The sequence below is a fragment of the Papio anubis genome, chromosome 19, assembly GCF_008728515.1.
Source record: "Papio anubis isolate 15944 chromosome 19, Panubis1.0, whole genome shotgun sequence".
Lineage (NCBI taxonomy): Eukaryota > Metazoa > Chordata > Mammalia > Primates > Cercopithecidae > Papio > Papio anubis.
This window is the reverse complement of record NC_044994.1, coordinates 18,503,381-19,014,115: the sequence shown is the minus strand read 5'-3', so window position 1 is coordinate 19,014,115 and position 510,735 is coordinate 18,503,381. Positions and strand designations below refer to the sequence as shown.

The 510,735-nt window shown below is 41.5% G+C and overlaps 2 protein-coding genes, 5 long non-coding RNA genes, 1 other non-coding gene and 1 pseudogene across 16 annotated transcripts; 5 read left to right on the top strand and 4 right to left on the bottom strand.

The window, feature by feature from the left end:
• Positions 1–45,782: 45,782 nt before the first annotated feature.
• On the top strand, positions 45,783–59,572 carry AQP4 (aquaporin 4). Its single transcript, XM_003914257.4, has 5 exons — positions 45,783–45,938; positions 49,030–49,444; positions 50,329–50,493; positions 50,772–50,852; positions 55,125–59,572. The coding sequence occupies exons 1-5, from the start codon at positions 45,907–45,909 to the stop codon at positions 55,401–55,403; spliced, it is 972 nt and encodes a 323-aa protein (XP_003914306.2). The 5' UTR covers positions 45,783–45,906; the 3' UTR covers positions 55,404–59,572.
• Positions 59,573–77,138: 17,566 nt separating this feature from the next.
• On the top strand, positions 77,139–78,286 carry LOC101016169 (annotated as a pseudogene). The gene has a single exon (XR_162961.5). The product of XR_162961.5 is annotated as a ubiquitin recognition factor in ER-associated degradation protein 1 pseudogene (transcript).
• A 5,614-nt stretch (positions 78,287–83,900) lies between these two features.
• LOC103879639 lies at positions 83,901–117,976 on the top strand. Its single transcript, XR_001897288.3, has 3 exons — positions 83,901–83,988; positions 88,878–89,056; positions 117,697–117,976. It is a non-coding gene; the product is annotated as an uncharacterized LOC103879639 (long non-coding RNA).
• A 51,622-nt stretch (positions 117,977–169,598) lies between these two features.
• Positions 169,599–251,078, bottom strand: LOC103879636. Of its 4 annotated transcripts, none has more exons than XR_640340.4 (6): positions 250,767–251,078; positions 196,397–196,556; positions 195,654–195,705; positions 194,939–195,088; positions 193,524–193,638; positions 169,599–173,589 (listed from the first exon to the last, which is right to left on the bottom strand). It is a non-coding gene; the product is annotated as an uncharacterized LOC103879636 (long non-coding RNA). The 4 variants fall into 4 exon arrangements; XR_002518575.2 differs by having other exon boundaries at positions 169,625–169,662; positions 173,408–173,589; positions 193,524–195,088; XR_002518574.2 differs by having other exon boundaries at positions 193,524–195,088.
• Positions 217,250–217,462, top strand: LOC116271567. Its single transcript, XR_004180182.1, has one exon. It is a non-coding gene; the product is annotated as a small nucleolar RNA U3 (small nucleolar RNA).
• KCTD1 (potassium channel tetramerization domain containing 1) lies at positions 248,919–449,107 on the top strand. 3 transcript variants are annotated; one of them, XM_031658939.1, is made up of 5 exons: positions 248,919–249,204; positions 400,597–400,775; positions 425,277–425,421; positions 444,172–444,477; positions 448,177–449,107. In XM_031658939.1, the coding sequence occupies exons 1-5, from the start codon at positions 249,196–249,198 to the stop codon at positions 448,333–448,335; spliced, it is 798 nt and encodes a 265-aa protein (XP_031514799.1). In that variant the 5' UTR covers positions 248,919–249,195; the 3' UTR covers positions 448,336–449,107. The 3 variants fall into 3 exon arrangements, with proteins under 3 accessions (XP_031514799.1, XP_031514800.1, XP_009190822.3); XM_031658940.1 differs by lacking the exon at positions 248,919–249,204 and adding an exon at positions 352,961–353,505; XM_009192558.4 differs by lacking the exon at positions 248,919–249,204 and adding an exon at positions 353,523–355,666.
• Positions 449,108–449,218: 111 nt separating this feature from the next.
• LOC103879635 lies at positions 449,219–465,266 on the bottom strand. Of its 2 annotated transcripts, XR_640339.4 has the most exons (5): positions 464,927–465,266; positions 463,842–464,382; positions 456,053–456,196; positions 454,934–455,100; positions 449,219–449,743 (listed from the first exon to the last, which is right to left on the bottom strand). It is a non-coding gene; the product is annotated as an uncharacterized LOC103879635 (long non-coding RNA). The 2 variants fall into 2 exon arrangements; XR_002518576.2 differs by having other exon boundaries at positions 463,842–465,266.
• Positions 465,267–480,201: 14,935 nt separating this feature from the next.
• On the bottom strand, positions 480,202–486,859 carry LOC108583056. 2 transcript variants are annotated; one of them, XR_002518656.2, is made up of 4 exons: positions 486,508–486,859; positions 484,810–484,939; positions 482,690–484,429; positions 480,202–482,447 (listed from the first exon to the last, which is right to left on the bottom strand). It is a non-coding gene; the product is annotated as an uncharacterized LOC108583056 (long non-coding RNA). The 2 variants fall into 2 exon arrangements; XR_001897291.3 differs by having other exon boundaries at positions 480,202–484,429.
• Positions 486,860–487,008: 149 nt separating this feature from the next.
• LOC103879632 lies at positions 487,009–492,209 on the bottom strand. The gene is made up of 3 exons (XR_002518655.2): positions 492,057–492,209; positions 489,335–489,426; positions 487,009–489,251 (listed from the first exon to the last, which is right to left on the bottom strand). It is a non-coding gene; the product is annotated as an uncharacterized LOC103879632 (long non-coding RNA).
• Between the last annotated feature and the right edge of the window lie 18,526 nt (positions 492,210–510,735).

The following is a 510,735-nucleotide window of genomic DNA, read 5'->3' as shown; positions in this document are numbered from 1 at the left end:
GTAATCACTTTAAAATGCAAACCCAATTCCAGTTCTGTTTCCCACTATACATTCTATATCCTGCATGATCTCGATTCTTTTCCAGGCATATTTCCGGCTAATTTCTGCCTCCTGGCTTAATCTCCAACAACCTAGAATGGACATAGTAGCCTAACATTGGATAGTTTTCTGCCTCCTGGGTCTACTCAGCTTTTCCCTCTATTGGGGCACCCATCTACCTCCCTTCACTTCCCCAACACTTCCTAATCCTAAACTCTGCTCAGGGAGGCATTCCTCATCTCTGCCTGGCTCAGATGGGATGCTCTGCCCTGAGCACTATGAGTGATTGGGAAGCAGGATTCTATGTAGGATGGTTAGGAGCCTGGGGCTTGTCATGAGTAAGAACCGGGTTTGAATTCCATATCCTCAACTTTCAAATGTTGGGACCTCTGAAATTGATTTAACTTCTCTCAGTGCCAGTTTTCTCATCTGAAAAATGAGGACAGAATACCTACCTAGTAAGGGGGGTATGGGAAATGCATGTAAAGTATTTAATAAGTGCTCAATAAAATAAAACTATTGATTTATCTCATAGCCTGTACATATTTCTATCTCTGTGTTGGAAGAATTCTAATGATTTATGTATGTGTCTTGCTTAGTAGAATCAATTCCTTGAAAGTTAAAGTTTGTGTCTTGTTCATCCTTGTAACCCCAGAGAAGATACTAGTTAAGTATTTGTTGAAGAAATGAATGCAGCAACAAATCCAGTACACCGGTTCCTGCGTTCATGTGGCACTCTGTCCTTCCCTTAAGGTACATTCTGACTTGTATTATAATACTACGAACATGTGTCTTATGTTTCCTGTTAGATTCTAAGTTATCTGAGGTCTGGAATCACGTCTTACTCAATAAATGTACATACATCAAATTAAATTTGAGGCTTTCAAATGTGGATTCTTCATAATTGAATTAATGGTTTAGAATAGCAGGCTTCCTAGCCAAACAAAGAAACGAATAAGTAAACTAAAAATCACTTTGTTCAATCATCTTCAACCCTTTTCTTTCCATTAGCACTACACCCTGACCATGATGAACTTTTATCTCCTCAAATAAGCCATGCTTTTCTCTGCCTCAGGGCCTTTCTATGGACTGCTCTCTGAGTGTCGAATACTATCAGACAATCTAATACATCACTGTTTTCAGAAAAGCCTTTCCTGGTCCACAGATCAGGCTTATTCATTCATAGTTACATTCCCACTGCAAGATGAGATGGTTCTCTGGGTCAGGGAGTGTCTCTTAGGTTTCTTCTGTTTTTCTCAGCCCCAAGCGTGTAGTCAACATTCAGTAAACTCTGTTGACTGACTAAATAAACAAAGTTCTGAATTTCAGTCTTCCTCTTTTCTAAGACATTGGCAAATGCTAGACTGAAAAGGATTACACAGGAGTTACTCTACCAGAATTTACTTAAGACTAAATTCCTAAAGACTGCATTACAGCAACAGAAGCCAAGACAGTATTAGTGCTTTGCTCTACAGCAGAAAAGATTGGGGAAAATTAAAAGGTGACCTCTATGTCGACCAAAAGCATTGGCTAGTGTAATTTAGCTTGGCATTAATCTGGTAGTGGAACTTGTCCAGTAATTGAAATGAGCAGGGGAAGGCTTGAGAACAACTATTCTGTTCACACAGTTGGTCAGCAGTCCATCTGGATCCAGAGCTCTGTCTTGCTGAACCCCTGATGAGCAGTGTTTATTTCCAGTGTGGAGTCTGTAGAACAGGTACCCCTCCTTCTAGGCATTGCTTACCTGTAGAGGCTTTGCCATTCTTCCTCACTCATGTAATCTACTGAACTTTGGTACACCCCTCTACACAAAACTTAATGAGGCTCATCATGACTGATACCTTGTACTCATGACAATAGACAAAACCCCAACCAACCCTCCACTAATTCAAGTGATTTTATGAAGTCTATAAAATAGGACCTAATTTCTGATTTTCTATTCACTCAGCAGTGAATGAAAATAGTATTTAATAGTTTAATAGAGTCTCATAAGTGGACCTTCTCCAGGTACCTTGTATAAGGTCACTTTGGGAGAAGAGGTAGACCACTGGCCCAATGGTCCTCAGCCATATGGACTGTGATATGGTTTGGGTATGTCCCCACCCAAATCTCATATTGAATTATAGTTCCTATAGTCCCCACATATCATGGGAGGGACCCAATGGGAGGTAATTGAATCATGGGGTTGGTTATCTCCATGCTGTTCTTGTGCATGATTTCTAACAAGATTTGATGGTTTCATAACGGGCTTTTCTCTCCCTTTACCATGCACTTCTCCTCGCTGCCACCATATGAAGAAGGACATGTTTGCTTCCCTTTCTGCCATAATTGTAAGTTTCCGGAGGCCTCCCCAGCCATGCTGAACTGTGAGTCAATTAAACCTCTTTCTGTTATAAATTACCCAGTCTCAAGTATGTCTTTATTAGCAGCGTGAAAATGGCCTAATACAGTAAATTTGTACTGGTAGAGTAAGGTGCTGCTGTAAAGATACCCAAAAATGTGGAAGCAACTTTGGAACTGGGTAACAGTCAGAGACTGGAACAGTTTAGAGGATTCAGAAGAAGACAGGAAAATGTGAGAAAGTTTGGAACTTCCTGGAGACTTAGAGGGCTCAGAAGACAGGAAGATGTGGGAAACTTTGGAACTTCCTAGAGACTTGTTGAATGGCTTTGACCAAAATGCTGATAGCAATATGGACAACAAAGTCCAGACTCAGGTAGTCTCAGATGGAGATGAGGAATTCATTGGAAACTGGAGTATAGGTCATTCTTGCCATGCAAAAAGACTGGTGGCATTTTGGCCCTGACCTGGAGATCTGTGGAACTTTGAACTTGAGAGATGATTTAGGGTATATCATGGAAGAAATTTCTAAGCAGCAAAGTGTACAAGAGGAAGCAAAGCAGAAAAGTTTGGAAAATTTGCAGCTTGACAATGTGACAGAAGAGAAAACCCCATTTTCTGGGGAGGAATTCAAGCCACCTGCAGAAATTTGCATAAGTAACAAGGAACCAAATGTTAATCACCAAGAAATGGGAAAAAAATGTATCCAGGGCCTGTCAGAGACCTTCATGGCAGCCCCTCCCATTACAGGCCTGGAGTCCTAGGGGGGAAAAATGGTTTCCTGGGTTGACCCCAGGACCCCCCGGCTCTATGCAGCCTCAGGACATGATGCCCTGTGTCCCAGCTGCTTCAGCTCCAGCCGTGGCTAAAAGGGGCCAACATAGAGCTCAGGCTGTCATTTCAGAGGGTGCAAGCCCAAAGCCTTGGCAGCTTCCACATGGTATTGAGCCTGTGGGTGCACACAAATCAAGAATTGAGGTTTGGGGACCTACGCCTAGATTTCAGAGGATGTATGGAAATGCCTGGATGTCCAGGCAGAAGTTTGCTGTAGTGGCAGACTCCTCAGGGAGAATATCTGCTAGGGCAGTGTGAAAGGGAAATGTGGGGTTGGATCCCTTACACAGAGTCCCCACTGGGGCACTGCCTGGTGGAGCTGTGAGAAGATGGCCACCATCATGCAGACCCCAGAATGATAGATCCACTGACAGCTTGCACCATGCACTTGGAAAAGCCACAGACACTCAAAGTCAGCCGATGAAAGCAGCTAAGAGAGGAGCTGTACCCTGCAAAGCCACAATGGTGGAGCTGCCCAAGGCCACTGGAGCCTAACTCTTGCATCAGCATGACATGGATGTAAGACAAGGAGTCAAAGGAGATCATTTTGGAACTTTAAGGTTTAATGACTGCCATATTGGATTTTGGACTTGCATGGGGTCTGTGTCCCTTTGTTTTGGCCAATTTCTCTCATTTGGAATGGATGTATTTACTCAATCCCTGTACCTTCATTTTATATAGGAAGTCACTAACTTGATTTTGATTTAACAGGCTCGTAAGTGGAAGGAACTTGCCTTGTCACAGATAAGACTTTGGACTTGGACTTTGGAGTTAATGCTGGAATGTATTAAGACTTTGGGGGACTGTTGGAAGGCCATGATTGTGTTTTGAAATGTGAGGACATGAGATTTAGGAGGGGTCAGGGGTGGAATGATATGGTTTGGCTGTGTCCCCACTCAAATCTCATGTTGAATTGTAGTTCCCATAATCCTCACATGTTGTAGGGGGAATCTGATGGAAGGTAACTGAATCATGGGGGCGGTTATCTCCATGCTGATCTTGTGACAGTAAGTGAGTTCTCATGAAATCTGATGGTTTTGTAGAAAGCTTCGCCCCCATCCTTCACTCTGCACTTCTCCTTGTTGCCGCCATGTGAAGATGGACATATTTGCTTCCCCTTCTGCCGTAATTGTAAGTTTCCTGAGGCCTCCCCAACCATGCTGGACTGTGAGTCAATTAAGCCTCTTTCTTTTATAAATTATCCAGTCTCAAGTATGTCTTTATTAGCAGCGTGAGAACGGACTAATACAGACTGCCAGGCAGTTGGTCCCTCTGCCCAGTCAGCCACAAAGGCAGAGACAGCACAGCATACCGAGCAGAAGACTGAATTGGAGGCAGCCAGATTCTCAGAATACAGATTCTCAGAAGTCACCACCGTGCACTTTTCCTCATACCACCATGCCTGCTGTGTCTGTTCCTGGCCGGCTGGCTCTGAGAGCCATTTCCTCTCCTTTCTTTGCAGCAGAGGACACTTGTAGGCTCTATTTCCAAGTCCCCTGATGCAGCTGGCTTCTAGTTGGGTTTAGACAATGAAAGACTATGGCAGGAGATTGGAGCTCAAGAAAGGGAGCTACTGGTGCATTTTTCTCCTCTCTCTTCTCTGAATGATGCTCCCACACAGATTACCATAGTTCAGACATCCCTGATGAAAACAGTGTCAATGAATGTATACCTTTTAAGTGGAGGTGAGTTAATGTCCCATGGGTAAACTTTTAATCTAAGGGAAATGTGACCATGTGGATATATTATTTCTCCTTTCTGTCTTCAATAGACAGTATAAAAACATTGTTAATGTTCTTTCTTCTAATGGTTCTGTAATTTAAAGCAACCAACTAGATATTGCATCCTCACATTGGCCAATGTCTCTTCCCTGATCACTGCCCTGACCCTCTCTACTGATTTCTTAATACAGAAATATTAGCACGTAAGGTGTAATAGCACATAGGAGTAACCACATGTAAGATCTCTGCCTCAAATTCTGCTTTGTTGGGAACCTGGTTGTATTTGTTTCCTAGGGCTGGCGTAACAAAGTACCACAAACTAAGTGGCTTAAAACAATAGAAATTTATTCTCTCACAGTTCAGGAGGCCAGGAATCTAAAACCAAGCTGTCTCTAGGTTGATTCCTTCCGGGGGCTCTGAGGAAGAATCTGTTTCATGCTTATTTTCTAGTTTATGTAGTTGCTGGCAATCCTTGGTGTTCCTTGGATTGTAGCTGCATCCCTCCAAGCTCTACCTGTTATCACATGGTGTTCTTCCCTGTTTAGCTCTGTGCTTCTGTATGTGGCCTTCTTATAAGGATACCAGTTGTTGGATTTAGAACTGATTGTCATCTAGTACGACCTAATCTTAACTAATTACATCTACAAAGACCCTACTCGCAAATAAGGGTGACTTCTGAGGTTCCAGGTAGTCATGAATTTGCCAGGGGGAAGAGGACACTCTTCAAATCAGTAGACTGGGCTACAACATTTGGAGACAAGAGTGAAGTTATGGGAATCCCTAGCAAGGAGTGGCATCCCAGCTACAAAAGCTGCGGTTACCACCTGTGGCTAGTTGGGATGAGGTTCAAGTGGAAGGTGAGTCATTGGAATATGCAGAATCTGGACTTTGATAACTGTAAGGATTGTGGAGTGGGCTGGCTTTCTTTAACTGTATTTGAAACATTGAAGGAAGCAAATGATAGGCTCAGAGTGGCCTATTGATAACACAAGGTACATTGTTAAAGCCAGAGCCTTTTTTATAGCTGTCAAGTAGACTCTCAACTCCTGAAGCAGCAGGGTGGATTGTGCTGGAAAATCAGGCCCAGGATCAGATTGTAGCGTGGCAGAGCTGAGTGCACAGCCTCCATGGATCCTCTGTGTCAAGGTCAAGGCAGTGACCTCTGTGTCAAGGCAGTGAGCAGAAGAAAATGGGACACTGAAGCCTGGGATGGGAGTCCTTTAGATAACAGAGTCTGAGAACTTTGAATATCCAGCCTGGGGAAAGCAGTGCTATTCCTCTTGCTAGAGAAAAGCAATTTCACCTTCCATGGAGATCACACAAAAACATATCTGAGGCAGGCACTTCATAAAACAATGTTTTCTTTCCTCAATATCCTCCCTCATTACCTCCAGGTTGATAACCAGGATAAGCCCAAGATGGGGAGTTCTGAAATAAAATAGTTTGCTTGCTAAAAGCATTGTAGGACATCAACTATATAAATCAGTAGAAATTAGGGCAATGCATGTGAAAATAAAATGTGAAGGTGTTGTATAAATGGAGACAAGGCAAAATATTAATGTATGATAGGGCACAATTTATTGACATGTTGATACTTATCATGCCTGGGACTCAAGTTCTGGCAAGAGCTTCTGGAGCAAATCTTAATAGTTGGTTGGGATGGCTCCTTGAATCTTGGGTATGATGGTGACTGTCTTAGTTCATTTTGTATTGCTATAACATAATACTACAGACTGTGTAATTTATAAAGAAAAGAAATGAGTGAATTCAAAAGAGCTCCTGATGGCCAGGCATGGTAGCTCAGGCCTATAATCCTAGCACTTTGGGAGGCCCAAGTTGGGTAGATTGCTGGAGGCCGGGAGTTCAAGACCAGCCTGGCCAAGATGGCAAAAACCCATCTCTACTAAAAATACAAAAATTAGCTGGGCATGGTGGCACATACCTGTAATCCAAGCTTCTTGTGTGGCTGAGGCATGAGAACTGCTTGAACCCAGGAGGCAGAGCTTGCAGTGAACTGAGATTGTGCCACTGCACTCCAGCCTGGGTGACAGAGCAAGACTCTGTCTCAAAAAAAAAAAAAAAACAAAAACTGAACTCCACACTGGGAGTTGACACACCTGGTCCCATCTAACTTATGTGTCATTTTTTACAATTCGCTTCCCCCACTGAACCTCAGTTTTCTTCTATGAAAAATCACGAAGGAGGATTTAGTTATGCCTCAATTCCTTCTCAGCTCTGAAAAGTAAAGAAAGGCCAATAGCAAGAGATTTTGCAATGATGAAACCTTAAAACAGGTGACTCTTCTATCTGTGGTTTGCTTTACTATAGAGAAATTTTAAATGTGGCTAAAAGAAAACATTTCTTTATGGTATTCTGTAATCCCAAGGGAAGTCTTTTATGAGCAAGCAGTCCAAATGACTAAGCCTCGTGCTATCCCCATGAAGTTGGCAAGCAGTTTTAATAGCAATAATGCCTCCCTTTATCTATATACATTTTTGAACAATTATTAAGTATTTGTGGGAGTTACAAAGGAGCCACAATGGTAGGTAGGCATGCAAACCTGGCAAATAGAGCCCAAGACAGCTCTCAGTCTCCAGGGAATGGTAGACAAGCCACCACAGAGACTCTGTGCTGTCTGCCCCCCTGAGCCGCAGAGAGCAGACAATGGACCTAAGGAGCCCTCAGGGGTAAAGATGACTTGAAACATATGGACCAGTGACCAGAGACACTAAGATGTGTTCACAGTCATTGCAAAGATGCCAGAACGATGACAGGTATCAGCAACCAGAAATCACGGTGGACCTATGGACAGCTCAGAGGTGGCAACACAGGACAGAGGAAGACCCTGAAGTAGGCACTTTCATCCAGAGGTCATGAGGCAATGTAAGCTGCCCAGAAGTTACAGGTCACCTTGGAAAGGAAAGTGGGAAAGAATGGCCCCTATGATTGGCAGAGGTGATCTATGATCTATGAAATGCTGAGAAAACCCTGAATGAGTGAGTTTTCTCAGGATTGGTAGATAAGCAACTAAATTATGCTGCAGAAAACTGAAGAAATGAAAACTTTTACACAACTGAATGGAAAGAAATACAACGCAGAGACTAAGAAAGAACGTACTTCAAGTTTTGGAATAGCGATTAAGTAAAAAGAGAAGAAAGCACCAAGGTAGGTTGACTGGTATATGGAATGCTCAACAAAAGTTGGGCACTATAAATCTCACTGACACCAGTCTGCCCGGTGATGGGATCTTGTTTTTGTTTTGTGACCTGAGCTAGAGAAGGTGGGTGTTTGAATTAACATACAGTTGCATTTTACAGGATGGGATAGTTTTTTGGTTTTTGTTTTTTGTTTTTGAGATGGGGTCTCCTTCTGTCGCCCAGGCTGGAGTGCAGTGGTGCGATCTCAGCTCACTGCAAGCTCTGCCTCCCGGGTTCACACCATTCTCCTGGTTCAGCCTCCTGAGTAGCTGGGACTACAGGCGCCCACCACCACGCCCCGCTAATTTTTTTTTGTATTTTTAGTAGAGATGGGGTTTCACCGTGTTAGCCAGGATGGTCTCGATCTCCTGACCTCGTGATCCACCCATCTCGGCCTCCCAAAGTGCTGGGAGTACAGACATAGGCCACTGCCCAGTCAGGATGGGATAGTTTTAAATAAGAGGTCTGCACTCTTAGCTAGAGGGAATTGGGGAAAGGTTACACATATATCTGTGCTGTTGAAAAAAACATTATGTGAATCATTGAGATAACCCTCAAGGATCTGTTTTCTTTACAATAATGCCTTATACTTTCATGGAATTACAGTTTGTCAAAGGCTTTCAAATAAAATTATTTCAATAAAATGAAATTAAGCACATCTATAATATCAGGAAGTAGATATTATTATTCACATTTTTCAAATGAGGAAACTGAGTTTCAAGAAATAAAGTGGCCTATTTCATGTAAAAGAACCAGCAAGTGGCAGGACTTGAAGCAAAAACTGACATAACTAAAAATAGCAATAGATAATTCCACAATTATATTTGATTTTGAAATTGCTTAACACTCCTCTCTCAGCAATTGTCAGAACATTGAGTCCAAACAAAGTCACTGAAAACAGAGATGATCTGAATAACATTATCAACCATCTTGACCAAAGTAATGTTTATAGAAACATTGCACCATACAATTGCAGAATGTATCTTTTTCACAAAAATAGACCGTATTTCTGATTTCAGCTCCAACGTGTAAAGAGCTTGAAACCTCAGCCTTACAACAACAAAAAGTCACTCTCAACCTTACAACAACAACAAAAATAAGCTGGACAAACTGAAACAACTTCCTTGGACCTGGGGTTAAGAGAAAACTGCAGCCCTGAAATCTAGAGAGCCAGTCACATGCAGATTGTCACCTCTGCTTACCTGGAACAGAAGCTGCTCAGGCTGCAAACTGGCAGGGACACTGAGATGGCAGTTTGACAAATGCTGGAGGCTAAGTGTGGACTAGCATGAAAGTGACAAAGTCCTTGGGGGCCACAATCTTAGGGAAGCCCCACACTTTTGTGGGCTTTACCTCCAGGAGCCTCATCGAGTTTTCATGGCAAAGATAACCTTATGGCTCTAGCATGAGAAGAGTTATCATTATGAACTACAGCAAGAGATTTCTCCATAATAAAGGCCTACCTTGAAGGGGAAACACTTTGCTGAACCCTTATTGTTACAGAGGAAGTGCATTCCTCCCACTCCAGTCCCATCTAGACCTCCTGTCCCACCTAAGAGTTGGGGGTAGGGAGAGGGAAATGGTCACCTAAAAGTTGGGGGAAGGGGGAGGGAAATGGTCAATAGGGACCAGAATTTCAAGATAGGAAATGCTGCAGCCAGGGAAGGGAGTAAAGGACAGATGAGGTGGAAGGGAAGCTATATCAATGGAAAATATTCTTGTGAGGGTCACAACCCCAAAATACAGGCCAATTTTAAAAACTCAGATTTAACTATAAAATGCTTCTCCTTTCATACCTCACCACCACACTAGTATAATAACAGTGAATAACACCTGAAAGAGTTGTAGGACACAGATTCTCTCTGAGGAGGATTATTTAGAGAAGACCAAAGTTAAGAGAGGAGACAAAAGCAAGTGTACTAGAGGAATTTGAAGACTCTGGCACCTATACATACAGCAAACATCAAACTCAGCCCAATTCCTAGTGAGATAAACTAAAGGCCTATTTACCTCAATTTCTGTTGCCTGATACAATATACTTGGCTTTCAACAACAACAACAAAATTGCAAGGCATGCCAAAAGAGAAAAAAATATAGTCTGTAAAAAGCAATCATCAGAATCAGACTCTGATATGACACAGATGTTGGAGTTATCAGACAGGAAACTTCAAATAATTATGATTGATATGTTAAAGGTTCTAATGGGAAAAGTAGACAACATGCAAAAACATAATGGATAATGTAAGCAGAGAGATGGAATCTCGAAGAAAGAACTTTCTTAAAATGCTAGAGATAAAAAACTCTGTTACAGAAATGAACAATGTCTTTGACGCATTCATCAGGAGATTCAACGTGGCCAAGGAAAGAATCGGTGAGCTTGAGATAGACCAAGAGAAATTTCTCAAACTAAAATGCAAAAAATTAAAATAAAATTTAAAAAAAAAAAAAACAGAACACAATAACACCCAAGAACTGTGGGACAATTTTTAAAGGCCAGGTGCAGTGGCTCATGCCTGTAATCCCAGCACTTTGGGAGATCGAGGTGGTCGGATCACAAGGTCAGGAGATCAAGACCATCTTGGCTAACACAGGGAAACCCAGTCTCTACTGAAAATACAAAAAATTAGCCAGGCGTGGTGGCAGGCACCTGTAGTCCCAGCTATTTGGGAGACTGAGGCAGGAGAATGGCATGAACCTGAGAGGCAGAGGTTGCAGTGAGCCAAGATCATGCCACTGCACTCTAGCCTGGGCGACAGAGCAAGACTCCATCTCAAAAAAAAAAAGTATAAAATACAAAATACGTGTAATCAAAATATCAGAAGGAGAAGAAACAGAGAATGTGGCAGAAGAAATATATAAAGAAATAGTAACCAAGAACCTTCCAAAATTAATGACAGACACTAATTCACAGATCCAAGGTGTTCAGAGAACATCAAGGAATATAAATACCAAAACAAAGCAACAAAAACAACAAAAAGCTACACTTAGGCATATGATATCATACATAAACTGCAGAAAACCAAAGACAAAGACAAAATCTTGAAAGAAGTCAAAGAAGGAAAACAAAAAACACCTAACCTATAGAGGATCAGAGAAGTGGATTATAGTGGACTTATTAGAAACCATGTGAGCAAGCAGATGGAGTGAAATATTTAAAATGATTTTTTTAATCTAGAATTTTATATCCAGCGAAATTATTCTCCAAAAGTGAAAGAAGATGATTTCCTCAAACAAACAAAGCCAAGGAATTAATCACCAGTAAATTTGTCCTGCAAGAAATATTAAAAGAATTTCTTCCAGCAGAAGGAAAATGCTATAAACAGAAACACAGATATTCATAAACAAAGGGAGAACACTGGAGAAAAAGAAAAATAAAATAAAATCTTCTTTTCTTCTTCTTAATTGGCCTAAAAGATAACTATTTGTTTAAAGCCATAGTGGTGATAGTTACATGAATAAATGAATGATTTAAGTGAATAAATGAATGAAAGAAAGACATTATTACTTCCAGACAGTGAACATTTAGACCAGAATCTGAAATATAACTTAGGAATTAAATCATTGAACATTCTAATGATGAATAAATACATGCATAAATGAAACAATAAATTTATAAGTTGACCTTTTGAGTAATTAACTTTTATAGTAAACTAAAGATTGCTACCAATGATTCAGTCTTATTTCAAATTACATAGACAAGAACTATACTTCTAAAAGTAAAAATACATTTTTAAATATTTTAAATCTGATATTCTTTTCTTGCAAATAAAGGTTTAAAATTAAAATTAGTTTTAGATTATTCAATTATTGTCATTGAGAATCATTTTGAAAATATTTTATTACAAGTAACTGAAATGCCTGTCCTGACCTATCTGTTGCTGACATTACCAGTGACATAACAGGTACAAATTTTATAAAATCTTTATTTTGAAAATTAAGATAATAACTTTTTGGCACTAGAAATCTGAAATAGCTATAATTATCTTTACATTAAAAATTACAAAATATAAGCCAGCGTTTTATAGATTTCTTTTTCTGGATGACAGCTATAAGATTTGAAAATTCAGGATAAGGCTGTGTTGCCAATCTGGTTATCTACTGTAGTTATTATTATTAATTATTATTTCTATTATATTACCATTTTTGTTGTGATTGTAGTTACCTTCAAATCCTTTGTGGAAAGAAGCCATGTGTAAATACAAATGAAGACATTTACATGTAAACTCTACATTGTATGGTAAACAGTTAGTAAAATACTGAGTATTTCAAAATTAAAAAGAATGAAACATGCACTGCTTTGAAAGAATGGAAAATGCACTGAACATTGCCACTTGGATTTACCAAAGGCCTTTGATCTGTATGCTAGAAAAACGCATAATAGAGCACACACCTCTCTCTTCCCTCTCACTCACTTGTCCACCTTAACGTACTCTCACCCCCACAATCCCAAGGTCACTGCTTTTTCTCAGGCCATCACTGTGTCTACCTAATTGGTCCTCCTCAAGAGACTTCTAACAGCTTCCCCCAATTCTCTCTCTTGTTATTAGAGTACTTCCTTAAAACATAAACATCATTTTCCTGCCTAAACCTTGCTGATGGCAGGAGACACAATAAATGAACTGAGTGGCATATGACTAGTAGAATACAATACAACCGCCACAAATCCAACTTGAGAGGAATATTTCATGACATTAGAAAGTTTTCATCTCTTTTACACTGCCAGTGGGAGTGTAAATTAGTTTAACCATTATGGAAGACAATGTGGCAATTCCTCAAAGACCTAGAGGCAGAAATACCATTTTACCCAGCAATCCCATTATTGGGTATATACCCAAAAGAATATAAATCGTTCTATTATAAACATACATACACGTGTATGTTAATTTCAGCACAATTGCAAAGACATGGAATCAACCTAAATGCCCACCAATGATAGACTGGATAAAGAAAATATGGTACATATACACCATAAAAAACTACGCAGCCATAAAAAGGAATGAGATCATGTCCTTTGCAGGGACGTGAATGGAGCTGGAGGCCATTATCCTCAGCAAACTAACGCAGGAACAGAAAATCAAATACCACATATTCTCACTTACAAGTGGGAACTGAATGATGAGAACACATGGACACATGGCAGGGAACAACACACAATGGGGCCTCTCAGAGGGTTGGGGGTGGGAAGAGGGTGAGCATCAGGAAGAATAGCTAATGGATGCTTGGCTTAATACCCAGGCGATGGGATGGCCTGTGCAGCAAACCACCATAGTCCACATTTACCTATGTAACAAACCTGCACATCCTGCACACGTACCCCTGAACTTAAAATTGTGGGAAAAAAAAAAAAGTGTTCATGATGAATGGGACAAGGCAGATTACAAGTGAGTATATATAGTAGGATTTCAGTTTTAAATGTTGTAAATACGTTTTAAAATATGTGCATGTACTGAGATAATGTTTTTGAAACACAGTAAGATTCTTGCATTTCTGTTTATGTCTGCTGTTTGTAGTTAGCCTGAGTTGGGGATGGGGGTAGGCACCTAAGATTGGACCTATTGTAGCAGTGGTTCTCTAACTTTTTTTTATCTCAGAACCTCTTCACAACTTTTGAACATTATTGAGAGCCTCAATAATTTCTAGTATTTTAACTACTGTGAGATATTTGCTTATATGTATTGTATCTATTAAAACTTACCATATTAGAAATTAAAACAGAAAAATTTAAAATATTTATCAACATACCAAAAATAATAAATCAACTAAATTAACATAAATTATATATTTTTGTGAAATAATATTTTAACCCACAAAAAACGAGTAAGAAAAGAGTTATTGTTTATATTTTTGCAAATCTAATGTTTGACTTAATGGAAGACAACTGGATTCTCTTCGTATCTGTTTATACAATCCGTTGTGATATGTTGTTTTGATTAAAGTATGGGGGCACAAATCTACTCTCACACAGCTTGGAGCTGGAAAAAGAAGTATTTTAATAGCCTTTTGAGCTAATTGTGAATATTCTTCTTTAATGCTACACCAAAACTCAAAAAGCAATGTTTCTTAAATGCTAGATACAATATGCAATTTGAAACCATTTAACTGAATGTTTATGCTATTACATTGAAGTCCATCTATCTCACACTCTGAAAGTATCTTTTATTCATGCATGATTTTGAACACAGTGCATTTATCGCTTGGCAGAATATTAGTTTTTCTGAGTTATGTAGATTTTCCAAATGTTGGCATATTTTATATAACATCAAAAAATCACATCAGTTACCAACATCATAAATCTCATTTTTTAAAAAAGTCTTTAATTATTGGGAAGTCATCAAGTTCATGGAGGTAAATACAAGTATTTCATGCTTCTAAATTTTGGTTGAAAGCTCAAATTTTACTATTAGCAACAAATATTTTCAGTTGTTATCTTTGAAATGACAGGCCACATCATTGAGAGAATATCCACCAAATATGCAAGTCTGAATAATCAGTATGTTTGCTTACTAGTATTGTTCTTTTAAGTAAAAATCATATTCCTAGGGGGGAAAAAAACGCTGCTAGTTCAGCTCACAACTCAAATAATTGCATAGGTGTCTTTCCTGAAACAACCATCATGCTTCAGTATGAATCAGGAGTACTTCATTTGTACTTCACTTGCCACACAGACTATAAAAAAAGATGAGTAATCAAAAGTTAAGATTTAATATAATTCGTAATTGTGTTGCTTTACCAAGGATGTTCTTAAGTGAAACTAGGAGGTTATTTTTGTCTTGACTTTTTTTGTCTTTTGGGGTTTAGGGTGTCTGTGTGTATGTGTGTGTGTTTACTCTAAGTATGTGGTGTTTAAGAATGCAATGACTTCTAGCAGAATTCAGTGTTACCACCTTCATTAGTGCTAAGGAGCCAGCAGTTTTGTCTACATCACTTTCGCATCATCAGTACAAGTGTCACACAGTAAAAAGGGGAAATAACTTCTCAGTCCTTTTTTGAAAATAGTTTTGATCTCATGGACCCCCTGAAAATGTCTCAGAGATTCCCAGGAACCTGTGAAGCAATAGAAACCACTATAGAAAGTAGTCATTAATTTGAATAAATTATAAGACTAAAAAGAAAACTAAAAAGAAATGTGTTCAGTGTTACCAGTGGTTATCTCTGGGTAATGGAATTATGCATGGTTTCTATTATATTTTCAGGCTTATCTGAATGTTATTCATTTTTATAGTAATCATTATTTTAATAATAAGAAAATAGGTGGCTATTTCCTGAAAATTACTGTTCACATTTCTGATCCTGGTTGAAAAATGATCCTCTTTCTGCTGACTCTACTTCACCTCCTCATCTTCCTCTCCCAAAACCCCACCACCAAGTGACTCGCAGCTTCCCATATGGAAAGCTTGCTCAGGGTTTTTGAAGAGTTCTAGCAAGATATGCCCACTTAACAGTAAATGGAGAAATGGCCTCTATTGCAAAGGGTAGGTCGAAGTTCACAGAACAATTTGTATTCCCCCAAAAATATCTTCACATAATAAAGGGGCATTAGTCACTTTCACAAGCTCATCTGGTTAGCTAATATTTGAAACAGCACAATTACAGCATAATAAAAGATGAATTTAGCAACCTCTTAGAGCTGCGCTGTTTGATACAGTTCTATTTAGCCACATGTGGCTGCTGAGTACCTGAAATGGGGCTAGCGCAACTGAGAAACCGAATTTTCAATTTTATTAATTTGAATGAGTTTAAAACTAAAACTTGCTACTCATTTCAATTTATTAGAAAAATTTTAAGTATGTTTATATATCTACTTTTTCAACCATAAATTTTATGACATCTGAATACAAATCAAGTATTTCCAATGAAAACTTAGCATCCAAATGGAGAGATGTTGTAAGCATAAATTATAAATGTCATACAGTAAGATTAAGAGTAAAGTATTTCACTTCTAATTTTTTATATTGATTATATATTGAAATGATAATATTTGAGACATATTGATTAAACAAGATACAGCATTAAAATTAATTTTACCTGTTTGTCTTAACTTTTTAAATGTAGCAAGTAGAAAATTTTAATTACATATGTGATTCACAGTGTATTTCTATTAGACAGTGTTGCCTTCAAGTTATATGTGGTAGAATTAGACCAAAAATAATTTTGTTTGCTATACTGCATATTTTCTATTTTTGACTGTTACTATAGATCTACTTAAAATTCTTCTAAACCTTAGCCGGAAATAGTATTCTTCTTCTCAAAGATTGTTTCTCATAAGTACTGTAACCCCTTAGCAACCTAACAAGGTATTTGTAGTGTGTAAAAAGTTTAAATACTTATGACAAGTAAGTACTTATGAGAGCTATCATTATGTTATTACAATATAGCTGCAACTGTCTCTTTACATCTAGAAAGTTCTTTCTTTTAAAACCCAGGCTGGTGGAAAGTGGCTCCAGACATTGAGTACTTTTCTCTTAAAGCTAACAGTACTTTTATTTTCTATTTGCCATTATGACTTGAATCACTTTGTCTTGGCTCTGTGGCAAAGGATTGGACAATTCAAATTTTCCAGAGGTCCCTTTTCTTAACTCTTAACAAAGGCATAGCAAGTGCTTCTGTCTCTTATTTACAGCCATGGTTTTTGCCTTTCAATGAGAAAGTAAAACTGAGAATAGTTTCCAGAGCTTTCAGAACTTTTTCCATTGAAATGCAAACACCCCCCTGGCGCCTCTGAAAATTCTGAGAAATTGTTGGGTTTTGGCGATGTTTCCAGAAAACCTGGCATTCTTCTCCTGTTCGTGGCTGGTTTAAGTTCTTCCCTTTCCAAGTACATTTTGAGTGAAGTCAGTGGTTGACTGTCTCTTGCAGGGAAAACTCCCAACTTGAATGCTAAACAAAGAGTAACTTTTTCATTCCAAATTTGGAATTGTTACCAGTAAACCTCTGAACCCTACCTTTGTTACATCTCCTCTCCAAATGTGATTTAGTTTCTCCACATGCACCCTTCTCCTTAACCCTGTCCATGACTTACCACAGCCCTGAGGCAGCTTACATAATGACAAGGTACACACAAAAATCAGTGTGTGTTGTAAAGATAATGGCAGACTTTGTTTTGGATTCTCTAATGTAGCCATCCTAACTAGTCTAAAAATTATCCATCCGTGTTTTAAAATATTTTATACAACCCATGCTCTCTTAACGCAAAGCATCAGTGTAACATAGAATAAAGCCACCAGTCTTTTCTATCTTCATTTCCTCAATAGGATAAGTAATCTGAATGGGTAAACTAAGAAAGCAATTGCCAAGTGTTCAATTAACACATCACCAGATTCTGATCTTAGAATCAGCTCAGATATGTCTTCCTTACTTACTGTCTATAATACATAACCTTGATCCTGTAGTGCCACCATACACTTGTAAACTGAAAGATGATACGTTCCCCACTGTTTCACATGCGCTCATCTTTTGGGGAGGAATCATGTCTGGTTTTACTTTCATTGTTCATCAGTTAAGCTCAATGAATATTTACTTAATAACTGTGTGACCTAAGAAAAAACTTATCTCATGGCTCCTAGCAAATTCATGCTCCGACAGAAGAGAAGCTCTATCTCATCTGGAGTGGAGTTAACAGTGTCTAATGCATGTAGAAGAAGAGCAAGTGAAAACTAAGAAGGAATAAACTGTCCTCTATTACTTGCTCTGCAAATCTGGTAAATCAATCTCCATACCCACAAAATGTCAGATATTCAAATGTCATAATACACCCCAAATAAAAATTCTTATCAAAAATTAGAGTATAAAATTCAAGTTGAAAACACAACTATTGGCTGGGCACAATGGCTCATGCCTGTAATCCCAGCACTTTGGGAGGACAAGGCGGGCAGAGCACCTGAAGTCAGGAGTTTGAGACCAGCCTGGCCAACGTGGCGAAACCCCCATCTCTACTAAAAATACGAAAATTAGCCAGTGTGGTGGCGCATGCATGTAATCCCAGCTACTTGGGAGGCTGAGGCAGGAGAATCACTTGAACCCGGGAGATGGAGATTGTAGTGAGCCAAGATTGTGCCACTGTACTCCAGCCTGGGCAACAGGGCAAGACACCATCTCAAAAAAAAAAAAAAAAAAAAAAAAAAAACCAACTATCTAATTTAACAATAAACTTCTCTAAGACTCTGTTTCATCTTCTGAGAAGTAGAATCTTACTATTATTTCAGTGATTCTACAAATCAGTCATGGGCCTTTACTTACTGACGTCTTAAGTAAAGCTTTGCAAGCCTATGACCCAAAATAAAGTCAAAAGATCAGTACTCATCTTTGACAATAAATTTACATATACAGGCAATTGTGATTTTCTCAAAAAGGAAAACATTATAAAAACCAGGTGGCAGAAGAGACTGAAATACAAAACAACTTTTAGCCATGAGACTATAACTACAGTTCACATCTAGACACTAAGAGGGCTCAGGCACAGTACTGGCCATAGAGTATATGCTCAAGACATTTTTCTCAAGTTATGTAAATATATTCTAGAGCACTCCCTGAGAACCAAAGTAGCAGTTCGGCGAAACTGCTGATCAGCCAGCACATCTTCTGGATGTTATGAGAACAAGAAGAAAATGGCATCACCCATGTGAGCCATATTAACCTTGACCTTGTGACCAGGAAAGGCACTGTCTTGGACCTCTCCTCTCAGTCATACATCCCACCCGCTCTCCATTCCACTCCATGGCTGGCCAAGATGTATTTTTCTGAACGTATTTTATACACTTTGGCAGGCTCCAGGAGATGAGATTTTTTGGAAGGGACTCAAACTTGAGGCTGTAACTAAAGTTCTAGTATTAATAGCAAGGTTCCTAAATATGGATTTTAAATAGCAATAAATTTAATAATCAAAAGTACTTTAAAACTGTCATTCACAAGGCAAAACATGTTGATTGGAAACTCTCATTAGCACAATAGATTTCTCTTTTATTATGGATACATACGCACACGCATACACACATACACACACACATACAGTCTTTCCATATTCATCTAATAATACAGACACGAGGACTGGGGAGATGTGTGGAGGTTATCAATTATTAATGTTTATATTCTAAGAAATGCAATGAACTTACTATTTATCACGAGAAGAAAAAAATGCATTTTTCTTACAGTTGAGGGATTGCTGAGGGAAGTATAACATATTAGTTAGAAAATAATTTAAATTGGGAAATAAGATTTTGAGTAGGTGACATACATATGTAGAAAATGGAAATTCTTTAAAAGCAATTTGCTCAATCCTTAAAACTTTCCAAACAACCAAATTTACAAAGGAATCAGTACAATCGCTTTACTGGGGAAAAGAATACTGGAGAGACAATCTTCTCAGTTAAATCACAAATGCACTCAATTTTTACTACTCTGCCACCTGTCTCTATTTAGAATGCCATTCTAGAATTCTAATGTACGGCACAGAACAGTACTGAGGGCCACAGGATCCAGGGTGGCAGAGGCAGGGAGGGGTAGGGAGAGAGCTAGGCTTACCAGCACACTGCTTTAAATCAGCTCTTCTGTTACATAGTAAACATCGAGATGTCTCAGTTTGCAAAGAAATAAAATGAAAAATTGCTTTCAAAGGCCTCAGAATCGTCCCTGCTTTGAGGCATTGGAAAAAAGTTGATTTCAGTAATTGAAAGAGAGTTTTGCAGTGCATGAACAATCAGCTCCCCAGAAGATCCTGTCTACACGGCCCACTGACTTCCACGATATCTGACTTAAGATTGTTCTATACCCACAAACAAGCCAAGCAGACTAAAATCTGTGTCTCCTTTTCCAGATACCATTAAACATGTGAAGTGTAAAAGTTAGTAATTAAAATGCCAGTTAAGATCTGGAAATGATTGCTTCCCTGATATGGCCATATTACCACATGAAAAATTAGCCCAGTCTGGGTTGAAGTTTTTTCACTTGAAAAATGAAACACTGTCACAGACACCCATACTTTTCCACCACAGCACAGGTAGACAAATCGTTTTGTTTAAAAATCTATTTTTTCAAGTCTAAATAATGGAATTAAGTTCTCATTAATTTTTCTACCAGTGGAAGCCCAACTCAAAACAAAATTTTAAAATACTAAGTTTGATTTCACATCCCTAAAATCAGGAAGGGATGACTTATTTATAACTCTGCTTCCAAACAAGGCCACATGGAAAATATTCCACAACAGCCAAAATAATTCAATCAACTATAATGACCTTTCAAGATGATCAGATCGCTACATTTTACCTCAGTCATTCATTCTGAAATTGTCAAATCTTTTTGTTTGTTTCGTTTTTTTAAATTTGTTTACCTTAAATGACAAGTAAAAATTATATATATTTATAGTGTACAGCATGATGTTTCGATATATTTACATATTGTTCATTGGCCAAATTCAGCTATTTAACAAAGCCCTATCTCAAATACTTATCATTTATTCTGTAAAAAGAACACTTAAAATCTACTTTCTTAGTAATTGACCATTTCTATGTCTTCTTTGAAGAAATACCTACTCAGATCCTTTGCCCATGCGTAAACCAGGTTATTTGTTTTCTTGAGTCATTTGATTTCCTTATATATTTTGGATATTGACCACTTACCAGATTTTGCAAATATTTTTTCCCATTCCATAGGTTGTCTCTTCATTCTGTTGATTATTTCCTTGCTTGGGCAGAAGCTTTTTAGTTTCATATAATCCCATTTGTTTATTTGCTTACTTTTGCTTTTGTTGCCTGTGCTTTTGGGGTCATATCGAAAAAATCACTGCCCAGATCAACATCATAGGGTTTCCCCTTATATTTTCTTCTATAGTTTTACATTTTCAGGTCATACATTTAAGTCTTTAATCCATTTGGAGTTGATTTCTCTGTGTGTTGTGAGATGAGGGTCCATTTTTATTCTTTCACATGTGGATACCCAGTGATTCCAGCACTGTTTGTTGAAGAGACTGTCCTTTCCTCATTACATAAGGAAACTCTCATCTCTGGGCTGGGCAGGAGACATGAGATCATAAGAGAATATGGGGAGTAATATCACCCCGCACTCCTCCCCTGGATATTACATTCCACATTGCAGGGGAGTGGGCACCCCCCACGATATGGGGAGTAATATCACCCCCCTCTCTCCCCCTGGATACTACAATCCACCTCGCAGGGGGATGGACAGCCCCCGCGAGGCGGGGAGTAATATCAGCCCCTTCTCCCCCTCTGGATATTATGATCCACGGTGGACTGACAGCTTGTTTACGATATTGTGAGTAATATCATCTTCCCCTCTGGAAATTGCGAACTATTTCCAGACAGGTATACACCCTCTGCAGTATTGGGAGGAATATCGTCCCTCTCCCCACCCTTGATATTAAGAACAATATCACAGGAGTGTTTTTACTCTCTGCAATATTACGTGTCCTATCATCCTCTCCCACCTTGAAATTAGGAATAATATCACTGGGTGAGTGTATACATTCTGTGATATTGAAAGTAATATCCTCCTCTTCTCTCCTGGATCATGGGAACTATATCACTGGGGGGTGTACACTTTCTGTGATATTGAGAGTAATATCATCCCCTCCATCTTTGAATATTAAGGACATCTCACAGGGTGTTGTACATTCCCTGCGATATTGAGAATGGTATTATCCTCTCCCCTCCGCCCCGCATATTAAAAAAAATCACAGAGTGGCTGTACACCTCCTGCGATATGGGGAGTAATACCATCTTCTCCCCTTCTGGATATCAGGAGCAATATCACACGGGGGTGTACACTTTCTGCGATATTGGGAATTATATCAACCTCTCGGCCTTTGAATATTAAGAACAGTATCACAGGGTGGATGTACACCCTCTGCAGTATGGGGAGTAATATCAGCCTCTCTCCTCCATGGACATTAGGAACAATATCCCAGGGTGGGTGTACACCTCCTGCTATGTGAGGAGTAGTATCATCCTCTCCCTTCCTGGATATTAGGAACAATATCACAGGGTGGGTGTACACATCCTGCGATACTTGAAGTATTATCACTCTCTCCCCCTCCGGATACTAGGAACAATATCACAGAAGAGGTGTACGCTCCCTGCGATATTGGGAGTAATATCATTCTCTTCTTTTGTGAATATTAGGAGCAATATCACCGGGTGGCTGTACATCCCCTGCTCTATTGGGAGTAATGCCATGCTCTGACCCATGGATATTAGAATCATATTCACAGGGTGGGTGTACACCTACTGCAATGTTGAAACTAATATCATGTTCTCCCTCCCTATTAGGAACAATATCACAGTTGGGTGTAGACCCCGTGAGGTATTAGAAGTGATAATAGTAATAATATCATTATTAATCATTAATCATTAATTATTAATATTAATTAATAATAGTAACTATTAATTATTGATATTAATTATTAATCGTGTTATTGATATTAATTATTAATAGTAACTAATACTGATTTCTAACACAACTGTATTAATATTAATGTTAATATTAATATTTGTTATTAATCAATATTAATTGCTGATATTTTATTTACTATTGCTATTATTGATAGTGATTATTAATATTAATTGTTATTATTTATATTAATAATTAACATTAATTTTATTGTGATCACTTTAATTACTAATATCAGTGATTAATATTAATTAGTGTCATTTTATTAATGTTAATAATGGACATTAATTTTAATTATTAACAATAAATATTATTCCTGATATTGGGGGGAGATGATGATATAACTCCCAATATCACAGAAGGCGTATACCACCTGTGTTGTTCCTAGTAGCCAGCGGGTAGAGGATGACATTACTCAAAATATCGCAGTAAGTGTACATCCCTTCTGTGATATTGTTCCTAATATCCGGGGGGGAGATGAGGATATTACTCCCAATATTGCAGGGGGTGTAGACCCCTCCTGTGATATTGTCTCTAATATCCAAAGGTGGAGAGGATGATATTTCTCCCAAATTCGCAGGAGGTGTACACCACCCCTGTGATATTGTTCCTAATATCCAGGGGGTGAGAGGATAGTATTAGTCTCAGTACCACAGGAGGTGTACACTCGTTAGTGATATTGTTCCTAATATCCAGGGACGGAGAGGATGATATTACTCCCAATATACCAGGGGGTGGACACCCCTGCTGTTACATTGTTTCTAATAGCCAGTGGTGGAGAGGAAGATATTACTCCCAATATCATAGCAGGGGTATACTCGCCTCCCCCACCCCCGTTATATTGTTCTGAATGTCCAGAGTGGGAGAGAATGATATTACTCCCAATATCTCAGGGGCTGTGCATCTTCCTGTGATATTGTTTCTTATATTCAGGGGGGAAAATATGGCATTACTCCTAATATCGCAGGGGTTGTACACACCTCCTGTGATATTATTCCTAATATCCAGAAGGGGAGAGCATAATATTACTGTCAATATCACAGGGGGTGTACACCTCCCCTGTGATATTGTTCTTAATATCCATGATGGGAGAGGATGATATTACTCGCAATATCGCAAGAAGTGTACAGCCTCCTGTGATATAGTTCCTAATATCTAGGTGGAGAGAGGATGATATTACTCCCAATATCGCACAAGTGGTAAAACCCTTTCGATAATTTTCCTACAATCCGGGGGCAGAGGATGATATTACTTCCAACATGGAAGAAGGTGTACGCCCTCCCCCATGACATTACTCCCAATATCCACGTTGGCAGACGATGATATTACGCCCAATATCGCAGGGGATGTACACCCACCTTGGGATATTGTTCCTAATATCGAGAGGGGGAGAGGATATTACTCCCAATATCGCAATGGCTGTACAGCCACCCAGTGATATTGTTCTTGATGTCTGGAAAGGAAGGGATGTTATTACTCCAGATATTGAAGAGGTTGTACTCTCCTCCTGGGATATTGTTCCTAATATCCAAAGGTAGAGAGGATGATATTACTCTCAATATCGCAGGGCGTTATGCACCCCTCTTGTGATACTGTTCTTAATATTTGGGGGGGAGACGATGATATTACTGTCCATATCACAGGGGTGGACAACACCCCTGTGAGATTGTTTTTAATATTCAGTGGGGGAGAGGATGATATTAATTTCAATATCACAGGGGACATGCCCCCTGTGATATTGTTCCTAACATCCAGGGGAAGAGAAACGATAGGACTCACAATATGGCAGAGGGTGTACACCCCCTCCATAATATTGTTCCTAATATCCTGGGGGAATTAGAATGATATTACTCCCAATATCACAGGGGGTGTACACAGTCCCTTTAATATTGTTTCTAATATCCAGGGAGGGAGAGGCTATTACCCCCAATGTCGTAGTGGGTGTACACACACCCCCAAAATTGTTCCTCATATTTAGTTGGGGAGAGGATGATAATACTCTCAGTATCTCAGAGGGTGTACACCCTTCTTCGGATATTGTTTAGTAATATCAAGTGGGGGAGAGAATGATATTACTACCAATATAGCAGGGGGTGTACAGCCCCCTGTTATTTTGTTTTGAATATCCAGGTTGGGAGAGGATGATATTACTGCCAATATCGCAGGAGTTGAACACCCCACCTGTAATATTATTCCTAATATCCAGAAGAAGAGAGAATGATATTACTCCCAATAGCGCAGGAGATGTACACACCCCAGTGATATTGTTCCTAATATCCAGTGGGGGAGACGATGACATTACTGGCCATATCGCGGGGGGTGTACACCACCCCTGTGATATTGTTTTTAATATCCAGGGGGAAGAGGATGACATTACTTCCAGCATCGCAGTGCGTGTACACCAACTCTGTGGTATTGTTCTTCAAATCCAGGGAGGGAGAGGATGATATTACTGTCAATATCGCAAGGGGTGGACACCTTGTCTTTGATATTGTTCCTAATATCCACGGGGGAGAGCATGATATTAATCCCAATATCGCTGTATACACCCCTTTTTGATATTGTTCCTAATATCCCACGGCAGGGGGAGTCTATATTACTGGCAATATCACAGGGTGTGTTGTGTACACCACCCCTGTTATATTGTTTCTTATTTGCAGCAATTAAGAAATTGATATTACTCCCAAAATGGAATGGGCTGTACACCTCCCATGAGATATTGCTCCTAATATCCAGCGGGGAAAGGAAGATATTACTCCCAGTGTTGCAGATGGTGTATAATCCGCCTGTGGTATTGTTCCTAACATCTAGTGGGACGGAGGATGATATTACTCCCATTATCGCAGACAGTGTACACTGCCCTTGTGATATTGTTCTCAATATCCATGGGGTAGAAAATAATATTACTCCCAATATCGCAGGTGGTGTACACCACCCCCCCATTGATATTATTTCTAATATCCAGGTGAGGGGAGGATTGTATTTCTCTCAACATCGCAAGTGATGTACACACTTTCTTTGATATTTTTCCTACTATTTACGGGGAGAGAGGAGGATATTACTCCCAGTATCAAAGGAAGTGTACATGCCAGGCCCCTGTGATATTGTTCCTAATATCCAGGTTAAAAGAGGATGATATTACCCCCAGTATCGCAGGGGGTGGGGTGTACACTCCACCTAACATCTAGCGGGAGTGAGGATGATATTACTCCCGGTATCGCAGAGGGTGTACATCGCCCTTGTGATATTGTTCTCAATATCCATGGGGGTAGAACATAATATTACTCTCAATATCGCAGGTGGTGTACACCCCCCCATGATATTATTTCTAATATCCAGGGGAAGTGAGGATAATATTACTCTCAATAGCGCAGGGGGTGTACACATCTTGTGAAACTGTTCCTAATATTCATGGAAGGAGCCGATGATATTACTGGCCTTATCGCAGGGGGTGTACACCCTTCTGTGATATTGTTCCTAATATTCAGTGGGCAAGAGGATAACATTAATCCCAATATCGCAGGAGGTGAACAGCCCCCCTGTGATATAGTTCCTAATGTACAAGGAAAAGAGAATAATATTACTCCCAATATCGCAGGGGTGTAAAGCCCCCCCATATATTGTTCCTAATATGCAGCGGGGAAGAGGCTGATATTACTCCCAATATCGCAGGAGCTGTACACCCTTCTGTCATATGGTTCCTGCTATCCAGGGGCTTTGTGGATGATATTATTCCCAATAATGTAGGAAGCGTACACCCACCCTGTCATTTTGTCCCTTATAACCACATGGGGACAGGTGATGTTACTCCTAATATTGCAAGGGGTGTACACCACACCTGTGATATTGTTTCTTATATCCAGGAGGGAAGAAATTAGTATTACTACCAATATTGAAGGCATGGACATTCACCATGTGATATACTTCTCAATATCCAGGTTGAAAGAAGATGCTATTACAATATCCAGGTTGTTACTCCCATAACAAGAAGGGGTGTATACCCCGCCTGTGATATGGTTTCTTATATCCAGGAGGGGAGAAGACAGTGTTACTACGAATATTGAAGGGATGTACAGCCCCATGTAATATTGTTCTCAGTATCCAGGTTGAAAGAAGATGCTATTACTCCCAATATAACAAGGGATGTACACCGCTCTTGTGATATTATTCGTAAAATCTAGAAGAGGAGAGAATATTACTTCCAACAGTGCAAGGGGTGTACACCCCCCCCCCGTGATATTGTATATAATATCTAAAGGAAGAGATGATGATATTACTCCCAATACTGCAGAAGGTGTACACCCTCCTGTGATATTGTTCCTAATAACTAGTGAGGGAGAGCATATTACTTCTGCTATGGCAAGGACTGCGCACCCCTGTGATATTGATCATAATTTCCAGGGGCTACAGAAGGATATTACTCTCAATACAACAGTGGGTGTACACCCACCCTGTGATATGTCTCCGAATATTCAGGGAATCACAGGATGATATTACTCAAAATATCGCAAAAAGTGTACACTCCTTTCGTGATATTGTTCCTAATATCCAGAGGGGGCGAGGATGACATTACTTTCAACATCGCAGGCTGTGTACACACACCCTGTGAAATTGTTCCTACTCTCCAGGATGGGAGAGGATGATATTACTCCCCATATAGAAGGAGGGTGGACACCCCCCACGATATGGGGAGTAATATCACCCCCTCTCCCTCACTGGGTATTATGGTCCACATTGCAGGGAGGTAGACACCCACCACGATATGGGGAGTAATACCACCCCCTCTTTGCCCCTGGGTATTACGATCCACATCGCAGGAGGGTGGACACCCCCCGCGATATTGGGAGTAATATCACCCCTGTCTCTCCTCCTGGTAATTAAAATCCACATCGCAGTAGGCTGGACACCCCCCGCCATATGGGAAGTAATATTCCCCTCTCCCCCCCCACTGGGTATTATGATCCACATCACAGGGGGATGGATACCCCCTTCCATATGGGGAGTAATATCACCCCCCTCTCCCCACTGGGTATTATGATCCACATTGCAGTGGGGTGGACACCCCCCGAGATATGGTAAAGCAGGCAGAGTGATTCCAACACTTGGTAAATGTTCTAGAAATTTGTATTCAACTTCTTCAATGTGTCCATCTTGGCATCTTTGTCAAAAAACAATGGATCGTAATGTGTGGATTTCTTTCTGTGCCCTCCTTTCTGTTCCATTAGTCTGTACATCTATTTTTATGCCAGTGCTATGCTGATTTGATTACCATAGCTTTGTAGTATATTATCAAGTCAGGTAATGTGATGCCTCCAGCTTTGTTCTTTTTTGCGTAAGATTACTTTGGCTATTCAGTTTTCTATAGTTCCGTGCAAATTTTACCATTTTTTTTTTTTTATTTCTAGGAAAAATGTCATTGAAATTTTGATAAGGATTTCATTAAATCAATAGATCATTTTGGGTAGTATGGACATTATAACAATATTAATTTTGGAACTGTCAAATCTTTAAAGCTGAATTTCTCATACTGAACTTCATCCATGTTCAGTATACACTGAAGCAGTTGAATACAAATTTCTAGAACCTTTACTAAGCTTTGGAATGACTTGGCCTGCCTTTCCATCTTACACAGCTTGCTGGCTCTCTTATGATCACATGCCTCCTGCCCAGCCCAGAGATGATCCATTTAAAGACTTAAGAACAGAAACTGGCATATAGTAAGAGCTCAAAAAAAAATTGTGAGTGATTATGATGATGATAATTAGCCCAGGCAGCATGGTCAGCCACTTCAATATTTAAGTCAGTACTGTGCCAAGCTTGACCCAGTTCCCTCCACCCATTCTTCTTGCTCCTCCTCCCAACCGCAGAGCCTTACTAAGGAAAACTGTAGAATCTTGATGACCACCCTACAAATTCATGCTAGCTTCAAATGTACTGCTAGCTGACCAAAACCTTATTATTTATATTATGTGCCTTCCATAGCACATTTTCCAAACAAATTACTCCAAGTCTCTATGTTAAATCTTCTCCACCTGTAGTCTCTCTCCCACCTGATTCCTGCAGGAATTTATTTTCATGCTATTTTATTAACACCAGTGCCTTCCTTAATACATGAAAGACAGAGTTTGTTCAATACATACGTATCTTATTGAAACCAAAACCAACAATACTTGGTGTCACTTCAATGCTAACTTCCATTTCCTTTTTTCCTAAAGAATTGGTGAAAATCTTAGCCCAGTGCAAGTAAGGGAACATTTCTGTGCACAGCTCATGCAGGGCCTCTTTGCTGTCTTGTTTCCACTCCTGTTGCTGTTCTTCCTGTGTTCTACATCGTCCTGTTCCAATTCAGTCTGTATCAAAATGGTCACAGTGAGGATTCTATGAATCTAGTCTTTGGTACTAACTGTACACAGCCCTCTGTCTCTTGATCTGCTTGCTAAAGGTTCTCATTTTATTTATTTATTTATTTATTTACGTATTTGTTTTTCTTTTATGAGACAGGGTCTTGCTCTGCCACCCAGGCTGGAGTGGAGTGGTGTCATCATAGCTCATTGTAGCCTCAAACTCCTGGGCTCAAGGGATTCTTCCACCTCAGAGTAGCTGCGACTACAGGCATGCACTACCACGCCCAGTTAATTTTTTTTTTTTTTTTTTTTTCCCCAGTAGAGATGAGGTATCGAACTCCTGAGCTCAAGGGATCCTCCTGCCTTGGGCTTCCAAAGTGCTGGGATTACAGGTGTGACCCACCACATCCAGCCCCCATTTTAAATAAAGTCTTCCTCACAATATTTGCACAGCTGTGGATAATTCTAATTCCTACTACAAAGTGGGAAGAATGTGCAGAGGATGGAACTTGCAGGGCATGTTCTCTTTGAACTGTCTCTCCTGTTCCCTGGGAATTGCTTCTCTCTCTTTTGCTCAGTTCTCTGAGTCTGTGGTAATCAAGTTCTTTCCTAATATTTGCATCCCTTTTTTTCCCACCCATGGCTTTACTCTGCAGCACAAGGAGCCTAGCATATGTGTGTGGACACCTCAGCCCAAGGTCCACACGCACACACACCTGCTAACTATTGGCCACCAGCTGTCTATTGGCTATCACTGGGACCTAAGGTTGAGACAGAGCAATGTAGTTCAGGTGGGAAGAGGGATGCAAAAGAAGAGACATGCCCAGGCTCTGAGAGCAGAGAATTCCGGAGTCCCAGTTATGGAGAGTGTGGGTGTGCCCAAGAAGGAAGGTGGTGTATCCTGGGAAGGAACAGAGCATCCTCAAACAGGAACCCAGGGCAGGGGTCCCCAGTGCCTAGGTCGAAGGCTAGGACTGCTGCTACCTTCATCCTTCGCTGCTCTGCAGGGGACGTACCAACGGACAGCAGAGCCCAAGTCACCACTTGAAAAATGTAAAACCTCTATTCTGAAGTAATTAATTCTCTAATGATTTCTGTGATGCCCTGTCCAACATTCCTTGATCTGTATTGCCTGAGGGGCTAACCACCTTTAACCACCTTCAAATGAGACGCACACAAATCTTCATCCCCATCTGAATATAAGGCATTTCCTCCTGAATCCTCGTTTTCTTTCCTCCTTTCTCAAAAACAGTGTCATTCCTCATCATGGAGGCAGCATATGGGCCACTGATGGTATGCAAGATGCCCTTAGGTGATGCATGGAATGGATTTTCCTGAAAGTATATATATTGAATCTAATACGCATTTTAAAAATACAACTAGCATGTCAAACCTGTGGTATTGTTGCATAGGCTGATGCTAAGTAAAAATCTGAGTCGAATATGTGTGTTGATACACACACACACACACACGTGTACATATACATACACACAAAAAAAATAATAGTAAGGAGCTGACTTCAATATGGCAGAAATGGTGAAGGTGGCACAGAAACGAAAGCAGTTTGGGAAATGCTGTGGAAGGAAAGCTCATCAGGAAAAGTTAATTCGAACACGTTCCTCATCCTAGGTCTTCCAGTTCACAACTGTGCAAATCTGGCCCCTGTGAAATCAATTTTCCTCATCTGCTTATCTCAGAGCCATTAGGAGGATCAAATGAAAAATATACAGAAATGCTATGATGTGGTTCTCCAAGGCTGACTTCTCTGTAATCCCAGTTCTCACATTTTCTAGATTCTGGCTTTCTCAGCTGTACCTTTCTATTCAATCATTTTGGTTTCTTCCTATCTACTGCTATTGGCTCATTCTCTCCCTCTAACTTGATTCCAGTATCTTAGAAATAACTAGGATACTAGATTCCAGTATCCTAGAAATAAAGGCCTCTCCCTTATTTTTTGTCAAGCTCACTAAAACAGGGTGGTGTCAACAACAGCTATTTATACTGGCAGGATTTATTTCTGGTGAGCCCTCTCCTCCTAGCTTGTGGATGGCTGCTTTCTCAGTGTGGAGAAAGAGAGAGAGAGAGAGAGGGAGAGAGAGAGAGAATACTCCAGTGTCTCTTCCTATTCTTATAAGGACACCAGCCCTTTTGGATTAGGGCCCCACCTGTATGATGTCATTTAATCCTCATTATTTATTTAAAGTAAATACAGTCACATTGGGGGTTAGGGCTTCAACATACAAATTTGAGGGGAATGCAGTTCAGCCCATAACACTTCCCCTAACCTTACTTCCTTCATTACTGCACCAGCCAAACTAATAAAGTGACAGACGTACATTAAGATTTTTCAACCAGAGGTTCAATCATCCATAATACTTTTCGAAATTACAGAATCCCAGGCCCCATTCCAGATCTACTGAATGAGAAAACTGCAAATGGTGCCAGGGTTAGTGATTTGTACATCTGTGCAGGTGAACTGATGTGCATACCTGGTTGAGAACCACCGAGCTATATATTATGCTTCACCTTCAACCTCAATTTCTTCACTATCCACTTTCTCCTCACTCCCTGATTTTTATCTTTTATTCAACTGCAACAGTTCTTTCTAAAACCACAGAATTGTTTCAAAATCACATGGCATTTAAAAAATTTTTATTCCCTTTAATGTGTTTGCAACTGTTGGACCCCAGGGTATCCCTATTTTATGAACTTTCCTCATTTTGTTTCCATGGCATTGCAGCCACACGAATTTCAACTCTAACCCAAGCGTTTTTGAGGGTCCTTCATAGGCTCTTATTTTCCCATTCCCCGAGACTTTTTTTTCTTCTTTCTCCCATAGTGTCTAATTCATTCCAATAACTTCAAACACTATTTCTGTGAAAACAATTCTAAAATCTTTAGACCACTCTTGAAAGCACCTTTCCCCATTAACCACTTCCAGATACATATTTCAGAAAGGTCCCATTCGTTCCTCACACCCAGCATATTTATTTATTCATCAAATATTAAGGGGCAACCATATTCCAGGCCCTGTACCAGATTCTGGGAGTGTAAGGTGAAACTCAGACACAATCTCACCATCTCAAAGCTAGAACTCAATGAAGAAATGTAAGCCACCAACTTCAATGCACTGTAAGACAATACCACAAGGGAGGAAGCTCAGGGCACCAAGGGGCACAGCTAATCCGGATTTGGAAGTCAGGAAAGGCTTCTGGGAAAGAGCAGTATCTAAGTCGAGTCTTAAAATATGAGTAGGAGTCAGTGAAAAAAAAAGAAGAAAGAAAATAATAAATCCTAGTGACCATTTATCAATTCTGAATGAAGTAACATCCAATTATTCTTTGGCTTGAGCAAGTCCCTTGGGTACAGGCTTAGGGGTACCTTCCAGAGCTAAAGGGTACGAACCACCCATTCCCCAGCATGGCAAAGGCAGGGGCTGGGTGTGCCCATTACTTCACCATGGCCAGTTTAGTAACCTTTCCCAGGACTTTTGCTATAAGCAAAGCAAGAACGTGGAACAAGTGTTTTTTTTTTCACATACAAAGACCTAGAGAGGAAGGAAAATAAACCTGGAGAGTGGAACTGTGGGAAAGGGAACTAAATGTTTCCAAAAAGGGGTATATTGTGGTTAAGGCCTCTGAATTTGGGGTCATGGAGAGCTGACTTTGAGACTCTATACTTTGACTTGTGACCTGTATGACTTGGGCAGTTTTCTCAGTTTTCTAAATTATGAGATGGAATAACAATCCTGGCTATATCACCAAGTTACTGTGAGGATTAAATGAGCTATTTCATTTAAAGCACTTAGCCGAATTCATGGCACAGATTGTGATGAACAAAGTGGTCAGAGGGGTCAGATGCTGCAGAAGGGTCAAGGAAGGCAAGGACTGGAGCATGTCTCCTTGAGTCACATGGCAGGAAAGGCCCTTGGAACCTAAAAAGAGCAGTTTACAGAAACAGATAAGGGCAGAAATGAGATTGGAACGGGTGTGAAAGCACGGAAGATGGGACAAGCAGAGACAATAAGTGGAGATGATTCTTTAAAGACATTTGGCTGTAAAGGGAAAATAGATTTAACGGCCTTTGGTGAGTAACTTGGAGTTACCTTTAAAGTTTTTTTCTAAGTTGGGAGACACATCAGCTGCTTAAAAGATACAGACACAATATGAATTAGAGAATTAAGATACAAAAAAAAAGGCACAATCAATTAGATCAGTGGGTCTCAAAGGGTGGCCTACATACCCCTAGAGGTCCCAAAAACCTTTTCAGGGAGGCTGAGAGATCAAAACTGTTTTCATAATAATAATAATAAGATGGCATTTGCCTTTTTCACCATGTGGCTTTTGTATTATCAGTGCAAAAGCAATGGTGGGTGTATTAGTCCATTTTGTGCTGCTATAATAGAACATCTGAGACTGGGTAATTTATAAAGAAGAGAGTTTTTTTTCTTACAGTTCTGGAGGCTGGGAAGTCCAAGATCAAGGGGCTTCCATCTGCCAAGGGCCCTTTTGTTACATCATCCCATGGAGGAAGACTGAAGAGTAAGAAAACACAAGAGAGAGCAAGAGGAACGGAGTCAAACTCATCCTTTTATCAGGAATCCACTCCCACAATAACTCACCCACTCTCGATATTGTCATTAATTCATTTTCTGCCCTCATGACCTAATCACCTCTTAAAGGCTCCACTTCTCCACACTGTTGCATTGGGGATTAAGTTTCCAGCACATGAATTTGGGGGGGCACAATCAAACCATAGCAATGGATAAAACTGCTGGCCCCATGGCATGAATCAAGGTAGAGCCATCACACCATCATGGCTGCCATTATCCTCTTCACCACCACACACAGTAAGATCAACACCAGTTTCATTTAAGAAAGTTCTCAGTGATGCACACAAATTTTAATCTTACTAAATCTTGATTCACAGTCCATATCTTTTTAACATTCTATGTGACAAAACAGAAAGTGCATACAAAGCACTTCTGTAGACCAAGTGTGATGGCTTTTTTCGGGTCTATAGAGTTGTGTGCTGAACTAACCCCTTTCTTCATGAAATACTATTTTTACTTCAAAGGATGGCTAACAAACCATGGCTATTCAAATTGAATGTTTGGAAGATATTTTCTTGAAATAAGCAAAATGAGCCTGTCTTCTCAAGAAAAACTGATGGAATTTGTTTCCAATATTAATATTTGAACTTTTAAGCAAAAATTATAATTTTGGAAAATTTGTATCAGCCTCATGAGTTTGACAACTCTCAATGCTTAAATGCTCTGATGTCATTGGTCATATTAATGAATATGGTATTTTTATGTTATAAAATAAAATATGCGAACATTTGGATGATCTGCACAACTCAGTGAACCAATATTTTTCAAAAGACCATGGATACTGTTAAAAATCATGCCTTAGTAAAAAATTAGTTCCAAGTGTAAATAGATTAGTGGATTTTAAAGTAACAAGGTATGAAAAATTCATTAATGTGTTTTCAGATTCCACATTGCAATTAGCCTTTAAGAAAGTACCACTTGTTGAGTTTTGGTATAGTATTAAAGAAAAATATCCACAATTATCTGAATAGATTGTTAAAAGAGTCCTCCCTTTTCCAACTACATATATGTATGAGGTAGGACTCTCTTCTCATACTTCAACTAAATAATTATTTCACAATAGGCTGTACACAGAAATCCAGGTGATTTCTACTAAATCAGACTTAAATTGATTTGAAAAAATATAAAACAATACTCTCTTTCCACTAATTGTTTATGTTTTGAAAATTACATTTATTTTTATTGATGAAATAAATGTGACTTATAAAATAAGGTGACTCACACCTATAGTCCCAGCACTTTGGGAGGCTGGGGCAAGAGGATCACTTGAAACCAGAAGTTCAACACCAGCCTGGCAACAAAGCAAGACCCCTGTCTCAACAAAAAATGTTTGCAAATTAGCTTAGCATGGTGGTGCATGCCTGCAGTCCCAGCTACTCAAGAGGCTGGGGTAGGAGGATCACTTGAGTCCAGGAGTTCAAGATTGCAGTGAGCTAATGATAGCATCCCTGTACTCCAGCCTGGGCGATGGAGCAAGACCCTGTCTCAGAAACATAAACAAATAAATAAATAAAAATTCAATTTAGTTAACATATATTGGGTTTATTCTTGATATTTTCAGAAAATTGTAACATATTTTTAAAATTTTTCTGTTTCAGTTCCTAGTATGGTGTCAACATATATAGCTCAATTTGAGGACTGCTGGATTAGATAATGGTACTAGAGGAGGTAAGAGAGGGTGGGATCCAGAACAGAAGTGGAGAAATTCATCTGAGACAAGGGAGGGATATTTCTCCAGTAAGAAACAGAAGGAGGAGGGGATGAGACAAATGTGGAGACATTTTTAGATTTGGTGGCAGGAATTTGAAGGACTTCCCTTTGAAGGTTTCTTTTCATTGTGATGTAGGAGTTGAAATCACTGGTTAAACATAAGAAGAAAGTGCAGGGGATACCAGGAGTCTGAGCAGCCAGTGGAGTGGTTCCAGGGTACCTATCAGAGCCACGCAAAGGGAAGACAGAGCCGCATCGAAGCCCCAGGTTGGGGTGAATATTCCTGATTCGTGGACAAATCTTCAGAGGGCATGACCCTGCTGAAGCAGCTGGGCGGAACACTGAGCATAATAATATCAACCAGCATTTATGATATGTATTTAATTTCTTATTTATTTAATATCTCAACCATATAGAAATAGAAAGAATGATATCTCAAACACCTGCCTGTCCACTCTCAACATTTCAAGAATTTTAATGTTTTGCCATAGGTAACAGGCTGAATGTTTAAACTAATTTATTTCTAGATGTTTTAAAGTGTCCTAAAATACTTTATTAGTTGCTTAGTCCACTCTTTATCTTCTAACTTTATAATATTCAGTTATTCAATTCTGCTACTGCTGTTGATTTTGAAATCTAACTCTACTAGATGGACAACACACTAGGAATTGTACACAGTACACACACCTCCATCAAGATTGAGGTGCTCACTGAAGGTGACCACCTTGCCATCTTTAGCTTCAGAGAGCAAACAATTTTACTGGGAAAATGGTTAAATGGATCTGTTTTCACTTTCTCTTTTAAAGGACACAATATGGCCTGTTGACTCAATGTATTACATAGTGAGGATGTGATGCAACCAAAAAAATCAAAGTTCAGCTTCCTTGTCGGAGTGAACAAATTACAATAGTTAGAGCTAAGTCTTCAGAACCCAAACTCTGGGAATAGTTCATGTCTTCTACTACTATGTAATTTGGACAGACAACTAACCATTAGAACTTTAATCTTTTCAACTATGGAAGCACTTGTTCTTCTTTCACCAAAATTAAAGGTTTCTGGGATGACATAATACTTAGGAGTGTCTGAGGAACTATATTCCCATATTCAGCTGTAGTTGAATCTAATGATCTCAGCTGAGGCTGAGGCCTTGAGGCATTCATGAGTTCTGGTTCTAGCAATTTCTTTTGGCCTCCCTAACATTTCACGAGCCACAAGGCACTTGGGGCCGCACTTTCTTTACTCAAAATGTTGTGCAGTATGGAAAGGGTAATTTGGGGTTTTATACTTATTCTGTGAGATCTCCAATGTAATATGCTTTCAAAGGGTATAGTGTTGGTGCTACCAAGGCACTATAGAGTTCTTTCATTTATTCCACACAACAATTCCTCATCTTTAAAGTGAAATTATTAGCAATAAAAAGAAATAAGAATCACATTGCTCTTGAAAGCTTATAAGGTGATTTTCATATACCCCTTTGGTTAGTTACAAAGACTGTGCACAAAAAAATGATTACAACAAAAATGTAAAGTATATACTGAGTATGTTTCTGAAACCATTCAGACTTAGTTACAATGTTCTATTGTACCATTCACTCTCAGATATCAATGCAAATCATAGCTCATTATGTCAGTACTTTACTGGTTTATTAAATTGTTTCTCAAGAAGTCTCCCCCATTTGAAATAAAAATTTAGTTTTTTACTCTAACCAGTTACACGTATAGGATTCTGTGTTTGTTAAAATATTTTATCAAATGATTCTGAAATTAGCCAATTTTTCTACAAACTTATTCTATTTTCAAGGAAGACCAAAGTACAACCATTAATTATGGAGTAGTGTGATTATAACACAACCCTATATGTAATTATAACTAAAGCATCCCTGTGTACAATTCCTAGTGAGTCGTCCATTACTGGTGAAAAAGGCCTTTGATTCTTATACCTCCTTACTGGGGCAACTCATGTCTTTCGGGAGCGACATGAAGGGGATCTGATATTTATATGCTTGGAAATAGGGAGGTATGAAGCTATTTTGGAAGGGTGTTGTGGGGGAAGAAAAGAGAAATGACATCTAAATAAAATTAGAGGAACAGGGAAGGTTTTACAGAAAAAGTGAAATTTAAGTTGAATTTTAAAGGATGAAATATAACTTACCTAGTCAGGGAAGGGAAGAAAGAAAGTATAAGAAGTCCTAGGACTTCTGTTGGACAGGTCCCTGCTATGCACTGAATTATGTCCTCCTCCAAGTTCAGATGTCAAGAAGAACTCATCAGGACAAACAGATACCAGGGATGTGCACACACAGAGAAAAGGACATGGGAGGGCATGGCAAAAAGGCACTCTCTGCAAGCAAGGAGAGGCCCCAGGAAAAACCAAAGTCACCAAATTACCCTTGATCTCCAGTCTCCTGTGAGAAAATAAATGTCTGTTGTTCAAGCCACCCAGGCTATGGTACATTGTTATGGCAGCCTGAGCTGACTAATACAGTCCTATGTAACTAGAAAGAAAAGTGGGTGTCAGGATGGTGGGAGCCAAGTAGGGGAGAACCTGCAGCCAATGATCAAACGGCGAGGGTCAGCAGTTTGAAATCTATCTGGAACACAAGCAGCACCTTTGAAGGATTTTAAGCCAGAGAGTCGCAAAATCAGTTTCAGGTTGTGTGTTAGAAAGCTTACTCTCCAGCAGTTTGGGAGGCTGGGGCAGGTGGATCGCTTGAGACCAGGAGTTTAAGATGAGCCTGGCCAACATGGCGAAACTCTTATCTCTACTAAAAATACACATACACAAAAAAATAGCTGGGCATTGTGGCGCATGCCTGTAATCCCAGCTACTCGGGAGGCTGAGGCAGGAGAATTGCTTGAACCCAGGAAATGGAGGTTGCGTTGAGCCGAGACCGCACTGCTGCACTCCAGCCTGGGTGACAGAGTGAGACTCCGTGTCAAAATAAAAATATTTAAAAAAAAAAAAAGAAAGAAAGAAAGCTTATTCCTGCAGCGATGATTGGTTAGAGGGGTTCAGGGCTATGGGAGGGAGACTCTCTAGGAGGCTAATAATCCAAATGTAAGTCATTAAGTTTTGACCTAAGAAGGTGACAATGGGGTAAAAAAGAAGAGATGAATGCAAGAGATATTTATGAGGTAAGAGTGACCAAATCCTATGATTGATTGGGAGTGCGGATTGAGAGGAGAAGTCAGGAATGACTCCCCACTTTCTGGCTTGGGGTAGCTGGATGAATGGAGACGGCATTTGATTTGAAGGGAAAAAATACAAAATTTTGTTTTGGCTATAGAAATTGTAGAGGCCATGTGTGTAGGTGAAAGAGAGCAGTGGACAGAGTGCTTGGGTGGAAGGCCTCTACTTTCCCAGTGAAGAATGAGGCATGTGTTCTACGCAGAACTGGGGTAAAGGGAGACAGGTGGCAGAATGGTGTAAAGGGGCATTTGCTGTTTTTCAGCTGCCTGTATCAAGCCGCCTGCCAAGTTGCATCCCAGAGTCCTCTTAAAGAGGCAGCATACTAAAGTGATAAAAAACAAGAACTCTGGAGTCTGATTGCCATGGTTCAAATCCAGCCTCACTGTATACTGATAGTGTGACCTTCAAGGAGAGTCTGTCATCTCTCTCTCCCTCAGTCTCCTTAGGTGTAAACAGGGATAGCAATAGTATCTCCTTCAAAGAGTTGTGTTAAGGATTACATGAGATTGTACGGAAGAGCTGCCATCATTATTACCTCTCACCCACTGAGTGTGGCCTTGGGAGGAGGATAATGCCCGATGACTCTCTCCCTCTGTGGAAGTCATCTCTCCCCCTGACCCGGTACCAAACGATCACTTCTGCGATTTTGCTTCTGAAGGCAGCAATGCCAGAAAAGGAGGAAGGCTGGAAGGCCATCCATCCCAGCAGCTGATGTGCAGGGCCTGCCTCCAGCTTCCAGAGCTACCTGGGGTGTTGCCACTTGCACACTGGTTCTCCATCCTCCCCACAATTCTGTGGGCCTTAATATACTTTCAATAAACTTTCCTTTGCTTAGGGAAGCCAGAGTCATTTTCTGTCTCAGCTAGGGTTCTGACTGGAGAATGAGAAAGACAGATGACTCTGAACCCACATAGGATTGCAGGGTGACACTGAGGAGCACCTTTACTTTAGAAACCGTAATTTCACCAAGTTATTGATTCTCCACAGTGTTACTCGCAGCAGTACTCAGTAATGTCACTTATTATCAACCACAAAGAGTTAATAAGCCAATGAGGAGATGACATACTAATCAGCTAATTTTTAAATAAAATTTGCAAGATATTTTTTATTAATCCATAAGACAAAGTAAAGTTTCAAAATGTATTACTTCTGCCTTAAACTCTAAAATGTAGCCATGGAATTATCTATACCCATATGAAGTTTATGAAATTTTATCATTAATATTAATGCTCTACAGTTACCTAACTTCTTATTTTAAAAGCAATATGCTTCCATTAACCTGGATCCTTACCTATGCTAGAAAAGATTTTATTTCCTTCTGTAATTTGGATAATAAGATTAAGAATGCATGATTTTTCCAAGGTTTGACATGAATAAGTTTCTTAACTCATCAGCAAATGCCTTTTTTATTTACTTGTTTATTTTTTAGCAGCAGTGTCTCACTCTGTCACCCAGATTGGAATGCAGTGGTGCAATCATAGCTCACCGCAGCTGCAAACTCTTAGGTTCAAGCGATCCTCCCACCTCAGCCTCCCAGTGGCTGGGACCACAGGTGCATACTATCATGCCTAATTTTTTAAAAAATTTTTGTAAAGACAGCGGAATCTCTATGTTTCTCAGTCTGCCTTGAACTCTTGGCCTGAAGTGATACTGCAGGTTGAAGTGCTACTGCCTCAACCTCCCAAAGCACTGGGATTCGAAGTATGAACTGCCACACCCGGCTTGAATGCCTTTTTTAAAATCATGAGCCTCAGCATCATCCTTACTCACGTTTATTAACACTAACATGTGTGAAGTTTGCAAAGCATTCCTGCTGGTACTGCCTTATTTGAGCCATATTCACTTGTTTACTGCATCATTCTTTTTAATCTTTACAATGTGACTAATTAATTAGTAAGATGACTAAGAGAGGGTTCCCTACTCCCATTGCCATTACAGGCCAGTGATGGAGGTAAAAGAAAACAAGTGATTCCAGCATGCTAGACACAGTTCTACAATGGGATTTGGGAGCCCAAACTATTAGGGAAGCATACAAAAGTTGGTCCCAAACCAGAATGAGGTGAGAAGGACACCTTGGTCGATTTTTGTACTATTATAAAGAAGTAACTGAGACTGGGCAATTCAAAAAGAAAAGAGGTTTATTTGACTCACAGCCATGCAGGCTGTATAAGGAGCATGGCACCAGCATCTGCTTCTGGTGAGGGCTTCAGGAAGATTCCACTCATGGTGGAGGGGGAAGCGGAGCTGGCATGTGGAAGACCACATGGTGAGAGAAGGAAGCAAGAGAGGAAGGAAGAGATGCCAGGCTCTTTTCAACAACCAGTTCTCATGGGAACTAAGTGAGAATTCAGTTACTCCTGCAAGAATGGCACCAAGCCATTCATTCGGGATCCACCCCAATGACCCAAACACCTTCCACCAGGCCCCACCTCCAACACTGGGGATCACATTTCAACATGAGATTTAGAAGGGTCAAACAGACCAAACCATCACAGAGGGCATCATAGATTTCCCATAAATTTGCAAAAACACAGAACAGATAATCATCTATTCCATTTCAGATGTCGAAAACAGAGCTCAAAGAGGTCAAGGGTCTACAGCCAACAAAAGGTAAATGATGGAGTCAAGACTGCCAACTCTTACCTTTCTCCTTCCACTACACAATGGTATTATCAACAAAACCATTACCATCACTTTATCATCATCATCATCATCATCAACACAGTAAGAAATTTCATAGGACATATATTCCCATAACTACAGTTTATATTTTAAAAGAGAGATAAGGTAGCATCAAAACACCAGTGAATGAGTCAATACATTACCTAGTTATAACTGCAGAGTATCATATAGGCCATCTGGTTGTTACGGGTTTTTTAGGTGACTAGAACCAAGCAAGTTTGCGAAGAGCAGATTTCATGAAGGAGATAAATACTGAGGAGTGTTTGGAGAAGAGTCAGAAAATCCTGTGGCAGTGAGAGAAAGGAAAGGGATTGAGGATAAAAGAATCACCTAAATTGGCTCCAAGGTAGGACCTGACAAGGTGTGGTAGCAGCATACTCCCTGCAGCAAAAATACTGGCCGAAGTGCAGCAAGAGATAAGAACATTCAGGAAAGATAAAACCAGTAATGCCGAGACTTGACACCTCTAAGGCCCTTTGAATTTCAGATGTGCTTTCCTGATTGTATGAATGTGGGAAAAAAAAAAAAAAAGTACAGAGGTTAAAGAGAAGGATGTATGATTACTTAGGAAGGAAGAAAAGAAAGTATCTGAATTATTAGAAAGGTCATCCAAGGCCATTCCTGAATAACTTGACTGTTGAGATCAGTCATTTCTTTTTGTGGTCACAGATGATGGCCACTTCTGCTCCTTTAAAAAGTGTTCTGTTTCTAGCATTATTCTGAAAGCATTTTTTTTAACCACCTAGTTTTTTGGCTTACTCTGCTGGTCATACCCCATGTGTACAGAATTTTAAACACCTTTTCTGTCCTTGAAGCTAGAAACAACTCTGTTAGTCTGTTAAAAATACGGGTACTCTGAGCCCTTCTGTAATGATCACTGTAGATGACAGTAGTTACTGAGTGACAGTGGTCACCAAAATGTTGGCTTAGTTTTTAATATATTCAGATTTAATTTAAATTCTGAAACAATTACTAGTATAGGCTACACTTAGACTATTAACCATTTCAAACATTTTGGTCCAACCCATTAAATCCCAAAGTCCTTTGCTTCCCGGAGAACTGATTGTCTACTATGGATGCCTGAGCTGTTTTTTTAAATGCCCAACCAGACTCTGAGCTGTCATATTAGCTGGGGAAGAGATAAGGTGTAAGAAAAGTATCCAGTCATCCAACCACATTTCTGGTTTTTTGTACCAGCTTCAGATGAAATACAGTCACTCAATAAAGTCCTTCTGTTTTCTCTTTCCCTCCCTCCCGTTCTCTCTCCCTATTTGCCTAGAGAGGGGAACCCTAAACCCTTTGGAGCATTTCCAGCAGCTCCAAAAGAATCTCTTGACTATTTTCCCAGGGAATTCCTGCCTTAAATGTCAGCAGAGTACAATTCCCCCGCCAAAGCAGAGTCCGCCTAGATCTGAATCAAGAAAAATGTGCCTGCTACACCAAACACGAAAACCTGGATCTGTGGGGCGTGGGGGCACAGAGCAAGATTTATGGTGTTTCTGGAAGGTTCAACAACCATTGGAAAGAGAGGTTTTCGCCCATTAACCTCACTAAAGAACAGGAAGCTAAGTTAAACACTCTGATTCCTTGCTGTATTTGATCATTATTTCTATTTCACTCTTTCGGTGGTGAACTCTATTTCTGGAAGCCATCCTGAATTATAACCATAAGGTAAAGCTTCCTTGAAAAAGGAACAAAGCCCCATTAAGCCCTTCGTGGTGATGGTAGTGGTTGCAGCGGCGGCTGCTGTTGTTGTTCTGTTTATTTGTTTGTTTTTAATGAACATACTGATATATAAGTGCTCTGGGGGAATTCATGATGCTGAGATTCATGAAAAGCAAAGTAAGATTTATGAGTTGCGATTGAATCTGCCCTTACCAGCCTGGAGACACTTCCCGTCTGGTACTCAGGCATTGCTGGCATGTTTAGTGCTTTTGTTTCAGTTTTCAATCTCTGAACACATGAAGAAATATTAAAAGTTCTGAGGGCAAGGATGGGAGAAGGAGTCCACAAATCCCAAAGATATACAACAGCACCCAAGGAAAATAGTATGGCATAGTAGATTAAAAATTCAGAAACAAAGTGTGTCAATTAGCTAGTGTTTGCTAAGTACTTGTCATTTTCACTTATGCTTCTCTCTAGTTCCTCATGTGTTACTGACCCCCAACTTTGCAAGGCTATTGAACTAAAGATTCATAAGGTCATCTGGCGCAAAGCCCAATTTTAAATCAATGTGCCATGTAACTATCCTCCCCCAAAAGATCATAACACTATACAATGAGAAAGTCAATAAGATTTAATTAATAAATTGTTATTCAATTTTTTAATGAATTGCACGCTTTTAAATATACCAGTGGCGGGAGGTGGCAGTGGTGGGGGGATTAGATTCCAACTGTCACTTGGATCCAGGTCCACATCAAAACATTTGAAAAACATGTAGAAGGTATTACTCATATTTACCAGAGCTTCCCACCTCCTGGTGACCCACCACCACCAGAAGCACATTATAGCTGCTTTCCTTCATTATCACATTCTGCATACAAGACCACAGACAATCCTGTGGGAAATTTCTGCCCCTAGTCCAAAGGAAAGCCAGGTAACTAGCTGATTATTGCCTACAGCTGACAGTATCACAGGACGATCAGTAGTAGCAGCTCAAGTACAAAAATAATAATCAGCAATACTTAACAAGAAAAACTACCTCTGGTAGGTGAAGAGTTAATCCCCAGTCAATTTTAAGCTACTCTGCTGAGAGTACTAAGAAGTGTAGGGGTTGGTGCCAATGAGGGTGGCCCCTTCCTTGATGGGAACAGTCATCCCTTAGGAACTGCACTGCCAAGGCATCAGCCAGCCAGAAAACAGGGAAAGAGGCTGAGAAACCGTGGTAACCAAGTTTTGCTGGCACTTCGTAAAATGGTAACTGCAACTGCCGAGGTTGTGCAGAGAATGCTAATAAGCCTAGGACAACCTGTGAAGATGGACCTAGAAAATGTCCACCCACCGACCAGACCAGCACCCCTAAGGAGCGCCACTCTGTAGATTCCTGTGGATCTGCCCACAGGACTCATTCACAAGGAAGCCCCTAAAGATGGCTGCCTTGTGCCTTAGCTTCACAGCCCTCAAAATACCTCTGACTCAAATGCCTTAGGGTCAGAGTAATGACACTTAGCACATCTGCCTAGAAAGTCAGTTTTCCAATTTGTAACAAACATTTGGCAGCTTTTTAAAATCTCATTCTAAAATCCAAATGGTAAACAGCTTTAAGAATCAATATGAAATGTTTTAAGTGTTCTTTGTGGATTCACATCAATTCTCCCTGCCACTCACTCTCATCACAATTTATTCTGACTTTCAGGGAGCATATTAAAGGTAGAAACCACTGATGTACAATAATCAGTGTACAACCATATTATTAAGAATCTAAATTCAATCTTGGTTAGCTCAAAATGCTTGAAACAGTAATGAAGTGCTCCTCTGAAAGTCACACTCAAATTTTGAATTCCTCTTTCGAATGAGAGTTCTTCACCCATTCCCATGTCTCAAGTATGCAAATGAAAACAAAACAAAAAACTGTAACTGGGATTTAAAAGTATAACAGTCTTTCTTCTCTCTTATGTATTTCTTTCTTGTCATACTTCATTCTGGAAAAAAAAAATCCAATCTGAAATATAAAGTGGGAAAAGGGAGGCGTCCATAGATAATGTGAGTTATTATCATTGTTCTAGTTGTCGACTTGAGTAGTGGGTTCATAGATGTTCATTACATTATTTAAAAGCCATTATAATTAACTATTAGAAAATAAGAGGGCCATACATGCACGAGTGATGACAGAGTGTTATAACTCAGGAATTCTGATTATTCCAATCCCATGCACCTACGGTCTATTTAAAGAAAAAATAATAATGAGATGGTGATGCAGGTAGCTAATGGCTAAACCTTCTAGAGTTCACCAGACTCCTTAGACAGGAACGTCTTCATAAGCACGTAGCCTGTGCAGCTGCACAAGGTCCTGCCTTTAGCAGCACCCAGCCTTCATTTATGCTCTGCTGTCACAATCTTGAAATTTAAATAACGTTTTACCAAGGTGTCCTGCATTCATTTTGCACTGGGACCAGTAAATTATAAAATCAGTCCTGTCTCTAGGTTTCCAGAGGTTAAATTTACCTACAGTTCCCCGTAATTTCATCCCCATCCAACTTTGATATTTTTTAAGTTTGCTACTTCTTCCCCCCAGATTATTAATATAACAGTCAGGTGAGCACCTAGAGCCATCTTATTTCCTGTATTTCCTATGTTTCCTTATTTTTAGTGTCCAAATTAGTGCTGCCTGTGCTATAAATGGAGCTGCAGTTCTATATTGTGCTTATAATGCTTCTCAGATCAAAAACTTCAAACAGAATTCATTGGCTAAAAAATAAATGCACCAAGTGTCTATCTCAATTCATCTCAACTGCTGGATTATACAAATTCATTTTCTAATAGTTGCCCGATTTAAACTACAACATGTAAACAAACAAGACAAATTCTGAACAATTCTTCGTGGTAGGAAGAATTCAAATAAAGATTTGAGGAAATCCTCATTTTCAAACATTACTGGCTGAAAAAAATAAACATAACGTAAGTAAATGTTTTTGCATTCCTGAAATGCCCTGTGTCTACAGTGATCAGGTACAGAAAAGTTACTTCAAGTTCAAATATAACTTAGTGATTGCCACATGGTGCAGAATCTTTCCACCCCTAACACTCCAAAAACCCAATCAGACAAGTGGCCGTAATCTGACTCCCAGCACACAGGGAGCTGCGGGGCAGGCAATGAGAGCTGCACTCTGGCTGGGGAAGGCATGAGTGACAGACCCACAGCAAGGCGGTGGGGGTAAGTCCTTCTTTGCCTTAAGGGATCAATGCTCAGGGCCAAAAGATGAAACTGTCTCTTTTATTTCAGATGTTTGTGCCTTCTTAGGCAGAATCTGGAAGGCAGCTATGGGGCAGGTGGGTGGTTCTTTTAGATCTAAGTACTGGGCATTTTCAGAAGAGAGGCATAGAGAAGGTAGAAGAAAAGGGATGCTTTTTAGGCAAATCCTCCGTATGTGTGAGATCTGCAAAAGCCCAGGAAAATTACCTTATGGAGGTAAATCTAGCTATAGTGCATTTCATCAGAAAAATTACTCACCCAGATGCTCAACTGTCCTGGAGTGGATGAGGCTGAGTGTTCAGCTAGAAAATGATGTGTCCGATTCGGTACAACCGGGTCACATCAACAAATCCCCTTTGTTCTGGGGCAAAAGAAGCAAAACTAATTGTATTGATCATTTCCAGTGAGTGTGAACATGTAAGGGAACACTGACAATAAAAACAGGGTGCTATGGGTGACGCTGGGGTGAGCCCTCATAAGGCCAGGGAGATGTCTATGCTGCCAGCAAACTTCAGGATTCACAGCCGACTGAGGCTGGTACATCTGCCTTGGAAGGAGATCAGATTTTTGTGGATTTAAAAAAAAAAAAAAAAAAAAGCTAAAAACATTCTTAAAGAGTATGTTTATGTTTTGTTTTCAAGTTTTGCACTCTTTTAAATTTCTCTGGCTGATGAAAATTTGAAGCTGAAAGAGCAATTGAGTTTCTTAAATTAGGTCTCTGGAGAGGTAGACAGGTGCATGAGAGACCAAGCAGGGAGAGAACTCGGGAAACGGCAGAAGTGAGAGGTGAAGCGGGTGAGCAAGGGGGCTGGCCTTTTCTGGGTCCCACCTTGCCTGGTGTCTCCTGCGGGGCTGAGAAGGACGTTTTCTGCCCACCTAGCTTCCTTAGCCTCCTGTTTTGTCCTCCTCCTTCTCCCCACTAACCCTGACCACAAACAACAGCACCTGTGATCGCATTTTGCCCCCTTTGCCATCCCGGCTACAGCCCTGGGCTGCCAGTGAGTTCAGAAGTGACTCTCCTAACTTCTTCAATGTGTGACTTTCCTGAGTTTGCCCTCTTTGGGAATATTTTTAGTGTCTCCTCCAGGGTGCCCTCCCTGCCCCATTCCAACTACCGTTTTTGTTTCTTTACATTCTCTTCCTCTAGAGAGTATGATGTCATTGTCATCCCACCTGGGGTTTTTCATACTTCTGAGATTTGCTTCACTGGGGCAGGGGATGTATGGGATGTGGCTGGCCACCCTGCTGTGGAGCCAGCTCTTCCTTTATCCTGCCACCCAGGCTTAGGCAAGAAAGGGTTTTTCACCCTCCACCTCTAAAGCAAAGCCCCGTAGCAAACTAAGGGTTAGGCTGAGCTGGAAATTCCCCTCACCCTTTTTGGCACTGCATTTCCTCACTACCCATGCAGAAAGCAGGCTCCTGGGAACATTCAGTGACATGGGGAAATGAGGGCCCCGCAATTTTTCAGAGAGAAAGCCACAACAATATTAATCTCTTAAAGTACTTGACTTTCTTACCTAATCCCTTACGTGGTCCTCTGCAATTAGATTCTCTGGTAAATGCTCTCCATACTTCTTGGCTCTCATGACTATCACAGGCAAAGGACAAGGGCAAAAGTCTTAGATGACATGGTAACTGGGGTAATTGCCCCCACAAAAGGGCAGTCCTAGCCATTTCCTCCCAGAATGAGCAGTTGGCATCAATATCGTCAAACCACCCCTTCTCTGCTCCAAAGATCTAATGACAGCAAGAGGGATATAGACGGGAGGAGAAGGCGTCCTCCCTCTCCCAGACTGCCTGCCCACCACCCTCCCCCGAGAAACTCCGCAAGGTGAGACGCACTGTCCTCTAAGCCCATGTAACAGAAAGCCATCAAGAAAACCTTAGAGAAAAGCCGTTTTCCATAGAGCCTTCTGCTCAGGGGCCCAAAGTTTCCCTAGCCACACCCCTTTTTCCTGACTTCCCGAGCTCTGCACCATGAAGGCAAGAAGGGTACAGGGGCATTGCTGGCACACCCCAGCCTCCAGGCTCCCTGTGGCAGGTTTATCTGCATTTGTACGGTCAGGGTCAAGGGGTGAGAGAGGGTCGGGCACGAGGAGAGGCTGTCCTTCCTCCCCTAAAAGCATCCCCCACTCCCATCTCTCCCCACCTCCAGCGGCCAGGATGCAGCCGGGCCGGCGGGCAGGCCGGCGGGCTCGCGGGGCGGCTTGTGTGTGTGCACCTGGCTGCCGCCCCAGAGCCTGGCACGAGCCGGGAATGGCCGCTGCTCCGCTCTCTGAGAGGCGCTGCAGGCTCCCTGGGGACGGAGGTTGACACGTCCCTGTGCCGCACGCCCAGATCTGGGCGGTGCGCAGTGTCCCTTCCGCAGGCTCAGCTCCCGGACTCCTCCCGCTGGCAGCCTGCTCGCTCCTGGCGCAAAGGAGAGTGAGGGAGTGTCGCTGTTCCAGCTGAGGCCCCGCCTGTTCCCATTGCCCTAGCTAGTCACCAGAAGCTCCTCTCCCCTCAATGAGTTCACTTTCTCAAAAGACAGTCTTCAGCACCCTGGCTTCCTAGAAGTCTCCCCCTTAATCCAGAGTCTTGCGGGAGGGGGAGATTTTCAGAATGCCACTTCAAAGCAATCAAATGCAAAGCTAGAAAAGACGACCCCCCCCACGCATACCTTGTTTTAATGCTTTATGTTCAAAATATAAGTGGCATGTAAAATGTACTTGAAACTTTAAAAACTTGCTCTAAGGGAATTAAGTACAAGGTAAATATATTTTATTCTTAATCTTTTAAGGAATTTGATTTAGACATTTTCCTTTCTAGGGACAGTTTGGATAATTTTCCAGTGAAACTGGATGATCTTTGAATATTAAATCAAAGGAGACTAGAATAACAGTCTCTTGACTATTCATGAAGGAGTTTCAGCAGAAGCATTCTTTCCTGGTGTTCTAATCACGCTTGGCAGCACCTGTCCACAGTACCCGAAGATGGCAGGCCTTGTTCCCTTCATCCAAATTCATAAACCTGGGTGTAGTGGCTTCTGATGATGACTTGTTTCTCTTTTCAGTAAGTGTGGACCGTTGTGTACCAGAGAGAACATCATGGTGGCTTTCAGAGGGGTCTGGACTCAAGCTTTCTGGAAAGCAGTCACAGCGGAATTTCTGGCCATGCTTATTTTTGTTCTCCTCAGCCTGGGATCCACCATCAACTGGGGTGGAACAGAAAAGCCTTTACCGGTCGACATGGTTCTCATCTCCCTTTGCTTTGGACTCAGCATTGCAACCATGGTGCAGTGCTTTGGCCACATCAGCGGTGGCCACATCAACCCTGCAGTGACTGTGGCCATGGTGTGCACCAGGAAGATAAGCATCGCCAAGTCTGTCTTCTACATTGCAGCCCAGTGCCTGGGGGCCATCATTGGAGCAGGAATTCTCTATCTGGTCACACCTCCCAGTGTGGTGGGAGGCCTGGGAGTCACCATGGTAGCGTCTTTAGCTATTTTCAAACTAGGACTCCAAGCTTCTTGCAAACTCTTTGCTAAATAATGCCTTGGTGGCATGAGGCACATCCCTAAAATAGCTAATTCACTCCTAAGGAATTTTTGGATGATTCTTAATAGTGTGAAAACTGATTCTGGCAGTGTTTAGGTATATCTGTAAGAAATCATTGTTTGCTCTTGAGTGCCCTAAAAATAACAAAATCTAGGTGGCCTGAAAATTGTGTTGGTTTTTACCTCTCCTTCTCCCATTCCAGTTACTATATTGACTTTATATTTAGCTTAATGCATTTTCCTTACAATTATTTGTTCACTAGCAGAAAAAAACTTTTCTTGTCATGTTCATAAGATGTACAATGATCTACATAAAGGGTTGTGCTTAAAAAACATAGACCTCCGATCCTAGTTTTGTTCTTAGCTGATTAGGAGTATCAATTGTTAACTCAGCACCAGGGCTGATTAAAAAAAAAAAAAAAGCACATGGCTTAAATTTTAATTGAAATATATATTAATTAATTTAAACCTAATTAATGGATTTAATCATTGCCTTATGCAATTACAAGGCTCTCAAGAAATTCTTTTACGAGTTAAGTGCTGCAGTGGCACATTTTGCTTCCTTTGTAGAAAAGGACATTCAGCACAAACTCCTGCTTGGTCATTGTAAGAGTAATTATCTGTGATGACCCAAAATGAATGTAAATTTATTCCTTCTTTTTGGAGGATGAGAGAAGGAAGGCCTCAGTTGAAGGTGGGGTAGAAGACTTACCTTTATTTTTACACAGATCAAATGTGCCTTTCACAGTGATACTAATACATTGTCATCGAAAATACTCTTGCTTCAATTCTGATGGAATATTTTTCTTTCTCTAGGTTCATGGAAATCTTACCGCTGGTCATGGTCTCCTGGTTGAGTTGATAATCACATTTCAGTTGGTGTTTACTATCTTTGCCAGCTGTGATTCCAAACGGACTGATGTCACTGGCTCAATAGCTTTAGCAATTGGATTTTCTGTTGCAATTGGACATTTATTTGCAGTAAGTTTCCAAGTCCATTTATATAATCAATCCCACCTCATTTATCCTCACTCTAGCTGGCCTGAAGATGTTGTGTTTCACAGCAGTTGCTCTTTAGTATCCAGCCATGACTGTCCATTTTAGGTTATAATTTTTCCAACTGCGCAATAAGAATGTTGATCTAGCTGCTAACATCTTGAGGTTCCTCTAAGTGACAAATGACAGCAAATTGCAATGAATGATACTTGCTAGTAGCCCTGTTTCAGCAATGTCTGAAGTTGTTTTCTTGTTTCCTATAGATCAATTATACTGGTGCCAGCATGAATCCCGCCCGATCCTTTGGACCTGCAGTTATCATGGGAAATTGGGAAAACCACTGGGTAACCCTCATATTGATAGTCCCTATCTTCCTACAGTTGAGGACAATTACCTGTGGGACTCTTTTATTTTTCATTATCTTGCTTACTAGTTTCTCTTGCATTTCTCCAACCTTGACCCCCACTTTATTTACATCTTTTGTAAAGACTGGGGAAAGATTAGCACAGAACTGCTGTAAAACATCTCTTATATCTGTTCTAGGCCTTCAATAATAGTCTTTTCCTTTTTTGAAGCACTATTTTAGACACTGTACCTGACAGATTGCAGCAGAATACACTGTATATAGAGGTTGCGCATGTGGATCAAGTTAAAGTCAGCATGGTGTAGCAAATATGGTGTTTAAATAATTGAAAGTAAAGTCTTCCCAGCAATAACAGAAAAAAATTGCAAAAAAAAAAAAGAAAAATGAATGAAATACTTAAAAGCGCTGCCCATAGCAAAGATATTTACCCTTTTTTGTTTACAAATGCATAAACTCAATTAATAGCATGTAAGTTGCAAATATTTGAACTGCAGATGGTGTCGAATAAATAATGCAAAGGTTTATGCTATCATCACCATAACCGTAACTGGAAAAATGAATGACTCACAGAAAAGGCTCACTTTTCAGTCTCAAACCCAACCTATTATAAATAAATATTTATGAATGTAGTGGCAGCGCTTCCAGAGAATAGCAGTGTCCATTTAAAAATATTATAATTAATTTTGTTTCCGTTGTTTCTCACAGCAAAGAAATTTAAATCCTTTACAATTAAATAAGTAATGCAGCAATTGTGAAGGCCACCAACATACTAACTTACAGCAGCCAATAAAAATATGAGACCCGTAAGCCAGCTTCAAAGAAGGCTGGCTTTTATTATAGCTTACATATTGCAAATGTCACTTGCAACTTTAAAAAATTCATGAATATAACAGAATATGCCCCTTGTGTTTATTCAGACAGTGATTACTGACCTAGTCACAGCCATTCATCTATGGTATACACTGCAAAGGACAAGAAAATGCACCACTGCTCTGTGCATTCACTTCTAAGAAAAGTATACCAAATCTTTAAAAGTAATCTACAGCATTAAATAACAGAATGAGAGTCAGTGTTCAAATCAAGACTTGGCCAACAATGCCATCCATGAGATTAGTCATTTTGCCACTGATACCTCCATTTTTGTGTCAAAAAACGTTACCACATTAACAGAAACGGAAATTTCTAGTGAGTAGTATATGATCTTTTTTTTCTTCTTCTTTTTGAGATGGAGTCTTGCTCTGTTGCCCAGGCTAGAGTGCAGTGGCACGATTTCGGCTTGCTGCAACCTCCTCCTCCTGGGTTCAAGAGATTCTCCTACCTCAGCCTCCCGAGTAGCTGGGATTACAGGTGCACACCACCATGCCCAGCTAATTTTTTTATTTTTTCATAGAGACAGGGTTTCACCATGTTGGCCAGGCTGGTCTCGAACTCCTGACCTTAGGTGATCCACCCGTCTCAGCCTCCCAAAGTGCTGGGATTACAGGTGTGAGCCACAGTACCCAGCCCTGATCTTATAATGAAAATACAACTTTCAGTTCAACAAATTAAATTGAAACGATTTTGTCATTAACAACTTCTAGTTAAATTTATAAGCACTTGAAAATGTAGATGAAAATATATATTTTATTAATTACTTGTCAGTTGTAGTAAGCTTGTTAAAATTTAAATAGTAGGAAAATTCTTAGCTTGTTGATTAAACCAAAAGTTTCCCATATTATACCAAACTTAATTCTACTAAAAATAGCAATGGTTATATGAAATTTAGAACTAATTTAAAGTATATTTGTAGGTAGAGAGATTAGGAGTAACATTAAAATATTAATTGGGTTTTTTGTGTAGTATAATGATATTATTTTAGTTTTCTTTACACTTTTACACATTTTCTAGATTTTTAGCAATAAAGAGTCTTTAAAGTACACATGACTTCATTTTGAAATAGCAATCTGACACTGAGATTTGTTTATTTTTGAAAACATGCATCTAGGTATCTCACTCATAGATGTTTTGGAAAGGGTAGTAATTATTTTGCTGTTCTGGTCTCCCTCATGGGATTTGTAGCCTGTGGAATAGTATATGTCTAATGAGACCTTACTAAAGGAACAAAGAGCAAAGACATTTAGAGGAGGGCTCCCATTTCTCCTTTAAAAGAGCATAGAGAAGATAAAGGCTCATATGGGGTTTTCATGTTCAAGAGAGGAACTTGATTCTTCCAGCCACTCTAACAACAGTTTCCCCGTGAATGTTATGTCTTCAGCCTCAGCTTAAATTTTGAATTTTATTTAAATCTTACAATGAGGATGCAAACTGAGATTAATCTGCAGAGGGTGTTTTAAACAAAAAGCATCCATCATGTTTTTTTTCAAATGAGTAATACAGTGGTAAACAGTATACTACAGTGTTTGGAACAGTGTTTCAAAAGAGAGGTTTTCATTTTGTTTTTTGTTTGTTTGTTTGTTTGTTTGTTCGTCTGAGACAGGGTCTTACACTGCTGCCCAGGCTGGAGTACAGTGACATGATCATGGCTCACTGCAGCCTCAACCTCCCTAGACTCAAGTGATCCTCCTATCTCAGCCTCCCAAGTAGCTGGGACTACAGCACACCACCAAGCCCCGCTAATTTTTTTGTATTTTGTAGAGACAGGGTTTCACCATGTTGCTGAGGCTGAATCGAACTCCTGGGCTCAAGCGATCCACCCACCTTGGCCTCCCAAACTGCTGAGATTACAGGGGTGAGCCACTGTGCCCAGCCTCAAATGAGAGGTTTGAAGTCAGAAAGGTCTGAAATCTCAGCTCAACCATTTGCTAAGCACAAAATCTTAAGCAAGCTTCTTACCCTCTCAGAGTGTCACTCTTCTTTTCATAAAATGGGAAGAATAATAATATTTATCTCATAGATTATTGTTAGAATTAAATGAGATTATACAAGAAAAGTGCCAAGTACGGCTGGCTCCGGGACAGTGCTCAACAAGCAGGGTTTCTGTTGACCAAGTGCGTCTGCTAAAAAAATGTCTAATATTCTACAGCACACATGTGCTCTAAAGCAAATGCCTGCACTTCATTCAAACTCAAAACTTTATTCTAGGTGCATAGTTAATATGTAAAAATTTCCGGCCGGGCACGGTGGCTCATGCCTGTAATACCAGCACTTTGGGAGGCCAAGGTGGGCAGAACACGAGGTCAGGAGATTGAGACCATCCTGGGTAACACGATGAAACCCTGTCTCTACTAAAAATACAAAAATTTAGCCGGGTGTGGTGGCGGAGGCCTGTAGTCCCAGCTACTCGGGAGGCTGAGGCAGGAGAATGGCGTCAACCCGGGAGGCGGAGCTTGCAGTGAGCTGAGATCGCGCCACTGCACTCCAGCCTGGGCCACAGAGGGAGACTGCGTCTCAAAATAATAATAATAATCATCATCATCATCATCATCTCCATTTATTGAAATCCTATGGAATTGCTACTTCTCAACTAGCCATAAACTCATGTTTTTTCACCAAGCCACCATCGTAAGAAACCACATAGATGAAAGCTATCTGCACCGTAATGAACACATGAGGTTTTCATTTAAATCAAATCACCAAATTTTGGAAGCCTGGAATGGAGCAGGTAGTACTAAGAACTAAAAACTATTAAGTACTTTACAAGTATTATTGCACTTAATCCTTTTACCCCATGAGGTTTGTATTATTATAATCCCCACTTTACAGATGGGGAAAGTAAGGCTTTGAAAGTTAAGTAACTGATATAAGCACTCACAGCTCTGCTAAGTGGTAGAGCTGGGTTGGTTTTGATCATGCTGACTTGAATAATGGTATCCCCAAAAGATAAAGCCTGTGTGATGATCATGATGATGCAGGAAACCAGTGAAAGATGGCAATATTGAGAAAATAAGAGAAGGACTCTCCACAAATTTTTTTTCTATATTAAAGAATTCTTAGCTCACTTAATTTGTAATATCACCAAAGAGGAGTTATCTTTACATTAAGGATTATCATAAGATGGAAAGAACATAATTAATGAAAAGAGAATAGGAGATGAAACAGTTCCTTCTTGTTTTCTGTTCAAATGCTGTTTAATGATTTATGGATCTCTGATGAGGATTTGGTGTTTTTTCTTATTTCCTCTCCAGTTCCCCTCTTTTTGATGCATGACACAAATACACTCTTATTTTAACCCAGCTAGATTATATATTCATGAGCTGCTCAATGGAATAGCTTCTCTCTACTTATACTCTATCCTCTTCCATCTTTTCCTTAGATATATTGGGTTGGGCCCATCATAGGAGCTGTCCTCGCTGGTGGCCTTTATGAGTATGTCTTCTGTCCAGATGTTGAACTCAAACGTCGTTTTAAAGAAGCCTTCAGCAAAGCTGCCCAGCAAACAAAAGGAAGCTACATGGAGGTGGAGGACAACAGGAGTCAGGTAGAGACGGATGACCTGATTCTAAAACCTGGAGTGGTGCACGTGATTGACATTGACCGGGGAGAGGAGAAGAAGGGGAAAGACCAGTCCGGAGAGGTATTGTCTTCAGTATGACTAGAAGATCGCACTGAAAGCAGACAAGACTCCTTAGAACTGTCCTCAGATTTCCTTCCACCCATTAAGGAAACAGATTTATTATAAATTAGACATGTGCAGGTTTGTTGTTTCATGTCATATTAGTCAGTCTAAACAATAAATATTTCATAAATTAGCAAGGAGGAAAGGAAGAAACCTATTGTGAATTTCAAATCTAAAAAAAGAAATATTTTTAAAATATGCTTAAGCAAATATATACCTATTTTATCTAGTTACCTTTCATTAACAACCAATTTTAAATGTGTGTCAAGATTTGGTTAAGTCTTGCCTGACAGAACTCAAAGACACGTCTATCAGCTTATTCCCTCTCTACTGGGATATTGGTATGGTCAATTCATATTTAATATTTATTCTGTTAAACTAAGTTTAACAATGGCAAAATACAGTATGTCACAGTCATGCACATAAAAGAGAGAAAGCATAACAAGCTCTTTCATGAGCAATCCCTTATTTATAGAGTACCTCAGCAAAAGAGCATTAGCCAATGTCACTGCTAATCAGTTACTTCCTTCCATTTATATCACAAATACCCAAGTTTCAATTCTATCTTCAATTCATAGTATTTCTTCTTCCTCCTCACTGCCTAAAGTAATGTGGGACTAAAGCCCAGAAATTTGAAAAGAATATTCAGAAACCCTTCCCAAATCATAAGAGCACCTACCGAGATGCAAGACAAGCAGACTCATAAAATCTTGTAGAGGCAGAGGAAAAGTTACCATCATACGAAAATCACAAACAAAAAGGAAATCTGTACTCTGGTATCAAATGGTTGATCTGTTTTCAGTGCACACCCTCAAATGCGCCACACCAGTTTAATGATCTAAGCTCTTAACCCCTTTACCACTTTGCTTATTTTTTAAAAATTTATTGGCAAAACTGGGGATTTTGTTTGCAACTTTGGTTATCTATATTTAAACATTAGCTGAGACATATTTTTGGTAACAAGAACTTAGCTAGTTGAGTCCTGGCTTTTTGTTGATTATTAAGCTGTGTTCACTCTAGAAGGTGTAAAGGCCCTGTCCCAATCTCTGCCCTCTCACTTCTCATGACATTTGTTGATAATCTTTACTGCATGTGTAATCATATTTGAGTGAATTAAAATGTATGACAGACAAGGTACAACATGGTTGTAGAATAAAATGGTAAGGACATCAGATCACTCTGTATTCAAAGCTTACCAGAAGACCAATCTTTCATTTCTGGATATATTGTACATAACCCAACACATTTTTAAAGTATTTTTGTTACTGACTCATTTACTTGTCAAAATAATTTGACTTTTTGTCCTGCTTTGCCTTTTGTCAGTAGAACGTTCTCCAGAAACCCCAGTTTCTGTCATCTTAACTAGTCTAGTCTAGCTGTTATCTTAGACAAAGAACTGCAAATGTCAATTTCACTGAACAAAAGCTATTAGAAGTAAAGCAGAAACCTATCACTGCAAGGAGTGACTTGTGAATAACTGATGATCAAGGGCTGTCTTCTCTTAAGCATGGTTCCAACTGTGTGTCACTTTTTAGCATTAATGGCAGTTGTGTGTCTGTGGCAGTGAGATAATGGACCACTATTAAACCTGATTCTCTTCGGTGCTAGGAAAGAGTGATGTGTGAGATTCCCAGAGAGTCATCACACCAGTGTTATGCCTGGGAGTGCCATTGGCATACCGCAGGTGCCTAAATCCCAGGCCCCTTTCTCAGGGGGCGTGGCCACACCACACACTGTGCCAGTGACATATGGTTATTTCCTAGCAGGGATGGCACCTATGGAAACTAGGGTGCAAATCTCCCAAAGATGGTTTGCACCGTCATTTCAAATGTTTGCACAATATACCACTTAGAGGCTTAAAATCAGGGTGGTTCAGTTCAAAAGGTAATATCAACCATCAGCAAACATGTCAATTTAAAAATAAGTTTGGTTAACAAGGAAATGTTAAACAGATTTTTTGAATACACTTACAATATACTGGCTTATAATCATTTTTATTCTGCCATATGGTTTATTTCATATACACTCACTTTTACACTCACTTCCAATTATAGTATTCAATAAGTTAGGGTTTTTAAAAAGTGAATGATGTTTTTGTAATTTGTTTCTAGTAGCTAGCAGAGAGCCTGGCACATAGTAGGTATTTGAAACAAGTGTGTTAATTAATAAAAATATATAAATCTCATTTGAGATTTAAGAATATAAATAATTTTCTTTTAATCTTTATTTTGCTCAATATTTAATAGGAAGCATGATTTCAAGGACTACTGAAGGAAGGCAATATAAATGTGAAAACCATAAAATATATTTTTTGCATTCTACTATTTTTAGGGGCATGAAATGAATGAAAGCTTTAGCACTTTTTTCCCCCTACATATGAGACAACATATTTTTTATTTCACTCAAGGCTCTGCCAGTAAAAAGTAATGAAATTGTACCTTTCTAATGACATCTATGCAGCAGGGGTCTATTGCCTTGTGGATGGCACCAAATTATCCAAGTGTATTAGAAGACTGGGGCTTTTTTCTTTAATCCCTTCTTATTAATGAAGTGCATAGTGCTGCTCCCAGGAGACCACTGCTGACAGATACACAGAGAAGAGATCAGAGAGGAAAAACTGGGAAGACATAAATGAATTATACCCAGCCATGAAACAATGCCAACTGTCTCTTCCCTACGGAGGAGTACAATTACCCTAAAATTGTAAGGTGGTCCCTACACTGAAAACGCACATAGTTTGTCAAAAGTGTACAAAAGGGAAGGAGTCCGATTTTAAGCTTTCAGGGGACCAGAATTCGAATGTATGTTTCCATTGTTGAAGATAACATTTTCTTCAAAGAGCCTTAACCTTTTATACTGGAAGGAAATATTTTCTGGACCTAAGTAGTTGCCTAAATTTAAGATTCCTACACGTTATTTCTGCCATTGATGCTTTTCCTAAACCCTTATACTATCTTTTTATCATCTGAGCCTTTTCTTAATGCAGCTCCTAGGTGCTAGCTAGAGCTGCTGCTCAGTATTGAAGATTTTACAAGAAGATTAGAAATCTTTGGAAAATATCTGTGATGAAATTGAGCTATATGATTTATTAGAGATCTGACTCCAAAGAGCACAGAATACTGTTCTCAGACCATGAAACCAGACAATACGTGTATTGGTTTAAATTCAATAATAACAGGAAAATCCCAAAATAGAGCAGTAAATTCAAATGGTAGGATGAATCCTGGAAAACCTCCGATTGCAGCATGTTGACACCAACCTCACATGTTATGAACATTTCACATAGAAATTGCCTTTGTGACAACTGAAGATGGCACAGACATCTTCTGTGTCTGAGGGGCATAGACAACCTTATCAAACAATATAAAAGCCAATATAAATTCTCATTGTAAGTACTATGGAATATGCAAATTCAGAACATTTTATACCTAAAGGTAATTCTGTCTTTCCTAATGTGTTTATAACACGAAAATTATTGGAAGATGTGGTTACTATTTGGAAAGCATAATGTAACAAAACTCTCTTTCGTTACCACAAATTTTGTGAGTTTAGTACTTTACAGATTGTCCCATAAGGTCAGTAGCTTTTGAAACCCATAATTCCCCAAAATAAATGAAAGACATTTAATTCAAGGATCAAAAATTGTGGCCACTTTTGCAAATGACTACCTATAGCCTGTGAAAATACATTTCAAAAAATGTTATGTTCAATGAACACTAAATGTAAGAGCAGTTACAGTGTGACTCACTCATGTTAAAAAAATCAAAGAGCTAAAAAATACATCTAATTTATGTAACCCATTGGAATGTATTTCTAGGTTTTCTTCAGGATTAATTAAATAAACATGCAATTTATGAAAACATATAAACAATTATTTATCACTTTTATGACCCAAATCACAATAAAATTGTCATTTAGGATAAACTGGGGAGAATAGACTGAACATATGGTTATATTCACAGTTATTTATTAACTTAAATGTTATTCCAACATTAGAGCTAATGTTAAAAAGATTTAAACTGTAATGTCTAATATTTGGAATAATATATTAAAGTATTAGCATTGTGGTTGATTTTCACAAATTATGTTGCATCTTGTACTACTAAGCTCGTGAAAATAAACATTCGGATGTTTTAAAAGGTAAACATGTTTGATGAAGTTAAAAATTCATTTGTAGTTAGATCTTAAGATGATCCTTTAGAATGATCAGGAGGTTTTAAGTATAATCAACACCAAAGGAAATGGTGGTAGGCCCATGAAATCAAATGTATTTTTTGAAAGCCTGCAGAGTATACACTGTGGGATGCCCTGATACAGATAGTGAAAATTGTGTTTGTACAGGCTTAATTCTGAATGTCCACATCTATGCAAAATAAACCATTGGTTATCAGCTATCATTACGGTGAATCTAAAAGTGAAGATACAAACAACTGCCACTAGTATTGCTAAATAAATGATCCGTCCGCAGGCCATTTGGCAGATTCTGCCTACCCAGATGGATAATGTAGGCTCAATGAGTACTGGTTTAACCCGCTGGGTTCTTGGTTTCAGGGGCTTCTCAATTTTGAGAGGTTATACACTCTCAGTGGAAGACTAAGGACAATCATGTATGTAGTGTGCAACCCATCAGATGAGTGATGAGTGATGCCTTAGGAGCCAGGTGGATAAGTACCTCACTTATAGCATTGGTCACACTGTAGTGAAATCATTGGTGTAGGTGTCTATTTCCTCCACTAGATTCTAAACTCCTTACTGTGTCTTATTTCTTCTGTATCTTCCCACTCCCACCTCTACCCGTTGGCACTGAGACGAGGCTTGACTTTTCACTCAATAAGTGCCTTTCACTCAATAAGTGCTTGTTGCACGGATAAAGAATTAATATCTTACAATAATTAGGAAATGTTCAATCCAGTTGGATTTGGCTGCATAGATGTGTGCTAAATATTTGAATTCTTATAGTTTCAGGTAGAAGCCCAAAATTAGCTCAAACACTAAAGAAAAAGGGAAATGCACACAAAGAATAAAACACTAATTGGATTTCTAAAATTTATACCTAATGTGTAGGCAACTAGACATGTTTTCATTGCTATATTTATACAATGGCCAGATGTTAGATGAAATTTAGCTCAATGAGTACTTCAGCAAAAAAAAAAAAAAAAAGTTTTTTAACAAGCATAGAAACCCACAGATATAAATGTCAGCTTGCTTTTGGATAATTAGTCCGTTTGGAAAATGTCCAAAACAATGTCACCTGAATTAATTCTTACTATTTTTCCATTTTTCCACTTCTTCAATCTTTGGGTTTAAGGCAAATTAAGAACTCTAAAAAGCTGAGTTGAGTTCTTCAATTTCCACATGTTCAGAAATCTCTGGGAAATGATGATGATGTTTGTAATCTTTTTGCATACTGCATGGCTGATGCTCAATACATGCAAGATGGATGGATGGACGGATGGATGATGGATGGATGATGGATAGGTGGATAGATGGATGATAAATGATGGATGGATGGGTGGATGACAGAAACACTCTAATCTGGGAGTAAATGAAAATCATAGCCTGTATTCCTTCTATCCTTTCAAGGATTGCTTTTCATAGAAGAGTTATAGAATTATGAAAGCATCAGCCAAGGGTTTCAAGGGAAGAGGAGAAATGAATGCATTAGAATAATTATCAATTGTGAGCACACATATGGGAATTTTGAATGTATAAATATTATTCTCAAATACTTAATATTCGAAGCTCATTATGGGCCAAGCATTATTATCATTCCCATTTCCAAAGATGAGGTAACCAAGTGTCAAGGAAATTAAGTAAATTACCCAAAATTACATTTAAAGGTAAAGCAAAAACTGGAATACAGATCCCAATTGATCCCAATCCCCACATAGTTCCCCTAAATCACACAAAGTTTTCCCATTTGTCTATCAGCTTCATTTCCCACCAGCTGTTTCCTTTAAGTGGCAAAAAATAAAAACGTATTCTATCTATACCATGGGAACACCCCATGTCAACACCACCAAAGGGCAATAAAGTACTACAGGACCAGACTAAGTACTGTAGACCTTACAAAAGGTCTCAAATAAGAGAATAGCGCTGACTGCTACAATGGGTTTAATTTAGGATACTCTGGATAATTTAGGAAATTTTTGGTTGTTTTATCCTTAGGAAAATATTATAAATCCCACTATTTGAAACATTTTTCATTTAGTCTAGAAAACAGAATTGAGGATAACTGCAAAGTTAGTGAGAAGATCTTCCACATTTCAATATGAAAAATAATAACATTAGCTTTGTATTTTTGTGCGCTTACTCAAGCTTTACATAAGTTTACTTATTCCTCATAGACGCTTTATAAGGTAGGTCCTGCTACTATTCCTATTTTTCAGGTAAAGAAACTGGAGCTGGGCCAGGCGCGGTGGCTCACGCCTGTAATTCCAGCACTTTGGGAGGCCGAGGCAGGCGGATTACCTGAGGTCAGGAGTCCAAGATCAGCCTGACCAACATGGTAAAACCCTGTCTCTACAAAAAATACAAAAATTAGCTGGGCGTAGTGGCACACGCTTATAATCCCAGCTACTAGGGAGGCTGAGAGGAGAGAATCACTCGAACCCGGGTGGCAGAGGCTGCAGTGAGCAGAGATTGCGCCAGTGCACTCCAGCCTGGGTGACAGAGTGAGAAAAAAATAAAAATAAATAAACAGAAAGAGAGAGAGAGAGAGAGAGAGAGAGAGGAATGAAAAGAAAGGAAGGAAGGAAGGAAGGAAGGAAGGAAGGAAGGAAGGAAGGAAGGAAGGAAGGAAGGAAGGAAGGAAGGAAGAAGGGAGGGAGGGAGGGAGGGAAGGACGGAGGGAGGGAGGGAAAAAGAGAGAAAGAGAAAGAAAGAAAGAGAGAGAGAAAGAAAGAAAGAAAAAGAAAGAGAGAGAGAGAAAGAAAGAAAGAAAGAGAGAGAGAAAAAGAAGAAAGAAAGAGAGAGAGAAAGAAAGAAAGAGAAAGCAAGGGAGAAAGAATGACTGCACGCTAAGGATAGTAAATAACTTGTTCAAAGACACACAGCTACTAAGCCACAGAAGTAGGATTCGAACCCAGGCAGTCTTTCTGTAGCTCTCTACTCTTAGTCACTGCCTGTGTTGCCTCTTACCTGTGGCGCTTTGGGGTTCCACTAGTTTCGGCTTTCATTATCTGCTTTTTCCAAGCCTTTGACTTTTTCATATCCAACAGAGATTGCAGTGCATTGGAACTCTTCAGTAGTTCCCGACTTAATCTATAATAATCATTTTGACCACCTCTGAAGGAAGATTTAAACACTCAAGTGCAAATGCCATGAAGATAAATCAGCTAAACTTACAACATATTTTTGAAAGGGACTTTGAATGGCCAATTAAATTCTTTATTTAGTGAGCGGGGCGGTGACAGAAACCTCTTATACAATATACCTTCCATTTCTCAGCTCAGATTTCCTTGTTAGCCTTTAATTTACCAAATGTGGTCATTTCTCTCTGCCTTTCATTGAGACTTAAGCTCTCATTTCAATTTCAATTGTCAATATGTATTTTACTCCTTCTTTACATATTAATCACCTGATTTATATATGCTTGAGTCCCTATTTTGTTCAAAGATCTATCACAAATTTTAATAAGTTAAATTTATTTATTAAATATTTATCAATTTTATTTTATAAAATTTAAATAAGAAAATCAGCAAGATGGTGTTCAGCAATCATCTGAGCTAGCGTTTGATCACTTACCCTAGATCAGCCTATAGAGTTGAAAGATTGGCTTTTTAAAAAATAAAACAAATAAAAGTGGGGTGTGTGTGTGTGTGTGTGTGTGTGTGTGTGTTTGAATGGGCCAAACTGTAACATTGTTACACTGCCAACAGCTTTGGGAAATGATTGGATAGGATGACTATTGCCAGTACTTTCTCTTTCAATAAAAAGACCAACATTTGCATTTATAAAAATAGGACTGAACATACCTATCACCATCCTGTTTCCAAACTACTGGATTGTAGCCTAAGTCCCCAGACATTTTGACTTCACACTCTTGGAAGAAAAAAACAAAATCTTTAAAAATGTGGAAAAAATGTACTACCAATGACTATTTTTTAAATTTGGGGCCCTCAGAAAGGAAAGAGAGGAAAAGAGAAAAGGGAGGGAAGGACAGCCCTCATCCCACAGTAGCAGCAAAGCAGATGGAAAGGGGCGCCCAGCTCTTCTGCCCTTGACTGAATGCAGGAATCACTAAGATGGCAGTTGCCTCTGTACAGAGAAAAGTCCCTGTGCTAAGTCAGCATGAACCTGTCATCCTATATTGTAATTAGTGCCCCAAAGAGAACTGGGCTATGCATTGTCTTTAAGAAACTCAAGCCCATATCTCAATTTTAATTGCCAAAATGTCAATTTAAAGGGAAACAGATTCTTCTTATGAAATGAAAAGACTCACTTGATTTCATCAGTGAACGCAGAATTTTGATTTCATCAATGAATGCAGAATACAAGCAGGATTTCTCCATTTCTCTCAAGAAATCTAGTCTCTAAAATTTATTTCTTTAAAAAAAAAAAAGTCTAAATTTCAGTACTTGGCTCCTGGAAAAGTTCCACCATATTAAGCTACTCCAAGATTTCAATGTCAAAACTTATCACAAAGGACTTGAGTTTTATCTTGTTGTTCCAAAAGCCGATATTATGGAAACAGTCACAGAACTGAGGAATGAGAGCAGCTGAGATTTCTCCAGTGACCTGAAGTAAGGAAGACTTGAGAAATTCAGATATAGATTATTCAGCCCTGTGGTGTTAGTACGTTGTGGTTAAATCATTCATATTCTTTGAACTCTAATAAAAAATTCTCATCAAACAATGACATTTTCATCTCATCAAAGTTTAATCACAAGAGTATTGTAATTCTGATTTTCTTCACCTCAGTTCAAATTGAAAGTAATTGTCAGACGTCATTTAATTCTAACCATTACATACATTCTTATCTGTTCTCCCTCACATTATTATGGCCCATTGTGCTCTCCAAGAGGCATGTCATGTTTTTTCTATTATTCAAGCAGTTTTAAAAGAACTTTGTCACATACTTACAATTAAGGCTCATTTTAAAAAATAATTTGAGATGACAAAGTAACATGAATGGAAAATGTTTTCTTGAAACACTAAGAGACATGGGGGCAATAAATTCTAACTATTGAATTGTTTCATGTAAAAAACCACTTAATTGCCTGAACTTTTGATTGTTTCAAAAACATTCTTTGCAACTTCCAGAATGACGGACTTAAAATGAACAAAAGCAAAGAGGAAAATACAGCTTGTTTAATTTTCTTCCATTGATGTTTTGGGAAAAACCTCCCTGCTCTAGTCCTGAAACATCCTGGGATCTGGCTTAAGAAATGGGATAAAGTTTACCTGAGTGGAGACAGAGAGGATTGGCTCCTTCCCAGGGGTGGCCTATGAGTCCTAATCACCTCTTCCAAGGTATATGGAAAGCTAAAACAAAATCCAAGAGGACTATAGGATTTGGGGATAATATACATGTCGTATTTTCTATGTTTTCCACAACAGACATGTAATACTTTTAGAACCAGAATGTAAAAAAATGAATGATATATTAAAAGAGACCTAAGAGGCCTGATTTAAATATATGGGCCAGAGGGGAACACAGGATATAATGTGGGGCCTTTTAGATAGTAATGCTTCTCATGTTTGTATCTATTTCAAAGGTCAGAAAGCTTCAACAAAGGCAGGGGTCTTAAGCTCAAATTCTTGCAGGGGTAGGTAGGCAAGCAATGGAGTCAAGAAGTCCATGAAGAGACTGGGACAAACTGGGGCAAATTCAGCTCTGCAGAATTTTGCCACCTGAGTTCTTGGGTCCAGTGCAGCCTGATTTGATTTTTCAAACAAACTTAAAATTAAAAATTGTATATGAAGTCTCCAATTCTCTTCAATTCTATAGTTTGCCAAATCAAAGACTTCTTAAATTCTTTTTGCCTCCATGCCTATTTCCTCTACGTTGGTTCAGACTATTGCAATAGATAACTGCATTAGCCTCCAGCCTCAATGGTTATCAAGAAAGGGTGACCTTGCCCACAAGGAAATACCCCAAAATGTCTGGAGACAATTTTGGTTGTTTCCATTCAGAGTGAGTTTCTGCCATCTAGATGCCAGCAATGCTTCCAGACGTTCTATAATACATAGAGCAGTCCCCTACTCCCAACAAAGAATTATCTGGCCTAATATGTGAATAGTGCTGAGGCTCAGAAACTGTATTAGTCCATTCTCATGCTGCTATAAAGAACTGCCTGAGACTAGGTGATTCAAAAGGAAAGATTTAATTGACTCACAGTTCCACATGGCCCGGGAGGCCTCAGGAGACAAAATCATGGCAGAAGGGGAAGCAAACACACCCTTCTTCACATGATGGCAGGAAGGAAAACTGCCAAGGAATGAGGGAAAAGCCCCTTACAAAACCATCAGATCTCATGAGAACTCACTCACTATCACGACAACAGCAGCATGGGGATAACCGCCCCCATGATTCAATTGCCTCCCACTAGGTCCTTCCCACGACATGTAAGGATTATGAGAATTGCAATTCAAGATGAGATTTGGGTGGGGACACAGCCAAACCATAGCAGAAACCCTGCAACTGATCTACCTGCCTTCAGTTTTGCTTCACGCCAATTCATCTTCACACTGCAATCAAGGTTACCTCTTAAAAATGAAATAACCTTCCTTTAGTAAAACCTGGGAGATATTATTTATTTTTCTACCCAGATCCCACCCACATACTTCTTTGCAACAAGAATCATTTTGCTTCAGAGAAAGATGTGTTCTCAGTCACAGGGAGTCAATCATTGTTAGGCTTACTCAATGAGAATAACGTTATTGTCCTCCCCAGTGACTGATTTAGAAAAGGACTTGAGAATAACTAATTTACTGTGATTTGAGACAATATTTCTTACTTCAAAGGGAGCTCTGATAGGTTTATTTGCAAAGATGTCCATAATAATGTATACCATTCTTATGTGTGTGTACCTTTGAAATATGATTTTGCTGTTTTTCCCATCATGTGGTAAAATCTATTCTTAATTCCTCGAATTTGAGCTGGCCACTTGCTTCAACCAACAGAATGGAGTCAACTGGGTATTGTGTGATTTTGAGACTAGGCCTCAAGAAACCTTGTAGCTTGAACTCTCATTGCCTTGGAACACTGCTTTGAGATTGTCATGTGAAGAAGCCAAGCCTAGTCATCTGAGGGATGAGATCACATGCAGCAGGGAAGTCAGTTGCCCCAGCCATGAAGCTGAGGCCCCAGACCTATAAAGTAAGGTTATCTTAGAACCACACCACCCCAGCTAAGCCACCAACTGACAGGCTGCAGGTGAATGAGAGTCTAAGCAAGAGCAACAGAAGAACAGCCCAGCTGAACCCAACCCACTCTGCTGAGTCCCAGAATCATGAGCAAGTGAAATGGTGGTTGTTTCTGGACATTAAATTTTGATGTGGTAGGTTTCAGAGTAGTAATAAATAACTGATACAGAAACATATGGATATTTCTACCCTTTGGATGCTGTTGTGTAATAAAAGCAACATCCAGCTTTTGCAGCTATTCTGAGGGACATACTTGGCACCTGAGAAGAGCAGGGCAGGAAAAATAAATGATCCTGATCTTTTATGTTGCCACAGAGTTGCCAAATTAACCATCTTACCTCCAGACTTTATTTATTTATTTACTGAGACCAAGATTCACTCTGTCACCCAGGCTGGAGTGCAGTGGTGCAATCTCGGCTCACTGCAACCTCTGCCTCCTGGGTTCAAGTGATTCTCCTTCCTCAGCCCCCTGAGTAGCTGGGACTATGGGTGTGTGCCACCATGCCTGGCTAATTTTTGTACTTTTAGTAGAGACAGGGTTTCACCATGTTGGCCAGGCCAATCTTGAACTCCTGACCTCAGGTGATCTGCCCACCTCAGCCTCAGAAAGTGCTGGGGTTACAGGCATGAGCCACTGCACCCGGCCTATTAATTTATTTTTTAATAGACAAGATCTCACTCTGTCACCCAGTCTGGAGTGCAGCAGTGCAATGATAACTCGCTGTAACCTCAAACTCCTGGGCTCAAGTGATCTTGCCACCTCAGCCTCCTAAGTAGCTAGGACCACAGGCATGCACCACCATGCCTGATTAGTTTTATTTTTTATTTTTCTAGAGGTGGCAGCAAGGGGTCTCACTATGTTGCCCAGGCTGATCTCAAACTCCTGGCCTCAAGCAATCCTCCCACCTCAGCCTTTCAAAGTGCTGGGATTACAGGTGTCAGTCACCAGCCTAGACTTCTTGTTATATGATAAAACATAGTAAAATGAGATCCTTTATTGTTTAAGCTACTTTTGTTAGAGCTTCCTCTTCCTTAAATATGAAAGTGTTCTTCAGTATGAAAGTGTTCTTCTTTGGATTTTCATTGTCCTTACGATAAAATTAAAGCCCATTCATGATCTGGGCCCTGCAAATCCTCTAGCTTCATATCTCATTTCTGCCCTTTTCATCATCCCTACCACTCCTCTGCCCATCACACTCATATTGAACTTCTTTTGATTCTTCATATGAGTCACTCTCTCTTTCTCTCTCTTCCCTGCCCCCCACCCCAAGGACTTTAACCCAATCACCACAATGCCATCACTCAAACTTTCTCACCTTTTAAAAATGTAGTTCTTCAGAAAACCAAACACCACATGTTCTCACTCAAAAGTGGGAGTTGAACAATGAGAACACATGGACAAAGGAAGGGGAACATCACACACTGGGGCCTGTCAAGGGGTGAGAGGCTAAGGGAGGGATAGCATCAGGAGAAATACGTAATGTAGATGACAGGTTGATGGGTGTAGCAAACCACCATGGCACATGTATACCTATGTAACAAACCTGCACATTCTGCACATGTGCACCAGAACTTAAAGTATAATTAATAAAAGAAAAAGTGTAGTTATTTTATGCAGAATATATTTTAACAGCTCTACAAAATGTGCCCTACTGATTATAATGCCCTACTCTTTCTACTCATTTTTCCCTCCTCCCCTAAAGGCAATCACTTTCACCTATTCTAACTATATATTTTGGTAATTACCTCTATGTTTCTAAATAATAGATTTGTGCTGCCACTTGCTGATTTTGTTAACTCTGGGTTTTAGACATTTATCTATTGACTTGACACTATTAAAGAAGAAGATTTATTGTGTTTCTCTCCCTTGTTTCCAACACGCAAATATATACATACACACTGAGCCATGGAGTTAACCCTGGTTTCTTTGCTTTCCTTGCATGAGTTTCCCTTTTTCCTGAAGTTAATAATAATATTGCTTTTTGTTTTCTTAATTTTTTATGTATTTGTCAGTTCAACCTGCAAATCCTTTATCAGTTGTCTACATTTCCTCTTTAAAGGTTTGGACATAGCAAGCATTCTATCAGTTTTACCTTCCAAAAGAAACCTCTCTGACAGCCTTCCTGTTCCAACATGGACTGTTGGAGCTTCTCACCTGGTAACTGTCTGTCATCCCAGAATCTCCCGTCACCATCATCTTGGGGATTCCTTTCACCCCTCTCAAGTGTTTCTCATGTTCTCTACTTTCCTCTTCCTTTGTTTATCCTGAAAATTGATTTGTAGTTTTGCTGAGTATGGAAATTGTGAAGGCCTCTGGCTTCTAGTTGATGAGAAATCTGATGCCATTTATCTTTTTAATCCTGGATCCTCTCTTTCTTTCTCTCTCTGTTTCTCTCTCTCTCTCCCGCCCCCCCCCCCCCCCCCCCAACCCCTCATTTTTTTTCTCTACTGCATTGAAATTTAAAAATGATATGTCTTGGTTCTGTTTTCATTCATTTATTTTGCTAGGCATTCAGTGAGCTTGTCAATATAGAACACAAATCCTTTAATTCTGAGATATTTACTTGAATTAATCCTTACATCCTACTTTGCATTTTATCTACCTCTCTTCTTCAGCTCCTGTTATTCAGATATTGGGCTTCCTGTACTCTGTTAGATGCTTTACTTGGACATCTGATTATCCTTGGCTGTCTGCTCACATTTAAGTGGTAGAGACAAAATCCTCCAAGCAAAAGTGTGTGTAGAACATATGAACTGTGAACTTTAGGGTAACTGATTGGGCAGTTTCCCCAGCCATTAAGGTGGGGAAGACTTGATGTCAATATTTGCAGGTCTTTGTTCGTGGACTGGTCAGATTCCTCAGAGAAAGCTCTTCTGTCCCCTGCATGGAAGGTGAAGGCCTGGCTGCTGGACATCTGGAAGCTCAATGTGGGAAGGCGGCTGGGAGATGCTCTCAACATCCAGTTTTGTATACATGCACTTTATCTCCTAATTTTTTTAATGGTATCTCCATCTTCAACTGAGTCCAGTGTCTCTAAAAAAATAAATCCACCTTCTTCTGCCAGGGTTGGGAAGATCTATTGCCTGGCTTTATGAAGCTGGCAAGGTGATCTGGGAATCTGAGTACTTCAAAAGCTTTCCATCAATCCTCCTCATGTTAGTACTTCTAAGTACCCCTTCTGAGCTGTCAATCCTGAGGAGTAAAGTGTGTTGGATTTCACCTTTCTCTACTTTAGCTTATACTTCAGTTCTCTCTGGTCCTTCACTACTCACCCACCTACTTTCTAGGTTACAAAAGTTTGCAGCTATTGCCTTCTTTTTTGTTGTTCTCATCCTTTAGGGCTTAAGGCTTTTTTAAAAAATCGCTGTATAGTTGTTTTGTGGAGAAATTGGGAGGAAGTGAAAGTGTTTAACTTGCCAACCTTGCACAGAAAGCCTCTCATCTCTTCTGCCCTTGGAATAATGTTACTTCCTCTGAGAAACCCCCGAACCTAGGAAAAGTGCCTCTGCAACATGCCCCCTGTTAAAACCTTGTGTTCCTCCCACAAATATGTGGATGTGGGTGTGGTTGGGACCAAAACACAAATTTATATTTGTCTATTTGTGTCCCTATAAACTTTTATTCAATGATGATAATCTCCTCCATCTCTGTAAGGAAAGTTGGTGGATCCCCACAATTTTCTGCTTACATGAAAAAGACAGTCCTATGATCACATTAACTCACAAAACTCAATTCACTGACTGAAATGTGTTCTCCCCAAAATATTAAACAACTCCTCAAAATTTCTTCAAAGTTAAGAATTCTTCCGCTCTCTCTTGCTTAGGCCTACATTTGTCAGCTGCCTGCTGCCAGAGAGGGGTGTGACCAGCTTCTGCTCTCTCCCTACTCTCCTCTTTCATGATGGACAGCAGCACATTCAGCTATGGACAAGAAGGGAAGGAAGCAAACCGTTGGCAGATTTAACAAATAAAAATAGTGGTTAGGTGGCTTCGGGATATCTGGGTCTAGCAGCTTATTAGAGCTGAACTCTTTCCCTCGTGGGTTGGTGTTCTGTTTTTAATTTTTTGGAATTCTCATCCTTAGGGACTGTCTTTACCTGCAGTTCTCAAGATGAGAAGGGGATCCATTGATCTCTAAGTCCTAACATCAGCCCTCTCCCTTTGCTCCACAGCAGGAATCCGGATGACTCCAGTTTGGCCCTTTCTTCCATGAAAAACACTCACATGTCTTCTGATGAACTCTAGGCACGCAGGCTGATCCCTGTGCAACATCAAAGCAGTGTGGCATCCTTTCTGTCACCTTCTGGATTTCCCAAGGAAGAGTGAGACCCCAGTGCAAGGTTCCCCTATTCCTAAAACACACAGAAAGCTCTCCAAGTGAACCTATTAAAGGATTGAGGGAAAGAATGTGGTGTTCTCCTCCCACCCTACCCCTTCGGGTAGAAAATTAGAGGCTTCTAAACATCATTTCCTCCAAGAAAATCTTCCTCAAATCCTTCTTTCTGCTCTGCAAGCTTGTACAACCTTCATCTGAATGAGGGGTCCAAAGGTTAAAAAACTAGTCCTAGTGCATTCATTACCTTATAAATCCTGTGTCACAGGGAACTTTTTTCACATTGACTTTGATTTCTCATGTCCATTATGTCAATGTCTTGATCAAAACACAGACAGAAAGAGTTCATTTTCAAAATTCTTTTTTACTTCATTGCTTGTTGTCTCCACCTGCTAGAAAACTCACTAAGCATAAGGACTCATCAGAGCATCTCTACCATCCAGCACGTGCATAGCACATAGATGGCAATCTATAAATAAATATTGATTGAAGACTGAATGAATGAATGAGTTGGTCTTTACTGGTTTTCCCCAATGGGCTGTTACGTAACAAATGGTCAATTACTTCTCCATTCCCTGCCCAATAGAGGTATGAATTTTATCTTCAATTTGCAGATGTAAATTAAACAGAAAAAAGAGAATGCTAAGTCTTGAGGCAAGTTATTAATGAAGGTCTTTAAAATACCTTTTTCAAAAGATTTTAACATGGAATCAATATTCTTCTATTTCAAGTAGTTTAGGTGTTGCCCTGAGTAGACGGTCAAATGAAATATCTAACTACTGAGACAGTCCAACATCACAATGCCATAAAAATACACTTTTGTTTCATTTCTAAAAAGAAATTGAAACTCAATTAACATAAAATTAAGTTGATCAGGACTCTTATTGCTCACACCAAGTGAAACATGAAAAGTAAACAAATTATATCCTATTCTAAAATTTTATGATGCTATGATATGAATAGTGGAAAATAATTTGAACTTTTCAAATACTTCCAGCAAAATTTTGCAATTTCTAGTTAGCAGTTGGTACAAAATTTATGTTAGAATTTCCATAATAAATGGTTCTCACCAGAATACTGAATTTGCTTTCAGTTATTCAAAAAGGAGTGAAACAGTCTATACAGGATCATAGGGAAAATTTTGGATCATATAAAGTTTACCTGAAGTAAATATCACCTAAAATGTGTTTTCTTTCTAACTCTATTATTTGGAATTCATACATTTATTGTATGTGTCCCTTCCTGCTTCCTAAAAGGATTTGAGCTAGATTTCAAGTTTTAAAAAAGATATCTGGGTACACAGGACAAAGATAAGAAATAATAAAGAATATAGAGAGAAGGGTGATTGTATATACAGAGTCAGAGATGAGATATTTGCTGCACTTCAGCACTAAATTTAGCTCTAAAATTTCTGATAATAAGTCAAAAGAAGAAATGTAGTGGCCTATATTAAATCTACCATAAAGTAAAATATAAATACCAGCTTTTCAAGAGTTACTATTTTAGTTTTTGTCCTAAATTCCAGGAATAATTTGTCCTGTAAGTCCTTATAAAATAATAGCTAGCATATATTGAATATTTACTGTGTGCCAAGTACTCTTCTAAACTCTTCATATGTATTAATAATTTAATACTCATAACAGCACTGAAAGGTAGATTATTACCCCTGCTTTACAGGTTAGAAAGCAAAGGCACAGAGAAATCAGTCACCCATGGTTACAGCTAAAACAAAGCAGCAATAACCTGGACCCACGCAATCTACTTCCAAACTCCTGCTCCAAATTGCCACACTGCAAAAAATCCTCTTCAGTGACTCCACAGATGACCTAGAAAGTCTCCATTTCTTAAATCAACACTCAGAGCCAAGGGCATAATATTGAACCTAAAGCATTTTCACCATTAAAACTTAGCTCATTGAACTATTGGAACTTAGCTAATGACACACAAATTGTTCATTACTCAGTCCACTGTAGGAAACCTAAAGGAATAATAATTATTATTTAACTCAACATTTATTGAATGCTGACTATATAGCAGGCATTGTGCCAAATAGCTTAGATGCATTATACAATGCAACCCTCAATCAAGCTTATGAAGGAAGTATCTATTTACCTATTCACTCAAAAATATTGACCACATACCTTCTTTTTTTTTGAGACAGACTCTCACTCTTGTCACCCAGGCTGGAGTGCAGTGATGCAATCTTGGCTCACTGCAACCTCCGCCTCCCAGGCTCAAGGAATTCTCCTGCCTCAACCTCCCTAATAGCTGGGATTACAGGTGTCCACCACTACACCCAACTAATTTTTGTATTTTTGGTAGAGATGGGGTTTCACCATGTTGGCCAGGCTGGTCTTGAACTCCTGACCTCAGCTGATCTGTCCGCCTCAGCCTCCCAAAGTGCTGGGATTACAGGCATAAGCCCCTACACCTGGCCGACCACATACCTTCTATGTGACAAATACTGTGCTAAATTGGGCCACAGTGGTGAACAAAACTGGAGCTAATCATGATCTCAAAAGACACAATTATGAATACCATAGTTCCAAATGTTGAAGTCCTGAAAATATTATTATGGAAAAATAATTTTAAAAATTATTTTAAAGATACTTAACATTTTTAAAAGTGACTTTATTTGAGAAACATAAAGACACAACAGAATACTTCATAGGCCACTCTACACAATAAAATAGGCACTAATAATATTTTTGCAAGCATAAGCACTCAGGTATACTAATGATAGCCACATGGGTATAACAGTTATAAGCAGATAAACCATATTCATAAAGAAATAGATAAGTGAAATATACATATGCATAGCACTATGATAATTGTGTGCACTCAGCTTGATAACTACAGTCAGCTGAAGTACTATGACAGACAACCTAAGTCTTTTGATGAGGTCAATCGAAACCTGTGATGCGTCGCCACCACATCACCACCACACCATTCACCCAAAGAGCCAAGAGCTCAAGAAATTTTATCTTTCACAAATGTAGATGGACAAAAAGGGCATCTCTTCATTTACTGAAGGAGTTTCAATGTTTTTACGTACATGCACAATGCTTACACACAAAGCCAATGCTGTGATAATGCACCTTTGTGGAGTTAAATTTACAAAAAACAAAAATGCATAAAATGAAGAACTCTAAAAGTCTTTAGACAATTTATAGCTCCAGTACTGGAATGATGCAAAGATTAAATACATAGCATAGCGAATTGTAAAAAATAGTGCTGACAATTTAAAATTGTGGGGAAAAAAAAACTTGAAAAAAAGATAACAGCTAGAAATTAACACCTTTAAAAAGTGTATTGCAGGGATAAATTACGGGAAATCGCACAGAGATAGTCCACAAAAGCTGGTCCACTTTCACAATCATTGACTATATTTTGAAGTCTTGCATCTAGATCTGGTGGGGTTTTTGGGGGCTTATTTATTTTGTTTGTTTGTTTTTCTTTTAGGACATGGCTCTCCTCAGTGAATACATTCACATTCATTTTCTATGTGGCTCTGCCCTTTCTGGAATTCTTCTACAATTTTATATACATTGACATCAGCGTTCCTATTCAATTTTCCCATCTTCTTCTGTGCTCCGCCTCTATGTTGTTTTGGGCATGCAGAAATCCATTTTACATGCACTCATATACAGACAACTGTGTTGGAAACAATACTGTGATCCAATAGCCTAAGTGTCTTCTTATCTTACTGTGTATATAATTATTTCCTCACCAGTCAGTAACTCCTCTGGCTTCTTCAGCCAAATGTGGTTTTAATTTATTAAAAGTTCCTGCAATGTCATCAGGCGGAAGAAATGCCATGCTCAAAAATGACAAATTTTTAAACTAAAGTTGTTGTCCTTGCCATATCGTATAACCAATCCATTCACTTGAATTTTCCACCAAATGCATTGAGCTGAGCGGGAAAGACAAACTTTATTTTTAACAACTAGAAATTCACTTTTAGTAGCTTTGAGCTCACCTAATTCCAAATCTGTGATTATGGTTTGGAAATTCAATTGAAATTAATTTTCTTCCGCATAAAGACAATAACAAGGTAATAGTTCCACCTAACACATAACTGTATTTATTTTCAGAATTTTAGACATTAGGGATTTTAGACTTTTGGGAGTTTGGTCTTTCAGAATTTCAACATTCGGGATTATGGCTTTCAGGACTGTGTCTTTTGGGATTATGATCCAAACCCAAACAAAAAAGGGTAGTGCTGGAGGCATGCATAAATTAATCACAGATAAACACAGAACTACAATAGAGATGCTGTGAAGAAAAGGCACAATGTGTTATGATATCATTTTCATTATCATTTTGAAGGGGCATTTGAAATGCTATCTGTGTGGGAGGTAAGTAGGTGAAGAGGAAGGAGGAAAAGTCTCCGGGATCTGAAAAAGCATGAAAAAACCCCGAGAGAACAAGAGCAAGAGTGAAAAACAGAGACAGAAATTAACTTGCCCAGCATCAAGAGCTATTAAGGGAGAACGCCTGGATTCAAGTCCAGGTGTCTGCCACATCCAAGTTCATGCTGTTAACCCTCACATTACAGTGCTCCCAATGCCCAAGGGTGTCTCTCTTATATAACCTTTGGGAGCTAAATGGCAGTCAACTCAAAACCGAGTTTTTGAATAGCACTGCATGTCCACATTGAAGGTATTCTTCTGGTATTTGAAAAAGATCTCTCCATTGGGAGTTGCATCATTCTTTCATTTAATTTTCACTAATTCAATTACATGCATTGGCACTAAATTTTTTTTTAATGTATAGTTAACAGTAAAATTGATTTCACCCAGCATTGCATGTTGAGTATGAATGTCTTAGAATGAGAATGAAATTGCAACATGAATCATTCATCCTGTCAGTTTTATCCCAGCCAGCCTCTCCTGGGGAGAGCCTCTCATTGAGAGATCCAGGGCTCTGGGGCTTCTGGACACACATTCTGCAACATTTTCCTTAACCATAAACTGCATTTCCAGAACAAGCACTGTCCTTTCCACCTCCACGCCCAAGTGCAGGCGTCTGTGCCCTCTACCTGGGCGGTGCCTCCACCCCTCTTTGGCCAAGCAGATTCTCTGAACTTCTACCCGAGGGCTGCTTTTCCTCACCACTGTTCATGCTGTGTCTTCACTGTTCTGCACAAACTGGCTGTATTACATGTTTGTTCCCACACTAGACCTTGAGTTCCTCGAGGACACTAATAACGCTCCACAAGTGTGTCTTCCTAAAGCCCAGTGGATAGCAGGTCTTCAATAATTGTTTGTGAATTGATGAGAGAAAACATATTTACATTGATAATCTGTTTATCCAGGGTATACATGGCCTTCGTGTGGCCAGGGAGAGACTCTGAGCACACCAGGCATGTCGACAATGAGCTTTCTTTTCTTATCCGGAAAAGATTCCAATGTTGAAAGGAATTGCTTGTCTGTTAACAAGTCTCTGGTCAAAAGGCTCACAGGTCAAATTCTAGACTCTGGTTAGAGCCTGAAAGACTGTACCCACCAGTGTACTTGCCACGTAGGGGTTGGGCACACCCAAGAGACTGCACCCCCACACCAACCATGGTAATTCCCAGGCTACAGTGTGGGAGGGGCAGGCACCAGAAATGGCAAGGCATTGCCTGGGACCCCAGAACAAACATTTTGGAGTTTGTGCTAAGAATGGGCACTCTGGCCAAGTGTGGTGGCTTACACCTGTAGTCCCAGCACTTTGGGAGGTCAAGGCAGGAGGCTCACTTGAGCCCAGGAGTTTCATACCGGCCTGGGCACATATAAAGACCCTGTCTCTACAAAAAAAATAATAATAATTAGCTGGGTGTGGTGGCACACGCCTGTAGTCCCAGCTACTTGGAAGGTTGAGGTAGGAGAATCACTTGAGCCCAGGAGTTCGAGGCTACAGTAAGACATGTTCCCACCACTGCATTCCAACCTGGGTGGCATAGCAAGACTCTGCTCTCGCTCTCTCTCTCTATATATATATATGACATTTTTTGATGAATTTTATGCTTAAGGAGATCTGCATTCTGATCATTTAGAAGTCAAGGTTAAAAACAACACACTGGGGCGTTGGTGGTGGCGGTGGCCGCGAGGAGAGAGGTCAGTGGGGTGCCTTCGTTGCATTGTCTGAGAGAAAAGACATCTCAAGGTGGTGTCCATCATGTTCTCTTTCAACATGTTCAATCACCCGATTGCCAGGGTCTTCCAAAACCGCTTCTCCACACAGTACCGCTGCTTCTCTGTGTCCATGCTAGCAGGGCCTAATGACAGGTCAGATGTGGAGAAGGGAGGGAAGATAATTATGATGCCCTCAGCCCTGGACCAACTCAGCCAACTTAACATTAGCTATCCCATGCTGTTCAAACTGACCAGTAAGAATTCGGACCGCATGACACACTGTGGCATGCTGGAGTTTGTGACTGATGATCTGCTACCTCTCACACTGGATGATGCAGAACTTGCTCTTGGAAGAAGGCAGCCTGGTCCAGGTGGAGAGTGTCAACCTTCAAGTGGCCACCTACTGCAAATTCCAGCCTCAGAGCCATGACGTCCCGGACATCACCAACCCCAAAGCCGTATTAGAAAACACAGTTAGGAACTTTTCCTGTCTGACCACTGGGGATGTGACTGCCATCAACTATAATGAAAAGATCTACGAACTCGAACTGTGTGTGATGGAAACCAAACCTGACAAGGCAGTGTCCATCACTGAGTGTGACATGAACATGGACTTTGATGCTCCCCTGGGCTACAAAGAACCCGAAAGACAAGTCCAGCATGAGAAGTCGACAGAAGGTGAAGCCGATCACAGTAGCTATGCTGGAGAGCTGGACTTCTCGCCTTCTCCGGCTCTGGCAATAGACTGGATGGAAAGAAGAAAGGGGTGGAGCCCAGTCCTTCCCCAGTCAAGCCTGGAGATATTAAAAGAGGAATTCCCAATTATGAATTTAAACTTGGTAAGATAACTTTCATCAGAAATGCACGTCTCCTTGTCAAAAAGGTTGAAGAGGATGAAGCTGGAGGCAGATTCGTCACTTTCTCTGGAGGACAGTTGTTGCATAAAAAGGGAAGAAAGCCCTAAATGAGGACTGTTGGATGGTTGGAAAATAATAAAAGAATTAATTGCAACATCTTGGCTTTTAGTTACTGGCACTGAAGGGATGAGCCTCATTAGCGAATACTCTGTTCCTCAAGATTTGTTTGAGTTAAGAATTACCAAGTTTGACTTGGAAGTGGAGCAGCAGGACTTCGTAGTTGTATGCTTGATTTGGAGAAAGACAAAGCGCTGTCCCTGAGGGCCTGGAGGCAACTGCCTCCTCACCCCATGCTTTCAGCTTGAGTGGGGCTCCCACTGCCTCAGCAGGAGCAATTCCGAGTCCCTAATTCTGTCAAAACTGATGGAGGTGACTGAATTGTCTAACATGAAGTGTTCTTTCTCTTTCTTCATTTACCCTTTCTTTTCCTAGGTCAATTGCATAGGTGTCAGTCTTTGGCCCAAGAAAAGGGTTTAACTAGACATGCGTTCTCTAAGTAGCGGCTGTCCCACTACTGTGGCTGCAATTTAAGTATTTGACAAAGAGTGTTTCTATTTTTATTTTACATATTTTTTTCAAAAGCCCACTCCTCAGAAGAACCTGATCTGAATGAGTTTGCACTTTTATTCTCATTTCATATGGACATAATTGGCTTCTTAGTGAATCTGTTCATAGTAAAACAACTCCATGCAGAAGCAAACATGTGAATGTTAGAATGAATAAATGCTAAAGAGATGCTCCTCTTTTTCCTTCTTCCCTACTCCTCCACTCCCAATTTTAATTTATTAAATTATCCAAGCTTCAAAAAAAGAAACACACACACACACACACACACACACACTGAGAGTTGAACTAACTTGTCACCAAGAGAAAAAGAAAAGGAAAATAACTTAAGCACGAAGACATAGAGGGATTAAGGCAATCTTTCTAGCAACTGAAAGACAAAGATGGTGAGAGGTGGATCCTGGCCCTGGGGCAGGAGGAAATGTGACTGAAAATCTAGGCTGGGAGTGATACTTGCATTTGATTCAGCTATAAACTTCACTGCTGCTGAGTTAGAATCAAGCAGCTGACTAGGCCTCAAGCCCCATGATCATTTGAAGCTTCTCCTAATGTACAGGACACTCCAACCTGGCTGGGCATCAGCAAGGACCTCATCACGGAGGGGAGGAGAAAGGCTGGAACCAGGCCGGGTGTGATGGCTCATGCCTATAATCCCAGCACTTTGGGAGGCAGAGACGGGTGGATCACCTGAGGTCAGGAGTTCGAGATCAGCCTGGCGAACATGGTGAAACCCTGTCTCTATTAAAAAAAAAAAAAATTAGCTGGGTGTGGTAGCACGCCTGTAATCCTAGCTACTCAGGAGGCTGAGGAGGAGGATCACTGGAACCCGGGAGGCAGAGGTTGCAGTGAGCCGAGATCATGCCACTGTCCTCCAGCCTGGGTGACAGAGAGAAACCCCATCTCAAAAAAAATTAAAAAGACTGGAACCAAACAGGAAACTTCCTGCCCAAGGTCCTCCTAGGCAGAAGAGGCAACCCCAAAGCAGCAGGCTAGGTCTGTCTCTCCCACGTGGTTTAGGTTTGTCTCCCATGTGATTTAGGTCTGTCTCTCCTGCATGGTTTATGTCTGTCTCCCATGTGTAGTGTGTCTACCCCATGTGATTTAGGCGTGTCTCTCCCATGTGGTTTAGGTGTGTCTTCCCTGCATGATTCAGGTTTGTCTCTCCCATGTGGTTTAGGCGTGTCCCGTATGGTTTAGGCGTGTCTCTCCCGCGTGGTTTAGGCGTGTCTCTCCCGCGTGGTTTAGGCGTGTCTCTCCCACGTGGTTTAGGCGTGTCTCTGCCACGTGGTTTAGGCGTGTCTGTCCCGCGTGGTTTAGGCGTGTCTCTCCCACGTGGTTCAGCTCTGTCTCCCCGACGTGGTGGGTCTACCCTGTGTGGTTTAAGCGTTTCTCTCCTGCGTGGTTTAGGTGTGTCTCTCCCGTGTGGTTTAGGTGTGTCTCTCCATAGTTTGGTAACCAACACAATATTGTCTTGCACAATTTTTTTAAAAAACAGCTGCCAGGGTTCACAGTTTGGGAAATTTTTGTATAAAAATTAGACCTCTAAATTCTTAAAAATTGGGTTATGAGGCCACACTGGACCTCCATCCTCACTGGCAGCCATCAGCTGGAGCCCAGTTGCTTGTGGTCCCTTTGAGTGAACTGTGACTCTGGATATATACTCTGTCCCTCACTCCACACTGCCTCTTCCACCAGATTCCCTTGACTCATGTATGTCACATGCCAGCTTCGTAGAAGCATTTGAGATTGTGTTCAGCGACCAGGAGGCAGTAAGGCAGGGCTTGGAGCATTCGGTTAGAGCAAGCTCTGTTGCCACCAAAACATAAATTAACATTTGGTTTTGTCCTTCTCCCCTTTGAGAAAGAGTCTGTGGAATTGATTTGCAGGTGCAGCAAATATATCTACGTGCAGAATAAAACCAAGTGGAGAAACTAGAATTCCTTTCAGAGATGGCTACCCTAAATAAGACAAAGAGGAGAAATTCTTCAATGTGCCAAGAAGAAAGGGAAGAATGGGAGTGAAAGGGTGGAGCTAGCAGACAGAGGGACAAAGAATGTGCCCTATGATATGACTCCTCCCAGTGACCCACCAAGTCCTCAAGGTTGCCCGAAACAGTGAAAGGAAGGTAGGAACGGAGGAGGGAGAAAGGAAGAAGGAAGAGAAGGAAAAGAAAAGGAGGGAGAGGAAGTGTGAAAGGACAGGCTAGCTCGATGTAAGAGCTTCTTCTAAACATAGCTAAAGAGGCCAAACTCTGCATTTAGGGCTTCTCTAAACCCAGCAGAGCAGCCAGCATCCACACAGGACCCCAGGGACAGAAGGACACACAAAAAGACAGCTGTAGAAACTCGCAGAAATTAAAATGAGGCTTCTGGATTCTCATGGTCTCAGAGGTAGTGTTTTGAGCCAAGTCTAAGACTATCTCAAAAGCATAGGGCATCCCAGTATCACACTAATTCATAAGGCAGTAATTCTTACAAAGGAAGTTTATTGCCCCCTAAGCCTCAAGGAGGCTCACAGGGTCGAGAGCAGGTATGGAAAAATCAGTGGATAATAGTCTCAAACCTCAAACTATTTTGTTCATCTCTAAACAACCAGTTTCCAACATTTCATGAAAAATTCCTTTAGCAATATTAGAAAGCTTTAGATTCATAATTCCCCTCTCAACCCACCAACACACACACAAAAATGCACACACACTTTCCTTCTCTAAAAACAAAACAACAGTATCTATAACCATGTCTATTTTGGTATCATGACAAACTTATCTATGTATATTCTGGAAGGATTACAATGACTTGACGGGGAAATGTTTTAAAGAGAAACATAAACCTGATGTAGGATAATTGCACCACTGGTAATCTCTAGGGATTTGCATTCCTTTTTTTTTTTTTTTTTTTTTTTTTTTTTAACTTTTCAACTGTTTTGAGGAAACGTTCCCCAGAGGCCAGGTGTTTAGGATCAGGATCTGACTAACCGACAGTCAAAATGATGTTGATGACAATAAGCAACAATAGTAATCAGAAGAAATAACTGTGATGATAGTAATAATCCTGGAGGTGCCATCAGAGCCAAACGTTGCCATGGAAACTGTGAAAATGAGAAGGGGTGGGAGACATAGAAAATCTTTTACAATGGAGTGCTGTGTTCCTGGAACTTCTGAGAATGAGCTCATGTATTGTATCCTAAAGAAGATTCAGATAAATAGCGATGTTTCATGATTACACACAACAGAGTTAAGGACAAAACGGCTTGCCAAGATAGGAAAGGACGTGCTGGGGCGATGGGTATTTGGGGTGATGGGTATTTGCCTTCAGGGTCTGCCTCAGAGAAACAGCTGCACACCATCTTTTCAGAGAGAATTTAAACCAGCTGCACCGTAAGGAATGTACACAACAAAATGAAAATGTTTTGAGCACGGTAGTTCTTTTCCTTCTGCGCAGCTGTCCAGAGCAGTTCAAGTTTAATAGTGGCACACGTCACTCTTTAAGGCACAATACAGAAATTTTCTGAGTCCCAAGATTGAAATCTGAATGGCTATAAAACCCTCTGCAGCTATTTCCTAAGAACATAAAGAAAATGCTGGTGCAGAAAGAGGTCAGAAAACCCATCTGGATTGCTTTCGAGCTTGGCAAGTCTATCTCTGAGGTATTTTTTTGTTGTTTAAAAACACTTATCACGATGTTATACAATTATACATGAAATCATTCTTCATGTTAGGCCACACCCTGGCTACTAAAACTTGCAAAAAGAATCACTCTCATTTCCTGGGATAGCCAGCCTGTCTACATGTCCGCCCACTCTCAAGCAAGCCCTGGAGAAGCTGGGCCACAGAAGGTGAGCCAGGCCCTTCCAGTCATGGTGCCCACATCCAAGGGAACCAGAGGACAACCTCCCTGTATATGGTAGCTTCACCAAACACAGTTTGTCATAAGCACCCAGAGATGAATATCTAGAATAATCAGTAATCTGGAAGTTCTTTCACTAACAAGAATAGTCTTCCCTTCTCGTGGGCTGATACTTTGTGTCAGTATAGAATGTTCTCCATTCTCCTTCCTACATGTGAGATAATAGCTACTAATTTCTCATTCTTTTCCTGAATAAATATATTGTGATGGTAGAGGTATGATATCTGGTCACCAGCATACAAGCTAATCTGTTAATAATATGGTAACTAAAAGTATTCATCTTTTTATTTTGTTCTTCTTCCCAGAAATGTAAGAGGTTAGAGGGAATACTATGTGCTTACATTTCTTTAACTAAAAGTGCAAAATACTGAATAATTCTCCCCAGTGACACTCTGAGAGAGTTATACATGTCTCCTAGTGAAAACCAGTTTGGAGAGCCAGATAGAACTGTACTTAAATCCAATCCCAGCTTTGCCATTTACCAGCTGTGGGAACTTCATCTTTCTAAACCTCATTTATCTCCTTCATAGAAGAAGGATGATGAAATTACTAAAGCCATTGAGAGGATTAAAGGAAAGCACATATGCGCCATGCCTTGTCCAGAGCAAGTGCTCAGTACTTTTACTATAGGTGACAAGTGGATACCTGATAAGTTGTTGTAAAAGATTTGTTCATCCTAATGGAAAGAAGAGTAAGGCAGCGTGATACAAGACTATAGAGTTTTGTGCTGAAAATGCCTTTTCTACTAGAGCTGGAACACCAGCTTCAGAGGGTCTGCAGATTAGGAAGTCAGTGGCACCCAGAGGGTCATCCCAGTGTGGACGGGGGAGTCTTCTACCCTTCCTACAATAACCCCTGGAAATCTCCAAAAATACACAGCACTATAAGAGCTTTCCCCAACATAAGAAATTGAAGAGAAAAAAAGAAAAACACCCTCTAAGGACAAGAACCCAGTCTCATTTCTTGGCGCCGTGAGGCATCCGACAATAACAACAACAACAAAAATAGCCATAGCCATCACCCCAGTTTGGAAACACTCTTGAACCACAGACCTGGCTCCAGGTTGCTTCTGAGGTCTCACAAAGTGAAGGCTTTCTCTGAGCCCTTTCCTGGTAATGATTTAGAATTCTGCAAACAATCTAGAATACAGGCCTCAGCCCTCTTCGTCACTAACAATTCTGTTTTCACACTTATCCAGCCAAGTTGCAGGAGGAACCCCTGAAGTAGTCTAAAACACATATTCAGTTATCAAAGTTTTTGGTCCTCAAGTCACTTTGATTTTACTAAAAGCAATCATTTGAAGGACATCTTGTCAGCTGGAATCCCAAACAAACAGACGAGCTTGAAACAGGAGTAAGTGATTTGAATTCTAACAGTTTTCCCTTGAAATAAGCTTTGTAGTAAAGGTTGTGATGCCAAGAAAAGATAAAAGGGAGCAGAGCTGCAGATAGAGTTCAGGATGACTTAAAAATCAAATATAATCATAAAATGCTAGGAGTTTAGCCAGACGAGCACGCAGGAAAATCTCAGCCCTCCCTTCTTTCATTAAGATTTCTATTTCATATACTCTGAAGGTTGATGTCAAAGGGTGAACAAGCACCGGGGAGCCCCTCAGGGAAGGTTCAGAGGGCTCCCGGTCAAGGTTGGCCCTATCATTAGGCAGAACAGGCAGTAGCCTAGAGCCAAAGAGTATTAGGAGCAATGAAAACGTGTAGTGACTGGATACCCTTTGGCTGACTTCAGGCTTGCAGGCATCACAACATTTTCCAGTATACCTGGGGCAATAAAAGTCTTCATCTCCACCTCTCAATTCAATCCAGGACATACAGCATTGATTTCTGACATTAAATTGCATTGAGGGTTTCTTTACTATTGTTGAATATAGCTATTTCCCATTGTTTATAATGCATATCTCTTTTAGAAAATAAATAAATAAATAAACGTGAAAGAGCTACATAATGTGAGATACCATCTACTCAAAAGTGTTTTAATAAGCAGATTTTGTTGATTTATACATTTCTATTGCCTGAATAGATTCACTGAATCTGCAAAACAACACTGGATTTTAAGGGATTTTAAACTACATTTGCTTAAAGACAAGCAGCATTATTCAACGGCTGCCATTCTGTATGTTGATACAGCTTTTGACCTACAAGAACCTACATACTTGATGATAATAATTCAAAAACTGTCTCTTCACCAGCCTCTACTCAAGTGGGAAAGATTTATTGAAGCTCTGCCTTCTATAAAACCTGCTGTTTGGTACCCATGGAATATGAAATTCTCACAACTGCTAGACCACTCGCTAGTACTGTATATCCATGCAGTTCTGTCCCAGACCCTGCCTTGTATGCCTAGCAACATGTGAAGATTTCAATTTCTAAATCCAGTGATTCCAGTTGTACTTATTACTGTCATTATGTGGTCTCACTAAATATTATTAAAAGCAATTATTATGAATATGAAGAACAAAAGATCTACTACCTCTACAAAAACCAAATGTATTGAAAAGAGACAATAAAGTCAGGTCACCTTAAAAAAAAATAGTCTCATCTTAAGATTGACCAAGGCAACGGTAAAAGATTGAGGGAGGAAATCAAATCATTTAAAAATGGGAAGAATAGTAGTCTTGGATTGCTTTGTAAGTTTCTGTAAGTTCTTCCTTCACCTAAGAAACTGAAGCTTCACATGGCCAATGACACTGTGTAGGTGTCACTTGTCTGTCAGAGCCAATGAAGAACATTAATCTGAAGAACCAAACTCAAGAACAAGGCCTTTTCCTGCTTCACAAGGTTGATGAATTTGTGTATAATTATGGATTTCTATTTATTTATTTATTTATTTATTTATTTTTTATTGTTTTGAGATGGAGTCTTGCTCTGTAGCCCAGGCTGGAGTGCAGTGGCGCATTCTCAGCTTACTGGAACCTCTGCCTCCCAGGTTCAAGCAATTCTCCTGTCTTAGCCTCCCAAGTAGCTGGGATTACCGGCACCTGCCACCATGCCTGGCTAATTTTTAGTAGACATGGGGTTTCACCATGTTGGCCAGACTGGTTTCGAACTCCTGACCTCAAGTGATCCACCCACCTTGGCCTCCCAAAGTGCTGGGATTACAGGCATGAGCCACAGCACATAAGACTTGTGTAAGCTATTTTTACGCTTCTCTATGTTAACTGACTTTTTTGATTGGGTGATCCACTAAGGGTTTTATTTTGATCAAAGAATAATAATTTCATTTTATTACACATGAAATGATATTTTGGGATGATACTGAGGTAGTTTCTCCTTTTCTATTGTCAGGGCCGTCTTTACTTTGAAAGATACAGAAAGACTGTGTATATCCTTGCTTGTGATCTTCCCAATCAGTAGCATCTGTTTCTAGGTCAGATGGCATACAAGTTCCTCCCCTGCTAAGAGTTACTGTTTTCGTGCCTCCCCCAAAAGATAAATAAAAATAAGATTGAATATGGTCTTTTAATCTTGGAGTCATAAAAGAAATGTTGAGTGGCAGGGGCTCAAATCACTCCCAGATGAGACATCACAACTTGACAAGTGATAGAGCATGTGGCTTTGCATGTGTGAGGTTTCCTCCTGGAAAACAATAATGGCAAACCACAGCCAGGATCAGGAACACTAATTATTGCTTGGGTGTAATTTATTATACCTTAGATTCTAGAAAACAAAACATAGCAACATGCTTCACTCTTGTCATGCAGAGAAGCTGTGACTATTTCTCTGTAGATAATCAGAGCCTGGACAATGGTCCTGAGATTGTCTAGGTACCACTATGAAAAATACCTCAACCACAAATGGATTTCTAAGTAGCCAGACCTAATGGGCCACCTTTAATGATTAACAGAGCCAAATCTTGTTATTTTATACTTAAGGCAACTGGAGCAGATAAACCACATATGATCTGATCAGTGTACTCATTAAAGAAAAAGTTGTGCATTTGCTCTAATATATGTCCCTGTGTCAGATATATGTGCCAATGACACATTCGATAAATTTCTGTTAAGTAGATAATCATTGATTAATTAACCTAATTAATTTCATAAATTAAATTTTCCCATAACTATAATAAAAATTTTTATGATGTGGTTTGATATACAGAGATTAGAAAATATCCAGGTTAAACCACGTCTATACAAATACTTCCTAAATTGTGGATACTATAATACAACCTTACTTTTTCTTGCCTCTATCTCAGGATGCTTTCCTTTTTTATATACCTATCATCCCTCTGGTGATATTTAATTAGCAATAATTACTTCAATCATTTATTTTAACTTTACCATCTTGGTCAAACTACTTTCTTTCTAAATTCTAACAAAGATCCACCATGAAAGGTGAGCCACCTTGAAATCACACCATTGTGATGAAAATTGCCAGGATCACCATAGCTTACTGCCACAAGGCACAGTCATCTGTGTCTTAGCAGACTTCTAAGAGGAAATCTTAGGATGCATTGTACTAGAGTTCACTTTTGAGAGCTGGTAACCACCTGGGACTCCATTAATCCTGATTTACTAAAAAAGAGATATCAGAGAAAAAAGCATATTGTCCCCTTCCTTATTTTTATTTTAAACTCAGAATTTCCTTGACAAAATGTAATTCCAATGCAAGCATTCTAAATGGGAAGTTTAACTAGTAAATAAAGTTGTGTTCTCAAGGTGGTAGAAAGAAGATAGGAAGGAGGGAGGGAGAAAGGAATGGGGGAAGGAAGGGAGGAAGAGATGGGGAGAGAAGAAAAAAGGAAAGGGGTGGAAGAAAAAGATGGCATGTTTTCTAAAGAAATTATTATTATTATTATTATTATTATTATTATTATTTTGAGGCATGGTCTTCTTCTGCCAGCTAGGCTGGAGTGCAGTGGTGCGACCACAGTTTACTGCAGCCTTGAACTTCTGGGCTCAAGTAATCCCCTGCCTCAGCCTCCCACAGCACTGGGATTATAGGAATGAGTCACCATGCCCAACCACTTTTACATATTATTTTTAAACAAGGAAAAGAGATATGCAGCCACCAATCGAATAGCTAAAGCTTTCTTGATGTGATGACTACATAACACTCTCAGAGAAAAATTCTAAGAGGTGCGGGAGAGTGTAAAATTGTAGGGAGTTGTGAACTATTCCCCATCCACCATCACACTCTATCAACAGAGGATTTTAAAATCTGCATTCAATTGGAGCCTAGGCTAGGGGTACCTCAAAGAGCTGGAAGCATTGATCACCATAGCACAAAATTACAAAGGGTGATCAACAATGTAATATTGATAAAGACATAAATGTTGGATGAGTTTAAATATTGGGTACTATGTCATGCTTTTTTCCCCTCATACACAGCATCTTCAATTTTAAAAGTCCATAGAATGCAAAGACAAGTGCATATGGATGTTAACTGCAGCAGCACTTAGCCAAAAAAAAAAGTGAATATTACAAAAATGAGCATCGATAGAAAAAAGGTGAAATAAATTGTGATACAGCTGCACAGTGGAATACTATATAGCTATTTCTATATTTAAAAACGATACTAAAGAAAATTATTGTGTATGTGTGCTGCATATGCAAAGAAAAATAGTCAAAGAGATGTATAGAACTATAAGAAATATAGCAACATAGGAAAGAGTTGGAAGGGATATATACCATACTTAACAAGGACTACTTCTGATGGAGAATGGTATCAGAAAGAACAGATGAAGAATACTTTCTACTTCTTATTTACATAATTCAAATTGTGTAGGATAGTATACTTTCTTTTTTGTGATATCTTAGTATTTTTTCTCAAATTTCAAAGATGTTTTATGTTACTATTCCTAGAAACACTCTGGGTATGAACCACAACTTCCACCATTCCAAGTGTTTTTAGAATGGAACTTGAAGAACCTTAGACACAGTAGGGTTCCCTTTATAGAATTAGCAATCCCCAGCAGAAGACACTACAAGATTTTGTGGATCCACCTAATCTCTCAGGGTCCCCAAAAGAAGGAGCAGCCTAAAACAATCGTGGAGTATGTGACCATGTCAGGCTAAAATACCTATCAGGTGCATCTCAGAAGTGAGAGCTAGAATATCAAAGTTTACTTTTCCTTCCCAATATAATATCGCATACAGAAGTTTTTAGAAGCTAGTCACAGAATATCTTAGAAAGTTGCATTGCTTATTTAAATTACATTTTGTGGATTTCATGGATACATAAAAACACTCTCAGGATGGTAAAATAAACTGTTCATATTGCGTTTAGGAACTTTTTGCCTTGCCCACTCCCCAAAATCATTTGAGAGCAGTGTATGTAGACTGGAAGTGAAAAGACTCAAGAAAGATGGCAAAATAGTACTTTCCAGTGCTCGTCCTCCTGCAGAAACATCAATTTGAACAATTATTCAGGCACAAAAATACCTTCAGAAGAGCTACGGAAACCAAGTAAGTGATTACAGTATCTGGGTGTAGCACAGAAAAGATGTGTTGAAGAAGGTAGGCCGGGCGTGGTGGCTCATGCCTGTAATCCCAACGCTTTGGGAGGTGGAGGCAGGTGGATCACCTGGGATCAGGAATTCGAGACCAGCCTGGCCAACAGGGTGAAACTCTGTCTCTACTGAAAGTACACAAAAAATTAGCCAGGCATGGTGGTGGGTACCTGTAATCCCAGCTACTCAGGAGGCTGAGACAAGAGAATCACTTGAACCCAGGAGGCAGAGGTTGCAGTGAGCCGAGATCGCGCCATTGCACTCCAGCCTGGGTGACAAGAGCAAGACTCTCTCAAACAAAAAATAAATAAATAAATAAATAGAAAAAAGAAAAGAAGGTAGGAAGGACAGTTCACATTACCTACCCATGACACCCTCCCCCAGTCCCAGGCAGCACAGAATAAAGACAGATACCCTTCATATGGAGGAAAGAGACGAGAGTGAGCAGCAGACTTTGCCTCAGACTCCAACGCTAAGCCTGCCCCAGTAAAATCCAGCACTGGGGAGCACCCTATGGCTTTAGACTGCAGGCCAGCCTGCCAGGCGGAGCCTCCAGACTTGCCTAGGCACCAGGCCAGATCTTACAGCCCCAGATTCCAGGCCTGCCTGCGAGACTCAGTCCCCAACTTCCAGACCACACACATGTCTCTGGATGAGCTGACTGGTAAAGGGATTGCCCAGATAAAGCCAATCTGCAAAGATTGGAATAAGTCCCTACTTCTTCAAATGCACAGACACCAATGCATAACCACAAAGATCAAGAACAATCAAGGTAACATGACCTCACCAAAGAAACAAATTAAAGCTTCAGTAACAGACCCTAAAGAAATGGGGACTTACAATCTGCCCAACAAAGAATTCAAAAGAATCGTTTTAAGTAAGCTCAGCAAACTTCAAGAAGATACACAGAAACAATTTTACAAAATCAGAAAAATAATAAATAACCAAAATGAGAAAATTAACAGAGATTGAAATTATTTTTGAAAACCAAACAGAAATTAAAAGCTGAAAAACACAGTAAATGAAATAAAAAATGCAATTGAGGGCATCAACAGCAGAACCAATAAAACAGAAGAAATAATTTGTAAATTAAAAGGCAAGTTATTTGAAAATGTACAGAGAAGAAAAAAGAAAAAAATGAAAAGTAAAAAACAAAGCTTATAGTATTTATGTATCAGCATCAAAAGAGCAAATATTCAAGCTATAGGAATTAAGGAAAGAGAAGAGAGATGAAGTAGAAAGATAAAGTTTTCAAATCTGGGGAAAGATATAAAACTTTTCAAATCTGGGGAAAGATGTAAATATCAAGGAGAAAGAAGATCAACATTCTTCAATCAATCAGATTCAATCCAAACAAGACTACACCAAGACACGTTAAAATCAGATTGTCAAAAATCAAAAACACAGAGAAAATGCTGAAAGCAGCAAGAAAAAAGAATGAAATAATAAATAAAGAAGTTCCAATAAGACTGGCAGTGAACTTCCCAACAGAGACCACATAGGCCAAGAAAGAATGGGACAGTATATTCAAAGTGCTGAAGGAAAAAAAAAAAAAAAAACTGCCAACCAAGAATATTTACCTGACAAACTGTCCTTCAGAAATGAAGAGATAAAGATTTTCCCAAACAAAAGCTGAGGAGGTACATTGCCACCAGATCTGCCTTATAAGAAATGCTAAAGGGAATTCTTCAAGCTGGAAAAAAAGTGATGCTGACTAGAAACACATAAAAGTATAAAATTCACTGGTAAAAGTACATGGTTGAATTCAGAATACTCTAATACAGTAATGGTGGTGTGTAGGTAACATATCATGACTATGACAGTTAAAAGAAAAAGATTATTTAAAATACTAACATAACAAAAAAAAATAGTAACAGCTACAATTTAAGGATACACAATACAAAAATATGTAAATTATGATATCAAAAACATAAAATTGGGGGTAGGGTGGGATAAAAGTGTAGAATTGTATACGCAATCAAAGTTAAGTTGTTATCAGCTTAATATAGCCTGTTATGAAGTGTTTTATGTAAGCTTCATAGACTACAGACTATAATACAATAACCTTTAGACTAGACTAAATAGACCTAACAAATATATACAGAACATTTCACCCAATAGCAATAGAACACACATTCTTCTTAAGAATACATGAAGTATTCTCCAGAATAGCCATAAAACAAGTCTTAATGAATTGAGGAAGACTGAAATTATATCCACAATGTTACGAAACTAGAAGTCAATAACAAGAAAAGCCTTGAAAAATTCCCAAAAAGATGGACATTAAACAACACGCTCCTTAGCAATAAATGGGCCAAGGATGAAATTTAAAAATATCTTGAGACAAATTAAAATGAACACACAATATAGAAAAACTTATGGGATGCAGCAAAAGTCATTCTAAGAGAGAAGATTATAGCAATAAACACATACATCCAAAAGAAAAATGATCTAAAATAAATAGCCTCATGTTATACCTCAAGGAACTAGAAAAAGAAGAACAAACTAAGCCAAAAGTTAGAAGGAGGAAAATAATAAAGGCCATAGCAAAAATAAATGAAAGAAAGAGAGAATAGAGGCAGGCAGGCGGATCACCTGAGGTTGGGAGTTCGAGACCCACCTGGCCAACACGGTGAAACCTAGTCTCTACTAAAAATATAAAACTTAGCTGGGCATGGTGGCATGTGCCTATAATCCCAGCTACTCAGGAGACTGAGGCAGGAGAATCACTTGAACCTGGCAGGTGGAGGTTGCAGTGAACTGAGGTTGCACCAATTAACTCAGCCTGGGTGACAGAGTGAGATTCCATCTCAAAAAAAAAAAAAAAAAGAGAGAGAGAGAGAGAGAGAATTGAAAAGAAGTAGAAAACATCAACAACCCTGAGTTGGTTTTTGAAAAGATAAGCTCAGAAAACATTTAACTAGACTAAGAAAAAAAGACTTAAGTAAAATCAGAAATGAAAAAGACATTACAACTGATAACACTGAAATACAAAAAAATCACGAGAGACTACCATGCACAATTATATGCCAACAAATCAGATAGCCTACAAGAAATAAACTCCTAGACACATAAAACCTACCAAGACTGAATCATGAAGTAGAAAATCTGCATAGACCAGTAAAAAGTAAGGACACTGACTCAATCTCCTTAATAAAACATTTCCCAACAAAGAAAAGCCCAGGACCTGATGGCTTCAGTATTGAATTCTACCAAACATTTAAAGAACTAATACCAATCCTTAAACTATTTCAAAAGATTGAAGAGGAGGGAACACCTCCAAACTCATTTTATGAGACCACTATTACCCTGATACAAAAGCCAGATAAGTACACTACAAGAAAAGAAAATTACAGGCCAATATCCCTGATGAACATTGACACAAAATCTTCAACAAAATACTAGCAAACCAAATTAAGCAGCACATTAAAAGGATTATTCACAATGATCAAGTGGGACTTATCCCTGAGATGCAAGGACGATTCAACATACACAAATCAATAAATGTGATATACCTCATTAACAGAATGAAAAACCAAAAGCATATGGTCTTCTCAATAAATGCAGAAAAATCACTTGACAAAGTTCAACATCCATTCACGATAAAAACAAACTTTCAAAAAAAAGGTATAAAAAATGTAGGTATTTATCAAAAAAATACATACAATGGCCAAAAAGTATATGAAAAAGTCTCAACATTAATCATCAGGGAAATGCAAATTAAAACCACAATGAGATACCACCTCACACCTGTTAGAATAGCTATCACCAAAAAGATAAAGGATAACAAGTGTTGAAGAGGATGTGGAGAAAACATGTGCATTGTTGGTAGGAGGAATGTAAATTAGTACAGCCATTATGGAAAACAGTATGGAGGTTACTCAAAACCTTAATAATAGAACGACAATATGATCCGACAATCCCACTACTGGGTACATACCTAAAGGAAATGGAATCAGTATGTTGAAAAGATACTGGCACTCTGATGTTCATTGCAGCATTATTCCCAAGAGCCAAGATATAGAATCAACCTAAGTGTTCATCAACAGATGAATGGATAAAGAAAATGTAGTATATACATCATAAAATACTATTCAGTCTTAAAAAATAATAAAATGCTGTCATTTGGTATAGCTTGGATGAATCTGGGCATTATATTAAGTGCAATTAGCAAGGAACAGAAGATAAATGCCGTATGATCTCATTGAAACATGAAATCTAAAAAAGTCAAACTAATAGAACAGAGAGTAGAATGGTGGTTGCCAGGAATTTGGGGTAGGGGTCAGGGCTGGGGAGATGTTTGTCAAAGGATACAAAATTTCAGCTGGGAGGAAATAAGTTCAAGAGATCTATTGAACAACATGGTAATTATAGTTTATAACGATTTATTATACTCTTGAAAATCACTAAGAAAGTCAATTGTAAGTGTTCTTACCACAAAAAATAACAATGTGAGGTAATGTGTATGTTAATTAGCTCAATTTAGCTACTCCATAATGTATACATATTTCAAAATTTAGGTTGTACATAATAAACATATACAATTTTTGTCAATTAAAAAAACATTTTTGAAAATAGAAAAAGAAAAGTCGTATATATAGCTATGTAATGGAGAATAAATTCTTCAATGAAGACACCATTTGGAAGTAAAGAGAGCCTGAGAATATGCTCTTAATAAAAGCTTCTTATTGTTATTGTTTTTTGATTTTCTGCTAAATAAGGTAACTTTCATAATAGCCCTGCAATAGAATAAGTATGAGTACAGTAAGTGTTATTATGTGTCATATTTATCAATAGCGATGCATGTTGTCTCAGAAACATATACCTTTTTTCATAAACTAACTTTGGTGTAATTTCTACATTATCAAAAGTCAACATAGAATTAATTTTCTCTACCTACAGTACTCCACTTATTCATTCGAAAAATGTCATGACTGCTTACCTCCAATATTCCAGAAACTCTGACATGTGGAAATTCTTTGTAAAGTGGAAAGTACTACTCAAATATCAATGCTTGTTTTTCAGTCTGAGCAGTCATTTTTGTGTCTGCTGTCTCCTTAGAGCAGCTATTGACTGCTCTCCAGAAAAAAAGAGAATCTGATAGGTCTCACAGAGGTGACAGAGAAATTTCAGCCACTTCCACCTTTTATAAGAGAATCACATAATATTCTCCATTGTACCCAACAGGACTATAATAAAGGCAACAGGACTATAATAAAGGCAACAGGACCCAAGTAGGTGACCTAACAGGGAAGGGAATGTTGGTTAGGCAGCACCACCTAATGGCTGCTGGACAGAACCTGTATCCTCTACCTTGAGAACATGGGCTGCTTTATCACTTTTTTGTAGATGCGTTTTAGATACAGGTAGACTAGGCATTACACTATTAATTTTTACCAAGGTCAAAAGAGGTACATAACCTGGAGCACCTCCTTAAATGCTGGTAGAAATGTGACTGGACAATGTCAGGCATATCAGAATTACTGCCACTTAGCCTACTCAAAGCTAATAGATTTAGGACACCAAGACTAATACGATGGCATCTTGCTTTCTATTAAAGGCACTTCTTTTAATTTCTGCTACAGACAAAGAAAGAGGAAATAAAAGCTACTTAGAATAAACTCTGCTATAACTTAGCATATGTCTGGAAAAGAACTTCAGGGAAAATTCAAGTTGAGATTCACTTCCCAACAATTAATTTCCATGATCATAATGATTGAGATGAGGACTGACGTTATCCCCTAACCCTACTCCGCACCTCCCTCTTCTCATTGTTAACCCATCGATGTAGAAAAACACTTTCTTCAGCTCTTTCTAGTCTAACCGTAAGTTATTATCACCCAGAAACAGTAATGCATACTTGTGTGCCAAAAAGAACAAAGGACTGCTTTTTATTGGAGTAATCCATAAATTCCAACTTCATTACTTCCACATTTCTTTTCTGAAAACAAAAAGGATGATTTAATCAGATAAACACACCTAACTTTACTCCTCTCCCATCCCTCTCACGGCTGCTGAATCTAGTCTTTGTCTTCAAGGCTTTCATTTCCTTGATCTTTACATTATCGCTGAATCCTCTACTACTTTTGTCCATTTTCTCAGCCATACTTTCAATAGGATCGTGATTTTCCAGGACCCATTTAACCACCTTCATACCTTCCCTTCTAATTTTTAATCTCACATTCTTCGAGTCAGTCATTTTGCTTTTGAGACCCATTTTGAATACAGAGCATTACTGAGGGGGAAGTTCACATAACTGAGTAGATGGGATCTGCAGCATGTCCATGCCATCTAATTCCACTTGTCTCTGTCCACTGAGCCGTCTCCATCAATCATGTACACTGATCCCTGTTGAGATTCTCTTTATAGCTCTCTGAAAACTTCTACCCTTTGCAAGTCCTCACCAAACTACCGCCATATTACCTGGTTCTTCACTGAGATGCTAGATGACTTCAATTTGAACTCTTTAATTATTCTTTCTTAAACTTCCAATCTCCCTGCTTCTCATGGTTTTCCCCCTTTTAATCACATTCAACCAGAAGTGTCCGCCCAGGCTAACCTTTTCCCTCAGGGTTTTATCTCACTCTTTCCCTCCTCGGGTACTTAATAACAACTGCCTCTCCTCACATCTTCCGCCTCTTCCTCCCCCGGACACCTTCCTTCCTTGGTTTAAAAATACAACTCTTGGCCGGGCACCTTGGCTCACGCCTATAATCCTCGGGAGGCCAAGGCAGAAGGATCACAAGGTCAGGAGTTTGAGACCAGCTTGACCAACATGGTGAAACCCTGTCTTTACTGAAAAAAAAAAAAAAATAGCAGGGTGTGGTAGCGCGTGCCTGTAATCCCAGCTACTGAGGAGACTGAGGCAGGAGAATCACTTGAACCTGGGATCTGGAGGTTGCAGTGAGCCGAGATTGTGCCACTGCACTCCAGCCTGGGCGACAGAGTGAGACTCCGTCTCAAAATAAAATTAAATTAAAATAAGTAAATAATAAAAATACAACTCTTCCCTCGAACCTGTTTTCTCATCAAGATGAAGTTCTATCCCGCTCCTCTTCTCTGTTGAGCTTCTGGAAAGGGTAGCTGTAACTCACTGTCACCATATCCTTCCACCTGTTTAGCCTTCTTAGCACTGACTATCAGGTTTTTCAATGGCTTTTGGCTTCTCTAAGGCACCGGTATCCTCCTGATTACGAAATCCAAAGACCTATGCTTGGATTTTCCCTTCTGTCTCTCCTCAGTATCCAGTCCTGTTACCATCTTCTTCATGAAACCCCTTTCTACATTGGCTTTCAGGAACACATTGTTCTCCTACCACCCCAATTATTCCTCCCACTTCCTCTACTTCCTTTGCCTTGAAATTACCTCCAAGGTAACCATGTTCCCAGCACATAGGATACACAGGGATCAATGCAAATAAAACTCCCTGCCCCAGTTCATTTGTAGAAGCTAACTTTCTAGGGGGAGACAGAAAATAACACAGTAATTAGACAAATCATTTAGCATGTTAGAAGGTGAATCAGGTATAATTCTCACTCTTTCAGATGAGAAAATGGATGCCTAAAGGGAATGAATCATTTGCATGAGTACAGGTAATCAGTATCAGGATTACTCCAATCCAGCGCCCTGACTCCCAACACCGTGCTACACAACATCTCCAATGCCCAAGAAAAGACCTCTGGAAAAGAACTTCCCTTATAGAAAAGGATTCTGTGCAGCAGAGCCTGACTTTTCTCCTACACTTTCCTTAGTGCATATTCCCTCTTTAGGACCCTGACACCACAATGCCTAGTCTCAATAGCATGTTACTCTCCACATAAAATTCCAACCCAAAATAGAAAAGAATCACCTAAAGTTGGCTTTGTTTTCCTTCACTCACATAAGAAAGACAGAGGGAAATTTTGAAAAATGTCAACACCTAAGGAAAAATGTAACTTAAAAATATGAAGAAAATACACAAATTATACAAAAAAAGAGGCATGAATACGGTTAATCTTATGAAGTACAGGTTTCTGATTTAGGCATAAATACCTAAATGACTCAAGCAACTCACCCATTCCATCCTTCGCCCTGCTTTTGGAAAATGTCTATAAATAAGTTCCCCAAGACTTTTGTGTTGTCTACTTCAAAGCTGGGGCACACAGCAGAAGGCAGGCTGAACTCCCATTGTAAGCCCATGATCTGGTCCTTGCAGATACAGGTTATTAGCTCCCCATCCTATGAAACAGTTCTCACTATGCTTCCACTCCTTCACCCAGTCCCCATTAAACTAACGGTCCTACCAAATAAAGTCTACCAAGTAGAAGTTCTCAAAAGAATGACAACTTAACTAGGTCAGGATCCATAAAAGTTAGTTTAGTTCAATTAAGCAAACAATTATTCAGCTCCTATTACATGCCAGGCCCTGATACAGAGTAGTCATTTAATCAATATTGGTTGAATGAATAAATGAATAAACGAATAATTAAATAAATGCCTTGTTGTGTGCTAAGGCTACACATGCGAATGAGACATATCCCAGCTCTCAAGGAGCAAGTTCACCTCTCAAGCTGAACATGTACACATCCAAACTTCAGCGTATTCAAAAACTAGCTATTCATCTTTTTTTCTCTCTTTTGAGACAAGGCTGGAGTACTGTTGTGCTCCTGGCTCACTGCAGCCTCCACCTTCCTAGGCTCAGGTGATCCTCCCATCTCAGCTTCCTGAGTAGCTGGGACTAGAGGCATGCACCACTAATTTTTGAATTTTCTTTTTTTTTTTTAAGACGTTTATACCATGTTGCCCAGGCTGGTCTTGAACTCCTGGGCTCAAGTCATACTCCCACCATGACCTCCCAAAGTGCTGGGACTAGAAGCATGAACCACCACGCATGGCCTTCATCTTCTTATTAAAAGTAAACTTTGTTCTCCTTTCTTACTTTGCTTATGTTCCCAATCTCATTTAACCTCAGAGTCATTCATACTTCCCTCTCCATGGGCCCCTACATCTTCCAAGTCCATGGCCTTATTTTCCTTCCCATGATCACTTTCCTAGGTCATGATTTATGAGCTTTCATTTGAATAATTTGCTGTACCTTCCTGACTGGACACTCCAGCTCGTCTGTCCTGTCCTCCACCCTCACCCATGCCACCTACTCTCCACCTTGCCCCCAGAATTATCTTTCTAAAACCTAACAATCTCAACAACTTTCCTGTTCAAAAACAATAACTGACTTTTCATCATCCTCTACTGTGGTAGTCACGCCATCCATGATCAAACAGCAGCCTCCATCTCCAATCTTACTTAAACCATACTTCCTTGTCTTACCTGACTTCCACATACCCTTAGCCCAAACTCATTGGATTATTATCTGCCCTAGAGCAGGTTCTACTCCCTCCAGCTTCTGTGCATACATCTGGGCCATCCCTTCCCCCTGAAATGCCGTGACTATGGGCCATGCCCATTATGGTTCTATACCTCCTCCAAGGCCTGACTCTAATTCCTTCTACTCCAAGGCATATTCCTAATTGGAACGTCCTCTCTCTCCTTTATTTCTCTTAATGAAATTCATTCATACTTTCATTATGGCATGTTTCACAGTCTTTCTCATGTTAGAATCACTATCTGCCTCTGTGAGATTTTGAGCCCCAGGAGACCTTGGACTTTATCTAATTCATCCATGTAATCCCCACAGTGCTCATTCCAGTTGTGGCTGAATTGGCTGGGTAGTAAAATATTTTGTCTATAACTGAACTGAGCATACATAGAATGATGCTAATGAGAAATGACTGAGATTTAAACCTGATTTTAAATAGAAGAAAATAAACAGTTTGCTTTGCATGAAGAGGAGTTAGTACCCTGGTCATGAACTCTCTCAATCTCATCAGTCTTCCAGGAAATACATAGTCCTCCAGGAAACCCCTATAATTTTTTTTGCAAATGCAAAGCCAGATTCACAGGGGAGACTGGTGAGAGAGTTTCATGAACTCCAGCTTAATTCTTCACTACTACATACACAACTCAAAGCACAGGCCCTGCAGACAACAAGAGCAACACTTAAAGACAACCCTAGTAAAGGACAAACTTGGTGGAAAATAATACAAAAACATACTTTTAACTTGTCCAATGCCAGTTCCTGAGCCATGCCAAAACATTACCTCTTGAAGATGAGAAGGCATTGGAAGAAGGGGTAAAAAGAAGGGAATTGAGACTTTAAGGGTATTGAGACAAAGAGGAGGACCCACGACCATCTGCTGGACCCCACCCAGGGATTTTCCATGTTCTGCAACCTAATATTTGGTCCTGGACACCGAAATGGCCCTTCACATCCTCTTGATTTGACCAACAATTTCTGCATCCCATCTCTGGTCACACACTAATGGTTAGCTGCCACTTTCTTGGATAACTACATGGGGTGTGGCATCCCCTTCAGATCCCTGACTCTAACTGTTAATCATATCTTTGACGGCAATAGAAAGATTTATGGTCCTGATCCCATATTCCTAAATCACCTCCAGCTGGTCAGTCGACTGGTGAAAGAGACTCAAAAAGATGAATCTAGAGAAAAGATTGCCATGAACAATATGTACTTGCCTGATGTGTTCCCTCTATGCCAAACTCTACATTAACCCACCAAGGTGGCTTCCGCCACAGGATATGGGAAGATCTGAACATGCAGGGCCATTTCTCCACAAAAGAAACAGGACAAAAATGGACAATAATTCCTACTTGCTGGATGCCCTGACATTGACATCCCCTCATTCCTTGAATTTACAGTCAGTAGTAAACTTGCACAATCGAAATTAATCCTAACATAACTTCCTCATTGAAACTCCTAATGCTGTCAGGTTCTTTTATCTCACCCTTCCCCTAATGCACATCTCCGATCGGGTCCCACATGAATAATTTCACTGTACCATTACTGATACCAGCATTCGAATGATTTAACAAAAAACATAGCAATTTTTTCTTAACCAGAATCTAGCTGATCAAAATTCTGATTAAACTTTGGCACAAAAAATAATTTTTTGAAGAAAAATTTAAAGGACAATGAAAACGAATAGATATTCAAGTTTTTAGAAAATAAACTTCTAGAGACTGTCCAGGATCAATCCATATTTAGCCCAATTTCCTGCAACTTCTCCATGTAAAATATTGTACAATGAGAATTTATAGTCTGACTGGCAACCCTCAGGCACTGTAAAATTCTTAATCATCAAAAATGCAATTATGCTCACTATCCTGTAATTACTAAGGAAAGAAAGTGCACTCATACATTTTACAAAGATTTTCTAAAGAGAGGAAATGGTAGATGGTGGGGGGAGAGTTTCTAATTAACTTTCAATTAATCAGAGATTCAAGTATAACCAGAAAACTCCACTTCTTAAACATTCCATGAGTACTTGCTATGCACCAAGCACTCAATTACTATAAATTGGTAAAGTGCAAAAAAAAGGCCATTTCCTAATTGATAGATGGAACCCCTTTCTGGAAATTCAGTTTAACAGATTATTCCACTCTGGGTTTGTACATCAAGGGAGGTCATATGTAAGTACCCAAAGCTTTGAAATTTTTAAACATTTTAGACATCTAAATCCAAATGAGATAGCAAGGATAGTTTTCAAGTTTTATCTTCTGAAATCATGAAGGGTTTCTGTTTGCCACAGGTATGTTTTAACTGTAATGCAGCATTTCAGTAGAGACAAACTATTTATGCTGCAAGTGACACACACACACACACACACACACACACACACACACCCCTCCTCAACTCGGACTAAATTAATAAGGGATATTTGCTGAATTTTAGCTGAAAAGGCTGGAGGAAGATGCGGTGAGTTTGGATCCAGCGACTGGAAAGATATTGCCCAGGGCTAAGTTCCATCTCTCTCCATGTGGCTGACTTGCTCCTAAAGCTGCCTCACTCCAGATCTCACATTCTCAGGCTTCTTCAGGCAGAGGAAGGGAGGAGTCTCTTCCTACAGCATTTGGAAGAAGTGCTACATTCTCCTTACCCAGAAACCCAAGCAAATATTTCCTTAGGTCTCTACAGTCCTGATTTGTTACAGATCCTTCACTGAGCCACTCACAGGGCCAGAGCAGATGGGATGGTCCTGACAGTGGCCAGTCAGAGGTCACTGTGGAACCAGGGTAGGTTCAATCTTTCCCAATCCTACAGGGCTGAGAAGGAAGGAAGGTAGCTTCCCCAAAGGAAACTTGGAGTACTTTTAAGAAGGAGAAAGGGAGAGTGATGGATAAAATATAAATACATGAATGTCTAACTAGACCACTAAATACAAACCAGACTCTGAGGGCTTTACTCTTACTTGCCAGCCTTGGCATCAGGTCAATCATAATTTTCATATCAGAAATTTTTTTTAACATGTTTATGTCATGGAACTTTCCAGAGTGAGGGGTGAGAGGGTAGAGATAGCAACCTAAAGCTGCCCTCATTGTTCCAGCATTCTAGTATACTGGGGCAAAACATCAGAGACCCTTGGCATGAAATCTCAATGACCTCTTTGGAAAAAACGGACACTAGTGGTCAGTCCCCGGAATATATAGATCAAAATTTTCTAATAATACTAATAGCTGACATTGGTTATGTGCTTGCTAGGAGCCAGGCACTGTCAGCCCATTACCTGCATTAACTCATCTAATCCTCAGAGCAACCTCGGAAGTTGATCCTGTGATTGCCCTCGTATTACATATGAGAAAATTGAGGCAGAGAGAAGTTACCTTATCCAAGGCCACACTCCTAGGAAGCGGAAAGGCCAATACCGGAACCCAAGCTGTACAGCTAGAGGAAGAACAGGTCAGGATTCAAGAGTCCAAGCCTTTATTCTGGAGTATAACTTGACTGTTGGTGGAAAGGAACATTTCTGGATTTGATCATTGGTGCTGCTACTTAAATCTTCCCCAGTCCAGCTTCAGGGGAATGCATTCCAAGTTCCTAGAGTGGGAGAACTATAAAATACTAAAAGTCCAAGGTCAGCCTCTTGCTGGGAGCCCAGCGAGAGTACCTTTTGCCATAGGAGTGATGGGCTCAACAAAATATTAATAACAGCAGGAGAGGCAGGGCCAGCGTGGGCAGCACAGGTGTCTCTTCTTTGGGTGAGAAATCAGAGTGAATAGTGCCAGGTATAATAAAAAGAAACTGTAATGGCCTCCAAGGAGAAGAGCCTGTACTGCCAAAAACTGTCAGGAGTAGGATGGGGAATTCAGGGACTTTGCCCTTAGATTCTGCTGGGTGGAGGACCTGGAACCAAAGACTATTATTGCCACCCTTATGACTGTAAACTGCACTTTGCAATTTGTCCCTCTAGCCAGTGTGACCTGAGAAAGTAAAGGTTACATATTATGGGACATAATTAAAGGAAAAGTATTACATTAGCAGATGCTGAGAGTCCTAGCAATTACCATGATTTCATTTTTTAGCTATGGTTTTCTACTTTTTGCCCAAACATTAGAAGACGAGGATGGAATTCTAGAATCGCATTTGTCACAAAAAACACACCAGCCCACTACACTAATTCTCCTGACCCACTGGAAATGGAGTCAATACAAAAGATAGAGTCTTCAGTCCAAACCCAATGCAGGTTCTGACACGCACATGGTGATGAAAATCCTACAGCTTAAAGAACTAAAGCAGCAGGGGCCAGCCAGCTCAGACACCACAGGAGGGCAAAGAGAAGCTGAACGAGCAGTCCATGCAGCTGAAGACCAAATGTTGAAACAGTGTCAAAGGTGCATTAAAATGCCTGCTGCTGGTTTCCATGCACATTGTCTCCTGCAAGCTTAAATGACTGAAAGAAAGGTCAAGGAAAGGGACCACGAATTTCTGCCTTGGTGTCCAGGCTCGCTTCCACCCAGCCTAAGTGACAGCTGGCTGCAGTGTGCCTGCCACCTAATGGTGACACCAGTTGCTTTTTTATTTAAGTGGCTGATTGCACTTTTCAAAACATCTAGATTTCTCTCCTCACGCTAATTTCAGTGAAATGATAAGAGTATAAATTGCTTTGTTACAGTTCCAAACAGTAGCCCTGCTTGAATTTTTTATGGCTGTAATGAAGATCCTGAGTATGCTTTTAAATATTAAAATTCAGATTAAATATCAACTAGATGTAATGACAGCTTAAAAAACGTTATCAGTACATTGCTATGCTTCATGAATATAAAACCCGAAAAAAGCTGGGCTTCATTTACTATGCTCCTTCCAACCCAGGAATTTCAGGCTAAATTTCCTGACACCTTCATTTTCTCCCTGAATCCTATGTTTTTAGCTGTTAAGTGGGGGTGCAGCAAAGAGTTTTAGAATCAAACATTAAAGTTAACAATCCTTCTTTAAGAAACACATTTTCTGCACCATCATTTTCTCTGGCCACTTATTTCTTCTTTGCATTTTATGCACACGTCTTATCAAGATGTGTTATTTGAAGGCTGTGCCCCCAAGAACGCTCTCTCTACCCAGATCTTACATCGCAGGGGTGAATTGTTAAGGAATTTACACCACATTTAGAATCCAGGTAAAATTACCAGAAAAAAATAAAGGGCTAAAAACCCAATACCATACTTCATCAGGAAAAGTAATGGAAAGTGAGTCTTTCTAAAGCATTAAAAAAAAAAAAAAGTGTTGTTCTGATGGGACAGAAGTAGCAGTCTGCTGGTAGTCTGTGGTTCTGCAGCTCCACCCCTTGGCAGGTGTTGAAAGTAAATGATTTCTGCATGAGCCATCCTGGATTTTTTTTTACATTAGATGTGTATGTGTGTGTAAAAATTTTGGTTTGGGGGATATTTTAATCTGCTTGACTGTAGTGATCATTTCACTTTGTATATGTATATCAAAACATCATGTTGTACATCTTAGATATATACAATAAAAATATATTAAAAATAAATTTTTAAAATATTAAGTTTGAGGAGATGGAGGATGACCAAGAGGGTGACGGAGCTGGTTTTGGCAAGGAATCATTGAAGCAAAACTGTGAAAGGAGACATAATGATATTTGCTTTCTATTATAGGATTATCTATGTAATTGCTTTAATAGCAATCGTAATGGCATTAAATTCGGTGCCTGAAAGTGGTGAGATGATGAGATTGAAGGACATAAAACCAAGCAACTTAACCATAAGTTGGCATTTTATCCTTTCACTTTCAACTCTCCCTTGCCACACTGGTAAAGGCTAAATGCTCAGATCAGTGCCAGTCATTTTGTAGATTCTGGATATCTTGTAAACCAAGCAAATCTCCCTACATATGCAAGATCCATGGTGACATCACACGACCACATATTAATAAATTGTTATACAACATTCTTAAAGGCAGGATACATTACAGTTAAGAAAAATAATACCTTGGTTAGAAATAATGACTGGTATTGCCAATAAGTAAGAAGAAGGGGTGTAGGGAGAGGGGAGTGTAGAGTGCTGTGGGATGGCCTCTGCCTGCAGCTGTCTGCAGCCCAACTCGATTTGTTACCCAGCTTCCAGAAAGAGCCTTAGGCTGCCAGGGCCTGGCTGAGCCACAGAGGCTGAATTGGGACATGCTGAAAAAGGCTGACCACCTCATTGCTGTGTGCTTCTTCAAGCTAGAGCTTGTTTTCCTGCCTTCCAGATAGGAAAAGTAGGCTGTTGGAGCCTAAGCTGTGTCTCCAGAGAGCTCAAAAAGCCTTTGTCTGTGGCTCCCGGCTTATGAGTTGTCAGCCACTTCAAAGGCACTACTGGGGTCTACCTTGGCATTGTTTCCCTTTTCAACCTTTTTTGTTTTTAGCTTAGACATCAGGCCTTTTTGTCCTTGATAAATTCATTTTTATAATTTTGGTCAGTGAAGAGGTTTCTCATAATGGACAATAAATAGGTAACAACAACTCAAAGGGGGATAGTTTAGTAATATCTAAAATCCAGGTAAGAAGGTGAGAAGTTTCTGGACCTGTGTTAGTTCCTCAAACATCTGTACGCATTTTCAACATGGTGACTCATGCTTCCTTTCTGTTATAAAGCACTACCATTGTGTATTGCTGCTTGGCTTACTCCCACCCCAAGAGATCCTAGTTGTAAAAGGTGGAGCCTAGACACCGGTACTTTTAAAATTTTCCCAGATATATCTAGTGCACCATCAGGATCAATGGTCCTAATTTTATTTCATTTTACTTTGTTTTTATTTCTAATTTGTTATTTTTAATTCTTGTGGTTACAAAGCATCTCATGTACTCATACTATGTGTATATATTTATGGGGTACAAACTATGCTTTGATATAGGCATGCAATGCGTAATAATCACATCACAGAATGTGGGGTATCCAACCCCTCAAGCATTTATCCTTTGTGTTACAAAAAACCCAATCACACTTAGTTATTTTAAAATGTACCATGAAATTATTATTGACTATAGTCACCCTGTTGCGCTGTTAAATACTAGGTCTTATTCATGCCTTCTAATTATTCTTTTTGTATCTTTTAAGCATCTCCACCTCCTCCCCACACCCCTACTATCCTTCCTAGCCTCTGGTAATCATCCTTCTACTCTCTGTCTCCATGAGTTCAATTATTTTGAATTTTAGATCCCACAAATCAATGAAAACATGCAATGTTTGTCTTTCTGTGCCTGGCTTATTTCACTTAATATAATGACTTGATGTTCTATCCATGTTGTTGCAAACGAAAGGATCGCATTCTTTTATACAGCTAAATAGTACTCCATTGTGTGTAAGTACTACACTGTTTTTATCCATTCATTTGTTGATGAACACTTCAGTTGCTTCCAAATCTTGGCTGTTGTGAACAGTGCTGTGACAAACATGGGGGTACAAATATCTCTTCAATATACTGATTTTCATTCTTTGGGGTACATACCCAGCAGTGGGAATGCTGGCTTATATGGTAGCTCTATTTTTAGTTTTTTGAGGAACCTCCAAACTGCTCTCTTTAGTGGTTTTGCTAATTTACATTCCCACCAACAGTGCACGAGGGTCCCGTTTTCTCCACATCCTCACCAGCATTTGTTGTTGCCTGTCTTTTGGATATACGCCATTTTAACTGGGGTGAGATGATATATCATTGTAATTTTGATTTGCATTTCTCTGATGATCAATGATGTTTAGCACTTTTCCATATGCCTGTTTGCCCTCTGTATGCCTTCTTTCGAGAAATGTCTATTCAAATCTTTTGTCCATATTTTATCAGATTATTAGATTTTTTTCATATGAAGAGCTCAGGTTATTCGATTTTTTTTCCTATAGAGAAAAAATTTGGTTATTAATTTCTGTCAGATGTGTAGTTTGCAAATAATTTTTCCCATTCTCTGGGTTGTCTCCTTGCTTTGTTGTTTCCTTTGCAGTGGAGAAGCTTTTCAACTTCATGTGATCCCATATATCCATTTTGCTTTGGTTGCCTGTGCTTGTGGGGTATTGCTCAAGAAATTTTTTCCCAGACCAATGTCCTGGAGATTTTCCTCAATGTTTTTTGTTTGTTTGGTTTTTGTTTTTTCATAGCCATTTCATAGTTCGAGGTCTTAGATTTAAGTCTTTAATCCATTTTGATTTGATTTTTGTATATGGTGAGAGACGATCTAGTTTCTTTCTTCTGCATATAGATACTATTTTGCCAGCACCATTTATTGAAGAGACTGTCTTTTCCTCATGTCTGTTCTCGGCACCTTTGTTGAAAATGAGTACACTGTAGGTGTGTGGATTTGTTTCTAGGTTCTCTATTCTGTTCTGTTGGTCTATGTGTCTGTCTGTTTTTATGCCAGTACTATGCTGTTTTAGTTACTGTAGCTCTGTAGCATAATTTGAAATCAAGTAATGTGATTCCTCTAGTTTTGTTCTTTCTGCTTAGGATAGTTTTGGCTGTTCTGGGTCTTTTGTGCTTCCATATGAATTTTAGAGCTGTTTTCTCTATTTCTGTATGTTGTTGGTATTTTGATAGGGATTGCATTGAGTCTGTAGATTGCTTTGGGTAGTATGGACATTTTAACAATATTTTTCTTCCAATCCATAAACATGGAATATCTTTCTGTTTTTTTGTTTTTGGTTTTTTGTTTGTTTTGGTTTGGTTTGGTTTTTTTGGTGTCCTCTTCAATTTCTTCCATGAGCACTTTAGTTTTCATGATAGAGAACTTTCACTGCTTTGGATAAGTTAATTCCTAGGTATTCAATTTTATATGTGGCTATTGTAAAAGGGATTACTTTTTTCTTCTTTTTCAAATTGTTCACTGTTGGCATATAGGAATGCTACTGACTTTTGTATATTCATTTTGTATCCTGCAAATTTACTGAATCTGTTTATCATTTCTAATAGTTTTTTGGTGGCATATTTAGATATTTCCAAATATAAGATCATATTATCTGCAAACAAGAATAATTTGACCTCTTCTTTTCCAATTTAAATGTCATTTATTTCTTTCTCTTGTCTGATTGTTTTAGCTAGGGCTTCAAGTACTATCCTCAATAACAGTGGTGAAAAGTGGGTATCCTTGTGTGTTCCAGATTTTAGAAAAAAGACTTTAATTTTATCCCCATTCAGTGTGATACTATCTGTGGGTCTGTCATATATGGCTTTTATTGTGTTGAGGCATGTTTCTTCTGTAACCATTTTTTGAGGGTTTTTATCATTAAGGGATGTTGAATTTTATCGAATGCTTTTCCAACATCAATTGAAATGATCGTATGGTGTTTGTTCTTCATTCTGTTGATATGATGTCTCACATTGATTTGCATATGTCAAACCATCCTTGCATCCCAGGAATAAATCCCACTTGATCATGATGAATGATATTTTTAATGTATTGTTGAATTCAGTTTGCCAGTAATTTGTTGAGGATTTTTGCATCATTATTTATCAGAGATATTGACCTGCAGTTTTCAGTTTTCTTCTTTTCTTTTTTTTTTTCTTTTGATGTGTCTTTGTTTTTGGTGTCAGGGTAACATTGGTCTCACAGAATGAGTTTGCAAGTATTCCCACCTCCTCTATTTTTCAGAATAGTTTGAATAACCTCTGCTATTTTTCAGAATAGTTTGAGTAGGATTTGTATTAGTTCTTTAAATTTTGGTGGAATTTGGCAGTGATGCCATTGGGTCCAGGACTTTTCTTTACTGGGAAACTTTTTATTATGACTTCAATCTCATTACTCTTTATTAGTCTGTTCCAGTTTTGGGTTTCTTCATGGTTCAATCTTGGTAGATTGAATATGTCCAGAAATTTGTCAATTTATCCTAGTTTTTCCAATGTATTGGCAAATAGTTGCTCATAGTAGCCACTAATGATTCTTTGAGTATCTGCAGTATCAGTTGTAATGTCTCCTTTTTCACCTCTGATTTTATTTATATGGATCATCTCTCTTTTTTTTAGTCTGGCTGAAGATTTGTCAATTTTGTTTAACTTTGCAAAAAAACCAACTTTTTGTTGTATTGATCTTTTGTATTGTTGTCTTCATTTCAATTTAATTTATTTCTGCTCTGATCTTTACGATTTTTCTCCTACTAATTTTGGGTTTGATTTACTCTTGCTTTTCTAGTTCTTTAACATGCATCATTAGGTTGTTTATTTGAAGTTTTTCTTTTTTTTTTCTTTTGACACAGGCACATGTAGCTGTAAACTTCCCTCTTAGTACTGCTTCTGCTGTATCATAGGTTTTGGGATATTATGTTTCCATTATCATTTATTTTAAGAAACTTTTCAATTTCTTTCTTAATTTCTTCATTGACCACTGGTCATTCAGGGGCATACTGTTTAATTTTCATGTATTTGTATAGTTTCCAAAATTCCTCGTTACTGATTTCTAGTTTTATTCCACTATAGTCAGAGAAGATGCTTCATAGTATTTCAGTTTATTTGAACATTTTAAGGCTTGTTTTGTGACCTAACATGTGGTCTATCCTTCAGAATACTGCATGTGCTGAGGAAAATAGTGTATATTCTGCAGTCCTTGGATGAAATGTTCTGTAATATCTATTAGGTCCATTTTGTTTATACTGCACATTAAGTCTGATATTTCTTTGTTGATTTTCTGTCTGGAAGATCTGTCCAATGCTGAAAATGGGGTGTTGAAGTCTCCACCTACTATTGTACTGGAACCTATCTCTCTCTTTAGCTCTAGTAATATTTGCTTTATATATCTGAGTGCTCCAGCAATTGGGGACATATATACTTAAAACCGTTATATATTCTTGCTGAATTGACCCCTTTATAATTATATAGTTACCTTCTCTGTCTCTTCTATAGTTTTTGTCTTGAAAGGTATTTTGTCCAATATAAGTATAGCTACTCCTGCTCTTTTTTGGTTTTCATTGGCATGAATATCTTTTTCCATCCTTTTATTTTAAGTGTATGTGTGTCTTTACAAATGAAGTGTGTTTCGTATAGACAACAGATTAATAGGTCTTGTTTTTTTGTCCCTTCAGTCTATGTCTTTTTGTTGGAGAGCTTAGTCCATTTATGTTCTATGTTAATATTGAAAATTAAGGACTTATTGTTATTTGTTTTCTGATTATTTTGTGGTCTTCTCTTTCTTCTTTCTTTTGTCTTCCATTTAGTAAAGGTAATTTTCTTTAGTGATATGATTTAGTTCTTGATTTTTTTGTGTGTGTATCCATTGTATGTTTTATGGTTTGAGGTTACCATGAGGCCTGCAAATACTATCTTATAACCCTTATTTTAAGCTGATAATAACTTAATACTGTTTACATAAACAAGTAAGCAAGCAAAAAGAAAATTAATAAATACTCTACGTCTTAACTTCATTCCCCCACTCTTTAACTTTTTATTGTTTCTATTTATCTCTTATTGCACTATGTCTTTAAAAGTTGTTGTGGTTAGTATTCTTTATTCATTCATTATTTAGTCTTTCTACTTAGGATAAAAGTAGTTTACATGCCATAGTTACAGTGTTATAGTATTCTGTGTTTTTCTGTGTACTTACTATTACCAGTGAGTTTTGTACCTTTAGATGATTTCTGGTTTTGGTTTTGTTTTGTTTTGTTTGAGACGGAGTCTCACTCTGTCGCCAGGCGGGAGTGCAGTGGCATGATCTCAGCTCATTGCAAGCTCCGCCTCCCAGGTTCAAGTGGTTCCCTTGCCTCAGCCTCCCAAGTAGCTGGGACTACAGGGGTGTACCACCATGCCCAGCTACTTTTTTGTATCTTAGTACAGACAGGGTTTCACCATGTTGACCAGGATGGTCTCGATCTCCTGACCTTGTGAACTGCCTGCCTCGGCCTCCTAAAGTGCTGGGATTGCAGGCATGAGTCACTGTGCCCAGCCTAAGTGATTTCTTATTGCTCAGTAATGCCCTTTTCTTTCTGATTAAAGTACTCCCTTTAGCATTTCCTACAGAACAGGCCTGGTGTTGATGAAATCCATCAGCTTTTGTTTGTCTGGGAAAGTCTTTATTTCTCCTTCATGTTTGAAGGATATTTTCACTGAATAGAGTAAAAGGTTTTTTTCCATCAGGACTTTAAGTTTGTCATGTCACTCTCTCCTGGCCTGTAAGGTTTCCAATGAAAAGTCTGCTGCCTTTGGTTTGGAGCTCCATTGAATGTTATCTGTCTCTTTTCTCTTGCTTCTTTGAAAATCCTTTCTTTATCTTTGACCTTTGAGAGTTTGATTATTAGATGGCTTGAGATAGTCTTCTTTGGGTTAAATCTGCTTGATATCCTATAACCTTCTTGTATGTGGACATTGACATATTTCTGTAGGTTTGGGAAGTTCTCTGTTATTATTCCTTTGAATAAACGTTCCACCCTTATCTCTTTCTCTACCTCCTCTTTAAGGTCAATAACTCTTTAGATTTTCCCCTTTTTTTTTTTTTTTTATGATGGAGTCTCGTTCTGTTGCCCAGGCTGGAGTGCAGTGGCGGGTTCTCAGCTAACTGCAAGCTCCACCTCCCAGGTTCATGCCATTCTCCTGCCTCAGCCTCCCGAGTAGCTGGGACTACATGAGCCTGCCACTAAGCCTGGCTAATTTTTTGTATTTTTAGTAGAGATGGCATTTCACCATGTTAGCCAGGATGGTCTTGATCTCCTGACCTTGTGATCCTCCTGCCTCTGCCTCCCAAAGTGCTGGGATTACAGGCGTGAGCCATCGCGCCCAGCCTAGATTTTCCCTTTTGAAGCTATTTTCCAAATGCTATAGAAGCGTTTCAGTTTTTTGTTCTTTTTTCTTTCCTCTCCTCTGTGTATTTTCAAATAGCATGTCTTCGAGTTCACTAATTCTTTCTACTGTTTGCTCAATTCTGCTATTAAGACTCTGATGCATCCTTCAGTAGACCAATTGCATTTTTCAGCTACAGAATCTCTGCTTAATTCATTTTAATTATTTCAATCTCTTTGTTAAATTTATCTGATAGAATTCTGAATTCTTTCTGTGTTATCTTGAATTTCTTTGAGCTTCCTCAAAAAGGAATTTTGAATTCTCTGTCTGAAAGGTCACATATCTCTGTTTCTTCAGTACTGGTCTCTGGTGACTTATTTAGTTCATTTGGTGAGCTCCTACTTTCCTGGACAGTCTTGATACTTGCAGATGTTTGTCTGCGTCTGAGCATTGAAGAGTTAAATATTTTTTCACAATCTATATAGTCTGGGATTCTTTGTACCTATCCTTCTTGGGAAGGCTTTCCAGGTATGCAAAAAGACTTGGGTGTTGTGATCTAAGCTGCATCTGCTTTAAGGGGCACCCCAACCAAGTAATGCTATGTTTCTTGCAGACTTATAGAGGTACCACCTTGATGTGTTGGACAAGATCCAGGAGAATTCTCTGGATTACCAGGCAGAGATTCTTGTTCTCTTCCTTTACTTTCTTCCACACAAATGGAGACTCTCTCTTCGTTCTGAGCCACCTGGAGCTGGGATTGGAGTGACACAAGCAACCCTGTGGCCACCACCGTGAGGACTGTACTGAATCAGACCTGAAGCCAACACAGCAGTGGGTTTTGCACAAGTCCTTCTGTAACCACTCGCCGGCTACTGCCTATGTTCGCTCAAGGTCCTGGATTCTACAATCAGCAGGTGGCAAAACTAGCCAGGCCTGTGTCCTTCCCATCAGAGTACAAATTTCCCTAGGCCCTGAACGGGTCCAGGGGTGCCATCTAGGAGCCAGGGATTAGAGTCAAAAAACTTAGAAGTCTATCTAGTGTTCTATTGTACTGTGGCTGAACTAGCACTCAAACCACAAGACGCAGTCCTTCCCACTCTTCCCTCCCCTTTCCAAAGGCAGAAGAACCTTACCCCATGGCCACTACCGTCACAGGCCCATGAGAAGTACTGCCGGACTACCACTGACATTCACTTAAGGCCCAAGGGCTATTCAGTCAGTTGTGGTGACTGCTATCTGGCCTCAGCTTCACCCTTCAGGGCAGTGGGCTCCTCTTTGGCCCAGGGCAGGTCCAGAATAGCCAAGTCCTGGAATCAGTGACCCCAAGAGCCTACTTGATACTCTATCCTTCTTGGCCCAGCTGGTGCCTAAGATGCAATACAAAGTCCCCTTTAGTTTTCCCCCACACTTTTCTCAAGCAGAGGGAGTCTTGCCCCATAGCCACCACAGCTGGAAATGTGCTGAGTCTCATGTGAAGTGAGCAAACCTGAGTCTCACCCAAGGCTTTCAACATAGTACCTGAAAGTACCTGAATATTGCTGCTGGTTATTCAGGGCCTAAGGTCTCTTCAGTTAGTAGGTGATAGGTCCTGCAAAGACTGGGTCCTTCCCTTCAAGGAAGCAGGTTCCTTTCTGGCCCAGAGTGTGTCTAAAACTATCATCTGGGAGCTAAGACCTAGAAAGGGGGCCTCATAATTCTAACCAATCCCTATCCTGCTGTGGTTGAGCTGGTATCCAAGGTGCAAGATAAAGTCTTCCCACTCTCTCCTCTCCTCTCCTCTCCCCTCCCCTCCTCAAGTGGAAGATAGGGAGTCTCTTTTGGAACCACAAGCTGTGTAGCCTGGGGTTAGGGGAGGGATAATGCCAGCACTCCCTTAGCCACCCCAGCTGCTAGTTCAGTAGGTCATGTACCCCCCACCAGTCCACTGTGCCTGGGCCCAGTTCAGCACTAGGACTCACCTAGGAGTGGCAGTCCTTGCGGCCTAGACTGCTTTTCAGGTTAACTTAGGATCCCTGAGCTGCTGACTTGTCAGAGGCTACACAAGGGACTGTTCCAACTCCCTCACACATGTTTTGCAAACTATTATTTCCCCCATTACATAAAATGGTCCATAATCTAGGTATTAGAAGCCAAGTTTATTCCAAATGCTCACAGCAAAGTTTAATAAATCTTCCAGATAAATCTAAACACAAATCAAATATGTAGAAACAGAAAAGAATGATAGTGGCGGTGGTGGTTGGGGGTGTGGCAGGGAGATATAGATCAAAGGATACAAAGTTTCAGTTTTGTAGGATGAATAAGTCTAGAGATCTAATGTATAGCACGAGGACCCTAGTTAATAATATTGTATCGTATACTGAAAGCTTGCTAAGAGTTTAGATTTTAGGTACTTTTGCCACAAAGAAAGAGAGAGGAAGAGAGGGAGGGAGGCAGAAAGGCCGAAGGGAGGAAGGCAGAAGGGAGGAAGGAAGGAAGGAAACTATGTGAGATGATGAAGATGTTAACAAATGTTAATTTGCTTGATGGTAGCAATCACTTCCATATGTGTATGCATATCAAAACGTATTGTAGACCTTAAACTTACAAAGTACAATACAAAATTAAAAAGATAAAAAAGAAAAAAGAATTAATCTACATATGGCAAAATAAAAATAACCTAAGTTGAGAAACAAATGAAAAATTTAAAATAATAGATAATAATTCATTTTTAGGAACATAGCAATAATCAGAGATATTCAGAAATATTTGCATCTTTTAATTTATCAATTTATGAATACTTTATTATGTGAAAAATATTGTTCATTCATAGGGTTGGCTACAAAATTATTTATGCTACCCAAAATATGAAAATAATCAACATGTCAAACATCACTGAAGTAATTAGATAAATTTAAGATATATCTAAATAATGGAAAGTAATGTTTTGAAAATATTAAAGATGTGAGAAACTGTTTGTGAGATAATGTCAGTAAAAAGCCAACATACCAAAATATACACAAGAAATCTCAATTTTGTTTATATACATATAATTGAACATATATCCATATATACTAAAAATATTTTTTAGATTTACTCTAGGTAGTAAGATTATGTTTTAATTACCTCTCTTACCTTTTATATATTTTCAATTTATCTACACTAAGCATGTGTTACCATCATAACTCCCAAATGAATGATAACTAATTTTTTCTAAAATTAATAAAACATGTATTTAACGAACAAAAATTGTTGTTCTTATTAAATATTATGGTCAAGACTCACTAATGCCCGGATTTGGCATTTTCTTATGTTATATTTTTTCCAAATTATATTCACTCAGAAAAGTTTAAAGAGATTCTCTTGTTTTTAAATGACATTTTTATGAAATTAGCCATTTCTTTGTGTGTATTTAAGCTCTTAAAACTTCCTTTTAAGTTAGAGTGCAGTCATTCCAATGGAGGTCCTTTGGTTGCTATGACAATTTACCTCTTATCTCTGCTACCCTGTGATCCCATCACTTTGGCATTTGGCAGCATCTTACTTGAATTGTTTGTGTAGTGATGCAGAGAAGCTTTGAACATTCTTGCCTTTATATAATATTCTTTAGTAAAGAACTAGTCCTTTGCAATGTGCCATTTGAAGAAAGTTCAGAGGGGGGAAGATAAATAATTCATAAGAAATAACAAGAGAACCATCACGCCTAGGTTGTTCTGAGCATAGACACACAGGCCATAGCTGAGTTGTAAATAGAATTTGAGTAGCACAGTCGTGTGTATTCTAGTTAAGAAGCAAGCCTGGATTTGTCTTTTGAAATATATAGAAAAATAATGCTACCATCCCATTATTTATGTATTCATTCTTTCATGAAATATTTAAAAAACACTAGCTCTGCACAAGGTCTGTGCTATCTGTAGAATGAAGAATATGATGAAAGACAAGACAGTCTCTGCCCTAAAGAAGTTCATGTTTGGGGCCGGGTGTGAGTTGCAGAGTGTTGCCACCAAGAAATGGCTGCCTGGCCAGAGGCTACATTTTCCAGCCACCCTCTGAATCCAGAACTGGCCATATGACACTCGTCATTGGAATGAGAATGGATGTGATAAGTGCCATTTTCAGACAAGTGTTTTTAGCAAGATGGTGTGCCTTCATGCTTTCTTCATTTTCCAAACGCTGGAAGCTAAAGAATGCAGGCCCTAGGAGATTGCATAGCCCCACAAAATGGCAGAAGGCATGGAAGGTTTCAGGCTGTGGTGGTTTTAAAATGGGTGCAAAATCCCTTGTTACACTTTTCTTTGAAAGCTGGAGCTTAGTTTCCCCTTGCCTGAGTGTGACCTAAATTCAGTGACTTGCTTCTAACACATAGAGTGCAGAAATAATGACAGAGTGTGACTTCAAGGGTAGGTCATGAAGGACAAGGTCCATCTTGCTCCTTCTTGCATCTCTCACTCTGGGAGAAGTCAGCTGCCATGCCATGAGGACACTCAGTTAAGAGGCCTGAATGGCAAGGTATTGTGAGTGAGTCATCTTGGAAGTAGATCCACCAGGCCCAGTCCAGCCTTCAGGTGATACAGCCCTTGCCAGTAGTTTGCAACCTCATGAGAAACCCTGAAGTCAGAACCACCCAGCTAAACTTCTCTCAAATCTCTGAGCCACAGAAATTGTGAAATAATGTGTTTTATTAAGCCAGTAAGCTTGATGGGGTGATTTGTTATGCAGAAATAGATAATTAATAAATAAAATAGGTAGAAAAACGTGAACTAGATTAAACTAAGCCTGTCCTTCAATCAACACCTGGAGAAGAGCCTCCTGCTAACCAGTAATACCACATTAGACTATTACATTAAATCATTAAAAGTTGGGGGGTTGTTAGAGAAGCTGGTATAACCTTAACTAATACAAGGAGATTACATATGTTTATATTCAACCTCCCTTGTACCATACTGTTTGGCACTTTTAGATACTTGATAAAAAATGATTATATTAAAACATTACTCACATCTTAAAAGAAGTAAAAAAAAAAAAAAAAAGTACAAGAGACACTTAGAAGATGAAGAGTTTGTCTCCATTTTTTTTTTTTTTTTTTTTTTTTTTTTTTTTTTTTTGAGACAGGATCTCACTCTGTTGTTGCCCAGGCTGGTGTGCAGTGGTTCAGTCATAGCTCACTGCAGCCCCAAACTTCTGGCTCAAGTGATCCTCCTGCCTCAGCCTCCCAAGTAGCTGAGACTACAGTCACGCACCACAACACCTAGCTAAATTTTTTGTAGGAGTCTCACTATGTTACCCCAGCTGGTCTTGAACTCCTGAGCTCAAACAATCTTCCTGCCTCAGCTTCCTAAAGTTCTGGGATTACAGGTGTGAGCCACTGTTCCCAGTTTAAAACTGGTGACACTTGAACAATGCCATGTAATGAAAAAAATTTTGAGATAATTGGTGAGAGGGTGTTTCATCCAAGAGTAACATCAGAAGAACAAACACAAAGGTGAGAAACATGGAGAAAATTTGAGGGCTAATGGGTTATGCAATCTGAGTGCAACATTAAATGATAAAGAGGATGAAGAGTGAAGATGGGAAGGAAAACCAGGGATGGAACACAGAAGGCTTTAAATACAAAGGCATTGGGTTTCAACTACAGGGCCATTGATGAAGATGGCATGAATAGAGGTGCCCCTGGCCTTCATGTGTAAGATTATTAGGGTGGGAAGAGACTAGAGACATGAAGAATATTAGAAGCCTACTGAAACAAGCTGTGACAGGTCACTAAACCTCTCTTCCCAGAATGGAAAGAAGGAACAGGTGTGAGAAAGACAGGAACAGCTTAGGCTCCGTGATTTGCTTTCCCAGAGGTGATGATGGCTTTGTCTTGAGCAGGCCACACTGTTTCTCTTCGTGAGTAAATTCTGTGAGCATGGAAGAAATTTCTTCCATGCAGTTAAACCACAAGAACATGAGACCAAGATAATGGTCTCATTAGCATCATGTTCTAACCAACTGAGCTAAGTAGTCTTTCAGAAAAATCATACCTACCTCTTGAGCTCATCTAATAAAAGAAAGCCAAATATCGATTACTCAGTCTTCCTCATGGCTAAACCCCCAAGAATCAGCTGTTCTTTAGAGCAATGGACCCCAGGGAGTGGGAACTTGATAGGTAGAATATACCATATCGTCCCTAAAAATTCAAGCTTACATTTGGCCCAGCTAACAGACGTGATCTGTTCTCTTTAAATAAGCAAGTTAAGTCCCATTTAAAAAAAAATGGAAGAGCATCTGGCAAGATGGAAAAACATCATCTCAGGGTTAAAGGAACCTTCATGCCTCCTCACATAAAGCCTCTTCCTCAAATATTTTGTCTTCCTCTGGTTTTCCATTGCAGGTCCTTCTCTCACCTACATTGATCTTTATTTACTTTTACTGACATGCATAGCCTGTGCTAAAACTCTTCCTAAAGCCCCGGTCTTTCTGGAAGATGGACTTCTTTCATTCGGTGATGCTTCCTTCCCTCTATTGCTGTCATAGAGAATTACTAACCATGCCTCTCTCATCTTTCTTTTCAGGGCAGAAGCCACCCCAACCCACCCTTATGGATCAACCGCAGCACTCAGAAGAAGAGAAAGTTGCTGGTATATTTCAGCTTGCTTCATTAAAAACAACTCTAGGCACTACAAAGTGTGTGTTATTAATATGCATATGTGATATCTTTGAGGCAGAGCTGCCTTTAAGGTGTATTTTCAGCAGGACAACATTTTCCCACGTGAGGCGGGGAACAACAGTGCATCATATGTGTGGGAGGGAAAAGCCTGTGGGCTATGTACAATACTTATTCCCTTTGTGTCTCGCTTCCCTCTCCCCCTCACCCCCTCCCACCCACTTTATTAATGGTTTCTGCAATTACTGGTAACAGTGCATTGCCAGCAAAGAAAAATCGGTGACGGTCTGACAGATTGTTGGAAGGAGGGGCAAGAGAGGTTGCCTGTGAAGAGAAAGGAGGGCACTGCTACTGCAAAATGGAGTTTCTGAAGCCAGGGTACATTAGGATGTGTGGAGGTCAGACATCCAGGTGGATATAGGATTCGCTGTGCTACAGTATTGACATTTTATAAATAAAAAGGGAAATCTTAATACAGAAAATGTCACCCTGAGAGCACATCCGATCATATCTAAGACAACGCTTTTCAAGGGATTCCAGGAAGGCTGACATGGGAGGCCCCCCAAAATTTGATTGAGCATATTTTTAATGTCTGTTATAGGTTTAAAAAGATACATTTTATATGGAATGCAGTGGTTCAAATCTCCAATAGATTTGCTCTTCATTAAATGTATTACTTGGTATACAGTATAAGGATTTCACGTTAAGGCCAGAAATGGAACGAGAACCTCTGAAAGAAGTTATCAAGTAAACAAATATATATTTAGTCGCTAATAGGAATGCTGAGAAATGTCGGTAAAACTTGGCTTTTTGATTAGTAGATTTGACAGTGGAAACATTAGCCCAGCTAAATACAGCTGTATTCTTGGCCTCGCTAAACACGACTGTATTCTTACCCACATGTAGAGGAGAATGCTATAATTGCACACACGTTAAAATAAAGTTGAATGATTTTGCCCATCAGAATAAGTATATTGCACCTGAAACTAAAAGCGAATGTTGAGATTCAGTATAAGAGTATTTCTGTTTATTTGTCTTTTATTGGTTTATAATATCCATCAAGCATATATTACGTTTTTATATTTTGAAAAATGTTTTGAAAGAGAACTATCGGTTATAAGGAGATATTTTGCTTACAATGGCAAATCTTCATTGTATTTTGGGCCTGTAGCATTTAGATCTTATCCTTTAAGTAAAATATTTGGTAATGGTGGTCATAAAAACATATGATATTTTCCAAACTACTGTGGTTACAGTTTTTAGGATATGTGTGAATATATATCTAAAATTACATGAACTGCATTTGGTTCCATTACAAAGTTTTGACAAGTTAAGAAAATGTGGCTAAATCTCCAACAGGACTTTAGTGATTAAAATTCTTTATTTTATTTATTGGTGAATCTTAAAAGAGGATCTGAATACACAGGTCATGGCAATATTTTTAGAATCTTCTTTCCTCTTCTCTCCAATTCTCTAGCTTCCCAAATCTGTGATTACAGACTCCTCAAACTCCAGCAAATTCTCTCACACTCTTCCTTCAAAGGTACCTCTTTCTCACTCACACACACTCTCTCATCTTTTGCAGAATGCTCTCCAACTGGCAACGATCCCCACAACCCACAGTCGCTTCAGCAGAGCAGTCATTTTCACCACTTTTCAAGAGAACAAATCTGTCAGCCTGTATGGCCCTCATCCTGTCCTCTCCTCTCCTGCATGGGGGCTGTGTTAATATCAACACGTCAATATGCTTGTTCTCCATAACACACAATTGTGTTATACGTATAGATACAAACACACAAACACACACACACACACACACACACACCAACTTCCTGCTGTCTGGTTCTGGGCTTTCTCAGATGCTCCATCCGGTAAATCCCATCTAGCTCTAAGCTTCTGTTGATCCAAATTCTGTGGAGTCTCTACTAAACTCAGATCAACAAGTCTTCCCATGTCAGGCACCAAGCTAAGCCCAGGGATGAATGTGACAAAGCCCCTCTATTGGAAGATCACAGATCAATGTGGTTGAAAGGATTTAGGAAGTAAAGGAGGAGAAACAATGCCACTTGCTAAATCTGGGGGCTTTACCTAAGTACAGAAATAAAAATATGTCATTTCGTACCCACTAGATTGTTTAAAAAAGTGCTAAGTCTGACAATATCGAGGGTGATAGAGAAAGCAGATCAGTGGGGAAACCTCATAGGCGGCTTTGGGGAGAATTGGTAGATCCACTTTGGAAAACAGTTTGACATTGTCTTGCAAAGTTGAATACCTGCAGGCCCTGCTTCCCAGTGTACATGCCCCAGATAAATGCATACACATCTGGTGGTTCCTACCAGCCAAATATAATAGCAAAAACTTGTCAAATGCCTGTCGACAGGAAAGGGAAATAAACAATTACTGTATTTTCACATCATGAAATATTATGTAGCAGTGAAAATGAACCAGCAACAGCTACATGCAACATGAATACATTTGGAAACATAATTTTAAGCAAAGAGAAGAAGGCAAGAGAAATCTACAAGCAAAATGATGGGCATTTTTAAATAGAACTTAAAAACAAATGCAACTAAACAATATATTGTTTGAGATTATACACATTGAGATAAAACTGTATTTAGGAGGAAATTCAGTGGGCCATTAATCATAAATGTTAGCATAAATGTAGCTACCCACTGAACAGAAGCAGGATTTGGGGTAAGATAACACACAGGATGGGAGTTTTAGTAACATTCTAACACTTAGATTGGGTGGTGGTTGTGGGCATTCCATTTATTTTTAAGCTTTGTAACTATCTATCATTTTTTACAAAATAACATAAGTATAAAGTCATAGAATAAAATATTAAAAATCAAATTTTCTTTATTTAAAAAATTAGTGTATAAAAATTAAAACATGTCTGAAACAGTAATTTTATTTAAAATGTATTATTGTTGTCCTTTAAAAAGATGTTGTGCTAGACAATGTTGAAATTCAAAAGCAAGTCTTTGAAGAGTCTGATGGGAGGATAGGTCCATCAAACTGGAACACACATGGAAGCAAGCATCTTAACAGGGGGTGACAGATTGGCTCAGAAAGCTCATATTCAGTGCCTTCCATGTCAGGCACCCAGGTAAGCCCAGAGATGGATGAGATAAAAGTTCCTGATTGGAAGATCACAAACCAATATGGTTGAAAGGGGTCAGAAAGTAAAGGAGGTGTGGAGACTATGTCACCTGCTCAATCTTGGAACTTTACCTAGAGAAAGAAGGATGTCACAACCCTGAAACACACAAGATGCCCACTAGACTCACCTATTTTTCTGGTACCTGACCTCATCCTCCAGCCCTTTCTCCTTCCTACCCTTGGCACCTTGAGGTCAAGTATTTGCTAATGACCCAACAGAGTCATCCTGTTCCTCAGAGCCTAGGCTGTGCCCATGAGCACCGAGGATCCTGTGAAGATATTCACGTAAAAATGGTCTGGCAGGGTTTTGCACCCATGCCCTCCACCAAAACAGCAGCTTCCTCGAGTCATGACACAAGGTCAGTTCCCTCTTCAGGGTCGCCTCTGGAGTGGATCTGCTGCTCTTAGAAATGGAAGAACAGATGCTTCTAAAGCCCACCTCTTTTCTCTCTCAGCCTTTCAAGTTTCAGTCCTTCCAACTCAACTCCAGCATTGGGAGAGTGCCTTCCACGCTCAGTGCATCAGGAGACACAAAAACTTGCAAGTTCAGGCCCACCCTCAGGGAGCACACAGTTCAGAAAGGGATACAAACTCACAAGGAGCAACTTCTGAGGCTAAGGGAGGTGCTGAATGCTCTTGGAGATCCAAGAGGAACAGAGTCCGCCTTCAGGGGAATCAGAGAATGCTTTGTGGAAAAAATACCATTGGAAACAGGCCTTGATAAAAGGCCTTTGACTCTCCACCAAACTTGTCTAATTCTACATGTGAAGATTCAAGAACATCTGGATTCTATATGTGGCATCCTGGTATAGAAATGAGTTGCCACCACAAAATTTGATTGAGAGAGAGAGCAACAGAGAGAGAGAGAGAGAGAGAGAGAGAGAGAGAGAGAGAGAGAGACACTCTTAATTTATTGAAAAAGCTCAGACTTCTGCTTTCCAAACTCATCTACCTCTCCTCTCTTTTACTTAATTACAGACTCCACACATCTTTTGTCTATACTACCTCTTCATTCTCTTTCCTGAGCTCACCCTTCCAAACACCCTGGCATCTGGAAGCCTAGCACCTATCGAGCTGTTCTTTCATTAAAATAGTAGGAAAAGTTGTACTTCAACCAAAAAAGTTAAGGAGGTAGGGCAAGGGGAGGCACTTTGCCATTGGCTTTGTTTCCAAGCATTGGCCTTTCAGTAAAATTGCCAGCCCTCTAATCTGTAGAGGAAACATCAAAGTGTCCACTAAATGCCATCCCAACACTTGAAAAATGTGTCAAGCTTTATTTGCACGTAAAGCTTCTACCATTAATGTATATAAATGCCTTACTAAAAAAGGCCAAGAGGAAGTCATTAAGTAGATTGACAGACTGGCTGAAGAGAAGGGACAGAGAGGAGCTTAAAAATGCATCTGTTACCCAGGGACCCCAGCGTAACTCATGGAGTCCACATAAGCCAAGGGATACTAGGACGAACTGCGTGTCACGGTAAAAGTAATAGAGCTGGATATGATGAGGGCATTTGTTAAAACGACGAGAATGGTGTCTATAATTTAAATTGGTCTCACCTCAATTCACACTACATTTAAAGTTATGTAAGAGGAGTTGGTAAAAATGCCCTGAAAAACTATGTACAGAAAAAAATCATTTGTGATTTATTTGCATATCTCTTAGTCATTGTGGACAAAAATAACAATGTTAATTCCATAAGGAACAAAAATGTGACAACTGAAAGCAGTCATCCAGATATCCTGAGGACTCTGAAGAATCCAGATATGGAAGGTAAGCATTTTGGATATTCGAGATACAGAACTGTAAGCATTTATGCTGCCCTGCATAAGATGCCAGCATAGATTTCCTGATCCAATTTGTCTGCTGATTATTCTAGTTTTCTCATTTGTATTATCAATTACAAAAAAAATGTTTAAAATAATGTTTAACACAGAATTCTTGACCTAGTCTTGCAAAGAACTACTATAGAATCCAAATACCCTTCATAGAAGAAGAAATTGTCAAAAGATGTCTCTCTTGTTTTGTGGGGAGGCACTCCACCAGTACTTCCACAGGAAAATGTTAAGTTCAGAGACAAGAAGCAGATTCTGTTCAAATCAACTCAGCGGGAATTTGTCAAAGACACACTTGTGACATCTATGGTGCTTTGCTATCTTGAAAAAAGAAATAGCAAAAATTCCCTCCCTAACATGGGATTTTTTTTTTTTTTTTTGCTTTTTTTAGAAGTTCTGTGATTTGACTGCAAATGGGCTTCTGTAAGTGATAACTGTTAGATTTTTCTGATAGCCCAGACATCGCCCAAGCTCACCACTGAAGAAAGTGATGCCTTTGCATTCACAACATAGACTGGCTCCCTTCAGTAGGTCTGACATACAAGATGGAAGTCCCTGCTCAGAAAGATGCTCTTCAAAGACACATAATAAATCATTCCATTCAGATTCTAAGAGGAGCCTAGACTCTGCTAGCATGAACGAGCAAATGAAGTTAACAACATTGTGTTGGTTTCAAGGACTTTTTAAAGGAATGCCTGATCCCAATGGACCTGGACATCATAGGACAGAATTTTAATTTGGGTACATAAGCTAAGACTTTTTAAGATTTTATTTTCATATCATAAAGCAAATGAGCATAAAGACTGTAGTAGAGTACAAATTCAATAGCTCATAGAGGAAAAGCTTGAGGGAAATGATGAAACCTGAAGGAGAGAAGACCTAGGACCAGGTACAAGATGAATGCTATAGAAAGAAAGAATTCAATATATGGGAACATTTTCTAAAGGTTATAAAATCACTTAAAACAGAACGGGCTACCTTATTAGGTGGTGAACTCCCTAACACTAAAAACATATAAGAGCAGGCAGCCCTTGTCAGTTATGCTGTGAGGTCATTCTCATATTGGGGCAGGAGGGTGAACCAGATACCCTTCAAGGGCTGGAAGAGTCAGGGACTCCACTATATGCTCCATCCTGGCTCTCAGGAAAAAAAAAAAAAAAATGTTGCACGTGCTTGGATAAGCACAGCTCTGTCAAACCAGGAGGTGTTAAACCATTATTCCAGAGAGCATGTTAATTCTGAATAGCACAGGGACCCTGGAGATTAGTGAATAATAAATAAAGCATTTCTTCTTTTGTTGGTAGCGTCTGTCCCTGTTCATTAACTCTCTATTTCTGGGCAGCCGAGGGGCATTCTGGGAGGCACGATGCCTTTGGGTTTTCTCACTGCTAAGCAGAGCCACTCAACAGCTTGGAGCATGCTGTCTGCACTCCCCAAAGGAAAAATCTAGAGTCTTTTCATTTGTACTGTCTGCAACACCCTACTTTTCCTCTCTCTCCTGATCTATCAAATATAATATTTATAATCTATGTACATATTCACACCCCATCCATTGGTATTCCTTTATAAGTGACTTAGGTCTAAGTCTTAGACTGGAAAGATAACTAATTATGGTGGTTTTTAAAGCTATTCATTTTATGTTTTCAAGCTCATAGTATAGAATGTCATTTTTTCATTGATTTTAATTGAAATTTTAAAATTGGAGGCTTTTGTTTGCTCCTCAGAAAGCATAGTCTGTTTTTCACCACAATTATTTGTCTTTTAATTGATGAAAAATGACTAAATACAAGAACTGGGGAAGGGCCACCCAGCACATGACGAAAGCTCAGAGCATCTTCCTTAGCGGCCTTCATGCACCACTCCTAACATCTACCTCCCACCCACCAGTGCACAATGGTGTCACAAGTTGTATTCAAGCCTCTAATCCCAGGGCCTCTGGCAAGCCCACATGCTTGCAGTCTCTCCCCAGCCTTTTGCATGTTGATCCTTCCTCTGTGAAGGATCTTTATTCGACACTCTCTTTCTTGGCATCCGCACCACTGAATTATTCTGATTCTCTTCTTGTATCTGTGATGCTAATTCTATGCCTCTTTTGTGGGTTTCAAATTCTCTTGCCTTCTAAATATCACTTTCTCTCTTCTTTCCAGATTCCTCTCACCCCCAAGTCCTTATTGCCTCATTGAAAGTGAGTCACAAAATTATATCTTCATCCCTGACCTCTCTCTTCAGCTTCACACCTGTTTGTCAATTGCCTGCTGGACATCTCCACCTGAATCACAACAGCCCATTAACTAGTCATGTAATTGTCCTAGGTCAGTTTCCTCTAGGGCTTCCTCCACTGGAAAACAAAGGCATTTAACCAAAGTATCTCCAAGATTCCTCCTAACTGCAGTGATTTTGTACTATTGAATTCATCCTCTTCTCCCATAAATAAGCTCTTTTTCTTGTCTTCCCTTCTGTTTGACTTCCCCCAATCACGACTGGGCTCAAACCCCCAAAGACCTCGAGGCGCAGTTAAAAACAAGAAAGCCAATTTGAAGCAAGTCTGGCTTCCAGCTCAGGATCTTTTCACCTTACCCACCTCAGGATTTCCCAATCTGCCTCGAAGCTTCACCTTCTCCTGGACAGGCTACTCCACACTCACATGGAGGGCGTTTGCTTACAGTTCCCTAAATACCCATGCACCCACCCACCCTGTTTCACACTTCGTGGCTTTCGTCATATTTTTTCTCCTCTGCAAACAAGTCCTTTCCCTTCCAAGTTTCTCTGCCTGATGAACTCACACCCACTTTTCAAGGCCTTTCTGTTACCTGAAAGTAAACAATTTCTCACCCCAACCAACCACAACTGTCTCTTGGACATCTCTCGGACACTCTTCACTAGGGGTCCTTAACCTCAACTGCACATTGGAATCACCTGAAAAGCCTTTCTAAAATCTCAATCCCCAGGCTGTACCCCAGACCAATGAAATCAGAACCTCTGGGAGAAGGACCCTCGCACTGGTGTTTTTAAAGCTCCCCAGGTGATTCCAACCTGCAGTTAAGGTCGATAACCACTGCTTCGTGCCATTTATCACTTTCTTCCTTGTAGTCGTAATTACGCTGTATTTGTCTTATTCCCAGGACTAAATATGCAACTCCTCGAGGGCACAAACCATCTTATCACATCTGCTTATGCCCTGCAGTTCTTAGTGAATCAGAGCTGCAACAAATATTGTTGAATTGAATTTAGAAACTTAAAATTAACCAAAAAACTTCCATTTTAGATTTTGCAAATAATTTTAGAAGAGGCATCATATTAGTGGAGGACTAATTTGAATTTTTTCATGTGGTTCTGTCTGCCATTACCAAAAATATTCTGATATGACTTTGAAATCAGAATAGCTCTCATTAAAGACCAACAACCTGCAAATATGTGGCCTTTGCTTTTATACCTTTGCTTTTGAACTCTTCACAAAGAAGTCTTCTATGATTCTTTGAGAACCAACCGCAAAATGTGACTGTGTACATGTGCTCATTTCTAACTGAAATAAAAGCATTCAGTAACATGGACAGTTATCTGCCTGCCTAGCTCTGGTACGGAAGGTACCACAAGCAAAACTGCAACGTGACCTTAACACAGAGCATCTGACCTCTTTTCAGGAACTGCAGAAAATGAAATGAAAAATGAGACAAGGACGACTTGCCAGCCTTTCATATGGCTACAGTTGCTAAGGAAACTGCTTTCTTAGCTTCAACCTGTCCGGTATAGCCCATTTCATGCATTCTTCTGGGTTTTTGAAAATAAGGATATCAAAGAGGGAAAAAAATGGTAGAGAATAAAAGTCAGGGTTGTCCTGGTTGAAACAGAGCCTTGCACTGTTTCTCTCTGCTATGGTGTTGCTGTTTCCCAGGCACCTAGAATATTTGCCACCTGGCAAAATCCTCCTGGAACTAAAATCATAGAATTAGCCAATAGGGTAAACAAAACAATAGGAAGCCCTATTTGACATGCAGCAGTAGCTAAAAAACTGTTTTCTTACCCCAACTGGGCTCTCTTTCCTGCTGGGAACGTAGGAGGCAGCTCTTAACGCAGCAGGAAAAGTTCCTCAGCTCTCTCCTGCCCCACATCTCAGGAGAAAGTGCTTCAAGTTTCTCAGCACCGTGAACACGACCTGGAGTTCCACCTGTGAATCCAAATTGCACGTGTGGGAAGGGGCAGGCTAGGAACTCCAGTCTGCAAGTCAAACGAGGGTAATAGGCTGGTCATAGGAAACAGGGAAATCAAAGGTAAGGAGGGCCAACTTACCTAATATTTTTTCTTTTTCTTTCTTTTTTTTTTTTTTTTTTTTAAGAGAGAAAGGATCTCACTCTGTTGCCCAGGCTGGAATGCAGTAGTGCAATCACAGCTCACTGGAACCTCAAACTCCTGGGCTAAAGCGATCCTCCAGCTTTAACTTCCCAAGCAGCTGGGACTACACGCACGTGCCATCATGCCGGGCTAATTTTCTTTACTTTTTTTGTGGAGACAGGGTCTCGCGATGCTGCTCAGGCTGGCCTTGAACCCCTGGGTGCAAGCAATCCTCCCAATTTGACCTCCCAAGGTGCTCGGATTACAGGCATAAGCCATCATGCCTGGTCCCAATTTACCTAATTCTAGAACCTCACAGAGGATGTGGAAACAGAATAAAACACACAAGACCAAATGACGTGTTAGGAAGATATCACTCCATCAGTAGCCAATTAAATGAGCAAGTATTTCTCAGCATCTACCGCGGAGGCATTAGGTTTGGGTGGTGATTAACAGAGATTCATTTTGGAAAGTAACTTGGCAGTAAATATTACTGCACTTCGTATTCAAAAATAATGCCACCTTCCTTCTTCCCCCATTTTCTATCAAAACTTGTTTTCTGGGCTTCAGTGAGAATAATCTATTTCCTTCTCCAATTCTGGTTAAATGTAGCATAAGCGAAGGTTACCTATACAAGAAACTGTAGCACTGTTTGAATTGCAGAAGGGAAAGTTGGGTAGTGGGGAGACAGGCCAGCAAAAAGCTTTTCACTTTTAACTATTTGCCCCTTTGGAATGTTGAGCTATGTAAACGTTTTTAAATAAATGTCTTTAAGAACATGTAAAATTAAATGCTGCTTGCTTAATTAAAGGCTAAGATGTCCAAGCTGAACTATAGATTTTTAGGGTATCTTTGAGGAAATTTATACTGATTTTTCTCAAATTTATAAAGTTTTCAAAGAACCCAGATAATATATTGAATGTGTTGTCTTCTAGTTACTAATCCTTTGAAAGGCAATTATTAAAATATTTTCTTAGATACTATATAGCATATAAAATATCTACCTCCTACATTTTTTAAATGTGGAATCCTAATATATTATGCAACATAGCTCAAGAAGTTCTATTCAGACTCCTGGGATATTACAAATTAGTCAGAAATAATGCCCTAAGATCTAAAGATATTTTTTATTTTCTCAGTCCTTAAGTCAAAAATCATTTCTCCACGTGGCTTCGAAAGGCAGCCATGTATTCATTACAAGGGAAGAGGACTTACTGCAGTTAGAAACTACGAACTGGTTGGTCTTATCAAAAGTAGATAACTCTGACCAAGTATTCCAAGATCTTCCACCTCCTCAGCTAAAAAGCAGAAAGCACGGTGTGATTATGGTAATGTGAAAAGGCTCATTAATGACCAGTAGGATGCTCCCAGAGCGCAAAATCCATCCAAACATGGATTACATTTGCGTTTTCTTGATTTTTCAGGTGAATGAAAAGATGCCAGTATGTTCTCTCAGATGTGTGTCTCCAGACGGGGAAGTTTTCTGTGGATATCACAGCCAGAGGCTAGTATATTCTGCTAAACCCCTAGATTACTGTGTCGGTCACATAGGACCGCCAGAGCATTCTTAACACTTCTGGAAACCTGCTCTGCAAAATCAATAGGTCAAAAGGATTTCCTGTATCTCAAAAGTGTGACAGTAAAATACACAAGGAATCCATTGAAATACAATATGAAGAGCATATCGTAATATGGCTTAAACTCTGATTCCTGCCGCTCTTGCTGTCATCTAGGCATAGCAGGAAGGATGCAGGAAACAGGTGAGGAAGGTGTGTAGTGCTTCTCCAGGGATGTCGGGGTCCCCAGCCCCAGGCTGCATTTCAGAACCAGGCAGGGAGCAGGTAAAAAACACCCAAGTCAGGATGGCTACTAAAAATACAAAAAATTAGCTGGGCACGGTGGTGGGCACCTGTAATCCCAGCTACTTGGGAGGCTAAGGCAGGAGAATGGCATGAACCCTGAAGGCAGAGGTTGCAGTGAGTCGAGATCATGCCACTGCACTCCAGCCTGGCGACAGAGTGAGACTCCATCTCAAAAAAAAAAAAAAAAAAAAAAAACAGCCAAGCCTGGGACCTGCTGCAGAACAATTAAATTAGAATCTCTAAGTACAAGGCCCTGGTGCTTCCCGGGTTGAAAATCACTGGTTTACATGAAGACTAACTTCAAAATGTGATTAGTCAAAGGTAAAATTACTTCTGAATGCAAGAGCCATCTGAAGAAGGTACTAAGATGTTAGTTGTTGGGTTCTGGTTACAAGGTTAGTAGTGTGTGTGTGTGTGTGTGTGTGTGTGTGTGTGTGTGTGTGTTTAACACGATAGTATGTTTCCTTGGTGTTCTTATTGTTCTTTTGTTCATTTTCTTGTTTTTATTTTTTGTGGTTTTTTGTTTTGTTTTGTTTTTGTTTTGTTTTTACAAAACTGCCTTAGCTAATAAAATCTTGGGATACCCTAGACAGAAAGGCATACATCAAAGAAGCCAAAGATGTAGCTTCCCATTAGGGAATGCTTTTGTTGTATAGGTGCCAACTACTTGGCCCCGCCTGAAGAATGCAAACTCCCATATGAAACCCTGGCCAACCCTTCCAGAGTTGGCTGCAAGATTCTACTCCTTGGGCCATGAAGCATTCTCTGGTCCCCACAGCACCAGTTGGCAAGGACTTGGCTCTGTCAGGTCTCATGGCCAGGAGCTTTTTGGGCACTCCCAGGAAAACTTCTCCTTGAAGCCTTCCTCATTTCCAGAATGCACGCGTATATGTGTGTTGGCAGGGGAAAGATCTCCTTTAGCATTTCCTTTGAGGATGCATTTAAAGTACTGACTTCAGGCAGGGCCAAAATGACCTGTGAGCAGAGGCATCTGCAGGCAGCATATGTGTTCTTTCCACCTAGCATGAAATTTGATACAGCGTCTTTGGGTCTGAGAAAAAGAAGGTGGGAGGAGAGCTGAGGAATGTCTTCATTTCCTTTCCTGTCATTAAGCCCTGCCTAGCCTGGGCTTTGTCAGCTCCAGGCAGACTCCCATCTCCAATGTGAGGCCAGGCTGCTTTGATTTTGCTTCGATTGGGATCTAGCTCAACCTTGTTATATGCCAAATACCCTCCAGGGTGTCCTACTTTTTGGGATCTTCTCCTGTGTCGGAGCTCCTGTGGCTCCGCCTTTCTGTCCTTTAGAAGAAGAGCTCCCACCCCCACCGCCACCCTTCCCAGGGAAAGAGCTCCGAGGCTGGTTTGCCTGCTATTTTAAAATGCTGTGCAAGAGCATTTTGCAATCTCAAATGAAAATTATGAAAACGTGAATTACTATGACAAAAATTATACCAGCCAGGTTTGCAAATAAATGGGGCATGCTCTGAATTTGATTGAAAGAAAAAAAATGATTCGAAAATCATTTGAAAATTGAGCTAGGGGAAAAAAAAATCTCCTTTCTCTGCCCCTGCTTGGAGTTACTTGGTTCCTTTCCTCTCTCCCTACCCAAATCCAACTTATTCCCATTTCTAGTGATTTCTCAAGTCCGAAAAACTAGAGGAAGTGGAAGCAAGTTTTTTTAGAAACCAATCATATTTCCAATCATATCAGCTCCAGAAGGAATTAAGGTGCACTGGGATTTCACGGGTTTTGGAGTTACACAGACTTGGTGAGACTCCCTCTTGATCTGTCACATAACAAACATGTACCTTGAGCACTACTCTTAATCCCTTAGGGCCTCAGTTTCCTCATTAGTAAAAGAAGAATAATGCCTCAGAAGGTAGTGATGAGTACTAAATGAAATAACATGACATATTGCTGTTCACTAAACATTGTCTTTTGAAGATGCAAATTGGTTAAGAAAACTTTCGACTTCAAATTCCCTCTTTTGAACTTACTGGTTGGGTAACCTTTGGCAGGCAATTTAACCTCTCTAAACCCCAGTTTTTTCAAATATTAAATAGGAATTTAAAATTTAGCTCACAATTTATGACACTTTCGAATTGCTCAAAAAGTCACAATTTTAGAAAAGCATAATTTTAAACCACTTTGTAGATAATTACAATGTTTTTCTTTCTTTTCTTTTTTTTTTTTTTTTTTTTTTTTTTTTTTTTTGGCAGAGCCTCCCTCTGTCACCCAGACTAGAGTGCAGTGTCTCAATTTCGGCTCACTGCATCACTGCAAACTCCGTCTCCTGGGTTCAAGCGATTCTCCTGCCTCAGCCTCTCAAGCAGCTGGGATTATAGGTGCCCACCACGATGCCCAGCTAGTTTTGGTATTTTTAGTAAAGATGGGGTTTTACCATGTTCACCAGGCTGCTCTCGAACTCCTGGGCTCAAGCAATCCACCCTCCTTAGCCTCCCTAGGTGCTGGGATTAGAGGTGTGAGCCACCAAACCCAGCCTATAATTACAATATTTTTCTATTAGCTTGTATATAGCTCTGTCTCAAAATATGTGTTTTACCAGTACATGGGAAATTTACTAAAGAGCATGGTTATCTCCCCTCATATGCTAAATGTGTTTATGTTTAGTTAGCAAGTTCTTTTTATACGGAATGTTTGTTTTGAGTGTCTGAATCAAAGATAACTTTGCACTGGACAATAAGACATGGCTAAAAAATATTTCTGTCCCCAAGTCTAACTATACCATGTCACCCTACACAAGATAATCAGCTGCTCTATTATTGATTAGGACCTTGATGAGGATCTTCGTAGTAAAAAGTCAACAAGAGAGAAGTCCTCATTGTAATTAAGAATTTTCGTGGGCCAGTGGGAAATCTGTGTTGGTCTGATAGACAGCAGCCTGGGGATAGGGGTGTGGAGAGAAGGGAGAAGTGGGCATGGTAGGAGGACTGTACTCCAGTCAGGAGACTGAGACCAGAACCCCACAGCAGGTGCAGCCTCCCTGATCAGACAGCACCTGAGACCCAATCTCACCTCATGACTTCTGTCAGCAGAGACACAATAATGACAAGATATGGTCCAATTTTACCCACACATCAGCCACATCCAATCCAACAGGGAGCACGCTCCAGGGATAAGAGAATCTGGTCCTGGGAACAGAAACAGGAGACTGGCAGCCAGCTGGGGGTAATTGCTTCTTCTTTTCCTTTACTTACTCTTCTGGTGTTAAGAGTTTGCAATTTGGTTAATGAACACGGATGAATGAGATAGAATTTTGTAATATGATGGAACATGTGGGTGCAAGAATGAATTTCATAGGACTTTAGCCTGTGAATTCCACAAAGTAAGTATTTTATAATTATTTTCAGAAGATATACAAACAGCCAACAGACATGAAAAAAAATGTTCAACATGACTAATCATTGGGTAAATGCAAATTAAAACCACAATGAGATACCACCTTACTCCTGCAAGAATGGCCATAATTAAAGAGTCAAAAGCAATAGATCTTGGTGGTTGTGGTGAAAGGGAGCACTTTTACACTACTGGTGGGAATGTAAATTAGTACAACTACTGTGGAAAACGATGTGGAGACTCCTTAAAGAACTAAAAGTAGAATTACCATTTGATCCAGCAATCCCAACTACTGAGTATCTACCCAAAGGAAAAGAAGTCACTATATGAAAAAGACACAAGCACATGCATTTTTATAGCAGCATAATTCACAACTGCAAAAATATGGAACCAGCCTAAGTGCCCATCAACCAACGAATCGATAAAGAACATGTGGTATGTACACACCAAGAAATACTACTCCACCATAAAAAGGAATGAAATAATGTATTTTGCGGCAACTTGGATGGAGCTGGAGGCCATTATTCTAAGTTAAGTAACTCAGGAATGGAAAAGAAAATATCGTATATTCTCACTCATAAGTGGGAGCTAAGCCTATGAGGACCCAAAGGCATAAGAATTATATAATGGACTACATATTGGGTAGTATGTACACTGCTTGGGTGACAGGTACATGAAAATCTCAGAAATCACCACTAAAGAACTTGTACATGTAACAACAACAAAAAAAACACCGGTACCCCAAAAACTACTGAAATTATAAAAACAAAAAAAAAGTTAAAAAGTATTAATATTTTCAGAAACGAACTGAGCATGAAGCACTGAGTTTCCCAGTTTATGAGTCAATGGCACTCAACTCATCCAACCCACTTTCTCTCTACTGCATGCCCTTGGCCACCCATGAAGCATATGGACATACATACAAACACACATGCCTTTAAGCAGCATCCCTCAAATCACATCAGCTCAGCAATCACCTACTTTGCCTTCCTACAAGGCTAATATAATCTCAGGTACCTACTACCTCCACTCTCCCATGTTAAACTGCTAGACACATCTGCAGCTTCCACTTTCTGTGATATGTTTATTAAAGTAGGAACTAGCACTTGCTTATTATTCTTCCATAGGGCTAGCACTATGCCTGACATACGGTAGGCACTTATTATAGCAAGGGAGGGAGGCAGTCAGGAAGGCAGGCTGGCAGGCAGGAAGAATTTTTACAGTTCAACTAATACTAACTTGCCCCAACTTTTCTTTTTCTCATTTTTTTGCTCTGATTCCAAGGTCCCAGGGGGAAAGAGTGATCCAAAATTAAAATCAGATACTTTACTGCTCAAAATAAATATATTTCTAGAAGCAAGTTTACAGATATAAAAATAGATGCTATATTATCCATATGCATATGAACTATAAAAGTCAGAATACTGTTAAAATTTTACCATAAGGAAATGGTTAAGTAAATATAGTACATTTACTATACTATAGAAAGATTTACAACATTAGAACTATGCCACCTTTAAAAAAACTGTATTTAGAAGAATATTTAATTGCAGGGAGAAATTTCCACAAAAACCTTTAAGTAAAAAAAAAGCAGATTGCACAACAAAATGTATAATAGATCCTCTAATTTTGAAAAAAAAAAAAAAAAAGACCAAAAATATATGAAAGAATAAAAGGGTATACCCCAGAATGGTAAAAATTGGTATTTCTGAATAATGAATTATAAGTGATTTTTAAATTTTATCTTTATGCCATTACAGATCTTCCCCAAATTCATGCAAAATTTATATTAGTATTAAATATATAATCAAAAAAGGAAATTATTATAAGAAAATAAAAGCCATGTGAATACGAAATGGATTTATGAATACTAAATGAGAGAGAAATGGTTTAAGAAAATCTCTTCATGCAAGTCAAGATTCCCAGAATGTAATGGTTAGTACCAGATGTTGTAAAAGCAGGAAAGATTTTTAATTATTGTTTTCCAGACCAAATTTCCAGAAACTACCATTGCTGTGTGAGTGCTCTCTGATTACTCCATACAAGAAACCAAGCTCTTCATTTTTCTGCTCATTTTCCAAGCAGGCTGATCACGTTCCCTGGAGAAATACACAAGACTTTATATTAAAAAGTTCTCCTGAAAACTTAAATGCCACCACAGCTAATTTTGTTGTTATTATTTGCTTATTTGTTTGTTTACGAGAGGTACAAATAAAGACCCACACACAGACAGGAAACCATAAAACAGCAACTACACTGTTTGGAAGCAGGAAGACCTGTCTCCAGGTATACCATGATAACATCTGCTTCTAATTGAAATGATTTATCAAAGTGACCATCAGCAGGAATGGGTCGGCAAGCGCATAAATCTAGCACAAGCACTTTCAGCTCTGAGCTGGGAAGCATGAAGTCTGGTGTTGTTTCTAATATTAACAAGACAGTAGCTAGCTGGCTGAGCCTATGGAAATCAATTACTATCTCAATAACTCAGTCTCCTCATCTGCACAATGGAATCAATATTAGATATCGATTGCCAATTTATATCTCTGGTCCCAGGGATGCTTCTCTTTCATTCATTTATTATTCCAATAACTACAGATGGAGGGCCTTCCATGTGACAGGCATTAATCCTCCAGGTCCCCTGTACCAACCTTATTCTTTGTCCCCACAGACAGGCTGCATGAGCATTACTGGGCCCCCACTACTAGCCTTTGCAAAAGGCACCTTGATGCTTCCACTGCCTGTGCCTTCGTTTACTAAGGTGAAAATGAAAGATGAAGGAGGAGCACAGGTGAAAAAGCACCACAGGTGTCTGATGCTTGCCAGGTGATATGGTTTGGCTGTGTCCCCACCCAAAATCTCATCTTAATTATAATCTCCATAATCCCCATGTGTCAAGGGAGAGACCAGGTGGCAGTAATTGAACCATAGGGGCGATTTCCTCCATGCTGTTCTATGATAGTGAGTGAGTTTTCACGAGATCTGATGGTTTTATGAGTGTTTGGTAGTTCCTCCTGTGTTCACTCTCCTTCCTGGTGCCTTATGAAGAAGGTGCCTTGCTTCTCCTTCTACCACGATTGCACGTTTCCTGAGGCCTCACCAGCCATGCAAAACTGGGAGCCAATTAAACCTCTTTCCTTTATAAATTACCCAGCTGTGGGCAGTTCTTTATAGCAGTGTAAAAATGGACTAATATACTAGGTATATTGCAATGTGACAGGTGACAGTATAAGTTATGTAGAATACAGTTGGCTTCTCAAATAAAATCATCTTATAAGCTGAGAGCCACATTGCCATGTGGGGTGGTGGTACCTGGAAATGATTCGAGACTTCGTGTTGTTTTGCATCTGTTTGTTTTATTCCCTCGTCTTTATTGGGCTATGCCACAAAGACCTTCTGAAGGTCAGAAACAAAAACACAGTAAACAAAAAGATGACCCCAGATGCTGCAGCAGGGTTAAGAGAAGGATAATTTTGCTCCATTAACAATGTTAGAAGCACTTCTCTGGTCTCACCAGCAGGAGGAGAGGAGGCTCACTCTACTTGGGAGGTTCCCCTGCACAAGAAGGCATTTCTGCCCTGAGCAGTGATACATCTGCAAACGCTGGTGCTCAGAACTAAATACCTCAAAAGAACCTGGTCTTCAGATTTAAAAATAAAATGAAATAAATCCGTTCTGGGATCACTGAATTCTCTATGACAGCACTGGATCTGCCATCTGTGCACCAAGTCACAGAATCAGCGCCACCAGCGCCCTTTCCTTTTAAACAACAAGGAAGTTGATACCTGTTCAAATGGCAGTACACAGCCTGGCATGGGGTGGAGGAAGCTGTTTTTCCAGGATGTGTCTGAGACGCATATCAGTGTAGCCTGCTTAAATTTTGTCTCATTTTTTACATTTTTCCTTTTTGGGCGAATCCAACTCAAGCAAGCAATTCCCAAGCTTTAATTTTAAGCAGTAAGGACCCTTCTCAAATATTTCCCTCAATAAAGAAGACTGGAACAGAAGGGCAGCCACAATACTCACATGGGTTGTAGACACCAGTCCTCATAAACAGGAAATAATTCAAGTAGTGACACATGCGGAAAAACAGAAAACAAAATCGGATCACTACAGGTTGGTAGCCAGTGTTAATCCTTCTATGAAAGGCACTAACCTGAGAGTTACACAAGCAAGGCCACAATCATAGTCTACACTACCTGTGATGCTTAATTTTAGGTGTCAACTCACCTGGATTAGGGAATACCTAAAGAACCAGTAAAGCATTCTTTCTTTCTGTGAGGGTGTTTTCAGAAGAGATTGGCATGTGAGTCTGAATTGAGTGTTGGGACTCCAGGACTTACACCAGTGATCCCTACCTCTCCCCAGCCCCTGCCCCCAGCCTAGGTTCTCTGAGGCTTGCAGACAAGGATGAAGCCACACTAGCAGCCTCTCTGGGTCTCCAGCTTGCAGAAGGCCTGTCACGGGACTTCTCAGCCTCCATACTCATGTAATCAATTCCCCTAATAAAACCCTTCTCATCTATTCTATCTATCTGAATCTGTATCAATCTATCTATATCCTATTGGTTCTGTCTCTCTGGAGAACCCTAATACACTGCCATATTTTTTTTTAAAAATGTATAGCCATGTTTTGCAGCAGCATTATTCGTAATAGCCAAAAAGTGGAAGAAACCCAGGAGTCATCATTGGATGATTTCATACACAAAATGTGGTCTATACATACAACTGAATATTACTCAGGCTTAAAAAAGAAGGAAATTCTGACACCTGGTACAGCATAGATGAACCTCAAGGACGTTATGCTAAGTAAAATCAGCCAGTCCCAACATTACCAATATGATTCCACTTACATGAGATACCTAAAATCAAACATATAGAGATAGAAAGTAGAATGATGTTGCCAGGGGCTGGGGGGGGAGGGGGAGTTGGTGTTTAATAGGTACAGAGTTTCAGCTGGGAAATATGAAAAGTTCTGAAGATGGATGATGCTGATGTTTGCACAATAAGGTACTTAATGGCAGAGAACTGTATACTTAAAAATGGTTCGTATGGTAAATTTTATGTATATTTTACCACAATTTTTAAAAAGCTCTGTATTCATAGACCATCTTTTGTCCAAAAGTTAGAGTAATAAAGTCTTTTGACCCAAAAATTTGTATAAACAGTCATCTGGAGTTGTATTGCCCATAGCTATGACATTAATATTTACATCTGTTCATCTGCCTGTTTCACTCCCTGAAAGTTAGAGGGTGTAAAATGATTGTCCAGGAGGAAGGGTGAAGTCTCTACCTATAAAGAGAAAAAGGAGTTCTTTTTTCCTGCAAACTCGAAGTTTTCTCATGCACATGAAAGTGGAACCTCTGATCTTGATTTGCTTCCACCACACACTATGATTTGCTCACCATTATCATCAATCAGCGTTGAGCACATGCAGTGTGCAAACCACCAGTTAAGTCACAGTGGAAATGACAAAGAGATGTGGAACACAGCCCCTACCCTCCAACACATAACAGAGGACTTGAGACAGTGAGACACACATACAAAGACAAATACCAATACAAGATGGTATTTAACAGGTGCTGCATCCAATCAACAACCCTAACAAACAAGCAAATAAGAACTTACAGAAATAGAACAGGAAAAAGGGCTAAAAACTTATCCAAGGTTATGGGGTATCACATCTACTCCTGCACAAATAATATCTAGTATTTACTGAGTCCCTTCTGTGCCGGGGACTGTGCTAAACCTTCTATATGTGTTGTCCCATTTATTCTATGTAAGAACCTAATGAGGTCATCGTCATTGTTATCCCAATATTACAGATGAGGAAACAGAGGCTTGGTGATGTAAAATGACTGTGCAAGGCACTCAGTCATTCAATGAGAAAGCTGAGTTCTCATTCAGGTCAGTACAACTCCACAGGTCATGTCCTTAACTCTCATTCTCTATTGAATGTGTGCTATCATACTCAATATCTGATTTCCTTTTTGCACCCTGTAAGTGTGACTTTGCCATTTGCTTCACAATGTAAAATATTTGGCAGTCAAAATTGCTAGGCGTATAAACTATGTCAAGCATCTAGAGCAAATGATACTTAGATTTGGCTACTCAGAGTCACATATGGACAAAAGACAAAAAAGAAAATCCCAGGTTGTGATTTTAAACCACAGAATGACAATTAGCATTCCAGGAATCACCCATGCACTAATTAATCATGGATGTCATTTATTGCTTTAGGACACACAGATAAGAAACTGCTTTTAATATCCAATTCCATATTAAGGATAGTCCTTTTCATGATTCTAGGAGAAAAGATAGGTATTATAACATCTTTGTAATGACATCAATTTATAATAGCACATAGAGGTAGCCAAAGCTATGAAAGTCTGAATGCTGACACTAAAACATGTCTGGAGACTGACCTTTTGCTTTCAAAACACCCAGTCGAATGTCTCTGGACTCCTACACCTCAAGCACCAACAAAAAGTTAGCATTCTTCCATGGCAGTTCACTTTTAATATGATACCATCAGCAATGATCACTAGAATATGATTTGGGCCATTTTTGTAACAGCGAGCATCCACTTGTGCTGATTCATCCACAGATTTTCCGGCCAGATGCCCCATTGGCAAAGCCCTGGAGCCTTCCCTTCATTAGTTCTCCGCTCCAGCCATCCGAGGTAATTCCTTCCTTTTCTCTCTCCTGATCTGTCGGTTGCAAATGGAAGGAATAAACAAACCTTCCGGAGTGGATAAGCCAGGCTGCACAGAGGGATACACAGGAAGGATGTGCAGGGCTTACAGCTTGAACCAGGTACGGGGCTTCCTTTCTCTACCCTTGATGCCCTAATTTGGGCAGGGTTGAGGGCAAGGTAGAAAGGTCAAGGGCACCAGTGAAAGAAAGATAATAAGAGGAGCATCTGCTGCTGTGAAGAAACCATCTCTATCTATCTCAGAATCTCCTATTTCTCTTCAAATTTGTTCTACTTTTCTCTGGTTAGTTTTTATGGAATCCGAACTTGGAGACAAGTTTTTAAGTGACCTAGGCCTTTTGTCTCACTGCTAACTGAGCAAAGAGAGAAATAATGTCACGTCCGTGCGTGCGTCTGCGTGTGTGCGCGTGGGTGAATCAGGAATATCACATTTTAGCCCCAAAGGTTTCACAGTCGGTCAATTATTGAGGGATAGAGTGAAGCAAGAACTAGTGAAGATAGCTACCAGGTTGTTCTCTTGATGAGTTTGCCTTGAGGGAAGAAAGACAGAAATGGATCAGAGCCTGGAGAGGGAAAAGGAAAGTAACTTCTATTAAGTACCTATTGTGTGCACAGGTGATTCATTTAAGGTAGCTTGTTAAATCCTCCTAAACACCTTTCAAGTTAGTAGTATCTCTATTTTTTGGCTGTGGAAACTGAATAACTAGAAAGGTGTTTAGGAGGATTTAACAAGCCACCTTAAATGAATCACCTGTGCACACAGTAAGACCTCAATAGAAGTTCATTTTCTTTCTTCTCTCCAGGCTCTGATAAAAACTAACCAGGTGCTTCCAATCTTCCAATAAGATAGTCAAAGGGTTAGGATTCATAATCTGTATCCTGCTCTTTAATTTTTATTTAATAAATTTTTTTTAAAGAAAATATATAATCAACAGAGAAACATGATAATCTGTTAATTAACAATCTTCCTGAACTGGTCGTACCTTAAACTCACAGGTAAACCAGCACCTATAAGCCAATGTCAACACCTCATAATTACAGGGAAAGTCTGCAGGCAGAAATAAACTCTATCTCGGGCAGTAGACTTAAAGATGGAAACTTATGAAATAACAGCTTATGATAAATCGAAGATGGCCACACCTTTTGTTTTACATTCTTCTCACCAAGAGTTGGCTTATGCCCATTCTTGAGCTAGATGTCCTTGGATCTAGGTGGGCTCTGTGACTACTTGACCAACAAACTATGGCAAAAGTGACTCTGTCCGTTGCTGGGCCTAGGACTTAAAAAGACTGACAGTTTCTTGGAACTTAGCCACCATGCTATGAGGAAGCCCAAGCAGTCTCACAGAGAGGCTACAGTAGAGAGGAAAGGAGGCCCCCAGCCACAACCCCAGCTGAGCTTCCAAATGACAACCAGTGTTAAATACATGAGTGAGCCACCTTGGAAGCAGATCCTTCAAGCACCTCATCTGGTGCTGTGTGGAACAGAGATAAGCTATTCCCACTGAGCCCTGTCCAAATGGCAGATATGTGAGCAAAATAAATGACTGCAGTTGTTTTAAGCTGCTAAATTTCAGTGGGAATTATAATGCCCAATAGATAATAAAAACACATTTCATTGCTTCCTTAGCATTTAATAAGATCTGAAATTACATAGATATGTGCTTTTATCTTGTCTGTAGTCTTTCTCTCCCCATAGAGTGTAAGCTATGTAAAGGCAAGAACCATATCTGTTTCATTCATCTCTCTATACCCAGCACCCAAGCACAGTCTTACCCAGAGAAGGTGCTCAATTAAATATGTGTTTATTTAATAAATAAATGAGAGCAGCATCATGCTTGTGTATGCTGCACTCCTTCCTCCCTCCCTAATTTAAGGATCAAAACCACAAATTGGAAAGATTTTAAGCATTTCTCTAATACGTTGAGATTTTCACAAAACAAAAGAACAGCAACAACTAAAAAAACAATAATTCAGCAAATATTTGACCCCAACCAGTGTGAAAAGAAGACTCACGAGGTCTCTGGTCAGGCATTACAGGCCACTGTGCACAGCCCATCAAATTCTGAAACATGGTCATGGTGTTATATCTCTATGATACCATGGAGGAATATCAGAGAGACATATTACCTCAAAGATACATCTTCTCTGGGTTAAATATTCTCTGGGTTAAATAAACTTCTTCATTGCTCAAGCAACAAATGACATCAAGAGTGAAAATACATGGGATTTGACCCTTGGACAAATTATTTCATATTTTCTGTGCTTTGCATTCAAAGTATGTAAAGTCACTATGTTAAAAAGTCCTTTTAATCTGAATTTTATATGTTTCAAATGAAATAATAATTGTGAAATAAAAATTAAAATTTTAAGATTTTTAGCTATAAAATGCAATTTGGTTATTAGTTACCACCTTCATTTTCATGGTGATGGATGAGTTAATTTTTGCGAAGGACTTGGAACAGTGGTTGGCACACAGTTCAGTGCTGTGTACCTGATTGTGTAATAATATAAAATAAATGGGATCATTTTGCACCACCTCACTAGAGTCCTTGGCACCAGCCAACCCTACCTTGCATTTCTGACATAGGCTTGCTGTTCTGCTCTCATACTGCTCACTGCTTCCAAGACACACGGGCCCCCTTTCTATTTTCTAAGCTTTTCCCTCCGCAGGGTCTTTGCTGTTCCTTCTACCCGTACAATTGTTTTCCTGGGTCTTTCTATGCTTACCTCTTACTCATTCCTCAGATCTCAGCTCTTCTGGGAGGCTTTCCTTGATCACTCTAAATAAGTAAGTTATTCCAAACCCCCTACCATTAAGTCCCAGCACATCATCCTACTTTATTTTTCGTAAGACTTATTCCTATGTATAATGATCTTATTTATTTGTGTACAACTTTGCTACCTCTCTGCCTACTAGAACAGATGGTTACTAGGAACAGGGACCTTGTCTCTCCCATTTGTGACTAAATCTCCAGTGTCTCCAGTGTCTAGGAAAGTATTTGATACTTAGTAGGTGTTCATCAAATATTTGGCGACTTAATGAAAGAAAGAAGCCTCTCTTCTGGCTACCTTCTGGTGTGCCAATGATCCTCATGAAATGTGGTGCCCGGTACTGGACTCGGTACACTGGGTCATATCAGACCAAGACTCATTACAAATTCTATGGACATCTCTCAGGCAGCCAGAGATCAAATGAGCTATTTTGGCAAGTGCATTTTAATACTGACTCACATCATGCTTTCAATTCAAGTCCCTGAGCCTTTTTTCTGCATGCTACTCCTAGACATAGTTTCCCCTTTCTGTATTTACACTTGTCCACACCTGGCTGATGCCTTTCACTGTTCCCTCTCCACCCATGCCTAAGGCCATCATAACAGATAAAAAAAACAGTACAGCAACCATCAGCACAGGAACTGCCCCAGGCTTTGCCTACAACCTACCTCCCCCACCCTCTGCAAGACTTCTCTGTCAACAGATCCCTATCTGGCTGGCTTTGTAGCCAGATGCTCTCTGCCTCCCTAACCTCTTTGGATATTGCTTTGTTGAATGGCCTGGCCAGCTTTTAGCTAAGCATCTCCCCCAAGACAATACCACCCTGCCTTCTACACAAGTGCCGTGCTCAAAATCCAATCCTCCTTTGTCTGGGGGACAAGAACAAATAGTACTAAGGGGTGTGTGTGTTAAATCCAAGTGTAGGACCTTACATTAATCCTTGCTGAAGTCTGTCTTGTAAGATTTTACTCACTGTTCTAATAGTTCTGGATTTGTATTCAGTCATTCAATAGTTTTGCGAAGCTCATCCAGCTTCACAAAATCAACAAAGGTGATCAGCATGTCATCAATAATCTCATCCAAGTTACTGATAACAAACATTGAACAGTACAGATTAAATACAGCCCTTCCTCAAAGCTCCAGCAAGTTGACAACGATCCATTAGTCAGCAGGATTCAGGAACTGGTGGGTCCATCAGGTGACAATGCTGCCGAAACGCAGAAATATCGAATCCGCAGGTTCCCTCTAATTCATAAAAGAATTTGCTAAACTGCCTTGCTGAAATTCAGTAGTTTGTTTGCCCATGTAGTTCTTGTGCCATGCTTACAGGCAGCACAGTTAAGAAATGGAAATACAATACTCCTGTGAGTATTAACTTTACCCTCCTCTACCCATCAGGAAAGAATGTGGCCAGGGGCCAAGGTTCAGGATGGTGTATCTCAAGCCATCTAGACGAAGAGGGGTCCCTGGCTACACCTGTGGGCAATTACTGCCTGCTCAGACCTGATGGGCTCTCTCCCACCTCTCTGAGAACTACAGAGGGTCCAGATGGATTCCCCTGCCTGCCCTCGTTGGATTTCTTGAGGAGGACAGATTGATCACATACCCATATGGCTGTAGTTCAAAGCAGTGAGTTAAGAGGCAAGGTGCCTGAGGGAGAGGATGTCTTTCTGCCAGAGTGAGAACACAAGACAGCTATAAATTCAAAGTCCAGAGTCCAGACCCAAAAGTGCTACCACAATGGAATAGGAATGGGGAAGCCATTCAGGGAAGTCAGCTCTATCTTTTGAAAACTTTTTGTGCTATAAAGGAAGGAAAGATAAAGACAAAAATGACTTCCTCTAAAGAAGAGTGGGAAGGCTGCCTCCAATCTGACCTTCCTCTCGCCTCCCACGTGGTTATGATCTCTGTGTCTAAAAAAGATGTACCAAAAAGTGGAGGAGGTTAGGAAAAAGCAAACTAATTGTTAATTATAATATGGCTTGTTGTTTTTGTATTTACATTTTCATTGTTCCCCCACCGCCCCGCCATTTGACTAGGACTGACTAATTAGTAATTGATATATGTCTTTCTTAACACGGATCTCAGCAGCCAAAAGAAAAGATTTGTCAATACCACAAATGCGTCATCCTTTTAGGTGAGTGGCATGAAAAATGTAGGCAAAGGCAGTCAGAAAATAATCAGGGCCCAGAATCTGTAGGTCAAATATATTTCACCCCACTTTCTAAGCTATATCCTATTTGGTTCTTCATTAAGCCTGCAAACAAGTAGAACCACTCATTCTCCAAGTTCCTAAAAAACGAACAAACAAAACAAAACAAAGTATAATGTTTTGTGGAAACAATTTTTCTTTATTAATCAAGAAGGAATAAGCATGAACCGTTTAACTATGTGAACACAGCAGAATCAGACATGCCAAATATCAGAAGGCATGAATCCAAGTCATTTTTTGAAAACATCAAGAAAAATGTACCTTTATTCATTCTTTCAAAAAATATGTAATGGCATTTACTATATGCAAAAAAAACAAAAAACAAAAACAAAAACTTTTACTAAATACTTTGAGGGAGATGCCAAGGCACATAGACAGTCATCTCTGGCCGGGTACGGTGGCTCACACCTGTAGTCCCAGCACTTTGGGAGCCCGAGCCAGGCAGATCACGAGGTCAGGAAATCAAGGCTATCCTGGCTAACACGGTGAAACCCCGTCTCTACTAAAAATACAAAAAAATTAGCCAGGCATAGTTGCACGTGCCTGCAGTCCCAGCTACTTGGGAGGCTGAGGCAGGAGAATCGCTTGAATCCGGGAGGCAGAGGTTGCAGTGAGCCGAGATCGCAACACGGCACTCCAGCCTGGCAACAGAGTGAGACTGTCAAAAAAAAAAAAAAGACTCATCTCTTTCCTCTCCAGAATTTTGTTATAACATTTTTATAGGCTGGATGTGGTGGCGCATACCTGTAATCCCAGCACTTTGGGAGGCCAAGACAGGAGGATTGCTTGAGGCCAGGAGTTGGAGACCAGCCTGAGCAATGTGGCAAAACCCCATCTCTACAAAAAATACAAACATTAGCCAGGCATGGTGGTGCATGCCTGTAGTCACAGCTACTAGGGAGGCTGAGCTGGGAGGATGGCTTTAGCCCAGGAGTTCAAGGTTTCAGTGAGCTGTGAGCTTGCCACTACACTCTAGCCTGGGTGACTGAGTGAGACCCTGTCTCAAAATAGTAATAATAATAATTGACATTTTATACAGGTAAGAAAAAACAAATGTCTGTAACAATGAAGGAATTATATGTGACAGCACTATATTATTGTTTGTATTAGTTATCTGCTGCTGTGTAACAAATTGCCATAAACTTAGCCACTTAAAACGACACACATTTATTATCTCAGTTTCTGTGTGTCAATAACCTGGGCATAACTTAGCTGGGTTCTCTGACTCATAGTCTCTCATAGAGCTACAATCAAGGAGTCAACTAGGGCCAGGGTCTCATCTGAAAGCTTACTTGGGGAAGAATCTGATTTTTAGCTTACATATGTAGTGTTGGCAGGATTTGATTCCTTTTGGCCTATTGGGTGGAGAATCTCAATTTCTAGCTAGCTATTGGCTGCAGGCTGCTCTCAGATCCTTGCCACATGGGCTTCCCCAACGTGGCAACTTGCTTCATGAAGCCATCAGGGAGGATCTGCTATCAAGATGGAAGTCACACTCTCTTGTAATGTGATCCCAGAATTAGCATCTCCTCAAGATCGACATGTCCTACTCATTAAAAGCAAGTTACTCAATGGGTTGAGATTACACGGGCAATGAATACCAGGAGATGGGGACTATTATAGGCCATCTTGGAAACTATGTAGTGCAATATTTAAATAGAATAGGAAACATAAGTACTCAAAGGCATCCATTCAAGTTTGCTCAACATTTTTTCTTTATTACATAAGGAGAAACAGAGGAAAACCTCTTAACCTTTACAGCCCCCTGGTATTGGGAAGATAAGAATCGCAGTTATCCTAGAGGTACCCTCACATGGAAAAGAAAATAGAGAGGAAAGGGTGTGGGGAGGAACAAGGCTTTACTGAGTGCTGCTCACAGGCCAGGCACTAGCGAAGCACCAGCTATTCACAGGGCTCAGAGAGGGCGCCCCTGTGGACTGGAGTGTGTAAAGCATCAACGTGATATAAGATAATGGAGATACTTCATTGCATTGTTAGAAAAGTAAGCTTTTGACTTGAAAACAACAGAATCCAAGACACCTTCCCATCATCAAGGGATAGAAACCTTCTACTTTCTTAAACCTAGAGCAGTAAGCTCCACCTAAAAAGGCATGTGTCTCATAAACTTTTCATGATTGAAAAGGTCACATGTGCTCACCATTCCTACAATGTTATCCTCAACCAATAAGCCTTGTGAAAATATGAAATTCAGCCAGGCACAGTGGCTCACACCTGTAATCCCAGCACTTTGGGAGGTAGGTGGATCATGACGTCAGGAGATTGAGACCATCATGGCCAACATGGTGAAACCCTGTCTCTACTAAAAATACAAAAATTAGCTGGGTGTGGTGGTGCATCCCTGTAATCCCAGCTACTCAGGAGGCTGAGGCAGAAGAATTGCTTGAACCAGGGAGTCAGAGGTTGCAGTGAGCTGAGATCGCGCCTCTGTACTCCAGCCTGGCGACAGAGCGAGACTACCTCTCAAACAAAAAAGAAAAAAAAAGAAAAGAAAACACAAAATTCAGAGGAGTTCTTATATTTGCAATTTGTCTGGCTATGACTCTTATTTAAATGACTAGCAGGCTGGGCGTGGTGGCTCACGCATGTAATCCTAGCACTTTGGGAGGCTGAAGCAGGTGGATTGCCTGAGCTTAGGAGCTCGAGCTCCTGCGCAACACGGTGAAACCCCGTCTCTACTAAAATACAAAAAATTAGCCAGGCATGGGGGTGTGCACATGTAATTCCAGCTACTTGGGAGGCTGAAACAGGAGAATTGCTGGAACCCAGGAGGCGGAGGTTGCAGTGAACCGAGATTGCACCACCGCGCTCCAGACTCGGTGACAGAATGAGACTCTGTCTCAAAAAATTAATTAATTCATTAATTAATATAACATAACACTCTGCCCCCATATACTACTTCTTTGAAATTCGTGGCTTAAAAACTAGACACTCCATTTCATTTGCTGCTTTCAAGTGTCCTAGTATGTTTGCCATGAATTAGGCAGGGGTTGGGGGAAATTTGAATGGACAGGACAAGCCATATCCACAGTAGAAAGTTGAAACCAGCTACACTGGCTCTGTTTTTCTAAGAGGAAAGTGTAAAGGAACATTTGTTTCTCCCCCTTCTCTCCAACTCCAAGGCAAGCTATTAAGAGTTCTATGGGACACACTAATAGGGAATAAAGCATCATGGATTTGACTTTGCCACTGAACTACTAGTGTCAGGTTGCCAGTTGATCATCTTATCCAAGTTTGAGATGAGAAAGCTTTCCACTGATTTCCCTTCCTCTACCAGATTCTCCAAGGATGAAAATCTTTAATCTGTGCAAAGCAAATTTTGATTTTCCTTTTCACCACAACAATTATTACCAAATGCAAGAATCAGTAGCTAAGAAACCTGAAGTAAAAGCAATTTCCCATGACTTGTTTTAGTGGTACTGAATGGAACCTAAACCTGTTATTGGCAATTCCCATTAAGTGTCGTATGTACTTTCCTCCCTCCCAATTTCTTTTCTTTCTCCTCACCCAATGTCCCTCCATCCTTCTCTCCTGACAATCTTCAAGACAAAAGACCCCTCTCCTCAAAGAGCAATGTTGGCTTGTGAAGGCTGCCATCCCGAGTAGTGCAGAGAAGTTGATGTGCTCTTTAAGCTCTAGGGTCGAGTCCAGGCATCCATATTTTTTGTTTCTTAGGTAATAATTCTACAGTGAAGCCAGAATCAAGAGCTTCTTTCATGTTTGGCCCAATTCTCTACTATATTTGGTGCCTATATTTGAAAAATTAGAAAGCTTTTGATTGAGAAATAGAAAGCAGAAGAACTTACAAGGCATGTCAGAAAGACAACACCAGTGTGTCTATAACACCAAATGAACGTGTTTATCCTTAACAAGGTGGGTTCAATTAAAACTGAGGATCGCAAACTATGCACATTAGAATCACCTTATGAACCGTTTTAAATCCTGATGTCCATACTCCATACTATGTAGGTCAGAACCTTAGGGAGCGGGACCCAGGGTGTTCTCCCGAGAAGGCTCCCAGACTTGTTCCTCTTCCACTGAGTCAGTTTCCTTTCACCAGATTACCAGATGTCCAGGCAATTGCCAAGAGCGGCAAGGTTGAGAACTACCAATTTAGGATCTTTTCATTTTACCATCTAGCCAAGCAAGACATTTTGAATCAAATCCTTTAATATGCAATAGACCAGGACTTAAGGGAGTACAAAAGAGGGTCATTTCGTTCAAGGTGGTGGGTAGGGGAGAGGACAGGGAGAATGGGAGTAAACGAGCAGCTTCCTAAGGACAGTTCCTAAATGGAATGTTCAAGATGGCCATGAGCAGAGGGCATCCCAGGTACAGGGAACAGCTTGAAGGAGCCAAGAGGTGTGAAAGTCCATGACACATGAAGCCCAGCTGTGTGCTGTAAGGCCCAAGAGAACAGAAATGGGGCTGAAAGTAAAGCCCCAATTAGGAAGCGATGGCTGTATCCAAGGGCTGGGCTTTTTCCACCAGAAAGGGGCATGCTGAACATGCAAGGGAGTGATTGGAGCAATTCTGCATTTTAAAGAGGGGAGTCTGGCACATCTTGACTGAATTTGAGGGTCATAAAGCCTAACTAAAAGGAATAGAGAAATTACAAGGACCAAACTAAGCCCATGGCAGCAGGAAGAGAGTAGAGAGGTATAATTGGAGATCTTAGGGTATGGGATTTGGTGACTGATCCAGTGTGTCCTGACTCTCTGGGTTGAGCAGCAAGGCGAATGAATGGTGGGGTGTGAACTGAAGAAGGGAATATCTGAGAGGCTCTGATCCCAGGAAAAGATGAAGTCTGTCTGTGCACCTTCTTGGAAGAGCATCCTAATTATCATAGTTACAACATGTGACGGGTTTTCAGACGCACTCCAGGGCCTGGGACTCAGCTGCTGTTGGGAGAGCTTAGCTGAGCGCCTCCTCAAGCCCATGACTCTAAAACTAGACAGCCATTTAGGGTGCCTGCTGGAATTCCTGATTATATGTTAGGATGATCACTCTCATTTCATCCAGAACTCAGATGAGCCCAAGAAAAACTCATCCTTCAGTGCTTGCTGGAATATGGCTTTACATCCCATTCTCAACCTCAGAATTCCAGGACCAGAGCCCCTGCAGTTCCAATCAAAAGGGAAGGCTTGGACTCATTATGATCCCCAGCCCAGGGGACAAGCAGGAGGCCTAATAGGCTGTGCACCACAGATGGGTCCATATTAATTCTATAGCAGTAGGTGGCTCTGACAAAGGAGAAGGAAAATGGGGAGGTTAAGGACCCTACACCCAAACCTTTAGAGCATTCTCCAAAGCCTGGATCTCTGGAGATGAGCTGCATTAAGCTGACTTGAGCTGAATCAGACTATACCAGGTCAGTTAGTAATACTACTTCACCTGGAGGGTCTCACCCAACACTTTCCTCTAGGAAAACAATGAGAATGGTGATGTAAAATGCTAGAAAGTGAATTAACTGCTCCCCAAACTTCATGCTATTTTAACATTCTGTGGTCATGTTGTTTTTTGGTTTTTTGGTAAACGCTGACAAATGCTGAGAATTTTGTCAAAACAGACCGAACTGCAATCATGCTGTGTTACACTGACATTATTCACACTTGCTAATGATTAACTCCCTTTGACACTGTAGCGTTGTAGAAGGCAGAGTTGAACAAACAGCTTCAGGGGGCCCAGAAATGAGTTACACGAGACTGGGCCAACTGACTTGGAAGAGCTCCAGTGCTATTTCCCTAGTTTAGACTTGTCCTAAGGGGCATTTCCATTTGGGGACCTGAAGTCCTGGAATTCCTTCCTCTTCCTGGTTCAACAAAACTCTAATTTATTGACCTGCAGGGCACAGTCTAAGACATCTGTTAAGTTTGGCATTTCCTTGACCTGTACAGAGAATTCTGTGGAGTAAAAATGGTTTGCCTTTTTCATTCCAGTTTTTGTAGTGTGCATGCATCCCAACTCTGATCTAAAGGAAGTACCTTCTTATCAGCCCAAGAAACAAAAGCGTTTTGCTTTTTTTGCATCAAAGCTGCTCCCTTTGGAGCATCACCTCAATGCAGTCTTCTCTTTTCAGTGTGACAAAACTTTGGATAAATATCCAAGAATCCTTCCTTTACTGTACAAGGAGAAAAGAAGAAAGTGTATTGAACAGCAATTTTTTGTGCTTTGCATGAAGAAAATCAGCTGCAAGAATGTGAGAAATTTCGGTATACAAGCCAAACCATTGCTTCATGAGCACTGCCTAACAGCTTATGTTCACCTTGGAAGAAAAAGGTAACGAAACATAAACAAACTTTGGAACGAAGGAGAAGGAACAGAAACGCTTACAAAGCTCCCACCCTGCACAGGCGGCAGACACAGCTACTGACAGCCCAGGCAATACTTGGCAGGTGTCAGAGACGGAGGAAAGAGAGGCTAAAGGTGATTCGTTCTCAACTTCAAATGAGAGGTCCTCTGGGTAACACTTAATATTGCTTCATCTCTGATTTCCTATCAGCTGCCTTTGCCGTAATGGGAGATGTCCATGGGAATTAAACTGAAAAGAGGCCTGGGGTTAAATCTCTATAGTCCTTCTGTCAGCTAAGGAGAGAGAGATGGGAAACTTGCACAGGGCTGGTGGGCTCCCCACCCCTCCTTTTTATCAGGAACAGGCTCCCCTAACTTTAAAAAAAATGAAAAAGCTTTTATCCCAAAATCAGAGATTTATTTTTCAGTATATCCAGATCAAAAGGAGAAATAATTCCAATTTGTTTATAGAAAATGCAGACATGCCCAGGGGTTATGATAAATTGAGATCTAGACTTCATGTGGGATTTGAGGCTGCCCAGCTTACAATAATGCTAGACTATTTGCAGTGTCTTTAATGCAATGTCCTCAGACCTTTCAAAGCCGGTATAATTGAAAATCGTAGGCAGGGGAAGATTAAACTGTTTGATCAAGGATAGGAAGAGATACTTTTTCATTGAAGTTTAAGAGGATCCAGGAAGTTGGGGGGGGGGAAGGCAAAAAGTAGACTTTTGTCTATGCATAAGAATTTCAGGAGTGAACACATAACACTATGTAAACTTAATAATCTAAAATGTGAAATATAGCTTAAGGTTTGATGAAAAAAGGAAGCTATTTTCTTATGTTTTCTGTACTTAAGTATTGAAAGAAAGCAAAATATATATTCTTAAAACATCTGATTATACATTTTTGGCATGTCTCTAAAGTACACAATAGAGTCCACTGAGAAAGAAGAAAGAGAACCTGTTTATGGTTCACATTAAATTAACTAACAATAATCAAAAGTATTACACTTGGTAGAAGGTCAAAGATACTGCCCCAGTGAGTCATTTTCTTTCAGATTTCCAGCACTGGCAATGAAATACATCGACCTGCCATACTAATTTTTTCTAGAAACAGCTACGAAGACTGGAGTGCGATCTACAGTTAGAGAGAACAGCTAAGTGGTGCTTGCCCAGATCTGAACCATCAGATTGGTTTTCATGGGCACCCTTAACTATGCCAGAGTCATCCAGCAAAACAGAGCAGGACATTCCCTGTGTCTCATGTGGTTTTGCTAATTGAATGCAGACTAGTGCCGGGTCCTTCTTAAATGTATCCTAAACCCTGTAGCCATTTGCAGTGGTAAGGAAGGGTTGGAAGCCAAGATTTATTTGACTTTAAGACTTCTTTCAACTTTTTATGTCCTGCCCCAAATAGCAATTTTATGAGAGCATTGACAGAGAACTCAGGTGGGATCAAGTTTGGCTGCAAAAGGAATGAAAACAATGAAGAATCTGATTGTGAAAGTAAGAAATGTATATGACAAAATCCACACTTATATTGGTTTGCATAACAAAATTCCACAGACTGGGGTGGCTTCAACAACAGAAATTTATTTTCTGACATTTTTGGAGGATAGAAGTCTGAGATCAAGGTGGCAGCAGCGCTGGTTTCTTCTGAGGCCTCTCTCCTGGGCTTACAGATGGCCGCCTTCTCACTGCGGCCTCACATGGCGTTTGCTCTGTGTATATCTACGTCTTAACCTACTCTTCTTATGAGGATACCAGTCATATTGAATTAGGTCCCACCATAATGACCTCGTTGTAATTTAATTACCTCTTTAAAGACTCTATTTCCGAATACAGTCACACTCTGAGTTACGAGGGGTTAGGACTTCAATATATGAATTTGAGAGGACAGAAATTCAGCTTATAACAACAGTTAAACATGCTAGTATCCCCCAAAGGGACCACTGCAAAGAAGAAAGGGAAGTACAGACTCAGAAACTTGAAGAACTGCATGGGGTTTATTTGGAGCAATTGGATCTGCCACACGTGTAGCTAAAAGTTACCCGCACTTGAGATGAAAAAATTCGAGTCCTGCTTTCCACCCCTCAACAGAAAACACCCAAATTCATCCCTGAAGTGTGGTTAGGTGGCTTCAGAACTAAACAGGACCACAAAGAATCATGCTCCATCCTTTCTACATGAAAAGGAGGTAAGCATTTGTTCATCTGTGAGGGTGCCTTCTGTGGCCAATGAGAAACATGGATGCCACTTGGCATAGTACCCGGCACATGCAGGCCCCTCAGTAAAGCTTCTTTGTATCATAAGTATCTGATTTGAAACAGGTATAGGCTGTGTAATTACAAATATTGCAAATAATTTTTTTTAAGAATTCAGAAAACCTATGCCTTCCCAGGGTCAGAGGACAAAAAGGCATTTGTTTCCTACCCTGCTTCCCTTTTTACTATTATTTCATCAAGTAAACATGTATCCAGCAGTGACTAAATTCCTGGAACCACACTAGGCACTTCAGATAGTGTCTACCCTGGAGGTAGTCACAGCCTAGGAAAAAAGGCAGATATGAAAACACATCATTAACCAACTAACAGACAAAAGCTACAGCGTCGGTGTGATGGCTGCTTTTATGTATCAACTTGGTTCTGCCAGCATGCCAAAATATTTGGTCAAATAGAATTCTGGGTGTTTGTGTGAAAACGCTTTTTGGTTGAGGTTAACATTTAAACTGGTGGACTTTCGGCCAGATGTGGTGGCTCACGCCTGTAATACCAGCACTTAGGAAGGCCAAAGCTGGCAGATCGCTTGAGCTCAGGATTTCAAGACCAGCCTGACCAACATGCAGAAACCCCATCTCTACTAAAAATACAAAAATTAGACGGGTGTGGTGGCGCATGCCTATAATCCCAGCCGAGGAAGGAGAATCGCTTGAACCAGGGAGTCGGAGGTTGCAGTGAGCTGAGATCGCGCCCTGCACTCCAGCCCAGGTGCAGTGACAGGGCGAGACTCTGTCTCAAAAAATAAATAAATAAGCTGGTGGACTTCGAGCAAAGCAGACTGTTCTCCACAATGTGGGTGGACCTCACCCAATCAGTTGAAGTCCTGAATAGAACAAAACTTGCCCTCACCTGAGCAAGAAGAAGTTCTGCCAGTAGACTGCGTTTGGACTGAAACTGCAAATCCCTGAATCTCCAGCTTGCCAGCCTACTCCACCTGATTTAGCAGATTTTGGACCCACCAATCCTCCATAATTCTGAGCAATTTCTTTAAAATAAATCTCTCTCTGTATCTCTCTTCCTGTTTCTCTCTCTCTCTCTGTCTCTCTGTGTGTGTACATATATATACATATATACGTATGTATATATATGTATTATGTATATATACATATATGTATATATAAATATGTGTACATATATACATAATACATATATACATACATATATACATACTATATATGTATATATACATACGTATTATGTATATATATGTATGTGTATATATTATGTATATATGTACACATATTTATATATATTTATATACGTGTACATATATGTCTATATAAATATGTTCTGTTTCTCTGGAGAACCCTGACAAATACAATATGTATAATGTTTTTAAACCTTTAAATTACAGAAGGCTTCCCAGAAGAACTGGTATCCAAGTTGAACCTGGAGAAGAGATTATTTCCTAAAACTGGCCAGTTAAAAATCTGGGCATTAAGCCAAGGGACAGTTTTTCTAAAACTAGGGTCTGTCAACGAGACAAATATTCCAGAATCCAAAGATCTCTCCAAGAATTTTATTTTATTATTATTTTTTTTTTGAGACGGAGTCTCGCTCTGTAGCCCAGGCTGGAGTGCAGTGGCCGGATCTCAGCTCACTGCAAGCTCCGGCTCCCGGGTTTACGCCATTCTCCTGTCTCGGCCTCCTGAGTAGCTGGGACTACAGGTGCCCGCCACCTCGCCCGGCTAGTTTTTTATATTTTTTTAGTAGAGACGGGATTTCACCGTGTCAGCCAGGATGATCTCGATCTCCTGACCTCGTGATCCGCCCGTCTCGGCCTCCCAAAGTGCTGGGATTACAGGCTTGAGCCACCGCGCCTGGCCTCTCCAAGAATTCTTTTTCATTTCATGCTTCCATTCTGATACTCTTTAAGATTAACATGAGCATACCTATCACCTGGATAACTGCATAGAACCAGAGTACTTTCATATAACGTTAACATCTCCCATTGCATTTATGCTGATGATCAAGTTTGCAAGAAATCACATTAAAATAATATCTAGAAACGACATGATGAGAGAATTTTAACACCACACAGCATGCCCTGTGCTGAATTGCCCAATAGTTAAAGAAAGGAGAGGGACATGCATATAAACACACACACAAAGATTCATTCACATGTTTTTTTATTTTTATTTTTTTTAAAAGATCTTGATATTTCAATAAGCCTAGAAAATGGTAGATTTAAACTCATATCCAGCTGGGCACAGTGGCATGTTCCTGTGGTCCAAGATACTCAATAGGCTGAGGCAGGAGAATCTCTTGAGCCTGGGCAACAAGACAAGACCCCATCTCTTAAAAAAGAAAAACCACACACACACACACACATGCACACACACACATACACACACAACAGAAATCCTTTACCTGCAGACACCTAGAAATGCTGCATAAAAATGGAATAGTTGAGCTCTGAAAGAAGAAAAAGAGGGAGAGACAGGCCTGTTGATACTAGAAATAAAAATGAAACTGAATCTTGATTCTGGCAATCACTCATGCTGATGAATAAGCGTGGGGCAGGATAGGGGAAGGGGACTAATTGAAGGCAGTGAAGCCTAAAGTCTTAAGTTTTATAATGAATAGAGAGCTATACAATGTAGAAAGCTGGAAGTGTAACTCATACATAAAGTCACATGTTGGGCCAGGCGCAGTGGCTCACGCACTTTGGGAGGCCAAGGTGGCCAGATCACCTGAGGACAAGAGTTAAAGACCAGCCTGGCCAAAATGGCAAAACCCTTTCTCCACTAAAATACAAAAATTAGCCAAGCACAGTGGCAGGCACCTGTAATCTCAGCTATTCGGGAGGCTGAGGCAGACAGAAGTGCTTAAACCCGGGAGGCAGAGGTTGCAGTGAGCCGAGATTGAGCCACTGTACTCCCAGCCTGGGTGACAGAGCAAGACTCTGTCTCAAAAAAAAAAAAAAAAAAAAAAAAAATCACGTCTTGAAGGGCTGCAATTCTGGCCAAGTAAAACTAGAAAAACTCTGCGGGCTGTCTGGAACCCAACAAAGAATATCTCTGCTTTGGCTGTGTGTAGGGGAAAACATGTTAAGAGAAAGCAAAAGACTTGGCCTGGACCTCTGATGGGTTTGAAGTCTGAATGCTTTTCTTCACAAGGACTGGGAAATCCCAAGTCAATAAAACATCACATATTTGCTCACAGCTTTGGGGCACCTTGCAGAAGACATGCAAATCCCTTTTCGAAGGATGTTACTGCATCTTTGTCACACAGAATTTTCACTTTAAAATGTGCAAGTCCTGTGTAAAATGAGCCCACAAGAAGAAATTACAAGAGAGAGTCAGCAGACACAACAGAAGGATTGAGTGGCCTAGAACTAGAACTAATAAAATCATAATCTCAGAGCTAATATGAAAAATACGAAAAGTATATTTAAGCTGATTAAAGACATTAAAAAGCATAAAATAAACAGAAGAATATAAATGACAAAAAATAGATTTGAAAAATAATTAAATAGACATACTAGGGAAAAATATACCAAAATTTAAAACTCGATGAGTTAAAGAACCAATTAGATGCAATTGAAAAGAATCATTAATGAGTAGCTATGAAAAAGTTAACCAGAATAGATCCTAAAATTATAGATATTTTAAAGGATAATTATGAAAAATTAAGACATTTAGAAGAGAATAAAAATGTTTAACAATCTATTAGGAATTTAGAAGAAAAGAATAGAGTGTCAAGGAGAGGCAAGATTTGAAATGATAATGGCTGAGTATTTCTCAAAAGTGATTGAAGGGATGACTTCTCAAATGAAAAAATATGAGTCTTAACCAGACTAACTAAAGTAAAAATGCTCTTTGATATAATATACCATTGCGAAACAGAAAGAGAAAATCATAAAACTAAAGTAAAACAATAGGTGAGCCTAAAAAGAAAAACATTCAGACTAGCAATTGACTTCTCAGTAACAAAAGTAGAGACCAGAAGATAATGGAATAATTTCTTCAAACCGCATAAAAAAGCAAGAATTCTTTAACCACCTAAACTACCATTCAGTAGTGAGGGTATTGAAATATATACATATAGATAATTAATATATAATTTAACATATATAATTTAATATAGATAATATTTGTCTATTATATAGTATATAATATTAAAAGGATTTATTCACAAACCCTCAATGAAAAAAATTTCTGTTTTAAGGACTCCAACCTCCCCTGTCCCCACATAATTAAGTTTGAAAGAAATGATGAGGTTGGGTGCAGTGGCTCAGACCTGTAATCCCAGCAGTTTGAGAAGCCAAGTTGTGGGGATCACTTGAGGCCGGGAGTTTGACACCACCCTGGGCAACACAGCAAGGCCCTGTCTTTACAAAAAGCAAAAAACAATTAGCCAGACTGGTGGTGCAAGTCTGTGACCCCTGCTACTCGGGAGGCTGAGACAGGAGGATTGCTTCAGCCCAGGAGTTTGAGGCTGCAGTGAGCTATGATTGTGCCACTACACTCCAGCCTGGGTGACAGAGCAATTCCCTGCCTCAAAAAATAGTGATAATAATAAAATTTCAAAGTAAAAGAAATGATGAGCAAAGTAATTGATAAACATGTATAGAAATTTAAACAGCACTATTTTTAAAAATACAGGGAAACAATAAGAAGGAGTGATTTTAAAGCATTCTAAGAGCTTGGCATTTTTAAAGAAAATAGTAAATATACTGACAACTGTAGATTTGATCTGGTCAAATGATCATTTAAAAAATTGGGCCAAGTGTGGTGGCTCACGCATGTCCAGCACTTTGAGAGGCTGAGGCAGGCGGATTGCCTGAGGTCAGGAGTTCAAGACCAGCCTGACCAACATGGAGAAACCCCATCTCTACTAAAAATACAAAATTAGCTGGGTGTGGTGGTGCATGCTTGTAATCCCAGCTACTTGGGAGGCTGAGGCAGGAGAATCGCTTGAATCGGGAGGTGGAGATTGCGGTGAGCCAAGATGGTTCCATTGCACTCCAGCCTGGGCAACAAGAGTGAAACTCTGTCATAAAAATAAATAAATAAATAAATAAATAATTTTAAAACAGTCACTAAAAGAATAGAAACCAAATGTTTAAAAGAAGATAAAGGGAATTTTTTTTTTAAGTAGAAAAGATGGTAAGAAGCACCAAAGAACAAGCAGGCAGTTAGAAAGCAAAAATGAGATGGTAGGAATTAATTTTAAATATCAGTAATCTCAACCAATCTAAATGGATCAAACTCCTCTGTTAAGAGACAAAAGCTCTCAGGCTGGATTATTTCCATTTAAATGAAACATAGGCGCTATAGAACAGGACACATAATGTCACAAAGGAAAACACAGACTTCAGAAATGCAAGATATGGAGCGGCCTACAAGAAACTAACCTGTCTCTGAAACAAGTCAATAGCATGAAAGAAAAAAAAGGGGAGCTGCTCTATATTAAAATAGTTTGAAGAAGTATAACAAATTAAATACATTGACCTTGTTTAGCTCTTGATTTAAATTACCAACCATAATAGGGCCGGGCGCGGGTGGTGGCTCATGCCTGTAATCCCAGCACTTTGGGAGGTCGAGGCGGGCAGATCACCTGAGGTCAGGAGTTCAAGACCAGACTGGCTAACATGGTGAAACTAAAAATACTAAAAATACAAAAATTAGCCAGGCATGGTGGTGCGTGTCTGTAGTCCCAGCTAGTCAGGAGGCTGAAGCAGGAGAATCACTTGAACCCGGGGTGAAGACAAGACATAGACACAGAGGAGAAGCCATATGAAGATGAAGGAAGTGACTGGAGTTATCAGCCAAGGAATGCCTGGAGCCACCAGAAATTGGAAGAGGGAAGAAAAAAATCTCCCCTAGAGAATCTTGTTCAGAGGGAGCGTAGCCCTGCCATCACCTTGATTCCAGACTCTCGCCCTGCAGAACTGTTAGAGAATACATTTCTGCTGTTTTAAACCAGCAAATTTGTGGGAATTTTTTACAGGAGCCCCAAGAAACTAACACATATATACCTCTCTGCATAGTTGGTAGATCAAGCCAACAAAAAGTAATAAAAACATACAAAAAATTTCAAGCGCATAGTCAGCAGTTTTTATCTAATGAGCATATGTGCAATCCTGCACTCAATTATTTGTTAAAATACCCCTTATTTTTCATTGCACATGAATCATCTATATAAATTTGAGTCATCTTGTAACAAAATGATTTGTCAATATTGTAGAGCTGAAATCATTTTTATCCTCTAAAAGAGCAGGTGCATTGCCCAAGTAAGAGGAAAATTGGCTAAGAACTTTCTGACCTTTTAGTATCCTAGAGACAGCTTGTCTTTTTTTCTGCTTAGGAGAGAATATAGTTCACTAATTAACCACAAATAAACAACTACAACCAGGCTCTTAGTTTTATCTATTTTGGACGACTCTTACAGGAATTAAAATTTTCAAGGACACACAGATTCCTTTGTCATTTCAAAGTAAGCACTCATGTTACAGGCATTGTCATCGTTACTAGCAGCATAATTACTCTTAAAGTAACAGTCCCCAGAAGGAAGACGGTTCCCCCCTCCACCCCCGCCCCCCGTGTTGCTGATCAGCCCTGAGGCTTCATAAGTAAATACACACAAAGTTAACATGCTTAAATAAATGTTGCATGAATCAGATCATGCATTTTATATGCCTCTCACACACACACACACACACAAAAGGTAGGTTCACAAGTATAACACAGTGAACATCCAGGGAGAAAAAAATAAAATAAAAGTAATTTTCAGAAAATAGCCCTACCTATCCTTCTTAACTAGTATACCAACAAAAAACAACAATCAAAATATAGCAACATGACGGGAAGATACTGACAATATAAGCTGTCTTTTCCTTTCTCCTTGAATTGCATCATTCATACCGTTACCTCCTCGGGGCAAGGACTAGGTTATTATTTTTTGGCACAACTCTATTTAACCATGCAATGTGTGTGCACTTCCAGCTTGTAGAAATATTAGATAATTTTATTAAAAGAAAAAAAATCTTCACACTTTTGCACCCTATTGTGTCTCCTGGCCCCCAGCAAGGAAAGAAATCTTTAGAACTGAATCCAGTTTGGAAGAAGGGATGTTTGCCTAGTGAAGCATAAAGTATATCCTAGGATATCTGGGAGAAAGGTCACCATACCAGGGTTTCCATTTCATCAACTATACACTGTCACGGCATTTCCTGGAGGGATTATGTAATGTATTTGGACATAGACCTCTCTGGTTGCCCACTCTTAGTGAAAAGTAAGCTTTGGAAAGAACAGTTAAGGCATAAAAACACAATTCCTGAGGGCAGCTTTGCAGACAGAGCCAAAACGTCTCATGACCCATAAAATACGTTAAGTTCTAACCAGCCCTACCACGGAGAGTGTCAGAATCACATCGAACAGCATGAGCCACATCTGCCAGCAGACGTCACATGATGGGTTCCGAATTTCAGTTTAATTCTCATTCTTCCTCATATTGTGCTTTCTTTCTGAACTACGTTGATTTCTTTTCAATTGTGACCTAGGCAGTTTGCATGGATGCCTTACATAGGTAAAATGGTACCTTCTGAAGAGCCATCCAGAATGTTAGGTAACATCAAATTCCTTGTGCCAGATTTTCAGAGAAAAAATATTGATGTTCTAATTGCCCTTTCTGAAAACAATGATTTAAAATTTTCTTTTCCTTTCTGAAGGGGTCATCCCAACCTATCTGACGATAAACTGATGTGTTAATGTTACTCCTTGATTTGCAGGAACAGAGCAGTTAGAACCAAAAATCTTAAGTGAATTACAGCATGCAAGTGTCTCCTGAATAAATAGAAGCACATTCCTTTAGGGAGGTAGACATCATAAGCCAGGCGTTGTTAATGAGTGAAGAGAAATGCTTAGAGCTTGTGCTTGGAGACACAAGTCCTGCAGTAAAAGGACTTAGGAGTTGCCCTGTCCCTCTGATGTTCCCTGGATCTGTAGCTATAGAGCTTCTCCCTGGTTACTCCTATATCTGGACCATTACAACTTTCTTCTCCAGTAGATTCTCCATATCACTGCCAAAGGTTGTCTTTTCTTCATTGTTTTCAACTACCCATACATTTCTGGGACGCTATGGTCATTTTCCATTGCCCTAGGCAGCAAGACTTAGACTCTAAGAAATTCAGCCCTGACAGTCTCTGAAGACTCTACAGTCAAAATACCCTATGCTTCAAAGTCTCCCAAGGGCCCTCTCAAATGGTCTTTATTCCCTTGTTTTCTCCCTTCCTTTGTTTATTTGCTGCCTCTACTTCCCCTCCCCCCATAAGAAAAAGGAGAAGATATACAATGCTCTACCAGTTATGCTGAAGTCGCACTGACCCCACGACACCAGCTTGTAGGCTCACCCTGCCCTCTCCAAGGTAAACAGTGCCTGAGCCCTTCCTGTCCTCTTTGGCAGCTTCATCAGCCACCTGAGAGCTGTCGCTGCCCAGTGCCAGCTTCCTTGTTCTCTGTCATCCACCCACCTCACCCCCACCCCGCTGTGTCTCCCTAGTCCTTGGCTTTTTAGTGGGTTCCAATCAGAGTGCCAGGTGGTGTACACATTCATCAGATAAACACGGTTTATCTCACAGGGGTGACCATTTTTCTCAAATTGAAGATGGGTGGAATGAAGGGAAAGGAATTAAGTAACTTATCTAAGTCATCTGAAACATAATTTTTGTAGTAAACAAACACGGATGTGTTACGGAGTAGAATGCAAAATCTACATTAATTTTTAAAATGAAAATGAGACTTCAAAGAAGTTTAGCATCTGTGGAGGGTGGCTTCTGGCGGCACCAATAGGCCTCTCCACTTGTACATTCTCACTTTTCTCAATCTGAGGGGCCAGGAGAGACACAAGAAAACGCATGCCAAAATCCCAGGCTGTTCTTGACTTATTAGTCAATTTCTTCCTTCACTGATTTGAGCACCTCCTATGTGCCGGGCCCTGTGAATATAAATATGATTTAAACAAGTCCCTACCTGCAAGCAGCTCACAGTCTAGCAAGATTAATGCAAATAACCGGCTCTAACAGAATGTAATCACTTTTACAATAAAGGAATGTGCCAAATGTTATGGTATCACATATAACATAGCAATTAACCATTTCATATGTTTTTCTACCATATGTTTTTCGTATGTATCATATGTTTTTCTACCATATCTCCTACCCTCAACAAAGACTGCCTCAGGTGTTACATTTCTGTGTCTAATTAATTTACTTTGCATAGTACCAAATGCATATAGAACCCAATGCATTATTTTGATGCTGGGAAGTGGTCATGGTTAAACACATTGTTGTGGATTGAATTGTATTCCCCCCAAAAAAGATATGCTGAAATCCTAACCCCTAGTACCTCAGAATGTGGCCTTATTGGGAAATAGCATCTTTATGGAGGTAATCAATTAAAATGAGGCCATCGGAGTGGCCTTAGCCCAATATAACTGGTGTACTTATAAAAAAGGAGAATTTTGGACACGTACACACAGAAGGAAGACAACAGGAAGACAGACAGGAAGAAGGTGGCCATGTGACTGGAGCGATCTGTCTACAAGCCAAGGAGCACCACGGATTGCCAGAAAACACCAGAAGCTAGAAGAGACAAGGAAGAGTCTACCCCTGGAGCCATTAGAGAGGACGTGGCCCTGCCAACACCCTTGGTTTCGGACTTCCAGCCTCCAGAACGGGGAGAAAATAAATTCCTGCTGTCTTAAGCCACCCAACTTTTGGTACCTGTCATGGAAGCCCTAATAAACTAATATACAGATGCATGTCATTTCAGTGTAAGTTTCTAATATTTTTTGGAAAATTAAACCTCGCCTTTGTCATTCTTGGCAACATTCTTTGCTTGAAGCTAACCTCCAAGTCATTTTCTCTACTGCAGTGGTTCTCAACGTGTGGTCGCTGGGCCAGCAGCATCAGCATCAGCAGGGGGCTCATTAGAAATGCCCTACACTTCAGGTCCCAGCCCAGAACTTCTGAAGTCAGAAACTGTGTGAGCAAGCCCTCCAGGTGATTCTGGCCTGAGAACGATGGCTGTACTGAATGCATGGGCCAATCTCACTTTGCTTCTGAATCCTGTTCTATTCCAAGTATTAAGGATTATTACAGATTAGTTCTCATCTTCCGAAATATCATAACAATAAAAATAAGCTACAGCTTTCATTATCATCGTCCCCAAGCTAAACCTCTAAAGATCCAACAGAGTTTCTTTGGAAGGGCTTTTAACTCCGTGATAGACAAAACTGGCAAGTGAATGCAATGTAGAGATTTGGGGAATTTTCTCCCATACTTGGCACCGCCCTGCTGCCTTCGAAGCACCTCAGTGCAGATGTTCTCATGCCACAGAATACCCACCCAACTCACCCGACTGCCCCATCCAGGCCTTGTCCTGTCATTCCCCAGAATCCCAAATTTCCTCCTTTCTTCCTTCAATAAAACGTCCAGACCGGGCACGGTGGCTCACGCCTGTAATCCCAGCACTTTGGGAGGCCGAGGTGGGCTGATCATGAGGTCAGGAGTTCGAGACCAACCTGGCCAATATGGTGAAATCCCATCTCTACTAAAAAAGTACAAAAATTAGCCAGGCCTGGTGACGTGCACCTGTAGTCCCAGCTACTCGGGAAGCTGAGGCAAAATTTCTTGAACCCAGGAGGCAGAGGTTGCAGTGAGCAGAGATCGCGCCACTGCACTCCAGTCTGGGCGACAGAGCAAGATTCCGTCTCGGAAGGAAAAAAAAAAATCCATTCACTTGCAAGTTTGGTCTCAAGAGAGTAGTTGGAGAAAAATATTGATTAATTTATAATTAAAATATTAATCACTAATGACCTCCCTCCTTAATTGATCCAGGTTGTATAATTTTCTAAGTTTTTTTTTTTTTTTTTCCAACCTCAAAGAACTCTATTTGGGAAGGTTTCGAGTACTGTGTCAAAACAAAATGAAGGTCTTTTGTTTGTTGTTTTTTTGGAGGGTAGGTTTGGAGACTGGGGTGGCCAGTTCCCTTTAAATGACAAGTTCATGGAACAAACACTCAGCTAACACGAGGCCAGTCCTGTTTGGCAACTGCCTCCCATTCCTGGGTCAACAGCCCATCAGTCTGTTGACCTTGAGGCCATGGTACCAGGCTTATCCTTGTACTTTTGCTGCATTCCATACTGGGTGGAGTTTTGGTTTGGGTTTGTGTGTGTGTGTGTGTGTGTATGTATGTTTTGTTTTTTGTTTTTTGTTTTTTTCTTTTAGATATTTCAATTTCTTAACAGGAAATTTTAACTGCTGGTTTGAATTTAATTGAAGTATTTTGTATGTACACCTTGAGACCCTCAGGCTAGGGTATATTTTTAATAAATCAAACAAATAAATTCCAAGTTTGTACTAACTGAAATGTCCTCATGTCTTCAATGATGGCCCTCTAAACGAACATACTGAAAAATGCAAGAATAATGCTGCCTTAGTGGCAAATATATATATGAAAAGCAGCCCAGATTTTAAAAGAGAAAAAAATTCATGGACTAAATTTTCCTGGAAATTAATCCCAGTTCCAACCTCCAGAGATCACTCTGAACCGAAAGCCCCAAATAGGAGGAAAGGGAAATTGGTGTGTAATGAACATTGTGCCAGGTGCTTTATTTCTTTATGGGACAGTTGGGTTAAGTGATTTCAACCAATCAGATACAGCTCCCTGAAGAGAAACTCCCATTCCCGGTCAAACTGTAGGACTGACTCAGGTTTGCATATAATGCATCGACCAAAGTTAGGCCATTGTATCAGTCAGGGTATTCTTTTAAATAACCAGAGGGCTTTGTTGTCTCTTAGAATTGGAATGTCAAGTGGGAAGATAAGTTTCAGGGGCTGTTTGATTGAGCAACCCAAAAATGTCATTAAGAAAAGATCCAGTTTCTTTCCATCTCTCCACCCACTCTACTTTTTACAAGTCAATCAACCCAAGTTGTCGTTTTGTTTTGTTTTGTTTTCATGATGACAAAATGGTGGCAGCCGTTCCAGACTTCATACTAACACGCCACAGCAGCTGGAAGAAAGATTCTTTTCCTCTGTTGCCTCTCTCAGAAGAGTGAGGAGGCTTTTTTTGCAGAATGCCCCAACAAAACTCTTTTCTATTTGTTCTTTCATTGAATATTTACTGAGACTTACTATGTGGCAGGCACTTGGGTTTTATTAGAAAACAAAACAAGATGTTTGCCTTCATGGAACTTCAGCAGAAACTTACATTTTAATGTCTTTTGAGTCTTATTTGAGCTGTCCCTTGACTTCTTAGGTTCTGGTAACCTCACTTATTCCCTTTGTCCCACAAACTTAGGTGTGGTATCTGTTTTTAGCCATTAGTGATCTCTGGTTACCTGAGTGTTCCTTTTTTCTCTCTTAACCTTTCAAAGAACAAATATGTATCTCCTTTCTGAAAGGGATCCTGACTGATATGGGATGAAAACCTAAACAAATATCTGTTTGCAATGAGAAAAAGTTGGGAAGGTGAAAGCAAAGCCTGAGTAGGAACCCAGTCTATAATCACTAGATGATGTATCCCCAGCTGGGACACTGCCAAGCAAAAGGCCATGGGTCAGCTATACTAACAGAAATTGAGGACTGATTTCTGTAAAAGCAGCGCATATCTAGGCATAACCAGTAAATTTATCCCTAGGCATCTATCTACATGAATGGGTTTGTGTTGAACAGAAAGAAACCTTCTAGGAGAAGTTTTCTGAATAGGTACCCAGTGGCAGAGAAGGTACCAAAGCGGGGAAGGAAGAAGGAAGAGACTGTAGAAAGAAAGCACAGTGATGCTTCCTCTGTCCACTCACAGGGTCTAGGTCTCCCCCCCATGGAGAGACAGGGAGCAGGCTGGCCAGAGAAGACAAGTAGCACTACTTGAAGGCCAGGTGACAGCTGGCTGGAGCGTTCTCTGACTCTGAACTCTGTGGGGTCTGGCTCATTCTCTCTTTGGGCCCACTTTATCTGGGCTTTCATCTCATCATTCCACCAAAACTGCTCTTGTAAAGGCCACAAATGACCTCTGTACTGCCAAATCCATCACTCAAATGTCAGTTCTCATCTGACTTCAATATCAGCATTGCTAATCTTTTGTTTTCTTCTCCAGAAGCTTGTATTTTAGAGACATTCAGCTGCTCTGAATGAGTGCCAAATAGCTAAAGGAAAATGAAACCATCATCTAATCCATTTGACTAATAAGAGTGATGACAATAGTAATAGCTGACATTATTGAGCATTTACCATGTGCCAGACAACATTCTAAGCACCTTATGTGGATTATCTCATTTAATCCTCACTGCAGTCTTGTGAGATAAATGCTATTATTATCTTCATTTTATAGATGAGGTCTCTGAGGTACAGAAAGATTAAGTAACTTGCCAAAAGTCACACAACCAGTAAGTGGTAGAACCAGGAAGTCTCTGTATTTCCATTGTTTGAACTCAAGCGAATCGAATTCCCTATCAGAATTTTCAAATTGTCCTCCGCATATGTTTTGGTGATGTACATATCAGAAGGAGAGAGAACTGAGTTTAAGGATGTCAGGTTCTTAGAAAGATCACCACACTATTCTGCCTCCTCCACACTACTGTCTTAGTTCAGACCATGGCTGGCCATGGTGTACTGACCTGCAGCCAGAGGGGTCAGAACACCATTCAGAGGGACCCGGAGGGGCGTGTAGTCCAGCAGACAGAAGGTCTATGGATGGCCAACAACATTCAAGAGGCCCGGGGTTCACAGAGCAGGACAACAGGAAATCTCAGGAGTGGATGATGTTCTCATCAAAGACCAATGGAGACATCCATTGGAGGGTTCCAGGGACCGAGACACCGGGTTGAGATTCAGGAGTAGAACTATTACCCCTGAGAAAGGAACTGGAAGAACAAAGCAAAACAGGAGCCCTAGTGGGAAAGATATTTCAGCAGATTATAAAAATTGAGACTCAGGAGCAATATACAAAGCATAAAACCATAGGCTCCAGGAGGGCAGGGAACCTGTTTGTCCTGCACCATCATATTCTCCTACACAATCTGGCACACACCCCATACTGTTCTATGACTTCCAGGTATCCAGTCTCAAACCGAAGGACTGCCACCAATAGCATGGTCAAGTTCATATTCAGTGGATATTGAGCACTACAAGAGGTGCTGTGCCAGTTTCTCTCATGCTGGGTCTAGGAGCACTGGACTAGGAGTTCTTGAATGTCCTCAGCTAAGGATATACACATACTAAAGACCAGGTTGAGGCTGGATCTGCAGTCTGTTGTCTTAGCAGCCAACAGAGAAGGCATGTGAAGGATAAAAACTAGACACACCAAGCAATTTCCTTTTATCTTTCTTTCCAGAAGTATTCTTCATATTTCTAAATTTTTATATAATTGCTCATTCAAGTCATACTGCTGGCAGAGGCTGAATGTATCACCAAGCACTCTCAAAGTCTGATAAAAACTGATCGGATAGTCTGATGTTTTTGAATAACCTTAGCAAAGAAATCAATTAAGATCAGAAGCAGATTGTTTCCCAAAATTTTTTTTTTTTTGGTAAATATCCTTTATGTATTGATTTTGACCTGGCTAAAATATTACTATACATTTTTAACCATTGTTGAAATACTTCATAAAAATGACTAAATACTAAAACTAAGTGACATCAGTATTCAAAACAAAATCAGCTAGTTAAAAAGGACTCATTCACATAAGTACAGAAGCACCTTTTGGTTTTATTATTGGTTAATTATTGCTTTATTGTTAATATGGTTAATATATTGACTTCCTATTATTTCAAAATGTAAAATCGTGCAAAACTGTGAATTAGTTACAGCAAAACTTCCAGTGCTCTTAAAATATATTTTCTTTGTGACAATGGTGCACTTCCCTTTCTTGTTGGTTTATCATCCCATGAACCGTAAAGTCCCAGTCTCAGTGACTGAATCTTTAACTCCGTGAAGTCTCTGCATCATCAGAAAGTTCATGTCACTCAAAGGATGACACGTAGAACAGTGGTCCCCAACCTTTTTGGCACCAGGGACCGGTTTCCTGGAAGACAAATTTTCCATGGACAGGGTGGTGGGGATGGTTTTGGGGTGAAACTGTTCCATCTCAGATCATCAAGCATTAGATTCTCATGAAGAGTACACAGTCTAGATCCTTCACATGCACAGTTCACAATAGCTTCGTGCTGCTCTGAGAATCGAATGCAACTGCTTATCTGACAGGAAGCAGAGCTCAGGTGGTAATGCTCGCTTGCCCACCACTCACCTCCTGTTTTGCAGCGGCTTCCTGATAGGCCATGGACTAGTACTGGTCTGTGGCCCCGGGGTTGGGCCCCCGAATGTAAAGTCAACTGTCCTTGTTCATAGAATTCCACTTTAACCTTCTCCATCTTATTATTTCCATCTGACCAAAAATACTTCCATTATAAAGAACGATGAAACAAGAGAATACATCAGAGAAGTTAATTTAAAACATTGTAGTTCTAAATTTGAATTGAAAGTAACAGTATAAATTCAGTATAAACTGAAACATTGGAAAAGAAATTTTAAGACAACTAGAAATGTGAACACTGACTGGATATTTGGTAATATTAAAGAATTATTGCTAAATCTCTTGGGTATGATAATGATATCATAGTTGTGTGTGTTTTTTATTTTAACAGTCTTTATCTTTTAGAAAACCATACAAACTTTTCAAATAAAATGATATGATGCCTGAGATTCTCTTAAAAATACTGCAGGAGTGGAGGAAGCAGGTGTTGAATTTGGATAATGGGTATGTGAGTGTTAACAGTACTAAACCGTCTCTCTCTGTATGCTTCTATTCCTTCTGCATCTCAATTTTGTTAATTTTCAATAGGGCCAATAATAACAGTCATAAGATTATTATATATATGTATACATATGAGTGTGTGTGTATATACATATACACACACATACTGAAGTAGCGTGAGTATGACTGGAGAGTCATACTTGCCTAGTGGCTCAACAATGTTTTCCTCCAGAAACTCTTCATATGTTTTTGCAAATTAAGATACTTAATTCTCTTACTTTCAAATAATCTTAATTGTTTTGCTTTCCACTATCATAGGGTTTCCCACCACAGATTCACCTCATCCTCCTCTTTCATTCATAGAAAGCAGGTTGAATCAGATTGAATGTGAATAAAGAGAATCAAATTAGACAGCAATCCAAAAGGAAGTCAATTAGACATGTCATTTTGAGGGGTAGAAGAAGTGGTAAATGCTGGCTTATTGTATTAGTCCATTTTCAAACTGCAATGAAGAAATACCCAAGGCTGGGTAATTTATAAAGAAAAAGAGGTTTAATGGACTCATATTTCCATATGACTGGGGAGGCCTCACAATCATGGCAGAAGGTGAAGGAGGAGAAAAGCACGTCTTACATGGCGGCAGGCAGGAAAGCATGTACAGGGGAACTGCCCTTAATAAAACCATCAGATCTGGTGAAACTTATTCACTGTCATGAGAACAGCATGGAAAAAAACCCACATCTGTGATTCAATTACCTCCCACCAGGTCCCCACCATGACACACGGGGATTATAGGAGCTACAATTCAAGATGAAATTTGGGTGGGGACACAGCCAAACCATATCACTTACTTTTTTAGTTTCTAAGGAACGTACTGTTTATTACTAGTCTTCAGTACTAGAGAAAAACCTTTGACCATCATATAGCATAAGATAGCCCTAATTCTTCTGTGCATCTGGGGAAATGTTACTTCTGCAATCTCTAATATGCAAAAGGCTGAGGAACATTACTGTGTCTCTTGTTACACTTCCAGAATTTTCCCTCTAATCCCTTGAGTTACCAGCAGTTAGCATTCATTAAGAAGTCAAGGCCAGGCATGGTGGCTCATCCCTGTAATCCCAGCACTTTGGGAGGCTGAGGCAGGTGCCTTGCTTGAGCCCAGGAATATAACACCAGCATGGGCAACGTGGCAAAATCCTATCTCTACAAAGCGGGGAGGATCACCTGAGCCTGGGGAGGTTGAGGCTGCAGTGAGTCGTTATCGTGCCACTACACTCCAACCTGGACAACAAAGTAAAGAAAGTTAATACCAGAAACAAGTTTCTGAGGGCTAACTTCAGTCCACTAATGTAAACAATAATAATAATAATATAAATTATTTCCATTTTATGTATAGGAAAACTAATGTTAAAGAAGGTTAAATAACTTTTCCAAGAAATTCAATAACCAGTGAGAAACAAAGCCAGGATTCAACCCCCATCTCGCTTGATTCAATGTCCATGCTCTCCGCCATGCTCACAGACCTCCTTCAAACTTAGAGAAGCTACTCCAGGGAAGTGCACACCATGTTCTGTCTTTGAATGCATGACCACAAATTCTCAGTAGGTGCTCAACTCTGCTGGGAAATCCTGCTACACTCCTCTATTTAGGTCAGTCCTTCTCTATTATCTATCATTTATAATAAATAAAAATTACAACACTGCCCTTTGCCACACATCTCCCTCCAACTACTGCCCCATTTCTCTGCTCTCCTTCATAGAAAAATTTCTTGAATGAATAGCCTCCTTTTCCTTCCTTCCTTTTCTCTGCTCCCCTACTACAATGAGGCATCCATCTCACAATAGAAATTGCTAATGTCATAGGCTCTAATGACCCCCATCTTCCCAAAGTTAGTGCAAGATCTTCTCAACCAACATCAACCACTCTCAACACAGTTGATCATACCCTCCTTGAAACTCTCATCTCTTAGACTCCATGACACCAAGTCTTGGTGCACCTAGGCAGGAATGAGGGTTGGGTGAATTCAGGGCATAGAAAAAAAACCAGTGTGGCTGGAGGGTGCAGAGTGATGGGAGAGCAAGATGAGGTATTTGAGGTGCTAAGGAGACATAGCATCATGTGAAAATCTAAAAGGTGAAGGGAAGAGTTTGCGAGGCTTTAAGGGGATTTTAAGCAGGTGACCAGTGTGCTCTTCAAAGGTCACTCCAGCTGTTTGGCAAGTGGACCATGCAGGCAAGAGAGTAGGAACAGGGACAATTAGAAGGCTCATAATAAATTCTAAAGAAGTGTTTGTTGGCTTGAATTAAATTGGGAAGAAGAAGGAGGGCACCAGTAAGCAGAAATGTCTGGAGGACAGAAACAGAGCCAAAGACTGCAACTCCAGGCAGCAGATAAAGTGCTCTAGGAATTAGTGAGGGGACAGTCTCACCCGTGGGATTCAGCCCAGTTTCCAGCAAACCCAGGAAATTGCCAAATGAGGCCCCCTGTCCAGAGGTGGCCGTGGAGTCCAGTTGCTCCTCTAAGTGGGGAGTAAACTGCCTTCTTCAGCACCTGCAATTCCTATCAAGTAATGTTCGGCAGTAGGGAGAATTTGACTCATTATCTTCCACTGTATCTGTCATGTCACATTACTCCTAGGGCCCTGACAGAACACTCTAGAAGCATGATGCATTATGACTTGACACCAGTTACCCAGTGCTGTACCTCATTAGAGGGAGCAGGGAAGGCGTGAGCTAGGGGTAACCCGCTTTGTACTATCCCATCTCTCTCCATGACTTCATTAGTCTCTTGATCTTTTTGTGGTTGTCATTAGGGGCTCAGAGTTTTATGTCCTGGTCAATTTCCAAATGACAGCTTTTAGTGTCAAAGTGATCAAGGAGAGTTGCTTTCCCCTCCCCCTGTGACAGCGGCAGACAATCACAGGAAATTGATCATGTTGGATAAACTCACCTGATCCTAAAAATGATATTGGCTTCATGCTCCAGGGCAGGGCAAAAACAACTGAAAAATAATTGCCAGTACACCCCAGAGGGAAATTCCTTCCCTTCCCCAAATTTGACAATCAATCTAATCCAGTACACGTGACTAAAAATCACTGCTGTAAAGAACGTAATTCCATTTACACACCAAAGACGCCATGGCAGTTTGGTTTGAATAGGGGATCATTTTGTCTAGGCTTTTATTTTTCTTCATGAGAGACTATATTTGCAAGACTGGCAAGGACATACAATACTAAAATAACAATCACATTTAGGACAAAATAAGCATGTCCTGATGCATGTTCTTACCAATCTTAGATTAACTTGTCTTTAGCCGTGTTTTGATCATTCCTTCTCAATTTCTAAAAACATTCCAAAAACAAAAACTATATGCATCATTGCAATGTTCTTTTCCACCTAGTCTCAGAGTTAAATGTGCTAGCTATCTTCAGAAAACACTCAAAACACTCAACATTTTGTGTTACTTTAGGCTTTTATAAATGGAAAGTTTCCAGATGGGTTTATTCATCTCTCTGGAAGTGAGGAATCAACCTGACCAATATGATTCAGAGAGAGAGAAAGAGACTTTCTGTAACCAGGAAAAACAGTTTACATTCCTTTACATTTAAACTCCAGATGCAACCAGGCTTTGAATTTTTATATTCCTTGAATTCTTAGGGAAGTACTGGGGAAGGCACTGGGTAAAGTTGCTCTCTAAATTAGTATGAGAGCGTTCATTTAGAGGTTGTGACCCTATAGTGTGTGCTTCTGTCTTGAACATATTCAGCCAAATATGGCATGTCTACTCATCACTTAAGAGTACCTGGCTGGGTGCAGTGGCACACTCCTGTAACCCTAGCACTTTGGGAAGCCAAGGTGGGCAAATCACTTGAGCCCAGTTGTTCGAGACCAGCCTGGGCAACACAACAAAACCCCATCTCTACAAAAAATAAAAATAAAATAAAATAAAATAAAAAAGAGTACCCAACTTTCCACAACAATATGGGCTGGTGCTCATTTGTATGTTATTAGAGTCTGTTTGATTTGTTGTTTTTCTTCTGAAACCTCTGCTCTCTCCCTAAGTCCTTCAAGGTCCAGAGGTCCTCACCTGCCATGCACCCGCCTCAGGGCCACCCACTATGCCAGTTTGCCACCATGCCTCCTGTCTGCTTTTTTCCAACTAGGAAAATGGTCCTGATTAGTGTATAAGAAACCAAACTATTTGGGGAAAAAAAAGCCAGAGTTCTAGCAAACGAACCAGGATTAAATTTCAGAACTGTGTTTCCTAGACTCTACAAAATGTAGTTGGAAGGAGATTCAGTAGCCAATAAACATACAAGAAACTCTGAAAGTGTTCAGCAAGGAGGTAAGTTGATAAAGGACAAGGGAGACATCAGAGGACACATGACGAGCTTGCCCAATGTCATCCAACAACAGCATCTAACTATAAGCAGTATGTCAGTAATATTTCCCATCCACAAAATATGGTCTGTTTTTATATCCACGTATCTATCTATTTATTTACTCACAAGATGAATGTATGTGTTTTTCTTCACATTTTCCTGAAGATATCAAAGGCCATAAAACTTAGAAAGTAAAAACTACAAATGAAAATTATGTGGTGTACATGTTTTCTGGATTTGTTTTAGAGGGCTTAATAGGCAAATATTTTTGTCAAATGAAGGTTAAATTTACTTGGATATAGGGTGATCTAAGAGCTCAGAATGAATGGAGCTATGTCACCTAGTTAGGCAGCGTGGACTCAGGCAGGATCCTAGCTCTAGTATGGATTTCTTGTTGTAATTCTTTGGGTAAGCTTCTACTCCTTCTGCATCTCAATTTTGTTAATTTTCACTGGGGCCAATAATAACAGTCATAAGATTATTGTAAGGATTTAGTAAAACAGTATGTGTCAAGCAACAAGCATAGTTCCTAGCATACCTTAGGTGATCAATGGATAACTAGTTATTTCCCCTTTTACCTCCAGTTAGATTTTAGACATATACAACAATCTAGGTTCATAACGTTTTTTAGAAGTCCGTACTTACATTGTAGTATAATCTGTAATCAGCTTGAATATAACTATGAGATGTTTTTCCTTCATTCTAGATTCAGGTTTATGTCTTCCTCTTGCTTATTTGAGGACTAAAGTCAAAATGTCTATACCATCCTGTATAGCCATGTATGGGTCTTGAGCACTTGAAAAGTGACTGGTCCAGCTTCAAATGTGCTGTAAGTATAAAAACACACCAGATTTCAAAGACTTAGAACAAAAGAGAGAATGCAAAATATCTCATTAAGTTTTATAGTGATTGATTACTTTTATTATTATTATCATTATTTCAGAGAAAGAGGCTCTGTCTTTCTCCCAGGTGGGAATTCAGTGGTATGATCGTGGGCTCACTACAGCCTTGAACTCCTGGGCTCAAGCAGTCCTCCCACCTCAGCCTCTTAAGTAGCTAGAACTAGTGCCACCACACCCAGCTAATTTATTTTATTTTTAGTAGAGACAGGGGCTCACTATGTTGCTCAGGCTGGTCTTGAACTCCTGGCCTCAAGATAGCTTCCCACCCTGGCCTCCCTAAGTGCTGGGATTGCAGGCATGAGCCACCACACCTGGCACATTTTTTAACGACAATATTTTCTGTATAGTGGGTTGAATCAAATCTATTATTAAAATTACCTTCACCTATTTCTTTTTCCCTTTTTAGTGTGGCTACAGGAAAATTTAAAATTATATATGTATTTCATGTTATATTTCTATTAAACAGCATTAGTCTAGAGAGTAAAGACTCAGAGATATCCCAAATAAATCTCGAAAGGTGGGGCTGAGTGTGGTGGCTCACACCTGTAATCCCAACACTTTGGGAGGCCGAGGCAGTCAGATCACTTGAGGTCAGGAGTTCAAGACAAATCTGGCCAACGTGGTGGAATCCCGTCTCTACTAAAAATACAAAAATTAGCTGGGCAGGGTGGCAGGCACCTGTAATTCCAGCCACTCGGGAGGCTGAGGTCGGAGAATCACTTGAATCCTAGAGGTGGAGGTTGCAGTGAGCCAACATCACGCCACTTCACTCTAGCCTAGGTGACAGAGCAACACTCCATCTCAAAAAAAAAAAAAAAAAAAAAAAAGATATCTCAAACAGTGAGCGTTGACCATGTTCACCAACAGCCCAAGGGCCAAACTCAGAATTCAGAGTCCACAAACTTAGTGAGCTCAGTCCTCCTGTTGCTTTATGTCTGGCTTAGCTGACCACTCCCCTTCGGTGCCTGCTTTTTCTGACGATGAGAAGTAACCCACCACTGCAGGAAAAGAGCTAAACCAGGGCTATCAATCTAAATGAACCATACTTCCAGTGTTCAGTAGCACAGGTGATTAATGGGGACTGCACTGGGCAGCCCAGTTCCAAAGAACAACACCCTCATATCTTCCTGACTATAATAAGATAGTTCCCTCTGGTGAAATTGGGGTGGATTTTTACAATAGAAATATAGCCTCCCCCAAAAGAACCAAGCTCAAGATATTCCCCTAATCTTAACCAAGCCTTACATTTTTATGTGTTAAGATTACAATAAGGCCTGGCGCAGTGGCTCAGGCCTGTAATCCCAACACTTTGGGAGGCTGGGGCAGGCAGAGAGCTTCATCTCAGGAGTTCAAGATCAGCCTGGGCAACATGGTGAAACCCCTTCGCTACAAAAAGCACAAAAGTTAGCTGGGCGTTGTGGTGCATACCTGTAGTCCCAGCTACTCAGGAGGCTGAGACAGGGAGATCACTTGAGCCCAGGAGGTCAAGGCTGCAATGAGCCAAGACTGTGCCACTGCACTCCAGTCGGGGTAACACAGTGAGAGCCCGTCTCAAAATTTAAAACAATTACAATAACACCCTTAACTCAAATACTAGCCTCAATTTAATAGTTTAGGTTTGGCCTGGTAATGAGAAGAGTTGGTCTCATAATAGGCTTATAAAAGACTGATGGCCTAAGAGAAAGCAACCGAATTGCTCATTTGCTACTAGGTGCCGGATGTTTAATTTTAACCCTTGAAGAATTCAGAGGCACACACCTCGACTAATTGCACACTGGGTATGGAACATAGAAAACAGTGGCCACGTAGGAGTTTGAATCAAAAGGACTTTTTTAGGTTAAGTTGCTATTCTTGCCTTTCACTGAATGACAAAATATTTTTTTAAATCATGAAACACCATGCAGTGTGTATCTCAGGTGTCTAAGGCCCCATTAGTAGACCAGTTGTATTATGGAATGGTGTGTGATCTACAAAACCACACTGGCTTATTTTACACTGAAGATTGTACATAGGATTTTTAAAGTGACACCTTTAAAATACTGGGGAAATAAAGATGAACGCTTTCCATATAGAATTCTGAAAACTAATTTTTGCAAGGGCATTAATTATTATTCTGGGATAAATGCAATTTGAGATTTCCCCACCCCCAAAGAAAGAAGGCTGAAGTGGAGCTCGTGGTCAGGGAGAATGGAGGAGCTGTCATGAACTCGCCAGAGTTATGCTCATGTGTTATGCTCAGAACACTAACCATTTCTCCTCGTTCCTTGATTTGACCAGACATCTTAAATTGATTTATCCACTTCATAAAATGTGCTCCCTTTAGAAAAGCAAATCTGCGCTTTTTAAAGAGCAAATGTCACTTAGTTGAGTTGTTGGACCACACGGGAAGCACAATGGCAGGAGCAGTGGAATTAGGAAAGCCGTCCTCTCTTTCTCTTAATTCTACCCAAATAACCATGAACGAATTATTCAGCCCCTCTCAGTCTCTGTTTCCCATTAGTAAACTGAAAGCAATGACTGCAGCTCTCCTTACCACACAAAGACGTCTGGATGGCTAGCAGAAATGACAGCATGGCTCCTTCCTCTACTTCGGGCACACAGGGGATAAGGACTTGACTACCGATTCCATCCCCTAATCCCCCTCCTTCTCCTACCACCCCATGCAGCTAAGAGCAGAGAAATAGAAGACAGTTCTGTACAGCAGGACTCAAAGAAAAAAGTAGTTAACTGAAAGCAATTAATTCTTGGTGGTTTTGAGAAAACCCAGAACTCCTAGCTAACTTGATCTAGCTTCGTAAGTCACTAAAAGCCCAGTGCCTTTTCTGTCTCCAGCACTGTACCAGCCTCCGGAGGAAATGCAAGAGACCTTCCAGACCTGATCACCATACCATATTTATAATCTTGCCATGGAGAAGACATCCACTCATGAAGCCAGCAGAACAGATGTGGGCAACTTTCAAAAACAAAGTAACAAATGGTCAGCTCCTGTTATTCTGTAGTGCTAAGGATGGAAAGAGAAAGAGTGAGTAAAACATACGCCTAATCCCATACGTGGCTGACAAAGTGTAGCAGGGTTTGCACAGGCCAGCTCTTGAAAACTCATTATGCAGTAGTCAAGGAACAGCAGGGATTTGGGTGCATTCAACCACTGAATACGAGGAATATACCATTTCAAAATCGGAAGCATACACAGTTAAATCCATAGATGTCTTCAGGAATTTTTAGTAGAAAATATGAAATTTCAACAAAATGTGTGTACCATGCTGTTTCAACTTGTCCTGCTCGAAAGGACACATTCACTTCCCTTTGCCCCTAGTGGTTCTTTAATGTAACTTACATTACATTTTTTTTGAGAACTTACATCAAATTTCTTGAGCTTTTTTGCTACCACTAATGGTCCTTGTCACTCAAGTGTTTCAATAGACATATTCTCAGAGAGGATCCTCTCAGGCACAGGGATAAGTGCTAACCTTCGTTCTTCTGAAAAACAAATGTAAAATGGTCAAGCCAAAAAACAGGACCACCTCTGGTAGGTCCTCAGAAGCATCAGGCCACGCTGTGGGGCGTTCCTAGAGGCAAACAGCACACGTCCATGAGGAGCTCAGTGTGTAGTAAACAGATCCAGCCCATCTTTTTTATTTTCAATTGATTTGTCAATACGGCCAAGTTTAAAAAGTTCTGGAGTTGTGGCAGGCCAGTGGGCTACATTAAAGGTTCTGTTTGGAGGCAGAGAGATGGAAGATAAAGGATGTGCCTTTAAATTTCCCCTGAACTTGTTACTTTCCAACTCTAAAATGCTTTTGGCAAGAGAAAATAACACATAAGACAACTTCTGCTTATAGATGAAATATCAGAAACTGAATTTATCCTCCTGCTTAAACAAGAGGAAAATAGAACAAAACCTGTGACTGGTTTTCAGACATTAAACAACAGGCAGTGTGAGACTGTGATGTCAAGAAGATAGTCACTAGCTACAGTTGGTGAAAGCCATTTTCAGGCTGCAGGACAGGGAGGATGAATCCAAACACAGACCAGCAGTTCTATTGAGTTGTAGAGTCAGAGACTAGAAATCAGAGAAGCCAAGGCAGCTAAAACTTGAGGGGCAGAGAAACCGGGAGCGAAAGGACTGTATATACAGAGAGAACTCCAGTATCTATAAAGGAAGGTCCTCAAGTATTTGGCTGAGTACTGATCTGCAATTGCAAAGATGAAGGAGGAAGAGGAGGAGGAAGAAGAGGAGAAGGAGAAGAAATTGCCAGGATTGAGAAAAAGAATCACCGGCAGTGATACACAGAATAATTTCCAAAGCTTGTTCAGGGCTGGAAATAATTTGTACTCCACCAGGCAAAGTAGTTAACTGAAATCAATTAATCCTTTATGGTTTCACGAAAACCCAGAACTTCCAGGTTATTTAATCTGGCTTGGTAAATCAGAAAGATCTCATAATATGGGGCATCGGGTAGGATCCACAAAAGGGTATTACCTTAACAACGAGATTAAATTAGACCTAGATTAAAGATTGCTGTGAAACTGCCCTAACAAACTATAAAAGCAAATCAAAAAGAAAAGCTAATTCGAAGTCACTTAACAGTGCACAAAATCCAGCAAGTAACAGTATAACCTTCACAACATACAATATCTGATTTTTAAAAAATTACAAGGTATGAAAAGAAACAAGAAAATGTGTTCTATAGCAATAGAAAATCAATACATGGAAACAAGCAAAGAAATAACAGAAATGATGGGACTAACAAACAAGAGTGTTATAACCAATAAATAGTAATAAAAATTGGAAATGTATAGCTACTAAGTTAAAAGAAAAGATGAAATGAAACCATAAAAAAATTAATCTAGGCTGGGCATGGTGGCTCACACCTGTAATCCCAGCACTTTAGGCAGCTGAGATGGGAGGATTGCTTGAAGCAGTTTGAAACCAGCCTGGGCAAAAAAGGGAGATCCTGTCTCTCCAAAAAAAAAAAAAGAAAGAAAGAAATACAAAGAAAGTTAGCTGAGCATGGTGGCGGCTACCTGTGGTTTCAGCTCAGGAGGCTAAGGTGGGAGGATCACTTAAGCCAAGGATGTCAAAGCTGCAGTGAGTTGTGATCATGCCACTGCACTCCAGCCTGGGCAACAGCAAGATTCTGTCAAAAGAGAGAAAGAGACAGAGAAAAGAAAGGAAGGGCAAGGCAGGACAGGGCAAGGCAGGGTGGAGAGTAAGACATGGATAAGTTAAAAGTAAAAGGATGGAAAATTTTATGCATGAAAACACGAATCGAAAGTTGGAATGGCTATATCAGACAAGGCAGATTTTTAGAACACAGAATATTACCTAGGATAAGGATATTTTATAATGACAAAGGGATCCACTTATCAAGAGGACACAATAATCCTAAATATATGTACCTAATAACAGAGTCTTTAAATATATGAAGAAAAATTGACAAAATTCAAAGGAAAAATAAATGAATCCACAGTTATTGTTGGAGAGTTTAACACTCCTCTCTCAGTAACTGATAGATCAAGTAGACAGAAAATCAGTATAGCTATGGAAGATTTGAACAACACTATCAATGAATTTGACCTGACATTTATAAAACACTCCAGTCAACAGCGGCAGAAGGTATATTCTTTTTTCAGTACACCTAGAACAATCACCAGAATAGATCATACTGGGGGCCATAAAACAAGTCTGCGTGTGTTCACTTGTGTATGCATGTACATATAGAAATTAATTTAAACGAAAACAGAAAAACAATGGAAACAAAAGTTGTTTTTTGAAAATATAAATCAAATTGATAAAACTCTAGCCAAACTGATGAAAAATAAAGAAAAGAAGATACAAATCACCAACATCAGGACTGAAAGATAGGCCATCACTACATTTTCGATAGCAATTGAAAAGATAATAAGGGAATATTATGAATTTGATGCCAATAAATTTGATAACTTAAATGGAATGAAAAATTCTTTGAGATGCAAACCTCATTCAAGAAGAAATCAATAATCTGAATGGCCCCTTCACAATAAAGAATTAAATTAAATTATTAAGTAAATTGAATTCATAGTTTAAAACATTCATATGAAGAAAACTCCAGAAAACTTCACATAAGGAATTCACTGATGAATTATTCCAAACATCTAAGAATTAAATAATACAAATTCTATACTCAATTTTTCCAGAAGAATACAATACTTCCCATTTCATGTTATGACATCAACATTACCTTAATACAAAACCCACACAAGATATTATCAGAGAAAATTACAACCAATTTTCTTAATAAATATAAACATTAAAATTTTTTTTAAAGTTTGAGAAAATCAAATCCATCAATACATAAAAGGGATAACACCTTATAACCAAGTGAAATTCATCCCAGGAATGCAAGATTTAACATTAAAAACCAATTGATATAATCATCATGTTAATAAATGCAAAAAGAACAACCACAAGTTCATCTCAATAGATTCAGAAAGAGAATTTGACATAAGTCAGCCTTCATTTATGATAAAAGCTCTCAGCAAAGTAGAAATAGAAACTTCCTCAACTGGATAAAGAGCAGCTACAAAAAGCCTACAGCAAACAGTATCCTTAATGGTGAAAGACTAAGTATTTTCACCCTAAGATCAGGAGCAAGGTGAATTTCTTTCTCTCACAGACTGGGAGAAAATGCTTGCAAAATATATGTCAAATAAAAGACCTGTATCTATAAAACTCAATAATTAAAAGACAGGCCAACTTAAAAACAGGACAGGGTTGGGTTCACACCTGTAATCCCAGTGCTTTAGGCGGCTCAGGCAGGAGGAGGCCAGGAATTTGAGACCAGCCTGGGAAACAAAGTGAGACTCTCTCTACAAAACATTAAAAAATTAGTCGGGCATGGTTGTGCACGCCTGTAGTCCCAGCTACTCAGGAGCCTGAGATGGGAGAATCGCTTGAGCCCAGGAGTTCAAGGCTGTAGTGAGCTATGATCACACCACTGCACTCCAGTCTGAGTGACAGAGTGAGACCTTGTCTCTCTTAAAAAAAAAAAAAAATTAACCGGCAAAAAAAAGGACAAAAAATTAGAATAAACACTTCACTAAAGAAGATATATAAATGGCAAATTAACAAGGAAAATATGTTTACCATCATTAGCCTTTCAGGAAATACATATATGAAAACCATGAGATACCATTCCACACTCATAGAATGGCTAAAATTTAAAAGACGATGCTGACTAGGATGATGACAAGGGAAGTGGAAGAACTAGAACCATCCATCATACATTGCTGGCAGAAATATAAAATGATACAACCACATTGAAAAACAGTTTAAAAAGTTTGTTTAAAGAATGCACATACCATATGACTCAGCAATCCCTTTCAGGTATTTATCCAAAAGCAATGAAAATAAACGTTTTCACAAATGTTTATAGCATTCATCCCAGGAATGCAAGATTTAACATTCAAAACCTTCATGTGAACCAAAAACTAGAAACAATCTAAATGCTCATCAACTGTTGACCAGATAAACAAACCTCTGTATGTTCAAATAACAGACCACTACCTAGAAATACGAAGGAACAGACCAATGATACACAAAACGATATGGATGAATCTAAAAAATGTAAGCCAGACGAAAGAAACCAATTACAATGGACCACACGCTGTGTGATTCCGTGTAAATAAAACTCTAGAAAAGTCAAAACTCTACTGACAAAAGGCAAATCAGTGATGGTCATACATAAGAGGTAGGAGGAGAGGAATGCCTATAAAGCAGCACAAGAGAACTTTTTGGGGCGATAAAGTTTGCTGCTGTAGACATTTGTGTAGACATTTTTGCGTGAACATGTTTTTGTCTTGGGTACACCCCCAGGGAAAGGAAATTACCAGATTGCAGGATAACTCTGTTTAACTTTCTGAGGAACTATGTCTCTATCATGATTGCAGCAGTGGTTACACACTGTATACATTTGTCAGAATTGTACACTTACAGTACAACTAAGTAACTTATTGAATTGTCTGCTTAAAATTGGTCCATTTTCTTGCATATAAATTATACCTCACAAAAGCCAATTTCTTAAAGCAAAAAATATGAAATCCAAGAAAAAGAAACAATTGTAATTAATCCTGAATTAAACACTTAACTAAAGTACAGTGCTCAAATTAATAAGATGCAGCCAAATTTCTACTTACTTTGTGCTGTGTACACCCTGCTAGTCTCCTGTGCTTATTCTACAAACTGTGGTGGAAATATGGCCACTAGAGAGGAAAGGCCTGGGTTTCCCTTCTGGAACCATCACCTACCACCAGACGGGCATGTGGCATGTTAGTTGCCTCCAAATCTCCCCTGCTTCAAGGGTCCTCCACCTCCACCTCCAACAAAGAGTACCTTCTCTGAGCATCTCTGATTGGAGCTTCTTCTTCAACCTGATTCTGTCTGTTTTTCCTTGCCAGGATTCCTCACAGTTTATGGTCCATGGGAAGATTCCTACTCTAGTCTCTGAATACATGTATATGTATATGTATGTATTAACATGTTTGTGTGCATATACATGCACATGTATGTGCGTATTTCTATCATTTCTAATGACCTGGAACAGGGGAACACTGTGTGTGCTTAGTCCACCTTCTTGTACCTCTCAGAGCCTAGTTTCAAATAATGACATAAAGGAGCTGCACAAATGGAAAGCAAATAAAAGGCTTATAATTAAAGCCAGTGTGTTATTTCGACTGACTTGGAAGTCAAACATGAAATTTCTCATTAAGAATTTAACTATTTCACTAATAAATTTATCTAGTCTGCATATGTCCTATTTGAGGTCTCTCAGTCTTCCCAGAAAAGTCCTGAAGTGTATTTACCCAGAACGACAAAGTATATTAGTGCTGGATTTTTAGAATGATGTATAGATGATAGAGGTAGCTAAATAGATGATTGATTGATAGATAGACAGAGAATAAATAGATATAAATAAAAGGTTTTCTTTATTTTCTGTTTTTTAAAGGAACATTAAATATATCTAGATGTGTTTTTATTTAAAAGCAATGAAACTGCCATCCTGTACATAAGAAAACCCCTCCCCTGCAGTGACCTTCTAAAATCCTGCCTTAAAACACAAGTGGAAGTACATTCGATATCTCGTTCTCTCAGTCACAAAACACAAATTCAAAATCTCAAAAGATTTTCTTAGCTCCTCTCAGCAAACAGAAATGGGTTTTCTGCTTCTAGTTGTACAAAATTTCACACAAGCACTCACTGGATGGTGTCTGCCCAGTCAGGCCTGCAGTTGCCCTGCCAGAGGTTTTCTCAGGACTGGAGAAAGTGCCAGAGAAAGAATTGTCGGGGAGCCAAAGTCAGAACACCTGAGACAAGAGTGAGTTGCATGGGCAGAGCTGAGTTATACTTGCACTGTGCTGGTGTCCAGGTACCAAAGTGACGTTAACTATTTTGAAAGGTAACAAATGAAACTTGCCATGCACGAAGGCATGCAAATATCTGATCTAAATGCCAACTCTATTTCACTAACAAAGGAAAAACCGGACTTGGCCAGAATTATGAAACCCTAAAAACAATTTGCAATCATTTCACCATTCTAGCAAATGTTGGACAGCACCCACAATCAGGAGACACAGCCAGAAGGTTGATAACACACACCACTGCCCCACTGCGGTGGCTTATCCCGTCCAGCTGAAAGAAGAGGGCAGTTGTGATCAAGACATTTGCTCAGAGGATTTCCAACGCAATGGAGGCGAATGTGAATATGGAGTAATAGAGAGTGACATTCCTTATGTTGTGTCAGTTTCGAAATCCAGATCGACGGAGATATAGATGTCAGCTCGGAGGACAGGCAGGCTTCATTGCCCATGGACATCACACTGCCAGCACCTGTCCACTCAGCAGGTTGTGTGCCTTGAAGTGGAGGAATACACATGATCTCCTCCTCAGCCTCCCCTCCCCGGGCTGCAGCGGCCGTAAAGGGGACACCTCCTCTCAGTCTGTGTCAGCACATGGAGATCAGTCAGGGGAGACCACTAATAATTATTTGATGCAGATGGTCACTTCATTAGCATACACACCAAGCAGCCAGTTACAGGGTGTTACCCTGCCTCCCCAGCCCTCTTCCTGAGCCGGCCTTCAGGCTATCAGGCAATATATTTTAAGCAAAAAAATAGCCCGCTCATACCACTCTGGAGTCCTCTTTTGTGAGACACGCAGCCCTTTCTTTTAGTAAATCCTAAAAGAATGACAAGTTTCTGGGTTCCTGGGACTTAACAGCCAGATGCAGAGACTCACCTATTCCTAAATGAGGTCATCAGAATGCCTGAAACTTGTAATGAGAGCTGGCAGGCTCCTCAGCTCCCCTTCCATGGGTTGAGCCTCTGCGCATTTGTGGCAGGTCCTGAATCAGAGAAATGGGCTCTCACAGTGACACTGAGCTAAGGCTTGGTAGGTCCACAGCCTCATTTTGACAACTCACCTCCCCCAGCACAAAGAAAGGACCTGGGGAGCAGGGAACGGCTAGAGATGCAGGGCTCCAAATTTTAAAGTGAAAAAGAAATGTAAGAGACACACAAGTCCAGTGGGTTTTCAATATTTTTGAGTAGGATATCTCATTTTGCAAATAACACCATGGAATGAATGCTAAAGTATAGAACAGGAAAAGCAAAACTGCTTTAAAGGAGAGTTTGGGGCTCCAGAACCCCATGTGCCTGCCTCTACCCCCATTCCCAGCTGCCACAGAATTATCTGACAAAACCTAGGTCTTCTCACAGAGCAATTTGGAAAGCAGTGATTAGTCAGATGCTCCTACTGGGGAGAAGAAACAGAGCCCCAGAAAAAGGAAGTGACTTGTCCAAGGTCAAACCATGTGAGTCTTCTAAAGTGGCAAAAAATAAAAATAAAAAAATAAAAACCCCCGTGAACCTATAATCTCATCTCCTTATTCCCCATGCCAGGCAGTGTTCCATACTGACCCACTCAATTTGAAGTGTTATTTACAAAAGTGCAGTAAGCTCCTTGGACAAAGAGTAATTTCTTTCACCTTCAGCCCCACATTTTCTCCCCATAAGAAATGATCACCATACAGGGGTTACGCATATAAGATCATCCAACACAGCCCGCAAAACTCCCCAAAAAGACACCTCATTCTCACCATCAGCCCAGCATAGAGCTCCTTGTCACCAGAAGGGCACGCCCAACCCATGCTATGCGACGTATTTTGTGGTGAATTGATAAGTGAGTCCCTTCTTCCCAGAGAAAATGAAACAGGGACTCAAGCGTTTGAACGTGATCAATAGGGACAGACCATCTGTAAGAAACCAGGATCCCCCATTCCTTCTCATCCTCCCCTCAACAGGATGCTTCTGCCTGAGTTACATAAATAAATGTACTTTGCCTGACCTCTGTATACACAACAGACAAAATTATTCCTGTTCATAAACGGGAATTTGCCCTGGCTCTTATTGATACATCTTTTGTGCATTTTAAGGTCTTTTAACAGAAACTTGTGCCATTCTTAAAAGCGCCAGCTATCTGGAGAGCGTATCTGAATCTCAGAGTACGAGGTTGATTTATATTTCTGAGGGATCACAACTAAGATATGCTGTAGCCACATTGATTTAATGGTTCCTATAAGGCTCCTTGCTTGGTGCAGTCTCCATGCATCTTTTCACTAGTCAACATTCGTGTCTTTTTAAAAACACAGTAAATCTCTTTGATTGGGACTTGAGGCTGGAATCATTCAATTTGTGTTAAACTAAACTGTCTTATCTCCTTGTGTGCCAGGCTGTCCCTGGCATGTCCAGAACGGCATCCCAGCATGGCCCGGGATGCCCGGGCATAAAAGCAGCAAACAGTATCATTCAGACAGGTCAGACAGGCTTTCTCTGGCCCTCCCACTACTCAGCTCCAATGATGAGAGACAGGAAAATGTCACGTGATTACTACGCCATGAAATAGAAGAAGGCACTTCCTCCTCTATGGAGACAGACAGAAGCTTGAGCAAAGACCAATTAATTTCAAAGGGGAAGAGACAGCTGCACATATGTTCCCTATGAGTGATCTTAGGCAGAGTCTCCCAAATGCCAAGAAAAATATTTCTGTTGGGAGCTTCTTTAAGAATAGCATTTTTCCTGCAGTTTTAATGCTCTTTTTGATACATTCATCTCATTGCCTAACATTTATTGAACACCTACTACATGCAGGCATTTTCTTGCTCATGGATGCTTTCAAGCATCTCCTCATCATGGATTCATCCATTGAACAACTATTGAACAAGCTCTTTAATGTCAGGACCCTTGCCAGGTGCTGAGCACGCAGAGAGCAAGGACACCATTCCTTGCTTGGAGAGGATCAAGGAGCATAGCACTGAGTCAATTGCCACTTAGCATTGACCCCTGCTAAGAGCTCTATGACTGTTGTCTTGTTCACAACTCACAGCGATCCCGGGCACATTTTACAGATGAGAAAACAAAGGACTCAGAAATTTTAAGGCACTGTTCCAGGCCTTTCCAATTTCATTGTGGAAATTCTTTCCAGCTCACTATTGACTATCACCTCAGAGAGCAAAGAATGTGCTATAAGAGAGATACATAAAAAATAACATGATAGCACCATCCTTTCCAGCCAAAGATGACAGCAATTTCCATTTTTCTTTGTGCCCCTGCAGTTAAAAAGAGATAAATGATGTAAAAAAGAGTTTGGCAGTTCTTTAAAAAATTAAACGTGGCTGGGCGCAGTGGCTCACACCTGTAATCCCAGCACTTTGGAGGCTGAGGCGGGCGAATCACCTGAGGTCAGAAGTTCAAGACCAACATGGCCAACATAGTGAAACCCCATTTCTACTAAACATACAAAAATTAGCCAGGCATGGTGGTGGGCGCCTGTAATCCCAGCTACTTGGGAAGCTGAGGCAGGAGAATCACTTGAACCTGGGAGGCAGAGGTTGCAGTGAGCTGAGATCACGCCGCTGTACTCCAGCCTGAGCAACAGAGTGAGACTCTGTCTCAAAAAAAAAAAAAAGAAAAAAAAAAGTTAAATGTAATTACCACATGGCCCAGCAATCCCAATCCTAGGACTGTACCCAGAGAAATAAAAACCTTTATTGAACAAGAATGTGTACACAAATGTCCACAGCAGCATTATTCATAATACCCCAAAGCAGAATCAACCCAGACGTCAATCAAATGATGAACAGACAAATCAAATGCGATATATCCATACAAAGGAATAGTATTCAGCCATAAAAAGAAATAGAGTGCTGATACATCCTACAGCATGGATGAACATGAGGGAAGCCAGACACAAAAAAGCATAGATTGTGTGATTCCATTTATATGAAAGTCCAGAACAGGCAAATCTGCAGACAGAAAGTAAATTAGCAGATGCCAGGGCAGGAAGGAGGAATGACAGCTAGTGGGTACAAGATTTCTTTTTGGGATGATGACAATGTTCTGGAATTAGATAGTGCTGATGATCAGACAGTCTCGTGAATAAACTAAAACTGCTGGATTGTATGTACACTTTAACGTGGTGACTTTTGCAGTATGAAAATTATATCTCAATTTAAAAAGTGAGATGAATGGGCTGTGGTGAATCAAGATGCTGGTAAGGATCCTGCATCCTGCCACCCTGAGAGTCACAGCCCAGGAAGAGCCTCAGAATGGAATATACTCAGCCATAAAAAAAAGAATAATGTGTACACATGGACATAGAGTGTGGAATAATAGATATTGGAGACACAGAAGGGTGCAAGTGGGGTAAACCGTGAGAAATTACTTAATGGGTCCAAGGTACACTATTGGGGTGATGGTTAAGCTCAAAGCTCAGACTTCACCACTACCCAATATATCCATGTAACAAACATGCACTTGTGCCCTTTAATTTTTTTTTTTTTTTTTTTTGAGACAGGGTCTCGCTGTCGCCCAGGCTAGAGTGCAGTGGTGCAATCTTAGCTCACTGCAACCTCCACCTCCTGGGTTCAAGCAATTCTCCTGCCTCAGCCTCCCCAGTACCTGGGAATACAAGCATGCACCACCACCAAGCCTGGTTAAGTATTTTATTATTAGTAGAGACAGGGTTTCACCATATTGGCCAGGCTGGTAACTCCTGGCTTCAAGTGATTCACCTGCCTCGGCCTCCTGAAGTGCTGAGATTATAGGCGTGAGCCACCACGCCTGGCCTACCCTTTAAATTTATACAAACAAAAAAAAGAAGAAGAAGAAACACAATCCTTAAAAAGAAAAAACAAAAGAGCTGGGCATGGTGGCTCGTACCTATAATCCCAGCGCTTTGTGAGGCAGAGGCAGGAGGCTCACTTGAGGCCAGCAGTTTGAGACCAGCCTGGGCAACATAGTGCAACCCCATCTCTGTAAAAAAAAAAAAAAAAATTTAAAACCTAGACAGGTATGATGGCACGTGCCTGTAGTCCCAGCTATTCAGGACGCTTAGGCAGAAGGATCACTTGAGCCCAGTAGTTTGAGTCTGCAGTGAGCTGAGCTATGATCATGCAATCTCACCACAGCACCCCAACCTAGAAGACACAGCGAGACCCTGTCCCTGTCTCAAAAAAAAAAAAAAAAAAAAAAAATTGCCTCCTTGAAGAGCACCTTTGACAGCTCCTGCTGCTTCTGCTGCTCACAGCAAGGATGTCACTCTGGGGGGACCCAGCATTGCTAATGCACAGGTGCAAGGAGGGCAGCCCTCAGCAGAGCCCAGAAGCAAGTGACAGCCAGCCCCAGGCTATCTGTCCTTGTCCTGAGCCGGCCCTGGGCAAAGTGTCAGGGACTCTCGGCACTCACTTGTGTTTTGACTTCAGACAAGTCTTAGTGCTCTTTCCAATGGGCTAACCCTTTAGATTCTTTGCCTCAAATTAACGAATGAGGGAAGTGTGTTCACCCACAGTAACTTTTTCTCCTCATAAAATAGCAGCTGCCTATTTAATCTTGGGCTTCAGCCCAGGAACTGGAGGCTGCAGTGAGCTATAATCGCACCACTACCCTTCAGCCTGGGTAACAGAGTGAGACTCTGTCGCAAAAAAATGAAAAATAAAACAATATAAATTAAAGTAAATTAAAAATCGAGCAGTCACTGAATGCAGATGTAAAGCCCATTACTACTCAGTCTACCCATTCTGAAGTGAGTCACTGCAAACTGGAAACCTCCTCCCAATGGGGCGCCCCACATTAGGGGCATCCTAGGAGGCTGAGAAGCTTCCTACTCCCCCTGGAAGGGCTGACTGGGTGCTTCAGTTCATTAAGTCATACATCTTCCGAGCTGGAAGGATCTTCCAAACCGTTTCACTCAGGCCCTTCGTTTTATAAATGAGAAAGCTGAACCCTGGCCACTTAACTTCCTTATCCCCAAGTCACAAGCTAATAGAGGCACAACCCCATTCTCTGCTGCTTCCTGCCCAGGGCTCTTTCTAACCCAGCACACTGCTTCTGTAGAGTCAGCTCTTATTTGTAGAAATTCTACACTCAAGATGACCAATATACATTTCTCCTAACGCCTGCGTCGAGCCCAGTCCTCTCTGAACACACTGCAACCTAGATATGAAATTTCACTAATTAAGGTCTTTTTTTTTTTTTGCAGGTTCACACAGAATGGGACCCTAGTGATATGAAAGTCAAGAAAAAGCGACGAGTATCATTAGGGGAAAATAAATGCTGGACCTCAAATGCTTATCTTAGCGGTCTTAACTCACGAAACCATTCCTCACCATTATAGCATCTGTCTGATGGGTGAAGGCTATTGTTACATGTTGTGACTATCAGAACTCTTGATTGGGAGTAAGAGAAAAACCAGCTCAAACTAGCTTATGAAAAAGGAACATAATTAGCACACAGAAGTAGACTTTAGGAAAGCTTGATCAGGGCTTCAAAAATGTCACCAAAGATTCAGTGTCCCTTTCTCTATCTCTTGACTCTGCTCTCCTCCAGATTGGCTCCACACGCATGCGGACTCACCCCATTCCAGAACGTACTCTTACTTTTAACTGGTGGAGAAGAGTAAGTGTCCACTTTCCCAAGAGCTCCAACAAAAGAGAAGTGAGGCCCCAGGTGCGGTGGCTCACACCTGTAATCCCAGCACTTTGGGAGGCCGAGGTGGGCGGATCACCTGAGGTCAGGTGTTTGAGATCAGCCTGGCTAAAATGGTGAACACGAAATACAAAATTAGCCAGGTGTGGTGGTGCATGCCTGTAATCCCAGCTACTTGGGAGGCTGAGGCAGGAGAATTGCTTGAACCTGGGAGGCAGAGTTTGCAGTGAGCCGATATCACGCTACTGCACTCCAGCCTGGGCGACAGAACAAGATTCCATCTCAAAAAACAAACCAACAAACAAACAAACAAAAAGGCCAGGCACAGTGGCTCAAGCCTGTAATCCCAGTACTTTGGGAGGCTGAGGTGGGCGGATCACAAGGTCAGGAGTTCGAAACCATCCTGGACAACATGATGAAAACCCCTCTCTACTAAAAATACAAAAAATTAGCCGGGCGTGGTGGTGGGCGCCTGTAATCCCAGCTACTCAGGAGGCTGAGGCAGGAGAATTGCTTGAACCCAGGAGGCAGAGGTTGCAGTAAGTTGAGATCGCGCCACTGCACTCCAGCCTGGGCGACAGAGCAAGACTCTGTCTCAAAAAAAAAAAAAATGAGTCTCAATACTTCAGATTGTCCCAACAGATTTTTTTTTTCTTCCTCCCATAGAACCATAGTCTGATTTTTATTCTTTCTATGATGCTGAGGACTAATTAATAAAGGGCCATTAAACATAGAAGAGAATTCTGCAACCATTGGGCCTACGCTTATTAATAAAGAGATCTCAACATCAGATTCTACTTTCTAAAGAGTGGCTTTCTCAGTCAGCTTGGACATCTAAAGAACTCAGTAAAGGGATGAGGAAAAATAAAGCTTATGAGAATACTCTACTAGATCGACACAATATTTTCTTTAGAGTAAGAGATGATTCTCTGGAGGTTTGCATTGCTAATTATAATACACAGTTTGAGACCTTAAATTGATCTAGTATATAAGCAAACGAAAGCCTCCTGCTATCTGGGGTGATTTATCAAAACCAGGAAGTGTGCCATGTCACCCCATCCCCCCAAAAAGGAAATTGCTGGAAAGCATGTTATCTTTATAGAGTCATTTGGCTCAGCAAATACTTTCCTGTCAGTCAGCGTCAGCCACAGGCAAAAGTGTGAAATTAAAAAGGTTGGATCTTCACTATGAGCAACATCCCTCACCCAAGCCTCTTTTTGGTTGTTTTGGTTTGGGTTGGGTTGGTTTTTTTGTAGAAACAGGTCTCACTAGGTTGCCCAGGCTGGTCTCGAATTCCCACCTCAGCCTCCCAAAGTGATAGGATTACAGGTGCCTAGCTCCCAGCCTCCTTTTGGAGCAAAATTTTTCTCATTTTCAGTGCCCTTGACCTTTCCCACACCCCCAGCAGCACCCTCATGTGCCCCCAGATGCCCAGAATCCCCCTCTTTGGATCCCTAGTCTTGCTTTTCCTGCAAATACTTCATCATCATTATCAACACACATTAGTTAAGTATCTATAAGGTGAAGGCATTTGTGGGGTGATTTGGACATTGTTACTTTTTTGGTTCCCTATATCAGTTTCTTTGTAAGACTGCCTCTTTCCTCTTCCCTGCAGCTCTGGCAGGGTTGTCAATAAAAAGAAAACACTGTCCTCAGCAAATGGTAGACCTGCAAGTCAGGCTGGCCTATCTGCATAGACAACTATGTGACCCAAGTAAGACCAATGAGAGCCCTTTCTAGGGATTGCTATGAAGAGTGAGAGTGACAAAGAGTATTTTCCTTCTGCTACACAACCATGTGCTGTAAGAACCACCTAAGCCAGACACTGATGGTGTTTATCTTTGGGCCTGAGAATAACGTCAACCCAGAAGAGAGGAGAAGTGAAAATGGGAGAGACGTGGTTCTAATGGCATTTGGACTCTTGGATTAAGCTGCATCTAAAATTTTATCCCTAGCTTTTTATTTACAAAGCCCTTAAATGTTCTCTTTAGTTAGGTTACCCAAGTCATTGTCTTGCATGCAACCAAACAATCTTGAGTGATCTAACAGAATATCAAGAAGTATAAGGTATCAACAGCTTACTATATAATCAGCTGAAGAGGGCCATGGCTACATGACCCAGATAAGAAATTTTAAAAACAATGCATCAACAACACAGGCTTCCTATCAAAGCTTATTGCATCCCAGAATTTTGTAACCAGCTGACTGATCTTCCTGTCTCCTGGTCCCTAATCTTCACTTTTTTTTTTTTTTTTTAAACCAGGCCTTGGGTTGGTTGAGTCGCTATACCTGCTAACCAGAAGTTGGATTATTTTCCAATGACATGATTCTGTCACAGCATTGACCTGCAAGCCCGAACCTGATACCTAGTGTCCTGCTAGAGCCAGAATACCCCTTTATATGACCAAGGAGCAAGAGGTATAGTGATTCCCAGAGTGGTACTGGTACCTGCATCCATTCATTGCACAGACCTGCCTACCAGAATGAAGGAACAGCCACCCTACTAGCAAAGTGGCTCTGCAGTGATTCAGGCCTTGACAAGTAACAGTGTGTGTGGCCTCTGGATCAAGGGGTTAAGGACTACCTGAACATTAAAACCAAAACCAAAGCCAGAAAGTCACTAATCCAAAGGAAAGAGGTAAAGGGAAGAATCCAGGTGAAAGCATCATGACAGAACCCAGGATACTTCAGGAACAGGCAGCAGTCGCTGCTCTCCGCTCTCACCCAAGTTAGCCTCTCTCGTCCCTCAGATCACACTAACTTGGTTCCTGAGCGCTCTGGGAGCTGACTATAAAGTTGGTGAATAAGATGCGTACAAATGAAAGAATGTCCACAACAAAGATAAGGTTTTTTTGTTTTCTTTTTTTTTTCTTTTTTACTTTTTTCATTTTTTAAATTTTTAAAAAATAGGGCTAAGAGTCTCACTATGTTGCCCTGGCTGGTCTCAAACTCCTGGGCTCAAGTGCTCCTCCAGCACCGGCCTCCCAAAGCACTGTGATTACAGGCATGAGCCACTGCACCTGTCTCTTTTTTTTTTTTTTTTTAGAGGCAGGGTCTCGCTATGTCAACCATGCTGGAGTGGCACAATCAGCTCATAGCCACCTTGAACTCCTGTCTTCAAGAGATCCTCCCAGCTCTGCTTCCCAAAGTGCTGGGATTACAGGCATGAGCCATCACACCAGCCCAAAGACAAGATTTGACTAATGAATGATACAGGTAATGAACGTGAGGAAATCAGATGGAGGAGAGCTTACTTCTTTCTAGGTAGCTCAAAAATACTGCAGAGAAAAGATAAGAATTGAAGTGGACAGTTGAGGCAGAGTTGAATTTCAATGGCAGCAAGGGTATATTTAAAGCAATAGAAGATAAATTCACAAAGGCCCCATAGTCAAGACAGCAAAGGGCCTGTTGAAAATACTTTACCCAGCCTCTTTTCCAATCAGACTAGGCTTTCTATCTCCTGTTCCTTGGGGTCTTATTTTCTCTCCTCTGATCTGATAAACTAATCCTTCCTGAAGTGCAAATGGATTGATGAGTAGCCCTTTCTGAGTAACATATTTGCATTTTAATAGAGACCTTCTGGACAGAGAGCCTTAAACCAAAGAAATGGCTGTGAATACTGGTCATTTCTGCTACTATGATAAATTGGTAGGAGAGAAATTTAGGACAGGAAAGTTTTCCCTCAAATAACTATTTTTTTGCATGTAGAGTTGGTACTCATCTCAGGGTTCAGAGTTTAATAAAACTCAATTTGCCTGGTAACCCGTATTTCTCATGGGAATGCTAGCATTCACATGCCAGCCATCCAAATCATAGCTACCTAAGAAAAGCTTACTTACCAATCACTGGTATGTTTCTAAATGTTCTGTAGGTCAATTGATAACTTCAAATGGACCAGAGCTTTCCCATAAGTGCCATGGACCTGTCATGCCTGCTAAACTGGATGGGAAAGTCCTTTAAATACAATAAATATTACAGGTTACTTTAGGTTTCTTGAGTCTAATGCTCTCAAGTTTGGGAAATCTTGTGAAGCAATGATTATGTAATAAAGATAAATCACAAAGGAAATTGTGTCAATTTTTTTTTACAATAGCAACAAGTCTTTTTTTTACTTTAAGGTTGTTTTTTATTAGTATTAGTAGTAGCATTGTTCTGGAAAGAATGTTCCATTCGGACGCATAAAATGGGAAGTAACTGTGAATTTACCATTTTCTGACTCTAGCTCATATTTATTTCTTTCAAACACAAGTACTTGTCATCAAACCAAAGTTAAATATTATGATGTCACAGATGCTGAACTAATAAGTACATTAAGATACACAAAATACACGGGTACTATCAGAGTCCATGACAGAAAAAAACTCATTAATTAATCTTTGAGACAAGAGAAAAAGGTTGGTTGGAACCCTACCTCAGCTTCTCTCATGACATGAATATGTTCATTAATCTTTCTACACTTTAATATTCCCATTAGCAAAATGTAGGCCTTGTCAACCCCAAAGTATTGTCATCATAGCTTGTCAAATGGTTTCTTTTGAAGACTCAACTGAATGCCAAGTTTAAAATATTAATTATTTTGTATTATTTCACTCATTACAACTCAGCTTTAAAATATAAGGGAATATATTACACAAGGTTATTTTGGAAGTAATTCCATAAAAACTTCAAAACCAAAGGATATAATTAAGTATATAATTAACTTCTACCATATCCATATGATAGAAAAATTGGCCTTCTCCTGTGCCTTTACTGGAACGTTGATTAAAGTCAAGTCCAAACTGACTGTTGTTGGCCACAGTGGAGTACCTGATATTATATATCAAATACCCCTGGTTCTCAATACAGTCATACCTTCAAAGAATTTTTTTTTTTAATTCCCAGAAGAACCACTGTAGGAGGCGTCTTACTTTCTCCAGAGTTTAACATATGTACAATTTCAGACCAAACACATTTCTTTTAAAAGCCCACATATCAAAACTGTGCACTGCATCTTAATGCTGTCTGTGCCCCAGTATGTAATTTGTTTGGGGTTTTTCTGTTGCTTTTTTGTTGTTGTTGCCTTACTTTGAATAAGTAAATTAACCAATGAATGCCTGAGGACACGCAGCACATGTTCAGGGCTTGTGACACAGGAGGGCATAAAAGCAAGGATGGTAATATCTGCTAATAGAACTTCCCATCCCAGGAGGGGGTTTTCATTTCTTTTGTTTGCACAATTTAAATAGGCAAAGCTACCCCTTTAAATGACACGAACCTTTTGTCCCTATGAGATTTCGGTTATCAGGCCACAGTCTGTCAGTTTGAAACCATTTCCTTCCCAATTAGCTTGCAGTTGGGTGGTGCGTCGTGCTGTTTTGCGGTTTCTCCACCTTCATTTGACCTTCAGCATCATCTGCAATGCTCTCTGTTTAGCACCAAAAATCACAATCAATGCAGAGAGGCACCTGGTGTGTTTGCTCAAGAATTTCGTGCTTGAAACCTTATAGCTTGAAAGGATTTGGGGACTGTGGTTTGTCTGTAGTTGAAGGTTTCCTCTGTGACCGGGATACTTTCTCTTCCTGAGACTGCAGGGAATAACAACCCCAGAAAATCTCCCGCACATTTAATGCTCCCGCGCATTAGTGGCAGTGCAAGGGAACACACCTTTATCAGGAGATTCTATCTCTTCCACGTTTATCTTGTTTTAACTGAGATTTGGGCTATTTCCCCTTAAGCCAATTCTCTCCAGCTATTCCCATCCCCTTCCTTCCTGCTTCACAATGATTGCCTACAGACAGAGTACTGCAGCCCACCTGAACATCATTTCTCATACTTTTCTTTCTCATTACTGCAACTACCCAATTATAAAATACAACTGAATAGCATAGAATGACAATGTAAGTGGTGGGGAAAAAGTCAATGAGTCCAGTGCAAACATCCAGTCTGTCTGAAAGAATCCCAGAACAAATGTAAAATAAATACCAGCTTACCCAGTACCTCTGCAGTTTGAGACTGAATCCTACCGGAGTGAAACTGCAGCATCTGAAAACAGTAAATGGCATAATTAAGGAAACCCTTAAATCAAAATATAAAAGTGAGACCTGTTTCCATGAATATATCAGGTTATTATTAAGCCATTGGAGAAGGTGTAGGAAATATTAAAGAATTACTTATAATTTTTTAAAGCAGTATCTTCACCTCCAAGCTTTAAGAAATTTCTTGGCCGGGCGCGGTGGCTCAAGCCTGTAATCCCAGCACTTTGGGAGGCCGAGACGGGCGGATCACGAGGTCAGGAGATCGAGACCATCCTGGCTAACACGGTGAAACCCCGTCTCTACTAAAAAAATACAAAAAACTAGCCGGGCGAGGTGGCGGCGCCTGTAGTCCCAGCTACTCGGGAGGCTGAGGCAGGAGAATGGCGTAAACCCGGGAGGCGGAGCTTGCAGTGAGCTGAGATCCGGCCACTGCATTCCAGCCTGGGCGACAGAGCGAGACTCCGTCTCAAAAAAAAAAAAAAAAAAAAAAAAAGAAATTTCTTAACTTCTAACAACATAGAAAGTTAGTTTTGAACTTTCAGAAAGAAAGTCCTAAATGCCATTTCTTCCAACCGCCCTGTTCTACAAGTGAGGAAACTGAGGCCCCAGAAATTCAAGGCATCCAATCAACACGAATGAAGAGACCCAGAAGCATAGCTGCACACGTAAGAGCAGAGGCCTGTCCTTCCAACCCCTACCTCATTTTTTCCATCCCATTCTCTGGGAATCAGAAGCAGCTTGAGAAGTAGTAATGGCAGAAAAGAAAGGTCTAAGTCCTCAAAATTGTTTGTTCAGCATTTTATGTGGAGTCTGCCTCTTTTGACATGTAAATCATCAACGTTTTGCCAGGTGAAAACTCTGAAAAAGAAGAGAAATTGCAATCTGGTTTAAGAAGTTTGTCTGACAAAGAAGTAAAGCGAAGAACTGTCAAAGGGTTAAAGCTGACATCCAGACTGCACAAAGAAGCCCTAAGTGAGCTGATTGTAGTAGGAGCATTAGCCTGAAAATCAGTACTGCCCGGGAGCACTTCCATCTGTCAATCAGAAAACATTAGAGTGGGTACTTAGAGAGTTCAGAGCAGACCCAATAGCCAAAATGATGAGCTTCCAAGTGAAATCTAAGGAATATCGACAGCAATTTGCTACAGAGAGGTATCTATCACTCTAACATAACCATTGCCATTGTCATCAACATCAATTTTCTACCTAGACACCTACCAGAATGGCTAAATTAAAAAGGACAGATAACTCTAAACACCAACAGGGGCATGGAGCAATACCATACATTGTTGGTGGGACTGGAAAGGCGGAGCCACTGTGCCAAGTTTTGATGGTTACTTATACAAATAAACATGTATCTACCCTTTGTCCCAACAATTCTACTTCTTGGCATTTACCCAGAGCAACAAAAACATATATTTACAGAAAGATTTATGCAATAATATTCAGAACAGCTTTATCCATGAAATCCAAAAACTAGAAAAAGTCCATCAACAAAAAATGAATAAACAAACTATAGAATATTCATACAATGAAATATCAATCAGCAAGTAAAAGGAATAAACAACATTACCCACAGCAATACGGATAAATGTCAAAACATTATACTAAATGGAAGAAGCCTCACACAAAAGAGTCGTTGGGCCGGGCGCGGTGGCTCAAGCCTGTAATCCCAGCACTTTGGGAGGCCGAGACGGGCGGATCACAAGGTCAGGAGATCGAGACCATCCTGGCTAACACGGTGAAACCCCGTCTCTACTAAAAAATACAAAAAACTAGCCGGGCGAGGTGGCGGGCGCCTGTGGTCCCAGCTACTCCAGAGGCTGAGGCAGGAGAATGGCGTAAACCCGGGAGGCGGAGCTTGCAGTGAGCTGAGATCCGGCCACTGCACTCCAGCCTGGGCGACAGAGCCAGACTCAGTCTCAAAAAAAAAAAAAAAGAGTCGTTGGTGGAAAAGTCAGAACAGTGGTTGTCTCTGGAGGGGTGGGGCTGGAGAGAGGCAGAAATTGACTGGGAAAGGGTGTGAGGGAACCTTCTGGGGTGATAGTTACATTTTATATCTTGAGAGAAATTTGAGTTACATAGTATTTATCAAAACTCTGTAAATATGTACTCAAGACCGGTGCATTTCATTGCGTGTACATCCCACATCAAAAGAAAAAAAAACTGTAAACATATATTAAACTTTAGTTATATATGTGCATTATGAAGTACTTAGGGTTAAGTGTATTGATGTCTGCAATTTACTTTGAAATGCATCAAAAATATAGACTCATAGATGGATAGATGAATAGACAAATTAGAGAGATAAATAGATGATTGATAATAGCTAGATAAAAATCGCTTTAGTATAATATTAATAGCAGACACTCCATTGTATATGTGTTCACTATATAATTCATTCAACTTTGTTATCCATATGAAAAATGTTATAATAAACTGTGGAGGGCCAGGTGAGATGGCTCATGCCTGTAATTCTAACACTTTGGGAGGACAAGGCGGGAGGGTTGCTTGAGCCTAGGAGTTGAAGACCAGCCTAGGCAGCATGGCAAAACTTTGTCTCTACAATAAAAAATAAAAAAATTAGCTGGGCTTGATGGTGCCCATCTGTAGTCCTTGCTACTAAGGAGGATCTCCTGAGCCTGGGGTGGTCCAGGTTGCAATGAGCCATGATTACACCACTTCACTCCAGCCTGGGTGACAGAGTTAGACCTTGCCTCAAAAATAAAATAAAGTGTGGAGAATAAATCTATTAAGATTTATGACTATGTTTAATCTGTATTAGCAAATGTCTGTCTCTCACATACACACACACACACACACACACACACACACACACACACACACACACACTTTACCCGATTCTCTAGGAATTTCCTATCCCAGGTGTAAAGTTCATTAACTTGAATGTGAACCTATCTGTGGGAACTTCATCTAAAGGTCCCTTCAGCATGTGCAGGAGAAAACATGGTAGTCCCATGTCTAGTTTTTGCTGCCTGACCAGCTTGGGCTTGGATCCTCGTTCTACTACTTTAGAAAAAGTTGTCTACTCTCTCCGAGTCTCACTCTCCCCATCTGTAAAACGGCTAATGAGCACCCCCCTCCGTGAGTCAGTATAAGGTGGTATGATCCATTTAATCACCAGCCAATCCCCAACCCCTGCCGAGTGCTCAATACACGGACCCTCATCAGATGGGCACTCAATGAACAACGATCAACTTGGTTTGATAACAAGTTAGCTTCAACACACTACATACTCCTTCATTTAGGGAAAGCCGTGCTTGAGAAATGCCCTATTTGGAAACACACTGTTTTAACATCCTAACTTCCTTCAAAGTTTTTCAAATAAAACCATCTTGGATGAGACAGGGTATGTTCGTGCGCTTTGTACATAGTGCAGCACGATGTGAACCAAAGCAGGCAAACAATTCCATGAACTAGGGACAGTCAGGGCACGAGGGCTTCTTGTACATTTCTGTAATTTTTCTAATCTTAAACACACAGGCATGCACACATACAGCATCGTCTTTACACGGTTGGAAGGCTCTCTGGAAGGGCAGGCTAAATAAACCCATCTCATGAGGACCTCCCACTCCTCACCCCTCCACTGAGCATAAGTACTTCATCAGCATTTCCTTGACCAGCACAGAGCCCTGATATGCTGAACAATAAGCGCTCTGTTTCTCACAGATGCGCTTGTGCCAAAAAAAAAAAAAAAAAAAAAAAAGCTCTTGTACCTCGCCAAGATGAAAACCTTCCCCTTGTTTTATTCAAACGCCTGTGTTTCAACATCATGAATTCTTAGAAGAAACCATAGTAAGGTAGTCAGAATTGCACATCGCCATCCTATACATCGTACTTCTTAAGGAAATAAATGGAAAAACTGTTGTCCCTGGACAGTCTGCTCCCCTCTTCTTTCTGCAAAGTCCCCAAAACAAGATGTTTGGTGTACCTCTAAAACAAGATGGGGGTAACAGCATGGGGTTGCCAAGAGGCAGTCACAAACGAAGCCACCAGTGTGTTCTCATTAACCTTCCTTGTCTACTGAGAACATTCCCTTGGTAGTTTCATAAATAGTGCACATTGCTTTGGGAGCATTTCCTCTGATTGAAAGATTTTAATTATGGGTTCAAAGGACAACCCATAACGCAGAAGTCTGAGAACTGAGAACTAAGGTCATTCAGCAGTAGCCATCCAAATACGATAACCTGTGAGCTGAATGTAAATCTGCATGTTGCATGATGGTACAGCTGGCCTTGCCCACAGGACACCCTAGAGATTATTTTCCCAGTACAAGGGCAGGCCTCATTCATCTTCCCTGATAGGGAACTGAACCATAGAAGGCATCATGTCCATTAGACTTGGCACCACTAGTACCCAGCACACATCCAGGCACGTAGCAGGTCCTCGATAAATGTTGGTTGGAACTAAATTATAAGGCTGCGGGGCAGAGGCAGCACGGTGCAGTGTTCATATGCACAGGCTCTGGAGCCTCTTAGGTTCAAATCCTGGCTCTGCTGCTTAGACAAGCTGTTTAACCTCTGTGTTCCTATTTTTCCATCTGTAAAATGGAAACAAAAATAGAATACCAGTCTCATGGGATTGGGAAGATTGAATAAGCTAACAAATGCAAAACACACAGAACAGTGTTTAACATATGGTAAGTGCTATATAAATGTTAGCTACTATTTTTGTTTTATCTGAGCAGTTCAGCAGGCATGGGATTCACATGAGAACTTCCTAGGTTTTCCTGGGAGGACATAAGAAAACCGTCAGGCTGAGTGCTGTGGCTCACACCTATAATCCTAGCACTTTGAAAGGCCATGGTGGGAGGATTGCTTGAGCTCAGTCCTCAAGTGTTCAAGACCACCCTGGGCAACATAGCAGGACCCCATCTCTACAAAAAATTTTTAAAAGTTAGCTGAGTGTGGTGGTGGCTTGCCTGTAGTCCCAAGTACTCAGGAGGCTGAGATGGGAGGATTGCTTGAGCCCAGGAATTCAAGACTACAGTGAGCTATAATTGTGCCACTGCAATCCAGGCTAGGTGACAGAGTGAGACTCTGTCTTTAAACCAAAAAAAGAAAAAGGAAGAAGAAACTGTCAGACTAATCACCGAACACTACCCCTAAAAAGATCAGGCACACGTGAGGAAGAACAGAACGGCAATCTCAGGGACCCCTGTTGCACTGGTGTCATTATTCATAGCACTTCCATTCATTCTCAAAATTATCTCAGCTCGGACCACAAATTATGTGGTCACTGTACACATGATCCACCTTCAGACCCTGGTTCAGAGTGAGTGAAGAATTCAAGAATTCTTGCTGTTCCCTCAGCAAGTCGCTGTGCCATCAAAAATTGCCCTTTACAAACCCAGCTGCTCTGATTCTGGAGAACCCGTTCTCCACGTGTCTCGGCAGAAACCACTACCAAACACAATAAGCAAGACTCTTTGATTGCCCAAGAGTTGCAATTAGTTGGAATGAGGAGGGATACCCTCCAGCTTTGAGAATGCTGGACCATGACCTGACATGCCGGCTCACTCCTGTAATCCCAGCACTTTGGGAGGCTGAGGCAGGTGGATCACCTGAGATCAGGAGTTTGAGAACAGCCTGGCCAACATGGTGAAACCCTGTCTCTACTAAAAATACAAAAATTAGCTTGGCATGGTGGTGGACACCTGTAATTCCAGCTACTCAGGAGGCTGAGGCAGGAGAATTGCTTGAACCCAGGAGATGGAGGTTGCAGTGAGCCAAGATCATACCACTGCACTCCAGCCTGGGTGACAGAGCCAGACACCATCTCAATAAAAAATAAAAAAGAATGCTGGACCTAGAGTAGTGGTGCGTAAAAGAGGACTGGCCATGAGGAAAGGCAGCCACACAAGAAACAGAAGTACAGGAAGAACAGAGCAGAACATCCACATCAAAGAAGCTTAGAGTCGGCCACAGCTGCGACCAAAGCAATGGCAGCAGCCAAGTTACCATGGATGCTGAGGAAGATTACGAAGTGCCCTAACTCTGTCCCCCAGAAAGGGAGGGGTCTTGGGAAGTTGCAATCTTAGCAACCCAGGTACAATATTGGATTAGTACCTGCATCTAGCATGTAGTAGGTACCTAACAAATTATCTTCGTGAAACACAACTATGATCACTCTATCCTTGGCCCTGTTAGCAAACCTTACTCATCTGTGTATAAAACACCCCGCCGGCTCCCAGAGGTAGGCTGCGAGTGTGGAAGCCAGGGAGCAAGACGACTGTCTGGAACACCACCCCTTTCTAGTTCCTCACATATGTAAGGAGCTCATGGCTCCGGGGCTGACCTTGATGCCCATCTCTCAGCCCTCTTGCCTGGTATTTATCATGTGATCTCTGATATCAGCCTTGGATTTCTCTAGCCAGTGAACAGGCTGGTCCTTTGCCTCCTAGCTCCTCCAGTGCCCAGTTCAAGCTCCCTGCTTAAGACAGGTTCTTTCAGAAGCTGTAACTAGGTCAGTGCCACAGATAGGCACTCAGTGGCCCTTGGACAAATGAAGGCATGTGCTTGGCAATAAGACTTGTACCTGATTCCTGAGCCTCCTTCCAAGCAGAGGGAGCTGCACCAGCATTAACACGCTTTGCCTTCTGCACATTCTCACTCCTTGCCGGCAAAGAAAGACTAAAGTATCTAATTGGGAAATTCAGGGAAAATAATTTGGTGATGTTGACTCAGCGCCTACCTTTTTGCTAACTGGTGAAAGGGTCTACCCAGGGGTGGTGGCCAGCTTTTTCCAGAGACACCTGTGCTGGGTGGTTAAGTCAGCCAGATCCTGAGTTTGTGGATTTGCAAGCTCACCTGGCCCCAGAACAAATAAAGTCATGCTCTTTTCAGACCAGCTTTATCTGTGTGGCCGCACCTCCTCCTTCGCAGACAAGGAGGGCGGGGAGTCCTCTAACTCCACCCTAAGAAGCAGAGTGGCCAGGAACATGTATACCTCTGAAGAGCTCTTTTTCTTCGTAACTTCATGGCAACACGACCTACAGTTATTCATTTTTCAGGCCTGAGTTGATCGTTAATCATCTTAATTATGTTCATTCTGAAGCCAACAGGAGAACCAAGACCAAAACTTTATTGTCTCTGCTTTCATTTCTTGATTAAACCTTTGGACTAAGCACACATCTTCCTTGTTAAACTCACTCAAAGGAGTGTGGAGTGCTTCATCTGGACATCCACAGGAAGAAGGAAGACATGAGGTAGGCGGTGTCCTTGTGTTCGAGCCAATAAGGAAGAAAATGTTGTGATCAAGCAGTGCTGTGAAGTAAAGGAAGGAAACTCCCTGGCAGGCATGCAGCCGTACCTCTCTCAGGACACTTGCACTTGGGAGTAGACACAGGCTGTTGGTTCAGAGAGGAAGAGTCGATCTTTTTACAGTTAACATGTCCCTAGAATGAATCCGTCTTCTCTAAGGATCACCATTCCTGCCATGGTTTTGGAATTTGTAAGCTCTTCCTTAGGTAGAGGTTCTCAAACTCTAGTCTCAGAGCCCCTTTACACTCGTCGATTATTGGGAATCCCAAAGAGCTTTTATTTATGTAGATTATTAGTGATTATATTTGAAATTAAAATGGCTCACACCTGTTAATTCCAGCACTTTGAGAAGCCACTGCAGGTGGATCACTTGAGGTCAGGAGTTTGAGATCAGCCTGGCCAACATGGTGAAACCCTGTCTCTACAAAAAATACAAAAATTAGCCAAGCATGGTGACTGGGACCTGTAATCCCAGTTTCTCAGGAGGCTGAGGCAGGAGAATTGCTTAAACCTGGAAGGAAGTAGCTGCAGTGAGCCGAGATTGTGCCACTACACTCCAGCCTGGGCAACACAGCAAGACTCTGTCAAGAAAGAAAAGAAAGGAAAAGAAAGAAGAAAGAAAGAAAGAGAGAGAGAAAGAAAAGAAAAGGAAAGAAAGAAAAAAGAAAGAAAGAAAGAGAGAGAAAGAAAGAGAGAAAGAAAAGAAAGAAAGAAAAGAAAGAAAGAAAGAAAAGGAAGAAAGAAAGAAAAGAAAGAAAGAAAGAAAGAAAGAAAGAAAGAAAGAAAGAAAGAAAGGAAGGAAGGAAGGAAGGGAAGGGAAGGAAGGAAGGAAGGAAGGAAGGAAGGAAGGAAGGAAGGAAGGGAAATTAAAAGAGTAAGAAAACTTTAAACATTCATGTAGACATTTATTTTAAAAGAACAATAAACCCATTACATGCTAAGGTACATAACACATAGATAACATAAATAGCATTTTTATTCTACCTAAAAAACTGTATTTTCCAAAGCAAAAAATTTATGAGAAGAGTAACATTATTTGCATTTTTGCAAGTCTCTTTAACACCTATGTTAAGAAAAGGCAGCTAGATTCTCGTATCCACTTCTGCATTCACTTTGTTGCAATATGTTGTCTTAGTGGTATATCTAAAGAAAATTCAGCTTCACATGACTACGCAGTTGGAAAAGGGATGGCCTCACACATTCCCTGAGAGGGTCCCTAAGTGAACTGTGGCCCTAGTGAACTCCGGAAGTCATAAGGGACCTCCAGAGGACCCCCCTCCGCTCCCCAGAGCACACTTGAGAACTGTGGCACTAGCAGACTCTGGAAGTCATAAAGGAGAGTGCCTGGGGCTGGGTTCTCTCTCCCACCATCTCTCCTCTGAGCACTGTGCTCTTAGATTTCCAACCTACTCTACTCTGCCCTCTTCTTTCTCAATGTAAGTAGTGAGGAAAAGTCACATCTGAAAGTGGCTTCTGCTGGAGAGACCTCCCCTAACCATGCACTGCTGGACTGCCAAACAGAGCAAGGGTGAAACCAAACTAGTACTTTGCCTGGAATATTCTGTGCTATGAATATCCCCTGGGAACCCAGGGTAATAGCAGGCAGCTTATTGCACATTCAACCATCTAGACATTGGTTATGGCTTTTTTCCCCATCAAGAATGTCCTAACCTCTTCTCCTTGCCTGCTTTCCTTTCTTAGAATCACCCAACAGTCTTCCCAGCTGTGCCTGTGGGACATGGGTGGTTTTACAATATTTAAGAACCTGTGGTTGAGCCTCATATGCAGAGGGAAAAAACGCTCCTTAAAAAGAGATACAGAAACCATCCTGAGAGATTTTAAGCAGAAGCAAATGTCAAAGATCCAAGAGGAGAGATGAAGAGAATGTGTGTGTGTGTGTGTGTGTGTGTGTGTGTGTGTTTCATATGTTCCATTATCACTTCCAAGGAATTATTTTACAAAAGGAAATATTTTGGACCCAGAGTAGAAATTAAAATTCCACTTAAGGATGGCGACACCCACATTAGGGACCATCCCATCTGATAGACAAGCAATTGACATTCTTTATAAGCAACCTTGCTAAAAGTTAGCCAATGGACCACCAAATCATTTGACTTTTTCATTAGCATCTCTAAGACTAGAGTTGATATCTATTTCTGTTGGAGGGTATCACTGATTTCCATAACCTGAGAATCCTTGACTTTCCACTTTTACTGAATATTTAGATGAATAAATGATGTTGGTTCGAATATCTCAAGCAAGACAGTGAGCTCATGCCTCCAATTCCAGAACAATGAATGGCCTCTACTGTTCCCTATTTATAGTAAGATTGCTGAGCTATCAGAAATGCGTCTGCATCAACTTATAGCAGTGGTTTTCATGTTTGTATGCGTGGCCTCAGCCACTACCCATCATCAGGTTCTGAAGTGTGTGTGCTCACACAGCCCTCTATCCACTCATCCTCCATCTCTGCAGAGAAAAGGAAGAAGCAGCTTTTCTCTTCCTGCACCCATTTATCCCAACCCTGTTAGTGTGCCTCTCATTCATTCCTTTCCCTTTCCTTACAGCCCCAAAGCTTTAGTCTTGTAAAGAATTGTACCCTGCCCAATCTCTGCCCCGCATAGAGCTATGAAACTTTCAGTACATTATAAAGAGGCTAGGCACAGAGGCTTAGGCTAATTCTCAGTCACCTTTTGTGTGGCTAAGTGCAAACAAGCACTTTTTATCAGCTCTCCCCTCCCCAGCGTTAGAGAATATTATTAACCCCAAAGAGCCTCAGGGCGCGCTCTCTCTCTCTCTCTCTCTTATTTTCTAGCTGCAGGATCAAACCTCTCTTCATTCCGGTTTGTGGGTAAGAGACGTGCATTACACATTCTTGTGTGTAGCCATGAGTGTACAAGCATTTCACTTCCTTTTTCGTTTTATATCCTACCCTCATGCCTCTGTACCCCAGAGTCCCTGTTTCCTGGAATGTCCTTGGTAGCTGACCCCAAACTCTTCAGGAAAGGAGAACAGTGCTCCTGCAGCCCTGCGCCACCCCCACCTGATATCTCATTAGAATTAAGGGCATTCAAAGAAGAACATTAGCTGACAAGGCTCTTTGAAGAATTTTTTCCATTCCTGTAAGAGGATCTTCCCAAAGGGAGATTCAGATCACTGCTTTGGTTTGTTTAGTGCTTTAACTTTAGTTTGCAGCTACCCCTTTGCAGGGAATCAATCAACAAATATTTAATCAGCACCTACTATGTATCTATCACTCCCAGCCTCTCCAAGTGAGAAACAAGGGAAACTAAAGCATAATCTTTGCCCTCAAGGAGAACGTGACCTACTTAGGAAGACAAAGCTAACACAGAACAATTAAATGCTACACTGTGGATCTAAATAAGGGAGAGAGTTGTAGAAAACTATATCCTAGAAGAGAGAGAATTCGTCTTACAACTTGAAAGATGGATAGGATTTAAACAGGGAAAGGAGAGAGGTCCCTAAAAGCAAGAGTAGCTTGTTTAAGGAGGGCCGCTAAGGAGAATGCACCAATTTGGAAGAGGATAACACCCTGGGAAGTCTTGGGAAAGAGGCTGATTAGAGCCCAGAGTGTGGAAAGTCAGAGACTTCAGTCAATTTGAACACAATCTTGATGCTTTCTGTACTTCATAATTTTAGAGTTTTCCTCAGTGTTTTTTTTTTGGGGGGGGGGGGGGGGTACTTTGTTGTTTTTGTTGTTTTGAGACAGGATCTTGCTCTGTCACCCAGGCTGGAGTTCAGTAGTGTGATCATAGCTCACTGCAGCTATGATCACTGCAGCCTTGACCTCTCTCGCTCAAGCTATCCTCCCCCGCTCAGCCTCCCAAGTAGCTGAGACTACAGGCATGTGCCACCATTCCCAGATAATTTAAATTTTTGTTTGTTTGTTTGTTTAGAGATGGGGTCTCACTATATTGCCCAGGCTGATCTCGAACTCGGGTTCAAGCAATCCTCCCACCTCAGCCTCCCAAAGTGCTGGGATTACAGGCATGGGCCACCATGCCCAGCCTTCCTCAGATTCTTTCCCTGAAAAACAGGGCACATTATCCTGAGGTTGTGATGTCCGACATGTCTGGAATTACGTGATGTATATGTTGCCTGAAATTCAGTCTCTAGCTAGGAACATTGCCCTTTTGTCAAACAAGTTTTAAAGCATTATTAAAACAGTCAAGCTGTAAAGACATTAATTGCAATATTTCTTTAGGGCATTTGTTTCCACCCCGACTCCTCTGAGCCCCAGAATTCCAAAGGGGGAGCCTCAGGGGCAGCTTTGGGAGATGAGACAGAGATAACTCAAGTGAGGGCCTGGGTGCCTTGAGGCAATACTGCTTTTATATTACTTGTTATTGGTTTTCCATTTAGGATTTTCAAACACATCAATAAATTCCTGGTGAAAGTTTTTTGTTACTAGTCATTCCACCGTTTATAGGTCATCAAAACCACTTATCCACTTATTTGGGTTGAATCTTCCTTTTATTTTATTTTATTTATTTATTCTTTTTGAGGCAGGATCTTGCTCTGTCACCCAGGCTGTAGTGCAGTGGCTTGAACTCCTGGGCGCAAGCAATCCTCTCACAGCAGCCTCCTGAGTAGCTGGGACTACAGGTGCTCACCATCACGCTCAGCTAATGAATCCTCCTTTTAAAGACACACACACACACACACACACAGACACACACCACTGCACCACTGTAATTACAATATGATTGATAGATTCATTCACTCATTCCCTTATTTCTCATAAACTTGTTGATGGCTATGTACCTAGCACCTACTAGTCAACATCATATGATTGATGGAGTTTGGCCTTGAACACCAGCATAAGAAAATAGATGTGAGGAGGCTAGTTAATGACAATGATGACAACAACAGTGATGATGATGATGCCAGTGCTGAGCGCTTACTGTATGCCAAGCACTGTGCACCAAATACACTTATTAATTTAACTTTTGACACATTCTTATGAGTTATTATTAAACTGAGACTGACTGAGGTTTAACATATTTGCCCACAGTCATGCAGCTAGGAAGAGGTGGAAACTAGCATCAAAGGTCATGCTCTCAGCCAGAAGGATTAACTGACGTGGCTTTATAATGAAGCCATGCTACCAGAAACATTCATTTGTTCTTTAAATATTATTTTACACAAGCGGATATTTTCTGAATATTTTCTTTATAAAACCTCTCACACTTACGGGTTAAATAACTATCCCCTAGACCCCTAACCAGGGAAGACCCTCCCATCATACTTTTCCTTGCTTTGACAGCTGATCCCTCCCTCCTGCTCAGAATCCACAGTCAGCCAAATGCAAGGCAGCAAATTAAAATGAGAAAATGGACACAAGACCTGAAGATCACTTTTAGAGAAAATAGGAGCTACCAAGCTCTAATGCAGTATATTTTTCAAAACATGCAACTGAGGTAGGACACCAGCGGGACTCATATCCAGGTCCCAAGGGGATAAAGTGAAGAAACCTGCAGGACCCAGCAGATGGTGAGGAAAGCTAGCTGCCCTCATTGCCTGTTAGGATGAGACTCTCCACCAGTGCTATGATGGTTTACAAATGCCATGGCAACGACCTGAAAGTTACCACCCCTTTCCGTGGCAATGACCTGGAAGTTATTGCCCTTTCCTAGAAAGTTCTAAATAACCCATCCCCTCAAATTGCATTGACCCACCCCCTAATTTGCATGTAATTGAAAGTGGGTAGAAATACAGTTGCCAATCGCCCAAACATTGCAAGTTGTAGGCCTGCTGCCTAGGAGTTAGCCCTGTTCCTCAAGGAGCACTACTGTTCAATAAATATTGCTGTTTAACACCGCCAGCTTGGCATTGAAATCTTTCCTGCACAAAGCCAAGAATTCTCCAGGATAAGCCTTAAAATTTTGGGGCTTCACAACCATTAAGGGGAGACACACCCTATTAAATTGTTAGTCCGGAACTTAGAAATATAAGAACATTATGTGCTAACAGGATTTGGGTACGTGCTGGTGTCACAATGCAATTTTAAAAAGGGGAGGGGGTCAATTGCTCTGGGAAAGGGGAGTCTCCCCCAACATTATCCAGTTGTACAGTAAGTTACTATTACTCTTATGGTCAGTAGGAACAAACACAGGCATACTTTGCAGAAATCAGCAAAATTAACCAGGCCCTAAGCAACTTCTTATTTGTTGGGTTCAGCAATGCATCGTCAACAAAGGCAGGAGGAAAAGTGAAACTGGAGGGTGCCACCAAGATGTTTCCTGGCTAGAGTTATTTCAGAACACTATCATTTCCACCAGAGAGCTTTAAACATTTGCGTTTCTCCTATGAATCAGGCTGTATGGCATCAAAACAGACAAACAGAAAAAGTATATTATTAGCATAAAACAATATTAGCATAAATAGAAAGGGAATCAGGATATTCGGAGGGGTGGAAGAAAACAGCGTGTATAATATGTGGCCTACTCATTTCAGTCGACTTCAGTGTAGCTGATAAACTATGAAATTTCCATAATAATATAGAGTACAGAAAGCAAACAATTTTATTTGATAGGGAAATTGCATCCTGATACTGGATATAAAATTCTACAGCATGTTCAATGATATTTTCAAAGCACTGAAAATATAGACGTATGTTTTCATTTTACAATGCAGTTGTAATGTAAATAATAAATCCACCACAATTTGGCTGGTCCAGAGACTGCTGGCATCATTAACTCAGAAACTCAGAGATGCAAACGCTCTACTTACCTTGCCAGGCCCTCAGCCAGAAGTCTCCTATAACTCTGCGGATGTTTATACATGCCCTCTGCTTCATCTACATTTCTGTCTTGCTTAAGGGTCTTCTGGGGTTCCCTATTGCTATTTGTATCACATTTTAACCAGCCATTGCTCTTTGATGCCCTTCTTTCTCCCTGCCTGTATCCTCTTTTTATTTCTTCCTACTTCTCCACACATTTTTTCAACAACAAATCAAGACCATCTTCCCTCAGCTTCCCAATACTGTTCATGATAGTAGATTGATCGAAAAATGGCCACGCCGCTCGCTTTTTTGTATCTCTGCCCTTTGAAATGTAACTGCAGCTCCTCTCATCAAAAAGGCTGGTCTCATCGTTTTTTGGAAACTATAGTAGCATGCAGTGGAAGGAACAGAAGATGAGATCAAAACCAATCCTTAGAATACCTTCCTTTTATGTGTCCTCTTTTTCTTTTTCTTTTCTTTCTTTCTTTCTTTTTCTTTTCTTTTATTCCTTCCTTTCTTCCTTCCTTTTTTCTCTTTCTCTTTCTTTCTTTTTCTTTTCTTTTCTTTCTTCCTTCCTCTCTTTCTTTCTCTTTCTTTCTTTTTCTTTTATTCCTTCCTTTCTTCCTCTCTTTCTTTCTCTTTCTTTCTCTTTTCTTTTCTTCCTTCCTTCCTCTCTTTCTCTCTTTCTTTCCCTTCCTTCCTTCCTTCCTTCCTTCCTTCCTTCCTTCCTTCCTTCCTTTCCTTTTTTGAGACAGGGTCTTACTGTATTGCCTAGGCTGGAGTGCAGTGACATGATCTTGGCTTACTACAAACTCTGCCTCCCAGGCTGAAGCCTCCTGCCTCAGCCTCCTGACTAGCTGGGACTACAAGTCCGTGACACCATGATCAGTTAATTTTTGTAATTTTTGTAGAGACGAGATTTTGCCATGTTTCCCAGGCTGGTTTCAAACTCCTGGGCTCAAGCAATCTGCCTGCCTCAGCTTGCTAGGATTACAGGTGTGAGCCACCACACGCAGCCCCACTTTCTCTTAAAATTCTGCTACTACTATGGGAATAAGTGCATGTTAGCCTTCTAGAGGATGAGGGACCACGTGGAGGAAAGTCCAGGTATTTCAATCAACAGCTGTCAACTCCCAGAAGACCCGCATAGTCACCCCAGCGTTGCAAAAGACACATGAAAAAGATGAGATCAAAACTGCCCAGCTGAGCTCAGCCCAAATTGTCAACCTCCAGAATCACATGCTATTGTTTTAAGCCACTAAGCTTTAAGGTAATTTATTACACAGCAAGAGAAAACTGATACATCTATGTTGTCGTGTTTTCCTCTTCCTTCCCTGCGTTCATCACACCTGACAAAACACTTATTTCTTCTAGGAATTTCAACGTATCTTGGAAAATGACATCCACCAACCAAACAAATCAGACCTATCAACAACTCCCATATATGAATGTGTGGGTAGATGGGTAGTCACCATGCTAAAGGATATGAACGTTATTACCAGTTTCTACCAACACCACTCCCATGATCATTTTTAGTTTTTATTTTCTGCCTCCATATCTTTTTTTTTTTTTTTTGAGACGGAGTCTCGCGCTGTGTCACCCAGGCTGGAGTGCAGTGGCGCGATCTCGGCTCACTGCAAGCTCCGCCTCCCAGGTTCAGGCCATTCTCCTGCCTCAGCTTCCGAGTAGCTGGGACTACAGGCGCCCACCACCACGCCCGGCTAGTTTTTTGTATTTTTAGTAGAGACGGGGTTTCACCATGTTAGCCAGGATGGTCTCGATCTCCTGACCTCGTGATCCGCCCGCCTCGGCCTCCCAAAGTGCTGGGATTACAGGCTTGAGCCACCGCGCCCGGCCGCCTCCATATCTTTTAACATGGGAATGAACATTTGAATTTACCTACTATTGAGAAATTACTAATGATTACTTCAAAATTTTTCATAGATTGCCTAACATCCACTAATTTTTCTAATTTTAAAACTGAAAAATACTTGCTTTCCTTCAAAGTCACCTAGTAATGTGAAGTACCTCTGTGAAACAAATAGAATTGAATCCAGTGATTCCTATGTAGTTTATTAATTTCAGCCCTGACTAATTATTTTCAGCCCTTTAGCATCTGAACCATAGCTATTGTGAAGCAAAGGCTTTCAGTGTCTATACCTCTATGACCAACATTTATCCAAACTACAATGTGCATAGTACCTTGCTTCTCATTTCTCTCCTAAAATGCCTCAAAGTCTTATCTTTGAATGTGTAATTTAATTGATTTTTAACCAAAAATTAAATTTGTGTATAAAACTCATACTTTCATCAAGAACATAACTGGAAGGAGGCATCAAACTTCCTAATTTCAAAATATATAACAAGCCAGGTGTGGTGGCTGACACTTGTAATCCCAGCACACTGGGAGACTGAGGCAGGAGGATTGCTTGAGACCAGGAGTTTGAGACCATCCTGGCCAATACTGAGACTTTGTCTCTACAAAAATCAAAATAAAATAAAAATATGTTATTAAGCTACAGTAATCAAAACAGTATGGTACTGGCTTAAAAACAGACATATAGACTAACAGATGGTCAAATAATCTTTGACAAGGGTGCCAATAATACACAATGGGGAAAAGATAGTCTCTTCAATAAACAGTACTGGAAAAACTGGATATCTCCATGCAAATTGGACAATTGTACCTTTATCTTAAACTATACCAAAAACTCAACTCAAAATGGATTGAAGATTTAAATATAAGACCTGAAACTGTAAAACTCCTAGAAGACTACATAGGAAAATAACTTCTTGACATTGGCCTTGGCAGTGATTTTTTTAAATATAAAACCAAAATGCAGGCAACGAAAGCAAAAGTAGACAGATGAGATTACATCAAAATAAAAAGATTATGCACAGCAAAGAGAACAATCAACAAAATGCAAAGGCAGCATAAGGAAAGGGAGAAAGTATTTGCAAATGATATATCTGATCAAGGGTTGATATATCCAATATATATAAATAATTTCTACAACTCAGTAGCAAAAAGCAAGTAAGTTGATTAAAAAATGGGCAAAGGACCTGAACAGTTTTCAAAGAAGACATACACATGGCCAACAGGTATAGGAAAAGGTGCTCAACATCGCTAATCACCAGGGAAATGGAAATCAAAACCACAGTGAGATATCACCTCACATCTGTTAGTATGACTATTATAAAACAAACAAATAAATAAACAAATAAACAAAACCACAATGAGATATCACCTCACATCTGTTAGTATGACTATTATAAAACAAACAAATAAACAAACAAACAAGTAAAAGATAACAAGTTGTTATTGAGCATGTGGAGGACAGGGAACCATTGTACATTGTTGGTGAGAATGTAAATTAATAAGTCACTATGGAAAACAGCATAGAGGTTCCTCAAAAAATTAAAAATGATGGCCAGGTGCGGTGGCTCACACCTGGAACCCCAGCACTTTGGGAGGCCAAAGTGGCTGGATCACCTGAGATCATGAGCTCGAGACCAGCCTGGCCAACATAGTGAAACCCTGTCCCTACTAAAAATACAAAAATTAGCCAGGCGTGGTGATGCATGCCTGGATTCCCAGCTACTCGGGAGGCTGATGCAGGAAAATCACTTGAACCCAGGAGGCTGAGGTTGCAGTGAGCCGAGATCGTGCCACTGCACTCCAGCCTGGGTGACAGAGCGAAACTCCACCTCAAAAATAAATAAATAAATAAATAAAACAACCCTATGACCCACCAATCCCACTTCTAGGTAGATATCAAAAAAAAAAAAAAAAAAAAGAAAAAGAAAAAAGGAAATCAGGATCTGAAAGAGATACCTTCACTCCCATATTCATTGCAGCATTATTCACAATAGCCAAGATATGGAAATAAGCTATATATCCATCATCAGATGAATGAATAAAGAAAATGTGGTACATACCTACACTGGAATACTATTCAGACTCACAGAAAAAAAAAAGAAAACCTTGCCAGTTGCAACAACATGGATGAACCTGGAGGACATTATGCTAAATGAAATAAACCAGACACAGAAGGACAAATACTACATGATACCACTTACGTGAGGAACGTAAAATAATCAAATTCATAAAAGCAGAGAGTAGAATAGTGGTTGCCAGGCACCAGGGGGAGAAAGAAATGGAGTTATTAGTCAAAGGGTACAAAATTTTATAAAAGAAATATTTTGTTAAGGAAAGAAAAAATAAATTTGTACCTTTATCATTGACAAATTCCATTGGCCTAGCACAGCACCCAGCAGATAGGAAGAATTGGGTCACTTTGGTTTGCACTGAATCTAACTTGGACATTGCTGCAATTGCTTATATAATATATATTGAAAGAATATATCAACATCATATGGACTTTACATACATTAGCTGTACTCATTTTCAGTTTCATGGATAGTTAAAGAAAGATTGAGAAAATAATTTCTTGTAAAACATATTCTTGGAACTGCCATCAGGAAGTCTTAATTAGGATTAAGCTTGATGCTAACAAAAACTCAAAATAACAGTGACTTAAATAAGACAGAGGTTTATTTCTTTCTCAAGTAAGAATTCAAATGTTGGCAAACCAGGGCTGTAAGATGGCTTGCTCCCTGAAGTTCCTATGGATCCAGAATCCTTTTAGCTCATGGCTCTGACATTTCTGAAGTAGAAATCTGGCCTCATGATACAAGACGATAGTTAGAATTCCAGCCATCATACCCACATTTTGGGCAGCACGATGAAGGAAAGGACAAAGAAAAAAGGACAAAGGGCACATGCTTGCTGTCATTTAAGGAAATTACTTGGAGAAGCTGCTTAAATCCCATCGGCCAGAGATTAGTCAGACGGCCATGCTGAGTCACAAAAGAGTCTGATGAAGTCTTTTTAAAAAATCTACTATATGCTCAACTGTAATCAGGATATTCAGAAGGAAAGAACAACTATCACAGTATGTAACCAGCAATCCCTGCAGAAATGTGCTCTACATTGGGGAGATTGTCTTTACATTATCTCAGAGCATAAAATTGCCCATGACTTGCCAGTTTTCCATTTTGTCCTTGGTTTGCGAAACAGCCACCTAACAGACAAGCTCTATCTATACTTCACTATGGCATTGAGTGGGGAGAAAGAGATCCTTTTCCAGTTAGGACTCTTGTATTAGTCTGTTCTCACGCTGCTATGAATAACCAAAACTGGGTAATTTATAAAGGAAAGAGGTTTAATTGACTCACAGTTCCACAGGGCTGGGGAGGTCTCAGGAAATTTACAATCTTGGTGGAAGGCACCTCTTCACATAGTGGCAGGAGAGAGAAGGAGTGCAAGCAGGGGAAATGCCAGATGCTTATAAAACCACAAGATCTCATGAGAACTCACTATCACAAGAACAGAATGGGGGAAACCGCCTTCATGATTCAATTATCTCCCACCAGGGCCCTCCCATGACATGTGGGGATTATGAGAACTAGAATTCAAGATGAGATTTGTGTGGGGACACAGCCAAACCAAATCAACTCTCTTCTGTTGAAAATGAAAAAAAAAAAAAAACCAAACAAACAAACAAACACTCCGCCAAAACTAGCTCAAGGCAGAAGAAAGTGTATTGGCTCACATAGGTAAAAAGTCCAGGATGGGATTTTCTCCAGGAACAGAGAAATGTTCAAAATATCTCCAAAAATGTCATCAAGACTCATTTTCTGTCCACCTCTCTGTGGCCTCTGTGTTCGTCCACTCATTTGCCTTATTCTTGACTTACCTGTGGTGGCAACAGGAGCACCAGCTCACCTGCTTCCAGATTCGAGTCCCTTGGGAAAGAACAACAGTCTCCTTGTGCCTCATTCTGACCGGGTCACATGGCGGATGAATGAACCAAATCCTCTAACAGAAGAGAATGTTAAGAATGGATGTGATGCTTTTTAAACTATGTGGCCTGCGAGTGGGAGAGAGTGGTTCCCCAGATGGAATTTGGGGTGTCATTTTACCCTAAAAACAGTGAATGGATACTGGGAAGACAAATAGTAAATCTCTCCAATGGAGACATACTTAACACGATGTGGGATTCGATTGGTATTCTCCATTACTCAAGATGTAACCACTTCCCAAAATATTCCCAGGACCATGGGGCTAAAAATAAAACCAATTTCATAGGCTTGATGTGAGAACTGAATGACAAAACATACTTGCAAGAGGATAGTGTAACATCTCCAAGCAGGAAGAAAACTTGTCAAGACCCCATTCTGGGAGGGTTACTATTACCCTCTGCCAGATTAGGTCACTAGAAAATTGTCATCTTCAGTATTGTTTCCGGCATTCAGTGGTGCCCAATTGTGGAACTGGAGAATCCCTAAGTCAGGTCTTTCCTGCCTTTCCCTGTACACTATTATCATTTCACCATCCGAAGTACGTATGTCTTTTCTGTATTCTACTCTGTTAGATACCTTTTATGAAAACTTTTATTAATACTACAGAATCATGGTCAGGCGCAGTGGCTTATGCCTGTAATCCCAGCACTTTGGGAGGCCGAGGTGAATCATTTGAGGCCAGGAGTTCAAAACCAGCCTGGCCATTATGGTGAAACCCCATCTCTACTAAAAATACAAAAGACTAACCGGGCGTGGTGGCAGGCACCTGTAATCCCAGCTACTCAGGAGGCTGAAACAGGAGAATCACTTGAACTCAGGAGGCAGAGGTTGCAGTGAGTCAAAAATCACGCCACTGCCCTCCAGCCTGGGTGATAGAGCAAGACTTTGTCTAAAACAACACAAAACAAAACAAACCTCCAAAAAACCACTACAGAGTCATTAGTCCGTCTGTTGTCAGTATCACAAAGTTCCCATTTCATGTATAAAGCCTTCATCACATTGATTTCTAGGTAAATTTACCATCTCCCAACACATAGTCTCTGTAAAAATACCAGCTGTAGAAGTTATCTGAAAGCAACTGCCCTTTATGATTTCTGCCTTTACTTTCTTTCTCTGTCTCCTCCCTCAGGGAACGCTGGAACAGGAGACAGGCCCCAGGTTTGGGCAGGAAGTTCGAGACCAGCCTGGCCAACATGGTGAAAACCCGTCTCTACTAAAAGTACAAAAAAATTAGCTGGGTGTGGTGGCAGGCAGTTTTCAGGCTGAGGCCAATCTAACTACACACACCAGGAATATTCCAATATTTCTTCAGCAATGTTGTCCCAGCACTTCACTGGTTAACTTTTTATGTCCACCATTTGTGGATTCCACAGCTACTTGCCAATGGTGAATATTGATCATCATGATTATCTACTGAGCAGCTACCATATCCCAACTACTCCTTGCATGTTGTTCATTATTTTCTCAACACTCAGCATATTTGCAATGTGTTATTTCATATCACAGACAAGGAAACTGAACGCAGAGACGTTTTATTTCTTGCCAAACATCACATGAGGATGAATAATGAAACTGATGTGAAACCAGAATTGTCCAATTCAAACATCTCTGTTGTTTTTTTTTTCCACTCTGATATGCTGCAATTAAAAAGTTATTTCTAAGACTGTACTTTCCGACATCGTTTCTATAGTTGGTTGTGAGAGAACTTTCTCTGAACTTGTGGAGCACGGGAAACCGGGAGGAGGAGGCACAGGGTGCTCTCCACATGCGTGAAACCCGCTGTGGGTGTTGCTTTCCTGCAACTGCCATTTGCCACTGATGATCTTCTCTTCCTCTGGAAGAGTAAGAGGGGAAGGACACAGTTTCAGTGCTTCCCATTTATAATTAATTAATTAAGGGCAGATGCAGGGGCTCACACTTGTAACCCCAGCACTTTAGGAGATTGAGCAAGGAGGATTCCCTGAGTCTGGGAGTTTGAGATCAGCCTGGGCAGCAGAGTGAGACCCTGCCTTAAAAATTTTTTTTTTCTTTCGTTTTAATTTTTATTTTTTTGAGACAGGGTCTCGCTCTGTTGCCCAGGCTGGAGTGCAGTAGTGTGATCTCGGCTCACTGCAACCTCTGCCTCCGGGTTCAAACGATTCTCATGGCTCAGCCTCCCAAGTAGCTGGGATTACAGGTGCCTGCCACCACACCCAGCCAAAAAAAGTAATTTTTTTGTACTTTTAGTAGAGACGGGTTTTCACCATGTTGGCCAGGCTGGTCTCGAACTCCTGACCTCAAGTGATCTGCCCACCTCAGCCTCCCAAAGTGCTGGGATTACAGGCATGAGCCACCGCACCCAGCCAAAAAAAAAATTTTTTTTTAATTAGCCAGACATTGTGGCATGTGCCTGTGGTTGCAGTAACCATGGGGGCTGAGGTGGGAGGATAGGTTGAGCCCAGGAGTTTGAAACCAGCCTGGGCAGCAAAGTGAGACCCTGCCTCAAAAAAAGAAAAGAAAAAAAACTAAAAAGCTATTTCTTACAGATATTCATTGAGTGGAAAGCAATTTAATTTTACATATAATAAGTTATTTCAAAAAGAACTATAGTTATGTGTGGCAATTTTTCATAAAAGCCTGATACAAATCAAGATCTACCACGGAGTCAGTAGGTGTGCTCCAGAGACACCCTTCTTGACCAAAACAAAGCGGGGCAGAGGTTGGGAGGCCTTTTGGGCTGGGCTCCAGGACACAATGACTAGGAGATGATGCAAAGCGCATGACAGAGTAGAGAGAACTACACAATTTGCTTCCATATTAGACTCTGCAAAAGTAGTTCTTAAATGTTAGCTCACATGCAACCCAGTCACGTTACTGAGCAGATTCCTGGACTCCAGTCCTGAGTGATTCTTGCAGGTGGTCCATTGACCAGATTAGGAGAATCATTGTCCAAGGTCTCAAAGCCAAATTTAGGACGCTGAGAGAAAGAATCCTAAGTGGTTGAATGGGAAACTGATTCTCCTTTTGAGCACACCTTAGATTCAAATAATTGATTGGAGAAGATCATTCTATACAAAAATCTTCTGACCTGCAGAGTTTCTATAGTCTTGAGAAAGAAAAAAAAAAACATGTATTTTTGGAAAAGATTGAATTTAATTATAATTTTGCAAATTATACTGTGGGAAAGGTCAACAAAAAGAAGTGTATTGCGGATGATCTTATAAAAAGAACCTTTTGTAAAGCAAACAATTACCTTCTGATTTGTCTACTCTGAACGCTTGATGTTTATTTAAATTGGATGTTCTCATAGCAGGACACACCTGATACCTGGCTTGTCTAAACACTTAGAAAGTCAAATTGTCTAGTTATCAAAGCCCATCTTATTTCCTGAACACGTATGGATGGTCCTTCAGGAGTCATTTCACAGTGATGTGCAGAGAGAAAAACGAAACAAACAAACACACAAAAAACAAATCATTGTTCCTGAGTGCATTTTCTAGCCTATGTCTAACTTTCTAGTGGATAAAGGCAATAAAAATGTTTGGGTCCAACACTGCAATATAATTTGAAATTCCTTGCTTACTGAAATCCTAGCCAAAAGGCTTTCTTTAGTTTTGTATTAAATTATACCACTTGGTTGGCGGCCTTAATCAACTTAACCGATTATTTACCAGATCACCATTTGCCTCTGTGCAGACACCCCGTCAGAGCTCAGGTGGACAATTTCTTGGGCCAGAGCGCCTTTCTTTTTCCTCAATACCAAGACTGTCTCCTGCCACACCTTTAACAGTGCTCTCCATCCGTAACCTCAGGTTCATAATGCAGCTTTGTTACTTGGTTTGTCTAAAAGCAATTAGTAGTTTCAGATTTTTATTTCCTCTTTAGGGGAGAGATGATTTGGGGGAGAGTTGGTGAGGTGACTGAACAAAGCCAGTTGAACAGTTAATACTTTAACCTTGCGTATAATTTATACAATAAACAAAGTCACATGCTTCCCTAATAATTTAGATGTAAGCAAATGTTGATTTATTCAGGAAGGCTACTGCCAGAAGCAAAGCCTGCAGCACTAAAATTTGAATTAAACTAGGACAGAAGCAGGCTAGTCTATAATAACATTTGTATAATTTTATTTTTGCCCTTGGCTCAGTTCATTTCCTCGTACAGTAGATGCATGAAATTGGTTCTTCAGCCACCTTTAGCTGATGCTCATTGATATCCGGGCAGGCAGAGAAGCAAGAGAATGCACCTTTCTAAGCTTTGTGTTTTCAATCATAAGGCCTTGACTTCCTAGGTCATTTCTGACAATGATTATCTTTCTCTGAATTGTGTTTTTGGCAAATATCTCAGAAAAGCTTCATTTAACCTAGAGATACAGTTTCCCCCCTCTTACTGTGAGGGGACTGTTAGAACTGAGACAGTTAAATAGATGCAAATGTTGTGCTGTTTTTATTCCTTTATTCAAGCCCTGGGGCATGAAATCTGAGTTCTCTTACTCTGCTTTCAGCAGTGAAATAAGGGCCTGAAAAATTCTTTAAATGATGGTGAAAAATAAACATTAACTTGAAACAGTGAGGAATCAACCCCCCCTTTTACTATTAACCTTTGACTTAAGTAAAAACTCGGACCTACATTTTACAACTTACCACTTGTGTTGGGATCTGAGGCTCCTTTTGAGGGAGCAGGCTCAAGCTGGTAAATAATTTTGGAGAGCTTCTGAAAAGTAGATGAAGTTTTACATCCAAACATAGGGAAACCTGGTTTTTTCATGGCAGTTCCTTAAATAATGACATTGCCAACACACACAGCACACACATGGAAGCGTTCTCAACCCCCATAATCACCTGGAAATGTCTTACCATTTTTATTCTTCCTCCTCCATACTCCCATTTTAGGCAAAGTAACAGCATTTTAGAGCGTCAAAACTTCTGAAATGAAGAATTTATTCCCTTAGTTCAGGAAATCAATTATGCTAAAAATTCTTCCTGACCTTTTATTTAAGGGGAGTTAAGAAAAGATAAAATCCTAAAAATTTAGAAACTAAAGAATTGGTTTTTACACTTTATGTGCAATAATGCATTTATGCCTCACTTCTTCCAGCTGAGAAGGTAAATAGCAGCCCTAGTGTTTTGGAGGCAAACATTGTTCTGTCCTATTCTTGGTAACAAAATCTGCTCCCAGGCCTTCTCCATCCCTGTCTGATTGTGCCCTGGGGCTGTTGCAGGCGGCCAGAGGAGCCTTTCAGAAAATCCAGGCCATGTTTTGACTTCATTAGAGATTCCAAATAGAACAAGTTTTAGCCTGGCTCAGGCTTTGGTTATGAAAGTTTCCCACAGCTCTCAAAAATATACAGAATAATAAATGGCTGGGCAGAGAAATAGAAGGCAATAGTCATTCCATCAAAGGTTTCTAGTCACATCATAAACTACAATTGCAGAGCCTGAGGAGCTTATGTCACTAGGACCCAGAGATAAAATGTTTTGCCTTTGGCCCCCGAGGTCACGCGCTGGGGCAAGAGCTTTGAGGTTGGGTCCTTTGTTTGCAGACTGGCAGGGGAAGGGCACTTGATCCCTGCCTAGGAACAGAAAGAATGCCTCTCTCCCCCACCCTGTGGCCCCTTGGCCTTCCCTGGGGACAGACTGTGTGGCTCAGCGGGCATTGTGAAACCTTCCACCCCAAGGGGTGGCTGTGAAGCTTCAAATGTTTTCGGGCATTTCCAGCATAAAGGCAAAAATTGATGAGTTTCAGTGGGATAAGCTCTGAGGCTCCAAGGAAAAACCCCTAAGGCGGTGGGTGTGAGGAGGAAACTTTTTATTGTCTTGCTGCAGATTTTTTCTTTCATTTTTCTTTTCTTTTTCTTTTATTAAGTCAAGATGTTATATGAATGCACCAGTTAAATATTACATGCAAACTTCTTAAGGGAACCATTTCCTCCCCAGTTTACAGATCAGTCTCCAGTTTGTCCATATTCCTGTTTCCCATCCTTCTTCCTCCTCTCTCCCTTGTTCCAGGTTCTCCCTTCTCTTACCCCCAGCCTTTTTGGGGAGGAATCATAAAACCACACTTTAATGACAAACTCCAGAAGGCTAGACCTGATGAGGATCCTAGATATTCACCCTACCAACTTCCATGGAATGGCCTTCATTTTCCACACACTTTTATTTCAGAAAACATATGAACTACTAGAAGTCAGTCAAACAAGGAAGGATTTACATTCATTTTTTTCCCCCAAATAGTCTTAATATACATGTTTCTTGCTAGAAGCAGATTTTGTTGATGCTTTATTTTTATTTTTTAAAGCCAGTAACTAACTGTAGCCTGACAATTCCTATCCCATCACATTGATATTAGATTGGTGGGCTGTGACTTTGTGACATCAAAGAAATTGATTACAACTTTTTTATATGTGGCTCACACGCAGCCATTGCCATGATCCAAACATTATATGCTAACCTCGGAATCACGGAAGTGACAGGAGAAACACACTGTGGTTAGTGATTAAAGACTGGACTCAAAATTGTCTTCAAACCCATTTTTTAAAAGTCTTTGAACATGACCAAAATTGTATTAATGAGCTTTGGCTGGAAAGAACACTACAGTGTGTCTCTATCTCCATTTCTCACATTTTAGTTAAACTTATAAACCCTTCCCCCAGATGGGCTTCCCCTGGTAACCATATTAAACAGAAACATTAGGTAGAATCCATAAGAAAATATTCATGCTTGTAATCCTAGCACTTTGGGAGGCCAAGGGGGGCGGATCACCTGAGGTTGGGAGTTCTCAAGCAGCCTGACCAACATGGAGAAACCCCGTCTCTACTAAAAAAATAATAATAATAATACAAAATTAGCCAGTCATGGTGGTGCACGCCTATAATCCCAGCTACTCTGGAGGCTGAGGCAGGAGAATCACTTGAACCCGGGAAACAGAGGTTACGGTGAGCCGAGATTGCACCATTGCGCTCCAGCCTGGGCAACAAGAGCAAAACTCGGTCTCAAAAAAAAAAAAAGAAAAGAAAAAAGAAAATATTCATTCCTTTTTGTAAATGCATAAACCATCCAGAAAATATATACCTTAAAAATAAAAAAGGGGTTTAGTAAATATTTTATATTTCACTCATCTGGAATTATAATAGAAAGGAAAACTGTTTTATTAGAAAATTTACCATTTGCAGGGAGGTGTGTGTGCCTATGCCCCTGAGTCTTTATTAAGGCAATGGAGGAAAAGCAGCCAGAAACAAGGTGAAAAGAAGTTCATTCACTGTCTCAGAAAATAAAGACCTCAGACTTTCTAAATGAAAATATACCATTAGCATCAGATACTAATCACAAGGTAATTATTTTTAAAGAGGTTCCTAAGTAAGACACACACACCCATGACACCCTGAGGCTAATCTATGCACCGAGAGACTTATTCTGCCCTTCGTTGTATGTGAGTTAGTTGTCCTTGGAGTGAATAAAAGCTGCTTTCCATGTTATTCTACCCTCCTGTAAAAAGAAGAAAAAAATGTCACTTCAGAAGATACGGATAAAAATGCATCTGATTAAAAAACATTCCTCAAGGGCAATTTGGATAAAAGTTAAACTGGGCAACATCAAACTAGGCCCCTTCCTATAAAATATATCAAACTCAAAGAAGTTTCTTGTTTTTGTTTTCTTTTAAGTTACTAATCTTTTTAATGAATCTCAGACTCCATCAGCCAAACTGCTTTTTTGGTAAGAACAGTTTTTACCTATGTAAAGGCAAGGATTGGTTTGACAGAAAGCACCCAAAATATTAATGACACGGCAAAATATCTTTCTATTCTTTAGTTAAGAAAAAAACTCTGTTCAAGGAATTTCAAGTGAACAGAATTGTCCACACTGGAAAGGACAGTCCTCGTCAATCCAGGTGACTTACTATGGGCTTATGGTCCCTAAAAGTGGCCCCCAGTACCCCCCCATATCCCTGCTGGCATGAATTACAACACCGGGTCACCTCTTCAAGAAATCCCCATTAATAAGCCTCCAACAGTGTAAAATATCAGCTGTTGTGGAAATTTTTTTCAAGTATAAAGAGAGTTTCTGCCCTCATTAGGCTACATGTTATTAGACTGCATGTATATCCATATCTTATACCAAGCCTATGAGCTATCCAATGTCCTATAACTCCCTTTGGAGCTATATGCTAGTCAGTACTCTTCATTCATTCATTCATTCATTCCTTCATTCATTCATTCATTCATGTAACCTCCCTTATTGAAGACCCCACAATGTGCCAGCACTGCTTCTAAGAGCTGGGACATCAGACATGAAGGAGACAGGTAACATCCTGCTCTAGAGGAGTTTATTTCTCCCAGGCAGAGGCATTCAATAAACTAGCAAACAAATGAAGAAAACCATTTTGGACAGTGATCAGTGAAATAAAAATAAAGGAATGTGGTCAGATAGGGTGGGCTAACGTGGACGGAAAGTCTTTGTTGGGTAGGTGGAGATGTTGAGCTAGAATCTGAATGTCAAGAAAGAGCCAGTTGTTGAAAAGCTAGGAAAATGAATTCTGCTTGTTTTTTAGTAAAGATTGATTTACTCACATTATTGTATGGATTGTACAACCTCACAAGCAGTATCACAGACAACTCACAGGATTCCAAGCAGAAATTCAAAACCCAGGCATAGCAAGAACGCTTAGCTTTTATTTGCCAGCAGGACAACCCCAGGCATTATTGCTCAGCTGAGGGCATATTTAATTACCAAATGCTCTGCAAATGTCTTCCAAATTGTATAGATAAAGCCATCTAAATTGCTGACTTTCAAGAGGATATATTCCTTCCTTTATCATAGAAATGCCCCATTCCCTGATGAATTTGCATTTCCAATGATTCACCAATCATTTTAAATTCATTTTAATTTAAAATTATTTTCTTAAATTCTTCTACACAGCTGGGAATCTGTAAAGTGCATTTGCTTTATTTCATTAGATAACTAACTTCATTGCTACCTGAGCAGTTCTTTGCTTCAGAAAAACATGCAGCACTTCTGCTATTTCACTGTACAGGCAGCATACTCACCATGCCAGCCAGATTTAGAAATGATTGCTTTTGCTTGTGGCTTACAAGAAAAGACTTCATATCATATATTAATTTTTAAAGTGTTTTCTTAAGCCTCATTTTAGCCTCTATGGCAAACCCAGAGGCCAGGTAAAAATGAATGGTTATAATATGGTTTTGTTTAAAGGCACGAAAGTTAGCCATAGCCTTTCCCCATGACACATCTGGACACTTCCATTATGGTCACTTAGGTGTCTGATGGTTTGTCAGAAAGCTAGCCATAACTTAGGCAGAAAACTGGACTCCATTAAAAAAACATTAAAAGCTGAGAGGGAGGGAAGTTGATGTGGCTTGGCTCCCAGCACTAAGAAAGCAAGAGTGCATGGTGAAGCTTAGAAATAGAAAGTGATGTCCTCATAAAAACATGGCTCCAGGCTGGTGTGCCACTAGAAATTCTTCTGTCAGTTTAGAATATTTAGCTCTAAGGGATTTCGACTTTCAAATGTATCTTTGGATGCAAAATAGACTGCACAGGAGGAGATAGCATAGAAGGGAAAGAAGCGTTTGCTCCCAATTATGATCAGCTTACGTTAAACTGAAAATTCCTTTTCTTCCAGATAGAATATTTGATTAGAAAGGGGGGCAAGTAGATTAGAGGAGCTACCTTGCTGACATCAAGTGATCCTCTGGCCTCCGTAACTAGAAAACGTTGCTGATAACTGATAGAGCTAAACAATATTAAAAGCTTCAGCACTACTGGTTATCAGGGGAACCTTTCAGCCTAATTGGAAAGCTCAAAGCTTCAGGCATCTGAAATTTTTTGGTTTAGGGCTCTTCTACAGCATTCCAATGCAGTATATCCAATCAATAATGTGATGCTATGCACAATACCATCACGAGGCTTATTAACTCCCCTGAGTTTTGTATTTGACTTGTTAAACTGTAAAAAGAGTTGGAGAAAACAAACAGAAAAGAAATATCTCGGTCCCTAGCTGCCAAAATATAAAATAAATAAACAAACTCCAGTGCTCAAAGAAAACTGAAAAGGGCAAAGTGGAAAATATATACAGATGTACTTTCATGCACAAAACATGAGCATCTTGGATGATTTCTCTTAGTGTGATCCGTCCTGTGTTTTAGGCAAAGGGGGCATCCATCCAAGCAGATTGAATTATGTGCTAAAATTCAGTTATGATGATGTAGATTCCACTCTAAAACCTATGGACATGAGGCTTTTTTCCACAGCAGACTGTGGTGCTTTTCAGCCCACCCTGGTTACAGGCAGTGGTTACAGCTGCAGCAATTAGAGGCGGGCATCCCAAGGAAGTTCAATATAGTCGGTTCCTCAGAGCGACAGCTGTCTGCATCTGGGATACTTCACAATTTTCTTACCAATCTCCTTGCACAGAACTAAACAGCAGAATCTTCACACTCTGGTGACTCTGACAGAGCCCGCTTGATTCAGATGTTTGTGAAATTGTCTGCTCCAGAGAACTTCCGCTGAAATCATCAGGGAGGTTTCGACAGCACCAACCAGAAAAAGTTCTTCATTTGGTTTTGAATTTTCCTTTTCCCCCAAAGGTTCACCAAGCTGCCGCTATAAGAGGTTTGAAAGGGAACACAGGTGGTATTAACAACCGAGTGAAAGGTAAGGAGCAGAAGTTGGAGTTCAGATCAAATCCAGCACCTGCTCCTGCCCTGTGATGGGAAACAACAACCTCTAGAAACACGCGGCACAAGCCTCTTTTCTGTGCCTGAGTTAAGAGATACACAGACCTAAATCTGAAGTTAAACACACATATTTATTCACATTTTAATCTATCTGAAGTGATACTACAGCCCACAATCGCTGTCAGCCAGCAGCAGTCAGCCGTCGTTGTCATTGCGTATACACGGGCATGAAACTGTGCAATGGCTGGGAAGAGAATCCTGAAGATGAGTGGGGACATCTCTTAGGAAATGCTACATCACCAACACTCTTGACAGCAAAGCAGATGATCCTGTGCAGCCAAACAGGAACTTGATGACTCCAAGTTGGAAAATAATTCAGAAGAGTCAGACTCAGAATGTGAAGCTTCCTAAATACCTTAACTAATTTATTTCATGTATACTTTCCTTATTACATACGCACAAGAGATGTATATGAGAGAAATCCATGCCAAAATAAGTTTAAAACCTTTTTCAGGGTCTCACTCTGTTACCCAGGCTGGAGTGCAGTGGCTCAGTCTTGGCTCACTGCAACCTCCACCTCCTGGGCTCAAACAATCCTCCCACCTCAGCCTCCTGAGTACTGGGACTACAGGTGCACACCGCCATGCCTGGCTAAATTTTTTTGTATTTTTGTAGAGATGGGATTTCGCCACGTTGCCCTGGCTGGCCTCAAACTCCTGGGCTCAAGTGATCCACCTACCTCTGCCTCCCAAAGTGCTAGGATTACAGGCGTGAGCCACTGAGCCTAGCCAAGAAACTGTTCCAATAGGTATACAATGAAAATTCTAAGGAATAAAACAATTACTGTGGTATAGTTGTGGTGGTACATCTTTCTTTCTGCATGGTACATAAAATCAATACAACCTAGACATCTAAAATTCAATGAAATATACAATTTTTGTAACCTGGAAGAGTTTACCTAGCTTCTCTGAGCTTCAGATTTCTTTCCTAGAAAAGGAGAATAACTCCCAGAGAGATGGTGGCTGACAGAGCCAGCTCAGATAGAGTTCACAGAAGTCTACGTCCAACATTGTCTATTCCTAGTCAACAGTAGTAGCTACTCACCTCTTGTCATTCATCTGTTTCAGCCTGGACACAATGCAAGTATCACAAACATACTCATTTACTTAACCCGGTGTACTTTACTTTGTTCATTAAACTCACCAGCCATGCACCAAGTGGACAAAAAAACAAGTACCAAGAAGGCCTTGATGTAGCGTATTTTTTTGGTGATCATCTATGAAGCAGATAAAGTGAAATGAAATGATTGTTTGAATCCAGTGTTCTAATGGTAGAATAATTGTGATGTCAAAACAGATTTTTTAAAATGCTACTCCAGTGGAATAGAAATGAATACATCAATCTCAAAGTGGATAGAGAAAATTGTTTTTTTTTTTAAAGGAAAACTTTTGACAGTGAAAGAATGAGCCAACTAAAATGCCAAATTGTGTTTAAGTCAAAAGGTTAGATGACAGTTATTTTTCTCTGATTCCAACAAACAGGAAAAGGGGAATATGCAAATGAGCAAACGCAACCTAAAGTTAGCTTTTATTTTTACTTACTGTTTTCCTTTTAGAAAATCCAGTTTTAACTGGTTGTTTCCTTTTAAAATAGTAGAGAAACAGAGCCAATGGGCTTCCAGTTTCCATTTTCATTCTTTCTTAGTATTTTCCTGCACAAATCTTCACCATAATACTGTAGATATCTCCTTTCTGCTTTGTAAGGTCACAGTTGGTAGAGTCATATACAGAAAAGAACAAGTTAGCCCCCTTATGCCTTAACAAATGTGCAACTGTGCTCTTTTAAAAGACTAGATGGCTGTTCAGAGAGATAGAAGGGTATCAAAGTAGAGAATATGAAGACAAGCTAACAATCACTAATGTATTCTTAGAGGCAAGGCCTCTATTAAAATGATGGAATTACAATTTACGACCAAATTGTAATCTCATAATTTTAGGTCAATGTACACCCCAAACAAACAAAAACACAACCTGTTTTTAATGCATAGGGTGGGAAAGATAAGATAGAATATAACACCAAAAGAAAATAATTCTGCCTGACAGAGTCCCCGGAAGAGTGAACTGAATAAGTAAGCAAGTGGACATCAGCCTTCACCTGAAGTACCCTTCTTCCTTCAGTCCACTAAGCTAGGCATTTGGAGTTGCTGTTGCAGCTGTAGGATATTTACAAGGTCCATTATTTTATGCTGTCTGCTGTTGTGCACTTTTGCAAATAAATATTTTGCATGTCCCAAAATAAGCTCACAGGTGGAGATGGCATCACACCCAGAGCCAAGAACAGGACCGTAAACTGACATGACATGGCTTTGAGTGCCTGTGACAGCACAGCTGCTGCTGGAGTTAAGACAGAGTGTTCCCTGTGCCTCTGCCCCTCTCTGCTAACCCAGCCCCACATTTTTAGATAAATATAGTTGAATAGAATCTATTCAGCGAACGTAGAGCAAAATGGTACAGACTTTGGGCTCCCACAACCCCACCAAACCTGCTCTCTTTAAGGACACCAGTGACTTAGTAGCCAAATCTTTTGGACAGCCTTTAGCATCTTTCTTTTCCTGTCTTGACCACATTCTCCTTAAAATCCTCTCTTTTCCTGAGGGCTTCAGGACACCATCCTCTCTTGGGATTCTTCACAAAAGCTATGGTCTCTGCCTCTTGTGTTTCTTTTCTTCTTCTTCCTTCTTCCTCCTCCTCCTCCTCCTCTTCTTTCTTCTTCCTCCTCCTCCTCCTCTTCTTCTTCTTCTTCTTCTTCTTCTTCTTCTTCTTCTTCTTCTTCTTCCTTCTTCTTCTTCTTCTTCTTCTTCTTCTTCTTCTTCTTCTTCTTCTTCTTTCTTCTTCTTCCTCCTCCTCCTCCTCTTCCTCTTCCTTCTCCTCCTCCTCTTCTTTTTCTTCATCTTCTTCTTGTTGTTGTTTTTAGAGACAGGATCTCACTCTGTTGCCCAGGCTGGAGCACAGTGGTACAATCACGACTCATTCCAGCCTAGAACTCTTGGGCGCAAGCGATTCTCCTGCCTCAGCCTCACGAGTAGCTGGGACTACAGGTATGCACCACTATGCCCAGATAACTTTTTTTTCTATTTTTTGTAGAGATGGGTTCTCATTACGTTACCCAGGCTTGTCTTGAACTCTGGGCCACAACTGATCCTCCCACCTCAGTCTCCCAACATGCTAGGATTACAGGTGTGAGCCACTGCACCTAGCCTTGGGTTCCTTTTGACACCCCTTGAATGCTGGTGTTCCCCAGGACCTTCCCACTCAAGCTGTTGTTCAAGAGCCAGCAGCATGTACCACCTGAAGGCTTGTCAGAAATCCTAGTGCTCAGGATAATGCTTTGAGAACAAATCTACCTCCCAACATCTGCAATCTGACTCTACCTTTCTCTCCCCACTGCGACTATCTTGGTCTATGACCTGATCATCCCTCATCTGGAGTATTAATCAGTCACTTAACTGGTCTTCCTTAGTCCATTCTCTCCTCTTCCATCAATTTTTTAATGCAAATTTTATTATGTCTGGGACAAGTTGAATAACGACCCCTCAAAAATATTCACATTCTATCCCTGGAACTTCTGAATGTTACCTTACATGGAAAAAAGCGACTTTGCAGGTGTGATTAAGTCAAGAATCTCGAGATGAGATTATCCTGGATTTCCCAGGTGGACTCGGTGGACTCTGAAGGTGTCCTATAAAAGAAAGGCAGGAGGATCTGAGTGAATCGTTGGAGATGTGACAATAAAAGCAAGAAGCTGGAGTGATTTAGAAGCAAGAAGCTGGAGTGATTTGAGGAAGGGGCCATAAGCCAAGGAATGCAGGTGGCCTGCAGAAACTGTAAAAGGAAGCAAGGAAATGGATTCTTTTCTAGAGCCTCCAGAAGGAACATAGCCCTTCTGACGTTCTAATTTTTAGACTTCTGACCTCCAGAGTCGTAAACTAAAAAATGTTCACCAGGATCACTTGAGGCCAAGAATTTGAGACCAGCCTGAGCAACATAGTGAGACACCATCTCTACCAAAAAAAAAAAAAAATTAGCTGGGCCTAGTTGTGTACACCTGTAGTCCCAGTTACCCAAGAGGGCCGAGGCAGGAAGATTGCTTGAGCCCAGGACTATGATCATGCCACTGGACTCTACCCTGAGTGACAGAATGAGGCCCTGTCTCAAAAAAAAAAAAAGGAAGGATCTCCTTAAAAAGGAGTTTAAGGCTGGATGTGGTGGCTAATGCCTGTAATTCCAACACTTTGGGACGCCAAGGCAGGCAAATCATTTGAGGTCAGGAGTTTGAGACCAGTCTGGCTAAAGTGGCGAAACCCTGTCTCTACTAAAAATACAAAAATTAGCCGGTCATGGTGGAATGTGCATGTAATCCCAGCTACTCAGGAGGCTGAGACATGAGAATCACTTGAACCCAGGAGGCAGAGGTTGCAGTGAGCCAAGATCGTGCCACAGCATTCCAATCTGGGTGACAGAGAGACTGTCTCCAAAAAAAAAAAAGAAAAAGAAAAAGAAAAAAAAGAGTTTAAGATGGAATAATCATAGCATCTTCCTCCTTGAGTTACTTGATAATCCATCCTAAGTGGTTGACACCACACCAGAAACTTAGTAATTGCTCAATACTTTTAGCTGTTAACTACACTTTATTAGCATTCAACTAAAAATTGTTAACATTTATTAAGCCTTTATTATATTCTAAATACTGTTAAGTGTTTTACATACAGGCATTTATTTAATACTCACAAATACCCTCTCAAGTAGATATGATTATTATCATCCCAACGATGAGGAAACTGAGGCACAGGGGTTACATGGCTTGCCCAAGGTCAAACATTAAATAATAGAGCTGAGATTCAAACCCAAGCAGCCTGACTCTAAATCCTGTACATGTAATCACTGTGCTACATATTTCATTGATTCTAGGATGCATATTTTTTCAATCAGTGATTATGGTAGTTTAATTGGCTGGTTTCTTTTTTCCTGTGGAACATTGTATGAGTCTGTTCACATGCTGCTAATAAACGACATACCTGGGACTGGGTAATGTATAAAGGAAAAGAGGTTTAATGGATTCATAGTTCCACACGGCTGCAGAGGCCTCACAATCATGATGGAAGGCAAAGGAGGAGCAAAGGCACATCTTATATGGCAGCAGGCAAGAGAACGTGTGCAGGGGAACTCCCCTTTATAAAACCATCAGATCTCATGAGACTTACTCACTATCATGAGACCAGCAGAGGAAAACCCACCCCCATGATTCAATTACCTCCCTCGGTCCCTCCCACAACATTTGGAGATTATAGGAACTACAATTCAAAATGAGATTTGGGTGGGGACATAGTCAAACCATATCAGACATAAAATAATGTTATGACTTACAGTTGATGGCACCTTAAATTCCACGGTGTAGAATGTGTTGCTTAATGACACAGTCAAGGTGGAAAAGCTCTGACTCCCATGACATTTTCACTCTCGTTTCCCTTCCAATCTCAATCCAGAAGAGGGATTCTGATGATAGGGAGTACAAGACTTTTTAGGAAACTGAAACTTCCTTTTGTTGTTAGGAGGAGGCCAGGGCTAGGAGTCTTACTCTTATGTTCATTTGGACAAGGATAGGTCAGATGCAGCCTAAACGGGAGCCACATGTCTCTCTTCTCACCCAGAAAGTATGGATGTGCGGGATTCTCAGAGTGTTTTCACAGATAAGGGTGAAAGGCTGGCCAAAGTTCATAGCAACAAGGCCCAGAAACAAATTAATAGAGTAAGATTCTGTGTATAACCCTTAAGGGAAAACTCTTCCTTAATTAGAGACCAATTCGTACAATAGGACTAGAGCTCACAGAAGCTTCCTTCTACTAGTATCTCTGATCAAGCTTGCACTTAAGCCAATACAGAATTAAGTTTAGCAAGAGATATGTAAACAGAACCATTCCTGTCTTATGATAGGAAAATTATATTCATTCAAAATCTCTGTTTGTTCCTTTCCCAGGGGTCCTTGGGTCCCTACCCTAAGAGACTTGGAACGGGCAACATCCTGAGACCGCAATTCAGGTCTTATATTTATACACCTCAAAGCCCCTTGTGGGCCTTTCTCCAGGTATTTGTGGACCAACTGTAAGAATGAATGAATGGATGTAATGAACAACAATATTCTCAGAGCCCCAGAAGTCTAGGATAGAAGATGGTTTAGAGGAGGCTGCTTGGGGTCAGGAGGTCTGGAAACAAGATTAGGGACATCTGGTTGGTTTTTAGGGAATCAGGAGCAAGGTCATGTTCACAACTACATTACACATTGTACTGGACTCAAGTGTTAAGTGCAAAATCTCCAGAATGTTCTTAGGCCCTAAGAACTCCAAAGAAGTCCTACATATTTCAAATATATTTTGGACTTTTTTTTTTTTTTTTTTTTTTTTGAGATAGAGTCTTGCTCTGTCATCCACGCTGGAGTGCAGTGGCATGATTTCAGCTCACTGCAACCTCCACCTCCCAGGTTCAAGCAATTCTCCTGCCTCAGCCTCCTAAGTAGCTGAAATTACAGGTACGCACCACCACGTCTGGCTATTTGTTGTATTTTTGGTAAAGACAGGGTTTCACCATGTTGGCCAGGCTGGTCTCAAATTCCAGACCTCAAATGATCCGCCTGCCTTGGTCTCCCAAACTGCTGGGATTACAGGTGTGAGCCACTGCGCCTGGCCTTTAAAATATTTTGAATAGACAGAAAGATGGAAAGAAGCTTGCTGGCTGGTACAGGGCTGAGCTATTCTGCTAGACTGAAAAGTAGTGAAACAAGAATGACATCTGTAAACACTCAGAGTCACAAGCAGAGGTTGGTTCTGAAGCTTACCTTGAGGACTTAAAGAGGAAGTGAAGCCGAGGTGCAGTGGATGGGGAGAGATGATTAGGAAGGTAAGGGGGAAGAGGGTCTGGCATGGTAGCTCATGCCTGTAATCCCAGCACTTTGGGAGGCTGAGGCAGGTGGGTCTCTTGAGCCCAGGAGTTTGAGGCCGGCCTGGGCAAAATAGTGAAATCCCGTCTCTACAAAAAAATTACAAAAATCAGCCAGGTGTTGGTGGTCCACACCCTGTAGTCTCAGGTACCTGGCTGCGGTAGGAGGATGGCTTGAGCCCGGAAGGTTGAGGCTGCAGTGAGCTATGATGGTGTCACTGCATTCCAGTTCTGGGCAACCAACCAAGACCCTGTCTCAAGAAAACAAATAAAATAAAAATAAAATAAATTTTTAAAAAATCAAAGAAAGATAAGGGGAAAGAGAGCCTAAGAGTGATGAAGACACCTTCACTTCTAGTTGAAAGGAAAGCAAGAGCAACTGTCATGAAGAGGAAGAGGAATGAAAGGATACAAAGGAAGGGAGGGAGGGAAGGAGAAAGGGAGGACCCCCACATCACAGAGTAAGACTCTCCAAGAAGCCCAAAAGTAGTAACCTACTGTGACTTTTGCTACCCAAGAAGAAGCACCCCGAAGCCCCTCTACTCCTTTCCCCAAACCTCAACAACCCAGGTTGTAGGTGTCTCATTGGGGAAATAACTTACAGAAATGAAAAAGCCATTAGGTTTCAAACCCCAAGCATCCAAAAGATTTTAAAAAGAAATATGCATACATCTAGTCACTGAGTAATAGCTTGAGTTGCTAACACAATAAATGGAATTAGAACAACACAGATTCTCTCAGGTTTTGCCTATGAAACATACTAGGTGCAATCGGGGGAGGTGATATGTTGATGCTTTATAAGCAACCCAGACTTAAATGCAACTTTGGTGAGTGCCTACTAGTGAGGAGAAGAGAATTCATTTTGTCTTATGCAACAGGGAGAGGTCTGAGTATGAGAGCTGCATTGAGCAGCTAGATCACCCCACAAACTGGGTTTGATATTATAATTGGGGGTGACTCCCAAGAGAAAGTCCGCAGCAGTGAACTTGAGGGAAAGGAGCATACTCCAGGAATAAGAAGAAAATGGTTAATAGCAAGCTGAAGGGCAAAGAAAAGCTCAACCCTCAGAATCAGCTGGAGGCAGTTCAGACACCACGCGGAGGTGCACAAGGTCTGAATGCCTCTGAGCACAAAACCAAAGTCTGAAAAGAGGAGGTAAATTAAAGACTGTTCAACAGAAAGTGTGTGGATTTTTGAAAGCAGCCTTTAAAAACTGCACACTTTACCAGAAACTAATGAAACAGAAGAGTCCTCTCCCTCTTCTCCCCTACTCCCTTTACCATCATTAATCAAAAGAACGGAAAAATAAAAGATCATGAAAATTTGAAGGGGGAAAAAGAAGAGACAGACAGGGAGGGATCGGTGAGGAAAAGAGAATTCTACATTTGAAGATAGAATCCTACAGGTGAGACTGGGGGCAAGAGTTTCCAATTACAGGGAAGGGTGAAAATGGCAGAGAAGATATGAAATATCTTATTTGTGTTTGTTCTGTACCGAAAATGAGGATCTTCCTACCCCAAGGACAATTTTTACAGAAAGCAAGATGTACTGTGAGAGATGATGGAATCTCTCTACATGTTCACAGAGCAGCCCAAACAGGACTGTTCCAACCACCACTGACAGCTGATCGCATGCTCTGACCCCTCACTGCAGCTATGAGGAGCCCAGCAATGACTCATGGGTCCTCCACCCACCCCCAACTAAAGCAACCACCATGAACCCAACCGAAGCATGAACACAAACACCCAGAGAGGCATCTCTCTTTTTTTTTTTTTTTTGTAATGTAGAGACCAGGTCTTGCTAGGTTGCCCAAGCTAGCCTCAAACTTCTGGACTCAAGCAATCCTCCTGTTGGCCTCCCAAAGTGCTAGCATTACAGGTGCGAGCCACCGCACCTGACTGCATCTCCATTTTTAATCAGAAACTACTATAGTTCTCCCGCCTCCAATTTTTCTTCCCCTTGCTGGGTCCATCCATGTTCTGCTCTCTGATAAGTCTGGAAAAACTTGACTTTCTCCGCCCTTTCTACCACCCCAGGGAGGCCTTGGACTGTCTCTGAGGTTATTGCTCAACCTTCAGTGACCCACCTCAGCACCTCGCCCCCATCTCATACTCTTCAGGGTGAATATTCTCTTCCATTCCCACAAATCCATGGTCACAGACTTGGGTTACATGGTCCATTTTGCCTCTGCTCTGCCCTTCTGTGAGCTAGAAAGCCTTGCATACCACCTGGTATTGTTCTCTGATTATTTCCTATGTAAAACATTATTTTCCTAACTAGGCAGTAAACATCTCATTGGCTAAAACTATTCTATTTCGGATTTGTACTTGGGAAGTAAAATGCTAATAAACACTTAATGGGTTGACAAAATTTTTGGAGAGTTTGAAATGTTTTGCTTTCTTTTTTCTGAGAGGTGGAGGATAAGTTAAAGACACAGAATTTCCCTTTCAGCTTCTTGCCTGAGTGAAGTAAGAAGGTATAGATGTGACAATGCTTCCATTCAAATTCACATAACCCCTAAAAATAAAAACAGAGACCGGGCATGGTGGCTTACTCCTGTAATCCCAGCACTTTAGGAGGCCGAGGCAGTCGGATCATGAGGTCAGGAGTTCAAGACCAGCCTGGCCAATATGGTGAAACCCCCTCTCTATTAAAAGTACAAAAATTAGCCAGGTGTGGTGGCACACGCCTGTGGTCCCAGCTACTCAGGAGGCCGAGGCAGAAGAATTGCTTGAACCCGGGAGGCAGTGGTTGCAGTGAACTGAGATCTTGCCATTGCACTCCAGCTTGGGCGACAGAGTGAGACTCTGTCTCAAAAAAACAAACAAAAAACAAAAACAGAAATCTGTGTTTCAGAGATTATTACCTGTTTTTTAAGCAAGGCTTTATAATATAAAAAATAACATATAATTTGGCTTTTTCCTTGAAACCCAAGATACACATAATCTACCACACACACACACATATGTATGCACACGTGTGCTTTTTTTGCATGTGTATTACATGCCCAGGGCTTTATATATGTTATGTCTGATCCTTCGGACACCACCACAAAGTAGTATTAATTGCCCGCATTTTATAAATAAGCAAACTGATGCCCAAAAGATTCATTCAAGCAAGGCTGTGCAGCTAGTAAATGGCAGGAGCAACTCTGGCCTGATATTGTTTTCACTGTACCACACTACCTCTTTCAGATGTCCAAGACGGAGCCACGTAGCTTGGTTATGGGGTTCCATTAGTTTGCCCTCTTGTCTTCTTTCAGCACCTACCCTGTGGCCGTGAACCATTGATTCATAATCTTCCTGTACTCTCAATCGAATCAGGAACCACCAACCCTGACAAGGCTACCATCTATTGACTCTAGGTTAGAACTAAAAGGTGGTTGTGGAGAATTGTTTCCCACAGAGGACTGAATTCATCCTGAGGGAAATCTCAAGGCCCTCTCCTTACCTCTTACAGATAGAACAACACAAAATATTTAGACAAAGAACATGGACTTAGCTGTGTTCTCTAAAGGTTCCTCCTCTAAGTAATGTGGACCAGTGTTTCTTTCTTTTTTAAAAAATAGAGATGGGGTCTTGCTGTTTGTCCAGGCTGTTCTCAAACTTCTGGCCTCAAGTGATCCTCCTGCCTTGGCTTCCCAAAATGCTGGGATTACAGGTATGAGCCACCATGCCCAACCTAGACCAGCATTTCTAGTGTGTGATGAGGCTTACTTGCATCAGAATGTCCTTAGGTGATGGTTTTGAACACAGATTTTCACACTAAATTTACTAAGTGACCCTCTCTAGCGCTGAGGTCCTGGAAATCTACATGGGATTGTTACCTTCATTCTAGAAAATACAGTAAAAGTACAGTATTATAATTTTATGGGACCACCACCAGAAATGTGGTCCCTCATTGATGGGAATGCACTATGTGGTCCATGGCTACAGTTCCTCCTTATGGAAGCTAATGGTAATTAAATAATCCCATAAAGGAATACTTACAAATTGATTAATACTCACAAAAAAAAGTCCAGTGAACTATTAGTGCTTATTACAGACAGCACTGATCTGGTCCCAAAGGGAAGAAAACCTTCCCTAATGAAGTGATATCTGAGCTAAAGGATGAATAGTCATTACTAGGCTAGAGGAAGGAAACCGCATTCTACTTACAGGAGATGCTTCCTGTGCAAAGGCTCTGGGGCAGTGAGCTGAGCTGGAAGAGCTAAAGGAGGCCAGACCAGCAAAGGGTACTCAGAGTGGGAAGAGAGGAGCTTCATGAGAGTGCAGAGGGAGACGGGCCAGATCAAGCAGGCCCTTGGGAGATTTTGGTCTTTACTCCGAGAGCAGAAAGAAACCATTGAATAGATGGTTTTATTTTTAATTTTTTAATGTTATTTTCAATTTTTTTTAAGTTTATCTTATTTTTTGTTAGGCGCCTACTGAGGCCCAGGGCCCTTGTATCAGCAAGGTAAGTCTATGCCCTAGGAGGTAGAGTCTCTGGCTGTCTTCACTGCAGTTCACATTTTTCCTGCTTGTGAAAGGGAGAAGCAACTCCTCTGCATAACGCAAATGTTGTGGGTGTAATGGGTGACTGACTTGATTTCTATATCACAAGTCAGTGGCTTAGGTTCATACTCTTTTCAAACATCTCTTCTTATTGTCCAGACAGCTACTACTACAGTGCTTAAGCATGGACAGGGAGTTTCGAATTCTTTTTTTTTTTTTTTTGTGAGACGGAGTCTGGCTCTGTCACCCAGGCTGGAGTGCGGTGGCCGGATCTCGGCTCACTGCAAGCTCCGCCTCCCGGGTTCACGCCATTCTCCTGCCTTAGCCTCCCGAGTAGCTGAGACTACAGGCACCTGCCGCCTCACCTGGCTAGGTTTTTTGTATTTTTTTAGTAAAGATGGGGTTTCACCGTGTTAGCCAGGATGGTCTCGATCTCCTGACCTCGTGATCCGTCCACCTCGGCCTCCCAAAGTGCTGGGATTACAGGCTTGAGCCACCGCGCCCGGCCGGGAGTTTCGAATTCTGCATCAACCAAGTCTTTTGTTGACTCTCAAGGACATTTGGAATTAAGCAAGCCAAGGGTAATCAATTCTGATGCTTTAGGCTATTAGACTACCCGTGGGGCCTGGGAGATATTTCCTGTTGTATATAAAATGGTACAATGGCTTCGTCTGTGACAAGCTCTCCTCCCTCTCGCCCTAATGTATTACATAGTGGCCTCTGCCGGAGGCAAGTACCTGACTACCCTTTGCAGGGTTCAATTCAGTTTGGGCAAACTTAGAGTCACTAAGAAATAATGGAATTTGTGTTCATTTGCAGGAGCAAAACTCCTTTTTCTTCGTCAAAAGGAAATATGCGTATCTACATCTATAATCAATATGAAACTACATATAGAGTCATAGAACAGGCAGAGAAAACTGGGAGAATCTTCTAACTTTAAAGTGTTCAACTTAGACCTCCTCAAGATTTTTTTCTGTGATTTGGCACATGGCATCCTTCATTGGCTTCCATTCGGCTTCCAGGCATCCTGCATTGGACCCCGTGAACGAAGCCAAGTTACAGGGATTATGACCCAGCTTGGTGGTGCGGGCATATTAATCAACATGGGAGCATTGGAAAGGTATTTTCTGCCACTTGTGTACTCATCTGCCTCCCTGTTTCCCTCCTTCCTTGTATTAAAAAAAATAGGTGTGGGCATGGGCAATAGAAACCTCAACCTCATCGTGAATAGTTACCCTTCCTTTGGAGCAAAGCCACCCCTTTCCTGCTAACTCACAGGACAAAAGTCTTACTGAGGTTCTAAAGAGCCACACTGTAGATCACTATGGCACACATTTACCTATGTAACAAAGCTGCATGTCCAGCACATGTATCCTGAAACTTTAAATTCAATTAAATTATAAGAAAGAGCTGCACTTTGTTTGATGTATCTGAGTTATGCATTTGACGAGCACACCAATGAATGAGCGTGCTGACTCCTACCAAGCTCTGTCTGTAGAGAGATCATCACAGAATCTCAGGAGCCCTTCCCACAGGTATGACATCAGAACAACTACAAGAGTCAGAGCCTTCATAGAAAAGGGAAACAGAACGAAGAAGGAGGAGGAGGAGGAGAGGAAGCAGGAAGTCATTAGTTTCTTCCTTCATACGAGGAGCTTGATATCCCATGGATAAAGAAATTGGCTGATTTGATGTCTCCTGTTTTATTTACTGACTTTTGCGACATAGAACAAATTATTTGAAAAGTTTATTCACTGTTTTAGTTTATATATCCTTCCTACAAGAGCCTGTTTTTTGTCTAGGAAGCCAGAAATGGATATAGAGAAGAGGGACTTGAGAGCAAGACAACTGGTTAAGAATAACACAAATGCAAGGTTTCATCTGGTACAAAAGGTGCTGGTCCTAGAGTCAGACGAAGGCTCTTTCTCCTCTGCACCATGACTTTCAGGAGGTCATTCTTTCTCTTTCCTCATCTTCAATACAATTAGATTAACAACCTGGGTAAAAGAACAAAATGAAGCAGTGGAGGTAAGTGTTTGGTAAATTGTGCAAATACAACTTCTCATTGTCTCTGTCTGAATAAGGAGTGTTAGAAAATAGGAACGTTATCACAGGAAAATAGCAGGACTAGGTAAAATAATGTCAGTGCTAGCTAAGGCTAAATATATCAGAGATTAAAATATAGACTCAAAACTGTGTCATAATGCTTTGAAACTTAACATGTTGTCTAAAAGTGGAGATTAACATTATCATCTTAATTTACTTTCTGGTTCTTCCAGGAATGACAATGAGAACCTGTGACATCCATGAACTCAAAGAAGAAAAGGGAGAAGTGGTTTTACACCTTCTCCACCACCTAACCCCAATCCTACTACCTATAAACCTGCAAAGAAGCAGACTGCTTGGGCTTGTATTTGTCCCTTAATTTATTCATTATCAATTTTTCATTTTTTCTTAAGTTTCTACCATAGGCTTAGTTCTTTCTAGATCAAGCACAAGTGAAAACCTTCTCAGTCCTTTTGCCCTGATGCATTTCTAAGAGAACCAAGACACAATTTGGGGAGGATGAGTTGAATATCCCAGTATTTAGAAAAGGCATGCCTCTAAATATGATTATGACAGGCCACTCTGCCATCAGCACCAATGTTCCTTATAAATAATCCACAAAATATAATAAAACGTGAACTGCAGATGGAGGTCAGTTTTCAGGTTGAATAGATTTTAAAATCAGAGAGTGGCACCCTCATAGGAAATGAAGGAAGCAGAGAAAAGATGTGTTTTTAGTCTTCAAAATCTAAAATGTTCTCTTGCTATTATTTCCAGAACAATAAAAAACAACAACAACAAAACAAACAAGCAAACAAAAATAAACACCTCTATTTTCAGAAAATAAAAGAGCACCAATAAAACTATAGCAAGTACAATGAGACCAGAGGTAGCTATTTAGGCTGAATGGACAGATCAGGCATCTCTAGATGGCCACAGAAATTATGAAAGAAAATCAAGGCTGTGGCTATCTCTAACCCAATCCAAACCTAAAAAAAAAAAAAAAAAAAAAAAAAAAAAAAAAAAAAAAGTAAAAACAGGTTTTTGTTTTATGATTCTAAATAACCAGTTTAGTTCATTATTTTATGAATCTGCAAGCTGTTGTAGATTTTGTATTTTCAGGTACAAGTTCACAGCTACACAATGACAAACACATTAGGGCATGTCTAAAATATTGTCAAACACCAGGCTGTTTTGCCTACATAATTTCAAGTATCCAGACACACCATTCGGCAATTTCCAGTGATTTGATCTGGCTCAGAATATCCAAGTTTTTGTAACACAGTGAAGGAATCTGCAATGAATGGGGCATTTTAGCTGTGCCAGACAAAGAATGGAGATCAGTCCCAGCTTCCACTCACGCTGGGTCTTCAATGTGATGACATGGTCAACACAAGGTCCTGGGGTTTCTGCCCCACTTCTTTATGAGCCATCGTGACCAGGTGTAACTCAGATGTAACACTAATTAAGGAATCAGAGAACTAGATGCTTTGCTTTGTTTTTTACCATATTGTACTTTTCTCCTTTCACCTATTTCTTAGAGTTTAATATTTGTATAATTTATTGATTTTTAATTGTGGCAAACTATATATATAAATTTCCATTTTAATGATTTTTAAGTGTACAGTTCACTGGCATTAAGTACAACATTCACATTGTTGTCCAACCATCACCACCATCCACGTCTAGATCTTTCTCATCCTCCCAAATCGGAACTCTGTACCCCTTAAACAACAACTCCCCATTCCTTCCTCTCCCCATCCCCAGGTAACTACTATTCTACCTTCTATCTTTATGAATTTGACTATTCTAAGTACCCTACATAAATGGAATTATACAATATTTGTCCTTCTATCTCCACTGTATTTTGATATTACCAGAAAATCCAAAAGTTAGAAAGAGTTAAACCCTGGGTATGATCAATAAAACTAAAATAACAAATATATATGAATACTGGCCATTTTCTGGGTTCTGAGTTAGATGCTTTCTCTTTGATACCTGTGTTTACTACATAAAGATAAGTTTTAAACTTTGTATTTGTTGTAGAAGACCAAAGGTTTAGCTTCTTCTCCCCACAAAAGACATCTTTAAGTAGGCTTTACTATAGGAAGAAAACCTGCAGTAATGCTTGCCCTTGCCTTGGGGAAATAAGGAATAAGAGGAGTATAATAATGCTTTATCTATCAAAATCTTCAGACGCAAAGAAACAAAATAAAAGGCTGATGAGTTACTACCATTATCTGCAAGCTCTTTCACAGAGGGTTTGTTTTGTTTAGGGACATCTACAATTAGAAAAGAAATAGACACACCAACTTTGTTTTCTCAGCAGGAGCTGCTGTACGTTTGGTACAATCGATTTCTTTTTCTCTTTTAAAAAATTAAGATATTCATTATCTACAAAGCAACCTTAGAGGGACAGATTGAGGATTTAATTTCAGATTTTCATGTCTGACTCTCATAGCCAGATGGTCTTTACACAATGGAAGTTTTGTACCATCAGTCATAATTGTTTCTTATCACTACTATTATTAATGCCATTAGTAAAAATAATGTTGAAATCATTTAAATGTCCGTATTGAATAGTCCTGTTGATTTGCTCTCCATCTCCCAGTGCACATTTTAACTGATCAGGCTAATACTCATTAAGACCCTAGAAACTGCTTTCTCTCCTGATAACTTTGAAGAAAGTGCACAGATTCTTGCTATCAGTAGCAATTTGTTTATAGCAGCTCTTGCCACAGTTGGAAGAGTTAATACTTTATTTCTCTTTCTTTTTCTTTGTGTTTATTTTTTTGTTTGTTTGTTTTTTGAGCAAGACTGTTGCTCTATCCTGGCTGGAATGCAGTGGGGTGATCTTGGCTCACTGCAATCTCTACCTCCCAGGTTCAAGTGATTTTCCTGCCTCAGTCTCCCAAGTAGCTAGGATTACAGGTGTCCACCAACATGCCCAGCTATTTTTCATACTTTTAGTAGAGACGGGTTCATCACGTTGGCCAGGCTGGTCTTGAACTCCTGACTTCAGGTGATCCACCTGCCTTGGCTCCCAAATTGCTAGGATTACTAGGTGCACCTGGCCTTGTTTCTTGTTTAATTATTACTTATTGACAAGATTTGTTGTTGTTGTTCTTGGCCTTTGGGTTGTGTGTGTGTGTGTGTGTGTGTGTGTGTGTGTTGTTTTTTGTGATTTTTTGGGAGAGGGGAGGGTTGGCTATAGCATATTCACAATTCTTTTTCTTTTAAATACATTTTATGTGTTTAACCATAGCATGATTCCACCGGATAAGTTTTATTGGATTTTTTCAGGGGTGGAGCAGGGAAAGGTTTTTTAAAAATTGAAATATGACATCCATATCATTAGAGTTTTAAAGTTAGTAATATGCTTAAGGCAGATTTTTTATGGTTAGCAAAGCTGAGAGGTTCTGACACCCAAAGGATGCAAGAAGAGATAACTTACATAAATGTATATGGTGCCCCGGAGGTGCCACAATTGTATTATGGGGTTTCTCATGAATGGTCTTGGTTCAGACAGTAGAACAGTGAAGCAAAGCTAAGTGGTTCTGTACCGGATGGGCTGTGCATGTGACACACTACACTGCAAACAGAAGTACCTTTCAGTGCCAGATAGTTTACTAGGAGGCACTGGAATATGAACTAGTACAAAATATCTAAGGAAATGTATATCTTATTAAAAATATTTCTTTAAAACAGCCACTGCATTTCTTTAAAAAGCCACTAGCTTTAAAATGGATAGCCTAACAGATTGCATGGAATAATCTGAAAATGATAAGGTCTGAAGCTTAGCAAAGAATATATTTAATACATAAACTGGAGAATGTAGAAAATAGGACGGTATGATATGATTGATTGATTGAACTATTTCTTAGAGATTTCAATCAGCCCTGAAGTTTATTTCTTCCTATTTTGAAAACTGCATTTTCTTTTTTTAAAATTTTGTTTGTGAAGTGCTTGCTTATACTGATTTTGTAACTCCTGAAAGGCAAAAAGCAAATAATTATGAAGAAAGAGGTTCGTGGCAGAATTCTAGTCAAGTACCACTTCTTACACGAGCAATTATACATAATGCTTAATTAATTGTTTTATATGTGTGAGGCAGTCTTGTCAAAATCAAGGATCCTCAATGGAACTAAAAGAAAGTGTGCTCGCTAGTAAGCAGCATCACAAACATACAATTTTTCATAGCTAGGATTTACCTTGGAGAAAATCTCATTTCACCCCATTATTTTACATGTGACCAAGTGAGATGTCCATGTAATTTCTTGATGAAATAATAAAACAAGATTTGGTTATTAGCTTTTAAAAAGATTAGCCACAGAGATGTTGATAAATTAGTACTCCCATTGCAAAGATATCCTTCTTCTATGCTGTTAACTTAAACACTAGAGACCATGTGACTTATTCAACTAATATAAACCAAAATGATAATAGTTGCTATCATTTATTGAGAACTGACTGTGTGCTAGACTCAGTTCTAGACAGTTTCCATATATTATCCCATTTAACCTCAAAATAACCCTTCAAAATGGACATTTTCATTCATATTTTATGGCTAAAGAAACTAAGAATCAGGTAATACCACAAGTTGAGGTGGCAGAATTACTATTGTAACTCAACTAGAGTCATAAAACCTACTTGCAATTATTTATTTAAAACATAGAAGGTAAGTATCCAGCAAAGAATTTCAAATGCCAGTAATGAATACAGATGCTTCACAACTTTCTCCACACATCTGCCTTCTTGTGGACAAACAGATTTCTCAATTGAATAAGACTACCAAAAACAGCGGTCAGGATATCCAATCACAGTCGGGTTTTATTTCTTCATACATCTGTATTGTTTTATGATGTGAGATTATAACTAGCGTTCACATTAGATGACCAGAGAAGAAACTTTGATAAAAGACCACATTGGGCCAGGCGCAGTGGCTCACGGCTGTAATCCCAGCACTTTGGGAGACCGAGGCAGGTGGATCATCTGAGACCAGGAGTTCAAGACCAGCCTGGCCAACATGGTGAAACCCCATCTCTACTTAAAAAAATACAAAAATTAGCTGGGCATGGTGGCACATGCCTGTAATCCCAGCTACTGGGAAGGCTGAGGCAGGAGAATCGTTTAAACCTGGAAGGCGGAGGTTGCAGTGAGCCAAGATCGTGCCACTGCACTCCAGCCTGGGCAACAGAGCGAGACTCCATCTCAAAAAAACAAAAAACAAAAAACAAAAAAACATTGATTTAAGGGTCTCAATACAAGGACTTGGTACGTATTTCTATTTCAGAAATATGCCCATTGGCATATCTGCAACCGTTAGAAGATTTACCTTCTCAGAAGATGAGATATTACAAACTCAATATTGACAGTGATACGGGAAACTAATAGGTTTTCCAGAGGCTAATTACAAACAGGTGGTGGCTGGGGCCAAACTCCAGGAATCACAAACCCATTTTGTTAGAGCTCATTAATGCTTCCATTCAACTCCAGGAAAATGTGCACATTCCACAGCATTATAGGGGGTTTCAGGTTGGCTGATAAAAAACAGGTGATTTTTCTCACACACAAACTGACCCAGGGATAAAATAAAACAATATAATTAGCCTTCCCACGTGGCAGGGCCTCTCGTGGTAGTTACAGGTGGATTCTGCTGGAGCGATAACGGAAATGCTGTTGTTTAGTGACCAGGTAGGGGAAACTGTGGCAGCTTCACCACAGCTAGTGGTATCTATGCACACCCCGGTTGAGCCCAAGCACTGAGGCTTCTCTCTTCTCCCTAATGGAAAGTGCAATGGGATTTTAAAATTTGATCTGAGAGTCTGACTGCTTCAGTGGAGGGCTCTGCAATTTCACATTTCATCTCAGCAGCTAATGTCCAGATCTTGTCAAATCACCACCAAGAATATACCGCAGGGCTACCCTGGACAAAACTGTGCTGTTCTGTGGCACCTTCTGAGGGTTCAGTGACTGTGATGCAATCAAATGTGCCGTCTCATGCTAACATTAGAAGGGGGGCTGCTGCTCCCCTGAAAGAACATCTTGTTTTCTCTTCCACAACCGTCGTAGTGCTAACCTTTTTCAGCTGAGCTGCTAGTTTCAATTCAAAATATCCTATCTTGTTTTTTTCTGCCTTTTAAAAGTGGTAGAACTTATTTTGACGGTGAGACCCTGGAAGATGAAAACAGAAAGAAAACAGTTTTCTTCCTGATTGTTTTCTTGCTGACAATTTTATTGCCATTGTCTTCCGTGTGGCTAATGGTTGTTAGGCTGCTGGTCTCATACCAATTATTTCCAAAAAAAAAAAAAAAAAAAAAGGAAGTTAGATGGATTTTTAATATACTCTTTTTCCCAGTTTCTTAAAGATGGGTAAAAAACATTGCTACCGACACCACAAAATGCAGATTATTAATTAGATAAAAAGTACAAAAGTACTTTCAGGTCATTTTATGATTACAGAGGCTGATTGAAGTCTGTTAAGTTTGTATGTCATTCTTGGCAAGATATGAACGTGACTTTTCACATGCCATTTCACTGACAGCCTATTTTAAAATTTAAAATAAATTGTCATTACTCTGATTTAAAGGTCATGAAGTTTACTGGTTCTTTGTATTGCATGGAACAAAATAAATTTTCAAAATATTTTATACAGCCTCAACTTTGAGATCCTTTTGAAATGCAAGAAAATAAAGATACCCACCACAACAGAATGAAAATTTACCTTCAGTCTATTTGCCACTGGAATTACTACAAGTTCAAGATCAACCAAACAGGTTGAATCACTTTAAAATGTCAATGGCCTAATGCTTAAAAAGATCATCTTTTTGTAAGTGACGTCATTCTGGAATATGAAAATGTCTTATAAATGTACATTTCAGAACTTAATTCACTCAAATGCATGTTATTCCCTCCAGAACAGTTATCTGAAAAAGGAAAGCCCCCTTTCCAGTAATAATTTCATTGCTTAAAATATTTTGAGAACTGTCTTTATTCCTCTTAGGAACTAATAAGAAAACGGTCCTGTTTTTAGTCCTATTTTCTTTTTTTGACTCTAAGTAGCATAAGCCATCTTTCTCATCTACTTAATGTCTAGACCTGGCAATCATTTTTTTGTGTTGTTCTTGTTCCCAAACTTAAATGATCAAAGATCAAACATTTTTTGCCATCAAAGATATTTAGAAGATTGTGCTACAGGATTTGAGGACAATCTCAAAAAGGGAATTTCAAAAGCACGGTTCAAGCCATGTCAACAAAATTTAGAATGCTATGTGCAACTTCGCAAGGTCAGGACTCACAGAGGGACGTCACTCACCTTTCTTCTTGTCTTGCCTCTTGTGGCAGATCCCCTTTCAATGGCTGGCTTCTGACACTGGACCAGCTGCCTGTTTTCCTCGTCTATAAAATGATGCCAAAGGACTGGATGTCTGCAAAGGATCTTTCCAGTTCTAAAATTCTAGGACAATGATGTGTGGTTCTCTATGTGACACGTGGTTGTTTTCGTTTGTTTGTTTTTAATTAAAAGTCACTTTAGGCCACACCTTTAATGTATTCAGTCATCATATCAGTGATTGGGGATATTTCTTCCATAGTCTCTTTTCTTCTCACATTCTCCTGTATTAACATTTAGTGCCACTTAGGGGCAAGAACAAAGTTTTTATTCCATTGAATTTAGGGCTTGTGGACATTTAAAATTTTTTATTGTAGATCAGAGAATGTATCAACCTTGTGAGTGGGGAGAGAGAGAAAAAGAATGTGCAAAGATACTCATGTAATATAAACTTGTTACATTAAAAAAAATCTGCCAACACCCCTGGTTCTCACTCTGATGTTAATCTTTCATGTATTATAGCACTAATCTGATTGACTCTATTTACTTGTTAAAAGCTTGGTCCTTCCCTTTTCTGTTGGCATTGCAGCAGTTGCTTACCTTAAAGGAAAAATGATGGTTAAAAAATACTTCCTGTGAACTGCTGCCAGTTGCAGATATTTGCAGGACATATCTGGTTCTATTTAGGGTTTTTTCTTTCTTTCTTTAGTATCCTTGGCCATATAACCTGATCTTTTTCATAAGAAATGTCAGCAAAGTCTTTGAATTAATGAGCTGTGAAGTGCTCAAAAACATACCATTTCAAGAAGTATCTTGCAAGGATGTAACACTAATGGGACGTGATCCTTGAGTTTATAACCAAATATCCCACCCTAACTAAAAAGAACTAAGATAACGACTGGCCCAGGCACAATCTCCTTGAACAAAGACATAGAGAAGAAGTGATGAGGAGTGGGGGAGGTCAGAACCAGAGTAGCAATCTGGGGAAATGTGTTTTTTTGTTAGCCTTTCTAGCTCTGTTGAGCACTTCCGTCAAATAATGGTATTATACAAACCTCCCTTTAAAAGATAACCAGGTGGAGTATAGCAAAGAGAAGGGAGGAGGTGAGGTGTGTTCAGGTTGATCAAATAAAACTGAATGGTAGGTCCTCGGCTACACCTAATGTGGGTTTTGTTTTCTTTTAATTTTGCCATGAAAAAAAAATGCGGTGTCACTCCTTCAATCTTTTTACAATTCTGCATGGTTGAACATTTGAAATGAGTTTGTGTATCACCCTCAGGCGCTGATTCAGACTTGATTGGGGCAAAGCAGACTGCATGTGCTTATTTTTATCCACGTCATTTGGGACGTTATGTCGCCAAAGGAACCAAAAATGTGCTGCTTTATTGCCAAATTATCACCTATCCTTTGATGAGACAGGGCGATGATCCTCAACAAGTTGTGCGACCTTAGTGTAATAGCAATGTCAGGTCAACTTGAGAAAGTGAAGAGAAAGCCCTAGACACAAATAAAAAGAAACAACCAACAATCCTTATAATTATCATCATCTGCTGCTTTTCCCTCTTTTGGCAAAGAAACACTCCATCCATTTGCAGAAATCGCCCGCGGAAACGTTACATCAAAACTAATCACAACGATTAAAATCAGCTTTTCTGTGCAAGAGGAGGGTAACAAGCAAGTTGGAGGCTGGAATGAGACTGTTTTTCCACCAAAAAAAAAAAAAAAAAATCTGGAAAAAAATTTCCTATGTGTATATTTCTCTATACATATATGTAGAGCTTTATTTTTGAAGGAGATCAATTGTCTGCCCTGTGACCAGTTAATTTGATTTAAGTTTTATTTTGGAGATTGATTTAGACTAGAGGTAGAGGCATGAGCTAATTGTATCCTGATCCTTGCCTTGAGGGGTTTCAAAGCCCTGGAGCAACTCTTCTCTGTATTTTGTTCTGTCTACCTTAGCCAAGCTATTGCATTTCTCTCTGGTGTGGCGAGCCGAGCAGATCGCTGGGAGAGAAATCGGAAAAGGGGGGAGAGGAAAAGGAAAAGGGGACTTGGAGAGAGACTTTGTGCTTCAATGTTTCAGGTAAGATCTGACGGTTTGGGTTTGTTATTATTTGCTAAGGAGGGTATGGCTGGGACTTTGGGCGCAACTCGCTTTTACGCATGTGCCAGGCATGGGGCGAGAGCGCGGCACACTCGCACACACGCCGCCCGCCACGGCGGGCGACTCGGGATCCGCTCGGACCCGCGGCGGGGCAGGGGCCGCCGCCTCCTCCGGGGCTGCCGCTCCCGGTTCTCGGCTTTCTTCCTCCGGTGGGAGCGGGTGGGAGCGGGCGCCAGCAGGGCGGAGCAGAGCGGGCAGGAGGAGCGGGTGCGGCCGGCCGGGGCCGCGGCTGGGGGCCGGGAGCCGGCGCGCCGGGGCCGGGTTTCCGGATCTCGGGGCCGGGTTCCGGATCTCGGAGAGGAGCCGCCTCGGCTCTGGGAGCCCGTGCCAGAGCCGCCCGCCCGCCGCTCCGCGCGCCAGCCTCCCCGGCGGTCGCTCCGCCGCGGCTCTCCCCCGCCCTCCCCGAGCCCCTCCCTCCTCCCCCGAGCCCCGCGCGTCCCTTTCTTCCCCGGCGCAGAGCTCCGCGCCTGCGAACCGGCCCCGCCGAGACCGCCCAGCGCCGCGGGTTCCCGGCCGCCGCCGCGGGGGCGCCCCGAGCCCAGCGCACATCCCTGCGGGGTTCGCAGGGGGTGGCGGCGCCCGGGGCGGCGCTTCCGCCGGGGGTAGGGGGCCCTCCGCCCCCTTCTCGCAGGCAGCCTCGGCGGCGCCCCCGGACGCCCCGTGAGAGACGCCATTGTGGCGGCCGAGCGGACTGGGGCCCGGAGCGGTTTTTTCTTCCCCATTTTGCCCGGGCCAGACCGCGCCGCTCCCCTTTGTGAGCCGCGGCTCGTGCCCGGCGCTCTTCGTCTCCGGCCGGGCTGATCCAGATTCGTCGCTTCCGCCCACCCGGGCGCCTTTAAAGCCCCCTCCCACTCCCTCCCATCTCCAGCCCCCCTCCCCCTTTTGGATGCAAACGTTTCATTTATTTTTAAAAAGCTCTCATTCCTCTTCCTCCCCACCTCCTCCCCGGATAAAGGGCACGGCACATGCTCCGGATTAGAAGTCTCCTTGGGAGGCGGGGAGGGGGTGGGGGCGGCGCTGGGACAGGGGGAGGATGCGAGCGCTGCAGGTAATGGCTGTGGCTTTGCTGCGCTCGCCTCTTCCCCGCGCTGCCGGCAACGCCGAGTCCGAAGCCCGCATCCTTCCCTCCCCTCCTGGCGGCCTAGGTTCCCTTAAAGGGACAGAGTTTCCCGGCCGCCTGTGGCTCCGCCGTCTGAACCAGCGCTCGGGGCGCAGAGGTGGGCGGGAGGGATGCAGTTTGGCTCCTTTCTGACCTCTTTCCTCCTCCGCTCCCCTCAACTGCCGCCGCCCCTCTTTACTGAAATGTGAAGTGTGCTTCCTCTCCTGCCCCCAAGAGGGACCTGGCTGGAAAACAGAGTCCGCGCCTTCTGGAGAAAGAACGGGGTGGGGGGCGCGTAATGGTGAATTCGCGTTAAAAGTGAGGTCGAGCCCTAAAACATCCAGGAAGAGGAAAGCAGACCTGTGGTGCAGGAATCCCTTACCTGCACGCGCGCTCCGCACAGCCTCCCCGCCACCGCAACTTGCGAACTGTCGCGGGTAGACAGTGTCTGCCTTTGTGCTTTCGAACACTTGCACTGTCGTGGAAATGATTTTCTGGTGTCAGAACGTTTTCAGTGACTGCTTCGGGGTTCGGCTGGGCGGAAGCCAACTAAGTTAGCAAAGTTGCAAATGGAGCCGTTGGCTTTGTACGTGGAGAATGGCACGCGAGAACTGTCCAGGATCCCAGTGGCACTGGCTTCGTCGCTAAAAGGTGCACCGCAGTAGGCAGGAGTAATTTGGTACAAATGTATTACCTTTTAGATAATAGAACTGGCTGCTTTCAAGCAAATCCTTGACTATGCGTTGTGTGTGCGTGTGTCTGTGTGTGTATCCTGGGTGGTACTGGGAGACATAACAGTTTAACATATTCTTTAAGAAACGTTTGCCTTCTGTTTTCAATCAACTAAGCTGGCAGCTAGAGATACAAGTTTATTTGAGAATACCCTCTGGGTACCAAGCATGCTTGGATTGTTTTAGCAAATTAAAAATGAGCAAAATGCTTTTACCTTCTCAGCAGTAGACTCCTTAAGAGACCTCCTGTTTTGTGTGTATGTGTGCGTTTTTTAGAGAAACATTTTCTGTGTGTATCTCAAATGTGTTTTTAATGTGGAAAAGGAGAAAATAAAGGATTTTAAAAGGCTGAGGCTGATTCTGTAGAATGATTCATTAAACCTGATTCTACATCAAGGAATTCACCTACATATATGGGAATCTGTGGCAACTAATAGCCTACTTGGTGAATTTAAAATAGCAGTGGATCCATTTGTCTCCTGGATAATGGGCAGTGTGCCGATTTATTCCTCGTGTTTGTATTTGTGTGGCATTTGGCTTACTACGAGGGGCTGATGTTCAGGAAACTAACACACTGACTGCAACAGTTTGACTCAGGAGTCCTGCTGCTGCCTGAATGGAAAGAATTGTAAGCAGTTGTTATGATGACAGTAGGTTAAATGTTTACTAATTAGGTTGCAAAGGTGACCATGAAACTTTAAAACTTTGCATCACGGAGAAAACTTCATTGGGTTAGGCTTATATTTGTAAGAGGGTAACTAATTAGGCAAAAATGTCACATAGTAGCTGGGAAGAAATTTTGAAATGAATTGAGTGTGAAAGATATTTGGCAAAAATCTCCCACCACAGTATGCAAAACGACTGCAGTGATTTTGCTGTATTAATTATGCCTGAAGCACAATATATAAAGTTCTCCAGCACACACTAGAGGTCTCTCTTCTAGCTGTAAGGTTTTTGTGTTTGTAATTCTTTGCCAGGGCTTGCATAGTAGGGGTGCACAGTAACAGCTTGGTTCATATTTACTTAAGTAATGGTGATTTACTGACCATTCAGCTTACTCTGATGTGAGATATTTATTTTGGGGGGAGCCTTCAGTAATCATTGTACAAATTATACCACTTAAGGACTAGGAAAGTAACTTCACTAAGACTTCAACTAGATGATGATGAAAGCATATTATTCGATTTGCGTTGAATAATGCGTTATGGACCTTTTGGCATCAAATTGTTTATCCAAAGCAATTTGTTTTTAAATGTAAGAGTAATTAGTGACAGATGTATTTTATCAGAGAACTTTCTTAAACCTCCATTTAGCTCTACGTTTAGCAGTAACAATTGCTTGCACAAATGCTTTCTTGTCTTAATGTTTCTGAATCAGAATGATCGTTTTCTACTTCTGATGTGATGTTTTTAGCTAAGATCTTTTCCCATTTGCATTGCATTTGAGTCATTCAAATGATGTTTGTGAACTATCAGTTCACCAACGTTTTTATTTAGTTGTTTATTAAACTGCATTTCTGAACCTTCTTTTGATTGCAGTTTATGATTTCCCAAGCAAACAGAGCATTTATTTGCTCCATCTTTAGGATGAACTATCTTGGGAATAAAAATGAAATTTTTGGATGCAAGCGTGTATGCTTATTTTAATAGCTTACTCATGCAGAAGTGAGACACAACTCGCTCTGGCTTTTCATTCATAAAAACGTGGTAGATATAAATAATGTTTTGCTTGTTAATGAGTTTGGTTTGAGATAACTGAAGAAACAAAACAGAGAGATTATCCTTTAAGAATAATAAGCCTGTGTTCATTAGGTCCGTTCATTCATTCATTGAACAAATATTTGTGCCTGCTGTATAAGAACTACTGTGTTAAATGCTGGAGACACAATAGTGAGAAAAAGCATTCAGAGCCTCCAATCTCCTGGAGCTTATAGTCCAGACAGAGAGGCAGACATTCATCGAATAACTGAACAACTGACAGAGATGAGTGCTTTGAAGGAAAAGGAATATGGGTTCTGGTAGCATTAACTTAAAGAGCGCCAAAACGGCCTGGACCAGGGTCAGAAGTGCCACACACTGAGATCTGAAGGATGAAGGGGCCTAGGCAAGAGAGAGAGAAGAAGGAACAGCATTTTACCAAGCCAGGAGAGGCTTAGCAAAGGGGGAGGAACTCAAGGTTTAACTGGCTGGAGTAAGAGACGGAGGAAGCAGTGATGCAGACTGCAGGGACGGACACCTGGTCTTCACCCTACATGTAAGCGATGGGGAGGATCGGGAGAGGAGCAGCAGTGACATAATCAGATTGGTGTTTGGAAAGAATGACTCTGCTGGCACTCTGGGAAGTGGTTAGAGGGACCCAGGTGGATGAAGCATAGCTCTTGGAAGGCTGTTACAGTCATCCAGGCAAGAGAAGACGTAGCTGGGTTTAGGGTAGGGGAACCACTGTTGGAAGGGTTTGAGATCTATGTAGAGGGGACAATTTATAGAACCTAATGAAGGTTTGGCCATAGGTGAACAAGAAGAGAGAAGTGTCAAGTGGACACCTAGGTTTCGGGCATGTTAATTGAATAGACAGGGGAATTTTGAAGCCTGGGTGGATTTTGTATCTTTCACTTCATTTGTAATAGCCAGATTAAGTAGCAGTGAGAAGCCTCATTCATATCCGGTGTAACGGCATTCACAAAGGAAACCAAAGCATCTAGTCATTCTTTAATCCCTCCATTTGTTCAGCAATTGGGTCTGGAGTGCCTACAGTGTATCAGGCACGCAATGGCCTGCTCTTTTCATCCTGTTATCCAAAATGCCTTTTCCTTTATGAAGTGTACCATGTGGTTCCATTTATCCAAGTCTGACTAAGTTGGAAGTCATCATTAAAGTAGGCCTCTGTTGAGCCTTCTGAAACAAACCTGTGCCTTATAGTGCAAATTAATTGTGTTAAAATATTATAAACGTGTCAAATGATTATAAAATGAATGGTTGGATGCTTTTTAAAAGTCCGTTTACATACAAATAACTGACACAATTATGCAAATCACTCGACTGAAAACACTTTGAATATCACTCTCTCCATAGGGGTTTGATGTACAAATGCAATTCCATAAGCTACTTTTCTTGGTGGTTCTCATGTGGATGGCCCTCAGGGCAAACTCCAGTTGGAAAAACAACCGTATTTTGACCTATTCCTTATTTCTCTATAAAAATGGGAACGATGCCATCTCTCTAACCTGCATTATAGGATTGTTAAGAGGAAAAATAAGAGTATGTCCAACTGAAGTGTGTATACGTAGTATCCATCAACCCCAAAGGGCACTTTCTTTGGAGGAGCCGCCGCAAGTCTGGCCCCTGCTGTCTCAGTCCCTCGGTCCACATCAGTCCCACCTTATCCCGGCTGCCTCTGAAACCCCAGGCACTGGTAACATCCGCGGCTAAGATTTAGGGAACAAGTAGCAGAGGCCATCTGGAATACCTACCTCCCTGAGCCCTGCAAACAAGACTGTGAGGTAAGTAGTATTCCGCACCCATCTTATTCTGCACCCACCCTAGGTAATATGCCGGAAACCTGGGTGTCCACTTGACACTTCTCTCTTCTTGTTCACCTACGGCTAACCCTTTGCTAGGTTCTGTACACTTTACCTTCTTCTTCTTCTTTTTTTTTCTTTCTTTCTTTTTTTTTTTTTTTTTGAGACTGAGTTTTGCTCTGTCACCCAGGCTGGAGTGCAGTGGCTTGATCTTGGCTCACTGCAACCTCTGCAGTGATTCTTCTGTCTCAGACTCCCAAGTAGCTGGGACTACAGGTGCCTGCCACTATGCCTGGCTAGTTTTTCTATTCTTAGTAGAGGTGGGGTTTCACCATGTTGGCCAAGCTGGTCTCAAACTCCTGACCTCAAGTGATCCACCCACCTCGGCCTCCCAAAGTGCTGGGATTACAGGTGTGAGCCACCGCACCTAGCCAACTTTCCCTTCTAAATAGATCTGACTCTTCCATCAGTGTTCCCCCTACCCTAACCCCAGTTGTATCTCCTGTTGCCTGGAGGATTAGAAAGGTTATGTGCCTTGCCTGAAGTCAAAGACTAGGCTAGTGGCAGAGCAGAGATTCTAACTCAGCTGGCTGACTACAAAATCCCGTCATTAGCCCCCGTTAGCCATTCTGCTTTCTCATCTACACCCATCGTCCTTTCTGTCTAGGACATACTATTTAAGCCCTTTTCAAGGGCACTTGGCAGAGGGCTTGCTTGTTCTGCCACCAGCTTCCATTCCTCCTGTTCTCTCTTCGTCCTCAGCTCTGTATCTCTCTACCACACCAGCACCCTACTGTTATGCCAAGAGAGAAAGAAAAAAAAAAAAAAAAAACAGCGTGAGATTGTTGTGATCAGAACATGTGAATTGGTCTCTATCTCTTGCTGAGCAAAGTACTCTGTCATGCTGACCAAAATAGGGATTTGTTTTCTATCCAATGGGAACTGACAATTCAGCCCTTGCTGCCGACACCAATGCTGCTATTAAGAAGAAGAGTTATGAACTGAAGAGAATGTTAACGAGATAGATTTCAAAGGCTGGCTAGAGGAAGGGATATTCTTCCTGATAAATCTTTCCAAAGCATCTACTGCTATCATCACTTACTTGTTTTTGTAGCTCTTTCACTTTGCTGGAAATTTGTAGCTAATGGAACAGAAAATGTGTATAAAACAAAAGACTCAGACTTTCTATGTGAGGGAGAGAAAAAGCTACCACATTGGTCCAGTGGTACTGATCCTTCTCTATCCTACCCATCCACTCCCACCACCCCATATGCAAATCCCACTCCATCTCTGGAGTCTGTGCTGTATTTTCTTGGTAATTACTGAATCTCTCTAAGCTTCAGTTTTCTGAACTACAAATGAGATAATAATATGAGATCATTGTAAAGGAGATAATAATAGTCTTAGAGTTGTTCAGAGAATAAAATGAGATGTAACGGGATGGATATGCCTAGCACAAAATAAGCACTCAGAAAATATCCATATATTATTAAGAGTAGGGACTGTGTTTATTCACCTTTGCTTTCTCAGTTCCTTAATACAGGGCCTGGCACACGGGATAAGTGCTCAATGAATAACTGTTGAATACATGAACACATAATTTCAGAGAACACAAGAATAAAGCCAAATGTTGATTTCACTTCCCTGTAAGTACTTTTTGCCATTGACAAGAGGACCCAAGTTCTGCCAGACGCCCTCACCTGCTGGTTATGGGCTTTTTCTTTTTTCTTTTCTTTTTTTTTTTTTTTTCTGAGACGGAGTCTCGCTCTGTCACCCAGGCTGGAGTGCAATGGCGCAATCTCAGCTCACTGCAAACTCCACTTCGGTTATGGGCTTTTTCTAACCAATTAGATCAATCATTTGGGAACAGATCAAATTTGATCTGGGGAAGCACTGATGCTAGGTAGGATGTTGCCTCAAAGATGGTCCTGGTTTGCCTTTTGATTACTCACGTGGAGGTCCTCCTGTGCACATTTGTCATGGGATTTCCGAAATCTGCGGACACTTATGCTATGAAATGATGCAAATACACCGCTAGGTTCTGAACCCCCACAATGGGAATCACTGAATTTGCGTTTTAACATTGCAAAGAAACACGGGACCTGGTCTGATACCCATTCCATCCAGCAGATGGCAGTGACACACATTGGCAAGTAAACTTGGAATCGCCTCTGGTCTTGCTGTTAGTTTCCATTGCCTGTCTCTCCTGGAAAAGCGAAGCCCAGCCAGCTTTAAAAAGCTGCCTTTTCCAGCACTTTGGGAGGCCAAGGCGGGCGGATCACGAGGTCAGGAGATCGACACCATCCTGGCCAACATGGTGAAACCCCGTCTCTACTAAAATACAAAAAAATTAGCCGGGTGTGGTGGCGGGCGCCTGTAGTCCCAGCTACTCGGGAGGCTGGGGCAGGAGAATTGCTTGAACCCGGGAGGTGGAGGTTGCAGTGAGCTGAGAGCTCGCTACTGCACTCCAGCCTGGGCGACAGAGCAAGCCTCTGTCTCAGAAACAAAACAAAACACAAAACCAAAAAAACAAAACGGCCTTTGCTCCTTCACCCAAACAACCGAGGCTCAACGGGGACAGCTGGAAGGATCAACACCTCCGAGCCGCCTGTTTCTTCCTGGGCTGTGGGGCAGGAGGAGAAAGAAAGCAGACCTTGTTATCTGGTGCAATCCACTTACTGCCAGTTTCCCAGAGATATGAACCATAAGAGGCCTGCTTTCCTGTTTATTTAATCAAATCAACAGAAGAAAGTGCTGTCCACCTCCAGCGTCTACCATGCTCTGGATTGAGAGCACTTGATGCCAGAAGTGATCAGGAATACTAGTAAAGATAATAACCCAGTCTTAGGCAGTCACGTGCTGCCAGGGAATGGAACAGTGTCTTGTGCTGCTGGAGACCCATGTGAAACCCTCTCATGTGGGGTCGTGAAATGACTTGGTCTTCTGGTTGCTTAGAAATAGAGACCCACTGTTAATTGTGTGACCCCAAAGCTTTGGTTTCATTATTTATACAATGTAGGTGAGGAAAACCACCTTAGAGGGTTGTCGTAAGAACTGAATATGTAATACCAATACAGTGCTTTAAGTGCCAGACTGTTTTTCAAGGGCTTTGCAAGATATTACTTGTGGAATCCTCATCCATCACCTAAGGGGGTGATATTATTGGCACCCCCATGTTTTAGATGAGGAGATGGAAGTGCAGAGAGATAAAGTAACTTCCCCCGGGTCACATATGATGAGTGTTCGAGCCAGGAGTTGAACTGTGCATTCGAGCTTCCAGTCTTTGCTCTTAGCCTCTACATGCGGCTGCCTCTTACTAATACTGATTAGTAATTACTAATACTAATAATTATTAAGCACGTTCCGTATGCTAGGAATGTTACATATTTTAACTCCTCTTTCATTTTCACGTTCACTTTCCTCATCTTAACAAATGAGGAAAAAATATTTACTCTGTGCCCACTCAGTAGGAAACACAATAAAGTAATTCCAAAGAGGTGTAAATACTTCTGCTCCAATTTACACTTGGATACAGGTAAACTAATGACAAGACTGTCATTTATTTAAGTGCTGTAGGATGGGTCCCTCTGTAACTCCCCCTGTAACTGACTTAGCAGTAAGAGAAATCCGCGGTGAGAGTATATGGGGCTTATGCTCCCATTGCACATGACAAAGTATGTAAACATTTTTTAAATTGTCTTGCTCTTTAAAATTTTCATCAGGGGCCCTTGGGTATTTACAGCCTCACAGCCATTTCCGGAAATGGTGAATGGCCTGCTGAGATTCGGTTTGGCCCCACTCCCATTTATAGCACTGCTTTCTCCTGCTAAGAGTCACCATCATTGTTTGATGAAGAGGTAAGATCTAGGTGACTTAAAGCCTGGCCCAGTGGCTCATGCCTGTAATCCCATCACTTTGGGAGGCCGAGGTGGGTGAATCACTTGAGGTTAGGAGTTTGAGACCAGCCTGGCCAACATGGTGAAACCCCGTCTCTACTAAAAATACAAAAAAATTATACAGGTATGGTGGTGCATGACTTGAACCTGGGAGGCAGAGGTTGCAGTGAGCCGAGATTATGCCACTGCACTCCAGCCTGTGCGACAGAGCAATAAGACTCTGTCTCAAAAAAAAAAAAAAAAGAGATCTAGGTGATTTGTTAAATGGCCATCACCTTTGAGGGCCAGCTCCTTTGCCCATGAGTTCCAGGAACTCACAATGGTCAAAGAAATTCACCTGCAGTATGAACTACCTTGGTTTCTCCCTTATCAGAAATGCCATTCCAAGTCTGGGATGGAAGGCAGGTTTTAGGATCTGGAGTCTAATGACTTTGGACCCTACTTTGTGCAGTCTGCACAAATGAGGTTTGGGTAGAAGAGACAACTCTCAAAGTGAGGCCAAAATTTCAGAATTCAGCCTTTTTTTTCTTTTGAGATGGGTCTCACTCTGTCTCCCAGGCTGGTGTGTAGCGGCATGATCTCGGCTCACTGCAACCTCCACTGCCCCGGTTCAAGTGATTCTCCTGCCTCAGCCTCCTGAGTAGCTGGGATTATAGGCACCTGCTAATTTTTGTATTTTTAGTAGACGGTGGGGGAGGGTTTCACTATCTTGGCCAGGCTGGTCTTGAACTCCTGACCTCATGATCCACCCGCTGCAGCCTCCCAAAGCGCTGGGATTACAGGCATGAGCCACCGCACCTAGCTGAATGCAACCATTTTTAGTGGCTGAGAATATTGTATTTCAAAGAGCCAAAGTATCTGAAAAGTGAGTCATTCAAAGGTTGCGTAAGTCACACTAGTTCTATAAGAAGTGCAGGTGGTTTTCTATAGGAAAGACAGATCTTGATCTAGACCTGCTCCAGTCTAGCTCATCCCCACTTAGTAGAAATAGCCACAGGAGTTCAAGACCAGTGGAGTCACAGACCCCTGAGCGATCATGTATATTGCTTGAGCCAGGGTTGAGTGAGTGAAAGACAATGGAAATTCTGCACACTTCCACCTTAAGAAATCAGGGGCATTTCTTATATTTTTTTTTCTTCCCATTAAACCTTTGTGTTCATGCAAATCTTTGCACATGCTATTCTTTCACTTCTGATGTCTTTATGTCTAAATGCATTAGAAACAGAATGTTTCTAGCTGAAGTTCAAATCATTTAAAAAGCTCAAAATTTTAGCTATGCATAATTGTTCAAGGGGTCTTCTTTCTTTTTCCCTCTTAAAAAAATTCTGAGTCAAAATGCATTTTAGATTTTAGGCTGAGATTCAAATTTTACTTTTGAAAACATGCACCCAGATTCCTTTTAGAGTCACACTTTTTTTTTTTTCATTGTACAGTTGAAGTGTTCATATAGCTGAGTTATTTTTGACAGCTATTCTGCAAACTATAAATGTCTGGTAAGAATGTCTCCAAATTATTCTGCTAAGGAGCATGACAGATACATTTTTAACACCTGAAAATTATATCTTCTGATACGTTTGGTTATTCAAGAACTGATGATATAGCTTACATACGATCTGTCTTCTCTCTTTGCTTTTTACTGTTGTCTATTTTTGGCCTCATAATTACTTTTTTGGTGCCTCTGTCAAAGGATGGAGAAAAAGAAAAGAAGGGAAATACATTTCAAATCCGTTTCTCTTTCTTTCTCCCTCCTGCTCCTCCTAACAACTTGACAAAGTATATTGGAAAGGAGTCAGCTCTTGATCCATGCTAACAGAGGGATGTAACAGCATGAAAAATCCAAAGGAATAGTCAATCCAATATCATTTTGTTAATATATTGATGTGATGTATTAATTAAGCTAGTATTAAATATTGCAATCTTAATTTGCATATTACTATTGAACTCACATTTTTCTTCTTCATTTCAACTTCTGCAGTCTTACTATATGACTTCAGCATTAATATGAAACATTTATCCAACCCCTTACCAAATAGTCATTTCCAAATATGAATATGAACCAGCCTTCCCAAAGTATTTTCTAGCTCAGTCATTCTTAAAGTTTAGTATACAACAGAATTGTCTGCAGAGCTTGTTAAAACACAGATTCCTGGCTCCACTCCCAGAGTTTTCAATTAGATAGGTCTAGGGTGAGGCCTGAGAACTTGCATTTCTAGCAGGTTCCCAATGGATGCTGATGCCACTGTCCGAGGGACCGCACTTTGAGAACCTCTGTTTTAGGGGTATAGTAGACCCTAGAGATGCTCCTGGAGGGAAATAAAAAAGGATTCACACAGCTGGGCACGGCAGCTCATGCCTGTAAACCCAGCACTTTGGGAGGCCAAGGTGGGAGGATTGCTTAAAGTCAGGAGTTTGAGACCATCCTGGGCACCATATCAAGACCTCATGTCTACAGTAATAATAACAAGGCATGGTGGTGCACGCTTGTAATCCCAGCTGCTCTGGAGGCTGAGGGAGGAGGATTGCTTGAGCCCAAGAGGTTGAGGCTGCAGTGAGTTATGATTGTAGCTCTGCACTCCAGCCTAGGTGACAGAGCGAGACCCTGCCTCAAAGAGAAACAAAAAAGGATTTGTGTGCCTGTAATCCTAGCTACTCAGGAGGCTGAGCCAGAATGATCACTTGAGCCTGGAACTTTGAGGCTGCCGTGAGCTATGATCACACCACTGCACTTTATATTTTTTAATACGGGGTCTCACTCCAGGCATCAGTGAGACCCTGTCTCTAAAAAAAGGATTCATCAGTTAAATAAGTCTGGGAAACATAATACACTCTTTTGAAGCCTTTTTAAGTATTTTGAAGATTTATGGAAGTTGGCAATATGGGGAATCCATTTTCTAACTTGCATTTTCTAAAGTTATTTGACCACAGAGCCCTTTATTCTGTCAGTACAATTTAAGTCTCAGAATTACTATTCTTGGAACACACACATTAGGGAAGGCTGTCCTATTTTGCAGTGCCTTGATGGGCTAAACTTCAGTACCTCTCACTTCTGCTTCATGTGGGCAACCCACTGTCATGGACACAGGTTGGCTGTTTGCATCACTTGGCATCTCTGCAGCTCAGCAATCTCCCACTCCCGCATTCTGTTGACCAGGGTGTATTATTCTCCAAGTGTTCCCACTAAGCCTGCTTTTCGACCTCAGGGCAGTCTGCAGTCCCTTCCCTGCTTCCTCTCTCTCTCGCTCTCTTTTTTTTTTTAGACAGAGTCTCACTCTGTTACCAGGCTGGAGTGCAATGGTGCAATGTCAGCTCACTGCAACCTCCACCTCCCAGGTTCAAGCGATTCTCCTGCCTCAGCCTCTGCAGTAGCTGGGATTACAAATGTCCACCACCACACCCAGCAGTTTTTGTATTTTTAGTAGAGACAGGATTTCACCATTTGACCAGGCTGGTCTCAAACTTTAGACCTCAGGTGATCTGCCTGGCTTGGCCTCCCGAAATGCCAGGATTAAGGTGTGAGCCACCATGCCCATGCCCCCTGCTTCCTCTTTACTCACCCCCACTGCCTGTCTTCCTTGTCACCTCTCCCTCCTTACTCAGCCTGGGTTCAGTGGACACTTCTTTCTACAGTGTCCTCACTGCCACCCTTAATTCTTTCATCACCTTGACCTCTCTGTCTTTTCTGTCTTGCCAACAGTCGGTCTTGGATAACCTTCCTTTTTCCTCACTTTTGATCCTGGGGCCCTGAGTGGCACTGGTGGATTGTCACATAATTCTTCCTGCTGCCGTTACAACATCCATCAATTCATCCAGTATTTACGTGGCTTTTTCTATGTTAGGCACTACTTTAAGCCTTAGAAATACAAGGCAAAAAATCCAAGGTCTCACAGAGTACTTTCTCGGGAGAACGGAGATGAGAACCAAATCAGATAGGACTAAGTGCTATGCAAAAAAATTAAAGCAGGTGAGACCTCCATAAAGAGGTGACGTGTAAGCTGATCTCTGGGTGGCAGTCATGTGAGCTCACCTTAGCAGGCCCCTTGATATTGCCTGGCAGTACCCAGCTAACTTCTTATTTCATTCCCCACGGAGGCTGTTCTTGATCTCTTTACTCTTCCCAAATTCCAGGCTCATTGCCACTTACCAGATAATTTTGCCTCCTGATTTATTGAGATGTCCACTCCTCTCTCCTGACACCAGGTCTCCACTGTGGCTCTACTAATCCTCTCTTTCTTTGTTGTCCCTCCTAACGTCCTGTCTTTCCTCTCTCCATTGGCCCCTTCCTGTAGCCTACAACCATCTATTGAACAACCCATCTGTTTGTGTACCCCAGAATTTCATATGTTGAAACCCCACCCCCATGGTGGCTGTATTTAGAGACAGGGTCTTTGGGGACATAATTAAGAGTAATTACCAGTTCGTAAGGGTAGGGCCCTGATCCAATAATGGTAGTGTTCCTATAAGAAGAGACACCAGATAGCTCAGTCTCTCTCTGCTTTCACACAAAGAAGAAGCTGTGTGAGCACACAGCAAGAAGGTGACTGTCTGCAAGCCAGAAAGAGAGCCCTGCCAGAATCTGCATCTCCGGCTCCTTGATATTGGACATCCCAGCCTCTAGAACCATGGGAAATACATTTCTGTTCTTTAAGCCACCCAGTTTGTGCTATTTTGTTATGGCAGCCTGAACTCACTAACACATCATCCTTCAACACAAAACAGACTCCCGGCCTCCTGCTTCCACTTCTCTTGCCTCCCCTCACGCCAGCGCACGCCCCCCCACCCACCGCCATCTGGCTTGGCTTCTCACACCTTCCGCCCTCCTCCCCTCCCCGCAGGTTGTACTTTTCAAATTACATTTCCTTCTAGTGTGTTCATTTAATGCATTCTTACGCCTTTTCAAAATGGGACAGCATTATAAAACATAGGATGGAACATGCTCTAAAAGGTTTTATTTTTAACTTCTCTTGGGATTGCAACTTCTGCAGTCTTTCAGTGTTTCACGCTACTTAACTGACCTCAAACGCCAAATGTAATCCCTGCCTCTCACTGAATCCAACATATTTCTCAGTGAAGTTCCCTTTTTTACCTCCTTAACAGTTTTTTTGAATGACTTAGGGAAATAGAGATTAGTTAGTGCTCTAGTTTGTATTTTTTCAACATCAACACTGTTGGTTTCCTACCACTTTCCAACTGAATGGTAATAGCCCTAAGCAGGACTAAAAATCAAAATTGGGAAGCTGGTTTATTCTTTCTCAGGAAATTTTCCCTGCTAAACTTTTGCATTCTCTTTTTGATTAGAATCCCATCAATCATTGCTTATTTAGTGGAATATTTTCACAGGACATGCCCAAGAGACACCGATTTCTGGGAGAGGACAAATGTCATTGCTTCCGCAAGTTGATATATTGCATCCAAGGCCGTGGTCACTCTCTCTGAGGAGAGACGATAAGACATAGAGATGAAGCAGGATTAGGACATTCACTTCCACTGCTGTGGATTTCCTCCAAAGCTCCTGCACTGATTACAAAGAGTTCCTGGGACTACTCTGTCACATCCCCACAAAGAAAGCCAAGAAAACCCACCCTGCATTGCAGTGATTTACGATCAAGCCCGATTCCATAGGGCATGGAAAAGTGTCAGGCAGGGAAGAGAGGATTAAATAGAGCGGACATCTAGAGAGCACTCTGCATAGTGCCCGGCATATAGTAAGTACTCAGAACATGGTAGTCATTGTCATCAATGCCATTGTCATCAATACCAGTATTTATTACTGGTCCTCATCATATAAATATATGTATGCATATGTATGTACACATGTGCATGTGTATATGAGTGAGGATTCCTTCTGGCTCTAAATGGAACCTATGAGTCTTGAAGGAACTCAAGGTGAAATGGTGAAGCTCATCTCGAGATCTGATACCTGCCATTAGAGTTGTCTAGAAGGCTGGTTGAAATGTTACTTTAGGCACTGATTTTGTGCCTAGAGAAGGGGCATGGAACAGGCTCTGCCCACCCAACCCCATCAGATCAATGAATACCTACAAAGAGTTAAACAGCTTGGCAAATACGGCACGCCAGAAGGACTGCGCCAGGGGTTCTAGGATGGGGGGTTGTCATAACTTGGGGATAAGAGGGGTGGGAGGCTTACTGCGATGGAGACCAGTGGGGAAATGAAAAAAGGAAACTGAACAGAAGGTGAAACTTCACTCTTGGGCTGCCTGTGAAGAGTAGCAAAATGCTAGCCCAACAGGAAAGAATATGCCATGGGAAGCAGTCACAAAGCTGTGTCTGAGCTAAAAAGGGCAGAGGAGCTTCTGGTGTCTCGAGAAAGAATATTTTTAAAAATCCGAACTATACAAGTAAAATATTACACTCTATGCTGTGGGTTACAAGCAACCAATTAATCAGCACCTGGTTCTCAGGCACCGTGGGGTTACAAGGAAGGCAAAGGCTCTGCCCCCAGATGTTTGGAATCTTGGGGGAAATGCGGTAAATGACAGTGGGGTAGGGAACTTGAACAAAGTACAAGGCCCAGCGGCCAGCGGGTTGGGAAGGCTTCCTGGAGGAGGTGAGGGTATAAACAGGCCTTACATACATACACAGCAAGCCAGGCTGAAACAGTGAGATGAACTGCAGGTAAAAACGATTTTAAAAGGCAAGTAAGAAATCAGTCTGGCAGAAACAGGAGTCTGGGGAGGAGAACCGCAAATTCAGCCCCCTTTCCTGTTCCCATCCACCCTGCTTCTGGGATCTTGGCTACTCTCTCAGATCTAGATTCCACAGTACCATCCAACTCTGCCGTCCTTGTCCTCTCTGTGTCCCCAAGCTTCCTCCGCAGATGCCTCCTCTTTCTATTTTGACCACTCTTCCCAGGGAACCTCATGTTCCTTGACTTCAGAACAAACCAGTGCAGCTGACGCCATTCTGTTTTTCTACCTGCGTGTGTCTACCTGCCCAGTGCACACCCCCTCCTGACAGACAGCACACACACTCATAAGGTCCCAAAGTAAACTCATCACCTTCCTCCTGTCCTGAACATTTCTGCCTCCTATAAGTGCTCTGGTGCTCAGTACAGAATCCCCATGATTTTCCTGATTCCTTCCTTTCCCCTAATCCCTCCTGTACTCACATAGACACGTGTGTGTGCAGATGCATCATGGTGCGTATGCATTTGCTCACACAGACTCATCAAGGTCATTCCTACTTCCACGCCCCCATCCCCTCTCACTCTCATTCCTTTTTGTATGTCTGTTTTTCAGAGACAGGGTCTCACTCTGTCACCCAGGCTGGAATGCAGTGGCGCCATCACAGCTCACTGCAGCCTGAATCTCCTAGGTTCAGCTCCCGGGAACCTCAGATCCCCCACCACCTGCCCCACCAGTACCTGGGACTACCGGTGGGCAGCATCATGCATAGATCATTTTTAAATTTTTTGTAGGGATGAGGTCTCACTGTGTTTTCCAGACTGGTCTCGAACTCCTGGGCTCAAGCAATCCTCCCACCTCAGCCTCCCTAAGTGCGGATTATAGGCATGAGCCACTGCGCTCAGCCACACTCTCATTCTCTACACTTACTCATCTACCCTCTCTCCTCTGGACCACTGGAGTTTCTCCTTTAGACCTCTCTTCTCTGGACCATTGCTGTGGCTACCACGCTTGTCCCTCCTACCTCCTCCCTGTAAACCACTCCCCACCAACACAAGCTCCTTCCTGCCCTTACCAAAATTCTCTTTTGACAACCCAGTTCAGAATATCAGGATGCCAAACTCTTATCTTAAACAAAACTGGCCATCTACTGATGCACGTGTATATTGATTCTATGCTGTGTGACCCCCAAGCAGCAATGTGGCCCAGGGATTCAGAATACAGGTGTTGGAGCCTGATTGTCTGGGCCTAGACCCCTACGCTGCTGCTTCCAACTGTGTGACCCAGGCTTTGAACATTTCCTCATCTGAAAATGGGAATCAGCATTTGACCTACAGCACAGCGGTGTTGTGAGGATTAGACAAAGCAAGCCCTTGTAACAGACCCTGGCACATAATCAGCGCCCATTAGACGGTAGCTACGATGGGGTGGGGGAGAGAGATAATAAGTATACAATAATGTTATCGATAATGTTTATCATTATCATATTGTCGTACAATAACGTTTAACTCTGGGCCCTAGGATTTTTATTTTCTCATTGTTTTCTATATTTCTTCCAATTCTCTGTAATAACCATGAAATCCTTTTACAACCATTAAACTGATCATTTCTTTCGAAATTACATGATGTTACATCCTTGCTTAAAAAGGTTCAATAACCTCCCACTGCCTACAAGATAGTAACCAAAGCCCTGGGCCCGGCCTCGGGAGCCCTGCATCTGCTGGCCTCAGCTGGATGGACTGGCAACTCCCCCACTGCCTCACTTGCATTCCAGGCTCCAGCTTCTCCAGACTTCTTTGCTCCCAGATGCTGTGTCCTGCATCGTCTTCTCTTTTTATGCTGTCCTTACTTCCCAGGAATTCTCAGCGATTCTGACTTCACTACTGCCCAGAGAGACCCCTGTTCACACTAGGAACTCCGGACGCGGGCAATCTCCATGATTCAGATCCCAGCTTTTCTGGGGGGAAATGTTTCCCCCCGGGGGATTCTGGGGCAACATGCGTTGCTCACCAAGACTGAGAGCTCCCTACGTCTCCAGGCTGGGTCACAGTCCCGTGGCCATCTCCAGACATTTGCAGAATCCTCCAAGGTTTGAAGAGAGGTAGAGGGATGGAGAGGCAAAGAAGGAAGGGAGGCTGTTGCATGCAGGACTCTAAAAACAAGAGACAGCAAGAGGGAATTTTGCATGCTTTTTTCGAGAACAGCATGATAAAAGCAACATTTTTAGGAATAGATATGGGCAATAATATTATGCAAAATGAATAACGTGCAGAGGTCAGAAAGTCAGGAAAGAGGCAGTTGGCTGTAGTTGAATCAAAAGGGGCGAGGTCTTGTTCTCAGGTGGACTGGCTGCTGAAGACAGCACCGAGAGCTCCCACAGCGCCTGTTCCTGGCCACTTGCCCTTTGCTGCCCTGCCGAGCACTTGCCCAAACACGTCCAATGACTACCACCAGCCTCTGTGACTAATACTAATGTCGTTGCCACCTAACGTGAGACATAGTCACATAGCTAACTGTTAAGCAGTAGAGACGTGATTCAAACCTGATAAAACTGACCCCAAAATGGGGGCTGCTAACTAAGCCTCCTCCACTGCGGCTGCTGCTACAGCCTGAACAGCCAGCGGATCTCTTGGCCTTCAGAAATGCTGAGGTTAAAAAATGAATTGTATGCTGTGCTCACGCCGGGAATAGTCTTGAAGCTGTATTTTAAGACTTTTTTTTTAACTACTGGAAAAACTTTGGTGAGAGATAAATAACATATTAAAGGAGAAAAAGAAGATATTCAAGTGTCTTCTAGGAAGTTATGAAGGTTATGAATAGAATGAACTTGGACTGATTTGACGTTGAACTGTGGAGCGTGGGAGTTTCTGGATAAATGAAAGATGCTCTATTACATAACAAGCTGCAGTGCTTTTGAACTTTATTACCTGCAGGTATGATACAGGCTGAAAATGTAAAGTGAGTGCAAAAGACCTGGATATACTGATAGATAATAAATTTGCAACTGATTTTTTAAAAAACAAACTATGTATATATGAGAGAGATTTCCTTAGGTCTTTGATGTGACACGCAGGAGAGCCGGCCTACAAATCCAGACTGTCCTTGCTAAGACGGTCTAACATTACAAAAATGATAACAATAGCCACAAAGTGCCAGTCACTGCACTGACACCCTCTTACTCAATTCTCACAACCACCCTTTGGGAAAAGCATTATCATCTCCACTCTTCAGATGGGGAAACTGAGGCACGGAGGGCTTACGTAACTTTCTCAAGGCTGCACAGCTAATAAACTGACAAAGCTGAGATTCCAGCCCCGGTCAGTGGACCTCAAAGCCCAGGCTCCTCCCATTATAGACACTGCCTCTAGGGTGAGCCGACCGCTGGACTCACAGAGACATGCCTTCTTTCAAGTTCTGGAATCTTCTCCAGCAGCAAGAAACAGGCTTCATCTCACTGAAGCGACAGGGCTACCTTTCTCCATTGAAAGGACGCCAGGCTTCTTAGTCATGGCTTAACTTCCCTCTGTTTCCAGCTCTTGAAATCAGCAGAGGGGAGGGTGACCACACTAGGTGGGCTGACCCCATAATAGAAGCCTTAACACATTTCACATTTCTGCCCACACACCCAGCGCCTCCTCCTCGCAGCTCACATCAGCACCACCCCCAGCAATCTGGATAGTCCTCCTGCCATTTGAGAGAACATTCTTCGTTGTTCACAGTCTCTGGGGTTCACATAAAGCCAAAGTTTACACTTTGAAGGGTTCCTTTGTCCTGTGACAGATCTGGCCCAGGGTTCAGAAGGAGCATGGGAGGCACCTAATCAGAAGCAATCCAGAGAAGACAGAGTCAGAAAGAGGAAGGAGGGGAAGAGCAAAACATGGGAGACGCCTGGAGAGTTCCAAGTACCACACAGGAACAACAACAAAAAAATTTAAACAGTTTGAAAACTAGGCACAGTGTTGGAAGCGTCAGCAGTAGATGGAGCACAAACGCGAGGGGTCTGAAGGCCTCCGAGGTGCTCTGGAGTGGGCGAGGCGTGGCAGGGACCGCAGCGGGTGAGAGCAGCGGGAATCCCAGCTTCTCTGCTGTTGAATGCCAGGGGAGTTGCTTCACCTCTGGGGACCTCAGTTTCCTCTTCTATATAATGAGGATGATAATATTCAAGAAAATGAAAATAGTTCCAGCAACTGCCGGCGAGGTTGGAATGGGGTCCAGCTGTTGGATGTCCAGGCCCCAGGCAAATAACTTTGGTGGAGGCCCAACTGTATGAACACTTCGGGTTTCTCTGAAGCATGGCAGGACCATTCTGGCAGCTCAAGCCACTCACCAGGCTGCCCTCCTGGACGAGGTGTCCAGACACAGGGCCATGGGGGATCACATGGGTGTGAAGTCCTCAGGGCATCCGGTGACCCCAATGCTCAGGTATTCGTTGGTACAAAAGGAATTGTGGCTTTTGCCATTGAAAGTAATAATAAGAACCGCGATTACTTTTTCAACAACCTAATAGAAATTCAGAAAGCACTTTGAATGGGAGAAATGGGAGTTTCAGTGGGGACTCAGGGCATCCCAGAGTGATGGCACTGCCAGCTCTGGCTAGTCTCAGGCAGCGGGGAGGGACCTAGAAAATTCCAGGAAGTTGCTCCAATGTGAGGAGCCCTGAGAGGCACAGGGTCCCAGCTTGCTCAGGTCAAAGGACAATACTAGCTGTGATGTTCCTAGGGGAACATAACCATCACTCACATAATAAAAACAATAATCAGACAGGGTCCCTCCACGACCTTGTGAGAACAAACCAGCAACCCAGACCGCCATGAAACAGAGAGATGGGCACTCTGCAATCACAAACATAAACTCCCCCCTCTTCTGACTAACTTGACTATTGCTTCTCTCTTCATGGCAATCTTAGCCCACTTTAATCTTGCACCCTCCTGGACAAATGACCAAGATACCCCCAATTGTCAAATCGCCCTTGCTCTTGGATTGCACTCAGTCTAAAACTGTCCACTCATTCCTTGATCCCTCCTTAGACTCTCCCAGCACAAGCCCCAACCCCGTAACAACCCCTCCCATGCCCTCCTGCAGTTCCCTGGCATGCGTCCTCACTTGCTGCAGCAAGCTGAATTAATCTACCCCGGCGTGACTAGAAGTGTGTTCTTGGTGGTCTGTGGTTGGGGAGCTTCATCATAAAAGAACCCATCTCCCGGGACTCTTTTAAGGATTGTGCAGAACTGTGCCTGGCGAGTAGAGGGCTGTCATTATTTGGGGACATTTCACAGTCCTTCTGACCTCACCAAACGTCTAGCCCGGCTCCTCAGTCCTCAAAGCACTGTGGTTTGTGGACCAGTAACCTCAGCGTCACCTGGGGCTTGTTAGAAATGCAGACCCTTGCACCCCACACTGGACTGACTGATGTGGTTTTTAACAAGATCCCTGGGGGGATCTGTGTCGCAGTTAAGTTAGAGAAGCACTGCTCTAGCTTAAGAGATCCATTCGCTCACCACAGGCTCAGAACGACTGAGAGGGGTGCATGATGGGTGAAGGCTCCTGCGGCTGCCTTTCAAACAAACGTTAGGTTCCAGGCGATTTTCCAGCTATGGGTGTGGGCACGCCAAGCGCGCAGGAGCACAACCAGGTCTGGGGATTCAACTTGCTTATCCATTCATGAGCAACTCCAGTAGCAACAATATGCCTGTTGCACTCGAATTTTGTATTCATATCTTCTTAGTTTCTCACCCTAGTCCTGTGGGCACGGTGGGCAGGGAAACTCTTATCATTCCCACTTTGGAGATGCACAGGTTTTGTTTAGTGTCACGTGGTGGCCAAATGGTAGAGACAGGCAGGTCCGGCACAACATTTAAGGGACACTAAAAAACTCAGAAATTGAGATAAATAATATTTTAATGCAATATTTTTTGAAATAAAAATTAATGCCAAAAAAAAGCCATAATGAGAAACAGATCAAAAGTTAGTAAAGACAAGGTTCCAAGGCAGCTGGAATTACATTAACGATTTTGATGATTTTGTTCAATGTGGATGTTTTTAACATTAATTTTATTATTTTTAAAATGCTGTTTCTTTTGCTTTCTGAGTCTCTTGGCACCCCCTTAAATTTTGCCTCACTCATTTCTGCTAGAGCCTCAGAGGGCGTTTAGCAAATGGCCAGGGTTGTGTGTGGTTTGTGGAGTTAGACTACCCGGATTCAGATCCACGGTGGGTCAATTCCTAGCTGTGTTCATTTGGGGAAGTCAATTAAGCTTTACTGCTTTAGTTTCTTCTCCGTAAAATAGAGAGGGCTGAAGTTCAATTCAGTAAAAATAAAGAAGGACCAAGATGATGTAGTCCAATTACAGAGCTCTGAAGTTCTAGTTTAATCCAAATTTAAAATATCTACAAGATTGACAGCATTTACTTGAGTAATCCTCTATAAATATACATTTTAATTATATAAATGTGCACATGTAATCATATCAGACATACTGTTGTTTTTAGCTCGGTCTTTTAGCTCAATGCCCCTTTCCTCCTCTTTTCCTTCCCTCCCCTCCCCGTGTAACTCATGCTAACATGCCTGGTACGTATTTTCCATATTTTCCTTTATATTTCTATAATGAGGTACAGACCACAAAACACACATGCATATACATGTGTACACATTTTGATACGGAGGTTGGGATCGTTGTTTCACAAAATGGATTATATCATAAATGCTTTTCTGTACTCACTTATAAATCATATCGTATAGAAATCCCTCCAAGCCAACCGGTGTAGCTCTATTCTTTGCTTTTTCCTTGGCAGTATGCTGGTCTAAAGGTGCACTACCGTGGTTCATTTTCCCATTTTGTACTAATGAGGATTCATTTTTTCCAACTTTTTTGCCACCCTGGATAATGCTATATTTAAACATACTGATACATATATTCTAATACTGTAGATCGTTTTCCCTGTTCCAGAATTTGGTATAAATGGAATCATACAGTCTGGAATCTTTTGTATCTGGATTATTTTGTCAGTATGTTTTTGAGATTGAAGCATGCTGTTGAGTGTAGCATAGTTCTTTCCTTTTGATTGCTGAGTGGTCTGTTGTATGCATATACCACAGTTTGCTTATTCTTCTGAGTATGTATATTTCAAATTTTAATAGATACTGCCATGTTACTTCCCCAAAACGCTGTACAATTTACATTTCAACTTTGTAATATATGTTGTAGTTGTCTTTAATTTTGGCAGGCCTGATAGGCATGATCTGATGTCTCATTAGTACTTTAATTTGCATTTTCCTAACGATGGTAAATTCAAGCATCTTTTTGTACATTTGTTGACTCTGCTTTTGTGCTTCTATAAATTGCTTTTCTTATTCCTTCATCGTTTTTCTATTGAGTTGACAAATTATAAGATCTCTTTCTATATGATAGAAGTACATTCTTTGCAGTTTCAGTTACAAGTATTTTTTCCAAATCTATCATTTACATTTTGAATTTGCTTAGAATATTTAATACTCTACACTTTGGGGGGTAGTTATTTTATTTTATTTTAATTGACAAATAATAACTGTGTATATTATGGGATCATACCACATTTACCATATGGTCAACTGTATCCTTCTTTTATGGCCTCTTGTGTTTTCCAGTCTTGTTAAGGTTTCCTTGTCCTTGGATTATACATGAAGCCTCCACAGTAATTTGTCTTGTTTTGTTGTCTACAGTTAAGACTTTACTCTCTGGGGAATGTATTTTTGTTTATGGTATAAAACGGGGATTTAATTTTACTTTAATTCAGGTGAATAGCCAGTATTGCTTTTGAAATAATTTATTATTTTCCCACTACATTGAACTCCCACATTTGATATATGATGTATATTACATTCTCATATCCAAGACTTCCAGATCCTCTTTTCTCTTTCAGTGATCTATTTCTCTTTCTCATACCAATACAATATTTACTTCATAACAGCTTTATAATATCCTCTGATGTCTGGTAAGGCAATTCCTCTTGCACTGTTCTTTTTTATTATGTTCCTGCTCTTCCTGAGCATTTATTCTCAAGTGAATAAATGTATTCCTTATGAAATTTTAAATCATTTTATCCAGTCTCTTCTCCTCCTCACCCCCTCTCAAGACTGTTGCAATTCTAATTGTAATTACATAAAATTTCTATATTTCTTTGGAATAATTGATAATTTTATGCCATATTCCATTTTCATATCCAAGAACTTGGTATATCTTTTCATTTGTTCAGACGTTGTTTTGAGACCTTTACTAAGATTGAATTTTATTCATATAGATGTAGCTATATTATTAATTATATCCCTAGCTATTTTTGTTCACTATTTTTTGAAGAGGATACTTTTCTCTTCTCTATTTCTATATGCTTATTAGAATAGATAAAAGCTAATATATGTGTCATTATCCTGTATCCTCATACTCTTGTATTCTCTTACTAATTCTAATTTTTTTAGAAACTCAGTATCTCTTACATTTTCATATCAGCAAAAATATTTATTTCTTCTTTCCAATTGTTTATTTCAGTTATTTACTACCCTTTCATTGCATTCACTAAATCTTCCATGACAAAGTCAAATTGTAATGGTTAGAGCAAACTTTCCTGTCTATATGTTGATTTATTTTATTTTTTAATTTTAATTTTTGTTTTTTAAGACAGAGTCTCACTCTCACCCAGGCTGGAGTGCAGTGGTACGACTTTGGCTTGCTGCAACCTCTGCCTCCTAGGTTCAAGCAATTCTCCTGCCTCATCCTCCCAAGTAGCTGGGATTACAGGCACCTGCCACCATGCCCAGCTAATTTTTTGTATTTTTAGTAGAGAGGGGCTTTCGCCATGTTGGCTAGGCTGGTCTCGAACTCCTGACCTCAAGTGATCTGCCCACCTTGGCCTCCCAAAGTGCAGGGATTACAGGTGTGAGCCATTGCTCCCAGCCTATATGTTGATTTTAAATGGAATGGTTTTTAAGTTGTAGTGCATTTAATGGAGGGTTTTTTGGAAATATTTTTATTCTATTTAAGTGATTTCCTTATAGTCATATTTTCATTAGAATTTTATTGGGAATAGCTGCTATGTTGACTTCTAATTCCTCATAAGCTTTTATTGATAAGTTTATATTAATTTTCTTTCATTGTTGAAGTACAGTCAATCATGCATTGTATAATGATGCTTCAGTCAATGACAGACCACATATACAGTAGTGGTCCCATTAGATTATAATACCTTATTTTTACTGTACCTTTTCTGTGTTTAGATACATACTTACTATTGTGTTACTACTGCCTACAGTATTCAGTGCAGTAACATGCTGTACAGGTTTGTGGCCTAGGGGCAATAGGCTATACCTTGTGGCCTAGGGGCAATAGGCTATACCATATAGCCTAGGTGTGTAGCTGGCTATAAAAGGGAGGTCTGTCTAAATATATCCAGTGATGTTTGAACAAGGACAAAATTTGCCTAATAATGCACTTCTCAGAACATATCTCTATGGTTAAGTGATACATGAATGTAATGATATGTTCATTTCCAGCTATGAAAATACTTTTGCATTCCTGGAATAAGCCCTACCTGGTTTATTGATAAGGTGCTTGATTTGGTTCTATTTAGAATTCCAGTATCTTTATTTATAAATGAAATACAGTTTTTCACAAAGGAGATTTTGGTAAGTTTCAGTGGCAAAATTAGAGATTATATTGTCTGACAGGTAACTAGAATAGTATCACCACCAATCTTATCAGAAAAGCATATATAAGTGTTGGGAGGATATCAAGGTTGCAGTTGCAGAAAGAAGTTTTCCAGAATTCTAAAACTTTCACTTAAGAGCTTCAAGTGAAGGTCTCAAAGCAGCAAAGACTACCAGTTGTTTTCCTTGAGGTGATAAGTATCCTTCATTCAAGGAAACATCTGCCAATTACCCAAGTCTCAATAATTATAGTTCGTCTGCCACTTGCTCTTTCAGATAAAAATGGCGTTCCATGACAAAGTGGCTAGTGCAGCTCACAACTCAACCACACGAGTACTTTTCCTTGAGATCATCTTCATAGCACAGTATGCAGCAAAAATGCTTTATGCATACTTTCCAGTCAGCAACACAGAACACTAAGCAGACATGTGGGCTGGGCACAGTGGCTCATGCCTACAATCCCAACATTTTGGGAGACCATGGTGGGAGGATCGCCTTGGCCTCTCAAATACTTAAGAGTCCAGGAATTTGAGACCAGCCTGGGCAACATAGCAAGACCCTGTTTCTACAAAATATTTTAAAAAATTATCTGGGCATGGTGGCATGCCCATAGGTCCCATCTATTCAGAAGCCTGTGGTAGGAGGATCTTTTGAGCCCAGGAGTTTGAGGCTGCAGTAAGCCATGATTGTGCCAATGTACTCCAGCCTGGATGACAGTGAGACCTTCTCTCTTAAAAAACAAAAAACGACATATACTCAAGGGTCAAGACTTAATAAAATTAACAATTTTTACTGCTTTATCAAGAGCACTTTTAAGTGAAACTGGATTTTTTAAAAAAAACTGGGGGTGTGCAACAGTGAAAAATACAGTGATCACTCATGTAGTGTGGTTGCTGTTGCCTGTATTATCAGGAAGGCACTGCAGTTTTACCCGTCATTGCTTTTGCTCCATTCAGATAAATGTCATCACAGTGAAAAAGCAAACAACGCATTAGTGTTATTACGAACACAGTTTTGACCTTGCTGATCTCTCATGTGGGTCTCAAGGGACCCCAGGGTTCTGTGGGCTACACCCTAGGAACCACTGCTCTGGACAGATGAGCCTCCTTTTTTGTTCCTTGAAAGGGCCAAGCTCCAGGAATTAGTAACCATCCTGGCCAACATGGTGAAACCCCATCTCTACTAAAAATGCAAAAGTAGCTGGGCATGGTGGCAGACGCCTGTAATCCCAGCTACTCGGGAGGCTGAGGTGGGAGAATCGCTTGAACCCAGGAGGTGGAGGTTGCAGTGAGCTGAGAGCACACCACTGCACTCCAGCCTGTGTGACAGAGCAAGATTCTGTCTCAAAAAAAACAAAAAAGGATCAATCTAGGCTTAGCTGCTGTGCTCTGTGCTCTCGGTAAACCTCGACATTTCTATCACAGCTCTTATTACAATTGTAATTAACATTTACCTGCATGTTTATCCATGAATGTCTGCTCCCTCAAGAATGTAAACTTTTGACTCTGCCTACCTCTTCTGCCTTGGTATCTCCTGCACCTGGCACCTTACTTACTTATTGCATTCAATCAATATTATTGAACAAATTAAGGAGTGAATGATCTGTTTCGCTTATGGCTGGTTAGTTCAGTTGGTTAACTTGCAGGGCAGAGGCCAAGGTCATGGGCTGGCCCAATTTTACCCTTTTCTCCTTTTACAGCTCCCATCACCAGCTTTTCCTCCTCAAGCCTGCACTGCACACCAACTGGGATGGAGGGTACAGATGAATAAAGGCAAATCCATCGCCATAAGTAAGAAAACCCTTCCACACTTCCTCCCTCATAATTTGTTGTAGATTTGTTGCCATCTGCAAAGCCAGAAAGACAACTCCAGCACTTCCTGACCATCTTGAGACCCACTTAAACTTCCTGAGACTGTGAAAATCTCTCCTATTTATTCATTTACTAAAAGTCCCCTGGTCCCCCAGCAAATACACATGCCTTGCAGAACCTAGAAGAGTAATCGGAAACTCTCCAGCAGTTATGAGCCATAGTTTAAAAACCTCTGAACTAACAAAATTATCATTCTGTCCCAGATTTAAACCGAATTGTGGTGATTATAGCGTAGACTCTGCAGTTCTGGTTGAGAGGTCAATTTAATTAGAAGCCTCTATCTTCAGGCTCTTATAACTCCACCCCATACCCCTTTCCCAAAAATAATTCTTTAGGATGAAATTTCTAATACTGTCTCTCAGCCTAAAGGTATATTTTCTTGTAGAAGGTTGAGTAAGGTTTCATTTAGGCTATTTTTAAAACATAAGAAAAAGGGCAAAAAAGGGGGATTTCACCACTTAAGAAATCACTCAGACACTTTTTTTTTTACTGTTTTTTTTTTTTCCCCAAATGCAAACGGCTTCCTTTAGAACTTTCAAGTTGTCCTTCTTAGTGCCTTTGGCATGTTTGAAGAAATTTGGTTAAGCTGTAATGAAGTTGTTCACAAAATGTGAATTGCCCATAAGTAGATTTATTTCCACTCTTTAAAAGAAACTTCATGGAAATGTTACATGGAAATTATGATAAATATCAGTTCTATGAAAAAAGGTCTCTCTCTCTCTCTCTCTCTCTCTGTGTGTGTGTGTGTGTGTGTGTTATAGATGCATTAATATCTTACCAATGAAAATGTCATTAGTCTACCACATGGCCTGTTACCAAAAATGACCTTAGAAATATTTAGTCCAGGTCCTGTTTACAAGTGAGAGGACTGAGGTCCAAAGGCTTATATAAATGTTTTAGTCTGGATGAAAAATAAATGATTGACTCTGAAACATGTATCTTACATAGAGAACACAGACTCATAAAACAAATGTAAATTATATGACCACGTTACCATTTTGGAGGGAAAGGAGGGCCTCTAGCCCAGGGAAGGTTATAATTTTCACCACTCTGGCAGATCACGTGGTGGGAAGTGGGGTGGGGGCCAAGGCAACCTCGCGGCAGCCTGCAGATCCCTGGGGGCACTGGCTTGTCTTCTTCCAGTCAGGCATGGAAAAGCAATTCCAACACCAAGTTCCTACAGCAAGAACCAGGTGGATTCTTCCTTTATGGATAACCAGGTACAGTCATGGCTTCTATTAAGAGTGGCCAGGAATTTCTTGACTGAGGTCACACATGTAGTAACATCCCATTGCTTTCCTCAAATTATATCACTAAAAACTAATCACATCATAAAATTCAAATGCAGCATCTAAGCCTAAATGAAAACAAATGCTAAATTGCATAGTCTTGTTTATTCTTGCTGTTTTGATTATTTGCTGCCCACGACTAATTTAAGGGACAGTCTGGTGGCCAAAGATACATAGCTTCATTACAACCGAGCATTTCCTTAGAGGACCCAGGTTCCAAAAAGAGAATTTTGCTGGAACCATGACCAATGCATTGGGACAATTAGCTGCACAGTTGAACTATAGTGTCATATAAAATGATGTTTTAGTGTGTGTTGAGCCATATGACAATGCTGATGTTTGATATTTTTGACCCCACAATGCATGACAATATTCAAATGCACCCTGGTAGTGAGACAGTAAATCGAGAAGCTTGGTGTATTTTCACAACAGTTAGGCTTACTGGCATTAAGCTTTTGTGATAGGCGCACCAAAAACAAAACAAAACAAAAAAAACCCCAGAAAATTGTCTCAAAGACTAGAATCAAATTGAGAAGAGTCAATAAAATCATAAGAAAAACATCAAAAGCCGTAGAAGACAGTACATGGGAGCTACTTTCCAATTTCCAGTTTCCAGGTGCTAAGGACGGGAGAGCCCAGGAACTCTTTAGCACAAAAGAGAAGTGATCCTTAGCTCAGTCAGGGAGAGTTCAAGAAGGAGCTGGGGCATAAGTTAGGCCTTGAAGTCTTCAAAAGATGTTTAGAAAGAGGGGAATGTAATTAAGAAAGAGGAACAAGCATCATTATTCCATACCTTTTATTTCATACCATTATTTGCTATTTCATACCCTTTGTTCAGCCGTAGTGGCTCCTTTCTGTTCTTGTAATCCACCAGGCAATTTCCCACTGCATGGCCTTTGCACTGGCTGTTCCCTTTGCCTAAAATCTTCTTCCCCCTCATCTGCCCATGGATAGGTCTTGTTTCTTATTAAATAGTACTTCCTGCTAGGCACAGTGGCTCATGTCTATATTCCCAGCACTTTGGAAGGCCAAAGAGGGCAGATCATTTGAGGCCAGGAATTCAAAACCAGCCTAGGCAACATACAGAATCCCTATCTTAAAAAAAAAAAAAAAAAAAAAGTTAGCCAGGCATGGTGGCCCATGCCTGTGGTCCCAGCCCCTCAGAAGCTGAGGTAGGAGGATTAATTGAGCCAGGAAGTGGAGGCTGTGGTGAGCCATAATTGCACCACTGCACTCCACCCTGGGTGATGGAGCAAGGCCTTGCCTCAAAAAAAAAAAAAAAGAAAAAAAGAAAGAAAAAAGAAAAAATCACCTCTTCAGGGAAGCCTTCTCTAAATCCTAAATCTAAAGTAGCCATCACTCTGCCCAAGCTGTGTCTATCGTTTTATTTTGTTTTCTTCATTGAACTTACCAATAGATAAAGTTATCTTATTTATTTATTTCTTGATTTTTGGTCTGCTTCTTTCAAGCCCTGTGTTAGGAGGTTAGCTTCGTGAGAATAAGGACTTTTCTGAAACAGTGCCTGGCATAGGTTTAAGCTGTTTGGATGCTCTTGATTGCAAGCAACAGAAAGTCCTAATCGAGTTGGCTCCAACAATAAAAGGGTTTTTTTGGCTCGTGAAACTGTAAAGTTTAGTGTCCCATTAAGGAAGGATCCAGTTTCTTTCCATGTCTTCACTGTGCTTTCACAGAGTTAGCTACAGCCTAAACCTCATGGTGGCAAAATGACCAGAGCAGTTCCAGGCTTCACATCCATATGTACATCATCCAGGACACAGCATCTTTGTTCTAGGATTCAGAAGTCCCAAATGCACTCTGATTGATCTGATTTGGGCCACTTGGCATGCTCTCTCCAAAGCAACAACTGTAGCCAAGAAAGGGGAATATATGGTCTGGCCAGGGTGGACTATGTGGAAGAGATATGAAAACCAGAAGGAAATGCTGGATTCTGTTAGGAAGGGGGACTAGAGAGGCAAAAGGCACTACATCACTAAAACTTGAGTGCATGAAGATGCCTGGGATCTTATTTATGAATGGGGCTTCTTATTGTAGTATAAAGGAACAATGTTATAGGACATTACAACAGAATAGCCAATGTATTACTCAATTCTTACACTGCTATAAAGAACTGCCAAAGACTGAGTAATTTATAAAGGAAAGAAGTTTAATTGACTCACAGTTCTGCAGGGCTGGGGAAGACTCAGAAAACTTACAATCATGGTGGAAGGGGAAGCAAATACATCCTTCTCCACATGGTGGCAGGAAGGAGAAGTGCTGAGTAAAAGGTGAAAAGCACCTTATAAAACCATCAAATCTCATGCGAACTAACTATCATGAGAACAGCATGGAGGTAACCACTCCCATGATTCATTTATCTCCCACTGGGTCCCTCCCATGACACATGGGGATTATGGAAACTACAATTCAAGATGAGATTTGCATGGGGACACAGCCAAACCATAACATTCCTCCCCTGCCCCTGCCAGATCTCATGTCCTTACATTTCAAAACACAATCATGCCTTTCCAACAGTCCTCCAAAGTCTTAATTCATTCCAGCATTAACCCAAAGTCTAAGTCCAAGGTCTCATCTGAGACAAGGCAAGTCTCTTCCACCTATGAACCTGCAAAATCAAAAGTAAGTTAGTTTCCTCTCAGATACAATGGGGGTACAGGCATTGGGCAAACCCTGCTCCAAATGGGAGAAATTGGCCAAAACAAAGAACTACAGGTCCCACACAAGTCCAAAATTCAACAGGGCAGTCACCAAACCTTAAATTTCCAAAATGATCTGCTTTGATTCCATGTCTCATATCCAGGTCATGCTGATGCAAGAGGTGGACTCCCATGGCCTTGGGAAGCTCTCCCCCTGTGACTTTGCAGGATACATCCCCCCTTCCAGCTGCTTTCATGGGCTAGCACTGAATGTCTGTGGCTTTTCCAGGTGCACGGTGCAAGCTGTCAGCAGATCTACCATTCTGGGGTCTGAAGGATGGTGGCCCTCTTCTCACTGTTCCACTAGCCAGTGCTCCAGTGGGCACTCCTTGTGGGGGCTCAACCCCACGTCTCCCTTCCACACTGCCCTAGTGGAAAGTCTCCATGAGGGCTCTGCCCTGGCAGCAAACTTCTGCCTGGACATCCAAGAATTTCCATAGGTCCTCTGAAATCTAGGTGGAGGTTCCCAGACCTCAGTTCTTGACTTCTGTGTACCCACAGGCTCAATGCCACATGGAAGCTGCCAAGGCTTGGGACTTGCACCCTCTGAAGCCTGAGCTGTGCCTTGGCTCCTTTTAGCCATGGCTGGAGCTGAAGCAGCTGGGATGCAGGTCACCATATCCTAAGGCTGCACAGAGCAGGGGGCCCCTGGACCTTGCCCACAAAACCATTTTTCCCTCTCAGACCTCTGGGCCTGTGATGGGAATGGCTGCTGTGAAGGTCTCTGACATGCCCTGGGGACATTTTCCCCATTGTCTTGGTGATTAACATTTGGCTCCTCATTACTTATGCAAATTTCTGCAGCTGGCTTGAATTTCTCCCCAGAAAATGGGGTTTTCTTTTCTATTGCATCATTAGGCTGCAAATTTTCTAAACTTTTATGCTCTGCTTCCTCTCAAATGCTTTGACTCTTAGAAATTTCTTCCACCAGATACCCTAAATCATCTCTCTCAAGTTCAAAGTTCCACAAATCTCTAGAGCAGAGGCAAAATACTGCCAGTCTCTTTGCTAAAGCATAGCAAGCATCATCTTTATTTCAGTTCCCAACAAATTCCTCATCTCCATTTGAGAATACCTCACCCTGGACTTCATCATCCATATCACTATCAGCATTTTGATCAAAGCCATTCAGCAAGTCTCTAGGAAGTTCCAGATTTTCCCCACATCCTCCTGTCTTCGGAGCCCACCAAGTCTCTAAGAAGCTCTAAAATTTCCCACATTTTCCTGTCGTCGTCTTCTGAGCCCTCCAAACTGTCCCAACCTCTGCCTGTTACCCAGTTTCAAAGTCACTTCCATATTTTCAGGTATCCTTATAGCAGCACCCAACTCTACTGGTACCAATTTACTCATCTGTTCTCATGCTGCTATAAAGAATTGTCTAGGACTGGGTAATTTATAAATGAAAGAGGTTTAATTGACTCACAGTTCTGCAGGGCTGGGGAGGCCTCAGGAAACTTACAATTATGGTAGAAAGGGAAACAAACATGTCCTTCTTCACATGGTGGCAGAAAGGAGAAGTGTCAAGCAAAGGGTGAAAACTCCCTTATATAACCATCAGATGTCATGAGAAGTCACTCTCATGGGAACAGCATGGGGGTAACTGCCCCCATGATTCAATTACCTCCTACTGAGTTCCTCCCATGACACATGTGGATCATGGGTACTACAATTCAAGATGAGATTTGCGTGGGGACACAGCCAAACTATATCAGCCAAAATGGGGCTACCTTTTAAGGAAAGAGGAATTTAATCATTATCTGATAGACAATAGGAAGCCATGGAAGATTCTGAGTGATGGCATAATAGAATGAAAGAAGCGTTGAGGAATATCAGTTGGCAACAGTTTGCAGACTTAGTAAGAAGAAATGTTAAGGGTGGGGAGCAGGGAGGAGGGATAGTCAGGGAGAGGGAAGAGATCTGGAGCCAGGAGAGGCAATGAAGAAATTCTCAACGCATGAGGTGAAGGCCCAGACCAGACATTAAAAATGAAAAAATGTAAGAGACAGAAAAGATGTTCAACACATATTAACCAGATTTGATGGCTGATTGCATATAGATGATGAATAGGAGGACTTAATAAAAGATGACTGGCCATTTTCCTAGAATAAAACCATTCCCTGGTTGGCCTGAAGAATGCTGTATGCCTCTTCACCTGTGTCTTGCCCCTTTCTGGCTTGTTCACTACCCCCACGTCACGCTGGTCTTCTCAACACTTGGTCTCCTCTGACGCACCCTCTGCAGCCCCAGAGCCTCTGTACACACTTCCGCCACCCCCTCTCCACCCCTACCCATCTGGTAGGCTCCTGCTTCAGATCTCAACTTAAATGTCATCTTCCCAGAGACCTCTGCCACCCAAACTAGGCTCTTTTCTTTATCTCACATGCGTATGCACATTATTTTTTATTAAGAATCCTTCCTGTCTTTATGGAATTCATCAGTGTTTATGTTGGCATATGTATTTGTTAACCCTTTCACTGTCCCCCTCACCAGAGTTTAGCTCTATGGTAAGAAACAGAGACAATGGCTGGCAAGGACTCCAGGGTTGGGTGTAGGTGATATTCAGTGTGCTACCCAGCAGCAGGCATGGATACTGGGAAAGAGATGGTTTATGGGGAGAAGAAATGACTTTGATGTGGAGCAGGTTGAGTCTATGGGAGATATCCAAATGGAGATACAAAGTAAGAAGTAGCAGAACCTCAGAATGTAGAGCTTGAAGAAAACTTAGTCCAGTGTTTTCTCAAAATAAGGTAACTCTTTACCAACCCGAGCCTTTGCACCTCCTCTTCGGCTCCCCTCCTGAGTTCTTACAACTTGGTTCTTCTTAGCCCTCCTCACCTTCTTTTTTTTTTTTTCTTACTTCTGTGATCTTTGGTAGAGAACTTAGACAACTTGCAAGCCATAGTTGTATTGGATTGAGAAATGCCCTTAATAAGTCCCTCTGTTTTGCAAATAAGAAAAATATGTCCCAGAGATGTTAAATCACTTAAAACCACACAGCTAGTTAGAGAGAAAACCTGGACTAGAATCCATCGTTTTAAAATTCCAGTTCAGTGCCCTTTCATTAGCCCATACTCAGTGCAGAAGTGGAGGTCAAGCCTTGGGGGTGAATTGTCAGAAATCCATGAACTTCTTGGCTCTTTTCTGGAACCAATTTAACTCTCCTGCAAAGAGGCCACAGAAAGCACGTGAGGACCATCAAATGCATATTTTGTTCCTATTTAACAAAACAAAAAATGTGTTTTCTGGAATGCATGATGACACTGTGAAAGAAGGGTTTGGGCCTTCCAGTGCCTTTTAATAAGAGAAATTGTATTTTCAAACCAACTCCGTATTAACCCATATTATTTTAAAAATGCCATTAGCAAAGACCAAGAGAGCCAACAGGTTGGCGTTCACCGCGGCTCTGCTCTGCCCCCTTGTGCAAGTTTCCTATTAGTGCATTTCCTTAGGATGGCTAGGAGTGGGGCGAAGATGGGCTGCTTCTTTCCTCTGCCTTCCCCTCCCTCCTCTCCCCCGATGTGGCCCCTGCTTGCCTCTTTTCTCCACGTATAGTTCAGATTGCAGACTTAGCTCTTGGACGGCTAAGATTTTTGTGCAAACATGAATTCCGCCGCCCCAAATTTTAATCATTCATTCACCAGGTATTTATGGAACAACTAGGAAGTGCTGAGCTCAGGGATGATGGCTTCCCGTCTAGCAGGAAACACGCACCATCAGGTAGTCTATGGACAGCGTATGTGGACGCTGGAGTGAGTATTTTGTGACATGGGAAGCACAGGAGGTTAGGGGAGCAATAATCAGGGTACCCAATAACATTCATCCAAATGAGTAAGTAGCACCCCTATATTTAAAAAGAAAAAAAAGATAAAGAAACATATACCCCAAATCCCCCCAAAGAAATAAATTCTTCAGCATAGCTTTGTAAAGAATTCTTTTCAAGTGTTTGAGGATGACTGCTATGCATGAATAAAGCTACACCACCACCTTATCTTTTATTTTAAAATTGCTATCACATTTGCAATTTTAGGCCAGGCTCAGTGCCTTACACCTGTAATCCCAACACTTTGGGAGGCTGGGGAGGGCAGATCGCTTGAGCCCAGGAGTTTGAGACCAGCCTGGACAACAAGGTGAAACCGTTTCTCTACAAAAAATACAAAAATTAGGCGGGCGTGGTGCTGCATGCCTTAGTCCCAGCTACTCAGGAAGCTGAGGTGGGAGGATAGCTTGAGCGTGGGAGGTGGAGGATGCAGTGAGCCATGATCGCACCACTACACTCCAGCCTGGGCAACAGAACAAGACCCTGTCTCAAAAAAAAAATTGCAATTTTGATCACTGTCATAAAAGTGTCACACTAACTTGTTATAGCTTTTTTTTTTTTTTTTAAGATTTACCTTCAGCAAATGCAAACTCCCATGTGAATTTCATAAGGACAGCTCCCTGGAGAACAGTGAAGACAATCTGTCATGCTCAATAAATACTTGTCACCTTCTACCAGGGCCTTTTGGCCACAATAAGCAATTCAGTCATCAGTCCCCGTATTCCACAGAATCTTAGTGTCTACATTGTGCCAGACATTGTGTTAAGGTCTGATTATGAGACAGAAGAAATACCATAAAACAAACAAAAATCCTTCATCTCTGCCCTTGAGGAGTTCAGAGACCTGTGAGGAGAGACACAAGCAAATAACAACTACCGTTGTGCAGGGTTTCCTTGTGAAGAATATTGTATGACTAGGTAAGTGCATACAATATACTATTGAGGAAAGAATGCAAGATAAGTTAGGATGATTTTGGCTGAAAGTCACAGAAAACACAGTTGAAAGTGATTTAAATGAGAAGGCCAAAGTTTGTAAGCAACAAAGGCATCTATACACAACATATATCTAAGTTAAACTTTTTTTTCTAGTACTCAAAATTAGACACTTAGGATAGTACCAATCATTGCTAATTCTGCCAAACAGACAATAGTTATCCAAGACTCCAGAGAAGGCAGAAGACTCCAAGGAAGGCAGAGCCTCCCTCTATAGACAAAGGGAAATGGACACTGGCTTTCCCTGGAGGACTGTAAAAGGCCAACTACTTATTCTTAGAGAAACACTGGGACAGACGATTTCTGCAATTTGCGAAAGGAAGCATCCAACCATAAATGCAGTTCATCTATGCATAGTTTCCCAAGTGTCGGTAGAAACGCAGCTACTTTAATTCTAGATAATAACCACCCTGATTTGGAAAATAGTTGAAAATAGTTGGAAAATAGTTGAATTTTCCAAGTATCTATAGAAATGCAGCTACTTTAATTCTAAATTATAATAACAACCCTGATTTGGAAAATGGTTGAAACTAATTGGATTTGCAGCACATCAAGTCGTGTACAGAATTGTAAATTAAATTGGCCCACGGAGTCAATCTTGAAACAGTCTTGCCTTAAGGTCCTTCCTCGTTCACCTTTATCCTTATCACAGGATCTGGGTGTCTGAGAAAGATGAAGAGAGAGGCATCGTTTATTCTGAGAATGTGTTTTCTTGAGTCCTTGATTTGTGGTTCTCTGAAGACAGAGTAGGTAGGTGGTAGGTGGAATGCACCTAGTTCCTGAAGCAAAGGCTCTAGTTCACTTGGCAGGGTTCTCTGAAACCATAATTTATCCTACAGGAGTACCGACAAAACTAAATATGCTGATTCATCTCCTAATGCATTCAATTAACTTCTTGGAGGTAAATTGTCTTTTGAACCCTCACACGTGAACAACACTTGACAATTTCTAAGGACATTCCCACTGAGTCTGCATAACCACTTGTAAGATAATTGTCTTGCCTATTTTGCAGATGAGAAAAATAAGATTTAGAAAGATAAAAAGACTTGCTTAAGGTCACATGGCTTTGAGTGCCAGAGTCTTTCTTTTCTTTTTCTTTTTTTTTTAACCTAGGTCTTCTTATTTACCCAAGTTCAGCATTTTTTCCTCATTAACACTGCCTTCATAACTGGGCATAGGCAGAACCAGTCAACAAAGAAAAACTGATTATTTGTACTGTGATGAGAAGGTTATAGCTTCAAAGTTCACAGAGACTTTCTGTCTTCCTTTTTCTTTTTCCTTCTTTTTGTTTCCCTCTCCCTCCCTTACCTTGCCTGCCCTTCCTTCCTTCCTTCCTTCCTTCCTTCCTTCCTTCCTTCCTTCCTTCCTTCCTTCCTTCCTTCCTTCCTTCCTTCCTCCTCTCATTGCTTAATGCCAAGCTCACAGCTGTGGTTTTGGGGATAAAAACAAATACATTTAACTAAGTTCTCTCTTCTACCCACACTCTTTTATTTCTCTATCCAACTTTTGGTTCAATTATAACCAACATATGGGAGATCTGGACACCGCATTGTACATGCCCAAACCATTCTCTACCACATAGGAGGCTGTGGCATAATTTGAAAAATTACATGCATTAAAACAATATTGTTGGCTACTTAAAATACCTCTCATCATTTATAAAACATTATTCCCTCTAGCTTCTCATATTTTCAGCTCAATAATAGTACCCAACAGACTGAAAGACTCTTGTTTATCCTGATTTTCCCGTATCATATTTCAAAAACTAAATTGTTAGGTATCCTGTCTATTAAGAGCCTTTCCTCCTCAAAGACAGCATGAGAGAGAGAGATATGTTGAGAAGCGTCAGCTGTGATACACATCTTTGTATGGCAGTTGACGGCATACATTCCTCTTGGCTGACATAACTAGCTCTGTGGATTACTGTAATGCCTGTTCCTTGACCCTGAATGTAACAGTACTCAAGACATACTCTGTTTTTTGAGCAGTGTTTTTGAATGGACTTAGCCTGGAGAAATGACCTGGAAAGGTTATCTTGGAATGGCCAATTTGTTTAAAATGCATGAGTCCACTACTCGTAGGTTCATAGGTGTTAAGTGAGCAGAGCAAGACATACCCAGCAATTCCTACCCCTTTCTTTTCCTTACTCCACCAAATCAAGGTCAGGCAGTGTACACTTAACAGTCTGGGCAAAGTTCTGTGTTTATTTGGTCAATAATAACAATAATGGCAAGGTTTTCTTGTTTTCCACATTACTGAAATACAAAAAAAATTGAATTTATATGTAAAACTATTGATCTAGATTCAGCATCCTGTTCTCTTTGAAATAGCCTCCCAAAAAGCAAGGTCTCTGTCCATCACTGGGAGAGTGGATTAGCAAAACAAGTGTAGATTGCATTACAAGTAATGGATTAGGCTGGATGCCATGGCTCATGCTTGTAATCCCAGCACTCTGGAGGCCAAGGCAGGAGGATCACTTGAGCCCAGGAGTTTGAGACCAGCCTGGGTAACCAGACCTGGTCTCTACAAATTTTTTTTTTTTTTAATTAGCCAGGCATAGTGGCACATGTCTGTAGTCCCAGCCACTCAAGAGGCTGAAGGGCAAGGATCACTGGAGCCCAGGAGTTGGAGGTTACAGTAACCTATGATTGTGCCACTGCACTCCAGTCTGGGTGACAGAGTGAGACTCGGTCTCTTTACATATATGTGTGTGTGTCTGTGTGTGTGTGTATACATATATGTGTTTATATATAAAGGTAACGGATTAGCTGTAAATGTGTATCATAGATGGACCCTGAGGGAGTTGTACAGAGTAAAAAAGAAAGAGGCATATAAAACAACAATCTGCATCTGGTAAGAACATATAAAACAAGGGAATAAATCTTAAAAACCATGAGGAAGGCCACCTGTGGTTGGGAAATATAGGGGAGAGGATGAAGATTAAAGCACTTGATCAATCTATCAATCAATCAATCACAGATCCGTGATGATGAGCCATGTACTGTGGAGGATGGTTAATTCCAACTCAGCACCTGAGTTCCAACAATAAAAAGAGAAGGAAAAAAAAGAAACACTTAAAAAACTTATTGTCTCCCATGACAATTAAAAGCACAAGTGGGCTGGGCACAGTGGCTCATGCCTGTAATCCCAGCATTTTGGGAGGGTGAGCAGGCAGATCACCTGAGATGAGGAGTTCAAGACCAGCCTGACCAACATGGTGAAACCCCGTCTCTACTAAAAATACAAAAATTAGCTGGGCTTGGTGGCGGATGCCTGTAATCCCAGCTACTTGAGAGGCTGAGGCAGGAGAATCGCTTGAACCCAGGAGGCGGGGGTTGCAGTGAGCTGAGACAGTGCCATTGCACTCCAGCCTGGGCAACAAGAGCAAAACTCTGTCTCAAAAAAAAAACCAAAAAAACAAAAACAACAACAAGAAAACCACTAGTGATCCCAATTCCTATAGCTAGTGCTGTAATGTTTCTTTACAGTCCACGTCCTTTCCTTGGAATTCCCTTTTGTCTCCAACCAACAAAAATATGCCCATTTGAAAATAGGTAGATAAGTGCTCACGTTCTAATCAGAACGGGGTAGAATGCTGTATCTCAAATTTCTCAGGGGACCAGTACTGTAAGGGGACAGGATACTGTGGCTGGAGGGGACCACCCAAAACAGGTATTTCTTTGATATCAACTGTTCCAGCTTTAAGACTCAAGTTGATTTTGCACTATTCTCATAAGAGATCTTCATTTGAACATCACAATTCTCAGTACTACTTGTTTCTAACATTATTTAAGTCTCCCATCCCCTTCTCTATCCACGGACTCCTCCCCTAAAACCCTGAGTAAATCCAACAGATTTATCCACATTGAGGTTGTTTTTTTCCCAGTAGCCTTGACATAACCCACCCTTGCCCCATAAATGAGAGGAGTAGAAAAAGTTCTCACCTGACTCACAGGTTTGGTTCAGCCACTGGATTCAGCAGCTGGGAGCCACAGAACCAGTCATTCAGTCTGCTGAGCCTCAGGACTGGGATGAGCTGGATGAGGTGGGAAGGGTTGGGGGGCAGTTATTTACAAAGCTTTGTAGTCTATCAGGTTTTCATAAGCCCATAACGTTTCCCTGCCCAGCTGGGGAGGATGTTATGATTTGTTTCACTTCATGTTCTGTCCTTCTACTGATTGCATGGAATTCATTTGGTCCATGTAATCAGATCAAGAGCCTTCCTCAAGAAAGTGCTGGGTTCATTTTTATACAGAAACAAAAATGAAGGCAAATTTTTATTTGAAAATTTTAAAAAGCAAATGAATCAATGAGCAAATTGTTAGTGAAAGCTACTAAGTATTCTTACAGTGGTGCCACAGTTTCATGGTACATAATTGCTTAGAGAAAAGGTATCTCTGCACATACGTTTAAGGGAACAAGATGAGTGTAGGTCACCACATTAACGAGTTCACATTCAATGAGATGCTGATAAACAACTATGTTTCCTGGAGAGAAGATTGATTAGCTAGAGGTGGTTTAAAACTACTACCCACTTAACTCCTTTAAGATAGATTCCAAATTCCAAGCATTCCAAAGCCTTCCAAGATCAGGCCCCATGTCTCCTTTCTTGCATGCTACATCTTCACAAACCCACACAGGTTTCCATCTGGGTCCAAAGCATTCTGTCAACTCCTGGGGTTCCAAATATCTGCTCACTCTGTGTTGTGACGCTGAGTGGTTCATCCCTCTCCTCTGCCCATCCCACAACTGCACGAGGCTCATCTCAAAAACTCCCCTGCCTCTCCCCACCCCTTTTTTAGTTGTACTTTCAAAATACATTATTCAACCCATTCTTCTGCTTTGGAGCAGAGTCATGGATTTTTTCTATTTGTCTTTCTACTAGAAGGTGAACTTCTTGGAATTCAGGGCTGAGGTGACTCACATCATAGCTCCTCCCTCCAGTGCCTTTGCACAGAGAGGAAATCAGCAAACATGTGTTCATTTATTCAACAAATACTAACTGAAGGCATACTGTGTGCCGGCCACTGATCTAAGTGCTAGAATATAGCAAGAACAGTTTCTGTTTCCATGGAGTAGACACTAGAGTAGGAGAAGAGGACAGATGATAAATAAATAAACACATGTATGTTAGATCAATGTATATGTGTAGATACAGATATTTTTCTGACTGACTGTCAGGTGGTAAGTGATAAGTGATATGAAGAAAATAAAGGAGGTCAAGTGAAAAGAATGTCACATAAGGAAGGGGTGGTGGGGCTGCAACACTCTGTTAAATAGGATGGGCAGGGAAGGCCTTGCTCCGAAAATGACCCTTGAGTGTAGGCCTGAATGAGATGAGGGTGTGAGCCATGTAAATATCTGGGAGAAGAACAATCCAGGCAGAGGGAACAATATGTGCAAAGACCCCGAGGTAGGGGCATGCTTGATGACTGATGAATAAATGTATGAAATTATGTTTTCAGCACATTCTGCTGGCAGTTTGGTCAAATGAAAGAGCCTCTTCCCTCTGTTCAAAGTAGGACAAAAATGCTTGCCTTGTAAATGATATACTAAAGCCATGAGTCTACAGCTTTACAATTTAAAAAGCTTGTACTTGGGAAATTTTGGACCAGAGTTTCTTCTGTATGTTTTAGCTCTCTGTGGACACTTTAGCAGTACAATAAAAAATGGAGTTAATTTGAATCTCCAGAATGAAACCAAAAAATGCGATTCTCTCCTTTCGCTTTCACACCCATGTCAAGGAAAGCCTGGGTACCAAATTGTGTTACCTCCTTCCTTGAAAAGAACTGAGAGACAGACAAAAATGACAGATAGCAAATCCAGATGAGCAGTGACAAGCTGTTCATTTTACTTCACAGGCTGGGTGGTTTGGGCCCAAGAATTTTTCCCACAGCTCTGTGCTACAGGTACATGACTGTCAATTTAAAAAGGAAATCGTCAGAGTGTCACTTCTTTGAAAACAAGGTAGGAACTAAAATATTTCAGTTTCAGGCTATTTTTCACACACTAAAAATATCAAGTGGAATAAGAAATTTCACATCCATTGATTTTTCATCACAAGTCAATCCTCAGCGTGCTGAGTCCGAAAAACCAAAAGATACACTGTTTAGCTCAGATACACTCCAGTTGTGCACAGAGGACTAGTTCAGGCATTGTGCTTGCTGCAAAGGTCTCTGGTCTCAAAGTTTATAATCCCATTGGCAACCCGAAGCGTAGTCCCCAGAATATGAAACAGTGACACTGGACACCGTACAGTTAAAAATCAAATGCGTGAGGGCTTCTGCTTCCAGCCAAGAAGCAATAACAACAGGGACCACATTTACCCTTCCACCTGAAACAACAGAGACCAAACCGACATTGGTTTTTAAGAAAGTGGATATCAAGCAACGAAAAAATGAGAGGTGGAAAACACATGTGCTGAGCCCTATGCTTGCTCCTGCTCCCTGCCCGAAGAGTTTCCAGGCTACAGCACAAGGAAGATGTGTTAAGTTGGCCAGAGCTGCTGTAAGAAAGTACCACACATTGGGTGGCTTAAATGACAGAAATTGATCGACCACAGTTCTGCAGGCCAGAAGTCTGAAATCAAAATGTCAGCAGCATTGGCTCCTTCCAAAGGCTGTGAAGGAGAGTCTGTTCCGGCCTCTTTCCTCGCTTCTGGGTGCCCTGGCGTTCCATGGCTTGCAGATGACCATCTTCTCCCTGTGTTCTCCCGTGGTCTTCCATCTGTACACGTCTCTGTCCACGTTTCCTCTTCTTACAAAGACACTGGTCCTATTGGATTAGGACCCATTCTAAAAAGTTCATTGTAGCTCGATTACCTCAATAAAGACCCTATTTCCAAATCAGTTACATTCTGAGGTACTGGGGGTTAGGATTTCAACATATTTTTGGGAATGGGATCATTTCAACCTAAAATAGATAGGGACCCCAGAGAGAATCTGGTGGACTCTCTGAGTTGAAGAGATAAAGCAAGATTCCAGGGACACCAAGGCTGCCAGAGTTTGCGAGTCAGAGTATCAGAGAGGAAACAGCTGCACAGAGAGAAGCCCTGGGGTCTGCATTGGGTCCCCTGCATTATTTAACAGAATTTGATCAGCACATGCATGTGAGGAAGCTATCCAAGACCGGGGAAAGATTATTCAACAGAATTAGAGGAAACCGTGCCCAGTACCACACAGGGCCAGGATAGTGCCTGTTCCTACCAGCCAGATTGGAAAAACTCATAATTTACAGGGCATTGGGTAGATGACTAAGGAAAGTCTTGCCTCAGTATTGGTGGGTAATTAGCTAAGCTCTACTCCAGAGCCACCTAACAAATCTTAAAATCAAAACCCCAAGAGATCAAACTGTTTCCAAGTAACTTAACTCATCCCAGAACAAAGCTCAAAAATATTTATAGCAACACATAAGTCTTCATCACCCAACAAAGTAAAATTCACAATGTCTGGCATCCAATTAAAGATTACCAGGCATGCAAAAGAGCAGAAAAATATGACTTATAATGAGAATAGTCAATCAATGAAAACCAATCCAGAACTAACACAGATGTTAAATTAGCACATAGGGCACTAAAACAGTTATTATGGCCGGGCGTGGTGCCTCACCCTTGTAATCCCAACACTTTGGGAGGCCAAGGCAGGCAGATCACCTTAGGTCAGCAGTTTGAGACCAGCCTGGCCAACATGGTGAAACCCCGTCTCTACTAAAAATATAAAAATTAGCTGAGTGTGGTTGTGGACACCTGTAATTCCAGCTACTTAGGAGGTTGAGACAGGAGAATCGCTTGAACCCGGGAGGTGGAGGTTGTGGTGAGCCAAGATCATGCCAGTGCACTCCAGCCTGGGAGACAGAGAGAGACTCCATCTCAAACAAACAAAATCCAGTTATTATAACTGTATTCCATAGGTCCGAAAAGTTAAGTCAGGCAGATCAAGCTCCTAGAGATGAAAATTCAGTGTTTGAGGTGAAAAAAATAGATAAAGATTAGACATTGCAAGTGAAAAGATTAATGATGTTGAAGACATAGCAACAGACACTATCCAAAATGAAAGAGAAAAATTAGTTTTTTAAAAATGAAAAAAGCACCAGTGAGATGTGGGACAACTTCAAGCAGCTGAATATACCTGTAATTAGAGCTCCCAAAGAAGGAGAGAGAGAGAGATCCAGAGAGAAATATAATATTTGAAGAAATAGTGACCAAAAACTTTCCAAACTTGACAAAAACCATAAACCCACAGATCCAACATTAACAAACCCCAAAGACAAGAAGCATGAACAAGGAACACCAAGACATGTCCTAATCAAATTGCTCATACTCAGTTATACAAAGAAAATCTTAGAAGAGCCAGAGAAAAAAGACATATTAAGTACAGAAGAATAAAAATAAGGATAACAGTGATATCTTGTCAGAATCCAGAAGCAGACCCACAGGTGCATGCAGCTGCTTGTTGACAAAGGCCATTGAGTAGTGAAAAGATAGACTCTTTCTTTCTTTCTTTTCTTTCCTTTTCTTTCTTTCTTTCTTTCTTTCTTTCTTTCTTTCTTTCTTTCTTTCTTTCTTTCTTTCTTTCTTTCTTTCTTTCTTTCTTTCTTTCCTTCCTTCCTTCCTTCCTTCCTTCCTTCCTTCCTTCCTTCCTTCCTTCCTTCCTTCCTTCTTTCCTTCTTTTTCCTTCTTTCTTTCTCTTCCTTCCTTTCTTCCTTCCCTCTGTCCCTCCCTCCTTCCCTCCCTCCCTCCCTCCCTCCTTCCTTCCTTCCTTCCCTCCCTCCCTCCCTTCTTTCCTCTCTCTCTCTTTCTTTCTTAGAGCCTCACTCTGTTTCCCAAGCTAGAGTGCATTGGCGCTGTCATAGCTCACTGTAACCTTAAATTTCTGGGCTCAAGCAATCCTCCTGCATCACCCTCCCAAGTAGCTAGGACTACAGGCATGTGCCATCACACCCATTTTATTTTTATTTTTGTAGAGATGGGGTCTCACATGGTTACCCAGGCTGGCCTTGAACTCCTGGGCTCAAACAATCTACCTGCCTGGGCCTCCCAAAGTGTTGGGATTACAGGCATGAGCCACCATGCCTGTCCAAAGATAGTCTTTTCAACAAATGGAACTTAAAATTGTTTCATAAGGAAAAATTTAAACTTTGAGCTATACCTCACACTATATACAGAAAGTAACTCAACTGGAATCTGCTGATGAGGAAAAAAAGAAAAAAAAATAACTCAAAGTGGACTTATAAGATAGATAGGGACAGACACCACAGATGTACCCACATCTTAGATTTATTCTCATAACATCATGAGATAATGCCTTATTCTCTTGGCTTCTCTAAATAAATTTTTGAACGAAGCATTTTTTAATGACTTGCTAAATGTTCAGTATTTCAGTTAAGATATTCATGAAATGGGTATGTATAGTACAAATACCCCCATTTTGCAGATCACAAACCAAAATCAGTAAGTTGACACACTTTATGTGTTTTATGGCAGAAATTTAGATCACTTTTGGCACAAGCGTTCTAGAAGTTTGTCACTGGAGCCTGTGGAATTTAAATCAACTATCCCAGATGAAATACAATTGACTTTATCCTTGTAAAAGTTGTATTTTAGGCTCTTTCTGGAATTTGAAAGCTGTAGTTTCAGTCACTGAGAAAACAGAAAATCCTGTTGGTGGTTACATGGGCAGACACGTTAACAATCTTAGCATTGGAGTCAATCCGAACTACCCCTTTAAGAGTTCAGAGGCAGAGTTTCCACACCATTCTGAGAAACAGTCTTAATGAGGGGAAAATCAGTTATTTAAAAAGTAAATTGTATCCAGGATTTTAAACAGCAAAGAACTTTACAGCAAGTCTTCTCTGTCCTTTGAGCTGTTATTGAGACACCACTTTTAGATGTGGTGGTCCATCACCCGGTAATATGGCCCCATTAACCTCCTGAGGGCTGAACTTGGTGCTTAAGCAAGAAATCTTTTGCTTCATCCAAGTCGGCCTAATTTGCCCAGCGTGGCAGTGAGGCAGGAGCTGAATTCATTTTAAAATCACAGCCCATTAGGGAGAATTACGCCATGATGCATTAATGCCAGGCACTTGAGATGTTTACTCTTTTCATTAAAAATTTTTCTTCTTAAATATTTAATGCTAAGGGATTTTCATTTAAATGTATCATATAAAGTGCAATGGCTGACATGGCAGGACTTGTTCATTGCATTATATTAGGTGTTGGTACTACTTTAACATTTTATCCTATAAATCCAGAGAGGTCTAGTGGACAGGACACAAGAGTTATAACCCCAATTTTGACATCGTCCTCTGCAGCCTTGGGCAAGTGCCACTAATCTCTTGTCTTTGTTTCAATATCTATAAAACAAGCATCACAATTTACTGAGCCCCACCAGAATACAATGAACTATAACTAATTAGTGTTTACACTCTGGTCTGATGAAAGGCATTAAATGTTATTGTTGTTGTATTATTTTGCAAATGATTGCTAAGTTTGACATCAGAAGCAATTGGCTTGTTCTAGAAGAGCTTTCTGATAAAATCAGAACTTGCAAAAAAGACACAGCTCACTTCTTGTCAATAGATTTCCTTCTTCAAAATAATCAAATATAGTGTGTTCAATATAAAGTGGGTGAAGCATCACTGTGCACAATAAGACTTAGGAGGTGATTAATTATACATTCAGACATTTGGGGACTGACACATAAAATACAACAAAGAATAATGAGGGGGCAGCAGGCTGGGGGGTGACAGTGCAGAGGGTGGGAGCAGCCCACCGACCCTGCCCCATATGGACTGCTGTGCTCTCCCAGGCTCTTTCTGGGAATGCTACAGTGAGCAGAAGGATGGCTTTGGTACCTTTCTTCAGCTCCTTTCTGTCACAAACTTATCATTTTGCACTAAGAACATGCTTGAGCCATGTCCAACTGGCACATAACAAATGAAGCTCTAGGTGAATCGGGTGAACTAAAGAACTGAAAAACCACAGGTCACAAGATCCTACCTCGTTGCCAATTAGCCTGTGGTTAGAACAATTTTCTCAGCCATCTCCACTCTCACTTGGAAATAGAAAATTAGTGAAGCAGGCAAGACAAGAGATCAAACAGAGCGTCTTTTAATCACTTTTAAGGAAGCGGACAATAGTATCATTAAAAATAAGCAATGCATTCAAAGGACTATTTTAAAAATTTAAAATTTAAAAAGCAAATAGGTAAACTTTTAAAATTTATTTACAAGAGTAGTGGTGAATGTAATTGAAAACTAAATCAAACAATTGAGAAACTAAGAATTTGAGACCAGGTGCAGTGGCTCACACCTGTAATCCCAGCACTTTGGGAGGCTGAGGTGGGAAGATTGCTTGAGGTCAGGAGTTTGAAATCAGCCTGGGAAACATAGTGAGACCCCAACTCTACAAACAAATTTTTAAGAATTCGTCAGGTATGGTGGTGCACACCTGCAGTCCCAGCTACTTGGGAGGCTAAGGTGGGAGGATCACTTGAGTCTGGGAGTTCGAGGCTGCGGTGAACCAAGATCACACCACTGCACTCCAGCCTGGATGACAGAGTAAGACCCTGTCTCAAAAAGTAAATGAATTAACCCCATCAAAAAGTGGGCAAAGGATATGAACAGACACTTCTCAAAAGAAGACATTCATACAGCCAACAGACACATGAAAAAATGCTCATCATCACTCACCATCAGAGAAATGCAAATCAAAACCACAATGAGATACCATCTCTCACACCAGTTAGAATGGCAATCATTAAAAAATCAGGAAACAACACATCCTGGAGAGGATATGGAGAAATAGGAACACTTTTACACTGTTGGTGGGACTGTAAACTAGTTCAACCATTGTGGAAAACAGTGTGACGATTCCTCAAGGATCTAGAACTAGAAATACCATTTGACCCAGCCATCCCATTACTTGGGATATACCCAAAGGATTATAAGTCATGCTGCTATAAGGACACATGCACACGTATGTTTATTGCAGCACTACTCACAATAGCAATGACTTGGAATCAACCCAAATGTCCATCAGTGACAGACTGGATTAAGAAAATGTAGCACATATACACCATGGAATACTATACAGCCGTAAAAAAGGATGAGTTCACGTCCTTTGTAGGGACATGGGTGCCGCTGGAAACCATCATTCTCAGCAAACTATCGCAAGAGCAGAAAACCAAATACTGCATGTTCTCACTCATAGGTGGGAATTGAACAATGAGATCACTTGGACACAGGAAGGGGAACATCACACACCAGGTCCTATTGTGGGGAGGGGGGGTGGGAGGAAGGATAGCATTAGGAGATATACCTAATGTAAATGACAAGTTAATGGGTGCAGCACACCAACATGTCACATGTATACGTATGTAACAAACCTGCACGTCGTGCACATGTACCCTAGAACTTAAAGTATAATAATAAAAAAAAAGTAAATGAATTTTAAAAAATAAAAGAATTCGAAAACTTCAAGGAGTAACATGACTGTTCAATATGGGAAATTACCAATCAATGAAAATATGACACTGCATAGGCTTAAAAGCCACACGTGACAAGGAAAAAGAAGTGTAAATACATCCTCCAATATGTGATCAGTGACTGAAATTCGGGTGAGTGGGGACATATTATAGAAGGAAGGACCTAAGCATTATAAGACACTATATTTATTGTTCGGAAGAAAGAGAATAAAAGAGAAATAATTACATATACTTAACATCCTAGAATTTATTTTTTCATTCGTGCAACAGATATTTTTGGTGCACATCATAGGATAGGTTGTCCTTGCCCTCAGCTAGCTCAGCCAAAAGGAGAAATGGCTGTGTGAACAAGTATCTCTATGTTACATGCTATAATAGAGGTGTGAGGTTTGTCAGAGAAAGTGTCTAGCCAGGCACATTGCTCATGCCTGTAATCCCAATTACTCAGGAGGCTGAGGCAGGAGTATCACTTGAGACCAAAGTCACCAGCCTTGGCAACACAGCAAGATCCCATCTCTAAAAAAATCATTTTAAATTAGCCTGGCTTAGTGGCTTGCACCTATGGTATCAGCTGCTGAGGAGGCTGAGGCCTCCTTGAGCCCTGGAGTCAGAAGTGAGAGTGAGCTATGACTGTGCCACTGCACTCCAGCCTGGGCAACAGAGCAAGACCCTATCTCTTAAAAAAATAAAAAAGAAAGAAAGGGGCTAGATCTGCCCAAATAGGGACAAAAAACTTTTCCAGCTAAGATTATATTTGATCTGGGTCTTGAGAAATAGATGAGTTTAGGAGTTTACTAAGCTGACAAAAAAAAAAATAGGCATTTTAAGGTGAAGGAATAGCACATGCAAAAGCACTGTGTCCTTGATCTAATTCCATAGTGAACACTGTCTCCCATAGCTTAGTGGCTTAAAGCAGCAACCACTCTTTATGTTACACGAGTCTATGTGTCAGCTAAGCCATTGTACTGATCTGAGCCTGACTCAGCTGATCTTGAATGGGCTGGCACAGAGCTGAAGTCGGCCAGCAGGTCAGCCAAGGGCTGGATGGTTAGAACTGGACTTGACTGGGATGATGTGCAGCACTGCACTTGGCCTCTCATCGTCTAGCAAGATAGCCCAGGCTTATTCTAATGACAGAGACAGGTTCAAGAGATCGCTGAAGCACACAGGCCTCTTTAGGCTCTCACTCAGAACTGGCATGTAGTTATTTCACACATATTCCATTGCCCCAGCAAGTCACGAGGCCAGCCCAGATTCAAAGACTGGGGTAGTGGACACATCTCTTGATGGAAGGAGCTACAAAGTGTAAACCAAAAATAAAATTCTAAGGCCCCCCAACTGTCTGAATGAACCCCTCCTCTTAGCCAAGGGCATTCCAAAGTTAACCTAATCATATCCTCCTCCCTTTTGAAATTCGGGAAAAGCCAACTGGCATTAACATCAACACAGACCTTAAGAAACGTTTACAAACTAATCTTTCTGAAGCCTGCTACCTGCAGGCTTCATCTGCATGATAAAACCTTGGTCTCCCCAACCCCTTACCTTAACCCAGACATTTCCTTCTATTGATAATAATTATTTCAACCAATTGCCAATCAGAACATTTTTAAATCTACCTATGACCTGAAATCCCCTGCTTTGAGCTGTCCCACCCTTCCAGATTGAACCAATGTAAGTCTTACATGTACTGACTGATGTCTCCCTAAAATGTACAAAGCAAGCCACGCCCCAACCACCTTGGGCACATGTTGTCAGGACCTCTTAAGGCTGTGTCACAGGCGTGTCCTTAACCTTGGCAAAATAAACTTTCTAAATTGATTAAGACCTGTCTCAGACACTTTTGGGTTCACAAAAGTCACATTGCAAAAAGAAGGGTAAACAATTTTTGTAATCGATCTACTACAGTTACTAAGATGTTAAAAAAAAGTTTGTGTATATATATGTGTGTGTGTGTGTGTGTGTGTATAGTGTATTTAGGGGGAGTGGAGAGGACAGGATTTAGGTATGGCTTGAGCAAAAAGTTCAAGTAGAGAGAGAGAGAGACAGACAGAAGCTACAGCTATAACAGTGGTCTAGGGCCAGGTCAAGAATGAAACTTGGAAACCACAGGTAGGAGTTGGAAATTTTTTCTGGAGGCAATTGGAAAGCCATTGAAGCTTTGATGGGATTACATACTTATTTCAGAAAAGATATAATGAAAATTTTTCTGAAGGGAAGAGATTGGAATTAAAAAAAACACACACACAGTTAAGAAGCTACAGTACTGTAGTAATTCAGGTGAGAAGCTATAAGGACTTGTATAAGGGAGGAATGGCAAAGGAAATATGGTGATACATTTGGGGAAATGTTGGGGCAAAATTGACAGATCGAATGTGTGTCTGTAACTAATTTGTTGTCTCTCTTCTTTTTTCATAATAAGACCCTCAATTTTAGTGAGCCCATGTTGACTTAAAATAAAGACCACATCTCCCAGCTTCCCTTGCAGCTAAGTGAGACTATACGAGTACATCCTGATCAATGGAACAGAAACAGATGTGTCATGTGGTGATTTCCTGGACCTTCACTAAAAGACAGCTGAGGCATGCCCTTTGTCTATTTCTTTTTCCTTCTTCTACCCTATTACCTGGAACACAATAATCCGTTTTGGGGACAGGAGAATAAAGGCTATACTGTGAGGATGGCAGAGTAGTGAGCTAGAAGGAACCTGAGTTCCTAAAGAGGTAATAAAGTCATCAAGTCAGCCCTGGACTGCAGGCCTACGTCCTGAATTTCTTTAATTTTTTTAAACTTTTATCTTAGGTTCAGGGATATATGTGAAGGTTTGGTATACAGGTAAACTCGTTTCACAGGGATTTATTGTACAGATTATTTCATCACCCAGGTATTAAACCCAGTATCCAAGAGTTATCTTTCCTGCTCCTGTCCCTCCTCCCACCCTTCACCCTCAAATAGACTCCAGTGTCTGTTGTTCCTTTCTTTGTATTCACGAGTTCTCATCATTTATCTCCCACTTGTAAGTGAGAACATGCAGTATTTGGTTTTCTGTTCCTGTATTAGTTTGCTAAGGATAATAGACTCCAGCTCCATTCATGTTCCTGCAAGACATTACCTCATTTTTTATGGCTGCATAGTATTCCATGGTGTACATGTACCACATTTTCTTTATCCTATCTGTCACTGATAGGCTTTTAGGTTGATTCTATGTCCTTGCTATTGTGAATAGTCCTGCAGTAAACATTTGTGTGCATGTGTCTTTATGGTAAAATGATTTATATTCCTCTGGGTATATACCCAGTAATGGGATTGCTGGGTCAAATGGTAGTTCTGCTTTTAGCTCTATGAGAAGTTGCCATACTGCTTTCCACAATGGTGAACTAATTTAAACTCTCACCAACAGTGTATAAGTGTTTCCTTTTCTCCACAACCTTACCAGCATGTTATTTTTTTGACCTTTTAATAATGGCCATTCTGACTGTGTGAGATGGTATTTCATTGTAGTTTTGATTTGCATTTCTCTAATGATCAGTGATATGGAGCTTTTTTTCAAATGTTTGTTGGCCACATGTATGTCTTCTTTTGAAAAGTGTCTGTTCATGTCCTTTGCCCACTTTCTAAGGGGGTGGTTTGTTTGTTTCTTGTAAATTTGTTTAAGTTCCTTATAGATGCTGGATATTAGACCTTTATCAGATGCATAGTTTGTAAATATTTTCTCCCAATCTGTAGGTTGTCTGTTTACTCTATTGATAGCTTTTTTTTTTTTTTTTGGTGTGTGCAGAAGCTCTTAAGTTTAATTAGATCCCATTTGTCAATTTTTGCTTTTATTGTGATTACTTTTGATGTCTTTGTCATGAAATCTTTATCTGTTCCAATGTACCGGATGGTATTGCCCAGGTTTTCTCCTAGGGTTTTTTATAGTTTTTATAGTTTTATATAGGTGTATTTATTTATTTATTTTCTTTTTTTGAGACGCAGTCTCACTCTGTCATTCAGGCTGGAGTGCAGTGGCGCAATCTCAGCTCACTGCACCCTCTGCCTTCTGGGTTCAAGCGATCCTCCTGCCTCAGCCTGCCAAATAGCTGGGATTAGAGGCACGTGCCACCACACCTGGCTAATTTTTGTATTTTTAGTTGAGATGGGGTTTCATCATGTTGGCCAGACTGGTCTTGAACTCCTGGCCTCAGGTGATCCACCCACCTCGGCCTCCCAAAGTGCTGGAATTACAGGCGCAAGTCACAGTGCCTGGCCTACATTTAAGGCTCTCTGTCTCTCTTTTTTTTCAAAAAAACAGGGTCTCACTCCAGTTGCTCAGGCTGGAGTTGCAGTGTGGCAATCTTGGTTCACTGCAGCCTCGACCTCTTGGGCTCAGGTGATTCTCCCACCTCAGCCTCCCAAGTAACTGGGACTAGAGGTATGCACCACCACGACTGGCAAGTTTTTTATATTTCTAGTAGAGACAAGGTTTCACCATGTTGCCCAGGCTGATCTCAAACTCCTGGACTCAAGCAATCCACCTGCCTCAGCCTCCCAAAATGCTGGGATTACAGGTGTGAGCCACTGGGCTTAGCCTACATTTAAGTCTTTAATCTATCTTGAGTTGGTTTTTGTATATGCTATATGGAAGGGGGTCAGCTTCAATCTTCTGCACATGACTAGCCAGTTATCCCAGCACCATTTATGGAATAGGAGTCTTTTCCCCATTGCATGTTTTTGTCAGCCTTGTCGAAGATCAGATGGTTGTAGATGTGTGGCCTTATTTCTCAGCTCTCCATTCTGTTCCATTGGTCTATGTGCCTGTTTTTGTACCACTACCATGCTGTTTTGGTTACTGTTGCTTTGTAGTATCAAATGAAAGAGAAATAAACTATTATTCTCTCACATTTAGGCCCTTTGTTCTTTAGGATCTTTGTTATTCACAGGTGAGCCTATGCTGAACTGATACAGCTGTGTAAGGAGAACTTAAGTTTATGTGGATCATGATGTTATTAACCCAGGAGGAGGAACAGGTCTCCAAGGGGAATTTATGAGATCTATCATGTAGTTGATAAGTTCCTGATGCCTGTGGAAGAAACAGATAAAGACCTTTACCTCTGGAGAGAGGAATTGTGTGATGAGACTCTGGAAGAGGGGCCTGGATGACTTAATCTGATACTAAAAACACTTTTGAATCTTTGGTATTTTATACCATTTGCTTGTTGCGCCTAAGCATAAATAATTAAATATTTTCAAAAAAATGAAAGAGGAGAGAACAATTCCAAGCTTATTCTATGAAGTCAGTATTACTCTGATAAAAAAAATCAGATAAATCCCTCACAAGACAGGAAAACTATACCCACATTTCTTATAAATATAGATGTAAAAATTTTCGACAGAATACAAATGGAACCCAGAAAAATATGAAACCATGATCAAATGAGATGTATCCCAAGAAGGCAAGGTTGGTTTAACTTGAAAATCAATCATGTCATATATCATACTAATAGAATAAAGGACAAAACTCACAAACATTTCAATTGACACAGAAAAATCAGTTGGCAAAATTCAACACCCTTTCATGATAAAAACACAAAACAACTTCCTCAACCCAATGAAAAGACATTTATGAAAACCCCACAACTAACATCATACTTAATTGTGAAAGACTAGACACTTTCTCCTAAAGTCAGTAACAAAAGAAGAATGTCTGTTCTCATCACTTCCATTCATCATAGAAGTGTAGCTGGAGGTTCTGGTAAAGGCAATTAGGCAAGAAATTGAAATAAAGGCATAAATATGAGAAAGGAAGAAGTAAAACTATCCTCAGGTGACATAAATTTTTATTATATAAAGTACTAAGAAATCCACCAAAAATGATCTAAACAAGCGAGTTCTGCAAGGTTGCATGATACAAGATCAATACTAAAAATCAGTTGTATACACTAATAATGAACAATACAATAATAAAATTAAGTAAACATTTCCATTTACAATTGCAGCAAAAAATCTAAGAATAAAGTTAATAAAGGAAATGCAACATTTGTAAACTGAAAACTACAAATTATGTTGAAGAAAATTGAAGACCTAAAGAACTGGAAAGGCATACTATGTTTATGGATTGGAAGACACAGTATTGTTAAGATGGCAGTGCTCCCCAAGTTGATCTGCAGATTCAATGCAGAATCATGGCTGTGTTTGTTGCATACAATCTTGAAAAGGAAGAACAAAGTTGGAATACTCACACTTCCCTCAATTTCAGAACTTAATAAAGGCTCCAGTAATCATAAAGATAGATATATAGATATGATGCTGACATAAGGATAGTTGTATAGATTAATAGAATGGAACTGAGAGTCCAGAAGTATGCCTTTACATTTATGGTCAATTGAATTTCTAAAAGAGCACCAAAAAATTTAATGGAGAAGGATAGTCTTCAACAACTTTTGCTGGAACAACTGGATATCTACATGTAGAAGAATGTGACAAAAATGAAATAAAAGCCATCATACGTTGTACCATTTATAAAATTATCACATACAAAAAAAACTCATAACTAATTCTAAGAGCTAAGATAGTAAAACTCTTAGAAGAAAATATTGAACTAAATCTTTGTGATCTTGTTTTTGTCAATAGTATCTTAGATGTGATACCAAAACACAAGTAACAAAAGAAAAAATAGACAATTTGGACTTTATCAAAATTAAAAACGTTCTTGCTACAAAAGATATCATGAAGAAAGTGAAAAGACAGCCCACAGAATAGGAAAAAATATTTACAAGTCATAATCTGATAAGAGATTTGCATCCAGAATATATAAAGAACCCTCACAACTCAACAATAAAAACAAATAAACCTATTTAAACTGGGCAAATAATTTAAAGAGAGATTTCTCCAAAGAATATATATGAATGGGCAATCAGCACATATAAAGATGCTCAATCTTATTAGTCATTTGGGAAATGCAAATCAAAACTACAATGAGATACTCACACCCACTTAGGATAGCTATATAATTTAAAACACAGACAATAACAAGTGTTGGTGAGGATGTGGAGAAATAGGAATTCTCAAACACTGCTGATGTGAATGTAAACTTGTGAAGCTGCTTTGGAAACAATTTTGAAGTTCCTCAAAAAAGTTAAACATAGTACTACCATAAGACCCCGCATTTGTACTCCTAGAAAATCAAAAACAGATGTGTGTGTGTGTGTAAAAAGAGAGAATTGAAAATATATATCCATACAAAAGCTTATACATGAATGTTCATTCTAGCATCATTTATAATAGTCTTAACAGTGAAAACAATGTAAGTGTCCATCAGCTAATGACTGGATAACAGAAGGGAGTACATCCCTACATGGAATATTATTCAGCCATGAAAACAAATGAAGTTCTGATACATGCAACAATATGGATGAACCTTGTAAACATGCTAACTTCAAGAAGCCAAACACAAAGGTCATATATTCTATGATTCCATCTACATGAAATGTCCAGAATAGGTACAGGATTCATAGAGACAGCAAGCTGATTGAGTAGTGGTTGCTAGGAGTTGAGGGGAAGGCAGAATGGGGAGTGATTGTCAATGAATACAGTGTCTTAGAATCAGCCTTGGAACCCATCATTTCTCCAAGAAGTCCTGGTTTCTTGCACTGAGCAGTAGTATCTAGAAGCCAAGGGCCAGGTGAGGTGGCTCACACCTGTAATCTCAGCACTTTGGGAGGCCAAGGTAGGCAGATCTCTCGAGGTCAGGAGTTCGAGACCAGCCTGGCTAACATGATGAAACCCTGTCTCTACTAAAAATACAAAAATTAGTTGGATGTGGCAGCAGGCCCCTGTAATCCCGGCTACTTGGGAGGCTGAGGCAGGAGAATTGCTTGAACCAGGGAGGTGGAGGTTGCAGTGAGCCAAGACGGTGCCATTGCACTCCAGCCTGGGTGACAGAGCAACATTCCAAACAAAACAAAACAAAACAAAACAAAACAAAAACCAACCAAGACCTCAGTACTAGGTATGTTCATTTGCTACTGGTGTGTTGTTCCTCCCAGATTCTCTCAGTGGAAAGAGTTAGGAAGTATATATGTACATACACATAGTCATTGGCACCTTTTGTTTCCAAAAAATACCCATTTGTTTTTATATCTGCTTATCTTGCAAAACTTCAGGTCATACCAATACCTCCAATTCCAGTCGCTCATCACAGGGTAGTTGTCTCCCACCCTATATGATACAGGATATTATCTGATCAGTCCTCTGTATGTAATCAATATTGCCAGTGCTGCTCTTCCCTGCCCAATGCCCTCCTCTCAGTCTCCACACCTCAAGTTGGTTCCTTCCTCCCATGTGCACGTCATCATCACCTTGCTCAGGCCCCAGCAGCCCACACCAGGCCACTCCTTTATGGGGTGCCCTTGTGCTTTCACCCCAGGCTCTAACTTTCATCTCAGTATCCCCTCTTTGGGGGTACTCTCCTCAACTTGCCTGGGCTCCAGTGACCTGAGCCAGTCTTCCCCTCCCACATGGAAGTCCTCCTCACCCATGGGACTCCTATTCCTACAACAAGCAGCCTTCCTACACATATATTCTCTTTACCCACTGAGACTCCAGTGCCTTCTCAGGGTCACTGCAGCTTCCCCAAAGCAGGCCCAGATGACAACTTGGCTCTGCTCTAGTGATGTTACAACCAAATTTTTCAAGAAGGAAAGTGGATGAGAAAGAGGAAATCAAAGAGTCATTTGTGATTTTAAGAACTCTTTCATCAGCAATTCCAACTAACATGTCTTAGATTAACAGAGATGGAACTCAAGACTTGAAGAGAGAAGAATGTTTAAAACAAACATTATAGATTGTAGTAACATTCTTAACAACAGTAGCAATGGCTACCTGTCATTTAGTAAACTATTACTATGTGCTCAGCACATTGATTTAATCCTCACAAAAACCTTGTAAATTGAATATTATCTCCATTTTTCAGAAGAAGAACCTGATACTTAAGGTGGTAAACCAGCTTAGTCAAGATTACCCAACTCTTGTTGGTAATGTAGAGTCCAAATGCAAATCTATTGGAATTCAAAGCATCAGTTGTTTAACCACTAAACTCCCTCACCAGAAATCCCTTGCCAGGTACACATGAGTCAGAATTAGTGTTTAATTAGAATTAAGTCCCCTCGGGCTGCCATAACAAAGTATCACAGACTGGGTGACTTAAACAACGGAAATTTATTTTCTCACAGTTCTAGAGGCTGGAAAGTCCAAGAGTAAGGTCCTACAGGGTTCACTTTCTGGTGAGAGCTCTCTTTCTGTCTTGTAGATGGTCACCTTTTTTTACTATGTGTTCAAATGACCTCTTCTTTGTGCACACAAAAAGAAGAAAGAAGAGAGAGAGAGAGCTTTCTGGTATATCTTCCTATAAGGGCACTAATCCCATCTTGAAGGTCTCACCCTCATGACCTTACCTAACCCTAGTTACCTTCCAAAGACCCCATCTCCAAATATTATCACAGGCGACTTAGGGCTTCAACACATGAATCTGTGGCAGATACAAACATTCAGTCCATTACAATTAGGATTACATTACTTTATTTTTAGTTATTTTTAATTTTTCTTTTGAGACAAAGTCTCACACTATCACCCAGCTGGAGTGCAATAGTGTAATCATGGTTCACTAAAGCCTTCAACTCTTGGGCTCAAGTGATCCTCCCACCTCCTCAGCCTCCTGAGTAGCTGGGACTACAGGTGCATACTACCACACCTGGCTAACTTTTTAAAATTATTTTTTGTAGAGATAGGATCTTGCTATGTTGCCCAGACTGGTCTTGAACTCATGGTCTCAAGCAGTCCTCCTACCTTGGACTTCCAAAGTGCTGGGATTACAGACATGAGCCAATGTACTCAGCCAAACATTTCTAATGTTAAAGCTTTGCCTTCTTCAATACAAAACTTAGAACTTTAAGAGGGTCTACTTAAAAGTAAATGGAAGCCCAAGAAGTCCAGCAGTGATGAGCCTCAGGTAGGTGGTGGTGGCACAGTGCGGGGCACCTAGGCACTTCTCTGTGATTGCCCCTCTGTGTGTGGCTTCTTATCCCAAAGTCACTTTGTGGCAGTCCAGCCCCTCCATCCTGCCAGCAAGAAGGAGGAAGGAAAGACATTGCCTACGAGCTATGCAGGCCCCTCCCTCTAGCATCCATTGACCAGAACATAGTCACATGCCAAAGCCTAACTGCAAGGGAAACTAGAAAATGTGATCTTTATTTAGAGGGCCAAATGTTCACCTAAAAATTGGGATTCTGTTTCTACTGAAGAATGGAGACAGGTTATTAGAGATACACTTGTGGCTTCTGCCATATCAGAGAAGAATGAAGGAATCCTAAGGAAACCGAGGGCTGAGGTAAATTGGAAATAAGAAATGTATAATGATGCTCAGGACCTATCACAAGAATGGGGTAGGAGGTAATGAGAAAGCCTCTTGTGCCAGGCCTGACATCATTCATCAAAGCCCTAAATTTAGACTTTCAACTTAATGTCTAAGTAGAGTTATACATTGAGGATAAGGGTGTGTATGAGTCAGGGTTCTCCAGAGATACAGAACCAATTAGATGAAGAGGAGAGAGATAAAGAGCAGAAGAGCGGGGAGAGGAAAAGTGGAAGAGGGAGAGGGGAGGAGATGGGGGAGAGGACAATGGAGAGAAAGAGATTTATTCTAAGGGATTGGCTCACATGATTGTGAGGGCTGCTAAGTCCCAAATCTGCAGGTCTGGCGGGTGGGCTGGAAGTTCCAGCAAAAGTTGATGTTGCAGCCCAGAGTCCAAAAACAGCCTGGAGATAGAACTACTGCTTCCTGGGGGCCTCAATCTTTTCTCTAAAGGCCTTCACTGACTGGATGAGGTCCACTCACATGATGGAGGGTCATCTGCTTCACTGATTTAAATGTTAATCTCATTCCAAAATACCTTCTCAGCAGCGTCTAGACTGTTGGTTGACCAGACATTTGGGCACCGCAGCCTAGCTGAGTTGACATAAAGTTAGCCATCATGGGGGCCTGCAGATCCAGTAACAGGCTTGAAAGGAGCAGATACTCTCTGATTGCAATGCATTTGTGCTGCAGTTACCCGGATCCCCTCACCTAGGGTCTTCTGTGATTTTTGTCTTAACTTCTCTGTCATAGGAACAGCATAATTCTAGGTGCACTATATTCTTAACTTTAAAAGACTTAATTTGTTAAAGATAAACTTTAGGATTTTAAGGAGACCCAATAAAAATCCTTCTCTCCTCCACCTGACTTCTAGACATCAATTAAGAAATAAGTCTGTGCACAAATGCCAAAAGTTTACCGTTATTACTAAATAAGCTTATATTACAGAATGCAGTATACATTTACAGACAAGTGGTCTTCCTAATACTCTACTGATTTAGGCTAACTTCCACTCCAGTCACTGGCAGCTCTTGACCTAGGCCTTCCCTAGCAGGAGGAGGAAGGAGCAACCCTTCTAGACTATGGAGCAGAAGAGCACAGAGAAATGCCTGGAGGGCAGAAGAGGAGCTGTCCAAGCCCAGCTCCTTCAAGCTCACCAAGATGGTAAATGATGCCACTTGTTATGCTAATGTGATTTCTTCTTCCACATAAGTGAAGGCATCAAGGATGGGGTTGGAGTATTTCCTCTAAACAAAATATTCCACTATTTTTATAATCCTGTTTTGAGTGCTTCTCCCTCCCTTCTCTTCTTCCTCGTCCTACTCCTCCTCCTTGTCTTCCTCCTCCTCCTCCTCCTTCCTTATGAGAAGCTTCAAAAACAGAAATGTACAGGGCCTCCGTGGCCAAGCTAAATGCTCTGGGCAGTCCAAGAGCAAGAGTGAAGCATGGAAGTGGTGCATTGTTCCAGGCTTGGTGTTAACCTGAGCCATGTGGTATAACATCAGAGAAATGAAATGACTGACCTTGAAGCCCAGAGGGGGACGAGAGACTGGAGAGACCAGCGTTCTCTTTGAGATTGAACAATAAAGTTAATAGATGTGAGGAAGAGGGAGGGAAGGGGAGAAATTAGCTTCATTGAGCATCAACTGTGTTGCCAGGTGCTTTCAGTCATATGCAGCTCACCTTACCATCCTGCAAAATCCTCTGTCACAGACAAAGAATATAAGGCTCAGAAACATAATTTACCTGAGGTCACACAGCCAGCAAGTGGCAGAGCCAATATTTAAACCCAGATCTCTGCTTCTAAAGCTTGCCCCCATTTCCCCATTAGATTAGCTGCTTCCAGGGACATAAGAAAGGTAGAAAATGGGAGGTTACCAAGCAAAGGGGATTATAATGCTTAAGCTTTCAGAGCTGGAGCACTTCCCACTGAAGACAAAATAAAGGATGTGATCATGGGGTTGGGTTGCTGAACTGGATAGAAGTCAAGATCTTTGGAGTAGAGAAGGGCAAGAACATATGGGGCTCATGTTGGATGGGCCATCAGCATCGACAGCGATGGTTTACTAGGCTGGGCTGAATAGAGGTGAGTATGCATGCAAGGCAGAAACCCCTGAACAGATGCTGGGGGGAGAACTAGAGATTGGCGGACATGGAGTGATGGGCACAGAGCCCACAGCTTGGTGATCGGAGTCGTGGAACTGTCATAAATGAACAATCCCAAGGCGACTGCAGAATTTTGAGGTTTTCCTCTTTTTCCTGATTTTCTCAGCAAAGCATATGTTGCCATTTCACTGTCATCTTCTTATACTTCACTGCAGAAGAACTAGATAATTTGAAAGATTACTTAAATTATTTTTCTGGTAAAGAAAAAAACTGTTTCTAACTTTTTGTATTAAAGGGATTTTTTTCAAGGATGGGTTTTAAGAATTAGACAACTCAACTCTTAAGAGATGGGGACTGAGACCTTAATTCTCATAATCAGTAGTGATGAAGCTCTGTATGAGCCATTATTACACATGGTAAAGACTTTCATGAATATGCCCAGGTGTCAGAAGTTGTTACTAGATTAACAAAGTAACTAGTAGTTATAGTTACTTCCACAGTAGCTACAGTGCATGATTTATGCTCTAATGTTAAAAATAGTATTGTATCATGTGTTCAATAGATTCCGGCTAGGCCCCACATTGTGTCTCTTACCGGGACTAATTTTACACAAAAACTGATTTGTAAAAAAAATGTTTCCATGTCTAACAGTCCTGATGGTAAACTCCAAATCATGGCTGGTTTGTTTGACGCGCCAGGAGTGCTAATTTATTTATTATACAAGCTAAGAGGAATATAAAGTTTGGTGGTTTGAATTAGATAATTTAGTGTCCCCAGATTTTTATTTGATTGCCTTAGGCAGGACTTAAGGGTAACTAGAGAATTTGTACAGCTTACTCTAGGTATGTAGAGTACGGAGGTCTGTTGCTTCCACCCTCTCCTTTTGCACACTTTTTGAGCAGTTTACTACGTATTGCAATTTCTGCAGGAAGGTGGCCATGGTGAAGGCCTTGGGGAAATCCCTGCACCTTGAACAGAATTTGGGATGTGGCTCTGTAGTAAGATGGACTTGCGGTTCAATCCCAGCTCAGGGTCTTTTATTATTATTATTATTGTTGTTGTTATTGTTATTGTTATTATTAGTATTAGTTGGGAGGCCTTGAGCAGAGCAACATGCTTTACCTTGTATCTTCAACAACCCTTCCTGAAAGGATGAAAGTATCCTTAAAAGATGGGTAAAGAAGATTGAAAATAATTTCGTTATTTGAAGTATTTTCAGGCCCTGCATGGTGGCACATGCCTGTAATCCCAACATTTTGGTAGGCCAAGGCAGGAGGACTGCTTGGAGCCAGGAGTTTGAGATCAGCCTGGACAACAAGGTGAGACCCTGTCTCTAGGGAAAAAATCATAATAATTAGCTGGTGTAGTGGTATGCACTTGTAGTTTCAGCTGTGTGGGAGGCTGAGGCAGGAGAAAGGCTTGAGGGCAGGAACTGAAGCTATAATTGCACCACTGCACTCCAGCCTGAGCAACAGAGCAAGACCCTGACTCAATTGAAAAAAAAAAAAAAATCAGTGATTTTCATATACATTATCTAATCGGAACCACTGATCTTCATATTCCCCTTAGTGCATATTAGTAATAAGCATTCCTTGGGTGTCAAACAAAGCAGCCATGATTTGGGGTTTACCATCAGGACTATTAGACATGGAAACCTTTAGAAAAAAATTTAGTTTTTACTTAAAATTAGTCCCTGTAAGAGCTACAATGTGGGACCTAGCCAGAATCTTGTGAACACAAGATAAAATGTTATACTTCATGTGTATAATACATTCAGATTTCTGGAGTTAGAAAAACCAAAAATGCATGTAGGCAGTTTTCACCCATAATGGAACATAAACAATAGCCTAAATAATTGAATATTTGCCGGTGCATCATGTAACCTTTTAACATTGTTCTGCAAATAGCTATTCATTTTTCAGCAGGTTAAACTGTACCAGACAAGGGGAAAAGGCCTGGCTAAGTTTATATTTTTTAAGAGAAGCCTTGCTAAAAGAAAACAACCATATGTTTTAAGGTATTGCTTGATCAGCTACCTTTCTAAATAGATAGAGCAATATAAGTCACAATTAGCTTAGGATGCTTTGGGCCACTAATAATAAGAGACTCAGAAATGGTCTAATACATTTCTAATAAATAAGAAAAATGCATTCACAGCCAGGCACAGTGGCTCATGCCTGTAATCCCAGCATTTTGGGTAGCCAAGGCAGGCAGATCATTTGAGATCAGGAGTTCGAGACCAGCTTCGCCAACACGGTGAAACCCCATCTCTACTAAAAATGAAAAAAAAAAAAAAAATGAGCCTGGTGTGTTGCCACATGCCTGTAACCCCAGCTACTCAGGTAGCTGAGGCAGAACTGCTTGAACCCAGGAGGCAGAGGTTGCAGTGAGCTGAGACCACTGTACTCCAGCCTGGGCGACAAGTGAGACTCTGTCTCAAAAATAAAATAAAATAAAATAAAATAAAATAAAATAATAAAATAATGCATTCACTTATGAAGTACAGAGATAGGGCTGTTCCAGGATTCACTAATTTGGCAACCTAACAACAGAAGCATTGCCTCCTTTCAGTTCTGCCTTCTCAGATCGACTCCCCTCGTGCTCACAAGGTGGCTGCCAATAATCCGGGTACCACATGTAGTTATGACTTCATGAAGTCAGAGAAGATGCTGTTTCTTCCCATGCATCCGTTTACCAGTAGTCACATATAATAATAGTCTCCCAGTAAACTTGCCTTTCTCTCTCACTGACCAGAATTGCCTTGTGTGCTCATTTCTGGTAGGGGATGGAATAACCATGCTGTGCTTATACCAGTCAAGGTTGACCCACTGGGGGTAGGGAGGGATCTAACCTTTCTTGGTACACACAGCCACCAGATATCTGAATATAAATGGGGTTCTGTTAGCAAGAAAGAAAGGAGAATGGCCAGCGGCTAGGCCATTGATAGTAACTACCGCAGTAGCCAAAATATTTTGAAAGCATTCTTGTGATGTCTTTGATAATGCTTTTCAAGTTTATTTAAAGTCGGAAAGAGTTTATATAACTAGCTTTACATTGAGAATTTCAGAAAGCCTGGCTCCACCACTGAGACCTATGCCCCTTTGCTCCAGTTACTTAATTTCTTGAAATCTGTTTCCATAAAATGTGGAAAGTCATAAAATCCCATAGAGGTTTCATGAGGATGAAACAAGACCATTTGTAGAAAGTGCTTTACTGAATGGCTTGCATATGATAAATGCTCAATTAATGTTGTTATTCATTCTTCATGCTTTTTAAATGTCCTCCTGTGGCCAATGGCCAATCCAAGGTCCAAGACTGAAAATCTGAGCCACAGGCCTGAGTCTTGTCTCTCTGTTGCCCTCACATTCATGTTACCATCCTGTCCTCCCCCAGGTCTTATCCCACAGCCACAGGTCTAGACAGAGCCTTTAATTATGAGGTCGCCTCATGCAGGTATCTCCCTTCATATCCTCCATTCCCCGACACATAGGCCTAGGAGAGGGATCCTTAGAGAGTATTTATCGCTGCTCTGCTGATTGTTTGCAGTTAGATCAGTGGTTTTCCTCCACTCTTCCTGGGAGCCTAGGGATCTGAGTTCATGCTTCAGTAAGCCAGGCCACATGGACCTCTTCCCTACTTCATCCAAAGCAACACACTGCTCTGTACTGTATATATTAGGGCTTTGTGTTGGATTCTTGTGAAAAAGGGGTTCTGCTCCTTGTAGAAAGTGTGAAAAGCAATGGATTGGATAATGTCTCCAGTGGGGTATCAGGAACCTTCCAGAACCTCTCTCAGCTCTGCAAACTGTCTCCTATCTCATGCAAACTCCAAATGGCCTGAAGTCCCTCCCAAATCAGCGCCTCCTTCTCTATACTGTGCTTCTTTGACAGCCCAGCCTCCAAGAAAATGCTTTCTGGGCCCCTGATAACGGGTGTTGCACATATCAGCTACCTTGTTTCTAATGTCAGCTGCTCCCTAGGCAATTGTCACCCTTCAAAGCTGTGCCCAACTCTTTATTACTCTGCAGAATTGTCACTATTTCATACTTATTGATAAACTCCTGCATTGAAACTCTGTTTTCCACAGAGTACAAATTATTTTTAGCTGATCTGTATTCCAGAAGTTCTCACAGTGTGGTACAGGGTCCCCTGGGGTTCCTAAAAAAAACTACCCAGGGAGTCTGTGAGTCAAAACTGTTTTCACAATGATACTAAGGCATTATTTGTCTCTTTGACTCTCATTCTCCCATAGTTGTAGAGTGGAGTTTTCCAGAGGTCACATGACACGTGATATGACAACAGGTTGAACGCAGAAGTGGTATGAGAATCTAGCTGTCGCCCCTTAAGATGGACATTAAAGAGATTTGCAGAAATGTAAAACAATGCCACACTTTTCGCTAAATCTTTTGTTTTAAAAAATATAGGCATTTCCATTACAGTATATTGTGTATCATGACATGTAACTGTTTATTTTTAAATGAATTTTAAAATAAATATTATGTTTTCTCAGTTTCAATTTCTTAGAGGATAAATATTGACAGATATAACCCATGACAGCTTTTAGGGGGTCTTCAATAACTTCTACCAAAGTAAAGGCATCCTAAGACCAAAAAGTTTGAGAATTGCTGCTTTCTACTATGCTGTTTCAGTATTTCCCAGTACAGTGCTCTATATTCCACAGTAGAATCTAGAACATTCCACACAAATCCTCTGTGATGGCTGCTAGAAAATGCTCCAAAGCTACTGGAAAATGTATCGTGTCAGAACTGTGCTAGTTTTGTTAGCTTATTTCATATTTTTATAATACCCTTTATTGCAATATAGTCCAGAGATACCCTCAAAGATATTGAGGGCTCAGTTCCAGACCATTACAATAAAGCAAGTCACATGAATGCTTTGGTTTCCCAGTGAATTAAAAGTTATGCTTACAATATACAGTAGTTTATTAAGTGTGCAATAGCATGATGTCTAAAAAAAGTACATTCCTTAATTAAAAATGCTTCATTGCTAAAAAATGCTAATGTTCATCTGAACCTTTAGCGAGTCATAATATTTTGCTATGGAGGGTCTTGCCTCAATGTTGATGGTTGCTGACTGATCAGGGTAGTGGTTGCTGAAGGTTGGAGTGACTGTGGCAATTTCTCTTTCTCTTTTCTTTCTTTCCTTTTCTTTTTCCTTCCTTCCTTCCTTCCTTCCTTCCTTCCTTCCTTCCTTTCTCCCTCCCTCCCTTCTGCCCTTTCTTCCTTCTTTCTCTTTCTCTCCCTCTCCCTCTTTCTCTCTTTCATTCTCCCTCTCTCTCCCTTTCTTTCTCCCCTCCCCTCCCCTCTCCTCCCCTCCACTCCCCTCTTCTCCCCTCCCCTTCTCTCTCTGTCTCTCTCTCTCTCTCTCTCTCTTTCTTTTCTTTCTACAGAGTCTTACACTGTTGCCCAGGCTGGCACCATTATAGCCCACTGTAACCTGGAGCTCACGGGTTCAAGCCGGCCTTGGCTTCCCAAAGTACTGGGATTACAGGTGCACACCACCACACCCGGCCACAATTTCTTAAATTAAGACAGATATGAATTTTGCCACATTGATTGACTCTTCCTTTTGTGAAAGGTTTCTCTGTAGTATGCAAGGCTGTTTGATGGCATTTTACCCACAGTAGGACTTCTTTCAAAATTGGTGTCAGCTCTCTCATACCCTGCTGCTGCTTTATCACTAAGTTTATGTCATATTCTAAAACTTTTGTTATTGTTTCAGCAAGGATCACAGCATCTTCCCTAGGAGTAGATTTCATCTCAAGAAACCACTTTATTGCTCATTTATAAGAAACAACTCCACATCTGTTAAAGTTTTCTCATGAGCTTGCAGCAATTCAGTCACGTCTTCAGGCTCCACTTCTAATTCTAGTTCTCTTGCTATTTCCACTACATCGGCAATTGCTTCCTCTACTGATGTCTTGATGTCTTGAGCCCCTGAAAGTCATTTATGAGGGTCAGAATCACCTTCCTCCAAACTCCTATTAATGTTGATAATTTTCACCTCCTCTCATGAATCATAAATGTTCTTAATGGCATCTAAATGGTGAATCTTTTCTAGAATATTTTCAGTTTGCTTTGCCCAGGTCCATCAGAGGAATCACATAATCTATGGCTGCTATCGCATTATGAAATAGATTTCTTAAATCATAAGACTCCAAAGTCAAAATTACTACTTGATCCATGGGCTACAGAATGGATGTTATGTTAGCAGACATGAAAACGACATTAATCTCTCCTTTGTATATCTCCATCAGTGCTCCTGGGTGACTAGGTGCATTGTCAACGAGCAGTAATATTTTGAAAGGAATCTTTTTTTCTGAGTAGTATATCTCAACAGGGAGCTTAAGATATTCAGTAAACCATGCTGTAAGTAGATGTGCTTTTATTCAGGCTTCGTTTTTCATTGACAGAGCACAGGCAGAGTAGAGTCAACATAATTCCTAAGGGTCCTATAATTTTCAGAGTTATAAATGAGCACTGACTTCCACTTAAAATCACCAGCTGCCTTAGCTCCTAACAAGAGAGTCAGCCTGTCCCTTGAAGCCAGGCAGTGACTTCTCTCTAGCTATCAAAGTCCTGGATGGTATCTGCTTCTAATAGAAAGCTGTTTTATCTACATTGAAAATCTGTTTAGTGTAACCACCTTTATTGAAGAAATAGATCTTAGCTAGATCTTCTGGATAACTTGCTGCAGCTTCTCCATCAGCACTTGCTCCTTTACCTTGCACTTTTATGTTACGGAGATGGTTTCTTTCCTCAAACCTCATGAACCAACAACCTGTGCTAGCTTCAAACTTTTCTTCTACAGCTACCTCACCCCTCTCAGCCTTCATAGAGTTGAAGAGAGTTAGGGCCCTGCTTTGGATTAGGCTTTGGCTTAAGGAAATGTTGTGACTGGTTTGATCTTCCATCCAGACCACTCAAACTTTCTCCATATCAGCAATAAGACTGTTCTGCTTTCTTGTTATTTGTGTGTTCACTGGAGTCGCACTTTTAATTTTCTTCAAAATCTTTTCCTTTGCATTCACAATTTAGATAACTTGTGCAAAAGGCTTTCCACCTGGTTCGGCCATCAACATGCCTCCCTCACTAAGCTTCATCATTTCTCGTTTTTTATTTAGACATGTGACTCTTCCTTTTACTTGAACACTTAGAGACCATTGTAGGGTTATCAGTTGGCCTAATTTCAATATTGTTGTGTTTCAGGGAATAGGAGGCCTGAGGAGAGGGAGGGAGACTGAGGAACAGCTGGTTGGTGGAGCAGGCAGAACACATGCAACGCTTACTGATTAAGTTCACTGTCTTATTTGGGTGCAGTTCATGGCACCTCCAAACAATTGCAGTAGTAATATCAAGTCATTAATCACAGATCACCATTACAGATCTAATAATAATAAAAAGTTTGAAGAATTATGAGAATTACCAAAACACGACACGAAGATACAAAGTCAGCACATGCTGTTGGGAAAATGGTGCTGATTGATTTGCTAGATGCAGTGTTGCCACAAACCTTTAATTTGTAAAAGATGCAGTATCTTTGAATTGCTATAAAGCAAAATACAATAAAACAATTGAATTGAATTGAAGAGACTGCTTGTTTTGTTTTGTTTTTTAAGAAAAAGGGTCTTCCTCTGTGGCCCAGGCTGGAGCGCAGAGGCCCAATCCTAGCTCACTGCAGCCTTGAACTCCTGGGTTCAAGCCTGCCAAGTAGCTAGGACTATAGGAATGCACCTCCATACCCAGCTAATCTGCTTTGTTTTGTTTTGTTTTAATAGAGACAAGGTCTCACTATGTTGCCCAAGCATACCTGTACTTTTTAAGTTTCGACTATAGTTAATCATATTTGGGAGATTTAAAAATTACTACCACGGAAAATCTGTCCAAAGGGTGCTTATTGTTTTCATTTGCCAATTTTGTTTTTTTTTAATTAGATGCGTCACACAGCGTAATTCAATAAAATATGATACTTTGAATAATAATTGCAAAATATATAATTGGTTCTCTGACTTGGACCATTAAACTGAATGAAATCCCATTTTTGCCTTCTTGGTATTGTATCTGGCCTTTTCCTAGTTAGATAATTATTTATTAGTGTGCACACCATTTACCAGACTCTGTGAAAGTTAAAACTAAAAGAAAACTAGAGATCACTGAGTTGAAAACTCTTATTAAAAAATGAACAGAGGCCCTTGCATGTTAATTACCTTGTTTAAAGTCACTCATTAAATAGTTGAACAAAAACTTCTGACTCTAGAATTTATTGCTATGCCTTAGTCAAACACAGAATTCTTTGTACAGGTAGAAAATTCCATTTGGATGGTAACTTTAGGCCTTAAGTATATTACCAATATGGATAGACAATGATCTTACCGTAATTGAAAACTTGTTTGTTAAAAGGCATTAATTGCCAAAAGTATGCTGGTGGCCGAAATGTTCAAGAAATGTACCTTCCCAACAGATGGAGGTCCTGGCTACACAGGTGGGGCAGTTAGGGTCCAGCTAAGTTCACTTTTCTCTTTGGCTCCCCAAAGCAACCTCCAGCCTGGTATCGGGGGGCAGCATCAGACCAGGCAAGAGTGGCCTGGAATGCTCATGAGGCATCACCCAAAGTCAGAAGCAGGAAACACCTAGAAGAGGGGCTCCTTGCAATCTAGACCTGCCTGCCACCTCCACAGTCCCTCAGTTCACCCCCACACTCCAGCAGGACTACATGGTCCTCCTACAGGGAGCTGCGCTCTCTGCCTCCCAGTCTTATACATGCCGTTCTCCACGCCTGCAACACCTTTCTCTCGTATCCCTTTTTCTCCTGATCTGGTTAATTCCTGCCAATTTTCAGCACTCAGTTTATACTTCACCTACTCCGGGAACCCTTTCTTGCCTCAGCCTCCATCATCACACCCCACACAGCCAGTGCAGCGGGCTCTCCTCTCCTAGATACTCACAAAACACCCTGTGAATACCTGTCTCAGTACTTCTCATCTTCCTCTTGCACTAAAATGAAAGCTCCTTAAAGGCTGGGACTGTGTCTCATTTGTCATGATGCCTCCTGGACCCAGCTCAATGCCTGACACATAGTAATCTCCTCATAAATAGTTGTCAAGTCAATGACTGAAAGAGCTAATGAATAGGAAGCCCCCTAACTTAGCACTAACAAACATGTAATGCAAATTACATATGTAGTTTTAAATTTTCTAGTGATCACATAAAAAAGGTTAAAAGAAACAGATAAAATTAATTTTATTAATATATTTTGTTTAACCCAGTACATCACAAAATTATTTTCAATGTGTAGTCAGTATAAAACATTGTTAGTGAGATATTTTACCTTTTATTCCCCCAATCTTCAAAATCCAGTCTGTATTTTATACTTGCAGCACATCTCAATTTGTCTTGCCACATTTCATGGCCAGTGGCTACTGTATTGGGTAACATAGGTGGATCCACGCCAAGAAATATCTGTTCCGGGTATTGCCAGCACACTTGATGAGCCCTCAAAGCCCTCACTCCAATCCCAATATTGCCTCAGAACCCTGGTCTTTCCTGTGAGAAATGACTTCGAATACACAAAACCTTCTGGTCTGGCACCAAACCCAGCTGGATTCTAGAAAATACAAAGACGGCCACTCTATAGGATTTATGTCTTGATCTGTGGACTGATGTTAACATGAGGATGCAAAACAACAGACCCAACTCAAAATCAAGAAATGCCTGGCACTCCTTTACAGGGAAGCTGGGTGGCTGTCCTGTGCTTAAGAAAACAGCTACCATTACTGAGAATGTCAAGGTCTTCCTCCAGCGTCCTGAGGAGTCACTTTAGTATTTTGATAGATGGAGAAAGAAGTTGGACAACTTTTCTTAAACAGAAAGGATATTTTTAAATTTCCTAAAACACCTGTTAATATATGTAATCAAAATGATAGCTGAAATAACTCATTAGGACCTCATTGTATTTTTGTTGTGCTAAAGATTTAGATGATAGCAGCATCAGATGAAATAAACTTTTATCCTCTTTAATGGAACTTATGTATGGCCAAGTGCTTTTGAATTCCTATAAGGTGAAACAGAGTACATCAGAGAGTACCATTTGCATGGAATAATGTCACACATGAAGCCAGATTACATTTGTTAGATGATTTGGTACTTGTAGTAGCTGTCACAGTAAGTCCTATTACCCCTATCTCTGACTGAAAGCTCATGCAAACTTTTGCTCCTTTTTTTTTTTTTAGACGGAGTCTTGCACTGTCACCCAGGTTGGAGTGCAATTGTGTGATCTCAGCTCATTGCAACCTTCGCCTCCTGGGTTCAAGTGATTCTCCTGCCTCAGCCTCCTGAGTAGCTGGGATTACAGGTGCCTGCCACCACATCCAGCTAATTTGTGTATTTTTAGTAGAGACAGGGTTTCACCATGTTGCTGGTCTTGAACTCCTGACCTCAGGTGATCCACCTGCATCAGCCTCCCAAAGTGCTGGGGTTACAGGTGTGAGCCACTGCACTCAACCTACTTTTGCTCTCTTTTATCTCCATCATATTTTTTAAAAATTACCATCTACTATTAAACATTACAGAAATGTATAACTTAAAATTGAAAATTCCCTGTAATGTTGTTTGTTTATATTCATTCGGATTTTTCTATGTATACTCATTTTTTCTCTAAATTGAATTCATGTTCATATTTCAATATTAATTATATTTGTAAAAGTTACACTTCTCAAAGGCAACCACTACTACCAATTTCTTCTGTATTTTTTCTAAAGATAGTCTATGCAAAGAACTCCATATAAATCTTTTTTTAAAAAAAAACAAATGGTATTATTCTATACATGCTCATTCTACTTTTTCATACTTCACATATGTTGGAGATCCTTCCATATCTATACATGAAAAGTCGCCTCTTTCTTTTCTAGAGGTGCATGGTATCTTGCAGGCTGCACATTAATTTATTTCACCTGTTGATGGACAATTTTAAATTATTTTCCATATCTTGGGATCATAAGCAATGTCTCAATAAATAACCATGCAATTGTGTCATTTTGAATGTGAATATTTTTATAGGATAACTTTCTGAAATTAGAATCATTAGAGAAAAGGATATATGCACTTTAAATTTTGGTTACATATTGCCAAACTGTACTCCCTAGAAAGTTCTGCCAGTTTACAATTCCACTAGTACAATGTGTTCTCGTTAGCTGAGAGGTAGAAAAACAGTAACTCATGTAGTTTAATTTGCTTTTTTCTTATGAGTGAACTTGGCCATGTTTAAATAGGTTTAAGGAGCCATTTGCAGCTACTTTCTCTAAATTGCCTGTTATTATTTGCTGACTTTTTTTTTTTTTTTTTTTTTTTTTTTAGACGGGGTCTCACTCTGTCACCCAGGTTGGAGTGCAATGGCACGGTCTTGGCTCACCTGTAACCTCCACCTCCCAGGCTCAAGTGATCCTCCCACCTCAGCCTCCCAAGAAGCTGAGACCACAGGCACGCACCAACATGCCCTGTTAATTTTTTTTTTTTTTGGTAGAGACAGGGTTTCACCATGTTACCCAGGCTGGTCTTGAACTCATGAGCTCACGCAGTCTAACTACCTCAGCCTTCCAAAGTGCTGGGATTACAGGCATGAGGCAGCATGCCCAGCCCTATTTGCATACTTTTCTATTGGGTTGTTGATCTTAATGATTTGTAGGAGTTCATTAAGGAATAGGCCCTTGGTGATTTTCTTGAAGTTTATCATGAGTTGGCTACGTTTATTTATGATGGTTTCGGCCATGTAAAAAAAATATATTTTTACCTTTTAAATTTTTATGAAACCAAATTTCATATATATTTTATATAGCTCCCTAGGTGTTGTGTTATAGTCATTCATTCATTCAACAAATATGTATGTATTTATTTATCTAGAGATGAGGTCTTGCTGGCCTTGAACTCCTGCACCCAAGAAATCATCCTGCCTCAGCTTCCCCAGTAGCTGGGACTACAGGTATGTACCACTGTGCCCAGCTCAGCAAATATTTATTGAGAGTATACCAGGGGACACAAGGTTTTAGGTACAGGGGCTTTAACAGTGAACAAAGGCCAGGCATGGTAGCTCATGCCTATAATCCTAGCACTTTGGGAGGCTGAGGCGGGAGGATCTCTTGATTCCAGAAGTTTGAGATCAGCCTGGGCGACATAGTGCCATCTCATCTATCCAAAATGTTTAAAAATTAGCCAGGCATGATGTTGTGTGTCTATAGTCCCAGCTTCCCAGTAATACTATGGAGGGTGAGATGGGAGGATTGCTGGAGCCTAGAAGGTTGAGGCTACAGCGAGCCATGATTAACCACCGCACTATAGCCTGGGAAACAGAGTGAGACCCCATCTCTAAAAACAAAAACATGTATGAAACAGACACAGGGCTGCACTTATGGAACTGATACCCTAGTGGAATATTTAGAGAAGTCAAATGTATTACACTCAAATTGTTTTTGTTTTACTCAACGTATCATAGACATCACCCATATGGAAATCTAATTCTTTTTCATATCTGTATAGTATTCTTTTTCCAGCACATACCAAAATGTTATACCCAGTTCCTTGCTGAACACAAGCCATACTCTTAGCCAGAGCCAACAGACTGTCTTATGGGACCAAATCGTAAATAGTTGAAGCTGTGTGGACCATACAATCTTATCACCACTATTAATTCTGCTATTTCAGCGCAAACGCAGCCAAGACAACATGTTCAAAATAAGCATTGCTGTGTTCCAGTAAAACCTTATGTATGAACACTAAAATTTGAATTTTATAAAATTTTCATGTCACAAAGTATTCTATTGATTGATCTGTTTATTTATGTAGTTTTGGCTGCCCATTAAAAAATGTAAAATACAATACATCCTTAGCCCCTGGGCCCTATAAAAATAGATAGCGGGCTGGCTTAGCTGCAGGCCATGGTACGCTGACCCAGGCTCCAAGCCATTTTGCCACATTGCCTCCCCAGTGTCCTCTGGTATGTGAGTTTCTGTGGCTTCTTTTAGAATCAGATTTAGAAACAATGCGAACTTCATGGCCAAGGCCGACAGAGGTGATAACAGTAGTAATAATCAATCACATCCTTGGGCTCCACACTAAGGCAGGCTGAGAGTGTGTTCTCAGCTGCTGCTTGCCCAGCTATGTTGGTAAACAGTGTGCCCTGTCCTCATCAGAATTTAGATCTGACTGAATGATAAAGGTGCTAGGTTCACCAGGGAACCACACTGAGCTCCTGTATCACACTGGGTAGCCTAAGATCCCTTACTAGATGCAAACCGCACCCACTGCACAGCACCTTCTGCCTATTACTCAGTATCCCCTGACCCTCCTGTCCTTGTTATCACTGCACTCGGGACACCTGACATCATATTATGCATTAGTGTGATTCTTGTTTGTCTCCCCGGCCAGAAGCAAGCAGGAACTTTGCCTTACTCACTGCCTAGACCAAGAGCCTGGAATGGGGCTTGGCATAGGGAGGGTGCTTCACAGATGTTTGTTGACTCAATGAATCACCTCTCTAAGTCACCCACTTGGCTTTGGGCAGGCTGAGCCTGAACTCTCAGAAACATGGAAAGCCTTACTAAAACTGGAACTTACCTGTTTCTGAGAGAATCCACAAGGACTAGGCTACTGTTGGCCAACTTCTCCACACAGCTAAGTAGATAGAGATGAGGCAAAAATGGGGGTAGCTCACGGTTTCATCATCCTATACTTCCTTTGTGACTCAAAGGATAAACAGGGCTCCTTCCAACGTGTGGGAGACCTAAGCACCAAGAGAGGGTGCCCAGCTGAAGAAATGGCTTCAGTTTTCCCCTTCCAGCTGGAGTCAAAAACAAGCCTTTTTTAAGTGCCACTTATTGTTCTCAGGCTGTAGCTTGGCCATTTATGGGCTATTTCATCATTATTAAATATTTCTGCATGCTGACAAGAAATAAAAATATGAAAATTTGATGATGGGAAATAACTTCTGGGTTTTGCATGTAAGTTATGGAAAATCTGACTTTTTCCCCAAACTATTTCTATGTTACACTTACACTTTAAGAGACCACAGCTAAATTATAAGAAGGAAATTAAACCTCTTAGGGGAAGCAGTACAGAAAACCCTAACTTTATCTAAATCAGGAGGAACTCACCAGATGACAATTATTGAAAAAATCTACAACTTTTGTTTTCTCTGTAGTCATCTGCAAAACTGTTGTTTAATTTAATTAGTTCCTAAGGTCAGGCATAAAATAGAGCAATTAACCAATCACCAAATATGTTTTGATTGCCAAGTGTGTCCAACACTAATTGGACACTAACTGAACATTCAAAACTTTGGATGCTTTGTATGTGTGTGAGAGGGTGAGAAAAAGTTCACACTGTGTAAAATTAACTTATTTTCTACTGGAGGTATTAAAAAGATCCAATAAATATGTTTAGAGCACTGACTGCGTGCCCAGCTAGGTGCTGGAAGTATAGTGGAGTGAGACAAATAAGGAGTTTGCAGTCTACACATTTCCTACTTATTAAGTCTTCATCTTGTATATGCATCCAGTATTTGGTGGACTGAAAAAAAACAAAACAAAACAGGTAAAAACACATTCTGTAGGAACTATATGGGATGCATAAAATAAGCCTGGCTTTGTTGAGAAGCCTTCCTATTTCCTATGCAATTGGCATGTGGTAATTATGTTTGCTTTCTAATTCCTAATGAGTACTTCTTAAGTAATTGGTACCCTGTTCATGCTCCCCAGTACTAAGAATTACACTGGATAACCTCCACGGACGTGTGGATGTGTAATTTGATCAACTGGAAGGGGTAAGGCATCCACTGTAGTGGAAATCAGTTTCCTGGGTGCGTTTAATATTGGCATACAGGCGGGGAAGAGAAGTCATATATAATTACGATTAAAAGGGAGTTTCTCAGGCATGTCAAGGGCTCCTTCATACAGTCACCTAGGGAAGAAATGTGTAAGGCTTAGAGCCTGGAGTCTGCAATGGAGGATCCACAGGTACGGCCAAGGTTGGTTCAGTTGAGTTCAGCAAAACTAATGGAACACCACTACATGGCATGTACTTTGCTAGGAACAATTTTATTAAACAACAACAACAACAAAAAACCAGTAAGATGCAACCTTGGAAGTTCTTTATAATTCTTCAAGCAGCTTACTATCCACTTGGGAATATAAATAGGAGCAAATACTAACAATAGTTTGTGATACAAGCAATTTCGAATCCTTGATAGAGTTTTAATTTTAGTATAAATATGTTTTCATTAAAGGCAGTTCAGTTCTTTTGTAAACAACAATATACTACCAAAGTTTGTAAAAGTGATTTATAGAAGAGCAAAAATATTTATAGAAGAACACCGATATTACTGCTTACTAAGAATAAAGGTGGAATTAGCTGGGTGTGGTGGTGCACACCTGTGGTCCCAGCTACTCAGGAGGCTGAGGCAGTAGGATCGCTTGAACACAGGAAGCTGAGGTTGCAGTGAGCCAAGATCAGAATTGGACCACTGCACTCCATCCAGGGCAACAGAGCAAGACTCTGTCTAAAAAAAAAAAGAAAGAAAAAGAAAAAGAAAAGAAAAGCAAGGTGGAGATGGGGCAAACAGAAAAATACTACAGTGAGTTATAGTGATAGCCCAGAAATAATCATCTTCATTGACTTCTTACCAAATCCCTAAACTCTTTCCAACACAATTCAGATCACAGACACCATTGAATTTATGGGTGATCAGAATTAAGAAATGCTCAGCCAAGCATGCTGATTCACACTTGTAATTCCAGCATTTTGGGAGGCTCAGACATTGGAATCACTTGAGGTTTGGTGTTCAAGACCAGTTTGGATGACATAGTGAAACATCATCTCTACAAAAAAAAAAAAAACTAAAAAATAATTAGCCAGGCATGGTGTTGCACTCCCATAGTCCTAGTTATTCAACAGGCTGAGGAGGGAGGATCCTTGAGCTCAGGAGTTCAAGGCTACAGTGAGCTATGATTGAACCACTGCATCTCAGCCTGGATGACAGAGCAAAACCTTGTCTCAAAAAAAAAAAAAAAAAAAAAAAATTAAGAAATGCTCATGAATTTATCTAAAAGAAATAGTCACATTGAAAAGAAAAGGAGAGCCCTGTTCAAGATGTCACAATAAGCACCTGTGTTTGTCTCTACTACCTCCATAAGCCTCATCAAGATGATAACAAAGATACCCTGAAAAGAATTGATTGATAACAACATTAACAAGGGAGGTGTCATTAGCAGATAAGAAATTTCAAAAAATTTCTAGAAGCCAAAAGCAGAGACACTGGACAGAATAAATGGAAACTACTAAAGCCCAGATGTAAATATCATAAACCTTGACAGTGACGGATGGTGAAGATGAGAGAAGTTTGAAGAAGTGGAAGGAGAGTGTAGGTGTTCTAACATCTGCAAAGTGCACAGCAGGGTACCAGTATTTTCTGGGTAAAGTTGATGGGGCAAGATGGAATTTTAGCATTTTATATAAGGTTATTAATGTAACCACTAAAATAACTAAACATAAACCACTAAATTCTTCAACTTATCAAGGAGTTCATAGATACTTTCTAATATTGAGAAATCAAGAAACAATTCATAGTTGCTGGGATAACCACCAAAAGTACTAAAACTCAGCACAGTTACAAAGTGTTTACCTCTGTGATATGGAATAAGCAAAGGGTGGTAATGGACAAAGGCAGTTTCACTCTTCATTTTATACCCTCGGCACTGTTCAACCTGTTAAAACAAGCGCATTGAACATTTTAATAATAAATAAATATGTAGATGAATACCTGATGAATAAATATTCTGAGCCTATATATACAAAATAATAAGATATGTTATATATTAAGTAGAAATGGCAAGACAGAACAAATCCTAAAATATAACCCTATTTTTTAAAAAAATCTTTTTGTTGGTATATTTAAATATGCATTTATAAATGTGAGGAAAGGCTTTAACAGTGCTTTCCTCTGGAGGAAGCGGGTGGGATTGATGAGGAATGATGAAAACAGATTCATTTTTTCCCCTCTGTATGTACTTCTGAATCGTTTGAAATGGCTACCAGGAGCACGTGTAACTCTTGAAAGCTTAAAAGCAACTTGCAAAGATTAATAAATTAAGGGAAGTCAAGAGACTGGCAAAAATACATTAAAATGCATTTTATACATTTCATTCGATAGGAATTCAGTATATGTGTGTTAAATGGATGAATGGAAACAAGTTTGAGCACCCAAATCTCAGCAAGGGAGTAGAATATGGATGATGGATCCGTTCATCCATTGAACAAATATATACTGAATTCCTACCATGTGCTATGCATTGTACTAATCACAGGAGAAACAGCAATAAACAATACAATTTTTGTCTTCAAAGAATTCGTAGTCAAATGATACAACAAACAAAAACACACAATTACGCGACACAGTGAAAAGTGCTGTGACAGATGTATGCATAAGAACCTGGAGAGGGCTATAAAGGGACATTTACCCCTGCTGAAGCGGATGGAGCAGTGTTAGCAAAGCTTCCTGGAAGCGATGCTATCCATAAGGAGTATAGACACAGGGGCGCCAAGGCATGTATGAGGTGTATCCTTCTGTGAATATATGTATTTACTTACACGTCCATGTGTCTGGAATGTGTAAGCATTTGTATGAAGTAAAAAAGCAAGCAAGCCAGCCATGCTAATAGCAAAGTAACACCGGATATCGTTGTGGCTGACACTTAAAGCCTCATCCTTGGCTCTGTTGAAGAAGCTCCAATAATCAAAAGATCAGTGCCTTCAATGAGGCTTTAGGGAGGGCAGGAGGAGGAAGAGACGATAGCATGCTGAAGTTTCTGAGTGATCCAAATTCCCTGAGAAGTTTGGGGGAGCATAATGAAGTATGAAGAGCGCAGCCTAAATGATGTACAAATATTTGAATAATAGTTCAGAGTCTTCCTTTGAAGATCCCAAAGCGTTTGAGCAAATAAAGGCTTTCCCTTTCTAGCTGGCAAGCTAGAGACTAAGCCATTTCCCCAGGTCACAAAGACCGTGACTTGCAGAAACAGACACACCATTTTAGACCTGGCTGTCTTTGTTCTGGTGTCTGGATCGTGCTCCTCCCTCCACCCCTGGAGAGACAGAGAGAGGAAAGTTAGAAACGGCCCTGTCCAGGGGGTCGCCGTCTCTGGCGTGAACTAGCTTTGTCTCCCGAGCCCTGCCCGCACGCACACCACGTTCTTGGGAGACGCTGCATGTGGTTTCCCAGGAACGCAGGCTTTGGCGCGGCGCTCTGCATTTTCAAGTCTGCACGCGTATCCGAGTTGCCACGACTCGGCGATGCTTTGCTGGCAGGTTAGTTTATGCCCTGCAGTACTTTCGGTTGGTTTTTATGGTCTTTTAAAGCCACCGTGAAAGTCAATGGGTCTGGAATTCAAACTTCTGAAATATTCTACTCCATTGCTGAGATTCGGGTGTTCAAACCTGTTTCTTTCTGCAACAGGAGGCTCAGCATTTAAGACAAGATGGATGTGATAAGACAATGGCAGAGGAAATTGTGGGTTTATGTCTCCAGGTGGGCTAATTTCCAAATTACACTGGAGAAAATTGCTCAGGATAATTTCACAGATTTCCTCCATGGTTCGTGGTAGCAGGATTGTTGCACCTGCAAAATTTAATTACACGTTTTATTTTTATTTTTTTTTCCACAGCAAAGATATCACTATAATTGAGGGTTGCTTGTCCTAGCCAAACTTGTTTCTCGTAGGGCCCAGGAGAAACAGTTTTATCCTGGGAATGAATAAATGATGATGTGAAGCTATCTAACATAATTACTCTGCAGATTCCGGGTTCTTCATTTTATCTATCATAAAATCACTGGAAGAAGAACCTGTGCAAAAAGTTTTGATCTTCACCGCAACTCACATTTCTCTTTATCAATTGTGAGATGATGACATACTTGAAAGTGAAATATAGTACATTAAAATGCTGTCTATCTGGAGGGATTGAAGCTAGTGTGTTTTGATTAATTAATATTGGTAGTTACTATAAATAGCTTACATAGACAAATTCAATTCAACAGATCTGTACTGAGTGCCTTCCATGCTTACAGCTACCTGGGAGGCACTCAAAGGCTCACCCTCAAAGCCCTTGTGCTCTTGAGAATTACTTTTTGTGTGTTTGAAAGACCACAGTAGAAGTCCGTGTTAACTGGGAACCGTTTTGAGTATAAGTTAATCCTTCTCAAATGGCTGGAAGATACTGTGCTATCTAAGGGCATCACGAGTCCCATGGCAACAAGCACGGAGGGCTAATATTTAGAACAAATATCTGACATCAGCTCATTTATTTGTCAGCTTTTATAAAAGGAGCCGTGCGTTTATAAAAGAGGAGAGTGTGTTTATTTAAGATCCTCTGTTATTTGGTTGTCAGCCAATTAGGCAGCACTGTTAAAAAGCCGTTTTATTTTTTATTAATTATAATCAATAAGAGATAATCAAACTATGAGCTCCAAGATGAAGGAAATCATAGTGGAAAGAGGGATCTGACCAGCATTAGTGAAAGGGTGCCTGAACCTGTGGCACAAAGTATGACCAGCATGTGTCAGTGGCTCTCAAGAAGGGGTTTGATGAAAACTTGGGAGGTCTTTTGGTTGTCACAAAGACTTTGGGGCAATACTGGTATTTGGTGGGCAGGGACCAGGGATAGGAGATGTCCAGCAAATGCAAGGACTAGTCTTGAAACACAAAAACTCCTGTGTCTTCAGGACTTTCACATCCAACCCATTCTGTAGGTGAAAAATTGCTTAGAATAATCTATGAATTCAATTTGTTTGTACATATTGAATTGAAAATCACGATGTCTATTTTGCAAGATTTTAAAGACACTGAATTTTCCAAAAATGCAACTACCATATACATGTAGACAAAACTGTGCCTTGCTTTGGGCAGAGCTTTCTGAGAGTTGGCCACCATTTGGCAAATCCCGTGCACAGCAGCATTGCTCTGGAAAGGCACTTATAGCTGACTACGTTTGTAGCACACACATCAATGATGATTCCAGAGATAACCAGCTTCTCACCACCTTCTCATGTCTTCCGGCATAGTTGTGCCCAAACATTAACATTTTATTGTTCGTATTAATTCCAAATAAACGTCTTGCCCTTTTTGTCTCTTTTATAAGTAGGGCAGCATCACAATTTTTAAAATTGTGGTAAAATACATATAATATTTACCATCTTAACAATTTTTAAGTGTATAGTTCAGTGGCATTAAGTACATTCACATTATTGTACAGCCATCACCATCATCCATCCACAGAATTTCCATCTTGCACAACAGAAACTCTGTATCCATTAAACAATAACTCCTCATTCTCCCCTCCCCCAGCCTCTGGCATCCACCATTCTAATTTTGTTTCTATGAATTGCCTTCTCCGGATACCTCACTATGTAGTGATTTTTGAGGTTATAGGTGAAACGAGGTTATATTATCTATGAATTACATTGAAGGATGGTAAGGTGTTATGAAATATTTGTTATAAAAAGGGGTTATTGCCACTGCACTCCAGCCTGGGTGACAGAGCGAGACTCCGTCTCAAAAAAAAAAAAAAAAAAAAAAAAGACAGGGGTGGTTATTGGGTCTGGAGGGTTACAATATATATCAGACTATAAATACATGGTCTGCATCTTAGAAACTCAACCATTAACTTAGTTGTATACTTAATATAAAGTCATTTCCTTCAAACCTAAGCCATTTTGAGGAGGGCCTTTGTTTACTTGAGTTTTTCCAGCATTATTTCAACTCCTACACTAGTTTGACCTGTAACTATCTTGAGATTTTATATCCTCTCATCTGCAAACATGAGAGCTCCTCACCTAGCTCATGGTCTAATTTATTTAGTATCTCAGGGTTTACGACCATGGAGGGCAGTTCCTGAATAAATAATTGTTGGAATGTTTGGCAGCACAAGTGGCTCATTGGTGTAACCCCATAGTCTACTTCGCAGTTACTGCATCAAAAGCAACCGAGTGCCTCATCCCATTGCCATAACCCCACACACTGATTCATTTAAATAGGATCATTATATTGTAGCCATTCTGATGTTCACATCCCTTAGCTCTTCTGATTACTCTGGACCTAATAAAATACCACCCAAAACCAATACAAAGAACTTGGTATAATCAGACTCATGTACCATGCCTGTGACTTTTCACTTTCCTTAAATTACCTAATTTTCTTGCACAGAAAGAAATTTCATGTGTTATTCTGTAATGGTGCCAGCCAAGAACTGTAAAAACCAGCAGTGGCTCACGCCTGAATCCCAGCCCTTTGGAAGGCCAAGGCGGGCGGATCACAAGGTCAGGAGTTCAAGACCAGCCTGGCCAATATGGTGAGAGCCTGTCTCTACTAAAAATACAAAAATTAGCCATGCGTGGTGGCACTGTAGTCCCAGCTACTCGGGAGGCTGAGGCAGGACAATCACTTGAACCTGGGAGGCGGAGGTTGCAGTGAACCAAGATTGCGCCACTGCACTCCAGCCTGGGCAACAGAGTGAGACTACGTCTCTAAAAAATAAATAAATAAATAAAAATAAAAAATAAAACCTTACCACTAGCATGAGGTTTAATTTTAATGAATACAGAATTAAGTATCATGTACTATCTCACATTTGAACAGAATAAATTCACTCAATGGGTTAATTTGTTCTTCTTCACCTCTACACCAAACACTTCATACCACTGTCTGAAGAGGCAACATGGAACATTATATATGTAGACACCTTTTAGCAAAGCTTGCATTTGCTACCCTGTGACTTTTTAAAATAAGGAATGGCTATTTGAAATGGGTTACACTATGAACGCCAGGTACTATGCACAATCACCATACCATATTCATGATCCAAGAATATCATATATAGTTGGCTCTATGTATCTGTAAGTTCCGCATTCTCAGATTCAACCAACCTCACATTGCAAATATTCTAAAAAATAAATAAACCATAATAATACAACAATTAAAATAACACAAATAAAAACAATACAGTGCAACAACTATTTTCATAGCATTTATATTGTATTAGGTATTATAAGTAATCTAGAGATGATTTAAAGTAAACAGGAGGATGCATGTAGGTGATATGCAAACACAACACCATTTTATATCAGTAACTTGAGCATCCTCAGATTTTGATATCCTGTTGGGGAGGGTATCTTGAAACCAGTGCCCCTCAGATACCGAGGGACAAGTGTATAACCAGATATGGGTATTTTTTTAAATTGCAATATGGAGTGTTTTTGATTATTTCTTCTCTGTTTGTTAAGGCTATGGCAGTTTTTCCAAAGCTTGGAGAATTGGAACTCAGTTGTTCATTTACTTACCCATTCATTCATTCAATAACTTGTGTTTACTGGCCTGCTATGTGCAAGGGACATTCTGTTAACGCAGAAATGAATGGATACTCGGTCTCCACCCTCTAATTAGTGAGAGAAAGACTTTTTTTCATATTCAGTGGTTACTTAGAAATCTACTATTAAGCCTTTACATTCTATAAAAGAAAAAGCTGAGGAATTTTAGGTGTAATGACTATTTACCAGTAAAAAATATTTTATAATTAGCAATCAAAATACAAATGGAGTATTTGGAAATGTTGTCTGGCCAAAAATATTCTTAGAACCATGGAAGTGCCCGAAACAAACTCAGAGATTAATTGTGTTATACTCGGCATATGATTTAGACAACCTCACAGAATAATAGAGCTATACATGACTGAGGCATTCTTAGAGAATGATGGAATTATGCTCAGAGTACATATATATATGTATATATGATTTAATTTATATAACCGCTCCCCCCGTTTTTTTTTTTTGTTATTGTGTGTTTTTTTGTTTGTTTTTTTTTTGTTTTTTTTGTTTTTTTGTTTTGAGACGGAGTCTCACTTTGTCACCCAGGCTGGAGTGCAGTGGCAATAACCCCTTTTTGTAACAAATATTTCATAACACCTTACCATCCTGCAATGTAATTCATACATAATATAACCTAGTTTCACCTATAACCTCAAAAATCACTATATAGTGAGGTACCTGAAATGAATGCGATTTCAAATATATAGAGAGAGAGAGAGAAAGAGAGAGATGGAGTTTCACTCTGTCGCCCAGGTTGCAGTGCAGTAGCACGATTTCATCTCACTGCAACCCCTCCCCTTCCTGGGTTCAAGAGATTCTCTTGCCTCAGCCTCCCTAATAGCTGGGATTACAGGCATGCACCACCACGCCCAGCTAATTTTTTCTTTTTAGTAGAGACAGCGTTTCACCATGTTGGTCAGGCTGGTTTCAAACTCCTGACCTCAGGTGATCCACCCACCTTGGCCTCCCAAAGCGCTTGAATTACAGGCATGAGCCACTGCACCCAGCCTATGTGACCTTTTAGTTAATTGACTGCTAATATCTAATTAATTCAGCTTCTCAGACAATATATTATTCCTAATTATTTGGGAGTGAATAGCTTTATAAGCTGTGTGTCTTTCTGTCTAAAACTAAATTCCAATAGATGATTTCAGATCTGAGCTAGGAGAGGGTTAAGATCAAGTTAGAGCAGGTATTTCATAACCTGAGGTGAGCTGGGAATTATCTTTTCTTTGTGAATAATCTGTACCCCTTCTTCCCCCTCAACAATTAATGTAACAGTTTAGTTGTCATTGTCATGAGAATCAAGGCAATGTGCTCCCCGCACCCCCCACCCCCCACCTCCCTGATTTGTGTCCCAAATGCTTTGCAAGAGGAATCTGACAGCCTGAATAGAAGAGTGTTGTCGGGGGCGGGAGAAAGGCGAGAGAGGTAGGAAGTGTTTCTTTTCGATGACATTTGAGCTGTGAGTTGTCAGGAAGGAAGGGATCTGAGTGGGTTTTATCAGTTACTGAGAGAAGCTCTGCCCAAAGCACTAAGATTATTTCTCAGAGCCCCATGTAGTACTTCTGCAATTTTTAGGTGGCAGCTGTAGTGTAATGAAGGAATACAGGATTTGGGATATAAGCACAGGGTTCAATTCCTGGCCCTGCATCTTAATACCTGGATTATTTGGGGGCAAGTTGTTTAAATGCTCTCAGCCTGTTTTCTTATCTGTCGAGTGTAGAATAATAATACTACTTACTCATTTTTTGTTGTGAAGTTCAGATGAGATAATACATGTAAAAGTGCTTTGTAACCTCTAACACACCATACAAAGGTCATATGATTAAGTTACATATGATTATTACAAGTGCTTTAGCTCAGTCCTTTTGTTAAAATGCTACTTATGCAATAGAGGTGGGATCAGTTAACGGACTAATTGCCTTTTGAAAAGATTAAACAGTAATTCCTGTCCCTTCCTCTTAAATCAAATTGTTATGCCCAAACCTAATAATAATAATAATAATAATAATAATAATAATAACAACAACAAAATATTCTTTATTTTCCCAAAGAAAATATATCTGGAATCCAGCTTTGTATTTTCAACAGTATCAACAAGGGTCAATTTAGCACAAAACATATCAGAACAATTTGTTGAGCTTCCAGTGATTTGCTTGCAATCTACAAAGCTGTGTATCAAAAGTATACCAGTAGCAGCAAATTAGTTACAAATTAACAGGAAGCAAACAGAGTGTTGGCCTTGATTAAGCTCTCCATGGATCATGTTAATGACTTTATTTTTTATTCGTACTATTCTACAGTGTGATGGTTTTAGATGCAATTATTATATAAATGACTGTGTACACAACCTATCTCATTTTTTTTTAATGTTGTAGGAAAAGAAATCATTAAAAAAAAAGTATGAGCTGAGGCTGGGTGTAGTGGCTCACACCCACAATCCCAGCACTTTGGGAGGCCGAGGTGGGTGGATTGCTGGAGCCCAGGAGTTCGAGACCAGCCTGGGCAACATGGCAAAACCCCGTCTCTACTAAAAATACAAATATTAGCTGGGTGTGGTGGTGCGTGCCTGTAGACTCAGGTACTCAAGAGGCTGAGACAGGGAGATCACCTGAGCCCAGGGAGGCCGAGGCTGCAGTGAGCTAGGAGTGCCACTTCACTCCAGCCTGGGTGACAGAGTGAGACCCTGTCTTGGAAAAAAAAACAAACAATAATTGTATGAGCTGATCCACTTATATTTGTTAACTACTCCACTCTTTCCCTCTTGATAATTCCACTTATATTACTCTTGCTATGTGTGGGGTTTCATTTAACATCACCTTATGGAATCTGTTAATCATGCTTCATTAAGTAGAAGGAAATGGGTAGGAAATGAATTTTCCAATGGCCAGAGAAGAAAAAGATAGAAAATGTTGTGCTAACTTAAAATCCTACAAATGTTTACAAAAAAATGAGGCCTTGATCATCTTGATTTTGATTTCATAAACAATATTTTTCTGAAAAATATAATTTCATTGTTGTTTTCCTCCTCCTGATGGAGTAAGAGAGGGGGCAGGTGGAGAGGGACAGCTGCTTTTTTATATAGATTAAGAGAAATCTCAATCTTCTTCAAAGTGTGCATTCAGTTTCTATTTGCTATAACAGTAGGTTTTCAAAGAAGCACTTGGCCAGGCACAGTGGCTCACACCTGTAATCCCAGCATTTTGGGAGGCCGAGGCAGGTGGATCATGAAGTTAGGAGTTAGAGACCAGCCTGGCCAACATGGTGAAACCCTGGTCTCTACTAAAAATACAAAAATTAGCCAGGTGTGGTGGTACATGCCTGTAATCCCACCTACTCGGGAGGCTGAGGCAGGAGAATTGCTTGAACCCAGGAGGCGGAGGTTGCAGTGAGCCGAGATCATGCCACTGTACTCCAGCCTGGGCAACAGAGTAAGACTGCATCTCAAAAAAAAAAAAAAAGCATCAGACCTCTGCTTCTAGAACAACAGCATTTCCCTCTCATCCCCACACCATCCCTAAATTGGAGACACAATTAACTTACTCTCAAGAAAGCATGTTGGAATTGCAAATAGATTCCAGAGTGGTTGTTACACAATTTGTATGTAAATAACCTTCCGATTTCAGCACCTTTGAATTAGTAACACATTTCTTGAAACACTGAGCAATGCCTGGGGATCTCTTATCTGAAGGTAAGGATTAGCAGAAATCCTAAAAGATAGAGACCTTGGTGGTGTTTGGCTATAGCTCTGTAAAATGTAATTGGTGGAAGAGTAGGCAACTAGTGTCAAGGGAAGACTGGGCAGTATCTGAACTCTACTGGCAAAGAGAGGCTTTGCAGGAGCCTCTCAGAGTCATTCCCTTTTCTTTCTTCCCTAGCTCCCAGAGAGCCACTTGCAGCCAAGAAAACGAACCCTCCCCTGCTCATTTGTCTCCGGGAACAGCCTTTTGTGGCACTATCCTCAAGGCTGATGCCTCTACCACCCCGGGGATATTGGGGCACAAATCCCTGACTGGAAATGAACAGCTACATAGATCATAATCCCTTCCCTGTCTGCCCCCACCCCCACCTTTTTTTTTTTTTTTTTTTTTAAAGATCTTGCCTCCAAAGTAGAGCTTAGGGATTGTTGTCTAATCCAAGCCACCAGGGGAAATGCCAGTTGTGTGGGCTGTGACTTTGGGATGAGACCACAGAGCCTGTAGAATCAAGTTGAACCTCAAAGTGCCAGCCTTGTGGATTTCGGCCCACAGGCTGCTCCAGCAGAATGTTCATGCAGATGCTCCTTGAACAAACTCCCTCCTCAAACTGCAAATTCAGCCTTCCCAAATGGATTTGTCAAGTTGGAAATCTCTTATATATACCCATCCTCACCCTTCGTAGGCAGAAGCAATTCTAGAGCTGTCTTCTCAGCGAATTGTTAACCAACTCAGAGCCTGGTGGTGTACCGGGAGTGGCAAGTTCTGTTGGTTTATTTCAGGACAGCCAGAAGGTGTTCGGTGGAACTGGTCCCGTGCCTCTGCAGTGCAGGTGTGGGCCTGGTGGGGTGGGAAGTGCAGCCAGGGAAAACACAGGGCAGAAGCCTGGGCAGAAACTGTCCTTATGGAATCTGGCTTCCTACTCCCTACCCAGGTCACAGATACAGTGCTAGGATCCTTGGACAGACCATGAAACCTGGAGAATTCGAATTCAAGAAGAAAATGGTTTCAAATGCCATAATCTTGCATTGAATTCATTGAAGAGGAAACAATATTTGATTACAGCTATTTGATACCACTTCAAAATGGCAAGCCATTAGATTCAACTCGGTTCAACACATTGGTCCCTACTGTGTGCTGGGGTCTGTGTTAGGCACTGAACATAGTGCCTGGATACAATGAATCCCATAGGGTTCAGCTTCTACCAAGACAAGAAAGTTATCTTGGGGGAAAAAAAAAAAGTAAAAAGTACTTGTCAAAGAAACACATTTTTCCTAAACAAAACTTAACATCATAAATCTGGAGAGAAAATTATCCAGTAATAACATACTCTCTGAATGGAAAATTCCCACAATAATAACAAAAATAACAATGATATGTATACTTAGTACAGCTCTATTTTTGCTTTTCATCTAATGATTTCAAAGAGTTTAGCAACCACTGCTGAGCTAATCCTTAGTACTAAACTTGACTCTTCCATCCTTCTTTGAAAAAAAAAAAAAAAAAATTGGCACTAACACATCAACATCCCACAGGGAAGAAGTTCTGGAAACAAAGCTTGGCTCACTCCCACACAAGCATCAAGCAGCAAATTAAAGACAGTCTAATTCATCCAGAAAAGTAAGTTGGGACCCAGAAGAATCAAATGAATGCCCACAAAATGAAAGTCATTTAAAAAAGAAATACAAGTTTTTTTCTCATAGATGAAAAGGAAAAACTTTTCAATGTACCATTGGGCATTCTTGATGGGTTTATATCTCTTAGAGATGTAAGTTCCAGAGTATGCTTTGGGAAGGCTTTCATTTTCAAAGACAGAATTTAAATCCTGTTTTAAAAACAGAAAGGGAGATAAAGATTTCATTTCCATAACATGGTATGTAAAGACAACCTGATTCAGCTGATGATCTCCAGGCTCTTTGATGAATCCCCTCAGAACCACATCCATATAAAGGGAAAGGTTACGAATGAAAGAATTCAATTGTTTGCAAAAATAAAGCGAGACTCTGCCAGAGATAGAGATGATCTGGAACAGAACTGGTCCCTAATTACACAGTAATCTGACACCTTAGTACTCTCACCCTGCAGTCTTCACCTTCAAAGGATCTTTCCAATATTAATGAATTCTTCACCTCCTTTTCTCTCATCTTATCCATAACAGCTACTCTTTAAAGAAAAGTTGATCTAACTTTTTAGAAGACTAAACATTATGTTAGAAGACTAACATTATCATTTTTAGCCTAAGATTTAGTCACAAGTATCTCTTTCCTTTTGATGCTTTGTGGTGTTTCCTTTTGCCTGGTTTTGAATACATATTGCAGGCTGTATTTATGACCCTTTGAAACTGTTCTTTTTTTTTTTTTTTTCCTTGAGATGGAGTTTCGCTCTTGTTGCCCAGGCTGGAGTGCAATGGCACGATCTCAGCTCACTGCAACCTCCACCTCCCAGGTTCAAGCGATTCTCCTGCCTCAGCCTCCCAAATAGCTGGAATTATAGGCATGCACCACCATGCCTGAATAATTTTGTATTTTTAGTGGAGATGGGGTTTCACTATGTCGATTGGGCTGGTCTTGAACTCCTGACCTCAGGTGATCCACTTGCCTCAGCCTCCCAAAGTGCTGGGATTACAGGCATGAGCCACTGTGCCCGGCCTGAAACTATTGTTATACACACACACACACACACACACAGAGAGAGAGAGAGAGAGAGAGAGAGAGAGAGAGAGAGAGAAGCCTTGCTGGGAAGATATTATTATAATAAAATAATATAGAAGTATTACCATAGGACAAAGATCAGAGATGGCTTTCTAAAAGCCTCAAAGACATGTGTGAGTTGGGTCCTAACAGATAACTAGGAACATATCAAGTGTGTAAGAGGAAAAGGCATCCTAGGCAGAGGGGAGCTGTTTGGAGAAAGGCCTGTGACATGGTGGGAATAGATGGTTCAGATATAAGGCACACTGCAGTGCAGCTAGAGCCCAGGCTGGGGGTGTGTATTGAGTTAATCAGAATGAGACTGGAAAAGTGACTTCCTCAAGGTTACACAGCCAGAAAGTAGCACTGCCTGATATCAGTGAGGCTGTCTGGCTCCAAGTCCATGCTCAGTCTGAGTTAGCACCCCAGTCCTTCTCCTTGTGCAGAAAATGAATGGATACAAGGAGTTCATAGTCAAATGGGTGATACAGGCATATAAATTCACAATTACAATACATGCAAGAAACATCTGTCGAATATGTGCCAGTAACTATGCTAGGCAATGTGAATACAAAAAAAAAAAAAAAAAAAAAAAAAAAAAAAGGCCCTTTTTTGAATGAAGCCTAAGGAGTCTGGTTAAGAAGAAAAATAGCAATTACAATACATGCAACTGCTAAAACATGGGTCTGTCCAAAGTGCTGGGGAACCAAAGGAGAAATCTGCCATACGGAGTGAGAGAAGGTGCCTCAGAGGACTTGAGCTAAGACTGGAAGACTCACAGTTCAGTGGTTGGCACTACCAAGGCAAGATCATGATCATTGCTAATATGGATGAGCACTTAACAGTATGCCAGGCACTCTTCTAAGCTCTTTATCCATATTAACTCATTTAGTCATCAAAACAATCCCCTATTCTACAAACAAAACGGTGAAGGATTTTGCCCAAGATCACGCAACACATAAGTGGCAGTGCCAGAATCCAAGTTGTTTGGTGCCAGAGCCCATGCACTTACCACTATACTACACTCTCTTGCTATAGAGAGAGGGAAGCCCAGGCCTGCTGAAGTCAGGGAATGCTTCCAAGAGAAGGTAACATGTGAAACCATTCCAAAAAGATCTCTGGGAGTTGAGTTGTTGAGCCAGGAGATGAAGAGTATGGCCAAGGGCATAAGAGCCAAGGTAGGATGAGAGACAAGTGATTTCAAGGAAGAGCAATTACTTCCTGGTAGCTGGAGGGTGAGGCTGGTTTTGGAGAATAGTGGACCCCCGTCAAGGAGTAGGCAGGGAGTACATTATAGTTTGGTTTGTTGGTTTTCAGGGAAGACAAACTTACACCAATAGTCTAAGTTAAAGGATACAAAGGACCAGGGATCAGAGACTAAATTCAGCCTGGACGCGTTTGCAGGCTGCCCACTCTCCTGTGGGTGGTGCGGCCTCCAGTTTCACCTTCTACTTTGTTTGCTGCATCACTGAAGAGCAGAAGTGGCCTGAATTAGTGTGATGCCATTGGAACTGGAGAGCACAAGCTGAATGGGATGGATTTGACATAAAGGAGAGGAAGCAGGGAAGGGGACTGCAGAGTTCCTAGCTTGGGTGTGTTGCAGAGATGGGAAATAAAGCAGGAGGAGCAGATTTGGATGATGTTGCAGACTGAACCATGTTCCTCCCAAATTCATATGCTGAAGCTCTAACCCTGCAGTGTGACTCTATTTGGAGATAGAGTTGTTAAAGAGGTAATTAAGGTTAAACAAGGGCATAAGGGTGGGCCCTAATCTGGTAGAACTGATGTGTTCATAAGAAGAGAGAGATACCAGAGATCCCTCTCTCTCCAGGCTCTCACACAGAGAAGTGGTCATCTACAACCAGGAAAAGAGGTCTCACCAGAAACCAACCCTGCTGACACCTTAATCTTGGACTTCCAGCCTCCAGAACTGTGAGAAAATTAATTTTTGTTGTTTAAGCCACCCAGTCTATGGTATTTTGTTAATGGCACCCGAAGCCGATTAATAGAAAGGAAAAGACTATTAACCTTTGGATGAAGACATAAATAGATGGATTTTAAAACAATTCTTGAGGCCAGGTGCAATGGTGCATGCCTGTAATCCCAACCCCTTGGGAGGCTGAGGTGGGAGTATCACTTAAGCCCAGGAGTTCAAGACCAGCCCAGGCAACTGAAGGGGACCACCCCACCCCCCCACCCCACCAGTCTTCACACACAAAAAATAAAAATTAGCTGAGCGTGGTGTGTGCCTGTAGTTCCAGCTGCTTAGGAGACTGAGGTGGGAAAGTCGCTTGAGCCTGGGAGGTCAAGGCTGCAGTGAGCTGAGATGGCACCACTGGAGTCCAGCCTGTGTAGCCCTATCTCAAAAACAAACAAACAAATCTTGAGATACAATTGGCAGGGCTTGGTGCTTCAGTGGAAGTGGAGTCTGAGAAGGAGGATGGGATATTGTCCAGCTTTGAGTTATGGATACAGGGTGAATTGTGGTGACTTTCCCTGAGTCTGAGATTTGGGAGTTGCACCTGGGCAGAAGGCGAAAGCATAGTTAGGATTTCTTGGTTGTAAGCAAGAGAAATTTAAGACAGGGCTGATTACCTGTAGGGATATAGTGAGACTAAAAGGGAAGTGGAACCTCATTCAAACCCAACATCAGCATTCTAGGAGAGTGAGACTCCTTGGAGGCTGACTAGACTGTGGGTCTGGATACAGAGCAGCCCAGGCCCTCAGCAGGTGCTCATGCCAGCATGGGACTGGGCTGATTCCATGGCCCTGCCCCCTTTCTTCTAACTACTGACTACTCTGACCCTGATTCCTAGAGAAAGAGAGACTGCTTGGCTGAGGAGTTTCAATCCAGCCTTCTAGTTAGCCCAGGGATTGGCTGCCCAGGGACCCATCCTTGGGCACATTCATTATAATTGCTGGTCATGTGATAGACCACTTGACAAATCTGTCCCTTGATCAGTGGTTGTGAGCAAGGCAGCATCCTTAGAAAGGTCTGAGGTGTGGCAGGCACTATAATAGAAACACCTAGAACAGAGGGTTGGGGTGGTAAGAAGATCATTGTGTTGGTTTTAGACTTATTGGGTTTGGAGGACCTGCTTGACATGCAAGCAGAGAGACCCAGGAAATATATCTACAATAGGCACCTGGAGACATGGGCCACTCAACAGAGCAACAAAGGCCATGGAGACAGAGTTCAGAAATGACAGCACATGGACCCAATTCCTATTAAATAAGCAATAAAGGGACACATACTCATGTTGCAAAATTCAAACAATACCAAAGTATGGAGTATAAGAAGTTAAAGTCCTTCAGTGCCACTCTCTTCTCCCAAAGTCACCACCGTAAATTATTTTACATGTTTTCTTTTTACTCCACTGCAGTTACATTTGTAAAATATGTATGGATCATTTTAGGTCAGAGGTTTTTTTTTCCAGCAAATTGGCTTATACTTTTCACTAATGTTTTTATCTTGCTTAATAAAATGTCTTGGAGACCATTGCACTCAGCACTTACAAACCTACATTATTCTTTATATCTATAGATAGTGTTCTGTTGAATAGATGACACATAATTTATTTATTCATCATCTGCCTCTGAAGTTAGATTGTATCCAATGATTCTTTATTACAAACAATGCTTCAAGAGCACCCTTGTACATATATCTTTGTGTGCAGCCCATTTCTAGAAATGAATTACTGCGTTGAAAGGGATATGCATTTTTCTGCTGTCCTCTAAAAAGACTGTACCATTTACCCTTCTAGCAATGACAGAGGATGCATATGCTTATTGCTCTACACCCACGTGGATGTTTCTGGAACTATTTTGCATCACAGACTCCTTTAAGATGTGGAAAGCTATGGATTTTAATTCTAGAAAAATATACAGATGTACATATACAGAACATTTTGCATACAATTTCTGCAGGTTCACAGACAACCTAAACATACCCCAGAACACACCCTTCCCCACCCCCTGCCAGACCTGATATTGAGGACCCTGAATAGACATGTGTGAATGGTGTCAGTCTAAGAGCAGCGGGTCCCAATCTTAGTTGCACATTAGAATCACCTGCAGGACTTTGAAAAGTCCTCATGCCCAGGCCACTTCCCAGACCTATTCGATCTGGTTCTTTTGGAAAAGGATCTGGGTATCAGTATTTTTTGCAAGTTCTCCGGGTGATATTAACATGCAGCCAATCACAAGAACCACTGCAATCTAGGAGAGGCCTGAAAAAGGATTAAAAAGAATTTAATAACAGAAAACCAGAGTGTACAAGGGGCTTTTGGGGGGCTCACACGTGGCTGGAGGAGCTTTTATTTGAACAAATCTGGGGTGGGATCTGGCATTGATACATATTTTTTTGTTGTGAGAATGTTTGTCATAGACAAAAGTAGAGAGAATGAACACCCATGTATCCTATGTTCAATACTTAAACAAAATTTGGCACATTTCCTTTTTTTTTTTTTTTTTTGGTTGGGGGAAGGTGGCAAGGGCTAATATTTATCTTACATTATTCTTCAGTGTTTAAATTTGTAAAAGCTCCCCTGGTGATTCTGAGGTATAGCCAATGTTGAATGCTGCAACAAACATGGAAGTACAGATATCTCATCTATATACTGATTTCCTATCTTTTTGGTATATACCCAGCAGTGGGATTGCTGGATTGTATGGAAGCTCTATTTTTAGTTTTTTGAGGAACCTCCAAACTATTCTCCATAGTGGTTGTACTAATTTACATTCCCACCAACAGCGTACAAGCGTTCCCTCTTCTCCATATCCTCGCCAGCATTTGTTATTGCCTGTCTTTTGGATGTAAGCCATTTTAACTGGGGTGAGATGATATCTCATTGTAGTTTTGATTTGCATTTCTCTGATGATCAATGATGTTGAGCACATTTTCATGTGCCTGTTTGCCATTTGTACGTCTTCTTTTGAGAAATGTAGGCACCCTGCTTCAACAAGCCTTCTGGGTGATTTGGAAACACACGCAAGTTCCATGATCACTGTCCTGGGGACTCCCAGCCAAATGTCCTCCCGGTGTCTGAGCTCTCCAGAACTCTCTGGAGTCTTCCCCAACAGAGAGCTGGACTCATATCAGGGAGATGAAACAGACAATGTCAGGAAATTAGACTGTGGCAAGACTGTGGGGAGTTTGGACTTGAAACTAAAGTAAGAAAGGAGCCACGATGATGTTTTGGCCAGGGGAGGATATGTATTAAAGTGGTATTGGAGACCAGGTAGCTGCAGAGCTTCAAGAAAGCAGGCTTGACTCCAATCCCTGCTGAAATGGTAGGCAAAATTGGGGTGTGTGTGTGTGTGTGTGTGTGCATCTTCTGAAGAGGTTTCACAACTTGCATTCAATTTTCAAGTGAATTCACCGCCCCAGAATGATTGCTAGAGAGGAAATTATTTTATTGCTTAATATATGAGCTTTGAGGCAGTGTTTCTCAAAGTGTGGTCACATCAGTGTTAGAATTGTTTGAGCTGTGTGTTAAAAATATACATTCCTGGGCCACACTCAAGAGCTACTAAATCAGAATCTCTGGAGTTGGCACCCATGAATCTGCATATTTTAAGCAAGTTCTCCAGGTAATTCAGCTAATTCTGATGTACTCTAAAGTTAATATATCTCAGGCTGTAAATCTAAAAACTAGCAATTCTAGGAAAGCAAAGTTAATAGTGAATTTAGAAAGCATGTTGACCACTAAAGCATGGTACTGAGGTCTAAAAAGCACTTACAATATCCAAAGTGTCACCGAACTGGGAACAGTAGCCACAGCAAACACTTTCCTGGGCATTTCAGTACCATCCACTTAAAAGCTGTATTCTGTAAGTAACACCATATAAATAGCAAGAAAAGCTTGAGGAATTCATCCTCAAACTCTGACAGTTCAACTAACTTCTCAGAGGTGGATAGAGAATAAGTTTGTGTGTTTTCTATGGCAGATTGCACTAAGATAACCATGAGAAAGACAGGAGAAATGCTATTGACAGAAGAAACACTATTGACCATTTTGGGCTTATTGAAAATTTGCCCCTCCCTGGAGTCAGGGAGCTCCTGGAGAGAGCCTTCTTTCCCTCCTGTCTCTTAGCAGGTGCTTGGCAGAGTTTGCCAAAAATCCACTGATTACGTAGTTTGAATTACAGATTTTCAAATACTGTATGTAGTACTTAAACGGTAAATGGCATGTGATTGAAATCACGGAAATAACACCCAAATGTATTTGGGTGGTTGTCTCTGGCAGTGGAAATAGAACTCAAAGGTCATGGTCTGGTGAGTTGTTCAGAAAGTGTGCGTGCCCTAGAGTCTGGCCTCACTAACTCCGTGAGGTTGGGCAAGTTACTGAAGCTCTCTGTGTTTCTACACATGTGAAATAGGAATAGAAACAACCCTCACATATACTCATAAGAAGAAATCGAGAGTGTTAATGTAAAAACCCAGGCCCACAGCAAGCATTCACTAAACGTTAGCAAGAAAGAAATATGACACATATATGTTTCCAGATTTCTGTACTTCCCAAATCTTTGCCAATGAACACTTACTGCTTTTATAATCAGAAAAGAATGATAAACCACATTTTTGTTTTGTGTTTACTAGTTTAAGGCAATGAGCTATAACGAGAAAAGACTGTAATACAACAGATGCAATCCATGTCAGGGGAGTTTGTTTTTATTGGGAATAATGACACCACGTGACCCCCTGGGTATCCTAATCCAGGGACAGGCTGTAGGAAGACTAAACATGAAGAATGGTGAGGCTTCCCCTGGGAGCAATCATGCCCTGGCTCTGCAAACTTAGGTCACAGAAGAGAGGGACCAGGTCACAATGTTTGCTGCTTCTCTGCCCCTCTCCAAGGCAGTCTCCTTCCATCAGGTGCAAAGCCTGGATCTCTAGCATCAAATTAAAGAAATAGAACAAACCCATCCCAGGGCTTCTTTAAATATTCAGATAAACCCATGTGCCCCTATCAGTTAAATTAAGCTTTCCTAAGAAAAAGTAAGTCAATTAGTTCAAAATGTGGGTTAGTGCTTCTGGGTATTTAAAAGGGGATTTTTTTTTTCTTTTCTTTTTAGTTCATTTAGAAACACAGCCACGGGGCAGGTACATACCCACTCCTCCGCACATCCTGTGAATTGCCCCAATACACCCAGATACCAATTTCTGATATCTAGAGCTTAAAAATCTGGTCCTTAAACTTTCTCAATGTCATGAAGATATTGAAATACGAGCTTTAAAATTTATCTCGTTTTGCCCTTTGAGTACATATCGTTTATTTTCACTATCATTATCGTTACTCATTCAATGGTAACTGACATTGCTATAGAACATTGATAAGACATGATTTTACCCTAATTGAACTTCTTTCTTCTCCATTCCACAAATACTTATTCTCTAAACTTCTGTGAACAAAGATAGGTCTCTAAGACATTATAAAATGTAGTTCTACAGCATAGTTTGTGACATATACCAAAAAATTCATTTGTCCAGGTGGCCTGGATGCAATAAACCAAACTTTACCAAAATACAAGTAGAACAGGATATTTCCTAAGAAGATGAACTTCTAGAATCAATTTGTGGGTCAAAGAATATGAACATTTTCATGGCTTTTGAAGAGGTTGCCTAATAATTGCATTCTTAAAAGGCTATTTTATTTTTATTTTTGAGATGGAGTTTCACTCTTGTTGCCCAGGCTGGAGTGCAGTGGCGCAATCGCTCACTGCAAACTTCGCCTCCCAGGTTCAAGCGATTCTCCTGTAAAAGGATATTTTAATTGATATTGACAGTTAAAAGAAGATAAGGATAACATTTTCATACCAACATTTGGGTAGAAAGTGTTTAAGTTTTTATTTGTTTTGCTTTTACTAAATTAACAGACCACTTTATTTGAAATCACAGCAAATCGTTTCAGGAATATTTTAGATTGTGAGACCATTGTAAGTAGTTCTACCATTATTTAAAAAATACATATTTGTTACATGACATATTATCACATACCTTTATCTCCTTTTCCACCATAATTAGTATTCCAATGACATTGAAATAAAATTTTATTTAATAACAGGACTAATGTCCACTTTAATCCCACATACCTTTTACAGACATACAACTAGAAGATAAAGAAATGACAATCATTCTGAATTTTAGGTTTCTTTTAACTTTGACAACCTTTACATTTGACTTCTTTATTAACCAAGTGAAGTTTCATGATCAGAATATTAGAACGATGAAAGATGGTACACTTTTACGCTCGACAAAAACCCAATTTACTTATGGAAAACTACATATCTCTTGCACATTATTTGTTCCACAAATAGCCTAGGAAACAAGTAGGTGATTATTAGGTGGAAAGACCTAGAATTGTAGTTACCAGGTAGCAATTAGGAACTAAATATTCTGTCAATTACTGCATTAAGTTTACTCTGACCTGTTTTTTGACAAAGCATTGAAGAAAAAAGTAGGAATACCCTCTTTGCCCCAGGAGATTCACAATAGCCCAGGATTTCAACAGAAAGCGCCTCTTTCTAGTCTGGTTGAATCTCTGGGCATTCCTTTTGTCTCTGAATTCTTCACTGCCATGTCTTCTAAGACACAGATGGGCCCCTACTTCCAATAGCCAAGAAAAATTGTACCAATGTTTAGGTGGCCAAGTGACAAAGATGACACTGTTTCTCAGTCCATTTATACGTTGTGTCACAGTCCAAGACATTGGCAAAGTACTATTCTGCCTTTCCAAGTTTCCCAAATCCAATTACACACAGGGGTATTTTAATGGTAGGGAATTTTTCCCTTGAAGATTCTTTTTTCTCTTCTCTTCTTTCTTTCTTTCTTTCTTTTTTCTTCCTTCCTTCCTTCCTTCCTTCCTTCCTCTTTCTTTTCTCTTTCTTTCTTTTCTTTTCTTTTTTCTTTTATTTCTTTCTGAATTGTTCCCTTGAAGATTTTTTCTTTTTCTTTCTTTTTCCTTCCTTCTTTCTTGCTTTTTCTTTCTTTCTGAATTCTTCCCTTGAATTTTCTTTTTTTTCTTTCTTTCCTTCCTTCCTTATTTTCCTTTCTTTCTGAATTATTGAACACATTTTCTTTCCTTCCTCTTTATTTCTTTCATTCTTTCCTTCCTTTCTTTTCTTTCTTTCTTTCTTTTTTTTTTCTCTCTGTCTCTCTTCCTCTCTTCACTCTTTGGTTCCTAGAGGCTGAATATGGTCAAGTGGTTCAAGCACGGCCTATGGAACCAGATTTGCCTGCCCTGGTCAGATCTGGGAGACCTTGGGAAAATGTCTTCACTTTTTTTTTTTTTTCTCCTCTCTGGCCTTAGTTTTCTTGTTTGCTATCAAGCTTGGGAAACAATAGGGCCTTAATAAATAAGAAGTAATGGTTGCATGTGTATGAATGTGTTAAGTGTTTTGTGCATATCAACTTATTTCATTCTCAAAACAATCCTAAGGGGTAGGGACTGTTATCATTATCACCCAGGTAATATAATGAGAGAACTGAGCCATAGAAAAGGGTGGTTAGTAAGGCAAACTAGGATTCACACCCAGGTAGGCTGGCTTCAGAGACAGTTTTTCACCACTCTGCTATACAACGTTTTGTTGAAGTTAGCTTTCTCCCCACACATAAATGTGTGTATATTTATTGAGTATCCACTATGTGCCAGTCACTCTGCTAAAATATACCAAGAAACTGAATAGGAAATGAACTGGAAATACAGAAATAAATAAGACATAGTTTCTACTCCTGTGGAGCTATTTTTCTTTTCTTGCACTTTGTCAACTTAGATTACATGGGTTCGATCTTCATCTGAGTTCAAAAAACATTACTCAAGATGATCCTCAATTGAATTCAACAGAATTAATAGCTAAACTCTGAGACATGAGTGGTGGCTCACTTGAGCCCAGGAGCTCAAGATCAACATGGGCAACATGGGGAAACTTATCTCTACAAAAAATACAAAAATTAGGAAGGCTTGGTGGAGCAGGCCTGTAGTCCCAGCTACTTAGGAAGATGAGATGGCAGGATCACTTGAGCCCAGGAGGTTGAGGCTGCAGTAAGGCATAATCACGCCACTGCACTCCAGCCTGAGTGAAAAGAATAAGACCCTGTCTCGAAAGAAACAAAACAAAACAAAACAAAAAACCTCTAAAACCAAGATATACCAAAATAGTTTCAATTTGAATTCATATTTAGTCTTGAAAGCCCTTTATGAATCTTTTAGTAATTACATCAAGAGAGTATGGCGTTCTCTTTTAATTTGTGTCTTTAAAATGATGAACTAAATGCTTTTTCTGGCCTCTGCTCTCAAGAGCCCACAAAATTCCTCAAATTTAACAATTTAAATCCTCCCCAGCCCACCTCTCTTAATAGAGACACTTCCATTCCCCAGATCTGCCTTCAGAACAGGCAACATTAACTCTGCTGAGAGAAAAGGGTCCCTCATTCTACTTCTGCAATAACTTTCTAAAGCATGTTCCACTGGAGAGAGAATTAATGATAAGGGAATATTCATTCAAAGCAGCCATTCAATTCATTTTAACTTGCAAACAATAATGTTGCCTTGTAGTTACTATTTGTCCTGGTTTTTAATATAGAACTTCAGATTCATGTTATTTTTAATTTTTCACAAAAACTTCCCTGCAAAATGTAAGATTTAACCAAACACAGATTCTCTTCATTCAATATAAATGACAAGTGCTCACCATGTCCCCAGGCACCAGACTGAAACTACAAGGGTGTGTGTTGCTTTAGTAGAGAGGAAACAGGCAGATAAAAAGCAACTATATCCAGTATATTAACAGGGATGATACTCAGAAGACTGGAAGCAAAAAGGAGGAAGAGCTGAATATGATTCTGTATAGTATAACCTTTCATAAAATGTTAGCCTGAAATGGAAGTAGTTGGGTTATGAATCAAGGGGGAAACATTTGGAGTTTTTCATCCCGAAATAACCGTTTCACTATTTTCAAGTATTCTGAGAAGTGGAGAAGCACAAATATACAAGGAGACCTCCCCAACCCCACCAGCAAAAGATGGAGAATCTTGTTAAAAGTCGTAAACATCATACCATAGTTTAAAGAGTTCTGACAGTTAAATAATTGCAATAAATGTTCCCTATAGTGCTGGGATTATAAAGAAGTCACGTATCCTGCACAAGAAATAAAGCATCCTTTCAAAGGGGTGACCGGCAGCTTCGATTGTCAAGGTGGTAGTCAATGGACTTCATGATATGCAGAGGTCAAGTAGAGGAATCCAATGCTGGCTGATAGGCAGAACGACAACCAATATTGCCTCTACAGAAATAATAAGAAGAAAGCTTTTTTGATTCTTTCATTTTGGAATTGAGTTGTATGGAACCACAGGATGTTTTTAAGGGATCATTTATTAAACTTGGAATTGAACTACTTTATGAACTGCACTGTAATTTTGTGTTATTGGGTTTTAAAAATTAAGCAACTTTTTTTTTTCTTTCTTTCTTTTTTTTTTTTTTTTGGTCAAGGGGAAGCAGGGTTCATATCTGTTTTTCTGGGTGTTCTTCCCATCACTCCTACAGATAGTAGCCCAAAGACGTCTTCTTTTCCAGTATTTAATGAAGTATCCTACGGGCAAATCATTTTGGTAGCCTTTCCGGAGCTGGTGCAACGAAGCAGATCCACAGTTGCCCGGTAATCAGGCCAAGGCATACTTTCCAAGGTGCGTTTTTCATATCGAATTTAAGCGCGGGTCCTGCCCGTTGTTTGCAAACTGTCCAAGCAGCACCCCAAACTGCTGCTTTTCCAAGTCCGTTAAAAAGTTATTTGCGCTTGGGGTTTTCTTTCCTCTGACTTTTGCCAGTAGAGACCTGCCCTGGGGGGTATTTTGTCCTGGGAGCACAAAACTATTTTCTTTTCTGGAAATAAGTTGACGTCAACTGGGAGCTGTTTTGGGTTGCTTTGTTTCCCGGAGCGTCCAACCCAGCACACCGCCTCCGGCAAACTGCGAGCAATTCAAAGCAGCTCGCCCAGTAGGGAGGGGAGCTGGTGGGAGCGGGGGTGGACCCCGCCGCCCGCAGAGGTGGGGAGACCTGAGGGGGGCTCCGCTCCCAGGGTGGAGCGTGGGTCTGTGTCCCCGGCCAAGCCACGAGCACAGCCGGAGCCAGCGCGGCCCCCGGGTCCCTGCGCTTATGGCAAGGGCCGCGGGGGACCAGCCCCTGGTAGGTAACTTGCCGGGCACCCACCTGAGTTCTCCGCACCGCGGCCCGAAAACCTGGGAGCATCCCAGGACAAAGGGCCAGCCCTCTGGAAGTAGCCGTGTGTGACTAGTGTGTGCCAGCTCACTGTGTGCGGGTCCGAGTGTGCAACTAACTTAGCTTCCCACCGCAGCCTCGGAGAAACGAACACGCCTTTCTGCACGTGTCCAGGGCGGGTGGGGAGGGCAGTGCATTGTGAACAAAGCCGGCCACCTCTCGGACCGCACCTCGGGGACGATTCCCGGACGGTTCTCCGCCGAGAGCAGGGCGGATGAGAGTGTGGGGTGTGTGTGTGTGTGTGTGTGTGTGTGTGTGTGTGTGTGTTTCCCTAAGGAGCCAGAGGCGGCCCGCGAGGCAGGGACTTGCTCTAACTTGTTTCACACCTGGCGCGGTTTCCCCAAAGCTCGGGTGGCGTCCAGGGCCGGGGAGGCACGCGGATGACCAGCAGCGTTCGCTGCAGAAAAAGACATCGTCAACTCCCACTCAGAAGCCCACGCGGCCCTGAGACCTGGTCTTTCTTTCTTTCTTAAAAAAAAAAAAAATACAAATTGATGGATGGGTTTCAATTGATGCGTAAAATGTATCCCTTGAGAGCAAGACAGGAGGGCCAGGGAAGGGGGGAACAGGCAGTTGACAAGATTCTCACAGCCTAACTGCCGAGAATTTGGACTTGGAGGCAAATTCGAGGGCACCCGAGGAGCAGGCGAGGCTGTCTCCCAGGAGGACGGCCTGGCACCGGGCCGCGCTGCTGGGGACCTGACTCCCTCGAGTCCCCTCACCCCAGGGACTCGCAGTCGGCCCGCGCACCAGGGGACACACGGGCTGCGGGAGGAGGTGAAAGTTAGGATGCAGCGCGAGCTCCGAAGGTGGCCTGGACTGTGCCTCCTAAGAGAACAGCCGAGGTCCTGGGCGACTCTGGAACGCTGCCCCTGGGCCGGGAGAGCGGGAGGCGGCGACGCAAGGACGCGCCCGGAGCCTGGGCGCGCCGGGGGCGGGCGTTTGGCTGGAAGTGGGGCAGTGTCTCCTATGGGAAAGCGGGACCCGGCGAGCTCTTTGGCTGCTTTTCCAGTTTCCGAGGTGCCCGCCCCCGCGCGCCTGAGGCAGCGCAGCCCGGAGGGCGAACGAATGGCGGTTGGCAAACTTTGAGTGAGAGTGCGCTCCGGCTCTGAATTGCCGAATTGTGGCGGTGGCGGGGTCGGCCGAGACCCAAGTTCGCTTTTTCCGTCTGCCCGACGGGCCTTAGGGAGACTTTAGCTCCAGCCTGGTGGAGCGCCTCGCCCGAGGGAGTTGTGTCACTTTGCCCGGGGGCAGGGAGGGCGGCGCCCTGGGCGGGTGCGGAAGGGTCCCTGGGGCCCCTGGGGTCCCGAGCGCCTGTTCCCTCGTCTCCCCTCCCACCGGCCCCTCCCAGTCTTCTCTCGCTCGCTCCTTCCCGGGGCTGGCTGGACCGGCGCGGACTTGCCCCAGACCTACGGGGAGCGCCCCAGGTCTTTAATGACAGCTTAAATGTGGCTGTTGGAAAAGTCGAAAGGGATGAGGCTGACGTGGGGCGTGTTTCGCTCCTTTGCAAGAGTCGGAAAGGGAGTTGGGAGCCGCGCGGCTGGCCCCAGGCCCCCGCGCCCCGCCGCCAGCAAGTAGGTGGGGGAGCCGCCGCCGCCGCCAGCCCCATCCCGCTCCCAAGCCTCGCCCGCTGCGCCCTGGCCGCGGGCGCCGAGAGGGTGCGGGGCCTCGCCGTGCCTCCTCCACCCTGCTCATTAACCTGCCTGCTCCGCTCCGCTCCGGGCGGCCCCAGACACGGGTTTCCCGCGGCAGCACCCGTGGCCCGCCCGGCGCAGCCGCCGCCCCGACCCCCCGGCTCCGGGGGGCAATGAGGGGGCAGTGGAAGGGGCACTGCTCCTCGGGCATTACTTAGAGAAACGAGACCATCCCGCCCTCCCGCCGGCCCTCCCTCTCTCCTGCCCGGGCCCGCGCAATTCTCCGCCAGAGGGTAAGTTGGGAGTGTTTCGCCCCCACCGACAGCTCTCCCTCCCTTTCCTTTTTTTTCCTTCAAAGTTTTCTTAGAAGTGGGAGCCGGGTGGGGGAGGAAGAAGGTCTGGTCAGCCTCCGTCCTTTACCCTATCTCTCCCGTCTAACTTGTCCCCCCCTCCCCCCTCCCCTCCATCCCCTGCGCGCCGCTGCCCCTCCGGAGCTGCGCTCGGGAATGACAATTGGAGCGCGGCTCCTTTAAGAGCCCGGCTTTGCCTCCCGGTAGCTGAAGGTCATTAAACACAAAAGCTCTCAGCGCTGCGGTCCAATATAGCGCATGCGCCCTGCCCGAGGACTGGCAGAGAGACGGCAATATGGCGAGAATGCCTGGCAGCGGGGACTGTAACACCAGCGCGGGCGGCAGCGCCAGCGCCGCCGCCGCCGCCGCCGAGAACAATGGGGAGCGGGGCGAGGGCGAGCGCGGCGCGGGGGGCCGCGGCCGCCGCCACGGCCGTCCGCACTACTGCAGCGCGGGCGAGGAGGAGGAGGAAGAGGAGGAGGAGGACGAGATCCAGGAGGTGCAGATAACGGGGGACGAGGAGGAGGAGGAGGACGGAGGTGGGGGGCTGGAGGAGGACGAGGAGGAGGAGGAAGAGGAGGAGATGGGGCTGGACTGGGACGAGCCCCTGGAGCCCGAGGACTCGGCCGGGGAGGAGCTGGAGCCCGAGCCGGTCCATATGATCAATATGGACCAGAGCGCAGCGCTGGAGCCCGAGGCGCCGCCGCGACTGCTGGCGCCCCGGGCCCGCGGCGGGCCGCCCGGGGACGGCGCCGAGCTGGACCCCGACGTGCTGCAGCGCCCCGAGCGGGCCCGGCTGAGCGAGAACACCCGGCTGGCCACCCGCTACGCCGTGCGCATCTTCCGGGAGTACCTGAGCGAGAAGGCGCAGAGCCCGGACTTCGAGACCATGGACAAGGGGGCGCTGTGCCGCGTGCTGCGCTCCTTCTATGCCGAGGCCCGCTCCAAGAGCGGCCAGCTCTACAGCAAGTCGTCGCTCATCAGCATCCGCAGCTCCCTCAACCGCTACCTCAATGAGCCCCCGTACTGCCGCACGCTCGACCTCACCAAGGATCCCGAGCTGCGCAGCGCGAACCTGACGCTGGCCGCGGTCATCCGCAAGCTCGAGGAGCAGGGCGCCGGACCGGTGGTGCAGAAGCAAGCCATCACGCGCGCCGACCTGCGCAAGCTGTACACCTCCAGCGTCTTCAGCACCAACACGCCCTTCGGGCTGCTCAACAAGGTCTGGTTCGAGACGTGCATGTACTTCTGTACCCGCGGCCGCGAGAACCAGCGTGAGTTGGAGGAGGACTCTTTTGGGCTGGCCATGGACGAGGACGGTCGCAAGTTCGTCTACTTCAAGTCCCTCGGGCCCTACCACAAGTCGCGCTCGTCGTCGTGGAGCAAGAAGCGCGCCGAGAGCAGCGACGAGGAGAACTTGCCCCGCATGTATGAGACGGGCACCGAGTTCTGCCCCTACGCCAGCTTCGTCAAGTACCTGTCGAAACGCAACCCTCTCTGTAAGGCGTTCTTCCAGCGGCCCCGGGACCACTGCAGCGAGGGCGATGTGACCTGGTACGAGAACAAAGCCATCGGCAAGAACTTGCTAGGCACTAGGATGCAGATGCTGTCCAAGGCGGCTAAGCTCTCCAAGACCTACACCAACCACTGCATCGGCGCCGTCTCCATCGCCACGCTCAACAGCATCGCGGGCATTGGTACCAAGCTGGGCTCGCCCGCCCCGCAGGGCTGCTACGCCGAGGCTCTGAACGGGGCGGCACGGCACCACTCCCACCACCCCCCCACCCATCCCTCCCACCACCACCGCCCCCAGCCGCCCTCGCTGGGGAACACTTACATCCTCCCCAAAGACAGCCAGGTCGGGCCCGACGTGAAATCCGAGGCTGCGCCCAAGCGCGCCCTGTACGAGTCGGTGTTCGGGTCGGGGGAAATCTGCGGCCCCTCTTCCCCCAAAAGACTTTGTATCCGCCCCTCGGAGCCTGTGGATGCGGTGGTGGTGGTTTCCGTGAAACACGACCCCCTGCCTCTTCTTCCAGAAGCCAATGGGCACAGAAGCACCAATTCTCCCACAGTAGTTTCACCTGCTATTGTTTCCCCCACCCAGGTAACCAAACCAAACTCTATGCATGAAATGTTTCTTTGGTACAACTTCGGGACTAACTTTTGTGCTAATGCAGCTCTGGGCAGGGGGGAAGTTTTAAAAAGTAGGCAATGTACTGAATGGGATTTGGTTTCACCCTTAGAAGTTAACTCTCTTGGTGCTTTTTGGGAAACTTTACACCTAACCTTAAAAAATGTGAGAGAGGGCATGCTACGTAACAAATCACTTCTGTGCAGTAAGGCGAAAAACTTCAAAGTTCGCAGAACAAAAGGATTAGCTCACTCTTGCAGCCGCTCTTCATTGAATGTGTTGAGTTTTATAAGGCAAAGAGTGCGAGAACGCTGTAAATGCAAAGGAAGCAGTTGCTTAAGACATATTTGAATCAAGTATCCCTTAAAAGACTATTACATATTCGCCATGACTTTGGAAGGTAGAAAAACAGCTATAAATTATTGAAAAGAAAACGTGCCAATCCCACTTCCTGTAGCTTTTTTTTCCTTTTTCTTTCCTTTTTTTTTTTTTTTTTTTAAGAAAAGGGGTGGAAAGTGGAGAGCCAGGCAGTTGAGTGCCAGTTTATACTGTAACATGTAGTCGAATGTAAAGTGGCCGTGTGGGGTGCAATTTTCAGAAACTAAAGTCTCTTGTTAGAGTTATTATTCAGGTGGGAACGTGGTATCTGCAATTTCAGTCAGGCTACAAATTAGTGTATGGGCCTGTGGTGCCCAGCACTGTGGGCACTGAAACATTGCTGTCTCCCTCTAGCCCCATGGAGCTCATCCTAGAGGGCAGATAATACCTATGAAGTAGGTAATGAGAGTAAGAGTGCTAACCCAGCAGCTGAGTCAGCATGAACAAATCACTTCATTTCTCTTGGCTTCACTGTCCTCATCAAAGAGGAAGAAATTATTTCAACCCTAACATTATTTAAGTCAAAGCAGTGCCAAATTCTGGGTCGAGATTGGAGCCTCTAGTGTTAGATGCTTCTTCCCTTATTTTCCCCAGGGTAGTATTTTCGTGAGTATTAGTAAAGTTATATTCATTTTTGGGACACACTCTAGGAGTCAGGAACCAGAGTCTTCGGACACTGTGCTCTATTCTGCAGAGGCAGGCGTAGCCACTGGAAGTTTTACAACTGTGACCTGCCTGCCATCAAGCAGAAGTAGGAATTTTGCAAGTCTGAAGGTATAGTGCAGGCCCTCCAGGAACATATGTCAGGTACCTCTGTGCTTTTTCCAAAGTGGAAATTCCAGTTCTGGACAAACTGACCCTTTCAAACGTTTACCAGCTAATGGGCAAGCCTCAAGGCCAACTGAGAAAGGGGCTGTGAGTGGTAATATAAACACCAGAGTTCTCTAAAATACACAAGACCTGTAGGCTCTGTGTCTTCTGTACTTCGGGTGTGTAGTCCATTTCTGACAGGTTGTGTTAGAGTTTTAAGAATGGGGAGGAGAATTTAGGGTTTGCTTTTTCTTGGAAAGAAAAAATAAATGTTCACATTCTTCTGATACAGTAAACACCCTTGAAATGCCCTAGTTTAGAAGAGCACCTGATTAAGAGTTAAAAGCCTAAGAAAGTTTATTAAGGCATGCATGGCCTTGGGATAACAATGAAACAGTTTGTCTACTGGCATCTGTCTGCTGGTTTCTTGACACCAGTGTAATATAGAATTGTGACATAAAGAACCACAAAAGATAAGAGGGTTTTGTTTCATTGGTTTGGTTTTGTTCTAAGGAATGCAGTCTTTCAGTCATTATCTTTTATTTACCTGAGTAAAATAAATCAGCTCCAAAAAGACTGTATACTGATGCTTTTATTATTCTTGCATTATTGTCAGTTAACTCCTAAGTTAAATATAGATTTGAGTGTCCATATGTGGCTTATATGATTATTATGACTCTCAAACAAGATCTTAGCTCCAAGTCCCTGTTAGTTAAAACACTACAAAAAGTTGTTCAGTTTGCACATATTTAATAGTCAGCTTTTCACTTATGAAGTCTGAGCAATTGAAGTATTGCTCAGTAGAAAGCAAACTTTTTCCTTCTTTATGTATTAAAATCACTGTAAGGGTTGAGGTTCAGTGCATTTCCTGGGGCTTAATGCCTGGCGGAGGTTGCTGGCCTGTGGCATTGCTTTGGGTTATCAACTGTTCTGGCTGGTCATTAACCCCCAGGAAATGCCCGGTGCAGCTCCAGCTTCAGTCATTATTACTTAATCATAAACATAGGCTCTCTAGCCTAATACTGACTGGACTTCATCAAGTAGTGTCATACGGAATTCCACTGTTGACCATCTTAGAGACTTCTTGATAACAGAGAGGTCACACACTGATGTTTTGACTTTCTACTAATGTTGCAAGTTTCTCAAAAGATGAAGAGCCAGTTTCTTTAAATGCATTTACTCTTTTTACTTTTTGAGGGTGTTATTAAGTATATTATAGATGGGACTGGTTGAAAAATGAATGCATTCAAGGATTAACAAAGATTATGGAATGTGTGATTGCTCACGTGAAGTATCTGGCTTTTGGGGTGAGTGAGGAATTATGGCGATGGTTGTGATGGTCGCTTTAACTGGTCCACTCTTTAATTCTCTTGAATGGTTGTGTTAAAAGTAAAGGGTAGTTTTAGTTCCCTTGTCCCCCAAATAGCTATTGTGATCTAAAATGATTCAGTTATTGGTACGGTTTGCAAGCTCCCAGGTGGAGGTCATGTAGCCCATTTTAAACTGCTTACCACTGTATCTTCCATCCTTATAACTATCCTCTTTGCATAAAAATAGAGCATTTTTCCTACCTCAGAGAACAGTACTTCAGGTTAGAGGGATGATAGAGATTAAAAATTTTGTTCTTTATCATTCTCAGAGGAAAAAATACTAATAAAGTTTAGATTCTGAATGTCATAGTTTTGTCACTACAGTTTCTGTAGACATGTCTCTCTCCTGTGCCAAACAAAAGTGTGAAGCGTTTGCAAACTGTGACAAAGGTGTCTTTAGTTGCACTTGCTTGACCCTAACCTAGATTATTTCCAGAAATACTTTTAAGGAATTCTGTAGAGAGGACATCTGTTAGTGGAAAGATTGTGGGGGCTGGTGCACATCCCCTGTTTGTGTTTTATTGTCTTCACTGTGGGCTGTTGGTCCTTATAGTTTGTGGGGTGGAAACTGCAGAGGCTGCAAGCAGGCTGACACAGTTAGTTGTTCATTAACTTACCTTTGAGGAGAAGCCAGAGGCTGACAGCTCAGGGAATCGACTCAGGTGCTGTAGGGGCAAGGAAGAAGGAATACTTAATGTATCTACTTAATAGAAAAAGGCATGCGTTTTATGTATTAATTGAAATAACTGGTAAAGTCCTAGTTTGAATTTGAAGACTAAGAGGGAGGGATGTTCTTTATTTCTTATAGATGGAATCAAATTTTTATAAACATGAAAGGAGTATAGCAACTGTAACAAGACTTCTTGCCATGGTTATTTGGAGCTATTAAGATTAACTGCCTTTTAAAGAGTGGGTGTTTTTCTGATTTTTAATACTAGTTTGTGGCTATGTTCCTTTTTCTGCTGCAAGAATGTTTGCTCTCCTTTATGAAAAGTTCAAGTTGGTGGAAAAACTAAATGTCTTGTACACAAGTACGTAACTTTCTTCATTCAGGAGGTAGTTACTGAGCACCTACTATTTTGGCTTTTGTAACAGGAATCTATAAATTAATCGTTTACCACCTGACAAGTAGTCTCATTGGCAAAATTTTGGCTTCTTTACCTGTTTAAACTAGATCAAAATAAAGACAGTTAAAAGGTGATGCACTCAGTGTTTTGCAGCAGTCATTTTGGGAAAGAAATCTGAACCTTTATATTCTCTTTCATGCACTCATATATTAATGTTGCAACCAGTATTCAGGAGTATTATTTTAAATTGATATAAACTCATACCTGATGTCAGTTCACTCTGTACTCAAGCTGACCCATGAAATAGAAAAAGAAATACTTGCTGCCAAGGGAGAAAGTAGACCCCATTCATCTAAAACTTAAATCTTTGTGTCATCCTGATTTTAAAATCTGGCTCCCCAAGCAAATGTCACCGAAAGACCACCCTCTTGTCATTACTAAGTAGTTTTCAAGCAGGAAGAAGCCTTTCTTTTCTGGGAACCACTAGTTACATGTGAGACCACTTGGATGAACTTTTCACCCAAGTGGGTCCAGGCCAGTCAAAGCGCTACTTCAGTTATCCAATAAAACTTGAGTTTCAAGACACCTTTTGGTGTTTCACCTGCCATTTCAAAAGCAGAATCGATACAGGAGTTCCGGTGTAGTATGTGTCTTTAAAATCTTAGGAACGTAAATGTAAACTAGTCATCTGTAGGTCTGTCACGTGTTAGAACTTTCCTTTGTAGAACCGATTTTACTTCTCTTGACTTAACTGTCATTCATTGCATTGTACCAATAGTCAAGTTGCCTTTTTAAAGATTTCTTTGGACAATTTATATAAGGGATAAGGTAGTATGAATTAATTTGTTCAAAAAAGGGGGATATGGATTGACCTTGATAAACTAACATGAACGAAAACGTAGCTTTAGGATTTGAAACATTGCACAGGCACGCTTCTTTAATTAACATTTTTAGTGCTCTAAGATGCTGAATTCAATTCATCCACTGTTAACTGAGCATCTTTCTGCTTGCTAAGTGCTGCAGAGAGGAGCAGGATTCAGTCCTTGCCCTCAAGAGGGATTCACAGAGGCTGGGCAATTAGTGGACTTGTACCCTTAAAGCTGAAATAATTCTCTGCTTGCTACATGATCATCAGAGGGGAAACAGGTGAACTCTTAAAGTTTTGGGCTCTATAAAGTTCTTTTGGATTTTCAGATTTTTAAAAACTTTTTATTTGCCTACCCTTCTCTTCCAAGAGAACATGGGTGGTGAGTGGTTTTGAGTCTTTATAACAGCATGAGCTTCTAGATGGCCCGGAAATAAATGATCTTTTCAGTCCTTTGAAATACACTACAGCAAAGGGTATGGGTAGAGATTCAATCTGAATATGAGGTTGTGTTATCTAATGCCCATGACCGTAAACTGGACAACAGACCCTGCTGTGCCCACACTAGCACTACAGGAAGCTGAACCTAATGAGGCGTGTTCTGGGTTTTCAGTGATTCTCCAAATTCCTTTCAACACTTTCTTTACAGTCAGACTTCTTACCTTTTAGCTTATAGTATATAGCAACCTGACAGAGCCTTTTCTTTCTTCCTAAAAAAGATCCACTTACATATGACAGCAAACTTTCATTCATGACAGACAGGGGTTTGTTTTTTTTTGGTTGGGGGTGGATATGATAAATTTTGCCCAAGTCTTGGGTAACAGAATTTTCAACAATAACGGAGGTAGGAGCTATCTTACGGTATCGTAAGTCAAAAGTGTCTGCGTTTTCTTTGGAGTTTTTAATCACATGTGCTTTTAGGCAACTCCTGCATGTACACAGTTTGCTTTGGGCTAGCTTTTCACATTTTCAACCCCAATGAGAATTTCCTTTCTCTGAAGACCCTCTCGATCCTAAGGTGTGTGATTCAGCTCCTCTTTCTCCAGGCAGGGACCTTGGTTGTTTTTAATCCTGTGGGCTGCAGGGCAGAGGGAAGATGGTGCAGGCCTCTAGTGATGAGTTCATTTTATGTAACCCGGGAGAGCTGAGGGAATTGGAGAGACCTGGAGGGAGAGGGCTGAGGCTGGACTCAGGCTTCTTAGTGATCCCCACTCCACCAGCCCATTCTGCACCTCCAACCCTGCAGCACCATCTCCACTGGGAAGAGGCAATGCCACTTGAAAATCCTCTTCATAATCCAAACCTTTCCTGGGAGTATCTGGACTCGTTCACACCCTGAATTACAGTTGACCATTGAACAACTCAGGGCTTAGGGACGCCAACCCCCTGCAGTCAAAACGCTGCTTATAACAAATTTTTGACTTCCCCAAAACTTAAGTAATAGCTTGCTGTTGACCAGAAGCCTTGCCAATACCATAAACAGTTGATTAACCTATATTTTGTATGTTTTATGTATCATCTGTATTCTTACAATAAAGCAAGCTAGAGAAAAGAAAATGTTACCAAGAAAATCATAAGATAGAGAAAATGTATTTACTATTCATTGAGTGGAAGTGGATCATCATAAAGGTCGCCTTGTCTTCAGGTTGAGTAGGAAGTGGGGAAAGAGAAGGGGTTGATCTTGCTGTCTGAGGGGTGGCAGAGGCAGAGGAGGCAGAGGAGGTAGAAGGGGAAGCAGGACAGGCAGGCACACTTGGTGTGACTTTCATTGAAAAACATCCGCATATAAGTGAACCCGCACAGTTCAAACCCCTGTCATTCAAGAGTCAAGTGTACTGCTTTCCCCCAACTGGCAGTGAACCTGGAAGGTTTTGATCCAGTCTGGGAGGAAGGCAGGTAAAACGTGCTGCCCAAAGAGGCTGGCAGATTTAAGACAGCATTAGGTGGTAGGCCTCTAGGCGAGAAGAGGAGGAGTCCAGAAAGGAATGCTAAGGAATGACAGAGACAGATGTTGCTTCCTTTGTGAGTAATTCAGTTGCAAATTAAAATGTCAGGACTAGTTTGGGAGCTTGTGATCATGAATTTCTAGTTTTACTTCATGTGCCTAGTCCGGTTTAACCCAGTTCAGCCTAGTATCTCCCCATTCAATCCCCATCCTTTCTGTCTTAACACAAGAAGAAAAAGGAAGCAATTATTTATAGCACCGGTTCCCATTTGGGCCCTTTCACGGTGTGCCAGGGACCAAACTAGTTAAGTACACTACCTATAGCTTTAAAATCGAATTTCCTATTTGTGTATTTCTCTGCTTCACCCTCTATTTAGACAAAATGTTCATAGATAATATCTTCATATATACACGTATATGTAAATTTGATATTTGAAAAAATCCTTCATTTTCATCATGATCTGAGAAATAAGTATTGAGGATAAGTTTCTTGTGCCTGTGGATTAATTCTGATATTTCAAGTTGCTATGGTTTTTGACATGCGGTTTTAAGGAACTTAACTTAGAAACGTGAATTATTTCCACATTCCTGGCTGTTACGGGTCAGCGAGTGGACTGTTAGACCAGATCCAGGCAGGAGCGAACGTGGGGAGCACTGTAGGGGCATAAGGCACGAGGCTCCCATCTCGTTGTACTGCAGTCTGCTGAGACAAACTTGATTTATTCGTTGGAGAGTTCTGATGTAAACTGTCACAATCTCTAACTGGTTCCGTAGCTGTGGAGTAGAATATAACCATTAACATTAATAATAATGAAGACATACTGAAAACTTGAAAGTAGTCCACCAGCCAGCAGCATCTGCGTCACTTGGGAGCTTGTGGGAAATGCAAAAATCCCGCTACTCTGTGCCCCTGAATCAGCCCCTGCACTTGAAAAGACTCCTAGGCAGTGCATGTGCTCTGAACATCTTGAGCGCTGGCTGATGTGGTCTCTCATTTAATCCTCATGCAGCCCTCCCAGGAATTATGGTTATTATTTTCATTTTGTAAAGGAGGAAGCAAGCTAAGGGTCATAGATGCTGATTCAGTTGTTTAAGCCCTAACAACTGGTAAGTAACTATGCTGGGATTTGAACCCAGCCTGTCAGATTCCACAGTCTGCGCTTTCAAACCCATGGCCCGTTGATTCCAGAATTCTTATCAACTGTTCAAATAAAAGAATCCAATAAAGAGAAGATGATAGAACATGAAATCACATTATTACCTGTGATGCTTTCTGGAACAACTGAAGAAGAGAGAACGTGTTAAAAGACAGCATTACAAAGCAATGATATAAGTAGGCAGAGACACACAAAATGATATTTCCAGTGTGTGGCATGCTTCCGTTTTGCTGTGTGGGGCCCCCAGCCTTTGCTGAGTCTGGGATTTGGAGCAACCTCATTTGAGAAACCGTATCACGTAGTGGTTAAGAACAGACTCCAGAGCCACATCCCCTGGAGCAAATCTCAGCTCTGCCCAGACCGCTGGGTGCCTCAGTTTCCTCCTCAGTCAAACAGGGATGATGATAACATTGATCTCACAGGAGCGTGGGTGTTAAATGAGATACTGCTTGAAAAGTGCTTCAAACATGAGCACTATATGAATATTTGCTATCAGTTTGTTATCTTAGTGCAGAATGCTTTACATTTGAACAAATGCAGATCTTTACCAGCCTTCAGTTTGGCCCTTGGAAGTAGCTTGTCCAGGTGCTGTGCAGGGGGCCCCTCTGCCGTTTCTTCTTTTGCGGTGTCCATAGACTGTGGCCAGTAGCACTTTTGCAGGTCTTCTGGGAGATACGAAATCTCAGTGCAGGCTCGGGCACTCTGGCCTACCTGGGCCCTCTTCCCTCTCACAATTAACCTAAAAAAGCCCATCTGTGTGGATGCTTTACCTCAAAGCCTGTTTTCTCTCCTCTACTTTTCCTTAAGATTTGTATGTTCTGTGGCCCACGTGGGATTTAACTCCACACCTTCTTCTAACTTAGTTCTGCAGACCCTTCCTGTTGCTCTTTACAGAGGCTTAGAAATTTTCTTTTCTTTTCTTTTCTTTTCTTTTTTTGAGACGGAGCTTTGCTCTTGTTTCCCTGGCTGGAGTGCAATGGTGCGATCTCAGCTCACTGCAGCCTCCGCCTCCTGGGTTCAAGTGATTTTCCTGCCTCAGCCACCTGAGTAGCTGGGATTACAGACGTGTGCCACCATGCCCGGCTAATTTTTGTATTTTTAGTAGAGACGGGGTTTCACCATGTTGGCCAGGCCAGTCTCAAACTCCTGATCTCAGGTGATCCACCTGCCTCAGCCTCCCACAGTGCTGGGATTACAGGCGTGAGCCACCATGCCTGGCCGGAAATTTTCTAGTGCTAAAAAATTAGCACTAGGACTTGGGGAGCCTACTGATGGGCATAACTGCTGCCCAGGCTACAGCACATTGACAAATGAAATGAGACAACAATGAACAGAGTGAAATCAACAGTTTTTCAAAAGAGATTAAATTTTATTTGGAATGGCTTGAGATGAAGGGAATGGTCATTATACTGGGATTCCTAAAATATTATGAAGGTCATTATAGCTATAATCTACATAAATTTCTTAATTTCAGTATTCTAGAAGTAGGGTCTATATTTGGCTAGAGCTTATGCTATGATGTTTACGTTTCCCTAATGCAAAAATGCATTACAATTTTCTAATACTTCACTTCTGTCTTGGATACTATGTAAATCAATAGAAATGTCACTTAAAGTTGAGGTGTACTAATATACGGTTGAAATAGACTATAGAATTAAGATAATTGGTTGGTATTTTGATACATTATTGCTGACCAGTTAATGATCTTTTGTAACTTGTTTTTAGTGTGACAGTGCAGGGATTTATTACCTCTGATTTAGTTTGCCCTTCAAGTACTTACAGTATTCAGCCAGCATAGTCCTTATGGAATAGGTTTTTGGGTTTTTTAGAATAGCATATTGTATTAAGCCAGTTTATATGGAATATTGGCTTCTATTTTGTGATATTCTTTCTGACAAAACTATATCTAAATAGATTTTAGATATTTTCTTACATCTTGAACAAATATTGTTGTTGTTGCTTTTTACTCCAGAAAAAAAGAGACTTGCTGAATGTTTATTTTTCAGTGCATTGAGGTAGCAATTTAGAAACATGTTGCTGTAGAAACACACAGACCTAAATAAAAGTGTAACAAGAACATTAGAAAGCTGATTATGCTAGCTTCTTTTCCGCTCATCCCAGAGTTCTTTCACATGTTCGTCTTTTATAATTAATGGTAGGGTGTTCACAATGCTGGATTTTACTGTTTTTTCAGGATCACTTTATGGAGGTGGTGGGGGTGGTAATGTTCCAGGAATGTGTCTCGTGGTTTTTTTTTTTTTTAAATTTATGAAAAGGATCATGGAGTCATAGAATCCCATGTCATCCTGTAACTCCTTCCTTGAGGGGTTTTTAGAACCACCTCTTGGGATGTGAGCCAAGATCTAAGGAGAGAAAGGCAAGGTGAAAGAGAATGCTATTCAGAAAAACTCTGAAAAGCAAATTCATTTATGAAAGCATTTATTGAGCACTTACTGTGTGCAAGGTAGGAATTTGGAGGTAAAGAATAACTTAGAAATATTTAAGAGAAGACACTGGAGAAACTACAGTGGAATATCTAGGGCAAGTCCAAAGGACTGGCTGGAGATCCAGTCTTATCTCATTGGTGAGTGTTCCCAGGTCAGCCCTGGAGAGCAAGGGGTGTGTATTAGTATCTCAGAAATGGGACCAAAACTGGCCTAAGCGAACTGAAAGACTAAGCAGTTAAACCTGAAGTGCATGTACGGGGAATGTGGAAACCCAGGAAAAAATAAAATATTACCTTGTCAAAAAATTTAAGCCTTTTCTTTGCTGTAACATTGCAGGCTTCTCTGGTAAGCCTTAGTACACTTGTATTTTAGGTGTCCCCATTCCAAGTGAGCTGCCACATTCCACCACATATGAGCCACTCTGAATGTTCACCCTTTTGTGAAGCCACATATTTTAAGATTGAGCGTATGTACAATAATCCCACAAAATCCAGAGCTGGTACCCTGTCAGTTCACATGTTAATTACAACTCCCACTCACTAAATGTATGGCTTTGGAGCCCAGCGTGGTTTCCTTCACCTCTCAGGTCTGTGGGGCCACACTCTGAGTAACCACTAAGGTGCTTGTAGACAGTACCTCACAGTTGGCAAAGGGCTTTCCTGTATGTGATTTCATTCCAGGGACTTTGTAGGGCAGTTCCTAGTGTCAGGTATTGGGCTATACAGACTGAGGGGACACAGAAAAAAAATCTTTTTTTTTTTTTGGAGGAATCACTTAGTCTCATGGGGGAGGCAAATAAGTAACCAAATGAATAAACCCTGACTGTGTGATAAGTCCTGTGAATCTATGCACAGAATATTAGCAAGCTGAAGAGAAAAGATAGGAACTTTCAGCATACCCATTCTACAGATGAGGAAAACTGACCTTCGCATTCACCTACCTACCGAAAAACAAAGTTCAAGTTCTGGTTCCAACTCCAGGCCACTTCTACAGTGGTACTTTTAAAGCTGTACCTTATAGATAAAGTTATAAATACGGTCCAGTTAGGTATTAAAGAGAAGATAAAAAGGACATCAAATCACAAGTGTATTGATGGATGTGTCTTTCGAAAATGGAATGAATCCTAGTGTGATTTTGTGTTTTTGGAGTCTCAGGAAAAGAAAGGGGAACATGATGGGTTCAGGTGAAATGAACAGCCCAGTCTTCCAAATGTCAGTATACACCCGAGACATCAGTGGCGGAAAGCTACAGTCTTAGGTTGACTTGGGGACTTTTTTAAAAATACAAAGTCAAGCCCCCTGGAGCCATTTCTGCAGTGGGTCAGTGCAGACTGGCTCCTTCTGGGGGTCTGGCACTCACTGGGACCAGTCCTGTGTTTCTGTGGTTCTTTATCTGTTCGCTGACTGTCTGGCAGTTGAAGACTTGCTCCCCAAGGCCCTCAGCCTTTGCCACTTCATTCAGAGCACTGAATTAAAAGAGAAAAGGAATGCAGTTCTGATGCAGTTAGAGCTAGTAAAAAGAACCAATAAAAATGACTATAAAGTGCCTGAGAAATAGAAAATGTTTAGTAATACCAAGGTACTTTATGGGGGAAGGGTTTACCTCTTGGCACAGGATGACAGTCCCCTGCAACCCCAGGCTTTTCCCTCCATGATGCCCTTGGCAGGGAGCTCTTGCCCAGCCAGAACAGGTGAGTGAAAAGATTGTACTGTCTTGGAGTCACCTGACTTCTTACCACAAGAACATCCTTCAGAAGTGGAAATCACAGACACATAGGTCTTTTGCTGGTGACAACAGATAACACAAGAGATAAAGAACACTTCGGTGATATGAGAGTAAAAAGGAAAATGAGGAAAAGACAGTAGAAAAAAGTGTAGGAGAAGTAAGTGGTTAAAGAACCTCTGGTCATAAAGGAAGAGGTACATCGGTTTGGAGCAAAACTCATATTCTGTATGGGTTCTGGTAGAATTACCAAAGGATGGACCAGCTTAAAGTTACATGAATCATTGACCTGAATGATCTTAGGCAGGTTACTACATTTCTTAATAGGAATAATACAAATACACGTGTATTGAAAGCCCATAGTAAGTGCTGAATAAATGATAGCTTTAAAATACATATGTATAAAATATATATCTATATTCTATGGGGTAGCGATTATTGACAGGTTAGAGGAAAATGAGAGATTATATACAATTTACAGATGATCTTCAGTAGTCTGTTTGAAAGATAAGACAAAGGGTCCAAAAAAATTACAAAATATTTATAAACACAGGCAGAAGTGTGGAGATGTACAAAGAAACCAGTTGGAGAACTCACATCTTTGGCAAGGATAAAATAATGATAATCGAGACAAATAAGAAAAACTAAAGCTTAGAGAAAGATGGATATTAAATTATAGGTGTAGGTAGGTATTATGTGACTCACTAAAATATAAAAATAAAATGAAACACAAACTTTTTTCTCTCCTTTATGCCACAGAGAGAAAAGTTTAAATATACTTTATGTAAAATATTTAAAGGATTAATTTTGAACAAACACTAAGTAGATTTTATTTTCTATGTATATTTTTAAGTAGATTATAAATAAAAAACTAAAATGAATTACAAGTGTGGGCAATAGAAATCTTCAGGTTTCAATAAGATTATCCATCTCGTAATAAAAAATGCAATTTGATTTTTCCTAATTATAAGCAGTATACTTACAGAGATCAGTCACTTTTTATTTATAATTTTCATTAGAATGTTGTGATACCAGTAAACCATATTCCAAATGTGTTTCAATAAAGAAATATCTTCATCATCTAGAATATGGAGCTAGGCTACTCTTACACTTTTATTATTAAAATCTAACACAATCAGATGATAAATTGCAAATTCCATGGCTTGCTTTTTTTTTTTTTTTTTTTTTTTTTAATTATAGCTGTAAAATATTCTCAAAGGCCAGGAGTGGTGGCTCACACCTGTAATCCCAGCACTCTGGGAGGCTGAGGCAGGCAGATCACTTGATCTCAAAGAGTTCAAAACCAGCCTGGGCAATATGGTGAAACCCCATCTCTACAAAAAATATGAACATTAGCTCAGCAGGGTGGCACATGCCTGTAGTCCCAGCTACTTGGAGGCTGCGGTGGGAGGATTGCTTGAGCCTGGGAGGTGGAAGTTGCAGAGAGTCAAGATTGTGCCACTGCACTGCAGCCTGGGCTACAGAGGAAACAAAGAAAAAAAATTCTTATGGCCACTTAGCTAGAAAAGATCTCATCGAAATACAATAAAGAATATGAAACTTTCTGGCAATGTATTACATAGAACAGTAGCACTCTTTGTAATAAAGTGCTCATTTGAGACAAATTAAGTCATTCTCTTAGCCCCCTTTTCCTACTTGACTGAAATAAAATACTTGCTCAGTTGACAAAAACAATCAAATAATTCACATTTTAGTCGTAATTTAGTTTATACTAGCTTGTTTAGAAATAAAGTCAGCAAACATTATCTGCACCATAAAGTGTGAATCGCAGTTAGATTATTAGCCTTCAATGCTTTGCTTGGTAAGAGGGCTACCACATATCTCATTCCTGAAGAATCTGTTCCTACAATCAACCCAACAACTAACATCATACTCAAGGTTCTCTATTCCGTATGATCCTCATAGCAACTCAGGTTACAGAGCTTAAGTGACCTGCTCCAGGAAGGAGGTGGTCAATGGCAAACCTAGGACTGGATCCCAGGTCTTTCACTTGTTCTATTCACTTAACAAACATTTATTGAGCACCAGCTTCACTGATCACTGAGTACACAATAAAGAACAAGGCACTGAAGGTCTTGTTTCCCATGGACTTGACAGTCAAGTGGGAAAGACAGGAAAACTCATAAAACCATGCTTAATATAGATGGAAGTAACTGAGCAACTACTCTAGTCCCCAGGATTCCTCCTCCTAATGTGTCATCTTTTTCCCCATCAGTTGGGTCACACCCCCACAGAAGCCGGCTACACTGACCACTCATGCCAACATAATCACAATAAGGCACTGCATAAACCCAGAGCCAACCTTCTCTGACCACCTCAACCCGTTGTTAGGTAGGGTAGACATCACAGGTGAGATGGAGGCCCAGAGAAGGTGAGTAGCAGATTCCGGCCTAGAGGCAGGAAGTGATCAGCAGGGAGCCATGACTCACACCTGTAACCCCAGCACTTTGGGAAGCTGAGGCTAGAGGATCGCTTGAGGCCATGAGTTTGAGACCAGCCTGGGCAACATAATGAGACCCCATCTCTACAAAAAATTAAACAATTAGCCAGTTGTGGGAGTGCATGTCTGTAGTCCCAGCGGCTCTGGAGGCAGGAGGATCTCTTCAGCCCAGGAGTTTAAGGCTGCAGTGAGCTATGATCATGCCACTGCCTTCCAGCTTGGGCAACAGAGCAAGGTCCTGTCTCAAAAAAAAAGAATAAAAAAGGAATTGATCCTGACTCAAAGACTCAGAATCTCTTTCCTTCTTGACAAAGCCGCCTCTCCTCACTTGTTAGGTTATGTGTAGCCTTTATGGTGGGATTACATCCTGCCTTATTCAGCCCGTCCTCATCCTGGCATACCACTCAAAATCTGAATGAATCACTCAAGGGCTAAGATCTTTGTTCTCTGGGATACACACTTTCCTTCCAACTGCCGCTCTCCAGATAGGTCTGTCAAGAAATCAGGCCTTTCTCCCTCATTCTTATAAAAGAAAGCAGCTAAGGTATTATTGATGGAATCAAAAGAAACTGTTAAGAAAGGTAAGCACTTGTTTGTGAAATGCTTCATCCATATTTGTGATACTAAAGAATCGTGGGATTAGCTTTGGAGAATGAGATCAGCTCAGGAGGCTGCTGTTCACAGCTAAACTGTATCCTGATCCTCCTACTTGCTGTCAATGGGTGACCTCACCAAACAAATTTAGGAAGAGCCCTTCTGAATAGGGCAGCTAGGATCCAGGAATACCTGGTCAGGTGATATTTAGAATCTCTTTCCACCCTAAGAACCTATGATTCTATCCTGGCAAAAAAATGTCTGCAAATCAAACGCTTCTAAATTACATCAAAGTTTAAGTACACTGAGGGAAATTCTGTTTTTATAGCTCCCATTTGTTCTTGATACGAATTTTGATACTGGGTCAAGCTTTTTAAAGTTGAATATACTTTGGTATACCTTACGATGCTATCATTTTTGGTTAGGATTTATATGTTTTAAGGATATATACACATACTTCTTTTTTACAATATTTGATTTAATGTAATGTGTATGTATTTGACTTAAAGTATTTCAACCTGTGGTTGAAATTTTCCAATTGATTTTGGGTTATTTTATTTTAATAGAGACACAGTCTCCCTATGTTGCCCAGGCTGGTCTCAAACTACTGGGTTCAAGGGGTCCTCCTGCTTCAGCCTCCCAAGTGCCAGGATTACAGGTGTGAGCCACCATGCCTGGCCTCCCTATTTTATTTTTTATTTGCCATAATCAGAGTAGTCCTCCAAAAAAATAATGGTTATACGTTTTTAAGAGTGAGAAATAATATTTTCATGATTTTAATTCCTTTTACTCTTTAAATAAATAAAGTCTATTCCTCAAGGGCAGGGACATGGTCTGTGTTGCTCACTGCCCTATTCCCCATGCCTGCCACAGTGGTTGGTACATACTCAGTACTGAAAGTACTTGTAGAAATTAATAAAAATATGTTATAGTAACATTTTAAGGTTACTTGATAATCTTTGCCCTCTTTGCCTTGAACAGAAAGAATCTAAGTATTTTACCCTTATTTGAAAAGATGAAAACAAATTCCTTAGCTGTGAAGGTTAGAAATAAAAAGCTCTTCCAATAGCACATGAAGAAAAAACCCCACATCATCCCTTAAATAGTTTTACACACCTACTGTGTGCCTGGCACTGTGCTGTTCTCTGCAGGATCAGACGATTAAGACAGTGCCCTGAAGGTTAAGTCAAGTGCTCTACCACGTATGTTCCAATTTTAATTTGTTCTCTGTTGATTTCTTAGCACATAGTAGGTATCACATACACCCAAAATAAATCACTAGCCAAATTAGCTGTGGTCGTGGTAGTAATACTGCTGTCCTAGTGAGGCGTGGGTCTGGTTTGGTAGGTTGTGCCCTCTGTGCATGAGGGAGGGGTAGGACCAAGATGGACTTGCCCCAAAGTCACCAAATCTGGACTTTCAGCCTCTTCTGTGTTTTGGGTCTATATGGATGTCCTTTTCCTTTTACCTCAAGCCTACTCTTCTTTTCTTTCTTTTTTTCCTTTCCCCTTAACCCTCATATCTCTTTTGTCTTCCCCTGGCTCAACCTCTAAATCCTTGGAAATACAACAAAGATAAACTATTTTATAGAGGTTCAGAATCACCTAATATATATTTACTCAAAGTGTAGGGTTGACAGGGCAAAATTGAGAAGTTCTTAGGGAAAGAACTCCAACTTGAGGGGGTCCATGTTAAAATTTGGGTGTAGGGAAAAGAGTAAAAAGAACTCTAGACATACTGCTTTGAAATCCTAAGGGAATAAATATCAACCCAGGGCATGAATCCGTTTAGTCTTCCATTTCCATTGCCTTGGGAGACTCTGATTTGTAAGTAAGCACCCTTTCTACAGAAGAGAAGGGCCAGAGACAGGCGTGGATCCTTGTCTGTAGGTCTAGCCATCCACCTTGGGGTTTTGTTGATGTTGTTTATGTTTAGCACCTCTTCTCGCTTTCCTAGTTTAATTCTGTCACTATTAGGACATAGCATTCCTCTGTTAGGAAATGTCAGTGACTATTGTCACTAATCCTGTTTTACTTTTTACTTTTATGGGATTTGGTCATGGATCCCATTTGTCTTTTTGATCATTCACAACTGCAGAAATTAAAATCAGTGTTCTCAGAGTTATTTAATATCATTTGGAAATTTGTATTCTGTTAGGCACAACCTCCTTGGGTTGCATTTTATTTTAAATTTAAAGAATGTGGTCTGAGAGGACAAAGTACAGTTAATAAATGGAGATGAACTTACCTGTTTTTCTCTCTTGGTACTTTTTGTCAACTGGTTAGTTTCTCTTGGGTCTCCTTTTCCTTTGGGATTTACTCTGTTTTAACTTCTGGGGGTGCAGAGAGAGCAACAAAGAGAAGGATTTTGGACTAAGAGACATGGTAGACAGAAATGTACATGAGCAAAGGCCCTGATACAGGAAAGAACATGGAACATTCCAGAATATTCTAGAAAGGAAAGTTCATGGGCTTGTAACCTAGAGAGGATAGGGAAGTGGTAAGAGAGAAAACTGAAGAGTTCAGCAAGGACCCTAAAGTGCAAGTGCCAAGGCCATTTAAAGGTTTCAAGCCTCATCTTATATATAGGCAGGGCAGTCATGGAAGGGATTTGAGTGGAGGAGGAGATGCAGACCATGGATTGCAGAGGGATCAGAGCAAGGGGAGAGGTCATTGTGTCTGAGGACTAGGATGGCGGTAGTGGGTGAACAGAAGTAGATATTGACATGCTGGTGCTACGTGTGGAAACAGAGGCCACTGCAGGGGAGTACAAGGGGCTGTGATGAGTCTGCTTTAGAAGCATTGGGCTTGAGGGGCTTATGGTGTGACTAGGTAGAAATGTTGGATAAGCAGGTAGATACACAGGTTTGGCAAAGGTCTGGGCTGGAGGACTAAATTTGGAATTTCATCAGTTTACAGATGATCATTGAAGCTACTGGGGCAGATTGTTTTGCTTAGAAAGAAATTACAGTGACAAAAGAGAAGAGGGCCTCAAGAAACTGGAATCTTTGGAGGCAAAGCAGAGAAGGTGTTGCCAGCATAGAACCACAACAAGTGGCTGGAGGGGAGGAGGGGAACTGTGGGCCTTAGTTTCAGGGGCAAAGGGAGTGGTCCATTTTGTTCAATGCAGCTAAGATTTCAAGTGAGATGAAGCCTGGGTGTGTGTCCTGCAGCTGCTCTATAGGGAGGCCATTAGTCATCTCTGCAAGAACAGTTCTGTGGGACAAGGAGCAGAAGCCATATTGGCGAGAATTGAGGGAACCTGAGAGGTGAGGAACGAGGAACAGAAACGTGGCTCCGGTTTGACTGTCAAGGAGTCAGGCAGCAGAGCAACAGCTGGAGGAAGGCAGAGCTCCAGAGGAGATGATAGGTGGATCCCGTATGGTTTTCAGAAGAGAGAGGACCTGAACCTGTTTAGAAAGAGCAAGAGAGATGGCAGGGTGTAGGCATGGCGGGGTCCTGAGGACAGGTGGAGTGATTGGCTTTAGATTATTTTATTAACTTTTTATAGACTTTAAACTCAGAAGGAAAAGACTGACCCACGTTCGGCTGTCACTGTGGTCTCACCTTCCTCCCACCATTCTGGGACCCTCCTCCTCACATGGGGCCCACTGTACTCCCTTGGGAGTCCTGGCCAGGAAAGGATCCTGGCTCCCCATTAAAGGCTGTTCCTCGTTCAACCAGATGAACTCCAGCATCCTTTTTACTTTGAGCAGGAGACAAAAGCTGAGGATCAAGTTCAAGGTAGGGGCCCATAGTATTGAAAGAAAAGCTAATAAAATAGGAGCACTGTCTAGAAATATTTCTCAGACCACAGAGAGAACCAATGAGTTCTATTCTGTGCAACATGCTGGTCTGGTGTTTTTTGAATTAAAATAGGCTCTTGTTAGCATTACTTTAATTGATTTTAAGTGCAGTGCCTGTATGCAGAGAGAGTTTCTAGATTTCAGGCTGAGTTGGACCTTAGTAGACTGGATGCTCATCAGGGAAGAGCTAGGCTGCTATTTGCTGGCTTTCTCTGGAAAAAAATTACTGGATTTGCAATTATAATTTTTCCTCTTATTTATTTTTCCTCAACATTTGTCAGAGCAGTTTTAGGTTCACAGCAAAATTGAGCAAAAATTATGTAGAGTTCCCATAAACCTCCTGCCTCCAAAAAAGCACAACTTACCACAAGATTGACATGTAGAACCAGCGTGGTGCATTTGTTGCAATTGCTGAAACACTGACACACCATTATCACTCAAGGTCCATACTTCACAGAAGGGTTCATCTTAGTGTTGTACATTTTATGGATTTGGACAAACGTATAGTGACATATCTGTGCCATTATGGTATCACATAGAATAGTTTTGCTGCTCTAAAAATCCTTTATGTTTCACCTCGTCATCCCTCCCACTCCCCCAACTTTTTTTTTTTTTTTTTTTTTTTTTTTTTTTGCAGTAGGTCTCTTTCACGTAAACATAAAAATGTGTTTTTCAGCCTCACCTGTTTGAAGATCTTGATACAACCTTAATGATAGCTTTGTTTTGGTTTGAGTACACAAAAGAAAAATTCAGTCGCTGACATGGAATGACATTAGAGCAGTAAGTCACTCAATTGTCTTCCACATCTAATGCTAGCTTTATTCTTCTCTCTGTTAGTTTCTCTTCCTCCCTTTTGAAGCTCTCTGTAGTTCCCATTTCAGCAGCTTTTTTCCCTCCTCTGGGCAGGCAGACCTGTCCTTGATCCTGACCTCCCACCTTGCAGAGGGCCAGTCAGTGAGGATGTGTATGGCCCTTCCTGGCATTACAGAGTAAATTTCTGTCCCTAAAAGGCCAAGGAGGAGAAACTTTGGCTTTTTAAGTTGCTTATGATAATGTCTCAGGCAGAGGGCAGGGAAGTTAAAAAACAGGTAGTTTGGGAATTAAGGGGTTAAAGCATTAGCGCTCACAGCTCCACTGTTTACGCATCACTACATTTTACAGAAAATAGGCTGCTTTAAATCCTAGGGAAACTGGTCATTGTATGTTCTGTGGTTTGAAAGTTGTCGGAGACAAAAAAAGAAAAATGTAAGATAAATGGGACTGAAAATACCAATTCTTCAGGTGAAAGGCTTCCTCAGAGAGAAGCTGCTTTTAATCCACACATTGTTCTCCATTTCCTAGTCTTTTTTTTTTTTTCTTTATCTTTTCTCAAATGGGATTGGCTCAGCATTTTCAAGTGTTGACTGAGCCCCTCCTGGGTCCCCAGCATCCCTCTGGATGCGCTGAAGGAGGTGGAGGAACAGAGGGACCCCTTTCCGTGTGCCTTGGGCTTGACTTTTGCTCTTTCTGACTTTGCCATATTTCTGTTTCCCTAGCATCTTTCTCTTGGCTATGCTAGCCTCATCTCAAGTGACAGTCGCCACGAAATCCCAGGTTTGATGCCCTAGTTATATTTTCTAATACCTATTCAAACACATGTAGGACTATTTAGAAGCCGTAAAATGGTCATCGCGTGCCACCTCAAATAATCCTGCAGCTCTGCAGTGGTGTGACGTCCTCTATTTGGGAGCCCGGATCTAGATCACAGCCTCCGAGAGCTGGAAGGAATCCCGCAGATTTCTTGAATTTCATGAATTCCTTGAGGCCCAGGGAGGTTCACTGTGCATGGGCAGCATGGTCTCCCTCCTCCTGCTGCTCCCCAAATCTCCAGAAATGCATAACCAACAAACGGGCTTTCCTCGGAGAGGGCTGCTTCTTCACTGGTCTCTTTTCTCACATTTAACTGTCACAATTTTGTGCCGCCTTGGATTTTTTTTTTCAACCCAGAGGAAAATGCTATTAAAGACTGGCCACCTGCCTCCAGAAACACAGGATCTGTGTAAACTGTCTAAATAATTTGTATGTCTCTCTCTGAACTACTCTTCACTAAACACCTACTACAGGTGTAGGCTCTGGAAATGACAGCAGGCCACAAAATGACAAGCGTCCTGCCCTCTCAAGAGCTTATATTGTAGGGGGAATGAGATGGACAGAAAGGGGAAATAGGTAACATTAAGAGAATATGCTGAGCACAGTGGCTCCTGTCTGTGATCCTATCACTTTGAGAGGCTGAAGCGGGAGGATCGTGTGAGCCCACAAGTTCGAGGTTACGGTGAGCTATGATCATGCCACTGCACTCCAGCCTGGGTGACAGAGCAACACCCTGTCTCAAGGAAGGAAGGAAGCCAGGCAGGGAGGGAGGAAACATTATATAGTAGTAAATATAAATGTATCTACAGAAAATGAAAACAAGGGGACATGACAGTTGGTTATCAGGGGAGTGAGGCTGCTTAGATGTGGGCTTCGGGAAAGAAATTGCAGAGGCAGGAAGAAGCTGACCATAGGAGAGCATCCCAGGCAGAGGGATCAGCTCATGCAAAGGTTTTAGAAAATCTTTGGGAAATACCAAGTTAGTTCAGTTTGACTTGGCTGCAGAGAAGGGAATGAGGTGGAGCAGTTAGTTGGACCTCACTGGAGGCTGTGGGAAATGATTGAATATTGGCTCACAAAAGGTAATCACATCCCTGAATTCAGCCCTGGAAATGAAGCAGATTTGTTCCGCCAGCGGATCAGAGCACGTGCATTGTTGCAGTTTGTCATGTGGTTACTTTAGGATCTCTAATCTAGATTTGATCTGTGGGGATACTAGTGGTCCTACCTCAACAGAGTGTGTCTGCACCCTGCTTAGCACAACGGAGCTTCCTCCTAACCCCTAAGGCCTTCTGGAAAGTCCATACTGATAGAAAAAGAGACTTGCGTGTGCAAAAGAAACCAAGATTTTTAAAGTTGGTGTTTGGATCATTCTGCCCTGTACCACTCATCAAAGGAAGGTGTTGGGGATTGGCAGTTAGTATTGGCTGGGTTTTCTATGAGAGAGTTTTTTTTTAGGGAAATGAACTTTTTTGATATTCAGCATTCTTTCCAGAGGTCCTTTCTGGGTGGAGTTCATCCAGGCAGTACATATAAACAGTGAGATCAAGGCATTTTGTTAAAGGAGAACTACAAGTTGTGCCTGTAACAAATGACTCCAGAAGAGCATATGCGGTTTGTGCCTTTAGATTTTTTTTTTAAATTAAAAAATGTCTTAAAATTTAACACATGTACATGTTAAAATTTAAAAATATACCATGAAAAATGACTCTGCCTCCTATTTCTGACTGCCAATCCCCCATTTTCCTCTTTAGAGACAACCACTGTTAACATTTTCCTATGGATTCTTCCAGAGATATCATATGCACATTCAAACATATATGTACATACCACATATGGGTTTTGAAAGGTAGAGCTTTCTTAATGTTTGAGTGTATGGCAGCTGCTTAAAGGTTAGGGAAAAATTGAACAATATTGAAAAAAGAACAATACAGGATGAATAATATCACTGGGATACTGATTCCTGAGCCTGAGTGACTTTGGGGGCTCATGTAAATAATGCAGATCATTCCTACAGGAAAAAATATAAATAATACATACAGTTAAAGTGAGCTAATTCTATCTGTAAAGACAATGTTTTGAAATAAAACAGGACCTTGAATTTTCTCATTTTGTCTGTAATAGGGGAATCTTTGGGAGTCTTGTCTCTCTCTGTGTCTCACTAAAGCTGGATAGTGATGGAGCCTCTGAGCACTGTCTTGCATGCTCCTTGGCGCCTTCACCTTGGCCCATAAGTAAGGGTGGTTGGGAGCTGTTCCTAGCAACAGGCATCCCCCTCCCCCTGCTGGAAAGCAGGCAGTGTGTGCCTGGTGAGGACTAGATCCTAATCCAGTTGTTATGGGTAGGATGCACCTTTTCAACGATGGGCTCAAAGTATTTGCACTAGAAGATGCCAAGATAATAATTGAGAAGTTTATGAATTCATTCCCTCTTGTCCCCAACATTGTCTCCAGTGGGACTGCTGCAGTCTCCAAATCCTGCTCAGGCTGAGCTGTTCTGAGACTGCAGATTCGAGTCTGTTCTCTGCTTGAAGCCCCGTTGGCCAGCAGTGAGTGTGCTCAGACCCCAGAATCCAAGTCATCTTTCCGGCATCAGCCAGAGTTTGATCTCCTAAACATTAATTGTTGTTTCACAAATTGCATTTCCCAAGCTGCTTGAAGCTTTTCTTAATTTAGGAAAGAGGAATCAACAATAGATTATGGGAGGCTCCCCACCACTATTTTTCCAGACTCAAAAAACTCTGTTAGATAGTAAGATTCTCAGAAAACCACACAAGGCTTACCTTAGGCGTATGATGGTTTGATTTTATTTTTTTGTTTTAAATTTTTTAATTGTATTATTTGTTTGAGAGAGGATCTCACTGTGTGGTCCCAGCTGGCCTTGAACACCTGGGCTCAAGTGATCCTTCTGCCTCAGCCTCCTGAGTAGCTGGGATTACAGGCTTAAGCCACAACACTCAGCTTTTTTCAGATTTTAATGTGCTTCTCATGTATATCTAATTTGATCTCTTTGGGGTGGCCGGGGGAGGACTATTATCTACATTTTATAAATGCAGAAATTGAGTCTCAAAATAGCCAAATCCCATGACAGTTTCATACAGAAAGTAAGTCACTATCTGCAACAGAGTTTCCCCCCAAGTAGAGGGAACACTGACCCTTCAATAGACATCTAAAGAAATAGAGTTCCAGGGTCAGGGGAGCTTGGCAAACAGTGCCATCCTCTTGGAAGCCCTATATAAAGAAGCCTGTTTAACTCAGTGTTTCCCAAATTTACTTGATCGTTAATCCTCCCCTGCCTCCACTTGGTAATATCTTGCACCACGGTTTCTCATAACACTTTGGGAGACGCAAATCTACAACATCACCATGGAAAACAAAAATGTCATTTTTGAGTAACTTTAAAAAAAAGTATCTCTATTTAAAATAACTTTAGCTCTAATTCAGAAACTCCAAAAGTTATCCCCATGGCTGTCAGCTAAGAGTGATACTTGCAGATTCATGGAGCGGTGTACGAGGCACTGTGGGAGATGTTTAAAATCTAGTCTAGGTCTCAGTTAGTTACTAGCTTTGTCTGTAAGCCTGTTTCTATACCAGAAAATGGTATTTATTCCTGTTTCATGGTCATTGAAGAGGGTAAATAAGCCGACTCGCACACAGCACTCGACACAGAACCTGGCACATAGTCAGTGCTCAGAAAATACTAACTTTTTATTTTTAGTTCATGAGCTCCAAGCAGATTTGCTGTTCAGAAGAGCCCAGTGGCCTCTGTCTTGGGGATGGTAATGGGCATGGGCCAGAAAGAGGTGCCATCGAGATTTGATTAAACCTGAGAAAGTTACAGCTGGTTGAAGTGTCTAATCCTATGTAGCTGGAGTAAAGCACGTGTACCAGATTGTATTATTTTCCTAGGACCACCATAACAAAGTACTACAAACTGAATGGTTTACACAACAGAAATGGATTGTCTCACAGTTCAGAAGGCCAGAAGTCTGAGATCAAGGTTGTCGGCGTGGTTGGTTCCTTCTGAGGGCTGTGCGGAGGAATCTGTTTCATGATTTTTCCCAGCTGCTCGTGGGTTGCTGGCAATCTTTGGTGTTCCTTGGCTTGTAGACACATCAACCGATCGATCTCTGCCTTGGTGCTCACGTGGCGTGTTCCCCGTGTGCTTGTCTCAATCCAAGTTTCCCCTTTCTGTAAGGATGCCAATCACTGGACTGGGGCCCACCCTATTCTCAGATGATCTCCTCATAACTGATTACTTCTGCAGCAACCCTATTTCCAAGTCAGGTCACATTTTGAGGTACTGGTTTAGAACTTCAACATATGAGTGTTTGGAGGACACAGTTCAGCTCACAACATGAGTGTAGTCTGTCAGTCCCTGGAAGAACCTTCAAGAGGAATTTGGCTAAGCATCCAGTTGTTGCATCTTTTTCTTTAGAACTACTTTTTTTTTTTTTCAGTCACCTTTATTAAGGTATGGTTTATATACAACCAAGTGCATCTGTTTTTAAGTGTACAGTTTAGTGAGTTTTGACAAATACACTGCCCCAATTAAGGTATAGACCGTTTTCGTCAGGTTAGAATTTCCTCCTGCTCGTTCCCCGGCAGCCCCTCTCCCATGTCCTAGCCCCCGGGCAGCCACTGCTCTGCTTCCTGCCACTGGAGATTAGTTGTAGCTGTACCTTTTCTAGAGTTTCATGTAAATGAAATTATACAGCATATATTTTTTATGCTGACCTTTCGGCTTTTATGTTCTTTTAATGTGAACTGTGAGTCCACAGGAATCGAGTATGGAAGTTTTTAATAACCATAAATCCAGCCTTTAGAATTCTGTAGCTATTGGGGCACAATCTTGATAGATCTTTAAGGAAAAATTTATTGTTTTCTTACTGTGCCTGTAGCCCTGTAGGAGACACCTCATACCCTCATTCAATCCCCAGACAGCCCTGTGAAGTAAGTGTTCTTTTCTCCATTTATAAAAGAGGCAGTTTCTTAGGGAATCTTTTTTTAAGTCTTTGATGACTGCTACCTGGAAAATGGGTTGAACTGAGAGATTTTTGAGCTTTTGCAAAAAAGCATTTAAGAATACTGGCATATGCCCATAGTGGTGTTTGTAGCGAAGTGTTACAAGGCCACTGTAAGGATTAAATGAGATAGTGATGTCAAGGGTTGAGAATGGTGCCTAACACACAGTGGGCACCCCCAAATGCCACCTGGCATCACTGTGATTAGCAGACTCGCAGGCTGTCACAACCAAAGCCCTTCTGTGATGATCCAGGCCAGCGCTCCACCCTTCAGGGCCCTGAGGTTCCCCCCATCTCCAGGGAGGACTTGACCTGCCCCTGTCCTTCACTCCCGTTCCCCCAGCAGCTTTGCCTTCTGGGTTTTTATCTGCAGCTAAAATGTAAGCTTTCCTCTGTAAAGAAGAGGTTCCACAATGAACAGGTATGGGCACCCCACCAGTGGGGTTCTGCCGCCTCCTTTTTACAGCATGAGAAGGCTTAGCGACTTTGGGCAGCAGGTGTGGGCAGGAGCCTGGAGCCCAGCTCTCTGAACTTCCAGCCTTTAGGAAATTAAAACGGGGAGATGCCAGCCCAACGCTGAGATATTTTAATGCCATGCCAGTTCAAAGTGAGGACGACTCTTACTATCTCAGTATCTCGGTATCTCCAGGCAAGCTGGAGGAGGAGTTTGTAGGCATGAATTGAAAGCTAATAATTTTCCAGCCTCCTGTTTGGGACATAGCAAACATTTTAGAGCTAAAATATGGAATCAGCCGACACTGTCTTTTTAGCAGTTATTTTTAATTTTGGGGGTTTGGGGGAGTTCTAATTTGTCAAATTTCCTCATCCCTTATCTTTCACATCACTTCAGAAATACGTGTGAATTAAGGTCAATTAGCATGTGTCGACATCCACCTCAAACTAAATCTCTAAATTATCTTCGTATAAATCTTGAAGAGGTAGTAATTTCAGCTTAAGTGGCAATTAAAAAGCAAGGATTATACTTAATAACCTCTGGGGGGGTACCTGAGGTCTTCTGTTGTAAAGTCTTGACAAATACTGTTAGTCATCAATAATTTAGGGGGATATCATCTGACTTCCATTTAGTTTTACATGGTTATGAAGGCTCCAGTTCTCTCTGGGGAGATGGCAGAAAGAAAATAGCGGGCACATGTGTGTGTGGACGCTGGCGGCTGTGCTTCCCAGGTGCTTCTCAGCTGTGGCACTGAGCAAACCACTCAGTCGCCCTGAGCCTCAGTTTCCCTTTTCTCAGAAACGATCATAAACCAGATCTTTTCCAGCCCTGAATTCATTTGCTATTCATTATAAAAATGCTAATATGCAAAATCTATTTTAGAGCTACTAACTCAAATATAGTCCTGTGTTACGGGATTAACATTAATTTAGTTAACTGTATTGTCAGATTTGACATTGAGGACATATTCATGCTAATTAGAACAGGTACAGTGAATAGGCTCTCACTCGAGCTGTCTCATTAAGACTGAACTGAATTGATTTTGATGCTTTCTTACAGATTTTTAAATTAAGAGTAACAAATGGTAGCAATTGGCTCCGAATATATAGACTTTTACCTAGAGCAGCCACAGTCCCTCTCCACAATTATTTTTTACATTTCAGATATGCTAATTTCTTACCTCCTCCCATCTTTCTCTTTATTCTTGTCCAACTGAATTATATTAGTACAACTGAATGTATCTTTAGAGAGAGACGTGGTAATCACTGCTTAATTTGTTTAACATTTTAATACCCGTAGCCTGAGTACATGAAACAGGATATCGAGTGTGTTATTAGCAGATAAAATAATTCCAGTGATGGAATTTATTTTGAGTCTTAGTTTATATAAATGGTTGAGTGACTGTTAATATCAGGTCATCTCCTCTAAATGGTGATAAACAGGCCAGAACGTTAAGTGTCGTTATTATTAACTTCATTTCATTACTTCTAGTTTAGGATTTTCATTAGCTGACCAGAGCATTTTCAAATAACTTAGACTTAGAATATTTTTTAATTTGTCTCAAGAAAACATGTTTCCATAAAATGCTGGACTGACTTAGGAACAAGAGGTTAATATTTTAGTATCACGCACATACCAGAGTCTCATCTTTTGCATATTTGCCATAGATAAGACAAACAGGAAGGAGGTATGTTCTGTACTTCTGAGGGCACTTTTTCATTTACATGAGAATTCTTTAAGCAGTGACTATCTAAGACCATCATTAAAGTTAGGCATTTCTGAATACAGGTGAAAATCATCACTTGTAAGATTTAAGCATAAATGTAAAAGTCGGGCAAATTTTCATTTACCATGTCTTAATTGAGAATTTATATTTTAAAAGTTTTGAGAATATAATAAAAGCAGGAAAAATAATGAATTTACCATGTATTATTCTTGTAATTAATAATATCAGAAGTTCATTTGTACACATTATCCATCAGCAGAAAAGATAATACTTGTAAAGTTTACATTTATAATAAAGTTTACTTTGTATAGCACAGTGTCCTGTGCAGTATAAAGTGTGTTGGGATTTCACAGTAAGTTCAGAATCACTGGGAAACAGAGGGAATAAGGAAATAAGGATAGCTGGTGCAGTGGCTCATGCCTGTAATCCTAACACTTTGGGAGGCTGAAGTGGGAGGATCACTTGAGGCCAGGAGTTTGAGACCAGCCTGGACAACATAGCAAGAACCCATCTCTAAAAAATTTTGTTTTAATTTTTAAAAAAGGAAAAAGGAATAAGGATGGTATGTGAGCAACATGTGTAGACTGGCGTTTTGTAAGTATCCCTTAAAAATAATCATTAAATCTTTTAATAATTGTTTGCAAAATTTTGAAAATCTTCATGAAAAATTATAGCTTTGGCTAGGTGTGGTGGCTCACACCTGTAATCCCAGCACTTCGGGAGGCCGAGGTGGGCAGATCACAAGGTCAGGGGTTCAAGACCAGCCTGACCAATGTGGGGAAACCCCATCTACTAAAAATACAAAAATTAGCCGGCCATGGTAGTGTACACCTGTAGTCCAGCTACTCAGGAGGCTGAGGCAGGAGAATCACTTGAACCCAGGAGGCGGACCCCGCCTGGGAGACAGAGAGACAGAGTGAGACTCCGTCTCAAAAAAAAAAAAAAAAAAAAAATTATAGCTTTGCGTTTTACAAATTAGTTTGTTTCCCTTTCTGCTTTTATTCTCCATACTAAAGTGTTTTCTAATATTTCATATGGTTATTGGAGAGAAGAAAAAGTTTATGTGAAGGAAGGTGAAAGATGGTGAGCTGTGGTGCACCCACCTTTTAAATTCTCTTCTGGAATGCCATATTAATGTTTATTTAGTGCCTACTGACTGTCTTGCTCTGTGCTAGAGATGGGGGGTACAGCAAGCAAAATCCAGTTCTACCCTTGCAGAGCCTGCAGGTAGACTGATTTCCTAGGGTAATTCTGAGTACCATATTTCATTTCTGAAAACACTTTGCCCTGGCTGGGGGACTTGGGGGGACCCACCCTACCCACTCTGAGTCTGTCTCTTACAGCTACAGGAATCCAGAGTCAGCCCCGCAGAGCTGTTTGGCTGCTGTATAAGTCTGTTTTCACGCTGCTGATAAAGACATACCCGAGACTGGGCAATTTGCAAAAGAAAGAAGTTTATTGGACTCACAGTTCCACGTAACTGGGGAGGCCTCACAGTCACGGTGGAAGGTGAAAGGCACATCTCACATGGCACATGGCGGTAGACAAGAGAAGATAGCTTGTGCCGGGAAACTCCCCTCTTCTTTTTTTTATTTTGGAGACGGAGTGTCGTTCTTGTTGCCCAGGCTGGAGTGCGATGGCTCACCACAACCTCTGCCTCCTGGGTTCAAGCAATTCTCCTGCCTCAGCCTCTTGAGTAGATGGGATTACAGCCATGCACCACCGTGCCCGGCTGATTTTTGTATTTTTTAGTAGAGATGGGGTTTCTCCATGTTGGTCAGGCAGGTCTCCAACTCTTAACCTCAGGTGATCTGCCCACCTTGGCCTCCCAAAGTGCTGGGATTACAGGCGTGAGCCACCACGCCCAGCCTCGAAACTCCCCTTTTTTAAAACCATCAGATTTCGTGAGACTTATTCAATATCACGAGAACAGCATGGGAAGGACCCGCCCCCATGATTCAGTTATCGCCCACCAGGTCCCTCCCACAACACAAGGGGATTATGGGAGCTATAAGATGAGATTTGGATGGGGGCACAGAGCCAAACCATATCAGCTGCCTTCTTGTCATTTTTAAAAACTGCAGTATTACCAGCACTCCTAATGTCCCGCTTCTCAGAGTGTGGGCTGATAACCCAGAGATTCCTCAGCGAGCACAGGCTGCCTCGTTCCTCCTGGTTACTGGAGTTTTTACTGTGCAGGGTGACTGCATCAGTGTTTCTGTCCTGGGAAGTATTATGTGTTTACTTTATTTCCACAAAATCTCTATCATCTAGTGAGTGTTTGATTTTCCTTTACTTGACATGTGTGCCTATTAACAGCATGAAATTGTGGGGTTTGTTTTTTCTTTTAATTGACATTTGGGCTGGGTAGGTAACAAATCAAACAGCATTTGATGCCTGCTGTCCCAAGGGACAAATCACTACTGAGGTCACTTACTGGAAAGAGATCAGAGCACTCCATCATAGAGCCTTGTCGGCTTGCTTTGTCATCTTCAGTACTGTGTATTCATTTTCTACGAAGTACCAAAAATAAAAAAGGATTTCATGAAGTACTGTGGGGAGTTGATAGGAAAAGTAATTGGATGGTACTCACCACCTGATTTTATTCTGATTGCATCTGCAGGCTTTCAGCTGATGCCTGTGATTCTGTGAGCTCATTTAGTGGTGAACTTTCCGTCAGGGCCAAGGATCTACCTGATTCTCTAAAAATCAGGCTTCAGCCCCAGGATCTTCAGGAGGAAGCCATACAGAGAGGGATCTTTCAGATTGGTTGGCGGGAGGACTGAAGCAAAATGCAGGAGCTGGAGGACCCTTTAAACTCTTCTTACAAACCTCTCTCATGCAAAAGGGCCCACTTGCAGAGGGATCAAGTAAGTTCCTCCCGCGGATAAACAAGATCTATAGGGAAGCACACAGGCATTAGCCTGACCTCCTGAATATGTAAGTAGACAGGAGGTTGGGAAAATGAGGAGGTGAAACTAGTCTGATCCCTCCTCCCTGACACACACCCCTGTCCTCCTGTCTCTCTCATCTCCTATATTTTCCTTTCCATCAGTTTCTTTCTCACTCCCTCCCACACCACTGTCCTTTCCTCACTTCCTGCTCCCCTTCCCTTTCTTCTAACTTCTTGGCCTCTTTAGAGCTGCTGTCTGTCCCTTTCCTGCTTCTCTGACCCTGACCCCTTTTCTTCTCAGACAAAATTGCATTTATCCGCTGTGTTCTCCCAGCCCCTGTCATTGTCTTGGCATTATATACTGTGTCTTTTGCTTTAAAAGCCATCTAATGAAATTCAGCTGGGCTCTTAACAATACCAAAAAAATTCTGTCGCCCATTTCACTTCCTCGGGCAGGAATGCTCTAGCGCAGTGCCGTCTGCTGCCACGGGCAAATGAAAGGCCTGTTTTCCGCTGGCCGTTGTGGCTCACATCTGTAATCCTAGCACTTTGGGAGGCCAAGGTGGGTGGATCACCTGAGGCCAGGAGTTTAAGACCAGCCTGGCCAACACAGTGAAATCCCATCTCTACTAAAAATACAAAAATCAGCTGGGCTTGATGGCGCACACCTGTAATCCCAGTTACTCACTCTGGAGGCTGAGGCAGGAAAATCGTTTGAATTCAGGAAGTGGAGGTTGCAGTGAGCTGAGCAAGATCGTACCATTGCACTCCAGCCTGGGTGACAGTGAAACTCCATCTCAAAAAAAAAAAAAAAAAAGGAAAAAGAGGCCTGTTTTCAGAGTCTAAGCCCTAGTGGGTCAGACGCCACCAGATTGCCCCAGACATCTAAGATAGGAGGATGCAAGTTTAGATCCTGGAATATTTTGCTTCTAACTTTTAAATCAACTAGCTTGTTTGAACTTGAGCAACTAATCTAAATATTGCTGCCTCCGTGTGTTCCTTCTTTGCAAAAGATGGTATTGGCTTTCTCTACTGCTTCCTCTGGACCTTACAAGGGTCATGGTTGTTCGTAAAGTCTTTGGAGTTCTGGGATCTTATAAATGGCGGCTTCCTGTGCATAAGGCACTATCTGGATACAAGGTACGATGGTTTTCTAATGCATTTCCATTTTTACAGGAAACTTTTCTTCCCAGTCAGGTTGATCTTTTAAAAGTTGGTTTGTTTTGTACTCTTGTTGGTTTTTATTTTAAGATATATCTCCAAGAACACAGATGTCTCCTTTACAGTGTGAAAATTGTAAAGAATAGCTCAATGCAATAAAATACTGAGGAGGATGATTGTTCACTGCTGTCTTCAGGGCTCATTCGAATGCCTGCTTCTTAATCTGTGCTTTCAGTGATATCTTCTCACCCATCTGCTCCTAAGCAGGAAGTTTCATCCACCACTGTCCTCTTCAAAATATTCCAAGAAACAAATCTCCTGTGCTAATACCAGGTCTGGCAGTTCAGCTGCAGGCAGTATTGGTCCAAATAGGACAAATGTAACTAAGAACTGGACAGCCCAACGGCCAGAAGAGAATTGGTCTATATTTTCTGAGGACAAATGAATGCCAGTGAATGCCAGATGTCACCTAGGTCCAGGAGGAGTGTTTCTGGCAAATCGCTAGGCCTGGAGCCTATCAACAGGACACATGACCCATTAGGTCTGAGTGTAAACGTGATACTACTTCCCTCAACATCTCTCTGCCTTTTCTTTCTTTTTTTTTTTTTGAACGAGGTCTCACTGTGTTGCCTGGGCTGGGATGCAGTGGCATGATCATAGCTCACTGCAGCCTCGAACTCCTGGGCTCAAGTAGTCCTCCTGTTTCATCCTCCTGAGTCACAGACTGTAGGCTGAGACCACCACGCCCAGCTAGTTTTTTAATCTGTTTAGAAACACTGTCTCACTATGTTGCCCAGGCTGGTCTCGAACTCCTGGCCTCAAGCATCCCTCCTACTTCAGCCTCCAAGTCACTGGGATTGCAGGCATAAGCCACTGTGCTTGGCTCTCTCCTCCCCAACACCTTTAAAAATTTTTATTACCGAATATGTCTTTTGGAAAACTCGGCACTGATTCTGCTTACAAGAGATCGTTACTTTATTTTTAAAGAGCATCACTTTATATCATTGAGACAAATTTTTTTTCCTGTTCTACAGGCGAATCTCAAGCGGCTTTCAGACTAATATTCTAGAACAATGAAAGATATAAATAAGTAAATGATACTCCAATAAAATGACACTAAGTAAAGAATCTTTCCCAAGTAGGCATTTTGCTTATTAAGCACCATATTTTATTTGCTGTTTTCTCCTGCCAGTGGAGGCAAATAGAAAGCAGTAGTGATTAAAATGTAATCTTCCCGATCAGCTAGAGAAAATGGTGTGATTGTTAAGGAATCTCCCTGGGTTGACTTTTTTTGCACTCATGCTTTTGGAATGCCTTTCATTTCATGACCAGTTCTCCTTTCTTTCAAAGGCGTTTTGAATTCCAATTCTGACCTTCTAAAATGTTAGCTTTCTTAAGATATTTGAATCTCTATGGCTTATATTTTTTTAAAAATCATAGACTAGTAAAAATTCAGAACTGGAAAGAGCATTATAGAGCATCTGGTCCGACTGCATAGATTATAAATGGGAAAGCTGAAGTGAGGGAGAAAAGAATTTGCCAAGGCCACATAGCTCATCGGTGACATGGCTTAGGCTAAAACTTGGTCTCTATGTTGTTGCATCCTCGGGAAAACGTTCTGAGTTTAGGTCCCTTACTCCTTGTCAACACTGTTAGAAGTGCCACAAATAGTTTGCTCTTTAAAAGGTAATTGGGGCAAAAGTTAGAAGTGTGATCTTTGTAATGTGGAATTACTAAATATAGGTACGTCTTATTTAAAAATAATACACCCTGGATTTATAAAACCCAGAGAAGTGCAGTCTTTGGGGTATTTAAGTATTATTTAGTTCTCAAAGTATTTCAGACATAATTTGATTGAAAAAAAAATTTTTGGCCCACTACAGCCTCCACCTCCCTGGTTCAAGTGATTCTCTTGCCTCAGCCTCCCGAGTAGCTAGGACTACAGGCATGCACCACCACACCTGGCTAATTTTTGTATTTTTAGTAGAGATGGGATTTCACCATGTTGTCAAGGCTGGTCTTGAACTCCTGGCCTTAAGTGTCCACCTGCCTTGGCCTCCCAAAGTGCTGAGATTCCAGACATGAGCCACCACATCTGGCCAAAAAATTTTTATTTATGTGGGGTCTCTTGTCATCAGGAATTCCCTGTGCATATGACTAATTCTCACATTAAACTTACAAACTCCCTGAGGAGTTCATTTCCACAGTGTCCTAGCCTGGCATCAATTAGAGCAACCAGCCAACATTTTCTAAATGAATGAACAAATGAGCAAATGAACTTTTTATGAACACATTTATTATATAGAGTAAGTCATGTACGTATAAACCTGTGTATTTTAACTTTTCTTTTTTTAATACAAAAAAGTCAAGCAAATGGGCACTTAAGAATCTCAGAGGAGGCCAGGCACGGTGGCTCACGCCTGTAATCTTAGCACTTTAAGAGGCCGAGGCAGGCAGATTGCCTGAGCTCAGGAGTTCGAAACCAGCCTGGGCAACACAGTGAAACCCTGTCTCTACTAAAATACAAAAAATTAGCTGGGCGTGGTGGCGGGCACCTGTAATCCCAGCTACTTGGGAGGCTGAGGCAAGAGAATTGCTTGAACCCAGGAGGCAGAGGCTGCAGTGAGCCGAGATCGCGCCACTGCACTCCAGCCTGGGCGACAGAGTGAGACTCCATCTCCACAAAAAAAAGTCTCGGAGGAGGTTCCCAGAGACTCAATTCAGATTAAAAGGAGCACATTTAGCTTTGGATACTCTGCTGAATGAGGACTTTCTATGACCACATCCAAGAAGTTAGTAAGTTTATGATTTATGTAGAGGCCAATACGTCCTGCTAAATGCACATGGAACTGAGAGTTAGGGGAGTGAATAAAGTGCCAATTTTCTGTGGTAGGGGAGGTGTCCACTTCCTGGGCCAGCTGGTCCCCGCCTTCTCTGTGATCACTGACCCTCCTTCTAAGCCTCCAGCCAGTATGTTCACCCCCAAACACAGACAGGGTGAAAGGAACAAGGCAAATCTCTCCCTCCTGCAGGGAATGCCAGAGCATGTATAGCCTAGTAATAAGAGAGTGGCAACCTTATCTGGGTACACAATGGCTAGCATGTAAAATATCACAGTAAATTTATTACTAGATAATTATAGGCTAAGCCACTTGACCTCAGAGTCAACTTCCTTCTCTGAAATGGTGATAATACCTAACATTGTGCAGAGGTTTCTGATTTCAGACTTGAAAGCCCCCTCTACGTGTTAGATGCTGTTTCATTGCCAACATTTGGTGTCGTTCGCATCTTCCCCCCACAAGAGTGTGTGCAGGGCGACTTCAGGAAACGCAGGCAGTGTACTTGGATAGCTTTGATCATTTTGCTCTCGCCGTGTTTTAGAGCTGGGAATGGAGGGATCTAGAAGAGGGGGCAGACGACCAGACAGACCCTGAGAGTGTGGGAAGCATAGGCGACTGACCCTGTCTTTCAGGATCAAATGAAATCGTCTTGCTTGTCAGCTGAATACAAGCTTCCTTGACCTGAAGCCCATTTAATACTCAGTTCCGCGCATTTCCTCCCTGGCAAGAAAATTAAGAAAAGGGAAGTATTATCCCTAAGTTTAGTTCCATTCCTGTATTTCTTCATTCTGGCCTCTTAAAAATGTCAAAAATCCCTATTATGAAGGTAAAATATAGCAGTGTGTCAAGAGTATGTACTAAATGATTTGATTGGACAATTGAGTGCTATTTTTTTTCCATTTTTAAAATTCAATAGTAGTAAATATTCAACTCTGTATAGCATAAATAAAAGCAACTAAAAATTTTTGCCTGTAGCATCATCACCCGGTCCTAATGCCTACTAATATTTTGGTGCATTTAATGCTACAATTTTTTATTGTACCTACACACATTTGCAAAAATGGCCTTTCCCTATAGACCTATTATTACTGAAGCTGCTCTGTCACTTTTAATGCTATGTTTTAGCTTTTTAAAAGTGAACAGTATCTATAGTTGAGCTGTAGAATGTATTTAAATTATTCTCTAGTGTTTTAAGTGTATTTAAAAATATGTAAGAAATCTATTTTAAAAATTAATTCGGCTATAAGAAACTTGCGAAATTCTATTCAGATGTTATTTTTCTCAAGTTCATTTCCTTTTTGAACTAAAAGCAGAGAAATGTTGGCCAATAGTCATTCTTTTCATGGCCTCAGCTTGGTAATCTAATAAGGGAGCTTCTCAGATACATATTTCACTATGAAAAAGAAAAAAAAAAAGGCATGTTGAGGACACTCACTCTGTATCTGGCAGACAGACTGTGCAGTGAAGTAGATAAACAGCAGTAACGCCTTGTCCTGCCCCATAGCAAGAAGGGTAACATTTTACCACTTCAGATTAGGAAAGAACTGCAGATTAATTTAACACAGTCCCTGGTCATTTTGAAACAACTTTGAAGCACCCTATTTTTAATTTGTTTTTAATTCTGTGAAATTACGATTTTAATCTGAAAAGAAAAAGCAATACAGCTCAAGTATCATTTCATGAACCTACTGTAATGATTTCATTCTCTACTTCCTTTCATGCACTTTGTCCAAGGCACATAATTAGCATCTTGTCCCATTTTCTTTTTATTTATGTGCACCCCACAATGCAATACTGTGTTACATCAATGCAAAGCACTGCCTTTTTGTTGGGCCTTGCCGCTCAGTGACCTTAAAGTACTTCTGTACTTCTCACTAGGTCTGTAGAAGGCTTGTCTGTCTGTCCATCTGGCTTGTCAAATTTCACTTTATTTGTGCTCAGAGGAAGGAAAGAAACTTCATTTTTTCCTTCTAAATGCCAGACACTCTGTTAGATGTCTTCCCAAGCACTGTCTCATCTACTGCCATCTTTGCCCCTCTGTCGGGTAGGGCAATTTATTCCCGTCTTAGAGATGAGGGTACTGGAGTTAGATCAGTTTGGTAACTTCTCAGAGATTGCACAGGGCGGGCGGCTGAGTTCAAACCAGGTCTTCAGATTCCGAAGGAACAGGGCTCTTTCTCCTGTACCCTTACTTAGGGTGCCCTGTATATGTGACTTTGCCAGTTATATGGAGTTTTGAAAATTGTCTTAACTTAGAAAAATGTTTTCCTTTACTGTTTTGGGATGGAAATTTTTATTCAATATATTGTGTACTTTCCAATCTAATTTATTCTGAGGTTTGATCTTTGGATGACTTAATTTTAGGTGATTTTAGCAACTAGCTACTGTCCTGTGAGCTAGAAAACCAATAATCCCACTTCTTATAATGATTAAGAATAAGTAACACAAAGAAATGATAAATGGTTGAAGTGATGGATATCCTAATTACTCTGATCTGAGCATTGTATACATATATGGAATTAACACTCTGTACCTCATAAATATGTACAATTAAGTGTCAATTAAAAATAAAATTTTAAAAATTTTATTACATTCTTAAAAAAGAGTAAGTAGTCTCTATGAATTTGAAGGGGGCTCCTATGAATAAAGTGACTAGAAAGCTTGACATCAAATTTGGATACTCAGGAGACTCTTCTGGGCTAATTCTTTGTTGTTTCCCAAATGGTCAAGATTGACAGAAACTGTTCTCTAAATTATGCATACAGTACTCATCAATTTTGAATCACTGCTGCGTTTTGTTTTGTTTTGTTTTGTTTTTCTTAAGTGAAATTACCAGAAAGATTATTTTCTTTCTCTTCAGGCTCATTCTGCTATTTAGTTAAAGTCAATGGAGAACATAGAGTTTGGCAGGTGGTAGGTGCCCAATAAATAGCACTTGAATGAATGAAGAAACCAGTGAGGCCTCTTTCAAAATACATTGACGTTATGGTTGAGAGTCTTGCTATACAATTAAGTAGCTATGGTCAGTAAAGTGATGTTTTCTTGTAAGAACCTTTATTGAGAGTCCAATGATTATGTCATTCTTGAAACAACACTCCCAAGGCAACTACAGATTTCCGTCCCAGGAAGCAAGATCCTTGCCTGAGACACTTTTGATTACCCTTGTCAGACTATCAGAGTTAATCAGAACATTCCCATATCCAAGTATGCCATATAATACAGATGGTGGGTGTGTGTGTGTGTGTGTGTGAGAGAGAGAGAGAGGGAGAGAGAGAGAAATATATTTAAATCGAGGTTGAAATTTGTGGAAAAGTTATGATCTGTATTAAATTCTTTCACTGCTCTACTGAATGTTATGAATTAAAATGTCAGAGCATGTGGGTATTTTACCACTGACATGCTTTTCTGGAGCTATCACTAAGAAGCCTGTTTCTTTCTCCAGTGAAGGAGGTAATATGGTCAAACTCAATAGTGAAACGTGACATAAGACAGGGACATACATTCTTAACAAATAAAGTCATTAAAACTTTCAGTTTAAACTTCAGCTCATTTGTTCAAGGCAGTACCCCTAGGGCTCCTGTTTGAACAGCACACAGCTAGGTTAGAAGGCAGATTTTTCATTTGCTTCTTTTGAAAGATACCTGAAGTCAAATCCCTTGAAGGATTTTACTACCAAAAAAATCATTGTTCCTCTGTTGGGTAGGTGAGATGGATGATGAAGCTATGGGAAGGAGCTGGGAAATGGAAATGTTAAAGATGCACTGATCAGCACGCCTGGAAAATCTGTACAGGACAGATATGGGAAAGGAGGAATTAGAAATAGAATTCCTAAGGGCTGGTTCAGGTCAGAGTATATTTTAGTCAGATTTGGTGAATTCTATCAAAGGAAATAATAAGCACTTTTTTTGGCTTTAAAAAAAGTGTTATTTCACAGAAATTTAAGTAAGTATTTCAACAGTAAAGTGTTCTAATTGGAGGATTTTTTCCCAAGATTATTTTCAGTTTATCTTATTTTTATTTAATAGAACTTAAAGTGAACGAATCCTCCGCGTGCATATGTATACAACTGTGTCACCACTGAGATCGAGATGTGCAGCTTTGCTGGTCACTCCCTCTTCCAGCCACTACTCCCAAAGGTGGCCATTGTTCTGATCTTTGTCATCGTCCTGCCTGCCTGTCACTTCATGTGAATACAATCATACAGTACGTGTCCTTTTGTTCCTGACACCTTTTCTTCAGTGCTCTACCAAATCCATAGGGCATCATTCTTTTTTTAAAAAAAACGTATAGTGTCAGTAAAGAAGGGAGAAATACTGTTAGAAAGGGAGAGGGAAATGAATGTGTGTGTGAGGGGTCATAAGGCATTTGATCACTTGAGGCCAGGAGTTCAAGACCAGCCCGGATAAACATAGTGAGTTCCCATCTCTACAAAAAAAGAAAAAAAAATTTTTTTTAATTAGCCAAGTGTAGTGGCACACACCTGTAGTCCCACCTACTTGGGAAAATGAGGCAGGAGAATCGCTTGACCCCAGGAGCTCAAGGCTTCAGTGAGCCCTGATAGCACCACTCCATTCCAGCCTTGGCAACAGAGTGAGACCCTGTCTCTAAGAAATAAGAATAAATTGTATTCAGTTCTAAAATACCCCTGCTTCTCCATCACAGGAGTGGGAAATTCAAGTCGGTCATGATTTGGGCTTCCAAATATTAAGAAAAATTCTAGCAAAGTTGACTTCTACCCAAAGTTACTACACTGTCCAAAATGATAGCAACTAGCCACAGGTAGCTATCTAAATTAAAATTTATTATTATTGTTATTATTAGTATTATTATTATTGAGACAGAGTTTTGCTGTGTTGCCTAGGCTGGAGTACGGTGGTGCAATCTTGGCTCAATGAAACCTCCATCTCCCACGTTCAAGCAATTCTCCTGCCTCAGCCTCCCGAGTAACTGGGATTACAGGTACCTGCCACCACACCCGGCTAATTTTTGTATTTTTAATAGAGATGAGGTTTTGCCATGTTGGCCAGGCTGGGCTCAAACTCCTGACCTCAGGTGGTCTGCCCGCCTTGGCCTCCCAAAGTGCTGGAATTACAGGTGTGAACCACCATGGCTGGCCTAAATTTAAATTAACTAAAATAAAGTTAAAGATTCAGTCTCACTATGACACCCACTTGTGGCTGGTGGTGACCGTATTGAACTGTGTAGGTCCAGAGCATCTCCTCCACTGCAGAAAGTTCTATGGACAGCTCTGTTTAGAATGTGGGGTCGTAGCTCCCTACCTTTCCACCTCTTCTTCTGCAGACACAAGTATGTTATTATGGTGGGCTTCATTATTTTTTCATTGTAAATTATCATTTAATTCTGTGGTTCTCAGACCACAGATCACCATACAAGCTTCTGTCTCCCGCATTATCCCTCAACCTGGGAGAAAAAAATAAGTGGTTGCGACACTATGCTGAACTTTTAATTTCTGGAAGGTACCATGCACTCTCCCACTTTGGAGCCTTGGGAATACCACTTGGGACTCTCCTTCCTACCTCCCAGTGTTTGTTAAGTTCTCAGTTCTCAGTCTCTAGGGATCCTTCCCCATCCTTCTAGCCCCCAACCCTGGGTTAAATGTCCCCTCCATCAGCTGCCATAGTAGCCCGGCCTTCCTCTGTCCTGATTGCAGTCGCATGTTTCATGGGCTCTCTTCTACTGAACAGCAGGACTGGTGAGGCCAGAGACCAGCCTGTTTTGTTTACTCTTGTTCACTTATCATTTGGAACAATGCCTGGCACTTAAGAGATGTTAATAAATGTCATGGGCTGGGCACAGTGGCTCACACCTATAATCTCAGCACTTTGGGAGGCCGAGGCGGGCTGATCGCCTGAGCTCAAGAGCTGGAGACCAGCCTGGGCAACATGGTGAAACCCCATTTATACTAAAAACATGAAAAAAATAAATTAGCCAGGTGTGGTGGTGCACTCCTGTAGTCCCAGCTACTTAGGAAGCTGAGGCATGAAAATTGCTTGAACCTGGGAGGCAGAAGCTGCACCAAACTGAGATCATGCCACTGCACTCCAGCCTGAGTGACAGAGGTGAGACCCTGTCTCAAAATAATAACAATAAAATGTCATGGTCCAGGCCTGGTGGCTCATTCCTGTAATTCCAGCACTTTGGGAGGCCTAGGTGGGAAGATCAGTTGAAGCCAGGAGTTTAAGACCAGCCTGAGCAACATAGCAAGACCCCGTGTCTACAAAAAAATGTTTTTAGTTGGCCAGGTGTGGTGGTGCACACCTGTAGACCGAGCTACTGGGAAGACTGAGACGAGAAGATCACTTGAGCCCAGGAGCTCAAGGCTGTAGTGAGCTATGATTGTGCCACTGCACTCCAGCCTGGGCAAGAGAGTGAAACCCTGTCTCTAAAAAATAAAAATAAGTGAAAATGTTTTGAAGGAGAGAACAATGGGCTGCACAGGGGAGGAGCAGTAATCAAGTAGCTTCATGTTAGGACAGGGTTCGTCTCCCGGATTCTTCCTCTGTATTCCGGAAGGAGTTTTAGCACAGAGCGCTCTGCCTGAGCAATGCACAGAAATCGAAATAGTCCTCAGCACTCTGAGTTGTTTCTTCAGCAGTGTGATGGCGCATCCAAGTCACTTGCACTCTTTCTGGTTAAAGGTTATGGTTTTCCTTTCTCTAGAAGTAATCCTGAAAGACATACACAAACTAAGATGATGATGGGAAGGTAGAGTTGAGGACGATGATGGAACGACAGAAGGCTCTGCTGCATCTCAGCGGGCAGCCATTCTTGGCATCCCTGGCCAAGGCCCCCTAAGCCAAACAACCTTGCAGGGAAGCAGCTGTGTAACAGGAAGGATTCCTTATCAAGACAGGTGGCAGAAATCCCACTTCAAACTCGCTTTACAAATACAGAAATTTATTTTCCCAAGTCACAGAAAATCTAGAGGTGGGAGGCTGAGAGATGGCTGATGCAGTGTGTCAACAATGTCAGCGAGGACCTGGCTTCCTTCCAGCTCTCAGCTCTGCCATCCTGGGCATTGGCTTCATCCTTAAACTGGCAGGGAGATGGCAGCTGCAGGTAGCAGCGTCCCATCCTGGACTTCAGTGTCGATCTAGGTAAAGTTGAGAAAGTGTCAGCTCCAGCTACTGGCCAAGGAAAGAGGTTGCCACAACTGTGTTAGATGAAGCATCTGGAGTCAATGGGATAGATACTGAGCATCAACTCCAACGTCTATTACAAGTGCCCAGACTCTCAGCCCCAAATATCCTCCCCTAACACCAGTCTGAGGATTTTAAAAGTTCTCATATATCAGGTACAGTGGCTCACACCTGTAATCCCAGTGACTTGGGAGGCTGAAGCAGGAGGATTGCTTGAGGACAGGAGTTCAAGGCCAACCTGGGCTACTCAGTGAGACCCCTGTCTCTAAAAACGTTAAAAATAAAAAATTAGGCCTGATGTGGTGGCTCATGCCTGTAATCCTAACACTTTGGAGGCCGAGGCAGAAGGATCACTTTGAGCTCACGAGTTCAAGACCAGTCTGGGCAACATGGCAAAAACCTGTCTCTACTAAAAATATAAAAATTAGCTGGGCATTAGTGGCCTGTGCCTGTAGTGTCAGCTACTCAGGAGGCTGAGGCTGGAGAATCGCTTGAACCTGGGAAGTGGAGGTTGCGATGAACTGAAATGGCACCAGCCTGGGTGACAGAGTGAGATACTATCTCAATAATAATAATAGCAGCCAGGTGTGGTGGCACGTACCTGTAGTACCAGTTACTTGGGAAGCTGAGGTGGGGGGATCGCTTGATCTCAGAAGTTTGAGGCTGCAGTGAGCAGCTTTGATCACACCACTGCACTCCAGCCTGGGCAACGGAGACAGACTCTGTCTCTTAAAAAAAAGTTCTTACAATCTGCCCCATATGGAAAATACCAAGTGAAGTGAAAAGCCCTGACTGGGTTAACTAATATCAGTTAATGCCTTAGAAATGAGCATAGCCAGAGCAACCCTGCAGAAAGAGGAGAACATCCAGGATGGGGAGATCCAGCCTAGGAGAACCAAGAGGGCTCACCAAAGGAGGGCAGTTCTAATCCTCGCCCTTAAGGGTCAATGCCCACCCCACCCCACCCCCACCCTGAGCTGAAGAAACACTAGTTTAATCTTAAATTTAGCAATATCCATTGCATATATGACTTACAATGTAAATGGTATATATTCTGAGAAATCTGGAATTCTTCAGCCCATCAGTTACGCTTTCATTTTTCTCTCTTTCTATATAGACCTGGCAGTGTTAGAGCCGTGCTGAATGAGGTCACAGTCTAACGACAATATTAACCCTGCAAATCTGTTCATTTTCGCCTGAGCACCCTCAGGCAGGATAGAGAACGTGTCCAATTGAAAAACTATTACAGACTCTGCCGCACTGTGATGGGCTAAAATGTAACAGGGAGGGAGGTGTGCGTGTGCCTGTGTGTGTGCGCGTGTGCGTGTGTGTGTCTGTCCCAGGGAATCATTTTCTAAAAGGAAGTCAGTATGTATCTGTTAAAAGTGGAGGTTGTATGATAGCATTTTTAAAGGAAAAATGTGTTTTCTGTCATCCAGATTTTAAAATGCTACTTTTAGTATTTCTGAACCTTACCTGTTTTATGTTTACTACCAACTGTCTTGGTTTTTAAATTTTTTTCCAATACCCAATACCCCTTTAACTCTCCTTCGTTGTGTGTTACAGACATCCTGTTGTGTTTTTCAATATCTGTTTTGCATTGTTAAAAATATCTAGAAACATATAAAGAATAATGTAGTAAACACCCTTGAGCCGACCAGCTGATTTAAGAACTAAAACCTTAACTCTTTTTCTATAACTGTTTCTAGGCTCTGTTAATTCAGCATGTAGAAACACATAACACAGATGGTAAACATTTTGCGTAAAGGCCCAGTCACCACCCCATTCACAGTAGATGTTGAGTTTCAGAAAGCATGTGCATTCACAGTCTTGCTTGGACATGTGGTTAATGCTAAGTGGTCTAACAGTTGTGCCCCAGGTAACTCCTGAAGCTGTTCCAGATCATAAAATCTATGATGTTTTGCAAATTTATATTTTATCATGCTGTGTTTTATGCAGAAAAGCTAGATGACTTCCCCTTTGTGGTCTCCATCAAAGGCATTTTTCAAAATCCCTGGCTTTGCCATACATTGTTTGCATGTTTGAAAGCAATCTTTGGCTGAATTAGAAATCTGAGAGTATACGTGTGTCATTGGTGTTACAGAATTCGTGCATAAATGCTATTTTAGCTTATTCTTCAGTTAGATACTCTAAATGTTTGACCCCTTCATTGAATACCAGAGACCTATCTTTACTTGTCTGTGGTTTGGGCTCTAATTTAAAAGCAAACAACCATGTTTTGATAGCATTTGAAATATTTGTATTGTATCCATGGAAAGGATGTAATAATTTATTTTCTCAAGAGTATAGTTTCTGCCCGGGTGAGGTGCTTCACGCCTGTAATCCTAGCACTTTGGGAGGCTGAGATGAGCAGGTCGCCTGAGCCCAGGAGGTCAAGATCAGCATGGGCGACATGGAGAAACCCTGTTTCTACAACAAACATAAAAATTAGCTGGGCGTAGTGGCGGGTGCCTGTAGTCCCAGCTACTAGGGAGGCTGAGGCGGGAGGGTTGCTTGAGCCTAGGAGGTTGAGGCTGCAGTGAACCATGATCACACCACTGCACTCCAGCCTGGGGACCCTGTCTCAAAAAAAAAAAAAAAAAAAAGGTACAATTTCTTAAACATGTTCTTGCTGCCAGCAGGTGATATCCTCATTCTGGTCTGTTTGCTCACATTGCCCCTTCGCTTGTGCGACCGCACATCCACATCTGCCTCAGTTACACTTTGGGAACTTGATTTCTTCAAGAAGTCAGGCATACAGAAGAGCAGTTCGCTTGTGGTCCATGAGCAAGCACATATGTATCATTTGAGGGTATATTGACTGATAAATTTGTCGTACCTCTTTGCGAGGTTGCTTTGAGTATGTGAGCTGATGGCTAGACCAGTCTGCTCTCTTTTTCCTGATTTGAAAAAGTTTAAGAAAACAGTTTGTAGAACACAGGTGTCAGAGGTCTGTTTGATTCCAAGTGCATAGCAATGAGGAAGTTTTCAAAGAGAGGGCTAACTCATATGCATTTTATTTAGATATGTATTGTTTGAAGGGTTTGATTGTTGTTTTATTTGGAATGAATAGACTTTTCATATCATACTAGTTGCGATTTGTCAATTGATAAATGCAAGAATTTGTTAGTATAATAAGCCTTCATAGTCCTCAGAGTTATTTGAAGTGAACATTAGTTCAGCTCCTTATTTCTGAGCATGTGAAGATTTCCTTTTCTTTAATACAGAATTTGTTTTTCTGATACTCATGATAACAAAAGCAAGAGCTTGCCGGTTTTTCAGGTTTTATTACTGAATGAGTATCGTTAATCACTTGTTCATTCCTTATGCTATATGTATTTCCTATCTTTCTGCTGTAAAGAGAAAAAGTGTCTAAACTTGCTTATCTCTCTGTAGGACAGTCGGCCCAATATGTCAAGACCTCTGATCACTAGATCCCCTGCATCTCCACTGAACAACCAAGGCATCCCTACTCCAGCACAACTCACAAAATCCAATGCGCCTGTCCACATTGATGTGGGCGGCCACATGTACACCAGCAGCCTGGCCACCCTCACCAAATACCCTGAATCCAGGTAATCTGAAAAACTGAAAAATCAGACTCTGACGTGCATGTATTTGATAACCTAACTGTTTTTCCTTTGACAAGCATAGCAGCGTAGCCTCGTGGAGGCAGGGGGCAGGACGTGAAAGTGTGTGAGCCACCCTGCTGCCTAGGCTGGATGTCTTCGAATCAGGATTGGACCCGCAGCTTAGTCGAGTCCATGTAAAAATGTCACAGGAGAATGGAATACTGTGATATTTTGCTCTACAATGATATTCATAATTCTCAATGTAGTACAAAAAAGATGGTGATTTCTCCCCAACACCTTCGTTCCTTCCTTCTTTAAAAACATGCTTTCTTATAGGTTCTGATAATTTTATAGGAAATGAGTTGGTTCATCAACTTGTGGACTAGAAAAAAAAAAAAGAGATTCTCAGCAGTGAGGCGTTATATTTAGATCTGTGTGCAAAAATCCATGAAGCCAAAATAGTATAGTTTTAAAAAAAGGGCGGGCCACGGAACTTACGAACTTAAGGTAGATAAATAAATATAAAAATTGTTTAAAGATAAAGGGTGATTTACAAATAGGCAGTATACATTTATGTTTATGACTTATCTCCTCCCATGCCCCTGCCCACCCATTTCTTTATTATTATTATTATTGTTGTTGTTGTTGTTGTTGTTATTATTTTGCAGCCAGGGTCTTGTTCTGTCGCCCAGGCTGGAGTGCAGTGGTGCAAACATGATTCATTGCAGCCTTGACCTTCTGGGCTTAAGTGACCCTTCCACCTCAGCCTTCCCGGGAGCTGAGACCATAGGTGCATGCCCCCATGCCCACCTAATTTTTTTTTTTTATTTTTTGTAGAGACAGGGACAGACTGTGTTGCCAAGGCTAGTCTTGAACTCCTGGCCTCAGCAATTCTTCCATCTCAGCCTCCGAAAGTGCTGGGACTATAGGTGTGAGCCATTGCACCTGGCTAATTTTTTTTAATTTTTTGTAGAGATGGGGTTGCACTATGTTGCCTAGACTGGTCTCGAACTCCTGGCCTCAGGCAATTCTTCTACCTTGGCCGTGGCCAAAGTGCTGGGATTACAGGTGTGAGCCACTGCACCTGGCCCCAACCACCCATTTCTAAAGGAGTTTCAAAGAAATAATTTCCTTTCTACCCTGGGACAACCCTCCTGGCTCTGCCCCAGATGTGGGGGCTATGCCCAGATCCTGTAAGGGAAGCTTTTTGCTGGTGGATAGGGGAGGAGGCATGCACTCATGTGGGGTAACGTCAGGAAACAGGGTGGTTCTCTGTTTCTGATGAAGCCCTTGAGCTTCAGAAGGGCACATTTTTAAGAATATCTTATGAAGTGACAGATAACAGATAGCTTGCAGTCTAAGTAGACAGCACTGACATAAAAGTCACTGACACCTTGCATACTACATGAAGGCCGACTTTTTTGATTTTGTTTTAAAATCTCACTCCATTACTTGATAATTGATGAAAGAATGTGAAGGTTGAAAAGAAGAAAGATGAAATGTTTTCTCTCTTAATTCCCAGATTTAATTTCTTCAATAGAAATGCTTTAAATAAAATAGATTTCCATTGGTTCAATTATCCAAAAGACTATATACTTTAAAATGAAATGATCGTATTAGTCATCTATGACTATTATTTAGTCACTACCTTCCCTAAGTATATTGGAATAGGGACTACAAAAAATCATTTTATAATAATGGCTTTATTTTTCAAGTATTGTGTTATATAAGTAGTGTTCTTTTTGAAAATGCCTATTTCCATTCCTTCCAACCCTCTGTGAATACCACCATCAACTACAGAAAATCACAGCTGCCTCTTTAAATGAACACTTAATTCTAGGGTTTAAGTCACAAAATGCATATTAAGAGACAAAAAGCAAACCTTAAACTGTAGCAAGATTTACTGGTCTGATCTGATGGCCTTTTGCTTCAGTTTTTAAAAATTAAACCTTGAGACAGGAGGGAAGTTAATAAAAACTACATTTTCTGTGACTTAAGCAATTGGTTTTCTTCTATGTTCGTTGTAACTAGGTGGGTCTCCTTCCACTGACTCATTCCCCCCAGGGTTTAGCCCCTAGGAAGCTCCCTAGTATCACTTGGTGGGCTGGCCAAAGTAGAAGATAGAGGGAGAGAGGCTCTATTCGTTCAGTTCCTATCTCTCAAATAATTTGTTACTTTCATTATTCTGTCGCTATATATTATGAGGTAAAGACTTCATATAGTGTCCCATTTGGAGATTCTTTCTCAGTCCATCTTTCCATGGATATTTCTAAGAGTCTACTTTTGTTCCTTCTTATCCACACCCTGAAACGTGCATCAAATAGCATGGATCTCATCACTTTCTTTACCTGCGCTGTGTCATACAATAGTCGGTAGCCACGTACAGCTATTGAGCGCTTTAAATATGGCCAATCCAAATTGAAATATCGTCTAAGTATGAAATATACACTGATTTTTAAAGACTTAGTACCAAAAAAATGTAAACTCATAATTTTTATGTTGATTTCATGTTGGAATGATAATATGTTGAGTTAAATACAACATATTATTAAAATTAATTTCACTCGTTTCTTTTGATTTTTTTAATGTGGCTACTAGAAAATGTAAAATTCCATGTGTCTTGCTTTTTATTTCTGTTGGACAGCGCTGAACTATGAAACAGATGTTTTTATGCAAGCATCTCACTAAATCTCCCCCTCCCCCAACCTGATACTGAAATACATCAAAAAGTGAATGTCTCTTTCACCAATGTGATTAGAAAAGATAGAATTGTTGATCTTCCTTTCCTAGACTTTCCCTCTGCTTTCTGTCACCAGTGAGTCCTAGGATCACGGGAGCAACAGTAAAAATAATTTGTGATTCATTAGTTCTAGGATTGGATGCTGGCAAATGGCGAACAGTTCTTTGGCTATGGAAAGGTCTAATTTCTGAACACCTGTCGTCTCTCATGTAAAATAGGCACAAATAGGTCTCCTTGCAAGGTTATTGGGAGGATTAAATGTGATTATGAAAAGCACACCATGGCCCTGTGCCCAACACATAATATTGTCTTCATACTTAATCTTCTGCCAAACCCAGGAATTGTTTCTTTTCAAAATGCCTTTCAAATTCCAAATATTTTCCATTTCTTGCTTTCCTAGCCATGGAAACAGCTTTACATCTGGATTCTTGCCTGGATGACTCCCATCTCGGGGGACTCCTGGCCTGCACCTTCTCCTCCTTTATCTTAAATAGCCAAGCCAGTCACAAGTTCCGAGACATCCTTATCATTAGGAGATATCTTTAAGAATTTGTCAAGACTCTTTGAAACAAGCCTTACAAGGTAACCTCTGTTTCAGCTGCTATTACTAAAGCAAATGACACTGCTCAGGTAACACTGGTTTTGCTGTTGAATTGACCACCGGGTATTGCTTTGTTTCCTCTTGGGTTTTGAAGGGCGTATTTTTGTAGGTAATTAAATGTTCATTTCAAAGCAACATCCAATTTAACGGGACCCATACACAAATTTTAGTAATCAAAGATACAGAGAACTAGTTCTTCATGCTTTTCCCATAGGCATCAGGTGCTCCTTCCAATTACTGGGAAAATCTCTTGCATATTATTAACCTCTCTTGGATAAATCCAAGGACATTAGGTTGCCCATGGCCATGGAATCACAAATAACTCCAATTAGTTTTGTAGATTCTGGGGTGCGTCAAACCCTTCCTACCCTATGGGACCATTCTCTGCTCCAGCCTCTTGGATTCCCTGGTTCCACTCTCACCTACCTCTTCCTTAGTGTCACGCAGAGGATAGGAGGGCTTTTCCTAGATTTCAAGGGAAAGACTTGTAGTTTAAAACTACTAATTTGTATGTAACAAGTGACCATAAAAGATGTAATATTATCTTTCTACAATTTCAGAGGTCCTGCAAAGAACCTTTACTCCATTTTGAAATGTTGTAGGTGTTTTTAAAATTCTGTCTCTACTTAACCTGCCCTCTTGGCTAAAGAGCACCCTTAGAACTTTGTCCCCCAAAAAGTAGTATGGTGGACTATATAGCTAAACATTAGAAGCACCTGGGAAGCATTAAAAAGCCATGCAAGGCCCTGCTCCAGACCAATAAATAGGAACCTCTGCAATTTTCCAAAGAGGTCTTGATTTTCACCATCTGGCTCTGAATGGCACCAAGATGTATGATCCCTTCTAGAGAATGGAGGGCTCTTCCTCAATGAATATTTCATGTATCTCATAATGGCCATTTCACCAAAAGAAAATAGCTTTCAATCTTCATTTCTCTAATTACCAAGGTTACCAGTGGTTCCTGTGTGTGTGTGTGTGTGTGTGTGTGTGTGTGTGTGTGCGGGCGTGCTTTTTTTTTTAGCTTGTAAACCTTGAGTAATGATTCAGTGAGTAAATTGACTTTTACACCTCACGGTTAACCACTCATGTTGTTATTCATTTCCATCATCAGGTGTTTTTTTAGCTAAAGGGACTAAAGTTTTCAAATTAACTGAAGTATTACATATATCAGTAATGTACTTTGTCTTAACCAATGTGTATGTAAGATGCAAAATAGCTCTTTAGGGGGTGTTTCTGAGACAGAGGTTAATCTCCACCATCTCAGTGGTAAACACTGATTCCTTTCAGAGGATCCTAAGAGTCTCCAATTCTCACTGCCATTTTGAATTGTAATCCCCAAGAAAAACACCCAATTCAGATCTGCAATAATTTCACTTTAAATAAGTATGTTTTAAGTCAAGAAAAATAGATCACCATCAAAAAAGGATTATAAATGGACAAAGAAGATAGAACATATTTTATTAATAGTTTGTTAGCTTGATTTATAGCTTGTAAATATCTAGAAGTATGCAAAGTAGACCCTCCACTCGCACTGTTGCCCTGGACTCTGAAAATTTTAAGAACAGACCTGATTATATCTTAGTCAAAAATCCAAGGTACCCTTTATTAACATCATTGGTAATAAAAGATCTAGGTAACTAAGTAATTTTTCATAAGTAATTAATATTGGTACCATATTATATGGCCTCTTTAAGATCTGCTGTTGACACTGAAATATCCTCTTAGCCACATGCATAATATTGAAAATACATTCTATTTCTGCTTTAAAAGAAGACACAAGTGTGATTTCAAAGTTAGGTCTATTCATTCTCTACTATCACCTCCAACAAAAACAATCTTAATAGCAGCTGTATTGATGGTTATTCAGATGTGGATAACCATTTTTAAAACCAAGAAGTAGACTGATACTACTAATTCGTTGAACCTATCAAGTGGTAATAAGACAGGGGTCTTAGCTAAAAGCACTGATTGTCAACCAGTGACCTGGAGGTAAAAGGCGAGATCTCATGTTTCAGTCCCCTGAGCCATCCAACCTGACTGCTTGACAAAGCTTTTGTATATTTTAAACCCAGTACATGAGTTAACTCCCACATAAGTAGATTATGTTAAATTGGTCTCTTCTAAATAGCAGTAGAGTTACTAAGCACGCTGGCATATGTAGGTAATTGCAAAACACAAGAGACTCTACTTTCAGCCTTGCAGCCGACACCCATGGCCACCCAGGGGTGTGTGTATTTGGAGCTTTAGGATGGAGATGCCAAACATGTGTGTCCTGCCAGCAGCAATCCAGCTTTTGGCGTGCGTCACTCTCGGATGTGTTAGCCATTACCGGATTGCTTATGTGGAGCTACACCAAAAGGAAAACCAGACAACTGCAACACTAAGGGACTGGTGCGTACGTTCAGAGGATAATTGCATTCAAATATTTGGCTTTCTGTGTAATTGTTGTATGCCAGCCTAGGGAGTTTGCTGTAATCCTGTATTAGGTTGGGGATTCTGTGCCATCACTTTTTATGACTTTACAGTTCCAGTTTTAACACTACAGTTCCTAGACATGGGTCCAGCAGCCTCATCGTGCAGGCCGTTGTTTTAGGATCTCAACAGAAATGCCAAAAAAAAAAAAAAGCATTCAATGTATTCACTGCACTTGCTTTCGGAATCACTGCATGGCATTGAATAGAGAGCTTTTTATTATAACCTGCTCTCTACATCCACATGCTTTATAATTCAGTGTCAATAGCAAATGTAAAAGTCACAGAATAGGTATTAGGGATTTTTAGATGAGTTGAAATCAACCTTCAATATATAGTCTCGGCACAGATGGAAAGAGAGCATATCCCTGCTGCTATGAAAAGTCTTAAGGAAACGCATAAAATGATGAACAGTTTTGATTGGTAAGATCGGTTGATCTTTAAAAAAAGAAAAAAGAAAGTTAGTTTATGGAGGAACTTAAAAGGGGGGAAAGCACCTGGCAAATGAAAAATGGAAAGTTTCTCCAGGGTAATAGAAGAAATTTTCCTCTTCTCTCTCTCTTCTTTTCATCTTACAATATTGCTTTTCCAAAATTGCTCCTCAGTTATATAGGTAAAGAGTAAATGAAATGGTTGGCTTCAAATGACTTTAAAAAAAAATGAAACTGGATTTTATGTTTCGTGCTGAAAAGCCAGTCCTTCAGTAACTTACCCTGCACAACTGCTAGATTCAGCAAACTTCCTTTGCCACTAGGGAACAAAAAAGGCCTTATTTTTAAAGTAATCTAGCTCATAAGTCTTGGGCATAATTTAAAGGAAAGATGCCATACAGTGCCGGAGTTTCCTCTGTTGTGTTTGGTTTTGTTTTGTCCTGTTTGTTTTGTTTTTTGAGAAAGGGTCTTGCTCTGTCACCCAGGCTGGAGGGCAGTAGCAGGATCATAGCTCACTGTAGCCTTAAATTCCTGGGCTTAAGTGATCCTCCCACCTCAGCTGCGTGAGTAGCTGGGACTGTAGGCATGTACCACCATACCCAGCTAATTTGTATATTTTTTGTAAAGATGGGGGTCTTACTGTGTTGCCAGGGCTGGTCTCAAACACCTGGCCTCAAATGATCCTCCCACCTCAGCCTCCCAAAGTGTTGGAATTACAGGTGTGAACCACTGAGCCTGGCCTGTTCTTCCATGTTTTCAACAGACTTGCTGTATTCGCCTCATCTGCCCAGTGCATAGTTACCAACAAAAGTCCTTGCTCTTATAGTTTACCTGGGTGAGGGCGAAGGACAGCCAGGAAACAAGTAAACCACCAGTAAGCAAGGTTTCAGTGAGTAGTGATATTAAGAAAAATATTTAGGTTGGTGCAAAAGTAATTGAGCTTTTTGCTAATGGCAACTGGGGTAGTGGGCTGGGAGTGGAGGGGAAGAGAGGATGGTTAATGGGTACAGAAAGTATCCAGAAAGAACAAATAAGACCTAGTATTTGATAGCACAACACAATGACTATAGTCAATCATAATTTAATTGTACATTTTAAAATAACTAAAAGTTGTATTTGGATTGTTTGTAACACAAAGGATAAATGCTTGAGGGGAGGGACACCCCATTCTCCACAATGTGGTTATTATGCATTGCATGCCTGTTTCAAAGTATCTCATGTACCCCATGAATATATATACCTACTATGTACCCACAAACATTTTTCAAAAAAGCAAAAGAACGTCCAGATGGAAGTGTGACATCTAGGTGTTCTTTTTCTAGAACAAGAAACAAAAAGAACACACATGATAAATAGGCCCACTTTGACATATCGTTTTCTGCCTATATTAAAACTAGTTTTATTCCTACATGGTTTTCCCCCAAAAAATACATCTTTATTTGTTCATCTGTATTTTCAAGACAAAATCTAGTTTTCATGTTAGTTTAGATTTAGAAGCAGACTTTGTCACTATCACACATCACACTGGATCTGTGAAGGTGAAGGCCACTCTGCTAGCCACAGACATCCCACATTTGCATCCCTGCCAGAGCCTTTGATGGCCAGATGAGTCATACTGGGTATCCTAATGTGAAATAACTTAGGGCGGGACTCCGGATCATACGCTCAACTTCCGGTAACTTCTCACTTACCCAAAACTTAGTCTCATCATAGACAGAAACCCTCTCCCTGGAAAGCCCTTTCTCACTTATTTCTCATCCTGTATCCTTGGGACCTGGTAGCATCCCAGCCACAGGTGAACATTCAAAAGTTTGTTCCATATATAAATTAATGATTGGGTAAAATATTGTATTCAGAGGCCAGATCCTCCAAAGAGCGAAGGGAAAATAATTGAGTAACGTTATTCAAATTATAAAGTGAAATGTAAAGGCTGGGCTGGTTTCATTGCATATATTTTCATGTATAACCTTATAGGTAGAGACTGTATTTATCCCTCTATCCCTACAGAGAAGAGCCCTGAAACTCTGAGAGGTTAAGTGGCTTCACCTTAAGAGTCAGTCTTCTTTGGGAAATGGGGTAAGAGCCAGGCCTCCAGCTCCCACTCTGACTCCACGATGCTTATTGTTTCCTCCTCTTTGATAACAATGGTTCTCTTTATTTATTTATTTTTATTTATTTTTATTTTTTGAGACAGTGTCTTGTTCTGTCACTCAGCCTGCAGTGCAGTGGCATGATCCTACCTCCCAGGCCCAAGCCTTCCTCCCACCGAGTAGCTGGGACTACAGGCACACACCACCATGTCTGGTTAATTTTTAATTTTTTATAGAGACGGAGTTTCACCATGTTGCCCAGGCTGGTCTTGAACCCCTGGGCTCAAGCGATCCACCATCCTTAGCTTCCCAACGTTCTGGGATTATAGGCATGAGCCAGGGCTCCCAGCCTGATAATGATGGTTCTCAAACTTAGAGGCAGGTTAGAATCAACTGGGACTCAATAACAACAACAAAAAATTGCCTGCCCCTACCCCTCAAAGATTCCAATTTTTTTTTTTTCACTCTATTGCCCCAGCTGGAGTACAGTGGTACAATCACAGTTCACTGCAGCATAAACCTCCCACGTTCAAGTAATCCTCCTATCTTAGCCTCTCGAGTAACTGGGACTACAGGTGCATGTCACCACACCTGGCTAATTTTTTATGTTTTTGTAGAGACGAGGTCTCACTTTGTTGCCTAGGCTGGTCTCAAACTCCTGGCTCAAGTGATCCTCCCTCCTTGGCTTCCCAAAGTGCCAGGGTTATAGGCATCAGCCACTGTGCCCAGCCCAAGTGGGCTCTTTGGATCCCAATTGTATTGGTCTGGGGCAGGTCCTGGGCACAGGATTTTTTGATGTTTCCCATGTTCAGCTGTATAATCCAACACACCCCTTTTGGAACTGTGTTCTCAGAGTGGTTTTTAGACAAAAGGTCAAATTGTCTACGATATTTCAAGCCACTTTCTTCTCAAGGCAGCCTTCACCTTATTCACTAGCCAAGGGCATCTCCGTTAGTGCTGGGACATGGGTTATCCTTGTGGAGCCCTTCAGCCCCCAAGGCAGCCAGAGCTCCAGGCCAGTCACTTCCTGCCGTGAACAAAATTCTTGCTACCCTGGTGTCATACAAGTACGGCACCATCATTTTCTGTGTGTGTCATGACTTGGAACAGTTTGGAAAGGACCGCCTTGGACTGGGCAATGGGATAAGTGGGTCTTGTTCTTATTTGCCTGTGGGTTTCTGAAGTCCTTTTCTTTCAGGCCCATATGTCCAGTGTACAGGTCTGCCTGCAGCCAGGGACAAAGTTGACTTTGGACCAGTGACCTTGCCACTTGTCTGATGGCTTGCTGTTTGTACCTATGAAGAGAAAGTTGTTAGCAACAGTCAGTGACCAGCTTCGATCCTTGCACGGTGTGCCCACCAGAAAGAATGGTGCACTTGACAACGCTGGGGTACTGAGGGCTGCTCCCCAGGCTGGGAGGATTGAGGCCCGTGGCTGTGTTAGTCACCACCCTCCTGCTGTGCCCTCCTTTCTTGTTACTGATGGAACAGTAAACCCCAAAACACCCCGCCAATGCATCAACCAGTGCAACCCTCAAGGTTCACACTCCTACACGGAACACGCATAAGCATGCATGCATGCACACACACACCAATCCAGGAAACTTTGTTTAAATTTTTATTGTAAAAATATGCCCTCTGGACCAGGTGTGGTGACTCACACCTGTAATCCAAGCACTTTGGGAGGCTGAGGTGGGCGGATCACTTGAGCTCAGGAGTTTGAGACCAGCGTGGGCAACCTGGTGAAATCCTGTCTCTACTAAAAATACAAAAATTAGCTGGGCATGGTGGCATGCACCTGTTGTCCCAGCTACTTGGGAGTCTCAGGCATAAGAATCGCTTGAGCCTGGGAGGCGGAGATTGCAGTGAGCCAAGATCATGCCACTGTACTCCAGACCCTGGGTGACACAGCAAGACTCTACCTAAAAAAAAAAAAAAGACCTCCAAACCTATGCCCTAGGTTTTAAAACAGATAATAGATCCACCAGTAGTCTTTGGTGCCTGGCATGGAGCAAATGCTTGATAAATATTTGTTGAATGTGAATGAATTTTGCTTAGTATCTCTCTTTATGTCCTGGAGCAACTCAGCCACCCCAGGACAGTTGCAGCGTGAAAGTCAAACAGTTTGAGTCTTAGGTGCTAGAGTAGCCTTAGGATCTGCCTGGCCTAGTTTAATATGGGTAGCAAAGATTTACATCGTTTTTAATTCAAGGCACAAACCAGAAAGGATTTTTCTGGTCTCACTATCCTGGAGGGAAAGAGCAATGGACCAGATTAACAGAAGAGTGATCCCTGCCTTCAGAGTGCTTTCCTCCAGTTGATAGCTTTTCCCTAATCCCCCTGTATCAGGGTCATCTCAGGGTACTTCAGACGATGCAGATTCCTGAGTTTCCACCTGCTGTTTACTTAATCTATATCTCCCAGGTTGTGAGGGAAATCTTTAGTTTTAATAAGTTTTCCCGCAATCCACATGCCTCTCCAGGTCGGAGCACCTGAGCTGCAGAGAAAGGTGATGACATGTAAACGCATCACCGTGCAGTACCGTGGGCACCATGGTGGTGTGGCAGCAGACTCACTGGCAGAGTGAGGCCTTTCCTATTGACTCTGGCACGATCCACGTCGCTTGGGACAATAATACTGACTGTACTCGTTTTTGATCAGTCATGAATAATATCATTGAGCAACACCCCAGGCATTTTTGCTCTGTTTTTTTCATCGTATTTCGAGTTTACCCTCATCATACCAGAAAGAACTTTTATAATAATAAACCATGTGATCGAATTACTCGTTTGAAAAATTCATAGGCATTTCATAGAAGATTCAGATAATCTCTTACAACGTTAACATGTGACAAATATGCACCACTTTACTGTGTCTTGAGAACAGTTCCATTCAAAGGGGTTTCATATTTTAGATGTTATTTCAGACAGCCCAGCCCACGAATCTCACGCATCTCGTTTCAAGGATATCTGTGCTATATGTATGCTAGGCTGGAAAAAAATCCCGTACAAGTTATTCTCAAGCTGGGGAAATGTTTTTTATTAGGCCAATGTGGAAAATAACCTTTGTCCCCAATTCCCAAAAAGAAGCATTTATTCACACCCCAAAACCATGATGTTATAATTTTCATTTAAATATTCAGGATTAAAAAAAGAAAACAGGCCAGGCACAGTGGCCTGGAATCCCTACACTTTGGGAAGCCAGGCAGGAGGATCGCTTGAAGCCAGAAGTTCAAGACCAGTCTGGGAAACACTGGAAAACACTCTCTCTGAAATAAATAAATAACCCAAACTTCCTATGAGTAGTATCAGAAAGTCCCTCTGAAAGAGATCTCATGGGTCCACAAAACTGCCACATAAACGCCCTCCACTGAAACATGAGCTATGTTAGGAGAAGAGTCTGGGCCACCACATCTACCAGACAGTTCAGTCTATTATTGTTATAGAAATCGCCTATAAAAATACCATTTCTTTTTACTAAAAATGCAGGATTTGTAGCCTCAGTTCGATGAATTACCAACATTTGGCTTCTGAAAGATGACTCTCAAGCTGCCTGGAGATAGGAAGTGGTGACAGTTTGTCCCCAAAGCAGCCAGCTGCGTGGGTGCAGAATGTTTTCTGTGCTGCCTTTCAGAGGTACCCAGGATGGTCCTGGTCCGGGCAGGGGATGAGAGTCAGGTGTAATCTTACAAGATGTGTGTTTTTCATGCATTCGTATTTCAAAAGTAGGCACCTGGAAGCTCCAATCTGATGGCAGTGACATTTGCAAATGAAAATGTTTTTTAAAAATCATATTTCAGTGCCACAATCGTATCAGCTATTTGCCCGACTGTCTGAATCTATTCAAGATGTGGTATCAGTGGAAAAGACACTGTCGCTGGATAATGGCTTCCTGCTGCTACCGAGTATCAAATGCCCAGTGTCAGTTTGCTTAGTAATAACATTGCTGTTTATCTTTTCTGGTGGTAATGATTATTTTTATTCTTATGCAACTTTTCTTATTGTGTTCTCCATATTCAGAAGATAAATTACAACCGTACATAACAGCTAACCACCACTTTCAAACAGTGGCAAACCTTGCCAGGCTGGGAGGGCTTCATAGCTGAAGGGTGAATTTGAGCTCGCCCGAACTTGTTTCTGTGATCGGAGCTGAGTGTGTTCCAGAACTCCCACCCAGCCTCATTAAACGTGGTGAGGCCCCTCCGACCCCGCCAAAAATTGATTTTCAAAAAAAAGCTAAAAAGTCCTGAGGGCTTTAGAGCTTAGCTAAAAACGGAAAACTCTTCTAGTCCGAAAGCAACACAAACAATATAAATATAATAAAGCAACAATATAAAAGAAAAAAAAAATAACAATGCTCTTTTAAGTGTATCCCACGGATCTGTAATCTTAGGGGCCCTAAAGAAGGTACTTTATTAAAACATCATCATTTTGATGATACATTGCAGAAGGAACAAAGTAGTATTAAGGTTGGAATTCAGAGAAAATGGACTGGAATAAAGGTTGTTGTAACAACTAAGAAAACCTAGGAAACCACGTTAAAAAAAATGAAGTTCCATTCTTCACCCTAGCTTGATGTCTCTAACGATTGGAAAAGCTGAACAGGGAAGATATGGTTTGTATTTCCAAGTACACCAGGTGTCAGGCTCTGGAGGAACCCACTGATAATTCTTTATGCAGATTTTTAAATGAGAGAAGTATTTCTTTCGCACCCAGGCCTTCTGAATGAAAAGCTAGTGGAAACCACAAGTTATGGGAAGTGAAGTCATCAAACTACTACTAAAACTTGTCAGTGTCTATACATGATCATCTTAAAAGGAAGGGGAAAAAAATGAGGAATCCTTGTTAGCTGGGAAACTTTTATTTCTTTCAATGATTTTCAGGTTAGGACTTGGTTCTGTTCTTTGTTAGAGGGGTAGGGAGAAATATTGATAGATATTCCTATCACCTAGCATGGCTATGGACTGGCTTGGGGCCTCTGGGTAAATTTTTGAACTATGATAAACCACGACTAAGCCTAGAAGGGCGTAGACGGTTGCACAAGACACACACCTACAGACCGCGCATTGTTGGCCACAGTGCACCCAAGGGCAGAATGCTGTCAGCGCCTTCTTGGGTATTTCCCAACCACACACACCCACAAGTGTTGTCTTTGAATCATGAGCTGATATAAACTTAATATTTTTCACATGTCATTTTGATTTGGTGACTATTTAAATAAGCTTGCGACATAAATTAGAAACCTTAAAAGCTTCTCAGAGCTCAAAGCCTCATCCTCCACGGTGATTTGAAGAAGCAATTAGACATTCTTAAAATGTTGGGTATAGATTCTTTAAAATGTCTATATACTTTTGAAGTTGTGTATTAGGATTCTTGTCCAATTTTCAGCTTTCTGTCCTCCTTTTCAAGAGATATAGCTCACCGTCCTGAGGCTGTCTCCTGCCTTTGACTTGGTCATTGCAAGGCGTAGCTTCTGAATGTGTTTTTAAGCTTCCTAGTCACTCTAACATCATAAACGACAGAATAATTCATTCCTTTTCATTCATCCAACCACGTTTCAATACTGTAAATATTTGAAGAGATATTCTGTTGACTGATACCATCAATGAAGTTGTGTGTGTGTGTGTGTCTGAGTATGGAGGGATAAAGTAGGGGTGTGAAGGAATCAGGGTAGATTCAGTTATTTGCTTCCAAATATTTTCTGTTAGGTGTCCAAAAAGTATTTACCTAGTCTGTAAGTAAATTACATCTATTTTCTAGTTCTCTTTTTCTGAATTAAGCACTGTGTTAAGCCTCTGCTTTTTCAAGTATAGGTAAAAAGCAAAAGGTTTAAATACTTTCATTGTAGGCTGTTCTTTTGCTGGCATGATTGCAAGTGGGAAAAATTGTAAAATTGAAAATACATATAGCTGGCTTGGCCATACTCCTCTCATAGTGCCATATAATTAATCTGACGTTTTTATATGAAGTGACCGCAGTGACATATAAGTCAATTCCAACAGTCTGGAACAGTAAAACACCAAGGGAAATAATCAAAAAATAGGGAGAGATGGGGCCACCTGGAGAGCAGCAGTCACACGGGGATGGGCCCAGAGTCTGTTCCATTTGTTAGAGCTGTTGACACCACAGATGAAGAATCAAGAATGTTTCTTCACACAGGAAGGCCCCAGTCCAGTAGTTAGGGTTGCTAATACTGGGAAACCCAGGAATAGGAACAGTCCTTCCAACGCAGATTAAGTTCATTGGGAACACATGCAAAAGAGTTTGTTCTGTAACAAAGAGCACAACTGCGACATGAAGAAAGATTGGCAGGAGGTGCCAGAGCAGGAAAGGAGCTGGGACTTCTGGGACAGACGGACACTGTGAGTCAGGGACAGCTTCGAGCATGGGCTGGCCCTCACTTTTCAGGGACAATAGACTGTGTAGCTCAGAAACCCTTGGCAAGTTACTCGATAGCTCTGTAACTCAGTTTCTCCATCAGGAAAATCAAAATACTTTATAGAGCTGCAATAAGATTAAATCAGGGCCGGGTACGGTGGCTCACACCTGTAATCCCAACACTTTGGGAGGCCAAGTGGGGCAGATCGCTTGAGGTCAGGAGTTCAAGACATGGGGGCCAACATGGTGAAACTCCATCTCTACTAAAATACAAAAATCAGCTGGCCATGGTGGCGCACACCTGTAATCTCAGGTACTCAGGAGGCTGAAGCAGGAAAATCACTTGAACCCAGGAGATGAAGGTTGCAGTGAGCCAAGATCATGCCACTGCACTCCAGCCTGGGCAAAAAGAAAAAAAAAAAAAAAAAGATTAAATTAGATAATCCATAAAGTTTTTAGCGGAGTACTTGATACGCTTAATACATGTTGGCTATTTTAACATTTTTTTCTCTGAATAGTAATTATTATTGTGAAATGGAAAACAAATTATGGAGTTTTAAATTAAGAGAAGAGACTAAGGAGTGTGTCAGAAATACCTCCAAATATAGAACAGTGTTGGGAGGAGGGTGGGCGTGGGCTGTGGGGGCAGGCTCTGTGCATATGTTCGTGCTCGCCTGCCCAAATAAAAAGCAAGGGAAAACCTAAACAGAAACTGTTCTAGCTGAAAAAATTCTAAATTGGGCTTCCCAGGGAGGTTATGATGATCTGATCCTGGACTGATCTTAGACAAATAGCCATTTGCCCTAGAAATCATGTTTAAACACTCAAGTCAGAGAACAGGCCTAGGTGATCTTAAAAGTTTTCTTTCAATTCAAGATGCATGCAGGATTTTCTGTTCAGTCAGAACTCTGTTTTGGCATAGCACATCGTCTCCCAAGGATGCACATCTGCAGCATTTACCAAGGCCATGCACAGTGTTTTACTGAGCAGTAGAATGGCCACAGTGAGGATGTGGGTCCCAGCTGGACCCTGTGGTCCAGCCGCCTGGTTGTGAAATGTGGCCTCACTGTTGATTAGTTGGCCAGGTGTCCTTGCCTGTAAAATGGGGATAACAGTACCTACCTCATGGAGGTGTCAAGACTCTATAGTGTGCCCTGCACAGATGGACACTCAGTTCAATGTAGGGCTTATTAGATATCCACTTATTCCTCATGAGAACTATTTGAGGTAGGTATTATCCCATTGCTCAGGTGAAGAAATCAAAACTCAAGGCAAGTTTCAAACCCAGGTCTATAGGTCTTGGAGCTGAACATGCCAGGAAGTTCCTAAGACATGACTGAAGGGCTGTGCCAAAACTCTTGTGAATAATGGTGCCCTTACCTACCCCGCTTAGGTCAATACTGAGAGAAATGCTCTTCACTGGCTATGTCTGTACCTCGCCCATCACACATCATGTTCTTTCTTGCCTCCGTGGCCTCTCTCCAGCTGAGCCCCCCTAGGCTAAAATCTCTTCTCCAAGCCCCTGTGCACTTCCCCTTACTCCAGACCCTGCAGTCATCGCCTCCAGCAGGAGGCCTGCCCTGCCTGCCTAGGCCAGCTGGTTCCCTCTCCTCTGTCCTTCCATGACACCCAATGGGACCATATCATGCCCAGTTTAAGGCCCCAAAGAGCACAGGGAACATGGTGGGCATTCAGTAAATGAAGAAACAAAAAGTCTACTTATGTCAATTCTTAAAAAGTTCAGTTTCATTATAATAGTACTTTTCATAGTAAAAAGGCAGTGTAACCCTCTAATTTTTAAAAATGTTCTAACCACAGTCAGGGGAGGATTAATAAGCTTACTGGAGAATCAGCTACCCGAGTGGCCCTGTGATGGATTCTCCACAACGCCGAGTTCCTGACTTGTTATTGCGCTCATACTTTTTCTTATATTTCAAACTTGCCTTTCCTTTCTCCCCTACTTTCTTCAGTTCTATGTATCATTTAAGAAAATGATGCCACCTCAGGGAACAGGTACTAGAAACATTATATCCTCATAAGTAGATATAATTTGTTTTGTTTGTTTTTACTTAGAAGGTATTTCCCCCTTCTCTTAAATTACTTCTATCCATTTCTGTAACAAGCTCTGACTTAATTTTTATCTGTGTTCATGAAATATAGATGAAATTTCTTGAGTCTGGAAATCTTAAAGAGCTATTCCTGGAATTTTTAACAGTTATAATACTTTAAAGGAATTAAATGCTGTTTATGATAATGCAGACTTCTGAAACAACTAATTGACTAATGATATTTTTTACACTATAATTATCTCCAGCATCGCATTCCCTTTTCTAACAGAAAAACGTTTTATTATGGACATTTAAAAATATTTGCAAACACAGGGAGAATACAATATTGAACCCCTTTTTTTTCCAAAGGTTTCACGTATTAACCTAGCATTTCCTTCCCTTCCACCCACTTTGTTTCGTTCCTCTCTCATCTCAGCAGAAAGGAGGCAAAGGAACCCTTTGTTTGCAACACCATCTCCTCTTTCCAGGACTCCTTCCCTTCCTGCTGTCCTGAGTTTAGGTTGCACCTGTGGTGTCAGCTCTGCACATGCCTCTTATGTGCGCGCGCGCACACACACACACACAATCTCCATTGTGCATGCACACAACTTCCACACCTTCACCCAGCCTCCACCCTGGATTTATCTATCTTAGGTTTCAGACATTAGGAAAAAAAGTTGGTTGGGAATGCAAATTAGTAGCCATAAAAATGTATAAAGCTACAAGTGCTTCCAAAAACAAAATGGTTCAATAGAAATATACTCATTAGGCCAGAAGTAGTGGCTCATGCCTGTAATCCCAGTACTTTGGGAGGCTGTGGCAGGAGGATCAGCTGAGGTCAGGAGTTCAAGACCAGCCTGGCCAACATGGTGAAACCCCCAACTCTACTAAAAATACAAAAATTAGCCGGTCGTGGTGGCAGGTGCCTGTAATGTCAGCTACTCAGGAGGCTGAGGCAGGAGAATCACTTTGACCCGGGAGGCAGAGGTTGCAGTGAGCCGAGATCATGCCACTGCACTCCAGTCTAGGTAACAGAGCGAGACTCACTCTCAAACAAAAATGAAAAAGGAAAGAAAGAAAAATACTCTTTAAATCAGATTTTAAAAAGTAATTCCCTGCTGAGTGGTGGGCTCACAGCAGATTGTTCTTCTGTTTTGCTGCTGCTTCACCCTCTATACTTTTCCCATTGACAACATGAGCAGGTATCACTTTTGTAATTAAATATCTCCAAATGCTAAAGATGTCATTTGTAAGTAGCCTCTGAATCTCTTGGCCAGCAAAATAAATCTGGACCAGAATCTAAATGAAATCTTTTCCTAAAATCCAAACCGTATTTCCCACGGCTTGGAAGCCTAGACGTAGAGGAAAAAAGGCATTTCTTGGCAAAGGAAAGCCAAATGGATAAAAGAGCCCAACCACCGGTGCCCTTCCCTTTGCACTTCTTTCCCCAGCCTCACCCCTGAGCAGGATGCATCCTCCCGCTCTGGGTTGGTCGATCCTGCAGCAATGCAGATGAGCCCTCCCTCTGTAATTACCATGCATGGACCGCAGGGGAGAGTTGGAAGGATTAACCTGCCGGCCTCTCCGTAAAGCCGGGCCTGGTGTTGAGTTACATGCCTTGGTGCATGAGGTGGCATGGGGTGCCCTAGACAGCGCAGTATGGGAAGGGTGGGGTATATAGAGCCTGGAGCCAGAAGGCAGCTTCGGCAGAGTTGGCAGCCTCTTCAAGCTAAACTTCCTTAGCTGTAAAGCGACAAATCCCATAAGAGTTTTCAGGATTAAGTGTAGGGACACGGCACATAATGGAACAAGAGCTGCAAGGTAAATGGAGATGAAGCCTCACGTATACTACTCTTCTCAGAGGTTTCCATTTCCCTGGGAATTCTCTTTCCCATCCCTCCTCAGGCCTCTTTACGGTTGTAACAGCAGTTTGAAAGGAACCTAAGAAGTCTTGGGGTGTTTCAGTTTGGTTTGGTTCTGTTCAGTGTAGGGTATCTTCTCAGTCTACCAATGATCTCCTTGACCTCATTGTAAAGATTAAATGAGATACAAACCCTTAAAGCAGCCAGCTCACTCTTTGGCACATAATGCTATTCAATGAGTAGTAACTGGCATTAAAGCCGTTGTCTCCCGTAGGCTTGAACTTGACCATTGTGCCGATCACCACAGGGGCAGCATGCTGGGGTCTGGAGCCAGCTCTGTGTCTATCCAGCCATGCGTCCTTGAGTGTTATATATTTGGGACTCGGTGTCTCCATTTGTAAATGAGAGGCTGAACTTGGTTGTCCTGGAGATCCTTCACAGTTTAAGGAAGTATGCTGTGACACTTCAGAATGACAGGGTCTCCATTGAGATTTACTTGCCTCCTCTTTCGTCTCTCTGCTCAACCTCCTTTACACTGGTTGTCAACTCAGTTGAGACTTACAGAGTTTTTTTAAAGAAATACAGATGGCTAGGCTTCATTCCCGACCAATTACATCAGAATAGCTGGGGGTGGGGAGCCAGCATCATTATTTTTTCAGAGTTGCCCAGGTGATGCCACCGTGTAGCCAGGGTTAAGAACTACTGCATTATGCAAATGACGTAGTCAAAGCAAGGCAAAACAGACAGGATTTGGGTAAGCCAGAAGCTGTGTCTGTGAGAAGGTGTGATTTCAGATGTGGCATCTTGACTCTGTCTCACTCCTAAATGTGCTCTTTTACTTACTATCCCTGACAACATAGCCTGACACCAGTCCCCATTGCCCTTGAGACCAAATCTAAACTCCTTGACCCGGCTCACATGGCTTTTTACAATCTGGCTTCTGCTGCTCCAGCCTCGTTTCTCAGCCAGCCTGACTACACCCCAATAGAGAGTAATCACGTGGCAGGGTTTGGCTACAAGCCTTTGTATCTTCCCCACCCTTCTCCCTGCTTACCTAACCTTACCTCCCGCCCCTGTACCTGGCCAACTTCTTCTCCTTCAGGTCTCCGATGAGCTTTCTCTTCCCTGCCAACCCCAGATTGAGTTAGGTGATCCAGGTACACCTCCTGAGCCCACTGTACACACCCAGTGACACACTTGATCACACTGTACCTGACCTGCACTCCCAGCCCCGACGACTTAAATTCCACAAAAGCAAGGACTGTGGCTGATTTACTACTGCATCCCCTGTATCTGGCATAGTGAGCCCCCACTAATACTGGTGGAAAGAGTGAATGAGTAACTGAATGATTACACAAGAAAGAAAGAAAGAGAAATTCTTAAGAACCTGAGTCACAGGAAATTAGAGAAATCAGGTTCATAAAATGAATGAATACACAAGAAAAAAATTCTTAATGAATGATTCACACTAAGCCAAATGTAGGATCCTAGCCCTATACTCTCTTTGACTTAAGACTATTCTTTAATGCACAGTATGGACAGCACACGATGCCAGGGAGAGTGGAGAAAACCAGACTCACTTCCCACCAAATAAGCTTGGTTTCCTCAGAGATTAGGTCTTGCATTACTTGCTCTATAAACAAGAGTAATCAACAGAGCACTATTTTTTTTTTTTAAGACAAAGTCTCGCTCTGTTGCCCAGGCTAGAGCGCAGTGACGCGATCTTGGCTCACTGCAACCTCCGTCTCCCGGGTTCAAGCAATTATCTGCTTCAGCCTCCCGGGGAGCTGGGATTACAGGTGCATGCCACCACGCCCAGCTAATTTTTGTATTTTTAGTAGAGATGGGGTTTCACCATGTTGGTCAAGCTCATCTTGAACTCCTGACCTTGGGATCTGCCTGCCTTGGCCTCCCAAAGTGCTGGGATTACAGGCATGAGCCACCATGCCCGGCCTCAGAATGCTAATATTAAAAAGCTAGTATTAACAGTGGAATTCAGTATCTGTTGTTTTTAATGAACTTTTTTTAGTGAACATATTTTTAGTGAACTTTCTAATCTTACTAGTTTATGAGATATGTACAGTAAAATAATACAGTGTTTGAGATTTACCTCAGAATTACCAGTTGAAAGGAGAGTGAGGCACAGAGGTAGAGTTGAAACAAAATTAACCAGGAATTGACAGCTTTTGAAGCTGGTTGATGGTCATATGGGGGTTCATTCTATTATTTTCTCTGCTTTGGCGTAAGTTTGAAATTGTTCAAAATAAAATGTTTTAAAAAGTAAAAAAAAGTTAGTTAAAATAGTAATGATCATCCTTTAAAAACAAAAAGAAATTGGTGGAAGAAAGTCATTCTCAGCATTGCCACTTGATTCAATGAGTGAAAAAAAAAAAAAAATCCAAAACCAGCCATACGTCGTCTGGAGCCAGCTTGGTCTTGGTTAGTTGGAAAACAGGAATGTTCTCCAAGGTTAGTAAACTGTAATGAGTTCCACATAGTTTTCAGGCACCAGAGTTTACAAATCACTGCAGTTTGGTTTGTAACTCCATTCACATGGCCACAAGAAATACAGCCTGTGCCGATTTTCCCCATTATTTGCTTAGCCAAACAAACAACACAGCCCTGCAATCTCAAACACCACCCAGGGACGCCATTTTACGACCCTTGGCACCACATGTCCCCTCCGCCGTGTTTTCACAACTCCAACGTTCCTCCTTTTAAAGTTGGCAGAAATCAGCAGCCCTGCGTTTCTTGTTATTACTCCTAACGTTTGTTGCTTCCAATGGGGAACGTTTTCTTCTCCGAGAGGCTTTCACCTCCGCCAGGCCTGTGCCTCTGCGGCCCAAGCGCTCTTCCCTTCCAGCCCTTTCCCCTTCCCCTTTCTCTCCACAACCCTTGCCGGCTGGGCTCCCATGGAGCCCACGCGGCCTTTCCTGCCCTGGCAGCGCGCGTTTTTCAGCCCCTTCCATCAGGTCTGGCCGAGCTGGCCGCCGCGTTCCTTCCCACGGCCTGGCGGGGGCCTGCGGTTCCACCAGGCAAGGGGGCCCCGAGACAGGGCCTGGGCCTTGCTTGCTGCCCTTTGACTGGACCCCCTCATGAGAAAAATTCCCTGGCTAGGGTTCCTCTTGTGCTGGGTGGAATCCAGGCCTTCCTCAGCTTTTCGTCTCCTCTGATCTTGGTGGAGGCCGCCTGAAGAGTCCAGTTCTCCCCACTGTCTCCCGCCCGGACGGCCAGGCGGCTTCTAGGTTACTCGCGGGCCAGCTCTGCTAGTGCCCGCTTCACATCTCCCTCCTGCTCTGCTCTTTGCAGCTTTTTTCTATTTTAACTACTTTGGAAGTGAAGATGCTTCATTGTATCCACACCCGAGGTTGTTTTTTATTCTTGGTTTTTGCATCCTAAAAACCATTTAAATGACACTTCTCTCCTATTTTTAGAAAGGTCTATAAACACTGCACTTCCAGGATTGTTCCTTTTTCTCCTTAAATCCTGTGCCTTAGCACTTGCAGTCTTCTAAGAGTTGCTTTTATAGAAATTTTTGTTGGCTGGCTTGGAATACTTTCTATTGCTGTGCATTTTTTGAGCTCACCATGAGCACACTGAATTTCCTCATCAACCCCGAGAAAAAGTTAAAGTTATTTTATAAAACAAAGTGAGACTTAATTTTTAAAAAGAAATGGAGACAAAGAAGTCGATTCACCTAGATTACAGCTAGTAACTAGCCAAACGCCATTCTCATTCCACACTCTTCAGTCCTGATTCCTTTACACGTTCACTCCGTATAGGTTTATTAATCACTCATTCTGTGCAAGCGTACATCCAAGTCTAGACCTGAAAATGAGAGTTTATCTAAAAATTTAAAAACAAGATTTTTAAAAGAACAAAATACCTACTTTTCCTCTCTTAGTAAAGTGACAGGATCACTGATACTGACTTATTTCGGTATAGGTGCTTGGATTTCATTGTAAAATTCTCACTCCCCGAATATATGGCAGAAATAAAACTCTAGACCATAAGCTTTCATTCGATATTGGTAATTCTTTTCATTCCGATTGTTGTAAGGGAGGCCCCTCTAGGACCAGACAGACTGTGCACAGATCCCCCAATGCTGCTTAACTAGTTGGGCAAGTTAATCATCTTTTCAAGCCTATTTCTTCATCTTTAAAATGAAGATAATGGGTTTGTTACATATATAAAGTACTAAAGATGGTACAAGGCATCTGGAAAGCACTTAATATAGCTCCCTTTTCTTCCCCTGTCAACTGGAAATTTATCATGTTATTAAGAGTGAAGAGTAAAATGTTTTAATAATAGGCAAACAAATCTCATTCTTTTTCATCCTGTATCAAATTGTCCTGGAAACATTAGAAGTAAGTGACTAAGCATAGTTTAGTTTCAAGCCTACTGTTTGATTGATGTGTCAGTGAGAAATGAATGACTAGGTGGCATGCAGTGAAAGAATCCCAGAAAGGTTGTAATCCACACCCTAGATAATCACGGGCAATTCATGGAAAGTTGGATAAAACACTAGCTCAAAAATATTTATTGAATTTTAGAAAATAACCCTACCATATGTACTTGCTTTCCTCTTTGCCCTTACTGCCTTCAGAGTAAGGTAACATGAGTTTTTAAAAATGATTTTAAAACATGAGTTTTAAAATTATCTTTAAAAGATTTTTGTTGAAACAAAAATTCACATGCCTTTCTTTTGGGGGAGAGAGGAAAGTAGCTTTCCTACTTGTTTGTTTGTTGTATTTTAAGAGGGGTGGAATTATTGATTTATCATTACACCTGCCCCACTTCAACCTAAGATTAGAAAATGTATAATTTCAAGATCTTCAGAGCAACAGAATGATGTTATTCCAAATCAGAGAGAGATTTGTTAGGAGATCAGCAAAAGCTTTTCGTTAAAAAATGGAGCATTTGCCTGCCCACACTGTTAATGAAAGTAAAATGTACCTTTTAGTACAGGAACTGATTTCTAGTGTGTAAATTCTATTCTATTCTCTGATATGGAATGTTTGCATGTCATTAGCCAGCCCTCTGTGTTTTCACAGTATAGATATGACCACCTTCTATTAACTGAGCATATACTAATGTGTATAGGTTCAGCCTTTATTAATGGGATAAATGATAGATGCAAAACACTTTTAACTGCAGCACACCATACAAATGTTCATTCCAAAATTGGGAAAAGCATATTATGGATTCTTGTTTTTAAGCGTAGTTACTCATGTTCCTGAACAGGTCATATTTTGGGGGTGGCCAAATATTTTTTTGTAATGATGCCTGGCTGGTAAAAATGCTTTTTGCTGAGACCTAAGAAACTGTAGTGTCTATTGTTATTGGAAAACATATTCACCTAGATGAGTGGTATTTTAAATTATTCTTTTTTTATCATTAAATGTAGGTGTCAACATATAGACTTTGCCTTATTTTTAGAAAGTTTGGGATTCATGGGTGACAAAAACTCAGAAAACGATTTCTTCAAAACAAAATTGCTTTTTTAGTAGAATCTGTTTCAAAGACACTTTGGAGCAATAACATTTTTTAAGTAGCAGAGAAGCTTGTTTTAAGTAACACAGGGAAAGATGTGACCTTCCATTACAGTGACAGCACTTAGCCATAATCACCACGTCAGGAACATTTTCTTTGCAGGTGAAAGACAGTGAATAAAAGAATTTATTTGACAAAGCCTAGGACTATTTTGAATGGTCTCATCCTGAGATATTTATCAAGCAGGGACCAACACTTTGCAGACAATCGTGATTTTTCCCTACTGCCATCTTCAAAAGTGCTACCTTTGACAGTGATAAAAGTCACCTCTTAGTCTCAGTGGCTGAACAATTGATCTAATTGTCTTCACTGTTCCCTCTTTTCTATCACAGAATCGGAAGACTTTTTGATGGTACAGAGCCCATTGTTTTGGACAGTCTCAAACAGCACTATTTCATTGACAGAGATGGACAGATGTTCAGATATATCTTGAATTTTCTACGAACATCCAAACTCCTCATTCCTGATGATTTCAAGGTGAGGGATCCATGTTAAATCACCAATAGCATAAATATGTGATTTTTTTATGTGCTCCAAAAACATATTTCTAGTTCTACATTATTAACATACACCATCTCGAAAGGTGCCAGAGTTCTCTTTCACATGGTTATGCTGTATTCATGAAATAGTGGATATGGTCATTAAACTTCTACATGACTAAAATAGGATCGCTTTGCATTTAAAGAATTGAATTATAATTCACTTGAACAAACTGAAAAGGAGTTGATTAAATTCAAAGCTCATTTCTGATATGTCTTAGAGAGCTAGAGAATAAAAGAAAACCTTCTTAGCTTAATGAAGACTTCCCCTCCCCGCTCCCAGAAATCGAAAGCATACATGGACAGTAAAATTTTAGAATTGTTCCCTTTACAGTTAGTAACAAGTGTTAAGGTTAGTCACGCTGAGATAGCCCACGTTGTGCTGGTAACTCTAGGCAATGGAGTCAGACAAGGAGAACAAATAGAAAGTGTTAATATTAGAAGGGAATTCACGAAAATGTAATTTTTGTAGCTGATAATGTTTCTTCAAATGAATAATTCTAAAGAGCTAACTTAATGCTATTAGAACTTATAAAGAACTCATTAAAGCAGCTCAATTCAGGATCAGTATACAGTTTTGTTTTTTTTTTTTTTTTGAGACGGAGTTTCGCTCTTGTATCCCAGGTTGGAGTGCAGAGGCGTGATCTTGGCTCACCGCAACCTCTGCCTCTTGGGTTCAAGCAATTCTCCTGCCTCAGCCTCCTGAGTAGCTGGGATTACAGGTGCCCACAACCACGCCAGGCTAATTTTTCATATTTTTAGTAGAGATGGGGTTTCGCCATGTTGGGCAGGCTGGTCTCAAACTCCATACCTCAGGTGATCCGCCTGCCTCAGCCTCCCAACATGCTGGGATTACAAGCATGAGCCACTGTGCCCGGCCAGTCAATAGCCTTTTTAGAGAATAGCAAGAGCCAATTGTAAACTATCATAGAAAAATATACAGCAAAAATTATAACACCTAGGAATAAACCTAACAAGAGACAAGCAAAGGCTGATTAAGAAAACCACAAATCTCTCCATACAACTGTAAAACAGTTGAATAAATGAAGAAACATTCTAGGTTCCTGGATGGGAAACCTCAATATTGTTAAGATGTCAGTTATCCTCAAATTATTCTGTATAGTCAGGACAAACCCACTTAAGTAATAGATTTTTCAAAATGAAATTTGAACCATTTATAAAGTTTGTGTAGAATAAAAAAAAGTGTAAGGATAGCTAAAAAAAAAAAAGTATTTCTGGTCATAGTAATGGTGATAAAGGTGGGTAATGTGGATGTGTCCTACCAATGTCAAAACAGACTTTTGAGCTATATTAATTTAAAGGTGCTGACAGCACTGAAATATACAAATCAATGGAGAAGAGTAGGGTCCAGAGATAGATGTACAGGTACACAGGAATTGGATGTACTATAAAGGTGGCATTTCACATCAGTGGGAAAAGAAAGCAGTAGTCAGTAATAGGCGCTGAGACGATCAGCACTGAGACATTTGAGGGAATTGTAAAGTCAGAGCCCTGTCCTACATCATAAATTCACAAAATTTCAAAAATAAATACAAAAACAAAGGCAATAAAAGTATTAGGAAAAAATACAAAGAAATTTCTTTTTTTTTTTTTTGAGACGGAGTCTCGCTCTGTCGCCCAGGCTGGAGTGCCGTGGCCGGATCTCAGCTTACTGCAAGCTCCGCCTCCCGGGTTCACGCCATTCTCCTGCCTCAGCCTCCCGAGTAGCTGGGACTACAGGCGCCCGCCACCTCGCCCGGCTAGTTTTTGTATTTTTTAGTAGAGACAGGGTTTCACCGTGTTAGCCAGGATGGTCTCGATCTCCTGACCTCGTGATCCGCCCGTCTCAGCCTCCCAAAGTGCTGGGATTACAGGCTTGAGCCACCGCGCCCGGCTCTGAAATTTCTAAAAGTATAATTTTGAGGCAGAAAGGGCCTGTCTAAATGAGACTTCCTACCCAGAAGCTATCCTTTAAAAAAAAAATAGTTGAGTTAAAGACATCATATACAAATAAAAGATAAGTGTCAGACCATAAGAAATATTTGCAACAAAAGATGAATACCTGTCCTAAAAGATCTATCTTAAAAATCTGTAAGAAACATACAAACAACCCAGTGGGAAAAATTTTTTAGCTATGAACAAAATTTTCCCAAAGAAAAAAACAGAAATTGGCATTAAACATTTGAAAAGGCATTCCGTCTCTTTTGTATCAAAGAAACAAAAATAAAATGAGATACTCCCTTTTATCCATTAGATTGGCAAAATTTTAAAAGATGTATAATATACAGTGTTAGGGAACATACAGTGTGGTTGGAAGTAAAAATCATTAAACATTTTTGGAGGACAATTCAGCAGTAAATATTAAAGTTTCAAATATACATACTCTTTGATCTGCTAGAAATAGTCACATAAATATGTAAAGATATTTATATGTAGGCTGTTTATTATAGTCATGTTTATAATAGCAAAAACTGGACTTTCTAAAAAAGAAAGTTCAGCAGTGGCAAATGGTTACAAATATTATAGACTATCCATACTATGGACTAGTTTGAAAGATGTGTTAGATCTATATCTGTTGATATGTGCGGGGGAAATCCCATAATTCCACGATTCAGTGAAAATATTAAGTTGCAGAACCATATGTATAGTATGTTTCTATTTATGTAAAAGATCAGGTATGTATGCATATATAAATGCATAGAAAAAGATCCAGAAGGGTAGATCCCAAGTTCATGAGAAGCTCAGGGGCCCCTTATTTATCTTCTCCTTCAGGATTTTAAACAGTGGGGCACATGCCAAGATTATTAGCCAAATGGAAAAGAGAGCACAGAGGAGTTGCATCATGTGCACATTTATTTTACATGGAAACAACTATATGCAATTGGCAAGAAAATAGAGAGAGTGTAATAACTGCAGCCAGTGAATGAGCTTCCCTCAGCCCTGGAATGAGCCTGAGGAAGGCGCAGGAGCCCACTGCTCCCAGCCAAGGGCAGTTCCCAAGGCCCCCTCAATGGCGTGCATCTCACTGCACTGAGCTTGATTCCAGGGTTTGAAGACATGCGGGCTTGGTTTGTGCAACATGGCTCCTAAGCAAAAGCCGCTTCATCAGTAGTGATCTCTTCCAGCTCAGGAAAGGAAGCATATTGAGGAGCGATTTCTTTTTTATTATTATTATTGTTGTTATTATTATTTTATTTCAAGTTCTGGGATGCGTGTGCAGGACGTGCAGGTTTGTTACATAGGTAAACATATGTCATGGTAGTTTGCTGCACCTGTCAACCCATCACCTAGGTATTAAGCCCTGCATGCATTAGTTATGTATCCTGATGCTTTCCCTCCTCCTACCCCTACAGGCCCCATTGTGTGTTGTTCCCCTCCCTGTGTCCTTGTGTTCTCATTGTTCAGCTCCCACTTATAAGTGAGAACATGCAGTTTTTGGTTTTCTGTTCCTGTGTTAGTTTGCTGAGGATAATGGCTTCTAGCTTCATCCGTATCCCTGCAAAGGACATGATCTCGTTCCTTTTTATGGCTGCATGGTATTCCAAGGAGCAGTTTCTAATATGGTACCTTCCTAGAGGCTGTTCAAGGATAATTTTCAACGTAGTGTATACAGTTTTTTCTTGGCATGACAACTTTTGAACCTCTTTCCTGCCTTTTTCTCCGTGCTACTTTATTAATTTGATCAAAAATTTTATCCAGGGCTCTCAGATCATAGCTGAATTAGACAACACTCTGCAGGCCCAAGGCCAAAGTGCAGTCTCTACCTCCAGCCCTCAGTCTGCACCTGGGGTCACACACTCTCAGACATGATCAAGGGAACTGACTGGGTTTAGACAGCAGCCCCACGTCTTTGAGGCCACGGCTGATGAATAGCATAGTTGAAGAGAGCAGGCCAGCATCCCACAGCAGCTGCAGGTGAAACAGAGAGACCTAGGGAGAGAACGAGGTCTGTTCTCAAAAGCAGGTGCTTGCTGCACGTGGAGACAGGAAGAGGAGTCAGGAAGCTGGGTCCCTGCTCAGGGCACAGATTCCAGCAGTGATCGGCCACTAGTCCAACCTGGCCCCACCAATGTCAGGCACTCCCCAGTCAGCTCTGGACCCTTTCCCACTTTGGGGAGCAAGTAAGCTCTTGTAGAGAGAAGGGCCAAAGCATGATGTGGAGAGGTGGGGGAATGACTTCTTACTCTCTCATCTTTTCCTAGAGGAAAGGCAGTGGAATTGGAAAGGGGTAAGGGAGAATATTTCACTTTTAGTTCCATATGCTTTGGTATGAATTTTATCATTAGTTTTTAAAATGAGCAGGCATTCACATAGGACTTAGGTCATTAAAATAAAACAATAAAAGGCTGGGCGCGGTGGCTCAAGCCTGTAATCCCAGCACTTTGGGAGGCCGAGACGGGCGGATCACGAGGTCAGGAGATCGAGACCATCCTGGCTAACCCGGTGAAACCCGTCTCTATTAAAAAATACAAAAAACTAGCCGGGCGAGGTGGCGGGCGCCTGTAGTCCCAGCTGCTCGGGAGGCTGAGGCAGGAGAATGGCGTAAACCCGGGAGGCGGAGCTTGCAGTGAGCTGAGATCCGGCCACTGCACTCCAGCCTGGGCGACAGAGCGAGACTCCGTCTCAAAAAAAAAAATAAATAAATAAAACAATAAAATAACAATTTTAAAATAAAGTTGTCAAAAAAGAAGTCAAGTAGTCACAGCTACAGACATGTATACTAGTAAGGAAAAACTGCCATAGGATTTCATATTTTTTGCTAAGTTATATATAGCCTGGACTTCATCAGGAGAAGGTTTGGTTAGTACAGATATGAAAATCACCTCATGTTTAGCTGATCGCATTTCCAAATACTGACCCAGAATCCCTGCCTGGATAGTTCATTCGCTCTTTAAACTTTACATGCCCAAAAATGAGCTCCCTCTGCCTGCCTCCCCCTCTGCCACCACCACCACCAAGAACAAAATCTGCTCCTCTTCCTTTGTATCCTATCTTGGTAAAAGATGCCAGATCCACCTACTTGCTCAAGGAAGGAACCTGCAGTCCTTCTGGACTTTTTCCTCTTCTTCGCCTCCCACACGTGATCTGTCAGTGCGTCCGTCATCTTAACCTCCTGGACGCATCGCGAATCAGTCCACTGCCCTCATCCTACCTCCCTAGCCCAAGGCCCAGCAGCTCTCTGGACTCCTTGGAATGGCTTCATAATTGGAGCCCACTCTCCCACTCTTAACCCCTTCTTGACTCATTCTCTGCATGGAAACTGAGACACTTTTTAAAAATGCAACTTTTAATTTTGACATCATTATAGATTTGCATGCAGTTGTAAGAAATAATAGAGATGCGGTGTTACCCAGCTCCCCCCAGTAATAACATCTTGCAAAATACTATCACAACCAGGATGTTGACACTGATACAGTCAAGGTTCGGAACAGTTCCATCACCACAAGGATCCTTCCTCTAGTCCTTTGACAGTTACACCCACCTCTCTCTCTCTCTCCCTGCCACTATCTCCTACCCCATCCCTGACCATGTGACACTTTTTGAAAAGGATACTGTATCAGGAGTTGGCTCCTGCTTGAAACTCTGCAGGGACTTTCTCTTGTTCCTGAAACTGTGGAATGAAGAAGATAAACCAAGCTTTTCAAGAATTAAAGTTAGTTTGACTCAGAAGTCTTACTGAGGTCCTACACAGGATTTCAGCCCACAGCTTGTATACAGGCGGTGGAGGTTCAGTACACAGAAAATCACATGATGCTTGCTCAGATGCCACAAGCAGAATACATCGAGTTTTGGGTGTAAGAGTACAGCGTGTTATAGATTACAGAAGCGTCCTCACCAACCTGTCAGACGTTATCTCATATGGAAGAAAAGGCAAGGACTAGGGTCATGTATCTCTTAAGGAATGTGGTGACTCAGGCAGGAGACCTGGGGGGACCGTATGCTCGGCTCTGTTGTGTCTTCAAGGCGTTTTCCTGGAGAGCTGCACGTCCTCCCAGAGTCAGAGGGTCAAGCAGAAATGAGCAGCCATGGCTTCTTCCATTCATTCCTCTGTCTCACAGAGCAAAGCACCACATCCCTGTCAGAGCCCACAAGGCCCAGAAGGCTCTAGCCTCTGCCCACCTCACCCACTCTCACCCTCCACATGTCCCTACAGGACTTTTCTCTGTCCCTCAGACACACCCTCCTCTTGCCCCCTGACAAATGCCCCTCTGTGCGCCTACACAGCCATTCCCCTGGCCTTTACTGGAATTCAGGACTCATCTTTTTCACCACATCCCCCAGCAAACCTACCTAGGCCCAGTGTAGCTTAGGCTCACCTGTACCCCCGATTCTCCATGCACACGCAGTGCGTCTATCACTCACTGTGCAGCACCATCTGGCCGGCTGTGAGGTAGGGATGCTTCCGGCTACAAGAGTGGGAACAGCCAATGAACAGCGGCTTACACTATTGGAGATTCATTTTTCTCACGTGAGAAGTCAGAGGCCTGTGGTTGTTGGCAGAGGTATCTGCCCAGCAATGTTATCAAGGACCAGCAGGCTTTCTGTCTTTTCGTTTTGCCATCCTCAGTGTTGACATTCTGGCCTCATGCCTGTCACCTCAAGATCATATGGTGACTGCATCACGGCACCAGGCATTGCCATTCCAGGTGTCACATCCTCAGTCAAGGCAGGAAAAAGGGGCAGACAGCTTTTGAACTCACAAGACTCTGTCCTTGTCAGACAATCCCACAGAAGACTTTCCCTTTGTGGCTCATTGGCCAGAATGGAGCCTCCCCTTGGTGGCTGAGAAAGGGATTTTTTTTTTTCCCGCTTATTTTTAGCCTCTGTAGTAAGAGAAATAGGCAAGGGAGAGAGGTTGAAATGGCTGTTGGGGAAGCTAGCCAGCAGCATCTGTCCCACACGCTCAGCACCTGCCACATATTAAGCATGTAAATATTTGTGGCGTGAGTGAATGAACGCATGGATGGGTAAATAGATGAGTGGAGTGAGGTTCACATTCAAACTAGGCTCTGGCTCCCACCAGTTCATCTGAAACCTGCTGATCTACTTCCTGATGTTTGGACTCTGGATATTTTGTGTATATATCTTCACTTCCTTGCCGCATTTTATAAAGTTCTTGCAGTCAAGGACTTTTTTTTTTCTTTTTCTTTTTCTTTTTTTTTTCTTTGAGATGGTCAGTGTTGCAATCTTGGCTCACTGCATCCTCTGCCTCCCAGGTTCAAGCAATTCTCCAGGCAGGGACATTTTTATGTTTTTCCAGAGGACATTGTGTGTTGGGCACATAATCAATGCTTAGTATTAATTCATTGAAATACAGCAAAAAAGGGTTAAAAGAGATGCAGGAAACTGCAATCTAAATATGAGTAGGCAATGCACTTCTTTTCAAAGTTATATAGGACTAAGTAGAAAATACAAAACATGTATATAATATCATCATTGTGTGCTGCTTATCAGAATAATATTAATTTATAATTCCCATTATTAAAAAGGATGCAGGCTGCAGGGAATCACAAACGAATATATTGGGAATTACAGTTAGAAATGATAATAGCCATTCATTTTTAGTTGCAGTATGTTCCAGAAACTGAGCCAGGTATTTTAGGCATGTACTTTGGTTTAACGCTCAGCACATAAACCTACATAGCAGTCGTTATTTTTCCTCCAAGAGCATTCAGGTTAGATGCTGGGGAGGGAAAAACTTCCACACGGAGTTCAGCTGTGGCCGGTTTCCTTAAGGACTCACCCGCCCACCTGCCGAGGATTGGCACAGCTGCTTCTCTGCACCTTTTGCGTGCTTCCTGAGGATTCCAGAGCCTTTAAAGACCTGCTATTTATCAATCCTAAGTACCAAACACACCCTTTAATTGGCTAAGGATTTAGCTGTAACCCACGCTTGAGGAAAAACAAACAAAAGCATGTCAAATGAAACTCACGTATCCCAGGGCCTTAAAACATTTCCCAGAGAACCTCTGGGTGACAGGCTGTAAATTATAGTACCGGGTGTTCTGGAACCTGGGAGGGGCAGTGGAAGCTGAAGGGGTCCTTCCGCTCTGGTGGCTGGTGATGGAACTGCATCAGCAGGAGCAGTGCAGTTTACAGGAGTCACAAATACAGGTACACAGAGGAGCTTTGAGTCTGTGCGTCCCGAACAGTACTATTGGTGCTTTCTTCCTCGTCAGAGTTTTCTCTTTTACCTGGGAGGGACATGGTTTTTGGGGTCTTTTGGTTTCTTTGAGGTCTTGCTCTGTCGCCCAGGCTGGAGTGCAGTGGCGCGATCTCGGCTCACTGCAACCTCTGCCTCCCGGGTTCAAGCAGTTCTCTTTCCTCAGCCTCCCAAGTAGCTGGAACTACAGGCGTGTGCCACCACGCTCGGCTAATTTTTACATTTTTAATACAGATGGGGTTTCACCATGTTGGCCAGGCTGGCCTCAAACTCCTGACCTCAAGTGATCTGGCTGCTTCAGCCTCCCAAAGTGCTGGGATTATAGGTGTGAGCTACCATGCCCGCCTGGGACATGGTTTTTTGCGTGAGGAGAGAATCTCTTTCACTAAGTTTGCTGGGGAGAATGTTTATTGATTACCTGCTTCTCTCCCTAGCCATTTAATACTGCGTGAGCAAGTGCATGCAATCCTGAAAAAAACAAGATCCTCCACCCCTAAAATCTCATTCTGCAAATGTGCTGTCCAAGCTGGATACCCATTTCATCTTTGAGATAATTTCATATTTTAGAACACCATTTCAGTGGCAGCTGCTTGTGTCCTGGCTTCCATGGAAAGCTGTTGAGATCTGTTCTCTGCATAAGTGATTGCAGAACTTTTCTGCAGTGTTTTATTATGGATATGACTGCCCCTCTTCCCTTAATTTTCCCCTCCCTCCAGTTTTACTGATTTGCTCATTTTTGCTTTATGCCCTGCACATGCACATGTACGCATGCATATTCACACATGCACATATGTGGTTGCAGCTCTCAGCACACCAAGAGTCTAGAGCTTTGGCCCCATTTTTTATGGAGAACCATACAAATCTCTCTCTCTCTCTCTCTCTCTCTCTCTCTAGCCTTGTATCTTTAATGTTGTCTTTGGTAAGTGTCCCCCATGTTGCTCACATCTTTCATGTTCTATCTGTATGAATGTCCACCATTCCTAGACATAGACAAATTTTCTGGCAGGCAGCTCCCAACTTACCTAGCCCTGGATATGTTCAAAAGTCTATTGGGTATTTTTTAAATTAATTAATTAAAAAAAATTTTTTTTTTTTTTTTTGAGACAGAGTCTCGCTCTGTCACCCAGGCTAGAGTGCAATGGCACGATCTCGGCTCACTGCAACCTCCACCTCCTGGGTTCAAGTGATTCTCCTGTCTCAGCCTCCCAAGTAGCTGGGATTACAGGCACCCACCACCATGCCCAGCTAATTTTTGTATTTTTAGTGGAGATGGGTTTTCACCATATCGATAGGCTGATCTTGAACTTCTGACCTCAGGTGATCCACCCACCTCAGCCTCCCAAAGTGCTAGGATAACAGGCATGAGCCATTGTGCCCAGCCTTAAAAAATTTTTTTGAGACAGGGTCTTGTGCCGTCACCCAGGGTGGAATGCAGTGATGCAATCATAGCTCACTGCAGTCTCAGCCTCACAGACTCAAGCAGTCCTCCCGACTCAGTGCCCCCGAAGTAGCTGGGGCTGCAGGCTTGCACCACCACACTCAGCTAAGTTTTTTTTTTTTTTAATTTATTTTTTATTATTATTATACTTTAAGTTCTAGGGTACATGTGCATAACGTGCAGGTTTGTTACATATGTATACTTGTGCCATGTTGCTGTGCTGCACCCATCAACTCGTCAGCACCCATCAACTCGTCATTTACATCAGGTATAACTCCCAATGCAATCCCCCCCCCCTCCCCCCTCCCCATGATAGGCCCCGGTGTGTGATGTTCCCCTTCCCGAGTCCAGGTGATCTCATTGTTCAGTTCCCACCTATGAGTGAGAACATGCGGTGTTTGGTTTTCTGTTTTTGTGATAGTTTGCTAAGAATGATGGTTTCCAGCTGCATCCATGTCCCTACAAAGGACACAAACTCATCCTTTTTTATGGCTGCATAGTATTCCATGGTGTATATGTGCCACATTTTCTTAATCCAGTGTGTCACTGATGGACATTTGGGTTGATTCCAAGTCTTTGCTATTGTGAATAGTGCCGCAATAAACATACGTGTGCATGTGTCTTTATAGCAGCATGATTTATAATCCTTTGGGTATATACCCAGTAATGGGATGGCTGGGTCATATGGTACATCTAGTTCTAGATCCTTGAGGAATCGCCATACTGTTTTCCATAATGGTTGAACTAGTTTACAATCCCACCAACAGTGTAAAAGTGTTCCTATTTCTCCACATCCTCTCCAGCACCTGTTGTTTCCTGACTTTTGAATGATCGCCATTCTAACTGGTGTGAGATGGTATCTCATTGTGGTTTTGATTTGCATTTCTCTGATGGCCAATGATGATGAGCATTTTTTCATGTGTCTGTTGGCTGTATGAATGTCTTCTTTTGAGAAATGTCTCATATCCTTTGCCCACTTTTTGATGGGGTTGTTTTTTTCTTGTAAATTTGTTTGAGTTCTTTGTAGGTTCTGGATATTAGCCCTTTGTCAGATGAGTAGATTGCAAAAATTTTCTCCCATTCTGTAGGTTCCCTGTTCACTCTGATGGTAGTTTCTTTTGCTGTGCAGAAGCTCTTTAGTTTAATTAGATCCCATTTGTCAATTTTGGCTTTTGCCGCCGTTGCTTTTGGTATTTTAGACATGAAGTCTTTGCCCATGCCTATGTCCTGAATGGTACTACCTAGGTTTTCCTCTAGGGTTTTTATGGTATTAGGTCTAACATTTAAGTCTCTAATCCATCTTGAATTAATTTTCGTATAAGGAGTAAGGAAAGGATCCAGTTTCAGCTTTCTACTTATGGCTAGCCAATTTTCCCAGCACCATTTATTAAATGGGGAATCCTTTCCCCATTTCTTGTTTCTCTCAGGTTTGTCAAAGATCAGATGGCTGTAGATGTGTGGTATTATTTCTGAGGACTCTGTTCTGTTCCATTGGTCTATATCTCTGTTTTGGTACCAGTACCATGCTGTTTTGGTTACTATAGCCTTGTAGTATAGTTTGAAGTCAGGTAGCGTGATGCCTCCAGCTTTGTTCTTTTGATTTAGGGTTGTCTTGGAGATGCGTCAGCTAAGTTTTCATTTTTTGTAGAGACAGAGTCTCACTATGCTGCCATAGGTTGATCTCAAACTCCTGGGCTCAAGCAATCCTCCTGCCTCAGCCTCCCAGGTGTGAGCCACCACCACATCCAACCTCTATTGTTTATTTTTAATAACGTTTTAATATTATAGAAGAAGTACATGTACATTGTAGAAAATTTAAAAATATAAACAAACCAAAAGAAAAAAAAAAACTATACCATATGTTCCCACCACTCAGCTTGCCAATGGTAAAACATTAGTGAGTAGCCTTCTGGATCTTTTCCTGTGCTTATTTTGGACAATAACCTTTACCTTTCCATTTTCAAAAAAAAAAAAAACAATTATTTCCTCTAAGTCCGCAATTATATTCGAGTTTCCCTGCTTGACCCCACAATGCCTTTTACAACTTGCTGGAGACTGGGCCTTGTCGTGTGTAGTTTAGCTCATGAATCTATCCCCTAATTTCCTGTAAACTGGAAGTCATCTCTAAAGACATGATGGGTTTAAGTTAGACATGTTGGGGAGAATACATCACAGTGATGCTGTTTGCTTCATGTTACATCACAGTAGCAAAGGCATGTGGTTGAGCCACCATTAATGATGCTAGGAATGAACTGATCATTGGATCAAGGTGAGTTGCATGCTCCTTAGGCTGCAATAAAAACGATCTCTGTCAAGCTCAGAGTAACATTTGGGGCCAAACAATTCTTTGTGATGGGGGTGTCCTGTGCAATGTAGGGTTTTCAGCAGCATCCCTCCCTACCCATCAAATTCCACTAGCACCCGCTTCCTGGTTGCAGCAACCAAGAGTGTCTCCAGACCTTGCTAAATGCCCTCTAGTGTCAATATTACTCCCGCTCGAGAACCAGTCGCCAGCTTAAGGAAAAGTTAAAGGGAGTATTGACAGGAAGCGCTTACTAGTTTATCTCATAGAATTAGTGGAAGCTTTCTCTCGGGGTGGAAACACCAGGACCGCCCTGAGGACTTCAATTGCAGGAGCTGCCATTAACATGTGCCAGTCTCAGCAAGCCCAGGGCCTCTTTTCCCTCCCTTGGTCCTACAGAGACACCATCTGATTGGCTCAGCTTGGCTCTGATGCCTGCCCTTTAGCCAATGTGACAGCACACACATTGCTTCTAGGTCCTCATTCCTGTGGGTAGAACTTTCTCAGAGAAGGCAGAGTGGCAACCTGGGTACTCACTGGACTTTCTTCACCGGTACTTGCGGGAGTGCCCACTCAGGACATGCCCCAGACCACGGCCTCAGCTGCCGCCACCGAGGCTGTATCTGTGGTCTGTTGACTGGCACTGTCTAGTACTGCCCATGCCCTCTTTTCTCCTCCCAAGGATATTTTCCCGGACGCAGGACTGGGAGGATGGGAGAGCAGCCAGCCGCAGCCCCGGCACCATCTCCGATGGTGTCTCTGGTCCCCACCCTCAGCACGCTCTAGACATCAGGCCTAGCTCCTGTGGTGTGGCGTCCTCGTGACTTACCAAGCCAGGGTGTTGTTTCAGAATGCTGGTGGGCCTGCCTTCCGTCCCGCCATCAGCACCCTGGCACGACCACCTGTGTGTGCTTCTGTCTGTAAGATGGGGAGTGGAGACAGTGACAGGGCATAGACGGGACACTGCTGCTGCTTCCATTTCTTTCAGTAGCCATCAAGACTAATCCTAGTCTGGGTATCCTTGACCCAGGAAACAAGAGTAGTCAGGAGAAGCTGGGAGTCAGTGCCCCTGAATGGGGAGGGGACTGCCTGGTGAGAAGTATCAAGTAGTGGCAGGAGAAAAGGGGCACATGGGCCAGTCCCTCCAGGCTTTGAAGAAAAGAAAGAATGGGCCAGGCATGGTGGCTCACACCTCTAATCCCAGCATTATGGGAGGCTGAGGTGAGCAGATCGCCTGAAGTCAAGAGTTCAAGACCAGCCTGGCCAACATCGCAAAACCCTGTCTCTACTAAAAATACAAAAATTAGCCGGGCCTCGTGGCAGTCGCCTGCAATCCCAGCTACTCTGGAGGCTGAGGCAGGAGAATCTCTTGAACCTGGGAGGCAGAGGTTGCAGTGAGCCAAGATCATGCCATTGCACTCCAGCCTGGGCAACGAGAGAGAAACTCCATAAAAAAAAAGAAAGAAAGAAATTATTCCAGCCCAAAGGAGTATGACAAGCCAGGGCAATGAAGAGCTTTAGTACCCCAAACACTGAAAAAAACTGCAGTGGCCACTCCCCCAACCTCCCGTCCCTGACAAGAAGAACAAAATCTTTACAACCAAAGGAAAGTAAGTGCTGCAGAGATCTGTCTTTTCTTGTGATGACCACTACTTGGATGCTGTTTTGGAAATGGAAAAGGTAAAATCGTCTCATTTTCTTGGCACCCCTGCTTTGTTGGTGGTACCACTCCCCCAACCTCCCGTCCCTGACAAGAAGAACAAAATCTTTACAACCAAAGGAAAGTAAGTGCTGCAGAGATCTGTCTTTTCTTGTGATGACCACTACTTGGATGCTGTTTTGGAAATGGAAAAGGTAAAATCATCTCATTTTCTTGGCACCCCTGCTTTGTTGGTGGTACCCCTGATACATAGGTGCCCTGCCTGGTAGGGAACCACCCACTGCCGAGGGTCCCAAGAGCCGGATCCCACTGCCCTGAGCCTGGGGATGGGGAGAGCGAGAGCCCCTGGGAGGTATTAGAGACATTCCCCAGAGAAAAATCCTTTTTGTGCTCACGGTGCCTTCCATGGCATCTGGCACCTACACAGGTTTTCAGATGAAATAGGTGAACAGTTGAGTTGCCTTTTGAGTGTTAAGGACCTGTCAGCTACTGAGTAAAAGCTCAGGTACATTTAGAAAATAAGCCTTTGAACTGTTTTGCGGAACCATTGACTGTGAGGGGAAGTTTGCCCCAGTCCTCAGAACCTGTGAATACGATGCTTGACATGGCAAAGAGGACTTTGCAGATGTGATTAAGTTAAGGGTCTTGAGATGGGGGGATTAGCCTGGATAATCCAGGCAGGCTCTGTATAATCACAGGGGTCCTTATTTGAGGGAGGCAGGAGGGCCGGGGTTAGAGAAGATGGGATGAGGGAAGTGATGTGCTTGCTGGCCATGGGCCAAGGAATTCTCGCAGCCTCTGGATGCTGGAAAAGATGAGGAAGTGGATTTGTCCCCACAGCCTCCAGAAGGCAGGCATCCCTGCTGGCACCATGACTTCGGCCCAGTGAGATCCATTTCCGACTTCTGACCTGGAGAACTGTAAGGGGATACATTTGTGTTGTTTTAAGCCACCAAAGTTGGGGGTAGTTCCTCACAGCAGCAGTAGGAACCTGTGACACTGAATGTATCGTTTTCCTCCCTCTAGGGAGGTTGTTTTCTGAACTCCAATTATTTAATCAAGAAAGAAGTTTCAAAACCCGGCCTGTTTGCGTTTTGGAGTCCACCACCCATGTCTGTTTTCTGGTCCCATGTACCTGTCCTCAGGATCTTAGGGAAGCTCATATGTAAAATTACTGTAAATCTTAAATTATTTAAAAGTATGTATTCAGGCCGGGCATGGTGGCTCATGCCTGTAATCCCAGCATTTCAGGAGGCCAAGGCAGGCAGATCACCTGAGGTCAGAAGTTTGAGACCAGACTGGCCAACATGGCGAAACCCTGTCTCTACTAAAAATACAAAAAATTAGCCGGGCGTAGTGGCAGGCGCCTGTAATCTCACCTACTCGGAAGGCTGAGGATGGAGAATCGCTTGAACCCAGGAGGCAGAGGTTGCAGAGAGCCGAGATCATGCCACTGTACTCCAGCCTGGACGACAAGAGCGAAACGCCATCTCAAAAAAAAGAAAACAATATTCTAAGATTTTGAAATGATTTAAACATGATAATAGGTCTGTGAGTAACTGGTTTCCCTTTAACTGTATATGGGGCTAAGCAAGAAATACAGATGGTGCTTCTTTTTTTTTTTTTTTTTTTTTGATGGATCTTTCTTGGTCTCCTAGGCTGGAGTGCAGTGATGCAAACATAGCTCACTGCAGCCTCAACTTCGCTGGGACCACAGGCCCAGGCCACCACACCCAGCTGATATTTTCACTTTTTGTAGAAACGGGGTCTCCCTTTGTTGCCCAGGCTGGTCTGGAACTCCTGGCCTCAAGTAATCCTCCTGCCTCCGCCTTCCAAAGTGCTGGAATTACAGGTGTGAGCACTGTGCCTGGCCAGATGGTGCTTTCTTAATCACAGAAGATAAAATGGATATAGGACCAGGGCAGAAGAGTGACAGCAGCTAGCACACTCTTGAGTTGCTTTGCTGAAAGCTCATTGCTCAGAAGGGAGGAAAAGTGGATGTTGTGAATTCATTTCCTTCAGAAACACAGGTGTTGAACCTGCTGCTGCCACATAAACCCCTGCCTATTTTCACCAAGAACCTTGGAAACAAGAGACCAGTCATCTCAAGTTTATAAAAGCCCCAGAAAGGACATTGCCAGATTAGAACAAAGGCTTAAGGAAAGATTTCTGAAGATTCAGAGGCCTGAAGGAAATAAGCACAAGGCCAGAGAACCTAACAAAAACACACTAAACTTTAAAAACCATGGTACTTAGAGAGTCAAGTTAAATGATCCCGTTTAAGGAAGGAAAGGAGGTTTCTAAAGACAGCAGCCAGCGGGACTGACTCTGCTTTGCAGGTTCATTTCTGATGAGCTGAAACTGTGAGCGAGTGTTAGGCAGCATAGAAAGACAGACACAAAGGAGCCTGCCAAGAAAATGAATGGCCAGCGTGCACTTCGCCGTGTGCAGAAAATGGTAACGCAGCAAGAAGGACCATTTCAGTTCTCCAGCCGGCCAGTGCTTAGAGGCAAGGCAGCATGGTGAGCGGCCGCTGGAGAGAAGCACGAGCACTCGGCTGTTCTCTGTCATCTGCTCCCCATGGCGCAGCAGTGGCTCTACTCTGGAGACCAGATAGAACAACATAGTAAAGGGAAAAATGAAGCCAGGATGGTCAAGAGAGAATAAAAGAACACCTGGTGGCTTAAAGCAGTTCAAGGCTAGGCCCGTGAGACTCTAGCCCAGGGGCAGCACGACCTTCATAGGAGCGCTTCTGAACTCTCGCTTTAATAAACCCTAGCAGGATCCCAGAGTGGTCACTGAGCAGGGCCAACATCGGAAAAGGGCCAGTGTTTCTCGACTTTTCCAAGAGTAGGTAACAAGGAATTGGAGCAACATCATGTTGCGAGCCTCACTGCCCATCCAGGGCCAGACCTCAGAGTGGATTATTAAACAAGTGGCTTGTGACCCTAGAGGGAAGAAAAGATGGTGAGGACTCGGGGTCAGCGTGGGGAGGACTTCTAACCCCAAGTTCTGTTAGCTTCATTCACTTCATTCACTTTGGACACATTGGGAGATCAGGGCTTTGTCCGCCACCACGCCCAGCTAATTTTTGTATTTTTAGTAGAGATGGGGTTTCGTCATGTTGGCCAGGCTGGTCTCAGACTCCTGACCTCAGGTGATCCACCTGCCTTGGCCTCCCAAAGTGCTGGGATTACAGGCGTGAACCACCGCGCCCAGCCGATAAGTGGCATTTTCACTGGAGTCTAGATCCTTCCTTGTGCTAAATTTTGTAATTAAATCTCACAAGAAAATAAAAAGCAATAGCATAAGTTCTCACTTCTCTTTCTTGTGTAACTCTCATTGCCGTTTTAAAATCTTGAGAGCTGTCATCTTGGTAACTAAGTATTTAGGTCAGTATCTTAGAGTTGGTGTGATGCCAAGATGACACAGGCCTGGAGTGGGGATCCCAGGTAGAACCAGGAGGAACCTGCAGTGGCTTCCCCACTCCTACCCCTAGGCTGGGCTAGGGGCCCTGGTTCTGCCCTGTCTTAAGAGTGGCCACACCTCAGCCTAGTTTTCAACTCCTTAAAGCAAAACAGTATCTCCTCTGGGTCAGGAGGCTAAGCAGGTAGAAACATGTGCAAGGAAGATTTTCAGAGCAATGGGCTCCTTTCCTGCAAGGAACCAAGACTCCTGTGGTAAGGGGGTTGCCAGGAAAAGGACAGAATAAAGCAGCAGCCCATTCCACTGAGATGAGTGTCATCATCAGCATCGTCTACTGGGTCCGAGTTTCTTTATATGGAAAGTGGATTACCCACCTCAAGGCCACCAAGTACTCTCATCTCTCCATGCTGTTTTCTCTGGAAGTGTTGAATAATGCCCCTACTGCTGCTACTGCTATTGCTTGATTTGTAAGAGAAGAAGCAAAGTGCAAAATGAAAATAATTATCCCATGGTCATCTTCTGCTTCTCATGCTCTAACCCATCTGGACATCAGGGGCCTCTTTGAAGCACTCGGACCACATGTTTGCAACACTGGCTGTCGTGCAGGCACCGGGCATCCCCTGCCAGCTCTTGCCCATGGACGGAAGGCACAAATGCCTGTGTCAGCTGATTAAAATGTTCTCAGTCAACGTGTCTAGACAAGTATCCACTTATCTTACACCCAGAAATGATTGTGGCCATAGCTACGTTTAGCCATAACATTGACCTGCTTGTTAACATTGTTCCTGAGTTGCTGCCTCCCCCTCATTCTCTTTTGTCTTCCCATTCAGTGGCTTACGTGTGTGTTTTAATACCTGTTTTGTTAGATTTTTGTTTCAATTCAATAGATTATTTTGAGGCTGGAGGAAAGGAAACCATGCCAAAAGACCAGGTGTTCATGCTTTCAGAAATGCAGAAATGGACAGGTTTTCTTTACTGCACATCTTGCAGGAGTCAAGGCCTAATGTTGTTTATGTCTCTGACTCTGTGATGGCAGCTCCAACAGGTGGCACAGGGCGGTACACTAGCCTTCCAGATCTCCACCAGCCTCCCCCGAACCATCACAGATCAACACCCAAGTTCAAGTAAAAGCCACATGCCCGCCCTCCAGGTGCCCATCCCCGCCTATCTCTAGCCTCATATCTCTGTCCCACACACTCCTGTAGCCACCAAAGGTGACCCGGAGCTTCTGATGAAGGGTACCTGTTGGCAAGGTTGTGCCTCCCCTTGGTCAATGTATGCGTTCCATCCAAGAGGACAGAAATTGGGTTCTCACTGACACAATCAAACTTGAAATACCCAGAGACATTTTTTCTACTAAAAGAAACAAGTCTTGGGTGAATCTTTTCACATCTCACTTTTCTCATCTGCAAATGGGAATAATAATGGTTCATAATTCACTGGGCAATGATGAGGGTTACAGGATTTAAATCATGTAAAAAGGCCTTACCAGCCCTAATCTGCTTAGCTCCTTTTATCCTCACTGAATGAATGAATGCAAATTGAGCCTCTACGAACCTGTCGCAAATGAAAAACGCACATGCAGATTTGATTATTGACATAACAAGAGGTGGAAAAAATCACCTCTTAGATGTGGACATGTTCAGTACTTTATGTTTGCAGTTTGCACTGTGAAATACTTTTTTTTTTTTTCTCCAGGACTACACTTTGTTATATGAAGAGGCAAAATATTTTCAGCTTCAGCCCATGTTGTTGGAGATGGAAAGATGGAAACAGGACAGAGAAACTGGTCGCTTTTCAAGGCCCTGTGAGTGCCTCGTCGTGCGTGTGGCCCCAGACCTCGGAGAAAGGATCACACTAAGCGGTGACAAATCCTTGATAGAAGAAGTATTTCCAGAAATCGGCGACGTGATGTGTAACTCTGTCAATGCAGGCTGGAATCACGACTCGACCCATGTCATCAGGTTTCCACTAAATGGCTATTGTCACCTCAACTCAGTCCAGGTATAGCATTGTTACACACTGTGTGGCATCAAATGTCACTCTCACCGTTGTCACTTAACCTTGCCCTCACATAGTGCCTTTCCTCCAAAAAGCTGAGAAACTCTCACTCAGTGACACTTCTGTTGGGTAGGTGAATTATCACCCTCTACAGCAGTCATTCCGTAAGTCTTGTGATTATGCCAGGTGCTGGGATGAGCACTGGAGATACAGAAGGGACAGATATAGAACACAACAGCTGGGCACGGTGGCACACGCGTGTAGTCCCAGCCACTCCAGAGGCTAAGGCAGGAGGATCACTTGAGCCCAGCAGTTCAGGTTCAGTGAGACAAACAGAGAACAAGATGGACAGCTCTGTGTTCATGGAACTGCATTATGGGAGTGGAGTGGGAGGCAAACAGTCAACATAAATATATTGCCCAGGAGGTGGTAAGTGGATTTCTGGGGTAGAGTAATTGCTGGGCATATTGAGGACTATCTGGAAAGCCAGTTTGGCTTGAAGAAAGTGAATCAGGGAGAGAAAGTGCCCAGACAGGAGGGAAGATCAGGGACAGATCATGGAGAGCCTTGTTAGGGGGTGGCAAGTGCCCTAGGATTGTTTATTTTGGCACCTTTTGGTTTTGGTTCATTTGTGTATGTGAGCCAAATGGAAATCCATTGGAGGGTTTTGAGCAGAAGGGAGAACTGACAGAACTCGTATTTTAAAGTGAACACTGTGACAGCAGCTAGAGAACAGGAGAAGCGAGGAGACCGGGCAGCAAGCTGTGGTACAAGCAGTTGAGAAGTGTCCAGTTCTGAGTGTCTGGAGGGTAGAGCTAATAAGGTTTTCTGACGATGGCTGTGGGTTGTGAGACAGAAGCCCGGGATGACTAAGATTTTTGACAGAGGAACTGGGTGAGTGGAACTGCCATTTCTTGAGATGGAGAAGTCTAGGGGAGCAGGAGATGTGGGGGTGGAATTCAGAACTCAGAGGCTAACATGTGCTGAGCACCGACTCTCTGCCCTACCCTGGGCCAGGGCCTGAACATGTGTTGTCGTCTTACAACCCTAACAGGTGAGCACTGTTAATCCTCTCTGTCTTTCTGATGAGAAGGCAGAGGCGCACCTGGGTCTCGATTCCAGCTCCGTGTGACACAAAACCGTTTGAAGTCAATGGAGTGAGGGTTCTAGTTTTTTCCCTCTTTTTAACTGGAATGGGCCCATGAAGTTGTTCAGTATTTAGTCAGCAGAACCCTTCCCAAAGCACAGAGACTCGAAGCACCCACTCTTCCGTGCTGCCTCTTAAGGATTGTTCCATGACTATTTATAACTCTTTAAATGTATGAACAGATGTCTGAGAACAGAAGAGCAGAAAATTCTGGCAGAAAATGTTCCCTAAGCATGCTAGCGGAAGGCACATGCTCCCAGGCGGCGGGGCGGCCGCTGGGTCGCAGGGTTCCGGAGGACGGCATTCGCGTTCTCACCTGTGTGGAGAGCGCCCCCTGGAGGTGTGTGGCGCTCCCGCATGGCCCTGCACAGCGTTCCTGAGACGGTCTCAGCAGTTTAAACCTCTTTAAAGCCCAGAAAGCCGGTCCCCTTCCACACAACAGCCTGCCCTGGCTGCCACTGGAGCAGACAGAGGGGCAGAACCATTCAGAGCCAGGACAGGAAGGCCTCGGCCACACCCTGGGGCCAGTGAATAACGATCGTCAATTCATATGCTTGACAGTTTCCCACGTCAGATGTGGAAATTTTCATCTGGATTAACGTGATCGTATGACACAGCCATGACCTACCCTTGCTTCCTGCTCCACTGACCAAGAAATAGTCACCAGCCTATGGGCACGCAGAGACTCTGGGATAAGGCTTATGATACCCTATACCTCACTAAGTTGTTATATGATCACTCAGTTTAAGGAACTTTGCTGTGAACGTGTTGTTGTTTCCAAAGTAATGGCTCCATCAGCTGTTTGCATTACATTGAAATAAGCTTTTGACCACATCCAAGGTAACATTGGATCACATTGAATAATTATCACATGATGCCTACCGAACTCCGAAGAAGAGCTTAGAGATTTCCTCCTGTTAGCATTTAGTGACCTTAAGACTCAAAGAAAAACGGACATCGGGGTTAGGTTCTCTGCTGTTCACAGCTTCCTCCCCTTTGGATTTCCCCTCCTAATCATGGCAAGGAATGTTTTCCAGGGTCTGGTTTGGCCAAGCAAGCTGGAGTGCCTCTTGCTGAAAGCTGCATTCCTGCCTCTGCTGGGGAATACGTGGAGGGAGCTGTTATTCGTCTTTGTATCTACCTGCCACCAAAGCACGTCTTGATTTTGAAATTAGGGATTGTTTTCTTCCTGTCCTTATGCTGACGGGTATCATATGCATTGTGAATTTACCTACAGAAATAGCGCACTGCTGGGTAGAATGTTAATTTTGTTCTCATAAGGACTTTGTGTGTTTTTTTAATTTGCCAGCACTTGAGGTTTTAATTTTTAGAAAACACACTCTCTTGCTTTCCAGTCTCATCTAGTAAGCTGTTTTGCAACACAGCAGACTATATTCTATATTGAAGTAGGCAACTAAAAAATAATTTTTTTAAAAGTAAGGATTCACATTACATTGACTACATTTCGCTTCCTTCCAATAGAAGTTTTTTTGAGGTGGGCGTTTTTTTTGTTTTTTATGGTGGTTTTTTTTTTTTTTTTTAAGTTATGACTGAATCACTTTGCTTTCAAGGTGGTGTGGAGGTAATTTAATTATATTCAGAACTCTGGCAGGAAATATTTGCAAGTCTAATAATATTTGTTGGATTCCTAAAGAAACAGAATGCTCCAGATCAGTTTCCTGTATTTGTGTCTAAGAGTCACAGGTACTGTTTCCTGCATTTAAGAGTGTCAGACATGTAGTGCCAAACCCGGGAATCTTGCTGGCGTTAGGTATTTGATTTCAAAATTAAGAAACAGATTCTATGGTTTACATTTGTATAAAAAGTTTAGAATATCTTTATTTTTCATACATTTTCTTATATGTAATCATTGTGCTGATTCTTGTCTCCTTGAATGCATGTAGGGAAATACATCTGTTTCAAATGCTACAAACTTGAAAATCTGTAGATAATCCTCTAGTGTCTTCAGTAGTCCCTTTGTTCTGCTATTGAAATTATATCAATCTTCCAGTTTGAAACATATATATTAACTTGGTGTTAGGAAACTCGAACAAAGGCGGAGTTGCGAATACAAATGAATCACTGGCTAAGTAAACTTTGCCATCACTGTCCTTTCCAGACTTATCATCTCATAGGATGTATTTTAGTGATAAATGAGCTTTGAAATGTGAACCCTCATTTTTGACAGAGAGGGCAGCATTGCGTATACAAAAAAAACAGGTTTGAGGCCAAACAGACCTGAGTTGGAAACCCAGTTCCATCACTGACTAGCCATGGGCCTCAGTTTTCTCATCTATAAAATGGGCCTAACACCACCGAGTGTTGTAGCTGGTGTGTGTAAAGCAACCATGTAAAGGCACATTTTAGGCACTAGAAATGCTTACTTCCTCTCTCCTGCCTGTTAATCCAGGATCTTCCTTTGAGAGGAGCAGCTCACAGGGACATGGGTGCTGGATGAGATGAACCAGAGCTGCGCATAATCTCAAACTTTGGGGTGTTTATGTAGCCATAGGATTTACCTCACCCCTAACTGGATGCTTGTCTTGTCCTCGCAGGTCCTTGAGAGGTTGCAGCAAAGAGGATTTGAAATCGTGGGCTCCTGTGGGGGAGGAGTGGACTCGTCCCAGTTCAGCGAATACGTCCTTCGGCGGGAACTGAGGCGGACGCCCCGCGTACCCTCCGTCATCCGGATAAAGCAAGAGCCTCTGGACTAAATGGACATATTTCTTATGCAAAAAGGAAAACACACAAAACCAATAACTCAAACAAAAAAGGGACATTTATGTGCAGTTGGAACAGCAAACCAAGTCCTGGACCTAAAATCGAATAAAAGACACATTTATATCCAATAGAGACCACACCTGTATTCATATGGGAACAATTGGAATAGTGATATCCTCAAGGTGTAAAAAATATATAAATATATATATATATATATATATATGTCAAAAGGTAGGAAATGCAAAAAAGAAAAAAAAAAGGTGATAGCCGCAGTTGGTGCTGTGATGGCCGTGAAGTGTCCTAGGCCTCCCGAGGTCTCTGACTAATAAACAAGCCATGAGCGGTGAGGACACAGTCTCCTTACAGTTTCCATTGCCAACAGCCATCCATTCTTTCTTTTTCCTTTGTCTTTCTTTTTCCTTTTTTTTTAAAAAAAAAAAAAAACCAAACACCTTGAATCCAGTTTTTTTGTATATGGAGGTTCCACATCCCTCTTTAGGCTGGGACCAGGCGGGACTTCAGAAAAACCCTCATGAGCACATTGCAAAGATGTTAGACATGAAATTTTACATGTAGTTTGTACAGAAGTCACACTTTTTTGTCCACCTCACAGATGTGAACTTTACTTTGTTTTAAAACTGATCAGTTTTGCCAAGGGGCCAGAATTATTCCTTGTTAGAATTGCTCCAGTTCAAGTCTGCTGCTTTCCTACAATTTTTCAAATTTTATAATGTATTAAATACAATAAACTCTGTTTAAAAAAGATGGTCTGTGTGAAACACACATGTGGGGGTGAGGCTGGATTAAAGTGAAATTTTTTCTTTTTGAAATTGTCCGTGTTGAGCATCAAAAAGAGGCTTGAAAGCCGGGGTCAGTTTTGAAGTCAAAACCTACTAAAGGCTAAGGATGTCATCACCTGTTCCAGACAGTGGTCTTCTGACTCAGCAAATGTTATTTCACGTGCTTTGTGATTCTGCATTGGTTAGCAAGGTAAATCTTCCTTCTTACGGACTTTTCGGTTACACCTATTTCAGTTATCTCTGGCTGCAGAGCAAGCCACACCAAAATTTAATGGCTTAAAACACTTTGTTCTGACCTGCAATACTGGCCTTCGCTGGGCTGTGTCTGCTCCACGAGTCTGCTCCATTGCTGCAATCCAGGGGGTCTTATTGGTGTGGAATGTCCTACATGGCTCACCCAGATGGCTGCAAATACTTGCTGTTGGCCTCTATGTGGCTTGGGCCCCTCTCGACATGGTAACCGGATTCCAAGAAGAAGGCAGAGAAAGCCACAGTTCTCTAAAAGCCTGGGCCCCGGGCGGCACAGGACACTTCTGCTGCTTCCTGTTGTTGAACAGCCACATGGCCAGCCCAGACTCAAGGAGGGGGAAATAAGAACCTCCTGTTGGGGAAAGTAACAAAGCATTTGTGACCACCTTCAATCTACCATAACACCTGTCCAAAGCATCTTATAAGTAGGGCATTATGGTTTTGCAAAAAGTAGGGAACATCTCAGAGCCAGAACTATCATTTTATTATTAGCCAGAGAAGTAAAAAACCTGAGATTTCAACAGCACTTTAGAATGAAGTCCTCAGCTTTTCCAAGGTATTAGTGACCCTGATTCTTCGATCAGCCCTACACCCACCTTTCTTCCCTCCTCTTCCTCATTCCAGACACTCAAAATAAATCTGACATGCTGGTAAGATTGACAGGTAAACGAGAATGTGTTTCTGGTGCAGAAATATTCCTGTGGTGATGGGTTATTTCCATCCTGAACTTACTTTCTTTTTTTAAATTAAAAAGTGTATGCCTGAGGACACTAGTAATGAAAATATCTCTGGCTTCTGAAACTAAAAGTGAGCTCTTAATGGCTCCTATCACTGCCTGAAACACAGGCGGCCCAAACGCTGAATTACTTTAATGATGGCTAGCCAGGTTTCCACATTGCTGCGTAATTTCCCTATTTGAGACTAATACACCACTCTCTCAGATGGGGACAGACAGGGCTGCTCCCACCAGCTGCTCAGTCATCCACGTCCCACTGAAAGGAGAATAAAATTGCTGTATGATTTACTAGCAATCCATTCTCGTTAAGCAGAATTTCCTCAAATCAATAATGCAAGGGCCTCACTTTGGGACTCTGCTGGTTATTGTCATCAGTTAATGTTTACCCAGCACTGCTTATGTGCAGTTAGCATTGTCCCAACCAAATACTGCACAGAACGGTGTACATTGGCTACTGGCATCCACTTTGTTCTTTTCTAAGTTCTTTGGTCTATTTATATGACTGCATCCCAGTTGCACATTGTTTCTACAAAAACTCTGATCCAGTTCAATGGAGCAAACAGTTCACTTGTAATGTTCACCTTTTTAGGTCTTGAAACATGTAGATTCCCAGACACCAAAATACTTTAGGAAAGAGCAGGTCAATCAAAATGTCAAAATATAATTGAATCATCTTTTTTCTTTTTCTTTTTTTTTGAGACAGAGTCTCACTCTGTCACCCAGGCTGGAGTACAATGGCACAATCTTGGCTCACTGCAACCTCCACCTCTAGGTTCAAGTGATTCTCCCACCTTAGCCTCCCAAGTAGCTGGGATTACAGGCATGTGTTACCACACCCAGCTAATTTTTTTTTTTTTTTTTTTTTGGTAGAGATGGGTTTTGCCATGTTGGCTAGGCTGATCTTGAACTCCTGAACTCAAGTGATCCACCCCCATCGGCCTCCCAAAGTGCTGGGATTACAGGTGTGAATGAATCACAATCTTATTTTTCACTACTGCTTATTATTCAATGTAAAGTTCATGTTCAAACTTCACCAGTGTCCCCAAAAGGATCTTAATAGCTGTGCTTTGCACCTAAGGATCTGATCAAGGATTACGCATTGCATTTATTAATAATACCCCCCCACCCCTTGCTTTTCTTTGGGGGGATCTTTCCATGACATCGACTTATTGGAAGAGTCTAGGTCAACTGTTTTGCAGATTTGGATTTGTCTGATTTGTCCCTCATTGGTAGAGTCAGGTTTGTTTGGTTTCAAGAATACTACATAGGCGATAACATATCCTCAGTGCATCATATCACAAGACTCAGTTTGGCCCATATTATTAATGGCAGTTTTAGCCTCTTGGTTGAAGTAACATTCACCAAATTACCCAGTGTAAAGGTAGCTTTTTCTTTTTGTAATTAATGATTACCTATGGGATGACGCTATGAGACTATAAATATCTTGTATCTCTCAACACACTCTCACCAAATGGTTTTGACATCCATTGGTAATCCTTTCCCAAATCAATCATTACCTTGGGAGCACTAAAAGTTTGCTTTTTAAAAAGCCACTGTTGGCCATGCGTGGTGGCTAACGCCTGTAATCCCAGCACTTTGGGAGGCCGAGGTGGGTGGATCATGAGGTCAAGAGATTGAGACTATCCTGGCCAACACGGTGAAACCCCATCTCTACTAAAAATACACAAATTAGCTGGGTGTGGTGGCGCATGCCTGTAGTCCCAGCTACTCCAGAGGCTGAGGCAGGAGAATCACTTGAACCCAGGAGGCGGAGGTTGCAGTGAGCCGAGATCACGCCATTGCACTCCAGCCAAGGCGACAGAGCAAGACTGTCTCAAAAAAAGCCACTGTTGCCTGAATCTTTGATAGTTGGAATACTCTCTTTTTTTTTTTTTAGCAAAATAAAAAATCTTTAGTCTAGGGCAGACAAGCTACACTACTTGACCTGCTCTTTTCTAAGAAGTATTTTAGAAAACTAGAATAACGCAAGCCACTTATAAACTGGTTCCAAATATTAGATGAGTTTCTCCATAACAGTAATAGTCATCCGTTTAGTGTTTGCTGTGTGCCAGACCTGTACTGAGCACTTTACCTATTAACTCATTCAATCCGTTGACCATACTGGAGGTTGTATTATCCATCCCTATGTCTTGGTTAAAGTAACTAAGACCCTAAGACATCAAATAAAGGATATGATTAAGGCTAATGTTCGATTAAGTTTTATAAGGAGGACCCAAAACAACTATTTAAGAAAAAGTAAGTTTTTATGTGCAATAGGAGGAAGCAGTAGATTATTAATTAATAGCATTTTCTCCTCATAATGGAAATGTACTCCTGTTGTTAAGTATTTTGACCATCTTCTTCAGTATGTTGGGTACTTGGCTTTGCTGATACTAGGGTGACCATGACATGGTTTCTGCTGTGGGTTTCTGGGGAGTGAGAGGAGCAGGGCTCTCTGCACATCTAGCGGTGAATTAAGGTATGTGCATACCTAACTACAGTCCAAGGCACAATGGGATATGTGTCATTTCATAGTTACAAACCAAGGATTCTAGAAATGCCCAATCATATGGGATCATATCTAGTCGGGGATATTAGAAAAACCATCCTTGGGGAGGTGGCGCTTGAAAGATGGGTAGACTTTGCAAGCAAGGAGTATTTGGGGGTGGGGCAGAGGCTCTGAGCTGGAGGAGCACAAGGCAGGGTCAGCACATGGTAAGGGAAGAGGGAAGCATGGGCTAGAAAAGGAAGGTGGAATTGGATTTTGGGAGTGTGAGAGGGGAGCTGATCTTGACTGCCAGACAAGGATTTGGACTTTATTTAGGAACCATTGGAGAATCACAGAAGGTGGGCAGATACTCATTTAGGGAGTCTGTAGGCTTGACTGTCTGGGAACAGTCTGTTGATGGTGGGGGGGCGGGGGCAGTTAAGTGGTTGTTTTCCCCATTCATCCATTCATGATCTACAAAGCAGGCTAAGACCGGATGACATAAAGACGTATGAGAAAATAAGATATCACCTTTAGAGTTGGGGCGGCAAACTCAGATGCCTCCAAGGGCAGGGCAAGTTACATGAATCAGTAAGAGATAGCCGAACTGGAGTATTCAAAGGAGCAGCCCCTACTCAACCCCAACAGGTTGCAGCTATAGGAGAACAGTGTCCTTGTCCTTGTACTTAAACATCTCATTTTTCTAGAAAACCTGGGAATCCAGACTTTTGTGTGAAATCTCTAGATGTGTAAATATTGGAGCTCTTTTTTTTCCAAATGTACAGCCCAAACAAGACGTCTGCAAACTAGGAGTTTGTAACTCTGAGAGTTAGGAAATAAAACAATTTTAGACACTCTAGGAAATTTTCATTTGGGTGGGATTGCATGTGAGATCACAAAAACTAAGTTGATCGAGGACATACTTTATAAAAAAATCAAAATTGGATGCAAATTTTTAGTTTGATTTGATAATATAAGCTGATCACAAAAACAACACTTATTCACATACACATACACCAGGTCTGAATCATACTTTGAGCTCAACTCTTTCTCCCTTTCCAACCCATGCAAAAAATGCGCTTGCTGGCATTGGCAGCTGCAGTGTGCCCCACTGCAAGATACTAGACAAACGGCATTGCAGTAACTATTAGTAGGAATCTACTGGTAGGAATTACTAATAACATTTGTGACTGACTAATATTCATCTACAGGACTCAAACCCTGAGAATATGCATTGTGTCTGACTTTGTCACTGTCGGGCAGCTTTTATCCATCAAAGTTGATCACAGGTTCTATCAGTGATTTCCAAACTTGCCTGTTCTTAAGACACACAAAAGGCATTTTTTTAAGTGATAATTCCAGCCCATCACCACCCCTGTACCCCATCTCCCCATAGATTTCTGAATTTCACTTTTTTTTTTTTTTTTTTTTTTTGAGATGGAATCTTGCTCTGTCACCCAGGCTGGAGTGCAGTGGCGTGATCTCAGCTCACTGCAACCTCCGCCGCCTGGGTTCAAGTGATTCTCCTGCATCAGCCTCCTGAGTAGCTGGGATTACAAGCACAAGCCACAATGCCCAGCTAGTTTTTTGTATTTTTGGTAGGGTTTTTGCCATGTTGGCCAGGCTGCTCTCGAACTCCTGACCTCAAATGATCTGCCCACCACAGCCTCCCAAAGTGCTGGGATTACAGGCGTGAGCCAGCATGCCTGGCCTGAATTCCACTTTCTAAGTGAAAAGCCTGGGACTCCATATTTTAATAATGCCCAATACAGTGACTCTTCAGACAAGTATTTAAAACACTGGGTAATGTCATTGTGCTCCCCAGCGTAGCCTCAGAACAGTAAATAAGGGTCTTCTGAGTGTGCTTTTGTGATGTGCCTTTTTATGATTTCACTGATGTAAACAATAGTTGGCATCTCCTATTTTGAAGCTCAGATTGAATTCTTCCAAATGCAGTTAATGGAGGAGGTAGGGGATGTGTGTTGGGGGCGTTGCAGGGAAGTCCTTAAGTGGCATTTAATCCAAGGGCCTTCATCCTTTCCTAATTAGGCAGAAAACTGCCCAATCCAGTGGAAATAGCCCACCAACTACAGAATTCTTATACCTCCTCTTAAAAAGCTGTCAGAGGTTTGAGTGAACAGAAACGAGCACAGGAAGTAATTACCATAGCATCTACCACCTGTAACAATAGCCTACTGTAGGTGTATAGGTCCGTCTTTTCCCTTGTATTTTAATCTAGGTGAGTTTCTCTGAAACTTAATGATTTCAAAACTTCCGAATTTGAAGGGGAATGTAAATCGATAACCCTAACCACTTACCACAAAACTCCCTTGCAAGTGCCGAAACGTTCGCGTCAGAGGGCTCAATCTGGCTGCATTTCATGTGACTCCAGGTTCATTCTCTCTCCACCTCTCCTTTTCCCCTCATTCGCAGTGTGAATCACACAGTGCTGCACCGCTCCTCCCAATCTGTTTATCAGATTGTGCTTGTCAGAAAAGGGAACAGACAGTACAAGTATTAAATTATGCTGTTGATCAGCAGGACTGAAAAAGCCACAGAAACATGTATTGCACGTTCCATTCAAACTTTGGAACTTGACTCGGAAAGCCTGTCCCAAAAGCTGAAGGTCAAATCCTTGTCACAGAGGATCACACTTGTTGGAAAAGAAGCAAGATCAGCTGGTTAAATCCAGTTTGAGGAGGCCTTCCAGGATCATCTAAAGGTCTGCAACTTGAGCAATCTGACGCAGCTGGGTTTTTAAGTTAATCAGCAGTAATGGGAAACTGACTTGGGAAGGGGCAATGGTGGGAGGCAGATGGCTTATGTGCCCCTAAAATTTAAATTTTCATCCATTATTGCTCTTTATTTGAAATTTTAAAAAATTATTTAAGATGTTGTTCTTCTGTAAGTCATATTCTTAAATGTTTGGTCTCTTAAATACATAAATAACAGAAAATTTGAAATTCTAAGTAGAATGCATATTCACGAAAATAATTCAGTTATAGTTCTTAGTTTAAGCATAGTAGATGTGTTTATAAAACAGAATATTGACCTGTATAATCTTTTCCCTACTGCCATTATAATATCAAAATCAGAGTTATTTTCCTCTAGGTAGGGAAGGAGTGGGAGAAAAACTACACGCACACCCCAAATTCTTTCTTCCAATAACTTCCTGCCTCTGTCCAGTCTGCAATAACCCCTCCTCCACCATCCACTCCCCACTTTTCTTCCAAGCAAAGTGAGTCAAGTGATGGCTGGAGATGACTTCTGCACAATCACTAGAAGCCTTCGTGTTAATATGAAAAGCATATAAAGGGAATGGCTTGCCTGGACACTGACAGGGCTACAGGCCTGCATTGAGGTGGCCTTTCACAGGGCCCACGGAAGAGCCGCAGACAATGCAAGGCCACCAGGTCACTTACTTCTCAAATTCTTACCCCAGGTGTGAATATCTTTTTCTTGCTTGTCACTGCTTTTCTCAGTCTCCTCTCCTCTCCCTGGGAGATCTCAACCATCGATGGCTTTCCTGTCACCTGTGCTGCAGGCAGACCTCTCCCAGAGCTTGGGTGGGGTAGCCAGCCCTGAGGATACAAGACAAATAAGACATGACCTTGCCATTTGACTTTTAGTCAGGCAGGAGGGTAAGCCATGTAAACCCATTGTTTCAATATATTGTGTCATAAGCAATGATAGATGTAGGATCTGCCAAGCATTTCCATTGGACTATCAAGAACAGAGCTTATTTTGGTCACTGGGCCTTTTGTTTCTCCTTTTAGATTTCCTATTTCAGTCCAGGATGCTCCTCTCTGTTCACATCAGGGAGCCATTTCTGCAATCCCCATACTTACATGGTCACCAAGTTCTACAGAAAGTATCATCTAAATATTTCTTCAATCGGTCTTTTCCTTTCCACCCCTACCTCCACTTACCAATGTCATATTATCAATTCCTCCTATATGGACCATTTCCATAGGATCTTAATTGGTTTTCCTGTTGAGAATTGAGATGGTCACCCCTTAAAATCCATCCTCCACATTGCAGCCTGGTTACTCCCCTGTTAAAATCCTGACAGTTTCCTTGTTATTTTTAGAATCATCTTGTCTCCTTAGTGTGGCATCCAAGCCTCCTTGATCTAACTCTACCTACCCCTCAGCCTCACCTGGGGCCACCCCTGGCCTCCTACAAAATACTTTTAGTGTCATATTTGTTTTTTTTTATTTGCTGTTTTTTGTTTTGTTTTGTTTGTTTTGGAGACAGGGTCTCACTCTGTTGCCCAAGCTGGAGTGCAGCAGTAGCACAAACATGGTTCCCTGCAGCCTTGACCTCCCAGGTTCAAGTGATCTTCACACCACAGCCTCTGAGTAGCTAGGACTTTAGGCAGCTGCCACCACGCTTGGCTAATTTTTTTTTTTTAATTTTGTGTAGAAATGGGGTCTCACTGCTGGGCGCGGTGGCTCATGCCTGTAATTCCAGCACCTTAGGAGGCCAAGGTGGGTGGATCACAAGGTCAAGAGATCGAGACCATCCTGGCCAATATGGTGAAACCCCATCTCTACTAAAAATACAAAAATTAGCCAGGCGTGGTGGCACATGCCTGTAATCTCAGCTACTCAGGAGGCTGAGGCAGGAGAATCACTTGAACCCAGGAGGCAGAGGTTGCAGTGAGCTGGGATTACACCACTGTACTCCAGCCTGGCAACAAAGCAAGACTCCGTCTCAAAAAAAAAAAGAAAAAGAGAAATGGGGTCTCACTATGTTGCCCAGGCTGGTCTCAAACTCCTGGATTTAAGCAATCCTCCTGCCTCAGCCTCCCAAAATGCTGGAATTACAGGCATAAGCCACCATGCCCTGTTTGTCATATTGTTCTGAGTCTCCCTGCTTTGTAACACATTTATCCTGTTATTTGTTTAATCACTTGCCACTCATCCTTCAAGACCCTCTTTACCCATCACCACCTTTTCATGTGCTTCTCAGATGGGTGATGCTCTCTATGGTCCTAAAGCACCTGATTTGTACTTTTATTATCATACTTACCACTTAATATTGAAATATCTATATGTATATGTTTACTAATCTAATGGCCATCCTTAAGATCTTCAGTGGAAGAAATCTGACTTATTTATGTCCTAGCACCTAGTAAGTGCTAACTAAATGATTGTCGATGACAGATGAAATTCACAACTGAAGTCTACTATTTGAAGAACTAGGCAGAGTATGGGTTTCATGTTCCTCGCTCCAACACTTAGAGAACTTATTTCTACTCATAAGCACTAAAATAAGAATTAATATAAAGTATAATAACTGACATTAGAGAATCAATTACTAGTAATATTAAATCCCTTAAGCACTTTGGTTCTTTTGATGTTTACTTTGGATTTTGCCTAATCTAAAGTCATTCAGGAGTTCCACATTTGGCCAATATGAAGTAGCAGATTATTCTCCCTCCCGAAACAACCCACAAACTGGGCAGAATATATGAAACAATGATTTTCAAGACATTGAATATGAGGCACAGTGACCCCTGTGAGGTGGAGAGCAAACAAGGTGAGCCCTGTGGTTGCCCTGGCTAACTGCCTTGAGGAAGTTTCCGGGCCATGTTGAGGGAGGGGTAACCCATACAGAAACTAATGCTTTCCCTGAGTTGAAGAGATGGAGATGGTAGCATAGGGAAACAAAGGCAAGTAGAATTCACAGGGCAGAGCAATGGAGAAGGGAGAGATACATGGAGAAAGAGAAGACTGAAGAACAGAAGAGACTCTTCAGCTGAGTACTGATCAGTGCATGTGTTGGAAGAAGTCACCCAAGCCTAGGGGAAAAGCTACGTAGAAGAATGAGAGAAAGCAATCCCCATAGCCCACCCAGGACCAGAAATAGTTCCTGCTCTCAGCAGACAGAGTGGAAAGCCTCATAATGAATGGGGCATTGGTTAGAATACTCAGAATGCCGGAGTGCTGGAGGGAAATGAGCCCTAGACTAAACACAGCTCGGATCTTACCTAACAAAGCTTAAAAGCAAATCCCAAAAAGGATCAAAGTGTTTCCAAGTAACTCTACTTCATTCTAAAACAAAGTCAAAAAATATTGATAGAGATACACAAATATTCAGCACCCAATAAGGTAAAATTCACAACTGGCCTCTAATTTTCAAAATTACCAGGCATTCAAAGAAGCAGGAAAATATAACTCATAGTAAAAAATAAAATAAAATAAATAAATCTAAATCAACCCAGAGGCCAACACAGGTGGCTCATGCCTGTAATTCCAGCTCTTTGAGAGGCCAAGGTGGGTGAATCACTTGAGGCCAGGAGTTCAAGATCAGCCTGGCCAACATGGTAAAACTCCATCTCTACTAAAAATACAAAAAATTAGCTGGACATGATGGTGTATATCTGTAATCCCAGCTACTCGGGAGGCTGAGGCAGGAGAATTGCTTGAACCCAGGAGGAAGAGGTTTCATGAGCTGAGATCGTGCCACTGCACTCCAGCCTGGGCAACAGAGCAAGACTCTGTCTCAAAAAAATAATAAAAATAAAAATAAGGCCGGGCGCAGTGGCTCAAGCCTGTAATCCCAGCACTTTGGGAGGCCAAGACGGGCAGATCACGAGGTCAGGAGATCGAGACCATCCTGGCTGACACGGTGAAACCCCATCTCTACTGAAAAATACAAAAACTAGCCGGGCGAGGTGGCGGGCGCCTGTAGTCCCAGCTACTCAGGAGGCTGAGGCAGGAGAATGGCGGGAACCCGGGAGGCGGAGCTTGCAGTGAGCTGAGATCCGGCCACTGCACTCCAGCCTGGGCAACAGAGCAACACTCCATCTCAAAAAATAAATAAATAAATAAATAAATAAATATAAATAAACCAACCTAGAAATGATGAGACATTATACAATCAGTAGACAAAAACACTAAAACAGTTAATAAACTTTATTCTATATGTTCAAGGAGCTAAAGACTTAACATGTTAAATGGTGACATGGAAAATATAAAGAAGAACAAAATCAAATTTCTAGAAATAAAAATTATGATGTCTGAAACACTCACCTGATGAGATTAGCAGCAGATTACAAAAAATTAGTGAACTTGAAGATAATATTAAATAGCAATAGAAATTGCCTAAGATGAAACACAGAGTCTTGTCTTTAAAACTCTGAAACAAAATGAACAGAGCATATTGAACTGTGGAGTAACTTCAAGCAGCCTAAAAATACACATGTAATTGCAGTCTCCCTCAAGGGGTCAAGGGGGGAAACAGAAAAATACTTGAAGAAATATGGCTATTTTCCAAATTTGACAACATCTACAGTATAAACTCATAGATCCAAGAACCTTAATGAACTCTGCAAAAGTAGTGTAAAGAAAAACACACCAAGACACATCATAAACAAATTGCTCAAAACCGATGATAAGGAAAAAATCTTAAAAGCAGCTAGTGGGGGAGGGAGAAGATACTTTATGGACAAAGGTGGAAAGATAAGGATGATGACAGATTTCTTATCAGAAACATGCAAGCCAGAGACATTGGAACAACAAAGTAAAATTATCTTTCAAAAACAATGGTAAAATAAAAACTTTTTCAGGAAGACAAAATCTAACAGAATATATCACCAGCAGCTTCCTCTATAAAAAATGCTAAAGGAAGTCCTTCAGGCAGAAAATGATGACAAATGGAAATCAGCTTCTATACAAAGAATGGAGGGCACGAAAAATGATAACTATGTGGGTAAACATAAAGGGCTTTATTCTTTATTGTTAATATTTTTATAAAGATAACTATTTAAAGAAAAAATAATAATACATCATGAGTTTATAGCTTATGTAGAAGTAACATTCGTAACAACAATATTGGAAGGGAGAAATGAAATTATAAGATTCTTACATGTTAAGTGATATCAAATCATTTGACAAATGACTGTAATAAGTTAAAGATAATACTATAAACCTTGCAACTACTAAAATAATGCAACAGAAGCCAATAAAGTGAAATTATTTTTTAAAGTACTCATTTTATCCAAAAGAAGGCAGAAAAAGAAGAAAAACAAAATACAGATGGGAAAAGTAAAAATTAGCAAGAGGATATAGTTAAACAAAACCATACCAATAACCACATTAAATGTAAATGGCCTAACACCTCAATTGAGACAAGATCGTCAGACTAGCTAAAAATATGACACCCAACTATATACTGCCTAAAAGAAATCAATTTCCAATTTTTTAAAAAATAGGTTAAAAGTAAGAGCATAGAAAAACATATCCCAAACTAACACTAATCTAAAGAAAGCTGGAGTTGCCATATTAATATCAGGCAAAGTGGACGTCAGAGCAAAGAGTATTACCAGAAATAAAGAGATCATTTCATACGATAAAGGGGTCAACAAGACATACTTTTAGCCCTTTCATTTCACATAATAACAGGACTTTAGAATACAGAAACTAATCATTGATGTAAATTACAGGTAAATATAGGCAAATCACATGTATAATCAGAGATCTGAACACTACTCTGTCAAGAAGTGATAGGAAAAATAGACAGAAATTCGGTAAAAGTACAGATTTGAACAACTCTAAAAACATAAAACAAATCTCAATGGATTTAAATGAAGTTATACAAAAGAAATTCTCTAACCACAATGGAATTAAAGAACTCTGGAAAATCCACAAATATTTGAAAATTAAATATTATGTTTTTAAGTAGCCCATCGAAGAAGAAATCAAAGGGCAATTAGAAAGTATTCGAACTGAATGAAAATGCAAATATAAGATACCAAAATGTGTGGAATTCTGCTCAAGCAGTACTTAGGGGGAAATTTATAGCACTAAACATCTACATGAGGAAAGAAGAAAACTTTCAAATCAACAACCTTAAGAAACTAGAGAAAGAAGAACAAAGAAAATCCAAAGTAAGCAAAAGAACAAAAATAATAAAGATCAGAATAGAAATCAACAGAATAGGAAAAGAAAAAATAATAGAGAAAACCAATAAAATGAAAAGCTGGGTTATTGAGAAAATTAATTATATTGATAAACCTCTAACCAAACTGGGGAGAAAAGCAAGAGAACACAGATAGTCAATATCAGGAATAAGTAAATTACAGGAGTCCAGATTCTAACCCAGATCTGGCCAGCTATCAAGTCCACACCAAGTTGACTCCTGGGAGTTGAATGAGGCGCACCAGATGGACAATCGGGTTGGGCTTATATAAGGTTTTCCTTGATCCCTAAATGGGTCTCTAACAAGCTGAATAACCTTCCAAATCGCACGTTGACCACCCAAACACTTTCCGGCAGCACTTACTCATAAAGAATTTTATATTTTGTTGCTCTTAGATGAACTGTAGTAAATTTGTAATGAATTAGAAAGGCAAACATTACTTTTTTATTTGGTAAATTATCTGACTTTTCAACATTAAAGTATTTTTTAAAATAGATTCTTAAATTCTGTACTTTCTTCAAACAAAAAGCATTTGCCAGAAAAACAAAAGTCATGGCTCGTGTTTCAAAGATGTTTTATGCCTGGCTGCATGCTTGAATCCTGACTATATCCAAGTTTTGGATAGGGCTGCCTCCTGGATAAACACTGGGAAGTCACGACAGGGTTAATCAGAGTGATGGGACAGGAAGCAGAAAAGAACCTTCAACAGGCTGATCTCTGCCTCTGCCTTTCTAGTCTGAATGCAGCTGATAAATGAGTTCATCTACCACACAAAATAGCCTTTGTTTCATTCTGTAGCTTTCTGGCTTTCCACTGCTAGGAAAAGAAAAGAGGCAGTATAGTTTGCCTCAACTTGCCTACTTACCACTGGAGCTTTTCATTTTTAGACTTACTATACAGTAAAACTATTTCCTGAAATTTGCCTCTATTTCAGTGTTAACCATTTCCCCCCAGCTTTCATTTTAAAATATTCAAACCTGCAGAAAAGTTGAAACAACAGTACAAATAACGCCATGCACTCTTCACTTAGATTCATCAGTTGTTAACGTTTCACCACGTCTGCTCTCTCCCAGTCCCTGCCTACCGTTTTTGCTGAGCTATTGGAAAGTAAATTGCAAGCAGTGCGGCAATCACTCCTAAGTACTTCAGCACAAAATCGCCTACAAACAAGAACATGCTTCTACTTAACTCTCAATGTGATCACACACACACACACACAGAGAGTCAATATTCAAATTTCCCCAATTGTCCCAATAATTTTTTTTTTTTTTTTTGAGACGGACTCTGGCTCTGTCACCCAGGTTGGAGTGCAGCCCCGCGATCTTGGCTCACTGCAACCTCCGTCTCCCAGGTTCAAAGGATTCTAACCCCCTCAGCCTCCCGAGTGGCTAGGACTACAGGCACCCACCATTACACCCAGCTAATTTTTGTATTTTTAGTAGAAACGGGATTTCGCCATGTTGGCCAGGCTGGTCTCAAACTCCTGACCTCCAGGGATGCGCCCGCCTCAGCCTCCCAGTGCTGGGATTACAGGTGTGAGCCCAATATTTTTTTTAAAAGCTGTTTTGTTTTGTTTGCTGACTCGACCTAGTCCAGGATCACACGTTGCATTTAGTTGTTATATTGCCAAGCGCTTTTTAGCACACATTAAACGTGTGTCTGATTTCCCACTCCCGCTGATTAAGAAATCGCAGATAAATGAAAGCTTGATTCTGCAATTAATCCAGAAGTTACAACTCTCGAAGTACAGCCCTGAGTATCAGAACATACTGTTCCACACGGCGGAAGTGGCTACTTCATTAAATTATCCTGTTGCATAAATGACATAACTCATTCAGAAATGGTGCAGGGCATACAGGCAGGAAAAATGTTAACTGCTCACCACCTCTCATCGTCTGTAGTCAGGGACACAGAGAGTTTGCAGCAGAGACTGACATTCTGACCTCGTCAAAGTCACAGACACTAGGAGCTAGGCATCTTTCAAGGTAGTCCTTCTCCCTCCCACGGAAGGAATCACCTCTATGGCATCCCACGGGAGTCCCCGCCACGGTCTTCCAGCTTCTCCTTCAATGCTTTTCATGCATAGCCTGGAACTCAGAATGCCTGGGTTCCAGCTTAGCTCTGCTCCTTGAGCTATGTGACATTGAGTGGGTCACTTAAACACTCTTTATCAGCCCAGCTTCTTTAGCTAATGAGAGCACACTGCCATCCGCCTCAAATGCACCTGAAGACTGTTGTGGGGAACAAACAAGAAAGAATGTGGGAAGCACCACCCTTCACCAGGTCAGCCATCACTACCTTGACAAGGAGCTTGCTATTGTCACGCCGGGTGCCTCTGCTGCCCGAACAGCTCTTCCTCTGGGTCCACTGTCCTCCACTAAGGGAGAAAGGCATTTATTTAATCAGTCCTTACTGCTTTCTTCACCAGATTAAGCAGCCCCATTTTCTTCAACTAAAATGCCCTTAATCTGGACACTGTACTCAACTTAGTTCAGCCTAAGACGCAGACACCACCTGGACCTTGAGTTTGATCAAGCCAGATATCCCCCATGCCTTGAGCAACTGATCATTTATAACCAAAGAAAGAACTGGCCCTTATTCCCCATGAAATTTCACAGAATTGGTGTTTTGGATGCTTTGGGGTTCTTCCATCTGTCGTCCAGGAAGCTCTTCACTCCTTCAAGTCTTGAGTCGTCTGAGAATTCTCTGAGCATGGCTTGTCCAACTTCACCTGAGTCACAGATATCATTGTTGACCTGAAGTACACCATCAAAGTTCTCCCTCCAGGGTGATGCCAGCCTCTTCACCAGCATTACTTGGGTACGGGTGTTCCCAACAGCTGTGAACCCACAGGAATAGGCTATCATTCATTCATTCATTCGTTCATTCATTCATTCATGCATTCAGAGCTGCTGAGCACCTACTGTGAGCCAGCCTTGCACTTGGCACTAGCCCCCACCAAGACAAAGAGGAGGAAGCTGGCACACTTACGGCTTTTCCACCCAGATCCCTGCATTACAAATCCCTGCATCCTCCCTTTCTATCCCTTTAGTACGTCCATCAAGAAGGAAATGACTTCTTTGGAAGGACCTGGGCATCTGCTTTCTTTGATATGCTATTCATAAACTTTCAGCGCACAATTTTTCAAGAAACTTGGGTGTCAGCTTAGATACCACCACATCTAAGAACAGTTTCCTATCCCCTGCCTGTTTCTGAACAGAACACACACACACACACACACACACACACACACACACACACACACACCCCCCACACACCCTTGCCTCCACTGCACCATAGTTTGAGAAGTTACAATTACCCAGGACACCGCCACCTTCACTGATCGGCCCAGAGGGAATACCTGTGTCAACCAGGTCTCTTACCTGCAAATATATAATTGAGTCCAGGAGGCTCATCTCTGTCTGGCTGCGCTGTTGAAAAGAGGAACTATCAGCCTTGGCTCTGTGGGCTGCCAAGTTCACAGGCAAGAGAAAATTCAGAGGCAGGTGTACAGCAGAAGCAGCAACAACAGCAGTTGATTTCCTGGTTCCGGTTGACTCCTGAGGCCTGGTGGGTCCCTGCTGTCCCTTCTGTGAGACAGCTGTGTACTGTCAGAGTAAGCTCCACTTCCTTTAAGCTGCATAAATTGGTATATGTTATTTGCAATTTAAAAATTCCACCCAGCAGGGCACGGTGGTTCATGCCTGTAATCTCAGCACTTTGGGAGGCCCAGGTGGATGGATCGCTTAAGTCCAGGAGTTCGAGAGCAGCCTGGCCAACATGTCAAAACCCATCTCTAGAAAAAATACAAAAATTAGCCAGGTGTGCTGGCGCATGCCTGTAATCCCAGCTACTTGGGAGGCTGAGGCACAAGAATCACTTAAACCAGGAGGTAGAGGTTGCAGTGAGCCAAGATCGCACCACTGCACTCCAGCCTGGGTGACAGAGCAAGATTCTGTTTAAAAATAAAAATAAAAATTCCACCTAATACATAATGCATAAAAGGTGCCATTAATAGTTGATTTTAGATGTTTTTGTACCCTTTTAGATAACTAGGAACATTATTGATTTTGTTCCTAGTTATTGATTTTTTATTGTTACTGATATTCCATTGTTACCCTTCCCCACTTTCTCCAGGAAATCTCACTAGTTAACACATCTACAGGTCTGTCCTTATCTGGAAATGTATTTCTTCTAAACCGAGAAGCTCCAATTCAGGTTTGCCGCCAGGGGCCAGCGCACACTCCACACCTGTCCTGAGGTCCAGTTCCTTCCACACTTTGTTCCACTCTTTCCAATTTGAAGTCCATTCTCTGAGATGGGGAAGGCAGCAGTGATGTGTGTCTGCCTTGTCTTGGCCACCAGTCACATTACACTGCTCTAAGATGTGGTGCCATGGCTACCAGTGTTGGTTCAGATCCCTGTCCCCTGCTTACTGGCTGTGTGACCTTGGGAAAGTTAGGGAACCTCTCTGTCCATCACAGTCCTCATCTAAAAACTAGGAATCACATCAGCGCCTACCTCATAGAGCTCTTGTGAGGATTTGACTAAATGAATTAACACAAGTAGAAGATAGGGCCTGGCTCAATAAATGTTCACTTTTATCTTATTCTTTTCCTATCCTGACTAAAGCTAAAAGAACCCTCTTCTGTGTGTGCAAAGTTCCTAGAAACTTCTGTTTTAGTCTTCTTGTCATTTTTCATGCTGCTTCTTTTTCCTTGGGCTCTTCCTGCTTCCTTGTGAGCGGGAAAATAAAACCAAGGCCAACTACAATTTAATTTAATTTAATTTATTTTTTGAGGCAGAGTCTCACGCTATCGCCCAAGCTGGAGTGCAGTGGCACGATCTCAGCTCACTGCAACCTCTGCCTCCCAAACTCAAGCAATAGTACTGCCTCAGCCTCCTGAGTAGCTGGGATTACAGGCACACACCCCCATGTCCAGTTAATTTTTATATTTTTAGTAGAGACAGAGTTTCTCCATGTTGGCCAGGCTGCTCTCAAACTACTGAGCTCAAATGATCCACCTGCCTCAGTCTCCCAAAGTGCTAGGATTACAGGTGTGAGCCACTGTGCTCAGCTCCAACTACTATTTGAAAAGGTATAGCCCCCATAAGAAATGTTCACTCCTATAAGGAGTAAGGAAAGCATCCAGTTTCAGCTTTCTACTTATGGCTAGACAATTTTGCCAGCACCATGTATTAAATAGGGAATCCTTTCCCCATTTCTTGTTTCTGTAAGGTTTGTCAAAGATCAGATGGCTGTAGATGTGTGGTATTATTTCTGAGGGCTCTGTTCTGTTCCATTGGTCTATATCTCTGTTTTGGAACCAGTACCATGCTGTTTTGGTTACTGCAGCCTTGTAGTATAGTTTGAAGTCAGGTAGCATGATGCCTCCAGCTTTGTTCTTTTGGCTTAGGATTGTCTTGGCAATGCGGGCTCTTTTTTGGTTCCATATGAACTTTAAAGCAGTTTTTTCCAATTCTGTGAAGAAAGTCATTGGTAGCTTAATGGGGATGGCATTGAATCTATAAATCTATAAATTACTGTGGGCAGTATGGCCATTTTCACAATATTGATTCTTCCTATCCATGAGCATGGTATGTACTTCCATTTGTTTGTGTCCTCTTTTATTTCACTGAGCAGTGGTTTGTAGTTCTCTTTGAAGAGGTCCTTTACATCCCTTGTAAGTTGGATTACTAGGTATTTTATTCTCTTTGAAGCTATTGTGAATGGGAGTGCATTCATGATTTGGCTCTCTGTTTGTCTGTTACTGGTGTATAAGAATGCTTGTGATTTTTGCATATTGATTTTGTATCCTGAGACTTTGCTGAAGTTGCTTATCAGATTAAGATGTTGGGCTGAGACAATGGGGTTTTCTAAATATACAATCATAACCATAAAAACCCTAGAAGAAAACCTAGGTAATACCATTCAGGACATAGGAATGGGCAAGGACTTCATGTCTAAAACACCAAAAGCAAGGGCAACAAAAGCCAAAATTGACAAATGGGATCTAATTAAACTAAAGAGCTTCTGCACAGCAAAAGAAACTACCATCAGAGTGAACAGGCAACCTACAGAATGGGAGAAAATTTTTGCAATCTACTCATCTGACAAAGGGCTAATATCCAGAACCTACAAAGAACTCAAATTTACAAGAAAAAAACAAACAACCCCATCAAAAAGTGGGCAAAGGATATGAACAGACATTTCTCAAAAGAAGACATTCATACAGCCAACAGACACATGAAAAAATGCTCATCATCACTGGCCATCAGAGAAATGCAAATCAAAACCACAATGAGATACCATCTCACACCAGTTAGAATGGCAATCATTAAAAAGTCAGGAAACAACAGGTGCTGGAGAGGATGTGGAGAAATAGGAACACTTTTACACTGTTGGTGGGATTGTAAACTAGTTCAACCATTGTGGAAGACAGTGTGGCAATTCCTCAAGGATCTAGAACTAGAAATACCATTTGACCCAGCCATCCCATTACTGGGTATATACACAAAGGGTTATAAATCATGCTGCTCTACAGACACATGCACACGTATGTTTATTGTGGCACTATTCACAATAGTAAAGACTTAGAACCAACCCAAATGTCCATCAGTGACAGACTGGATTAAGAAAATGTGGCACATATACACCATGGAATACTATGCAGCCATAAAAAAGGATGAGTTCGTGTCGTTTGTAGGGACATGGATGCAGCTGGAAACCATCATTCTCAGCAAACTATTGCAAGAACAGAAAACCAAACACTGCATGTTCTCACTCATAGATGGGAATTGAACAATGAGATCACTTGGACACAGGAAGGGGAACATCACACACTGGGGCCTATTGTGGGGAGAGGGGAGGGGGGAGGGATAGCATTAGGAGATATACCTAATATAAACCACAAGTTAATGGGTGCAGCACACCAACATGGCACATGTATACATATGTAACAAACCTGCACATTGTGCACATGTACCCTAGAACTTAAAGTATAAAAAAAAAAAAAAAAAGAAATGTTCACTCCTGGCTTGTCCCACCACACTCTACAAAGGGGTACTTGAAACTGCCATTGTCTTTCCAGACAGCTCTTCTCTTCCAGAGGTCACCTTTCCCAGGCAGTGAGGCCTCCCCAGGCTACAAAGATCAGGTAGGCTGCAGCGCCCCGCTAGTTGAAGAAATGAATGTTATCTCCTAGCTACCAGGAGGGCTACCTCAGTGAGGCTTTTCAACTTGGAAGTTCCTTACATTGAAATAGGGAAGCTTCTCATTATGCCCAGCTAATACAGCACTGATGGGCACAGGGTTGAGAAGGCGCCCAAGGGAGGCTCTGAATTCTCCTTCCTGTTGCGCCTCTCAACCCCTCCTTAATTTTCTTCTACTAAAAATAAAATAAAATAAAATAAAATAAAATGTTCCAAAACTGACTCAGAGAAGCTATAGGTCCTAACTAAAGCAACATTTGCAAACAACAAACTTACTATTAGCTCCGCCCATCGCACTACGTGACAAGCAGCGCTTAAAATAAGACAGAAGACAGCAGGGAGGCTCATTCACGCACTGCCCACAGCCAGGAGACAGTGCCCTGCCTTGGAGGGGCGCTCCCAGCAAGGGGAGGCCGGTGGGAAACCACCACAGCAGAGGTGGAGAGGCCCTGACACGGCTGTTCAGCCTGCTCTGGGAACATGAGGCAGGAACAAACCACTAGTTCATCCTGGGGAGGCCAGGGAAGGTCTCACAGAGCTAGGGCAGGAGCAGAATCTTACAGGATGCGCCCACCAGGAAGACAAGAGGAGGAAAGTGGGAAGCAAAGGGTGTTTCAGGCAGGGACAGTAGGCTGTGCAAAGACAGACACCTGAACAGAATGATGCTGAGTATAGGAAGAATAGCCGAGTTCCCTGTGGGGCAGGGGCAGACAAGGAAAAGAGCAGGGAGACCCAGCATCAGGAGAACTTAGGACGGGGGCCCTCCTGAATGCTGCTTTTCAAGTCCCACAGACTGATTCAGAGTCCTTAGGGTGGGACCCAAGAGTCTACATCCAGGTGGCCCTGAGGACCCAGTGTGGGAAGGGGTCATAGCCAACAAGGAATCACTGGCATTTTCACACAGCAGTGTGATGCAACCAGATTTGCTTTTAAGAAACACTGTATTTGTGGGAAAATGGAGAAGGAAGTGGAGCTTGCAGAGCCTGAAGAAGAGATCAATCAGGAGATGATTCCAGCTGTCCTGTGGAGCCGTGATAAATGAAAGCAATTGGGGGGAGGAGAGGGGAGAATTCATGAGATATTTCCAAGGTACAAACAACAGAACTTGATGAGCAATTACATGTGGGTGGTGAAGGAGAGAAAACAGTCAAAATGATTCCAAAGTTTCCACCTCAGGCTCCCCAAGGGTTGAGAGCCCTTAAGATAAAGAGGGAATGGAGGGCAAGAGGAAGCTTGCATTTGTCGGGCAGGCAGTGAGAACTCTCCACGGAGTTTAGCTGGGGTGTGCAGCCCACGAGATGGCTGTGGATAACTGCATGTCCAGAGAGGAGAGCAGGAAGCCACAGGCACTGCAGGGAGGAGCGGAGATTAAACATGGGGATTTGGAATAGTAACTGACAAGGAAGGGCTGAGGACGCCCAGGGAGAGTGGACAGAGTGGGCGCGCACCTGGAGATGCCTCCAACAGGAAAGGTGGTGGAGACCCAGAAGGAACAGCAAAGAAGGAAGAGGAACACCTGCTTAAAATAGTATGGGAAATTGGAAAGGAGGGAGTTTCAAGGAGAGAATGAGAATGTCCAACACCCAAGAAAGGTCAGACAGGGATAGAGCGGAAACACATAGATTAGGTGTGGCAATTCCAAAGCCACTGCCAACCCTAGAGAAGGCGACCGTGGTGTGCTGGGATCCGGAGCCAGACCGCAGCAGGCTGAGAAGTAAATCAAAGCCAGGAGGAGAAGACAGCAATTGCAGACTCTTCTTTTATTGTGGAGGAAAAGAGACAGGACAGTCACCAGAGGGAATGACAGAGTGAGATATATGGAGCCTTTCCCCTCTTTTAAACTTTTCACTCTATTAAAATAGCATGCCTTAACATGAGTCATTGAATATAATGATTATTTCCTACATTCTATAGATATCCAAAATGATTAGAAATATTTTCTATTCTAGCACTTCCTGATAATGTATTTGCAGAGGGTACAATCTCAGCAAGTTAGGGTGAGAATTTTCTTTTCAGTTTGAGTATTTGAGAATGGCCATATGGATTCATATCATCTCGTATCCTTGCAGTAAAAAAACATGAACACCAGGGTTACAAGGGAGTTTGCACAATGTTTGTAAGAAGTGATGTAAGCAATAAGAATGAGGTTAAACTCCATGCTCCTTGGGTAACCCTTGCATCACAAAAGTGTTGGTATTAATAGTGTGTGACCCATTTAATTCTCACAACAGTTCAGTTGTTCTTCCTAAATAATAGCAAACCTTTATAGAGTGCTTATTATATTCCAGGCAATATCCTTAGTGCTTCAATATGTAATCCCACCTGATACTCAAAACCATCTTATGAAAAAGATACTATTATCTCATTTTACAATGAGAAAACTGTAATTCAGAGGGCCTAAAGTAACCTGCTCAATATCACATAGCTAGTAAGTAGGGATGAATTTCCAAATGATGCTATTAAATTTAGAAATTAAGGGGAAATGGCCAAATGTAAAAGAAGTTAAAAATACGAAGGGGCCAAAACCAGAAACAACTCAATGTCCTCCAACAAGAGTATCAATAAACAAATTGTAGTTTATTTAAACAACAAAATACAACTCAGAATCAACTACAGATATATGCAGTGACATGAATGAGTCTTAAAAATTATGTTGAAGTATATGAAAAAAAGCTCAACACCACTGATCATTAGAGAAATGGAAATTAAAACCACAATGAGATACTATCTCACACCAGTCAGAATGGCTATTATTAAAAAGTCAAAAAGTAATAGATGCTGGAGAGGTTGCATAGAAAAAGGAACACTTACACAATGTTGGTGGGAGTGTAAATTAGTTCAATCATTGTAGAAAACAGTGTGGTGATTCCTTAAGGACCTAAAAACAGAAATACCATTCGATCCAGCAATTCCATTACTGGGTATATATCCAAAGGTGTATATAAATTGTTCTATCAGAAAGGCACGCTGGGTGTGGTGGCTTACACCTGTAATCCCAACACTTTGGGAGGCTGAGGTGGGTGGGTGGATCAGCCTGACCAAACCAGCCTGGCCAACATGGTGAAACCCTGTCTCTACTGAAAACACAAACATTAGCCAGGCGTGGTGGCGCATGCCTGTAGTCCCAGCTACTCAGGAGGCTGAGCGGGGAGAATCGCTTGAACCTGGGAGGCGGAGGTTGCAGTGAGCGAAGATTGTGCCACTGCACACTCCAGCCTGGGTGAGAGAGCAAGAGGCCATCTCAAAAAAAAAAAAAAAAAAGAGAAAAAGGAAAGAAAAGAAAGAAGGAAGGAAGGAAGGAAGGAAGGAAGGGAGGGCACATGCACAAATATGTTTATTGCAGCACTATTCATGATAGCAAAGAGATGAAATCAACCTAAATGTCCATCAATGACAATTAGGATAAAGAAAACGTGGTACACAGACACCATGAAATACTATGCAGCCATAAAAAAGAACAAGATCATGTCCTTTGAAGGAACATTAATGGAGCTGGAGGCCATTATTCTTAGCAAACTAATGCAGGAACAGAAAACCAAATACTGCATGTTCTCACCTATAAGTGGGAGCTAAATGATGAGAACACATGAACACATAGAGGGGAACAACACACACTGGGGCATATTGGAGGGTGGAGGGTGGGAGGAGGGAGAGGATCAGGAAAAATAACTAATAGGTACTAGGCTTAATAACTGGGTGATGAAATCATCTGTACAGCAAACCCCCATGACACAAGTTTACCTGTGTAACAAACCTGCACATGAACCCCTGAACTTAAAAGTTAAAAACAAAATAACTTTTATTTAGTAAAATAAATTACATTGAATGAAAAATCAGACAACCAAAGAAATATATACTGTACAGTTCCATTTATATAAAGTTCCAGAAGAACTAATTTCCAATAATAGAAGTCAGAATAGATGTTACTAGGGTACAGGAGTGAGAGCGTGGTGGGCTCGTGAAAGGGGTTAGGGGAATTTTCTGAGGTGAGGAAAATGTCTTATATGAGGGTGGTAATCCAAAATGAAGTCATATGTAAATGAACTTTAGAAAACAAGAAAGAGTCAGAGGTAAGATGGAGGAAAGCCAAGGAGCAGGCTGAGGGGCTCAGTTAACAAACACAGATGCAGGCTTAGCTACAGACAAGCCCCTAAGCCCTAATCCCTGAGAAGGAGGGAGATCCAGTTCTGTGGCCAGCAGAAGGATGGCAGTAGCCAGCCGAGGGAGCTGACATCAGAAGACTCGTCTGTCGTTTCAGCTGGAGGAGTAAGACTGGGAGTATACTTTTCTCCCAGTAGATGTTCTTGGGACCAAGGATGTTAGATCTGGGACAACCCCCTTTTACAGATAAGGACACAGTGTTAGTGACTTATTCATGGTTACACAGCTAATTAGCCACAGAGCTGGAATCAGCACCTAGTTCCTTTACATCAATAAAATAAGTCTATTGGGGTAGTGTCAGACCCGCCTCAAATGCATGACCCTGCATCACTTCCCACCATTGACTCCCATCACTACTAATGAAGGCTCTGACCCTTGCTTACTCAAAACAAATGAATGACTTCCAGTTGTATCTTCATTAAATAAACACTCATCTATCACCAATCACTGGCCAGGTGCTGTTAGGTGAAAATGCAAAAAGAAAAAGCCACTGTCTCTGTTTTCAGATAACTTAAGGTTGGTGAGGTGAGACCCACGTGAGTGGGTTACACTAGAGAGTACTAGAGTACTCATCACACTAGAGATGAGTACCAGAGTACGAAAGAGGGGAGAAGGTTTACTGACGGCACAAGCAGAACTCAAGCAATCCTGCTAAGGTGAGGAGTTGAGAAGTCTTCCTCAAGCCTCTGAGAGGATGGGGCAGACTGAGGTCAGAGAACTGAAAAGAAGCGTTCAGGGACAGAATCACCCCCACTGAAAGCACAGGCAAGCACGTGCACAGAGACGCAAGCAACTCTCTTCCCCTGCTCCCCATCCAAGACCCCAGGGCTCAGGGGTACAAGTCTGGCTCCCCTTAGTGAAGTGCACCAGCCAAATGGACCTGTAAAAACAATCAGTGTCAAAAGTATCCGTGAAGAGTTTGGCTTCAATACACCCCTGAAGATAAATATGATGCAATCTCAACATGTGCTTATTCTACAAACAGAATTTCCACAACAGAATATGGACTAAGCTTTGGTGAGTGGAAACATGATGCTTTTAAGCACATTTTAACGAACACAGTGATCTTTAAACAGTCACCTACACAGCATGGTGCTGGCATAAGAACAGATGCACAGACCAATAGAACAGAATAAACCCACAAATAAATCCATATATCTACAATGAACTCACTTTTGGCAACAGTGCCAAGAACATACATCAGGGAAAGGACAGTCTCTTCAATAAATGTGCTGGGAAAACTGGATATCCATATGCAGATGAATGAAACTAGACCCCTGTCTCTCACCAGATACAAAAATCAAATCAAAATGGACCAAAGACTTAAATCTAAGACCTCAGACTATGAAACTACTACAAGAAAATACTGGAGAAACTCTCCAGGATGTTGGACTGGAGAAAGATTTCCTGAGTAATACCCCACAAGCACAGTCACCAAAGCAAAAATGGACAAATGGGATCACATCAAGTTAAAAAGTTTCTGCACAGCAAACGAAACAATCAATGAAGTGAAGAGAGAGCCCACAGAATGGGAGAAGATATTTGCAGACGACCCATCTGACAAGAGATTAATAACCTGAATATATAAGGAGCTCAAACACCTCAGGAAAAATATATAATAGGAAAAAAATATAATAATCTGATTTAAAAATGGGCAAAAGGTTTGAATAGACATTTCTCAAAAGAAGACATACAAATGGCACACAGGCATATGAAAAGGTGCTCAACATCACTGATCATCAGACAGATGTAAATCAAAACTACAATAAAATTTGTACTACAATTAGTGCAGTAAAATTGGCTTTTACCCAAAAGACAGGCAATAACAAATGCTGGGGAGGATGTGGAGAAAGGGAAACCCTCATACACTCCCCTTAGTACAATCACTGTGGAGAACAGTATGGAGATTTCTCAAAAAACTACTGCATGAGCTACCATATGATCCAGCAATCCCACTGCTGGGTGTACCCGAAAGAAAGGAGATCAGTATATTGAACAGAGACAATCTGCACTCCCATGTTTATTGCAGCACTATTCACAATAGCAAAGATTTGGAAGCAACCTAAGTGTTCGGCAACAGACAAATGGACAAAGAAAATGTGTTATAGGCAGGGTGCAGTGGCTCATGCCTGTAATCCCAGCACTTTGGGAGCCTGAGGCAGGAGGATCACTTGAGTTCAGGAGTTTAACGCCAGCCTGGGCAACATGGTAAAACACCGTATCTACACTACATTTAAAAAAAAAAAAAAAAATTAGCCAGTGCACGCCTGTAGTCTCAGCTACTTGGGAGGTTGAGGTGGGAGGATCACTTGAACCTGAGAGGTGGAGGCTGCAGTGATCCATGATCATACCACTGCACTTCAGCCTGGGTGACTGAGCAAGACTCTGTCTCAAAAACAACAACAACAACAAAAGTATATGTGTTATATACATACAATGGAGTACTATGAAGCCATTGAAAAGAATGAGATTCTGTCATTTGCAACAACATGGATGGAACTAGAAGACGTTATGTTAAGTGACATAATTCAGGCACAGAAAGAAAGAAATTCAGCATGTTCTCACTCTTTTGTGGGAACTACAAATTAAAACAATTGAACTCATGGGGACAGAGAGTAAAAGGATGGTAAGCAGAGGCTGAGAAGGATAGTGGGGAGAGAAAGGTGGGAAATGGAGATGGCTAATGGGTACAAAAATACAGTTAGATACCATGAATAAGATTTAGTATTTGATAGCACTAGAGGGTAACTACAATCAGCAATAATTTGTTGCACATTTTAAAATAACTGAGTGAATACAATTGGAATGTTTATAACACAAAGAAATGATTAATGCTTGAGGTGACGGAAACCCATTTACCCTGATGAGATGATGCCATGTTGCATGCCTGTATCAAAATATCTCATGTGCCCCATAAATACCCACATCGACTATGTACCTATAAAACTCAATCATTACAAATATTTTTAAAAACCAGTCGCCTCAACCTGTTCCACAATCAGTAGTCATGAACAATAAACTGATGGCTTTATCAACCAATATCTCCTCAATCCAAGAAACGTGCACACTAGCTGCAATGCAGGCCACAGCTCTTCCAGTGATGGATAGCCAAACAAAGGCAGCACTAATGAAAAATTAATGAAAACAGTTACTTCCATAAGAAAAATGATCTGTTTTCTCCCACCTTCGTATTGATTTTTAACCAGCCCTGTAATTGGAATGTATATGTTATCCTAAGGTAAAGGCAGGCAGAGGGGAGCAGAGTGTGTAATCCACTCCAATGTGGGCAGGCTGTCAGCCATGCAATGAAGCTTTAGCTTGAGAAGCATAGCCTCTCCCTCTCATATTCTCTCCACCCAGCTGAAACCTCATCCTCCCAGGCTCTGAGTTCTGAGTCATTCCAAGGTTATGAATACTGAAGACACCCTAATGTTCCTATGTCCATCAGGGAACCCACTTTTGGGATCATCTTCTCCTATAGCATTCAATTGAAATAAATATGACCCCAATCTTCACAGTGCAGGAAGTCCCGTCTCTCCCCCAAGTTCTGAGGAATTCCTTGGAGATTTATCTTTCCCCATGGTCACTTTTCTTTTTTTTGAGACGGAGTCTCAGTCTGTCGCCCAGGCTGTGTAGTGGCGTGATCTCAGCTTACTGCAACCTCTGCCCAGGTTCAAGCGATTCTCCTGCCTCAGCCTTCTGAGTAGCTGGGATTACAGGTGCACACCACCATGCCTGGCTGATTTTTGTATTTTTAGTAGAGATGGGGTTTCACCATGTTGATCAGGCTGGTCTCGAACTCCTGACCTCATGATCCACCTTCTAAAGTGCTGGGATTACAGGCGTGAGCCCCTGCACCAGGACCATAGTCACTTTTTGTATCTCACTCACTCAATTCCAGCCTCAACTCTCCCATCCCCTCTTCTCTCATCTGCTGTGGCTCTCACCGAATCTACCACATTTTGTCACAAGCTTGGATATAGCCCACCTCCTTGCCTCTCCAAAGACACTAACCTAAAGCAGTATTAGGTTAGGATAAAGTTAGTTAAAGCAGACTGGGCGTGGTGGCTCACGCCTGTAATCCAGCACTTTGGAAGGCTGAGGAGGGCGGATGACCTGAGGCCAGGAGTTCAAGACCAGCTGGGCCAACATGGAGAAACCCCATCTCTACTAAAAAATACAAAAAATAGCTGGACGTGGTGGTGTGTACCTGTAGTCCCCACTACTTGAGAGGCTGAGGCACGAGAATTGCTTGAACCTGGGAGGCAAAGGTTGCAGCAAGCCAAGTTTGCACCACTGCACTCCAGCCTGGGCAGCAGAGAAAGACTCCGTTTCAAAAAAACAAAAAACAAAAAAACATAAAGTTAGTTAAAGTAGACTGAGGCAGGTTGGAGGGTAGAATCCTCATTTGCTTTGCTCACCACTGAATCCTAAATGCCAAAGTTCTACTTGGAGTATCATAGGAGCTTATAACTAATAATAGGCCTACAGTATAGACACAGACCTTGAACAACCAAATTCATAGAGACAGAAAGTAGACAGGTGGTTGCCAGGGGCTGAGGGAAGGGAAACATGGGGAGTAATTCTGTAATGAGTGCAAAGTTTCAGTTTAGAAGATAAAAAAGTTCTGGAGAGGCCAGGCACGGTGGCTTATGCCAGTAATCCCAACACTTTGGGAGGCTGAGCTGGACAGATCACTTTAGGCCATGAGTTTAAGACCAGCCTAGCCAACACGGTGAAACCCCATCTCTACTAAAAATACAAAAACTAGCCAGGCATGGTGGCACACACCTGTAATCACAGCTACTTGGGAGGCTGAGGCATGAGAATCGCTTGAACCCAGGAGGCAGAGCTTGCAGTGAGCCAAGATCGTGCCACTGCACTCCAGCCTGGGCGACAGAGTGAGACTCTGTCTCAAAAAAAAAAAAAAAAAAAAAAAAAAAAGAGTTCTGGAGAGGCGAGGCATGGTGGTGAAGGTTGCATAACATTGTGAATATTCTCAGTGTCACTGAACTGTCCACTTAAAAATAGTTAAAATGGTAAAGTCTATGTTATGTGTATTTTACCACAATTTTTAAAATTGAATGAAGCAACGATAGAAGAAAAGAGGAGTGGAGCTCGGTTCTCTTTTATCCTAAAACTAAACATCTGTTCTCAGGACTCCTAAATGTCCCAGCTCGTGGGGTGGCTGCCCGGTCCAGAGCTCTCCCAAGTGAGTGCTGCAGACCTATTTACAACATAGTCCAACTGGAGAGAGTAGAGCGAATTACAACTTCTATTTCTATATGTTAATATTTTCTATTTTAGGGGTGTATTTAAACATATATAATACTATAGAAGCACATGTAGATAATTTAGAAACAACTACATTTACATTGGAAGAATGTTGTCAAAAACTTTACACTCCTGGATTGCGTAATCAACAAACCTTGAAGATCATCATTATTATTAATTTGTATAGCTTTAAGTGGTACAAGTACAGTTTTGCTACATAGATATATCACTTTTGGTGAAGTCTGGGCTTTTAGTGTAACCATCATCTGAATAATATACCTTGTATACATTAAGCAATTTCTCTTATTATGATTTATTTATTTATTTAGAGACAAGGTCTTGCTCTGTCCCCCAGGCTGGAGTGCAGTGGCACCATCTTGGCTTACTGCAGCCTCTACCACCTGGGCTCAAACGATCCTCCTACCTCAGCCTTCTAAATAGCTGGGACTACAGGCACACACCACCATGCCCAGCTAAATTTTTTATTATTTGTAGAAACGAGGTCTCACTATGTCACCCAGTCTGGTCTTAAACTCCTGGGCTCAAGCAATTCTCTCACCTTGGCCTCCCAAAGTATTGGGATTACAGGTGTGAGCCGCTGCTCCTAGACTCATATTATTATTTTTTAATGTCTAGCTCACTTTACTAGCTGCGAGCTCACAGGGACAGGGATCTTCATATGTTTTGTTTTTTGTTTTATTTAGTTTTTTTTTTTTTTTTTTAATTTTTACAGATGGAGGGTCTTGCTATGTTGACCTGGCTGGTCTCGAACTCCTGGCCTCAAACGATCGTCCCATCTCAGCCTCCCAAAGTGCTGGGATTAGAGCATGAGCCACCAAACACCCCGGCCAGATGTTCATACATTTTGTTTATCTGTGTATCCCATACCCCCAGCACAGTATCTGGCATACAGCAAGTTCTCATGGATAGTTGCTGATGAATGAGTTGTGGCTGCTCTTACCACTACTCTCTCCAAAGCAGACACTCTTAGCCCATGACCATACCATGCTGCTGGGGGCTTCCGGCCCACTGGGACATGCTCTCTTCCTCTTTCTCCTCCTTTTCTTTTTTTGCTACACCATCCTACAGTTTCCTAATCTGTAAAATGAGGACATTGGGCAGAATGCTTCCAAAGTTCCTTTCTTTTTTTTCTTTTTTTTTTTTTTTGAGATGGAGTTTCACTTTTGTCCCCAGGCTGGAGTGCAATGGCACGATCTCGGCTCACCACAAACTCCGCCTCCTGGGTTCAAGCAATTCTCCTGCCTCAGCCTCCCGAGTAGCTGGGATTACAGGCATGCGTTACCACGCCCGGCTAATTCTGTATTTTTAGTAGAGACGGGGTTTCTCCATGTTGGTCAGGCTGGTCTTGAACTCCTGACCTCAGGTGATCCACCTGCCTCGACCTCCCAAAGTGCTGAGATTACAGGCGTGAGCCATTGCGCCTGGCCCAAAGTTCCTAACTTTCTGTGATGCTGATTTTCCTGCCTAAATGCCAGCTAGTAGGTTGAAGACATTTCTAAGCCATAACATGAATCTGAATCAGGGATAGACACAAGTCCCCAAGGTGACTTGGGGACTTGGCTTGACTTTTTTTTATCAATATGGGCAAACTGCCGACATCTCCTCTAGGATACCAAAAGCCATGTACATTACAGAATCTCACCAGTCAAGGCCCTTCTGCTGTTCAAAGTAGGTGTCAAGGAAAGGTGGCCCTTTTAGAGGCAGAAAAACAAATTTACATTGAGTTACCATTAAGATCTTGGTTTCACAGAACCCAGGTTTGATGGGAAATCCGTGTTTCCCGACTTGGCTCTGTGTTGGTCTTGCAGCTGGACAATCCCAGGTGGACCTCCCTTGTCCATGCGCACATTCCCGAAGTGACTTGGAGCAATTTTCTCAACCTACCTGCGTCTCATATTTCTCTTCTGATAATCCAAGAAAATAACATTCATTTTGTGGGGCTGCTGGAATAATAAAAAGATGCATACACAGTGAGATCTCCATAAAACAGAACCTTGATCGCAGTATTATATTTTGTTTTCTCAAATGGGAAACAAGAGACTAAATCAGTAGTTTTCAGAGGAATTCCAGAATTCTCAAGAGCTGCCAAAATGGGGCTCCAGGTAGTTCATCCTCCAAGATGCCCCCACCTTTTTTTCCAGCTCTGCTTTTTCTCAGATTTATGGATGTTTATTTCTTTTCAAAAAAAAAGAGGGAGATTCTGCAGATTTTGCTTTAAAAATATTGGACTAGATAAGCAGATAATTTTTAATCCTATGAATCTAATTAAAAGAAAGTAAGATGCCTGAACTCAAACCACTGCGCAGGTGATCTCACCTGACAGAGAAAGTGGGATTGCCCTGCCCCCGAATTTCCCGGTTCCCTTCGCTGGGCTCTGCCCGGAAGAGTTCCCTGTTAGAATCATCTCTGGGACATGTTGGCCATCTCCTAGCCAGGTGGTGGTTAAACACCCACTCTTTGGTGAAATATCTCACACTGCCATCTCTGCCTACAACCGCTCATCCCTAACCACTCACTTTCAAGAAAGAGAGGAGGGAGGAGAGAGTGAGTTATTAGGAAATAATCCGAATACACCCAGGCCTGCTGTCTCTCCCATCTTTCCAATCCAAGTTCAGCCTCGAGCATAGATTGAAAACGACATTGTTCCGGAGTGGTCTTCAAATGCAACAGGCTGTGATTAATGCTCACACTGTCCTTTAAGGCCATGGGGCAGCCTTCTGGACTATTCTCCATGGGCTGGTGCTATCTGAGTTCAGGTCGTGGTGGAAATAGCCTGGTTCACAGGTGTGGAGCAGACTCAGCTTCTTCATTTGTGGCTGAAAAACCTTGGGCAAATAACTTGCATGCTTTAAGCCTTGGTTTTCACCCCTGAAAAATGAAGGTAAACAGCATTCACCTTGCTTATCTCACAGGACTTTTGTGAGAAGCTCATTGAAGACTGGATGTCAGAACCAGATAGAACCACACAGAAGGGAGGTCTGAGGTTACCAGAGACCATCTGAGTCTGCCTCTAGCTGAGGAGGTTGGTGTGGCAGGAAGGGGCCGGGCCATTCTCTGGACACATCCATGGATCCTCTGGCATGAAGTCATTTGGAGAAGGAGAGGATATGGGGCTGCAGGTTCCTACATGATCCATCCTCGCATCTGATCCCAAAGCTCACATTCACAGCTTGCCCAATGCCAGGCAGGGAGGATGAAAGTGTCCTGGCTGAGATTCCATCCAGATACCACTACCTCTTCCAAGATTAAACAGATAGTGCCTCTCACTCCCACAGCCTCTCAAAGCAGAGCTGGCCTTTGGTTCAACAGGGCCCAAGGCAGGAATGGGTGGGGCCCCACCTTCTCCTGCCACTCAAGGTGGGCATGAGGGATCTGCAGGCACAGTCACTTGTTTTGAGGACATCTAGGGTGTGGAAAGCCAGAGAATGCCCATAGAAGAGAGCTAATGACATGGGCCAGGGAGCAAGTGTGACTGAACCAACTGGGCAGGTCCAGTGCACGTGGAGGCACACCTCATTGTCCTGCACTGGCTCTTCTTCCTACTCTGTGTGGCCTTGGGCAAGTCACATCACCTTCTCAGGTTTCTATAGATTAATGGAGTTGGACCAGAATCTTGCTTTTCAGATGGGTGCATTTAGGCCCATTACTCAGTGGCAAAAAGCTACAAGTTACTCATCTTCCCAGAATGCCAATTTTACTTGGAGATTGGAAGAAACAGTTTTTCATTTTCTTAAACAGTTTTATGAGATATAATTCACATCCCATATAATTCAACCATTGAAAATGTATAATTCAGTGCTTTTTAGTGTATTCACAGAGTTTTCCCAGCATCTCCACCATCAATTTTAGATCATTTCCATCACCCCAAATGGGAGAAACCCATTTCCTTCAGCCACCACCTCCCACCACGCAGTCCTTCCAGCTCCTGGCAACCACAAATCCACTTTCCATCTCTACAGGTTTGCCTGTTTGGGACATTTCATATAAACAGAATCATACACTATGCATTCTTGGAAGGCTGATTTTTATATTAAAACAAACAGTTGTGTTATGAAAAGCATGCCAAAATTACATTAATTTTCAAATCACAAAAGACATTTCAGAAATCTCCCGCATGTCTGGCAGCTTCATGCTCAGTCTGAGTCTCCTCTGGGGACAGTAATTCACTCTCCTCTGCCTCCGGGGCCACTTGGTGGAAATTCTGGACGGCACTGGACTTAAGGATCTAGATCCAACCTTTGAAAGACCCCAAGGCTCAGTTAAATAAACCAACAGAGTGATTTTCCAGGAGAAAAAGTCACTACTCATGACTTTCTATTACCATTTTCCTCCTCATCCCCTCATCTTTCCATCTTATCTCACCTCCACACAGAGGTCTACATTTAGAATAACTGAAAAAAAATAAGAAGATGATCCCACTCTTTCAGATTTCCATGTGAAAGAATAACAGGTTGCGGCTGCCCTCCCTGCCCGCTCACCTCGTGCCATTCTTCCAGTCTCTGGGAGGAGCTTCTTCATCTGTTTATTCATTGCAGCCTCCCCGTGCCCAGTACAGAGCCTTGGAATAGGATAGTGAAGCCCAGTTCCAGCTCCACAAATATTTGATGGAAGAAAGGCTGAAGGAAGAAAAGGAGGAAGCAAGGGAGAGGGAGAGAAAAAAACTAGGATTTCAGGATCTGGCCAGCCCTCTATCTCCTCATCTCCACACCGTGCTGCAATGCAGCCCCCTAGGGCTTTGAATTTGCCCACATCAATCACCTGCTTCTCAGAAATCATTACTGCCCCAAATCAAGACAACGAAACCAACTGCTCACTAAGGAATTTGAAAATGAAGAGCTGTGAGTGGGTTGGGGAGGGTTATTAGACCAGGAAGCAGAGCACTTTTCACTGACACAGTGCTTTTGCATATATTATCTCATTTGACCTTCCCAGAAGTCTGGCGAGAAAGCCAAGGCCGGGATTCTGTAGGCTGTTTTGGATGAAAAAAAACAAAAAAACAAAAACTCAGCACTTAGGTAGAATGCAGGACTTTGGCACACACAGGTTCTAGAATCACTTAGCTTTGTTTAAATCTGAGCTCTGGCCCTTGCTATCTGTATGACCTTGGGACCAGTGCCTGACCTTGGTTATGCTAAGGGGCACAGGCAACTGCACAGTGTCATGGGGAGCAGGTGGGACCTCACAGGGAGGAGGGTCTGCAGGTGCCTGGGTCTGTCCTGCACACTCTCAGCATCCTGCTCAGAGCGCAGGCTGTGCTATGCTTGCGCTGGAGGGGAGGGGTCCTGTCCCCCTTGTTCTTCCTTTGTGTTGGGCATAAAGGGAGTCTTGAGGGGGACGGACAAATGGCGCAGGAGTGCAGGGCAGTCTGAGCATAGATGTGGGCTGTTCGGGGAGGTGCTGGGAATGCCAGTTGCCCAGGACATGAAGACAGCAAGCAGGAAGCCACCAGGCCACTTGAGGGTCATCCGTTGAACGATTCGGCACGCCTCTCTGCAACCTCTTGGAAGATCAGTTTCCTCATCTGCCTTCTCAGAGGATTGTGGTGAGGGTCCAAATGAAAAGTACAAGAAGATCTTTTGCCCAGAACCTGGCCTCCAGACAGTACTTGGAAAGGGTCCTGTCCTCAGAGCGAGAAGAGCTGGAGCGGAGACCTTGATCCATGGCCTACGTGTTTGTCCAGGGCCTCTGCAGGGACTCAGGGCTGCCTCCCTGTGCCCAGTGCACTGTGTGCTCCATGCACTTGACCTCAGAGCAGTTTAATGACATCTGTCCCAAGGCACCTGCTGCCCTAGGATACAGAGGTGCTAATTAATGTATTCATGAGGTACAGAGAACCTTTTCTGTTTAATACACACTTATCAGGACTTCACAAATCCAGAGGTTGAAAGGAATTTTCCTGAAAAAATAAATGCACAAACTAAGCTTGTCCGATAGGAATCCACTCCAGCAAAGACTCCTCCTGAGAGCTGCCTGGGTCCCCAGGCTATGAGAGGGCATTTGTCCCATGGAAGGGGCATATGCACCCCACTCTATGCCTCACCTGGAGGGCTGGGGCAGCTCCAGTGAGTAAACCCAAAGGAAATGGCACCCAGGCTGGGCTGAGCACTGACCTGACCACCTCGGGCTTTTCCGAAGGCACTCCAACCTCATGGGATTGGCAGTCAGAGCAGCCCTCTGTCCGTGAAGCCACGATCACAACCTGGTGTTCTCTCGCAGGGCTGCATGGGAAATCACAGAGCACTTTTCCCACCCACTGCCAGTACACCTTCAAAACTGGCTTACCACCGGACGCAGTTGCTGATGCCTTTAATCCCGGCACTTTGGGAGGCCGAGTTGGGCAGATCACCTGAGGTCAGGAGTTCAAGACCAGCCTGGCCAACATGGTGAAATCCCGTCTCCACTAAAAATACAAAAATTAGCCGGCTGTGGTGGTGGGCACCTGTAATCCCAGCTACTTGGGAGGCTGAGGTAGGAGAATCACTTGAACCCAGGATGCGGAGGTTGCAGTGAGCCAAGATCACGCCACTGCACTCCAGCCTGGGCGACAAGAGTAAAACTGTATCTCAAAACAAACAAACAAACAAAATAACTGGCTTACCTTCTTGCTGTGGATAAAGCCGGAGGGCAGAAGGTCCAGTAACATAGGTAATGCTGACCACATACAGCCGCCGTAACTTCTAGGGTCCCGAGGCATCTTTGCCTTCGTAAGGCCCTTCTTCCAAAAAATACTACAAATGTAATTTGAGATTGCATTGATATGAAGATGTCTTAGTTTGTTTTCTGTTGCTTATATCAGAATACCTGAAACTGGGTCATTTATAAAGAAAAGGAATTTACTTCTTTCAGTTACGGAGGCTGAGAAGTGCCAGGTTGAGGAACTACATCTGGTGAGGGCCCTCTTGCTGTTGGGGATGCTGTAGAGTTGCTGCAGGACGTCACACCACGAGGGGGCTGAGCAGGCTAACACGCTAGCTCAGGTCTCTCTTCCTTTTCTTATAAGGTGGCCAGTCCCACTCCCATGAAAATGCATTAACCCATTAATCCTTGAATGGATTAATCCACTCATGAGGGCAGAGCCCTCGTGACCCAGTCACCCCTTAAAGGTTCTACCCCTCAATCCTGCCACATTGGGGATTAAGTTTCAACATAAATTTCGGTGGGGACAAACATTCACAGCAGAGCAGGAGACAAATATAATCCAGGCTGGGTTTACATGTTACATATTATATATATGAATCAAATTTATTTCTTCTTGTGATTTCAAAAGAATTTTAAGTTAAAACATTTTGTAGGCCTTAGGACCTGTGTTTGCTCTTGCTGGAGAAGTTGCCCTGAGACCAGGACAATTCAAGAGCCTACAGCCCATCCTACTTAGGCTGGGCCAGTCACCTACCCTGGGGTGTTTGGTTAGTCAGTTAAAAGAAACTCGTGTTAAAACAGTACATTAGAGACAGGCTTCCTTTAACAAAATCTGAAGCTCCACTGTAAGAATAACACAAAAAGAAATGAAAGAAATCAGATTTGAACGAAGGTGTTTTAAGTTTATGGGTGGCCTTAATAAACACCCGCGTGTACAACCAAGAGGTGAGCCTGGTGTTTGATAATGGCTTTTAGCTAGGAAATGAGTTTGATTTGAAAAAGGGATATTTTGAGAGGATAGAAAGAGCTTCCATTTTATATGGATAGAGAACAAGCCCCTTTATGGTGTTTTACAAAATTTCCTTTAGTCCTCGGTTGCCGGCTGAGTCCTGCCAGGCACGGTGCCAGACCTCGGGGTGAGGACGGCTTGGCCATGTTGTTTGCCTAGAGGGGCTCACCCGGCAGTGGGAATGGATGTGGAGGGCATCTGGATATCATTCTGCAGGGAACAGGGAACCAGCAGAGCAGGACCAGCTACACCATTCATGGGGCCTAGAGCAAAATGAAAGCGAAGGGCCCCTTGTTCAAAAAGTGTTCAGAATGTCATGGCAGCAACATGAAGCATTAAACCAAGTGCAGGGTGCCAGTTAGGGGCCCGGTGTCACTGTACGGGCTGCTGGTCTGGGAAGCTGCTTATCTGGTGCAGTTCGGGGTATGAATCTTGCCTGAACCAACTGCAACCTCCAGTCTAGCCTAGTGTACTTGGATTGTACTTGGAGTGTCTTTATATTATGGCTATATTACTTTCTATTTAAATGTAAGATTTAAAAATATATATTTTGATCTTTTGTGGGATATTGACAAGGTTGTTTCTTTGAAAAAAAGAAAAGTTGTATGTCATTAAATACACAAATTATCCAACTAAACAGAAACTCACTCCAGAGACAACTTCTGCAGAATCTCTTCTCCAGACGGTGAGGCCCAGTCAATGATCCAGGGTCCCTCCCTGCAGCTGGGAAAAGAAGGCATGGAAATTACTGCTGGGGTCAGGAGCTAGCGCTGCCCTTACAGAACAGCAACACAGAAGGTTTAAGTCCTGCCAACAAAGAAGTTTTTAAATTCTCCTTCTACATATTCTACAGCAAAGGTGGCCAAATTCATCCCAAAACTTTCTAAGAAATTCTTTTACTGGCCTGGTGCAGTGGCTAACACCTGTAATCTCAGCACTTTGGGAGGCCCTGGCTCGCAGATCATTTGAGCCCGGGAGTTCAAGACCAGCCTGGGTAACATGGAGAGACCTCGTTGCTACAAAAATACAAAAAAAAGAAAAAAAGAAAAAAAATAGCTGGGCATGGTGACACACACCTGTAGTCCCAGCTACTTGCGAGGCTGAGGTGGGAGGATTGCTTGAGCCTGGGAGGTCAAGGCTGCAGTGAGCAGTGATTGTGCCACTGCACTCCAACCTGCATGACAGAGTGAAACCCTATCTCAAAAGAAAAAAGAAAATAAATTCTCTTACCCCATGCCTAGGAGAAAGTAGAAGCTGGGGAAAAGAAAAGAAACCTCATTTAAAAATGACAGGCAAGGACCTATTTTTTGGGAGTGCTCGAAGCTCCCCTTTGCCCTGAACTCTGGGTTCTTCCAGCGCTGCAGGGTCTCCTGTGATCTGCAGGATCGGTCACGAGTTGAGTTGCACAGGAGGGCCAGCGCCAGGACAGAGTCTTCCCTCCTCCAAGCGGCCCTGGAAAGAAAAAGGGTCTGCTGTGCTCATGGTGCTGAGAAGCTAGCCAGGCCCTCTCCACAAGGCAGCAGGGAAGGTGGCAGCCTTGCAAAAGTAGGTGCGATTTCTTAGGTTATTTCTCTGGTGCTTACATTTCTGCCTGGAATCTGTAGAAGACTCCATGGAAGACTCAAAACTACCCTGAGGCAGAACAGGCAGAAAGGGGGAGCCTGGGCTCTGGAGGCACACTACTTCATGGAGGGCTAAGCCTTGATTTGCTCATCTGTAAAATGGGCATAATACTCCATTGCCACAAGTCACAGCAGTGCCATGATTAGGAAGATGGACATGAAGGCCATTTAAAAACATCTGGCACACAGGGAAGGTCCAACACATATGGGCTAACTGTTGTCATTTCTGCCCAGTTCCCTAAAACAAATATTCTAAAATTGAAATATTCAGAGATGGCAAGGGGTTAGCAATGATTGGGGAGGAAGGTTGATTTTTCACAAAATTATTGTTTTCATTTCCCCCAAAACCCCGTATGAGGTCCTGCCCAGTGGCACCAGGTGTCTCCTGTGAACTCACTGCCATGGATTTTATCTGTGTCCTTTGGCCTCTAGCCATGGGCCTGGAGGGGGGCCTCAGAGATTCTCCTGATCACAATGGCCCATCCCTGCGGCCCCTGACCTGTTTAAGTCAGCAAGTGTCTTCAGGGGCCATAACAATGGAAGCTACTCCCAAGAACACTGCCTGGGGTTTGACATCCCTCAACCATACTTTACCTGGTTAAATTAGTAACCGCACATCTGTCTGGCACAAAAGCAGATTTTCTCCCTGCTATCATATAGAAGAATGAATGGAGAGGAAAATTATTTAATGGGTTTTTAGATCTGAACAACTGAGCCTTCTTGGGTCCCGAGCAGGTTGGAAATGAGTCTCTGGAGATAGGTGTGTGGGTTACAGCGCCTGACCTGGGCCCTGGGAACAACCTCAGACCCCTGGGTCCCAGCGGCTGGCTCTGCTGGCTGTTTGCTTAAAAAAAAAAAAAAAAAAAGTCTTTATCAAAACTGCTGATACTCACTGGGAATCTCCAGCAGGGGAAAACAGCCTGCAGCATTCCCCAAACAAAATTTACCACAGAATACTCTTATTCAGGGAGTTCTGAATGAATGGCCACCGAGAGCCATTGATCTGGGGCGTGAGGTGAAGGGAGAGCCACAGTTCCGGCCACGAGGAGAGTACAGCAAGTGGGCCGGGCACGCAGCCGCCATATTGGAGAAGCTGGACACGTGACCCCAACTAGCAACGCGCAGGGCGGGTGTCATGGACTAGGGTGCATCCTCCTTCCTTTTTCTCCACTGTCTCTGAACGTTTATGCCACTGGGTGTTCTCGTTGCTCCACCGCAGCATCAGTCAGAGAGGCTTTCGTGAGGTTCTTGCCCCTCACACTGCTCCGAATGTCTGACCCCAGCCCACATTCAAGCCTGAGGCAAAAAAGGGGATCCCGAATTTTATGTGAGTATTTTCCACGACCAAACTTCTCATCATCAAATGGGATTTTTCAAAGGGATCATACCCATTTTTTTAAAGGATAAGATTTATGGTTTGAAAGTAATGGCCACCAACCTCATAAAATGAGGTTTAATATCACCAGAAACATTCTCACAATTGGCCAAATCCCCAAGACATTCATGAAGAGTGAACAGCCCTAGGCAGAAAAGGATTAAATCCGCTCAACGTCATAAAAATACACAATGAGCTCCACATCCTTCCTCATTTTCCAGTGATAGTCATCCTGGGCAGGGCATCTTGGTACGCCCTCTTTCCTCACCATTTCCCCTCCTGGTCTCCACGCTAAGCCGCACGCCTTCTCTTCCAATGCTGGTCTCGGCCCCGACACTGACCTGGAGCTGCTCCAGCCCCCTCAGGATCAGTGTCTTCTCTTGGTTCCTGAAGAACTGAGTGAATGTAAGATTTGTTACTAGGCATTAGGAATATGGATTCATTAATTAATATAGATGAATTTAAAGCTTATATTCACCTTGCTTTGTGAGATATGTGAAAAACCCGGCTCTGCTTTATAGACTGTGACCTTGGGGAATTGACATAATTGCTCTGAAAATGCTTATTGATCTGTTAAAAATAAAAACATATAGAAAGGTAATTTTATCATTAATAGGTCACTTTACTTTTCACTAAAATCCTATGTGATGAGTGACATTCCTCTCACAGAAATGAAGGAAACTGACACCCCGCAGCCAGTAAGTAGTGAAGTTGGGATTCAGATCCTGACTTGTCGGATTCTCTAATCCATCATCTTTTTCCGTAGACCTCCATCAGACCTTGAATGGAATTTTTAGAATATGTGCAAGAGGACTGAGAAAGGAAAGAACATGATAGCAGAGGCATAGCCAGGGAGCCTGGTGCCCTCATCCAGGGATGAGTCCTAAACCAAAGCAAAGACAGCTGGAATCGAGGGAGATTTTGTGGAGATTGAGCCACCTTCATAGGGAGTGAGAAAGCAGGGAATGAGAAATTGGGAAAGATCAAACAAAACTGAGACTGCTGAGCCTAAAGGAACCAGGAAGTGATGGAAGAGATGAACATATTGAGGAAAGGGAGCCTTCTTGAGCAGAGGGGCATCAAATGAAAATGTCTAGAATTTGAGAATTTAGATTTTTGGCTTTAGAAGAAATCAGGGGAGGAGAATGAAGATGCGAAAAGCAGCCCCATCCATAATAGCTAAAGTCACAAACGTGGGCCGGGGGTCCCTCAGTATAGGAAGGAAAGCTGTGAGCTGAGAACAGGCTTGGGCGGAGGGAAGGAAGAGTGGTCAGAGGGCAGGAGACCCTGGCAGCACCCCAGGGCCACAATGGGCAGAGGTCACTCTCCCACCAGGAGTGCTCAGAGTATCAAACAGAAGCTGCAGAGAGGACATTGTGGTGGTAATCAGAAGGAAACTCATTTTTAAGAGTGTAGTCTAAGTAGAGTGGTGAGAGCGGAGGTCAGATTACAGATGGTTAAAAAAAGATGCAGGGTAAAGAAAGAAGACAGAAGTCACAGACCATATGTTTAAGATATTTAGAAAAAGAAAGATAAAAAGGGAAACAGCAGGATTAAGCAAAGATTTTTTTTCTTTCCCTTCAAGTTCCAAAATACTTGAATGTGTCTGACCATAGAAAGGAGGGATCTAGTGAAAATGATGACAGAGTAAAGAAAAGAGATTGTTGAAGAGACTGATTTCTAAGGAAGGCAAGAAGCATTTACAACGAGCCACTATGTGCAAAGTATGTTCCGCACAGTAAGAAATAATGCAGAAAATGGTGTCTTCTGTAAGGAACTCACAATTTAGAAGGAGAAATGACGGTTATGCAAATAATATTTACAGTAGTGTAAGTCCTACGTCAATGTTATGTTAACAATAAGGGCCGGGCGCGGTGGCTCAAGCCTGTAATCCCAGCACTTTGGGAGGCCGAGACGGGCGGATCACGAGGTCAGGAGATCGAGACCATCCTGGCTAACACGGTGAAACCCCGTCTCTACTAAAAAATACAAAAAACTAGCCGGGCGAGGTGGCGGGCGCCTGTAGTCCCAGCTACTCGGGAGGCTGAGGCAGGAGAATGGCGGGAACCCGGGAGGCAGAGCTTGCAGTGAGCTGAGATCCGGCCACTGCACTCCAGCCTGGGCGACAGAGCAAGACTCTGTCTCAAAAAACAAAACAAAACAAAACAAAACAAAACAAAAAACAATAAGGTGTTCTTGGAGTCTGGAGAGGACATTTGGGATGGAGGTGGAAGGGACATTTCAAAAGGCATCACAGGAGAGAAAGTACTAAACTCAGTCTTGAAAGATTAGTAAGAATATAATTGGCAAAAGATGATGAGCAAGGAAAGAGGAATTTTGGGCACAAAAGTGGAATTCATAGCAAGGGTAGAAGATTTGGCCTTAGAAAGGAGGGGCAATTCTCCAAGTGAGACTTTAGGGGGAAGAATAAGTAGGAAAGATTAAGTGGATAAAGAGGTATGATAAAGTAGAGAGGACAGGAAGGAGAGAACTCATACCTGATAGTCTCTCCATACTTGTAGGAAAGCAGAGGGCTACGGGTCAAGGCCAAGAGAAAAAAGGTTTTAAATAGCAGCGAACATTCAGGTGAATGAAGCTAGAAGCTCCCAAAACTTTGTCTAGCAAGAACTGGCACTCTGGGAATAGGAACTAGGATAGTAACTGTCGAGAGGACTTGAGCTTCTGAAAGTCTGATGAAGAAGATACTCTGGCCTATCCTCATGTGGAAAACAGTGAACAATGCAGATATACAGAAAGTACTGATGAGTTTGGCAATAAAATAAATAAAGAAAAGGTGAGTGACTGAAAACCAAGCAAAGGTGAGAGTGAAAGCCCAGAAAAATAAGCAGAATTCTAATGCCACCTTATATCTTGATAATATTTACTCTAAACTTGAATTTTTATTTTCACAGCCTTGCTGGGTAAAAAAAACAGGGCCCAGTCAAGGTGGGGAGGCTAACAGAAGAGCCCCTCCATAAATCTAGAACCCTAATGGGTTATATCTTCCAGTTAATTAACTAGGCAATAGATTCACCCACTCCCTCCCTCAAGGGGATGCAAGGAGTTTGCCTCTTTGAACCTTACACCTGAGTAGAAGAAAAAAACCTCAGGTTGAATATTTAGTTAAAAGATGCCTATGACTGGTAGTTCCCCCAGATGCCCGGAAGAGGTAAGTACAAACCTTCCCAAGAGAAACTTACTCAACCCAGCATCAAGTAATTCCTACAGATGTGAGCTCACAGTCAAAAATCACGAAGCAGACCAGGCATGGTGACTCATGCCTGTAATCCCAGCACTTTGGGAGGCCTAGACAGGAAGATCACTTGAGTCCAGGAGTTCAAGACCAGCCCAGGCAACACAGGGAAACCTCAGCTCTACAAAAAATCAGAAAAATTAAAAAATTAGCCAGGTGTGATGGTGTGCACCTCCGGTCCCAGCTACATGGGAGGCTGGCACAGGAGAATTGCTTGAGCCCAGGAGGTTGAGGCTGCTGTGAGCCAAGATTGCACCATTGTACTCCAGCCTTGGTGACAGAGTAAGACCTGTTGCAAAAAACAAAACAAAACAAAAAAGTAATAATAATGTCTTATAGAGTTAAAAATTAGAACCAAAATACAAGACACCAATAGCACATGATCTAAGAAGAGGGAAGGGGTTTGTTGATAGGATTTAAAGTATTCTGAACTATACACTATTTAGAGAGAAAAAATACTGATTAACTTCAGACTGATAAGTTAGAATTTTTAGAATAATAATAAAGAATACAGTGTATCATTCCCAAACTAGTAAGAATAAAATTACATAAGAAAAATAATGTTTATTCCAAAAAGAAGAAAGAAATGGGTGGACCTTGTTGGATCCAGTTTCAGACAATCCAAGAGAAAAAAACAAAACAAAAAAATTTTGTGTGTGTGAGACAGGAAAATTTGAACACTCACTGCATATTTAATGATATTAAAGAATTGCTATTTTTAAAGATGTAATAATGGTAATGTAGTTTTTTTTCATGAAACACTTCTTGAATATTATACACATACTGAAGAATTTATGAATAAAATAATATGATGGCTTGGTTTTGCTTAAAAACAATCCAGTGTTGGGTAATGGGGAAGGTATAGAGGATAGATAAAATGAACTTTGTTGATCGTTGCTGAAGTTGAGAGATATTTCTCCACTTTTGTTATGTGTGTCAATTACCTATAATGAAAAGTTAAAGTAAGAAAGTAAATATTGAAAAAATAAAAGAAGACAAGAAAAGAAAGATAAAGGAACAGAGAAGGTAAGATAAATAGAAAGCTTTTAATAAAATGGTAAATGTAAGTGCAAATATTTTAGTGATCACAATTAATATAAATTAAGTTTCAGCTTTAAAAATCCACCTATATGCTATTTATAGGAAACATATTTAAAACATAAAAGGTTAAAAGTAAAAAGAATAGAAAATAATACTTCAGGCAAATACTAATCCAAAAGCTGGTATACCTAAATTAATAGCAGACAAGTTAGACTCTAATGTAAGAAGCACTACTAGGAAGAAACAGGATCATTACACAATGATTAAAGTTTTAGTTCCCTGGGAAAATATAACAATTTTAAACATGTATATACCTAATAACATAGCCTGTAACATATAAAGCAAAAACATATGCAATTACAAGAAGAAATAGATAAATTTGCTTTTATGGTAGAAGAATTTATTATAACCATCCCAGTAATTAAAATATCAAGAATACTAAAAACAAAACCCAAAACTGTACAAATATAGAGGATCTGAACACTATAAAATTGACTCAATATATAGTTACAGAAAATTGTACCCAACAACTATAGGAGACATTATTTTCAATGACAACTGAGCCAAAACAAGTTTCAACAATGTTTAAAGTATTAGTATCATACAGACCGCACTGACTACAAGGCAGTTAAATGAGAAATTAACAGCAAAAAGATGATTTCCCAATGATTGAAAAGTTTTAAGTGTGCTTATAAATAACCAACGCCTCAAATAAGTTAAAGCACACAGTTTATTTTTTATTTTTATTTTATTTTTTGCAAGTCTTGCCGTGTTGCCCAGGCTGGAGTGCAATGGTGCGATCTCATGCACTACAACCTCTGCTTCCCAGGTTCAAGCAATTCTCATGCCTCAGCCTCCTGAGTAGCTGGGACTACAGGTGTGTGCCACCACACCTGGCTAATTTTTTTTGTTTATTTATTTTTAGTAGAGACAGGGCTTCACCATGTTGGTCAGGCTGGTGTCAAACTCCTGACCTCAAGTGATCTGCCTGCCTTGGCCTTCCAAAATGCTGGGATTATAGGCATGAGCCACCACGCCTGGCCATAAAGCATATAATTTATAATAGAATTAATCATCTATTCATATGATTTAAGATAGAAAAAGAATTGAATAATCCCAAAGAAAGCTAAAAGAGACTGATGAAATAAAAGGCAAAAATATAATAGACTCAACACAACCAAAAATCATTTGACAAAACTAATAAAATTGATAAATTTCTGGCAAGATTGATCAAGAAAAGAGAAGACACAAGTAACAATGTCAGAAACAAAAAAAATGAGACATAAATACCAATGCTGCAGACATTACAAAGATTTCAGGTTATTATAAACATTATACCAGTAAATTTGAAAGTGTAGATGAAACAAATTACTAGATAAATATGACTTTTCATAACAAACTCAAACTCAAGAGGACATAGAACACTCAAATAGCCATAATCAATACAAAAATTGAATCAACAGTTTAAAAATCTTCCTACAAAAGGAAACATCAGGCACAGATGCTTTTAGCCACAAGTTCTACCAACATTCAAGAAATGGGCACAGTGGTTCATGCCTGCAATCCCAGCACTTTGAAAGGCCAAGGTGGAAGGGTCACTTGAGACTAGGAGTTTGAGACCAGCCTGGGCAACATAGTGAGACTCTGTCTCTAAAAACAAAAAGAAAGAAAGAAAGAAAGAAAACTAGTCTTAAATTATTTCAGAATAGAGAAAAGTAGGTAAGACTCACCATCTCATTTTAATGAGGCTTGCATAACTTTGGTAGCAAAACCAGGTAAGAATAGTACCTGAAAAGAAGTTTGCAATCTCACTTATGAAATGTAGATGTAAAAATCATAAACTACTAGCTACCTATGGAAAATGTAACATAATAGAATATGGCAGAAGTGGCACTGAATGACTTCTAAGGCTAGTGAACAGAAGCTTGTGGCTTCCATCCTAGTCTCAGAACACTCTGTTGAGGAGCCCTGAGCTGTCACATAAGACATAAGACTGCCCTGAGAACACCAGCTAGAGAAAGCACTGCAGTGACAATCCCAGGCAATTCCAGTTGTTCTATCAATGGGCCAGAAATGTGAATGAGGCTCTCTTGAACCCACCAGACCAGCCCATCTGCCAGCTTAATACCACCAAGTGACCTCAACGAGTCCATAGGGAACGGCAATATTCCTGAGCTGAATCCTGCCCAGATCCCTAACCTGCAAAATGGTAGGTATAATAAAGTGGATATTGTTTTATTTTTTATTTTTTTGAGACACAGTCTTCTGTCACCTGGGCTGGAGTGCGGCGGTGTGATCACAGCTCACTGCAATCTCCGCCCTCCCCCTACCACCTCCCCCGGCTAAAAAATCCTCCCACCTCAGCATCCCAAGCAGTCAGGACCACAGGCAGGCACTACCATACCCAGCTACTTCTTTTATAGAGATGGTCTCACCACATTGCCCAGGCTGGTCTCAAACTCCTGGGCTCAAGGGATCTGCCTATTTTGGCCTCCCAAACTGCCGGGATTACATGTGTGAGCCACTGTGCCCAGCCTGGATATTTTTTAAATAACTAAGTTTTGAGGATAATCTGTTATGCAGCCATAGACAACCGGAACACTCACAAACTCCAGCATTATATAAAGTCATTATAGGCCAGGCACAGTGGCTCATGCCTGTAATCCCTGCACTTTGGGAGGCAGAGCTGGGAGTCTGAGACCAGCCTGGACAACATAGAGAGAACTTGTCACTACTAAAAATAAAAAAATAGCCAGGTGTGGTTACATGAACCTGCAGTCGCAGCTGCTTGAGAGGCTGAGTCAGGAGGATTGCTTGAGTCCAGGAGGTTGAGGCTGCAGTGAGCCATGATTGTGCCACTGCACTCCAGCCTGGGCAACAGAAAGACCATGTCACAAAACAAACAAACAAACAAATTTCAGGTGGGCTAAGGAGCTAAATGTGAAAAACAAAACTGTAAAACTTTTAAAAGACACTAGAGGAAACTACGTTTATGAATTTGTATGTAGAAGGGGAAGATTTCTGAAACCAGACACAATTATACCAACTATAAAGGGAAAGATTAAAGAATGTAACTGTTAAAGTTAATAACTTCTGTTCAGCAAAAGCCACCATAATGAAAGAATAAGCCAAAATTGGGAGAATATATTTGCAACACACATAAGTGACTCAAGATTGGTATCCAAAACATATAAAGAACACCCACCTATTAATCCGTCAAGAAAAATAGGCAAAAGATTTGAATAGGTGTGTCACCATGGCCAATTTGCATGTTAAAAAAACCCATCCTCATTAACCAACAGGGGAATTCAAATAGAAACCAATTCTATTTATCAAGCTATCACTTCGTGCCCAACAGGTTGGCAAATATTAAAAACAATATCAAGTGTTGGTAAGGATGTGAAATGAGTGGTAGATCTATGCCCCACTTGTCGGAATGTAGACTGACCTAGCTGCTTGGAAAACTGAAGATGTACAAATCGTATCATCCAGCAACTTTACTTCTAGGGAAAGTCCTGAACAAGGAGCCATGTCTAGAATGTACACAGCATAGCAAGGGAGCCTGGGAGAGTAAAAACCTGAAAACAACCCAAGTGTCCATCACAATCAATGTCTACACGCAACGGGACTCAAGGCAGCAGCGAAACAGAACAATTTACAGCTGTGGCCAAATGATGCTTCTCGGCAGCCTGGTGTCCGGCAGAAAGAAGCACGTTGCAGAAGGCTATGTCCTGTATCATTCCATCATGTAAAGCTCAAAGATATGCAAACAGAAAGTGCTAGTTAGATGAAGAAAGGCGAAGGAATGGTGAATACACAACTCAGGATGATTACTTTTAGTGTAGAGACAAGGGGACAGGAACAGGGTAGGGGCCACATAGGAAACTCCAAAGTTAGGAGCAGTGGCCTTTTATGAAAGGTGGGTGTGGGGTGCATGAATGCTCCCAGGATCATTATTCTTTTATTCTATTCAGTATCATTATTTAACACAGTTGGGGAGCCTCCCACGCCCGCCGCCCACCCCAGGATTGGCGACTGGCATGGTCCAAGGTGCCGCTACAGAACAGCTCTTCCCACTGTGACCAGAGCATTGAGTCGAACGCCTCCAGAGCAACATGCTGCAGGATTCTTCAGTCACCTCCCAGAAATAAGAAAAGACTTCTTTTCCTTTCCAAGCAGGTTTTCCACCTGAGCTAGACCCAGGGAAATATCTGACTCTACTGGATAAAGGGTGATATATGTGTGAACTGTGCGTGTGGCCAGAGGAGGGGTGGAGAAGGACAACCAGAGGTGAGGAAAGGGTGTTGGTTAGGGCCAAAGACAAGCTGCAAAATAGGAGAGGTTATGGGAAAGCGCCTCACAGCACTCAGGGAACACGAGGATCAACGCTGAATGCACCAATTACCGCACATTGCGTCCACACTCAGGGCCTGATGAAACCAGTTTGATTCTGGCCAGCAGCCAAGGGAAGAAACCCCACTGGGCCCACTTTCACAATGCCCTTGAGGATGGGCCTGGTAAATGGGCATCTTGGAAGGAAGAATAAAGGGTTCTGTCCATTCCTGCCAACTTCTTATCCGTGCAAGGTCCTAGCATCAATTAAAAATGCCCCGTCCTGTTTGGCCTGTCTGCCAGAGGGCAGGGTGGAATACGCTTGCCTCATCTAATACCAGGGATTGCTCTGCCTTCATTTCTCCTAAAGCAAAACTTGGCACTGGCCCCCAGCGTGGCAGAAAGACAAGCCCGTCCCTCCCAGGTCATTCATTCTTGGCCTCAGCTTGGGGCGGGAAGGCAGGAGGCGCATGAAGCACCTCGGGAAAGGAGCTCACCGCGCTGGCCCAACTTCTCCAACCTTCACCTATCAAAGGGCTGGGGAACCACCGCGGCTCCAGTTCGCCTGACTTCACCACACCAGCGGCTGGGCCTTTTTGGTTTTTATTCCATTCGGCTTTTTTTTTAAGTTTCTAATCAGCAAGAATCAGCGAAGCAGCCTTTATGGTGCAATAATTCTGCATGTCTTGTTATAAATATCCCCAGGCAAAGTTAGGGTTATTTCATATGACTATCAAAGTAACACACCCGCTTCGGTTGCAACAAGGAATCTGTGAGGACTAGCAAGCAGGAAGCTTACCAGCTGCATTGTAAGAGGCCTTTCTTTTAATAAAATGGGCACATATGTACCTATAAAAGAGAATGACCAGCTGGGCACATTCAGAGCCCATGTGACATAAAGATACAGAGAGAGAAGCCACGTTATTTATGGAATTTAAAAAAGAAAAAGAAAAATTCACCCATCCACTCACTTCCCAGGAACAGCCCTCAGTTGTGGGTTTTGGCGACACTGATGTTTACAATAAACTCCCAGAGCTGAAAGCCTCCAGGTCCAGTACCAGAGGCCTTGGATCTCAAGAAGACGCTGTGGTCTGGTTTTCTTAAATGGAGAATGAAGACCCTCCTCCCTTTCCTCCGAACAAACCTCTGCTGAAAGCTTGAAATTGTTAAATCCAGGATGAAACGATACTCCTATGGTTCTGCTTCATTGACTGCATTCGATCTTGGTTATTCAGACCCTGATGAGGTTCAGCAGGGACACGAGTGAGCTCACAGAGAGGCAGGACAGAGGCAACGAACCCCCGCACTCTGTTCTTTCCTGTGCAAACTTGCTGCTCGGCCTCTTAAGATTTCCAAACTGCAGGCTCCTTACCAGGGAGGACGACACAACTTTTTTTTCTCCTCAAACTTCCCCGAAGCTGCAAGTTTGTTCTGGCTAAGAGGGAAATGTCTGCGAGGGGTCTGATTTGGTAAGAAGCTTATTGGTTCACTTATGTCTTTAGTTTACTAAGCACTTCACCTGCGCTAGCCTCTGTGAGTACATTTGCATATTGAATCATCCCAATTTTGCATATACAGCAGGCACCTTTGCTCTTCGGACAGATCACCCTGCTGTGGCTGGACAGGGGAGTAACTGCCCAAGAGCACAGGCTGCCGAGTTACTAGGGGCTTAGGAAGTTGCCTGCACCTGTCCCTAATCTTTCCCACCAGAGTCCTTCCTGCTCCCCTTCCTCAGGACTCTCCACCATCCAAGTGGGGGAGAAACACGTGCGCCCTTGAGCTGTGAGGTGGACACACCTGGAGGCGGCTCCGCAGGCTCTTGGTCTATGGATATAGCAGCTGTGGGTCCTCCAGTCAAATCACAGATCTGGATTTTGAGTAGGGAAATATGGGCCCTGGCTGTAGGGCCACAGGGACCCTCCCTCTGCCCTTTTTACCTCCAACCCTCTGCCTCTAACTGGAGCCCCAAGTTTTATACCCCCCAGGCACTAATTAAAGGCCTCCCTTGGAGACCTTCCTGGAGTGCATTTCAGGGCAGCTCCCCCACCCCCGTCCCACGCTGAGATGGAGAATGAATGTATTTATCCTCCTGATCTCCATGGTCACATTTCTCAGCTGTGAGGAGACGTGGCCTGACACGTGGTCTGTGCGCCAGGGCGGAAACAGAGAGGTGGTGTGGGGAGGGGGGCCCCAGGCAGCTGCTCCTCTCCTGGGCTCTGCCCTGCATCCGCCCCCTGAGTGGTGTCCATGGACCAGGTGAAACCCAGACCTCCTCTTCTAGCCTGGACCGTGACTGCCACACCAGCAGCCCTGTGCAGGCCTGGAGAGAGATAACTAATTTCCTTCGTACCCAAAGTGCACACCCAGTGACAGCATAACCTCCTCGGGGCTCAACCAGGCACCCACAGTGATACTTGGAAGGGATTTCTTCTCTCAAACCCCTTCCTACAACAGACAGACTAGCCTAGTAGATAACAAACTAGTTCTCCTAGCAAAATGACTAGAGAGCCAGTTGCTGGTTAATGGGCCTTCAGTTGGTGCCGGGGTATAAAACTTGGGGCTCCAGTTAGAGGCAGAGGGTTGGAGGTAAAACAAGTCTATCTGTCTTGATTGTAGAGCCGGAGGCTTCATCCCCCGGACACTAGGATAATGAAAGGGGAGACACCGATCTTCCTCGAGTTTCTAGCTTGAGAGACGACAGGGAATCGTTCTGGGGAGTGATGGCTGGGTTACCAGACTTCCATCGACCTGCGGGAGGAGAAGGGTCTCAGCAGGTGAGGAGATGCAGGGAGCTTTCTGGTCAGAACTGCATGTGAATAAGAAGGGCTTTCAGGAGGCCCACTGACAGATGCCTAGAAAGCTTGGGGCAGGATGCATTTGAAAATGCTTAACCCGGGTTTAAGGCTGAAACAGCACAAGCAAACCTGCTGCCTGTGGCTTTCACAAAGCCAGTTTAAAGGGTCTCCTGGGCTCAGTTTCCACCTGACCCCTCTGGGGAAGCCCAGAGGAACATGCCTGTGACTCAAAGCGTGGCCTGTGCTGCCACCAACTGTCAGGAGGACACTGCCAGGCTCTGCCAAGCTGCTTGGGGTTCCACTGACTTCCAGACTTTCCGCTCCAGAGGAGCTAAAACAAGATGATAAAATCCCCAATTATGGCCTCTGTAGGTACTCCTACCCTAGGCCCATGCTAGCCGCCAGGTAGCTAAGAGACTCCCTGGGTGCTGAGTGCCCAGGGAGGAGGCCCTGCTGGCTGAGACCTCTGATCCAGCCCAGGCCCATGACCCTCCATCTCCAAACCTCTCACCAGCCATGAGATTTCCCCCAAGTGAGGCTGCAGTCACTTGTTACCCATTACCAAAAACACAATCCCCAAAGTGGGACCTTAGTGGATACGTGTGAGGCTGTCTGTAGATAACCCAGAGCTGTCCCTGCCCTCACCCAGCCCCACCAACCCTGCCAAGGAGGAGGAGAGGATGGGGTTGAGGTGGAGACCCCAGAAGGGGGAGCAGCAAGGATTCTCTTCAAATACTGACTTGGCAGCAAGGCAGTTACCCCTCACTGGCTGTTCCCTCAGTGGTGGTACCTGGCAGGTAGGCAGGGCCACCCCGAGATGCTTTATCATGAGATCTGTGACCTGGGAAAGACCAAATGCGATGGATGAAGGTGGGTGTGTATGTGCATGAACGGGAGACCAGGTGGAAACTACATGAAATCCGGGACCACCCACTTACATTTGAACAGGCACTATCTTTCAGGAGCACCAATATATCATGATTTAAAGAGTTCCCGAGTCAAGGGAGTTTGAGATACGTGTTCTGTGCAGAACCACCAGCGGGGTCTGGCAAGACAGTCTAGTTAACTCCTGTACTCCTTAGCTTAGCTCACAAAAGCTGTCACGCTACACTCTGCATCAGACATGCCCCAGCCTTAGTTAACAAACAATTCTCCAAATAAGACATGGCATGACACCTTCAGTCTTTGCCTAGAAAACCTTCCTGCTCAGCCTGTCACTCCTATTTATTCTCGAGGTCTCATGTAAAAGCATCCCTGTCTCTTCCAGAGTAGGCCCTCCTCCTGCATGGCCCACAGGACCTGGCACATGCCATCACGGCACCCAGCATGCCCCATGTCATTATTTAGTGATAGATGTGTCTCCCTGATTTGGCTCATCTCTGTGTACCCATCACAGTGCTGGGGGTACAATGGACACATGACAAAATAAAGGTATCACTAACTGGAAGCTATTCGATAAACACTCTTTTCAAGAAGACAAGGAAGCAGGCAGAATGTGAAAGAAATAGAAGTTGAGGCAAACAACACATCTCCCACAGCTCTTGGGCCATACACTCCCTGCACCGTCACCTGCTGTGTGTGCCTCACAAAGGCATTCTGATGTGAATCAAAATGGAAATTCAGAATATAAAAGATGTGTGAAGCTGGGCATGGTGGTGCACACTTGCAGTCCCAGCTATTTGGAAGCCTGAAGTTGGGGGATCACTTGAGCCTAGGAGTTCAAGACCAGCCTGGGCAACATAGCCAGATCCTGCATCTTAAAAAAAAAAAAAAAAAAAAAAAGTATGAGAATTTGCTTAGAAATGTTAGAGACAGGACAGACTTTAATAATCTCTCCTTTGAGAGTAAGACAAGATAGAGTGAACTGTGGGGTGTTAGCCCCTCTAACTGGAAGAACGGTGGTGTTTCTGTCTAGCAGACTATTTGGATTTCTTCCAACCCCTCATGAGACTACCCTCTTTAAATGCAGTTAATGTATGTAGTCAGCTAATTTGTCCATTGCTTTAAGTTCAGACCCAGTTCTTACATTTATCTGGCTCAAAAACTGACTGAGTTTGCCAGGTTGCATATGAATTTTTTTTTAATACTACCAGTGTTCCTAGAAATTGTGCATAAATCAAAATGAATTCTAGTGCTGTGTCCTCAGGCAAACTACCTCATCCCTCTGGGCTTCAAGTCCTCGTCCTGAAATCTGACTCTATGGCTAGAGTTCAACCCAGTTTTAAAATTCCTAAGCCTGGATTGGATCTGATCCTTAGGGAATGCAGTTTTAAGCAAATCTAATATACAGAAAAGTCCAGGTTTACTAAGAAATCAACGAAGGGGTTTGGGAGTACAGCACTTCTCGAAGTTATAATGCCAGTCACCTAGGGATCTTGTTAAAATGCAGATTCTCACTGAGTGGCTCTGAGGTGGGGCCGGGGTTAGCATTTCTAATAAGCTCCCAGGTGATGCCTAGGCTGCTGGTCCATGGACCATACTTTGAGTAACATGCCATACTTTTAGTAGTATGCTAAAACCTCAGATTATCTTGCCAAGACCAGGATGACCAATTTCACCAAAAAGCAATAGTGGAAGAGAGGAAGGGATGGTGTATTCATTTGCTAGGGCTGCCATAACAAAGCACCACAGACTGGGTGGCTTAAACAACAGAAATTAATCTTCTCACTGTTCTGAAGGGCCAAAAATCCAAGATCAAGGTGTTGGCAGGGGTCAGTTGCTTCTGAGGGCTGTCAGGGAAGACTTCCATCCAGGCTGTTCTCCTTGACTTGGAGATGGCCAACTTCTCCCTCTTTCTTCACATGAAGTAAGGACACACACACCCTATGTGTGTGTCTGTGTCAGTATCTTCTCCTCCTACAAGGACACCAGTCATTGGATTATGGCCCATCCTGATTCTGTCACTGTGACTTACCTCTTTAAAGGCCTTACCTCGGAATGCAGTCACCTTCTGAGGTGCTGGGGGTTGGGGCTTCAATGCATAAATTTGGGGAGGTCACAGTTCAGCCCATCACAGACGGGGATCTTCCACCCATTGTCCTGTCCTTCTTTGAGACAGCTGCTAGATGGGTTAACCACATGCCAGGTAGTGCTTAGAACCAAGCAACTTGTCCTTCAGAATTGCTCATAAACCTTGCGGACTCTGCAATAGTACCGGCAGTTAGATACAGTCACAGCTGACCGTAGAGTGATATCAGTGCTAATTAATAGGTTGATGTTGCAGGGCAGCAACATGCTTCATGGTTTTATTGCTGGCCCTGTCTTGCTCAACACGTTTATGCACAAGTTGAATGAACACAGAAAGCATGCTTATGAAATTTGTGGATGACACAAGGTTGAGAGGGAAAACCAATTGTATAGTTGATTGAAGAACTTGAATTCCAATGTTCTCAGTAAGTGACAGAATCAAAATGATTGTGACCAGCTAAGAATAACAGGCCTAAACAAACAAAATGAAGTATAACCAGATATAGTTAAACTTTCCTCTTTAGGTTGATCAAGGCAACTATCAGTTAGAAAGGCGCATCCCAAACTTCAGCGCTCATCACAATCCCCGAGGTATCTTGCTAGAAAGAAGCATCTGATTCAAAAGGTCTGGGGTGGGGGCTGGGCATGGTGGCTCACGCCTGTAATTACAACACTTTGGGAAGCCGAAGCAGGAGGATTGCTTCATCTCAGGAGTTTAAGACCAGCCTGGGAAACATGGCGAAACCCCATCTCTACAAAAAACCCAAAAATTAGCTGGATGTGGTCGGGCGCAGTGACTCACGCCTGTAATCCTAGCACTTTGGGAGGCTGAGGTGGGAGGATTGCCTGAGCTCAGGAGTTCAAGACCAGCCTTAGAAACATGGTGAAACCCCATCTCTACTAAAACACAAAAAATTAGCTGGGCAAGGTGGTATGCGCCTGTAATCCCAGCTACTCAGGAGGCTGAGGCAGGAGAGTCGCTTGAACCCAGGAGGCAGAGGTTGCAGTGAGCTGGCATTGCATCACTGCATTCCAGCCTGGACAACATAGCGAAACTCTGTCTCAAAAATAAATACATTTAAAAAAAATAAAAAAAAATTAGCAGGATGTGGTGGTGCATACCTGTGGTCCCAGCTACTCGGGAGGCTGAGACAAGGAGATCACTTGAGGTCAGGAGTTCGAGACCAGCCTGGGCAACATGGTGAATATATATATACACAAAAATTAGCCGGGTATGGTGGCACACACTGGTAGTCCCAGCTACTCCAGAGGCTGAGGTAGGAGAATCACCTGAACCTGGGAGGCAGAGGTTCAGACTGAGCTGAGATTGCACTATTGCACTCCAGCCTGGGTGACAGAGCAAGACCCCATCTCAAAAACAAAACAAAATAAAGTTGGGGCGGGGCTTGAATCCTGCATTTCTTGCAAGTTCCCAGGTGATACCAATGCTGCTGGTCCATGGGCCACACTGAATAGTGAGAGTGAAAAGCACTAGGATGATTAATCAGTCTTACTTTGTACCTACAGAATTATGGAATTCTAAGTAGTTAATGGGCACTGTCTTTCCTACTCCCGAAGCCCCACCTGCTGTGCTGCATTTACCGTGAAGAGCCATATTTGAACGTGGCCTTTATGATATTAGAATACAACCAAGACAACAAAAAAATACTGAGAAATCTAGAATCTCCGCTGTGAGAACCGAAAGAGCTGGGGTCCATCAGCCTGCAGAAGGGAATAATAAGTGCAGGAAAGAAAACAGGTAGCTTTCCTTAGATTTTTAAAATACTGTCAAGTGAGAGAGAGTAGCCCTAAGCATTTAAAGAAAATCTCAGTGTAGCGTGTAGGGATCAAGAGTCCAGGCTCTGGGGTTGGAGAGATCCACCTTCAAATCTCAACAGCACTGTTTTCTCTGTGACTTCCAGTAAATTACCTAAGTCTCTTGACATACCAGTGTCCTTATCATATAATAAAAATATTAATAGCAGTAGCCATCTGTATTAGTTAATTCAGCTATGCTAACTGCTATCACAGAAATATTGTGTTAGTGGCTCACACATCAGAGGCTTCTCGTCTGTGTGTAGTCCAAAATGTATGTTCTGGATTAGCAGGCAGCTTTGCACTAAACGAAGACTCAGTGACACAAGGCTCCTTCCATCTGGTGGCTCTGCCATTTTCATCACCAACCTTCCAAGGTCACCATGAAAGGGAAAGAGCATGAAAGATCATGCATGGAGGCCAGGAGCAGTGGCTCGTGCCTGTAATCCCAGCACTTTGGGAGGCTGAGGGGGTAAGATCACTTGAGCTTAGAGTTCAAGGCCAGCCTGGGCAACATAGTGAAACCTCGTCTCTACTAAAAATACAAAAATTCGCTGGACATGGTGCTATGTGCCTGTGATCTCAGTGACTCGGGAGCCTGAGGTGGGAGAATCACTTGAGCCTGGGAAGTCAAGGCTGCAGTGAGCCAAGATCGTGTCACTGCATTCCAGACTAAGTGAGAGGGCAAGACCCTGTCTCAAATAAATAAATAAAAAGTTCATGCATGGCAGGTTTTCATGAGCCATATCTGAAAGTGTCATACATCCCTTCTGCCTACATGTCATTGGCTGGACCTCAGGCACCAGGCCACATTTAACTATGATGAGGCTTAAAAATGTGGTCTAGCTGCACAGCCAGGGGAAAACGAGTTCAGTGAACAGCTAGCCCCTCTCTGCCACTCTCTATCACAAGGCTGTTGTGAGGATTAAGTTAGATAATGCAGGTAAGATGCTTAGTTTGACATGGTATCTGATACATAGGGGTCAGCAAGTTGCTACCGGTATGTGCTTTTGGAGGAAAAAAGGTAAGTCCCAAATATTAAATTATAGGAAGGCAGATTTCAAAATCAAACCAAGACAGAACATAAAGAATAACAGTACAGTTCAATTGTGAATTCTAGGATACGGTAGAACTATTCTAGTAGAAGGTTTGTTTCAGGGATGCTGAAGGGAATTCCTTTAGTAGATGAAACACGGAACTAGGTAACCTTTAGATATGCTCAGGAATATCAAGAACCTTGGGCTTCACACATGTAGCTTGATTCTAAGGGGATTTATGTTTAAATGTGGTAGAGTAGACTACATCAGCATTGTCATTCTTTGTAACCTACTCTGCATCTTAATAATCGATATCACTCAGTAACCCTGAAACAGACTTAAGCAGATAGAGGTTACAAAATCCTATCTTTTGCTTGGTTTGACATCTTTCTCTCCTTATCTCCACGCCTACCTCTGTATATTTCCAAAAGATGAATTAAAACGTAATCTTGGGAACCTCAGACCTGAGTCCTCCCTAGAGATAACTGAAGAGACTGGGTCATGAAAGAAATGTGACTTTCTAGTAGCTGATCGTTCCTATGTTAACATCTTAGGCCAAGCCTGCTGTTTTCAGATCTTTACAGACTGCATTAGATAGATTTTTCTGCAAGATTCTCCCTAGAGTATATGGAAACTTCTTCTAAGGGCCTTTTCCCCAAACCCCTGCCAACTCTTGGTCTAGTTATTCAATACATACATGCGTAGTAGACAGAGGATGGCTTTTTAAAATTACAGTAGGCAAAACACATATTCTTTTTAAAATGAGTTAAGATCCGTTTAATATTCTAGGCACAAAAGAAATCTGACAAAAATCTGCACTGCCTGTAAAGATCTTCAACTCACAATTTGCCACCAACTCCCAGTTCCAGAGGCTAATGCCCAATCGTGGCATCTGCGGTTAAGTCAATAAAGCTACTCTTGATATTTCTCTAATTTCCAAGTCTGCTTGGTGATGCATCTCTCCCCAGTCATTCTGAGTTTTGCTCCCTCCTTTCCTTCTCCAATAACACAGGTCTCCACCTGAAAAGCAAGCCTGCCAGCATTAGATCAATTAACTTGTTTGGTTTAGTGGTACCCAGACCCCTAGCTGCTTTTGGAAGCAAACAGAGAACAGTTACTGACATTTTCCAAATATTAGCATATTCTCATTTTAGGAGAACTAGAGTCTCCTGAAGTTCTTGGAGACAGAACCTTGGTATATTTCTATTTAAAATGTTCTATTACTTGTTATCTGTTAGAATCAACACTTCCACATGAAATAAATTTATGATTTGCTCATAGTGTGGAGAGTTTCCTTAAGAACTGTTAACATGTAAATAGCGTGAAAATCTCAAGTCTTCTGAATACATTCACTTGACTATATGGTACTTCTCTGAACACCAGGACGACACTGTCTTAACCACACCAAAGGCATTTCTCAGGACAGTCACCTACTAGGAACTTCCCGACCTTGCCTGAAGTGGAAGAGAAGTGAAAAAAGGTGAAAACCAGTCTCTGGACAGACCTCAAGATTCTATGTTTCCAGTGTAAAGAGACACAAAATCAACCCCTACACATCTTAGCCATAAGATTTTCGCTATTATTAAAGCCAGGGATAGAAAGTAGAAGAGCTATCAGGACTATAAAGTCACAAGGCATATGCTCCTGTGGTGGGTTGAACAGTAACCTCCCAAAATTCACACTGACCTGGAACTTCAAAGGGGACCTTATTTGGAAACAGGGTCTTTGCAGATGTAACTAGTTAAAGGTGAAGATGAGATTATACACTTGTGCGTAGTCCAAGTGAGGGCCCTCAGGGAGGAGGGCCCTCCAACTGGTGTTCTTATAAGAGGAGGAGAGGACACAGAAAGACACAGAGAAGACCATGTGAAGACAGATGCAGACACTGGCATTTTGTTCCCACAGCCAGCAGCTTCCAGAGGCTGGAAGAGGCAAGGAAGGATTCTCCCCTAGAGCCTTTAGAGTGAGGGCGGCCCTGCCAACCTTGGATTTGGGCTTCTAGCCTCCAGAACTGTGAGAATAAATTTCTGTTGCCTTAAGTCACCCAGTTTGTGTCATTTGCTACAGCAGCCCTAGAAAACGGATGCAGCCAATATAGGTCAATGGCAATGCTTGTGTTATTTTTTAATTGGGGTCTGGCCCAGCAGTACACACACACTTTTCGATAATGGCAGAAAGCACAGAAGACACAAAGCACTATTTGTTCAATTTTCTTCCTTCCCTTAGCATTAAAGGCAACCACTATCACTTTCATAAGAATTAAGATTGCTAAGAAGTACCCAGTGAGATTAAACTATCAAGAATTGAAAGTGTAAAGGACCCGTGGAGACCCCTAGCACAACTTCCCACTTGTATTTAGGTAATTGGAGGCCTCAGCCATATGATATTGTCAAGAAGCCAACCATCAAGTTCTGACCTTTTCTTCATTCTCAGGCAAAGCCTCCATTAATATCACAAATAGGAAAAGCTATCAGTCCTATAGCCTAAACCTGAAAAGTTACATTTCTATACTAGCTTTGAATCTAAATAATTTGCATAGAGTTATGGCATTTTTTCTTCCACAATACCTTAACATGTAGAGAACCCTGCAAGCAATGACAAGACGAAATGGGTACTTTCATTTCACCCGTAACAACAGCAAATTGAAATCACCTTCAACAAATCCATATGCAATTTGAGGAAATGAGAAACATGGCCTCAACATCACTTTGAGGGACAGAATTCAAAAGCGATGCTTCATTCTCCTACGTGTTTTTCTTCTCATTTCCCCCAGCATTTCCAAAAGTACATGAGTAAGACACAACGCTGGCTCAACAATGTGATCTAAAACATCTACAGAGTTAGCACAGGAAAAAGGGCTAGAAAGAAATGCATCAAAATATTAACAGTGCCACATGTGTTTTCATTTTCCTTATTTTTTATTTTCCACATTTTCTGCAATGAGAATATATCACTCTTATAATCAAGGGGAAGTCTTTGAGGAAGATGAAAGGTTTTCAGGCAACCCTTTAACTCCTTTTCTAAAATTTCTTTGAAACTGTGAACAATTTACCTAGACAACAAAGGTGGGGGACTCTACTGTATCTTCTTTTGTACCGTTTGAATGTGGACAGTGTATATATATATATATGTATTAATTGTCCCCATCTTACATTTCCAAAATTTGCCTTTTCTCCCCTACATGACCGTCATAACTAGTCAAAGTAAATATTTTCTTTACTAAACATATTTTCTCGTTTTGGGCCTCTCAATCTTTTGCCTTAGAAGGCCCTAGAATATAAGACTTAAGAGTATTTTGGGTATCAGGCATCCCATCAGGGATCACTCCCAGGAATCTCAGATTTAGATCACCCCTATTCTGATCTAGTCATTAATTTTTAATCAGAAATATAAATCTTACAGAAAAGAGGTTGGAGCAATCCTAAATTCAGGTTGGTTTCCAGGATACCAGTGGTTCATGGTGGGAGGATGCTGTCAGAGAAACTTTATAATTACAACTGGAACACTCAATCCTTCCCTTAAATGACTTTTTGTCTTTCCCTCTCCCCACCTCCTCATCTTAGGAAATCTCTACTCCCCTTATGTTGCATGCCTCTTTGGTAAAGAAACACTGTGATTTACAAAATAGTAAGAAAACTTGTGACTAAACCCCTTGAGGAAACAGTCATGTGTTGTTTTCCCAAAGACTACAGCAAGATTCTACCAAGACTCCTGACCTGGAACACAGTACAAATTGAATGAAGAATAACAGGGTTTTGAAAATGGCAAAGGACAGATCAGTATGCTGTCATATGCAAATAAAGGGGGAATATACAACTATGGGCTTATATATATTGACTATGCTGGAAAGATATGTTGAAATTGGCAAAAGTGGGTGAATCTAGGGAGGGGAGCAGGGGACCTGGGAAGGTCTGAGTAAGATATTTTGCTATGCTTTTTTATACTGTTTGAATATTCACCATGTATCTATAGTGTTTTCAAGTAATGACATGGCTTCTTCACTGCTTCCAATTCCACAGGAAACTTATTAGGCAAAGCCACAGACATTAGAATTATTCTGACAAATGGCTCCACTGTATTACCGTACCTTTCTCCTCCTAGCCTCCCCATTACCCAATCCCCAGTGCAATATATAACAATCTCACATGATCTTAGACTGTCTATAAATAAGACACTAAGGTGCATGCATTCAGTCAGTGACTTTCATCAATATAATATGGTACTGGAGGCCAGGCATGGTGGCTCACATCTATAATCCCAGCACTTTGGGAGGCCAAGGCGGGAGGATCACCTGAGGTCAGGAGTTCAAGACCAGCCTGGCCAACATGGAGAAACCCCATCTCTGCTAAAAATACAAAAATTAGCTGGCTATGGTGGCGGGTGCCTGTAAACCCAGCTACTCAGGAGGCTGAGGCAGGAGAATTGCTTGAACTTGGGAGGCGGAGGTTGCAGTGAGCCAAGATGGTGCCACTGCACTCCAGCCTGGGCAAGAGTGAGACTCTGTCTCAAAAAAAAAAAAAAAAAAAAAAAGGTACTAGAGGCCGACAGGAAGTAGAACTATGCCATTCAAAAACCTATAAAACAGTAATAACCAACATACATGGCCATGTGCCACATAATTATAATACTGTATTTTTAT

What these genes read in the sequence shown, in the direction of transcription:
- AQP4 (XM_003914257.4), top strand. Translation starts at nt 45,907, where the DNA reads ATGAGTGACAGACCCACAGCAAGGCGGTGGGG. An exon ending in CCCACAGCAAGGCGGTGGGG is followed by an intron (nt 45,939 to 49,029) that starts GTAAGTCCTTCT and finishes TTCTCTTTTCAG; the next exon opens with TAAGTGTGGACCGTTGTGTA. An exon ending in GAAATTGGGAAAACCACTGG is followed by an intron (nt 50,853 to 55,124) that starts GTAACCCTCATA and finishes TCTTTTCCTTAG; the next exon opens with ATATATTGGGTTGGGCCCAT.
- KCTD1 (XM_009192558.4), top strand. Translation starts at nt 353,858, where the DNA reads ATGGCGAGAATGCCTGGCAGCGGGGACTGTAACACCAGCGCGGGCGGC. An exon ending in ACCAAATACCCTGAATCCAG is followed by an intron (nt 400,776 to 425,276) that starts GTAATCTGAAAA and finishes TTTCTATCACAG; the next exon opens with AATCGGAAGACTTTTTGATG. An exon ending in TCATTCCTGATGATTTCAAG is followed by an intron (nt 425,422 to 444,171) that starts GTGAGGGATCCA and finishes TTTTTTCTCCAG; the next exon opens with GACTACACTTTGTTATATGA.